The sequence below is a fragment of the Cnephaeus nilssonii genome (genome assembly GCF_951640355.1).
Source record: "Cnephaeus nilssonii genome assembly, chromosome: 4".
NCBI classification, from domain to species: Eukaryota; Metazoa; Chordata; class Mammalia; order Chiroptera; family Vespertilionidae; genus Cnephaeus; species Cnephaeus nilssonii.
This window is the reverse complement of record NC_137075.1, coordinates 63,808,591-64,357,914: the sequence shown is the minus strand read 5'-3', so window position 1 is coordinate 64,357,914 and position 549,324 is coordinate 63,808,591. Positions and strand designations below refer to the sequence as shown.

Below are 549,324 nucleotides of genomic sequence, written 5' to 3'. Positions count from 1 at the left end.
CAGAGGCCTGGGCCCCCTACCCTCTGTACACCACAGAGCTGACCCCGGCTATCTCACACGCTGCGTTCACCTACCCAGCTGCCACTGCTGCTGCCGCCGCCGCCCTGCACGCTCAGGTAAGCTCTCCCCAGGGGGAGAAGCAGGACAGGGGAGAGTGAAGGCTCTGAGTTGGCCAGACTTTTGTACCTACCTGGCCTCTGGACCACGCATGTCTCCTGAGCTCAGCAGAGCCGCTGTCTCCCATGACATGCCTTTAGGATTTGGGCTCTGACCGAGAGGAGGGAGAGGACAAGCCGTAAGGCCACGTTGAAGATTCGGGACAGAGTCCTGAAGACGCAGCTGCGGTTCCACCGCCCACTGACCACCCGCGGCCCCGCACTGCACTCTGTTTGCGGTGACTGAACCACGATTCAGATCCCAACCCGAGTGTGGTCTCCGGAACCTTCCGCCTGCCTCTGCCTCCTCCTGTCTTTAGGAACTTGAGACAGCTCTTAAAGATGGCTGTGCCTTGGTTTTTCCAGTTATCTGGAAAAGGAGAACACTATTGTGTGCCTCAGGGTTGTGGTGAGAATTAAATGTCAGTACATGAGAGGTGCTAGAACTGTACTTGGGACAAACGTCCCGAGTGCTCAGCGAGGGTTCCTGTTTCCATGGAGCCTGGATGCTCTCCCTCCCGAACCTGCGCTGGGGCAGGAGAGAGGACACGAGCACGTCCAGGAGAGGCGGGGAGGGTAGAGCTGGCCGGGAGGGCTCTCTGCTCAGCGAGGGCCGGGCAGGTGCTGGAGAGGCAGACAGGCAGGGGGTCAGCTACCGGCCCATTCCTGTGAGGCAGCGACAGGAATGCCAGCTGTGTGGACAGCACTGCCAGGTGGCACAGGAGGGCGGAGGAGCAGTGGCGAGCCCACCTCGGCCTCCCATCCGTGGGAAGAGGGACCTCGCTGGGCGTGCTGTGCTGGGAGCAGGAGTGAGCAGAGGCTGCAGACTCACAAGGGCAGCAGAAGGGGATGAGGAGGAAAAGGAAGTGAGAGGCCAGGAAGGCGGAGTTCGCAGGAACTGGAAGCTGCAGTGGGAGGAGTCGGTGCGCTGGCCGAGGGCTAAGTTCCTGGTCGTCTCGGTCCTCTGGGGGGCTCAGTGACTTCTGGGTTGCCCAGCTCCAGGGCGGAAGGTTCAGATTCTGGGGCTAGTGCCCCAACAAACCCAGCAGGGGCACGCTCCCTGGCCACAGCAACTTTAGATTGTACCACGGGCAGAAGTGTGGGCAAACTGGGCGCTGTCCCCCAGCTGCACAGCACAGACAGCTGGAACACTGGTTGGGGGTAGGAAGGTGGTAATGATCTTCCCTAGAGGGAGATGTTTGGGTGTTTACCAGGCTCTGTGGTGGGCATAGAGTAGTGAGCCGGGCACGCTGTCCGTCGTCTCTGACCTGGCGCAGTGTGGAAGGCGGGCAGTTGCACGGTATCCCGGCCACGTGGGGAGTTTAACTGCTGGGGTCCTCACCTCTGATCCCCACCTTGCACCAGTTAGCGACCTGGTCTTCGGCAGGTGGCTTCCCCTCTGGGCCTCCGTGTCTTCCTCTGTACAATGAGCGGGCGAAAGGTTCTGCCTCGTCTGCTCTGAGAGGCTAGGCTGTGCCCGTGACCAAGCAGAGGTTGGGAGCCGGGGACAGGAGAGGGCCTCTGCCCTTCTCGGGGTGGCCCCTGGCTGGCTGGGAGTGGTTTGCTGCTACCTGCTCCCAGGGAGTTGTGCCCTCCTGTTGTCTTCCTTTCCAGCTTCCTCCCACCCTCCCTGCCTTGTGGTTGTCCAACTCTAATCCAGCTGCCTCGTCCAAATCCTGGCTCTCTCTTTTAACACCTGTGTGACCTTGGGCAAGTTACTTAACTTCTCTGTGTCTCAGTTTCTTTTTGGAATGATGATAATCATACCTACTTTATACGGCTGTACAGAGGGAAGACTAAAGAATTACCAGGCATCGTGGCTGTTCTTTAATATCATTGTGTCTAGTTTCCTCACCTGGGTCCTCTCTGAGGCTGGAGGCCTCATTATGCCTGAGTTCCTGACTCCTGGCTTCCCAGGGAAGGGGATGAAGGCTGCTTCAAAGGGTAGTGGCATTTTGGGGGCGGGAGACTAACAAGAGGTTGGCCCAGGCAGTAACTAATTCTGTCCCTGCTCCTCGCTCTCTGGAAAGCCATGTCTCAACAGTAAAACATGTTGTTAGGACCAAATGCATGAAAGCATTTTCCAAGTAGCATTTTTTCCTTTTCATTTCAAGAGCCCCCTCCCCGCCCCTTCAGCAGGGCTGCCCCAGAAGTGGAGGTTGAAAATGCCTAAATAGCCCTAGCTGGTTTTGGTTCAGTGGATAGAGAGGGTCGGCCTGTGGACTGAAGGGTCCAGGGTGCGATGCTGGTCAAGGGCACATGCCCGGGGTTGTGGTCTCTATCTCCAGTAGGGGGCGTGCAGGAGGCAGCCGATTGATTCTCTCTCATCATTGAAAGGAACTGTGGGCCACGAGGCTGCGGTGGGCACAGGGCGGGTCTCGGCCCATCCTTTGCGCCCCCCCCCCCCGGCCCCTCCTGCCGCGGACCCCGATCCCCTGTCTGCCAGCAGCCTCACTCCCGCCGCTGCCGCTCCCACCCGCTGACAGTGCGGAGCGATCGGGGCCGATTGGGGCCAGCAGCGGGTGCGAGCGGGGCCGGCACCGGGAGGTGTAGAAACCCTCGGGTGATCGGGGCCGGCAGCCGCTGCTTGCACCCGCTGACAGCACCCAGTGATCGGGGCCAGCACAGGCAGTGGTGTGAGCAGCGGCTATGGTGCCGGCAGTGGGTGCAAGCGGGGCCATCGCCAACAGTGGGTGCAAGAGGTGGCTGCCGGCCCTGATTGCCCTTCGGGAGCAGGGGGAGGTGGAGAAGCCCTAAGGGGCAATTGGGGCCAGTGCCAGACACTGGCAGCAGGTGTGAGCATTGGCTCCGGCGCCAGCAGCAGGTGCGAGTGTCCGGCAGGACCTCAGCACACTGGAGCAGAGAATCTTCAGTAACAGAGGCTTGCCCTGATGACAGTGACCGGCGTCCCACCTTGTTCCACACTCTGCCGCCTGCTGCTGACGCCTGCCATGTTCCCTGTGTGCCCCCTTGTGGTCAGCACACGTCATAGCGACTGGTTGTTCTGTTCCGCAGTTTGGTCTATTTGCATATTAGCCTTTTATATATATATATATATATATATATATATATATATATGACATCTTCTATATATATAAAAGGCTAATATGCTAAGTGTTTGACTGTCCGACCGGTCGCTATGACGTGCACTGACCAACAGGGGGCAGATGCCCAACGCAGGAGCTGCTGAGCTGCAGTGATTTGGCAGCGGCGGTTCTTGGGTGACACACCCCAAAACCAGAGAGGATGTAGCCCAATTCCTTGCAGGGCCACACGATGCCACCTTCGGCCATGGGTTATGTTGTTGCTGGGGCACTGTTGGCCTGAATCTGGTTTACTGCACACTTGCATTTGTGTTCCACACCCTGTACAACAGCAACTTTGCAGAGTGCCCTCTCACACTCCGGGACCCCTTGGGGGATGTCGGAGAGCCGGTTTCGGCCCGATCCCCGCAGGCCAGGCCAAGGGACCCCACCTGCTGGAGGGACCCTCGCTTACTCCGCAGATGCTGGGGACCATGGGAGGTTGGCTTCAGGGCGTGTCTGGCCCATCTCACCCAGGCCCACCCTGCTGGCCACCTTCTAATTAATTTCCTTTCAATGTGCACATATCCATGCACCAGGTCACTAGCCCTATATATCCTATATAATAAAAGGCTAATATGCAAATTGTCCCCTCAACCGGGAGTTTGACCAGGAGTTTGATCAGTGGGCAGAGCTAGTCAGTCCACCGCCTGCGGCCGCTCCCCCCAGCCAGCCTGATCGACCCTGATCTTGGCAGGCCGGCTGGACCCCACCCATGCACAAATTCGTGCACCGGGCCTCTAGTATATATATAAAAGCCGAAGTGACCATCCGACTGGTAGCTATGATGCACACTGACTACCAGGAGGCAGACGCTCAATGCAGGAGCTGCTGAGCTGCAGTGACTTGGCAGCTGCAGTTTTTGGGTGATGCATCCGGAACCAGAGAGGAAGGAGCCCAATTCCGGGATGCGTCACCCAAGAACTGGCCTCTCACAATCCGGGACCCCTTGGGGGATGTCGGAGAGCTGGTTTCAGCCCAATCCCCGCAGGCCAGGCTGAGGGACTCCACCGGTGTGTGAATCTGTGCACCGGGCCTCTAGTATATATATATTTAAAAAGAAAATGCCTAAATAAAGGGGTGGATAATGTTGATCTGAAGAGAATTATTCTGAACCAGGGGACCAACAAAACTGAGTTTTTTATGCCTGGGGGTAAGGAGGTGGCAGCTAAGAGACAAGAGGGGGTGAAAAGCAGTCCTTCCTTTACCCAGATGGGCACACCCCACATGCATGCCCTTTGCCAGTAGCTCAGCCAGAGCCCCAGGGACCGGACCTGCAGAAAGGTGCTGGGAGATGGTTCATCCCACTCTGTCTTGGCACAAGGCCATCTTGCTCAACCTTCTGAGCCTCTTTTTTTTTTTTTTTTTTTTTTATATATTTTATTGATTTTTTACAGAGAGGAAGAGAAAGGGATAGAGAGTTAGAAACATCGATGAGAGAGAAACATCGATCAGCTGCCTCTTGCACACCCCCTACTGGGGATGTGCCCGCAACCAAGGTACATGCCCTTGACCGGAATCGAACCTGGGACCCTTGAGTCCGCAGGCGGACGCTCTATCCACTGAGCCAAACCGGTTTCGGCCTGAGCCTCTTGATAGAATCTTCTCCTTCAAGAGGGTGAGGCATGCAGGAGGTGTGGATGGCAGAGGTCCACTGGGGTCTGGTACCTAAAGATAGTAGCCGAGAAGCAGGGATTCTCCGTGTCCCAGAGTCCTCCCAGACTGGACTTTGCCTTTTTTTACTTCACCTGAGGAAATGGGGGTCTCTCACTGTGGCTCCCTATCCTTAAACTGGCGCAGCCACTTACCGACAACCTCAAAGTTCCATGAGCTTCCTTGCCTCTGTTTCCTTACCTGTATAATGGGATGGTGATAGCATCACCTTCAGAGGGTGTTTATGAGGATTAAATGAACCCAGTACCTGAAAACTACTTAGAGCAGCACTTGGCACAGGCTGAGGGTTTCATAAGCATCAGCTATTAGAGCTCTGCTTTTATTGGGGGTGCGGGGGGAGGGTAGGCAGGGTCTTTTCTTTTTTCCCTTTGTCTTATCATCCTGCTCCCTACAACATCGCTACCTTTAGTCCTTAGACTTGGTAGGTAGTTGGGTGCGAGTGTGTATGTAAAGCCACAGATAGGAACCTTTTACAAAAATTACTGTACACACACTTAATCATTTTAAAACTTAATTATGAGGACATTTTTCCACATCAGTAAATGTAGACCTACATTCCAGATGCCCTGCCAGCTCACCACGGGGGGCGTGTGCCCAGCTCCCGGTGGGTGGTAGTAGGTTGTTCACACAATTCTCTGCTGCTGGTAGGCTGTGCGGCAGTGGGCGCCCTTGCTCACACCTCTCTGGGCACCTGTCCTGCTGTTTCCTTATCGTGAATTCCCGGAGCTGTTCCCGGGCCAGCGTGTAGACTGGCCAGTCTGGGTTCCGTCAGCCCGGGTGTGACTGTAACTGACTGTCGGGTGAGTGAGGCCCCGTATTTGTCTGCTGTTCGTATTGCTTCTCCTGTGGCTTCGCTCCTTTGCCCCCTTCCCTTCTGGGCACGTCTTCTCAGGCAGTCCCGGTGAGAGGGGACTGAGTCCCTGCCCCCTCTTGTTTCGCTGCTGGTCCTCTCGGGACCTGGTTCATCGAAGATACCATGGGCCTGTCCTGGTGGGTATCTCAGGACCCCAAATCCCCTGTGAGCAACTAGAGGCCCTGAGAAGGGACCAGCCACTCCCTCCCTGATGTGCTGGCCCTGGGGGGGCGGGGGGGGGGCGGCGGTGTCTTATTCTGAGCTGGGACAGGAAGGGACTGTGCTTTAGAGATTTATTTTTTTTTTCCTCATCCGATGATATGTTCATTGATTTTAGAGAGAGAGGAAGGGGGAGAAAAGAGGAGAGAGAGAGAGAGACATCAATCAGTTGCCCCGCCCAGGGATCAAATCCACAACCTAGGTATGTGCCCTGACCAGGAATTGAACCTGTAACCTTTTGGTGTATGGGACAGTGTTCCAACCAACGGAGCCACCCGGCCAGGGCTGGACCGTGCTTCCTTAGAGGACCCGGCCCGCCGGCCCACGCTGTGTGTCTGAGGGAAGCGGAAATGCAGCCACTTGAGAACATTCTGTCCACTTCAGGGGAACGGCTGTCTGGAGCTCAGAAATGGGGTCTTTCCTCTGCTTCCTCCCCAAGAAGGCGGCTGACTCATCTCAGGCCAGGGGGAAAGTGCTGCTTCGGAGGCAGGAATTCCAGCCCTTGCGGAGAGTGTGGGGCCGGATGAGGCGGGCTCTCTGAGGGAGCCTGATGCAGCTGCAGGAGGCCTCGGCTTCCCCAGTGGTGCAGAGGGTGAGGGGGAGGCTCCAGAGTCCCTCCCACTCCCATCCGATATCCTCACCGCCCCAGCCCCGCAGGGCACCCAGCTCCAGGCACTTCCTTGCTGGGGGCTGCTCCGGGGCCATGAGGGTTCCCTGAGCTGGGCCACCGGCCCTCCAGCAGCAGTGGAGCCGGTCTCCTCGTCCTCCTTGTGGACTGAGCTCTGGTGTCCAGCGGGCCTCCCGCCGAGAGGGCATCCGTGGCTCCGCACAGGGGAGGAGAGGCTTCCTCCCACTCAGCTGTCAGCCGGAAGGCAGGAACCGCTTCCAGATGTTCAGAGGGCAGGAAAGAAGGTCCGGCGCCTCTGCCTGGACAGCTCAAAGGCTAGAAGAGCTCCTGACCTCTCTGTGTGGTGTGGGGCTTACTCCAGGCCGTTCTCGCAGCCTGGGGGCAGCTGTGTCCTGGTGACGGCCGTGCCGCATGCTTGGAGCCCATTGGTCAGGTGACCTAAGACTTTGCCCTGCTGTGTGCTGTATGCCAAGCATCCTGGCATCGTCGGGTGACCAGCCCCTGGCGTCCTGCTGTGTGCTGGTGAGGAGAGTCCTGCGCTGTACGAAGCAGCACCTGGCATTGGAGGGGGCACAGGAGCACGTTCTCAGGAAGCTTCCTTCAGCCCCAAATGGCCTGGGGGATCCCAGGGCCCCGTGGGTAACTGGGTCTGACTGCTGCAGCTGCGGGGACTTGTCCATGAGCCCAGCTGCTCCTGTCTCTGCATCGGCTCTTGTGCCGTCCCTTCCTTTCCTAGGGGACCCTGGGCTCCGTCTGGGTAACCTCCCCCCTCATTCAGGCGGGATGCCCGCCCCGTCCTCACCCAGGCAGCCACGGGCCAGGCTGGGGCGGACGTGCTGCCTGTAACGGGCAGGTGGCCTTCCCTGCGGTGTTGGCTTGGCCCCTAAGACAGCTTACCATCCAGACGACCGGCCCATGGGGAAGGGGGTGCCTCTCATTCCCTGACCGGTCTCTGGGGACCCTGCTTCGGGGCTACTGTGCTGTGGGGCCTCCTGAAAGTGCCAGGGTTTCCGTAGCTGCCAGGCCCCACGCGAGGGCTCAGCTGGCAGGTTACAAACCTCTAGACTCAGGAGGGTAATAACGGAGGGACGGAGAGGTGGAAATGGGGAGGCTGTAGCAGTGGGGTCTCGTCCTTGGCTTCTCACAGATCACACAAGGACTGGAGGCCACACCAGCTTTGCTTTCTCGTGGGGAGTCCTCCCGTTCTGTCCTCCTGATGCTCATGGCTGCCTGTGACAGGCATCTCTAGCCTACGGCTGGATGAGGACACTGAGATTCAAAGATGTCGAGCAAAAACGTATTGGGGTTCAGTCTCCTCCCCCCTCACTCAGGGAATTCCGCGCCCTCCCGGCGAAGGGCGAAGGGCAGGTTGTTAGCACCTGGGCCCCTGCTGCCAGACTCCACCTGGCCAACCTGGCGCGTTGCAGTCCGGTCTAGTGGAGTGTCAATCGCCATAACCGTTCTCTCATTTGACCTTCACCGGCAGAGGAGGCAGGTCAGGGGCACTCTCCCATTTTCGGGATGAAGACACTGGTGCCAAGAGGTGAGTGCCTGGCCCGACACCTGCCAGTGGTGACAGGACCAGGACTCTGAGGGCACAGAGGGCTGTGCTTACGGGCTCCCCGTCGGGGGCGGGACTGCACAGCTACTCCTGATGTTGGCTTCTCTTGCAGGTGCGCTGGTACCCTTCCTCTGATACCACCCAGCAAGGATGGAAATACCGTCAGTTCTGTTAGTTTCTCAGTAAGTGCTGGCCCAGCAGTCCGGGGTGAATGTCCCAGACCCGGGCTTCCTGCAGGGCCCTGGTCCCCCTCGCTGCATCCGAGAGCCAGGTGACGCGAGGCCTTCACCTGAGCGTGTGCACCGGGCACTCTGGCTGGCTCTCCCCCTCCCCCTCCCACCCTGTCACCCGCCCCGCCCCGTCCGTCTGGCAGGCTTGGCACAATGGGAAGGCCTGGGTTCCGCTTCGTCCACACCTCTGCTCACGGCCCCCTCTCTCCCCTCCCTCCAGGTCTTGTTACCACAGCTTGACGCTCCCGCCCCCCGCTGGGGAGGAAGCTGCCCACTTGCCCGCAGCTTCCACGGTCCCCAGGCGGCCTGTGGAGAGCTGCTGCTTTCCTCCAAAGACTGTGAATTTTGAGCCTGACTCAGTGGACTGCTTCCTGTTCCCCTCCCTCCGCTCCCTCGGCCCTGTCCTGCCCAGAGCCCTTCTCCAAGGCCTCGGGGGAGGGTTCCGGGACGCCCAGACCCAGGTCCGAGGCCTCCCTGGGGCCGAGCGAGGCCCGACCTCCCGTCCAAACTTGCTTTTGTAGCTTCACCTCAGAGAAACAAGGCGTTTGGTTTTTGCATGTTTTCTGGCATGAATTAAGACACTTACACTTGTGTATATGTGAGTGTACAGTTTGTTCTCACACTGTGTCACCATAGCAACAGGTCCTGGCCTTTAATGGCTCATCATTCCTGGTCCCTCTCTCCACACCCCTCCCCGACACCCACCCTGCCTCGGTGAGGCCCGCGCCCTGCCACCCGTTCCACCGCCCCACACACTTCCCGGCTGAACAGCAGCGACTCCCTGACAGAGGGTTTCCTTTTTCATTTCAAGTCGGGGTCCTCCTCTTCCCCCTCAGACGGGCCAGCGGCTGTTCAGAGCATCCCTCCTCTGCCCACTTTGCTCACCTCTCCGCAGCGCACCCCACCCCTGCCACTGCTCCTCATTCTTTCCAAACTACGAAACCAACCAAAAAGTGAAAGTATTTTTGTACCCTGTGCAACAAAATATTTATGCATCATAAAGGATTTTTCATGTGTGTGTGCAATTAATTATTGAAGAGGCCTTGTTCGCCCTGTCAGATAAGTTTAATGTTTAGTTTGAGGCATGAAGAAGAAAGGGTTTCCATTCTCCAGCCGTGAACCTTTGTGTCGGGCGTTAGTTTAAGAAAAATGAAGGGAAAGTTGTGCAATTTTTTTGTTTTGTGAGCACATCGGTGCTTTGCCTTTGGCCGCAGCTGTGGCTGTCTTGCCGTTTTCAGACTTGGGAGACGAGGTGGCTGTTGTAATTGCTGATCCTGTGAGAATGTGAAACTGGATGATACATGAAATGCAAAATAAAAAAATCATCCACAGTCACTGCTCTCTGACCTTTGCTTCCGCGGGATGCAGCCGGCTGTTGGGAGGGCGTAGCACGAGGGCAGAGGTCGAGGGTTCGGCGGGAGGAAGGGAAGTGGCCCCGGTCTGAGAGCTCTGGAGCCCCTCCCTCCTTCCCTCTGGTGTGACTGCAGTCTGAGGGGAAGTGGCTTGCCAAGGGCCATACATCGGATTGGGGGTGGGGCTGTCAGCTCACCTGTGTTAAAATTTTTTTAAAAAATATGTTTTTAGTGATTTTAGAGAGAGAGGAAGGGAGAAGAAGAGAGAGAGAAACATCTATGAGAGAGAAACATCCATTGGCTGCTTCCTGCACACCCCCTGCTGGGGATGGAGCCTGCAACCCGGCACGTGCCCTGACCGGGAATTGAACCGTCGGCCTCTTGTTGCGTGGGAGGACGCCCAGCCAACGGAGCCACGCCAGCCGGGCACCACCTGTGTTCGATTCATTCACTTCAGGTTCCGAGTTCTGAGGACAGAACCGGGGAGTCCGCGCCACAGGAGGCCCGCAGTGGGAGCCTTCCTTTTCCCCAGGTGGCCCGGCAGCCGGGCCCTTCGGGGCCGGTAATTCTCAGGCCCCCTGGAGAGAAGGACTGGTGAGGAGGCTGGGCTACCCGTGCACCGGCCCTGGCGCAGGTCTGTGAGGCTGTTCGAGGGGAGAGGACCCGGGCGTGTGGCGCAGAAATGGTTAAGCTCCCCCGCCTGCTGGGCCCGGCTGCAGCTCCCGATTCCTGAGCTGAGAGGTGCAGCTGGAGCCGGAGCACATGCATGTGAAGGTCAGGGAACCCGTGTGGGGTCGACCCTGGGCTGCCCCGGACCCAGTCAGGATGCCCCCAGCTGGCCCTGCGCCTTCCCCTTGGTGACTGGTGCCTCAGTTTCCTCCCCTGATGTGGCCTGAAACCCTTTCCAGCTCCTGGAGGGTCCGGGCACTGACCTGGTGGCTTCGCTGGTTCCCTTTTCTCTCTGTGTCCCCTCCCACGCCCTCCCCTGCTCAACTGGGACGCTGTGCCTAGAGGGGGGGGGAGAGCAGGAGAGGCTCCGAGCACCCCGCCTGGGGCAGGCCCTGTCACTTCCCCACCTGCACCTTGTGTGACCTGGGTGCCCCTCCCACTCCCCACATCACCCTCTGAATCCCAGGCCTGACGGCGACGTGGGTCTGTGTTCTGCTGTGAAAGGCCCAGGGCGACGTTTGCAGCCCCCGCTGGTACCTGCACGTGGAGAGGGCACAGCACTCGGCTGCCGTGAGGGAGGAGGAGCCTGGCCCGTTGGTAACTGGGTGTCAAGTGGTGGGTTACTGGCCCCTGAGGGAGGCTCTGGGCGGGCGGAGTGTTGGTGCTTTCCTGTCTGTACCCTCACTCGGTGCTGCATTTGGATCAGCTGGGCACTTGCCGAGCAGGCGAGGCCTTGCCAGCCCGCAGCCCCTCCTCGTGCTGGTGGGGAAGCTGCTCTGAGCCCACAGCCCCCACCCAGGGCAGGGCGGTAACTGACCTACTTTAGCTGTCAGGAACCACTGGGTCTTCCCAGGCGGTGAATTATTTAGCTGGGTGCCTGGGCTGTGAGGGGCTAGGAGAGCTGCTCTATAATTTAAAGCTCCCCCCGCCCCCTGGCTTCCCTGGGGGGCCACCTTCACGCTTTGCCGAGCAGGCCTCAGGCCTGGGGCTGAGAGGAGGAGCTGGGAAGGGGAGGGAGGCCCCCAGGCCACCCCAGAGGGGTTTTTCCAGCTGAAGGGGCCTTTTCCGGATGAGGCCTCCGCAGAAGCGCCTTGGTGGACAGTCATGTTTGGACTGAACTGTGGGGTTGACGAGCCTCAGATGGTTCAAGGCTTCCCAGCGAGGGCGCGGGGGAGGCTCAGGTCAGGAGCAGCCAGGCCCGGCTCCCCATCCTGTCCCTGCTCTTTCCAGAAAGCTCCTTGTTACTTTCCAGGCGTGTTGAATCCTGACCCTTCTCTTCCTGGAAGGGTTTCAGGCACCTGGGAAGACCAGGCTCTTGCTCAGAGGTCTCTTCCCAGCAGCACGGAAGACCTTCTGCACAGGTGCACAGCCCCCACCTCACTCACACACACACACACACACACACACACACGCACACACACGCACGCACACGTGCATGCATGAGGCTGGGGCCGAGTGGCTGCTTGTTGAGGCGCTGGGCGCCCGGGCCGCTCCCGGGCCCTGGCCTGAAGCTGGCGCACCTGCTGGGACAGAGAGGACACTGGGCTGTTAGTTCCTGAGTGCTGCCGCCTGGCCAGTCTTTGGGGGCGTGACTTGCATCTTGGAGCCTTCACCGCGAGCAGGTTTCCCGGCCTCCCGAGCTCTCCTGGGAACAGTGCAAGGTGAAGGCTTGGCTCCATGGGGGCCTGGAGGTCTCAGGAGGGGCCAGGCTCACTTGTCCCCCCACCTTGCCCCCGCCCTGCCTGTCGTGACTCCAGCCCTCTGTCAGAATGTAAGTATCCCTCAGAGTAGGATCAGAGAATGTGCCAGAAGGGACCCTGGGTGGGAAAGGTAACAATGGGGGGGGAGGAGGGAGCCCCGCAGCCGCAGCCCACCCACTCTGCACCCGTGCAAGGCCTGCTCACTGGGCACCTCCAGGACGGCAGGCCCTGCGCCCCGAACTCCTCAACGCGTTCCCTCAGGAGCAGAGGAGCAGCCGCAGAGCTGAAGGCCCAGGCCTGGAGGGCAGGGGCTGGGTGGACCCCTGCCGGGAATATTCCAGGGCTGACAGGAAAGGGACGTGGACGCCTGGGCTGGTTCCCGGGGCCTCCTTGACCATCACTCAGCCCACCCACACCCGCTGGTCAGAGTGGACAGCACCCGAGGGCTCCCTCACCCTCTGCTGCTGTTGGGTTGGGTGAGTGAGAGCCCCTGGGGCGTTGGGAGGGAGGTCAGTGAGCCAGGCCAGGTGCCCCTCGGCCATTGCCTTCATGGCCTTGGAGCAAGTCCCTGCCTGGTTCTCTGCAGGGCCCCACGTCAGCAGGGAGCATACGTAGTCAGTCCCCTCTCCCACGTCACAGGGGAGTGGGGGAAGCACAGAGAAGCAACGTGGTTTGCTCTAAGTCAGAAAGGCAGTGGCCAAGGCGTGCTCCCCTCTGCTGACCCCAGTGTAGCTCCTTCCACCGCGCCCCCTGGCCATTCCGGGACCTCCGCACACCCGTCAGCACACGTGCAGAGGGGACGCGGACGAGAGCAGGCGCAGGACTGCCACGGGCTCAGGCGCCTGGGCTGCAGCTCAGGGTTCCTGCCGGGCCACACTCTGGCCTGGTGTCTTCCAGACCTGCCGGAGCTGCTCCCTGGCCAAGGGACAAAGGCCGGCCCTCAGGACCTTGCTCGCTCCAGCCCGGCCCTGTGCAGTGTCTCTGGCCTTTTCCGCTAGCGGGTAGGGTCACGGGACCTGCAGGACCATAGGGCCCCTCCGTCTATGCAAGACAGTGTGTCTCCATGTCTGCCTGTACACGATTTGGTAGGAGGCGTCTAGGAACTAAGAAATGGTTATATCATTTTGTGAAAACCTAGCTTTTCTCCTCTACGTGTGTGCGTGGGTGTGCGTGTGTGTGTGTGTGTGTGTGTGTGTGTGTGTGTGTGTGTGTTTAAACATATTTTTATTGACTTCAGAGAGGGAGGGAGAGGGAGAGAGAGAAACATCAATGATGAGAGAGAATCATTGATTGGCTGCTTTCTGCACACCCCCCTACTGGGAACCGAGCCCGCAACCAGGGCATGTGCCCTTGACTGGAATCAAACCCAGGACCCTTCAGTCTGCAGGCTGACACTCTATCCACTGTGCCAAATCGGCTAGGGCTAAAAGTATATATATTTCTTTATGAATCTGTGCCCTTCTCTCGCAGGGTTATTTATTGTGAGGGTTATGATAATATAGGAATGTGCCGAATACATAACAGGTGCGCAATAAATGTTTGCTATTGTTATCTTTAAAAAACCCACGTTTTCATAGTTCATCTTTAACAGATGTCACTGAGTTGGTTCTATGCACTCCTTGGTCATTTCCCCATGGACCAATAGTCCTCAAAGGGTTTTAACCCCTCACCGTACCTGGAGGGGAGTTGGAGGAGCGAGCAGGCAGAAGCCCCCAGAGCTAGCTTTTGGCACTTGGGCATCTTTTGATCGAATCATTTAGGATTTCAGAGTTCTGACAATAGCGGTAGTAACACATTCACAGACTGCTTTACACTTTACAAGTTCACATGCGCCATATCTGGTGATCCTCATCAAAGCCCTATGAGATAAGCAAGAAAAGTATCCACTTTTTGTAGTGATGGAAACCAAAGTTAAAAAGGTGCCAAGGGGGGGGGAAAAAAAGGAACACCTGTAATAATCTGAACAATAAAGATTTATTTTAAAAAAAAAAAAGGTGCCAAGGTCCAGGCCGCTGTAACTCAGTGGTTGAGCGTTGACCTATGAACCACGATCTCACGGTTCGATTCCCAGTCAGGGCACATGCCCGGGGTTGCAGTCTCGACCCCCAGGGAGGCAGCTGATCAATGATTCTCTCTCCTCATTGATGTTTCTCTCTCTCTCCCTTCCTCTCTGGAATCAATAAAAATATATATTTTTTAAAAGTGCTACAGAAAGCAGAAGGCTCCAGACCCAGGTTTTCTGGTGTCCCCATCCAGAGTGAAATGATCCTCTGGAACTCTGGGTCACAGGGTCCCACAAAGGCCAGGGCTCCTGGGAGACGGGAAGAATCTCACTGGGACCGTAGAAGCTTGGTCAGAAAGGAGCCCGTGGTGACGGAACCTCTCTGGTTACAAAACAGGCTACCAACAAAAATCCAAGTCCACAGCCATTGCAGTGTGTGGGAGGGAGGGGAAGACCTGGACCAGGGTGATCTGAGTTCAGAAATCTCGCTTTTTTTCAATATCGATTTATTTTTATTGATTTGAGAGAGAGAGAGAGCAAGATGTTGTTCCATTTATTTATGCCTTTATTGGTTGATTCTTGTATATGCCCTGACTGGTGATTGAATCTGCAACCTTAGAGCATCAGGATGATGCTCCAACCAACTGGGCTACCTGGCCAGGGCCAGAAATCTCTGAAATAGATTTGTTTCTTACTTTGGCCAGAGCAGGATTCTACAGGTGCCAATATTAACTGCCTTTATCTGGGTTGGATTATCTCAGAGTTTTCGAGCAGCTGCATCTTTACCATGCCGGAATGAGTCATTTTTATCAAGATGAACTACTTGAGTTTGTTGTTTTCAATCACTTATCGTGGGGCTAGGGGAGAAGGAGCGAGCTGAGCCCCAGATCACCACCACGAAGCACTCCTGTCCCTGTTCTTCACCCTCTGATCCTTACCATTGCCCGGATGTGATCTGGGGAACGGCCATCTCCATTTCGTGGACAAGAAGTTCAAGTTTGGAGAGGGGCCCAAGTCATGTTTGGCCTTGAGGAGCCCAGCCAAGGCCCTGAGCTCTGGGTTCACGTCATCCCTGGGGAGGGACCACACCCGCTTACCCAGCCATTCTCTCTTCGGTCATTCTTCCTGTTGGCAAACGCGTGTTGAGTGCTCTCTACAGGAGCCTATGTTGGGTGCGAGGCGGAGACTAAGATATAGTTGCTCTTCCCAGGGCATAGCCTGGATCTGGGGTCCGAGCTGTGGAGCGACTTAAGTGGGTAGTAACCGGGAAGGGGAAGTTTTAGATGTTAATGTTTCCAAACGGCTCACTCCCCCAGGATGCCTTCCTACTGCCCTCCACAACCCCAAGAGTCCAGACCCACCTGGGCCCGTGTTGTTGTGGGTCTGTGCTTGGCTTCCTAGGACACCACGTGGGTGGCTGAGGAGGCGGGTGCAGAGGAAGATGCACCGTTTCTGACCCCAAGGCCTCTCCTCAGCTTCCAAAGCAGGACACTCAGACTCCAGCCGCTGGTGGGATCTCTCCCACAACAGCTGCACCTGCTTCTCTCGCCAGACCCAGGTTCTTATTCCTGGAGCCAACGGAGTGTGCCTCCTGGAACAAGCTCGGGTCTCAGGGAAGAGAGGGAAGGAGAAGCTCCGTAAAAGGGGAAGGAGGAGGGAGCTACTGGGTTCCCTCCAGAGCAATCATCTCCACTAGGCTTTCCCCCAGAGACCCTACTCCCAAATATTTCTTTGCATATACTTTCCATGGATGTATATATTCATAGTTCTCCTGTCTATGTCTGCCGGATGAGTTGTGACAAAATACAACTTCAGTTTCAAAGAACTTTCTTTCAGGGTCCTCTAGAGCCTGTGGGTTGATGGCCAATCCAGGCAGGCGTTCAGGACCCACCCCAGTCTGCTTTCTGGCCTCTTGTTCCCTGTGCATTCACGTCAAAGCATTTGCTGACCACTATGCAAGCTCCGAGATACTCACAGGGGGAGTTTTTCTCTATGAAATTGAGCATCGCTTTCATCCTCAAGGTAACGGGGACTCTGTGACCTCATCCCAGGTCTCACTTCCTACTGGCTCCTTAGGCTGCTCTGTGACCCCAGCAAGACACTTCCTCTCTCTGGCCCCATCCCTGTCCTGCCTCTCCTCATCCTCCATTGCTCCGTGGTCCTATGCTCACCTGTGTTTACATCTCAGGTGTCTTGTCTTGGCCCAGTGGTGCTAATGGTGAGGTTTCTGCTCACCTAAGACAGCAAGCACCACACCGGAGGCCTCTGATGGAGCCTCCCTCTTCCCAGGGTCCGGGTGGGAGGAGTGAGGCTGGGGCGCCCTCTTGTGGCAAAAAAAATGGTCACAAGCCTCATGCAGGGATTTTTTTTCTTTTTTCCTCTCTTTTCCCAGACGAACTCTTGGCTGGGGCTACTCCAGGGTCCATTTGGTTTTTGGCAAATGCTCTCAGAGGCAGAGTTGGCAGCCAATCAAAAACATTTATGGAGCACCTACTGGATTTGTACGGAGTTTATATTCTAGAAAGCCAGTCCCTGTGCCAGCACTGGGGATACAAAAGTGAATATGAGGCCCCGAGAAATTTGACTCAACCCCTGTTCACAGATGAAGAAGTCTTGGCCCTATGAAGCAAAGACATGTGCCCAAGTTCATATGCAGAATTGACATAAAACTCAGGTGTCCTGACTCATGGCTTCATAGAAGATCAAGTCAATTACCTGCAAGCCCTTCCGTCTCGCAAATTAAACTTCTCATGGCACAGAGCTTAATAACCACAGTTGATATTTTCCGAGCTTACGGGTCTAATTTCCCCCATGGCGAGGACTCTACCCACTGGAATGTCATGGATACAGCTCCCTGGGAGCTGAAATCTGGGCTGTTCCTTTTCAGTGCACTAGTCCCAGGTGTCACGATATCAGGCATTGATGTCATCTGTGTAAACCTTGCTGGGCCCGCCGAGACTGGAAGTTCCTTTAGGATGCAGGTCCCACCATCATCACTTACCAGCATGTCTAGGGGACCTGGTGGTACCTAACCCGGGGCTGCTAACTGGCTACTTCACGTTTGCGAGACAATGCAGACACGTCTCTTCTCCTCTTTGGACAGGTGTCCTCATGGGAATGCAACCTCGACGGAGGTTCCCACCTTGTGGAAGCAGTCAGAGCTACCCAGAGGTGCAGCTGGCTGCCTTACTTAGTAGGCGATGACTTTCTTGTCCCCCAAGGTCTTTAGATGCTGGAAGTGCTGGCATGTTCCAGATGTTAGTGGGGATGATCTGGAGGCAGGTCAAGCATGGGTGACTGGTTGGCCCGTCCTGATACTTTTTGCCCTTGCTCAATGCCAGCCTTAGTGCAGGGGCAGGGAGTGCAGGGCGCAGCTTGGGTGACTGGATGGCAGGAGACCTCATGCCCCACTGAGAGGGGCAACAGCTTGTCCTCAGCCCCAGCCAGCTGCTGCTCACAGGATGGGGCCCGTGGGGCTTGATGTTTTGATTTTTCAAGAGAAACTGGACATTCACATTTTAATATGAAAATTCCTGATATTGGATGTTAACTACTAACCAGAAAAATGTAAATACCATTGCATGGGCTAAACCACACTCATGTGCTGTTGGTTTGCAACTTGAAGATTTCTCCTAGTTTCTCACTTTTTGCAGTGAGTCTGGGGACAGAGATTGACCCCAAGTTCTCAGCTACCCCCAATCCATGTATATGCCCCTGTCCTCTCCCTCCTTTGTTCCCTTCTTTTTCTACAGCTTTAGCCATATTCACCCGTGTCAATCCATGATGTCCCCATGAGGAACCAGAATGTACTGGCAATGCCTCCAGAAGCCACCAGGGGGCAGAGTTGGATGCAGGAAACGATTGGTTTTGGCTGGCAGGAGTGAGTATTGTTTGTGATCTCCCTCTCTCTGCCAAGGTTACAGATCTATCTTGAATCCAGATTTGCGGGTTCAGGGAGGCATCTGGGTCGTTCCCTGAGGGTGCAGTGAGGCTCGCTATTCCCTGCCTCGCCTCCCAGAGGGCGCTATTGCCTCACCTCTGGATCAGAGGATCAACTTTCTACCTTGACTTCCTGCCCTTAGCTCCCCCACATGCCCTCACACACACACACACATCTCCCACATCCCCCAGCCACCCAGCAGTCACTGATTCTGCCTAAACCCACTGTCCACAGTCTTTTTCAAGAGCCTTCAGTGGCTCATCATCACATACAGGTTTTCAGAAGTTCAGTGTCAAGACACTGATTCTTGGCAGACAAAGTAGAGTGGGACTGGAGAGCTTTCCTGTCATCTCAGTTGCAATGGGCAGACTAGCCTTGTTATTCCAACTTCATAGATGAGGGGGCTGAAGCACACAGAGAAAAGCAAGCATTTCAGCCATCAAGCAGAGCTCATGTGTTTTCTGACCGTCTTTGCTAAATACAGGCAGTCCTTGGGTTATGTCGCCATCTCCCATTTATTTATATAAAAAAAACGTTCCGTCATTTCAACATATGTACATATGTGCTTTGTGTTTTTTATTATTTACTTACCACAAGTAAAGGTCAGGGATTGTTATCTTCCTTTTAAATTCTTTTTACTGTTTCACTTCATTACTGCTGTGTATGTGCTCCATGTGAGTGATGTAGGTGCTTATGTAGGTGGGTTCCAACTTACGGCGAAAATCTCATTACGTGCCAGAAGGAACGGATCTCCGACGTAACCCGAGGACCTACTGTAGTGTGAGGGGTATAAAAACGTGCAGATATGGTTCCCATCTTTAAAGAGACCACAGATTGTTAACAAAATAGTATATAAGAAGGTAACTAACTCACCCTAGCTGGTTTGGCTCAGTGGATAGAGGGTCAGCCTGCAGACTGAAGGGTCCCGGGTTCGATTCCGGTCAAGGGCACATGGCCTGGTTGCGGGCTTGATCCCCAGTAGGGGGCGTGCAGGAGGCAGCTGATCAATGATTCTCTCTCATCATTGATGTTTCTATCTCTCTCTCCCTCTCCTTTCCTCTCTAAAGTCAATAAAAATATATTTAATAAATAAATAAATAGGTAACTAACTCCCAGCAGCTTCAAAATGGATATTGGCCAGTAAGTAACCATGACAGCAGGACCCAGGCGCGGTTCCTGAATCTACAGGGTCGGTGAAGGCTCCCAGGCAGCGGTGGGTACCCCTAGAGATACCAAAGGTGTTCCCAGGGGTACGTGGCAGGGTTATGCTGAAGGGAGCCCATTTCCAGAACACGTGTGCAGTCTGCGCTCTTCTGTGCCTGCGGATGCCTCTCTTCTCTTCATTTCCAAATTTCTTGTCTCCCGTTCTACAAAAGAAAGGTGTGGTATTCATGGGTGCTGTCCACCCATTTTCCTCTCAGGTACTTTCCCACCTTTTAGAAGTTAGGTGTGGCCATGTGACTTGCTCTGGCCAATGAAATATGAGCAAAAGTGTGTCCTTCTCGAAGGAAGCATTTCAGAGCCAGTGTATGTTTCTCCTTACCTTCTCTCTGCCATGGCGACATGACATTTCAGATGGTGAAATCTGGATCCCTGAGTGACGATGGCATGGATCAGAAAAACAAAACAAACCTCCAACTCAGTTGGGGGTAAGGGTTGTGGGGGAGGGAAAAAAAAACCTTTGTTGGTTTAAGCAACTAAAATTCTGAGTTTGCTTGTTAGTGCAGCATAATTTAGCCTATACTATACAAAGGACTTACCTCTTGTCCATCCTAAATCTGACTTTGCTGTGTTGGTGTGTAAAAATCTCTGGGGCTCCGAATAAGTAATTTAAAATAGTGATTTCAGCCCTAACTGGTTTGGCTCAGTGGATAGAGCATCGGCCTGTGGACTGAAAGGTCCCAGGTTTGATTCTGGTCAAGGGCATGTACCTCGGTTTTGGGCACATCCCCAGTGGGAGGTGTGCAAGAGGCAGCTGATTGATGTTTCTCTCCCATCAATGTTTCTAACTATATCCTTCTCCCTTCCATTCTGTAAAAAATAAATAAAATATATTTTTAAAAATCCACCAGAAGTTTAAAAATAAATAAATAAATACATAAATAAATATAAAATAGTGATTTCAGCCTAGCCAGTGCGGTGCAGTGGTTGAGTGTTGAACTTGGAGGTCATGGTTCGATTCCTGGTCTGGGCACATGCCTGGGTTTCAGGCTCCATCCCTAGTGGGGGGTGTTGCAGGAGGCAGCTGATCAATGATTCTCTCTCATCGATGTGTCTGTCTCTCCCCCTTCCTTTCTCTCTGAAATCAATAAAAATATATTTAGCCCTAGCCAGTTTGGCTCAGTGGATGGAGCGTCAGCCTGCGAACTGAAAGGTTCCAGGTTCGATTCCGGTCAAGGGCACATGCCCGGATTGTGGGCTCAATCCCCAGTGGGGGACTTGCAGGCGGCAGCCAATCCACGATTCTCATCATGGATGTTCCTATCTCTCTCTCCCTCTTCCTTCTTCTCTGAAATCAATAAAATAAATATTTTTTAAAAAATAAAACTATATTTAAAATACAATACTGACTTCAATATTGAGAAAGTGAATGAAAGGACTATTTAATACATCCTTTTGCAAATGAAAGATTTCCCAATATTTTGCTTTTAGCAATTGAAGGAGGTGAAACAAATTCAGTTGTCACCTGCAGGTGGTATTGAGTGACTCTCCAGACTTCTTCCATTCCCTTTTTCTTATTTATATGAGCCAGATTTCTCAGCATTAACATCTATAGAAATTAAATATGGAAATAAAATTAATGCTGATCAGTCTCAATCCAGCATGTACATACCCAAATATGAGTTGTATTTCTTATATAATTTTACTTCTAATGTTTATTAATTCTCTATCAACATTTATAATATGTTTATGTTGTTTTCACAGTGAACTTATAATAATGTAATGATAAGTCAATCCAGAAGAAAATCTTAAACTCTAGATCCTTATGGATACAAAAAATAATTTAAAATATTTTAATTTATACATATTTTTTTATGACAGACATATGGTTTGATGACCAAACATATGGTTTGATGACATTTCAAAGCATGAACTTTATATTACAGTAGGATAACATTATGTGGGGAAGTAGAAAGAATATATGAGTTCAAGGAGAAAATGCAATAATGTAAATTTTCCTCTGTTGGAAAAGAGTTTGCTTATATATTTTATAAATGGTTGATGATGGCTATCAAGTCTCTGTGATTCCATTGGATACATTTAATATGTTTTTTTTTAAGTCCTATACACTAGAAATCACATCCATTGCAACTGTTTAAATATGGTTGGAAAATTTTTTAATTTAAACATTTCAAGAGAACATAGTTTTTAAAAGCCAGCTTTATTGAGGGGTACATCATTTTACAATTTTGTTTAGGGTGTGCATGAGCTAAATTACTGAAAGATTTCTGTCTTGGGATGGACTGGGTTTGGCTTGGTAGAGGAGGAGGAGAAAGGCATTCTGGGTAGGAGAAAGAGAGAAAAGGTATGGAAGCAGGAATAGGGCATGTTCAGGGAGCTGTGAGTGGACTAGTTTATGACGGGGAGTGATCTGAGATAAGCTGGAAAGGTAACTTAGGGTGAGACTAACATTTACTAGGCTAAGGCATTTCTGCTTCGTATTTATTTTAATTATGCAAGTTATGCATGATACAGTCTCCTTATAACAATTTAAAACTTTATGGACAGGCTTGGCCCATCATTTCCATTTCTGGTCCCCTCCTATCTCCCCAGATGTGACCTTGGTTTTCGGTGTTAGCTCCATCAGATGTGTTTCCATGTATCCACCTGCACAGGTCACAGGCCTCTGCATGGGGGAACTCCTCCAGCTAAGGAGTTGCAGCTTCATTATAAGGTCAACCTGGGGCTGGGGATTGCTCCAAGACATGACTCCTTTATGCCTTGCAACTGGGATTTGCTCACTGAGAAAATGACCATTGTTACTTTGGGGTGACGGGAGGCATAGGAAGTAATTTTGGCACAGAGTCTGTGGCATAGTATTGTCAGAAGGTGGCATTAAGCACCATGTCACTGGAAGGTGGAGGAAACTGTGGAAAAGGTGGTGGAGGACACTAAATCCCATCTTCATTTGCTCACAGATATGCCTGGCTGAGTAGAAATATTCTCTCTAGAAGCAGGTGGCCCTCTTTCTTTTATGCCATCATTCTTTATAGTGATAAGGACACTGAAAAACTATGTAATAATCATGCAAGGGTGATAAGTAACAGCAACTGGTCCTGCTGGTGTGGCTCAGTGGTTGAGCATCGACCCATGCACCAGGAGGCCCTGTTCAATTCCCTGTCAGGGCACATGCCTGGGTTGCAGGCTTGATCCCCAGTAGGGGGCGTGCAGGAGACAGCCAATGGGTTTTCTCTCTCCCTCCTCCTTCCTCTCTCTCTAAAATCTGCAGAATGCATTTGGCCTGTGGGCTGCTAGTTGTGATCTCTGCTTTACGGCTTCTGCCTGAAGGCAGAACACTGGATCATGATATGATCTCTGGCACTCCGCGTGGCTCTAAGGTCTGTGTGGTTATGAGGATTCTGGGCTTCTTCAAGAGACGCTGTGGGAATGGTTGACTTCACTCCTCATGTCCGGTTCTCACCCGCTTCCCAACACCCAGCTAGTAACAGAGGGCTGCCAGGAAGCTGGGAGCTTAGCATCCTCACGAGTCCAGGAAGTCAGCCAATCTAGATTCACTGGAAGCCAAGACTCCTCCAGGGAGCTGGACCTATGGCCCCCAGAGCCCTTCTCTCGGGCGCTGGGCGGGTTCCTCTGCCTCTCCCAGGGCAGAGCCCAGTGGGAACATAGCCTGGTGACTGTTTCTCAAGGGGCTTTGTCCTGTGACTGAAGCCAAGCCGGGCAGTCAGACACCAATGAAAACACACACACGCTGTCCCAGCGCTCCCAAGGCCTTTTCCCACGCGGTCGCAGGGTGGCCGGAAGGGCAGCTGGTCATGGGAATGGATGCGCGGTCCCCCCCACCTTCCCCGTGGAAGCTCCACCCTGTTCCATTTACTCCTGGCCGTGCCCCCCCCCCTGCCCCCCCTTCCACCCGCTTACTGCTTACGACTTCCAGGGAAGGAAATAGCTGAACAATGCGGCAGATCAGAGACCGGGCACAAAGCCCAGGGCCGTTGGCAAGCTGTGGGCTCCCCAGCTGCCCTACTCCCACCGCACCCCCCCTCTCAGTTCGGTTCCCTGACGGCCAGCCTTCCTCAGACCTTTCTCCCTACCTCCTCGCCATCCCTGTGGAACTTCAGATGCCTGACAACCCTTTCCCATTTCTTTTTTTGATATATATTTTTATTGATTTCAGAGAGAAAGGGAGAAGGAGACAGAGATGGAAACATCAATGAAGAGAGAGAATCATTGCTCAGCTGCCTCCTGCATGCCCCAGACTGGGGATCGAGCCCGCAACCCGGGCCTGTGCCGTGACCTGGAACTGAACCGTGAGCTCCTGGCTCATAGGTCGACGCTCTGAGTCACACTGGCCACACTCTTTCCCATTTCTTGTGTTTGCCCCTTCCCCTCTGTGTGGTAGCCACACTCCCATTTGGGTGTAATTCCTGGTAGAAGGGGCTGAAGCCAGGCTTTGATGGGGATTTTGGCCCGTGAAAGTGGGTGGGAAGGAAGGGTCGTTTTTTTCCTTAAGTTTTTCTCCAGAGGTGAAAGCAAGTGCTGAGAAGGTAGTGCTGGGCCGGAGCACGCAGACCTGAGGGCTCGTTCTCTCTCTGGACGGAGCCCTCTCGGCCCGGACGGGCAGGACGAAGTGCTCTCAGGCCTGTGGGGCATTCTCAGAGGAGCAGAAAGGGGTTACCAGTCATTCCCAATCTCTGGGGCTGGGAAGTTGGTGACAACCACTACGTTTGTTTTTCCTGTCGGTCTAAAAGAATGTTCTGCCCCCTCTTGGTTCTAGTGCTTCTAACGGCCTTGCCTTCCGCCAGGCATTTCCTGCCCAGGGAGCCAAGGGGCAGGGCGCCTCACGAATCTTTGCCACCTCCAAGAGCCAGTCTGCCCTCTCCTCCCGGATCCTGGGATCCTGACGGAGGGGGTGGCCCGGGAGATGGAGGCCAGACCCTGTGAGGTAACGACAGGCCCATCCTCATTCCCTCCTCCGGCCACACCCAACGCGGTCCCAGGATGCAGGTGCCGGGTCCTGAAAACCAGTCTCTTTCCCCTGACGTTTGGTTTCATCCCTTCAGTGACTCCTGCCCCTGTGTAGCTCGACCAAGTAAAAGCGGCCACGTGGAAACAGAAACAGTCTTAAGAGCAGGAAAGAGTCCTGAAGAGCTTCACCATTTAGGTGAGAAACTGAAGCACAAGGAGCACCTGAGCCGTGTCCAAGGTCGATGACCAGCGAAGAGGGAGGGCTGTCTTCTGAGACCTCCTCCAGTTCCGAAGGCCGCTTTGGCGTTGCCCTCGGAGGGAACAGAGAGAAATGCCCATCCCTTGGTGTCCTAAACCTCTTGCTGGGGCCTTTTAGAACCTTCAGTTTTATCTTTTTTTAGTGCCTCGGGCTCCATTTCCACCTTGAAAAGAGGGAATTTAAGTTGTGTCTGTTATTAGCGAAGAAGCTGACCCCAATTCTTCTAGATTCCTCCACTCGCAGGCCGAGCAACACACTTTTGCACTAATTGCTTCCTACTTGTTTCATACATGTAAACAATGTCTCTCCAACTTTCCTGTAAGCTTTCCGGCTTCACCAAATGTTCGTCGACTTTTCCCACAATACAATTTTCCCACAACAAAAGGCAGGAGAGGAGAGGAGTTGGATTCATTGCAAAAGAGGTAGGGAGGAAGGCTCAAAACACAATACTGGCACCACTACATTTTAAAAATACTTAAAATATTTACTACCCGGCAGTTTTGAGGGGAATGGATTGGAAGATAGCAGGAAAAGAGACCAGGAGACCAGCAGGAGGCCGTAGTCTTCTGAGCAAAGATGGTGGCGGCTGTGATCAGGGTGGGAAAGATGGAGAATAAATGTGACCATTTTGGAGAAAGAAATGACAGGACTTGCTGTGATGGGTTGGATGAGAAGGGAAGAGGGGTGAGGAAAGAGGAATTCTAACCACAACTAGGTATCTGCCTGAGCAGCAGGTGACGGAGGGCTATGCCTGGAGATGGGAAAAAAGGGGAAGCCTAGGGAAGGACCAGGTTTGAGGCGACAGGTGGGATCAAGGATTTGGGCAGGTGAGGTTAGAGCCAGGCTGACCTGTCATAGCGCCTGTATGTCTGTAGGTTAAAGGAGGACGCGAGGCTAGACACACAGGTGTGGGAACCATCAGACCATGGGTAGTAAGTAAGTTAATGGGAATGAATGAGCTCATCCAGGGATAGAGAGGACAGGCAGAGGTGGTGAAAGTGGAAAAGGCCATCGAGAAGCAGCAGCCAGAGGCCGCTCAGGAGAGGACAGTGTCATAGAGGAGAAGAGCGGACGGTGTCCCAAGAGGAAAGCAGTGGTCAACTCTGTTGAGCATTCCTGAGTCAAGCGGCGGGACAGAAAGCCCGCTCTGGGCCAGAGGCGGCCCGGACGTGCGCAGCCCATGTGAGTGGTGGGGTGGGTGTCAGGTTGTCACGGGTGAAGATTTGTTGCTGTTGCTGTTATTATTTGTCTTCTAAATTTTTATTATGGAAAATGTCAAACATACATAAAAGTTAAAAGCATGGTTCAACAATGATCAACTCATATCTACTGGTTTTATCCATATCCTCTCTCACTTGTGTCTTTTTGGAGCTCATCTCAGACATTTCATTTCATTCATAAATATTTCGGTGTGTATCACTAAAAGATAAGGATTCTAGCCCTAGCTGGTTTGGCTCAGTGGATAGAGCATCAGCCTGCAGACTGAAGGGTCCCAGGTTTGATTCCGGTCAAGGGCACATGCCCGGGTTATGGGCTCGATCCCCAGTAGGGGGCGTGCAGGAGGCAGCCGATCAATGATTCCTTCTCATCATTGAATTTTATTGATTTTTTACAGAGAGGAAGGGAGAGGGATAGAGAGCTAGAAACATCGATGAGAGAGAAACATCGACCAGCCGCCTCCTGCACCCCCCTACTGGGGATGTGCCCGCAACCAAGGTATATGCCCTTGACCGGAATCGAACCCAGGACCCTTCAGTCCGCAGGCCGATGGTCCCTCCACTGAGCCAAACCAGTTAGGGCTGTTTTTTGTTTTTTATGTGAACAGTTTTTATGTCTTTGGGATGAATGCCCAGGAGTACAATTGCTGGGTCATGTACTGGTTGCATGGTTACTTTTCTAAGAATGGCCAAACTGGTGTTTTTTTTCAGAATGGCTGTCTTATTTTTTAAGGATGGGAGAGCATGCTTGTGTACTGGAGGGAAAGATGAGATTGTAGGAGCCAGGTTCTTGAAAAGAGGAGAGGGGATGGGCCCCTCGCTTCTGTGGAAAGATTAGCTGGTCTTCTGTAAAGGAGGTGGGGCATTCTCAGATAGGGGAAGGGAGAGACACAGGTGGGTGGAGAGGCAGATAGATTTGCAGGTTGTGTCAGGAATAAGAGCAAGTTCCCCTTTTCTTCTATTTCCTCAGTAACATAAGGAGCTCTGCTAGAGAGATATGTTGTACACCTAAAACTAATGTGATATTATGTTTCAATTATATCTCAATAAAACTGGGGGAGGGGAGTATGAAGCTACCCTTGGCCAGTGTGGCTCAGTTGGTTGGGCATCATCTGTGCACCAAAAGGTTTTGCTGGTTCAATTGTGGGCTAGATCCCTGGTAGGGGGCGTGGAGACAGCCAATCAATGCTGTGCTTTCACATCAATGGTTTTCTCTCTCTCCCTCTCCTTTCCTCTCTCTCTAAAAATCAATTTAAAAAAAAATGAGGCTAGGTCATCAGTTACGAAGAGAGGGTTAGAGGTTCTGCAGAGAAAAGGCATACAAGTTGTCTTAGAGAGTGGAAAAGCAAACTTATTGGAGAAATGTAGCAGGAATTCCCAGGCACTGTTAAGAGCCATTTGAGGGTAGGATGGCAAACATGGAATGAAGACAATCTGCCCGGTGGTGTGATTTTGCTTTAGCAAAAGCACTGAGGAGGCAGATGGTGGATTTATCCAGATTAAGGGTTTTGCCAGGCAAGCACCAAGGGAGGAAATGGGGCAAGAGAGTGGTTATAATGATGGATGATGGAAGTAAAGCTAAAAGGAAGGAACAAAAAAACTAGGCCGCCCTAGCCAATATGGCTCAGTGGATAGAGCGTCGGCCTGCAGACTGAAGGGTCCCTGGTTCGATTCCGGTCAAGGGCACATGCCCGGGTTGTGGGCTCGATCCCCAGTGTGGGGTGTGCAGGAGTCAGCCAATCAATGATTCTCTCTCATCATTGATGTTTCTATCTTTCTCTTCCCCTCTCCTTTCCTCTCTGAAATCAATAAAAATATATTTAAAAAACAAACAACAACAACAACAAAAAACTAGGGACAATGAATAGTGAGAATTTAGTGAGGGCAAGGAATGGGAGCTCATGAGAAGGGTCAAAAAACGATTGAGGGAGGCTTAATTAAGAAAAAGGTTGCCCTGGCCGTGTAGTTCAGGCAGTTAGAACATCGTCCCAATACGCCAAGGTTGAGGGTTCCATCCCCTGTCAGGCCACATACAACATTGAATGCATACATAAGTGGAACAACAAATCGATGTCTCTTTCTCCCCACACCCCCCCTTTCCTCTGTCTCTCTCAAATAAATTTTAAAAGTTAAACAAAGGTTGTGGTCAGAGAGTCTACATATTGGAAGAAGTATGGTTTTTGGTGAAAACAAAGTTGGTGCAACTACAGGAGCAGGCAGCTGCTGTGGTGTGAAAAATACTGCTGGGGTGAGGAGGTCAAGGAAGTGAGAGGAGGATGTTGGAGAGGCCATCATATGGATGCTGAGCTCACCAAATAAAACAAAATTTAGGGTGGAGAGAGGGGCAGTGAGCCAAGAGTCAAAACAGGGGTTTTGTAGGAAGGAGGGAAGGGTTTAGAAAAGGCACTGGCAGAGAGGAACATACCCACTTCCTGACTCTGAGGTACGTGGGAATGAGAGGAAAATGGCATTCACCTCAAAGGGCTGCTAAAAGAAGCAGTGTCCTTAGGGGATAGAGCCAGATTTCAGGTCAGGCAAGAGATGAAGGCAGCATCCTGAGAAAAGGCTGAGATATGGAAGAGTTTGCTGATCACAGGTTGCAGAGGGCACAGGGGAAGGATGCGGCTGGAAACAGAGGTAGGATCGGGGCAGGCATATTGCCAGAGTGATGAATGAAGTAAATAGGGACATGGGAATGATGGGATATAGCACTGTCCAGAACTTTCTGTGTTGATGGAAAAATTTTCACCAGGCAATACCATAACCACTAGCCACATGTGGCTGTTAAGTACATGAAGTGTGGCTAATGGGACTGAGGAACTGATCTTTTAGCTTTATTTTAATTAATTTAAATTTAAATAGCCACATGTGGCTAGAGGCTAGCATAGTGGAAAGCATAGGTTATAGGAAGGTGGCTCTCCAATTTTATCACTTGCTTGCCAGGCAGCCATCAGGGTGCCACGCCTTCAAACAGCAAGCTGTGGCAGAGGCCTTCTCACGCCTTCACCATGGAAGTCCAGACAAAGCACAGGGTCAGGCAACTCTGGGTCCAAGTAGCTGTTCAATAATTATTTATTGAATAAATGAATGGTATCTACCACTTACTAGCTTTTTTAAAATTATATATTTTTATTGATTTCAGAGTGGAAGGGAGAGGGAGAGGAGACAGAAACATGAATGATGAGAGAGAATCATTGATTAGCTGCCTCCTGCACACCCCACTCTTGGGGATCGAGCCTGCAACCTGGGCATGTGCCCTTGCCAGGAATCGAACCTGGGACCCTTCAGTCCGCAGGCCTACGCTCTATCCACTGAGCCAAACCAGCTAGGGCTAGCTTTTTGAATTAGAGCAAATAAATTAATTTTTTAGCAAAATCTCCCTGAGTTTTCATTCATCTATATAATGGGAGTGGGGAGCTGTATAAATTAGTGCTTTTAGCATGATGCTTAATAAGTGGTCACTATTACTGACATAATTTAGTTCTCAATGTTTTCTGATTGATCGGTCAAAACCGGTTCTTCAGGCCAAAAGATTACTTGTCCAGGGATGGATTGGGAGAAATGAGCCATCCCAGCTGCCTTGAGGGCCAGGAAAATTGCTCAGGACTCTGGGACTACGAGATGGGGTGAATCAGGGCTGGGTTTAATTGTTCAATTCTGCTCTGTAAGAATATTCCTACCTCAAACTTGGAAGAGCAGGTAGGGATAGCCAAGCGGACTAGGCGGAGGATCTAAAGTGAGCCAGAATATGGGACCAGCCTGGCTTAAATATCTAGTGATAATTTGGGCAGTTCTGGTATCATTTATCACTTCCCATTTGTGCTGGAAAAGCCTTAGTCTGGCAGCTTTCTTCATAATTTAAAAACCAAAAGCATGTTGTTTGTCAAGTAGAGCAATGGTACCCTGAGAGGGTTCTAATGTGGGACATTTGTGATTTGGAGCTATTATGAACTTGGGGTCATAGTAACCTCTGATCTGGAGTGATTGTGATAGCCTTTTCTATAAAGCACTCCTAATTCCCTGGTTACTTTCTCTGTGGTCTCCTTCAGATGGAGTACTTACCTCATATTGTGATGGCCTTTCTGCCTCTCTCCCTCTGGCCAGATTATGACATCGAGGCAGGAATTTTGCCTAGTTGATCATTGAGTATTCCTGGACTCTAGCACATGCCTGGAGCACATAGTAAGTAGCTGTTCAATAATTATTTATTGAATGAATGAATGGGATCTGAGGTGACAGTGCTCTGAGATAATGTGATCTCTCTTGTTTACAATCCGGATGGACTATGAGCAGAGTCCGGAGTTTTTTTTTGTGTGTTTTTAAAAAAAATATTTTATTGATTTTTTACAAAGAGGAAGGGAGAGGGATAGAGAGCTAGAAACATCAATGAGAGAGAAACATCGAGTACATGCCCTTGACCGGAATCAAACCTGGGACCCTTCAGTCCGCAGACCAACGCTCTATCCACTGAGCCAAACCGGTTTCCGCTGGAGTTTTGATGATTGTGTTGAGTGCTTTTGATGTGGCCTGCAATGATTGTGATGAGAGGTCCCTGCACCAGTGATCGTGACTTCTTGATAAGGACCACAGGGGTAACGAATGCAGGTGACTGTGAACAAGTTTGTGATGGTGCCTTCCACGCCTGCTGTCAGGGGCCTGTGATCCTGACCCACAGATACCTGGCTTCAGATGATCACCAGGCTTTGACCACTGACCTGAAATACCCCTTCAAGGTGCAGAGACTGTTGATCTCAGATGACAGCTGAGGCTATTGATTTGCCTTATGAACTGAGGTACCTGAGATCTGTGGGCCTGAGCTCAGTCTGGTAATGGTGCTAATAATGTGTCTAGTACTCTTAGAATTCAGACTTTGTTTAATAAGTACCCTCCCAGAACCTACAAATGACACAGCCCTTGCTTGGCTTCACGCAAACGAGGAGTCTAGATCAGGTGAAATACTAGGTATCTTTCCGGCAAAGCAGCCACAGCCATCCCCCAACCTTTCTCACCCGGACCCCCACCTCCCGCTACCGGCCCCCTGGTGCGCCTGCGCGGGGCGGGGCGGGGCGGTGCTTTGCCCTTTGTTGTGGGCCCCAGTTTCCCAGGACACCGCGCGGCGCTGGGTGGGGCTATGCAGATGAGCGCTTGGGGGCGGGGCGGTGGCGGCGGCGGCGGCGGCGGCCGGGGAGGGTCAGTTGGAGGCAGGCGCTTGCCGAGGCTGGAGGAGGGCTGTGAGCCCGCGGCCTGACAGGGACTTACCCCGCAGCGATCGGCCCCGCGCGCGCAACCCCACACCCACCCACTCATCCACCTACCCACTCCCTGCGCCGCCTCCTCCCACCCTGAGCAGAGCCGCCGAGGATGATAAACACCCAGGACAGGTAACGGCCCGGCCCAGGCTCCCCGCCCCCATCCTCCCCTCATCTGCTCCAGCGGCCTCCTCCACCCCCGCCCCCCAGCGGGGCCCCATCCGCCCCGCACTCGGACCCTTCCCCACCTAGCCTCCCCAGGCCGAGCCCCACTCTCGCAGCGGGGCCTCCTTCCGTCTCAGCGCCCCCTCCCGCCAGCCTTGCCCATCCCCCCCATCCGGGCCTCCTCCCCTGAAAAGCCCCAACCACCCGGGACTCAATCTTCCAATCAAGCCCCCATTTTCCTTCAGCTCCGCTGAACGGTGCCCCATGCCCCAAAGTGGATTTTCCCCTCATCCAGATTCTCCAAATTGTTTCCCATCTTCTCCACATCTTTCTCTCCCCCCACCCGCCTTTAAGTCACTTAACCCTATCCTTTGAATCTCTTCCCTCATTCAAACTGCGCCCTCCACCAAGACCTCTGTCTTATCCCTGTCTCCCCCTCCCACTCCGCAGGTCAGGCTGCATCCTTCAGTTCTCAGCTGGACCCATCGTCACATCCCTACACGCCCCCCCCCCTCCGGCCTAATAGTCTTTACAATGATGCCCAGCCCTCCCCTTAGTCCCTCACTCCAGCTTCATCTTTTCCCTTCCTTCCTCCCTCCCTCAACACCCCTTTCCTGGTTAGGACCCATTTTTCCTGTTTCCCAACCTCATTCCATTTATTTATCCAACACTTTGGACTTGACCCCTATCTTCCATCCTGTTCCTCTAATGGGGTTCCCCCAAACACTCTTCTAAACACTCCTGCCCTTTAAACACTCTCATCTGGAACTCATCTTTACTTTTACTCCTCTAATCTTAACCGAACCCCATCTTTAAACCAATAGATCACAGAACTCAACCCACCCTAGCTTTGATGGAAGGCTTACCCTCTTTCCCCACCTCCAGTGCCTCCATACTCTGGACACTGGGCCTTTGCAAGTTTCCTCCCTCAAAACCTGATCCTGCCTTCCCCTGTTAGTTGGAGAGAGAGGCTGTACATCTTTTTGAAAGAGCACCAATGGTTTTCTACACTTGTATCATTCATGCTTCCTCCTGCTTAAAGAGGCAGAATTCATCATTCAATTTTCTTCTCCACTTCTCCTTTTTCTCTCCAAGGCAGCTCTTATCTGCCATCTCTTCCTTAAACATACTTTGTGTTTCTGCCTCAAACTGTTCTTTGAAACTGTTCCATAATTCCTGATTCCCCACAATTAAATATATATATATATATATATATATATATATATATATATATATATATTTTAATGATTTCAGAGAGGAAGGGAGAGGGAGAGACAGGAACATCAATGATGAGAGATTGATCGGCAGCTCCTGCACACCCCCTACTGGGGATCAAGCCTACAACCCAGGCATGTGCCCCCTGACCAGAATGGATCCCCGGACCCTTCAGTCCCCAGGCTGACGCTCTATCCACTAAGCCAAATCGGCCAGGGCCCCACAATTTTTAACACCAGTTGCTTATACATCAGAATGGCTTCCATTTACAATTTGGGTCTAATTGTCTTCTGTCTTTTCCCCCCTAGATTTGTGCTGCCAGCTCCAAATTGAGTCTGAAGCTCATTAGTTCCCCATACCAGCCTCTCTGTCCCCAGATTTGGCCTTATGGCCCCTGCCCCTCACTTGGGCCTCATTGTTTTGCAAGCAGATCCATTCTCTGCAAATCCTCCTTAGATTGTGCCTTGGTTTGTTTAAAACTAGACTTTATAGTTCCTCTTAGAAACATAGTCTTCCTTATTGCTTTTCTTCACATAGGGCTCTAATTACCACTCAAGGTTCTTCTCAAACTTGGGGTTTCTTTCTCACTAAAATGGCCTCGAACTTGCCATTTCCCACTCCTTTAGCAGTACCATCCTTAGATAGTCCAGCTGGGTCTTTAGCTTTTCTTGTATCTCAGTGTTTCTTAACTAGGGCTGCACATTTGAAAAATCAATCACCTGGGCCCCACCTCAAAGACCTGGTGTAAATGGCATAGGGTGGGGCCTGTTTATTACATATTTTTGAAGCTCCCTGGATAATTCTAATATGCAGCCAGGATTGAGAAACGCTGCCTCCCCACCCCTCCCCAGAAGACCCTTCCCATCATATTCCTTTTGTGGGTGTTAGCCCTTTCTTAACTGGATAGGGCCTTGATTTCAGGGATTTCCTTAGTCTTTCCCAGGTGCTATCTGGAAATACCCAAGATACCTGCCACAGCCTTTTAAATTCTCCTACTTCTTGTTACTCAGTTCTTAACCAATAGCCATTTTCGTTCTCAAACCCTACCTAGCCCTCACACTTCTATTCCCTCCATGCAGAAAGAAATTTCACTCATGGCCTGTTTTTGTTTTTTTTTATGGTCCAATTTGACCCATTACCCCACCTCCCAAGCCGTCCACCTACAGCCCCATTCTGCTGTTACATTTTCCTTTTCCAAAACTCTCCATGTCCATCCCCCTTTGCAGTCCCGTCTTATTCCATCTTCTCTAACCCAGCTCCTTCTGGAGCTGAGGAGGTGGACGTGGATGTATATTTGGATTGTGCTGGATGCAAAAGGTATTATTTGTGGTAGAGAGGGCTGTGTGTTCTGAGGATAGACAGCAGGTATGAGAGAGGGCAGAATGAAGCACAGAGGTGGAGGGAGGCAGAGGAACCTATAGGAAAACGTTCTTTGCTAGTAGCCTTTATGTTTTTGTCTGGGCTGTGGGGTTTGGAAGGTGGTATGGTCTCAGCAGGCATTCTTTGGAGTCCTCATTACTGACGGTGAGGTTGAGAGACCTGAGTTTTTAGTTCTGGCTTAGCTAGTGTGCTTACATGTAAAAAGAGGGGGTTGCGTTTGCTTAACTTAGAGATTCCTTCCAGCTTCCTAAGTGGTAAAACAGGCTTGCTTTTCTCCAGGGCCCTTCCTTAGTGTGTTGGTAATTTGAGGGGCTTGGCTGTATGACAGGCAGGTGGAGGGAGGAGCCAGTTGGCCTGCCAGGGCCTGGGCTGGAGCAAGGCCTGGGATCTGGCTCTTCCACTTTGGCCTGGGGGTGGGGTGGTGTGTGCAGGGTGTCTGGTTTCTCTGAGTTATGGCAATCCTGTTTCCATAGCATGTTTCCCAGCCTCCTCGGGCCTGCCTCTCACTCTGTTCTAAAAGGAATCCTGGTAGAGCCTAACTGGGGATTCTGATAAGAGCCGGATGTTCTTCCCCTCCAGGGTTCTTGGTGTTTTGTATCCGCAGAGGGGGGGAGCTGGCTAGAGTTTAGTTCCCATTGGGGGAGGGGGGAGGGGGATGGGTTTTCCAGCTTCCTTGGCTCCAGTGAAATACCCAAGAGGTGGAGGCTTGGTTTCCGGGAAGAAACAGTTGCAGAGGAGCCGGCAGTGTTTTGAAAACAAGGCTCTTCCTTTCCCGTTTGTTCTGGTTAGTCCCTCCAGAATGTCAGCAGTCCTGCTGGTGCGGGAAGGAAGAAGACACAAATACAAGCACTTTTATTACAGTGTTTGGACACGAGGTTTCAATCCAAGGAAACCAAGCTTCGAGGCCTTTCTCCTCCTGGATTTGGGGGGCGGGGGAAGATAGGCTCTGTCTAGGTCTTGCTTTGTACCTGTGACAGTCCAGTATGTGAAGAGCTTGCCCTGGCTCCATATCCATATCAGTCTGTGTCTGATGGGCTTTGAGGAGAAGCATTTGGTTCTTTCTGCAGGTGGTTTTTCTTGGGGGTGGACAGGGCACAAGAGCACATCAGAGCTACCTTGAGCATCTTACTGCATAGTTCCCTGGTAATGGAATTTCTTTCTCTCCTCCCAAAGAGTTTGGTTTACTTCTTATTTATTGGTACTATGGCTTGTTGGATGTGGGGTGGTAGGGAGAGCAAGTTTTCCTGTTATGTGCCTTCAAGTTCACCCCAGAGAGGGGGAGAAAAAAGAGACTCGTAGTATAGTCAGGAATCCCCCCAAATTGGAGGTATACTTCAGAAAGCATTGCGAACTAATAATAGTAATTCCTCACTCTGCCAAGAAATCCAAATTTAGCCTCAGAGCTGCTGAGAAATATAAAAAAGGGGACTGAGGATTGGGATAGAGGGGTGATGTTACATATGTGCATTTCTGGGGGGAGGGGAGTAATCCATCCCTTTTTGAAACAGTATGTATGCATGTTGATTCCAGTTGGCGCCATGGTTTGGAAGGCTGTGAAGCCTAATGGGTAGCTATATGGCCAACTAGGCGAGCAAGAATTTTGTTACTTGAAGTGAACAAAACAATTTCCTGTTAGCAGCAGCAGAATAAAGTGCTGTAAGATAAGCCTTAAGAAAATTTCCTAGGCCTTTGATACTATATAAACAATGAAGTGATTCTATCCTTGGAAGAGCTGGAACTGGGTGATTACTTGACTATACAAAGTAGATTGAGGTACTTAAAATGTAAATTTAAGGTCTTATTTTAAAGCATGATTACCTAGCTATCCACCAGTCTCTGGTAGCATATGTAATTGTGCCCACCTTTGGCAGAAGATGTAACATTATCATTTGTGTAATAAGCAAACCTCAGAGGCACAGAAATTCTAGCTGCCACTGTGTTGTTTCTTGTGGAGAATCAACCAAAACCCAGTTTTGATTTCAGTCTGTGATTCAGAGTGGTGATGTCATTTTCTTTAAAATCATGCTTAGCAAGTAGACTCCCTTTGGCACACAGAACAGCCCTACTGAAATGACTTATGCCTGGCATCTGACCAGGCCCCCTTTCTCATATGGAAAGGGGATTGGCAGCTGGAAATCAGCCTCTACACACACCCTAGACTGGAGGTGGCCATCACCTCCCACCGTTCTTCATATTTCGTTTTAGCTAAGTGTGACGGCGGCCCTGGTTTGGTCCCTCTTTGTGTAGGAACTAGTCATCAGAGACCTTCCAAGTCTCAGTCAGAGCAGCTTGTATGAGGGAGTCAGGACCCTGCAGTGTTCTAAGAAGCCAGAGACAGGAATGGGTCAGAAGAGGAGAAAGGAGGAATGAATGCAGAATGTTTGGGAATGTGGTTTTTATGTCTTTTCACTTGATACCACAAGGTAGTAATACCAAGGCCATCTGACCCTCCTCTGACATGTAATAGAAACCAGAGAGAAAGGGTGCAGACTTGAACAAGCTCAAGCCACTGATTCAAGTAAAACATGGTCAAAAGTATATGAAGGAGAATATCAATTCAAGTATTTGTTAGATTTAGCTGAATAGAAGTTAGCCACAGAATTACTTTTACATTAAAACTTTATGTAGCAGGCTGTACCTTGCTTTGAGCACAGTAATTATAAAAATAAAAACTGACATAGTCACCTGGCTGGTATGGCTCATTTGGTTGGAGCGTTGTCCTGTGCACCGGAGGGTCGTGGGTTTGATTTCTGGTCAAGGCATAATACCTAGGTTGTGAGTTCAATCCCTGGTCGGGGCACTTGCGGGAGGCAACCAATTGAGGTATCTCTCTCACATCAATGTTTCTCTCTCTCTCCCCCTCTCCCTCTCCCTCTCCCCGCCCCCTCTCTCCCCCTCTCCCTCTCCCTCTCTCCCTCTCCCTCTTCCTCTCCCTCTCCCCCCTTCTCTCTCCCCCTCTCCCCTTCCCTCTCTAAAAATCAATTTTAAAAACACCAACAAAACCAAAAAACATGACATAGTCAACTAGAAGTGATTTTGATAGATCCTTTATTTTTTCAAGAGATTTAAGGTTACCTTCTTTAAATAGTAAGCATCCTAGAGATTTAAAAATAGGATTTGAATGATAAAAATTTGATTTACCAGCAGCATTCCCCAGGAATATATCTCCATACACTGCCTGTCTATAGCCAGTGTATGAAATTATAACCTAAGCACACTTCAGACAACAGTCACAGAATGCTTTAAATTAGAGGCAGCAGGATGGGGTAAGTTGGTAGCATTCATGTGTCCCGAGGAGTGTTTCCAAGGTCCTGTCCAATAACTGAGAGAAGAAAAGGCACCAACAGATCAGCTCTAATCTCCCATCTCTCTTCTGAATTGACTCGGATACCTGACACCCTCATTTCCAGCATGGTATACTCTTTTCTTCTCCAAAAGCAGGACCAGCCTCTCTGGATGTTTGGGTTCAGTCTAATACATTTGATTCTCCTTAATCAGCCATGATCTTTTCAGCCTCAAGACTTGAGTTTGTTAAATCATCCTTTTGGTGATAGAGATTAAACCAGTCCTGCCTCCCAGTGGAGTGAGCAGGATGTGAGGAAGGAGTGGAAAAGCAGGGCATTGGAACCAGTAGAAACATGACTAAACTGAATATGAAATCCAACCTGGCTTGGATCTTGTGACAGGAGGACTTGTGTTTAGAAGCCACTTTCTCTTGTGCTTAAGTTCCTCAAGATCCACTTTTTCTATTGAGGTTGGTGGCATATTTTGCCACAATACCTTTTGAACACTAAAGTCAGTACAAGAAGAGAAGGCCATTGCTGGCAATTTTATGCCCCTTTATTTCTTTAACTACCACATTCGTACCCCTCTCCCTTCCTTTCTCACATCAGAAATGATGATCTATAAAAAACCTATTTGCCATTCATAGCAAGTAACTAAAAACAGATCTATTATGATATACGATGAAGATAATTATTGTGATCTATCTACTAAGCTCAGCCCAAATCCCAGCTGTTTCTCTTCTGGAACTGGAACTGGATACCCACGTGGGGGCCTGAAATACCCTTCCACTCCTACTTACAAACACACTTACACTTGGTTTCTCTATAGATTTTGTGGGGAAGGAGGAAAGAGTTCCCAGGAACCTTGTGTGTGATTGGGGAAGTAAATGATTTGTTACCACGGAATAGACTTCTTGCATTTATTTGAAGAGGATTGAAATCAGGATACTAGACTTATCATGAGCTCATACATTAGTGCTAGACACAGGGCAGGCCCTAGGGATTCATTCTAGGAAGACAGAGGGGATTCTGAATCTATAAAAGGGAAAACCCACCTTATTCTGAACTTTTCAGTGGGTTAGCTCCATTGTCTCTGCCATTTGCAAGTAAAAATTAGCTCAGAATCAAGATTGTGGTTGGAATGCAAGTCAGGAGTTGAATGTAGCTCTCCCATCTAAAAGCATTGAGGAATAATTTCTCTGGAACTAGGAGTGTTGAAGTTAAGTGACCTAGCACCAGAATTCTAGAATTGCAAGGGCCTTCCTTGGGGATCTGGTTGTTTTGTGAACCCACACAGTTCTGGTATATGAGGCCACATCTCATCTGTCTACCCCATAGGAGGTTTGTCCAGTACTTAGTAGCGCCACTGACCAATACAAGCAAGCCAGCTTTTTTCAGAGGCCTGAAGTGGTCCCTAGGGAATGAGAAGGAAACAATATCATGTGGCTGTGTGTGTGCCTTTGCTTGGGGGAAATCCTCTCCCTTGTCTTGTTTTCCCCAACCTAAATACTCTGTTCTATCCCTTAACACACTGGAAGGGGGGATTAAAACAACTCATTGTCCCTAGAAAAAAATAAATCCCACCCGTGAAAACAGTAGCATAGTCCTCAGTCATGCCCCTTTTCTTAGCATCTCTCAGTGAGGCCGAGTGGTGGGAGATGAGGATGCCCTGAGACTTTCTGGAGGAGGCAGGAGGTGGTGCATGTGGTTATCACCCGCAGGTATTGATGTTTTTCTGGGCCCACTGACACTACCCTGGGAATGTCATCTCCCAACGAAACTTCCAAGTATAATTTCAGGCCCCCTGTTGAAATCCTTGAGAACAGAGGAGCCAAGCTAGAGTAGTGATGAGTTTGAACGTCCTGTCTCAGCTGGAATGCTTACACAGGTCTCTGAGTAGTGAGGGTCTCAGGGGGCTGGTCCTTTGGTTATGGTACCGTTGTCAGGTTAGGTGTGAGTTCAGCTTTGTCACTCTGAGCTGAAGTGAAAACCCCCAGTCTGGCATGCAGTGCCATATAAAGCAAAGGACAGAATGAAGAATGGTGCCTCCTGTTATTTTACCGCTGGTTTTCAGGGGGGAAGAAAGCCTTGATTTATAGCATTTGTTGATGTAAATACTTCCTTATAGTTGATTCAAACTACCAACGTGACATCGTTAAACACCCAGTTGGGAAGAGATGTGCACAGTCAGGTGAGCTGGCTGAATCATGGTGTACATGCACAGACAATTTACCTCTTGCATTGTTTCACTTGCCCTTGGCCTGTGGACTGAGCTACATGCCAGCCTAAGGAGCCATTAAATTGGATTCAAAGAAGGCAGTGGAGCAAATTTGGAGCCCTGTTGGGTCCACCTAAAAATCATGGTGGCCAGTAAGGGCACATACCTCCAGATGATTATTGGCTTCCAGCATGTGCATCTCTTCCCAGCAATCTCCCACCCCCCAATATATACACACTTGAGTATCCATCCTGACCATATAAACATTACCTAAACTCCCATGCCATGTCAGATTCTAGCAACGAAAGGCAAGAAGCCCAGCATTTGATGGCATACCAAAATGCCATAATATTCAATATACCACACTACCCTGTACTAGGGTGCACCTCCTCTCTGGGAGCCAAATCCCTGGATGTAATTTAGTTCTCAACCCTAGATGGATTTGGGTAAGTTATTTCTGTCCAGTTACTCTGTTTAGATCAGGGAGGAGGCCATCATTGGAAAAGTGGCCTTGGGAGTTCCTCAGTGCACGGTACCCAGCCCACATGACTCCTGAGGCCCATATGCTCTCCAGCCTAAAGTAATAGTGTAGGCTTTGTGATTTGGCCACATGGGTTGCCGAGACCCTGCTGGGTAAGGAAAGGTGCTGCTGGAGGGTGTAGGGCTCAGCCTAGCAGGCAGGCCAGGATCTGGTTCCTCCCAAGGTCTGCAGCACCACTGAGATCTGTTTGGTGTTTGACAGGTGCTCTTCTGGTCACATATCCAGCTGGACTCCCTGTGCCTCTGCAGGACGGTGGGTTCCTTGCCCTTTAAGAGCAGACATAGTTCTGAAAGCTGAAGCTGTAAGGACTGGCCCAGTGGTGTAGCCTTAGAGCAGTTGCTTAGGGAGAGCCAGGGCAGGGATTGGGATGGGATGTTGAGTTAAATCTTCATGTCTTGGTGTTCACTCTGTCACATTCTCCATCTCTTGCAGTAGTATTTTGCCTTTGAGTAACTGTCCCCAGCTCCAGTGCTGCAGGCACATTGTTCCAGGGCCTCTGTGGTGCTCCTGATGCCCCTCACCCACTGTCGAAGATCCCCGGTGGGCGAGGGGGCGGCAGGGATCCTTCTCTCTCAGCTCTAATATATAAGGTAAGGAGGACCCTGGGGTGGAAGGCTTGGAGCAGAGACTTCTCAGACTCCATTGTGCTGCTGCTTAAGGACAGCAATCACTTCCCTTAATCTGACTCAGGCCAGGCCAGTAGGGGGATTGGGAAGGACTCTGAACTGTGGCTTCTATGTGGCTTTTGGGGAGTAGTAGTAGATTAGCACCAAGCAGACACCCTGCCATCTTCTTGGCGGTCAGCACTTCAGTGCCGGTTCAGGGTCTGGAGTGGGAAGGGTGTGAGAGCTCTTTCAGGTGCTACTCCTTCCTGTTTCTCTTGAGAAATACCAAGGAGCAGTTTTCCCATTGTCTTCTTTATTTGGCATTCTGACTTGTCCCTTACCAGCCTGCTTGGGAAGGTGGGGGCAGGGGGGAGGCAGCGTGGTGGTTTATGGTAAGGAGAGGGCGCCTTGCATCTCAGTCACCTATCACCCTGGTAGCATATGGCACAGCCCAGGGGCTTTAGAGAACCCTGAGAATCTGCCTGGGAATGATCTGGGCTGGGGCAGCCAGCCCTTTGCTGGCTTTTGCTCTCCTGTGATTGAGGCCTAGAAGTTAGTTTAGCTTCACCCTAAGACTAGCTTTGAAGGGTAGGGTAGCAGGGCAGCTGGGTGTTGGTCTCCTGAGATTGTGGCCAAGACACAACATAGACCCTGCTGTCTACCTGGAAGCAGGCTTTGGTTAGTCTGGGTCCCAGTCACCCCTCACACATATTTTGTTTCTAATGTTTCTCTTTCAGAGGGAAGGAAAAAAGTATGGTGCTGGGGGGGCATGCATGGGTTTTGACTTAGGGAGACCTGGTTAACTGCCATTACTAGCTGTGGAGCCTTGGGTCAGTTGCTTAATTGTTCTAGGCCCCTAGTATCTCACATTTAAAATGGGGATATTATATGCCTACTTCAAGTGCTTGTGTGGTCATTGACAAATGGGAAAGCACTATGCACAGTATTTAGCATCTAGTGGGCACTTGGTAAATATTTCCCTTCCCATCATGTTGGCTTTTAGCCAACATCAACTAGCCTTAGTGCCTAATGAGTGATGGCTCTATTTGGCTAGCATGGCTCTGTTTAGCTCTATATTTTCATGGTGCCCTCAATCCCATGCTACCCTGAGATTGACTATAGGGGCCTCTCAGCACCACCCAGGTAAGGGGAGCCTACGATGTGGCCAGAAACAGTAGTAACATGGTCCCTGGACTAATCTCTTCCCAGGACGAGAAGCTCACTGTGACCCAGGACCTCCCTGTGAACGATGGAAAACCTCATATCATCCACTTCCAGTATGAGGTCACCGAGGTGAAGGTCTCTTCCTGGGATGCAGTCCTGTCCAGCCAGAGCCTGTTTATAGAAATCCCAGATGGAGTATTAGCTGATGGGAGCAAAGAAGGGTAAGGAGCAGGGGCTGGGGGAAGGGAAGGAGCAACTGGGGAAAGAGGTCCCATTCCAGAGAAAGGGATACGCTTACTGGGGAGAACCGAACAGTAGGGAGTCTGCCTTCTTCCCTAGCTCTAGGCCTCCCAAGCAGATACCATTTTGAAACAGGTTATTTTTACCCAGTAAAACAGGCCTGCTGTAGCTTATAATTAAAGCATATCATTATCACATTAACCAAATCCCTGTCATTAATCGCTCCATGGTTCACTCTTCCCAGCAGACATTAAATCCTTCTTGAGCCACCATACAGTGGTGCAGTTCAAAAGGCCAGGAAGCTCAGAGATCCGATGGGATTTCATTGTATGGGCGAGGCCTCCCAAGCAAGTCAGGTGTGTGGGAAACAGTCCTGAGGACAGAGTTCTCTTGAGTGGCTCCAACCTCTTGAAGAACTTCTTTTTGGCAGTGTTAGGGCTCAAGAGTCCTTCTCAGCGGCAGGTAGTCATCAAACTTGGCAACTTTGGAAGGCCCCTGAAAAACTGGGTTCTCTTCCTAGGCCCCATATGTCCTGTGAACTGTATTAAGTTGGTCAGAGGAAGAACCCCTATTCCAGAAGAGATAATCCAGTTACATTTTTTTTTAATTAATCCTTACCTGAGGATATTTTTTCCATTGAGCTTTAGAGAGAGTGGAAGGAAGGGGGAAAGAGAGAGAAACACCAATGTGAGAGAGACATTGATTGGTTGCCTCCTGCAGCGTGCCTCAGTTGGGGCTGGGGATTGAGCCTGCAACTGAGGTACGTGCACTTGATGAGAATCGAACCCAGGGCTCTTCGGTTCAAGAGCTGACACTAACTACTGAGCCAAACCAGCTAGGGCTCAAAAACATTTTTCTTACAGATTGTAGCTTATTTTTTCTGAATTCAGAGCTCCTGGGGTCTTGCAATAGAAACTCCCTGAAGTTTCTCTATAATGTGGCTGTAAGCCTCAAAAAAGCCTTTTGTGTGAGTAGGCAGGTGGGAAGTCTAGAGGTGGTAGTGGGCCTGACTTTTCTTTCCTTCTTGCAGATTGTTAGCACTGCTAGAGTTTGCGGAAGAGAAGATGAAAGTGAACTACGTCTTCGTCTGCTTCAGGAAGGGCCGGGAAGACAGAGGTGAGGAGTTAAAGCAGCCTGAGACCTACTTCCCAGAAAATGGGGTCTAGGGAGGGGAAAGGGGGTTCCTATACAGTGAGGTGGGGCTCTTGAGTTGGCCACACAAACCTGGGCAGTCATGGGGGGTAGTGCCCAAAGGGTCTTTTATTCAAGGACTAGTGCTTTTTCATTCCATTTTTGTTTTGGGTTTTTCCTTCATTTGACCCTACCCTTGTGTTTCTTATTAAAATCCTTTTTACACTCTTGTCTTTTGCAGCTCCACTCCTGAAGACCTTCAGTTTCTTGGGCTTTGAGATTGTACGTCCAGGCCATCCCTGTGTACCCTCTCGGCCAGATGTGATGTTCATGGTTTACCCCCTGGACCAGAACTTGCCCAATGAGCACTAATGGTCAGAGGATGCTTTGCCCAAGAGCCACAGTGGGGAAAGAGGGAAAGTTAGGCAGCCCTGGGACAGAGGAGGGGGCCCCTCGCTGTCTAGGGAAGGACGCTGAGGGGCTCAGAGTGAGGGTTGCCTATTGTGTTCTTGGAGTTGACTCGTTGAAATTGTTTTCCATAAAGAACAGTATAAACATATTATTCACATGTAATCACCAATAGTAAATGAAGATGTTTATGAACTGGCATTAGAAGCTTTTTAAACTGCGCTGTGTGATGTGCTCTATCTAGCCTAGGGGGAGGACATTGCCTAGAGGGGGAGGGACTATCTGGGTCTGGGGCAAGACCTAGAGGGTTGGTGGGTAGCACTGTCAGGCTCAGGCTCCCCAGCTATTGGGCTTTCTTTTTGGTTTTTAAGACGTGTGTATTTTCTTTCCTTGCTTCCTGTCACCCCAGGGGCTCCCGAGTATAGGCTTTGCAGCCCCATGTGCAGCAGTGTCCTCAAGTTGTTTTTTGACGCTCCACCTGGGCTTCTCTGTGTGCATTTGTGTCCGGCCTGGAGAAAACAGGTCTGACCCCCTCTTTCTTTACAGCTTCGTGTTATTCTGGCATTTGGTTAAACTGGCTTAATCTGTTAAATGTTATCAGTGCATTTTGAATAGGGGCATTCAAGTTCACTCCCACCACCAGGGCTTTCTTTGGGGTGCCTGGGCCCTATAAAAGACTAGCCAAACTCCAATTCTCAGATCATGGCCAGGAGCTGTTGCTACTGGCTGCATGGCCTAGGCCCCAGCATGTCTCCTTCCTAGGGTCACAAAGAGCAGCGAGGAAGAGGAATAGCGACTCAGGGCCTGGGATTGAGGGGGGAATCTGTTCCTAAGGACTGGATGCCTCTGCTTGGCTGAGTGTAGTGCTAACTGTACCCCCTCTCCCCCCAGCAGGTTGTGAATAGTGCCCGAGACCCTGCTCCACAGGGCCTGGGGGTGAGACTGGGGTTGTAGAGGTGGCCTGCCCTTTTCTGTTTTCAAGGTACAGCTTGTTCTAAGGGGAGAGGAAGGGGGAGAGACCTAGTCTGGGTGAGGGGAATGGGGGTGTCAGGGAGGCAAGTGTGTTGTGTTACAATGTCAATAAACTGATTTAAAGTTGTGGTTGGTCTGTTCTCTATTCCTGCACCAGGACCAGCTTCCCACCACTGCTGTCTTTCGAGTCTAGAGCCTGACCTCGTAGGGGGGTGATGCATGCTTCTCAGGTAAAAAGCTGCAGTGCGCCAGGGCAGATGAACCAGCCGAGGTCTCTGGAGCCACATTACACTGTAAAATGTGGGGTTGCTAGGAGTCTGGGACATATTGCCAGAAGCCCTTAGAGAGTCAGGTGTACACAGCAGCTTCGTCCAGAACAGAGGCTGTACACCCAGGAGTCAAGTTCTTCGTAGGCCTTTTGTAGAGAAGGCTGGTCCTGGAACCAGGTTCTGGCTTTTGCGCCGACTGACGTTCCCATTCCTGGAGGTGTCTGAAGGAAGCAGCACACGCCTTCCTTAGGAAGAAGGTTTTCTCCCTTTGGAGCCGAGTGCCCTGAGGCCTGGCTGCCATCCTGATGGAGGCATACCCCCAGTCTGATGATGGATAAGCTCTCAGTGGCATTGAAAGGGCCACTTCACAGATGACCTCTTAATTTGTCAAGGGCTTATTACCATTTCTTTCCTCTTGCTTCTGTTTTCTCAGGTGAAGTGTGGGCCTGTTCTACCTCCTAGAGCTTTGGACCTATCTGCTGCTGAACTGTGGCTGTCTTTACTTTCTTTGAGTCTTTGGCCCATTTTAATATTGTTCTTTGTGAAACTTGTTTTCACACTGGGCCAAGTCATTAACCGTGGACCCTCCCTGGTATTCATGAAAAGAAGTGAGCTTAGCACCTTACCCCTCCACAGTTATTAGTGGAAGGTCAGCCTAGAGACATTCAATTGAAATAAGGACCTGAAGATGTCTCCACTGAGCAGATAACCCCTAGAGGCAGCATAAAGGCGGTGACTGAAACGAACGAGATTTAGAGCAGATTACGTGAATGCTAACAATGGCCAAGTTAATGTAGGCAGTTCAGATTTCAGATGTTAAAGTCAAACCCAAGGAATCTACAAGACTGGTGAAAAACCAAGACAAGACTCGGCCCTTTATTATCCCCAAAGCTAGCAGAATGGACAGGAAACACATCAGATTTTGCTGCCATCTACTGGTGGATCCTCTTAAACACAGCCAGAATTGGATAAAATCAGAAACCCAGACAGTTAAGAATTCCCTTTCAAAAAGATAAGACCACTAAGAGGAAAGAAACATGGTAAATCCCCCAAATCTGCACTCCAATTAAAGCAACTTAGAAGGTAGACTATTTTGGGGGATGATGGAGTTGGGGAGGGGAGATAATGTGAAAGGCAAACTAGTCTAAATTTAAGAATAGGGACATTAAAAACTTTATTCAATAAATACAACAAATAATTTAAAAATATACTTCAATTCCAAACCCAATTAAGAAAAGGAAGCAGCAAGAAAGGGGAAAAAACGGAGGGGAGGAGAAAATCATGGAAAGGAGAAAGTTCAAGAGGTGGAACAATGATTGGGTTGGGCTGTTTCCGAATGTACCACCCTTCGAAATTCTGATCAAATGCTCTTGACCCATAAACATTTAGGGCTTGTTCTGATGGGGTGGGCAGCCACAGGAATCCACCAGCAGGGAACGATTTTCTGGTATCTGGATTAGAGCACCCTGGAGGCTGGAATTGGGGGTTTTTTAAGGAGTTTCCCACTCTTCCTAAAAAACCATCTGTTCTAACTCCCAGGCAGGTTGAAATAGTGCAAACTCTTAGGCAAAGAGCTCCCCGCTGCATAGTTTCACAGGTACGTATCCAAAACCAGGGTTTCTGGGACGTCCCAGAGTACCCAGGAGTCCAAAGCCACTTGGGTGAATGGGATCTAAGGGGAAGGAAGACAGGAGAGGCCAGGGCACAGGTTAAAGCTTCTGGGTAAGGCAGTGGCCAAGCTGGAAAACACTGCTGGGCAGGAAGGATTGCGGGGTAGGTAGTCTGGACATTGGATTCAACAACTTGCCATCAGCCAGGGAAGGTGGAGCTGAGGATGCATATGGAACAGGACCAGGAAGATAAGGAAAGCTGAGAGAGAATGGAAAGGTGGGGAGGAGGGAGGAGGAGACAGCTCAGCAGCAAACTCCAGGAGAAATAACCAGCAGCCCTCACAGATTTGTGATTGTCTCTTAAAAAGATTTATTTTTCTCTTCTTGCCTGAATGTACAAAGGCAAAAAGAGTACAGTTTGTATATATATATATTTATATATATATATAAAAAAACAAGGAACTTGGTAATGTACACTTTACATAAGGGAAGAATCAGGAAGACTGAAATTAAATCCAACAGAGCAACGCCAATGGAACAAAAGCTATGAACAGCAACACTGCCCCTCCAGCCCGGGCCTCCAGCTCGCCCCAACCTGCTCCCAATGGGGGCTGAGCACCAAGGCAAGCGGGTGGGCTGGGGCAGGAGGGGCTGGGATGGGGTTTGGGAGGGGCTCAATCCCAGGAGGGGCCCATGGCAGAGGATCATCAGAAAACTTCCTGGGATGCCCAAGGAATAAAACAAATAATAAAGGCCCAGAATTATGGGGCCAACTAGCTGCCCAGTGGAGTCTTGGGGGCATCAGAGTAGACAGTGGGATGGTGATAGGGTATATGGATAATTAGTGACATGGGTGACCTCAAAGCCCGTATAAAATAACTCTTAGCCCTTCTGCAGTCTTATCCTCCCACTCCTGAGGCCAAGTCTTCCCACACCCACCGTGGAGCCTGGAGGAAGAGATTTAAGAATCACCACTTCATTTCATGGGGTGCCCTCTTAACCCTTCTGCTTGTGGTCCTCTGACCTTGAGATGTGTGGAGAGGATGAGATAAGAAGGAAATTGCATACATGTACATACACATGTACCAACGGGGAAAGGGGCTGAATGAGGAAGAGGAGGATGTGAATCTTGAGCAGCTCTCCAAGCTTGGCTGTCTTTCCCTCTAGATTCTCTGGGGAACCTGACGAGATGTCTAGTAGAGGCCTGGGCTGGGGTGGTGCCAAGAGAGCCTTGGTCTGGTGGTCTGGGCCCTTAGCAGCAACCTTTTCCAGCCTATGCTTACGGAGTGGGGTGGGGTAGAATGGGAATCCTTGCTTCGTGTCTTGTCCCTCTGGCCAGGTCATGGGTGCCACAGGTACCCTCACCTGTGTTCCTCCTCCCCATGTAGAGAGGCTGGAGGTGGGCAGCAAATCCTTCACTCAGCGCTCATCAAGGATCTGTTTCCTCCTTTGCTGCTGCTGCTGCTTTGTGCTATTCCAGGGAAGGAAGATTGGACCTGGCAAGGATCTGAGAGCAGGAGGATTAGGGATCAGGAAAAGGTGGTGCCATTCTGCCATTCCTGGCTTTTACCTGCTCTTCTGGGCAGTTCAGCTTCCACTCTTCAAGGGAGACTTGGATATAAGGATCCAAGAGCCAAAAGTTTAATAGGGGAAAAGAAAACAAAAGAAAAAAGCTGTTCCCTTCTGTAGAACCCAAGGCTGCCCTGCTAATACGGAATTTCTTCTTCTCTGTGTTACAGAATGAAGTGGAAAGGGCAGGAATGCAGACCATGCCTGCCTGATGGGGGAAAAATTACTTTAAACGGTTTCTTTACAATATGTACAGATCACGCTGTAAGCCAGCGCCACAGTTACAAAACACACAACAATATTTAAAAACAAACAGGAACAGAGACAGGCCCTTGGCTTCACCCCACAGGAGTGTGGGAGGGCATAATCAGGCTGAAATTCAGTCATCCTCCTAGTGGTGACTCAGGTTAGGTGGGGTGTCACTTCCACGGATGAAAGGGGTGTCACTGTTCAGAGCACTGCCTGCTGGGGCAGCAGGAGGCAGAGGGAATGATGGAGGAGAGGGAGGCTTCTTGGGGCCTGCTAAGAGGTCTAAAATGGTGAGATTTTTTGGACGGGCTCAGAACCCAACTTGAATAAAAACGAGAATGTGAAACCTAGAGGAAAGGTCTATAGGTCAGAGGGGCTCCTCTTAGGCAAATGACCCTGAGCCTCTAGATCTAGGGCAGGGCTCTGGGATCTTGGAAAGCAGCCTTTGCTGGACAATGTGCTAACTGCCTCCACCTCCATGACCCACGCTGTCAGAGCTAAGTACCTGCAAAAATGGTCACTCTGGCACTCTGGTCACTAATACCCCTGGTGCCTAGGCTGGTGTCTGTCAGTCTTTATTTTCTCTCCATCCAGGTCAAGGACAGATAGGAGAGGAGGAGAACAAAGGGATGATACCTCAAAAGCAAAGTAAGAGCTAAAGCTTCCCACACCACGGGGAAGGAAGTGACTCCAATAAAGCTACCAAAGCATTGTCCCTTCCCAGTACAAAGAGCACAGAGCCTGGACTGAGAGAGCAGAGAAATGTCTGCTGCCTCAAAGCACAGCTCCCACTGAGTACACTTTGTGGCTCAGAGGAGTAATGGCTTGAATGTGTTACCCCAGGTCTAAGGAACACATAACCTCCTATGGTCAGTGTCTCCTAAAACAAAAATGTGTGTTACAAAGACACGGCTCATATTGGCACACATGGGGTTATAGACTGAGCTATATAAAACCATATACTTGTATACAGAGGAACCTGGCTGTATATATTTGTGACCCTAAATGATGGCTGAATGGACAGGACATCTCTTAAGAACTGCCCCCTGGGCCTTGCCCTGAGGACCCTGGCAGACTCCGAAGCTCCCCAGGCCGGGGAATACTATTTTACCTGCCTGAGTCTTAAGAGCCAAGCAGTGGAAAAGAAGAGGAGAGATCAGTGTGAGAATCCCCCTGGGCACAGGGGTCAGGAGGGAAAAGAGAAAGGGCCAGGTGTTGAGGGCTAAGAAGCAGCAGGACTTAGTGGGGATGCAGTTCTATTTCACAGACTCCATCATGCTCCAGCTCCAGCTTACTGCCAGTACCCCTGGGGAGCCCTGTGCTGGTGTGGGGACCCCCAACCCTCTGCCTGACCAGCAGCCCAAGGCCATGCTGGGCAAGTACCATGGTCAACCTTTCTAGGCTGGGCTCTGAGCATTTATATGTGCTCATGTGAGAGGGGAGAAGTCTTCATGTTTGAAGACCTTGTTTTCACAATTATAGAGAAAACAGCCCCCAATTTCTTTCCTGAGATTCTAATTTCTCCACGTGCTGTCAGTTCCCAGGGCTCAAACCACTGGGGAGATGCAGGATCTGGTGATGGTGGTAATGACGGTGAGAGGGAATGGCTGCTGTGCTGTCTTCAGACCTTACCCAGTGCTTGGGGTCCCTCCCTGGGTGGGGGCTGGTACTCCTCCGGCAGCTGACCAGGGGTTGGGGAACAGAGCAGTGACTTCTCTGGGCTGAGGCCATGTTCCCCTGGTTGCTCCCCATGCCTTCATCTCCACAGAGGCCACAACAGTCACAAATGTGGCCGAGAGAATAAATATTTTTGCTAAGTACCAGCTCTCCAGCTCCTGAGGAAGAGGGAGGGTGGGGGAGTCCGGGACCTGGTGGAGGCGAGATAGCCAAGGGTCTGCCTTCGGTCATGGTGGGAACACGGCAAACAGGATGATCAACACCATTTAACTGATGTATTAGTGGCACCTCCAGCACCTCCTTGGGTGAGCCAGTCCGGCCCGTGAAGCTGACTTTATCCCGGCACTTGGTGTTCTGTAAGGGAAACGGACAGATAACCAGGCACTCAGCGGCTGGCACAACAACCACAAGGTGGCGCTCCAAGAAAATGAACTGTGGGGGAGGTAGCTACTGCTCTCCCTAGAGCAGTGGTTCTCAACCTTTCTAATGCCGCGACCCTTTAATACAGTTCCTCATGTTGTGGTGACCCCCAACCATAAAACTATTTTCGTTGCTACTTCATAACTGTAATTTTGCTACTGTTAAGAATCGTAATGTAAATATCTGTGTTTTCCGATGATCTTAGGCGACGCTGCTAGCGGTTCTCAACCTGTGGGTCACGATAGGCTAGCGGTTCTCAACTTGTGGGTCGCGATAGGTTGAGAACCGCTACTAGGGTCGCCTAAGACCATCGGAAAACAGATATTTACATTACGATTCTTAACAGTAGCAAAATTACAGTTATGAAGTAGCAATGAAAATAGTTTTATGGTTGGGGTCACCACAACATGAGGAACTGTATTAAAGGGTCGCGGCATTAGAAAGGGTGAGAACCACTGCCCTAGAGGATGTGTTCCACAGCTCCTCTCAGAAGCACGTGGCCTCACGGGAGACTTGTAACTAGAGGCTTGGCCAAGGTTCCACCATTTCCAGACTGCTGACCCAACACAGCTATCCCTCACCTAGGCTCCACAGGTACTCTGTGACCCATGACAGTTGTGATCAACTATCTCTATGTGCTGCCCCAAATTAAAAATCACTTACCATTCTCACCTCCGGGGGGGTGGGTAGAGTGAGGGAGTTGAGCCTTGCTGGCTGGCAACAATGGCTGTGGAAGAAAGCCCTGAGTGAGGAGGAGGACATGTTAGTGTAGCACTCCCAGAACCTTTCATTCAAGCACTTTCTCTTGACCAGTTGGGTGAGGAGGGGAGGAGTTTCTCCTTATTTTCCTAACTCTATTGAGTTTTGGGGTGCTGACAGAAAAAAAAAAGTAATACTTGGCCAGATATAATTGCTAGGGATAGAGAATAAGGCTCCATTTTTCAGCTGCTTGCTTCTCTTTGGCTGTGGGAACACCTGTTCCTTATTCTTCTGAATATGAAAGCCAATTTTCTGGAGAAGTTTGAGAGTCCCCAAGCTCCAAGGGAGGAAATAAATGTCATATGCTTTAATGATGGTCTGCAGGAGGGTAGGATTCTGACAGAAGTTATTAAAAAAAAAAGAATTCTTGCCAGGGGCTCCTTGCTGTGGACAACGCTACTGCTATGGAGTTAAAAGGCAGGCAGTGGGAAATGAGGCTTACCTGCTGCATAGGGTAAGTTGTACTGTGCTGGGAGCAATGAGTAGCCCAAGTGGTGGTGGTGGTGGTGTGTGGACATCAGGCGCTGGGACGGAGAGGTGCGGGGCCGGTCTACACTTCTATCACCGGCTCCTGCTCCTCCGATGCTGCTACAGCTGCCACCACCCCCAACCACCCCACAGCCTCCCCGATCTCTCTCCTGAGAAGTTTTATCACTTATCTGGAAAGGAAAGAAACACAAAAGCACTATTGTGAGACACACATGAGAGCAAGATGCCAGAGCCCACATCATGACTCCTTAAACATGCAGAACACCTAAGAGTCAAGGCAGTGCCTGGAGGAGCCAACTGCACTGTGGTTAGGACCTGACCTTGTCCACCTTCTCCCGGACCCTGATTCCAGCCCTACTGGTCTTTGTGTTCATTTGCAAGTGTAACTGCACTTCCCTTACCGTGGGAGACTTGCTCTTGTAGTGACTGGCATGCTGCTGTAAGATGTCCAAGGCTTTGGACTCTGAGCCGGATTTACAACTGACACTGGGGCTGGCTCGTGCCTTGTCAGCATCTTCACCCCCTGAGACCTTGCTGCCATATGGGGAGAAAGAGTAGCTGGAAGGTAGGTAGGAACCTGGGAAAGGAGAAAGAAAGCAGTCAGGGAGATGGGAGAGGGAGAAGAAACTGCGTTAGTGAGCGTGGCTGGGAGGGTATCAGCTTCCCGAGGCACAGGGATAGTTTCTACCCTGGTGTCTTTGGGCTGAGATGATTAGTTTGTCCTTTCTTTACTGAGCTCGAGAGGCAAAATTAGCTTATGGATATTAGGAACATGACCCGAAGACTCTGAGCATCAATTTCCCTGGAGTCCCGGTCTCAGAGATTCAGCCTGGAGAGGTGAGACGATGAAGTGGAAAGGTCATAGGATATGAAGGCAGATGGCCTTGGGCTCAAATCCTACCCCTGAGACTTAACAGTTGGGTAGCCTTGAGCAAATTAACAACCTTTCTGAGCTTCAGTTTCCTCACCACCAAAATGAAGATACCAAATCTTATTTCACAGGGTGTCTGGTGGATTAAAGAAGATAATGCACATAAATACCTAGGACAGTGCCTGGCCCAGATCAGGCACTCATCCAACAGCACTACTATTTTTATAGAGGTGAGTAGGGGTAACAGGAGAAAGGAGTGAGACACATTCCTAACTGTCATTATAATGTTATGCCAGAATATCAAGACTATTTCGGCTGCTCTCCTATAGGGAGGGGGCAGCTTGTAGGAGTGAAAGAAGCTCCCTCTCACCCCAGAAGTACCACACATAGCTGTTCAGGCAACAGGCATCAGTGAGTAGAGTAAGAAAAATTTCTTCTAACAAGTTAAAAACACAAACTCCTACTGTGTGTCGCCTAAGAACTCAAGGTTGGCAGTATAAAGAGCTTGTCTTTCCCAAGCTGAGCCTCTTCTAGCTGGACTTCCCCACAATCTGACTTCCAATGCTCTTCCCCCTCCTGCCTTCCAATCTCACAGCTGAACAGGATCTTGCAAATGAATACATGCAGTGTGCTGGTTTGAATGTTATTTGTTCCACGTCTCTCTCATTGCTACAATTAAGCTGTAAGCTCCTTGAGGGGAGGAACTAGTCTTCCCTATGTCTTTTGTGTTCTCCACAGTGCCCGAGTGCACTGCAAAATAATGTGTGTGTGACAAATCCTCGTTGAGGGAAGATGGCAGTGGTACAGAGAGAATTTTACCTCTTGTTATCCATGAAAAGTGACTGTAGAGGCAACCCTCTAGTGAAGCAAGGGAGGTAGAGGTGGTCCCACAGACTGTAATTAGGGGTCAAAGAGTTGGGTGTAGAGGGGCCACTTCACAGAATGTCACATTCAAAAAAGGGCTGTCATCTACCTGAGCCCAATAAGCCTTAGGACTGAGCAAAAAAACTGGATTTGAAATCTCTGCTTCATTTCCACCCGCAGGTAATGGAACACCAGCTGGAAGGGTGGTGCATACCTGGGTAGTTCTGCATCATCACAGCAGGCATGCCCCGGTAGCTGGGGTGGTTGGGGTCATAGGACTGGCTGTAGGAGTAGCCGTGCATGTAGGGGATGTAAGACTGGTGCTGGGTGAGAGGGGAGGACACAGGCACATGGACACTTGGTCGGGGCTCCTTGCTCCCAAGGCGGGATTCCTCAGAGGTGGGCAGCTTGCAGTCACTACTTGTGCTTTCCTTCCCATCCTCCTTGGGAACAGAGTCCTTATTCCGACTCCTTTCCTCCTTCAATTTGCGGTCCCGCTCCTCTTTCCACCTCTCATCTTCTGACTTGATGTCTGAATACTTGGCAGGATAAACATATGTCCACATCCGGGGCTCAGCTTCCTACAATCACAGAATGAGCACTGAGTGTTGCACAAATGAAGGACAGAGAGAGAGAGAGTGATAGTTCAAGCCCAGGGTCCCAGCAAACACTTAGGGCAGAGTATGCCAGTGGCCTCTATTGATGGTTTACAATGAACTCTGGTCTCGCCTGCTTAAAAAGCCTGTCCCCTCGGCCTCAAGGGAAAGAAGAAAGATGGGAAAGAAAAGAAAATCTATCGGTGTGTCTCCTCAATGAGAGAACAAGCATACTGGAGAAATGACTCCCTGAATAGAAGAGGTTGCTTCTTTCCAAGAATATTTAGGTTGTTTCATTTCTTCAGGGCAAGCTCAGGGGCGGAAGGCCTAACTGTGGCACCAACAGGGAAGGGAAGACTTTAAGTTTCTTGAGCAGCCCTGGCAGGTACGGCTCCTTTGGTTAAGCGTCATCTCATGGTCTCCGGTTCAATTCTCGGTCAGGGCACATGCCCGGATTGTGGGCTCAGTCCCCAGTAGGGGGCATGCTGGAAGCAGATGACTGATGTTTCTGTCTGTCTCTCTCCCTCACCCTCCTCTATAAAATCAATAAAAACATATTAAAAAAAGAAAAGTCTTTTGAGCAGAGCAAGATGTGAGACCAAGTTCTTGGTTCTAGCTCTTCCTATAAAATATTTTTGAACGTAACAGTTTGAGTAGCGTACTTCTGGTCTACTCTAAAATTTGGACAGATCACCACGAACTCATTCCACAGGAACCAAACACTGGAAGAAACACTGGACTAGAAATACAGATAGCTGGGTTCCAGTTTTGTTTTGTTTCTGGGCCTCTCTTGTCAAATGGGAAAACACATTTTACTGATGTAAAAGTGCCCCCCCCCCTTTTTTGGTTAATTCTCACCTGAGGATATATATGTTTTCCCACTGCTTTTCAGAGAGAGTGGAAGGGAGGGAGGGAAGTGGGGAGAGAGAAACATTGATGTGAGAGAGAAACACCTTCTGTAGGTGCCCCGACTGGGGGTGGGGAGTAAACCTGCAACCCAGGTATGTGCCGCTGACTGGAAATTGAACGAGACCCTTTGGTGCATGGGCCGATGCCCTAACGACTGAGTACACTGACCAAGGCTAAAGGTGCTTTTTGAAAAACATTTAAATGATTTACAAAGGTAAAAATATCCCTAAAATTATAGATTGCTCCTGCTAATCTGTATTCTGTTGACCTCCTGCATCAGGACAACCCGGAGTGTGAGGAAGAGAGAAAGACAGACAGTATTTCTATTTCTTCCCAGAACAGTTACCTGTCGGTACCAGAGTATTGGATCCACCTCTGCCTGTCGGCCACACTCAGCACCTGTTTTAGCCTCAGAAGCCTCCTTGCCTAGGTGGCTGGCCTCACTCAGCTTCACTTTAAGTGTTTCTGGGGCCTGGCTGGGGAGTTTGGAAGAGTCATCTAACTTGGGAATAATGACTGATTTGGCAGGGTCAGCCCCTGGCTCCTTGGCCTTGCTGGGTCCCGACTTCACTAGGTCGGTCAGGCTGGGAGCCTTGGTGAGAGTTGGTGGAATTGACGGCTTTTGCTTCCATTCTTCCTTGAGTGCTGCCTCCCGCTCCTTCAGGCCCAACTCTGCCTTCTTGTCCAGTCCCCGCTGCTGCTGCTCCAAGCTCTGCCGTTTCTGCTGTTCCTCATATTGCTGCCGGTAAGCTGTGTTCGTGCTCAGGAGGTGGGTGTGGTAACTCTGGTCGCTGTAGCCATAGGGGGGCACATAGGCATACTGGTTGTAGTACAGGGACTGCATGTACATGTTGGGACGCTGCTGGATGACAGAGGGCTGCTGACTGGAACTGCTCAGCTCTGGCTTCTTGTCCTCACAGACATCATTCTTTGCTTTCCCCTCTAGGCTCTCAGGCTCCTCATCCTTTTTTGTCTTCAGGGCCTGACTTTCCACTCCTGCCTGGCTGCTGGGGTTCAGCGTCCCTGGGCTGGACTGTGCGTAATTTGGAGAGTAGTAACTCTCAAAGCCTTGGTAATATGGGGAGTCTTTGCTCTGTGGCTGAGGGGGAAAAAGAGTTTTCTTAGCCCCTTCCTTAACCAGCTGCTCAGGGTCCTTTGATTTGACACTATCCACTTTGCCCTCCCCGTCCTCCCCAGCATCAGAGATGTCAGAGTAGGCAGGGCTGTTGGTTTTGACGGAGCTGGCTTCAGCTCCATTCTGAGTCACTACATGTAAGGGAGTCATGGGCTGGGTAGGGGTAGTGCTCTCTAGGCGGCTACTGCTTCCAATGGAAGGGCTGGGGGCATTGTCTGTGAAGCTGTATATCTTATCAGCTTCAGCCTTGATGCTGGCCAGTCGGCTCTGGTGAGGGTCTGATGAGCCATTGAGGAGCCCCTCCATTTTCATCCCATCTCCTGATGATTCCCTGAATGGGCTTTTGCCTTCTTCTGCTCGACACACCTTTCCAGGAGTCAGAGGACTTTCAAGTTCCTTTGAAGACTCCTTCTTTTTTTTGTCTTTCTTTTTCTTATCCTTGGCTGGAGTCAAGGCAGGGTTGACTGTGAAAGGTTCTCCCATCACAGTGGGCTTGGGCTGAATGGGCTTGAGCTGGGGGCTGTTGGGCATGGCTTGGACCACTGTGGTGGTCACGCCCGAGGAGGAGCCTGGGCTGGCTGCTGTGAAGGTGGCTGTCTGGAAGGTGTAGATTTGTTGGGGGGGGATGGCCGGGGCAATGGGCCGGGCTGACTTTAAGCTCTTGGAAGGCATCTTTTCAGGTTTCAAACAAGAGGGTTTTTTACATTTTTCTTTTTCCATACACTTCCTTTCCAAAGAATCAAAGGCATCATTGCTTGTATCATCCATAACTGAGGGTCCATCATCAGAGCCATCATTGGATAAGGCCCCAAGGTCTGTGTCCCCTTCCCCACTCAACTTTTTCTTACACAGACCTTTTGTGCTGAATTTGCTTGAAGGAGAAGGGCTATGGGGCTCTACGAGCCGAACTTTGGGGGTAGCTGAGCGGGCAGGGGACAAGGAGCCTTTCTGTGAGGCAGAGGCACCATTGCAGCTCCCAAGGTCTGCATGGAGGGTGGGCTCCTCTCCGTACTCACTGTCTCCATCTGCTTCTGGCTTGCTATCATCATCTGTATGGGCATGAGCTTGATGGTACTTAAGTCCATTGATGTGCTTATACTTTTTGTTACAGTTTGGGTGGGGACAGTCAATCAGGACCGGGGAGGGACAATTTCTATCTAGAACAGTGGGTTCCACCTTGGTCCCAGGGAGGGGGCCAGTGGCTGAGCCCATGGAATTCGTACGGACACGCTTGCTCCCTTTGGAGTCCTCTGAGCTAGAATTCAGCTCCATGTCTGAAAGGGGTTTGTTTTTCCGCTTATTCACTGAGGAAGGGCTGGCCTTGACATCCTCAGAGGTGCTACTGGCAGGTGGGCGGTGCTCTGAAGAATTCTGGCTGCCCCGACGGCCTTTGCTATTGGCTCCTGCTCGGGTTTTGCTGCTGCTGCTGGTCCCTTTGCTGTCAGATGTTGTTGCTGTCTCATTGACAGGTGTGTTACTGTTGGGACGCATGCGCTTGCCTCTACCCCGACCGTTTCGCATTTCCAAGTCACTGGTGGGAGAGTCACAGAACCTTGGCAAAGGACAAACACAATAGAATATTATTAAGAAGTGAAAACGACTTCAAACCAGTTTAGCTGCAGTCTCCAGAAGAATTGTCCAGATGGTAACTATCATTTTCAATGAATATGATTTGCTATAGGAACTTCTGAAAGAGTGGGAACTGCAATTAAGTGGTAAGCTCCTATAATGCTTTCTGCATACTAGCTATAAATTATTTCCCAACATTTGGGTTCCCCAAAGCCTAGCAAACTGCAAACTAATATTAGGAATAAGCTGTAAGGTGCCCTTCACTGAAATGCCAATCTTAAGATCAAATTGCAATTTGAAAAGGTCCTTGTGAAACCAACATTGTCCAGTAGTTTACAAAGCCCCCAAATGTTCTTGAGTTTAAACTTTTGAGAGATAGCTACCATCAAAAAGGATCATCAATGAATGTTTTCTCACTGATAGTCAGACTCTAATGACCTCTCAGATATGGAGTCTCAAAGTGACTATAGGTAGCAGTCAGAATTCAATAATTACAGACAAAGACTTAAGTAGGATCTCCACCCACTTCTACCCAACCCATCAACACCTAACTCATTTATTCTTTTTCTTTTCTTTCTTTTTTTTTTTTTTGGTGCCCTTGACTGGGAATTGAACCCGCAACCCTTTGGTCTGTGAGCTGACGCTCTACCACTGAGCAGCACAGACAAGGGCCTGATTAATTTATTCTTTTTTTAAAATTTATTTTATTTTTTAAAATTTCTTTATTGATTAAAGTATCACATATTTGTCCTCACCCCCCCATTCCCATCCCACACCCCTCCCCACACATAATTTATTCTTGAATGCTAGATGAATATAGTGGCTTCCTTTGTCTCTACACCATAATGTCCTTTAAAAGCTGGGTGCCTTTTATTTTTCCTTCCCCTGTATGGCAAATGCTTTTATTTTATAGAAACACATCTAAAATATCTAAAGCGAAAAATACTGTTGGGAGATGCTGTTCATTTCTTAAATTCTTCCCTTTTTTTAAATTAATAATTTTTATTCTTCAATTACATTTGACATATAATATTGTATTAGTTTCAAGTGTACAACTCAAGGCTGGGTGTCTTAAAAACTATCCAACCCTATAGCCCAGCCAGCAGGCTCAGTGGTTGGGCATCGAACTACGAACCAGGAGATCACGGTTCAATTCCTGGTCAGGGCATATACCCAGGTTGTAGGCTCAATTCCGTGTGGGGTGTGCAAGAGGCAGCCGATCAATGATTCTCTCTTATCATTGATGTTTCTATCTCTTTCTCACTCTCTCTTCCTCTCTGAAATCAATAAAAATATATATTAAAAAAATTAAAAAACAAACAAATCCAAAAAACCTATCCAACCCTAGCTGGATAAAGGTATAAGAGATCACTGATTAGGGTGGTTCAGACTAACATAAACTAAGAAGCCGTAAAGTGCTTACCTGGGGGGTGCCCAATCATGCCGTGTGCAGTCAAGAAGTGTACCTACGTATGTCTTGTTCCTCCATGTTACATTCACTACCAACATCCCTGGAAGACAAAAAGACTCAGATATAGACAAGAGAAACCCTACTGACCACCAAAAAGAGTATTTTTCCATTTGAGTAGCATTCTGGCTCCTATAGGAGGGTTTAGGGGTAGTGTGGGTCCCAATCAGACAACAGGATCGGGCTGAAATAGTTCTATGGGAACTGCCTACAACACACTATCAGGGACCTGTAAGATGGGCAATAGTTGCAAAGATTTCATGGTCCAATTAAGACACACTTTTATAACTTAAAAAAGATTATGCAGTGTTTCAAACATACTAAAAAATTACAAATAATAACCTAACAAAAACTCACGTATCCACCAATCAATGACTTACTTATAAAATTTTGTGCCATTCACGAATCATGTTTTTGGTGTAAGTCTAAGAATTCTTTGCCTACTGAAGATTTTGTTCTAGGTTTTTTTTCCCCTAAAGGTTTTACAGTTTTCTGTTTTAGTCCTTGATTTATTTTGAGTCAGCTTTTTTATATAAGATTCTCTCTCTCTCTTTTTTTGGTCCATGATGTCCATTTGTTAATTCATGATGTCAAGAATTGATTTGTTACCTTTGCCAAAATCAATTGGGTGTATCTGTCTATTTCCTGGTTCTCTGCTCTGTTCCATTGGTCTAAGTGTCTATCCCTCTGCCAATATCACAGTCTCATAGATTACTGTGGCTATATAGGTCTTGAAATCTTATTCTTCCCACTTTATTATTTTTCAAAACTGTTTTAGCTATTTTAGTTCCTTTGGCCTTTATATATAAAATTTTAGAATAATCTTATCTATATCTACAAAATATCTTGCTGAAATTTGGACAGAAATTGCATTACCCTATATTATCAATTTGGGAAAAATTGACATCTTTTCTATGTGCTCTCTATTTATTTAGATCATCTTTAATTTCTTTCAGCATACAATCTTGTAGATGTTTTGTTAAATTTACACCTAAGTATTTCTTTCTTTTTGAGCTATTATAAATGGTATTATTATATTTTTAAATTCAGTCCCCAAATGTTCATAGCTAGTATATACTAGACATACAATTGAGTTTTGTATGTTTATCTTATATTCTATGATCTATCTAAAGTCACTTATTAGTTCTAGGAGTTATTTATTTAGTCATTGAGATTTTCTAAGTAGACAATCATGTAATGTGCAAATAAGCACAGTTGTATTTCTTGCTTTCTGCCTTTTATTTCCTTTTCTCGTGTTATTGCAATAACTAGAACTTCCAGCACTACGTTGAATAAGAATAGTGAAAGCATACATCCTTGCCTTGTTTCTGCTCTTAGGGGGAAAGCACTCAGGTTTTCATCAAGTATAATGTTCAGCTCCATATCTGGAATATAGAGGGAAAAAGAAAACCCAGGGGAACTCACCACCATGTTATTACTCAGGTCTGAGGTCCTTAGCTGGTCTGCCTTCTTTTCTACACCTTTCACAGTCTTGCTATATTTGTTTTATATATAATGGACAGGGTTTTTAGTTGTATTTAGTGCGAGAACTAGGAAAAAGTATGTCTACTTTATCTTCCTCAAAGTGGAAGTCCTGGTTAAATTTTACTGGTTATCTTTCTTAGTGTTAGATTTCTATTATATAAAATTTTGTTTTGTAGGCTGTTTTGTTTTTTTTTTAAAAAAAACCTCATCCTCACCCAAGGATATTTTTTCCATCAATTTTGAGAGAGGGGAGGGGAGGGGAGGCGAGGGGAGGGGGGGGGAGAGAGAGGGAGAGGGAGAGGGAGAGGGAGAGAGAGAGAGAGAGAGAGAGAGAGAGAGAGAATGAATCACTGATGTGAGAGAGAAACATCTATTGGTTGCCTCCTGCACACACCCCTACCTACTGAGACTGGGGAACCTGCAACCCCGGTACATTCCCTCGACCAGGAATTGAACCCACAACCCTTCGGTCCTGCGGGTTGATGCTTTAACCACCAACCACTGAGCCAAACTGACCAGGGCAGTTTGCAGGCTTGTTTTGAGTGAGATGTTTTTGTTACTGATTTTCCTCTTCTCTGTTTCATACTTTTGCAATTTTTCCCATCTAGTCCCCTAAGGACCTAGTGTGAACAGGTCTTCTAATGGCCTGTGCCATTAGAAGGAATTTAGGATGTCATAGTTTTAGTCACTAAACCAGCAGGCAGCTAGACATACTTCTTCCCAACTCCTTAGGCTTCCTTCCTCCTCTATTCAATTAACTATTTAAAGCCTCCTTTCATGAGGCTGGTTGGGGGTTGGCATCTGACTCCCTGGCCTCAAGTTCTATCTCTTTAGGAAGCACTTTCAGTATTTAGTTGGTGCTCAGGCACCATTCTCTGTTCCCAGATCTGGAGGAGAACAGGCCCACAGCTTCAGCCCAGTGACTTCTGTCTTTTCTATTTTTGATCCCTGGAGATGGTTATTTTGTTTTTGAGCCCAAACATGTTCTTTGATTTTCACTTTATATATTTTACTCCTTGTTATGTGTTTGGACCAGAAGGGATGTGTCAAAAGTTCGAACACGGTCATTCTGATTGGAAGTCCTAAGGCACATTTTCTATGTAATGTTCTAGAGAATAAGTCTGGAGACTCTAAAGTTAGCCTTCTGTTCATCTTGGTCACACACTATTTGGGTCAGCACTCCATTCCCAGGGCCTATCTGCAGTAACTCACCTTTATTCATTTTCTTCTTGGATGTAGAATGCTGTCTAAAATTAACTTGACTTGGAGTTAGAAAACCTTAGTCCAAATCCTTACTCTGCTACAGTGTAATCTTGGACAAGACATTTAACCTCTACGAACCTCAGATTTTTAATCAGTACTACAGAATTAAAACAAATAAATGATAAGATTTTAAATTAGATAACTAGCCCATAGTAGGCTTTTAATATGTCAATACAAAGGAAGTGCTTAGACAAAACCATGGAGTACAGGACTCGAGCCCTGAACTCTTGGGCATGCCTTTTAAATAAGACCTTATTGGGATCAGATTTTATGATGCTCTGTCATAAAACCAGATCAGAGAAGGGAATTGGGGGGAGAAGGAGGAGGGCATGATCCTTTCAGAAAGTCTCAGTCTGATGAAATTAGGGCAGGAAAGAACTTTGATTTAGTCAATTAGAGTCTAATTCAAACATTTATTGAACATCTATTATGTGCTATGTGTTTTCATACTCATTAGCTTATCAAATATTCACAGCCTTAAATCACTTTTTGAACAAGGCACACCATTAAGAGAAATCAGAGTCCTCCCAACAATCCTGCCATATAGGGGTTGTTAAACTGCTGTACAAGTCAGGAAATGAAAGCCCAGAAAGGCTAAGTAATTTACCAAAGATCTCATTATTTATCAGTGGTCAGGTCTTTAAGGCATTACACAGCAATCTCTAGTGGATTCTTATTCTTTTTACACAATTTCCTCAAAATGTCCCTTTATCTTTATCTTAGATAAAAACTCATACAGATTGCAGGGGCGTGGCGGGGGCGGGGGGTGGTTCAGAGGGGAAAAGGACAGGATTCCTATTCCTTCTATCCCTTTCTAGGGCACTGACATCTTAAAGGAAATGGCAAACCTAAGAAAGCAATTAGGCTAAATTCTCTCTGGTTATTAACAAGTGAATTCAAATGGATGTCTCCTCCCAGTGATGGGCTACTCTGATTATTATATAACCAATTTGAACAGGAACAGAGTCCATTTATTTCTAGACAAGGTAAGACTTAGAGATAGGCACCTCATTAATAAGGGCAGATGAGCACAGCTGTGTATAGAGAACAGGCGTACAATTAGAAGATGAATGTTAAGTCCTACTCTTGAAAGAGCTGGGCAGGAACACATTTATAAATCTGTCTTCTTCCTCTGGTATGATCTGAAAACCTTAGTAACAATGAATGAGCTGAAAAGAGGACAGGTCAGAGAGAGCGTTGCAAATGTGAGAGGGGAAAATTCTGTATGGAAAAACAAAATGGAGGTTTGTTTAAATGTCAAAGCAAACACATTTTTCTGAAGTGTAACTCTCTTCCTACAAGGTTCTGAGTTGAGACAGCTGGGAGAATAAGAGGACAGGAAAGAAAAAGCAGGAAAAAACAACACTTAACAGACCCAGTTTCTCTATTAGGGGGTAGTTTTAGGGCAGTAAGTAAGCTGAAGAGAAAAATTGGTGTTCATTTTATAGTTTCCTATTTTGAATAATGTTCACAAAATAGGGAAAGACTTGGCTTATTTGAAGATTATGGTCCTAAAAATAGTAGTAATAATTTGTGCCTTGTGTTTCTCCAGGTAGTTAGTTTTATATTTACCAAGGGTCTCACAGACATAATCTCATTAAACATTAAGTTTTAGAGTGCTGAGTACTCCTCCTCCTTAAAAGTGATCAACACCTGTTTTCCAGGAACCGGGTAAAGGGGTTTCGACTTAGGTATAAGGCAGCAAGCAGTCAAGTCCCCCCAGGTCTCAGGGAAAGTGCAATGTTGACTCAAAACCTGCTTTACTTCAGAGGACAATTCAAAACCTCAAAAACAGTTGTGTATTCGAGACTGATCCAAGCACAATAGTGGAAAGAGTAAATTTTACCTCATTTTTACCATTTCTTCTAGTACATACTTGCTCTCAGGGATCTGGTCCCTTCATGCTCAGCTGACCACTCTCCTTGAAACACTTCCTTCACTTGGCTTCCAAAACAAGAACATCACACTCTCCTGGTTTTTCTCTCACCTTTCTGGTCATTCCTCAGCATCTTTTACTTCTTTATGTCTAACTGATGTCTCTTAAACTTCTATTTCCAGCCCCAACCTTTCCCCTGAACTCCAGATTCATATATCTGATTGCAAATTTAACATTTCCATTCGATGTCTAAATAGAGATCTCAAATTTAACATGACCCAAACTAAGCTCCTGACATCCACTCTTCCCCTGACACATCCTCTCCCCAAACAACCAACAACTGGCTCTGCGGATAACGGCATTTTCTTTTTTCTTTTTAATATATGTTATTGATTTTCTACAGAGAGGAAGGGAGAGGGCTAGAGAATTAGAAACATCGATGAGAGAGAAACATCGATCAGCTGCCTCCTGCACACCCCCTAATGGGGATGTGCCCACAACCAAGGAACATGCCCTTGACCGGAATTGAACCTGGGAACCTTGAGTCCGCAGGCTGATGCTCTATCCACTGAGCCAAACCGGTTAGGGCTCGGGTAATGGCATTTTCATCCTTTCAGGTACTCAGGTCAGGTCCAAAACCTTCGGAGTTTTACTTGAGTAAAACTTATTCCCAAGCCCCACATCTGACAGCAAATCTTGTTGGCTCAACCTTCAAAATATACCCAAATTTGACATATCTCACTACCTGAACTTCTCCAGCTCCAAGAACTCCTTAAATTATTCCAACAGCCTCCTAATTTATATCCATTCTTATCCCTCTCTGACCTATTCATAGCACAGAAGCCAGAGAGATCCTGTTAAAACCTAAATCACATCCTGATTCCTTTGCTCAAAATCTTTCAAAAGCTTCTTTTCATTTAAAGGTTTAAATTCTTATTGTGACCTTAAAGGACTCACATGATCTTGGCCTGCATTACCTCCCTAGTCAACGTCATCTTCTACTCTGCTCTAGCACAGTGACCTACTTGCTCTTTGAACACAACAGGCTTATTTCCATCTCATGGCCTTTGAACTTGCCATTCCATCTACCTACATCATATTCTCAAAGCTTACTCTCCCTTCACTTCTTTCAAATCTTTTCTCAAAAGTCATCTCAGTGAGTCTATCCCTAAATACCAGTTATATGCTCTCTAGTTCCCTTTCCTACTCCCCACAGTGAAAGGCGTAGAAAAGAAGGCAGACCAGCTAAGGACCTCAGACCTGAGTAATAACATGGTGGTGAGTTCCCTGGGTTTTCGTTTTCCCTCTATATTTCAGATAAGGAGCTGAATGTTATACTTAATGATGACAAACTGAGTGCTTTCCCCCTAAGAGCAGAAACAAGGCAGGGATGTCTGCTTTCACTATTCTTTTTTTTAAATATATATATATTTATTGATTTCAGAGAGGAAGGGAGGGATAGAGAGATAGAAACATCAATAATGAGAGAGAATCATTGATCGGCTGCCTCTTGCATGCCCCGGGATCAAACCCGCAACCCAGGCATGAGCCCTTGGCCAGAATAGAATCTGGGACCCTTCAGTCCACTGAGCCAAACCGGCTAGGGCTGCTTTCACTATTCTTATTCAACCTAGTGCTGGAAGTTCTAGTTATTGCAATAACACAAGAAAAGGAAAGAAAAGGCATACAGAAAGCAAGAAATACAACTTGTGCTTATTTGCACATTACATGATTGTCTACATAGAAAATCTCAATGACTAAATAAATAACTCCTAGAACTAATAAGTGACTTTAGCTAGATCATAGAATATAAGATAAACATACAAAACTCAACTGTATGTCTACTATATACTAGCTATGAACATTTGGGGACTGAATTTAAAAATATAACAATACCATTTATAATAGCTCAAAAAAATGAAATACTAAAGTGTACATTTAACAAAACATCTACAAGATTTGTATGCTGAAAGAAATTAAAGATGATCTAAATAAACAGAGGGCACGTAGTAAAGATGTCACATGGGCAACTTCTCTTTATTCAATTCAGAGTATCAGAGTGATTGTGGCAGTTTAGAAATATATCCACAAATTTGTTGACATTCCTCCCTTCAAAAAGTTGATGCCTAATTCCCCTCACCTGGAGTGTGGGTTGCACTTCGCAACTTGTTTCCAATAAACAGAATGTGGTGGAAGTGATGCGCATGACTTCTCAGACTAAGTAATAAAAGGGTTCCTCTTTGCTTTTGCTCTTGGATTACTTTTCTTGGGGAAGACAGCTGCGGTGTTGTGAGGACACTCAAGCAGTGCACCCTATGGAGAGGTCCATGAGGCCACAAACATAGGCCTCCAGCTAATAGTCACGTGCTGAGCCAACTTGGAAGTAGATCCTCCATCATCAAATAAGCTGACATCTTGACTGTGACCTCATGAGAGACCTGGAGACAGAACCAGCCACCTAAGCCACTCCTGAATTCCTGACCTACAGAAACGATATAATTATGTTGTTTTAGTCCACTAATATTTTGGGGCCAATTTGTTACAAAACAGTGGATAACCTGAAGCACTGTCTTATCCTGAGTAGGCAAATAATTTGTTTAACTTATTCTTATTTATTCCTTCCTGGAACAAGTATGTACTGAGTTTCTATTATTTGCCAGGCATTGTGCTAAGTAGTGAAGTTATATAAAACAGCTAAGAAGATATGAAGGTCTATTCCTGGGCTGGGAGCAAATATTTATTAAGAGCCTTCTTTGTGGAATTCACTGGACTAAGTACTGGAGAACAGAGATAAATAAGGCCAGCTGTCTGCTTTCAACATAAAGGACTGAAAAAGAGAAAGGGTAGAAGTAAGAGATCATGTGTTACTGAATACTCTAGTAACTTTGAGTTTTCAAATGGAAACATCAGCATTTGCCTATATGCTGCTCTTAAATCTTGTTTCAATCTGATTTAAAAAAATATATATTTTTATTGATTTCAGAGAGGAAGGGAGAGGTAGAGGTAGATAGAAACATCAATGATGAGAGAGAATCATTGACTGGCTGCCTCCTGCACTCCCCCTACTGGCGATTGATCCCACAACCCAGACATGTGCCCTTGACCGAAATCGAACCTGGGACCCTTCAGTTTGTATGCCGATGCTCTATTCACTGAACCAAACTGGTTAGGGCTCAATCTGAATTTTCAATCCTGGTTGATGCTGACAACTACCCTCTGGATAAAGGGCAGGTTAGCATGCATGTATGTATGCTTGCTTTCTTGTATTCATCTCGTCATCATTCATTCATTCATTCATTCATTCATTCAACAAATTGAATGTCTACTCTGGGCCAGACACTGTTCTAAAGTAATGGGATATATAGCAAAGCATCAAACTAACAGTCCCTGCTCTTATGCAACTTATATTCAGGTGATGGGAGATAGACAATAAATAAATGAACAAGTAAATATAGGTTAGATAGTGGTAAGCCCTATGGAGAAAAATAAATTAAGCGCAGAAGAATAGATGTGAGGGATGGGGATGTAGCTATTTTATAAAGGGCAGTCAAGCCTTATGAGAAGGGCACAATCAAGCAGATGAACCTAAGAGAGGTGAGAGAGTAGCCATGTGGAAATCAGAAGAACATTTTAGGTAGTGGGAAAAGCAGGTACAAAGACCCAGTAGTGGGAATGCGCTTAGCATGTTCTGAGGCACAGCAAAGCGGAGAGTGAGGTATAGTGAAGTGAGAGGAAGAGATGAGGTCAGTGAGACCAGGGCAGGCCAGAATATGCAGACCAGGGGTTGAGAGACTTTTAATGTAAGAGACACATAGTGAGTTTTTTAGGCTTTGCAGGCCACATAGTCTCTATGGTAACTTCTCACCTCTTGGTGCACAAGAAGAGTCACAGATAATGTGTAAATGAATGGGCATACCTGTGTTCCAATAAAATTATAAAAACAGGCAGTGGACTGGATTGGCACATGGGCCTTAGTCAGTTCAACCCTGATGTAGACCATTGAACCCCTTTCAGGGAAAATGATGGAGGTCAGAGGGGAATGGTATATATGCCCAGGCTTTGGCCTCAGAAAGCATTCTCAGAGAAACAAAACTATAAATGAGAGCTAACTGAAATACATACATGTATGTTGATTTCAGAGAGGAAGGGAGAGAGAGGGAGAAATAGAAACATCAATGATGAGAGAGAATCATTGACTGGCTGCCTCCTGCATGCCCCCTACCGGGGATCAAGACCCTATTCTGGGCATGTGCCCTTGACCGGAATCGAACCCGGGGCCCGTCAGTCCGCAGGCTGATGCTCTATCCATTGAGCCAAACTGGCTAGGGCCCTTCTTTTTCTTTTGTTGTTAATTCTCACCCAAGGATATTTTTTTCATTGATTTTTTGTTTTAGAGAGAGTGGAAGTGGGGTGAGAGAAACATCCATGTGAGAGACACACTAATTGGTTGTCTCCCGCATGCACCCCGACCAGGGCAGGCATTCAACCTGCAACCCAGGTATGTGCCCTTAACTGGGAATCAAACCTGTGACCCTTCGGTTCATAGGCCAGAGCTCTCAACACTGAGCATACCGACCAGAGCTGAAATACTTCTATTAATATTAGGCATTAAAAGTTGTTCGTTGAACAGATAAAAATAAAAAAGCAGTTGTCTGGAACCTAAAATGACAACTGTTTAACTGTTTCTATAGGAAAATATTTTGAGTGCCAAAAAAATGTTTTGAAAATTAAATTAACTTTGAAACACAAGTCATTCATAAGTTGAGGACTCTCCATATACAGAGGATATTTTAATCTTTTTCTTGATAACTCAAGAACATTATTTTTAGACACTAGAGGCCCGATGCATGAAGATTTGTGCAAGAATGGGCCTTCTTTCCCCTGGCTGCCGGCACTGCCTTTGCTCTGGCTGGAGCTGTCTTTTCGCTTTCCCACGCTGCCCAGAGGCCCAGAGCAGCTGGGGTGGTGCGGAACATCTGCATCGTCGCCATGGCTATGACGCAAGGTCCCGCTCCGCCCCCGAACACCTGCGTATGCAAATTAACCCGCCATCTTTGTTGGGTTGATTTGCATGCTCAACTCCTGATTGGCTGGTGGGCGTCGCGAAGGTATGGTCAATTTGCATCTTACTCTTTTGTTAGTGTAGATGATTAACCTATGGTATGGTAAGAGACATCCCTTTAAAGATTATTAAGGTATTACGGGTTAACAGTTCTCTATTAGTTATGACCAAATTGCTCTGCTGTTTTTTTGTGTGTTTTGTTTTTCAATCTCCTCTCTGGGTTGTCAGCAGTTACTTTTTCTTGTCATTAATATGTCTATACTTTTTGCAGTAGTAGTCTTTCCTCTATTGCCAACCTCTGTATCACACCCAACTTTCTTGTAATCTACTTTAGATGAAGAAATCAGGGAGCTGACACTAATGTAACTATATCATCAGGTCCTATGGGTCCTCTTATCTGACTTCATGGCCATATAAATTCCATTATATGATTAACTACATGGTTCTCTAAAGAGTCTGTTATATTTGGAACTCAAAGTCCATGGGGAAAAATTCTATAGCTAGTAACGAAAGAAATCAGTTAGTCAGACACAACTGTTTTTTAAAAATTGATTTGAGAGAGGGAAAGAGTAAGGGGGGGGCGGAGAGAAACATCAACAAGAGAGAAACATCATGATCAGCTGCCTCCTGCACACCCCCACTGGGAATCGAGCCCACAACCTGGGCATGTGCCTTTGACGGAAATCGAACCTGGGACCCTTCAGTCTGCAGGCCGATGCTCTATCCATTGAGCTAAACTGGCTAGGGTTGTCAGTGAGCTCTGAATGTAGTGTGTGACTGTATGTGGTCAATGTCTAATAAACCAATTTCTAAAACTGAAGACTTGCTTTTATTCCTCTTTTAAATGTGCTATTTCTACTAATGAGTAATCAAGTTCTCAGTACAGGTGCCAAGAATGCTACAAAATGAAACATACATCTTTAATGCCGCCCGCCCCCCCAAACCAAAATAAAACAACAACAACAAAACCACTAAAAAAATTGTTTAAGGCAGTGCAGTGGCTCTCAAAGTGTAGTTCTGGGAACCTGGGAAGTCCCAAAGTCAGTTTTCAATGGGTCTACAAATTCAAAACCATTTTAATAATAATACTAAGACAAATTTATCTTTTTTTTCCCCATTCTCTCATGAGCATACAATAAGTTTTCCAGAGGCTGCATGACATGTGATATTTCAATGAAGAGAATATAGAAATATATATGAAAATCTAGCTTGTTGTCTATTAAGCCAGACATCAAAAAGATTTGTAAAAATGTAAAACAATGCTATCCTTCTCACTAAATATTTTTATTTTAGAAATTATAGTTTTAATAAATGTTATATTTATATGTAATAGGTTTATTATTGTTATTTTTAAATGAGTTAATACACATTGTAGCTGTTGTTCCCTCCCCACTTCTCCCACCCTTTCCCTCTGAGGTTCTGCAGTCTGTTCTATCTTCTATGTCTCTGGATCTATTTTGTTCATTAGTTTAATTTGTTCATTATGAAGAGAACTCCCATAAGACTGTCAGCTGATTTCTCAACAGAAACTTTGCAGACCAGAAGGGAGTGGCAAAAAAATATTCAAAGTGATGAAAAGCAAGGACCTACAACCAAAATTACTCTACCTAGCAGAACTATCATTTAGAATCGACATGTATTTTAATTTACATATATATTATTATGTTATAGATCTCATTCTGTTTTTTTTCAACTTGGCACTATGTAGTTAAGAGTCATCCATATTGCTATATTATATCTAACCTGTAAGATTATTTTGTGATACCTGTCATACAATAATCAATATTTAATGAATTGTTATCAGTAGTTAGGGGCTATGAAGATAGAAGCCATAAAATAGAAGCCATGGTGCCTATCCTACCCTCAGTTGTCTTATAATCCAGTTGGAACAGATAAAGACACAAAAAGATAACATACTACCAGGCAGCAGTTGATACAGACAAAGTAAAATTTGGTTGAATGGCCTGGTGAACCAGTTTACCATATCATGACATAGTAAAAAAGGAGAGATAGGAAGGATGTGGTGTCTAGATTTAAATGAATTGAGATGGTGAAGCTGTAAAATAAAATTTTAAACATTTCTAGACTTTCCTCTAGTCAGCGATTTTCAACTGATGTGCCGCAAGAATTTTTAAAACATGAAATACCTGACTATTTAGTCAGGGGCACTGACCTCTTTTGCCTTAAGACTGTCAAATTAAAAAATGACAACAGCCAATGCCCTAGCTGGCTTGGCTCAGTGGTTAGAGGTCAGCCCACAGACCAAAGGGTTGTGGGTTTGATTCCTGGTCAAGTGCCCCTGTGTGCGGAAGGCAACCAATCGATGGGTCTCTCACATCATGTTTCTCTCTCTCCCTCTCTCCCACGCCTCCCTCCCTTCCTCTCTCTCTCTCTCTAAAAAAAAAAAAAAGACAACAGCTTAACAAAACAATAGCTGTCCGGGATGAATGAATCAAAATTATACTTTTTTTTTTGTCAGATTGGAAAAAAAAGGTATTTTCTATATTTTCTGGTTTGCTGCAGAATTTTAGTAATTAGTTTGTGTGTGCTATGAGATGAACAAGATTGAAAATCGCTGCTCTAGATGGTGTTAGAGCAACCATATTGTCTTTTATAATTCAAGTTTCCTTCAACTGTATAAAGAATAAGAGGTAATTATGACTCATTAGCAACTTGATGATTCCTCTACTAATTTTATTGCCCTTTGGCTCCCAGTCTTGGATAGTGGGAACTCCTGGACATTGCTAGGAAATTAAAATCATAGGCAACTCAAACCCCAATGGTTTTTCATCCAATCTACAAAGGACTTTTAATTCAAAGTAATGTACTATTTATGCTTGTTTGTGAGTTGAGAAGCAGGGTTGAATAATTTTTAGTCTCCGCTTCCAAGAAGCTTATAATCTAGAATGAAGTAAAGGGGACAAAAACTCTTAATATAAAGTAGAAGACATTATTACCAGCAATGCTTACCACTACTAATTCAAAAGATCAAGGGATGCATAGGGTAGGTAATGAATATTCTAACCTGCCTAAGGAAATAGGGGTTCTTTAAAGATTAGTAATAAGTTCTTAAAGATTGGCTTAGTATAAAATTATTATCAGGCATACGTAGAGTAGCTATCCAAAACTCTTATATCAGGCATCTGAACCAGACTGGAAACCCAGTCTAAGAACAGCCATAGTGTGCATTCTGTACAGTCTTTCAATATCTTTTGGGTAATCTATCTAATAACAGGGTAATATGCAAATTGGTCAGGACGCCATCACGTAATGACCGATCAGCAGGCTGCGTGCGCAGTAGGAGCAGGTGGGCGGGGACTTACGCCACACGGGAACATGAGGCTCGCACCCCCGTCCCCTGCGCTGGCCTGGGGACTTGAGGCTCGCATCTCCGCCCCCAGCAACAGATCCGGGGACTTGAGGCTTGTGTCCCCACCCTTGGCAACGGGCCCAGGGACATGAGGTGTGCGTCCCCGACCCCGGAAATGGGCCCCGGGACATGAGGCTCACATCCCTGCCCCTGGCAAAGGGCAAATAGCAATATTAAAATATTTCCTCTAATGAATTCCCTTTTAATGTGCACGAATTTTGTGCACTGTGCAACTAGTACGGTATAATGTTAAGAGATGTGAAGTGAGCTCTAAGATTTCATGTTATTAGGGCTTTTTTGTGTTGTTTTTTTTTTTAAAATTCTGAATAACTGAAGTTCTAGTTCACTGAGAGCTGGAGATAGTGGTAATGGTGGTGGTGGTGTTAATGAGAGAGTAAGGTGACAGAGCTAACACATAACATGTAAACAGAAACCAAACAGCTTCTCCTTCCTCCCCAAGAGGGGAGCATCTGTAGAAAACGACAGCATTGGCATCTGGAGAACACCTGTGAGAAACTTCCAAACAGGCCTTCCCTATCAGCTATCATTGCCAGGACAGCTTACAAACCTTTAGGTCATCTTAGTTCCTTGCTGTGTTTTCTCCTTGTACAGTCCTTTTGACAGCTCCTGGCATACTCTTTCCCCTCCAGATGCTCTGGCTAGAGAACCCCCACACTGCACAGAAGCTAAGCCATGGCTCACTGCTCCTAACTAACTCCTCATAATAGCAGGTACCTACTGCAGTTAGTTACTCCATCTCCCAATTAAAAACAACTTGGCTGAAGAAGAGCTGCAGTGGTCTGCTCAACTGTCTGACCCTGAGTCACCCTTTCAGGAAAAGCTGAAAATGAACTAAGCTCTATAATTTAGCCAAAAGTGATCTTTTTTGGTTCTCAACTATATGGCATCTTCTGATTGTATCATTAATAGGGCTCTTACTACACAGTGTTTGGTGGTACAGTTATTTGCATGTACTAGTATTTATTTAAAGACTAGTAGCCCATTTGCAGGAAGAATCCTGCAAGCTGCCGCTGCACCCGCGTGCCACTGCCGCCTGCCCCACCCGGGCTTTCCCTCTGGCAGCCACCTTGCTTTCCGCTTTTCTTCCCTCATCCTTCTAAGTTGTCTTCAGTCTTCACTCCTCCCTCCCTCAGCGTATGCAAATTAACCGCCACCTTTGTTGGGTAATTTGCATACTCGCCCTGACTGGTTGGTGGGCGTGGTTTGGCTGGTGGGTGTGGCTTGGGCATAGCGAAGGTGCGGTCAATTTGCATATTACTATTTTATTAGATAGGATATTTCAGTTAAAATATTTCCTGAAAATAAGATCCCATATACTAAGCAAATGTGAAGAAATAACTCCACAAATCTTAGGAAATAAAGCTGCCTATTCAGCATTACATGGCAACAATGTGACAATATATAAATTTCTTTTTATTCCAGCACATTTGAAAAGTAAACAGGACTAACTTTAGGCCAAGTTGTTTAGGACGTTGCTGTTTTTTTTTAATTTAGTGAAAGTTTACATTCTAATGTAACAAAATCCATCAATCCGGTTTTTGTGATTTCTTTCATTACTTTTATGCTTAGCCTTTCATCTAGAAACTTGGATATTTACTTATGTATTATTTTAATTGAACAGCTTTACAAAAATCAAACATGCATCTCTAATAAATCTTGAATTCATATATGTGTGTATGTATGATATCTATATATACATACACACACATATAAACTTATTTTTTTCAATTTAGGAACTTATTTCCTTATTTTTAAATTTCTTTTCTTATTAAGGTAAAATTGACAAAATTGTAAGGTTCTTAAAGTGTACAATGTGACGATTTGCGATGTGTACATTTACATAAACTTATCCATCCATAATATAAAAAGCCAGGGGCCATCATGACCGAATAAAACTGGACGAACGACTAAACAGGCTGCGTGGGGCCACCAGGCTGGCAGGGGGGTTAGTGAGGGACGACCAAACAACTGAACAGCAGGCTGCGTGGGGTGACCAGGCTTGCAGCAGGGGCAGTGAGGGGCGATCAAATGACCGAACAGCAGGCTGCGTGGGGCAACCAGGCCGGTAAGGGGGGCAGTGAGGGGCGACTAGGCTGGCAGCGGGGGGGGGGGGGGGTTGCAGTTGGGGGCGACCAGGTCGGCAAGGGAGGGGGGCAGTTAGTAGCGATCAGGCAGGCAGGCAGGTGAGCAGTTAGGAGCCAGTGGTCCCAGATTGTGAAAGGGATGTCCGATTGCTGGTTTAGGACCAATCCCGGGGATCAGGCCTAAACTGGCAGTCGGACATCCTCCAAGGGGTCCCGGATTGGAGAGGGTGCAGGCTGGGCTGAGGGGACCCTCCCCGCCATGCACGAATTTTGTGCACTGGGCCTCTAGTACTAATATAAAACAGATGGATAGAGAGATAGTTTGAGATGGTTTTTTTATTTTAATTGAGAGAGATTTTTTGTTCCACTTACTTGTGCATTCATTGGTTGATTCTTTTTCTTTTGGTTAATCCTCACCCAAGGATATTTTTCCCATTGATTTTTAGAGAATGGAAGGGAGGGAGAGGGAGAGGGAGAGAGAAACATCAATGTGAGAGAGACCCATTGACTGGTTGCCTCCTGCATGTGCCCCAACAGGGGCAAGGATCAAACCTGCAACTTTGGTGTATTGGGGTGACACTCTAACTAACTGTGATACCCAGCCAGGGCTTAAATGGATTTCTAAATCAACTTTTTCCCCTCACAGAGGGTTTCTCCAATATTTACTACTAAAAAAACAAAACTAAACAACTAAAAAACCCTTCCCACTTCCATTGGTTTGCTTATAAATTAGGGTCTGTTTCTGGACTACCAAATTGATTTTAATGAGCCATTACCAAATAGTATTTTTATAGTTTATTAGTTTTAAATAAATGGCAAAGGATTTCCCCCATTACTCCCAACACACATACTATACACTAAATGAATATTTCTTTCACAATCGTATTAGCTATTCTCAGTCTTAGGCAAAGATCTAAACTCTGTAAGGTTTGTCCTCAAAGTTCTACAGACTCCTTTTTCAATACCCTCTGTAATGGTCTCTCCCTCAACCTATGCCCAGCTCCTCAGCTTCCTACTTTTAGGAGGGTGAGGTGCTAAAGGAAAGTTACTAGAACTGAGCAGAGAGGAGATCTTTCCCTTTAACACATTTCTGATTCACTGGTTGTCCAGCCTTAAAGGTATGGTATCTTTCTATCTTCAATCATCTAAGGCCCAAGGCTTCCAGATACAATTTTCTATTGTGACTTACTTTAGAAATTAATTGTTTACTTTACCTAATTTCTTATCTGATATCCCAAAATGTATTCCATGTCTTCTATATTTCTAGCTCTAGATACATGTTCTGATTTTTTAAATGGTATTAATAACTGTACTTTGAAATTATAACTGTGTTGCCTCAAGATAGGTAGGTTAGTAGACAGGGAAAGATTTACTTCCTACTGTCTACCCTTTTTGTACCTTTTGAATATTGTGCTCCCCACCCCCCCAACCCCAATGATGTCATATTAGAAGAGATAATACCTACATTTTTTCCTTTTTCCTACATAAATACCTAGAAGGTTCTCAGTAACTAAGGAACAGAATAAACAACCCCCAATACTGGTTTAACCCTTCAGGCAGGGTTTGAATAGGTAAGCAATCTCATCTCTGGCTGATGAGCTGATAGCAACTGCTTACTCTTCCTTCTTTCAAAAATAAGAATCTCAATTACTTTGTGACTCTCAGCCCAGTGTGGTTCACCAAATTTCTAGTAGCACTGTGTGTGTGTGTGTGTGTGTGTGTGTGTGTGTACAGGGAAGGAGTGTTAGTAAGTCTAAGTGACAATATTCCACACAGCAATAAGTTTCTGCTATTAAAATGTAGTGTAAAGATTTAGAATTAAAAAAAAATATTTTATTGATTTCAGAGAGGAAGCGAGAGGGAGAGAGGGATAGAAACATCAATGACAAGAGAGAATCATTGATCAGTTGCCTCCTGCATGCCCCCTACTGGAGATTAAGCCCACAACTCTGGCATGTGCCCTGACCTGGAACAGAAAAGGACCTCCTGGTTCATAGGTTAATGCTCAACCATTGAGCCACACTGGCCCAGCTAGAATTATTTTTTTAAACCAAAAAATACAACTAAACTGAGTTCTAGATTTCTGATGCTTCATTTAAAGTTAAGACAATTCTTTCTTATTGTTGTCAATCCTCACCCAAGGATATTTTTTTCCATTGATTTTTAGAGAGTGGAAGGGAGGGGTGGAAACAGAAAGAGAAAGAAACATATCAATTGATTGCCTCCAGCACATGGGCTGGGGATTAAGCCTGAAACTGAGGTATGTGCTCTTGACCGGGAATTGAACCTGTGACCCTTCAGTCTGTGGGCCAACACTCTAACCACTGAGCAAGCCAGCCAGGTTGACAATTCTACTTTTTAAAAATTCATCTAAGGGTTAACATTGACTGTAAAAACCAAATCCACCATGCCTACTTTATTTCATTGGGCTTACATTTAAAAATAAATTTCTGAATTTGTTCAAAGTGGAAGTCAATTCAAATCCTTACGTTATATTTATGTCTTGCTGCCAGGCAAAATTTGTTGTAGATTTTGCAATAAGCATCTATCTTCCTCTTCCCCCTATGAGATGAACCATCAGTAGAATCCTAAATCTAAACTATTATCACACACTGAATCTTCCCATTCAGTTAAGATTTGGAATCCAATATACTTCCACTGAAACTATAGAGGTTTCCCAAGCTCTAATGATACAAAAAGATACTTAGTCCCAGACAATGGCTTAAATTCTTTGTTGCTTCCTTTGATTTTGGGGGGCTGGGGTGTAAAGTATTTCTGTGAAGCCTTGATTACTTTCAAAATAACAGTTACTGCCCTGGCCAGTGTGGCTCAGTTGGTTGAGCACTGTCCCATGTATCAAAAGATCGCCAGTTTGATTCCTGGTCAGGGCACATGCCCAGATTGCAGGTTCGGTCCCTGGTTGAGTGCGGTGCATATGGGAGGCAACAGATCGATGTTTCTCTCTCCCCCTCTAAAAAAATCAATAAAAAACATATTTTAAAAAAGGTAAGTTACCATTTATTGTGCTTAAGAGTCTTCCATATATTAACTGATATTTAATCCTCTCAACAACCCCCAAAGTATTAGCATTCCCATTTTAGAGATGAAAAAATGAAAGCTTAGAGAAATCTGTTTCAATATTACATGGATAGCTAAGTAAGATGCAAAACCAGGATCTGAATGCAAATCAGTCTGACTCTAAACTAAAGCCTGTAACACTTTCTTGGTTCTCAGCAGCTCACATTTCTAAGTGTGAAACACTAAATGGCCCATGTACTGCACTTGAGAATACAACTGCAGACTAGAGTGAAAGATATCGATACTTGTAGGTTTATTTTTGGCTGGGATGCAGGTTATTGATTTTATATTTGACCTTTCTACCAGAAAAGAAATAGAAGCAGCAATAAAGTTCCATACTGGTGGCAAAGGGAGAGATACATAGAGCAGATGAGGCAAGAAGCAAAAGAAAATGTCAAAGCAAGCAAAAGGCATCAAGGGGATAGAAACTCAAAAGTCCTTAAGAGCAAAATAAAATAACACACACACACACACACACACACACTCAAAAGTCCAAAGCTGCAAGGTTATTATGTGTTTCCCTTGTCTGTGAGTACTTTATTGATGATCTAAGAAACAAAGCTCAGTTCTTGAAGAGCTGGAAATTTTCAAAAGTATCTTTTTTTCAGCCATAAAAAAAGGGAAGTAACTTGACTAAATCAATCATCATACATATTTAACATGGAATAATGTGCAGTTATTTAAAATGATAGGAGACTATTTATTTATTTATTTAATATGTTTTTATTTATTTCAGAGAAGAAGGTAGAGAGAGATAGAAACATTAATGACGAGAGAGAATCATTGATTGGCTGCCTCTTGCACGCCCTCTGCTGGGGATCAAGCCTACAACCCGGGCATGTGCCCTTGACCGGAATTGAAACCGGGACCCTTCAGTCTGCAGACTGACACTCTATCCACTGAGCCAAACTGGTTAGGGCCAAAATTATAGGAGACCATTTAATGTTACAGGAGAATGTTCATGATATATTCCTGTATAAACAAAGAAGATTACAAATATACAGAGACAGATACCAATTTGTTAAAAATAAAACATCAAAGCCTGGCCGGTGTGGTTCAGTGGTTGAGAGCCGACCTGTGAACCAGGAGATCATAGTTCGATTCCTGGTCCAGGCACATGCCCAGGTTGTGGGCTTGATCCCAGTAGAGAGCATGCAAGAGGCAGCTGATTGATGATTCTCATTCTATCTTTCTCTTCCTCTCCCTTCCTCTCTCTCTAAAAATCAATAAAGACATAAAAAAATAAGTAAAACGACAAAAATCTCTACATATAAAAGCCCAGCAACCATTATGGCAGAACGACCAGAAAGACCGGTCACTATGATGCGCACTGACCACCAGGATGCAGATGTTCAATGCAGGAGCTTCCCCCTGGTGTCAGTGCACTCCCACAGCAGGAGCGCCGCTCAGCCAGGAGCCAGGCTCACGGCTGGCAAGCCAGCTGCTGCGCGCAAACCTCTCCTGCCTTTGGCAGGTGCAATCTCCAGCAAACAGACTGCAGTCCCGACATCTGGGTGGTGGGGGTGTAGCCAGAATGACCACAGATCAGCTGCTGCCAGCCCCTGGAACTCTCCCTTTGGGCCCTACAGCTGCACCGCACCCCTTACCTATTGCCCTCTGGGTCTCCTGATGCAGGCTCGGGAAAAACCCACAGAGGCGCTTCACGCACATACTGCCTGGGCCGGCCCCCATCTCGAGAGCCAGCGCTGGTGAAGTCCAGCCCAGTGACTGACACCCACCCATTTCCGCGGGAGAGCCCTTTGCAACTTTCACCTACCACCCAGCCCAGACCTATCTCCTGGAAAGGTTGGCGTCCTGGCACTGAATACCTGCTCCTGGATCCCTGCAGAGCATTGGTCGGCTCTGGTGGGCGGAGGGGCACCAGCAGGTGCTGGCCTGACCTGTTCAGGTCAGGCAGCCCCACACTTGGGCCGGGAGTTGCGTGGAAAAATCACCTCCTATATCCTGCAGGTACAATCTACTGCGAACAAATGCAGTGTGGAACGTTCACACGTGACCTGGATGACCTTGATACCGACATCAGACCCCTGGAACACCACCTTGGGCATCAGGGCCACGTTCCACCCCTTAGCTATTGCCATGTTCCTTCAGATGCAGAACTGAAATACTAAGAATGCACCTCACCCAGACTGTGATCGGACTCTCCCTCCTTCCTTCTTACCACCCCCAACTAACCACTTTCTAGCCGGACTGGTCCCCACTTTTGGAGAGAGTCCAGGAAAAAGTGAGAAAAATCCCTATCAGACGAGCGGCTCTCCCATGGGTGTCCGCAGATCACCCATCGTGCCCTTCGTGCCCTTCCCAGGCCTGGCTGGCATCCGGTCTCCCATGTTCCCTGCGGATCCCCGTGGATCCCCGATGGCTCCCGTGGACAGACCTCCGCCCCCAAGGCGGTACTGGTACCCGGCTCCGAGGATGCCCACAGCTCAGCCAGAACTTGCCTTGAGGCACATACCCCATAAGCCTACAGGTACAATCTCTGGGGAACGGATGAAGTGTGTACACTCAGAGTAACTGAGATGAGCCGGATATCACTGCCGGGCTCCTGGAACTCTGCCTTGGGCATCAAGATCAAATCTCACCCCTTACTGATTGCCCCGGAGCTACAGAGGAAGGCAGCAATATAAAAATGGCGACAAGGTGGTGACTGACAATTGGGGTAAAAGTCAGAGAGATGTATCTGAGGGGTGGGGGCTTGGGCGAGAGAGCACCCCCCGCCCTCCAAGATCCCCAACTTTGTACTGTTTACCTTGGAGCATCTCTTATCCGGCTCCAAGCAGTGGAAAGCGTATAGCATGGTCCAAGGGGTCCACTAGGGACCTCCCGGCCAGCAAGGCGTGACCCTGGCCGTAGAAGGGACATTTGGAAATACTTTTTCAGGAAGCTGCGGGGAGGAGGACAGATTCCCCACGTGACTTCCTGGCGGCTCACGGGGCCATGGAAACTCCCCGGGCACGTGGGCATGGGCTCCTGATTTCCTTTCAATGTGCACAAATCTGTGCACCAAGACACTAGTGTGTGTAGAATATAGCAAAACCATAATAGTAGTTATCTCTGGGTGATTTATGATTTTCTTTGTGGCTCAGGATTTCTCCTTTTTCTTTGTTCCCTGAACTTTCAACAATAAAGAAATTGTTACTTTTTTTTGAAATCACTACTATCTAAGCTAGTTCCAAAACTCTGTGACCACTAAGCAGTAACTCTCTATTCCCAATGCCCCCTATCTCCTGTAACTCCATTCTAGTTTATGTGTTTATTTATTGTATTTATTTATTTTAAATCCTCACCCAGGGATACTTTTTCCATTGATTTTCAGACAAAATGGAAGGGAAGGGTGGGGGAAGAGACACATCAATTGGTTGCTTCCTGCACGCATCCTGAAGGGGGTGGAGGGCAGGGATTGAACCTGCAACTGAGGTACATGTCTTGACTGGGAATCAAAACCAAGACCTTTTAGTTCGGGGGCTGATACTCTAACCACTGAGCAAACTGGCCAGAGAAAGTTTCTGTCTTTATAAATTTGCCTATTCTAGATACCTCATATAAGTTGTTCTATTGTGCCTGGCTTATTTCACTTAGCATTTTTTTTTCAAGGTTTATCCACATTGTAGTCTATATCAGAATTTCATTCCTTTTTATTTCTGAGTAATATTCCATTGTAACTATATACTACATTTTGTTTATCCATTCATATGTTGAGGGACACTTGGGTTGTTTCCATCTTTTGATTATCCTATCTAATAAAGAGGGAATATCCTAATTGACCCTGCAATATCCTAATTGACCCTCACGCCGTTGCAAAGATGGCAGCACCCACAGCCAGTAAGGAGGGAATATGATAATTAACTGTCCTGCCCTCAAAGATGGTGGCACCCACAGCCAATAAGGAGGGAATATGCTAATTGACTGTCTCGCCCTCAAAGATGGTGGTACCCAGTCCCCTCGGCCCCGCCAGCACGCCTGCCTCCGGAGTCCCCCAGTCCCCTCAGCCCCCCAGCTGCCCAGGGCTGGCCCGAGGCACAGGCAAGCCTTGGATGGTGGCTGCCCAGCCCCCCAGGGCCGCCCGAGGCTCAGGTAACCAGGGCTGGCCGAGGCTTGCGCTGCCGGCAGTGGCAGCAGCAGAGGTGTGATGGGGCGTTGCCTTCCCCTGATCGCCGGGTTGCCTCCCGCCCCTGAGGGCTCCTCGACTGAGAGGGGGCAGGCCAGGCTGAGGGACCCCCCTCCAGTGCATGAATTTACATGCACCGGGCCTCTAGTTGTGAATAACATTGCTAAGAATATTCATGTACAAGTTTTGTTTGAACACCTGTTACCAATTCTTTAGGGTATTTACCTAGGAGTAGAATTGCTAGATCGTATGTTAATTCTATGTTTAACTTTTTGAGGAATCACTAAACTATTTTCTACAATGGCTGCAACATTTTATGTTCCCACCTGCAATCCTATAAGGGTACTAATTTCTCTACAGCCTCTTAAACATTGTTATTTTCCTTTTTAATAATAGCTTTCTAGTAGGTATGAAGTGGTTATCTTATCATGGTTTTGATTTGCATTTCCCTTATGATTAATGACACTGAGCATTTTTCATGTGCTTATTGATAATTTGTATATCTTCTCTGGCAAAATGTCTATTCAAGTCCTTTGACCAGTTTTGAACTGGGTTGCTTGTTTTTTTTGTTGTTGTTGAGTTGTAGGAATTCTTTACATATTCTGGATATTAATCCCTTATCAAATACATGATTTGCAAAAATTTTTTCTTATTCTGTGAGTTATCTTTTTTACTCTCTTGATAATGTCTTGATAAACAAAGTTTTAAATTAAAAAACTTTTAAAAATATATTTTTATTGATTTCAGAGAGGAAGGAAGAGGGAGAGAGAGATAGAAACATCAATCATGAGAGAGAATCATTGATCGGCTGCTTCCTGCAAGCCCCCCACTGGGGATTGAGCCCACAACCTGGGCATGTGCCCTCGATTGGAATCGAACCTGGGACCTTTCAGTTCGCAGGCCGACGCTCTATCCACTGAGCCAAACCAGCTAGGGCTGAAGTTTTAAATTTTGATGAAATACAATATATCTTATTTTTTTGTTGTTGCCTGAGCTTTTGGTGTCATATCCAAGAAACCAGGCATTACTTTTTAAATAAGTAAAACAAAGTAAGTTAAAAAAAAAAAAAGCAACTAGAAAAACTAGTTGCTAGTGGTGGGGTAGAAAATGCAGGAGAAGATAGTTTATTGCCTCTCATTTTGAATTTAAAATACACTATAACACGGCTTAAAATAGACTTTTTAAAAAAAATTATTTTATTGATTTTTTACAGGTAGGAAGGGAGAGAGAGAGTTTGAAACATCGATCAGCTGCCTCCTGCACACCTCCTACTGAGGATGTGCCCGAAACCAAGGTACATGCCCTTGACTAGAATCGAACCTGGGACCTTTCAGTCCGCAGGCGGACGCTCTATCCACTGAGCCAAACCAGTTAGGGCTAAAACAGACTTTTAAGCATACCCATTCTTCCTCTTACTACAGTGTGACATAGTAGAGGCTCTTTTGGTTCAAAGACATATATAAGAACTTCTCTACTTCAAACTTTCAACTTACCAACTTTTATAACAAAAACAAAGCTACTGCCCTGGCCAGGTGGCTAGGTTGGTTGGAGCATCGTCCTATATATCAAAAGGTTGCAGTTTGAGCCCCGGTCTGGGCGGCAACTGATAGATGTTTCTCTCTCACATCAAATGTTTCTCTCTCTCTCACATCAATGTTTCTCTCAAATCAATAAGCATATACTTGTGTGAGGATTTAAACAAACAAACAAACAAGCAAGCAAGCAAACACAAAGCTACCAGCTGGATCAAGAGCTAATCAATTTTGCCCACCATCTACAGATGCCATGTCAGATCATTTGCACAGTGTCCACATTGGACTTAAAACTAATAGACTTAGCCTTATCTGGTTTGGCTCAGTGGTTAGAGTGTCAGCACTCAGACTAAAAGGTTTTAGGTTCAATTCTGGTCTAGGGCAGCAGTCGCCAACTGGTGGTCTGCGGACCACTAGTGGTCCATGAGGTCTGAAAGGTTGGCGACCGCTGGTTTAAGGAAACCTTTGGAGCAGTGGTCGCCAACTGGTGGTCTATGAGGTCCAAATAGTTGGCGACCACTGGTCTAGGGCACTTACCTTGGTTGCAGGCTTGATCCCCGGCCTGGTTGGGGCATGTGTGGGAAGCAACCAATTGATGTCTCACATCGATGTTTCTCTCTCTGTCTCTCCCTCTCCCTTCCACTTTCTCTTAAAAAAAAAATCAATGGAAAAAATATCCTTGGGTGAGGATTAACTAAAAAACAAACAAACAAAACGTAGTAGACTTATCAATAGCTCTTTGGTACCAAATTATTTTATATTTTTTTTATTTTTATAATTGACACCCCACCCTCACATCTGAAAGCAGAAACACCAGTTCCATCATCTGTTATTTTAAAAAGACCCCTGTTTCTTTTTCTTTGCCTCCCCCCCCTCATTTTTTAAAAAGTTTGTCACCTTAAAAAAGGATTTACTTGGAAGCTGTATTTCCTTAGCTTGATTAGAGAACTAAAAAGCGTTATTCTTAATGGGAGTAGTTAATAATAAACACTAATGGTTGTTGCTGACACTCTTTGTTGGTGCCAATTTAGTCCTGTTCTCTAGAAGTTGAATATGCCTTCAGCTGTGTTCTTTGCTTTCCTGGTAAAGTCCTCTTACTCTCCCCAAACCTCTTATATCGGCCAAAGGTCTTTTTAGCCACCACTAAATAATCAAAAGCCTGTTAATGGGCTCTGTGTGGTTCCAGTTTTTTTTTTAAAGGAGAAAGACAGAAATGCTTGTTTACTAATGTTAAATTTGGGGGCAAGAAGGAAGATGATGATGCATCTGCAACAAATATCTCAATTCCCAGTCAATAGTAGTTTCAGGTTTTCTAGTTCTCTTTATAGATGGGGTGGAGGAATAGATCATAGTACAGGAAGTCAGTCACAGTTTCTGGAAACCTACAAGCATAGCTGCATCTTGCCTAGAACAGTATCCTGAAGGAAACTGGCTAGAACTGAGAGAAGAAGGGAGAGTTACAAGAGGATACCTGAGAGGAAGGCTATTTTGGAACTCTGGGGACTATAACCTCTGTGGAAGCCTCAACTGGGGGAATGTAGTAATTGTTTCCTTCCCACAGCTGATCTCTGGTATATTAGTATCTAGTATTTATTAATCTTGCCACGTGATTAGCTATTGTGCAAATTTCTGAGCACTGTTTCTTCCAGGACAAAAGTTCAAACCAGAGATGTAAGTCAAGACGAAGTTGAGCAGCCTTCAGAAAAGAAAAAGACTAGGAGAAGTTAAGACCACCTGTAGTTCCTCAATTAGTTAAGTTTTTTTCCAACAAATTGGTTGTTCATCTGAAAACCATTTTTTTTTAATGTGTTGGCCACGTAAGTCATGTCAGGAACTTTATTTCAGGGTTAAAAACCCTAGTCCCAAATTTGTCTATTGTAGTGAAAATTACTAGAGAGAATGCTTTGCTATGCAATAAATTCTTATGTCCTACCAAACCTCATGTAAGCAGAATCTCAAATCAGCCAAAAGCAACATCTCCTGGTTTTTATCTCACTTATTCTGGCAATCCATTCATGTATAAGTCAAGACTACTGACAACCCCTGGCTTCCACCTACAGACACACTAATTTAAGACCTGGGCATCTGGATTTTTAAAACCCCCACCCCTACATTCTACTGTGCAGCAAAATGTGGGAACCACTGCTATAGAAAATGGCATCTTCAAATTTTTCTGCCTTCAGTTCTGAGAAACTCTGAGCCCTTATTTCTGGGATCTTTTGGGGCTAAATGAGCCAAAGAATGCAAAAAGGTGACACACATCACACTAAAACTACTTCCACGTGACAATGATATTTTCTCTACACAGAATTTCATAATAGAAAGCCAGCTGAAAACATCAAGTACCAATTTGGGGAGTGGTTAGGTAGATTTGTTACTGCTAAAACTATAAGCAGGAAAAGAAGTGGTATTGGGTAGAGATGTAAGACCCAACGTGGAACATACACCAAATGCAAACCACTCCAGGCAGTTGGGGGAGGCTGGGGAGATCTAAGACAGTTCCTCTTCCCATCTACAAGTTCCCACACCATGGGCACCATGGAAACTGCATAAGCGTACAAATCCTGGTTCACCACACCCTTAAATCACACATCCTCTCTTTCCTCTTGCTGAGGTTACCACACACTGTACCTATTGTGGGAGGAGGTGGTTCAGCAGAGGTCATCATGCCCTTGGCTGTACAGCTGGAGTTCTTGTCTGAAAACCACTGCAAATGAGGATGGTATCTCAATGGGACATACTTTGAGGAAATACGCCTGGGGTTGAGATGGAATCGCACCTGTCCACCGTTTTACTGCTTTCTGACCTAGCAGGATAAGAACATGGCCAAGGGCTGCCTACATGAGGCATTTTTCTTTTCAGCTTTCTTTAGCAAGAGGCTGTCAGATGCAACTAACTGCTGAAACCTGTTTTTCTTTCTGGTAACCTCCACTTGGCATTTTCAGGATTTGTTAATAGAGCAGAACTGAACACATTGTGTCTCTTAGTGCCAAGCAGAGGGGAAACAGTAATGTAGGGAGAGGAACAGTTGGGACCAGAAGATGGATGCTCTTCTGCCTAGACTGGCTTTAGCAAGCAATGCCTCTTATTATTATGTACAGTTCTAGATATTCTTCCTCTCTCCAACTTGTGACAATAATTATTTTGAAATTTTTGATGGTCTTTGTTAATGGGTTGAATAGTGTCCCCATAAAGATATATTGTAGTCCCAACCCCCAGTACCTCAGAATGTGATCTTATTTAGCAACTAGAGGCCCGATGCATGGAATGCGTGCAAGAGTAGGCCTTCCTTCCCCTGGCTGCCAGCACCAGCTTTCCTCCTGCACCCGGGACCCAGCTTTCCTCTGGCCCCGGCTACGTCAGGAAGGACGTCTGGTCTAATTAGCATATTATCCTTTTATTATTATAGAGAAGATCTCTTCTTTACAGAGGCAATCAAGTTAAAATGAGGTCAAGTGGGCTCTAATCCAATATGACTAGAATGCCATTAAAGTGGGGAAATTTGGACACAGTGACAGACACACAGAGGGGAGAAGTGCGGGCATCTACAAGCCAAGGGACAGCAGGATTGCTAGCAAACACCAGAAGCTAGAAGAGGAAAGGAAGGACTCTTCCCTCCATAGCCCTGCCAACACTTCTGGCCTTCCAAACTGAGACAACACATTTGTTGTTTTAAACCACCCAGTGTTTGATACTTTGTTATATCAGCCTAAGAAAAACTAATACGGCTCCCAAAGCAGACCTGGTGTTGACTAAATCAGATTTTACCTTAACTAACCTCAGTGATTTACTGCTGCTAGCCAAGGAGATTACAGTCCAGGTCAGCGGTTCTCAAATAGGGCGGTAGAGAACAGTGGTTATGCAGCAAGACAATTTCTAGGGGAGCTGTTTCACAATAAACATGCCTATGCTCCACCCTGAACCTGATAATTCAGAATATGAGGAGTGGGGGATAGCTAACATGTATTTTAAACAAGCTCCCCAAATGACATCACTGACTTGTTCTGATCCTCCATCTCTCCCCCAAATGGAATAACACTAGCTTAAATAGAAAGGGGAAAAAAAAGGAAAAGAAAAAGGCTAAAACTTTGGGGCTTCCAAATTGATCTGTAGATTCAATGTAATCCTAATAAAAAATTTCAACAGGTGTTTTTTTTAAATTTAATAAATCTTTATTGTTCAGATTATTACAGTTGTTCCTCTTTTTTCCTCCCATAGCTTCCCACCACCCGGTTCCCACCCCACCCTCTGCCCTTACCTCCCCTGCATTGTCCTCATCCATAGGTGTATGATTTTTGTCCAGTCTCTTCCCACACCCCTACACTCCTTTCCCCCTGAGAATTGTCAGTCCACTCCCTTTCTATGCCCCTGATTCTATTATATTCACCAGTTTATTCTGTTCATCAGATTTTTTATTCACTTGATTTTTAGATTCACTTGTTGATAGACATGTATTTGTTGTTCATAATTTTTATCTTTACCTTTTTCTTCTTCTTAAAGAATACCTTTCAGCATTTCATATAATACTGGTTTGGTGGTGATGAACTCCTTTAGCTTTTTCTTACCTGTGAAGCTCTTTAGCTGACCTTCAATTCTGAATGATAGCTTTGCTGGGTAGAGTAATCTTGGTTGTAGGTTCTTGCTATTCATCACTTTGAATATTTCTTGCCACTCCCATCTGGCCTGCATAGTTTCTGTTGAGAAATCAGCTGACAGTCGTATGGGTGCTCCCTTGTAGGTAACTAACTGTTTTTCTCTTGCTGCTTGTAAGATTCTCTCTTTGTCTTTTGCTCTTGGCATTTTAATTATGATGTGTCTTGGTGTGGTCCTCTTTGGATTCCTTTTGTTTGGGGTTCTGTGCGCTTTCTGGATTTGTAAGTCTATTTCTTTCACCAGGTGGGGGAAGTTTTCTGTCATTATTTCTTCAAATAGGTTTTCAGTATCTTGTTCTCTCTCTTCTTCTGGCACCCCCATAATTCTGATGTTGGTATGCTTGAAGTTGTCCCAGAGGCTCCTTACACTATCTTCAAATTTTTGGATTCTTTTTTCTTTTGCTTTTCCGGGTGAGTGTTTTTTTGCTTTGTATTTCAAATCTTTGACTTGATTCTTGCAGTCCTCTAGTCTGCTGTTAGGTCTCTGTATAATATTTTTTATTTTAATCAGTGTATGTTTAATTTCTAGTTGGTCCTTTTTCATATCCTCGAGGGTCTTGCTAAATTTATCGGCCTTTTCTAGGAAATTCTTGAAAAACCTTATAACCGTGGTTTTGAACTCTATATCCAGTCGTTTGCTTTCCCCCATTTCTTTCATTTGATCAGTTTCTTTGTCTCCGCATTTTCGCTGCTTCCCTGAGTTGGTAGAGTAGCTTTGTGTGCTAGGTGTCCTATAGGGCCCAGCGGCTCAGCCTCCCCAGTTACCTGAGGTGGACACTCTTGGTGCACCCCTTTGTGGACTGTGTGCACAACCTTGTTGTAGTTAAGTCTTGATTGTTGTTCGTATCATTGGGAGGAATTGACCTCCAGACCAACTGGCTGTGAGGATCAGCTGTGTCTACGCTGGGAGAACTTCTGTGCTGGAGACACCCTTATGAGACAAGACTTACAAAATTGCAAAAGCCTCTGTGCTCAGCTTGGATGGGGCGGAGTCTCAGGGCGGAGCAGACAGCCTTGGCTTCCTGTCAGCCCTGCCCTATGAGGCCCCTGAGTCTCAGTGTCCCTCAGTAATCGCTGCAAGCACCTCTGAGAGAAAGCCGCCCTCAAGTGTCGCCCACTGCCAGACAGTCCAGTTTCTCCCCAAATGGGTCTGGATTCCCAGATTCTCACCCGGAAGTGGAGTTCAGTGCAGTCGGGAGCTTCCGTCTCTCTCCTGCTAGAGAAAGCCAACGGCGCACTCAGCAGTCAGTCCTCTCCGCTCACGTTCACGCGCGCGCCTCTGGACCTCTGCCTTTCGCAGCTCTCCTGAGTCTCTGTGTGCTTTTCTCTTTTCCTGACAGTCCAGATTCCCCCCATATGAGTCTGGGTCCACGGGGCCTTGCCCGGAACTGGGGTTCAGTGCAGTCAGGAGCTTCCGTCTCCCTCTCACTTGGGATAGCCAGCCACACTCAGCCGCCCGTCCTCTCTGTGCGCGCATCTCCATACCTCAGCCTTTTGCATCTCCTCTGAGTCTCCTTGTGCTTTTCTCTTTCCTTCTAGTTGTAGAATTTCCACTCAGCCAGCTTTCCTGTGGTTCTGGATGATGTCCGTTTTGTCTTTTAGTTGTAGTTTTGAAATTGGTGCGTGAGGCAGCAGTTTAGGTGTTCTCCTATGCCGCCATCTTGGTTTCTCCTTCAACAGGTTTTTAGTTTTATTTTAAATATATATTTTTTATTGATTTCAGAGAGGAAGGGAGAGGGAGAGAAACATGATAAGAGAGAATCACTGAATGGCTGCCTCCTGCAGGCCCCCCACAGGGGATCAAGCCCACAACCCAGGCATATGCCATGACCGAGAAACGAACGGTAACCTCCTGGTTCACAGGTTGACGCCCAACTACTGAGCCATGCTGGAAGGGCCTCAACAGAATTTTTAAATAAAAATTTACCATCAGATCCTAAAATTTATGTGGAAATGCAAAAGGCCAAGAATATTCAAGGCAATCTTGAAGTATACTATTAGATATCAAGAGTTATAAAGCTATAGTTGTTAAGACAGTGTAGTATTGATACAAGACTAGATAAGTGATGAATGGAACAGAAGAGACAGAGCCCAGAAATAAACCCACACACATGTCACTTGATTTATGACAAATGTGACACTGAGTGTAGTGAAGGAAAACATGGTCTTTTCAATAAAATCCTGGATCAATTAGATATCGATATAAAAAACAAATAGAATCTTGACTCCCAACTCACACCCTAAACAAAAATCAATTTCAGATAGATTATAGATCCAAATATAAAAAGCAACAAAGTTCTAAAAAACAAAGAAACATAGAAAAATATCTTCATTATCTTGGAAAAGGCAAAATGTCCTTAAACGGGAAGGACACAGGCTGGACAGCGTGGCTCAGTTGTTGAGCACTGACCTATGAACCAGGTGGTCACCATTCAATTCCCAGTCAGGGCACATGCCTGGGTTGTGGGCTCAATCCAGAGTGTGGGGCGTGCAGGAGGCAGCCAATCAATGATTCTTTCTCATCATTGATGTTTCTATTTCTCTCTCCCTCTCCCCTTCTCTCTGAAATCAATAAAAACATATTTTAAAACAACAACAACAACAAAACAGGCAGGACACAAAAATTATAAAAGAAAAACAATAAACTAGACTTTATAAAAATGAAGAAATTCCATTCATGAAAAAGTACCATTAAGAGAAAAGGCAAGATATGAAATAGAAAATATTTATAATACATGTAGCTGATAAAGGACTTATAACCAGAATATATAAAAAATTCCTACAAATCAGTAAGAAAAAGCATACAACCCAATCCAAAAATGGGGAAAAGATTTGAACATGTACTTCATAAAACATTTCCCAATAAGCACATGAAAAAATGCTCAATTTCATGACTCATCATGGAAATGCAAATTAATAACACAATGAGATACCATCATACACCAATCAGAATGGCACAAATGAAAAAGACAAATAAGGTCAAGTGTTCCTAAGGCTGCAGAGCAACCAGGATTCTAATTGGAAGTAGAAGTATAAAGTGATTCAGATACTTTGGGAAACTAGCAACATTAAAGCTGATCATATGCATACCTTATGACCCAGGAATTCCATTCCTAAGTATATACAGAATAGAAATGTATACATATATTCCCCAAAAGACATATACAAGAATTTTCACAGCACATTTTTACAAGAGCACTAAACTGCAAACAACCCAAATATGTATCAACAACTTAATAGTAGTCCCCCCTTATCCACCTCTGATATGTTCCAAGACCCCCAGTGGATGCCTGAAAACAGGGATAGTCCCAAACCTGATATATTCTATATTTTTTCTATACATATATACCTATGATAAAGTTTAATTAATTTATTTTTTGTTGCTGCTGTTGTTAATCCTCACCTGAGGATATTTTTCCATTGATTTTTAGAGAGAGTAGAAGGGAGGGAGAGAGACACAGAGAGAGAGACATCGATTGGTTGCCTCCCATACGCTCCCCAACCAGGGCCTGGGATGGAGCCTACAATTGAGGTATGTGCCCTTGACCAGTCCTTGAGCCAATGCAGGCTAGGGTTAAAGTTTACTTTATAAATTAGGTATAGTCAGAGGTTAATAACAAGAACTAATAATGACAGAGAACAATCACAGCAAAAACAGTTAAGAAAGATATGTGAATGTAGTTTTTCAAAATATCTTATTTCACAGATAAAAAACTCATTCTTACTGTAGATTTCAGCAACCTCAGCATACTAGTACAATTTTTTTTCTTATTACATCTATAACTTCTGCCTTTTTACTTAAAGGAAGCACTTTATGGCTTCTCTTTGGCATATCTAAATTGTTAGCAACACTACTCTCATGCTTTGGGGCCATTATTACAAGAAAAATTAGGGTTACTTGAACATGTACTATTATACCACCACAGTTGATCTGATAACTGAGACGACTACTAAGTGACTAATGGGCAGACAGCATATACAGCATGAATATGCTGGAAAAAGTGATAATTCACAACCTAGACAGGATGGAGCTGGATGGCATGAGATTTCATCACGCTACTCAGAATGGCACACACTTTAGAATTTATGAATTATTTCCGGAATTATCCACTTAATATTTTCAGACTGCAATTAACCACTGAAACCAAAACTGTAGATAAGGGTGGGCTACTGTATTCACATAATGAAATACTATAAAATAATGAGATTAAACAAAAAACAATATGGATGCATTTCACTGGCATATGTTGAACAGCTAGACATAAAAAAGTACAGACTGCAATGATTCTATTTATGTAATGTTCAAAATGGATAACACTGATATATGATATTAGCAGTCAGAATTGATTTTCTTGGCAGGAGGTTAGCTATTGGAGGGAGGTATGAAGGGGCTTCTGGGCTTCCGGAAATATTGTATTCCTTCATCTGGATGCTGGTACCACAAAGTGTGTTCATTTAGAAAATTCAATGATCTCCATTTTTATGATTTGTATACATATTTATGCTTACATTATTGTTCAGTAAGACCTAATAACATAAAAACAAAAACAAAACCTTTGGTTTTGTGACTCCTGAAGATCAGTGCCAGAATCAGCTGAGATGCAGGCTAGCTCTATACTTTAGACAATCTGCCCATGGTAGCAAGACAATGGTGGGTGGGGGTGGGGTCTCTTTCCTACTTTTTTCATCCATTCTTTCTCCACACTGACTCTTAATTCCAGAAGTTTGTTGTTTTCTTTAACATAAAAAAATTCTAAGGAGCAGGCTAAAATCTGAAAAATGTAGGGCAGCTTGATAAATGGAAGATGCACAGTATTTCAAGTGTATTGAATGAGAGGGGAAATTTTTCAAAAGATGAGGCTAATCAGAGTCAAATAAGGAGAAGGCAGGTTGTTCACTGAATTAGTTCTGGGTTAAAAGTTTTATTTCATTATGAGTTCAATGGGGGTAGAAAATTATTTTGATAGCAGTCTTTTAGGCTTTTTAAAGATATCCTAAAGAGAAAATAGAATACAACTTGTGGGAGGGGAGACTACTCAATTTCTCACCACAGCCTTTTTGTCATAGAGCTTGTTGCTATGGAGAAGGCCATGAAGGCAGCAACTAAGAAAAATAAAGGATCTGGCAGGAATAAGTACAGGGACAGTGGATTAAACAAAAACTTCTTAAGCAATTAGCAAGTAGCAGGGCCTGTAAAAGACACACTTTCTATTTTTCCCTAACCCCTACCCCTCTAAAAGTACATGGCCCTGGTTTGCAACTATAATTTACCTCAAATATAGAGAAGCCTGAATAGGCCTAACAAAGCCTAAGCCTGGCAGATAAAACATAAGGCCATTTAGCAATGAAGCCTCATGTCCAGGGGAATCAGCTACCTACCCACCCTATCCTGGGGAAATTATCTCTAGCTGCATAAATTATAAAGTTGATGCCCTATGACTTCTTTGTTCTAGAAAGCCTGAGGGAGCTAGGATAATGAAGTATCAGAAGTGGAGAAGAGCCTCTTGTTTCATCGAGTAGTCAAACAGAAAGAGGAGAGAGACAGATGTGTGTGTGTGTGTGTGTGTGTGTGTGTGTGTGTCAGCAATGACCTGGGAGGAAAGCTCTGCCTGAACTGGTCTGAAACTACTGCTATGAGAGAAAAGGCTAGTTGCCAAGTTAGTTAATAGCTTCTGCCCATCTTTGTTTCAGACGCTGTATCAACCAGGGCAGGGCCAGGCCCTGTTTTTAGCAGTGTAAGCACTGAGAGCGGAGGGTTCAACTACATCTTCCAGCAGATCTCACCACAACCAATGATTATCAAAGGCAGTTCCCTCTTCTGTCCCACACAAATAATCACAGAATTATAAATATCAGAACTGAAAGGACCACAGAGATATGTAATCCAATCTCCTCATTTTATAAATGAGGAAATGAAGGCCCAGACCAGTTAAATGACCTTATCAACAGGGCAAGAAAACATCAAGGCTCACAAATGGGATATTTTCCTCTTGGAATCATATGCTGAAGCTAAATTAGCTAGGGCTAATTTATCAGAACTATATTTACTGCCTAGTTATTACTAACCTGGGTTCATATATAAGTATCAGGAACTAAATTATCTGTTAAAGGATGGCATTAATAACAACATAGGTCTGTCTTTGAGCCCATCTCAGATAGTTGTGTTACTGAAATACCAAAAGAATCTCATTAGAAACAACCTTAGCTATCTGGCAAGCCTGCAGCCTGGCCAACTGAACTGCCTAACTATGCTTTGCATGAGAAGGAGGGTGAGAATGCACTAAAGGACATTTCTCTCCCTTGGAGATTAGTTTATTTTGCAATACGTAAAATGAAACTCAAGTCTGTAACTGAAAAATTTCCTTAGGGCTTCAGGATTTAAATATATGACAGTGGACAGATAACATAATCTGCAAGGGTATGTAAACATGTAATTGCCCTAAAGCATCCCCTAGGAGTAAGGTGCTAGATGGAAAGAATGTGTTGGCAGTTGTTTGGGGTGGGGGAAGGGTGGGAGAAAGTAAGTATTGATTTCCCTAATGCTTCCTTTGTGTGGCTACTGTTGCCATGTGGTAGTCTGTTGCTATGAAGATTAGTGGTGCCAGACAATGGCTGCTAGGCTCTTTATGACTGTGCTGTTGGTAGAGCGGTTTCTGCAAGAGTCGGGCTAGTAAGCAATTGGTTAAGCAGCAAAAAGCTTGGTCACTGTGAACCATTTCTCTCCAGGTAAGTGCTGCCCAAGGCAAGACTAAAGGGGAAGGAGTGTTAATTATAGCTAAGGAAAAACAAAAACTAGTAGCTACAGTATAAATATCTAAAATTAGATATTTCACAGTTCACACACATACTTTCCTACATCACAATCACACAGAATAAACCAAGAGTAACTCCCAAGGTTACTATTTCCATGAAGATGAATGATCAGCCCCTTCCTTTTAGTGAGAAAGATCAAAACTCACAGCTGAGATCTGCAATCAGATGAGGATGAAGAACAGCTGAGGCAGGTTCTCAGTGGAGCTACCACAGGCAAACTTCTCGCTAAGCAAAACCACTGCCTATTACTCTGATAACGAGAAAACTGCAAACCACAGACCAAAGTACAGGGCTCAACCACAGAGCTTGAAGGAGGTCCAATTTTTTTCTCAGGTAAAAAGAGCCAGAGTACACAGAAATCACCCTGGGTCAGCTATTTACCCAACCTCTTCATTCTCTCATACAATTACTCCTCTTTCCATCTCAGAGTATACACACACTTTTACATTATACATAATTTAAACATCATCCAGTCCCTATACTGTCCAAAATGGTAAACCACAGCTACATGTGACTATTTAAATAAAATTTAAAATTCAATTCCTCAGTTCCATGTAACAAGATGTTATATGATACTGGACAAGTAAAAAGAGATTGAAGCCCAGCCGGTATAGCTCAGCAGTTGAGCGTTGACTCATGAACCAGGAGGTCACGGATCAATGATTCTCTCATCATTGATGTTTCTATCCCTTTCTCCCTCTCCCTTCCTTTCTCTGAAATCAATAAAAACATATTTAAAAAAAGAGATTGAAAATAGCAATAGCAAGTAGTAAAGGAGAGAGGTCAGTAGTTCAAAGAGGTAGCAACAATGAGGAAAATATTTTTATTGTAAGAAGTGTTATAGAGGGGAAGGAGTTAATAGAAGGGGAAAGAATGAAGATGAAGAAAGAATAGATAAAATTCATGGTAAAGACTCAAAGAATCTCAGAATAAGGAAAGAAAATTAAAATAATAGGATAAGAAAAATGCATTTTAAGAGAGGAGGGAAGCTGGGGGATTTAGGTGGGTATCTTTGATCTTAGTTTAAGAGCATGAAGAGAGAATGAATTGGGCTAAGAATCTTGACAATGAGCTCAGCTGGTGTGGCTCAGTGGTCGAGGGTTGACCTATGAACCAGGAGGTCATGGTTCGATTTCCCGTCAGTGTCAGGGCACATGCACATGCCTGGGGTTGTGGATCCCCAGTGTGGGGCATGTAGGAGGCAGCCAATCAATGATTTTCTTTCATCATTGATGTTTCTATCTCTCCCTCTACCTTCTTTTCTGAAATCAATAAAAATGTTTTTAAAAAATCTTCACAATGAAATAAGTATTGGGGAATGTAAATGTAATAGGGAGGTGAAGGGATTGCTAAGCAGTATTGTGAGCTCAGCTTATGTCAGCTAACAAACAGCTGGGTTGTGTGAATTCTTTTACTTGTCAGTCTAGAATCAGGAGTCAAAAAACGGGAGATAAAGATTTCTTGAATTTGAGACTGGCAAGGTGAATAGATTCATTTCTCTGATAAAACAAATCTACATAACATATAATGCAATTTCATTGGTATTAATGTTTTCAGTTTTTATTCTCATGACTGCTATGTAAAACTATTCTTTTTCAAAATGCCACAGTCAACTAGTACAGGATCCATGATGATTCTAAGGGTGAAGTCACAGGTTCTTATAACTTAAAAAAGCTGGATAGGTCCTTACTGGTCACTAGCTCAAGAAATGAGGTAACTAAGGCCCAAATAAGTTAAGAAACTTGCCCAAGGTCACAATGATAGCAGCATAGGTCCTCTGATTTTCACTTCAGTGTTCTTTGCAAAATAGCACAAATTCTTCCAGAAAGCACATCTACCAAAGTAAAATACATCACTAGTAATGGCCTCCCATTTAGTGCTGTGGTCTAAAAAAGGAAAACCTATAGCATCCCCTGGAATTCTTATTTAAAGTCAGCCATGCTTCTTTAAAATACCATAGAAGCTAGTAAGCAATTTTGCCTCAGCAAAAGTATGTGGTCTGCCTTAAGACTTCTTATACACCGTTTTCAGGACCTTGTGAACCAAAAATAGACTTGGGATCTATTATTTTGACTCGAAGTGCAGTGGGACAAAGAGAAATCGTATGGAATCAGACCTCTGCATAAGTGCTAAGAATAAGTCTCAAAAAGCCAAGGAAATCATTCCAGTGGGTCTTCTTAAAATAGTCCTAAGGTTGAGCCTAGTCGAGGATCTTTGTAGTGCTGGCTGAATTCCCAGCAGCCTAAAAAGAGATGGGATCTGCAGGAATTTCAAAATGCCTCCAAGGCAAGGTTTACAAGGAGAAGTAGGGAAAAAAGAAGCAACACTGCAGTACAGGTAAGCAAAGAAACAAGGACTACGGCTGTTATCAGCAAGATGGCTCAGTGCAACAGGGACCTCACAGGTGAAGCATTCACAGCTTCCCTGGGCAAAGAGACAGAAGTACAAAGTCGGGTAGCAAAACAAAAAGCCCAATAGGCTGGAATACTTTTTTAAAAAAGTATCTGTATATAGTTCTTATTATTAACTTGAGTACTGACTCAATACACTAGTTAGATCTTCTAAATCTGCAGAGAATGATCTTTGCAGGAAATCTCTGTTACCTTAAAATGAAAAGGAATGTGAACTAACTGATCCCAATTCTGACTTCTGCCAACTGACAGCTCAGGTGAATGCCCTCTGAAATGGCCGAAAAGCAAAGCAGAGTATATAATTGCAAAATAGTTCTCTTGGCATGAAAAAAAGAAAGAAGAAAAGTACTAAACCCTGAAACACAATGGTAAGTGGGAAAAAATATGATATTAAAATAGGAGCACTAAAAACCTTAAAAATTTAATTAAATAAATGAGAGTGATCTCAAACCTGGTGCAAGTATTATTATTTTGAGTTTTAGAGAAGGTGAAGAATTTTGGAAAGTATTTGACATGGCTTCTAAGTTCAAACAACATTAAAGTATCTATCAGATGTACATTAACATAGCTCCAGAAATGACAATGACATAGATGCAAGATTCATTCAAATACATATTTTTGAAGGCCAACTACAGGTGTCAGTTGTTAAGTGTTGGGGCTACAATGGTGAGCAAAACAGAGTTCCTGAGCTCATTGAACTTCTAAAGTAGTAGAAGAAATACACTTTTATAAAAAATACTATTACAGATGGTTCCTGATTAACAATGGTCTCACTTAAGATTTCTCAGCTTTATGACAGTGCAAAAGCCTTATGCATTCAGTAGAAACAGTACTTTGAATTTTGATCTTTTCCCAGGCTAGTGATATGCTGTGCAATACTCTTTTGTGATGCTGGGCAGCAGCATTGAGATGATTTTGCCCAACTAAAGGCAAATGACGTGTTCTGAGCATGTTTAAGGTAGACTTGGCTAAGCTATGATATTTAATAAGGTAAGTATTAAATGCATTTTCCATTTATGATATTTTCAACTTATGATGGGTTTATCAGGATGTAAATCCATTGTAAGTCAAGGAGCATCTATACATACAAAATTGCAAATTGTGATGAGTGCTGTGAAATAAAAGTACTGAGTGCATTAAAAGTGTGTAACAGCCTTAGCCGGTTTTGCTCGGTGGATAGAGCGTCAGTCCGCGGACTGAAGGGTCCCGGGTTAGATTCCAGTCAAGGGCACATACCTCGGTTGCAGGTTCCCCGGCCCTGGTCGGGGTACGTGCAGGAGACAACCAATCAATGTGTCTCTTTCACATCAATGTTTCTCTCTGTCTCTTCCTTTCCCTTCCACTCTCTCTAAAAATCAATGGAAAAATATCCTCGGGTGAGGATTAACAAACAAACAAAAAAAAAGTGTATAACAAGGGAACCTGGTAATAGGCTACAAGTAACAACCAAAGAGCTTTTCAGAGTAAATAATTAATTTTTAAAAAAATTTCATGCTAACACCCCCCCTCGCAGGGAGGGAGAACAGGGATCCTCAGATAAAAAGGTATCCTCTATCTCAGGAGAGTAAAAGGTGAGCCTCACTCTCTTGCAAAATTTTCATCAAGTTCACATACACGAAAAACATCTTGCCCTTGGAGAAAAGTCACTGTCATAAAGATGGATAGAATAAATAGGCAGGAAATTGATGTCTTCTATCTTTAATATATTGAGGAAACAGTCTCCGAAGGTTGCTTGGTGGCACAGAGCTGTGGTCTGAATATGTTTGTCATTCCAACAGACACTGTGGCTGTTGAGTCGTTTGACCACAGGCAGATGACATTTTAAAAATCAGAGATTAGCCACTTGTGATTTCCAGACTGTATATCGTATACACACATCCAGAGTCAATCTCTAGGATCAAGCTCTCTACTGTCTCGGTATCAGTTTCTAACACAATAGTGTGGGTTTTTTTTTTTTTTTTTCCGTTCTTGTCTTAGGAACACAATAAAAACTCATCAGCAATGGTATTCTAAAAGCTGGTGCTTTACTATATAACTAATGACGAGAGAGCCAAGAACATAAAATTCTTAACCTGTATCACATCATTGCCGACTGAACGGTAGACTTTAAATAAATACTGGACCATAACAACATATTCAGAGGAATAGACTTTTATCAGGATGGCCAGAATGAAACGCCTGAATTTCCACAGGCAGCCTGACAAGACAGCTTATGATAATCAGAGATAATGAGCTGTGCTCCTCTGGGCTTCTAAACTCCTCAGAGTGGGAATGCTTTGAGAGTCTGGTTACTGATGCAGAGACCCAAGGGGACTCTGAGGCTCAGCCTTTCTAACCACAAATACTTTGACAAGGACTTGGCTTTTTAAATAAAAATAATGTATTTGCTGAAATCAAATTGCCACAGATGGTACAAAGGGATCTTAAATACCTGGTAAGTCTCTTTGCACTTCTATTTTTTTAGGTTGATAAACTTTTAAAACAGAAGAGATTTTATTCTCAAGGGCCGATGGAATATATAAGAAGTCTGGATAGTAGCCTTGGGGAGCAGCACCCTACAGTGAGTCAACTGCTTAGTGGATACCTGAAAACAAGACTATGTAAACATTTCCCTGTTGCCTAGGCCTATAAAATCTGTACTACAGATGCACAAAGTGGTGTGGATGGTTGGGCAATGAGGCAACAGTAGGAAGAAGCTGGCTGCACCTCCAGGTGTTAAAAAAGGCAAGAGTTGCACATTCAATGAGCCAACACTAAGTCAATTTAAGAGTTTTCCATTTCCTTGACTCCCACAGCTGCCCTTTTATTACTTTATCTCTTCAAGCCTGACCCAAAAGTTCATTTATTTGAATTCTTCCATATAAAATGATAGGAGGAGTATGGAGAGTATAGACACAATTTGAATTACCTGGCCAGCACCTATCAAACCGACTGCTTAAGTATCAGGGCCAATACTGTTGAACAGCTACAAAGGGGAGACAATTAAAACTGCCAATCTCTAGAAGCTGGGAGATTTTACTAAGAAGTTTACTGTAATCTTCTGGGTAAGTATCACCAGCAGACTATGGTCATTTGAGATTCCTAATAAATACTTGGTGTGAATTACAAAAATAAACCCCTGCTGGCAGAAGCAGGTTGAGAAGGGATGGAGAAGCCACAGGTAGCACTTACCATCTTCTGTTTCTTGCCACACGATGCCCTCGAGGTTGACACTTGTCCCAGGTTCGCAGGGACCCAGGCACTCAGGCTCGGTGGCTAAAGCCACATCACATGTGTTGACCCCAACTGATCGGGTACGAACCATGATCTGCTCACAGGGAGATGAGATGTCATTACTGACCACTGGTACCAAAAGGTGTAGCGGCAGCACTGCTGGTGTGGAGACAGGGGACTCCATCTGTGGGGGGAAGAAAAAGCAGCAGCTGAGTTACAGGAAGAACTTTTAGAGGAAATACCTTCCTTGTATTTAATATAGTCCAACATCTTTTCCTGCCAGAGTGCAGAAGACTCTAAATATAAGACTTTGGTTTTTCCTTTCAAGTTTTACTCATGATACCACTACAAAGCTAGCAGTTTAGATTAGCGTGCCCTGAGCTAGGAGAAGCTCTAGCCTCCTATCTAATAAAAGAGTCATATGCAAATTGACTGTCACTCCAACACATAAGATGGCTGCCCCCATATGGACAAAGATGGCCGCCTCCATGTGGACACAAGTTGGCCGCCACAAGGTGACCGGCAGGGGAGGGCAGTTGTGGGCAATCAGGCCAGCTGGGGAGGACAGTTGGGAGAGACCAGGCCAGCAGGGGAGGGCAGTTAGGGGTGACCAGGCCTGCAGGGGAGGGCAGTTGGGGGTGACCAGGCCTGCAGGGAAGGACAGTTAGGGGTGATCAGGCCTACAGGGGAGGGCAGTTGGGGGGGACCAGGCCTACAGGGGAGGGCAGTTGGGGGTGACCAGGCCTGCAGGGGAGGACAGATAGGGGCGACCAGTCCTGCAGGGGAGGGCAGTTAGGGGTTACTGGGCCAGCAGGGGAGGGCAGTTAGGGGTGACCAGGCCAGCAGGGGAGGGCAGTTAGGGGCAATTGGGCTGGCAGGGGAGCAGTTAGGTGTCGATCAGGCTGGCAGGGGAGTGGTTAGGGGGTGATCAGGCTGGCAGGCAGAAGCAGTTAGGGGCAGGCAGGCAGGTGAGCGGTTGGGAGCCAGCAGTCCTGGATTGTGAGAGGGATGTCCAACTGCCCGTTTAGGCCCGAATGGGCAGTCGGACATCCCTCGAGGGGTCCTAGATTGGAGAGGGTGCAGGCTGGGCTGAGGGATTTTCCCCCCCCTTGCACAAATTTCGTGCACCGGGCCTCTAGTATATAATAAAAGCCTAATATGCAAATTGACTGAACAGCAGAACGACTGGTCGCTATGACATGAACTGACCACCAGGGGGCAAGACGCTCAACGCAGGAGCTGCCTGTAGGCCCCAGGCCAGCCAAGGCGGGTGCCAGTGGGGCCCCCCAATCACCCCACCAGTAGCCCCGCAGTTTGGCCCTGATCGCCAGCCAGGCCTAGAGACCCTACCTGCGCAAGGATTTCATGCACCGGGCCTCTAGTTTCTTAATAACAATTTTCATCATAAACTGTGCTTGTCTCATTTTTCTAGTGAAAGAGAATTAGGGCCAGTTTTCAGTAGTAACAGAGCACAAAGATTGATAAGAAAGAAAAGGACCAGTTTCTGAGCCATGTTTTACTGCTACCACTATGTTTCCCAACAAATCCTACATTAACCAGGCATAAAATCCAAGAATATAGATAGGGTTAAAGAAGGGGGAAAATAGATCCTAGGAATGCTACTTCAAGAAGACTGGAGTTCTAACTCATCTTTAGCTAGAAGGAAGTCTTCTTAAAAGTTATATAGGAGAGCTTGAAGTTTCTTTTATAACAGCAATAGTCAATGAGAATGGCATTTTGGAATGTGAATCTAACATAACATTTATCTGTAAGAAACCAGAGGTGTTATCACCACCCAGAAGCTGATTGGTAGAGAGTCTGCTGATGAAGTTGATTATATACACACACAGATAGAAATAGTTGAAGGACCAACAATCTACCTCCAAATATAAAACCTCTCACAAAAACACAATTACTTAGATTCCAAGAAGAATGTAACACATCTAGAGGTAAAAGAAAAATTATAATGAAGAGGGTAATAATCCCTTAACTCATTAAACTAGCATTTATCAGGTTGACAAATTATCAACTCTGAGTCTAAATGGCTTTATGAGATTTCATACAGTGCCAAAATCCTAACTGAACATAGTATCTTGCATATGCAAAGGCACTCAATAATGCACTGACTGACCTGGTATGATAACAATCAGCAGACTTAGAAAATGATAGGGACCCTCTTCCTGCAAAGACTTTTTAGTCCTACAGACCTATATTCAGAGAGTGCCACACAATAAATCCATAATACAAGCTGCTGGACCGCTCTGCAACAGAACTCTGGTTCTAGAATAGTTTACTGCATGACCACTGCTCTACCTATAGTCTACCTACTTCCTCTTAACAATGACATCTGGGTATTGCATCCATTCTCTGCAGTTAGCTCTGACATCTTGGCTTATAAGTCATTGCTATTTGTGAATCATCACTGTCAGAGTCCAGAGACTGCTAAAACACTGATTCTTTTTAAAAAATTAATTATTTTTAGAGAGAGAGAGAAGCATTGATGTTGTCCCACTTATTTTTGCATACATTGGTTGCTTCTTGTATGTGCCCGACCGGGGATTGAACATGCAACACTGGCATATCAAGATGATGCTCTAATCAACTGAGCCACTGGGTTTGGGGTTTAAAACACTGATTCAGATTAATACTGGTCCCTGCAAAGTTGCCAAAACATTATCCTTATCTGCTTGTTGTTACATACACCCACCCTGTACTTCCCTAACTCCACCTTTTTCATAAAATGAAATCAAAGTGGAAATCTGTATAATGAATCTTCTGTATGATGATAAATGCCAAAAGGCATTTTGCTGTTTTTGCACTCTTAAAAATCAGGTATTCATAATTTAATTTGGTAACTTTCTTGGGATGTGGTACATCCTTAAAAGACCCTTTAACATCTCCATGCACAGACTTGAAGGTAGAAATAACACAGAAAAAGTAAACTAGACTCCCCATTACTCCTGTGTAGTACTGGAATCTGGCTCTAGTCATTAAGCCCTTTCAGGAATGCTCCAAGGTGCTCATAACTCTTTGCAAAGCAAGATTCCTGGAGAGTTACTAGAAACGGGAAATTAGAGACAGAATATACAGATCATCTTTACTTTTGGACTTACCTCTATTCTTTCTTTTGGGGAAGAACTGAGACAGAAGCAATTTCACAGTCAGGATATGCATTTCTTTTGCTTAAAGTTTGTTCCCTTTTCTATGCCGTTCTTCTTATAGCAAGAGAAATTCCTACAAGGTCCTCTTCCTGGGACACAGAAATTGACCTAAACGTTCTAGGTCACTCCTGTGAATTTTCTGATTGCCTCGCTCGAGCATGTCCTGTTGCCAATCTGTTCCACCGCTGAAACAGCAATCCCAAGTACAGAGGGAGGTAAGTCCCCAGGGAGTCAGTCACCTACACATTATCTCAGCCATCAAGGACAGCTCTTTTCTGGAAGTGGTTTCATTTCCTGTTAAGTTATTTGGTGCTACTGGAGTCCAGAGAGAAGATAAGCTACTAAGATTCTAGATAAAGACAAGCCCCTACATTCCCTACTGATAGATCCAGAAAACAACATGTAAGCTATAAGTAGGAATCACCAAAGTTGCATTCAAGCACCTTGTCAAATTAAACCCTGCTATACACCCTAAAGAGAAGAAACTTGGTGGAACTGATCACTAAGAACTAATATACATGAAGAGCTGATTAACATGTATATGCAACCAACTACCTTACTGGTCAGAGTTACTAAGTAGAGTTTAGGATCTCTGTGTAAGGATGACTTTATTTAATTTTTTAGTTAATTAAAAGAGATTTTGTGGGGTGGGGAGAAGTGAAGAAATCCATCTATGGGTCTGGAACTATTCAGTTTCCTTCCACTTTGCAACAGAAATCTAAGGCGAAATCATGGTGCAGCACAATAATGTTTAATTAGAGCTCCAGCCCTGCTAATTACCGTTGGTTGCATCTATAATCTACATTAAGCCATAGTGCATAATAAGCAGCTCTGTGATATTCATCTAATAACCTAAATGGCTTTATGAGATTTCATATTCTACTATTCATTGGAACAAACATAGCTTCATTTATCACTCTCCAGGAGAAAATAAAAAAATCAGAAAAGGACTCATTTTGCCATCTTTTCCATATACTTAGGATATAAGAGCAGGGATTGTCAGGAGATGGAAGCCAGCAGGGAAAATGAGGAACAGGAATAGAAAACGTTAAGGTAATTAAATACCTTAACAACTAGGACAACAATAAAAGCTGGGCCAGTTCTCACGCTGAAATGTTAAATGCCACCACAAGCTTCTGGGGCTCACAGAAGAGGGGAACTAAACAACAAAACAAAACAAAAACCTGAGAAGAGAGAATTTAAAAATGGAAATCTCTGAAGTTTCCCAACAATTCATGTCCTTTATCTTTTAATGATACTTCTTTTCAATTCACCTTTACATATTAGTCAAAATAGTACCTATTAGGGATCTGAGTGCTGATAGGCAGGTGACACAGAAATGAGGACTAGAGACAATAAAGAAAGGCCAGAGCCAATAATCTCCCTGCAAGAAGTAATTATACACTGACTTCAGCTGCTTCTCACACATGAGAAGGAAAAATTCCAAGACTGCAACAGAATTTTTGGGGCAGAAAATGCAGTGAAGAAATATTTGGTTCAGACCCTCTCCTCTCTCTTACACAAATATGAGTCTGGTATCTTCACCTTCACAGTCAAAAGGTAGAAAGGAAGCTGGCCTGGCAGAAATGGTGCAGTCGGCCGAGTGTCGTCCAGTGCATCGAAAGGTTGCCAGTTTGATTCAGGTCAGGGCACATACCTGAGTTTTGAGTTTGCTCCCAAGTCGGGAAGTGTACAGAAGGCAACTGATGGATGTTTCTCATATTGATGTTTCTCTCTTTCTCTCTCTTTCTCTCTCTCTCTCTCTCCTTTCCTTTGTCTAAGCTTGTCCTCAGATGAGGATTTTTTAAAAACTTTAAAAAAAATATGTATTTTTTTTTATTGATTTCAGAGAGAAAGCAGGGAGAGAGAGAGAGAGATAGAAACATCAATGATGAGAGAGAATCATCGATTGGCTGCCTCCTGCATGCTCCCTACTGGGGATTGAACCTGAAACCTGGGTATGTGCCCTGACCAGGAATCATCCTGGTTCATAGGTCGACGCTCAACCACTGAGTCACTTGGGGATAAATGGAAGAAGACTTGACTTGGGGGGAGGGATAAACACACAATATTGTCAGTTGTTTTCCTTGGAGCAATATGCTCATTTCATTCACTTTCAAGAAAATGTCTGCCAAACACCCAAGTCTGAATAACTAATTTGTTAGTTGTTCTTTCAAGTAAAAAAATGGTATTTGATGAAAAAACTGGCTAGGTCAGCCCACAATTCAATTGCACAGGTGTTTATGTGTACTTTCCATTTTGTCACACACAACATAAAAATGACATGTACTCAAAGGTTGAGATTTAATTAATTAATAACTTCTACTGCTTTATTGGCACAATTAAAGATATTTTAAAGTGAAATTGCCTTTATAATGTTTTTTAATCTTTTACTAAAAGGCCATAGCAATGAAGAATGTGATGGTTACTAATGCAATTTGGTGCCACTGATTTTATTTGTGCTAAGGTGCCAGCCATTTTACCCACCATTGCATTTGTATCATCAGTACAAAGTCAACAGAGTGATAGGGCAAATGAGGTCTTAGTATTATTATGAAAATACTTCTGACATAGCAGAACCTCTGAAAAGGTCTCAGAGATACCTAGGGTTCTGAGGGTTATATTTCGAGAACTAATCAAATTTCATGTTCTAGGACTGGAGAAGTGATCAGCTTCTGCAGAAGCATATACCCATCTGATTCCTAAACAAAACTGGGGTTCTGGTAGCCAGAAGATGAGGAAGACTGCCTGTTCATTAGGCAAACAAGAGTGTCTTATTTGGGTGAAGAAAACAAAGACACAAAGGCAGAGAAAATTATTAGCAAGAGTGAAGTAGGAAAGAACACTCCTAAAATCCATACACTAAAGATCTTATAAGTAGGGATGTTTATGAGTTAGGAGTTAATAAATTTCAGCAACTGAGTAAATAGTGAGTATTTTAAAAATTTGGGAGAATGAAGAGGTCAGTTAATTGTTTAGAAAAAGGACAAATGAATGATGAACATTAACTAATGACAAAATTGACCCCTTCTCTTGAGAGAGGGGAGGGGGAAATCTGCCTCTCTAGTGCCTATTTGTTTTCTAATCACTAAAGATAAGATTTCTCTGAAATTATAACTTATTAGTTCAGAAATTAAACATGCCATTATCTAAAAGAAATTTTTAAATAGGTCTTTAATTAGATAAAAGTCATCATTTCCTACAGAAGTCTTCCTTGTCTTTGCTATGTAATCTAAAGGTATAAAGATAAAACTTCAAGAGTGCTCTGTTGTATAGTATGGATTAAGTCCTGATTATGGACACCATAGCACTGGGAAACCAAGAAGGAAATGGCTATCTGTTTAGATAGGCTTCATTGCTCAAGTGTCTCCTAGGTGATTTTGTGTTCTAGAAGGTCACAGAATATCCACTGATTTTGTTTAACTTCCATATAAGGCTCACGAATTTTACAAGAAACAATGGGTTAAAAAAAGAAAAAAAGAAACAATGGGTTAATTCCAATGAAAGGTCACTGTATCTAAAGAAAGCATCTTAAGCCCTAGCGGGTTTGGCTCAAATGGATAGAGTGTCGGCCTTCGGACTCAAGGGTCCGGGTTTGCTTCTGGTCTAGGGCACATGCCCAGGTTGCAGGCTCAATCCCCAGAGCAGGTCGTGCAGGAAGCAGCCAATCAATGAATCTCTCTCATCACTGATGTCTCCTCTCTCTCTCCCCTCCTTCCTCTCTGAAATCAATTAAAAAACAAAACAAAACACGAAAGCATCTTAAGCAGCAAAGCTGTTTGAGGTTCCTAGAGAACACTTTTACTGTATTCTACAGCATCTCATTTTACACTATGTATATTCCTAAAAGAATATGCATGGACAAAATCATAGCAAAGAAGAACCTTAAACATTATCTAACCACTCAAGGATGAAATCTTTTCTATAATAGGCATTCATAAATCCCCTATTTGAACTTCATCCCCACTTACCTACGTGGGTGAAGAAAATAACCCTTACTTTACTGGGGTGATTTAAAAGATTAAATTCTTTAATATACATCAAGTGCCTAGCAGTGTGCCTATAGTATTCTGGCAATCTTGAATGATAGTCATTACCAACTATTCTAAGAGTCAAGTCACTTTTGAAAGCTCATATTGAATTTCCTATCCATGAAAACTCCCAGATCTTTTCTAATCAAATTTTGAAAAGATTCTCTTCCATCCCCAACCCCGTATTTTCTTTCCCAGAAGCAACCAATATAATGCATACGTATTAACTTGTTTATATGTACCTTCCCTTTATTCTTTTTACACAAATGACAGTACACTATATACCCTGTTCTGTACCTTATTTATTCATGTAATAAAAATGTAGGTAACTGTTTTATTTATTTATTTTTAATAAATCTTTATTGTTCAGATTATTACAATTGTTTCTCCTTTTTCCCCCCCATATCTCCCCACCACCCAGTTCCCATCCCCCTTGCCCTTACCTCCCCCCCATTGTCCTTATCCATAGGTGTATGATTTTTGTCCAGTCTCTTCCCGTACCGCCCCCCCCCACAGACACCCCTTTCCCCCTGAGAATTATCAATCCACTCCCATTCTATGCCTCTGATTCTAATATGTTCACCAGTTTATTCTGTTCCTCAGATTTTTAATTCACTTGATTTTTAGGGTCACTTGTTGATAGATATGTATTTGTTGTTTATAATTTTTATCTTTACTTTTTTATTCTTTTTCCTCTTTTTAAAGAATACCTTTCAGCATTTCATATAATACGGGTTTAGTGGTGATGAACTCCTTTAGCTTTTTCTTATCTGTGAAGCTCTTTATCTGCCCTTCAATTCTGAATGATAACTTTGCTGGGTAGAGTAGTCTTGGTTGTAGGTTCTTGCTATTCATCACTTTGAATATTTCTTGCCATTCCCGTCTGGCCTGTATAGTTTCTGTTGAGAAATCAGCTGACAGTCGTACGGGTGCTCCCTTGTAGGTAACTAACTGTTTTTCTCTTGCTGCTTGTAAGATTCTCTCTTTGTCTTTTGCCCTTGGCATTTTAATTATGATGTGTCTTGGTGTGGTCCTCTTTGGATTCCTTTTGTTTGGGGTTCTGTGCGCTTCCTGAACTTGTAAGTCTATTTCTTTCACCAGGTGGGGGAAGTTTTCATTCATTATTTCTTCAAATAGGTTTTCAGTATCTTGTTCTCTCTCTTCTTCTGGCACCCCAAAAATTCGGATATTGGTACGCTTAAAGCCATCCCGGAGGCTCCTTACGCTATCCTCACACTTTTGGATTCTTCTTTCTTTCCGCCTCTCTGGTTGGGTGTTTTTTTTCTTCCTCATATTCCAGATCTTTGGTTTGACTCTTCGGGTACGGTGGTCTACAGTTGAGTGTCTGTATATTCTTTATTTCAGACAGTGTATTCATAATTTCTGACTGGTCTTTTTTCATTTTTTTTTTGTATTCTCATTAAGGTCCTTGAAGGTCTCTTCAAGTTTCTCAGCGGTTTTTAGAAGATTCTTGAGTAACCTTATAAATGTGGTTCTGAACACTGTGTCGTCCATTAGTTTGCTTTCCTCCATCTCTCCTACTCGTGACATACTTCGGTGTCTCCGCATTTTGGCTGCCTCCCTGTGTTGATTGAGTGGCTTTGTGTGGTCAGTGACCTATAGGGGCAGGTAGCTCAGCTTCCCTAATCATTCTAGGTGGTCGCTCTTGGTACACCTCTTTGTGGGCTGAGTGGAAAGTCTTGGTGTAGTTAAAAGCCTTGATTGCTGTTGGTACACTGGGAGGAATTGACCTCCAGGCCAATTGGCTGTGAGGACCTGTTGTGTTTATAACGGAAGAATTGCTGTGCTGGAGACAAAGTAGGGCTTTGGTGCTCACTGAGTCTGCCTCTTGAATGTGTCCCTTATGAGAGTGGTTGAAATCTGGTGTCGTCCACACCGACCACTAGATACCCTAGTGTCTGGATTTCCAATGGGGTGCAGGTCTGAGGCCTGCCAGCAGGATCTACAGCAAGAGCTACAGTTTTCTCCTCTTTGCTTGGGCGGTTTTGGAGCAGTCTGACTGGAGCTGCAGTTAATTTGGTTGAGCTGCCACAGAATAGGCCATTTATATGTAAAAGTCGCTGTGTGGAGCCTGGGCGGGTTTGTAGAATGTGCGGGGTGGGGTCTCAGGGCGGGGCGGGGTCTCAGGGCATCACTAGGCTGGGGTGTGGCCAACGGCCATGGCTGCCTTCAGCCGTCTCTGCCTTTCCGTGTTTCCAAGTCCCCGTGTCCCACGCTCCAGCGCAGCAAACCCTGATTGCTGGGCGCACCTCTCTAGAAAAGTCACTCTCACTCTCCAACCGATGGCCGAGAGTTCAGCTTCTCCCCGTAGGCGTCTGGGTCCCCCACGTGTCGCCAGAAACTGGAGTTCAGAGTGATGGGGAGTTTGTCTCTCTTCGGTTTTAAGAAAAGCCGCGTGCCCAGTCACCCGCCGCCAGCCCGCTTCGCGCGCGCCTCCGTACCTCAGCTCTCCAGCATTTGCGCTCCCTTCTCTTCTTAGTTGTAAATCTACCACTCAGCCAGCTTTCCCGTGGTTCTGGGTGGTAGACATTTTGTTTTTTAGTTGTATTTTTGAAATTGTTGTGCGAGGCGGCAGTTTAATTGTTTAACTTTGCCGCCATCTTGGTTCCTCTCTCTAGGTAACTGTTTTAAACTTTAAGTGCTTAAACTCTATAGCTTAATAGCTGGGTGACCACAAACACATTATGTAATCTTTCTGAGCCTCAGTTTCCTTTTCTGTAAAATATAAACATCAAGGATACCAATATTTCACATGGTCATTGCATAGCAATTAACTGCATGTAAAGTGCTTGTGTACAGTGCCAAAGACACAGTAAAAGTTCAATACAGATTAGCTAAGAATGATGATGATAAGTTATAATTATAATATCTTATTAATTTTTAATCCATCTTTCAGTCTATTATGACATTGTCAATCTCTATTCAAACATTTAGTGCTTGAGAAATTGTGTCTGTAGTTGATCATGATAGTCAGTCTCGATTTTTCATCATGCTTTCCCTTCCTTCTTCTGGTAGAAGAATTTTTCTTTCCTGTGGGAAATCCATTCCCCCAAGTTCATTCCACTACAGAAAAGCTAAAGGAGTTCATCACCACCAAACCAGTATTATATGAAATGCTGAAAGGTATTCTTTAAAAAGAGGAAAAAGAAGAAAAAAGTAAAGTTAAAAATTATGAACAACAAATACATATCTATCAACAAGTGAATCTAAAAGTCAAGTGAATTAAAAATCTGAGGAATAAACTGAATAAACTGGTGAACTTAATAGAATCAGAGGCATAGAATGGGAGTGGATTGATAATTCTCGGGGGGAAAGGGGTGTCTGTGTGGGGAGTACGGGAAGAGACTGGACAAAAATCATACACCTATGGATAAGGACAATGGGGGGGAGGTAAGGGCAGAGGGGGGGTGGGAACTGGGTGGTGGGGAGATATGGGGGGGAAAAGGAGAAACAATTGTAATCTGAACAATAAAGATTCATAAAAAAAAAGACTTGGTGGTTGACTTAATATCAAAGAGGTAAGAAAAATCTGGGCTGACTTTAAGGCTTCTGGTGCCATTATCTCAGACAGGAGGTATAAGAAAACAATAGCAATAATAACAAATTGTTGGTGGGACAGAATTAGAAAACAAGTTCAACTTTGGACACGAGTTTTAAGTACATATCTAGAGATATAGAACTGGAACACAGGAGAAAGGTCAGGGCAGTAGGCAAGAGAAGCTATAAAGCTGCTTCACCCAAATGTAAGAGTCACTATATTAACAGATTTTTACTGCCTTCATTACTTAAATATGGTCCTTATTCTAATACTCACAAATCCATTCAACAGAGCAATAAAATGGAGAATCAAGCAACTTTACAAGGCTCAGAAAAACAGATATTCCGAATTTGTAGAATGAATACAAAATTTTTATCCCTGCTTGCAAAATTTCATTTTAGATTAGGAGATAAACTGATAAATAATCACAACAGAGATGAACAAAGGGCTGTAAGTACCCTACCCAGGGAGTGACTGCTAGAGAGAATAGGGAAGACTTCATACTGGAGTGGACCTTACTGATAAATTAGGAGTCTCCTAAGAGAAGAAAGAGAAAGGAACAGCTTGTTCAAAGATACTTAGAACTCAAGTTGTTTGGTTAGGTTGAAGTAAAGAGTATAGGAAGAGTAAAATTTGGACTTAACTTAGCAAGTATTAAGAAGCTCCTAAAAAAAAAGGAGGAGGAGGAGGAGGAGGAGGAGGAGGAGGAGGAGGAGGAGGAGGAGGAGCAGCTCCTAAGAGCCCTGGCCGGGCAGCTCAGCTGGTTACAGTGTCGTCCCGATAAGCTAAGGTTGTGGGTTTAATCGCCGGTCAGGGCACATACAACAATCACAATGACTGCATGAATAAATGGAACAACAAATCAAAGTTTCTCTCTCTCTTGCTCAAATCAATTTAAAAAACTACCAAGGAATTCAAGCAAAGGAGTGATATTATCAGATTTGTATGTTTAAAGATAAAATTAATAGAAGGGAGTACTCTAAGAGATTGAAGAGAAGGGCTCCTAGCTAGAGGCCTGTTGCCATAAACCCAGTAAGTCAGAAGTAAGGGGGATCAAGAGATATTCAGGGTGTATAAGCAATTTGACTTCATGAGATATTGGACATAAAGGTAAACAGCAAATGAGTCAGATATGATTAGAGTGTGTGATTCAGATGGCTGGGAGATGATTTCATTCCACAAATATTTACCGAGCACCTAAGATATACCAGGCACTATTCTAGGTGCTGAGGAAATCCTGGGAACAAAACAGATCGAAATCCCAGTTTCTGGAGCTTAAATTCAAGTGGATGGTATTCCATTACTGAAAGAAACAGAAAGAAGAGGAGAAAGAGGTTTTAATTTTGACCTGGAGAAGGACTAGAGAAAGATGAGTTGGTTTTTGTGTTTTGTTTTGACTTTGTTTAGTTGCCAGCATTCTAGGAAAAGAAGACTGGAAGTAGGTAGGTCTTCAAGTACACAATCTGAAGAGGTCTCAGAGTATTTTTAAGGACTTCAGAATAATATATAAATACAAATGAAAACACAATATAATTTTCCACCTATCTGATTGGCAAAGATGAAAGAGTTAAACAATATCTAGGTTAGTATGAGTAGGGAAAAAAACAGGCACTCTATGCAGTATTAGTTGGTGGGAATATAAATTGGTAGAAACTCTGGAGAGGGCAATTTGGCACTAGGTATCAAAATGTAAACTGCACATGCCTTTTTACCCATATTTCACTTATAGAATTTATATCAAGAAGTTAAGTCCTGACTGGTGTGGCTCAGTTGGTTGGCATCATCCCAGATACCGAAAGGTTGCAGGTTTGATTCCCAGTCAGGACACATGCCTGGGTCCCGGGCTCAATCCCCGGTAGGGGGTGTGCAGGAGACAGCCCATTGATGTTTCACTCTCACATGGATGTCTCTATCTCCCTGTTCCTTCTTCTCTCTCTAAAAATCAATAAAAATATTTTTTAAAAAGTTAACAGGACAAATGCACAAAGATGTATGATGTACGGTTTGATTCAGTGCTGCTTTTAATAGGCAAACCAAACACCCCCCCCACCAGAAACAATCTAAATGGCCATACTAGCATAGATCTTTATCTACCATCTACGACAGATATCCACAGCATATTTTTTAAAAATATATTTTATTGATTTTTTATAGAGAGGAAGGGAGAGGGATAGAGAATTAGAAACATCGATGAGAGAGAAACATCGATCAGCTGCCTCCTGCACACTCCCTACTGGGTATGTGCCCACAACCAAGGTACATGCCCTTGATCAGAATTGAACCTGGGACCCTTCAGTCCGCAGGCCGATGCTCTATCCACTGAGCCAAACCGGTTTGGGCTATAGTCATCTTTTGATAGTGAGAATTTGGATGATTTATAGTTTCTCTTTTATATTTTCCAGTATTAGATTTTCCGTTATATTAAGAATTTATTATTTTAGTTTTTAAAAAGCTATTTTTATTTTAAAGCAAAAGGGAAAGATGTTTACACATGTGAAGGTTTAGGTTCATTGTGAGAAAAGGGACTTAGGTTGATAAGAAAATGGGCAGGTAGGTGACGAAAGAGAGGATAGTGGGACATGTAAGTAGAAGGGGGAGGCATAAGGGTAAGGACATTAAGCCAGTACATCCATTGCAAAGGTCACTGGCAACAGGACTAGCCCCCAATAGCTGGGTTGTTCCTAAGAGCTGAGGGTGGGGCAGTACTACATGAACATTTTTATGACCTTCAGAAGGCAGATATTCATAACCTAGAGACTTCCTGTATTCAATTCTCATTGAGAACTATGTGACATCTTCTATGCATGTGCAAATATGCAAAATCTTTGTTGAGAAACAAACAACACTCCCAAAGCCCCTGTCTATGGTAACCAGAATCCTACCTGGAACAGGGCCAGAAAAAGCCATGTTTCCAACACTTCTGAGAAAACCGCCGCTGCTGCTTATCAAATTAAAATGCAAAGCAGCTCACTCCAGTGTCACTGGTAACTGTCAGAAAGGGATTATGTTTCCACCCCAAGGATGCAGGTCAGCTAAACAATACCCGTCTTCGAGTGCTGAGGAGGAGGGAGAAGGAGGAGAAAGATTAGGCTGGTTTCCAAATAGCAGTCCCGCCTGCTTGTTACCGTGGTAACCTCCCTTCCCAGAGCTGCTCTCATTTGTCTCTCTCTGCCTGACCTTCATGTTGCTCTGACAGTAACTGAGGAGGAAAAGGTGCCCGCCTGCCAGCTAAGCACTCAAGTAGAGGGCACTGAGCAAGAAAAAAGGCACTCAAAGTCCCTCTCATTCTTGACATGACCGTAGAGCGATTAGAGTCCTGAAAGAGATTTCTGGTGGCCTTTGTCATTTCATCCTTCCTCCCCTGCTCTCAGGGCCACCCCACTTCTCTGAAACACCCTTTTGGTATGAGGAATCTGAGTTAGAGTCAAGTGGGTAGGTGAGAAGTCACAAAGAGAAAAAACAAGGTATGACAATCTGCAGATCAGAGGTAATAAAATATTAACTCAAAAATGCCTGAGCCAGTTAACAGTACAGTAGTCAAGTACAGCATTGAGGATTTGTGCCATATGTTTAGTCAGTGGAGGTGTGAGGGCAATTAAGATACTTGGGACAGGCTAGGGCAAGCATGTCCAACTCACAGCCGACACGTTGTAAACTATGGACAAACCTCTTATCTTGGGGCATGCAGCCTGCCAAGCAGCGAGTTTGACATGCTTGCGCTAGGGCAATGATGGGCAACCTTTTGAGCTTGGTGTGTCAAACTTCGCCAAAAAACTGAGCATAACTCGGGTAGTGTGTCACTTTGAAGAAAAAACATTATTTCGCAAATTTTCATCCTCAGGAGCAGCAAATGTTTCATCCTCATTCATCGCCTCAGCGGCCGCGTGTCATCAGAAATGGCTACGCATGTCAGTGCTGACACGCATGTCATAGGTTCGCCATCACTGTGCTAGGGGAAGGACCCAAATACTTAGTGCTTTTTATTGTTTTTCTTCAAACCTGGATATATAAAATTCAATCATTTAACAAAAATTTATTGAGTACCCCCATATGGTCCTATGCTAGACACTGGGTATGGAGTGGTAAATCAAAGAGCCTGGTAAATAAATATAAATTAGAAACTTATTAAAGAACAAACAGGGCAAGTGATAAGAGAACAATGTGAGCTACCTAGGATAGTCAGGGATGGTATCTCTGAAGAGGGTAGATTTCAGCTGAGACCTGAAAGATGAGAAAACATGAAGAACTTTGGGATAAGCAATGCAGACAGGAGGAACAACATATGCATAGCCCGAAGGCAGGAAAGAACATGGCATATATTTGAGTTGATATTTCATTTCCTAGTTCTGGACACACCCATGGAAAAATGTTTGAGTCTGATGATTCTAGAAGCCTAGGAGGCCCAGGGAATAGGCAACATTGGTACAGCTAGCAAAAAATTATCCAATAAATTCACAGATGCTAAGTTAATAAGATATCAGTCATGAACTATGGACATAACTCTAATCCAATAGTTGAGAAAAATAAGAGCTACAAAACTGGGGTCAATTTTCTGCTAAAAGGAGTCACTATCATTCCAAAGGATACATTGTTTAACAGTAGGTATGATTTCCATTAGTTTATTTTAAATGGCACCCTCAAACCTATCAGATACTTTACCCCAAACCTATTTAAATTGATTTATGTTGGAGTAATGACCTTGTGTAGGAATAACAGGGCCAGGTTTAGTCCCAGTTTTCTACCATTTAGCTGTATAACCTAAGTAAGTAATTTTACTTCTCCAAACTTCAATTTATAAAATGAAGTGGTTGGACCTTGTGACCTTGAAGGAGATTGTATTAGAGCGTTTTTCAGTTACAAGTGACAGCAAACCACAGCCAAACTGACAAACAAAAATGGAATTTAGAGGCTCTCAAATAGCAAAAGAAGTCCAAGTCAGGCATCGCCTGATACAGGGGCTCAAATGATGTTATGGAGACCTAGTTTCTATCCCTCCCTCTTTTGGTGCTGTTTTCTCTGTTCCAGCTTCATTTTTAGATGGGCTCTGCCCCGAGGTGGCAAGGTAGCTGTCGTAGTTCAAGTCTAACAAGCTCGTAACTGCAAGCCCAATGGAAAATCAAATTATTCTCTGACCACTCTTAACAAATCTGAAATTCATTCTGACTGACCCAGCTTCTGGAGTTTGAGAGGTGATGACCCTTAAAATCTTCAAAAAATTTATGTTTTGTAAATATTTCAACGTATCACTTCCAAGTCCTTCCCTTTCCAGGTTTTGATTTTTTAAAAACATAGTGTACATGTAATTTTTATCTGCTCAGCATCACTCTTCCCTAGAAACTGCCCCTTTTCCAGTCCTGTGTTCCTAGTAAGATGGGTAATTACAGTAACTCTCTAGTCACCTGGCGCGGGAGTGGGTTCTTCTATTTATTTCTTCTCAAATAAGCTATTGATAAAATATTAATTTTATTTCTTAAGAAGGTGGAGTTATGTTTCATTCTGTTCATGATATAAAACCCTGTGAACCTCTCCTGCTCTTAAAAGCATTACATTTTTGCATCTTCCTTAAAATACATGAATGACAGCCAAGTATTAATATGGCCACAAAAGTACTAGGTTTACCGGTTAATAATGGCGGATTTTGTAATCAAAGAAAACACGATAATTTCAAGAGAAACATCAAAAGTGCTTTATTCAAAGTAATGTCCATCGCTAGCTACACATTTCCCCCATCTTTCAGGTAATTTGTGGATACCATCCCAATAGAACTTTTCTTGTTTTGAGGCAAACCATTCAGAGACCCAATTTTCACTTATTCATACGTTTTGAAGTGCTGCTCAGAAAGTGTGTGTGCCATTGATCGGAACAAGTGGTAATCTCAAGGAGCAAGGTCTGGTGAATACGGCAGGTGGGTTACTACTTCCCAGGCAAGATCTTTTAACGTGTCTTTAACTGGTTTTGAAGTGTGTGATGGTGCGTTATCACGAAGCAAAATTACTTTGCCGTGTCTTCTGGCACATTCTGTTCGTTTCAAGATCAACGCATGGTTCAAATTGATTATTTGTTGTCGGTAGCGATCAGTATTAACTGTTTCACCTGGTTTTAGAAGCTCATAATACACCACACCTTCCTGATCCCACCAAACGCAGAGCATTGTCTTCTTTCCGAAGCGGTTTGGCCTTTCAGTCGATGTTGATGGTTGACCTGGATCAACCCATAATTTTGTGCATTTGGGATTCTCAAAATAAATCCACTTTTCATCGCCAGTCACAATTCGATGCAAAAAAGACTTTCGTGTCATTGAAGCAACATTTTACTGATGACTTTTTGGTTTTCCATTTGTCTTTCTTTCAGTTGATGTGACACCCATTTTCCTTCCTTTAAATTTCTTCCCATTGCTTGTAAACAATTGGAAATTGTTTGCTGAGCAATGTTTAATCTTTCTGCAAATTGTTTTTGAGTTTGACACGCATCTTCACCCAATAATGCTTGTAATTGTTGGTCTTCAAACTTTTTCGGTTGACCTGGACGTTCTTTGTCTTTCACATTGAAATCATCACTTTTAAAGCGTTTAAACCAGCGTCCACTGTATCTTTAGATGGAGCATGTTCACCATAAACTTTCCGAATTATATGATAACTTTTTCTTCAAAATAAAGTAATGAATTAAAACTTCCCGCAAATGCTCTTTTTTTGGCACAAAATTTGACATCTTTAAGCGTAAAAATATCTATGATGTTAACACCTTCAGCAAATTTGACATATGAAGTTTTGAAGCTTGCTGTCAATACAACAAAACAGCATACATATCAAAACGCATATATATCAACATATGTGTAACTCCATCTATTGAAAAAAATCCGCATTAACTGGTATATCTAGTATTAATACGGCCACACAGCAAACACTAATTCTTCTTATTCAATTCAATTTTGCTACAATTGAACCTACAGTTCGAATCTTATACACTCGATTCTACTATAGAAATGAGTATGGTTGGATCATCAAAACATTCTAGATTATCTTTGAATATAGGAACTTTCTTGAAGACCAACTGGAATTTTCAGATAGCAAAATGCCAGTTTATCAGAATTTCACTGTATCATAAACATGGTGTCAATTAGCTAGTAATTTAAAACACAATTTTAAATGTTTGAATATTATTCTTTTGAACAAATAAGCCATAATTTATTTGACCAATGCTGGTAGATATTTAGGGTGTCCTAATTTTCATTTCTATAAACAAAGCTGAGAGGAATAGCTTAATAGCTAAATCTCTTGCACCTGTTTCACTCTTTTCACAATCTAATGTCCTACATAAGAATAGTGAGTAAAAGAGCATATATATATATTTTTTTTAATTGAACCCACAACCTGGGTATGTGCCCCGACCAGAAATTGAACCCACCATCTTTTGGTGTGCTGGACAGTGCTCCAACCAACTGAACCACACTGACCAGGGTATGTATATTTTAAGGCTTTTTGATATACACTACTTCATCAACTTTCAGGCTTTCTAGAGTTAACTCGAATGCATATTTAATTTGCATCATACAATATGCACTATATAGAGAGAGTTCAGTTTATCACATGACCTTATATTTATCCATAGGTAATATTCAATTGGTTCAGGCCCAATAACTTGAATTCTGGGAAGAGTCCATGTCACTCTTAAGCCAGGACAATAAAAGGCTAGATTTCTTAAAGTACAGCTTAGGAGTTGAGATTTCTAATCAACAAGTAGTTTAACAGACAGGAAAGATTCAAGTTAATAAAGTAATTGTGGGCCATGCACAGGATGTGTATTTTCTTCTCTCCCATGTCTTCTGGCAGCTCTTGGACTTTCTAGTAAACTAGAATAATGCTTTAGTGTTTACCATAACCAGTATAATCAATCTTACCATCTCATTGATTAACAGCATCCATCAGTCTCAGTTTTCAGTCACTTATCTGTGAATACCATCAAGAGCTTTTCAAAAGGATACTGTTTTTCCTACCAAATCTCTATAATGAACAAACCTCTTAAGTTTCTGGGTCTGTTTCCAATATATAAAGGCTCTTACTAATTTTATTTATAATTTTAACCTTGTAGAAAAGAAAATCATACATTAAAAAATCCCTGAAACATTACATAGATGTGGACTATTTTAGGAACTAAGTAGAGGAAGATTTTGGTTTAAGAATGGGTAAAGTAAGGAAAGAAAGACTCCTTCAAACCTAAGTAAATGGTGAAAATAAATAGGAGGAGATAAGAGAAATGGATGTTGAAGATAGACAACTGGGTTCACATAGATCCACTACCAATGCTGTGCAGTTTTAGGCAAGTCATTTAACTCCTTTAAGACACAATTACCCAATTAGTAAAATGGAAATCATTAGTATGTATCCCATAGAACTACTGTGAGAATTAAATGAAATTTATAAAAAGCATTTAGCGCCGAAACCGGTTTGGCTCAGTGGATAGAGCATTGGTCTGCGGACTGAAGGGTCCCAGGTTCGATTCCGGTTAAGGGCATGTACATTGGTTGCGGGCACATCCCCAGTTGGGGGTGTGCAGGAGGCAGCTGGTCGATGTTTCTCTCTCATGTTTCTCTCTCATCGATGTTTCTAGCTCTCTATCCCTCTCCCTTCCTCTCTGTAAAAAATCAATAAAATATATTTAAAAAATAAATAAATAAATAAAAATAAAAAAAATAAAAAGCATTTAGCATTGTTGCCTGGCACATACGCTGATAAATGTTAAATGCTGCAGCTGCAGTTTCTGTTATTATTAAACTAGAGGCCTGGTGCACAAAATTCATGCACTGGATGGGGGGTGGGGGTGGGTGTCTCTTGCGCCGGCCTGTGCCCTCTCGTAGTCTGGGACCCCTCAGGGGATGTCCGCCTGCCGGCTTAGGCCCGATCCCATCCCCTCTCCTGCTGCCTCTGCGGAAGGTGCGGCACCAGGACCGGGACTGCACAGCCCGCTCTCCTGCAGCCTCTGTGGAAGGGGGGGTGCCAGGACCAAGCCTGGGCCGCTGCCTCTCCTGCTGCCTCTTTGGAAGGAGAGGCGCTGGGACCACCATGGCTGACCTGGCGGCGCAGACTCGCTAGCCCTGCCTCCAACCTCCAGTCATTCAGGAAGATCGTTCTTAGCCCTTGCAGCCCCGGCTTCGTCCAGAAGGACGTTCGGCTATCTGGTCTAATTAGCATATTAGCTCTTTATTATATAAGATTATATAGGAGGTGCCCTAGGGATTCTCCAAAGAGGCTTCATCCATTGACCTTTACCTTTAGAACAATGATTAGAAGGTTCACAAGCCAGATATCAGCAACTCTTTTCAGAATAAGAACAGGTCAGGAGTTGGCTACTACTAGTAAATCATAATTTAAAATATCAAATGAGTTTTCTCCTTTTTAGCTTTTCAAGCCTATTCTTATTTTAGGTTGGAACACGTGCACATAGGTGAGCACATCTTTCATAGTTCTTGTTACAATGGAATTTACTAGTGTTCATCTGAGCAAACCAAGAACAAATACAGGAAAGTCCCAAAATAACATTCTGATGTGTAGTTAAACTGCTTGTTCTATTTGTGTAGCTGAAACATGGCCCTTCTTGTACTACTATTAAGACTGGGAAACAGATTGCCAGAAATGCCCGTAGTCTGTACAATCTTCTTCTTGTAGAACAGACTGCATAACCCACAGTCTCCCTAAGCAGATAAAACCAGTCAGCAGGTGAAAAATTGGTAATCCTATCTAATAAAGATGGAATATGCAAATTGACCATTATCCTGTGACAAAGATGGCCAGCACCCACAGCCAATAAGGAGGGAATATGCAAATTGACATGACAAACATGGCGACGACACAGGCGTTCCACCCCGCCCCAGCCACTCCGGGCCTCTGGGTAGCGCAGGCGTGGAGCGGCTGGGGCGGGGCGGGATGCCTGCTATGAGGGGGAGGCAGGGGGTGGCGGGAGCTACAAGAGGGCAGCAGGGCCGGAGTGAAAGCAGAAGGCGGTAGCCAGAGTGAAGGCCTGGGTCCCAGAGGGAAGCTAGTGCCGGCAGCCAGGGGAAACAAGGCCTATTCTTGCACGAATCTTTGTGCATCGGGCCTCTAGTGACCCTATGATTCTCTAAGGAGTTAAAGAGCAAAGACTTAATCTCCACTTCAATGAGGCCTTTGGTAATCACTCGTTTGAGAAGAAATAGTTGGAGAAACAAATGTGTGGGACAGCTTCTAAAATGGGGGAAATGCCTACAGCACAAATACCTGAGGGGCCTTTAAAATGATCAGAGAGGTCTCAATCTGCTCCTCCTCTACCCTCTGTAACTAGCAGACCTTAGACCTTAATTGTGCAAAGGAAGTTTCCCTGGCTCCTGTTTCTCAGTTTCTAGTACCCTCAAGGCACTTTTACACATTAGCTGCAGTCACTTAGGTTCTCTCAGCTTCAGTTTCTTTATGAGATTAATAAAATGCTAGGATTTTTGTCTCTCATCTAAATTCTAATCTTGCCTAAATCCAAACTGGTATGACTGTCAGGGGGCAGCTATCCTTAATAGCACTGCTGTTAACTTGAGCTTTATAACAAGGGTATCCATCAAAATAAAAACCTCTACATTCAGACAGCATTTTCAGTACAAAAATAAAACACTGCCAAGCAGGAACCTCTTCAAAATGATATGAATGAGATAAAAGTAGCACTATTATGTAAACCACAGTGGCTCTGGATTGACATGAAGCTTAGGGTCCAAGTATGACAAGTGTTGGAATAATCACAACTTTTGCTTTTAAAGATTTTTTAAATTGATTTTGAGAGAGAGGAAAAGGGAGAGGGAGAGAGAAACATCGATGTGAGAGCAGAAAATCGATCAGCTGCCTTCTGCATGCCCCCCAACCAGGGATCGAGCCTGCAATCAGGCATATGCCCTGACTGGAAATCGAACCAGTAACCTTTTGATGCTGGGACGCCCAACCAAGCCACACCAGCCAGGGCAAGAATCACAAGTTTTGAGCTCCATAGAGACATGTGTATTTCAATTTTAATAAACAGTGAAATAGTTCAGATGCATTTATCCCTCTGGCAAAGTGATATAGTCTTTCAATCTATGAAATATTAAAATAGCCTATTTTGGTAGGATTTTCACATCTCCAGTGTTCCAGAGGCTAGTTCTAAAGATATATATATATATTTTTTTTCTTTACAGGTTTTGTTCAGATTGCTAGAAAAGGTTCTAAGGCTTTCAACCTTAAAACAGTATTGATCAAATTGGAGTAAGAGATTAGAGTAAGAGAGGAGGCACATACATGTAAGAATTAGCAAGAAACTAAATAAACCAAGTCACAACTGCCAGAATGAAGATACCTCTACAGATGAGAAATATTACTTTGGTATTTCTAACAAGCACATGCGCCAGAAATACATAGTTTTCAACTTGTTTCCCTCATCCAATTATTCCACCAGTTTACAGAGGAACTCCTAGTAAAACTTCACTGTGTGCACCATTCTTTGCCATATTAGAACAGACCAAAGTAGATGTTTCTGTTTGCCCTCAAAACTAAGGTTTTGTCTGATGGTAAAACAAAGACTTTCTTTTCTAAACTCTTGCAGAAAGAGAAAAAAATGAAGCCACATTCTAAGAAGACCTCATTTCATATACAGTATTTGAAGCCATGTGGCAAAGTACCAAGTTATTTCCTTACAATCCTGATAAGGCTAGATATTCCATTCAGAAGAAAAGTCCATATTCTCATATATTTAGAAGGATGTTATCTTAGTACACTGTCCTTGTTTCATAATACTCAGAAGAAGTGATACTTTGTACCTTATAAACCTTGGTGTTAACCTGGAGAATTGTTTTTTTAAATACATTTTTATTGATTTCAGAGAGGAAGGGAGAGAGAGAGATGGAAACATCCAATGATCAGAGAGAATCATTGACTGGCTGCCTCCTGCACGCCCTGCCACAGGGGATTGAGCCCACAACCCAGCCATGTGCCCCGACCGGGAATCGAACTGTGACCTCCTGGTTCATAGGTCGATGCTCAACCACTGAGCAACACTGGCCAGGCAGCCTGGAGAATTTTTTTTAACTCCCATCCCTGTATGCTTTTTAGGATTTTTCTTTTTAAGAATGAGAGTAGAGAAAGAAAAGGCAGGCTTCAGTACACAACATACTGATAAGTGCTCACATTGTCCTTAATAACTTACTGGCCATATTTAAACAGTATTAAGTACTAACCACCATACTGGCAAAATTTCTGAAGTTGACAATTCCAAGTACTGATGAAGCAAAGCTGGTAGAAGCATGAACTGGTACAACTACATCCATAAACTGGCCTTGCCTAGTAGTAAAGTAGCACATGTGCACACCTTACTACTAGCAACTCCACTCCTAGAACCCTTGCATATGCACAGCAGGAGACATAACAATGTTCATAGAAGCAATATTTGTAATAGCAAAAATGCTGAAAAGAACTCAAATGTCCACCAACAGACTGATGATACATATTTTCATACTATGGAAAAATAAAAGCAGTGAAAATAAATCAACTAAACTGCACATATCAACATGAACAAGGAAAAAACAAGTCACAAAAAAAGGCACGACACTGTGGTTGCATTTAAATCAAGAACAAAAATCAGGCAAAACTAAGCAAAATTATTTAGTGAAACAGACAAATGGAAAATATAAAGATAAACAGGAGCCCTAACCAGTTTGGCTCAGTGGATAGAACATTGGCCTGTGGACTCAAGGGTCCCAGGTTCGATTCTGGTCAAGGGCATGTACCTTGCTTTCGGGCACATACCCAGTAGGGAGTGTGCAGGAGGCAGCTGATTGATGTTTCTAACTCTCTATCCCTCTCCCTTTCTCTCTGTAAAAAAATTAATAAAATATATCTTAAAAAAAAAAAGATAAACAGGAGAATCCTATATAATAAAAGCCTAATATGCAAATTGTCTCCTCGACCAGGTGTTCAACCAGGGGGCGGGGCCAGCCGGCCAACCATGGGAAGGGGAGCCCCAGCCAGCAGCAGGCAGCTGCTAGGGACCCTACCGGTACACGAAATTCGTGCACTGGACCTCTAGTGATTAATATAAAATGCCAGTGGGAGATACAGAAGAAGAAGAGGTTACAGTGAAGAAAGGGTCAGACAGGCGGTTCTAAACCTAACCTCAAGTGTTGTTAATGCTTTTACCTTTTAAGGTGGAAAATAGTTACAGGTTTTCTTTTTATTGCTATTCTTTAAACTATACAGGATATATTTCACAGTTTAAAACTATGAGAAAGAGCCCTGGTCAGGTTGCTCAGTGGGTTAGAACATCATCCCAATACGCATCCCAATACACCAAGGTTGCAGGTTCCATCCTATCGGCACAAATAAGAATCAACTAATGAATGCATAAATACATAGAACAACAAACTGATGTTTTTCTCTCCCTCCCCCTCTCTAAAATTCAATAAAGAAATAAAAAATAAATAAAGCTAAGAAAGAAACACATTATACATGGAGGCAGAATAGCCCTTATTATCTAGTGCCTCCACATTGCTACAATGAGGAAACATGCCAAGTATTCCTGATGACCTCTTTAGGTAGTAAAGAGATGCTACTAACCACGTTAGTTTTTAGAAAAATTAAGCTTGAGGCTCTACTTCCATAGTATTTTGGAGGTATAACTTTCCTTTGTAGCACTTATGCAAACTGATTATTTTTATAAAATGTCTCCCTCCCACAATAAACTGAAAATTTCATGAAGGAGAATATTTCCTTCTTCAACATTCCATCCCAGGGTCTAGCACAGTGCCTGATCATAGGAAGCAGTCAATAAACATTTTTTGAATGAATGAATGAATGAATGAATGACTTTGAGAATATAAGTTGGGATAACTTTTACTAGTCTCTATTTAAAAATTTCAGGAAAATAGAACAGAACTTCCCTGAAACTCAATGTTTCATCCGTTATTAGGCTTCCTGAACTACTGTCCCATAACTTATTATTTCAACATTGATATAACAAAGTTTACTAAGGCCCTTCTATAAGTAAGCACTGAGCTAGGTGCTGAAAATATGGCACTGACAGGATTGATACAGTCTTATTTATCTATACAATAGCCACTCTATGTATAAAGGGTGATGGTAAGATAGGATTTTCCCTGTGACTTCTTAGAACATTGAAATGTGTATAAAGACAAGGCTGAGATTTCAACTGATGGGTGGCAAGATCCATTTTGGAAAACAATGGGTTACTATTTCCTTTAGCTGCTCTAAAGGATGAACTAATTTCTTTAGTCTTTGCCTCCTTGTGAGTTAAATTATATCATCCTTTGTTATACAGAGAAATCTCTCCGAAAATACTGGATAAACAGCATAGCATTTATGCTGGAACCTCTTCTAGAAAGCAACAGGCAGAAACAATCACTCCTTGGAGAAAAGCTACCAAAAAGAAAAAAATTATCTTGAAAACAAACTTCTATTCTGGAGATAAAAGAGAAGAGCCATAGGCTGCCACATTACAGCTGCCTCTCTACCTGCACTTTATGGGAAAGGTTAAAATTAGACAATTAATGAAAAAGCATTAAATGGTGGTTGTAATAAACTTGATAACTATTTAATTTCACTAAACTTAAGACTTTGGCTGCCTTTCATTCTTTTTCAATGCAGTCATCACTCTACCCAGCATTCCTTTAAGGCCACATTAGAAAATGTTGCTGACACCTTTCATCAGCTCAAGCTATTCCTGACTCCCTTCTCCATCCTCCCTTTTCCTTAAGCCAACCTAAAAGTTAAGGAATCGAAGATGGTGAAGAGTAGTGTAATTAGATAGGACATGAGGGGCACAACCAGCTTTCCTCAAAATAAACTTAGTTCTATTGTTTTCTTAGGGAATGAACTTCTTCCTAAAAATTTAACAACGTCTTCAGTAATCTACTTCACAAGGCATATTTCTTCTTGTACATTATCTCAATTAAAAATAAGCATTTCAAAATTTCTTAGATTAAGCCTCCTTCTCTGTGAGTCATTCATTGTTTATGGGACAAGAATTTAACACTAAGAATGTTGAAATAATTTAGTCATGCCTACATCTACTGAGTATGGTTCACACAGGGCCAATAAAGCCAAAGGCAAATGAGCATAAACTAAGGATACTGAGCACCCAAATAGATGCTAGTTACAGTGGAAACTATCAAAAAGATTTAGAAATAACACTTATTTATTCCTTTATTCAAAGGGAATAGTTACCAAAAAACTGGGTAATTTAACCCAGTAAAAAGCATTCACAATTTGCTATAGAATTGAAAAAATAAGGCAGCACTATATGTCAAATTCAAGTTATTAGCTAAAGATAACAGCAACAAATAGACACTCAGGATCTACCACCAACATAAGGCCTTTATGAATTAGAGAGAAGCTGCCTTCCTCTGGGCTAACCAGGTGCAAGGTATTATGGGCCAAGCTCAGGCTGAATTTCAACCCTTCGTTCAACCCCCTCAGGAGGTGATCCTCCTGAAGGGCAGGCACACCCTGTACAACTGAGGGTAACTGCTCTACATACCTGATTCTCTCCTCTTTCTTCCAAAACCTCATTAAAGTGAAAACAAGTAAACAGAAAAATAGGCATAAATCCTTGAGCACAAAAGAGAGCAAGAGAGAACAGCAGACGTGTCAAAAACATTTTGGAAACTAGAATGAAGATGGGCAAATGTTAACCTAGCAGATCAAAAGAAGCTGAAAGCTAAGCCTATAAGGGACTAAGCCTGTAAGATAAAAATGAAGGAATACGTATGCCAGGAAACATTCAAAACACAGGAAAAGCTTAGTGGCATCAGGTACTTCTGAAAAGACGGCAGGCCTCAAAACAGGAGGATCAGCTCAAAGTCTTTAGAAGATATAATCAGCCCTGGCTGGGTAGCTCAGTTGGTTGGAGAATCATCCTGTACCCCTAAAGTTTGTGGGTTCGATCACCATTTAGGCACATACTGAAAGCAAGTGATCAACGTTTCTCTCTCACATAGATGTCTACTAGTATGTCTCTCACTCTCTCTACTAGGTGTACCAATTAATAATGCGGATTTTTTTCAATAAATGGAGTTACACATATGTTGATATATATGCGATTTGATATGTATGCTATTTTGTTGTATTGACAGCAAGCTTCAAAACTTCATATGTCAAATTTGCTGAAGGTGTTAACATCATAGATATTTTTATGCTTAAAGATGTCAAATTTCGTGCCAAAAAAAGAGCATTTGCGGGAAGTTTTAATTCATTACTTTATTTTGAAGAAAAAGTTATCGTATACTTTGGGAAGCTTATGGTGAACATGCTCCATCTTGAGATACTTGTGAATGCTGGTTTAAACACTTTAAAAGTGATGATTTCGATGTAAAAGACAAAGAACGTCCAGGTCAACCGAAAAAGTTTGAAGACCAACAATTACAAGCATTATTGGGTGAAGATGCGTGTCAAACTCAAAAACAATTTGCAGAAAGATTAAATGTTGCTCAGCAAACAATTTCCAATCGTTTACAAGCAATGGGAAAGATTTGAAAGGAAGGAAAATGGGTGCCACATCAACTGAAAGAAAGACAAATGGAAAACCAAAAAGTCATCAGTAAAATGTTGCTTCAATGACACGAAAGTCTTTTTTTGCATCGAATTGTGACTGGCGATGAAAAGTGGATTTATTTTGAGAATCCCAAATGCACAAAATTATGGGTTGATCCAGGTCAACCATCAACATCGACTGAAAGGCCAAACCGCTTCGGAAAGAAGACAATGCTCTGCGTTTGGTGGGATCAGGAAGGTGTGGTGTATTATGAGCTTCTAAAACCAGGTGAAACAGTTAATACTGATCGCTACCGACAACAAATAATCAATTTGAACCATGCGTTGATCTTGAAACGAACAGAATGTGCCAGAAGACACGGCAAAGTAATTTTGCTTCGTGATAACGCACCATCACACACTTCAAAACCAGTTAAAGACACGTTAAAAGATCTTGCCTGGGAAGTAGTAACCCACCTGCCGTATTCACCAGACCTTGCTCCTTGAGATTACCACTTGTTCCGATCAATGGCACACACACTTTCTGAGCAGCACTTCAAAACGTATGAATAAGTGAAAATTGGGTCTCTGAATGGTTTGCCTCAAAACAAGAAAAGTTCTATTGGGATGGTATCCACAAATTACCTGAAAGATGGGGGAAATGTGTAGCTAGCGATGGACATTACTTTGAATAAAGCACTTTTGATGTTTCTCTTGAAATTATCGTGTTTTCTTTGATTACAAAATCCGCCATTATTAACCGGTAAACCTAGTAAACATATCCTGGGATGAAGATTAAAAAAAACAAAGATACAATCAGACTTCTAAACCATCTCCACCAGCCAATGCAGCCTTCCTATCTCCCCACTCCCTACTCCTCACAATTCTGGCAGAAGCCTGAAGGTTTACTCTCTGGATATGTTGAACATACAGGCTCTGTACTCACCGAAGCACAACTGAAAAAAGAGATAAAAGTACAACACTAAGATCAACAGTGAAACAAAAACCCTTTTCTCTCCACTACGTTCTGTGCAAACAGGCAAAAGATTGCTTGATTCCCCTGAGGGAAAAACGATTTCCCCTGAGACAAAAGATCTACAGATGCCGGCAATTGGGTTACCCTACCCAAGAGATCAATCACCCCTTACAGTAAAGCCCACCAACTGACAAGCCCCACCAATGAAAATGAATGGTTACCGGTTCAATTCCAGTCAAGGGCTCGTACCGTGACTGTAGGCTTGATCTCTGCCCCGGTGGTGGCACGTGTGGGAAGCCACCAATCAACGACTCTCTCTCACATTGACGTTTCTCTGTCTCTCCCTCTCCCTTCCACTCTCTCCAAAAATCAATGGAAAAAATATCTTCGGGTGAGGATTAACAACAACAACAACAAAAACCCCACATAAAATAAAAAACTACTAGTCCTGGCCAGTGTGGCTTAGTTGGTTGGAGCATCGCCCCATATACCAAAAGGTGGTAGGTTCAATTCCCTGGTCACGGCAAGTGCAGGAGGCAACCAATCGGATGTTTCTATCTCACATCGATACTTGTCTGTTTGTTTATCTGTCTGTCTCCCTGTCTCTAATACCAATTTTAAAAATAGTATAACTTCTATAAACTGATTATTAAAAAACAAAACAAAACAGACACACACAAAATGCCCAGTTGAAGCGGCTCAGTTGGTTGAATGTTATCCTCTGCATTGAAAGATTGCTGTTTTGATTTCAGGTTGGGTCATGTACAGAAGGCAACTGATCTCTCTCTCTCTCTTTCTCTCTCTCTCTCTCTCTCAGCATGCTCTCGGGTAAGGATTAAAAAACAAACAAAAAACTATCATATCAAACATAAGATATTGTATTCATGGATAAAGAACACAAGATTATTATAAGAAGGAGATTGTAGAAATTTAAAAAACTATATATGCACTAGAGGCCTGAAGCATGAAATTTGTGCAAGAGTAGGCCTTCCTTCCCTGGCTGCCAACAACGGCTTCCCTCTGGCCACTGGCAGGCACCGGGACCAGGCTTCCCTCACAGCCCTGGCTTTGTCCAGAAGGATGTCCAGTCTAATTAGCATATTATGCCTTTATTATTATCCTAGATAATAAACATGTAAATTGACCATACCTTCACTACACTTACCAGCCAATCAGGAGTGAGTATGCAAAACAACCCAACAAAGATGGAGGGTTAATTTGCATACACAGGCGCCAGGCGGAGAGCAGAGTGGGAGAGCCAGCAGAGAGTGGAGCAGCTTGGGGAACTTGGCTCCCCAAGCCGCTAGACAGAGAGCAGAGAGGGAGAGCTGGCGGCTTGGAGGACTTGGCAGAGCGGGAGGCTGTGGGACAGAGACAGAGCAGGAAGGGAAAACCAAGAGTGCGGGGAGCACCAGGAATTCTGGGAATAGTAGTTCTGGTAGCAGCCCAGGACCAGAAGTGGAAGCCCAGAGCACAGGGAGCACCAGGAATGCTGGGAATCGTAGTTCTGGTGGCAGACGGATCTCTTAGACACTAGAGCAAAGTGAGCCTGGAGCAAGTTACTGTTGCAGTGGGGGATGGAGGGAAAGCAAAGGTGAGAGACATAAGTAAAATCAGAGTGTCTAGGAAAAATTAAAGGGAAGATATCCTAAAACTTCCAGGAAATCTCCACCAATGAAGCAAAGAAAAAAAAAGCCTCTATTATCCTGTGAGCAACAAACCAAACTGGGTTGGGGTCTCAGACAATTCGCTTATATGATTGCAAAGACAGACAGAAACTCCTGGATTGGAGAGGGCTCCCCTGAGGGCTCCCAGAATGGAGAGGGTGCAGGTCGGGCTGAGGGACTCACTCCCTGTGCACGAATCTTTGTACACCGGGCCCCTAGTTATAGATAATAGGAAGGATAAAGTTGAAGAAATCTCCTAGAAAAAAGACAGCAATGCAAACTGAGGGAAAAATAAGAAATTGGTAAGAAAATCCAAAACAGTATAGTAGGGCTGAATTTTTTTTTTTTAAAAGAAATAGCCCAGCCAGTATGGCTGAGTGGTTGAGCATTGACCTATGAACTGGGAGGTCATGGTTTGATTCCCCGTCAGGGCACACCCGGGTTGCAGGCTCGATTCCTGGTGGTAGGTGTGCAGGAAGCAGCCGATCAATGATTCTCTCTCATCATTTCTCTCTCTCTTTTCCTTTCTTTCTTTCTCTTTCTTGCTCCTCCTTCCTCTCTGAAATCAATAAATACATTTTAAAAAAAGGAAACAAAAATGTCCAGCTATAAACTTATAGATTGAAAAGGCTGTCTAGAACTTAGTTACTAGTACAGATGAAAAGAAACCCACACCAAAGCACATCACAATAAAAATTCAGAATAACAAGAATAAATAGAAGATAATGCAATACCTTCAACATTTTGAGGTATAATTATTAAGTCAAACATATGAAACTACCAGTTTTTACAGGCCAAAAATTGTAAACTAATAGTAATTTCTTATAGCTCAACCTAATCTTGACTTAATATCTAGACAAACTTTTCCGATTTGTAAGGTCTCAAAAAAGGAACAAAGTATGGGCACATGCTATAATGTGGATAAAGCATAAAAACATTATGCAAAGTGAAAGAAGCTAGGCACAAACGCCATACATTGTATGATCCCATTTATATGAAATGTCTACTATCGGCAAATTTACAGTCAAAATTAAAGTAATGGTTTCTAAGAGGTAAGGGAAGGCAGGAATTTGGAGTAATTATTAATGGGCACAGGGTTTCTTTTTGGGGCTCTAAAATTAGACAGTAGTGATGCACACAACTCTGTGAATATACTAAAATCTTCTGAATTTTATACATTCAAAAGATGAATTTTATGCCATGTGAATTATATCTTAAGATAGCTACTACTTAAAAAAATATTAAGAACTGACCATTGGATTTACCCACGAAGAGGTCATTGGTGACTTTAAAAAGGGCAGTTTCTGTAAAATGGCAGAGGGCAAAACCAGTTTAGGAGAGTAAGGGAAGAAAGGAATGGAAATGGCTGTGTTGACTATAATTGGAAAATAGACTGCTCTTTGAGAAGTTTTGCTAAAGAGAGCAGAGATACTTTTTAAATGAGGATGTGGGATCAAAAGAGGACTCTTTTATAAAAAAAATTAAAGATATTTAGTGTATGTTTGATGCTGATGGGAATTATCTTATATACAGAAAAACAGCAATTCTGCAATAGAAAAAAAGGAGAAATGCTGGAGTGAGGTCCTTGAGTAAACAAGGGGAAGAGATCTTATGTATAAGAGGAGAGATTAGCTCTGCATAGGTACACAAGCCGCTCATGGGCAAAGACACAGGTAAATGGGTACATGTGGGTAAAAATAAATGGGAAGATCTGTGTAGAATGGATGGAAGCTCTTGTTTCTACTTTTTTTTGTGAACCAGTAGGCAAGATGAGAGTGAAGATAAGAGAGGGATGCAGGAAGTCTGAGGAGTTAAGAAGGTATGAAAGAGTGGATAGGAAAATGTATAGTAGGATTGCTGTGAAGTATTAAAGGGCCACTTATGACTAATGATCATGAACTTAAGTGAGAACAGGCAGAAAAATTGTGTGTTGTTCTCTAGTCAAATTTGGATGCATAGGTGCAGGCATACAGTAAGCTAAAAGTTGGATTTAACCATGGGTGGGGTTTTGTCAATGAGCAATTTAGGGATATACAGAAGGAAGTAATTATAATGTAAGGAAGAAGGGATAAGGAAAGAATTAAAGATCTGGGGGGAAAATGAGATGCACAGTGCAAAAGGTGGTGAGGTCAAAGGACTGATGAAGTGAGACTCTAAAACAGTGGTTCTCAACCTTTCTAATGCCGCGAACCTTTAATACAGTTCCTCATGTTGTGGTGACCCCCAACCATAAAATTATTTTCGTTGCTACTTCATAACTGTAATTTTGCTACTATTATGAATCGTAATGTAAATATCTGTGTTTTCCGATGGTCTTAGGCGACCCTGCTAGCGGTTCTCAACCTGTGGTTCGCGACCCACAGGTTGAGAACCACTGCTGTAGAGCCTAAGACCATCGGAAAACACAGATATTTACATTACGATTCATAACAGTAGCAAAATTACAGTTATGAAGTAGCAACGAAAATAATTTTATGGTTGGGGGTCACCACAACATGAGGAACTGTATTAAAGGGTCGCGGCATTACAAAGGTTGAGAACCACTGCTCTAAAGGAAGGGCACTGCCAAAGGAAAAAAAAAAAGGAAGGAATGGTTAAAGAATAAGATGCCTGACAGTTAATTAATAGAGAAGAAGCTCTAACTGAGTACTTTTAGGGCAGGAATCAACAAACTTTTCTGTAAAGGGTCAATAATACATATTTCAGGCTTTGAGAACCAATGGTCTCTGCTGTATTAAACTCTGCTGTGGTAGTGTGGGAAAAAAAAAGCTATGACAATACATAAACAAAGGAGCAGGTTGTAATTAAATAAACATTATTTACAAAAAATGGATAGTTTGGCCCAGAGGCATTGGTCTGGGATATAGCTATTGGAGTAGTAGCTGAAACAGGACAAAATCACTGGGAGAGAGGTGGTCAAGGAACTAAAAAGCAAAGGTACTGGCAAGATCACTAATATGGACACTGAATTTACCAAGAATTAAGCCAGGAGTAGTGTTGGAGAGAATGACTGAGCCAGGAACCAACGCCTTTAAAGAATGAGGGGGTACATCAGCAAAAATGGCAGAGATCTCTGAAAATTCTCTCCTCCATAAAAGGAATAAGAAAACTGGCAAAAATGGCCAGAATCAGGTTTTTCAGAATTCTGGAAATTAACCAAAGGCTCACAGTAATCTGGGACACATGTATTCAAGAACAACTTAATCCCATCCCATTCTGAAAGTCAACATTTTACAATCACAGTGAAAAACATCAGCCTGACAACCACCCGAGGAGGCAAGAGAGGGCTGGGGTGCCTTCAAAGCTTCATTCCCCCCAAACTGTCATTATTTGACCTTTCTAATGGTTTCCTGGGAGACCCCCAACATGCAAGGTTGTCTATCTGATCAGACTTAGAGCTTGCCCAGTGTGAAAAGCCTTTCCCCTGGGGATGGGAGCATTGGTTGAAGATGCAGGCAAGTGTTCATTTAACTCAGTGGCTACATAAAGCAGTGGATAACAGTTGGGGCAAATAACTGTAAATTAGCAAAAAAGCTTAAAAAGTAAAGCCAGGGAAAAGGAGATATCCACAGAGGCTTTGAAAAGCTCTGATGTGTTCCTGGGGATCTAGAAGGCCACAAGTATACAAAAGGCTGTGTGCATGCCCAGGGCTGAACACATCCTCAGGAAAGGCCTGGGAAGGCTCTAAGTTTCAATTCTGGTTGACCTTGAGGCTCTGCACAAGCAGAAAGTGAAGGCTAAAACAGAGCTGTCAATTGCCTGGTTGAGTGTTATATTCTACATCCAGCAAAACTATTCTTTAAAAACCAGGAGAAATGAAGATATTCCCAGATAAACAAAAATGGAGATAAGTCAATGCTAGCAGATCTGCCCTATAGATATACTAAATGGAATTCTTTAAAATACACACACACACACACACACACACACACACACATAAAAGGGTAATATGCTAATTAGACTGGACATCTTCTGGACAAAGCCACAGTGGTGGTGGGGGCCAAGGCAGTGGCGGTTAGGGGCAATCAGGCCGGCAGGGGAGGGCAGTTAGGGGCACCAGGCTGGCAGGCAGAGTTGGTTGGGGCGATCAGGCAGGCAGGGAGGCAGGCAGATGAGTGGTTAGTAGCAAGCAGTCCCAGATTGGAGAGAGTACAGGCCAGGCTGAAGGACACCCCCCCCCCCGCACGAATTTCATGCACTGGGCCTCTAATACACACACACACACACACACACACACACACACACACAGACACACACACACACACACACACATATATATATGTATATTAATTTCAGAGAGAGAGAGATAGAAACATCAATGATGAGAGAGAATAATTGATCGGCTGCCTCTTGCACACCCCCTACTGAGGATCAAGCCTGCAACCCAGGCATGTACCCTTGATCAGAATTGAACTGGGACCCTTCAGTGGGCAGGCCGAGGCTCTATCCACTGAGCCAAACCAGCTAGGGCTACTAAGTGGAATTCTTCAGGATGAAAGGATAGTATAGACAGTAACTTGAATCCACAGAAAGAAATAATGAACTAATAAAGCTAACTTCTTGTTTTATTGGTTTCTTACTGATGTTGCAACATATTAACACAAATTTAGAGGTTTAAAACAACACAATTTATATAGTTTGGAGGTTGGAAGGCTGAAATAGTTCACTGGGCTAAAAAATCAAGATGTGGGCAGGGCTGCATTTCTTTGTAGAAGTTTTAGGGGGAAATCCATTTTCTTGCTTTTCCCAGCTTTTAGAGGCTACACTTGCATTCCTTGTTTCACAGTCCCTTCCTCCATCTTTAAAGTCAACAGTATAGTATCTTTAAAACTCTCCCCATTACTTTCCTGCTTCTTTCCTTATAAAAACCCTGTGATGACATTGTGCCCACCTGTGATTACATTTAACAGAGGTTAAATCAGGCTAACCGCTACTTCAAAATCCTTTACTTAATCATATCTATAAAGTTTTTTTTGCTGTTTAAGGTAATATACTCACAAGTTTCAGGTATTGAGACACAGATTTTCTAGGGGGTCATTATTCTGTCTACCACAGTAGGTAAATACAAAACATGATGTAAATTTTTTGTTTGTAACTTTTTGTTTCTCTTATCTAATTTAAAAGATACCTGCATAAAGCAATAATTATAATCTGTGTTGACATAATGTTTAAATATGTCATTTGTTTGATAATACAGCACAAAGGAGAGAGGGGGGAACAGAGAACAAAGATTTTGCATATTATTGAAATGAAATTGGTATTAACCCACACTAGATTGTTATAAATTAAGATGTTAGTGTAATCCCTGGGACTATTACTAAGAAAACAACTAAAAATATTACAGGAAACTAGAAGGGAATTAAACTGGTACACTAAAACCTATCTATTTAACACAAGGACTGCTGTAGAGGAACAAAAAGACATGACATAGAAAATAAATAGCAAAATGGTAGGCATGAATCTCATCAGTAATTACATTAAATGAAAATGAAGTAAACGTACACATTAACGAATGAGATAAAGAAACTAAAGATGACTAAAACAGACAAATAAGACATAATCCTGGGAAGTTTTAGAGAAAAAGGAAAGAATGATCTGCAAGTGGCAAGAAAGTAAAAGAAGGATACCAATCCCACTTTTACGCTCAGTGGTGCAATGAACGTAAGAGAAAGGACAGATATTATTGCTTGAGAGGACTGCAGTGAAGCAGGATTCTTTGGCGATGCTTATAATCTTTTTAGATAAAAAGGATTTTAAAATTTTATTTAGTAAAAACTATCACTCTTTTTCTTTATGTTTTGTCCCTTTGCATTCATGCTTCCCTTAGGAATTATTCATACCTTGAGAACAGATAAAAAACATTCATATGTAAGATTCTTGAGTGAGGTCCTTAGTTCATTTTAACCTTACTGTAGACACTGCTGTATAAAATTCTCATTTTCCTTTCATAGAATTAAAAGAAAGGAGAGTAAAGGAGACAGAGATGTATGTAAGAAAGAGCACTAAATTAAAAGGCAATAGTAAGGGCATTTAATCTAAGATCCATTATGAAGTCAAGATTAGCTTGATCTCTAATCTGCCTCCTTCCTTTCCCATTGCCACACTCAGATCCACATCATCTCTTGTCTATGGCTATAGGTTATTGCAACATCTCCCAATTGGCTAAGTTGAAAATAGTCTCTCCTTTTTCCAATCCATCCACTGCAAAGGCTAGAATTATAGTCCTAAAACAAAAACCACCTTAAAATGAAAGGTTCATGTCTGTATTTTATATAAATAATTCAGAAAAATAAACAATCCCATATAAAATTGAGTAAAGTATATGAACAAACAATATATAGAAAAAATACAAATGATCAATATATTTTTAAATAATATTCAACAATACTAATAATTAGAAAGGCACAAATTAAAATGGCAAAGCAACTCTCCCACCAAATTAAAAAAATGATAAACACCCAGTTTAGATAAAGAGATGGAAAAACAGAAACTTACAAATTAAAATCTTATTTATAATAAGGAATTTCATATTTGATAATGAAATCCAAACTTATTATAATTTAAGGCCTTTTGCAACCTGACCTTGGCTTATTTTTCTTTCTCTTCTCCATACTCTACCCATCCTGCACTTTATCTGCAAATCAAAGTAAAAGCATACAAAATGTCAGATTTTTCATCCCTCAGCAATTAGGTACATGTTCCTACTGCCTGAAATGATCCTTTTCCTTTGTCTCTGATGCAAATGCCATATTTCCTTTCAAGATTTAATTTAAGTATGCCCTTCCATGATGTCCCCAAATTTAGTTGTCCTCTCCTTGTGTTCTCATGGCACTTTAAAACTCAAGAGCCCTTAATACTCTTCTTCCAATGAAAGTTATCTGTTGATAATTGTCTTCCCAACACACTGAGGGAGGCCATCAAGATTCTGGTCTTATTTTTGTTTTTATAGCGCTTAGCACATAGTTGATGCTCCGTAAATACTGAATTAGTAACATTTCATCTAGCACCTAAAACTAACAGCAAGGCTTTTTCATTTCTCAAAGTCTACAAAGACCAGTATTTAATACTACCTTAAAATTATAATTCTCCAACACTCCACTGTCCAAAACACTAAAACTACCTATCTTATATTGGTAATCTAGATTTTATCCTTGATCATTTATAAGGCTAAGAAAACTAAGTGTTCCTTTTATCAAACCAATATGTGGTTTCAGTAGGTTAATTCTAAATATTAAAAATGCTGCTAGAGCCTGGCCGATGTGGCTCAGTGGTTGAGCATCGACCTATGAACTAAGAGATCATGGTTCGCTCTAGCTGGTTTGGCTCAGTGGATAAAGCATAGGCCTGAGTACTGAAGGGTCCCCAGTTCAATTCCAGTTAAGGGCGCATGACCCGACTGTGGGCTCAATCCCCAGTGCGGGGCATGCAGGAGGTGGCCGATCAATGATTCTCTCTCATTATTGGTGTTTCTATCTTTCTCTCCCTCTCCCTTCCTCTCTGAAATCAATAAAACATATTTTAAAAAAGAAGAGAGAGAGAGAGAGAGAGAGAGAGAGAGAGAGAGAGAGAGAGAGATATCATGGTTCAAGTCCCAGTCAAGGCACATGCCCAGGTTTGGGGTTTGATCACTGGTGGAGAGCATACAGGAGGCAGCCAATCAATGATTCTCTCTCATTGTTGATATTTTTCTCTCTCTCTCCTCTCCCTTCCTCTCTGAAATCAATCCTATATAAATAAAAGGCTAATATGCAAATAGACCGAACGGCAGAACAACTGAACAACCGGTCACCATGATGTGTGCTAACCACCAGGGGGCATGCACAGAACATGGGGAGCGTTGGCAGCAGGTGGCAGAGCGTGGAACATGGTGGGTGTCAGCCGCGGCGGGATGGTGGAGCAGGTGAATGGGGGTGCCAGACCAAGGCGGGGCACCGGTTGCTGTCATCAGGGCGAGCCTCTGGTGGTTACTGAAAATTTTTTGCTCCTACATGCTTTGATCTCGCCTGGCGCTCGCACCCACTGCTAGTGCCGGCCCCCCTTGCACTCGCTGCCGGCACCCGGCACCGGTCCCAATCGCGCCTGAGGGCTTCTCCACCTCCCCCTGCTCCTGAGGGACGATTGGGACTCTCTGTACTTTCGTAACTTTTATCTTTCCCATATCCGGGAAGTTTTCTGTCATTATTTCTTCAAATAGATTTTCTAATCCCTGCTGCTCTTCTTGTCCTTCTGGCAGCCCTATTATACGCATGTTACTTCGTTTCATGTTGTCCCGAAGCTCCCTTAGGCTTTCCTCCTGCTTTTTAATTTTTTTCTCCAATTGCTGTTCAGATTGAGCTTGTTTCTGTACCTGATCTTCTAACTCACTAATTCGGTCCTCTGCTTCTTGTAGTCTACTGTTGAAACTTTCCATGGTGTTTTTGATTGTAGCTATATCACTTTTCATTTCTTCCTGATTCTTGCATAAGTTGTTGATTTTCTCATCCATCCGATGTATAAATTCCACGACCATTACTCTGAACTCCTTTTCGGTCATGTTGCAAGCTTCAGTTTCACTAATTTCCTTTCTTGGCGACTCCACATTTTCTTTCTTCTGTGAGTTATTTCGTTTCCCCATTCTGGCTATTACCAGAAAGCTCAAGCTTCTGTTTGCGTAGACCTGGGCCGTGTGCTGTGGGGACTTCGCTCCACCCGAGTTTCACTGAAGTGCTCTGACACTAGGACGTGTGGCTGCCTTTGGTTGGCGGGAACCAGACTTGCCCAGGGTATTTGTCCCCAGTGTTCCGTGTGGTCTCATGTGCATACTTAGAATCAGGGGCCCTGTCTGCACCACACTGTTGGTATGTGCCGAAAATGAGATCCTTAGCATGTGCCAGGAGTCAGAGTTTCCCTGTGTCTGCACCAAGACTCGAGTGTCAAAGTCTCTGTTGCCTTGTGCGGTTTCTCGTTGAGAATCAGGGTCCCTGTGTGTACATGCACCAACAATTGGGGTCGCTGGCTCTTAGTGTGAATGCGCTGTGAGTCAGGGATCCCAGGCAGCTGTGTCCGGCGTGCCAAATTCCCTGAAGTGGAGCTGCGTCCTGTGTGTGCTCTCTCTACTGAGCCAAACCGGCTAGAGCGCACATTCTTAAAATCCTGAAGGTGAGCTGGCTCCGTGCACTCTCCCAGAGTCCCGGAAGGGGGGCGGAGTCCGTCCTGCGCGCCAAATTCCCCAAAGGGAAGCCCCTCTGTGCACGCTCTAAGATTCCCCGAAGGGGGAGCTGTGACCCGCAAGCCAAATTCCCCCAAGTTCCCTGAAGGGGAGCCCTCTGTGCGCACTGACAGATTTCCCCGAGGGGGAGCTGCTTCTGTCCCGCGCGCGTGCCAAATTCCCTAGTGGGGAGCGCGTCCCTGCGCAAAGCTTGGCAGCTTGGGCGAGGGGCGGGTCTATCAGTTACTATGGCGCTATCTGCGTGCCTGTGGGGAGGAGGATAGGCTCTTTGACTCACGGAAATCTGCGGGGAAGTCTGGATTCTTGTTGTTTGTTGGTCTGAAGCTGTGATAGCAGTTCTCTGTCCCCAGTGGCTGCAGGGTCCTGGTTTGTGTCAGAAGCCAGGATCCGAGTCTCAGGCAGCTCTGTTTCTCAAGATGGCGTGGTCTCCGCGTCCGCACCAGCCGCCGAGAAGTGTCCGCTTTGTGCGCGGGGCTCCGCCGTCTAGGACTGCCTGGTTAGGGAGCCCCTTGGAAGACCTGCAGAATCTAACTGACCCTAGCTCATACACATACACACACCTCACACGTCTACACTCTCCTCTATGGGTTCCTCACTCACACTCTCTCCCTACCTTCCTGCCGGTCGCCATCTTTTTCTCCCAAAAGTCCTGAGGGACGATTGGGACAGCAGCTGCCGCTTGCACCCACTGACAGCGCTGGCCCCGCTCGCACCTGCTGCTGGCACTGGCCCCAATCGCTCTGCACCATCAGCGGGTATGAGTGGGGCCAACACCATCAGCGTGTGGGAGTGGCGGGAGCAGCTGGCAGACAGGGGATCAGGGGCCGCAGCAGGAGGGGCTGGGTGGGAGCACGGAGGATGGGCCAAGACCCACCCCTGTGCCGACCGCAGCCTTGTGGCCCACAGTTCCTTGCAAGGTGCACAAATTTGTGCACTGGGCCCCTAGTAAAAATATATTTTTGAAAAATGCTGTTAGAGAGAAGCAGTGATGTGCAAGGCTCAAGTGGATTCCATGTTGGTAGATTGAAATTGGCCAGGATAAGATTATTTATGCCATGGAAATTGGTAAACACTACAAATAAGCCCTGTATCCTCCTCCAGGCTGGTTAAACATTTACCAGCACACCACTGGACAAAAGTATATTTATTCTAGTAGGATAGGACTGTGACTAGCTAATGAGTAAACAGTAGTTCAAGTCTTTTTTCTTCAAGAAGCTTCCTGGTCTAATCTAAACGTCATGTATTTTCCCCTAATTTAGAACTCCTAAACCACTTATATCTATGCCAAAAAGTTTTACTTACATTTACCTAATTCACTCAATAAATATTTACTGGGTACCTGTGGCACTGTCCATATTGATGATCAGTTGTTTTATCCACTTATTTTCTTTTTTCCTTTAAACAGTAAAGCTTCTTCAAAGAACAGTGGGTTCTCAATAAGCACATACTAGATTATGACTGGGGTAGCAGATATTGTGATTGACACCTTGCATACATTTCACCTGAGACAATCAATCAAAGACAATCACAGATATCCCATTCCCCTTGTCAGTAACTTGTTTAAAAGAGGGCTTATGACCCAATAGGCCCCATTGTTGAATATAATTTTGACAATGATGTGTAGATAAACAGATAATTATGGTCAAAGAGATGTGAGGATCAAAGTCTGCTGTGAGCTTCTGGAAAAGGCTTCTTGCTCCTACAAAATAAAGCAGGTTTCCCTTCTTAACCTCATCCTCATGTTGTGGTATTTGGATGAAATGCTTACAAAGCTGAAGTCATCACATTATCCAAAACAAACAAAAAACCCCAAACCTGACCTAGCTCTGAAATTCTGTTATGAGTGATAAAATGTTTCCTTATTAAGCCATTTAAAAATAGGGTTTCTGTTATGGGCAGCCAAAGTATACCTATACTAATAAAAGGGTAATATGCTAATTAGACTGGGTCAACCAGACATCTTCCAGACAAAGCCATGGTGGCGGGGGGCCAAGGCAGAGGCAGTTAGGGGCAATCAGGCCAGCAGGGGAGCAGTTAGGGGGCAGCCAGGCCAGCAGGGGAGCAATTAGGGGGAGGCCAGGCCGGCAGGGGGGCAGTTAGGGGACGGCCAAGCTGGCAGGAGGGCAGTTAGGGGGCGGCCAGGCCAGCAGGGGGACAGTTAGGGGGCAACCAGGCTGGCAAGCAGAGGCAGTTAGGGGCAATCAGGCAGGCAGACAGAGTGGTTAGGGGTGATCAGGCAGGCAAGTGAGCGGTTAGGAGCCAGCGGTCCCAGATTGCAAGAGGGATGTCCGACTGCCAGTTTAGGCCCTATCCCCAGATTGGAGAGGGTGCAGGCCAGGCTGAGGGGACCCCCCCCATGCATGAATTTCATGCACCAGGCCTCTAGTTGACTAATAAAACAGAAATTTGAAACAAAGATATATGCACTGAACTAAGATTCTTACCACAGTAAAATTTGGTTAGAGAATAATTGTGTTTTAAGTTAAGTGTGTGTTTTTTTTTCCCCTTTAACATTTTCCTCTTAGGTTCCCAGTTATTTTTATAAATCAAAGAGAGGTGAAAGAGTTAGAGGTCTACAAAATTTGTTAAGAAAAACAGAAGTCCTTGCCCCTGTTGTCCCACTTCTACTCCCTCCAGGAAAACCACTTGTACATCTTTTAACTGATTATTTTGGAACTGAGCTCCATGTTTCTAAATGACTGCTTGTGTTGCTACCTATTGATTTACCGATTTGAAAGATGATTTAGATCTCTTTTCTCCTTCAGTATTCATCATACACATATATCCCTTCTATCTCCTTAACTACCCTATATAATGACTATAATTTTGATTAGTTCAATATTCAGTATACATTACAATGACTTTATTTACACTTGAGTCATATAGTAAACCATGATGCTTTTTTCTTTCCTGCACAACTCTTTGCTTTTCCAGTAACTTTTATCTTTTTTATTCATTTGCTTAGATTTTCTACATATTCATTTCACCCCAGAAATATTTCACCCCAGAAAATCTTTGTCAACTGTATGAATTTTCTCTCAAGATAATTAGACCCATCAAGTATTCTAGTTTACCTTCCTAAAGAAGTCTCTTTTGGAGACTTTGCATCTTCTCCAATGTGAACTGGCTGACCCCTCATGCTGGTAAACTGTTATCTGAAATCTTCACTATTCTAAGGAATGCCCTAGCCTTTCTTGTTTATTGGATTTCCTGTTTCCTCTATACGTTTACCTCTTTCCAGTTTTACACCCTTATTTTGTGAAGTACATTTTCCAGTAGCTTCATAGACGGTGTACAGGAAGTAAATTTTTCAAGACACTGCAAGTTTATTCTAGCTTTTCAGACAAGAAAGATAGTTTAGCCAAATAAAAAAAAAATCTAGGCCCCATTGTTGAATATAATTTTGACAATGATGTGTACTGACTTTTTAATTTTTAGAACAAAAAATTGATGAATTCTTAATTGACATAGGCACTGAGAAGCACATGACTATAGATGTCTGTATCAGAATTTATAATACATTTAAGCTAGCCTCAAGTCAGTGTTAATGTTTAAAGAAAGCCTCATGAAACTGGCAGCAAGCAGGCACTGAATAAACAGTAGTTATTAATAACAAAAACCATATTTACATATGCAAGTTCTGATATAAATAAAATAGATAAGTTAAACCTAAAAGAAGCCAAACCAGGGTTTTGATTTCTTAAGGTGCCTAATCCTGACTAGTCTCCAATTTTAATAATTTCTCAATTATATCAAGTAATTCTTTACATATTTATATTTTTTCAGTTGAATAAAGCCAGCTTGCTTGGTTGGAATGTAGATTAAAAGTTCCAAATACTGGCAAAGTTCGAGTGACTATATCATTAAGTTCACATTGCCAAAATTTCAAAACCTTCTTTTTGTAAACACACAGTCCTACACACAGCCATACTGCCCAGGATCTCATTTATTTATATAATTAATAGCACACAAAACCCTAAAAAAGAAGAGGGAATTCAGTATCAGGAGAAAACAAAGATGTCAACCTCCCAGAGGAAATAAAAGAACTTCCACAATGATTATTACTTCCATTCTGTTTCTATAAGATTCACAATGCAGAAATTTCGTAAGTGTAAAATGCTATATACTGAGGAGTCAAATCCCTTCTTTGATCATTAGGCAATTTCTGCTTCACCCTTCTGTCTTCTTCCCATAGCCAACCTCTAGGTGTTAATGTTCAAAACACTGGTGTTCTGGGACAATATCTCCTTTTCTCCTTTAATGAAAACTGTGTAAGCAGGGAACATTCTAGTCTTTCCTTGGTTCCCTGATATCTTGTTGCTCTTCAATGCCTACAGTTGATCCAGCATTCTCAGACACAAGTCGAGGCTCAGTACTAGGAAAATCTCTTAAAGGGAGAAATTTGATTTAAACTATTTAAGCGTATCTAAAATAATAAGCATTTGAAGGATTAATATAAATCTTGTACACAATGTAGTCTCAACCTCTGTAGGGACTATATTTAAATTTAATAGCAACAAATCTGTCTATTACATATAGTAGTTTCCCCTTATCCAGTGGGGTGAATGTTCCAAGACCCCTAATGGATGCTTGAAGCTGCAGATAGTACTGAAGCCTACACATACAATGTTTTTCCCTATATATACTAGTACCTTCCTTTTTACTTAAAAGTAAGCATTTAATGACTTCTCTTCTGCATATCCAAACTGTGAGCATCACTAGTCTTGCACTTTGGGGCCATTAAGTTAAGATAAAGGTTACTTGAACACAAGCACTGTGATATAACAACAGTCTGATAACCAAGATGGCTAAGTGACTAACGGGCAGGTAGTGTATACACCATGGAGATTTTATCACTCTTCTCAGAATGGCATGCATTTTAACTTATAAATTGTTAATTTCTGGAATTTTATGTTTTTGTACCATGGTTGACTACTAACTGAAACCATGGAGAGTAAAACTGCAGATAAAGAGGAACTACTGTACTATAAGAAGTATAAGATAATGGTGGTAATATGTTTGTTTAAAAAATGGCCTTATTCCAGTAGCAAAAAGCATGCCTAGTGGCTAGATCTTGTTTTCTAATACTATCTTCTATAATAATAAAAGGGTAATATACTAATTAGACATGACGTCCTTCCTGACGAAGCCAGGGCCGGAGGGAAGCCAGCCGGGGTCCCGGGTGCCCGGGGGAAGCTGGTGCCAGCAGCCGGGGGAAGGAAGGCCTACTCTTGCACGAATTTTCGTGCATGGGGCCTCTAATTCTCCAATAAAAGGAATCAGGGTTCCTTAGAGAAATGGCTGATTCCCGAGTTGGGGCAGGAAATATTCATATAAGAGGAGTCTACTGCATTTTGCAGTGCCAGAATGTGAAAACATGCTCAAACAACCATGCACACAAGAATGTATGCATGGGGGAACATTCATGCACGTGCCTGTGTGTGTGTGTGTGTGTGTGTGTGCGCGCGCGCGCGTGTGATGAAAGTTAAAAATTCAGATAATAATTTCAATAGACTAGCTTTGCTTGAAAGTAAGAGTATGGCGCGCGCGCGCACACACACACACACACACACACTAATGATGATGTCAAAGGAATACAAAAACTGACTGAAAGGGCTCCCAATGACCAAAGTTGGAACAATTTTTTAAAAAATATATATTTTATTGAGTTTTTTACAGAGAGGAAGGGAGAAGGATAGAGAGTTAGAAATATTGATCAGCTGCCTCCTGCACACCTCCTATTGGGGATGTGCCCGCAACCAAGGTACATGCCCTTGACCAGAATCTAACCTGGGACCCTTCAGTCCACAGGCCGACACTCTATCCACTGAGCCAAACCAGTTAGGGCAAAGTTGGAACAATTTGAACAACACAATAAAGTAGTATTGAATTATAACCCAAAATATAAAACATATATCCATGAGCCCATACTGATATAAATGATTAGATAAATGAGTAAATGGAGGAGGAGAGACTAATCTCCCATGTAAAATTCCAAATAGCAATTTATGAAGATACTCTGCTCTTAAGGAGGTATAGCACAATTAACTCTCCACTCTTTACGCTGTAGACTGAGCATGGTGACTTCTCTCCAGAGTACAATATGGAAAGGGGAGCGGGGGGGGGGGGGGGGGGGGGGAGAAAGGTAACTTTACAAAAGTGAGGAACCTGACAAATACTACCTCAGTCAGGTGATCAAGGCCAACATCAATAGTTATAAATCATGTCAACAGTATGTATGCTTAATATCATGTGATGAAAATGGCACTTTATCTCTGTGGTTATCTTCCCAATAACCCATTATGCCAGTCTTATCATGAGAAAAATTAAGACAAATCCCCATAGTGGAGCATCCTACAAAATATCTGACCAGTACTCAAAACTGACAAGATCATCAAAACAAGGAAAATTTGAGAAACTGCCACAAACAAGAGGAACCTAAAGAGATACAACTAAATATAATGTGGTATTCTAGATATGATTCTGGAACAGAAAAAAGAAGTAAATTAATCTAAATAAGATATAGACTTTAGTTAATAATAATACCAATACTGACTGGTCCATTAATTGCAACAAATGTATCACACTAACAGTAGGGGATGTTAATAATAGGGAAACTGGGTTTTATGGGAATAATGGTATATGGGAATTCTCTATACTATCTTCTCAACTTCTCTGAAAATCTAAAACTATTCTAAAAATAAAATCTATTATTAAGAAGAAACAATAATCATCCCCACTGCCAGGTCAGAATGTGATTTGACCAAATCAGGGTGGGTGAAGGAATTCAATGAATTAGAGCTCACAAAGAAACACACTTCCCCTAGACCTTAGGAAAAAATATGAAACCTGTCATCCAGGTACATAATATCAGGTCAGTTGTCTAATTATATATAAATATAAAATATTTAAGTTTCAAAGTAACTATATCTTTGCTTAATCAGAATCAAGCAACCTAAGACATAGAGCTAGCAACAAACATAGTTGATCTTATAAGAGGCGGTGGGGGGGGGGGGAGGGCTGAAAGGTTAAAAATTCAGATAATAATTTCAATAGACTAGCTTTGCTTGAAAGTAAGAGTAGATAAAAATCTTTGGAATCTATCACGTCCTAAGAGAGACCTAGTTCAAATCAAATCACCAACTGTTGAGTCTTAACTATGTGCAAGGCATTATCCCTGGACTTACTACTCTGTGGTTGCCAGATTGGCAACATCATCACTTCCTGGGGGTTTGTTAATGCATATGGCTCTAGCCGGTTTGGCTCAGTGGATAGAGCGTCTGTCCTCAGACTGAAGGGTACTGGGTTCGATTCTGGTCAAGGGCATGTGCCATGGTTGCAAGCTCGATCCCCCACTCCAGTACACATAGAGTGGTCTGGGGTGCAAGTTAGCAGATGGAGAATTCATGTCACACACCAACCCACCTGCCACATGATTACCAAGCAGCACTGGTCAAGGAGTCAACCCTCCTGTACCAGAAAATGAGTAGAAACACAATGATTTGATCCTCTGAGCTTTTTGCGGCATTTTAAAATCTGCAAACAAGCAAAAGGAACAAGTCAGAAGCAGGCTGAAAATGCTGGCCAGGAGGGAGATATACATAATAGCAGGTGTAGTGTATTTTCTACCCAGTGACCCAAAACAGACTAAGTGCTGCAATCTAGTCCTCTTAACATCTCCAGGTTCTTGTTTTCCATGGAAACACGTACATTTGGTTTTGACTCTTCTGCACTTTGAGACTGCTGTTTCCATCTTATTCTTGCTATTTAAAAAAAGTAAAAAAGCACTTTCTATATCACCAAGAGCAATTCAGCAGGATTCATTTCTATATACGGTGTTGCCAAATATAAGCCCCAATAATGAACAACACAAGGGACAAGGGCTTGTCTTGGTAAAATGATTAGAGTGTCAGGAGAAATCTAGCTCTGCAAGCTGCTGCTTTTTAGAAAAACACACTTAACTGCAGCCACAGATCCCTCCCTCCTCTTGCTTCAGAATCAAATGTTCACCCATCCCTAGCAACAAGATGAAGACCTTAGAGAGAGGGCCCTGACAGCAAACCACCAAGGCTGCAGACACATCTCGTTTTAATTGCATCAGCAACTGCTAAGCAATTAATGAGAGGGAGGGAGCACCAGGGCAAAGAGAAGAGAGACTTGAGCAACCATGTGGAAATACTTCCTCCTCACTCCAACGAGAGCAGGTGATTTATGGCAACTGCACACAGCATCAAATCCTTGTATCTGAACTCCCAGGCTACTTCCCAGGCAGCAATAAAGCGACATAGTCTAGATTTCCTCTTGCTTAAAATTTTATATCTCACATTTTCCTCCCTGTAGCCACCAACAAAGATGAGGGAGGGAGGAAGCCAATAGATCAAGTGGGTGATTTAGCTATGAAGTCCCTTGGGCAGATTCTATGTTTTGCACAGTACTGGGATGTAGTAAAGATCAGTAAATACTGAATACTAACAGCAGTGATTCATCAGAAGCATGCATGTCCTAGGTCTAGGGCACGATGGGGCAGGAACTCCATCAATAAATCTTTGCAGTTTCCTTCTTTTTCAAGCTATATCCTTATCCTGTCACAGAAGAGAAAGGCAGTAAGAAAAAACTGCCAATGAAAATCTTTCAGAGAGAAAGTGAACTCTCAAATGTGGCCATGGTTGCCAAAAAAACATCAGCATGAAAGCGAAACAAAGCTCAGTCACTTAATGCCAAGATCCCAACTGTCACCTCCTAAGTAAACAGAGAATCCTAAATTACATAAGTGAAGGTTGGTGTTTTGGGGTATGAAGATGGGAACTGATGAAAAATGAGATGGTTTTGACTAATTCACACAGGAAGTTCCTAAATAGAATAATTATCAGGTACCCTCACTCTGCCCACCTTCCCTAGCACTCACTATTCAATCACAAGGACCTGAGGTCTGGGTTTTCTGCAACAAACCCGATTTTAAAATTCTACCCTACTGTGTCTGGATTTGAGGTTGCAAGAAAAAAAAAAGGTTACTTTATATATAGCTTATCCCAAAGGCCTTCACACAGAGCTTGACAGATGGTAAACCAACATATCTAGCAATGCCAAAGAGAGAAGGGTAAAGAAGGCAGGAGACAGATCCCTGAGGCCAGGGTCCAAAAGTATTGTTAAGTTAGACTTCAACTAACTTGGCCTTTCTCTACTACAGAATTACTTGAACTGCTTATTAAAAAATACAGAAGATTATGATTCAAAGTATTCCAAGGGACTTCCCAGCTGACTGCTAGTAGGGGAAAAAATCAAACTCCTTAGAAATCCCTAATACCATAGATCTAGTTTCTTGCCCACCTTCTCATCTCATAGCCACTCCCTTCTTCACTCTGAATTATTTGGTCATTCTACAAAAATTTATTCGGTGCCTGCTACATGCTAGCACTGTTGTAAGCACTATGGATGCACATAGGACTGTCATATAATAGTTGTTCAATTTTGGCTTGTATTAGGGCTCCTGGCTGAGGAGGCGGGATGAGCCTGAAAGCCATTGCTAGCTAAGCTACATTTCCTGATGTAAGGCTGCAGTCTCCTGAAAAGGAGACTTTTTTTTTTTCTAATTTGCAATAAGAAGCCCTATGGTCTAAGAGAGGCCCTAGTTACAGTGACAAGTCAGACAAAAATCTCTATCCTCATGGAGCTTATATCCCTTTGTGGGGGAGAAAGAAAAAACCAAAATAAATTAGATAGTATGTGAGACAGTGATAACTATTATGAAGAAATAGGAAAAGGGGAAAAGAAAGTTTGTGTAGGTGTGTAATTTTAGAGGTGGGGAACTATTATTCTAGAGGTTCCCAAATTTATAAAATATGTTTTTATTGTTTTTAGAAAGAGAAGGAGAAGGATAGAGAGATAGGAACTTTGATGAGAGACATCTACCAGCTGCCTCCTGTAAGGCCCCTACTGGGGATCGAGCCACAACCCGGTCATGTGCCCTCACCAGGAATTGAACCCAGGACTTCTTGGTTCATGGGTTGATGCTTAACCACTGAGCAACACTGGCTGGGCTAGAGGTTTCCAAATTTAAAACCATATGAATATTCAAACAATTTAATCAATTGCTGCTGGGCATCAGGTCCATGGCAAAGTGATCAGGAAAAATAAAGCCCTGGGGGAGGAAGGATTACTAGAGTGAGGAAAAACAGACTAAAATAAGTGGTTAAGTATCTTGCTACACATAAATAACAAATGATATTAAGGAATTATTGTGTAGTATAATAATGATATTTTGGTTATAAGCAAATGTCCTCAGTTTTTTGAGATGCATGTTAAAAGTATTTAGGAAAGAAATGTCATAATGTCTCAAACATCCTAGTATTCAGCAAAACTAATAAATAAACCATAGAATATGGCAAAACCTTAACAATGATCAAATCTAGGTGGTAGGTGATCATTTTACTTCTAATTTTTGTGTAATATTTAAAAATTTTCAGAAAAACACAAGTGAGGGAGGGAAATTATCGCTACAATACAGTTTATCCGTTATATTTGAAAAGATGACTTGGTAATATTTTTAGATCGAATGCCAGGCTTTTAAAGATGCCAGTTCATGCTATCCTGGTTAAAAACATAAAGTAGTCCCTGACCAGGTGGATCAGGTTGTGGGAGCATTGTTCCAATACGGCCAAGGTTGTGGGTTTGATCTCTGGTCAGGGCACATACAAAAAAGCAATCAATGAATGCATAAATAAGTGGAACAACAAATTAAATGTTTCTCTTTCTAAAATCAATAAATAAAATTTTAAAATAAAACAATAACAAAGTAAAAGCCTGCTTTTAAAATATTTTGTAAATATTTAAAGTCTGTTTATAAATACTTTCTCTCAATTCTACTTAGCCAGAACCTTCTTAGCCCTTTATTTCCATATAATGCATAACAGGTGAAACTTACATGCTCTACAGTTTATGATGTTCCACTCTTTCTGGGAATCTATTTCCCAAAGCTGATCACTAAAGGCCTCTGTGCTACCAGCAGCTTCAGGCTGTCTGCCATCAAATAGTCCTTACCTCAGAATGACACTAAGAGATACCACCTATGACCTGGAAGAGAATGGTGGCCTCCAGATGAACTGAGTAACATACTACTAGGCTGTAATACAATCTCTCTCCACTGGCTCTCCAAAACAGCTCAGAATTAGTGAACCGTATTTAGGGTCACCCAAGGTAAAACTGGGAAGCCTACCACTTCCTCCTCCACTGACAGCTTAGGACCCTCCAATTCTAAACCTTTCTCCATCTCTTTTGTATCTCTTCCTTCACTCACAGTTAATTCTAAGTGGTAAGTCAACTAAATAAATTAATACTAATTAAATATGTTTAACTAACTGGCCTTTTAAGAAGTGGTTAGAATTTCTGGCTCTTAGCAGTTTCTTCAAATTACATCATGACCACTAATTCTGATATACAGGGTGTTCCAAAAAATGTATACATACTTTGAATGATTATAAAGTCAGTGTTTATTAATATAAAGTTCATTTTCAAAATTTAAAATCCACAGAAATGCATAATTCTTTTGTTAATGCCTGTTGCTTTTATAATATATTTTTATTGATTTCAGAGAGGAAGGGAAGAGAGAGAGAGAGAAATATCAATGATGAGAGAGAATCACTGATGGGCTGCCTCCTGCATGGCCCCTCCTGGGATCAAGCTCGCAACACGGTCATGTGCCCTGACTGGAATCAAACCATAACCTCCTGGTTCATAGGTTGATGCTCAACCACTTAGCCACGCTGGCCGGGCAATGCCTGCTTTCAAACCAAGGACCATTCTGGTCTGGGCACTGCTGATAATGTGAAGCAATGGAATTGCAAACATCAAGAATCATTTCGTTTGGTATTTGTGTGACCTCTATTACTCGACTATTGCTGGTTTTGTACTGTAAACTTTATATTTTATGTATCCCCATAAAAAAAAGTCTAGTGGCACTTCAGGATACATTTTCTTTTTTTAATATATCTTTATTGATTTCAGAGGGGAAGGGAGAGTAGAGAAAGATAGAAACATCAATGATGAGAGAGAATCATTGATCAGCTGCCTCCTGCACACCCCCAACTGGGAATGGAGCCTGCAACCTGGGCATGTGCCCTTGACCAGAATCGAACCAGGGACCCTTCAGTCCGCAGGCCGACGCTCTATCCACTGAGCCAAACCAGCTAAGGGCTAGGATACATTTTCTTTGTTCAAATCTTAGTCTGGCTTCACCCATTATTTCAAATCAGTAAAACCTGAAAAGGAGTGAAAACTAAGCGAGTTTTCAGCTGTTAAAGTGTGTATACATTTTTTGGAGACACCCTATATATTACATAGATACATATTCTGAAGTACACACCTATAGAGTCTCATTTGAAGTTCCCATAAAACCAAGTCCACTTTCAGACAGTTCAAATGTTAGCCACTGACTGATTATACTTTACTTCTTTCTCCATGGCTAGTCTAGGAGACTAATTCAAAATATGTCAACAGAAAAATGCCTGAATAAATGTATAGATCAGTGTTCAGGTGGGTACTTATTATCCTCCTTACTTTAACCAAAACTCATGGTGAATTTCAAGGCACATGAAAAAAGGAAACTTACCTAGTACTAAGAATGCTTATTCTATCTTGGTTCTCTTAAGAAATGATCAGCCTGGCTGGTGGTGCTCAGTGGTTGAGCTCGACCTATGAACGAACCAGGAGGTCATGCGGTTCGATTCCTGGTTTGATTCCTGGTCAGGGCACATGCCTGGGTTGCAGGCTCTATCCCCAGTAGAGGGTGTGCAGGAGGCAGCCAATCAATAATTCTCTCTCATCACTGAGGTTTCCATCTCTCCCTTTCTCTCCCTCTCTGAAATCAATAAAAATATATATTTTTTAAAAGTCTTCTTTATAAAAAATAAAAAAGATGATCAGAATCACCATAGCATAACTTCAAATGCCTTTGCCAAACCTAATTTTGCCAGTTTCCCATTCTGCATTCAATGCTTCTAAAATTAAAGACATTAAGTTCATTTACTAAAATGCTTATGTAACTTAGTGGGCATTCCTAGTAGCCTAAGCAAACATTAAAGGTAACTATGGAGCAATTTTATAAATTATTAATAAAGAACTTACTGTGTCGCCCTGACCGGTTTGGCTCAGTGGATAGAGTGTCGGCCTGCGGAATGAGGGGTCTCAGGTTCGATTCTGGTCAGGGGCAGGTACCTTGGTTTCGGGCACATCCCCAGGAGGGGGTGTGCATGAGGCAGCTGATCAATGTTTCTCTCTCATCAATGTTTCTAACTCTCTATCTCTCTACCTTCCTCTCTGTGAAAAATCAATAAAATGTATTTAAAAAAAAAAAAAAGAACTTACTGTGTCGTAGTAAAGAGAGCACTTACAAAAATTAAGAAACTATTAGTGGATGAAAGGATATGTCTAGTAAGCAATGTACACAGCAATGGATGAGTGACAAATACTGTCATTCACTGTGATCTAAGTGTATTGAATGGAAGTGGCCGAGTTTGGCATGCTCTAACATACAGCCAGTTTAAACTCAGATCATACGTATTGAAGCCACACTGAAATGGGTATACTTCTCTTCACTTGCTCTACAGCAAACACAGACCCTGGTTTTCCTTGTGAATATGACAAAATATCAGTGAAGAGTCAATTCTAATTAAGGGATGGTTAACATTATGCCTGAAAACAAAACGAAACAAATGCTTTTTATTTCAGGTACTATAAAAAGTAAAAATAAAGTCAAAATAAACCTTCACTGTTTGCTATCACTTCTATGTTAACCTCTCCCTTATATCACCCCCAACTTAAATAAGACCAGAGAATGCCCTAACCCAGTGGTCGGCAAACTGCGGCTCGCGAGCCACATGCGGCTCTTTGGCCCCTTGAGTGTGGATCTTCCACAAAATACCATGTGCAGGCGTGCACGTACAGTGCGATTGAAACTTCGTGGCCCATGCGCAGAAGTCGGTTTTCGGCCTGGGCTAGTCTATTTTGAAGAAGTGGCGTTAGAACACTCAAGGGGCCAAAGAGCCGCATGTGGCTCGCTGCCCTAACCGGTTTGGCTCAGTGGATAGAGCATCAGCCTGCTGACTGAAGGGTCCCATGTTCGATTCCGGTCAAGGGCATGTACCTTGGTTGCGGGCAAATCCCCAGTAGGGGGTGTGCAGGAGGCAGCTGATTGATGTTTCTCTCTCATCAATGTTTCTAACTCTCTATCCCTCTCCCTTCCTCTCTGTAAAAAATCAATTTAAAAAAATTTATAGCATGCCCTAAGATTAAAAAATAATAAGACCAGAGAAGCAGTGATACAACACTCAGTATACAGTACTTAGAGCTCTACTCATGTGATTACCTTGTGCTATAATGAATTTCATAAGCAGCTTTCCAGACCACAACAAACAGCTCTCTCTTATCTGAGCCACTGAGGCAATTATTGTAACTATCACTCAACTGGCTCATATATTGTTTGGTGTAGTTATCTCCTTAATTCTTTTTATAAGCATAGGTCACCCCCTCACTCCCACAATTAGACAATTAGACTTCAGAAGTGACCTCACCCCTTGGCATAGTAACTGCTTTCTCAAATTCCCCCTCTCACCCCCCACACACAGACACTAAGCTGCTGCTAATATTAAGAATACATTTTTTGCTGGCTTCTGCTTCTGAACCATAAACTCAGGTTATTGTTTAATTATGGCAATCATAAGATCAATGCAAGTAAATGAAGACTGTAAAACCCCCTTCCTATCATTCTAGCACCATTAGTTAAATTTGAGAGATTTAATAGAATTATGCAATTATTTCAGTCAGGAACTCCAATAATGTGGCTATGATATAGAGAGATTATTAGTAACATATGAGCCCAGTGTGGGTGTAATATTAATGCCGCCATCAAATTAAATGATACAGGCAGCCAAGCATTGTGGTAGGATGACCAGCTTTGGATACCCACACACTTAGGTGATAAATCAACTTCTGATCCTTTCCAGTTGTGTGATTTGGGGGAAGTAAAGGTAGTCATCCCTGAAATGTCATTTTTAAATTCCCCCCATCAATGACCACTGCACGTGGTATATACAGTAGGTGATAAATAAATGTCAGAATTAGGAATACTTCCCATAAAGGCTCTTCTAGTGCACTGACACTGGGCCCCTTTTAAAGGTCTTGACTTGGCCACCAATGGTCTCCTTGCTACAGACTCCAGGGCCTCAGCCATTCATCCTTTCCACTTGGTTGTTGCCACTCACCCACTTTTATTTTTTAATTTCTTTATTGATTAAGGTATTACATATGTGTCCTTATTCCCCCATTACGCCCCACCTCACATTCATGCCCCCACCCCCCTGTTGCCTGTGTCCATTGATTAGGCTTATATGCATGCATATAAGTCCTTTGGATGTTCTCTCCCCCTTACCCCCACTGTCCCCTACCTTCCCTGAGGTTTGACATTCTGATTGATGTTTCTCTGTCTCTGGATCTATTTTTGTTCATCGGTTTATGTTGTTCATTATATTCCACAAATGAGTGAGATCAAGTGATATTTATCTTTCTCTGCCTGGCTTATTTCACTTAGCATAAAATCACTCGGCCACTTTTAATTAATCCTTCAGGTTTTCCTCCACCCCATCCCCAACTGACTTTTTATCTCCAGGACTGGAATCACACTATCATCCCCTTTTGATTCCATCTTTAAGCCAAGCTATCTTTTCTTTCCAAACAGACATTGCAATAAAGGTAGAACAGCAAGCACTCCTTTGACTTAAATGAAAATTTTACATCATTGAGGTTCCACATTAAAATAGTTTACAAGGTTAGGGCCCCGCCTAGAAATTACCCTCTCTGGGCATTTCTTCATATTCCAGTTAAAGGTAAAGTGATTAATTTAACTGCAAATGCATGAATTCCTTCAGACACTAAAAAGGTCACTTAGTACAACAGCTTGATTTCAGAATGGGGTATAGAAATAGGATGAAACTGAAAAACCTTAACTTTTTGGGTTACGATTCAGATGAAAGACTTGCTGACTAAAAGGAATAGTGATAGCAAACAAAACAAAACACAAAATAGAATAAAATGTTTTAGAGTTTCAAAGCTATACAAAAGAATCTGTAAAATAAAACTCTGAAATAAACGTCAACAGTTCATTTCCACACCAAAATTTCCCTACAGTGCAGTCAATTTAAATTTTCTATTTGAACTGTATGTGTGTGCTAGACAACAAATATTTATTGAGCAGTTACTATGTGCCAATTAAGGAGGATATGATGGTGCAATGCTAGCAGAAAAATAACCTGTGGCAGTCCCAGCTAGGCAATGATGATACATTACAAAGGGAAGTACAGGAATCTATGGGAACACAAAGTATCTAATCCAGCTCTGGGTCAGCAGACTTCCTAGAAGTAAAATCTAAACTGAGATCAGAAATATGAACATGAGCTAGACAACAACAACATTTATATAATACTTAACTGCCAAGCACTGTTTTAAGAGTATTCTATATAGTTACCAATTAATTCTCCCAACGACCTTATGAGGTAGGAATTATTATTATTACTAGAGGCCCAGCATGAAATCGCGCGAGACCCAGACCCGGCAGGCCGTGGGACGCAGCATCAAGTCCTGCCAGCGCTGCAGGACGCAGCATCAAGTCCTGCTGGCGCCACGAGACCCATCAGTGCACCTCCTGGTGACTGGTCTTTGGTCATTACGGCATTACGACCACTGGGTTTTTATTATATAGGTTACTTACCTTCTACAGATAAAGAAATTTAGGCTTTGAGAAATTAAGTAAATTGCCAAAAACACAGAGCTAAGAAGGGGCAGAACCAGGATTAGAAGCTAGGCATACCAGAGGCTCTGGCTCTATCTCTATCTCTAATATCAAGATAGGAGGTGAGGGTGAGGGGTGGAAAGAGATGGTAAGGGAAGGAGAAATGAAAGTATGATAGACAGAGAAATGAATGCATTAAAACTTGAAAGCAAAAATGGAAGGAATTCAGTATGGTGGGCTCTTGGGAGAGGTTAAGCATGGAAATTTAAGAGAAACCAGATTAAACTGAGGCACTTTAGATTAAGGTGGCCAGTTTCAAACTCAGGAATCATTAGTGTGTATATTACAGCAATAGGCAACGTGATTTCTTGGTGTCTCTTCCTTTGAGACAATCTTTCTATATAACACTACCAAAATTCAACTTCCTAAAACACTGTGTTCACGATATCACTACCCTGCTCAGAAAGTCTTTAGTAGCATTCCATTGACTATAGGATTCATTCCAAACTGTGGAGCCTTCACAAAATGGCCTCCACCTCTCTTCTTAACCTTTTCTTTGATTTCCACCAATTCCAACTACAAATTTCAGCCCCATATAAAATTATTTTTTGCCTTTGGAATAAATACTCATTGCTGAATAAAAATTTAGAAGAACTATTTCAATTTAACACTTTGCATCATACTTCTACCTAAAAACAAAATATTTATCACTCTTACACATATATATTTTTAAAAAGATCATTGCATGTATAAAAATATTTTGACCACTGGCTATTGAAAAGTATGTAAAGAACTCTATTTCAGGTTTGTTCAGTGTCAGATATTTTAGCATTCTGAATATCTGACATACCAAATGCCATAATTCAAGTGAATGAATCTGGGCTATCTCCAAAAGCCACAATTTCATTCTTACCAAAAACGTCAGGAAAAAGAACTAAATATATATGCATTGGGCCTCTAGTAAGAGATAAAAGTATAAAACTCTTAAGAAAACATAGGGGGCATTGGATTTGGCAATGGTTTCTTTCTATAACACCGAAAGCACAGGCAACAAAAGACAAATTGGATATTTCTCAGAAAAAGATATAAAATGGACAATAAGCACATGAAAAGATGTTCAACATTACTGCTCATTAGGGAAATGGCAATCAAAACCACAATGAGATACCATTAGGATAGCTATTATCAAACAAAACAAAAAACAGACAATAAATGTTGGTGAGGATATGTAGAAAATGGAACTGTTGTGCCCTGTTGGTTTAGGAATATAAAGAATGGTGCAGCCACTATAAAAATAATATGGCAATTAAAAAAAATTAAACACAGAATTACCATATGAGCCAGTAATTCCATTTGTGGGTATGTACCCAAAATAATTTAAAAGCTGGGACTCAAGCAATTATTTGCACACATATATTCATAGTGGCATTGTCCATAGCAGCCAAAAGGTGGAAGCAACCCAGTGTCCATCAAAAGATGAATGGATAAACAAAATATGCTGTATTACAAACAATGAAATATTATTCTTTTAAAAGGAATTCTGACACATGCTTCATCATGGATGAACGTTGAAGACTTTTTGCTAATTATAATAAGCCAGTTACAAAAAGACAAATACTATATGACTCTACTTATATGAGGTACCTAGAGTAGTCAGATTCATAGAGACAGAAAAGTAGAATGATAGTTGCCAAAGGCAGGGGTAGAAAGTGATAGGACATGTTTAGTGGACATGGTTGCAGTTTTACAAGATGAAAAGAGTTCTGGAGATTGGTTGCACAACAATGTGAATGTACTTAACACATTCCACTTGTCAGTCTGTACACTTAAAAATGGTTAAGATGATAAATTTTTAAACTTGATTTTTAGAAAGATTTTTAGAGAGGAAAGGAGAGGGTGGGAGAGACGGAGGGGGAGGGGGCGGGGGAGAGGGAGCGGGAGTGGGAGCGGGAGAGACATGGATTGGTTGCCTCCCATACATGCCCAACCGAGGGTCAAATATGCCACCTTTTGGTTTATGGGAGGTCGCTCCAACCAAATAAGCCACACTGGCCAGGGCTAAGATAATAAATTTTATGTTACGTATGTTTTACCACAATTTTTTCTTAAAGTAAAAAAAAACTACTCACACCAAAAAAACAGAATGACTCTGGAATCAGATTTCCTAGCTTTGAATCTCAACTCTGCTACTTCCTAGCTATGTGATCTTGGGCAAATTACCTAGTCTCTGACTCATTTCCTCAGCTATCGATGGTATGACATTATTAACTTGTGTGATGACAATTAGCAAATATATGTAAACTTCTCACAACATTCTTAGAACACAGTGAGTCCCATTTTAAGTGTTTATTATTAAATTCACCATTTTGAAAACATAATTTAATGTGGAATTCAGGCCTGTAGGCAAAACTAAGTTTTTCCCATGCAAAATGGAATAAAACAATTCATGTGCTTGTATTCAGGGTTTTCAGGTAAACTCTTGATAATAAAGCAGCACTAACACACAAAATGAGGAAAGATTTCCATAGTATTTTATTTTTTCAAATTTATAATTTTGAATATTTCATCTCAAGTAGTTTGTTTTAGTAGGTATTCTAAAAATTTCTCTTCAGGGATTCTAACCAGTACTATTAACTGGGCACATTCACTAATGTCTATTGATTCATCAATCTGTAATGAAAAACATCAGATTTAACAGCCATCTGGCATAGTGTTGTTTCTATGACAGCTGATGTTTTACAATGTCCACAAGTAGAATTCCTCAAAAGTAGCACCTTTTCTATTTCCTTTTCTTCACCAATTTCAATAATATTAACCATTTCTAAGCAAGATGATAAAATAATCAATTCTGCAATTGTATAACGCTACGACCTTTGTTTCCTGACTGTATTTGTACATGCTGGAAAAAAAACCTCAAATCCTTTTCTATGAAAATGGAATGTTTTGTGATGAGGGATCAGTGTTGTTTGCTTGGAACAATTTCTTCTGAAAATTCTCTCTTGCAAATAAGACAATTAGGTTGGAGAAAAAAAAAATCAATGGCAAATATATGTATGTCTAAACTTAAAATCATCATCAACTAAATAATTATGAATTCACTTTTTTTCCTGCTACTTGGTTTGTGAGGTAACTCTGATGACTTTCCAGCTTTAATCAAGTAAGCTATATAGGGTTTTATAAACATACTAGAGGCTTGGCGCACAGATTCGTGCACCGGTAGGATCCCTCGGGCTGCCCTGTGGGGATCAGTGGGTCTCTGCACTGCAGCTTGGCCTTACCCGCTAGCTCATCAGGCTCCAGCCCACTGCCCATGCCGATCCTGCACAGCACAAAGTAGTGTGCGATGCAGCAGGCGGCTGGGGAGGAGCTGGAGCCCCGCTGTGCCTGCAGCCACCGCCACTCAGTCGCACAGGGGGAGCATCTGCGGGAGAGGCTTGAGCTGCATTCACCAGCCGTGAGCCCGGCGTCTAGCGCTCACCTGTCAGCTGAGCAGGACTCCCACTATGGGAGCACACTGATCACCAGGGGGCAGCTCCTGCATTGAGCATCTTCCCCCTGGTGGTCAGTGCATGTCATAGTTATAAGTCGAGCAGTCGCTTAGGCGTTTATGTCCTATACTAGAGGCCCGGTGCATGAAATTTGTGCATGGGGGGGGGTGTCCCTCACCACAGTCTGCATCCTCTCCAATCTGGCACCCCGTGAGGGATGTCCGACTGCCTGTTTAGGCCCGATTCTGGTGAGGTCGGGCCTAAATGGGCAGTCGGACATCCCTCTCACAATCCAGGACTGCTGGCTCCCAACAGCTTGCCTGCCTGCCTGCCTGATTGCCCCTAACTGCTTCTGCCTGCCAGCCTGATCATCCCCTAACCACTCCCCTGCCAGCCTGATCGACACCTAACTGCTCCCCTGCGGGCCCAATTGCCCCCAACTGCCCTCCCCTGCTGGCCCAATTGCCCCCAACTGCCCTTTCCTGCCAGCCTGGTCACCCCTAACTGCCCTCCCCTGTCGGCCTGGTCCCCTCCAACTGCCCTCCCCTGCAGGCCTGATCGCTCACAACTGCCCTCCCCTGCAGGCCTGGGTCCCCTCCGCAACTGCCCTCCCCTGCTGGCCTGACTGCCTACAACTGCCCTCCCCTGCTGGCCATCTTGTGTCCACATGGGGGCGGCCATTTTTGACCACCTGGGGCGGCCATCTTGTGTGTTGGAGTGATGGTCAATTTGCATATTACCTCTTTATTATATAAGATTATTATATAGGATAATAAAAGCCTAATATGCAACTTGTCCCCTAGACCAGGAGTTCGACCAGGGGTTGGGATTGGTGGTAGCTGTGGCAGCAGGTGGCCGGGGAAAGGGAGGCACCCCCTACCAGCAGCCACTAGGCCACAAATTTTGTGCACTGGGCCTCTAGTATATAAATAAGGGTCTATTCACTCCTACTCCCCTTTTCTACCCCATTTTTCTTCAAAGTCCTATTTGCTTTAAGTACGTAGACACATAGAGAGATAGACAGATTTTCATGCTTAATATTGATTGTGTAATTCTCCCACTAGAATGTAATCAAAACAGTGCCTGGTACCTGGTACTCACTAAATTTTTGTCCAATTAGTTAATTGGTAAACTGCCTTACAAATGGTCAAAGGTATTTCCATTATCTTCAGATAAAACCTGGTTTTAGGAAGTGCTTCTTTTGGATCAGAGCAAAATGTACTGGTCTTTAGAACACAGGGCCTTCTTTCTGAATTTTCAAAAGTCCAGAGGGCAAAACAGTCTTATTTACCACCTGCCATGCCAATTCTACATATGATTATTACTGCAACTGTATTCATCCACTTCATGTCCAATGTTCCCACTTTAATTATATCATCCTAACATGAATATAAAGGTCTATAAGGATAAGGCTTTCAAATATCTAGCCAGAAAACTAAACAAGCCAAAAACCCAAATTATGTGGATTCATTTGTTATTGTATAAAGTTGAATAAAATAAGTGCACTATTAACACCATGGCTGTCTATGTAAAAAAATCCTAGGAGCCCTGGCTAGTGTGGCTCAGTTGGTTGGAACATCATCCCATACACCAGAAAGTGGCAGGTTTAATCCCTGATCAGGGTGTGTGCAGAAGGCAACTGATCAGTCTCTCTCTCTCTCTCTCTCTCTCTCTCTCTCTCTCTCTCTCTCTCTCTCTCTCTCTTCCCCCTCCCTTCCTTTCTCTCTTATGATCAATTTTTTTAATGTTGTTTTAAATAATAATAATTGAATAAAAAACCCTAGGAAATATAAAACAAAACAAAGCCCTCCTGGAAATATGAACCAAATGACTATGATATGAAGTCTTACACAAAACTTAACTGCATTTCTATATACCAGCAACAAATAAATGGAAAAGGAAATTTTATTAAATACCATTTATAACAGGATCAAAAAACATGAAAAACTAAAATCACAATGAGATACCACTTTAAACCCACTAGGATATTGTAATGACAAAAAACACAGATAAGCCCTGGCTTGTGTGGCTCAGTTGGTTGAGCCTTATCCTATGCACTAGGAGGTTGTTGCTTCGATTCCAGTCAGGTTGTGGGCTTGATCTCCAGTAAGAGGCGTGCAGAAGACAGCAAATTGATGTTTCTCTCTCACATCCATGTTCTTCTCTCTCCCCCCTCTCCCTTCCTCTCTCTCTAAAATCAATAAAAACATATTTTTAAAAAAGATACACAAGAATGTGCAGCAACCAGAATTCTCATAAAGTTGCTGGCGAGAGTGTAAAATGGTGCAATTACTTAGGAAAATAGTTTGCTAATTTTTAAAAATATATTTTTTATTTATAAAATATATATATTTATTGATTTCACAGAGGGAGGGAGAGGGAGAGGGAGTTAGAAGTATCAATGATGAGAGAGAATCATTGATCAGATGCCTCCTGTTCGCCCCCTACTGGGTGGGGATCAAGCCCGCAATCGAACTGTGACCTCCTGGTTCATAGGTCGACACTCAACCACTGAGCCACGCCAGCCAGGCTAATCTGTACATTTAAAATGTATGATTTTTATTGTATAGATATTATACTGCAACAATTTGATTTTTTTACAATCTTGATCATCTGAATCCTCATCATACCCCCTCCCCCCACCTCCTTTCAGCAAGCAGATCTGGCTGAAAGTACCTCCAGGAGAGACAAAAAGGTGTCAAGAAAAAAGTGGGTTTCTAGTCTAATTTAATCCTGGTAAGTAGCCAGTCTTAACCTCTTTTACCTGCTAATCAGAATGGCAAAAAACTACAGGTATATAGTTCTTGCATTATAGAGAAATCACAGCTTTCTGCAGTTGTTCAACATCTGGGAGCCACCTGACATAGAAGAACAACACCTACAACTTGATGGGCCAACAGCAGAATAAAAAGCACTGACTGGCCCTAGCTGGTTTGGCTCAGTGAATAGAATGTCTGCCTGAGGTCTGAAGGGATCCAGGTTCGATTTTGGTCAAGGGCACATGCCGAGGTTGCAGGCTCGATCCCCAGTAGGGGGTGTGCAGGAGGCAGCCGATTAATGATTCTCTCTCATCATTGATATTTCTCTCTCTCTCTCTCTCTCTCTCTCTCTCTCTCTCTCTCTCTCTCTCTCTCCCCCTCCCTCCCTCCCTCCCTCCCTCCCTCCCTCCCTCCCTCCCTCCCTCCCTCCCTCTCCCTTTTCTCTGAAATCAATAAAGAAACAAAGAAAAAAGAAAAAGCACTGACTGGCAACCTGAAAACTGAAAACCAAATGCCTTTTAAACAATGTACCTGCCCTGCACTCCCAGCTCATGGCTTTCATGCTAGACTAGTAAGAAGGGGTTTATTTGCTGAAAGCTTAGAGGATTTATGAGAAGAGATTAGTCCTGGTATTACTGTTGAGAAAACTCTGGGCTAAGTTTAACAGTGACCCATGGCCTTAGAAAGGGGTTCAGATAAGGCAAGAAACCAAGTCTTCATAAAAAAAAAGAATGCTGCCTGCTGTTTCAATATAAAGGAAGGAAAAAACACACAAACAGCCTGAAAAGAGAACTTCCAACCTAGCATCATTCGTCTGGTTGACAAAAATTACCTTAATTACATTTTTTCATGAATCTGGATACCAAAAACCAGTGAACGTATCCTATATAATAAAAGGGTAATATGCAAATCGACCAAACAGTGGAACAACTGGTCACTATGACACGCACTGACCACCAGGGGTCAGACGCTTAATGCAGGAGCTGTCCCCTGGTAGTCAGTGCGCTCCCAAAGGGGGACAAGCCAGGCTGGTGCAGTGGCGGTGGCGGGAGCTAAGGATGTCCGAGTGGCAATTTAGGCCCGCTCCCCAAGTGCTCCCGGACTGCTAAAGGGCGCAGGCCGGGCTGAGGGACCCCTGCCCCCCACCCCCAGTGCATGAATGTCATGCACCGGGCCTCTAGTAAAGTATAAAGCACATCCAATTATATTCCAAAAGGCCCCAGAATCCTTTCAAATTCTATGATTTTGTTGGACTTTGAGCCTAATGAATATTACTTGGACTAAATAGGCTCAAAGATTAAGTTGAAAACCTTTCTTTTTAACATGAATTATATATTTTTTATATATTTCTTTTTAACATGAATTAGATTCAGTCAATAAGCATTTATGGAGCAGCTACTGGGAACGAGGTACTGTGTGTGTTAAGTAATGTGGCACCTAAGATAAAAGTGACATAGTACCTGCCCTCAAAATGACCTTACGTTTAGGTGGAAAAGAGAGAATTAGTTCATATAGAATGATGTGTTAAATGCTATGACAAAATACACATGAGGTCTTGGGAAACAAGAGCTTCCCAAAGTAAAGTGTCTACTGATTCTTGAAGAACTGGAAGTTATCTGATCAAAAATTATAGAAAATGGTGTTCTAGGCAGAGAAAAAAATATATGTACAAAGGCACAATGATATAAAAAAATTAGAAGGTATAAAACTCCATGACATGTCTAGGGAACGGCAAGTACTTTGGTATGGCAGAAATAAAGGAGTGGTAGATGATTAAGCTAGAAAAGGCAGACTAGGATAGGATTGTGAAGGACTATGTGTCTTAAAATTAAGGTACTGAAACATAATCCAGAATGTTACGAGAAGTAACTAAAATATTGTAAGTAGGAGTCTGATATCATGCTGTCATTTTAGAAAGATATAACATGGCAGCCAAGTAGAGAATGGTCTGGAGAGATGCTAAATCAGAAGCAGGGTAACCAATTGGGAAGTAACTGGGATAAAGCAGGCAACAAGTGAAAAGGTCCAACTAAGGCAGAGAAGTGGGGATGGAGAGGAGGAGAGAGAATATTTTTAAGAGAAATCATTCACAGGACGTATGATTTCTGGAATAAGTGTAACGGAGAGAGTCTAGGGCAATTCTGTTTTAGCTTCAGCGATTGAGTGGATACTTCATTAAGCAACATCAAGATATGGAATATCAATGACAATCAGGTTTAGGTAGAAAGATAAGAATTATTTTAGGCATGCTGATTAAAACATAATGGGTATTGGACTTTAGTGCACAGAACCTTGAAAGGTGACAATATTTAAATCCTACTTTAATATTATAGGGCTGAAGTTCTATGTGAAGATGGGAGAAAATAACATAGAGAAGAAATGTTAAGAAAAATATTTCAGAAAAAAATGATATAAATTTCATAGTGGAACCTGTAAGAGGTTATCATTTCTGCCTCACTCTCTCATAATAACTACTTGCAAAACAAGTCTATTGAATTCAGGCCAAAAGGACAAAGTTGGAGGAATCACACCACCTGATATCAAACTATACTACAAGGCCACAATAATCTAAACAGCATGGTACTGACATAAAAACAGACATGTACATGATGCAACAGAATAGAGAGCCCAAAAAGAAACCCACATCTTTATAGTCAATTACTATTTGACAAAGGAGGCAAAAACATAAAATGGGATAAAGACAACGTATTTAATAAATGGTGTTGGGAATATTGGACAGATATGTGCAAAAAAAAAAAATGAAACCAGACCACCTTTTTACACCATACACAAGAATAAACTCAAAGCCGAAACCAGTTTGGCTCAGTGGATAGAGCGTCGGCCTGCGGACTGAAAGGTCCCAGGTTCGATTCCGGTCAAGGGCATGTTCCTTGGTTGCGGGCACATCCCCAGTAGGGGTTGTGCAAGAGGCAGCTGATCGATGTTTCTCTATCATCGATGTTTCTAACTCTCTATCCCTCTCTCTTCCTCTCTGTAAAAAATCAATAAAATATATTAAAAAAAGAAAAAAAAAAGAAAAAAAAACAACAACAAAGAGACATATAAAAAATTAGTTATAAAAAAAAAAAAGAATAAACTCAAAAGGATTAAAGACTTAAATGTTAGACTCAAAACCATACAAATCCTAGAAGAAAACATAGGCAGTAAAATCTCGGACACAGCCCTAGCCAGTTTCATCAGTCCAGTGACTGAGGTGTCTCAGGTTCAATTCCAATCAAGGGCATGTACCGCAGTTGCAAGCTCAATCCCTGGCCCTGGCTGGGACATGTGCGGGAGGGAACCCATCAACGTGTCTCTCTCACATAAATGGTGTTCTCTCTCTGTATCTCTCCTTTCCTCCCACTCTCTCTAAAAATTGGTAGGAAAAATATTCTTGGATGAGGTTTAAAAAAAAAAATCTCAGACATTTCTCGTGGCAATATTTTTTCTGATATATCTTCTCAGGAAAGGGAAACAAAAGAAAAATAAACAAATGGAATTCCATCAAACCAAAATGGTTTTGCACAGCAAAGGAAGCTATCAGCAAAATAATAAGACAACCACTGAATGGGAGAACATATTCGCTATAATCTGATAAAATTTATAAAGAACTTATATAACAACTAAAAAATGAGCAAAGAGCCCTAGCCGGCTTGGCTCAGTGGATAAAGCATCAGCCTGCGGACTGAAGGGTCCCAGGTTCGATTCCGGCCAAGGGCATGTGCCTGGGTTGCGGGCTCGGTCCCCAGTAGGGGGCGTGGAGGCAGCTGATCAATGATTCTCTCTCATCACTGATGTTTCTATCTCTCTCTCCCCTCCCTTCTTCTCTGAAATCAATAAAGAAATATTAAAAAAAAAAATGAGCAAAGAGCCTGAATAGACACTTCTCCAAACTGAATAGACATACAGATGGCCAATAAACATATGAAAAGATGCTTAATGTCACTAGTCATCAGAGAAATGCAAATTAAAACCACAGTGAGTCCAGTGGGCATGGCTCAGTGGTTGAGCATTGACCTATGAACCAGGAGGTCACGGTTCAATTCCTGGTCAGGGCACATGTATGGGTTGTGGGATCGATCCCTGGTGTGGGGTGTGCAGGAGGGCAGCTGATCAATGATTCTCTTTCATCATTGATGTTTCTATCTCTCTCTCCCTCTCCTTTCCTCTCTGAAATCAATAAAAATTTATTTTTAAAACCACAATGAAATATCACCTCGCACCTATCAGAATGGCTATCAGCAATAAATAAAAAAACAAGTGTTGGCAGGGATGAGGAGAAAAAGGACCCTCGAGCACTGTTTGTGGGTAGGACTGCAGATTGGTGAAGCCACTGTGGAAAGCAGTATGGAATTACCTCAAAAATGAAAAAAGGAGCACTTGCCAGGTGGCTCGGTTGGTTGGAGCATCGACCCATAAACCGAAAGGTTTTGGTTATGATTCCCAGTCGGAGCACTTACCTACGTTGTGGGTTTGATCCCAGTCAAGGTGCATACAGGAAGCAACTGATCAATGTTTCTCTCTCCCTTCCTCTCTCTCTAAAAAAGCAATGAAAACATATCCTCAGATGAGCATTTACTAGTAAAATAAAAATAAATAATAAAAATAAAAATGGAACTGCCTTTTGACCCAGAGATTCCACTTCTGGAAATTTGTCTGAAGAAACCCGAAACACTAAATAGGATAGAATACATACTCCCCTATGTTAATTGCAGTGTTATTCATAATAGCCAAGATTTGGGAGCAGTTCAAGTGCTCATCAGTAGATGAATGGATAAAAAAAGCTGTGGTACATCTACACAATGGAATACTACTCAGCTGTAAAAAAGAAAAATTTACCCTTTGCAACAGCATGGATGGACCTGGAGAGCATTATGCTACCTGAAATAGCCAATCAGAGAAAATCAAGTACTATATGATTTCATTCATATGTGGAATCTAATGAACAAAATAGAAACAGACTCATAGATAGAGAGCATGCTGACAGCACGGGCAGTGGGGGGGGTAATGGGGGAGCACTGGGTAAAGGGAAGAACTCATGTACACAGACAACAGTTTGGTGATTGGCAAGGGCAGGGGCATGGGGGAAGGTGGAGGTGGATATAGGGGGGGATAAATGGTGATGGACAGAGACTTGACTTGGGATACAGTGTACAGATAATATGCTGTAGACCTATGCACCTGAAACTTGTATAATTTTGTTAACCAGTGTCAACTCAATAAATTCAATAAAAAATAAATTTAAAAACTTTTTAGAAAAATTATATTTTTAATTTTGCCCAAGAGGCTTATACATTTGTAAAGCACGTTCAAAGTTTGAGAAAGATTGGTTTTAGACCATTTTTCTAAGCTTCCCTACTCTCTCACAGCCTGGTAAATATATACTAGGGAGTAGGTTCTAGACTCCCCTATCTCAGAAGGACCCAGTTAAATTGAAGAGACTAAAAGTCTAATTTTAGTAACTAGGACTCAAAAGTCAAGAGCAAATAGACGAGATTCCACCTGGATAACAATTCCATTTCTATAAAATCAGTTACAGTCCAGTGTAATTTATTTACAATGCTCCACTCTGCCAATTATTCTCCTTGCAAGGAAATGCAACTCTTCTCCCCTTTTCCATGTATCCTATTTGGTGGAGAAGAGGAAGAGGACTAAAATGGACTTTGTTTTCCTGCTAAGACTTGAGGTTTTTATTTACATTTAAAAAACCAATCTGTTTTCACCAAGATTAATGACATATTCTGAATTACTAAACACAAAGCTATCAACAACTAGCAAAAAGAAAAGAGATAGTTAATATTAGTGTTCCCTTGCTGTAAATTAGTCTCCTCTTTTCACCAGCCCTTCCTTTCTCCAGCCTTTCAATCCTCACAAAGTCTAACCTACTCCTTCTCCAAGAACAGATGCTGTAAGGAAGATGATGAGGATGGGGGAAGATGAGAGAAAAATAATCTTTAAAAAAAAGTATTATAAGGCATAGGAGAAATGCAGACCTAAACCAGCTGGTATTAAAAAGCCTTACTTTTCAGACAAATTTTTAAATATTTGGCCTCTGCTATAGTCAAATATACTGATAAACTCTACGATAACTCAGTGTATGAACTAAAGCAAAAATCTGAAATATTTTGGTGAAGACTCGCCAAAATTTCCCAAAATTTTTAAACATCAACATCACAATATATTGTTGTCATATGCTGATTGTCAAATATCTTAGCTTAGAGATCTAACAGTAGATCCCAACATATTATTTGAATACCTCAACACTAAAATTTTCCAAAGGAAGTCTAATCTATCTGAAAAATTTTTTGCACCCCCTCATGCAACAGGGAAGGAAATGAACCTATCAGAACACTACTCTAGAGTATGCATTTTCACTGAGGGCATCACCACCTGATGATTTGTGTTCCACCACAGGGCAAGAGTATACAGAGATATACAGCATACATCTGGTATTAAAATTTCATGGCATGAATGCATTTAGGGAGAAAAATGTCTAAAAAGGCTACTTGGGAAAAATAATGAAGAAAAAGATGGAGAAACACTGTTCAAGATTAGGGTCGACAAACCTTTTCTGCAAAGGACGAAATAGTAAATATTTTAGGCTTTGAAGGCTGTAGTTCGTCACTATTCAACTTTGCCACTGTAACATGAAAATAGCCACAGATGATACTGAAAGGAATGAGCATGGCTGTTTCAATAAAACTTCCTTTATGGACAAAAAAATTTGAATTTCACATCATTAAACACTGTTCTTCTTTTGATGTTTTTCAACCATTAAAAATGCAAATATCAACCCAAATATCCATCAACAAATGGGTATAGAAAATGTGGTATATCCATATGATAGAATATTATCTATATATTTAAAGCCAAGCGACCAGAACGGCGGAATGACTGGTTGCTATGACGCACACTGCGGTGGCCAACTGGCCCAATGGGGGCCCCCGATTGGCCCCCTGCAATTGACCACCCACGGCCCTCCCCCCGGCCAGGCCCGCCCCTGATTGGCCCCCCCATTGGGGGCAGGGCCAGCCAACCCCCCACTGCCTCCCCCCTGGGCTGGCCAAGCCCCAATCGGGGGTGGGGCCAGTGGCCAAACTCCCACTCCCACAGCCCCCCCCCCACTGACCGGGCCCCAATGAGGGGGGGGGGCAGACCCCACCTGTGCACGAATTCATGCACTGGGCCTCTAGTTTAGCAATAAAAAGGAATGAAGTATTGAATCATGCTATATATGAATAACCATTTAAAACATTATGCTAAGTGGAAGAAGCTAGTCACAAAAGAACATGTATTTATTGTATAATTCTATTTATATGAAACTAGAGGCCCGGTGCACGAAATTCGTGCACGGAGGGGGGGTTGTCCCTCAGCCCAGCCTGTACCCTCTCCAATATGGGACATCCCTCTCACAATCCAGGACTGCTGGCTCCCAACTGCTTGCCTGCCTGCCTCCTGATTGCCCCTAACCGCTTCTGCCTGCCAGCATGATCACCCGCTAACCACTCTGCTGCCAGCCTGTTTGCCCCCAACTTCCCTCCTCTGCTGACCTGGTCACCCCTGACTGCCCTCTCCTGCAGGGTTGATCACCTCCAACTGCCCTCCATTGCAGGCTTGGTCCCTCTCAACTGCCCTCCTTTGCAGGCTGGGTGCCTCCCAACTGCCCTCTCCTGCTGGCCATCTTGTGGTGGCCATCTTGTGTCCACATGGGGGCAGGATCTTTGACCACATGGGGGCAGCTATATTGTGTGTTGCAGTGATGATCAATCTGCATATTACTCTTTTATTAGATAGAATAGAGGCCTGGTACAGGGGTGGGGGCCAGCTGGTTTGCCCTGAAGAATGTCCCGGATCAGGTGGGGGTTTCCTTGGGGTGTGGGGCGGCCTGAGCGAGGAGCCTGTGGTGGTTTGCAGACCGGCCATGGCCCCTGGCAACCCAAGCGGAGGCCCTGGTATCTGGAATTTATTTTCCTTCTACAATTGAAACTTTGTAGCCTGGAGCGGAGCCAAGCCTGGGGCTCCCTGCAGGCCGGCAGCCATTTGTGTTGGGGTTATAATTGAAACTTTGTTGCCTTAAGCGGGTGGGCCCGGCCAGGGTGTGTGGAAAGCTTTGCTTCCCCTGTTGCCGGGAGCAACCCTGGCCTGCTCTCTCAAGCTCCATTCTGCCGCCATTTGTTTGAATTTGTTTACCTTCTATAATTGAAACTTTGTAGCTTGAGTGGAGGCTTAGGCCTGGCAAGGGCAAGCAGAAAGCTTGGCTTCCTCTGTTACCTAGGAAACCTTGCTCTCTGTGGCTGTAGCCATCTTGGTTTGGGTTAATTTGCATACTCGCTCTGATTAGATGGTGGGCGTGGCTTGTGGGGTGTCGGGTATGGTCAATTTGCATATTTGTCTATTATTAGATAGGACTAGTAGCCCATTTGCAGGAAATCCTGCAAGCGGCCGCTGCCGCCGCCGTTGCAGCCTCCGTGCCTGCACCCGCGTGCCACTGCCGCCCGGCCCGCTCCGCCCCACCCCGCCCTGACCGGGCTTTCCCTCCGGCAGCCATCTTGCTTTCTGCTTTTCCTCCCTCTTCCTTCTAAGTTGTCTTCAGTCTTCACTCCTCCCTCCCTCAGCATATGCAAATTAACCGCCATCTTTGTTGGGTAATTTGCATACTCGCCCTGATTGGCTGGTGGGTGTGGCTTTGGCTGGTGGGCGTGGCTTGGTCGTAGCGAAGGTGCGGTCAATTTGCATATTACTATTTTATTAGGTAGGCTGTCTAGAATAGGTAAATTTAAAGAGACAGAATGTAGGTTAGTGGTTACTTGGAGCTAGAGAGGTGGAGGGGGCAGTGTTTGAGAGAAGTGGAGGCTGATTGCAAAAATATATATGGTTCTTTTTGGCATAATAAAAATGCTCTAAAATTAGATGTTGACATACTATTCAACTCTGGGAATATACTGAAAACCTTTTAAATGTATGCTTAAAATGGATAAAATTTATGGTATGTTTTTTGAAAAAAGTTTAAAACCATTCTTAGCTCACAAACTGTACAAAAACAAGAGGTGGCCTGCAGTCTGTAGCTTGCCAACCCCTGTTCTAACTTTATCAGTTCAGCAAATGTGATCTTTAGAGAGGAGAATCTGAACTAACATCTTAGCAGTCAGACAATGATTAAAAGAGGAAGTACTTTTCATGGCCCTTTAGGAAAAGCCAATGCTAATCTGTAGGAAAAGCAATATGCTACAAGAACTGCTATGAAGGCTACCAGGCACACTAAATAAACCAAACCAGATACTCAAACTTCAGAATGTATCATTGGGGGAGGAAGGGAGTTGTTCAGAAAGACTGCTGGGTCTCACCCCTAGAGTTTCTGAGATGGCAGGTCTGGGACAGAGATGGAAACCTGCATTTCTGACAGATTTCCATACGATGGTGATGCTGCTTACCTAGGGACCAAACTCAGAACCACTGTTCTAAATTAATAGACTATAACTAGTGAAATATTTATTATAGTCATGTATCAGATATAAACATTTAAGAAAAAGTAAAGGAGATGCTGGGGCCACCAGGAGGAGCCAACCTTTGACCTGCAATGGAGACTACATCAGAGGCAGCTACAGTTGCCTGAGCAGAGGTTGCAGCAACCCGTGGTGTCTACAGCCAATGTGCTACCCGGATGCGAACCTCGGGGCCACATGGTGGCCACAGAGGATCCTGGTCAAGATGGGGTGGCTTCACCAGCTACTTCTGGAACCGGGAAATCTAAGGTGGAGAGAATACTTAACTATCAGGCTCCCTAAAGAGTGGAAAGAATTGGAGAAAGAAATCAAAGGACTCAAATCAAAACCTGTTGCTATAGGACCTGATCATATTATTAAGTACACTGCAAAAGAAAAATACAAAATACTACACAATTTTTTCTTTATTCTCCGAGAAGACATGTGTGACTTATAAAATAAGATCACCACAGATTTCAGGGATATAATTAAGCAGGGAAGGTGCAAGACCTCCTTTTTAGAAGTGCATCTCATATTTTTTCCATCATCTAGAGCATTTTGCAGATGCTTACTAAAGGAACAGAACCAAGATCCATTAAAACTGAGACCTGACTACCAAAAGCCCACAACAATATCTCACTTCATACCTGGGAAAAAAAGTCTTTAAGATACTTTATCAACTTTATTAAAATTAGAAAGCTTATTGTGACTGTGCAATCATCTGAAAAGTGTTAATGCTCAATGCAGGTGTATGGGAGAAAGAACATTTTATGACAAATTTAAAAAAGCAAATATGTGGAAGTTTTAAATTAGGTGAAAGAAGTCAACCTCAAAAGGCATAGATGGTTACATTTCTCTAATGTTTAAAAAAAACAACTATAAAGATGTAGAACAGTAGTTGCCAGAGGTAAGAGGTGGGTGTAATAATAAAAATATTTTTGGAGTGATTTATGTATCCTAATGTTGGTGATTACTACATGAAAAATGACTTAAAATTTATAAAACTGTACCATCCCCAACCAAGAAGTCAATTTTACTGTATAATAGTTTTTAAAAACAATTAAGTACTTTTTTAAAAGATTTTTTTTTTTATTGATTTCTGACAGGAAGGGAGAGAGAGAGAGATAGAAACATTAAGGATGAGAGAGAATCATTGGTTGGCTGCCTCCTGCATGCCTCACACTGGGGATTGAGCCTACAACTTGGGCATGTGACCTGACCAAGAATCAAACAGTGATCTCCTGGTTCATAGGTACACACTCAACCACTGAGCCACGCCGGCTGAGCTTAAATAGTTTTTAAAAAAGAAAAAGTGAAGATATATCTTCTTTTACTTAATTCAGTGGGTCTTGGTCTTTGGCTCCTAAAGCAGTATGAATATAACAAATATTTTCTTTCATTGTGCAATGTGGCTGTATGTAGTTATAAAACTTCCTCCTCCTTCCTTAAAACTGAAGCTGACTGTTCATAAACCATCAGACCCCTAGGTACATTTTTTTTTACACAGGTACATAGACAAAGCTTTTAGTGTTTTCCAGAGGCTCACTAACATAATTTTTAAGAAAGTCTATGCAACAAAAGGCGGTGAAACAAAAACAATCTAGACCAATAAATCACAACCCAATAGTGTTTACTCAGAGCACCTAACAGGACTTTATCTAGAAAAACAAGAACCTAGGGACAAGACCCTTGGAGCTGGGGAGTTCTGTCAAACACCTTGCAGCTTGCCACCTTCCTTATCACCATAAATTGAGTTATTAAAAAACATAACAGAATCACCCACGCAGAAGAGTTCCAAAAAATTTATGTAGATACTCTTATTCAAAGAGGACTTGACTCCTCACTCCTTCAGTATGGCCTATGCATGATGACTTCCCTCCATAAAGTAAGGTATGGAAAGAGGGGGAAAGAGTAACTTGACAGTATAAAAACCTGACTAGCACTATTTTAGCCAGATGATCAAGCCCAACATCAACAATAATAAATGATGCAAATAGTATATACCTTTGATGTAATGGGTGAAAATGTTACTTTACCTCTGTGGCTCTTCTTCCCCAAACTCATTAACTCCTGTCTAATTGGAGAGAAACATCAGATAAATGATGTTTCATTCAAAAACAAGGAAAATCTGGGTAAAGTATTGTTCTGATACTCTAAGGTTGTGGGTTCGATCTCTGGTCAGGGCACCTATAAGAATTAACCAATGAATGCATACAACAAATTTCTCTCTCTCTCTCTCTCTCTCTCTCTCTCTCTCTCTCTCAAATCAATAAATAAAAAAATTTAAAAAACACACACACACAAAAACAAGGAAAATCTAAAACACTGTCACAAGTGAAGAGGAGTTTCAGGAGACATGATAACTAAATGTAATGTGGTTTCCTGGATGGAATCCTAGAACAGAAAATAATATCAGGCAAAAAATAAGGAAATCTGAATAAAATATGGAAGTTGGTTAATAATAACATCTTAATATTGGTTCAGTAATAGTAACAAATGTACCATACTAATTAGTAAGATGTTAATAATGGGGGAATATGGGTGTGGGATATATAAGAACTCTGCCCTACGATAGTTTCAATTTTTCTGTAAATATAAAACTGTACTAAAAAATCTATACTAATAAAAGCCTAGGTGGTCCCGTGCCCTCATGCATGATGTCACCACAAGATGGCCACGCTCATGGGGGTGATCAGGCTGGCAGGAGAGGACAGTTGTGGGTGATAGGGCCGGCAGGGGAGGGCAATTGTGGGTAATCGGGCCAGCAGGGGAGGGCACTTGGGAGTAATCAGGCCAACAGGGGAGGGCAGTTGGGGGCGATCAGGCAAGCAGGAGAGCAGTTAGGCATCAATCAGGCCAGCAGGGGAGCGGTTAGGGGGCGATCAGGCTGGCAGGCAGAAGCGGTTAAGGGCAATCAGGTAAGCAGGCAGACAAGCAGTTAGGAGCCAGTGGTCCCGGATTGTGAGAGGGATGTCTGACTGCAGGATCAGGCCTAAACCGGCAGTCGAACATCCCCCGAGGGGTCCCAGATTGGAGAGGGTGCAGGCTTGCCAAGGGACACTCCCCCTCACTCCCCCCCCCCCCCGGCACAAATTTTGTGCACCGGACCTCTAGTTGTCTATATATAAAAAAAAAGCATAACAGCACAATTCCAGGTTAGAGCTAGTGAACTGTTGAAAATCACTAGGTCCCAAAACAAATCATATCCAACAAAGGTATCTTTATTTTTTGTTGTTAATCCTCATCAGAGGATACTTTTTCAAAAATATTTTTTTTTATTGATTTTAGAGAGGAAGGGAGAGGGAGAGAAAGATAGAAATATCAATGATGAGAGAGAGTCACTGATTGGCTATCTCCTGCACACCTCACACTGGGGAACTAGCATACAACCGGGGCATGTGCCCTGACTGGGAATTGAACCATGACCTTTTGGTTCATAAGTTGACACTCAACCACTGAGCCACGTCAGCTTGTCCAAAGGACATTTTTCCCATTGACTTTTTTTAGAGAGTGTGGAAGGAAGGGGGAGACACGGAGAGAAAAACATCTATGTGTGAGAGACACATCGATTAATTGCCTCCTGTACGCACCCTGACTGAGGCAGAATTGAGCCTGCAACTAAAGTACCTGCTCTTAACAGGAATCGAACCTATGACCCTTTAGTCCACGGGCTGATGCTCTAACCATTTAGCAAACCAGCTAGAGCTGACCAAGGTATCTTAAGTGTTTTCACACAAATAACAAATGTAGCAGACCAGCTATACAATATTTAATGTTCATGATAACTCTGAGCTAAAGAAAAATCTTAATTCTCTCAACTCCTTTCAAAGAGCACTTAAAGGAAAGAATTCATTAAATCGGGTTTTAAAAAAATTTATAAAGCCCAATTACATGCCAGACACTGGAGATACAGAGATGAATGAGTCTGTCTTTATCAAACAGCTTATAGATTGGGGGGGGGGGGCGTGAGGGGATTGGGGATCAGATGTGAAAACAAAAATTAGAATAAGACAAATCAGTGCTACAATAAGTCTGAAAAAATAATCATGGGAGTAAAGATTTACTTTTATCTGGATGAAGTCAATTATGAAAATATATTTGCAAAATGAAGTAAGAGAAAGCTCTAATATGGTTTTGTGAGGCTTAGGATAGCTGACAGATAAGTGGATCACTGGTTATCAAGAGATTTTAGGGAACGTGAGTTTCAAAAGTATATTCATAGATCAAATAGTTTTTTTAAAAGTTAAAAAAAAAGAGAGAACAGCTAAATCTTCCTGCCCCTTTAAAAAAATTGTTGATAACCTTCAGTGAATCTGAAAACAAGAAATTCTGCAAAAATAAATGTTTACATATTTTTCACAGACAGACTTGTAACATTCCCACTTACATACCAGTCATGAGAATTACTAAGAGTGACAGACAGCACACACTTTTCTGGCCTACTTACATATATAATCCTAACATCCTCCTTCCTATTTCCTTCATGTATGAAGCAGGGATATCTAAATATTATTCTACCCATTATTTGAGTCCCAATAAGCCCAATAGACCCCTTCAATAAACCTGTTTCCAAATTCTCTTCCACTGATTTTTTCTTTCTTTATATCACATACAATCTGGGTTATATAAGCTATCACATTTCTGTGATCTAATATTTCATGAGTTTTATCTCTGAATAAGATGTACATTTCTTTAATATGTACTGTGGTTTCTACTCTCAACCTTCAACTACTTACAAAATTACTCATTGTTCATGGCTGCTTACAGAAACCAACTCTGAACTCGCAGGAAGTCTGGAGAATTAGGCTCAGAAAACAAGCAGGCACAGAGAGAGGCACAACCAGAACTGCTAACAAAATCATGTCACACTATCAGTCTGCTAGCATTGCTGCCTCCATCACTGAACCACTTACACTGTATGTCACCACCACCACTATAAACAGTTTTCCACTGTCCTTTGAGATTAGGAACTGATTGAAAATATTAGGGGTAATATGTCTGGTTGGTAAAACTTGGGTCAAGGTGTCAAACCCTTATTGCTAAGAGAGTGGGTAGAGTAAGCATCTGACATTTTCTCATTTTACAGTAGACACTGAACTTATAAGGTAAGGAATTGCCTTGCCCCAAAGGGCAAAGGCTCAGATAATTGGTAGCATTAAAAAAAAAAAAGCCCAGCTGGTGTGGCTCATTTGGTTGAGCATTGTCCCATGCATCAAGAGGTCACTGGTTTGATACCCAGTCAGGGCACAGGGTTCTGGGCTTCTCCCCAAGTGCAGAAGGCAGCTGATTGATGTTTCTATCTCTCCTTCTCTCTTCCTTTCTCTCTAAAATCAATAAAAAAATATTTTTTAAAAAGACAAATCTCCCTTATATATATTGAATTATTATATCTTCCAAATTATTAAGGGCACAGCTATGTAAAATAAAAGCACAGTATCTTAGGAGAAAAACAATATATTTAATCAAAATAACGTGAGTAGTACAAAAAGACGTAATAGAAATTATCTGCATATATGGATGGTGATATTTAACCTTGCTCAGTAAGTTAAATCTAAATAGTAATTGATACATCTGATAAAGAGTTAATACCCAAAATATATAAGGAACTCACACAACTTAATGGAAGACAAACAATCAAATTAAAAAATGGGCAAAGGACTTAAATAGGTACTTCTCCAAAGTGGACATATAGATGGCCAAAGGACATGAAAAAATACTCAAAGTCACTGATCATCAGAGAGATGCAAATTAAAACGACAATGAGGTATCACCTCACACCTGTCAGAATGGCTACCATCAACAAATCAACAAATGACAAGTGCTGGCAAGGATGTAGAGAAAAGGGAACCCTAGTACACTGCTGGTGGGAATGCAGACTGGTGCAACCATTATGGAAAACAGTATGGGGTTTCCTCAAAAAATTAAATATGGAACTGCCATTTGACACAGTGATCCCACTTCTAGGAATATATCCAAAGAAACCCAAAATACCCATCAGAACGAATGTGGCAGCACAATTTATAATAGCTAAGATCTGGAAATAGCCCAAGTGCCCATCAGTAGATGAGCTGATAAAAAAGTTGTGGCACATTTATACCATGGAATACTATGCAGCAGTAAAAAAAAAAAGAATCTCTTACCCTTTCAGACAGCATGATAGAGAGTATCATGCTAAGTGAAATAAGTCAGTCATAGAAAGAAAAGTATCACATGATCTCACTCATATGTGGAATCTAAGTAACAAAATAAACTGATGAACAGAGTAGATCCAGAGACATGGAAGCATGGAACAGAGTGTGGAATCCCAGAGGAATGCGGTGAGAGGATGGGTGGGTGGGAGGTAATTTACCAAGGACCTTTTATGCATATATGCATGGCCCATGGACACAGATGGGCAGTGAGGGCATGGGGCGGGGGTTGGCTAGAGGGGGTTAATGGGGGGGAAAAGGGGACATATGTAATACTTTCAACGATAAAGAATTATTTTTTTAAATGAAAAAAAAAAGTAGTAACTTATCTAGTCAAGTAGCAGCAGTTATATCCATATAGAAACACAGGGATAAACAATTCTGTACTAAAACAGAGTAGTTAGATTTGGTAAAGAAAAAACTAGAAGCTTTCTCACAGATCATCCATCATTGAAAAAGATTTGCATGTCAGAAACTGGGGATACATACAGAAGCCTAGAGTCTAATAACAAAAAACAGACATGAAAACAACTGGATATAATAAAACATTATGGATGCTAAATGCTGCCATGGGGGGTTCAAAGGAAAGATGCCAGGGTAGGGGTGAGGTGAATGACACAAAATCAGAAAAGGCATTGTTGAAGAGGTGTTCTTAAACATCTGGAATGATAAAATGAATAGCACAGAAAAAAGACAGGGAGAGGAAGAAAAACAAATAAACTTAAAATACCATCCTAACACGCGATAGGCCTAGTTCCATTTATGACTCCAAACAGTTGGGTTTTTTTTAAATCTTCATTGTTGAGAGTATTACAGATGTCCCCCCTTTTCCCCCATTGCCCCCCTCCACCTAGTTCTGGCCCGGCCCTAAGCCTTCACCACCCTATTGTCTGTGTCCATAGGAAATGCATATATGCATGTAAATTCTTTGGTTAATCTCTTTCCATTCCCCCTCCCACCTTCCTTCTGAAACAGGTGAAAATAAAAGTTTATATGAATGCATATCAAAAACAAAAAGATGTCAGTCAATTTAGAATTTAGTTTCCTAAAAGCGAGTGCAAATATGGATATGGTAGGTTGCAAAAAAAAAAAAAAGTCACAAATTCTTCACCTCCCTGAACTCACCCACTTGCAATTCTCTCATCAAGAGATGGGATTCTACTTCTTTACCACTTGAACCTATGCTAGCCTTGGGATTTGTTTTGGCCAACAGAAAGTAGAGGAAGCAAAGTAGTATCAGTTCTCTGCCTGAGCATCAGGAGGCCGGGCACACACCCACAGTTCCTCCTTGGGAGGGAGACTGCCATGTGAATAACCCTTATGTAGCCTGCTAGAGAATGAAAAACCACTTGGAGAAGGTGGCTCAGTCGTCCCAACCATGGTAAGCCAAGTCTGGCACAGATCATCAGAACTCCATAGCAGAATCCAGCCTAAACTGCTAATTCTCAGAACAAAAAAAGCTAAGTAAATAACTGTTGTTTTAAGCTATTAAGTTGGATTGCTTTTTATACAGCAAAAGCTAACTGAGGTAATGGATAACAGAGGTAATGGGTTTGGAAAATATGTGGATAGATAAGTTTCTAAATTAAAAGGTGTCTATTCACCATTATGGAATTTCTAAAGTTGAGAACTGATAAAAATTTTCAGATTTCCTCAGCAGTATATTTCAGAAAATGTCCACAACCCCTACAATACTTACAAAATAAATGGGTAAGAGGTGATCTAAAAGTATAAATGCTCAAATATTCAACAGTAGGAAAAAATTGTAGTGTATTCACATAATAGACTACATAGAGCAATGAGAGTGACCAAACTACATGCTCTTGCAATTATGTTTATGGCTCTCACAGCCTCCAAAAGTATATATAAAAAATAAAAACAGGCAAAACTAATGTATGCTGTTAGGAGTTAGCATAGTGGCTAGCCTTAGGGAGCTGTGACTAGAAGGCAGCACAAGGGACATTTCCAGGAGCTACTAGTATTCTGTGTCTTGATCTGGGTGCTGGTTACACGGGTGTGTTCAAATTGTGAAAATTCACCAAGCTGTGAGCTTATAACTAGAGTACTAAAATGTATTTCTAAAAGTACATATTCTACATAATTAATAATTATTGCCTTTATTTACTTACTTATATGTATTGTTGTAACCCCAAAATGTTATTTAAAACTTCAGACATACACTAAAATCAAAAGAATAGTATACATATATAGCTGTATTTTGATTAGCATCTCTAATGATCTTTTTGCTCAACACTTCTTTGTCAAAATACACAGTTATTTTGTTTTTCACCCCTAATTTATCCCTTCCTAATAAAAACATAACTTCCTATCAAACCTAAACAATTCTGGGAGAAAAATCAGGAAAACAGGAACAAGCATAGTTTAAGTACATGTGTATATAAGTTTCCTATAGCCCTCACTGGAGTCAGACTCTCTCACCATATTTGCTATTTTCTTGAAGCAGTTAATTGATATATGCAGGCTTGAGTAAACAATCTAAAAATACAAAATGTCTAGCCCAGACCGGGTAGCTCAGTTGGTTAGTGTCATCCCAATAGGCCAAGGTTTGGGTTTGATCCCCAGTCAGGGCACATGCCCAGGTTGCGGTCTTGATCCCCAGCTAAGGGCGTACAGGAGGCAGCCAATCAGTGATTCTCTCTCATCATAGATGTTTCTCTCTCTCTCTCCCTCTCACTTCCTCTCTCTGAAATCAATTTTTTTTAAAAGGAACCAATGAATGTCTAAATATGTGCAACAACAAATTGATGTCTCTCTCAAAACACACCTTAAAAAAATAAAAATACAAAAATTCTAGCTAGAGTTCACAGGCAGATGGTAAAACAGACTGAGGAGAAAAAGAGGATAATGACGGAAAAAACTGAGTATACAGACATTCTCTCCTAAAGCAGGGGTCTGGTAGGAGGGTTGGGGTGGAGTGGGTGGGAAGAGGCCCCTTAAGAAAACCCCAATGGCCAAATTCTAAGAACCACTGCATTTGCACACTTCAATATCCATATACACACTCACATATATTCTGAGTTTTTTATTACTGTTCCAAAGGTTATCATGACTTCAACTTTTCTTTATTCATTCAAATACTCATGCACTTTAGGGTGAAATGTGAGACAGAACTGAGAAGACCTTAAACAACCAACGTAAGTGCAGACACCTATATATACAACATCTAATGATGTGGTCTATGGCATCATGTTTTTCTATTGCTCTTATTCTAGGGATAAAAATGAGCCAATAATGTCACACTCGTAAAGTTTACATAGATTCCAGTATTTCGTTTTTTGTGTTTTGGATCAGATGAGAACAGAAAACAATGTGTCCATCTATTAAGTCCAGAACTGACACAAGACCCTAGACTTGAGTTAATGAAGAGATACAGATATACCATGTTCTTAGGTGGTAAGCCAATACTGTATTATATAATGACTAGAGGCCCAGTGCACGAAAATTCATGCACAGGAGGGGGCGGTCCCTCAGCCCAGCCTGCCCCCTCTCACAGTCCGGGAGCCCTCGGGGGAATGTCCGACTGACAGCTTAGGCCTGCGGGGAGTGGGCCTAAGCCGGCAGTCGGGCATCCTTAGCGCTGCCAGGGACATGGGAGAGGCTCCCGCCACTGCCACTGTGCTCACCAGCCTGTGAGGCAGGCTTTTGGCTGAGCAGCAATCCCCCTGTGAGAGCACACTGACCACCAGAGGGCAGCTCCTGCATTGATCATCTGCCCCCTGGTGGTCAGTGCGTGTCAGAGAGACCTGTCGTTCCACTGTTCAGTTGATTTGCATATTAGCCTTTTATTATACTAGTATAGGAAGTATAGGATAATGCAACAGTTTATTACATTATTATAAAGACCATTTCTCCCTTAACTTAAATACATAAAGTCAATGTAATTTCAATGAATAGCTGAATTGGATTTTGGGAATAATAAAACTTTTTAAAAAAATTTTTACCTGATGATATTTTTTCCATTGCTTTTTAGAGAGTGGAAGGGGGGTGGGGGAGTCAGAGGTGAACTCAGAGAGAGAAAGGGAGAGAGAGAGCCTTCCAAATGAGCCCTGACGGGGACCGGGGATCAAACCTGCAACCCAGTGCCCTTGACCAGGAATTGAACCTTAGACAACACATCTAACCACTATACCATGCCAGCCAAGGCTAACAAGCTAGTCTAGAAAGAAGGAATATGAGGACAACTTTGCCCTGTTGCAATAGCTTAACTCTTACATGGCACCTATGAAGTTACGTAGCACTAAAGGAGCTTTACATATATTAATGCATTTAATTATCACAATAACCCTATAATGTATGTAATATTATAATCCTTATTTTACAGACAATACTGAGGTCTAGAGAATTTAAATAATTCCCACTAAGTTATCTAACTGATAAATGGAAGAGCTAGCATTCAACTAGTCTAACCCGAGTTAAGCTCTTAACTTAGTTTTATCATGCTATGTCTTTTCCTAGACATTATAATATCTCATAGGCCCACAACAGATCATTAAAAGTATGATATGAAGATATAAGATAACTGGACTGACAAAAAAGCCCAGCAACAGACCCAAATATATATAACAATTTAAATTATGATAAAGATGGCATCTAAAAATCAATTAAAAACTTGGAAGAATATTCAATAAATGATGAGAGGGCAGCTGACTCTCCAATTGGATTTTTTAAAGAATTAGGTTCCACCCTAACTGGTTTGGTTCAGTGGATAGAGCGTCACCTGCAGACTGAAGGGTCCCAGGTTCGATTCCAGTCAAGGGCATATACCTTGGTTGCAGGCACATCCCCAGTGGGGGGTGTGCAGGAGGCAGCTGATGGATGGATATTTCTCTCTCATCGATGTTTCTGACTCTCTGTCCCTCTCCCTTCCTCTCTGTAAAAAATCAATAAAATATATATTTTAAAAAAAGAATTAGGTTCCTACAGCACACTAAAATAAATACCAAATGGTTTTTAAAAACAAAATTTAAAACCAAATATTTAGAGTAAAAAATATACAGGTTAATATTCTTATAATCTTGGCATGAGGAAGTTCTTTTTAAATTAGACATGAAATTGAGGAGTGATAAAAAAAATACCTCAACAAATTTCATTAAATACCAACTTTTATAAGACTAAATAAAACACAGTGCTCACTTCGGCAGCACATATACTAAAATTGAAACAATACAGATATTTATTAGCATGGCACCTGTACAGGATGACATGCAAATTCACAAAGTGTTCCATATTTTTGGGGATCTAAAGTACAGCAGAGGGCGTATCCTATCTAATAAAAGAGTACTGTGCAAATTGACCGTCACTCCAACACACAAGATGGCTGCCCCCATGTGGACACAAGATGGCCACCACAAGATGGCCAGTAGGGGAGGGCAGTTGGGATGGATCAGGCCAGCAGGGGAGGGTAGTTGAGAGGACCAGGCCTGAAAAGGAGGGCAGTTGGGGGCGATCAAGCCTGCAGGGGAGGGCAGTTAGGGGTGACCAGGCTGGAAGAGGAGGGAAGTTGGGCGTGACCGGGCCTGCAGGGAAGGGAAGGGCAGTTGGGGGGCAGGGGGACCCAGGCCTGCAGGGGAGAGCAGTTTGGGGGGACCAGGCCTGCAGAGGAGGGCAGTTAGGGGTGACCAGGCCTTCAGGGGAGGGCAGTTAGGGGTGACCAGGCCTGCAGGGGAGGGCAGTTAGGCATCAATCAGACTGGCAGGGGAGTGTTTAGGGGGTGATCAGGCTGGCAGGCAGAAGCAGTTAGGGGCAATCAGGCAGGCAGGCAGGCAGGCAGGCAGGCAAGCAGTTGGGAGCCAGCAGTCCTGGATTGTGAGAGGAATGTCCGACTGCCCGTTTAGGCCCGATCCTACCCTGTAGGATCGGGCCTAAACGGGCAGTCGCACATCCCTTGAGGGGTCCCAGATTGGAGAGGGTGCAGGCTGGGCTGAGGGACACACACACCCGTGCACAAATTTCGTGCACCAGGCCTCTAGTCTATATATATAAAAGCCTAAGAGACCTTTATGACCAAATGACCAGTTGGTAGATATGACGCGCACTGACCACCAGGGGGCAGACACTCAATGCATGAGCTGCCCCCTGGTGGTCAGTGCACTCCCACAGCGGGAGCACCGCTCAGCTGACAGACAGGCGGGCTCACGGCTGGCAAGCGCAGTTGTGTCAGTAGCGCGAGCCTCTCCCGCAGACACTCCCCCTGCACACTGTAGCGGCAGCAGCAGGTGCATCGGGGCCCAGCCCAGGCTCGGGCTCCTTCCCAGATGCCTGCCACATCACGGACTACTTTGTGCTGTGTGGGATCGATGCAGACAGTGGGCTGGAGCCCGATGAGCTGGTAGTTACGGACGTGCTGCAGTGGTGTGCACGTCCACTGATCCCCACAGGCCAGGCCAAAGGATCCCACCGGTGCATGAATTGGTGCACCGGGCCTCTAGTAGTTAATAATATCAAAATAACTTTGTATGGTGACAGATGGATACTGGACTTTTCGTGGTGATCACTTTGTAAGTACCTAAATGTCAAGTCACTATAATATAAAATAATATAATATAATATATAGTATGTCAACTATCCTTTAATTTAAGAAGAGCTTTACAGTCCAGAATGGGGAGAGGGAGACTAAAATCACATAAGTAAACTAAACAAACAAACAAACAAAAAACATGAATTCTCCCCATAGTTCAATTCCTATCAAAACCCTAGCAATACTTTTTTGTAGATACAATTAAGCTAATTTTAAAATTTATATAGAAAGGCACTGACCTAAGAATAACTAAAATTATTTTGACAAAGAAAAATAAAGTAGGAGGATCACTCTATCCTATATTAAGGTTTATTAAATAGCTATAGTAATCAAGATAATGTAGTACTGGCAGAGAGATAGACACATGGGTCAATCGAACAGAGCAGAGCCCAGAAATAGATATATACAAGTATGGTCAAGTGATTTTGACAAAGGTGCAAAAGCAATTCAGTGGAGGAAGGATGGTCTTTTCAATGAATGATGGTGAAGCAATTGGAATATCCATAGGCACACACACACAAAATGAGCCTCAACCTAAACTTCACACCTTCTATAAAATTTCACTCAAAATGGACTGGCCTCTGAGAAAGAAAAAAAAAAAAAGGATCACTGGCTTAAATGTAAAACATAAATATCGCATAAGGGACTAGATCTAGAATATATAAAGAACTATAAAAACAACAGTAAACAATTAGAAAACGGGTGAGAGACATTCAGAGACATTTCACTAAAGAAGATAAAAAAAAGGATCACTGGCTTAAATGTAAAACATAAATATCGCATAAGGGACTAGATCTAGAATATATAAAGAACTATAAAAACAACAGTAAACAATTAGAAAACGGGTGAGAGACATTCAGAGACATTTCACTAAAGAAGATATACAGATGACAAACAAGTACATGAAAAGATCTTCAACAATGTTAGTCATCAGAGAAATGCAAATTAAATGACAATGAGATCTCTATACACATGTCAGAATGTCTAAAATAAAATAAAAATAGAGTTAACACTAAATACTGGCAAGGATGCAAAGAAAATGGATTCTCATGCATTGCTGGTATGTAAAATAGTATAGCCACTCTGGAAAATTATTTGGCAGTTTCTTAAAACACTCAACACACAATTACCATATGACCCAGCAATTGTACTCTTGGGCATTTATCCCAGAGAAATGAAAACTTATGTTTGCATAAAACCTGTATAAGAATGTTCATAGCAATTTTTTTCATAATAGTGCAAAACTGGAAATAACCCAAATGTCCTTCAACAGGTGATTTGTTTAACAAACCGTGGTACATACACACCCATGCCATAGAAACTCTGCAATAAAATACATGCAACAACCTGGATAAATCACCACAGAATTATGCTGACTAAAAAAAGCCAATTTTAAATGGTTACTTACTGGTACATACTATACAATTTCATTTGTGTAATATTTCTGATATAACAAAATTTTAGAAATAGAGAATAGATTAGTGGTTTCCTGGAATTCACGGGGGAAAAGAGGTATTATAAAGAGGGATGTGGCTGTAGTATAAAAGGACAACATCAGGGATCCCTGTGGTTTATGGAATGGTTCAGAATCTTGACAGTGGTGGTGAATCCTATCTAATAAAAGAGTAATATGCAAATTGACCATCACTCCAACACACAAGATGGCTGCCCCCATGTGGTCAAAAATGGCTGCCCCCATGTGGACACAAGATGGCTGCCACAAGATGGCCAGCTTGTGAGGGTAGTTGGGAGGGAACAGGCCTGCAAGGGAGGGCAGTTGTGGGTGATCAGGCCAGCAGGGGAGGGCAGTTAGGGGTGACCAGGCTGGGAGAGGAGGGAAGTTGGGGGCGACCAGGCCTGCAGGGGAGAGCAGTTGGGGGGGGGACCAGGCAGGAGAGGGCAGTTAGGGGTGACCAGGCCTGCAGGGGAGGGAAGTTAGGGGTGACCAGGCCTGCAGGGGAGGTCAGTTAGGGGCAAACAGTCTGGCAGGGGAGTGGTTAGGGGGTGATCAGGCTGGCAGGCAGAAGCGGTTAGGGGCAATCAGGAAGGCAGGCAGGTGAGCAGTTGGGAGCCAGCAGTCCTGGATTGTGAGAGGGATGTCCAACTGCCCATTTAGGCCCGATCCTACTGGGATCGAGCTAAACGGGCAGTCGGACATCCCTCGAGGGGTCCCAGATTGGAGAAGGTGTAGGCTGGGCTGAGAGACACAAACCCCTGTGCACAAATTTTGTGCACCGGGCCTCTAGTACACATATAAGATTGTAGAGAACTACACATGCACACACCACTGGACAAATCTGAATGAGATTGGTGGATTGTATCAATGTCAATATCCTGGTTGTGATGTAATACTATAGTTTTACAACATGTTACCATCGGGGGAGACTGAGTAAAGTGTACAGGGATCTTTGTATTATTTCTTACAATTGCATTTGACTCTACAAATATCTCAATAAAAATGCCAATTTAAACAAAAGACAAAGGACAGACAACAAATAGTTGTAATAAATAAAGTAGACAATGCCCTTAGCTGGTTTGGCTCAGTGGATAGAGCGTCAGCCGGTCCCGGGTTCAATTCCAGGCAAGGGCACATGCCTGGGCTGTGGGCTCGATCCCCAGTAGTGGGCGTGCAGGAGGCAGCCAATCAATGATTCTCTCTCATCATTGATGTTTCAATCTCTCTTCCCCTCTCCCTTCCTCTCTGAAATCAATAAAAATATATTTTAAATAAATAAATAAAGTAGACAAAACCACACTAAAACTATAATAAAGGATTTTCTAAAAGACAAACAAACAAGGAAGGAAAGAAGAGGAGACAACAATAACATTTCAGAATCCAGAAAGCAAATTAAAGAATGGTAACTGACTAAGCAAACATAAGAATGCTGAATACTACACTTGCAATAGGGAAAACTTCCAACTATATATACCAATCAACACCACAGAATCTTCTCCCCAACAGCTCAGGAACTGGTAGCACCAGATAAGTCAAGGTGGGGAGACTGATGATTTAGTATTTTAATCCTGTCCTGAGGATTATTTTTTCCCCCATTGCTTTTTCAGAGGGAGTGGAAGTGAGAGAGGGGGGAGGGAGCAGGGAGGGGAGAGGGGAGGGAGGGGGGGGAGAGAGAGAGATCGAATGGTTACCTTACCCACAGGGGATGGTGGGGGGCAGGGAGCAAACCGAGACAGAGAATTGAACCCAAGACCCTTTGGTACATAGGCTAACACTCTAACCACTGAGTGACACTAGCCAGGGCCTAATGATTTAGTATTAATAACACTGATCAAAAGCTGTTTAAAAAGCAATTATATCCTTAAATCCCTTTTCTCACTCAGATGCCCTCCCTAACTCAAGAGACTAGAGGTTTATTTTCTGGAGAGGGTTAAATAGAGAATCTCTGGACTAGGGTGCTCTAGGCATAGGAAAGGGCATGAGGACCATACCTAAAATAAGGGATTAAATGTGGACTTAAGCATACTGAATACTGAAGGCCAAAACCTGAAGTCCACTGTATTTTTTTCTTCATTTGGCACAAAGAAAGCTGGCAGTCAGTCCTTACCTTCCAGAATTAGAAGAGACTTTCTAAGGTAAACCCATGAGGAAAGATTTAAAGTTACTGACATGCCCTGGCTGGTGTGCTAAGTGGTTAGAGCATTGGTCTGCAGGTCGTGGGTTTGATTCCCAGTCAAGGGCATATACCTTGGTTGCAGGTTCCCTCCCCTCCCCTCCCCTCCCCTTCCCTCCCCCCCTCCCCCTCCCCTTCCCCTTCTTCTTCTTCTGGTTCCCTCCCCTCCCCTTCCCTCCCCCTCCCCCTCCCCCTCCCCCCTCCCCCTCCCCTTCTTCTTCTTCTTCTTCTTCTTCTTCTTCTTCTTCTTCTTCTTCTTCTTCTTCTTCTTCTTCTTCTTCTTCTTCTTCTTTTCTTTTCTCTTCTCTCTCTCTCTCTCTCTCTCTCTCTCTCTCTCCCCCCACTCTCTCTCTCTCTCTCCCCCTCCCTCCCTCCCACCTTCCCTCCCTCTCTCCCTGCCCTCTCTCTCCTTTCTACTCTTTCTGAAAGAAAGAAAAAAGGCAATGGGAAAAATATCCTCAGGCGAGGATTAAAAAAAAATTAAAGATACTGACATGTAGGTTTCACCAAATTAACAACCATCGCACTGTGAAGTTCATCATACATACACCTGCTGATGCATTCAGAGCTTCCAATCAATCTTTCAGTCTCCCATCTTAAAGATGTTTAAAATGAGAGCAGATAACCAAGCACTACCAGGTATCTGAGGAAAACCTCTAACATAAAATATATAAATGTGGAAGAGGGTATAAATGATGATGAAAAAAAAATAAAAAAAGATATAGATCAAAACCAGCGTTTCATAAATGAGTCAACTGAGGCTCATATCAGCTAAAACTGAGATTAGTATTCACCACAGCCCATCAATGTGCTAACAAATATTTAATGAACCAGGTACTATTAAAGATGCTTGGGAACTAAGGGTGAACAAACCAAAAATTCTTTACCCTGGTAGAACTTACATTGTAGCAGATAGTTAGACAAAAATTATAAACATAATAATTAAGTACACAGTAAATTAGAAGATTAGTGCTTTGAAAAAAATAACAGCAGGGTAAAGAAGTGGGAGGGGCAGTGCAAAGGCAGTTGCAAATTCAAAATAGGGTGACATTTGAGTAAAAAAACTTGGGAGATGAGGGAGTTGACAATGCTGTCTAGAAACTGGAATCTTCACTGTATAATCCCTAAAACAAGAGGAACATGGCTGAGATGATCAAGGAACAGCAGAGGCCAGTATGGCTGGAGACAATTGAGAGGGGGAAAATAAGAGATGAGGCCACAAAAGTATACCAGGGAGAAGTTCAGGTCATGCAGGGCTATATAGGCCATTGGCTTTTTCTCTGAATGAAATGAAGGGCTGATGGAGGGTTCTGGGAAAAGAATGAGAATGATTTGACAAGTTTTAAAAAAGTAACTATGGCTGTTGTGTTGAGACTGATGGAAGCAAGAGACACAAGTAAGTAGGAGAGAAAGCCCTGACCGGCGTTCTCAGTGGTTAGAGGTCGGCCGGAGTACCGAAGGGTCACAGATTCCATTTCCAGTCAAAAGCAAGTACCTGAGTTTCTGGTTTGCTCCCTGTCCCAGTCAGGGCTTGTGCAGGAGGCAACCAGTCGATGTGTCTCTCTCACAATGATATTTCTCTCTCCTTCCCTCCTCCCTTTCTCTCTCTTTGAAAAGCAATGGAAAAAATATCCTCTGACAGAATAAAGCCCCGCAGAATTTTAGGATAGACAGAGACCTTGAAAATTTTCAGAGGTAAGGAAACTGAGGTCTAGAAAGTTAAATGAGTGTTCCAAAGTCATGTATTAAAGTCTGGAATTGTACTGTATTATATCTGTGTAGCCTCTTCAGTGTTTTCAGGTTTATCACCCTATCTTGTGCTCAACAATCCTGGCAATTCACAGGGTAGTGATAGCTGACATTTATTTATAAGACAGCTGACCAAAATTAGGGACCAGGTCTAAAATATTCTATGTCAATACTCAATATAAAGCTATTAACTGTCTATAGAGGGAATGAGTCTGCAATCTATAATAATAAAAAGGTAATATGCTAATTAGACCAGATGTCCTTCATCCTTCTGGATGAAGCTGGGGCTGGAGGGAAGCAGCCCGGGTCCCGGGTTCTGGAGGGAAGCCGGTGCCAGCAGCCGGGGGAAGGCAGGCCTACTCTCTCATGAATTTTCGTGCATCGGGCCTCTAGTCATACCCATAATATCACAAAGTGATAAATAAGCAAATTCAGACTTTCGGGTAACAGAAATAACTCAATTTTACATGATCTAACCTTATGGCTCTACAGCAGAGCCAAGGTTACCAAATGCTGCCTATGTGTATTAGGTAGTGTGATGTCCATTACAAGTTAGGGAAAAAAAGTAATTGTGAGGCAAATGGGAAATAGTAATTTTGTCCCCCATAATACTGTGTGCTCTGATCTCTTCCTCTCCCCTTTCTTTCCAGCCCAGTCTCATCCTGTAAGGTCTTTCTCAGATTAGAAAGAATGGTAAAGAACTAATTCCCATAGGATAGCTGTTGATAAAACTACAAGTATTATCTCTCTCCAGGGGTATGTGTACTTGAATAGGAAACGCAAAACCTTCAAATCCCAAAGGAACTGCAGTCAGGTTAGCAGGGAATATTATTTTTAAGAACTCCTAGCATTTCGTCAAATCGCACTAAATAAATTCACACTCAGCAACTGTTTATTGATGATCTACCATACTGTCAATCACAAAGATGAAACATAGTTTTTGCCTTTAAAATGCTCAGCCCAGATGAAAACAACAATAACAAAAATACTAGCTTTTCTTTACTGAATGTTTACTATACATCGGGCACTAAGCTGTTTTACATAGGCAATATGTATCAAATATTACATTTAGCTCAGTGCTTAGCAAATAATAAATGTTCAATATATTGTGGCCATGATTACTATAATTATTACTTTCATAATTGTACTTAATCTTCACTTCTGCTCTATGAAGTAGTTATTAGCTTTACTTTAAGATGAAGAAACTGAGGCTTAGAGAAACTAATATGCTCAAGGTCATATAGCTATTAAGAGCCAGAATTCAAACACAAGTCTGTATGATTCTATAACTTATGCTATTAATAGCTATACAATATTCAATATTTTCATAGCATTAATACAAATACCACAGAATGATGTTTCAGTCAATGACAGACTGCATATACAACGGTGGTCTCATAAGATTATAATGGTGCTGAAAAATTCCTATCACTAGTGATGCTAAAGCCACCCTAAGAAGGTAGTGCAACGCATTACTCACGTGTTTGTGGTGATGCTGATGTAAACAAATCTACTATGCACATACAAGTGTGTATAGTATAATAGTTGGTAATAATAATAAATAACTGTTACTAGTTTTGGACCATACCATACCATACCATACCATACTTTTTGTCATTATCTTAGAGTAGAATCTTTCTACTTATAAAAAAAAAGTTTGCTTCAAAGTATGCCATGTTATGCTAGCAGCAGCCTCATACAACTTGTGTTTAACATGTCTCTTGATTGCATCATTTTCTCTTGTGCTTGTTTTGTACAGTAACATGCTGTACAGGCTTGTAGCCTAGGAGCAATAGGCTATACTATGTAGCCTAGACATGTGGTAGGCTACACCATCTAGGTTTGTGTAAGTACAGTCTGTGATGTTCGCACAATGGTGAAATTGCCTACAGTGTGTTTTTCTCAACATATCCCTATCATTAAGAGGCACATGACTGTTGAATGATGTTTAATTTCACCTGGAAGTTTAAAGAATTGGCTAACAAGAATATGCTATAAAGAGGAAGTGACATTTAAGCTGGATCCTGAATGACAATTAATTTACCACGTGGGAAAGAAAGGGGATGAGAGAAGAGTTTGGTCCAAGTAAAAAATGATGAGGGTCCAAACAAAGGAAGTGGCAATAAGTACAAGAGATGGGGGTAGGTAACAAGAAATATGTAGGAGATAGTCTCTCAAAGGGCCTTTGTGATACACTAGATGTGAGCAGTGAGAAAAAGGTGTCAAGAATGACTCAGAAGTTTCTAGTTTGGGCAAATGGAAGAAATATTCCCACTAATGAAAATGAGAAAACGTGGAGAGAGGTGGGCTTTATAGATAAATCATAATTTTGTGATAGACCTTGTAAGTCTGAAGTATATCTAGAACAACTGAACGAGGATATCTATTAGGCAGCTGGAAACCATGGTCAAACTTAGGAAAGAGGTCAGAGTAGAGGACAAAGATTTGGGAGTCACTGCTATGATTAACAATATTTTGAAAAAATGAGTGTGTAAGAGTTTGACACATAGGTAGCACTCATGATATCTACAAAATAAGACCAGTCTTAACACTGAGACCATACTGAACTCTGAAAATAAGCAAGGCCTTAACACATGCTCACAAATCAAAATATGCCCAACACTTCAATCTTTACAGATTTTTTAAAAATGAGGTTGTTGATATAGAGTGCAAACTGGTATCTGAAGACAAAGACCTCAGTGTTTTTACCCTTGTATCTTCAAATACGTTATCTAGCAAATTGAATGTTCAATAAATATCTGACGAACAGAACACATGAATGAAGGAGGCACAAAATGTCCAAAGTTAGACAGTTAAAGTGATAGAATGAACACTAATATCCAAGTGCTCTATATTTTGTATGCTTTACATTTCACAAGTTTCTCCAACTCTCTCTCTCTCTCTCTCTCTCTCTCTCTCTCTCTCTCTCTCTCTCTCTCTTACACACACACACACACACACACACACACACACACACACACACACGATCTTGTTATGAAAAATAATTAAAAGACTCTTAAATCTCAAGCAAGAGTAGAAATGTTCCCTTCAAAACTCCACATTAATAAAGGGCATCTCTGAAAAAACACACAATAATGTTAACTTCATACTTAATATTAAAAGACTGAAGGTTTTCTTCTAAAATCAGGAACAAGCCAAGGATGTCTGTCTGCTCTTGCCATTTCCATTTAACACTGTACTGAAGGCTACCATTAGGCAAGAGAAAAAAAGACATCTGTATTGGAAAGAAAGTAAAAGTATTTCTATTCGCAGATGTCATGATCTTGTACATAGAAAATCCCAAAGAATGCTCAAAAAAATATTAGAGCTTATAAATGAGTTCAGCAAAGATGCATGATAAATATCAATAAATACAAATCAATTATATTTTATACACAGCAATAAATAACCCAAATGTGAAATTGAGAAAACAATTCTCCTTACAATAACATCTAAAAGAATAAAATACTTAAGAACAAATTTAATAAGAGAATTGCAAGACTTGTACTCTGAAAACCAAAAACACCATTGAGTGAAATTAAAGACCTATATAAATGGAAAGAGAACCCATGTACATGAGTTGAAAAATGTGAAACTGTTAAGATTTTTTTTAAAATATATATTTTATTGATTCTTTACAGAGATGAAGGGACAGGGATAGAGAGCTAGAAACATCGATGAGAGAGAAACATCGATCAGCTGCCTCCGGCACACTCCCCACCGGGTACGTGCCTGAAACCAAGGAACATGCCCTTGACCGGAATCGAACCTGGGACCCTTCAGTCCGCAGGCCGACGCTCTATCCACTGAGCCAAACCGGTTAGGGCAAAACTGTTAAGATTTTAACAGATTTTTTGGAGAAATTGATATGCTGACCCTAAAATTCATACGGAAATGCAAGAGACTCAGGATAACCAAACCTATCTTTAAAAGAAAAGCAAGTTGGAAGACTCACAATTCCTGATTTCAAACTTACTACAAAGCTATAATACTCAAAACAATAATACTGGCATAAGGACAGCCATGTACATCAGTGGAACATAACTGAGAGTCCAGACAAAAACCCGTACATTTCTAGACAACTGATTTTCTACAAGGATGTCAAGACAAGTCCAGGGGGAAAGAACAGTCTTTCAATAAATAAGTGATGCTGGGAAACTGGATATCCACATGTAAAAGAATAAATAGATCCTTACCTCACACCAATCTACAAAATTAACTCAAAATTGATCAAAGGTCTAAGCATAAGGGCTAAAACCATAAAACTCTCAAAAGAAAGCATAGTTGTAAATCCTCATGACCTTGCTTTAGGCAATGGTTTTTTAGATATGTCACCAAAAGCATAGCAACTAAAGGAAAAATGGATAAATCAGGCTTCATCAAAACTTAAAACTTTTGTGCTTCAAAGGATACTATCAAGAAAGTGAAAAGACAATCCATACAAATGGAAGAAAATATTTGCCAATCATATATCTGTTAAGAGAGTAGTATCCAGAATTTATACTCTTACAACTTGCCTGTGTGGGTCAGTGGGTTGGGCCTCATCTAGTACACTGAAAGGTTGCCGGTTTGATTCCTGGTCAGGACACACGCCAGGGTTACTGGCTTGATCCCCAGTAGGGGACGTGCAGGAGGCAAACTAACAATGTTTTGCTCTCACATGGATGTTTCTTTATTTCTCTCCCTCGGTTCCTCCCTCTCTCTCTAAAAAAGTCAATAAAAAAATCTTAAAAAAAGAAAAAAAGAAAACCCAATTAAAATATGGGCAAAGAATTTAAATAAACAAATGGCCAATAAACAGATGAAAAGATGCTCAGAATCATTAGTCATTAAAGCAATATAAATCAAAACCACAATGAGATACCACTTTATACTCACTAGGATGGTTATAAAAAAATGGAGAAAAAACCCACCACAACAAAAAAATAGACAGTAACAAGTGGTGTGTGTGAGTGTGTGTGTGTGTATGTGTCTGCTAATGGGTCCACAGGCTTCTTTTGGGAGTAATGAATAGTCTGAAATAAATAATGGTAATGGTTGCACAATTCTGTGAATATACTATAAAATCACTGAATTGTACACTTATAAAAAGGAAATATGAATATATTAATTTTTAAAAACTTGTATGAGGTAAAAAAAAAAATCCCCGTGTATTATCTGTTTAGCTCACCTCTTTCCAAAATATTCTACAACTATCTATCACTCCTTAATAAGTTCTGGAAACAGTTATTTTCTACTTTTTGACAATAAATAAGAAAAGGCAGGAACATTAAGGCCATCTGATAAGCAAAACGCAGAAATTCTACCCACAACTTAGGCTATCAGACATCATTTCTCAACCTCTATTCATATGAAATTTAAGTTAATAACATAAAAGATTTTCCCAGATCTACTTAAATTCTTAAGTCAGTCTCTTGGACAAAGTAGTCAATCTTGATTTGATTTTTTTCAAACCATAGTGCAGACGATAGTTCCAAAGATTATTCTCAGACTGCTAGAGTAATTATTCTGACGGGAAGCTCCCCTTCCCCTATTAGATGGAGAGTCCATGTTAAATAAAAAGATAATTTACAAAATAACGTATCAGTATAAAATGCATACTTTAAGAGAATATAAATTAAAATATACCCAACCAGCATCTCTTCCCATTTCTTTCCTGTCAAAAAGATTTATAAGGTTATACAGTATTAATGAAGGTTTCTTTGGAGAATGGCTATACCTGATATTGCCAATGTCAGAGTAGTTTTAGACACCAGTCTCGTAGGCCCTGCCAATTTTTAACATTAAGAAGGAACAAGAGCCCTAGCTGGTTTGGCTCAGTGGATAGAGTGTCAGCCTGTGGACTGAAGGGTCCCAGGTTTGATTCTGGTCAAGGGCACATGCCTAGGTTGCGGGCTCGATCCCCAGTGTGGGGCGTGCAGGAGGCAGCCAATCAATGATTCTCTCATCATTGATGTTTCTCTCTCTCTCTCCCTCTCCCTTCCTCTCTGAAATCAATAAAAATATATATTTGTTTAAAAAGGAACAATAAATAAGTTCAAAACACATTTCTGTATTAGGCCAAGATTTCCATTTTCTTTATCACAAGCCTCTATAAAACAAAAATCTAAATATTTAATAAGCCAAAGTTCCACACTAGTCAATATAAATTCAATAGAAAATTATATAAGGAAAGGAGATTTGTTTCTGTGCAGTTGCCTTAATTAAAATGTTAACCTAATGAAAAAGAAAAAGTCCCTGTGGCTCAGTTTATCTCAGGATTCCATGGAAGACAGGCCTTTTCTTCTTCTACAACAAGAAATCTCCCAAAATTTATAAGACTTTCAATGAAAGCAAGTTGTTATGCTAATTGGCACCAAAGATACCTCTTTCCAAAAAGAGGTACACAGGTCAACATTTAGCCTTTAAAAATAATAAAACCATCACCCCCCCACACACACACACACACATGTTCATTCATCACCACTAATTTAAAAAACAAACAACCAGACTTCTAAAGACAATCACAGATGAAGATTAAAACTTGGCTTGATACGCATTATAAAAACTTAAATATAGAAGATACAGTTTCATACTCCAGGGTAATAAAATCTAGCCAAGCAGGGCCAGACCAGGGCAGTTCTCAATGGGAAAATTAAAGATGTTAAAGAAACAGGGTTGAGATTCATGAGGTATATAGATCATGCCCAAGCCAGTCCTGAACCAATAATCTCAGCCAGTTTCACAACATTAAAGAAATTCTTCTGTTAATAAAATGAGTCTTTGCTGAGGACCTCAGTTGTTCAGAGCATCATCAGGATATGCCAAGGTTGCGGGTTTGATCTCAGGATACATCAAGAAGCAATCAAGGAATGCATAAATAAGTGGAACAACAAATCTATGTTTCTCTCCCTCCCTCCCTCTCTCTCTTCCCCTCTCTCTAAAATAAATAATTTTTTAAATGAATATGGTAGAATTAATGATTTTTCATTCTTCCATTTACCTTTCTGCATTTTCCAAATTCTTTATAATAAAGCACTCATTACTTTTATGATATTTAAAACATCTTTTAAAAAGCATTAATTATAGTAGGTCTCAACACCTGAATGCTGAAACTTAACTAGTATAACATAATCTCAAAGAAAAATAAAACCAAGTGGACCAGTTGTGTAATTCACAAGGTCAAGACATTTCCATTTGCCAAGTAGACAGTTTGCTCTGAGGGCATCAGAGATAACAATGGTTGTTCTTTGCCCCAATCTTCTTTCTGACAAAACAGGCTTTTGTCTAGAGTCACCAGATGCCTCAGCAAGTGCCAGAAGCTCAGAGCCTAGATAACACAGCTGAAGTTTGGTACTCCCATGCAGGCATTAAGAAACAATCCCCTGCCCACAACACATTGAGCAAGCTATGGCAGCTGCCAGGGCCAGTAAAGAATGAGGGGACGAAGGTCCAGAGTCACAGTTGCACCTCTTTCCATTACCAAGGCTCTCCTTTTGTCCTCAGATGGCTCACTCTGATGCCCATTTCAGGTCTTACTGGTCTTCGAGGTTTAGCCACCATGGCTGCCTACCCTCTTTAAAAAACCACGTTGGCAATGACGGGATTTTAGTAAAATTTAAACACTTCCAAATAAACTGAGAGTACCTTGCTTAGGGCACTTTCATAGAAGTTATTAGCTTTGATTCTACCTAGTTAAATCCCTCTGGCTTTCGTCTTGGCAGACTAGAATATTAATAGGCTGCCCTAGAAGAGCTGTAAAACATTCAATATCCAACCATTTCCTGTACCTTGAATGTTAATACTAAAGAGGGGAAAAGGAAAAAAAAATTTTTTTAAAGTAAGAAAAGGAAGGAAAAAAACATACAAAACCCTCCTCTTAGGGCAATACCTAGACCCCAGAGACCAGGTCCACGCTCCCTCTCTGCTCCATTTCCAGCCACACTACATACAACCAAAGCCAAGAACAATCCTTTCACTTACAGAGCCTTCCACACATTTCTCTCTTCAGCCAACTCTCGAGCCAGAATGAGAGACTCTGTTGGCACATGCCAGTTCTTGTTTATGAGCTGGTTACCACCTCAAAGGCTGCTTGGCCCAAGGCCTTCCCTTTCCCTCTCTTTACAGGATCTTTCAAACTTCAAAACGGGATCTTTTCTTAGACTCCTTTTAAGACACTGAGGTGGGTTGCTGCTTCCTACCCAAGGAATTCTCTGGGAACTATATTTTAGGAAGCAGTCAATGTCATCCAATATGAAAGTAGAGAAAGATTGAAAGATTTTATGTTAAAAGTAAAAGCAAACACTTTCAGAAGTAACTTCAATGACCATCAAGAAAGGGGTCATAAGCCCTAGCCAGTTTGGCTCAGTGGATAAAGCGTCAGCCTGCGAACTGAAAGGTCCCAGGTTCGATTCCAGTCAAGGGCACATGCCCAGGTTGTGGGCTCGATCCCTAGTGGGGGACTTGCAGGAGGCAGCTGATCCATGATTCTCTCTCATCATGGATGTTTCTATCTCTCTCTCCCTCTTCCTTCCTCTCTGAAATCAATATAAATTTTTTTTTTTTTAAAAAAAGGGGTCATAAGACCTGAAGTGACCAAAATCAAATGATCTTCTCCTTTGCTGTGACAGTATAGCAGAGAAAGTGAGAAGGAAGATACCTGTTTTGCGGATAATTCTACTGTCATGTGCCCAGAGCTTATTTCTGAAATTTTGTAATAGAAATTTTCCCAGGTTGAATTCCACACCCTACTGGCTAGGAATTGTAAAGAGACATTTGGAAGCCAGATTTTCAACTACATTTCACAGCCTTTCTGTCCTACCTACGTCCTCTCCTCCCCTTAATTCTACCTCATCTTTTAGGGATTGAGGGAGAAGAATAAAAACCTACACATACTTAGGCGTAGTTATAGGTTAGAGCCTGGTTCTCCACTGCCATAGTGAAAAAAGGATTTCTTAAAAACTTTTTGTGGAAACATAATATTCACAACAGAAAATTGTATATATCATATACTAGTATGTACAACTCACTGCATTTTCATAAACATACACAGCAGTGTGAAATACCACCCATATCAAGAAACAGATTTTTTTTGCAAACATTTCTTAAATGGAGATTTGCCCTCTTGAGGACATTTGATAATGTCTGGAGACATTTTTGGTTGTTTTTACTTGGGGGGAATTCTACTGGCATCAAACAGGTAAAGGCAAGGATGCTGTTAAACATCCTACAATACACAGGGCTGCCCCCACCACAAAGAATTACCTAGCTCCAAACACCAATGTTGCTGTTGTTGAAAAACCCTGGATTATAACAACCCAGAAACCCTCCTTGTACTTCCTCTTCAGAAAGGACTTTTTCAAAACATGTTTTTATTGATTTCAAAGAGTGGAAGGAAGAGAGAGAGAGAGAGAGAGAGAAACAACAATGATGAAAGAGAATCATCGAACCACTGCCTTCTGCATGCTCCCTACTGGGGATCGAGCCCTCAACCCAGGCTTGTGCTCTGACCTGGAATTGAACTGTGACCTCCTGGTTTATGGGTCGATGTTCAACCATTTAGCAACACTGGCCAGGCTCCAGAAAGGACTTTTACTACTAAAATGCAAAACTCTTTTGCTCTAGCAAAAAGGATGTTGTTACATGATTCCATGAGGAGGTGGGACACAGAGACTCAATGATTACAGATGAAAAAACTCACCTACCTCAAAAAATAGAAGCTGCAAAGAAGAGAAACAGAACAGACATTTGTTGTTGACCTACACTACTAGACCACCATATACTGTGCACTTACAGTGTACTTTTTAATCCATACAAAATTTAAAGGAAATTAATTTCAGGAAGGTGAGTAATTTGCAGGATTCCACATCAATGAAGTGGCAGTGCTGGGATTCAAGCAAAAGTCTAATCAAAGTCTATGCTTTTGCTTTAATCCCATTATGGAAGTTGAAAATGTCTTGGAAGAGAAAGTGAAAAGCAGAAAATATATAGGAAATGGTTGAAGTAAAAAGCCAAGATCACTCTTTCATTACTCATAAGTAGCATGGGAAAACAAACTTTCCCTTAAAGCATGACCCAATCCAGAAACCAAATCTAACTGCAGAACCAAGCATGTTCTTTAGTCCCTTTCAGAGACTTTTAAAATGTTTTTTGTAGACCTGTGTTCCCAGTTGTAGTTTTGTATGCTCTTCACGGCACAGGGAAGAACTTCCTAATATGCTATGTAAGTTAGTTACTTCTTGCTATTCCTCAGGAATCAATCCTGGGCCCCCTTCTTTTTATCTCATTCAACAGACACATTTTCCCTGAGTAAGTTCATCTACTTTTATGGCATCAATTACCACTTATCTGTTCACATTAATAAGTCCTACTTCTTTAGATTTCCAGTTTTCTCTCAAGACCTCCAGACCTTAAGGAACATTTCATTTACACATGGTTGTTAATTCATTTAACTCTCTCCTTCAAATTAACGACTATTTATCCTTCAGATATTTACTCAAACTTCTTCATGGATATTTTCTCTGACCTTCACCCTGATGTGGACAAAAAAGGGGCCACATCCTAAAGCTGACAAGCTCAGGGTAGGCCTGCATGGCAGGCATTACCGAAAGTAAGCAGATAGGATGGTCTGGAATTAAAACTTCCTAACTAAAGACGAGTCATGGCAGGTAGTCAGTCATGTCCTAGACCAGTATCTTTCTTGACAAAGGTCAATCTTGTGGACAAAAAAGGGGCCACATCCTAAAGCTGACAAGCTCAGGGTAGGCCTGCATGGCAGGCATTACAAACTCAGAGACCGAAAGTAAGCAGATAGGATGGTCTGGAATTAAAACTTCCTAACTAAAGACGAGTCATGGCAGGTAGTCAGTCATGTCCTAGACCAGTATCTTTCTTGACAAAGGTCAATCTTTACCTTAACTGAGCCTGTCTATTGTCTTTTTGCATTTATGATAACACACGTTCAGAATGTCAGAGTATCCCCCTTTTTCCAGATCCCACAGTGCACAATCTCCCACTAGAACATGAGACTACAGAACCCCTCATTGGTATCTTGTTCTCCTGCATACCATTTCTATGTGCTGTAAATGTTAATTATTAACTATCCTGTAACCACCAATTTAAAGAGTATTTGTCTCTTCATTTTACTTTTTATCCAATCTCAAGAGATTTCCCTGCTTTGCTTTCTCCTGACACCCTAATCTCTCACCAATGAATGTCACTTAACCCTCCTTATGCCTCCTTGTTTGATTGTAAGGTATAAAATAAGATGTGAAAGTGCCATTCTCTGGACCATTTTTTCAATCTGTTGAGATTTGGCTTCCTGGCAATTGTCATCAGTTTGGCTCAAATAAATTCATAAAAATCTCTACATGTTTGGATGTTTCTTACATCACACTGATATGCATGTGGTTACTTGATTCCATTCTGTCTCTTTTACTAGACTGTATGCCCCAAAGGACTTATTATTCAGTAGTCCACAAGATGAACTTTAGAAATGGTTCTGAAAGGTAGAGAAACATGTAAGCAGAATAAATGCAATGTTAAGGAACCATCCCTAAGATAAGATCAATACAAAAACATTCAAGGAAAGGTAATTTTTATTAAATGAGCACACCACACTAAAATCTAAGTTTCCTTTAAAAACACTGTTTGTTTGTTTCTTGGGAGGTATTTGGTCTTGAGACCAAAGACATCACCTCTTGCTGTCAACTCCAAAATTACCCATATCTCAAATTTCTGACCAAAAACCATCCCTAGAAGGTGATAAACCAGTCATTTACTATTTTTCTTGCCAATAGCAAGTAAATAGGTGGTAGGGAAAATGCTGAGATTTGTGTGTTATTATTAAACATAAAAATAAACCATCAAAATTTATATTCAAGACTCATTCACCACTGCTCCCAGTTCATTTCAACAAGCTTTCACCAGTATCAAAACTCTATGGGGGCAAGGGAATGGGAAGAATTAAAGTAGGATTTGCCTGGCTTCTTTCTCTTGCTTTTGGTTATTAGATATGAAATGTAAAATGAAATGTGACTAGGGAATAAAAACAAATTGAAACATCTGAAAATTTTAGATATAAAAAAATCATTGGGGTACATATTATTTTCCAACTATCTTTCCAGGCTTTGCTCTGAATAATGCCACTTCAGGTCATTGATCCAACATAAGTTAGGAACAGCAATAACCTAACTTGATTTCTAAACAGTTTGCTATGTATGTGATATTTGAGGTCACCTACCTGCTTAAATCTAAGAGGGTGATTAGAGGGTTGGGAAGTGACCTTTTTTAAGCATTTAAATCTGCCTTATTCCATCCCTCCTCCCACCTCCTTTGAAAAGAAGTTCCATTTCACAAAGGCTGAGTAGTGAAAACCCAGATCTTCCTAAATTAATAAGCTTATAATTTCCCTTTCTGGGAGATTTTTTCTGGCCAAACTGCTTCCCAGGGAGAGGTAAACTGTACTTTTCTTCTTCCTTAGTGATATTGTATTGGCCTATACCCAGAAACATTTTTATTTAGCTCTTCAAATGAAAACTTCTATCTCTCCTATCTTAGGGGCAATTGCAATGTTCTGTCCAAAAGCTGCCACTAGCACACAGCCAAAAGTATAGCACTGGCACCAAGCCTTCAAATGAGGTATTCTAGTCACAGCAGTGTCATCTCTAAGGAGTAGCTAATAGCAATTTCAAAATGGGTAAAACCTCACTGTCAAATATTACAGTGGGTTGTTTGTTTTTTTTTTAAATACAACCAACTAGAGGCCCGATGCATGAATTTGTGCACGGAGGGAGGGGGTTCCCTCAGCTCAGCCTGCACCCTCTCCAACTGGGGACCCCTTGGGGGATGTCTGACTGCCAGTTTAGGCCCGATCTCGCCTAAACCGGCAGTCGGACATCCCTCTCGCAATCTGGGACCGCTGGCTCCTAACTGCTCACCTGCCTGCCTGCCTGATTGCCCCTAACTGCCTCTGCCTGCCAGCTTGATCACCCCTAACTGCCCTTCCCTGCCGGCCTGATCTCGCCCCCAACTACCCTCCTCTGCTGGCCAATTTGGTTCTGATTGGTCAGTTCCTATGCCTGTCAGCGTCAAAAGCTCCACTTCCTAGACAGCCATTGGTTCTTTACAGCACCCACATTTGGTTCTGATTGGTCGGTTCCTATGCCAGTTAGCATCTCCGGGCCTATCTCTGGGCCTGATCAGAGAGGCGGGGCTTAACAGCAGCCCAGCCAGGAGAGAAAGATAAGCCTGGCTGCTGGCAAAGCTCAGAAAGAAAGAAGGAGAGAAAGAGAGAGGCAAGTACTGATCAACAGCTGCCACTGAGGCTGTGGATCAGACCCTGCCTCTCTCTCTGGGTCTCATCCCCCTGGGCAGTCAGAGCTGGGTTGCCAGACTGCAGCTGGGCAGTCAGTGCTGGGTTGCCCCAGCAACACAAGGCTGACTGAAGGACTTCTGGGTTGGTAAGCCTTCGGTTGTGATCGGTCGTTACAACCCTGGCCTTTTATATATTAGACTAGAGGCCCGGTGCACGAAATTTGTGCAAAGGGGGGGGGTGTCCCTCAGCCCAGCCTGCACCCTCTCCAATCTGGGACCCCTCAAGGGATGTCCGACTGCCCTCTCACAATCCAGGACTGCTGGCTCCCAACTGCTCACCTGCCTGCCATCCTGATTGCCCCTAACCACTTGTGCCTGCCAGCCTGATCAACCCCTAACCACTCCCCTGCCAGCCTGATTGATGCCTAACTGCTCCCCTGCCAGCCTGTTTGCCCTTAACTGCCCTCCCCTGCAGGCCTGGTCACCCCTAACTGCCCTCCCCTGCAGGCTTGATCGCCCACAACTGCCCTCCCTTGCAGACCTGATCTCTCTCAACTGCCCTCCCCTGCTGGCCACCTTGTGTCCACATGGGGTCAGTCATCTTTGACCACATGGGGGCAGCCATTTTGTGTGTTGGAGTGATGGTCAATTTGCATATTACTCTTTTATTAGATAGGAGGATTAGATAGGATAGAGGCCTGGTGCACGGGAGGGGTCTGGCTGGTTTGTCCTAAAGGGTGTCCCGGATCAGGGTGAGGGTTCCCTTGGGGTGTGGGGCGGCCTGGGCGAGGGGCCTGTGGTGGTTTGCAGGCTGGCCACGCCCCGCAGCGACCCAAGCGGAGGCCCTGGTATCTGGGATTTATTTATCTTCTATAATTGAAACTTTGTAGCCTTGAGCGGAGCCAAGCCTCCTGCTTGCTCCATGGCTGTAGCCATTTTTGTTGGGATTTATTTATCTTCTATAATTGAAACTTTGTAGTGGAGGCCAAGGCAGGCCAGGGCTGCGGGAGCTTGGCTTCCTCCATCACCGGGGGCAACCCAAGCCTCCTGCTCTCTCTAGCTCCATGGCTACCACCATTTTTGTTGGGATTTATCTTCTATAATTGAAACTTTGTAGCCTTGAGTGGAGGCCTGGGCCCCCTAGGGTGTGCGGAAATCTTGGCTTCCTCCATTGCCAGGGGAAACCCAAGCCTCCTGGTCTCTCCGTGGCTGCAGCCATCTTGGTTGGGTTAATTTGCATACTCACTCCTGATTGGCTGGTGGGCGTGGCTTGTGGGTGTAGCAGAGTGATGTTAATTTGCATATTACTTTTATTAGATAGGATGCTGTGCCTAGACTGCAACGAATGCCCACATAAAAAGGACATATTAAAAGGACTACTTTTTCCTGGTTAATTATTTTTAATTGGGGAAGAGGACAAAAGTCCTCTCTAAATCTGTGTAACTAAATATACTAGTAATCCCATCTGGTCTTAAGACAGGACCAGAAACAAATATAAAAGTGAGTCCCAGAAATAACAAAAAATAATTAAAACAACAATAGGATTTTTATAAAGCATCCTTTAGATTCTCACTGAAAGTCAGATAAGGATAGAAAGTGAAGAGTAGTTCAAAGAAGTTACCAGAGGCACTGAGCCTAAGAAAGAGAGACTAGGCTCAGGGATATTTTATGTTGGTAAAATGAAAATATCTCTGTTCTTCAGTTTGCTGATAGAACAGTTCTTCTTCAACTCAAGGGTAAAACCTGAGGTTACCATACAGTGACTAAGGGAACCTAAAGAGAAGGAGCCGAAACCGGTTTGGCTCAGTGGATAGAGCGTCGGCCTGGGGACTGAAGGGTCCCAGGTTCGATTCCGGTCAAGGGCATGTACCTTGGTTGCCGGCACATCCCCTGTGGGGGGTGTGCAGGAGGCGGTTGATTGATATTTAAAAAAAAAAAAAAAAGAGAAGGAATTTGTGCGGGAATGTGAAAGTTAGAATTGAAAAATAAATGCTACAAAAGAATAAACATTACATAAAGATAGATTTAATCCATGGACCTGTAAATTTCCACTACAGAGAGAATCTGGACCCCAAGATTTCCTCTACTGTCATATAATACCTTTGTAAAACAAACAGATAACTGGATATATACATTTAACACAATCAAATAAACTATATGTAGCTGGGAGAGAGAGAGAGAGAGAGAGAGAGAGAGAGCGAGCGGGGGAGAGAGAGAGAGAGAGAGAGAGAGAGAGAGAGAGAGAGAAGGGAGAGGAAGGAAGGAAGGAAGGAAGGAAGGAAGGAAGGAAGGAAGGAAGGAAGGAAGGAAGGAAGAAATAAGAAAGAACAATTTGAATGGTTTGGCCTCACATTTATTCTACTCACTGAGCTCTGAAGGGCGCCACAGCTGGGAGACAAGAACTTGTGTTCACTTATCTAGTGTCCATTCCTATGTGCCTCTCATGGTAGAAGCATTTCTCCAAGGTTTGGGTAATTTTAGCATTTACATACACATATTTTTTTAAATACAGTCCTCAAACACAAGCCAGCTTTTACATGAGACCTCAACTCAAGAAATAATGATTTGTTTCAATGCTAGAGAAAAAAATGTTGCTGAATTTATGAAGCCAGTATGTCACTTTCCAACATGGCATTATCCTAAGTAATTTTCAAGGGTACTTTCTGACTAAGTGCTTTGTACACCCTGACTTTAGAACCTAATCCTTGTAAGAGATGTGAAAGGTCAGAAGAAACAACAAAGGCAAACCAAAGTGAAAGAATTTCTCAGCCTCTTTCTGAAATTGTAATAAGCAGTCAGCTTGTTTGATTTCAAAAATCTCCAGATTCTCAATACAAGCCCATATGTATAACCAAAATGGAAAATGCCTTATGGCATATTTTATCTAAAACAGACACTCTACCAGATGTTTAGGAATCTGCATGCTGATGGGATTAAGATCTAGTCTAATATGGTGTATAAAATGCGTAGCTACTTTGTATGATGTCTTCCCCACATTTGCCAATTTTTTTTCTCCTCCTATTAAATGGAATATGCATCTAAAATACTCCAAAACCTAAAAAGATCCATTGAAAGTGTACAGTGTAGATTTATGTAAATTATGAGATATATAATACATGTACCAGTACTAAAAACAATATTTTACATTTTATTATGAGAATTTAAGGTTATATAATTGTAACTTTGGCCAAAATGATATTCCACTTTTTAACTATGAGTCTGCAGCATATTCAAGTATATGTTTCTCACTGATAATAATTAGTATTCCTTAAAAGTCCCATCAGGAAAATACTTTATACTAAAAAACATTAATTCTCTTCTTGACTTCAAAGAAATAGTATGTGTTTATACAAAAAAAAAAAAGAAGAAAGAAAGAAAGAAAGAAAAGAAAACCAACCAAAAACACAAACCAAAAACTTAGGGGACATCTATTTCTGTGAGCTGATGCTCTTTCTTTTTAAAACAGCATGTTTGAGTGTGTTCAGAACCAGGCTCAGGAATAAGGATTTTATTGGACTGCATTCTTTTATTTGGGGGGGGACCATATATTTCCAGAAAGTTAAGAACACCTATTGTCCAACATAACCACAGAAATATATTCACAAATCAATGAGAAACTGCTGTTGTATTAGCAGTAAATTTAGATTATCTACCTGTCTTCTGCTTCCTTCTAAGTTACATATGGAAAATGTATATACTCATAAGAATTTTGCTCAAATTTGCCTTAAAAATTCCAGAACAAAAATTTAATACTTAATCAGTAACATTGATATGGATGCTCTACCTTAAAGGTTATAACTATGAGAAATCCAATAATTGATTCTCCTAATTAAGAGGATAATAAGAGGAGTTATTATCCTCTTAATTAGGAGAATTATTTATTATAGCTGTATTCCTAAATGACTGGTCCCAACCCGATTGAGCAATGAATAAGGAGAGTTGGAGAATCTTACTCATTATGTAAAGCAAGTAAGGATCACATGGTATCTAAAGTGCAGTGTATAGCTCTATTTGAAAATGGCAAAAGGCAAGGACAACTTTTAGAGTTCCCCTGGCTAAGGGAGTAATAGGGATTCCCAGAGGCTGTATAGTCCTTTTCACAATGGTAGTGGTTTTTAACCAAGAGATAATTTAAAAGCACCTGTTGAAGTTAAAAAAAAAAAGTACATGCTTGGGGTCCCCAGCTCTAAAGATTTTACTTCAGTAGGGCACTTTTACTTTGTAAAAGCTCCAAAGTGATTCTGATATACAACCTCCAGTTGGGAAGCCTTAGCACCAAGAGACTCTTCAACCTGAATGTTGATTTCTCTAACCTCATGCTACTTTGGTTGGTGTGAGTATGATGAATATGTACATCTCCTTTCTACAATGTTCTCTGTACCTTTCACTAAGGATTGATTCAATGCAGAGCTAAGTATTTAACTTCTGAAGAAACACATCAACCAGAAAATATCAACTCTAAGCTGAATACCAGTTCATAAAAAGTTTTTCACAATGAAGAGAACCCATTATTAAACAAAAATAGAGGCCTAACAGAAAACATACAGATGACCAACACATACTAGTACATGGAAAGATGCTCAACTCCACTAATCATTAGAGAAATGCAAATCAAGATCACAATGAGATGTCACCTCACACCTGTTAGAAGGGATATTATAAAAAAGACAAAAAATAATAATAGTTGACAAGGATGTGAAGAAAAGAGAACCCTTTTGTGCACTATTGGTGGGAATGTAAACTGATGCAGCCACTATGGTAAACAGTATGGAGGTTCCTCAAAAAATTAAAAACAACTCTAGCTGGTTTGGCTCAGTGGATGGAGCATCGGCCTGTGGACTGAAGGGTCCCAAGTTCGATTCTAGTCAAGGGCATGTGCCCAGGTTGCGGCTCGATCCCTAATGGGGGTGTGCAGGAGGCAGCCGATCAATGATTCTCTCTCATCATTGATGTTTCTCTTTCTCACTCCCTCTCCCTTCCTCTCTGAAATCAATAAAAATATTTTTTAAAAAATTAAAAACAGAACTAACATATGATATAGTAATTCCACTTTTGGGTATTTATGCAAAAAAAAGAAAACATGAATTCAAAAATATATGTTCATTACAGCATTATTTACAATAGGCAAGATATGGAAACAATCTAAATGTCTACTGATGGACAAATGGATAAATAAAATGTGGTATATACATACAATGAAATACTACTCAACCATAAAAAAGAATGGAATCTTGCCATTTGCAACAACCTGAATGAACCTTGAAGGCATTATGCTAGGTGAAATAAATCAGACAGAAAATGATAAATACCATACGATCTCACCTGTACGAATGTGGAATCTAAAACAAGCAAACAAATAAGCCAAGCTCAAGGATATAAAAACTAGACTAGGGCAGTGGTCGGCAAACTGCGGCTCACGAGCCACATGCGGCTCTTTGGCCCCTAGAGTGTGGCTCTTCCACAAAATACCATGTGCGGGCGCGCACGTACAGTGAGATTGCAACTTCGTGGCCCATGCGCAGAAGTCGGTTCGACTCTCAAAAGAAATTTCAATCGTTGTACTGTTGATATTTGGCTCTGTTGACTAATGAGTTTGCCGACCACTGGACTAGGGGCTTCTTGAGGGGAGAGTTTGCCGACCACTGGACTAGGGGCTTCTTGAGGGGAGGGGTGGAGGATGGGGAAAATGGGCAAAGGGGGTCCAGAAAGTACAAATTTTCAGTTATAAAATGAGTAAGTCATGGCTATGTAATAAGTGGATCTTGAAAGTTCTTAATCACAAGAAAAAAAATATTTTTTTAGTATGTGAGATCAGCCCTGTACCAAAAGTAGGCCATCAACCTATGTATGGTGACAGATGTTAACGAATTATTGAGGTGATCAATTTGCTATATAAATATCAAACCATTGCATTGTATACCAGAAACTAATATAATGTTTTATCAATGATACCTCAATTTAAAAAAAAAAAGAGGCCAAGAAAGGATTTAATGGCCAGGTCTGGCTCATCTATACACAATCTAGTATTTGCCACTAGGACTGGAACCTAGTGCTCTCCAATTTAAAAAGCAATTATAGTATTTTTCAGGCACATAGTTGAATTGTAGTCTCTCAATAAACAACATTTCAAGTTGAAAACTAACCACCTTCAGTTTTTATTTCTGCAGCTAGTGACGAGTTCACAAAAAGAAATATTTCAATCCTCATGCTTCTCCTGACTATTCACAATACCTGTAGGAATGCTAATGCCTTCAAAAGGCTAAAGTCTATACTTGTCAAGGACTAAAAGAGGAAAAAAAAAACACCTTTCTAACCTAAAATAATCATAGAGCCATGCTTCTTCAACCTGAAATCAGCCCTGTACCAAAGGAGTCCAACAAACCCTTCCAAACTCACCAGTCAATCAAATAAGATAACCCCAAACCTCAATGGCTCCAAATGCTCTAAATCAACCTCTCCTCAAGCCTTCCTGAAAATCAGTAGGAGAATATTAACTATCATAAACTCATTATTTCCAAAACCTCCATGGGCTTAACTCTTCAAAGTCTCTAAGCATATCCCTTCTCCTTAATTTTACAATGACCCTGTACCTCATAGCTAATAACATCATAATATCAGCAACAGCTAACATTTATTGAGTACTTACTACATGCTAGACACTGTGCTGAATGCTTAACTCTTTATCTCATCTAATCGTCATAATAACCCTATGAGGTCACTACTATTATTCACTTCTATTTTATAAGTGATAAAAAAGAGGCTTAGAAAAGTTAAATAAATTGAATAGCTCTTTTGCTCTCAGAGGCCCTTAGATATTCCTTCCATTTTAGGCTCCTGTCATTTCGTTCACTATACACACACACACACACACACACACACACACACACTGAGTGGCCAAATTATTATGATCTCTGAACACATAATAATCTGGCCACTCAGAGTGTGTATGTGTGTGCACATATCCTACCTAATAAAATAGCAATATGCAAACTGACCGCACCTTCGCTACACCCAAGCCACGCCCTCCAGCCAAAGCCACGCCCACCAGCCAATCAGGGCGAGTATGCAAATTACCTAACAAATATGGCGATTAATTTGCATACGCTGAGGGAGGGAGGAGTGAAGACTGAAGACAACTTAGAAGGAAGAGGGAGGAAAGGTGGAAAGCAAGGTGGCTGCCAGAGGGAAAGCCCGGGCGGGGCGGGGTGGGGTGGGGTGGGGCGGGGCGGGGCAGAGCGGGGCAGAGCGGGGCGGGTGGCAGTGGCGCGAGGGTGCAGGCACAGCGGCCACAACGGCGGCGGCGGCAGCAGCAGCGCACGGGGCCGCAGCGGCCGCTTGCAGGATTCTTCCTGCAAATGGGCTACTAGTGTGTGTGTATGTGTGTGTGTGTGTGTGTGTGTATGTATGTGTATGTGTGTGTGTGTGTATATATATATATATATACATATATATATATATATATGTATTAATATATATATATACATATATTAGAGGCCCAGTGCATGAATTCGTGCATGGGTGGGGTCCGGCCAGTCTGGCCAGGGGGAGGGGACATGGGTGGTTGGCCGGCCTGCCTGCTGGTCGAACTCCTGGTCGAGGGGACAATTTGCATATTAGCCTTTTATTGTATAGGAATATACACTGAGTGGCCAGATTATTATGCGTTCAGAGATCATAATAATCTGGCCACTCAGTGTGTGTGTGTGTGTGTGTGTGTGTGTGTGTATCACTCAGAAAAAAAAAAATCACATCTACTGTTCAAAGTTACTTTTTATCCCTAAAGATTTTTGGTGAATTTGATCTTCACTATTAAGAGAAAGGGAAAGAATTAAAAATGGTGGCAGAGTAAGTGGATGCTGCATGGACATGCTCCCAGGAACAAATGGGAAATACAACTAAAATACAGAAAAACTTTCTGAATAATCAATGGAAAACTCACAGGAGAGAACCCTGATACCTGAGGACCAAAAGTGGAAACCATATAGAGACTGGTAGGGGGCACGTAGGTGCGAAAGGGCTGCCAGGGTGTCCACTGACAGCAACTGAAATCCCCGAGAGAGATATCTCAGCTGTGGGGGGTTGCCACTGAGAACTCTGGGATCTAATCCCCAAGCTGCCCATCCTCCCCCAGCAGAGAGCACCAAAACTGAGAAGGGTACCCACATAAATCCAGCTGTAAAGAGCAGTGGGGTGCTATCTGCCAGGGAGTGAAAGCTGAAAATTCAGGCACCCTCAAAGGGCCAACACAAAAAATTCCCTGTGGAGCCATCCATCTTTGCGCTCTGACAGAGGGAGGGTGAAGTGGACTGGAGCTGTGACAGCAGAAGCCAGGACTGGGGACTTGGGGGATAGAGCTCAGAAGGCAGACACCCCAAGTTTCCTGGGCTGAGTCATTCCCTCACTGGAGTGGAGGTCATCTTTCCCACATAGACATTTGCCTTGCTTGGGGGGAAGACAGCTGACATATCCTATTAGAAAATACCTTGTCCTGAGGCAACTTACGAGATTAAAAATAAAACTTATCCTCCAGGCAGAAGCAACTGCTCCACCCTGTTGAAAAAAAACCTCTCACCACATGTGAGGACCATTGCCTGGGGGGCAATTCAAGTCAGAATCCTATCAGTCTGTAGGCAGCAGTGATCTCTGGAGGCTTTGAATCTTTGCCTGGTCTAATTAGTTAGAAACAGCCTTTAACACTGTCCTGGACTAGAGATTGAGAGGTGTGGAGGATCTACCTAATACATAGTCATAAACCCAAACAGACAGTCAAAATGAGGGGACAAAGAAACAACCCCCAAATGAAAGAACTAGAGAATTCTCCAGAAGAAGAGATAACTGAAATGGAGAAAAGAAATTTACTTGAAACAGAATTCAGAGTAATGAGGGCAAAGATGCTCAACAGCATGAAAAAAAAAATATAGTAACTGAAAAAAGGACAGTCTGAGGTAAAAAATGACACAACACAAATAAAGAACACGTTGAAGAAATACACAGCAGGTTAGGGGAAGCTGAGGATCGAATCAGTAAATTAGAAGACAGAGTTGAAAATATCACTCAATGAGAAAACCAAAAAGAAAAAACAATAAAAAATAGGAGGACAGCTTAAGGGAGCAGTGGGACAAAGTGAAATGTAATAATATTAGAATAGCAGGTGTGCCAGAAGAGGCAGAAAGGGAGAAAGAAATAGAGAATGTGTTTGAAGAAATAATGGCAGAAAACTTCCCTAACTTGGTAAAGGAAAAAGTCACACAAGTTCAGGAGGCACAGAGAACCCAAAGCAAAAAGAACCCAAACAAGACTTAGCTGGTTTGGCTCAGTGGATAGAGCATCTGAAGGGTCCCAGGTTAGATTCTGGTCAAGGGCACATGCCCAGGTTGTGGGCTCAATGCCCAGTGTAGGGCGTGCAGGAGGCAGCCAATCAATGATTCTCTCTCATCATTGATGTTTCTATTTCTCTCTCTCTCTTCCTCCTTCTCTGAAATAAAAAAACCCATATATATATATATATATATATTTTTGAAAGAACCCAAACAGGCCCATGCCCAGACACATCATAATTAAAATACCAAAAATTAAAGACAAAGAGAGAATCTTAAAGGGAGAAAGAGAAAAAAAAACAAACTGTTATGTACAAAGGAGTTCCCATAAAGCTGACACCTGATTTCTCATCAGAAATTCTACAGGCCAGCCCTAACCGGTTTGGCTCAGTGGATAGAGCGTAGGCCTGCGGACTGAAAGGTCCCAGGTTCGATTCTGGTCAAGGGCATGTACCTTGGTTGCAGGCACATCCCCAGTAGGAGGTGTGCAGGAGGCAGCTGACCAATGTTTCTCTCTCATCGATGTTTCTGACTCTCTATCCCTCTCCCTTCCTCTCTGTAAAAAATCAATAAAATATATGTAAAAAAAAAAAAAAAAAAGAAAGAAAAAAAAAAAGAAATTCTACAGGCCAGAAGGGAATGGCATGAAGTACTCAAGGTAATGGAAAGCAAGGATCTCAGAGCAATATTACTATATCCAGCAAGGCTATCATTCAAAATAGTTGTTCAATAAAGAGCTTCCCAGACAAAGAAAGGCTAAAGGAGTACCTCACCACCAAGCTAGCATTACAAGAAATGCTAAAGGGATTGCTGTAATGAGAAAAAGAAACAAAGGGAGAAACGTAGCCATACTGAATTAAAATGGCAATAAATAAATACCTATCAATAATAACGTTAAATGTAAATGGATTAAATGCTCCAAATCAAAAGGCATAGGGTAGCTGAATGGATACAAAAACATGACCAAACTATATGCTGTCTACAAGAGACCCACCTCAAAACAAAAGACACACACAGGATGAGAGTGAAGGGATGGAAAAAAATATTTCCATGTAAATGGAAAAGAAAAAAAAGCTGGAGCTGTAATACTCATATCTGACAAAATAGATTTTAAAATGAAGGCCATCACAAGAGACAACAAAGGTCACTACATAATGCTAAAGGGATCAATCTAACAAGAGGATATAACCCTGGTAAACATATATTTACCCAATATAGGAGCACCTAAATATAAAAAAAACTTCTAGAGGACTTTAATGGAGAGATCGACAATAATACAGTCATAGTAGGGGACTTTAACACCCCTCTGATTTCCCTGAACAGATCTTTCAGACAAAAACTTAACAAGGAAACAGAGACTCTAAAAGACACACTGGATCAGATAGATTTATTTGACATTTATAGAACATATCACCCCAACGCAGCAGAATATACATTCTTCTCAACTACACATGGATCATTCAAAGATAGACCACATGTTGGGATGCAAAACAAGTCTCTACAAGTTCAAGAAGATTGAAATCATATTAAGCATCTTCTCAGATCACAGTGGAATGAAATTAGAAATCAACTACAGTAAAAACACCAAAAACATTCAAACATATGGAGGCTAAATAGCATGTTATTAAACAATGAATGTATTACCAATGAGATCAAGAGAAAAATAAAAAACTTCCTGGAAACAAATGAAAGTGAGCACACAACAACCCAAAATCTCTGGGACATAGCAAAAGCAGTCTTGAGAGGAAAATTCATCGCACTACAGGCATACCTCAAAAAAACAAACAAAAAAAACCCAGCAATAAACTATTTAACCCTACAACTTAAAGAACTAGAAAGAGAACAAGAAAAGCCCAGAGTAAGTAGAAGGAAGGAAATAATAAAGATCAGAGCAGAAATAAATAACATAGAGACTAAGAAAACAATACAAAAAAAATCAATGAAACCAACAGCTGATTCTTTTGAAAGAATAAACAAAATTGATAAACCATTAGCCAGACTCATCAAGAAACAAATAGAGAGGACACAAGTAAATAAAATCAGAAACAAAAATAGAGAAGTAACCACTGACACCACAGAAATACAAAGGATTGTAAGAAAATGCTATGAACAACTATATGCCAACAATGTGAAACAGACAAATTCCTAGAAAAATATAATCTCCCAAAACTGAATCAGGAGGAATCAGAAAACCTGAATAGGCCAATAACAACTGATGAGATAGAAGCAGTAATAAAAAACTCCCACCAAACAAAAGCACAGGTCCAGTAGGCTTCACAGGGGAGTTTTAACAAACATTCAAAGAAGAACTAACACCTATACTCCTCAAACTATTTCAGAAAATCCAAGAGGAAGGAACACTTCCAAACCCGTTTTATGAGGCCAGCATTATCCTAATTCCAAAACCAGATAAAGACACTACAAAGAAAGAGAATTACAGGCCAATATCCCTAATGAACATAGATGCTAAAATCCTCAACAAAATATTAGCAAATCACATCCAGCAATATATTAAAAAGATCATACACCATGATCAAGTGGGATTTATTCCAGGGATGCAAGGTTGGTACAATATTCGCAAATCAATAAACATAATACATCACATAAACAAGTTGAAAGACAAAAATCACATGATCATATCAATAGACACAGAGAAAGCATTTGACATACTCTAACACCCATTTTTGAAAAAAACTCTCAGCAAAGTAGGAATAGAGGGAGCAAATCCCAACATGATAAAGGCCATTATATGACAAACCTACAGCCAACATCATGCTCAATGGACAAAAACTAAAACCATATCCTCTAAGAACAGGAACTAAGAAGAGATACCCACTTTCACCACTCCAGTTCCACATAATACTGGAAGTGCAAGCCATAGCAATCAGTCAAGAAGAAATAAAAGGCATCTAAATTAGAAAAGAAGAAGTAAAACTGTCACTATTCGCAGATGACATGATATTGTACATAGAAAACCCTAAAGACTCCACCAATAATGAACCCACAAAAAAAGAAACTAAAAAAAAAAAATCTCATTTACCATTGCACCAAGAAAATTAAGATACCTAGGAATAAACTTAACTAAGGAGATAAAAAACCTGTACTCAGAAAACTAAAGGACGCTGAAAGAAGAGACAGAGGAAGACATAAAGAAATGGAAGAATATACTGTGTTCATGGATTGGTAGAATCAACAGCATTAAAATGTCCATACTGCCCTAGCCGGCTTGGCTCAGTGGATAGAGTGTCAGCCTTCAGACTGAAGGGTCCTGGGTTCCATTCCGGCCAAGGGCACATGCCTGGGTTTCGGGCTCCACCCCCAGTAGGGGATGTGCAGGAGGCAGCCAATCAATGATTCTCTCTCATCATTGATGTTTCTATCTCTCTGTCCTTCTCCCTTTCTCTCTGAAATCAATAAAGAAATATATTTTTTTAAAAAATGTCCATACTACCCAAAGCAATCTATAGATTCAATGCAATCCTCATTAAGATACCAACCGCATATTTCACAGACTTAGAACAAACTCTCCAAAAATTCATATGGAATGAAAAAAAGACCCCAAATAGCCATAGCAATCCTGAGAAAAAAGAACAAAATTGGAGGGATCACAATACCAGATATCAAGCTATATTACAAAGCCACTGTTCTCAAAACAGCCTCATACTGGCACAAGAACAGGCATATCGACCAATGGAACAGAACAGAGAATCCAGACATCAACCCAAGCCATTATGCTCAATTAATAATTAACAAAGGAGGCAAGAGCATAAAATGGAGTCAAGATAGTCTCTTCAATAAATGGTGTTGAAAAAACTGAACAGATATACGCAAAAAAATCAAACTAGATCACCAACTTACACCATACACAAAAATAAACTCAAAATGGATACAGGAATTAAACATAAGATGGGAAACCATAAAAATCTTAGAAGAATCCATAGGTAGCAAATAGCAGACATATGTCATAGCGATATCTTTACCAATACAGCTCCTAGGACAATGGAAACTAAAGAAAAAATAAACAAATGGGACTACATCAAAATTAAAAGCTTCTGCACAGCAAAAGAAACCATCAACAAAACAACAAGAAAGCCCACTGCACGGGAGAACATATTTGCCAATGTTATATCCAATAAAGGTTTAACCTCCAAAATGTACAGGGAACTCCTACAACTTAACAAAAAGGAAGCTAAACAATCCAATCAAAAATGGGCAAAGGATCTAAATAGACACTCTTCAGAAGAGGACATACAGAGGCCAAGAGACATATGAAAACATGCTCAAAGTCACTAATCATCTGAGAGATGCAAATCAAAACGACAATGAGGTACCATCTCACACCTGTCAGAATGGCTATCATCAACAAATCAACTAACAACAAGTGCTGGTGAGCATGTGGAGAAAAAGGAATCCTCGTGCCCTGCTGGTGGGAATGCAGACTGGTGCAGCCACTGTGGAGAACAGTATGGAGTTTCCTCAAAAAATTAAAAATGGAACTCCCATTTGACCCAGTAATCCCACTTCTAGGAATATATCCCAAGAAATCAGAAACACCATCAGAAAAGATATATGCACCCCTATGTTCATAGAAGCACAATTTACAATAGCTAAGATTTGAAAACAACCTAAGTGCCCATCAGCAGATGAGTGGATTAAAAAATGTGGTACATCTACACAATGGAATAAAAAAGAAGGAACTCTTACCATTTGTAACAGCATGGATGGACCTGGAGATTATTATGATAAGCGAAATAAGCCAGTCAGAGAAAGATAAATATCACATGATCTCACTCATTTGTGGAATATAACGAAAAACATAAACTGATGAACAAAAATAGAACCAGAGAAAAAAATATTTTAGAATATAATAGAAGTAATCCTGTTATTTGCAGATTTTTAATATTTCCTACAACTTCTGTGATATTATACTATGTTAGTACAATTTTGGTAATATTATTATATTTAAAAACTTTTTTTTCTTGAAATATTAATGTTCATTGCATGTAATATTATTATATTTAAAACTAGTGGCCTGGTGCACGGATTCGTGCACACTGAAAGGAAATTAATTAGAAGAAATATTTTAATATCGCTATTTGCCCTTTCTCTATAATAGAAGTATCAGAGATGAAAATTAGAAAAACATATATGAAAATATATAAATTGATTAATAAATAAAAACAATAACATGATATAACAACAACAAAGACATGGTATAAAAACAACAAAAACATGACATAAAAACAACAATGATAAATTGATTAAACTTAATTCTTATATCTCCCTGTATACCACATTAAGAGTAAAAACACTTTCAGAGTGCTTGACTAATTTCCCTTGTGATGAAGCATTTACAACTTTAACATCACACACTCTTCAAACTCGAGAGAAAGCAACATATAACTGACCATGTCAGAAAACGGGTTCAGGTAGGAATATTCTTACTCTGTCTAGAGTTTGTCCTTGTGATTTATTAATAGTCACTGCAATGCTGGCATCCCGGGAAACTGTCTTCGAATTAATTTAAATGGGAGGCAGTGTCAGACGGGGACAACTCAATTCTTGGAATCAGAACAACCTCGCCTTCCGCAGATCCTATTAATACTGCAGCTTCGATTATGTTAGGTCGCAATCTTTTGATGATAAATCTAGTACCATTACAACGACCCCATTTACTATTAAGATTTCTCAGTAGCATGATTATTGCACCTACTTTCAATTTTAATTTATGACACGGCATTCCTGAAGGAGTAATACTATTAAGAAAATTCATTCATGGGTGGGGTCCCTTGGCCTGGCCTGCAGGGATCAGGCTGAAACCAGCTCTCCAACATCCCCCAAGGGTCCTGGATTGTGAGAGGGTGCAGGCCAGGCCGAGGGACCCCACTGGTGCACGATTGGGGCTGGGGAGGAACCGTGGGAGGGCTCCAGGGCATGTCCGGCCTGTCTCGCCCAGTCCCGATCGGCCGGACCCCAGCAGCAAGCTAACCTACCGGTCAGAGCATCTGGTCCCTGGTGGTCTGTGTGCATCATAGCAACTGGTCGAACAGTCAGAAAGGTCGGACACTTAGCATATTAGGCTTATATTATACTAGAGGCCCATTGCATGAAATTCATGCACGGGGCGGGGGAGGGGGTAGTTTGTGCCCGCAACCAAGGTACATGCCCTTGACCCATGCCCACAGGGTATGTGCCCGCAACCAAGGTGCATGCCCTTGACCCGGGACCCTTCAGCCCGCTCTCCGCTGACCTCATGGTTCTGCCATGCTTGCTCTGCTCGCTCGTGGGAGCGCCCGTGGCCCCGTCCACAGGAGCCTTGGGGGTCTACATGGCCGGGGGTGCCTCTGACCCGTGTGTCTGTTCGCTCGCCCGTTAGGACTCTTCCGCAGGAGCCGTAGGGGAGTCCACCGGCCGTGGAAGCCGCTGTGGGCCCGGCTGCGTGGTGTACTCGATGTGAGAGCCCTCAGGGCATATCCGAGAGCCCTCAGGGCATGTCCTGCTGCCGGCTTAGGCCAGCTCCCTGTGGTTCTCTGCTCTCTGCGGGACTTGCCTGCTCCACACCATAGCAATGGGCAAGCTGGGTGCTGCCTGCAGCTGCGCTTGTCTGCTCCCGGGTCGCTGCGGCAACAGCCAAGCAGGCCCTGCTGGGTACTGCCTGCAGGCCCACTTGCCTGTTGTGGGTCGCCAGCAGCTACGGCCAAGCAGGCCCTGCTGTCTGCTGTCAAGCTGCGCCGCTGGACCCACCCCCAGGCCCACCCTGAGGTTGCCTGTCCAGCCCTGCCTGGCTCCCCAGGCCCCACAGCAGCTGCGGCCGCTGGGGTCTGGCCCTGCCTCCCTCTTTGGCCCTTGAAGCAGCCTCGGCAGCTGCTGACTAGGCCCTCCCGCAGTGCAGGTGCATGGAGGCGGGTCCAGGCGCCGCCGCTGCCACTACCGCTGCCCCCGCCGCCTGAGAGACCCCTCAGCGTTCTCGGGTTGGAGCGGTGGCGGCGGTGGTGGCGCCCCCAGACCCACGAATGCTGATGGGGGCGGGGGCGGGTCTGGGTGCCGCCGCCGCCAGAGAGACCCCTCAGCAGCAACGGATCCAGCCATTGAGAGGCGCAGGGGGCGGGACTCGTGAGTCCCGCCCCCTGCGCCTCTCAATGGCTGGATAGGCCAAGTCCCGCCCCCCCAGCCTCCCGCTGCCAAATCATGGGCGTAGCGGAGTGATGGTTATTTGCATATTACTCTATTATTAGATAGGATAGGATAGTTTTTCTTGAAATATTAATGTTTATTGCATGTAAATGGCTATTTTGTATCTACAATCTGGTAATAGATTTGTTTTGTATATTGAAAAATTAAAATTAATAAAAATTCTATGAAAAAAAATTTTTTTTAAAAAGAGGAAAGGCCCTGGCCTATTTGGCTCAGTGGATAGAGTGTTAGCCTGCGGACTGAAGGGTCAGGGGTGCGATTCCAGTCAAGGGCACATGCCTGGGTTGCAGGCTTGATCCCCAGTGGAGGGTGTGCAGAAGGCAGCCAATTAATGATTCTCTCTCATCATTGATGTTTCTGTCTCTCTCTCTCCCTTTCCTTTCCTCTCTGAAATCAATAAAAATATGTTTTTTAAAAGAGAAGGGTGTTGCCCTAGCCAGTTTTGCTCAGTGGATAGAGCATCGGCCTGCAGACTGAAGGGTCCCAGGTTTGATTCCGGTCAAGGGCACTTACCTCCATTGCAGGCTTAATCCCCAGTCCCAATACCCAGCCCCGTTCGGGGTGGGTCTGGGAGACAACCAATCAATGTATCTCTCACATCACTGTCTCTGTCTCTCTCTCTCTGTCTTTCCCATTCCTTTCCACTTTCTTAAAAAAAAAAAATCAATGGAACCTGGCCGGTGTGGCTCAGTGGTTGAACGCCAACCTATGAACCAGGAGGTCACAGTTCGATTCCCGGTCAGGGCACATGCCCAGGTTGTGGGCTCGATCCCCAGTGTGGGGCTTGCAGGAGGCAGCCAATCATCTCTCTCATCATTGATGTTTCTCTCTCTCTCTCTCCTTTCTTCTCTGAAATCAATAAAAATATATATTTTAAAAAATCAATAGGAAAATATCCTCCAGTGAGGATTAACAGAGAGAGAGAGAGAGAGAGAGAGAGAGAGAGAGAGAGAGAGCGAGCTCTACAGAAGTGGACAACCTTTAGTGTGTATCGTGACCAATGGAGAGCTAATGTTAAAACACTAATTACTAAGGCCTCAACCCTAGAGTTTCTGATTTGGGGACCTAAGATGGGAATTGCATTTCTAACAAGTTTCCAGGCATTGCTAATGCTGATGCTGGGTACAGGGACCACTGCTTTATGAGAAGGTCAAAGGAAGTAATCCATTCTCACCTTTGCTACCACCTTCTCATGTGAAAACATTTCTCTACAGAGTACTTCCAACAAAAGAAACACTTAGGATTTAAAAACACCTCCAGAGGTCGAAAGCTAAAAGACTACTCTCCCCACCCCCACCCCCACCCCCCACTTCACAAAGGCTCCAATGTCACCAATGCAGTAGAAATCCAGAAAAAGAAAAATTAAGGACAGAATGATTGTAAACTCTGCTCAAGAGCCTCTTATATCCACATTTTACATCTTCAGCCTGAAAAGTGTTTCCTTTGGCTCTCCTAGGGCAAGAGAAATGCCAACAGAAAAAGGAAGTAGATTGTTTTTTAATACTTAAAAAAACGAGCACACACTCTGAAAATATAATTTTGCCCTATATACAGAAAATCTCAAATTGCTATAAATTCCTCTTGTCTATCTCTCCTTTGTCACATTATCCTGCATCTCAAAAAAGCTATTCCTTTTATCCAAGACAGACCCAAGGTCTACCGGTATACTTTCTTAGGTAGCTTAAACATTTATTATATCAAGGTCATCTAAGATGAATGTCTTCAGGGAATAGGATTTGTTAAAAATGTATCCTCAGCCAGCCAGGGAAGCTTCTTACTTGGGTGGGTGCTCTCAACCATGACTAAACTGTACTGAGAGAAATATATTTTAAAATATTAATATGGCCTGGCACCTTCCTGATGCTAATCCTTCCAGGCCCATCCCAATGGCACAACTGGGAAATTAACAGAAGAGAAAAGCAATCTTCCCTCTGCTCTCGACTTTCAGATACTTCTCCTTAAAGCTTTGCCATGCACAAACTCACACACACACACACACACACACACACACACACACACACACACAGATAGAACATGTGCGCACACACAAATAACTCTCAGCAGGAACCAAAAATCAAAGCCTAACCCCATGGTTTTTAAGTGAGCAAGTCCAATTTCCTTCGTTGTAGCCCTTGACACATGCTGGCTGGGAGCCGTCTGGATTTTTTTCTGCCTTGTTCCTGCACCAGAAGGCTCTGCACTGCAGGTCAGGGGATGATAAGGAAATGAACAGTGTAATTTCCAAGGCCTCTGAACACAGCCCTGTCAGCAGCTCTGGAGGCAGGTTACTCAAGCATGGCTTGAAGAGTGAAAACCACAGAGAGGAGGGCTCAGCCAGCCAGCAGTGGCAGGATCTCAGCTGTGTCTGTTACTGCCACCTCCAGCCTAAAAGCCCAAACCCTGCTGCCTCCCTGGATGAGCACTGCACGTAAAAGCTCTTATACCCAAATGGCAAAAATACACATTCACAGTGGGGGAGGAAGATTAAGGACTAGGACTTAGATTTTCTATGCACTCTTGTGCAGAAACAAAAACATTTAGTGCTCTTCCAGCATACATGAGACAGCACGTGCCGGCAAACCCACAGTAACATCTATCCAACATATCCTGCCCCACATCAGGGATATGGCCAGGAAGGAAACTCAATTCATATGAAATCTGAAATTCAACAGGCCACTTCAATATCCTTTGAAGCCAATTTTGGTATCCGCCCCCCCCCCCAACATAAATATCAGGGGCTTTAGAATACATCATCAGCATGCAAATTTTCCAACCCATATTTGAAACTTCTGAGCATAGTGCTGGAAGTCTTAACCAATGTGTTTATCTATTTATACTGAGTTCCCTATATAGGTGAAATGTTTTTATACTTCAGCCCATTACTATCCTGGAAGGATTAGCATCAGGAAGGTGCCAGGCTAAGACTTATTTAAACTCAAATCATGTTTTTCTTTTTTTCTGATATTTATTGAATGCTTCCCAGGTGCCAAGCACTGTTCTAAGTGTTTAATATGGACTAATTTAAACTTACAACAACACTACACAGGAACTACTGTTTTCCTCATTTTGCAGATGAGAAAATTGGGGTACAGCAGTTAAATAACTTGCTCAAGATCTCGCAGTTAATAAGTGGCAAAGCTAGAATACAAACACAGGGAATCTGGCTCCAGAGTTTATACTCTTAACCACTAAATTATACATAAGAGTTGATGTGAAATTTAAGTTTAGAAGGCTGGTGTTTTAAGTGAGAAGTGGATCCCACCTTATAAAGAAAATTCACAATGATTCTCAAACATTAAAGTATATAGCAATTATCTGGAGAGTCATCTGGAAGTAGATTCTGGGACCCTACCCCTAATATGTGTTTAGCACATTTGGGGTAATGTCCAAGAATCTTTATTTTTGACATGCAGTTGATGTGATGCACCTGGTTTTATGGGCCACACTTTTAGGAACTCTGTTCTAGATGAACTGTAATCTCCTCAAAGAGCAGGAACCACTTTGCCACGTATACACCCAGCACCACGCATAATATCTGGACTCTAAATACACTCAATGTACCTAATGAATTAAAGGTAGTAAGTTTTATCATCTCTTTATAAACAGTTAGTATCCACAATACATTTAAGGTCTGCCAATTAAAGATATGTCCAAAAAGCCACAGGGCAGGATTATTGTTTTGTATTTGTTTGTTTGGTTTTTACTTGCAACTGCCAAATAATGAGGGAGATGGCAATGCTTCAATGATTACAATGAAAATTTGACTGAATGCTATATTCCAGAACACACACATACACACAGCCTTGAGAAGTCAATCTCCAAGTAGCAGTTTATAAGTAACTTTCCCATTTTATATGTAATAAGATAGGTTCAGTGCAGGTGTAAATGGTTATTCTTTGTAAATATGATCATCTTACCAAAAAAAATCTAAACTCAAAGATCATTTTACTGTCTACAGTGTTAAAATGAAAGAAGTCTTGAAGCATACACTAAAATTTACTCAAAATGGAGCAAAGACCTAAATATAAGAACAGAAACCATAAATTACATGGAATAAAACATAGGAACTTGCCCTAACCGGTTTGGCTCAGCGGATAGAGCGTCGGCTTGCGGACTGAAAGGTCCCAGGTTCGATTCCGGTCAAGGGCATGTACCTTGGTTGCGGGCACATCCCCAGTAGGAGGTGTGCAGGAGGCAGCTGATCGATGTTTCTCTCTCAATTATGTTTCTAACTCTCTATCCCTCTCCCTTCCTCTCTGTAAAAAAGCATTCAAATATATTTTTAAAAAACTAAACTTATGGACCTTGGTCTTAAGAGAGGATTTTATGAATTTAACCCCAAAGGCAAGGGAAAAGCAAAAATAAATAAATGGGACTATATCAAACTAAAAACCTTCTGTACAGCAAAATAAACTGTCAATAAAACAAAAAGGCAACCAACCAAATGAGAAGTTATTTGCAAACAACACCTCTAATAAAGGTTTAATGTCCAAAATATATAAAGAACGCATACAACTCAAAAACAACAACAAACCCCCAAACAATCTAATAAAAATATGGGCAGAGGACCTGAACAGACACTTCTCCCAAGATGTCCAAATGGCCAACAGATACAGGATAAGGCAAAAGTAGGTCTACTGTTGTTAGTATGGAAAATAATTAATCTATATATATATATAAAACCCTAATATGCAAATTGTCCCCATGGGAGTTTGACCAAGAGACTGGAAGTTCAATCTCTTGCTATGACATGCGCTGACCACTAGGGGGTGGCACAGAATGAAGGGAGGCCCCAGTCGGCAGCTGGAAGGCCCCGATTGGCCCTGATCGCTGGCCAGACCTAGGGACCCTACCCATGTACAAATTTTGTGCACCGGGCCTCTAGTTAATTAATAATAATACAAGAATAAACTCTGTATTTTGGGTACTCACAACTGTAAACCTACTTTTCTCCCACCCTGTATATGAAAAGATGCTCAACTTCACTAGCTATTAGGAAAATGCAAATTAAAACTACAATGAGATATCACCTCACACCTGCTAAAATGGCAATTATCAACAAGACAAGTAACAAGTGTTGGAGAAGTTGTGGAGAAAAAGGAACCCCCATTCACTGATGGTGGGAATGTAAATGGTACAGTCACTATGGAAAACAGTATGGAGATTCCTCAAAAAATTAAGAATACAGTTACCATATGACTGACCCAGCGATTCCTCTTCTGTGTAACTACACAAAAAAATTCAAAACATTTGTAAAGATGTAGGTACCCCCATGTTCACTGCAGCACTATTCATGGGCCAAGACATGGAAATAACCAAAGTGTCATTGATAGCTGATTGGGATAAAAATTATATGGTACATATATGCAATGGAATACTTAGCCACACAAAAAAAGATGAAATACTGCCATTTGTGACAACATGAATGGATCTTGAGAATATCATGCTAAGTGAAATAAGTCAGACAGAAATAGTAAAACCCACATGATTTCATTCATATGTGGGATGTAAAACTGAAAGCAACAAATGAACAGACAAGACAAACAAGACCTCATAGACACAGACAACAGTATAGTGGTTACAAGAGGGAAAGGGCGGTGGAGGTAGTAAAGGTTTGTAAAGGTGATAAAATATATGGGGATGGAAGTCATACTACTGTAATAATCTGGTTATTTAATAGGAAAGGAGCAAAAGGAAGACTAGATAATATAGGCAAGCCATGTATACAGTTCTGCTAACTTAATACTCTCCAAGTCTGTTCCCCACTAACCAAAGGGAAAAGGGACTGGACAAAAGCAGTTTGGACACATGCCCAATACTAGTAAGGTCTGAGTGACATGGGAAGGTGCTTACCTGTCAGTCATACCTGGAAGCGAGTCAGTGGCCAGAACAGGTGTGGCCACTGCAAGGGCACAAAACCTGAATATTGAAACTCCTAGACAAAGGAGTTTCCTCTCTCGGCTCGCTCACTTGCTGTTTGCACCTGACTCCTGTTGCAGGGGCACATTCCCCTGCATTCACCCATGTGGCCTACGGCCATGCGGGCTCCACACAATGGACTAATGGACTTTAACTAGCCTCATGCTCTGCCAGACCAAGCTGCAACAAGGAATGGAAGTTCTGGACACTAGTCCTGCTTCTGGCTTTGCTGAACCCCCAGTTGCACCTTTTCAGGACTGGGTTAAGGGGCATGGGATTTTGGAACCCGAGGTATTTAACTTCATGCAAATAAAGTCTTCTATCACATCTCATTCTCCCCTGGGGGCTTCTAAAAATGCTTATTTCAATGGTGCCCACAAAACCCCACTTCCACGAGCGACAGAGGAAGCCCACCCGTGTATTCCTCCAATAACAGAAGGTGATTTGACTTTGGGTGGTAACACACAATGCAATATACAGATGATATAATATAGAATTGTATACTTGAAACTTATATAAATTTATTAACCAATGTTAACCCAATAAATTTAATTATTATTATTTTTTTAATGAAAGTAGTCTTGAGAGTATCTGAGCATTTACATCCAATATTTCTGAGTTAGGTTTAAAGTGGGAAATTGAGAATCCCTCATAACAATGAAAGATTTAAGAATCCTGGAATAACAGCATGACAAGAATGTGGCAACAGGGAGAAACAAGATGGCGGCATAGGTAAACACCTGTACTTGCTGCCTCTCACAACCACATCAAAATTACAACTAAAAGACATCACAACTATCATCCAGAACCACGGGAAAGCTGGCTGAGTGGAAGTACTACGACCAGAGAGGTGAAGAAAGCGCACTGAGACTGGTAGGAGGTGTGGAGGCGCGTAACAGGCTGGCATCCGAGTGAGCTGCTTTTTTAATCGGGAGGGAGATACAAGCTCCTGCTTGCTCTGAACTCCAGTTCCAGGTGAGACTCTGGAAGACCCAGACACATACAGGGAGAAACTGGACTGTCTGGCATTGGGGTAGGAACGCGGGGGCAGCTTTCTTCCAGACGGAGGTGCTGGCAGCGGTCACTGTTTCTGCGCTGGGATCTCTCTGATGCAGGGCTGACTGGCAGCCATTGCTGTTTGCTCTGCCCTGGGGATTCCCTGAGACCTCACACCACCCAATTTACAACCCCACCCAAGCTGTGTGCAGCAGCTTTTGCATGTGAATGGCCTGCCCTTTCTCAGCCTAAAACCTGTCAAACAGGCAGCAGCTGGGTTAGGGAGCCCCAAAGCTATCAAAAGAAGGCCCAAGAACTGGCACCAGCACCTTGCTTCACAGCTGGGCCTTGTCTGAGCATTCCAAACCCAATACAAAGTGGAGGAATCTGCAGATCTCTCTGTAGCTCCTGCTGGGTGGCCCCAGGCAGTGGCTGACTTTGAACCTCCTTGGAAATCCAAGAGCCAGTGTACCCAGTGGTCAGTGTGACATCATACCAGATTACAACTCTTCACATTCTTAAGTGATATACTCAAATGGCAGACTCAGTGAGCACCAAAGCTCCACTGAAGCAAGTCCTGCCCCCTCAGGGTGTCTCCTGCATAGCAGCTCTTCCATTGTAGACACAGTTGGTCCTCACAGCCAATTGGTCTGGAGGTTAGTTCTTCCCAGTGACACCAACAGCAATCAAGGCTTAACTACAACAAGACTGTGCACACAGCCCACAAAGGGGTGCACCAAGAGTGTCCACCTCAGGTGATTGGGGAGGCTGAACCACTGGGCCCTATAGGTCACCTACCACACAAGGCCACTCTATCAACTCAAGGAGACATAGCAGCTACCCAATACATAGAAACAAACACAGGGAAGCAGCCAAAATGCAGAAACAAAGAAACATGTCACAAATGAAAGAAATGGAAGAAAGCAAAATACTAGATACAGAGTTCAAAACCAGAGTTATAAGGTTACTCAAGAATCTTTTAGAAACTTTCGAGAAACTTAGTGAGACCTTCAAGGATCTTAGTGAGAATGCCAAACAAATGGAAAAGGACCAGTCAGAAATTAAGCATACACTGATTGAAATAAAGAATAACATACAGCCCTAACTGGTTTGGCTCAGTGGATAGAGCGTCACCCTGAGGACTGAAGGGTCCCAGGTTCTATTCCAGTCAAGGGCATGTACCTTGGTTGCAGGTACATCCCCAGTAGGGGGTGTGCAGGAGGCAGGTGATCCATATTTCTCTCTCATCGATGTTTCTAACTATCTCTCTCCCTTCCTCTCTGTAAAAAAATAAAATATATTTTAAAAAAAGAAAAGAATAATATACAAAGATTCAACAGTAGAGTATAGGATCCTAAGAATCAAGTCAAAGATTTGAAATACAAGGAAGCAAAAAACACCCAACCGGAAGAGCAAAAAGGAAAAAGAATAAAAAAATATGAAGATTGTGTAAGAAAAAAAAAAAAAAAGATAAGTGTAAGGAGCCTCTGGGACAACTTTAAGTGTACCAACATCAGAATTATGGGGGTGCCAGAAGAAGAGAGAGAGCAAGATATTGAAAACCTATTTGAAGAAATAATGACAGAAAATTTCCCCTAACTGGTGAAAGAAATAGACTTACAAGTCCAAGAAGCCCAGAGAACCCCAAACAAGAGGAATCCAAAGAGGACCACATGAAGACACATCATAATTAAAATGCCAAGAGCAAAAGACAAAGAGAGAATATTAAAAGCAGCAAGAGAAAAACAGTTAGTTACCTACAAGGGAGCACCCATATGATTGTCAGCTGATTTCTCAACAGAAACTATGCAGGCCAGACGGCAGTGGCAAGAAATATTCAAAGTGATGAATAGCAAGAACCTATAACCAAGATTACTCTACCCAGCAAAGCTATCATTCAGAATTGAAGGTCAGATAAAGAGCTTCACAGACAAGAAAAAGCTAAAGGAGTTCATCACCACCAAACCAGTATTATATGAAATGCTGAAGGGTATTCTTTAAGAAGAGGAAGAAGAAGAAAAAGGTAAAGATAAAAAATTATGAACAACCAAGTGACAACAAATACATATCTATAAACAAGTGAATCTAAAAATCAAATGAATAAAAAATCTGATGAACAGAATAAACTGTTCTGAATGTAATAGAATCGGGGCATGGAAAGGAAGCGGACTGACAATTCTCAGGGGGAAGGGGGAGTAGAGGGTGCGGGAAGAGATTGGACAAAGGTCTTACACCTATGGACGAGGACAGTACGGGGGCGAGGGCCTGGGGTGGGGTGGGAACCGGGTGGAGGGGAGCTATTGGGGGGGGGGGGAGGAACACCTGTAATAATCTGAACAATAAAGATTAAAAGAAGGAGGAGAAGGAGGAGGAGGAGGAGGAGGAGGAGGAGGAGAATGTGGCAACTAAAAACCTGGTTTCTCTGTCTGGCTTTGACACTAACTATCTGGGAGATCCCAGATAAGTCACATGACCTCCCTGGTCTTAGTTTCCTCCTCTATAAAATGAGGAGGGTGGACAAGATAATCTTTCCCTGGGCCCTCCTTGAATTACAACACCCAAATGGAAAACAGAGCTGCTGAAGAAAAAATAAATTTAACTCAGGCTTCATTGTAGTTAGAGAATACATCTCTGTCCCACATAAATATAAATTTTTAAACATTTTCCATGAAGAAAAATGCTTTAGGGCATTCGCTTCAGGAAGCAAAGCTGACTGCTATGCCATCACTAACTAAGAAAGAACAACTAGAGAAGGAGGAAGGTGTATCAGAAGGAATAAAAGAGACCTGACCTTGGTTAGGCAATGAGGGATTGCAACAAAACAGAATTGCGCTAGAAGGCATAAGCCAGGGCAAGAAAACAAAACCAAGGGCAAAGGAAGATGCTCTTAGAACAAAGAATGTAATAGCAAGCAAGATCAGAAGGCAAAATAGCTAAGAGCATACTTTACATTTTCTTTGTATCCTAAAGTAATGGGGGAAGTGGTAAATACTGCAGCATTCTGAGAGCAGCATAAGCAGTGTTTCTACCTTACAAGATCAAAGGCAGCAGTTAAAGAGGTGAGAGGAGCTTCTAGTGGTAAACTTCTAGATCCTTTAGCCACTAGAGCCTACTGGTTACTTTATATGACTTGGAAAAAAAAGTCTCACTTAAACTCCTGTTTTAAGCCTGACTCTGTCTGCAGGAGTCACCACAGATAGATCACTGCCTTCTGTGGTTTGTAAATTCTTTTTTTCTTGCCTGTCAGGGTGGCAATGCAAGCACTAAGCTTGGAACATTCAGACAGGCACCCTTCCTCCTTTCTACCTCCCCTTCCATCCCTAACTTAACAACCTATTAATCAAACCACTGGCAAGGGAACAGGCAGGAGCCAGAAGGCTCAATCTTGTTTATTCCTCAACAACACCCCCCTCCCTATCTCTGTCTCTTCAGCTGGCAGGAAGTATAAGGCAGGGGTGTTCAATAACAATTCAGGGCAGCAGCAGTTGCTAAGAGCCATCTCTGAACTCTCCTAGAACTCTGGGAAACAGCACAGTGAGCCCTGCCAGAGAGAGGTATGGAGCAAAAATGAGATGCAATGAAGGGAAATTCCACATCCTTGGCTGATAGAAAATTCCCTGTCATAGCCTAAGATACCTACCTTGATGAGAGAGAATATCCTGAGGTAATTTGAATATTCAAATCTCCCTCATTAACTAGTGGTACACAAATGACAATTCTATTCTATACCACAAACTACCATTTGTCTTCTCTCCTATTTCCAAGTAGGGGTGAGGGTGGGGGAACCTCCTGTCAATATACTTTCTAAATATTATGAGTTTTCTTCCTTCATGACAGTTCTCAGCTCAGATTATGTAATTCCTAGATTATATCAAATCATCTGTTTTGGTTCTGATGGTTGTCCCTACATGGAAGGAACATTCCAAACCAGGTAAGCCGTAGACAAGCCCGTATCTCAGAGAGAAAATTTTAAAAGAAATTTACAGAGACTTAGCTCACAAGCTATTTTACTTATCATCAAATACTGACTGAACACCTATTATGCCCCAAACTCTGTGGTCCCTGTTTCTTGAAAGCTGCAAGATTCCTAGTCTTCTTTTCCTCCTCCCATTACAAAATCACTCTCTCCCTGCACAGTATTTTCATCTCCTAGCAACGTCCAAACATTTATTTAAGTAATTACTTCAATGGTCAAAGGCTTTATGCAAAAGCACCCCAGAAACAGACTGTTCAAAGGGGTTGAGGGAATAGGGAAAGGAACTGAGAAACCAGGTTCATGCTTATAGTAACATCAAACTGCAAAATAAATGTTCTGCTTCTGAAAGTAATTCCTGGCAATTTTATCTTTCTTCCAAAAAGTGAAACACAGTCTCTCTCCCTTTTCTCTCTCATTCTACTTCTCCACTCTCAATTGCCTTAGGAGACAAGGCTTATAACACAGCTACATTATTAAGGGGCAAACTCCCCAAGTACCAAGGTGTATTCTTAGCTGAATGCATTGCATTTTTCAGTCCAATTATAATCTGAAGGGCAGCCTACCAACTAGTCTCTGCACCTATATGAGAAAATGGGTTCCATTTGCTTCTCTGTTGGAGACTATCCTGGACACTTAGAATTAAATCCAACATGAAGCTAAGCATCATTAATCCTTTCACCCACAGACTAATTCTGGGTTTAGGAGATTGCAGCATTGAGGCCAGAGTTCTAAACAGAAAGGAAAATGAAGGTTACTCTTAGAAGTGTCCATTTTTAAGCACAGGAAGAACAATGATTATATGGCAGGAGTTTACTGCAGCCAGACGTAGGGAACAGTCTAATGGGCCTGGAACAGAAACAAGAACTCCTGGTACTCCTAGGCCTCTTCAAAACAGTATTATCCATCTGCACCCCAGAGAAAATGGTAAATCACAGCCAGCACAGGATGAACCATGCCAATAACCAGCTGGAACTTGACTCTGCTGAGGTGGACTATAGCATCTGCCACCTAAACACAGGCAGCTTCTCTGGCAGCTGCCACTGGTAAAAGGAAATGAACCATTGTGTTATTAGTGGGAAAAAATTCACAGCCCTGTTACCAGGGAAGCCCCGATGTTGCTAAGAGCTACAGATGTGCCAGAGGCAAAGACCAAAATATCTACAGCAAAAAAAGCACAAGCTACCACTGGAATCCAGGCACTGAGAGGGCACTACCACCAAAACATACACATCCACCCTCTTATTTATTAACACTTACATATGGAAATAGGCATTCCCTGTTGCAGCTGATGTAATTACAGAGAAATCAATTTATATGGTATCTGCAGCGATCAGCTGAAAGCACAAGGTGAGCAGAACACAAAGCAGAAAATCAAGAGCCAATGAATGAGCAGCTCATCCCCAGGCCAGTCATCCCCAGGCCAGCCGCTCTGCAGGTAATTGTAAGCTACTGAAGTTTAAGGCAGCCTGAGCTGACCCTAGACTCACACCTACTCTGCTCCAGCCTTGCAAGCTTGATATCCTGAGACATGAACTAAGATCATCTTCCCAGAGGAGGAGAGCCCCTCCTAGGGCTGCAGGCACCTGCCCTTCCAAGCCAAACTGAAGGCATGGTATCATCATTACACTGTTTGGCAGCTCCAAGAGACTTTGATTCCCAATAGTTGAGAGATACCTGGCCAAGAACTATACCTTTAGTGGCCAAAGAATCTCTTTCAAGGCTAAACTTTCATAGCCACAACACTAACTCATAAGGCCTGATTAAGTACCTCATAGTATAGTCAGAACCTCCTTCCCCTTGTTTACCTATCCCACATTGTGCTCCTTTGCTCTTTGGTAGCCACCAATACAATACCTGGTAGATATCACGCCATGGAACTTATTTTTATTTAACCCTTTTCTTCTCCAGAGACCCAGCAGCACCATTTATCCCATTTAAAATAGCACTCAACCGTAAGCCTATTAAGTTTATCAATTTAAGTTTATCAATGATTTTGAGGATGAAACACCATTCAAGCTGGGGATCATCACATAAAGGTTGATGTCAGCCTTGGACAACAAATATCTGAGGTGAGACAAAAACAAGGTGGGAGGTTCTCAACTTGACTTATAGAAAACTCACCCTACAAGTAGCTGCCCCAACAACAAATACTCTTCTCCAAAATGTCCAGGCCTGCTGTTAATGAATCTGTAGGGAATCCCCTGATTTGAAATAAAGCCACATTATCATTACCAGCTGCTCTGACCTTGTAATTGGTCATTACCCACAAACTACTAAGCCTCCCACAGAGTGCACATAGCATTTGGTGGTTAGTCCAGGGCAGCTCTGACTGGCAGTGGGCAGCCAGATCTGGTCACCTCTTACCTTTTCAGACTTGACTTTCTTTAGCAGGCGACACTCATTCTCCCCTTCCTCTGGCTCCGGTTTAGCTCCCAAAGGATTGAGCGCTGCCCCAGGCTCAATAGCTATACTCCCAAGTGGCTCCACAGCTCCTGTATCCACCCCTGCACTTCCATCATATTGACCACCCCGTGCTCCCAAGGGGACTGGCTGGAGGACCCCAGGATCCTTTTCTGAACAAGTCCCCACTCCTTCGCTTCTCTCCTTCTTGCTCTTAGATGAGCTGTTCTCTTTCTCCTTTTTGGAGCCGGCTATACTGCGGGATGCCTTAGCCGCCTTCTCTGAGCCCTTGGAAGCAATAGCAGCAACCAGGCTTCCTGCATTGGCACCATCTCCTGAGCGTCCCTGCACCTCTTTCTTGCTAGTTGCCCCCTCACTTGGAGTGAACAAGGAAGTCCCTGGAGTGGGTTTGCTAGTGTCTTTGCCACTCTTATTCCTTTTGGATTTTGATTTGCCTTCCTTCCCTTGAGGACCTGGCACTGGGGTCACAAACTTGATGTTGTCTGGTAGTGTGGCCACAGCATTGGGAGCCGGTATCCCCACCTCCTTTGAGCCTGACATTTCCAGTTTCTGCTGGTCCTTTTCCAGATCGGCGTCCAGGTCAATGATGAGATTCCCTACTCCAATGTCCCATTCATCCCCACTGTCGTATGTCTCAACCGGGTTTGCATCCACTCCTTTCCCTCCGGAGGCTCCACTGCTCAAGGACATCTTAGAGTCAACGTCCCACCTCAAGATTCAAGGCTCTTCCTTGCCCCAGCTTTCCTATTTTCAGCTTCAGCTATGTTCTCAGACCTGCCACATTGGTCAGTACATGCCCAGTGGACAACATCATTGCTGGAAAAAGAAAATTTAAAGAACTGTTAAAGGAAACAATACAGGCAAGAAGACAGGCTGAAATAAACTCCCACACATAAGAGACCCTTTCCTAGGGGGCTATCACATCATAATGGACAAGACAAACAAGTTCAATTGTACTTCTAACCAAGTCACATTGGACCAGAGAAAAGTAAATTCCCACTCCATCTCCCCAGGGATGAGTACAATATTTCCAATTGCCTGGAGACTCTGTGGTCAGTCTTAACTAGGAATCCTCTAGAGTTAGTTTCCCATTCCCAGCAGACTTATTTCTACCATTGCCAGCTGGCAATCTTCCCTCAATCAATACAAGCCCTAGCATATTACAGATTCAAGTTCTAGCACAACTTTATTACTCCCACCCCCTTTTTCTCCTTGTTACTTCTTGAATTATCTGAGACTCAGAAGATGGACTAGCAAAGGTTTAAAGCCCTCTACTAACAGGGCCTGTCCCTACTAAAAATATATATATATATATTCTTTGTCATTTTACTATTGGTTATGGGGTATCTAATTATGAATAAAAGAGAAAATCAAGCAGAACTGGGAAAAATACATCAGGATAGGGGACAAAATTGCAACTGGAAGAGATATCCTCAGAGAGGCCTCAACCAATCAATTTAAGTTCAGTTATATGAGCCTTATTAAACTCCAGGTTTCAAATAACAGAATTCAATGGGCCTTTCCAACTTTCCACTAAAATACCTATGAAAACACACATATACACACCAAAAAAAAAAAAAACAGGGAAGAAGGAAAAGAAAAATTTTTACCCTACCAATAACTGAACTACTACAAACAACTACTGAAAAACCTAACACCAGACTGTGGGATAACTCTCCACATTCTTGTATAAGATTGATAGCACTGTATTGGCCCCACCACATGAAATAGATTGGCTAAACAGGAGGCGGGGTGGGGGTAAAAAGGCAATTTATACCTCTCCATTCCTCACTCATGAGACCTGAGGAGTTTACCATCTAGAAAAACCTAGCAACCTACATATACCATCCTGATATTACTTTATGACAAAGCCAAAGAGTTCTGTTCTTGCTCACTTCCCTATCCACCATCTTTCTATATACATTTAGAAAATAACTCTCATAACAGAGCAGAAAGAGCAAACTAATGGTAGCACATGAATCCTACAAAGTGGATTTCTAACAGGTAAATGCTTCAGATAGAACAGAGACCTAACAATTTGTAGTTCTTCACCTATTCTCAAGATAGTGTCAAAGAGCTAGGGTACAACGCTTGCGGGTATGGCTTAGTTGGTTGGACATTGCCCTGTGCACCAAAACGTTGCTGGTTCTGTTGCAGGTCAGGGCACATGTCCGGAGGTTGAGGGCTTGATCCCAGGTAGGGGGTCTGCAGGAGGCAGCCAATCAATGTTCCTCTCTCATATCAATGTTTCTCTTTCTCTCTCCCTCTCCCTTCCTCTCTAAGAAAATAAAATATTTTTATTCCTCAGTAAAAAAAAAAGAGCCAGGGTGCATTAGTTACAAAAGATATCCTAGGAGAGCAGAGCTGTACCAAGTAAACACCTGCTAGAAACTAGGATTTAAGAGAGAAAGGTGTGCACATTAATCTACCAGTTAGCTGTAGATTTGAGAAGAAAAAGAAAGCTTTACCAAAGTAAAGTTTAGTGGCAAGTTTTCACAACAGCAAGCAACCTCTGATGGCATCAAGTTTACATAGACGTTACTTCATAAAAGGATGAGCAAAAAGTGTGTGTGTGTGTGTGTGTGTGTGTGGTAGGGGAACATGATGTATAAACTATGAAAAAAATGGCACCTACAAGGTAAAGGAAACATAAATCTTGGAGAGAGAAATAACTCTGAAAACAATTCTAGAATTCTGAAGAAATTTTTAGTAAAATGTTTGGAGTTCTCAACACTACATAAAACTTGGCCTCTATGAAATAGTAGTGCAGTACATATTTGTTCATTTATTTTAAAAAATTGGTATTATGCCCGGCTGTGTGGCTCAATAGTTGAACAGATCTATGAACCAGGAGGTCACAGTTCAATTCCCAGGCAGGGCAAATGCCTGGATTTCAGGCTTGATCCCCAGTGTGAGGTGGGCAGGAGGCAGCCAATGATTCTCTCTCATCATTGAAGTTTCTATCCCTCTCTCCCTCTCCCGTCCTCTTTGAAATCAATAAAAATATATTAAAAGTAAATAAATAAATAATGGCTGTAATGTGGAAGAGAGAAATTTATACCATGATGCTGGGGGTAGAAACAGGACCAGTGAGCAGAAATTACAGAAAGACAGATGTTTAACTCAGGAAAAAATTTAACAACACGAGATTTCCAACAATGGCCCACAATGTTAATGAAACCATATCTTTATCACTGAAAGTATTTAGAAAAAGAAAAAAAAAAGCATAACCACCTGTCAATCAAATTGCATAAAGAATTCTTCTATGTGTGGTAAGGGTAGTCTAGACATGCCTAGGGCTTTTTTCAAATCTATAATTCTATTAATTTAACTATAAAAAGTATTTTCCCTATTAGAAAACTACTCAGAATTTCTGAATGGCCCAACTGGTGTGGCTCAGTGGTTTAGCGTCATCGACCCATGAACCAGGAGGTCACGGTTCGATTCCAGGTCAGGGCATAGTCCAGGTGGTAGGCTCGATCCCCAGTAGAGGTGTGCAGGAGGCAACCGATCAATGATTTTCTCTCATCATTGATGTTTCTATCTCTCTTTCCCTCTCCCTTCTCTCTGAAATCAAGAAAAAGTTTTTTAAAGAATTTCTGAATGACCAGGATGCAAACAAACTAACAAATAAACAAAATTATGAGGACTGATCTTTAGTAGTACTGATGCTCTTTAGAGAACCACTGTCCTATTTTTGAGGGTGTTAAGAGTTTTCATAAGCACTACTTTTCAATCAGGTGAATTTTCAGAAATCCAGCTTTCCAAACCCAGCAGGCTTCATAGTAATTTTGGCGGTACGTTTCCAAAGACACTGTAAAAATGCCAAGGATTCTTTAATCAGCCTTGCTGCAGCAGCCAAACCACTTCCCATCTGCTCCCTACAGCATCCCTGGCTTTATACAGCTAATAATCAACTCTCTGACAGGTCGTTGCAGAGATGTTTAACCCCAGGAGGTAGGGCAACTAACATGCTAGCTGGAAATGAAAAAGCACTGACCTCTTGCTTCCATGGCAGAGAAAGTGCAGAATCAGGAGAACCGATACCTTACAGAGAACACAAGGCACTTTTAACTTGGAAGAGCTTCTGTAAATATTTTCCTGTCTTCTCTCCTCCTGTCTATCTGTACTCCACTTCCCTATTTAAGACCACAATTCACCAGACTCTGGAATTCCTTGTCAGTACCATTTGCGCCTTGTTCCTGCACCTGATCTCTTTGTTGTGACCAAGCTAGGTCATGGTAATCATTCTCCATACTGTGTACCTGTAACAATAGGAGTTCAAATTCCAGTTTCTTCTCTGGAACCTAACTCCATTTCTCAGAGTCTCAGCCCATAGACTGGTTTGTAATCACACATTTCAGGTCATTAGTTGCTTTTCTAGGGCACACGCCATAGATCACACCACTCAAGAATGAACAAGGCCTCTCTTCAAGAAGGCTAAGAAAGAGAAAAAAAAGAGTCCTCATGTGAGGTCTCAGCCCCTGGCAAGAGGACATAAGCAGCAAATGACCTTAAGTGAAACATACTAAGGACAGTACTTCTCTTTCCACTCAGATAGAGCTCTGTATCCATTCTAGAGGGCTTCAAAGAGAGAGGTTCTCTTTAACTGCCAACTACCCACAGCTATTATGGTCTAAATAGCAAAGTGTCCAATGTTGTTCCACTGTAAATTTATCTGTCATCCCCTCTCCTTATGGATTTTGAATCAATCTTCTTATATGCTCTGACCTGAGCAAGTGTCAGCTGTGTATAATCTATTTGGGACCACAAAGGTCACACACATTTGGATGTGAGGGTGATCTGTCTGGCTAGGTAGTGCCCTCCAAAAGCTGTATGGACAAAGTAAAAAAAAAGCTATACTCAATTCTAGGAATGTAGCATGGTGTAGGAAGAACACAGAACTTTGAATCAAGAGATGTGATTTCTGGACTCAAATTTCCATTGACCCTAGCCAGATTGATAGCCAAGTTGCTTCATTAAATATTAATTTTTTCATTATAAAGTAGAAGGAGAATCCATCATGATTCTAAGCATATTATAAGGATACAAATCTGAAAAATATAAGACAACTCAAAAATATAAAATGAACCAAATATTCTCATAATATTGTGGTGCCTAAACTTAAAGAGGACTGTTTCACAGTTACACCTTGTATAAAGTATCTAAGGTATTTAGCCCTGGCCCAGTAAGCTCAGTTGCTTAGAGCATATCGTCCCAATATGCCAATGTTGCAGGTTCAATTCCCAGTTAGGACACATACAAGCAACCAACAAAATGCATAAATAAGTGGGAAAAAAATTAATGTTCCTCTCTCTCTCTCCCATTCCTCTCTCTCTAGAAATCAATAAAATAAAAATATAAAAAAGTAGAGTATCTAAGGTATTTTTAAAAATAAATGGAAAATGTTTAAAGCTTTTTTACAAATTAAATTACATGTAATACTGATATCCATTTACGTTCTATGAAAGAAAATGGCAATCCTTTCTTCTTTGATGAATTCAGGGTGGCTCATAAAACTCTATACTATTTTGACTAACAAAAAGGCTCCATTTTGCTTCAAAAATCCCTCAGTGCCAAGAAACTAATCTGAAGGCTCAGAGTTTTAACATCTGGACTATCTTTCACCAACTGTTCCAACCCCTAGGATGTTGACTCCACAACAGAACAGTCAAATCTAAATTGTGTGAGTTTCATAGGGTTTGATGCCCCCAGGAAACTGTCAATAAACCAATGGGATACAGCAAAGTTGATAGAAAAAAACCCTATCATACCATCTTCCCTGAATTCCAGATGCTACCTAGAAATCACTGTACTTAGCCAACCTCAGATGAGGCTAGTACAACATGTAAACCATCCTCAGTAATGCTGAGCTGACTCAGCTGGAAGAACAGGCATCTCCCTCTCTACCTGCCATATTTCATAGGCGCTCACTAATCAACTCAATTTCCACCTAGGGCTCTAACAAGAAACAATCAACTTTCCTTTGGGTCTCTCCCTTAATTTATTACATTAATTACTGTAACAAAGGAATTGTGTCATCTCAAGTACCATAGCTCTCAACTTATATCTCTAATAGGGATCAGATAAAGAACAGACTAACAGTGCCAATTTGAGAAGAGAGATCCAATTCAACAGGGCTCATCTGACCATGTGTCACCTAAGGACATAAAAGTGTAGCATCTCTCAGTCTCTGAGTGTTTATATGCTGCATCTCATGAATAGTTTTATGTCCCTCACAGGTTGCTATTCTCAAATATTATGAGGCTTGACCTGTTTCATTTCACATAAGCAACTGACACTTCCACCAGGACATAGCTATTCACAAGGGCTCAGGTTTAGAGCTTTGGTGTTTGTCGGTACTGCTCTGTGCCAGCATACGTCTCACAATAGGCTAAACAGCATACTGAATATGTAGTTAGTTCAATCCCAACTCTGCATAGATTCATTTGGTGGAAATAGTCCACAGGGAAAATCTCTCCCAAGGCCTATGTATAAGGCCAAGAAGCAGAAGGCCATGATCATCTAAAGTAAACAAAAAAATCCACCATTCCCCCTCCCCTAATAATGAGGACTATGTCACCATTTACAATTTAGTTCTTATTCCCAGATGTAAACTTTCTGTGCTAAAGAGAAATTGGTGATGTCAACTTCTCAGAAAAAAAGTGAATAGTGGAAATAGCTAGGAATCAGATCTCAGATACTGGCCTTCCATATAGAATTGTTGTGTCAAAACTTTTCTGTATTTCAATTTCCTCATCTTAAAACAGGGAGTAATATGAGTCAAGTTCATAGGCATAAGGGAAAAAGAAAAGCCTATACATTTTTAAAGAAATACAGAAATTACCTTCACTTTTTATATTCTAGACCAGACCTCCTTACTTAAATTTCTTACACAAGAACTGCTATTCTAGCCCTGGCCGGTGTGGCTCAGTTGGATGAGCGTCATCTCATATACCAAAAGGACACAGGTTTGATTCCAAGTCAGGGCACATGCCCAGGTTGGGGGTTCAGTCCCCGGTCAGGGTGCGAGCAGGAGGCAACTGATGTTTTTCTCTCACATCGATATTTTTTTCTTTCTCTCGCCCCCTCTTTAAAATTAATAAAAACATTTTTTTTAAAAGATAACATCTACAATAGGATGTCAGACTAGCCACAAAAAAATGGTGGGATCCTCTTGCATATCTTTAAGGATATCTAAGCCATGTCTACTTCTCCAGCCTTACCTCATGGCCACACTCTGTCCTTTGCACCCCACTCCCATCTTATTGCCTCATGGCCTTTACCTGAAAGACACTCCCTGTGCACACCCTACCTCTCAAAGTATGATGACTTGATTAATATTTGTTTCCAAACATTAATCACTAGACTGCAAACTGCTCATACTGTATCTTAAGAACAGTGCTTAGTTCACTGTGCCCTCAAATATTTTGGTCCATAAATAAGTGAATTAACACCGCTTTCCTCAATGCGTAGAATCATAACTGCGCCTAGGCTGCCACTTCTCTCTCTCCATTCTTACTTCAGCTTGATTTGCCACTAGTTAGTTATAAACTGTCTCAATTACCTGACAATCCTCAAACTTACTAGAACAGAGTGTGGATTCCTCTCCAAGATAAAGGATGAAGATTCAACAAGAATCTAGAGCAGTGGTTCTCAACCTTTCTAATGCCTCTACCCTTTAATACAGTTCCTCATGTTGTGGTGACCCCCAACCATAAAGTTATTTTCGTTGCTACTTCATGAGGAACTGTATTAAAGGGTATTTTCGTTGCTACCACAACATGAGGAACTGTATTAAAGGGTCGCGGCATTAGAAAGGTTGAGAACCACTGATCTAGAGGGAAGGTTAGAAAACAAAACAGTCCTCACATTTCTTAAAATGCCTAACTTCCCCTGCCTATTCTCTTAGCCTTCAAACAGTCTCATCCATGCCCAGTTGCTTCCCAAAATAGGGTTAGCCCACACATCAGGTATTCTAGACATAACCAACTCCTGAGAGCCCTCATGCATATACTTAAGTGTATGATAAGTCGGACTATCAGACTTGAACCATCCAATCATTACATTTTAAACACCTATGATTTAAAGGTGACAGAAGTCAGAAAAATGGTCATGTATGGGAGTGCAGAAAATGTTTATATCTTTACCTGCATGGTGGTTATAAATATGGAAAAATTGAGTGTACACTTACAATTAGTGTTCTTTATGCAATTTTTAATCACATTATAATTCCAAAAATAAAATAAAATATTAAGTAACTATAAACAAGAGAACTGTATTACTACTGGATCATGGTCCTGGTCCTGAAGTGGTATTTTATGTGATAATGGTAAAAGGGAATCGTGCCATCAATGTTTCTAGGTTACAATATTTAGTGGGATGGTAAGGAAAAAAAAAATAAATAAATAAAGGAAAAGAGGAAAGAAACTACCTAAGTATTACCCTATGTTTGACTATATTGCAAGATTTACAGATCTGTTGGAGAGACTGAATTAATTAGTAATAAGGACAATAACAACAACAACAAAAAAAGAGGTGATTAATTATATTAAATCCTGGAAAGAAACAAAAGTTGTACAAGAAAACATAACAGCAGTATACTTAGTGGCTCAATAATAAATAATCCTTAACATAATAAATAATGAATATAGATTGATCTAACTAAAAATTGCAACATAACTATATTAGGAGGATTTGATAAGAAGGGGAGGGTAATAGAAGAGCATATTATTTATTATTTAGAAATATGGGAGTAAACATAAGAAAAAATCTAAAAAGTTTAAAGCAGTTGCCTATTGAGAGTGAGACTTTAGGTTGAACCATTGTTAAGTTGGGAAATGTCTATACACCTCAAAATAAGGAAAACCCTTGTTTCCCTTAATAGGTTTTTATAAAATATATCAATTTAATAATTTTAAGACCTTATGGAAGATGGGAGGAGGGGCAGCAGAAGTGTGGCAAGTATGGCCCTAGAGGGGCAGAATGAGACCTTTGTGGTGATGGAACTGTTCAGTATCTTGACTTGTGGTGGTAATAAAATTGCATAAAGCTAAATGTACACACTCATAAACGGGTATAAGTAAAACTAGGGAAATCTGAATGAGATAGGTGTATTGTAACAATTATCTGGTTATGATATTGTACTATAGATTTACAAGATGTTACCGCTGGGGGGAACTGAGTAAAATGTATACAAGAGATCCCTCTGTATTATTCTTACAACAGTATGAAACTAATTATCTCAAAATGAAAAGTTTAATAAAAAACCCTTCTTGACCTTATTTTAAATTTCTATTACCTCTAGGTTTAACAGATTTTATTTATTTACTATTGATAAGAGCAACCCAATAATTCAGCTCAATTTATTTCTAACTTGAAAGGGTGGTCTCTATCCAATACAGAATCCTAAGAACTGGTAACCAGGGCTTTATAGTCTTCTCTTCACTTGATAAAATTTGGTATTTCCTCTGTCTTTAAAAACTGAAGTTCACCCAGCCGGCATGACTCAAAGGTTGAGTGTCGACCTATGAACCAGGAGGTCACAGTTAGATTCTGGTCAGGGCACGTGCTCAGGTTGCAGCTTGATCTCCAGTGTGAGACGTGCAGGAGGCAGCTGATCAGTGATCCTCTCTCATCATTGATGTTTCTATCTCTCCCTCTCCCTTCCTCTCTGAAATCAATCCTACCTAATAATAGACAAATATGCAAATTGACCGCACCTTCGCTACACCCAAGCCACGCCCACCAACCAATCAGGATGGGTATGCAAATTACCCCAACAAAGATGACGGCTAATTTGCATATCAAGACAGCGTAGAAAGAAGCCAAGAGCTGCAGAAGGGAGCAAAGCTGCAGAGAAGCAAGCAAGCCGGGGGGAGGAGAAGGGAGGAGCGGAGGTGGGGCCGGGGGCAAAGGAAGGAGAGCGGGCGGGCTGGCAGAAAAGGGAGAAAAGCAGGCAGGCTGGCGGAGAAGGCGGGGCGGGGAGAAGGGAGGAGCGGAGACGGGCTGGCGGAAAAGGGAGAAAAGCAGGCAGGCTGGCGGAGAAGGCGGGGCGGGGGAGAAGGGAGGAGCTGAGGCGGGGCCGGGGGAGAAGGAAGGAGAGTGGGCCAGGCTGATGGAAAAGGGAGAAAAGCAGGGGGGCTGGCGGAGAAGGCGGGGCGGGGGACAAGGGAGGAGAGCAGGTGGGGTGGGGTAGAGTGCAGCAGGAAACCCTATTGCAGGATTTTTCCTGCAACGGGAACGCTAGTAAATATATAAAAAAATAAAAAGTAAATAAAAACCAAAGTGTGTGCTTTTTTTTACATGTCTTCATTAAAGTCTTCGCCTCCTTTGGTCACCAGCTCTGATAAGTATTCCTTGGGGATCAACAGAAAACAGTTATCACAAACATAGTCAAACTTTGGTTTTGCATAGAGGGGAGTTTGTTTTTATCTTTATTTAGTTCTGATTCTCTTCCTAATGATGCCAAGCATTTCCCTGGCAGTGCACTGAGCTAATTTTTCTAGGAATAGCTTACCAAGATTCCTAGTCTCCCTTGGGGACTACAATTGTTAGGGAGATGTTAATCATGCTAAGAAAGTGGTTTGGGCCCTAGCTGGTTTGGCTCGGTGGATGGAGCATTGGCCTGTGGACTGAAGGGTCCCAGGTTCGATTCCGGTCAGGGGCACATGCCCAGGCTGTGGGCTTGATCCCCAGTGGGGGCATGCAGGAGGCAGCCAATCAATGATTCTCTCTCATCATTGATGTTTCTGTCTCTCTCCCCCTCTTCCTTTCTCTCTGAAATCAATAAAAATGTATTTAAAAATAAAAAGAAAAAAAAAGTGGTTTGGACTTTCTGCTTCTTTTTAAATGTAATACTTGTCCACACTGAAGCTAATCTATTTTTCATCTCCCACATACAAGATATTCCTTTCATCGGCCCACAATAGCCAATTAATATTCCATGTACTATGTAATCCTCTCAGTAGGAACTGGAGCAGCATTCTAACATCAAACTCATTAATATCCCTATAGCAAAATGAATATTTACTTGGAATAGAACCAAAAAAACTGTAAGTTGCCTCTTACTGGTTGAAGCCAGGTTGTGCCTACCTTACCAAAAAAACCTTTGTTTTCAGAGCCTTTGAGTTTTAGAACTGCAGAGGACTATGGAACTATAGAAGTGTTCATTGTCAGAAATTAAGTTTGCTAAGGCACAAAACATTTTTGTCCATTCCATGACTAAAGTTTTTTTGCCTGACTTTTTAAAGTCTTTTCAAACTAAACAATATCTACAGATAATAACTCAACCCACACACAATTGTTAGTGATTTATCATGACTTCTCCTTATGTTAACTAACCACTGCCCCAATCAGTTATATGAATGGTACCAAGTCATCTCAATCAATTTACATTTTACCAATTTTCCAATATAGTTTTAGTCCCTCTACCTCCAAACCCTTCTTAAGAGAATATCATTTGAAATCTACACCAGTCTGAGTGTAGTGATCACACTACTTACAACTTGAAGTGATATATTTTCATTAAGGGTTCCATAGTTTATTCTTGAATACTTTCTAAATTCTTGAATAGATAATTGTGATTTCATCAAGTTTATTGATTTGATTAAAAGAAGCCTAGGCAGCTAGAAAGAAAAAAAAGTGTTGGAAATACTAAATAAATGTTAACATTTCTGGGATAATTCCTAAGAGTTCTTTATATCTTTTGGTGCTTTAAAAAAGATTAATCCATGTTCTAATCAGGAAAAAACAAACATTAATCATCTATCATCAATTGACCTGGAAGTCTTTTTAATCTGCTTGGGAAGTGGAACTTCTGTAATGTTATCATCCCTGAATAGATCTTTCACACTATGATAAGTAGTCTCACCAATTTTCTAGCTGCCTTTCCATTTTTAACATCTCCTTTTAAATAAAAAGCAGAAAATGCCTACCATTAGTTTTGCAAAGAGGCTGATCTATTTCATCTCTTTTTCTTTTGCCTAAATTCTAGATGGCACTCAACCATCATCACTTTGTGGGCTGCTTGTGGTCTTGACTGAAAATGTTTCTAATTTTTTTAAAAGATGGCTTTCTCCTCTCCACAGCTTCAAGACTATGCCAAATTGCCATCTGTTCTGAATGGTCCTTTTGAACCCTTGCTTTTCTTTAACATGGACTTCTAATATGATAGTTTTTAAGTCTTTACATTTCCAGTTGATTACTTTTTTAAATCTTTCCACTTTTTCTAATGTACATACTTAATCACAGCTTGATTTCTTAAAACAGAATCTCCATATAAATTTTGTTCTTCCTCTCTTCCTGAAGAAACTGAGCTTAATCAAAATGTGATTAAATAGTATTAGCCTAGAGCAGTGATGGCGAACCTATGACACGCGTGTCAGCTCTGACACGCGTAGCCATTTCTGATGACACGCGGCCACACGCCGAGGATGAAACATTTGCTGCTCCTGAGGATGAAACATTTGCGACTGGAGTCTTGGAGTTAGTTTTTTCCTCAAAGTGATACACTACCCGAGTTATGCTCAGTTTTTTGGCGAAGTTTGACACACCAAGCTCAAAAGGTTGCCCATCACTGACCTAGAGAAACCTTTATTAATTCTTGTTTTTTTCCTTAGGTGTAAAATCTAGGTTATTTCTTTGTTTGTAGGTTCTAAAACAGCCAACTGTAAGTAGTTTGTCTTATTCAAAACCATATTTTCACATTTGCTTGCAATGAAGCATTTAACCAATCTGTATATAAATAAATGAACTCCACATTATTATCTAGCCTAGTTTTGCAGCTCCTCCAATCACCTTTAACATTTTCAACTCAGTCACATTATTTTGATTAAAAATGTGACATTTTTTATTTAAGCAAAGATTTCAATCCTTATAAAAATGTAATCCCTTTACATCAACAAAATGAACCTCTTTGAGTAAAAAAAAAAAAAATGTAATCCCTTGCTGCCACGATTAGTCTTCTTCCATAAAGTATCTGAGATATGAATTAAATCATTATACCAAGACATTGCCTATCAAAAAAAGGAGTCAGAAAAAATATTATATAAGGATAGCAGAAATTCCTCTCATCTTTATATAAGTAACACTTTTAAAAATATAATGAATCAGATCAAATATTTAGGTAAAACATATGTTTTGGAAGAAACATATTTGTTGTTGGAAGAAAATTTTACTTCATCATTATGTCACCTACTCCAGTGTAACCTTGTTGAAACTGAATTTCTTTCTTATAGAAAGTCTCCATAAGAAAAAGAATCTTGCCAAACACTGTCCTGCATGTCCCTCTCTGTCAGATAGTGTTATGGAACTCATCTGGAATCCACACTGCCAGGATTTCCAGCTCTGCTAGGATTGGAAGAGCCAACTAATACAAACCACAGAAACATTACTACTAAGAAAATAGTTTTCACTAGCAAACCAAGCTATGTTAAAGCATTTTTAATAATAAAGCAATACAACTTGGTTAGTTAAACTGAGTTCTTTTCACCACTAAAGAAAACAACAACATACACTTGAATTAACTAACAGCTGCTGGCTTTAAAGTTCATGATATCAGTGATATGTTATTGTACCACTTAAGCAAATGTAGTGAAAACGCAGAACTTCACATTTGATATACAGCAACTCCAGAGAAAAGCCCTGTGACATGTCTCAAAGCTCATCTAACATTAGAACCATTTCTGCCTAAAAGTAACAGATTTTTTTTTTAGCATGGACCAGAGTTCATGGGGACCCTATTCTAAAATTAGGTAGCAAAAGAGTACATTTTTACAGAATGGCAAATAGGTCTCCTTGTGCACTGGCACTGATGAGATAAATAAAAATAGCATGCATAGGTAGATACCCTGCCCTGCATCTCAGCGACATCAAACAGCATTCAATGTTACCAAGCTGAGAGCTTGATGTCTACGAGCTGCATTCTACATAACTCAAGGACAGAAATAGGATATTCTGTCTCTTGTATATAAGGTAGAAATTTTAGCTTGCAGTCAATTACCAAAACAGCAGTCTGGCCTAAGGGATTTCTGTTTCCTATTAGCTTCATGTAAGAAAAACAGAAAAGAGGTAACAGGAAAAATAATGAAGAAATTGAAGGGTGAGTAAAGGGCAAGCAAGAAAATTATAAGAAAATTTACAATACACAGGTCAGACAAGAGAGCATCTTAGACATAAGACATCTTCATCCTCTAGCTAATGAATTAGGTACTGGGAGAGGAAGTAAAAAAAATACCACAAACTTGAAAATTCATTTTTTAAGCTGAGAGCAGAGTGCACATTCCTTGAAATCTTTTTTTTTAATTTAATATATTTTATTGATTTTTTACAGAGAGGAAGAGAGAGGGATAGAGAGTTAGAAACATCAATGAGAGAGAAACATCGATCAGCCGCCTCCTACACACCCCCTACTGGGGATGTGCCCGCAACCAAGGTACATGCCCTTGACCGGAATCGAACCTGGGACCCTTGAGTCCCCAGGCCGACGCTCTATCCACTGAGCCAAACCGGTTTTGGCTTGAAATCTTTTTTTTTTTTAATGTTTTATTGATTTTTTTAGAGAGAGAGGAAAGGAGAGGGAGAGAAGAAACATGGATCAGCAGCCTCCTTCATGCCCCCTACTGGGTATCAGGCCTGCAACCTGGGCTTAGGTTCATAGGTTGACGCTCAACCACTGAGCCACTACTGACCAGGCCTTGAAATCCTATTTTTAAAGAGCTACCCAGACACAGTTGTTGAGGCCTAATTAAAAAGAGGTAAAGTCACAATACTGGGCTTTCCCCATTGAGGAAGAGAAAACCCAGAGGCCAAACTTACCCATTACTCTATGGACCCAAGGCCCAGGCAACAGAAGAGTAAATCGCACCCCTCAGGGAACTAGTTCAAGGCTTCCAGTTTCACCCCTGTTGTCTTCCAGACAAGACTGACTGCAATTTTCACCATGATAAACTTCCAGAAATGCCAGCCAGAGGAGCACCAAGAAGAGAAGAACATAACAAGTAGCTATTTCCCCCCTCAATGTCAGCTGGACTCTTTGGAACAATTGCAGACACTGCCTCTTTTTCTCTGTTGAGCAGGAAGAGCACTCAGCAACCTCAGGTAAGTGCCTAACAACCCTTTAACACATCAGCACCACATTTCTCAGATGCTTACTCTGACCATCTTATTTAAAGCTGTAAACTCCCTACCTTCCCTACCTATCCCTCCTTCACACTCCTAATCCCCCTACTCTGCTCTATTTTACTCACCTAATTTATCACCTTTTAAATGTTATATAATCATTTATTATGCTTATTTCTGTTTCCGTGACCCATGAGGTTGGAACTTTTTTGTCTATGTTGTTCACTGACAGATGTTAAGCAGCCAGAACAGGACCTCACACATAGTTGGAACCCAATAAATATTTATGACATAAATAAGAAAAACTAAAAACACCTCCCAGAGGTCAATAATACCCAGAGATCCAACAATGGCTATATCCCTCTAACAGAACCAGCCTGGTTCCTGTGACTGACCTACATTGTTTCTACCAGCCATATACCAACTACCTGCCTCCCTCCCCCAAGTCTTCAATCAGCTTGGTTATATGAAACCACTGTACTGATACAGGCAGTAAAGGCCTCAAATGCTTGTTCTTGAGTCTGAAGAATTTCTAAAGGTTTTCATAGTCTACCTTGTTCCTAGGTTATTCAATTTGGGATAAAATTTAGCATAAAAGAAGGCCTGAAAAAAAAATCACAAGAAATTTCTGTTTTCAAATATTAAATTCAAATTCAATTCAGTAAGCATCAATTAAACAAAGTTATATTCAAAAAACTGGGCTAGAAGCTATGAGAACAGAAGAGACACAGGTCGGTATGGCTCAGTGGATAGAGTGTCGGCCTGCAGACTGAAGAGTACCGGGTTTGATTCCAGCCAAGGGCACATGCTGGGTTTCGGGCTTGATCCCCAGTTGGGGGTGTGCAGGAGACAGCCGACCGATGATTCTCTCTCATCATTGATGTTTCTATCTTTCTCTCCCTTCCTCTCTGAAATCAAAATTTTACTTCATCATCATGTCACCTAAAGGTGTTAAATATATTTAAAAAAAATAAAGCAAGAGATACAGAGAAAGTTAATCAATTCTGGAGACAGATGGGTGGGAAGAAGATGGTTAAGAAAGGCTTCAGGAAGGAGATAGGGTTTCCTTGTTACATACTCTTCTAGAACTAAATTCTTTCCTTTCAGAGCACTGTTCATAATCATACATTTACTAGGTATACCGGTTAATAATGCAGATTTTTTTCAATAAATGGAGTTATACATATGTTGATATATATGCTATTTGATATGTATGCTATTTTGTTTAATTGTTGTATTCAAAACTTCATATGTCAAATTTACTGAAGGTGTTAACATCATAGATATTTTTACACTTAAAAATGTCCAATTTCGTGCCAAAAAAAGAGCATTTGCGGGAAGTTTTAATTTATTTATTTTGAAGAAAAGTGCTGCTGAATACTTCACGAAGCTTATGGTGAACATGCTCCATCTCAAGATACTTGTGAACGCTGGTTTAAACTCTTTAAAAATGATGATTTCGATGTGAAAGACAAAGAACGTCCAGGTCAACCGAAAAAGTTTGAAGACCAACAATTACAAGCATTATTGGATGAAGATGCGTGTCAAACTAAAAAACAACTTGCAGAAAGACTAAATGTTGCTCAGCAAACAATTTCCGATTGTTTACAAGCAATGGGAAGAAATTTAAAGGAAGGAAAATGGGTGCCACATCAACTGAAAGAAAGACAAATGGAAAACCTAAAAGTCATCAGTAAAATGTTGCTTCAATGGCACGAAAGAAAGTCTTTTTTGCATTGAATTGTGACTGGCGATGAAAAGTGGATTTATTTTGAGAATCCCAAATGCACAAAATCACGGTCAACCATCAACATCGACTGCAAGGCCAAATCACTTCGGAAAGAAGACAATGCTCTGCGTTTGGTGGAATCAGGAGGGTGTGGTGTATTATGAGCTTCTAAAACCAGGTGAAACCGTTAATACTGATCGTTACCGACAACAAATAATCAATTTGAACCACGCTTTGATTGTGAAACGACCAGAATGTGCCAGAAGACATGGCAAAGTAATTTTACTTCATGATGACACACCATCACACTTCAAAACCAGTTAAAGGCATGTTAAAAGATCTTGCCTGGGAAGTATTAGCCCACCTGCTGTATTCACCAGACCTTGCTCCTTCAGATTACCACTTGTTTCGATCAATGGCACACACACTTTCTGAGCAGCACTTCAAAACATACAAAGAAGTGGAAAATTGGGTCTCTGAATGGTTTGCCTCAAAACAAGAAAAGTTCTATTGGGAGAGTATCTACAAATTACCTGAAAGATGGGGAAATGTGTAGCTAGCGATGGACATTACTTTGAATAAAGCACTTTTGGTGTTTCTCTTGAAATTATCGTGTTTTCTTTGATTACAAAATCCGCATTATTAACCGATACACCTAGTATTAGTTGACTGTTGATCTCCCCCACTAGACTTAGTCCTGAAAGGACAGCGACCATGGCTGGCCTGGTATATAAATGCTCAATAAATATTAGTTATTCAAAATGAATAAAAATTATAGTAATATTACAACAGTCTATAATATGGAATATAGAAAGAGGCATTAACCATGAGGTTATTACAGATGAAGACCTAAACTAGGTGAGCCAAAGGAAAAAGTGGCACGATATCCAGAATAATCCAAATGTAATGAATGAATGAATAGGTGGTAAGGCACAAAAAGAACCAAATATGAATCCAAAGTTTTGTGCCATGGCAACTGGAAGAAGCTGTAATGCTTAGGGAAGAAAAGGGAAGGCAAGTTTCAGAAATGATGTACTGGAGGTGCCATTGAAAACAAATGCCAAGTAGAAAAAAAATTCCTCCTTTCCTGTATACCTTCCAGATTCATATATCCCATAAGCTCCAGAATTCCAATTTATCTTCCTATAGTTCTATTTCTGATATCATTCTTTAAGACTCTGCTCTAGAAGCATCAGTTACAGAACAAAGTGCTGAGTTTCACACCAAACCTCAGAATTTGTCATAAAGTTTACAAGGTGCATTCTTGAACATCCACTTATGTTCATGTGAATAAAAGTTTATCCCAACCTAACACAAAGGACTTCACCTAGCAATGTTGTTAAGAATATTCCTGGTAACATACCCAAAGCCCTGGCTGTACTCCGTACATAGAATAGAGCAGACACTGCTGCCTTTCTCTAATACTGAACTATGGCCTAAGAAACTACAGTACCAGCATGCAATGCTATACCAGCAAGTAATGTGGCCTGTCAGGATCTGGATTTCATTCATAGTGTGGTTTGATCTCCCAAGGTTGCATGGTACCTATTCTGGCCACTTTCTAATTCAATACCCTATGCTTCACCTACCACCTTTTTTTAAAAGCCCACCTACAAAAAATACTTATATTTCTAATATATCTTTGTAAAATCTCACATTCAAGTGGAGCACTTCCCAATAATCTTTAGATTACCTGAAAATTAATAATGTGCTACAGATGGCTGGGAATAAAGCAAAGTACTCCCAGGACTTTTTGCAAGTCCAACACAAATAGTTCTGCCCACCAAATGTTTCTATTACAGACTGATGAATGTTTTAAGTACAAATTTAAAAACAGTGAATGCTTCTTCCAATGTTCAAAGGTAGATTAAATATATGATTGTGCTATATTAACAAACAAGCAAAAAGACTAAAAATACTGTCATCATCCTCTTAACATTCAATAAATACCTGCTATTAGAAGTCCCAAGTCTAAGAATTATCTGGGAACTGTTGATAAAAAGCCTAACTTGGAAAAAAAAAAATCCTAACTTGGGGAATTAACTTGCTTATGTGATCTTATCCCTTTAAACTGCTTGAAAACAAAGATTTCCTAACATACTGTCAGCTTTAAAGTTCCTACAGTCACTCACCAGCTTTCAATCCCTCTGTTCCTTTTGGAGATTTCCCTTGTTAGTCAGACCACCAAATGTCACCCATTTAGGATTTACAGCATTAGTAATAACAACTTTATTTTCTAAACAAAACACAGTGAACAACTCATATTCAATCTCAGTAAGTTAATTCAAAGCAGGTTTTCCACGGACTGGTCAAAAATGGAAAAATACCCAATCCATCTCCACAATCAGTCCCATTTAGTTAAAAATTTTGATGAGCCCTAACCTTAGGTTTGGCTCAGTGGATAGAGCGCCAGCCTGCAGACTTCAGGGTCCCAGGTTCGATTCCAGTCAAGGGTATGTACCTTGGTTGCGGGCACATCCCCAGTGGGGGGTGTGCAAGAGGCAGCTAATTGATGTTTCTCTCTCATCAATGTTTCTAGCTCTCTCTCCCTCTCCCTTCCTCTCTGTAAATAATCAATAAAAATATATATATTAAAAAAATTTTTTTTGATGAGATTTAAGATCTTAGATTTCTGACTGAATACACAAAATTACTTATTGATATCTGGCAAACCCTTCAAGGTATGATTTCCTTCTCATAAGCTGAGGTTCTTTTCTGTAGCTTTATGATACCCATTCTCATGGCTTGAACAGACTAGAAAAAGATATACTTGATAAGCTGGTGAACCTGCAGAATGAGGATACAAGACCCTTCAAAAGAAGATGGCCTAGTTAAAAAAAAAAAAAAAAAAGCATAGCATAAGCCTTATAAATATACCAAAGAGGAGTGAAAGTCAAGCCCCAGAGAACTAAGCTGCACCCATTAGCCCTTCTGAATACTGACTATATTTTTGATACAGTAATTATAAATTGCTCACTCCTGTCACTTCCCAGTGGAAAACCCACTTTCATCACAACCTAGATATCATAAAATTCTACAGTTAAATGGAACCTTAAGAGATGATCTTGTCTAATCTGCTAATTTGACAGATAAGGAAAGAGCAAAGAGAGCTGTGACTAGCACAAGGTCACACAGCTAGTTAGAGGCATAGTAGTGATAAGAACTTGGGTTTTGTTTTATGACTCCCAATTCTACGAAAAGCAAACACATAACACTATTAAATCAGACAATAACTTAATTGTAACTGTAATTAAGCCACACAAAAATAAAATTTTCCCACATAAAGAGAACAAAGGGTTAGAACAGGGAGTGCCTCAAATTAAACAGAAAGCAGCATTTGTTCATACAGTACAGGAGTTTCTTAAGGGCACAACCGTGCACTTATTTTCTAAGCCATTACCATCTTCAAGGATGTGCATCCTGTGCTTCCATCAGCAACTTCTTGTGGCAAAGGTTTGAAAAGTGGTAACTTCTGGCAAACTGATGGATGGTACAAAAGGAACAAATGTGGTACCAACAATAAAGAAGAAAGGACTGAAGGTGAAGGGGTGGAAATATTGCTGGGAACAAGGAATCCTGAAAATGGGATAAGAATAAAAATCCAAGAGAGTCTGGTCATTGGCCAGACACTAATGACCAGAGAGCACAATAAAAAGAAGGCAGTTTCAGAGTTTGCCTGGCATCAGACAGCTCTCACCTACAAAAGGAAAAAAGAAAAAATTCTCACAGAGACAAGAGAAAGATCGTAGGTTTGCTCCTGAGTGATGGACTATATATGACCTAATAGGTATTTGCCATCTCTTATTTCTGGGACTCTGATCCAAGAACAAACAGCAAGAGAACCATGAAAAATCAGCCCTGTTGGATCCGGAGTTCTGCCTTGACAAGATATAAAGCTCATTCATAGATCTGACGGTGCTCATGAGACTGCAGTTCAACTCCTGCTGCTAGAGCAAGGGGAGGGAGACGGAAGATAGAAAGGGGTGAGTGGGAAGGAGGTGGAAGATCTGGGTTGTGACTATAATAGCTACAGTAATTAGAGTGTTTCCAAGCTGCCAGAGAAGTCTTCAGAGCAGAGAACTAGGATGGGAGATGGAGGAGGGAAAAAAGCATGAGAAAGCAAACTGCTGAGAATGCTAGGAAAGTATATGGTACTCTGTGAACTGTTTAAAACAAACAACTGTGATGGCTTTATATGGGAAAATCAAGAAGTTTATATTTTTCTTCAGAAGTGAATACTATTCAAATAATTGCTAGGCTCCCACTTAAAGCTAGGTTACAAACCAGGTTTAAGCAGATTCTTGCAAAATATTCCTGTCTCTGCATTGGTCCATTGGCCCCTGGCCTCAGAGGCACACCGTTTGCCTCTCTTCCCCTAAATCAGTGGTTCTCAACCTTTCTAATGCCGCGAACCTTTAATACAGTTCCTCATGTTGTGGTGACCCCCAACCATAAAATTATTTTCGTTGCTACTTCATAACTGTAATTTTGCTACTGTTATGAATCGTAATGTAAATATCTGTTTTCCGATGGTCTTAGGCGACCCTGCTAGTGGTTCTCAACCTAAATCAATCTACCTACATACTTAAATCTGTCTCTCTCTCTCTGACATACAGGTAAAGAGACTTCACGCCACTTGGAAAAGAAATTTCTAAATTCTAAAAAAAAAAAATTCTAAAACAGCTAATATCACGTATTTCTTTGAAACAACTGTTAATTAATACCCCATGAATTCATTACATTGTGTGCATGTGTGTGTGTCTCAATAGAAGAAGCACACAGCCTGTCAGTCTAATACAGAAAATGACTAGAAGGCAAATAAATAAATAAATAAATCAGAAAATAAACACCAAGTTACTTGCTTATAAAATTTAGGTTCTATGGCACTTCCTATCACAGTGGCATGATTATGTAAAAGAAAACCATATTAACAGAAGATGATAACTTTCAAGAAAAATCTGGGAATTTGCAGAAAACCTCAAAAAAGAAAGTCTTTATTCAAGATATTAAAAATTCTGTACTTGTTTTAAAGATAAATATTTAGTTGAGATGGTTCCTTAACATGATTTGGCCCTCTGGTGATTATTTGATTCTAACAAATGATGTTAATCTCAATGCCAGAGAAGAGTTATAAAGGTGCTGGGAGAAATGAAAAATGGAACAAAACAAACTGAAGAGATGTAAATTTCATGTGGAGAACTATATTCATAAAATAAAAACACATGCAAATTTATTGAGTAAGGCATGTCAGATAGACCTAACACAAAAATTCAATTACATCCTTTGCCTAAAACCTGCTGGGTTATCCTCCCAGTGGGGTTAAATCTTTTTCACCATGTTAAAACCAAAGAATTTTCTCCTTCCCATTTCCCTCTAATAAACAAGTACTAGAAACACTGAATTGCCACTATTTCTTTCCCATTCATAGGGCATAAAGCCAGAACTCACAGAAATACAATAGGGCTGTCTAGGACCATGTCTAAGGCAAGCTACTCAGTAGTCTAAAAGAAACAGAAAAAGAATTTGTTTTTTTCTATTCCATTATCATCTCACTAACAAATCAGTACCAGGCATTAAGAAATGTGAAACAAAGAGCAATTTCACACATATGAACTGAACCTAAACCACGGAAGACCAAGTATTTTCTTGTCACTGTGACATGTGATTCTTTAGCCACCTGCTCAATAATCCCTCTTCAGCTGCACAGCTGCTGCCAATTCCACATGCCCAGCTAGGCAGGTGCTTTGGTGAATTACCTGTTCCCTAGTGAAAAGAGTCCTTCACTGATACTTAGTGGACCCAGAACCTGCCAATCAGCATCACTATCTTCATTTTGCCTGTCACAGCCAACTTTTATGAGAGAGATCATAAAGGCATATTTAGTACATAATGTGATTTTTATATTTTGTGGGGTTTTGTTGTTGTTGTTGTTTTTTAAAGAAAATGAATTTTTAAAAATCAAATAGAAGTGAGAATTCAACTGCTGGGGAAAAAAGCCTTGCCACACAACATAAGGCTGCCTTATCTCAGAGTGACCCCATCTGTCTGGCAGTATTTCCATCCATGATATTTTCCACAAGGGAAATACAATTGCTTTGCTACCTCTGGAGATGGAGAAAGTGGCGGTAGAAGGTGCTATGGTACCTGACAGTAATAAGAGAGAGCAGAGCAAGAACTTCTGGAAACCATATATCAATTCTGTACTTAAGTCTCCATGGCTGAGCCCAGGCAGTGGAGTTCCCAGGCAAATAAATAAGGAGTGGCACTTGCACTTGACAGAGCAATCAGTAAACCCCTCAACAAATTATCCTATTCCAGCCATTTAGTTGCTCTATGCTAATTGCAATATAATTACTACCAGTAGCCAAAATTATGCTTCCATATCCTCAAAAAAAAAAAAAAAAGCACAAATCTGTCCAGCTACCCAGACCTCTCACAAGGAAGCATTATCTTTTCTTAAAAATATATATATGTGTATATATATGTATACACACACACACACACACACACGTTTCAAAAAGGAAGGGAGAGGGAGAGACATAGAATCATCAATGATGAGAGAAAATCATTGATCACTGATCAGCTGCCTCCTGCATGCCCCCTAATGGGAATCGAGCCCACAACCCAAGCATATGCCCTGACTGGGGGAATCAAACCTCCTGGTTCATAGGTTGATGCTCACTGAGTGACACCAGCCAGGCACAAGGAAACATTTTCTGCCAAGATGCTGGGGGTGGGGAAGACCCGAAGTACTCTCTGAAGGATGGTCACAATCAGAAGACTCATGAGACTCCTCATGGCAAGGGCCCAAATTTGAAAGCACTATACCTAATCAAGGCAAATTAATCTGGGGCTTCTGCCTTCAGTGTCACCTGACAGGATTCAGAAATGAATGCCAACAGCCCAAGAGCAAAAAGCTTTGGACTCTATTTAGCTGAGACTTCACTCAGAGACCAAGGACATATATTAGTTGAAAACAGCCTAAAGACAGACAACACCTCTGGTAAAGACCTTAAGACAGTTCTGTCATCAGGAAATACAAAGGTCAAAACAACTTCTTCCTAACAAAGCCCAACACCTAAGTGGCAAGCCATCATTTTAAGACTATTTGAAATAAAGGAATGAGGGAAGCAGCATAGATTCAGCACCTCAGAAAGGCCTTTACCAAAACCAAAGGCTAAAGTTTCTATTTATATGAAATGGTTGGCTATTGTGTACAGTGTATTGTATACAACTGTTTTCTCAAAATGAGTTTGATTTCTAATCTCTTTTTAAACAAAAGTTTTCTTCAATGTCCTAAATGAAAACCCAAATTTTAGCCCCAAATATTATTTTTACCTAATAGTACTAGTTGGACACTTCTATGAGATATATACGAGGATAGGGTTCCTTCTAGCTTATTCTCATCCTTCCCTCATTAATAACCCCCACGCTCTCAAATGTGGGTGTTGTTTTTTTAATGTTCATCTCTTTGCACAGTTCTCCCTAATAAAGAAGCAGTTATGGACTTTCTACACAATAAGCAAGTCACCCTTTTCATCAGAATTAAAATGAACACAGGCCTTGTTTCCACAGGCCTTGACCAGATAGGCAAATCCTGTGGCTTTTTGTTGTGCAATTACTATTGACCAGGAAGTCACCATTAAAAAGGTACTGGGTCCTTGTCTCCCTATATTAACACTACACAGGTTTTTAGTTGTATTCCTAAACAAACACACACAAAAAATCACTGTATGAGTGCCTCATCTCTATAAAAAGAATTAAATATGATGGTTCAAACAAGAGTAGAAACCTCCCCTTGGAGGTCTGACATAAACATCAGGGTCGAGTCTCCCAGACACTATTCCTTCACAACTTAGTACAGGCTAGCTAAAGAAGCAGGCACAACATGGCTGGCATCCCCTATTCTTCTGAAAAATGTGTGCCAATGAGCTCTGCATTGTTCCTCACTCAAAAAGAAGAGCCTTTCTGTCTGGCCTCCTCCAATGGCAAGCCCCAGTCTGGAAGAGGAAGAAAATGGCACTGAGGAGCCTGGGAGATGGAGCATATCCAAAGCTCTCAGACAAGACTTGAACCTATGACCTTCACTGTGTACACAATAGGCGGGTGAGAGGGACCGGTTTATCTCTGCAGCAGCAGTTCTCAGCCCTGGGGTAGCACTCCCGATAAAATGACACGACTATTGTGTGTGGCAGCAGAACAGTCATCTCTCCTCACAACAGTCTACACCAGCACTCCCTCCCCCAAGACAAAGCAGCAGGGGTGAAATTAACTCAAGGCTGCGGAGCAAAGCCTAAGACAGAAAAGAGAGGCCTGTGGGGGACTGGGGACTCTAACTCAACCCCTGGGGCTCTGGACACATGGCTGGAAACAGACAGGCTTTCTCCCCCATCTTTCCCACTTTCATTTAGGCAGGAAGCTGTTTCTTCGAGAATTCAATCATCTGTGATTTGTTCAGAAATATTCCCCCTGAAGGGCTCTGATCTCTCCACCCTGTGTGAGCCTAATTCCTAGAAGCTGAAATGACTGTTTGCTGCTGCCTGTTTCACAAACACACATTAATTGGTCAGATGTGTCTCCTCCTCCTCAACCCCAGAGGGAGGAAGGAGAATCTGAGCAAAGCACAGAGATGATCCAACCGTAATTACACATAAAGGGAAAAGAGGGCAGCACGGGTTTTCCAAGCAGGACAGGGTCACAAACCCTCCGGGGGGTGGGGGGGTGCAAAGAGCAGTTAAGGGCCAGGCCCAGGAATCCCTCCATCTTGAAGAAAAGGACAGGGGTAAATATGACCTGAGGACTAGAAGGATCACACACCCACAACCTACTTACTGCACACTCCCAGCCACCTTGTTCACCCCCTCCTGGGCCACGCACATGTCCAGCTCCCAACCCTTCGCTCTGAACCCCTAACTCCCGGACTAGCCCCCGTCGTCTTGGGCCCCTTAAGATAATTAGACTGGCCGCAAACTCTCTGGCCTGTCCCTACAACCTGGCTAGACCCTAATCCCCTCTCGGGCACCCCTACCCTCACCCTGAATCGGCCCGGCCATGCTTTGAACTTCACCCCGCGCCCCTCGACGCCCCCTCCCCCACCCACGCAACGACCCCCCCCTCCCCTCCATACACACCTTCCCCTCGTTCGGCCCCGACCCCCAACCCCCACTTCCTCCGTCAGGCGTCGCTACCCCCGGCTCCCCTCAGCGCCGCCGCCTCTCCTCCCCCAGCCCCGGCTTCACACAAAGCTCCGGACTCACCGCGCGGCCGGTCCCGGGAGCCGCCACCTCCGCTGGCCCGGGGCCCCGGGCCGTAGAGCCGCCGCTGCTACGGGGCCCAGGCCGCCATCCGTTCCCGCGGCCCCTCCCCCCCACCCCACCCCGCCTCCGCTTCGGCTCTCCGCCCCTTCCCCGCGCCGCTCCGCCCCGCCCGGCCGGTGCCGCTGTGTCCGGGCCGCGGGTCCCTCAGCCACCGCCACCGCCGCTGCCGCCGCGATCCGGGACAACCAGGGCCGCCTGGAAGGTACGGACACTGGATCACCGGGCCCTCGGATCCGGATTCCGGGCTGGTGTGGAGACTGGAGCGGGAGAGCGCAGGGGAAACCCGGAACCTGGATGGAGAAGCCAAATCCTGGGTCTCGGAATGCACGGTCACAAGGAGCCAGGATTAGAGTCTGCTCTGGGAATGCTGGAAAACCCGGCGAGCCGGTTAAAACAGAGATAAACTCGAAGAAACCTGGATTTAGAAGCTCGAACCTAACGCTCTCTCCTCGTGGAAAGAACTCTCGCCAGACCAGACTTCCTCGCAGAGAGGTCTCTGGGGGAGTATCAAAAACTTACAGAAGGCACCAGTTCTATAGGTGTCCTTCAACTGTGGAGAAAGGGGTCTGAATGTGAACATCCACAAAGCACAGAGGAGCAAGCAAAGCTCATGATGGTTTCATCTATTTTATCCCTTGGTTCAGCAAAATATCAACCCTCTACTTTTTTCTTTGTTCTCCAGTTTCCTTTTTTCAGATTACCATTTGTTTTCCTCTTCAAAGTACCCATTTCTAGTCCTTCTAATATCCCTTCTCACCTCACCATCCTGTCATCAAACCTAACTACTTTTTATTATGTTAGTCTTATTCTGCCCTCCAAACCAATATCCTATGTAACTTTTATCTTTCCTTATTTACCTGCCATTCATCTCTGATAGCCCAGCACATTATCTAGTACACAGTAGGCATTCAGTGCATGTTTTTTTTAAATATGTATTTCATTGATTTCAGAGAGTAAGGGAGAGGGAGAAATAGAAACATCAACACTGAGAGAGAATCATCAATCAGCTGCCTCCTCCATGCCCCTTACCAGGGTCTGAGCCCACAACCTGGGCATGTGCTCTGACAGGGAACCAAACCATAGAGCCACTCCTGTTTGTTTAAAGAACACCCCCACTCACCACTCACTTGTAAAACATACTCTTCAGGACTTCCTTTCCTAAAACTTCTACCTCCTTCCATAGCAAACAGAAATGTATCTGAATTCTCAAGGCTCCCCACATTTTAGCCCCTATTACATTCCTCCTGTGTCCCTGACCATCTTAGTCAACTGCAATTTCTTTTCTTTGCTTATCCTGAGGTACCTCCAACAGTGCCACTCAAGATAGTATGTGACTTGAGGATAGAGCCAGGTCATAAAATACCTTTACTCTCCACCTCTACACAAAAAGTGTGTATATGGGGGGGAGGGGGGGGGCAGGGGATTTGCTAAAGATAGATACTAAGGCTGTCTGGCCTATGAAGATAATCTCCCTTTGGTCCACCAATATTCAACTTGTTTAGGACAGTATAAGGACAGAATTGATCTCAGGTGACAGCAAACTTCCAATCTGTACTAAGTGATATATTACAAGTGAGAATTCAGCTCCTTAGCAGGAAGAGAAAGAATAGAGTTTAGTATTTTAGACTTAAGTGTGAAAATGTTTAGACTTAATTATGGATTAATAATTAAGTAATCATCTCCTACTGAAGAACATGACCTACTGGAAACTGAGCTGCAAAAATAGGAAACAAAGGAAAAACATTGCTACTTTGAACCCCAATTTTTAGCTAGAGAAAGTTCTCAGGTCTGGAAGAACTACTAAAAATTGTCAAGTGATTGATTCCTGTACAGTAAAAAGAATATTAAATTTTAACTTCCTGTTCCTCTAGACCAGTGGTCGGCAAACCACGGCTCGCGAGCCACATGTGGCTCTTTGGCCCCTTGAGTGTTCTAACGCCACTTCTTCAAAATAGACTCGCCCAGGCCGAAAACTGACTTCTGCGCATGGGCCATGAAGTTTCAATCGCACTGTATGTGCGTGCTCGCATGTGGTATTTTGTGGAAGAGCCACACTCAAGGGGCCAAAGAGCCGCATGTGGCTCGGGGGCCGCGGTTTGCCGACCACTGCTCTAGACTAAGGGTTGGCAAATTACGGCCCAGAGGTCAAATCAGGTTCATGAGCGAAGAATGTTTTTACAGCCCTGGCTGGTGTGGCTCGGTGGATAGTCAGTTTGCAGACTGATTCTGGTCAAGGGCACATGCTCGGGTTGTGGACCCAATCCCCAGTGGGGGGCATGCAATAGACAGCAGGTCAACGATTCTCTCTCATCATTGATGTTTCTCCCTCCCTCCCTTCCTCTCCTTCCTCTCTGAAATCAATAAAAATATATTTTTTAAAAAATAATGTTTTTACATTTTTAAATGGCTGAAAAATAAAAATAAAAATTTTGTGATGTGAAAATGGTATGAAATTCAAATTTCAGTGTTCATAAAGTTTCATTAGCTCATAGCCATGCTCATTCACTTATTATCTTGGATACATTTGCATTACAATGGCAGAGTAGAATAGTAACAGGTTGTATGGCCTGAAATATTTGCTACCTGGCACTTTACTGAAAAAGTATGTTGACCCCTGCTCCAAACAAGCACTGTCCAATGGAGCTTTTTGCAATGTTAGAAATAGTCTATATTTGCACTAGCTAATTCAAAAGTCACTAGCCACGTGTGGCTATTTGAGCACTTGAAATATGGTTAATGTGACTGAAGAAATGAACTCTTAATTTCATTTAAGTAACCACATGTGGCTAGTGGCTACCATATTAGACAATACAGCTCTAGACTCTTCTCAAGTCTTCTGTACTGATTTTTTTTTTTTTTTTTGTCCCTTGTCCCAACATCTCACTCCCCTCCTATGACACACCTCTCTATGGATACTTAGTCTGACTCCTGGCTCCCCTTCCCTGGCCCTATTTAACTGACTCCAAGCTAAGGTACAAAATTTACTAGGTTTTATTTCTAGACTCTCCATTGTCAATTAAAATCTGAAATCTGATCAATTTACCAAGTTTCACCTCATGTCCATTTATGTGTGTCCACATTACGTGCACACACATAAATGGACAGAAATTTTTCACAAGTGTCTTTGTGTCAGATGATGGCACTGTGGCTATGTTCTTTCTTCTCTGCATGAGAGAAGTAGAAAAGCCTTCCGAATACTGGACCCTTGTTGCGGATGGAACCTGTGATATGGATCACCTCCCTCCAAACACATTCATGGAAGCTGAGAACAGAAGATGTGCACTTGCTATCTGAATCTCAGGGAGAACAAATCCTTCATCACAGGACTTTCTTTCCTCCCCACAGGCCTAATGAACTGAAGTTAGCTGATTTCTCTAGTTTAATAGATGCTTGCTTTTTTACTGGCCTTTTCTAGCTGGGCAGAAGAACAATTCCCATACTGTCTCAATCTTGGCTAAGAGCTCTAGCAAAAGCATTAAAAAAATTTACCAAAGTAAATGAAATCCACATAAATACACTTTAGTAGAGACAGTACTTAAAATGGAAAAAGATTTGGGGTTATAACTCATAACTTTGTAATTATTTGTAAAAGTAATCTTCAAAGTCTAAATTTTTCATACCTCCTCCCTAGGAAAAAATGGGTTTCTGTAAACTTCCTGCTTAAAAAGGAAGAGGGGACACATAGTTCTCTTTCTCCAGAATAGCTATAGCAAGCAAAAAGTTAAAAAAACAAAAAACACCTCACTCCATTTCAAACATCTGACTGCAAAGCTAAAGCCTCCAAAATCCTGACAGAGAAAACCAGTTTTATATATAGCCCACTCTGAGCTTATATAATTAAGATTGGGTACTGTCTGGAAAACAAAAATAAAAACACTGAATCCTTTAGGTACTATGTAAATGTGAGCCGCTGAACCCAACCATCCAAAAGCGGGCGCAGAAGAAAACCAGCTCTGAACCTTGGAACTTCCCTCAGGCCAAGCTGTCCTAGAGCTGTAGGGTCAGAGCAAAGTGGTGTAAAAAACTAAGAGGTTGGCTATTCCTGTGTGTTTATATTCAGGCTAATTATTTCCACTAAGCTTTAAATTATGCTACTCATCACTGAGCAATGGAGGGCCATCTACCCTCAAGTCTCTCCCACACTTCCTCTCTGGTGTCTGCAAATAAGGGACCTTATACCACCACCACATCAACTAAAGACAGACTTTCACAGTCTAACCATGAAAAGAAGTTTCCAAGTTACTCTGCCATTTTCTCATGTGGCTCCAGCTGCATATTTTGGATGTGAGGTGGTTCTTATAAACTTGGAAGGTCCTTATAAACTTTATCATGGTACACAAAATGGTTTCATAACCTGAACTCTTACAGTTCCTGATGTTTTTCTTTAGGCATGCATACAATCTATCCAGGTGGAAAAATCAATCCAGACTCTTCTGTGCTCAGGCTGTCATTTAAATAAAAAGGCAGATAAACTTTTCTTCTTCCAGCCCTAGGCTCTTTACCTCCTGCCTTTTGGTTTTATTTTGGTATTAAGAAAACCAGACAGCCTAGCCAGTGTGACTCAGTGGTTGAACATCCACCTATGATCCAGGAGGTCACAGTTTAATTCCTGGTCAGGGCACATGCCCAGGTTGCAGGCTCAATCCCCAGTAGGGGACATGCAGGAGGCAACCAATCAATGATTCTCTTTCATCATTAATGTTTCCATGTCTCTCTCCCTCTCCCTTCCTCTCTGAAATCAATAAAAATATATTTTTAAAAATGAAAGAAAACTAGATAATTCCAGCTCAGAATTCAAGGTGCTACTGCTTGGAAAAGTAACTGCATAGTGAACCTAATGTGGATTCACTAACAGTACCAGGGTCTGTAGGACACCAGAAGGAGACTTTTCCCCCTAAAGACATGCCATTAGCTATCCTTTCCATTTTCTCTATAGAGGTTGAACAGAAAAGGAAAGAAAATACTGCATGTTTGCATCACCAGAACAAGAATCAGGTGGGTTTCCCCTGAAAATCCAGAGTGACCAGGCCCCCTCAAAACCAGTGTCTAAAGCTATGCAACAAGCAGGGTTCACAGTTGAGTGAACATCAATGCATAATGAGTGGAGGTATTTCCATGCAAATAAATGCTGAATATGAAGGATTAAAGAAAGGGGAAATTAATCTTTTTCATAACACAGGGCATTTTTTTTCTCTCCCCTGCGCTCTCTTTTTAAGTCATGCACACAACTGCTGGAGGGGATCCAACTTCCCCAGTGTGGTGGTGCTGCTTCATAAAAAGCAGAACATACACATTTAAGACCATGAATTTCCTGATACCAGCAACTGAGATTCTGATAGCTCTTCTGAACAGCCTCAGAAGAAAGGCTTCACTAAGTGGGGCCAGACTGACTAGTAAAAATCTCATTTCAAACCAACCACCTATTTTTCCAAAACTCATAGCTTCCTGGGGTGTGGATAGTTTAAAGGGTTTGTTTCAGCATCTGGGGGTATTTGGATGCAATTACTGAAGGGATTTTATTTTTCAGTTTGTTTCTAATTGCCCCATCCAAGTGATGCTTTTGCAATACCAACAAAATAAATAGGGCAGTTTCATGCTGCTTTAGCAGGTGGCTCCATCTCCTCCCAGTCTGATCTTCTTATGCCTAATGTCTCAAACCAGAGAACAAAGTGGTAGCACCTCTTCAGATTATCTCTTAAAAAAAAATTTTTTTTTTAAATCTGCCAACGAAGCTTTTTGTCCTATCACAGGTTTGTATCAAACACAGGATTTCTCAGACATCCAAATTATCTATCAGGCTATCATTTGGAGGAGGTGGGGGGGAACCTCAAAATTCAAGTGGTCCCTCCAAAATCGTTAACCTAGGTTAAGAATTTTCCCAAGGTACAAGTTGGAGTAATTTCCAACTTGTTCCTTTGTCCTCAAATACCATTCTGATAAAAAATGTCAAAGACCTAAAATTTTTAAAATAGGTTTTTATAAATAATGTATTCAAAGATTTTTGACCCACTACATAAAGAATCCCACTCCTTAAGAAAAATATACAAGTTTGGTAAGAGTTTAAATTCTGAGAGTGTCAAGCTTGATTCCAAGCCTTGAGATTTTTACTGCTTCAGTTCCAAAGGACCAACGGATAACAATTTTAGTACACAAAACTCCATTATGCTGTATAGTTCCTTTTCTCCTGGGTCAGACAGCTTTATTCTGCTTCATTAACCCCTTCTTTGCGCCTTGATGAATCTTGGAATCCAGTTTCCCTGTAAGGGAGAAAAAGAAGCCTCATTATTTATTTTTTATATTTGCAATGCAAATCTTTCATGGCCTCCCAGGTCTTCTGGTTACTGTGTTCCTGTCACATTCAATTATCTTGCTTCAGGACTCTGACACTTTCAAACTTCAGAGTTGCAATCTGTAAGAATGAGGAAGCAGTGGGAACACCACATAGAGATACAAAAGCATGCACACAAACACAGTGAGTATTCGCCTAAAGAATCTAAGTTAATATTTCTAATTTTGTAGTTTGTAGAAAAGAAACATCACCTTTTCCAGGGTGTCTAATAATAAGGCAAGTTTTTAATGAATATAAAATATAATAGAGAAAGGCATTTCACACAGTGGGAAACCCATTCCTCTGACCTGTTAACTCGCTGAGCATAATGCATGAACCTCCCTCACAATGAGAAAAGCAGTTCAACTCACCCCTTTCCTGCCTCTGACTTAATAGGGGGAGTGACCTGAAACAGTGGAGTAGAATCCACATGAATGCTGTACTGACAAAGGGCCCCTATCACCAGCTAAGAAGGGCAAAGGTCATAGGCTGTATGACTCTTCTAAGTGTTAAAGTTAGAAAACAAGCAACCTTCCTGTCCCAGGTGACCTTCTTTAGGAGTGAAGAACCTGTGGTCTCTGACCTCTGACTCCTCAGATCTACCAGGACAGAGTTTGGTTCAGTGGTAGCGGCCTGAGGAGCCATCCATCTCATGAAGAGAAAGAATCTTGAGTTCCTTCCTGTCTGTCTGGCCTGAGTACAGAGTGTGCAGGTTGCTTTCTTCAAAAAAAGTCTCATTTAAGTCCATAGCAATGCTAATGCTGGAAACAGAAACAATTAAGTTGAACATCATCCTCGGCACTAAAAAAAAAACACAAAACCAAAACCAAAACAAAACAAAAAAAAACTAAAACAAGGATCCACATGTATTACAGGCCCATACCTACAACCTTTGCCCCCAATATGCTGTCATTTTCATTTCTTGCAGCAATCAGGTGTAAAAGAGCACTAGACTAGGAGTCAGGAGACTCAGGTTCTTGTCTGATATTAACAAGCTGTATGACCTGGGGCAAGTCACTGTTTCTCTGGATTTCAATATCCTCTTTTGCCCAATTAAGAATACATGTTGTGCAGCTCAGTTGGTTAAAGCATCATCCTGATACACCAAGGTTTCGGGTTTGCTCCCCAGTCAGGGCACATACAAGAATTACCCAATGAATGGGGAAACAAGTAGAACAACAAATTGATGTTTCTCTCTCTCTTTCAAATAATTTTTTTTTAAAAACCTTATTTAAAAGAAAAAGAACACATGTCATGACTACTGCAAAAAGAGATTGTGAGAAAAATAACCACAACTTAACAAGTTTCCTAGTTTTCTAAATTTCTTCTCCCCTCTCCCATCTCTCAAGGGCTATACCTGCTTCTGTAATAACATTACTTCTTTTCTGGGCTTTCTCAGAAACCATCACTAAATGATAACCTAAATGCCATCCACAATATTCACAATGCTGTTGATTTGATTTGATTTTTACAATGCTGTTGATTTTAATTTGGGCTTTAGAGCACAGAATATTCCCAAGGATTTAAAAGTTCTTTCATCCCCTAGGCTGCCTGGTTGGAAATCTGAACAAGTGCCAGCAATCAGGTAAAGAACCCTATTACAAGGCAAGTTTGGCCCTGGCTGGCATGGCTCAGTGGTTAGAGTATCGGCCTGTGCACCAGCGGGTCTCAGATTCGAACCCCAATCAAGGGCACATATCTGGGTTGCAGGTTTGATCCCCACCCTGAGTTGGGGTGCATGTGGGAATGTGGGAGGCAACCAATCAATGTGTCTCTCTCATATCAATGTTTCTCTTTCTCTCCCTCTTTTTCTCCCCCCCACTCCCTTTCACTCTAAAAATTAAAGTGAGGATTAAAAAACAAGGCAAGTTTGCCTTTGTATCTCTAACACTACCAAATAATAGGCGCTCAATAAATGTTTTCATCAAATGAATTAAACAAAGAAGGCAGACACTACAAATTTCAAAACCTTTACATTATAGGGACTACTGAGTAACCAAATATAGATAATATTAAGAGTACCCATGGTAAAGCAGTGGTACCCAGAGGTACAAAGAAGTATGGTGTATTATTCAGCTTTTTAGAACAAGCCAGGCCAGAATTTAGAATTCCATCTAGGACTCCAGACTTCTAGTTCTCTTTATTGAATAAGCTGGAAGAACCAGGTCCCAGTTTTAGTCCTGAGACTGCCTAGCTGTGTAACCTGAAGGAAGTCACCCAGTCACTCTTGTCCTCAATCTTTTTAATGCTAAGAAACTAGACTATATAGTACTGAAGGCTCTTTCCAGCCCTATGATATTATGTTCTAAAAATGAAATGTAAATTGGAATAATTTGTTTCTGAGGCAATATGAAAAAAATAAAATAAAACCTAGAAAAGAGCTGGAAACCTAGAAGCAGAAATACAATTCCTATAAACCTGTTTACTCAACTAAAAATGAAAGGAGAAAAAATTCCTACCAACTTACAAAGTTGCTGAAAGGATTATAGCTAACATTAAGTGCTTTCTATATACCAAGCGCTGTGCTAAGTATTTTACATACACTAAGTCATTTAATCAAATAACTAATTGAAATCATATATATTAAAATGCTTCATAAACTCAAAGTTCTCTGAAAAAGTAGTTGAGGCTTGGGAGCTGTATTTCTTAGTTATGGTCTCAGTTTTACTTTTAATTTACCATATAACTCTAGGCAAGTGTTTTCATTATATTCATTTCAGATTCCTCATATTAAAAGAGACATTACCTTCTTCACACTCTCAAAGCTTTACTGTATAAGAACTTTCCAAGTATAATTTTTAGAAAACTGCAATCTGGTTATGACAACCTTCAAGTAAGACCAGCTCAGGTAAGATCAACCCATCAGAGCAAAGCACTCAGTGGTAGGCAGACTAATCTCTGACTTCAAATTATGATGTCATAAAATAGAAAACTAATAGGAGAAAGGAGGAGTAAGGATTTTCAAGGCATTTCCAGGGATTCAGAAGTTCTTTTCATCCCCTAGGCTCTCTTAAAACACACACACACACACACACACACACACACACACACACACACACAAAACTGTACATGTGCCAGCAATCTGTGTGCTCCTTACAAATAAGGACTTCTTTGCATTCCCTAGCATCTACCACAGTGACTGCCAATAGTAACAATTCTTGGGTCAGCTGTGGGCAATGAGGGCAAGGGACTGGGGCTTCTTGCATGAAGAAGCAGTCATCATGGCTGCCCTTGGATTACATGGACTCTGAACTTTGAGTTCCAGTTCAGCCTGAATTTGGGATCTGGACAGTTAACTAATGTAACACACAGTATACACTCTCTTAAAAGCAGAGTGATAATGCTTAGTTTCTGTATTTCCCCAATACTTTTACATTTAGTACCTGCAGCATTTTAATACTAAACCACATCCTCAATCATGGTGCCTAAGAGAAAATCAAATGCATGTGCAACAGATGGGCTAGAAGTTGAAAGGGAAAAAGTATTTGCCATCCATTGATATAACTCTCATAGGGATTTTCACATGCTTTGCATAAAATATAAGGCAGTATTTGCATGAATTTATAGAGCATGTAGTTTATTTAAAGTAAAAAGATTCCTTTATCTCTTTGAACATTCAACCTATATATTCTACTATACTAAACATTTTTGCATTTCCTAATTTGAGCACAGCCAAATGATAACATATTGCACACTGCTCTTTTCTAAATTATTTCAATTTCAAGAAACACAATTATCTCCATGTCAAGAAAGTTCAAGTTTACATGTCCAAAAACATAAATCAAAATGTATACCTTTCATTGAAGGCATATGTACATATACTAGTGGCCCGGTGCACAAATTCATGCACGGGGGGTGGGGGGAAGAGGTTCCCTCAGCCCAGCTTACACCCTCTCCAATCGGGGACCCCTTGGGGGATGTCCAAGTGCCGGCAGTGGGATCCAGGCCTAAACTGGCAGTCGGACATCCCTCTCACAATCTGGAACTGCTGGCTCCTAACCACTCACCTGCCTGCCTGCCTGTCTGCCTGTTCACCCCTAACTGCCTCTGCCTGCCTGCCTGATTGCCCCTAACCACTCTGCCTGCCTGCCTAATCACCCCTAACTTCCCACCCCTGCTGGCCTGATCTCGCCCCTAACTGCTCTCCCCTGCCTGACTGATCGCCCCTAACTGCCTCTGCCTGCCTGATCACGCCTAACTGCCCTCCCCTGCAGGCCTGTTCTCGCCCCCAACAGCCCTCCCCTGCTAGCCTGATCTCGCCCCCAACTGTCCTCCCCTGCCAGCCTGATCTCGCCCCAACTGCTCTCCCCTACTGGCCTGATCACTCCTAACTGCCTCTGCCTGCCTGATTGCCCCTAACTGCCCTCCCCTACTGGCCTGATCTCGCCCCCAACTGCCCTCCCCTGCAGGCCTGATCACCCCTAACTGCCTCTGCCTGCCTGATATCCCCTAATTGCCCTCCTCTGCCAGCCTGATCTTGCCCCCAACTGCCCTCCCGTGTCGGTCTGATCTCACCCCCAACGGCCCTCCCCTGCTGGCCTGATCTCACCCCCAACTGCCCTCCACTGCTGGCCTGATCTTGCCCCCAACTGCCCTCCCCTGCCGGCCTGGTTGCCCCCAACTACCCTCCCCTGTCGGTCTGATTGCCCCTAACCCCCTGCCGGCCTGATCTCGCCCCAACTGCTCTCCCCTACTGGCCTGATCACTCCTAACTGCCTCTGCCTGCCTGATCGCCCCTAACTGCCCTCCCCTACTGGCCTGATCTCGCCCCCAACTGCCCTCCCCTGCAGGCCTGATCACCCCTAACTGCCTCTGCCTGCCTGATATCCCCTAATTGCCCTCCCCTGCCAGCCTGATCTCGCCCCCAACTGCCCTCCCGTGTCGGTCTGATCTCACCCCCAACGGCCCTCCCCTGCCGGCCTGATCTCACCCCCAACTGCCCTCCACTGCTGGCCTGATCTTGCCCCCAACTGCCCTCCTCTGCCGGCCTGGTTGCCCCCAACTACCCTCCCCTGTCGGTCTGATTGCCCCTAACCCCCTGCCGGCCTGATCTCGCCCCCAACTACCCTCCCAGGCCAACCTGATCGCCTCTAACTGCCTCTGCCTCGGCCCCCAGCACCATGGCTTTGTCCAGAAGGAAGTCAAACATCCAGAAGATGGCCAGTTGACCTGGTCTAATTAGCATATTACCCTTTTATTAGTATAGATACACATGACACAACATGTAAATGGGTTGTATTCTAAAAGTTTATTTGCAAGTCAGAAGTTTAGAACTTGGAATATATTTCTCATAGAACTAATCTATAAAAGGTGGTTAGGTTCCTAAGCCATCCCACAAAAAAAATTTTTTTTAATTTAAACTATAGTTATGGCAGTAATTGAAGTAGAATAGTAACTATATTATTAATATTATGGAACTTAACCACTTCAAGTAACAGTATATCTAGAATAAACTATAAAGCATTCCAAATTAAAAGCCAACCATATATTTTTCCCTGTGGCAGTGGGATTAAAGACTCTCCCAGCTGTAAACTACTGAAGGTGGCCCCTACGGCCTAAGGCAAGGAAGTTCTGGCAGAGTGTAAAGTTTTTAGAGATGGTAAAATTGAATGAAGGATAAAGGAATGGGGAGTTACAGAGAACAGAAACTTTACACCAGACTAAATCTTCACTCTGGTTTCCTCTCAATTGAATTTATTTTTCTGAGACACACAGGGATTGGTGAGCCTACTCTTTCCTTTTAAAAAACACACACTAATTTTCGCTACCTATTGTTTCTGACCAATGTTTTTTCACCTTGACTGGTCTACCATGAAAGAAGCTGTAGGCTCATAATTTTTATGTAGCTCTGTTGTACCTGAAACAAATACACATTCCATTTTGGCTTTTAAAAGCTTTTAACTAATACAAACTATGGGGAAAGACAAGAGGTTATTAAAGCTTGCTCCCTACGATCATCACTCCCCAACCTTATTAAACCTTACGGAAAAAAATGAAGGCCATATATGTGCTGAAGGTGGGTCTCTGTCTGGGTAGAGATAGTACTGAAGTAAAACATTTTAGAGAAGTATCTAAACTCTGTGTACAGAGAACATTTTCTCATGGGAGCTTAAACAGTAGATAAAAACCAAGATAGAGGAGGAAGCTAAGAAAAGGTAACTAAGGTAAAGATCAAGGTAGCAGTGGGTTTGACAGAGGAGACATACCACATTTCCTCTTACTATCAGTGCCTAGAGTAAGGTGAGAATGGAACAGAGAAGAAGAGGGTAGAATGCCACAACCACAAAGGGGAGGAAAAGAAAGATTTAAATCCTATATAGTGTAGAAGAAGGGAAAAGAATTTCCAGGGCCACTTGGTTACCCATTGGGGTAAAGTCTGAAGTAAATAATTTGTATAAGTTAAGGGCAACTTATGTCAGATTTTCTGATTTGTAGGAAACTTAGAAACTTATGTGTCATTTAAATCATGAGGGTTGCCTGAATTTTGTAGTGAATATACATTAATTTAAGTTTGTATTCAAAGCATTTCATTTTGTGATTGAAAGCAGTATTACTCAAAGTGTACTCAGTTGACCAAAGCCATCAGTACCACTTGGGAGAAGGTCTAGGATTCTGTCTTAACAGCTCTATACGTGATTTTTATTTATATAACTAGAGGCCTGGTGCACGAATTCGTGCACAGGTGGGGTCCAGCTGACGGTTGAACTCCTGGTCGAGGGGACAATTTGTATATTACCCTTTTATTATATAGGATAGTTTGAGAAGTCCTTCTCCACAGAAAAGATTTATAAAGTGGCTAGTTGGCCTCCAAGGTAACAGGTAAGATAGAGTTGTGCACAGCTGAAGACAATGCATGCCCCAGAATCATCCAGTTCACACAATGGGAAAGCAACGTCAGAGAGGCACAAAATAGTAACTGATATGAGCAAATGAGAGAATAGTTGATGTTGTTTTTTAAAGAAAGTTAGACAGCCCTAGCTGGTTTGGCTCAATGGATAGAGCATCAGTCTGCGGACTGAAAGATCCCAGGTTCGATTCCAGACAAGGGCACATGCCTGGGTTGCAGGCTTGATCCCCAGTAGGGGGTATGCAAGAGGCAGCCAATCAATGATTCTCTCTCATCATTGATGTTTCTATCTCTCTCTCCCTCTCCCTTCCACTCTAAAATCAATAAAATATATTTTTAAAAAATAAAGCAAGTTAGACAGAGAGGATACCACTATGTTTCCTTAGATTGCTTTGAAACAGAAGAGGCTACTGTAGGACCAGACAGAGAAAGAGAAGATGGAAGATGAAGAAAAGTTGAGAGTTCAAAGAGTAGTCAACAAGAACTTCCTAAGAAGTGAATATAAAGAGGGTACTATAATCACAAATACATAAAAGCAAAAGTTACAGAAAAAGAAATCATCAAGATGTTTCAAAAAGAGATGAAAAGCAAGAGGCTTAGGGCAAAGCTCTAGAAACCAGTGATCAAGGAAATTGGGGAGAGGGTGAGAGGGAATAGTGGGTAAGTAATGCCTCCAAAATAGACAATTAAGAATAGACACTTAAAAAGTTGTCTTATTCTTGGATTGAATACTGAGGAACAATGGATAAATGACAATGTTGCCACTGAGCAGTATAGCAGAACAAAGCACACTCTTTTGGCTGACAAACAGGACTTAAATGTATTGGGGTCCTAAAGTGAAGTTTAGAATGATTCATTAGCATGCCAATAATTGTGGACCAATCAGGATACACTTTAGAAAAGGTAATCTATAGTTAACCTAACATTAAAGTTATTAATAAATATAATTTTATTAATCCTCCAACACTTGAGATGCTATAGAACAGGGTAAAAAGAAAATTTTTAAAAAGTTTAACAAGTGAGGTGCAAGATAAAAAAAAGAAAATTAGACCATCAAAGCTTGTGACTTACAGATTTTTGGATTTCCTTTAATAGGAAACTTCACAATCATTTCCTGGGGATTTGTGCAGATGAAAACAAATGGAGAATCAGATTCTTGACTCATGTCTGGATACTGTGAAATATAAAAATAAAAAGTTCAGTCTAGTTGGGACAAATTTTGAATTTCAAGAAGATCAAAGGATGTCCCAGATTTCACCTCAACATGCTGATGACAGTACTCTTCATTTCATACTCATGTAAAGAGGATTATGTTCAACAAACAAGAACAAACCTTCACCTTTTCCCGGGCCTTAGCACAGTATTCTTACGTAGTCTATTGCCTACCATTTCTTTAAAAAAAAGAAGAAAAAAAAACACGAGGATGCCTGAGATCTTCCCAGAATAAGACTGCCTGTTCCTTTAATATAAACGACTATGAAGTAGGAGATTCAGAGGTCTCCTTCAGGAACATTGGGCACCCCTTAGGTTCAACTCAAGTGAAACACTGGAAGATTTAAGAGAAAACAGAACATTTGTAAAAATTCTGCTAAAAACAGTCAACAGAGCCCTTCTCTCACTAAAGGGAAGGAAGATGATTCATTCTGAAAGGTATGAACATGAAAAAGCTGTTTTGCTGGATGCATTCCAAACTTACTTAGGGTGAAAAGGTAACTGATAGAGCAATTCTGAAAATTATTTAGAAGCCTCCTTAGGATCTCTTAACACAAAACAAATCTATGTGAATACTTTGGACTTTTATTCCTTCTGCAAAGACAGACACAACATCTAGAGTAAGATTATACTGACCATGCAATCACAATTTAAGTAACAATTGGGGATTGGCATAAAGTGCTCTCCAGCAATGCCCAACTGATCTGTTGTTTCATTTTTTCCTATCTTGGATGTCTTGTGTTTAGCATGTTCGGCAAATATGTTTCACAGGTTGAGTGCGACTATGGGTCAGACTTCATTACCAGAGGAGCCTTTCTTCTAGTAATTACCATCAAAAGTATGAAATTAAAAAAAAAAAAAGTATGAAATTATTTTCCACTCTTTTTCACCTGCCAAGATGTGTGCTCTAAAGATCTAAGGCTCTAAAGTAGAAATGGAGGAATCAGTAAGAAAATTCAAATTTCTCTGTAGCAAGTGGAAGCATGAACAGTTAAACTTCTTTACTGGCCACTCTGTGTTAGGTGGTAAGTAATGCTGTGGAGAAAACAAAGAATTTAAGCAGCCTTTGGTCCTGTCCACATACCATGGCTTTCTGTGTGGGACAGGTATGGCATGTACCTTTTTTTAATCCTCACCCAGCATAAAATTTTCCCATTGATTTCTAGAGAGAGTGGGAGGGAGGGAGGAGCAGGAGAGAGATACATTGACTGGTGGCCTCCTGCACGTGCCCCTACCAGGGCTGGGGAGTTTGTAACTGAGGTACGTGCCCTTGACCAGGAATCGAACCCGTGACCCTTCAGTCTGGGGGCCAACATTCTAACCACTGACCAAAATTGGCCAGGGCAGTGTGGCATGTACTTTGATAAAACATAGCTTAATATCAAGTATCAGCTATAATTATATCACAGCCAAGGTCAAAATGTTCATGGTAGAAAAGAAAGACTAAAGATGGGAGGGTAAACTCCTCTTTCTTTACCTCCAGGAGCTTTAGAACTCAAAGAAAAGTAGGGTCCAGCTGTTACCATTCAGGTGCTTTGGTACAAATAAAACCAAAAGCTGCCATCAAAATCTTTAAACATAATTCTACAGAGGCCAAAGCAACAGTAGTCACAATTGATATCGCTTCATGTTTTTTGATTCTCCTCTGTTTTAAATGAGTACAAAGGTAGAGGACAATGCTGCCAGTACTTCACAGCTCTGCTTTTCCAAAACTGCAAGCCATTTCAGCCATTCTCTCCTTTTTCATCGCATCCATAAATGTTCTTTCTCTTTCTCTCTCTCTCTCTCTCTCTCTCTCTCTCTCTCTCTCTCTCTCTCTCTCTCTCTCTCGACTTTATTATTCTCATTAACAAACATACTTGTGGCCCTAGCAGGTTTGACTCAGTGGTTGGAGCATCGGCCCGCAGACTGAAGGGTCCTGGGTTCAAATCCAGTCAAGGGCACATACTGCCGTTGCAGGGTGACCCCCAGCCCTGTTCAGGGTGCATGTAGAAGGCAACTAATCTATGTGTCTCTCTCACATCGATGTTTCTCTCTCTGTCTCTCTCCCTAAAAATCAATGGAAAAAATATCCTCAGGTGAGGATTAACAAAAACAACCAAACAAACTTTCTGTAATGTATGCCATAAAACAAAAACTCTCCAGAGCCCACATTCACCTCCAGCTATTGCCCCATTTCTCAGATTCCCTTTAATAAAATCCATTTAAAAACTATCTATACTACCTGCCTCAAATTCCTCTCCTATTTTTTTTCTTGAATTCACTATAATAGGCTTTCAACTCCCATCGCTCCACCCAAACTATTCTTGTAAAGGTCATTATTCATTTCCAAGCTAAATCAAATGATAAGTTTCTCAGTTCTTAATTGATCTGTAGAACCTGACAAAATTCTTCTCTTCCTCATTCTTTTTTTTAAAAATATATTTTATTGATTTTTTTACAGGGAGGAAGGGAGAGGGATAGAGAGTTAGAAACATCGATGAGAGAGAAACATCGATCAGTTGCTTCCTGCACACTCCCTACTGGGTATGTGCCTGCAACCAAGGTACATGCCCTTGACTGGAATCGAACCTGGGATCCTTCAGTCCACAGGCTGACGCTCTATCCACTGAGCCAAACAGGTTAGGGTTTCCCTCATTCTTTTTTTTTTAAAAATAAATCTTTATTGTTCAGATCATTACAATTGTTCCTCTTTTTTCCCCCCATAGCTTCCCTCCACCCGGTTCCCACCCGACACTCTGCCCTTACCCCCGCACTGTCCTCATCCATAGGTGTACGATATTTGTCCAATCTCTTCCCGTACCCCCCACATCCCTTTCCCCCTGAGAATTGTCAGTCCACTCACTTTCTATGCCCCTGATTCTATTTATTCACCAGTTTATTCTGTCCATCAGATTTTTTATTCACTTGATTTTTAGATTCACTTGTTGATAGATATGTATTTGTTGTTCATAATTTTTATCTTTACCTTTTTCTTCTTCTTCCTCTTGTTTTTTTTTAAATATATTTTATTGATTTTTTACAGAGAGGAAGAGAGAGGGATAGAGAGCTAGAAACATCGATGAGAGAGAAACATCGATCAGCTGCCTCTTGCACACCCCCTACTGGGGATGTGCCCGCAACCAAGGTACATGCCCTTGACCGGAATCGAACCTGGGACCTTTGAGTCAACAGGCCGATGCTCTATCCACTGAGCCAAACCGGTTTCGGCTTCTTCCTCTTCTTAAAGAATACCTTTCCGCATTTCATATAATACTGGTTTGGTGGTGATAAACTCCTTTAGCTTTTTCTTATCTGTGAAGCTCTTTATCTGACCTTCAATTCTGAATGATAGCTTTGCTGGGTAGAGTAATCTTGGTTGTAGGTTCTTGCTATTCATCACTTTGAATATTTCTTGCCACTCCCGTCTGGCCTGCATAGTTTCTGTTGAGAAATCAGCTGACAATCATATGGGTGTTCCCTTGTAGGTAATTGTTTTTCTCTTGCTGCTTTTAATATTCTCTCTTTGTCTTTTGCTCTTGGCATTTTAATTATGTGTCTTGGTGTGGTCCTCTTTGGATTCCTTTTGTTTGGGGTTCTCTGCGCTTCCCGGACTTGTAAGTCTATTTCTATCACCCGGTGGGAGAAGTTTTCTGTCATTATTTCTTCAAATAGGTTTTCAGTATCTTGCTCTCTCTCTTCTTTTGGCATCCCCATAATTCAGATGTTGGTACACTTGAAGGTGTGCCATAGGCTCCTTACACTATCCTCATATTTTTGGATTCTTTTTTCTTTTTGTTTTTACGGTTGGGTTTTTGCTTCTTTGTATTTCAAATCTTTGACTTGATTCTTGTGATCCTCTAGTCTGCTGTTGGATCTCTGTATATTATTCTTTATTTCAGTAAGTGTTTGCTTAATTTCTAGTTGGTCCTTTTTCATATCCTCGAAGGTCTCACTAAATTTATCGGCCTTTTCTAGAAAATTCTTGAAAAACATTATAACTGTGGTTTTGAACTCTATATCCAGTAGTTTGCTTTTCTCCATTTCTTTCATTTGTGACCTGTTTCTTTGTCTCCGCATTTTGGCTGCTTCCCTGTGTTGATAGAGTGGCTTTGTGTGTTAGGCGTCCAATAGGGCCCAGTGGCTCAGCCTCCCCAGTTACTTGAGGTGGACACTCTTGGTGCACCCCTTTGTGGGCTGTGTGCACAGTCTTGTTGTAGTTAAGCCTTGACTGTTGTTGGTATCACTGGGAGGAATTGACCTCCAGGCCAACTGGCTGTGAGGATCAGCTGTGTCAATGATGGGAGGATTTCTGTGCTGGAGACACCCTTATGAGGCAAGACTTGCTTCAGTGGGGCTTTGGTGCTCACTGAGTCTGCCCCCTGAGTGTGTCCCTTATGGATTTGAGGAGTTGTAATCTGGATGGTCCTACTCTGACTCCTGGGTACACTGACTCTTGGATCTCCAAGGAGGTGCTAATTTAGCCTCTGCCTGAGGCCACCCAGCAGGAGCTACGGAGAGATCTGCAGATTCCTCCTCTTTGTTTGGGTTTTGGAGGTGCCCAGACGAGGCCCAGCTGTGAAGCAATGCAAGCTGCTGTGGGCCTTGGGCCTTCTTTTGGATGTTCTGGGTCTCTCTGACTCAGCTGCAGTTTGCTAGATAAGTTTAGATTTCAAAGGACCAGGCCATTCATATGCAAAAGCCTCTGCGCACAGCTTGGATGGGGCAGAGTCTCAGGGCGGAGCAAACAGCAATGGCTTCCCGTCAGCCCTGCCCTAAGAGGCCCCTGGGTCTGTGTCCCTTGGTAATCGGTGCAAGCACCTCAGAGAGAAAGCCGCCCTTGAGTTCCGCCTGCTGCAAGACAGTCCAGTTTCTCCCCGTATGAGTCTGGGACCCCAGAGTTTTGCCCGGAACTGGAGTTCAGAGCAGTCAGGAGCTTGTGTCTCCCTGCGGATTGAAAAAGCCAGCCCCGTACTCAGTTACCAGCCCTCTCCGTGCGCGCCTCCATACCGCTGCACTTTACTTCCGCAGCTCCTCTGAGTCTCAGTGTGCTTTTCTCTTCCCTTCTAGTTGTAGAATTTCCACTTAGCCAGCCTTCCTGTGGTTCTGGATGATGTCTGTTTTGTCTTTTAGTTGTAGTTTGTTTTTTTTAAATATATTTTATTGATTTTTTACAGAGAGGAAGAGAGAGGGATAGAGACTTAGAAACATCAATGAGAGAGAAACATCGATCAGCTGCCTCCTACACACCCCCCACTATGGATGTGCCTGCAACCAAGGTACATGCCCCTGACCAGAATCGAACCTGGGACCCCTGAGTCCGCAGGCCGATGCTCCATCCACTGAGCCAAACCGGTCAGGGCTTAGTTGTAGTTTTGAAGTGTTGTGCGAGGCAGCAAGTTCAGGTGTTTACCTATGCCACCATCTTGGTTTCTCCTCTCCCTCATTCTTGAACACATTCCTCAGTTGGCTTCCAGAATACCATTCTCTTCCTGGTTTTGTTGCTTTACTGACTGCCTCTCATCTCCCCATTCTTTAAATGTTGGTATGCTTCAGGGATCAGGTCTCAGACCTCTTCTCTCCTGGGTCTCTAACTATGAGAGGTGATAGATGGTAACTAAACGTATTGTGGTAATCATTTTATATATATATATACACACACACACACACACATATACACACACACACACACATATATATGTATATACATATATATATATATATATACATATATATATATATATATATATATATATATATATATATATATCAAGTCATTATGTTGTACACCTTAAACTAATACAATGTTAGATGTCAATCAAATCTCAATAAAACTGGGGGGAAAACAAGGTCCTTAAAATGCATTATCAAAAAGAGGTATCGCTTCTTGCTCACTAGGATGGCTATTATAAAACGAAACAAAAACAAAAAAACATGGACAATAACAAGCATTAGTAATAATAAAAATTGAAACCCTTATGCATTGTTGGTGTGAATGTAAAATGGTACAACCGCTGTAGCAGTTTGGAGTTCTTCAAAAAGCTAAACACAGAATTACCATATAATTCAGCAATTCCACTTCCAGGTATATACCCAAAAGAACTGAAAGGGACACAAACAGATAAATGTTCACAGCAGCATTATTCACACTAGCCACTAGTTTCCACAATTCATGAGTAGGTTAATGAATAAACAAAATATGGTATTTGCATAGAATGAATATTATTCAGCCTTAAAAAGAAATGAGCCTGGCCAGTGTGGCTCAGTGGTTGAGCACTGACCTATGAACCAGGAGGTCACAGTTCAATCAGGGCACAGTTCAATCAAGTTGTGGACTTGATCCCCAGTGGAGGGGCACGCAGGAGGCAGTTGATTGATGATTCTCTCTCATCATTGATGTTTCTATCTCTCTCTCTCCCTTCCTCTCTGAAATCAATAAAAATATATTTTTTTAAAAAAAAAGAAATGAAATTCTGATACAAAATGGATAAATCTTGAAAAATCATACTAAGTAAAATAAACCAGACACAAAGGGCAAATATTGTATGATACTACTTATATGTGGTACTTAGAATAGGCAAATTCATAGCCCTAACCGGTATGGCTCAGTGGATAGAGTGCCGGCCTGCGGACTGAAAGGTCCCGGGTTCGATTCTGGTTAAGGGCATGTACCTTGGTTGCTGGTGCATCCCCAGTGGGGGTGTGTGCAGGAGGCAGTTGATCCATGTTTCTCTCTCATTGATGTTTCTAACTCTCTATTCCTCTCTGTAAAAAAATCAATAAAATATATTAAAAAAAAAAAGAATAGGCAAATTCATAGAAACACAAGGTACAATAGAGGTTACCAGTGGTTGGGGGGGGATAGAGAAAAAAGGAATTATTATTGTTTTTCCCTTCAGTAACTTTTTTCTTTTTAATCCTCACCTGAGGATATGTTTTTATTGATTTTAGAGAGAGAGGAAGGGGATGTGAGTGAGAAACATCAATCAGTTGCATCCCATATACACCCGACTGGGAACTGAACACGCAACCCAGATATGTGACCTGACGGGGAATCGAGCCTGCAACTTTTTGTTGTATGGATGACACTTCAATCAACTGACCCACTTGGCTGGGGCTACTTATTTAAGTTTTTTAATTTGGCCTCCCCTTAGTAGGATGAAAGCTCCACGAAGGCAGAGATTTTTGTCAAAATTTCCTTCTCAGCACCAATCATGCCTGGCATATAGTAAGTCAATCAATAAATACTTGTTGAATGAAAGAATAAGAAATTTACCAACTTGTGCATTAAGGTTAACTGAATAATACTGAATATGCATAGGCTGGGAACTAGACACTCCTAGGATTTTAACTCTGGGTAAAAGCAGGTGCTACTCTGTAATCTGTTATCCCTCAAGCTAAATTAAAACTTTTGTGTCTTGGCAAGTATCCAATAAGGCCCTATGTTTAATAAAAAGTACCCTGATATATATTAACACAGTAAGCAAATGTCAAATAAAGGGGAAAAGGTTGGATAAATGATATTATAGAACAAGAGGTTCCTTGGACCCATTCATGCCTCACAGTAAAGATAAATATTAAAATCAACTTTCCCTTGTGCACCAATGTCATCCCAATAAATTCAATAAAATAAAAATCAACTTTCCCAACTGAATCTAAATCCAAGTTTCATGTGAATATCCCTTTTCCCAAGCTCTATCACTGAACTTTAAGAAGCTTATAAGAAACAGAGCTGAAGAACAAAGCAGCCTACAAGGAATAAAGAAAAGTAAGGCCTATGCATTGGGAAAAGAGATTATTTTTCATGGCAAAATGCATTATAGCAAAGTCAGCTTGGCAGAGCCTCAGTACCTCTAAAAACATACAATCTCTGCAACTGCAGCCTGGGCACTAGGGATCACATTATACACTAACAAGTCAGAGACAAGAAAGGAATTTCTGGTCTGAGAGGCAAAGACTAAAATGCAGCTGACTCAGAGAAAGAGTAAATTAAGAGAGGGGAATTTATATTTATGAAGAATCTAGATAAACTCTGATGTCATATCCAGAGAGAATGCTAGATTAAGGATCACTGATATAGTACAGTAGACATTGTGGGCTATAAGATCAAGCAAGCAACTCAAAGCAACCATTCAGATTCAGTGACAGACTCGTCAGGAAGTTGCTACTGTCCTTACCTAAGACAACATGACTCCTATCATCACCTGGTTTCCAGCCTAACCACCAGGGGAGGTATGGTGGACTCTTCTTTCATGCCTCATAATTTTCACAGCTGTCTAATATAAATGGTAATTAACTACTAAACAGCCATCCAGAGGAAAATTATTCACCAGCCATCTAGAACAGCAGTCGCCAACCCGTGGTCCACGGACCACTGGTGGTCTGTGAGATACAAAAGGTTGGCGACCACTGATCTAGAAAACATTTCTTTTCCATTTTCATAAAAGAAAAAAAGTTTAGTAGTTTTGGGCAACCACAGATTCAGAACCAAGTGGGCATTTTCACCAACTCTGCAAGAGTGCCTCCATTTAGTCCTTGTACTGAAATGATCAGTAACTCCTAAATGATGTCAATCTTCACAAATCCCCAGATGACCTCTAAATCTTATACCTGTCTCCACGGAACTAAGAGCTAAAGCAGTCAAGAAAAAGTCACTGACAAGGAACATATATTTGCTGTAGGTTTTCTTGGTTTAAACTTTTAGGAACTAGATAAGACATAAAATCAGGCTCTGAAATCTATTTAGCTGAAAACCAACTCCAAGTAGATTGAGGTGATAATACTCAGAAAGAAGAAAATGAGTCTGATAAAAAGGCCACATGCACAATAGATCCAAAGCAGCAGATCCTGAAAGCAACTGTGTTCTCTGATAAATAGTTCTTGTTTACATTTTCCTTCAAAGCAATTCAAGGTGTTCAAAGGATAACTAGTATCCTGGGCCCTACTCTCCTGGAAGATAAAAGTTTCCTCACATCAGGGTAACAATGATCATGATACTTTGACTACTGTATATTGATTGGGGTTGGATAAAGATCATGCCAACTGGCCCAAAGTGGGATAGCTGAACTCTCTTGTACCAGTACCCAATTCAAATCATGTATCAAAGGTAGGTAGTTCCAGCTCAATGATACAGAGTCAATTCTTATTTGCTCCAGGTGAAATGAATAAGTGATAAGCAATATATAGTTTATAGGTCTTATAGTCATTTGAGGAAGATGATCTGGTTTAAGTCACAAAGCATTGGTCTCCTGGTCCCATCCTACTCACAATAAAATTTCCACTGTGGTTTTCTGTGCCTTTTGGAGTCTTATGCTAGAATCTCCACATGCAATAGAATCCAATCAAATATATTTCTCTAAAATTAACCTCAGCTTTTCTGCCCTGACCTTTCAAGACCTAAATGGGAATCACCAATTCATGACAAGTATTTTTGGTCTTAATTTTTATATAGCAAGTTTTCACTCCTACTCAAACTAGTAAGAACCAAAAGAAAATTGTTCTTAATTAAAGATACTACATTGTAAGATTCTTAACCACTTAAGTCTACCCTGGGACTGATACCTCCTCTTGAGTTAAAGACTGCCAATTTTAGATTTTATCTCCCAACTAGAGGCCCAATGCATGAAATTCATGCAAGAGTAGGCCTTCCGCCCTGGCTGGTTTGGCTCGGTGGATAGAGCATCAGCCTGCGGACTGAAAGGTCCCAGGTTCGATTCCGGTCAAGGGCATGTACCTTGGTTGCAGGCACATTCCCAATAGGAGGTGTGCAGGAGGCAGCTGATTGATGTTTCTCTCTCATCGATGTTTCTAACTCTCTATCCCTCTCTCTTCCTCTCTGTAAAAAAATCAATAAAATATATTAAAAAAAAAAAAAAAAAAGAGTAGGCCTTCCTTCCCCCGGCTGCCGGCACCGGCTTCCTTCTGGCACCGGGGACCCGGGCTTCCCTCGCAGCCCCGGTTTCATCCAGAAGAAGGTCGTCTGGTATAATTAGCATATTATGCTTTTATTATTATTATGGACTAGAGGCCTGGTGCACAAAATTCGTGCACGGGGGTGGTGGTGGTGGTGGTGGTGGTGGTGGTGTATGTCCCTCAGCCCAGCCTGCACCCTCTCCAATCTGGGACCCCTTGAAGGATATCCGACTGCCCATTTAGGCCTGATCCCAGTGCAATTGGGCCTAAACAAGCAGTCAGACATCCCTCTCACAATCCAGGACTGCTGGCTCCCAACCGCTCACCTGCCTGCCTGCCTGATTGCCCCTAACTGCTTCTGCCTGCCAGCCTCATCACCCCCTAACCACTCCCCTGCCAGCCTGATCAACGCCTAACTGCTTCCCTGCCGGCCCAATTGCCCCTAACTGCCCTCCTCTGCCAGCCTGGTTGCTCCCAACTGCCCTCTCCTGCAGGCCTGGTCACCCCTAACTGTCCTCCCCTGCTGGCCTAGTCACCCCCAACTGCCCTCCCCTGCAGGCCTGGTCACCCCTAACTGCCCTCCCCTGCTGGTCTGGTCGCCCCCAACTGCTCTCCTCTGCAGGCCTAGTCCCCCGCAACTGCCCTCCCCTGTAGGCCTGATCCCCCCACAACTGCCCTCTCCTGCAGGCCTGGGTCCCTCCCAACTGTCTTCCCCTGCAGGCCTGGTCGCCCCCAACTGCCCTCCTCTGCCAGCCCAGTCACCCCTAACTGCCCTCCCCTGCAGGCCTGGTTGCCCCAACTGCCCTCCCCTTGCAGGCCTGGTCCCTCCCAACTGCTCTCCCCTGCTGGCCTGATCGTCCACAACTGCCCTCCCCTGCTAGCCATCTTGTGGTGGCCATCTTGTGTCCACATGGGGACAGTCATCTTTGACCATATGGGGGTGGCCATCTTGTGTGTTGGAGTGATGGTCAATCAGTCTTTTATTAGATAGGCTGTCTGGTTTGACTCAACTGAGAACTATTCTGAGGCATAGCTCAGAGAATCCTTTGACCTCAGTTAACATATCAAGGTAAGATCATTATTAAGCACTAGAGGCCCAGCACATGAAAATTCATGCACTCAGGGGTTCCGTTAGCCCGGCCTGCGCCCTCTCCAGTTTGGGAGCCTAAGCCATAGTCTGACCTCCCTCTATGGGAGGTGACCTGGGTGGGCCTATCAGGGGATGGCACTGGCCAGCGAGCAGCGGGCCCCGCCCCCCCCAATCGCCCCTCCGCCACCGCTGGCAACCGCCACCCCCCATCATCATCCCCTCCCTCTGCCCGCTGGCATGCACCTTGGCTGACCTGGTGCCGCCGACTCGCCAGCCCCACCCTCCTGCCCCCCACCGACCAGTCATTCCACCATTAGGTCAATTTCCATATTATGCTTTTATTATATAGGATGATTAACATTAATAGTACCCCTTTATTACATAACATTTGTCTTTTAGAACAAAACAGATTAAAATATTTTAAACTATGCAAATGAAAACTTATAAAAAAATTGATTTTGGTATGGTGAGCACACACTAGAGAACACCTCTCCTTCACGGCTACAATATGGGTTTCCTTTGCCATAGCTCATTTATTTTAAAATGTTGTTTACCTTAAAAGAAAATTCTCTTCTTTTGTATACCCCATCTGGACTAATGGTAGTACCATTTACCCACCCACCCCAGCCAGAAACACAAGTTTATTCTAGACTTCTTTCTTTTTCTCATTCTTCATATCCAATCAAATCATCAAGTCCTAAACATTTCAATCATTTGTTCCTTTCTGTCCACTAAACTGCCAGAGTATTGTTGCAGACCTTCATCATGCCTCACCTGGACAATCATTTCCTTGTATTTAGGTTTGCCCCATCCAGTCCATCTTTCCTACTGCTGCCAGGATAATCTTTCTAAAATACACATCTCATTACAGCACTTACATAGTTGCCTTTAGAATACAATTCAAATTCCTTCACAACGCATTTAAGGCTTTTCATATAGCACCCATTGCCAGCCTCTCAATACCTAGTATATTGTTACAACTTTTATTGAGTACCTACTATGTGCCAGGCTATATACTAGGACACTGGAGATAAAAATAAAAATGAATATGACATAGAGGGTGACCAACTACATGTGAACATTTTATTTATTTTTTGTAATTATAAAAAAAAATTACCATCCTGCCAAGGAGGAAATGGGCTGAAGTCAGGGAAGACTCTACTGAAAGAATGACATCTAAGCTGTTAAAAAAGATTAAATAGGAACTCTCCTGGCAGACAAGAGCATAGACACATGATATAGCATGGTATATTGAGGAAGACATAAATTATGCCTTCTTCAGGACTGACCATTTTTAGAAGCTTCTTTAACCTTCCCTACCCTAACTCCAGCTGACTTAGGGTTTGGTCTCCTCTTTTGTCTATTTCTTTGTTCATATGATAATTATTATGGTTGGGTTTTTTTGTTTCAGTCTCTTCTAGTAGACTTAAGGATTTAGAGGGAATAAAATATCTTGCTAAGCCCTGGCAGGTATGGCACAGTTGGTTAAGCATCATCCCATGAACCAAAAGGTTGCCAGTTTAATTCCTGGTCAGGGCACTTATCCAGGATGGGGGTTTGATTCCTGGTCCGGGCGCATATGGGAGACAACTGATCGATGTTTCTCTCTAACATCAATGTTTTCCTTTCTCTCCCTTCCTCTCTCCAAAGTCACTAAAATATATATATATATATTTAATCTTGTTAAAACTCTGGATCCTCAGTCTTTAGCACAGTGCCTGGTACATGGCACATGGTCAATAAATTCTTCATGAATGTACAATTGTATAATATTTTGAGCAATAAAATTTTTAAATAGGAGATGATTTACCACCTGGTTCATATAGTGGACTGGATGACAAATCAAGAAGCTTTGAACAGATTACAGATTACAGTAAGATAGCAAGACTAAGCAGATTCCTTCTAAATCAAGCAGACCACATTCTCTCTAAGCCTGGGTTTACTTACAGGTAAAATGAAGGTGCCAGATTAGGTGTTTGATTCTACCTATATAAAACCTTTTGCACCTGCCTCCCCCCCCCCCCCGGCCCCCGCATTGCCTAATTCCACTGGCATTATCCTAGAACAGATTTTAAAAAATATCTCTACCTTGAATGACAAATGTCTTCTCACTAGTCTTCCTACTTTGAGTCTTTTCACTGCAATCCATCTTCCGCCTTGCTGCCAGAATGATTTTCCTCAAGCAAGGTTCTGATCACCTTCAAAACACCTTTTCCCATCCCACATCTGACTACAGAAAAGTCTTCCCCCTAGACCTAGAGCCTGTCATTCAAAGGTATCTACCTCTGACAAAAACATACCTTTCCAGTTTTGTTTGCTGCTTCTTCCCCTTCACTCATATTCCTCCCTCAACAAACTAGTTTGCTATTACTCTCCATACAGGCCCATAACTGCCTATCTCACCTTACTCCTTCTCCTTGGCATGTGCTTTCTACCATCTAAGTAAGAAGACTTGAACGGCAATCCCAATTCTACCAATTACTAACAGTATACGAGTTATTTTAACTCTCTTAGTCTTAAGTTCTCTCATTTCTAAAAGAGGGGTAATGATAACTTGGAGTAGTTGCCAGGGTAGAAAATAACATACATAATAGGCCTGGCACATAATAAATTATCAAAAAGTAATAGATTTTATTATTACTACCCTTCAAGGTTAATTCAAAAGCCATCTTTTTCTTAAAGTCTTTTGTGATCCCGCCCAGCTGGAGGCAACCTTTTCCTCCTTTAAGTTCCTCAGAGGCAGCCTTTACTTCTCTTGAAATAGTCGTCTTTGCTTTTTATTTTGTATTTGGTTTACATACATATCTTATCTAGCTAGTGGTCTTTCAAACATTCTGAGGTCAGAAACTTTGGCTGATTCAATTTTTTGTTTCCTTTAGTGTCTAAAACCATGACTGATTTGTGATAGACACTCAAGTATTTATCAATGAATAAAAGCTTAAGAAAATCTTAAGAATTATATGCTCATTTTCAGATGAAAAGCTAAACATTTAAAAATGTACATAAATGAATATAAAAATATTAATATTCCCTTTCTCTCTTCAGGATAAATACAACAGAAAGCATAATGCTTCCTAGATTATTTAAAAATGTACATGCCTGTCCTCAATTCATTAAGTGAACACTTGCTACCCAGGTTGCAAAAAACTCGGAGTCTATTCTGTCAGAAATTCTAGTAAATGTTCTAGTTGTCATCAGATTCCAAAAATACATTACCTATCTCACTCAAATGAGCTGTGATTTTATTTTTATTTTATTTTTAAATATATTTTATTGATTTTTTATAGAGAGGAAGAGAGAGGGATAGAGAGTTAGAAACATCAATGAGAGAGAAACATCGATCAGCTGCCTCTTGCACACCCCCTACTGGGGATGTGCCTGCAACCACGGTACATGCCCTTGACCGGAATCGAACCTGGGACCCTTGAGTCCGCAGGCCGACGCTCTATCCACTGAGCCAAACCGGTTTCGGCTGAGCTGTGATTTTAAAGAACTGCCAAGGGTTAGGCTAATTGTGGCAGATATTCAATACCCCTTTCTATGGGTTCTCAGATACAGCCCTCAAGATTCCTTAGGAACATACATTTTAGGTCTATAAATTGGTAGGTTTTCTCAGTACAACATATATGTGTTTTTATTGATTTGAGAGACATAGGAAGGAGAGAAAGAGAGAAATATCAATTGGCTGCCTCCTGCATGCCCCCTACTGAGGATCAAGCCAGCAACCCAAGCATGTGCCCTGACCAGGAATCAAACCTGTGACCTTTTGGTTCATGGGACCAAACTGAGCCACACTGGCCAGGGCCCTTTTCACATATTTTAAAAGAGAATTTGGGGACTCTTTATTATTTAAGGTCAATGCCTGATTTAAATATCGACTATTAATTACTTCCTTCATTTTCTAACTTCTAACCTCTCAGACATACAATCGTTGGTGATAGTAGCCAATGATTTCCACATATGAAGTGGTATTTGCAATCTTCCTGATCCTCATAGATCTTTTTTGAGATCTATGGATGCTTTTTTAAATATGTTTTTATTAATTTTTAGAAAGAGGAAGGGAGAGGGTGAGATAGAAATATCAATGAGGGAGAAATATCAACATCAATCCATTCCCTACTGGGGAATCAGCCTGCAACTGGACCATGTGCCCTGACTGGGAATCGAAACCTGTGATCTCTTGGTGCATGGGTAGATGCTCAACCATTGAGCCACACCGGCCAGGCTGGATATTCTTATAGAAGTCTTCTCCTCTGGAAGATTGCAATTCTATTGCTAATGCAATTATATAGGCACACAGCAGCAGAACTGCTTCATCACAATTCCTTGAGCCCTGGCCGGTTTGGCTTGGTGGTTGGAGTATTGGCCTGGGAACATAAGGGTCACCAGTTCGATTCCAGATCAAGAGCAGGTACCTGGGTTGCAGGTTTCATCATCCTCAGCCCTGCTGGGGGCGAGTGCAGGAGGCAATCAATGGATGTCTCTCTCACATCAATGTTTCTCTCTCTCTCTCCCTCCCTCCCTTCCACTTTCTCTAAAAATCAATGGAAAAAGATATCCTTGGGTGAGGATTAAAAAAAAAAAAAGGGTCTTGGTTATTATAAAACCCATAAGATCAAATGGAATAAAGGGTCAGTAAACTGGCAGGAGAGGAATGGATTCAGTACAGAAGAAATTGAATAATCAATGACCTTGGAGATTTCAGACAAATCTGATTTTCTATTGAAGGCAGAGATATAAATAGCACAAACATAACACAGACACATAGAAACAAAAGCCACCAGCTCAACTTTTTGTCTGAAAACTTGTTAAGTCTAGAGAACTGTTCAAACCACAGCTGCTAATGGTTATGGATTTGGCAATCAAAATGTCTTTGTTTAAAAAAAAAGTTTTAACTGCCTTACTATTGAGGTTACAAACCGCAGCCTTGATGCATTGTTGCAGTTAACATCCTCCCTGCTGTTTTTGAGAGCTTACATCTGCTGCTGGCAGATAAAACGCTGGCAAACGGCATGGGCTCCTTCCAGGGGAATACAAAAGTTTTAACTAGATGGCTCTCATCTACCTCAGTCTCCTGAGTTGAGCCTACAGTGATTTCTGTAGCACTCCTACCTTGTCTAGGTTGATCTCCTGCTATTACTTAAGAGGGATGAAGGTCTAGTGGGATTCTTTTTCTGGTACAAATCAGCCATGCCAACCATACTATTCTTAGAAGATAAAAGGAAGATGAATTCTTAGCTCAGGGGAAAGCACTTTTAGCACATATTTTAAAGCCACTTCTAGTGTAGTGCACTTGATTTTTAACAACCACTAATAAAACCTTAACTGTGTTTTTGTTTTAAACTAAATGATCACACTATGCTGAAAATAGTGAGGGCTTAGTATATTTTAACTAATCAAAGAAAGGCCAAGAATTTAAGGTCAGGAAGTAAGTAACTGAGTTTCTTTGGGGAAGAGAAAAGTTAGGAACAAGATGGAGAAGTAAAATGTGGGCCAAGTCACATAGGAGATTGGTTTCAGTTGAAATAAAATTAGTATATCCACATGGGTTTTCAAAGAAAATGCAATTTAGCTGAGTGATGAGAAATGAGTGCGGAAATGCAGAAAGACTTAAATCAGGAAAGTGTCTCTTGGACGATTCTCCCTCAGTGAGCTGATCTATGAGGATGAGAGAAAACCAAACATACCCAGACTAGCACTTCCAAAACTTACACACCACAAGATACTAGTTCTGAATATGCAAATAGGGAGTGTTTGAGGGGAGGAGGGGAGAAGAAGGGGCAGAAATGTGGTCAAAAAGTTTTGTGAACACTGCAAGTTATAGCTACCAGATATATCAGAGAGTTACATCAGAGAGTCATAATACACACTAGCATATTAAGGGCTCTGAGTTTTTCAGTAAATAAATTTATTTAATCCAAATACATTTTCCAAATGTATATGCTCATGGAAACCTCACAACTCCCTACCCCCGCTATTTTTCAGAGAACACCTATGCCATGGAATAGTTTGTGAAATGCTAGTGTAGGGTTATTATTCCTAAACTCTCAATTCATTCTTGCAGAAATGAGAATAAGGTTGGTAAAACAGACGAGGCAATTACATTTCGTACATCATAGAACCCTAGCTCAAAGAGAGACAGACAGGTAGGTTACCGATGGTGCTTGAGACATTTTCCAAAAGCAGCCAAATACCAAAGCTACAACTTTAAAAGCTGTAAGATCCTTATTTGATAAACAATCATCAAATAGGGATAATACCAATTCTGAATACATTCATGTGCTACCTTCAAACACAGAATAGAAACAAAAGGGAAAAGCCACAGAAAAGCTGACCATAGGAAAAATAAGCATGGGATTACTGTGTTTAATGAAGCTTAGAGGCTTCTGGCATTTTGAGATATTCTAATGTCATACATTAGGGAAATTCATAAGGAGAGTTGCCATGACCTCCAGCTAGAAACATATGAAAGGATTCCTACACTTCTATAAGCTACCTTCAGCATTCTCAGGATAAAAGACAGAATAGGAGTATTATGTTACCCTGAAAGATAGGTAACCTGGAGAAACCAAAATGATATTTTGTTAATTAGATTTCTAATTCCATAGACTAGGAATATAGTTTTCCAACCTTTTCTACATAAATTGTGGCAAAAAGAAGACTGGCTATAAATCATTTGATCTTGTATCAGGTGGTGGTTTGCTTGATTGGCAAATGAGAAAGTAAAGGTGGGTTCCTTGCCAAACCACCATCCACACTGCCAGATGCTCCTGGTTATTTTTGTTAGAATGCAAATAACCTAAGAGGAAAAGTTATACTACGCTGTTAATGACTGTGAGAGTCTCTAAAATTGTAAACCCTACACCAATATAAGGGATTCTTACATTATTTCTAAACTGGAAAAAAAAAGGATAGAGTAAAAAAATGACACTGAAAAAATGGGCAAAGGGCCCATTAGATGGATAGGACAGGCACAAGTGTGTGAAAAATGAAGAGCCTCCACATGTCTGTGGTTTTGTGTAGATCTAGATCAGTGCTAAGAGCGGGGGGGGGGGGGGGGGGGGGGGGGGGGGGAAAGGCCAGGAGTAAAATTCATGCCAAATTACATGCATTGTATTCACATACATAAAGCAATCAGAGAAGGGCTGAGAAGACGATCCACAAGAAAATGAAAGGCAGAAAACTAGAGAGATAATAACTACTGGCTAAAATATGTGAAGAAAGGATAGAGAAGGTGATATAGGAATAGTGTTTTTTTAAAATGCAGACAGTAATAACACTAGTGAAAGGCAAATAAGTCAGGAAAGCAAAGAATTTACTGAGAAAAACGAAGCTAAAGAACACTTTAAGCACAGTGGTAGAAGCCCTACTGCTTAAAGTAACGATTTAAAGTACAGTAACCCCATATTGATAGGTAAAACTCTTCATGCTTCAAGGATGATCCTTCTGATTTTGGATTTCTCTAGTCTGAATCTAAACACAAGGCTCTAAATTTCAAGTTTCCCAATTAAGCTAAAGTCCTTTGGCTCCCTCTGCTGTTCAAAAATGTACTTTAGTTATGTCAGTTCAATCTTAAATTGATCAAAATACACACATATGTACACATGCACACCAAACTTGTCACAGTCCAGGCAATCAGAGTTCAAACATTTGCTTATCATGAATTCTCTGGCCCAGACCAAATGTTCCAGAATAAGTAATAACAAATTCTATCATTCCTACCACCTAACTGAAATAATTCAAGGGATAATGGAAGCTTTATTCACCAAAAGCAGTGAACTTTTACTAAGGGATGAGAATCCTATATGTGTTATCTGGATTGTGGCAAAAGCTTTTTATGCAGAAATGTATACGTACCTATTCTCCATATACCAGAAATCAAAGCATCACTATACCATACTTATTCTGTTTTTACCCTGGTCTTTTCTCTCCCTAATATCTCCTAATTAAGTTTCTCTTCACATGTTTAAATTAAGTTGCTAGCACCTTATTATCATCAGGATATCCTGTGTTGAAGGGTCTATATAGGTCAGTTATAGTGGCGAAGCAAGCATCTGTCCAAGAGAAGTATTCTTACTCACCTGATCCTTAAATTGATTCTGGGACAAGCAGTCAATTAGGTCCACACAGCCCAGAAGACAACCTGATGGATAGTCATTGGGAAATTCCACATCTGAATCAAGAATAAAGAATGATTAAATTTCCTTTTTTGTGACCATGGAACTCACGAATCTGTTTTCAATTATCAACAAATCACTTTCTCTATTATCTATATGTAGACATAAGGAAAACAATGAGGTTTTTATTTGGCTCAACTATTGATATTTTAGCAAAAAAAATTACCCTAACCAGTTTGGCTCAGTGGATAGAGCGTCGGTCTGAGAACTGAAGGGTCCCAGGTTCGATTCCGGTCAAGGGCATGTACCTTGGTTGCAGGCACATCCCCAGTGCAGGGTGTGCAGGAGGCAGCTGATCGATGTTTCTCTCTCATCGATGTTTCTAGCTCTCTATCCCTCTCCCTTCCACTCTGTAAAAAAATCAATAAAATATATTTTTAAAAAAATTGAGTGGCTGGTTTAGTCCACTCTCCACATCTTAAGCTATAGGAAAATTACCCGCACACCATCGAAGTTCAAAGACCCCACAATTTCACTTCAAACAAATCAATTCCACTACACTCATCTGGATCAGACTAGAGTTTGGTGATGAAGGGTTTTGGAAACAAGCTACAGGTGTCAAGAGAAAACCCATCAATATTTTTAAAAAATTAAGAATGTCAGAACACACAAATTTAAAACAAGCCAGTTATATCAGTCAAAACAGAAATACATTTTTATAGAAACATGTACTTTTGATTCCGAAACCAAAACAAAGCTTGGTTTCATTCATATATATATATATATATATATATATATATATATATATATATATATATATATATTAGAGGCCCGTTGCACTAAGATTCGTGCAATAGGCCTTCCTTCCCCTGGCTGCCAGCACCGGTTTTCCTCCAGCACCCAAGACCCAGGCCTTCGCTCTGGCCACCACCTTCAGTCTTTGCTCCAGCCAGAGCACCGCTCCTGTAGCTCCCTCCACCCCCTACCATCCCCCTCATAGCAGGCATCCCACCCCACCCAGCCGCTCCACGCCTGCATGCCTGCTGCCCAGAGGCCCAGAGCGGTTGGAGGGGTGGGGCCGCCACCTACTCTGTTGGGTTAATTTGCATACTCACTCCTGTTTGGCTGGTGGGCATCACAAAGTGACGGTCAATTTGCATATTTCTCTTTTATTAGTGCATATATATATATATATATATATATATATATATATATATATTTCAGAGAGGAAGGGAGAGGGAGAGAGATACAGAAACATCAATGATGAGAGAAAGTCATTGATCGGCTGCCTCCTCCCCCGCTGGGGATTGAGCCTACAACCCGGGCATGTACCCTTAACTGAAATCTAATCCGGGACCCTTCAGTCCTCAGGTCGACGCTCTATCCACAGAGCTTGAATTTTAAAAAACTTTTATAGTTGTTGCCCTGGTCAGTGTGGCTCAGTTGGTTGGGTGTTGTCTGTGCACTGAAAAGATTGCTGGTTCGATTCCTGGTCAGGGCACATGCCCTGGTTGCAGGCTCAATCCCTGGTGGGGATGTGTAGGAGGCAGCCAATGGATATTGCTCTCACATCAATATTTCTCTCTCTCTCCCCCTCTCCCTTTCTCTCTCTAAAAATCAATAAAAAATCTTTAAAAACAAATAAATAAATAAAAACCTTTTATAGGTGTGTCTGTAATTGTCCTCTCATTCTATCTTAAAAAGAACTGTATGATCTGAATAAAAGGAAGGAAAACAAGAAACCTAAGGGTCAGAAGTGTATTTTAAGATCCAAATTTAGTGTGCTGAGGGTGATTGTCAAAATACACTACTTAAGTCAACCAACCTTGATATGTCCAAATCCAACAGCAGATGTCTATTTGGGTCACTACCGATAAAAATTCTTATTTGTGGTTCTTCCCAATCTAAAGATCCCAGAGTTTATAGCAGTCATTTTACTATCATAGTAAATATACTATGGATAAAATTTTCTCAGATAAAACTAAGATTGCCCTGGCCAGTGTGGCTCAGTTGGACTATCAACAACAAACACCAAAAGGTTTCGTGTTTGATTCCTGGTCAGGGCAAATACCCAGGTTTCAGGTTAGATCCCCTGTAAGGGTGTGTATAGGAGGCAGCCAATTTGTGTTTCTCTCTCAAATCGATATTTCCTTTCTCTCTTTCCCTTCCTCTCTCTCTGGAATCAATGAAAACATATCCTCAGGTGAGGACTAAAAACAAACAAAACAAAGTAAGACTAGTTGGTTGATTTCTGGTATTGAGAACTAAAATTTTTATTTGCACTATTTGGCAAATTAATGCTTCAACAGCTCTCTATGACCTGCCACTAAACAAGCAAATACACAAAGTTTAAAGTCACTTTCATACTTTCAGAAAAAAAAAATCATAGGAAGAAGGAAGTGAAAGTCAATGACTTCTCTCAATAAAGTAAGACTAAAAGGAGAATATATGGTTGTTACCTTTCCCACGAAGAAAACGATATGTAGTCTGGAGTTCTGAGACTTCTTGAGGGGAGGGTCTTTTGGCTGTGGCTGCTATCCAAAGTCGTCCTCTGTGAGGGGTGTACCAACTTCTGCCCTCCACCCTTAAACAAATATAAATTTATCAGGAAGAATCTAAATTCTAGTGTCCTGGAGGATCTCATAATATACCATAAATTATCCAGTTGAACAAAGAGATCTGTAGATGATACCTCAGCAAGAGGAGTATTTTTTGTGGAAAATAATTCTCGCACAATATGCTTCACTTGAGTATGAATTGTGTTCTCTTTCCCCAGTTATTCCTATTATCAGAACAAGGACAATTCATCTCTCTCAGCTTCTATTTTTTAAAATATGATCTCTATAACTCAGACTGGGGGCTTTCATTAGCCTTGGGACTTTTACAATCCAAATCTTCTATTTTAAAGGTATCCAAGTTGTCCCACAAAAATGGAAATCTGTGCCTTTCTTTGAGTCAAAGGCTAACCTTTTCCCTGAAAGATTTGTCAATTGTTCTCTAACCTTACAGAAAAATTCTCACCCACATATAATTCCTCAAGAATAGTTACTTTTATAATTGTTATTTAAAAGGATTTAAGTAAATAAAAATGTTTATAATCTTTACTCTTTAAATTGCCACCACATTCATTTATATTTTCCAAGTATTTTATAAAAGGTTATGTTCTTTGCAGGTAATTAAATAACCTGTTCACTAGTGTGAATCTTTAAATGGAATAACAGAACGCATTCCAGAGAATTTCATTACTCCAAGGATTACAAAAAGATATTCCTCTTTTAATTCATACCAATAAAATAAAGTACCTAGATGATATACCCCTATGATACTATTCTTAGAATGGGAAAAAGGGATATTCTCATATCCTTAGTTTTCCAATGTAGATGAATCGGAAGACTGCTGGGCACAAAGTAAGTACTCAGTAAATGAGGAATGAATCAATATATTTCTTCCCTCTATACCAAATAACTTTAAGGGCTACTGGGGAAATTATCTCACAAGCATAGCAAAAACACCCACTTTATTTCTGTGGGAATAGTGATTGTGGGTTGGATGCTGCTCATCCTGTTCTTTGCAGTGAGAAAATCTGAATAAACAGATCCAAAATAGGATAAGAGAAATGTAAACATTCTGATTCCCTCAGCAGAGAACAAGCTGTCTAGTTTTCTACTTTAAAAAGGGAAGGCACCTAATTGCAGAGAACGAATGAGGAAACAGACACCTGTAGGCCTGGCTGCCCTGGAGCAGCAGCAGAGTCCTACACACCTGCTCCAACAGCACAACACACCTGGACTATGACGCAGATAGACAAAGCAGGAAAGCCTGACCTTCAAGAGGAGGGGAAAAACGGTAATGCAACTTAATGAAGGAGGGAAATCACAACTAATCACGAAAACACCAAAGCACTAATGATTGTTCCTAAATATTGATAACAAATTTTCTTTCAGTAAAGTAGAAAAATGACTCTTACACAGTGAGTGGAAAAAGCACTTTAAAACCTGACCTCTAGTTCCATTCCTGCCACTAGTAACTAACTTTGGAATTCAAAGCAAGCTACTTTATCTTTGCCTGCCTAAATGCCCTCATTTGTCCAAGATTGTAATAATACTGCCCCAATCTATTTAATAAAGCTACCTCTTTGAAAATGGTAAAATGTTATTTAAATACAAAGTATTATCCCATTATGAGTTAGGACACTGCCAGGCATATAAAATTCTGATAAATAAGAAGGAAGAAAGTGATATCTGTACTCCCATATTCGCTGCAGAATTATTCACAATAGCCAAGACATGGATTGATGAATGAATGGATAAAGAAGATATGATATATATGTTTATATACATATTGATATATTATTCACAACCATAAAAATGAAGAAGATCCTGTCATTTGCAACAACATCGATAGACATTGAAGGCATTTTGCCAAGTGAAATAAAATAAGTTAGACAGAGAAAGACAAATATTGTATGATCTCACTTATATGTAGAATGTGAAAAAAAAAACAAACTCATAGACACAGAAAACAGATTGGTGGTTGCCAGAAGGAAATGGGGAAAGTAGTTAAAAGTTACAAACTTCAAGTTATAAGTAACTTGTGGGGATATAATGTACAAAATGGTGACTATAGTTAACAATATTTTATTATATATATTTGAAAGCTGCTAAGAGAATAGATCTTAAAAGTTGCCATTAGAAAAAAAAACAAAAATGTGTAACTGTGTGGTGATGGATGTTAACTAAACTAATTGCGACAATCATTTTGCGATATATACACGTATATCAAATCATTATGTTGTATACCTTAAACATATACAATGTTGTATGTCAATTTTATCTTTTTGTAATGTTTTTATTGATTTTCTTTTTTTTTTTAGAAAGAGAGGAAGGAAGAGAGAGAGAGAAACATTGATGAGAAAGCATCACTGATCAGCTGTTTCCTACACGTCCCCTACTGGGGATCAAGCTTGCAACCCAAGAATGTGCCCTGACTGGGAATCAAACCAGCAACCTCTCAGTACCCAGATACCGGCCAGGGCAAATGTCAATTTTATCTTAATAAAATTGGATAAAAAAGGAAAAATAAATGTTGTAATGACAAGTGAAAGAAGAAAAACACAAACATAAATACATATTATGACCTCACTATATAACAATTTGCATAGGAAAAAGAACATATACACTCCAAAATGCTAACAGTAGCTGTTTCTAGCTACTTTTCTGTATTTTCCCATTTTTAGCCACTTTTCTGCATTTTCCAATTTTCTACTTATATTTATAAAAGAAAAATACCAAACTATTTTTAAAAATTGAATTGAGAAGAAACATATGAAACCATGGAATTATAAGCTATTACTATCACCACTAACAGGTACAACAACTCCACTCTATTATAGCTCTACTATATTTCTCACTACTCCTCCCAATTTTTGTAGGAAAGGAATTTGTGGTAAAATAGTTTCTCAATATGGTTACTCAGATAGACAGATAGATTAGCTGGATGGATAGACAGATAGTCAGATGAATGAAAGAAAAACAAAAGCAAAGAGGCTAATGTCTTAAATTAATAAATATTAAAAACCTTGAATTTCAAATAGGATCAAACCATTAAAAAGTTGAGTGCCTTATTACAAAGGCAGCACCAAGAGAAGTTTTATCAATAGACTTCCTACAAAGATTTTTAAAAAAACTGGTATTCTATTGTTTGTTATGACTAAAATCCTTAGCCATTTTAACCTCAGTTTTTTAAAGCTATTCAGTAAAAAAGAAAACAAAAAACTATTATCAAGTCAGTAACATTAATATATTGCTTAAAGTTTTATGTACTAAAGAATATTATAAATCATCACTAGATTGGGGAAACTAAATTCTAATCCATAACTCTAAATCAACTTGATGTCACTGTAAAATCTCTCACTGTCAAGATTCACTTCTGTTCTTACCTTTTAATCCCTCTGACAAGCAGAGAAGCCCAGGGCTGATGCATAGAGAGGCACCAGCCACCATCAAAGCCTTCCTGAAATTCTTCATCCTGGATTCGCAACTGGTGCCGATATGAGTTGAACTCTGGTTCTGATCCTGCTGAATGGAAAGCCTTCTTCTGTGTGGCTGCAGCTGTCTGGTCTATCCACTACACAGGGGGGAAAAACAACATACAGTTCTGAAAAGGAAAGTACCTGGAGTAGGTCTAAAAAATGAGATGAATGCTAATAATGAAATCTTGGTGGGAACATATTTTTAGAAAATTTTATCCCATCTTTGAAACAAGGACAAAAGACCTGGAGAAGGTACAAATTCAGTAGAAGCCCAGGTATGATAACAAGGTTCCATTTTAGAGGATAATTAGAATGTTGAAATCTCCACACAAAGCTTTCTAATTCCAGCAATAGTACAACTATCATACCAAATAACTGGTCTGTAATTATTTCCATTTTATACTTATTAATACATTATGTTTCCCAAAATAAATATTTCAGCCCAATGAAGATTTAACGTTTTGATCTGTACATTCTTCATGTGCTGAGGGGCAGAATCACATGCTGGTACAATGATAAAGCCAAACAGATATTGTCAGGGGCAGTAGTTCTGACTACTGGATGCAAGAAGTATTATTCTCTTAACCTGAATTAAACAACTTGCCCCTAAAGGAGAGAATGGAGCACTACAGAAACGAGGCTTCCATCATGTAAAGAGAATAGAAATTACATGGTACAGGTAATTACAGGAGACTGAAGAGTCCTGACAGTAGTTCAGTCAGAGAATGACAAAGGTTAGTGTTTCTTCCATCCAGAGCAAGAAGACTGAGTGCTCCAAAATTTAAGGGGGGAAACGAGGCTTTATTAGGATGGTGAGGTTAGATTAGTTGTCTTAATTTCTTGACTTTTTACTTAGTAATTTATAGATGGGAAAAAATGCTAGAGTGGTAGCCCAGAAACTCTAAGCAATCACTTAACCCCTAAAGGCAGTGATGGGCAACCTTTTGAGCTTGGTGTGTCAAACTTCGCCAAAAAACTGAGCATAACTCGGGTAGTGTGTCACTTTGAGGAAAAAACATTATTTCGTGATATTTATAGTTTAAATAACATAAATGTATAATTGTTATATATAATTGTATTTAATAAACCTCAGCGGCTGCGTGTCATCAGAAATGGCTACGCGTGTCAGTGCTGACACACGTGTCATAGGTTCGCCATCACTGCCTAAAGGTTTCACTTTTCTATAATGTAAAATAATGGGGTTGGACTAAATAAATCTCTAAGAATCTTTCCACAATAAAATATAAGTCCAATCCACTTTGTATATTTAAAAAACCCCACAGAAACATTCAAGTACTTAACTATATGAAAAGGCACAAAGCAGCAACATATAAAATATAAAAAAGATTATGGTTGTTGCATTCAAGGAAGTTACAATCCTAATAGAAGACAGACACATAAATAACTATCCAAAATATAAGGCAGAGAGATGCAAATCAAAACGACAATGAGGTACCATCTCACACCTGTCAGAATGGCTATCATCAACAAATCAACAAATGACAAGTGCTGGCGAGAATTCAGAGAAAAAGGAACCCTCGTGCACTGCTGGTGGGAATGCAGACTGGTACAGCCACTGTGGAGAACAGTATGAAGTTTCCTCAAAAAACTAAAAATGGGACTATTTGACCCAGTGATCCCACTGCTAGGAATATATCCCAAAAACTAGAAACACCAATCAGAAAGGATATATGCACCCCTATGTTCATAGCAGCACAATTTACCATAGCTAAGATTTGGAAATAGCCTAAGTGCCCATCAGCAGATGAGCGGATTAAAAAATGTGGTACATTTGCACAATGGAATACTATGCTGTTGTAAAAAAGAAGGAATTCTTATCATTTGCAACAGCATGGATGAAACTGGAAAGCATTATGCTAAGCGAAATAAGCCAGTCAGAGAAAGATAAATATCATACGATCTCACTCATTTGTGGAATATAATGAACAACATAAGCTGATGAACAAAAACAGATCCAGAGACAGAGAAGCATTGATCAGACAGTCAAACCTCAGAGGGAAGGTAGGGGAGTGTGGGGTGAGGGGGAGAGATCAACCAAAAGACTTGTATGCATGCATAAAAGCCTAACCAATGGACACAGACACCACGGGGGTGAGGACATGACTGAGGGGTGGGGGAGCAATGAGGGAAAAGGACACATATGTAATACCGTAATCAATAAAGAAAAAAAAAGGAATGCACACCAGAACCTACAAAAAACCCCAAACATATAACGTATAAGGCAGAATTGAGTAAATACTACACAGGGATATAAACTCTTCAGTAGGAACACAGAGGAAGAACTGATCCATTACAGGGAAAATAAGTAATTTCATAATTATGTTAATATTTGAACAATTCTGAGGCCCACATTCTCTGTTCTTCTCTATTACAGTTCTTGTTTATTTTACTTGTTTCTCTATCCTCACAGTCATTTTGCTAAATTAATCTCTTATTACCTTTCAATAATACTATTGAGCCTTGTTAAGTGGTCTCATCTACCTTTTTAGCCTTTAAGAAACTGTCTACTGCCCTCCTAGTGCTACAACACTAATTCAGGCCCTCAGAATCTCCCCACTGTGCTACTACAATAACCTTTTTAGCTATTTCCCTGCTTCTAGTCTTATTCCTCCCTCCAATCCATTCTCTACATAGGCATAGAAGTCAAGTCAATCTTCAGCTAAAATCCTTCAAGGCCTCTTCTTTGTCCATTTTAGGATAAAACCAAACTCCTTAGCATGAGACATAAAGGCTTTCATAATGAGATGCTGCCTATTGTACTGGCTTAAGTAGTATCCCCTCCAAACTTACGTCCACCAGAACCTTACTTGGAAATAGAATCTCTGTAGATGTAAATGAGTTAAGATCATACTGGATTATGGTGGACCCCAAATCTAAGGACTGGTGTCCTTATAAAAGAGAACACACAAAGACAAAGACAAAGACACACAGGTGGCAAGCTCTTCCTCCAGGGAGCACACACTTAACTTCTCTCTCCCCACCCTTAACTACTCTCCTTCCCCCAACAAGTAATTTCCTAAACTCTAAGGTACCCCACCCCAACCAAGGTAGCAATGGGCAGTGGCAGTTCATCCAGGGCTAACCCCCTGACCCTGTCCCCAAGGCCCCCTTTTCTCTGACTTCCTAGTAAGCCAAAGCAGACCAGCCTAGGCTCATTTCCCCAGCCCTTTCTTGTTTCACTGTCCCCAGCTTTTATATATATATATTTTTAAAAGATACACAGGAAAGAAGGCCATATGATGACAGATGCAGAAACTAGAATGACAAGCTACAAACCAAGGGCTGCCTTACAAGCACCAGAAGCTGAAAGAGGCAAGAAAGCATTCTCCAGTAGAGCCTTCAGAGGGAGTATGGCACTGCTAACACCTTGATTTCAATGTTGAGAACTGAGAGAGAATAAGTTTCTTAAGCCAACCAGTTGTGTTGCTTTGTCATGGCTACTTAGGAAACTAATACACCTACTAGTCCATTTTAACTTCAAACAATACTTAATTACTTGTGGTTCTCCAAAGCTCTCAAACTGTTGAGCCTCTATACATGTTGTATCTTCTACCTGGAATTCCCTTCCCAAATCTGTCTGCTTCAAAATTCCTATTTATCCCTTATGTCTTCTCTTAAACACTATTTCTTTTGTGACTCCTTGAGTGGGCTTATGAACTCTCTCCTAAAGTCCTATTGTACCTATGACATGTGTCTATCATAGCAATTACTTTAATTAATGATAATTATTTGTATTCAAACACATCTTCCTACTAAGTTTAAAGTCCTTAAGGACTGGAGTTAGGCCTTTATCTTTTAATTTCCCAGCACCCAGCAAAAAAAAACCTAGCACATATACAGTACTGATGAACAAATATTTCCAGTTAAGCTGTCTGCAGCACTGCTTTGATTGCAACTCTCTGTTTAAGAACCTTCTATGGCTCAAATGTTCCTAGCTAAACATTTAAGCTCTGGTTCTACCTACCTAACCCTATTCTATTTCTCACGATAATGCCTTTTATGAATACTATCTAGGTTGCTTAAATTCAGTATTCCATATATACACTGAGTGGCCAGATTATTATGATCTCTGAACGCATAATAATCTGGCCACTGAGTGTATATTCTATATAATAAAAGGCTAGTATGCAAATTGTCCCCTCGACAAGGAGTTCAACCAGCAGGCAGGCCAGCCAACCGCCCATGTCCCCTCCCCCTGGCCAGGCTGGCCGCACCCCACCCATGCACGAATTCATGCACCGGGCCTCTAATATATATATGTGTGTACACACACACACACACACACACACTGAGTGGCCAGATTATTATGCGTTCAGAGATCTTAATAATCTGGCCACTCAGTGTATATCTCCCATGCTCTTGTGTACCCATGGCTTATTCCGATAGTTCATTCTGCCTGGAATGTTTTTCCCATCATTTCCAAACATCCATTTTCTTGGACATTTACTTGTAATGAATGACAGCTTCCCTATAAAAAGCCTCTTTTAATCCCCTGAACTGGAAGTAGTCTTTCCCTCCTCTGGACTTCCACCATACTTTATTTATATCTCCATTAGTCTTAAAGTTGCATATATAATCTTTCCCCCTATTTGTCTATGAGTTCTTTAAAGATAGAAGTAATGCCTAATATTCTTGTACAAAATAGATGCTCAATGTACTTGATAGAAAATGACGACAATGAATATGTGAATTAATGTATTAATTTAAAACATCACTCTATTGGACTACCCATATTCTATAAAATATACAGAAAAAAACACTAACAAAAGGACCATGGAATTATCTAAATCTTTATAGTACTTAACAAACCCTCTCTTTGAAAATACTCAGAAGATAATACAGTCAACTTGTCAGAAGTGCTGCAAAAAGACTGGAATGAATTGAACCAGAGAATAAGGGTGGTGGGTACGTTGAGAAAGCAGATTGGGATTTAAAGCCTATTGAAGAGGCACACTTGAAAGGAGAAATGTCTGGGCCCAAACTTCTCTCATTATCAATTAGAGCCGTGGTCGGCAAACTGCGGCTCACGAGCCACATGCGGCTCTTTGGCCCCTTGAGTGTGGCTCTTCCACAAAATACCACGGCCTGGGCGAGTCTATTTTGAAGAAGTGGCGTTAGAAGAAGTTTAAGTTTAAAAAATTTGGCTCTCAAAAGAAATTTCAATCGTTGTACTGTTGATATTTGGCTCTGTTGACTAATGAGTTTGCTGATCACTGAGTTAGAGCAAAGATCCACTAACCTGGGGAGGGGACTGGTACAGGTTCGGATTCACCAGAATTCCCAAAGGCTCTTCAGAAGATCTATCCAGTTTGGTCAGTGATTGGTTCAAGGTTCCACTGGCAATAGCCTGTATTGTCTCATCTAGTCTGTGATAACAAACCAAAGGATGCAATAATTGGTAATATTCTATGTTCAGTAATACTTACCACCAATAAAAAAAACCTTCTACAGTAATAATTTTACAATTCAAAGAGGGGTTCAGAGATAACCGCCTTCCCCCACCCAAATTTCCTTCTCTTTATTCCAACAACCTGAAGGAATATGAGTTAGTAAAAGTTCCAGAATGCTAAGAAAATAGGTAGAGCCCACTATAATCATTTATCTGTCTAACCAGATTATTAAAAATGCAAGGATTAGAAAAGTTGCCTAGAAAAAATCTGACCCACAGAAGAGTATTCTATGGCAGCCTATTTACTCAACACATTCAATTACTCCTCTGCTCACTCAGGAGTCCCTCTCTCCATTCCTCCATGATGATATGAATTCTAGCCTTGCTTCAAGGCCCAGAAGTTCTAATGAGGCCCTCTACTGGCCCCACACAAAAGTGCTTCCTTTCTCTGAAGTGCTGTAGCATCTACTATTTAGTCACTGGATACATCCTATGGTCGTGTTTGCTATGGCTATTTGGCTCTATATGATAATGTTCATTGGTGGAACTAATTCTATTGGAGAGTAAGAGATCATAGGTCCTGCAGGAACTGTATCTTATTCTACGCTATACATTACTTGCTGCTTTACTCCATGTCCCTGCTGGATGTTTGACAAATGTGGATGATGATGATTCTGAGACACAACGTAATGAAAAGCTTCTACCAGTAGGAAAGACTGAACCTGACCTTGAATACAATTAAAGAGTTACTTGTTAGGAACCTGTTATATAGAAGGCAACTTAAAAGGTGTAGAAGACATGGTTCCTCCTTTTAAGAAAGCTTTGAGTCTAATTGGCAGGTTTAAGACAGCTATAAAGATGATGAACAAAACATGAGAGGATGTAATTAATATGAGGCAAAATCCATTTGGTGGTTATAATCCTATCATCCCATGTGCTGTACTAAGCAGGTTCAAGAGAGAGAGGTAGACATTTGAAAGGCAAAAATTGGGAGAGGGATTTCCAAACCAAGGAAAAAGTAAAAACAAAGGCATGAAGCTTAAAACAAAACAGTATAAGAATTTGAAGGAAGAGATGAGTCTAAAATAAGGCAGGGACAGTAGGATTTGAAGAAGAGAAATAGATTTAAGACATAGTACAGTGGTAAGTATATCCAGAACTCCATAATATATAAAAGAAATAATACAAATAGCTAATGAATACATTTTTAGAATGTTCGAAATGTGAATAAAAATTATGATGAAATGAAAAAAAATTATGATGAAATGCCATTTTTCATGTGTCAGAATGGCAATTTTTTTTTAATCCTCACCTGAGAGTATGTTTTTTAATGATTTGAGAGAGGAAGAGAGAGAGAGAAAGAGAGAGAGAAAGAGAAAGGGAGAGAGAGAGAAATGTGAGAGAGAAATACGGATTGGTTGCCTACCGTACGCACCCTGACAGGGATTGAACCTGCAATCAATGTATGTGCCCTGAACAGAAATTGAACCCACAGGTTTTGGTGTACAGGATGATGCTCCAACCAAATGAGCCACCTAGCTGAGGCAGAATGGCAAATAATTTTTTAAAATATATTTTTATTGATTTCAGAAAGGAAGGGAGAGGAAGAGCGAGATAGAAACATCAATGATGAGAGAGAATCATTGATGGGCTGCCTCCTACACGCCCCCCACAGGGGATTGAGCCTGCAACCCAGGCATGTGCCCCTGACCAGAATCAAACCCGGGATCCTTCAGTCTGCAGGCTGACACTCTATCCACTGAACCAAAGCAGCTAGGGCGAGAATGGCAAATAATTTTTTAAATTGTTGAGAAGCGAATAAAGAAACTAGCATTTGATATCTGGTATGCAGCTGATAAGTCAAAAAGCATGCACAATTTAAATTTTGAGATACTGTCCAGTTTCCCTTCTAAAAGGCTGAACCCTTTCTTATCATCATCATCATACCTAATAAAATGGTAATATGCAAATTACCATCACTCCGCTACGCCCATGATTGGGCCGGCTGGAGGCGTGGGGGGCGGGACTCAGGGTGGCCGATTGGCTGGCGGTAGGAGCAGGGGGCGGGGACTCGCGAGTCCCCGACCCCCGCCGGCTTAAACGGCCGGCGCTGCTTAGGCCGGCGCTGCAGAAGACGCTGGTGGCGGAACTCGGGGTGGCCGATTGCGTGGCTGCTGGCACCAGTTTTCCGCCAGCAGCAGTTTTCCTCTGGCCACCCGCCCGATTGGAGCGCCTCCCGATTGGAGTTCCTATCGGGGTGGCCAATCGTGCTGGCGGGAGGCGCTCTGATCAGCGGGTGGCCAGAGGAAAACTGCTGCTGGCAGATAACTGGTGCCAGCAGCCAGGTGAAGGAAAAGTCTATTGCACGAAACTTCGTGCAACGGGCTCCTAGTTAGATATAAAATGATTTTTAATGTAAAAGCAATCCATTTTTATTATGAAAAAACTGAAAAATACAAATAGAAAGAAAAAGAATTCCTAAACCCATCACCCAGAAGTAATTTCATTTTTTTCTTTATATCTGTGTATCATATACATAATAGATGAGAACAAATAATTATTTTGGAGCTAGTAGCAGAATTTCCTGAAGGGAGAGAATAAACTTTGTTTAGGAAAATTTGATTATGGAGTTGCCAGGTATGAAAGAGAAAAGCCAAGGACTTGGCCTTGTGAAAAACACTTCTCTGTTCACTAATATTCTTTTGTGTGTGTGTGTGTGTGTGTGTGTGTGTGAGAGAGAGAGAGAGAGAGAGAGAGAGAGAGAGAGAGAGAGAGAGGTGTCATTTTCAAAACAGAAAACAGGGCAAGATCTCTATGTGCTTTCTTTTCGTTGGAGCCAATATGCGTATCTCTTCTCAACTCTAAGTAGCCAAAATGGCAATTTTTTTTTCAATAGGCTTTATTTTTTATAGCAGCTTTAGTTTCACAGCACAACTGAATGTAAGGTGCAGAGATTTCCCATACACTCATACTCCTTTGTCCCCACACATGCAGAGCTTCCCCCATTATCAAACATCCTTCACTAAAGTGGTACATTTGTAACAATCAGCCTACACTGAGACATCATTATCACCCAAAATCCACAGTGTATATTACAGTTCACTCTTGATATTGAGGCTGTACCATTTAATTTAATTTAATTAATTTATTTGTTTATTTATTTTTGGGGGATCCTATGCTCCTCCTTCTGTGTTGTATGTGTGATTTTACATACACACACACACACACACACACACACACACAGTTTAGAATTAGACAGGCCCTTTGTTGTGTAGTTCACACTGGTCACTGTTCATGCTCAGGTGAACAAAGGGCAGTAGGCACCGCAAAGTCTAGTCCTGCTTGTGTTTATCTCCTAAAAAGGCATCTATGGGATGGGAATAGGGGGATGAGGACAATTATGTGATACCATAATCAATAAAGAAATTTAAAAAAAAACATAGATTACAAATTATCATTAATGTAAACCTGCTTAAACACCACCTCAAGTATTAAAATAAATATATATTAACTATTATAAAGATTTAGGGTAGGTAGCAAAAGAAAAAAAACTGGGTATGTTTTCTCACTTTATTGCCTCAAACTGTAATATGGAAAATTATACATATAGTAGATATAAAAAAAAAAAAGAAATGAATCTAAACTCACACACACACACAAAAGAAAGGCATCTAATTGTATGGTATATAATTGCCTGATCACTAAGCTTTACACTTGAAAGAGGTTGTACCATTTTAATACTCCCATCCACAGTCAAAGAGCACACCTATTTTCTTACACTCACAAATTATGCAATATTATATATATTTATTTCAACCAATTTAATGGTACATATGTTTAAAAATATGCACTTTTTTAATTTTGGTTAATCCTCACCAAAGATATTTTTCCATTGATTTTTTTTTTTTTTTAAGTGAGAGTGGAAGGGAGGGGGAGAGACAGAGAGAAACATCAATGTGAGAGAGACACATCGACTGGTTGCCTCTTGCACGCACCCAACCAGGGCTGGGGATCGAGCTTGCAACTGAGGTACGTGCCCTTGATAGGAATCAAACCTGGAACCTTTCAGTCTGTGGGCCAAGGCTCTCTTCACTGAGCCAAACCAGCGAGGGCTAAAAATTGGCATTTCTTTGATAAGTAGTTGAGTATCTTTTCAAACATTTAATGACTTTTTATTTTTTCACCAATAAATTGTCTATTCTTAGCCTTTGATCATTTTTCTACTGGATTTTTAAAAATACATTTTTACTGATTTTTAGAGAGGGAGAGAGAAACATCGGTGTGAAAGTGTAACATGGATGGGCTGCCTCCTGCACATACCCTACCAGGGATGGAGCCCACAACCTGGGCATATGCCCTTGACCAGGAATCAAACCGGCAACCTCCTGGTGCACCAGATGATGCCCAACCAACTGAGCCACAGTGGCAGGATGTAATCTTTTTCTTTTTTTTAATATATATATATATATATATATATATATATATATATATATATATATATTTATTGATTGATTGATTTCAGAGAGGAAGGGAGATAGAAACATCAATGATGAGAGAGAATCATTGATTGGCTGCCTCCTGCACGCCCCCTATTGGGGGGGATTGAGCCTGCAACCCGGGCAAGTGCCCTTGGCCAGAATCAAATCTGGGACCTTTTAATCCGCAAGCCGATGCTCTATCCACTGAGCCAAACTGGCTAGGGCTAGTCTTTTTCTTTTAATTTGTAGAAGGCCTTTATATATTACGAGAGGCCTGGTACACGAATTCTTGCACAGGTGGGGTCCGGCCGGCCTGTCCTGATGGGGGTTGATGAGGGCTGGGCTGTTGGGGGGTAGGGAATGCAGGAGGTTGGCAGGCTGGACCCACACCCGATGCGGGGGGGGGGGGGCGGCAATCAGGAGTTGGGACAGTGGGGGGGGCATAGGAGGTTAGCTGGCCAGCCCTGCCCCCAATCCAGCTGGCTGGGGGGAGGGCCCCCCCAATCAGGCCAGTTGGCCAGCCGCAGTGTGCATCATAGAGACTGGTCATTCCGGTCACTTGGCTTTTATATATATAGATGGATGTTAGTCTTGGTTAAATGTTGAAAATATTTCCTCCAAGTCTGTTACTTTTTTACTTTATTTTAAATATCTTATGTCTTTTGACTTCTGGGTTTTGTATCCTACTTAAAAAGAGATTTATCACACCAAAACTATAACTATATCCTCCTATATACTTGTTTCTGATTCTTTTATTTCTTTTACATTTAACTCTTTAGTCAAACTATCACAGAATTATTTTTTTTTAAAGGTCATGAGTTATCTTTTTTTAAAATATTTTTATTGATTTCAGAGAAGAAGGAAGAGGGAGAGAGAGGTAGAGATAGAAACATCAATGATGAGAGAGAATCATCGATCAGCTGCCTCCTGCAAGCTCCCCACTGGGGATTGAGCCTGCAACCCGGGCATGTGCCCTTGACCAGAATCAAACCCAGGACCATTCAGTCTGCAGGCCAATGCTCTATCCACTGAGCCAAACCAGCGGGGCCACAGAATGATTTGAGTTAGAGATCTACTGTAGATATTTTCTAAGCTGGTGGCCAATCATCCCATCATATATTTAATCCTTTCCTTACTATTTAGAAATATTACCTTTATCAATTACTAAATTTACACACATATAGACACACACCCATGCACACATACACACACTATACAGACACACAGGTTTCCTTCTGGAGTCTACTGTTTCATTACTTATTCCTGTGCCCAAACTGTATCTCATTTTTTTAAAGTTATTTTTTAAAAATAAAACTACTGTAAGGATCTAGTAGGACAAGTTCCCCTCCCTGTTCATTTTCAAAATTTTCTTAGCTACTCTTACATGTTTCTATTCCAAATGAATATATTATTTTTTTAAATCAACAAGAATAACAGATCCATAAGATGGGGTAAATCTTTTACAATCAAACCATCCCCTTTCAGACCTTTTCTGCTGCTATTCACTTACTTGCTATGATATTCGGCTAGTGGATTTTCATCTTCCACGATCTTCCTGCCTGCAAAGTCAATGGTGATCTTCTTAGAAAGCCGAGAGGCATGTCGAAATTCTCTCAGCTCCTCCTCTCGCTTCTGCAAAGTTTCCCGCTCAATTTTGGATAACCACTGGTTAGAATCACTGGCAAAGTAATCTGACTCATCATCAATTACTTGGGTCCTTCGAATACTAAGGAAAAGAAAAACAACAACACATGGCAATTAGGTCACCTACTGACAAATAGGAACTTGATAACTGGGAAACTGCTTCAAGGCAACTCACTCTTATGCTGTCCTAAAGGTTATTATCTCAAATATGGAGGTCCAAGAATGTTCTAAAACCAGGTCAAGCTCTGCCTGGTTCCTAGCTTCTGCATATTAATTATCTCCACTGCAAGCTTAGCTCAGCTTCTAAAACTAATCTCATCGCCAGGCAGGAAAAGACACAGCACCATAATCCACTGTCCTTCTAGCTTTCTTAATACAGTACTCTAGTCCTCATCTTCTGAAATCTGGGCTTCTGCCTGGTTTTGCTGCAGCTGAGTTCATGTCTTGGCAACTTACTTAATATGATAGTCCCTCTATAACTGGGACTTAGTCTATTCTTGTTAGGCCCAACTGCTACCCTTTCCCTTAGAAACTGGTGTTCTAATCTGGACTCTCAGCCCTGTGGCTTATTCTTAGGACACTTACTACTCTACTACTATACGTCAGTCCCCCTTCCCCAAATCTCCAATCCCTTACTAATATACTGGCCAAGTTCTGAATATGATAATCAGGCCTCTTCCTAACAAAGAAACTGAGAACCAGAAGTAATCTTGATGATCCACTCTCTCATTCTACAGATAATAAACCCAGGGCTCACAGAAGTTAAGTAATACTCTAAAATAACAAATCGCCCTAGCCGGTTTGGCTCAGTGGATAGAGTGTTGGTCTGTGGACTGAAGGGTCCTGGGTTCAATTCTGGTCAAGGGCATGTATCTAGGTTGCAGGCTCCTCCCGGGTCCAGGCCCTGGTCAGGGCGCGTGCAGGAGGCAACCAATGGATGTGTTTCTCTCACATCAATATTTCTATCTTTCCCTCTCTCTTCCACTCTCTCTAAAAATCAATGGAAAATTATCGTGTGAGGATTAACAAATAATAATAATAAAATGACAAGTCAACTGGATTTGCACATAATTACAAGTTTGTAATATACATAATTATAGGGAAACATTCAAATCATATTCATATAGTGATTTCAATTACTCAAGATTCAGCTTGAATTATAAAAGTTTTAAGGTAGACTGACAGTGGGAAGCTTAAGAGGGCTCAGGAGAAAATTGGTCCTATATATGAATCTAAATAATGCAAGTGGTACCCTTGAACACATCCACAAAAGGGCAACATCAATAGAGAGACACTTTTCCAGTTTTTACTTATCAAGAAATATACTCCATTTCTAATTCTATTTCTAATGTTAAGTTTTATTGAGTAGGTATAAAAGTTATATTTAAAGGATTAAGAGTAAATATGGAGTTACAAACCTAGTAATAGGCTTAAGAAATAGTTTTCAAAGTTATATCTTATGTATTCATAGCAAATAGTTTGGTAGTAGAAGGTGTGTCTAACCAAAGGATTAAAAACACACATACACAAAGAATTGTAATGCCAGGGATAGACTACCAGGTCAGTTACAGTAAGTAAGAGATTTGGGGTCTAAGAACCCTCACATGGCCATTTGAGAAGTGAGCATTTACGTCCTATTTAAATTTTTTTTCTTTTTACCATTAACTAATTTTCAATATATGTATTTGGTCTCAAATAAGAAGAAAATGAAAGAGAAAGAAATAGAAAATAGAACTAGTAAATTCTGTCTCTTAAAGAGAAGTCAGTGGTTAAATAACAAAAGTGTAGGAATGTAAAAGCTAATTGAGAAACATTTTAATATATTAATCATTGAATCAGAAAACTAATTTAGTGTCAATGATATGGCGTTACCTACACTCGCCCAGAGGCAACATCTCATAGATATTCTGCAGCCCAACACAACAGTTTGCACGTGGTAGGCACTCTAATGTATATGATGACTAAATGTCTGTAAGTGAAACAAGTGGGGAATTATTCAACCCAAAGCAACTTTCCGGGGGTATACTAGCATGTGTCAAAAAAAAAAAAAAATTCTCAGTAGGATCCACTTGATAGGAGCCTATCTTATTCAAACATGGATTTAAAAAATACATATAGGCCTCCTATGTAGGGCATCCAAGCTTTTCTTTCCCTGTAATCTTTTTCATACTCCACCCCTAAGAATGTATCAAGTGCCAAAATAATTTCTTAATAAGCAGAATCTGTGGACTAGTCTACTTCTTAGCATTTATTCTAATCATATCATACCTAGTTCTATCAAACTCTAACAGTTTGTCTTTATGCTTGATAGCCTTCTCCAGACCAGACTTAAATCGCAACTCTTGATGAGGAAGAAGGTCCTTAGTAGAGATGTCCACTTTTCCAGAATTCTCCATTCCTAAAATTCAATAAGAAAATCAAATGGTGTCAGCTTACAATACAAATTAGTTGTATCACTGTGTAGCAAAAAATAAGATCTGGCTCTGCCCTGATGACCTACAGCCTTCATTTCAATGGAAAACAAACAAGTACACAGGCAGTGCTTGGCACATAGTAGATTCTCAATAAATGTTAAGCTCCATTTCTTCCCTTATGGAAATTTGGATCACCAAGAGGTACCAAACTGTTTAACAACACAATATTAAATGCCTTAAAAATGAAAAACTTTATTGAGTAGGACTGAATATCACCTTTAAACATACTTTTATATATTAAAACTAAAAACTAAATAATGGAAGAAATAGCCTGGCTGGTGTGGCTCAGTGGTTGAGCATTGACCTGTGAACCCGGAGGTCACAGTTCAATTCCTGGTCAGGGCACATGGCCAGATTGCAAGCTTGATCCCCAGTAGGGGGCATGCAGGAGGCAGACGATCAATGATTCTCTCTCATCATTGATGTTTCTATCTCTCTCTCCCTCTCCCTTCCTCTGTGAAATCAATAAAAAAATATTTTTTAAAAATAAGTAGATAATGAAAGAAACAGAGGAGAAATTGCAGAAAGAAAATAGAAATAATGAGAACTTAACAGATGCAAAGGCACTTAATATATATTATTTAATACTCATACTAACCTTGTCAGAAAGTTTGTATTATCTGTTTTACAGATAAACAAAGTTCAGAAATAATTACTGAATTCACTCAGAAATTAGAAAGTAAAAATAAAATTTAAACTTAGGTCTAAGTAAATAAAGCCCACATTCATTCCTTTGCCCTGTGTTATCTTCTTCGTGACAGCATACTATAAATCTATAACTCCCAGAAAAAGAGCCATAAATTATGACAAAACCAAGATCTAAAAGTGGTTAGGAAAACAACTAGGCTATAATGAAGGCTGAGCATTCTCTTTATCTAAAACTCTAGGCCTGCTCAAAATCCTATTAAATCTTTCTTTTAAAATTTAAAAACAGCCCTGGCCGGTGTGGCTCAGGTGGTTAGAGTATTGTCCTAGGCACCGAAGAGTCATGAGTCTATTCTGGGTCAGGGCACATACCCAGGTTGTGGGTTTGATCCTGATTGAGGTGCCTATGAGAGGCAACCGATTGATGTCTCTCTCTCTCTCTCTCCCTTCCTCTCTCTCTGGAATCAATGAAAAAACTCACATCCTCGGATGAGGATTAAAAAAAAAAAAAAAATTTAGCCCAGCCAGCTTGGCTTAGTAGTTGAGCATCTACCTATGAACCAGGAAGTCACAGTTCGATTCTCGGTCAAGGCACATGCCCGAGTTGCAGGCTCAATCCCCAGTGTGGGGCATGCAGGAGGCAGTCGATTAGTGATTCTATCTCATCACTGATGCTTCTATCTCTCTCCCCCTAAACCTTCCTCTCTGAAATCAATAAAAATATATATTTTTTAAAAACATACAGACACAAAAAAAGACAGCAAGAGATTGATTCTTATATTCTGAATGTTAAAAAAGCACTTAGAACTAACTTTTCTCATAATAATGACTTTAAAGAAATCCTAATTAAAAAAATATGGAGGGGACTTCCAGTCAAGATGGTCATGTAGGTAAATGCAGCATGAAAATCCTCCCACAACCATGTCAAAATTACAACTAAACTTACAAAACAACCATCATTCTGAACAGCCTGAAATCTAGCTGAATGTTAGTTCAACAATTAGGGATTTATAGAAGAAGCGACATTGAGACTGCAGGAGGGGCAGAGACATAAAACAGGCTGGTCCCACAGCCACGTGAGCCAGATAAAAATTGAAAGAAGCCCTGGCGGGTTTCTCAGTGGTTAGAGCATTGCCCAGTGGACTAAAGGGTTGCAGCTTCGATTCCGGTCAAAGGCACATACCTCAGTTGCAAGCTTGACTCCCTCCCCGGTGAGGGAGCGTGCGGTAGGCAATCAATCAATGTTTCTCTCTCCCCGTCCCTTCTACTCTCTCTATAAATCAGTGGAAAGAATGTCCTTGGGTGAGGATAAACAAAAATCTACCTAATAAAAGAGTAACATGCTAATTGACCGTACCTTCACAACACCCACCAGCCAATCAGGAATGAGCATGCAAATTAACCCAACAAAGATGGTGGGTTAATTTGCATATGCAGGCGCCGAGCGGCCAGGGGCAGGGCGGGACGCTTGCGTTCCGCACCACCCCAGCCACTCTGGACCTCTGGGCAGCGTGGGAAGGTGGAAAGGCAGCTCCGGCCAGAGCGAAGGCGGTGCCGGCAGCCAGGGGAAGGAAGGCCCATTCTTGCACAAATCTTCGTGCATCGGGCCTCTAGTAAGTAAGTAAGTAAGTAAGTAAGTAAATAAATAAATGATTATTTACTCTGGATGTTATCTTACCTAATAATAGACAAACATGTAAATTAACCGTACCTCCACTACGTCCACCAGCCAATCAGGAGCGAGTATGCGAATTAACCCAACAAATACAGCGGTTAATTTGCATACGTGGGTGCGGAGCGAAGACTGAAGACAGCGTAGAAGGAAACCAAGCACTGCAGAAGGGAGCAAAGCGGCGAAGAAGGGAGTCAGGCAGCGGAGAAGGGAGGGAGCGAGGCAGTGGAGACAGGAGGGAGCGAGGCAGCAGACATAAGAGAGTGAGGCAGCAGACACGGGAGGGAGAGAGGCAGCAGAGACGGGAGGGAGCGAGGCAGCAGACACGGGAGGTGACCAGGCCTGCAGGGGAGGGCAGTTGGTGGGGACCAGGCCTGTAGGGGAGGGCAGTTGGTGGGGACCAGGCCTGCAAGGGAGGGAAGTTGGGGACGACCAGGCCTGCAGGGGAGGGAAGTTGGGGGTGACCAAACCTGCAGAGGAGGGCAGTTGGGGGCGACCAGGCCAGCAGGGGAGGGCAGTTAGGGGTGACCAGGCTGGCAGGGGAGGGCAGTTAGGGGCAATCAGACTGGCAGGGGAGGGCATTTGGGGGGGACCAGGCCTGCAGGGGAGGGCAGTTGTGGGGGACCAGGCATGCAGGGGAGAGCAGTTGGGGGGAACTAGGCCTGCAGGGGAGGGCAGTTGGGGGCAACCAGGCCAGCAGGGGAGCAGTTAGGCGTCAATCAGGCTGGCAGGGGAGTGGTTAGGAGGTGATGAGGCTGGCAGGCAGAAGCAGTTAGGGGCAATCAGGCAGGCAGGCAGGCAAGCGGTTGGGGGCCAGCAATCTCAAATTGTGAGAGGGATGTCCAACTGCCCGTTTAGGCCCGATCCTGGTGGGACATCCCCCGAGGGGTCCCAGATTGGAGAGGGTGCAGGCTGGGCTGAGGGACACCCCACCCCGTGCATGAATTTCATGCACTGGGCCTCTAGTCAGAAACATATGGGGAAGAACTGAATTGTCTGACATCAGGGGGAAAGCTGGCAGGGGACAGCTCTTTACTAGATAAAAGTGCTGACAGAGACCATTCTTCTTTTTCTGAGATCCTCCTCCCCAACATAGCCAGCAGGCACCACATCTGACTCTCCATCAACCTGGTTCACAGTGTTCACTCCACCCTGGTGATTCCTTGAGGCCCTGCCCCACCCAATTTGTAGGCCCACCCAAGCTGTTTCCAGCAGCTTTTCCATACAAACTGCCTGTCTTAGCTCCTGCTGCAGACTTTCCTATAATCTCTTAAAGGTTCAAAAACTGCAAACAAGCAGCACCTGACCTTGGCATGCCCCATATCTCTTGCTAAGTGGCCCCAAGCCTGGCACTAGCAGCAGCTAGCCTTGGTTTGCAACATAGCCTCTCCTGTGCACCTCCAAGATCAGCATAAGTAGCAGCCATCTGCAGATCACTCTGTAGCTCGTGCTGGGTGCCCCAGGCAGAGCACAGGCAGCAGCTGACTTGTACCTCTTAAGAGGCCCCATAGCCAGTGTACTCAGTGAACAGCTTTAGAGCATGACGGATTACAACCCTACCTCATCCAAGAGTGACAAATTCAAAGGGCAAACTTGATGAGCACCAAAGCCCTACTGAAGCAAATACTGCTGGATAGGATCAGCTCCAGTACAGCAGCTCTTCTGCTGTAATCAGGTGATCCTTGCAGCCTGGGGGAGGGGGATGTCAATCCCTCCCAGTACTGCCAATAGCAATCAAAACTCAACTACAACAGGACACTGCACACAGCCCATACAGAGGTGTAAACTGGAGTTCCCAGCTTGGGAGACTGGGGAGACTATGTCACCAGACCCTAAAGGACACCTAATACGCAAGACCACTATACCAGGTCTGGGAGAGGTAGCAGTTCTACCTAATACATAGCAACACACTTAGGGAAGCAGCCAAAATGCAGAGACAAAGAAACAGATCCCAAATGAAAGAACAGAAGAAATCTCCAGGAAAAGAACTAAATGAAATGGAAGCAAGCAAACTACCAGATACAGAGTTCAAAACAATGGCTATCAGGATGCTCAAGGAACTTAGTGAGAATTCAACAGCATGAAAAAGAACATAGAAACCATTAAAAAAAAAAAGTCTGAAATGAAGGGAACAATAACTGAAATTAAGAATAATTTACAGAGAATCAACAGTAGTAGATTAAACCGAGAATCAAATCAGCAATTTGGAATATAAGGAAGCAAAAAAACCCAATCAGAGAACCAAGATGGCAGCGTAGGTAAGCACTTGTACTCACTACCTCCCACAACTACTAGTAAAATATAGCACAACCATCATCCAGAACTGCCTGAAAGCTGGCTGAATGGAAGTCACACTGAGACTGATAGGAAGGCCAGAGGCATGGAATGTGCTGGACCTGCACTCATATGTAATGCCTTTTTAATTGGGAGGGAGGTTGTCTCTGTGGAGCACCCCCGTGAGGAGCAAAGGGTCCCAGCCCCATACCAGACTCCTAGACCAGGCTCTAAGAGCTGGAAAAAGAACTCCCCATAATTATGGGGAGTAAAAACCAGCGGGGATTGGGGCTCAGTGGTACGGAGGCTGCTGGAGACCCAGCTGTTCCTCTTAAAGGGCTGGCCCAAGAAGGAACTTACAAAGTCCTGCTTACTCTGAGCTCCAGCACCAAGACAAGGCTCTAGGGGACACAGACACATATGAGGAGGAACTGGATTGTCTGCCAATGGGGCAGGAACTCGGGCAGCTTTCTCCCAGGCAGAGGTGTTCACAGGGGTCATAGGTCTTATGCTAGGACCTCCCCAGTTGCAGGGCTGACTGGCAGCCATTTCTGTTTGCTCCGCCCTGGTAATTCCCTGAGACACTACCCCATCCAATTTGCAGCCCTACTCAATCTGTACAGCAGCTTTTGCATATGAATGGCCTGTCCTTGCCCAGGCTTCAGACTTTGCTAAAATCTCTCAAACAAACTGCACTGATCAGGGAGCCCCAAACCTATCAATAAAATGCCCAAGACCCGGCATTAGCATCAGCCTGCCTTGCTTTGCAGCTGGGCCTTGCCTGGGCACTTTCAAACCTGATATAAATAGGAGGAATCTGAAGATCTCTCTGTAGCTCCTGCTGGGTGGCCCTAGGCAGTGGCTGATTTTACACCTCCCTTGAGCCCCAAGAGCCAGTGCACTCAGAGGACAGCGTCAGACCATACTAGATTACAACTCTACACATCCATAAGCAACACACTCAAGGGGCAGACTCAGTTAGCACCAAAACCCCACTGAGGAGAGTCCTGCTCCATCAGGGTGTCCCCTGCACAGCAGCTTTCCCACTGTAGTCACAGCTGGTCCTCACAGCCAATTGGCCTGGAAGTCAATTCCTCCCAGTGACACCAATAGCAATCAAGTCTCAACTACAACAAGACTGTGCACACAGCCTACAAAGGGGTGCACGGAGGCTAAGCCACTGGGCCCTATAGGACACTTATCAACAAAATGCCCAAGACCCGGCACTAGCACCAGCCTGCCTTGCTTTACAGCTGGGCCTTGCCGGGGCACTTCCAAACTACACAGGCCACTCTACCAACTGAAGGAGACATAGCAGCTCTACCCAATACATATAAACAAACACAGGGAAGCAGCCAAAATGTGGAGACAAAGAAACATGTTACAAATTAAAGAAATGGAAGAAAGCAAACTACTGAATATACAGTTCAAAATCATGGTTATAAGGTTACACAAGAATCTTATTAATGAGAGCTTCAAGGGATTTAGTGACTTTCAAGGATCTTACTGAGAATGCCCCAAAAATGGAAAAGGATCAGTCAGAAATTAAGCATACACTGAGTGAAATAAATAATAATATACAGGGATTCAACAGTAGAGGATTCTAAGAACTAAATCAATGATTTGAAATATGAGGAAGAAAAAAACACCCAATCAAAAGAGAAAAAAGAAAAAATAATTAAAAAATATGAAGATAGTGTAAGAAACCTCTGGGACAACTTCAAATGTATTATGGGGGTGACAGAAGAAGAGAGAGAGCAAGACATTAAAAACCTATTTGAAGAAATAATGACAGAAAACTTTCCCTACCTGGTAAAAGAAATAGACTTACAAGTCCAGGGAGTGCAGAGAGTCCCAAACAGGAGGAACCAAAAGAGGACCACACCAAGACACGTCATAATTAAAATACCAAGGGTTAAAGACAACGAATCTTAAAAGCAGCAAGAGAAAAGCAGTTTAGCCGAAACCGGTTTGGCTCGGTGGATAGAGCGTCGGTCTGAGGACTGAAAGGTTCCAGGTTCGATTCTGGTCAAGGGCATGTACATTGGTTGCGGGCACATCCCCGGTAGGGGGTGTGCAGGAGGCAGCTGGTCGATGTTTCTCTCTCATCGATGTTTCTAGCTCTCTATCCCTCTCCCTTCCTCTCTGTAAAAAAATCAATAAAATATATTTAAAAAAAAGAAAGAGAAAAGCAGTTTAGTTACCTACAAGGGAGCACCCATATGCCTGTCAGCTGATTTCTCAATAAGAACTATGCAGGCCAGAAGGGAGTGGCAAGAAATATTCAAAGTGATGAATAACAAGGACCTACAACCAAGATTACTCTACCCAGCAAAACTATCATCTAGAATTGAAGGTCAGATAAAGAGCTTCACAGACAAGAATAAGCTAAAGAAGCTCATCACCACCAAACCAGTATTACATGAAATGCTGAAAGGTATTCTCTAAGAAAAGGAAGAGGAAGAAAAAGATTTAAAAAATGAATAAAAAGGCAATAAATATCAACAACTGAATCTAAACATAAAAAATAAACGAATAAGAAATCTAATGAACAGAATTAACTTGTGAATAAAATAGAATCAGAAGCATGGAAATGGAACATATGGACGATTCTCAGAGGGAAGGAGGGGGCGGGAAGGGATTAAACAAAGATCTTATATGCATATTAGAGGTGGATTTGTGCACCGGTGGGGTCCCTTGGCCTGGCCTGCGCCCTCTCGCAATCTGGGACCACTTGGGGGATGTCAGACTACCGTTTTCGGCCCGATCCCCGCAGGCCAGGCCGAGAGACCCACCGGTGCACGAATCCATGCACCAGGCCTCTAGTATGCATATAAGATCTTTGGTTAATCTCTTCCCGCCCTTCCCTCGGCCCCCTTCCCTCTGAGATTCATCAGTCTGTCCCATGTTTCCATGCCTGTGGTTTCCACTCCTGCGTTGAGCATCTGCCCCCTTGTGGGTCAGTGCACGTCATAGCTACCAGCCAGTCAGCCGGTTGCTTAGGCTTTTATATAGATAGATATGCATTACTTATGGACATAAACAATAGAGTGATGAAGGCCTGGGGCAGGAACCAGGTGGAGGGGGGAAGTAGGGGGGAAAAAGAGGAACATCTGTAATACTCTCAACAATAAAGATGAAAAAATAATAAACAGAAAAAGAAACACAAAATAATCAGAGCAGCAAAAAGTGCCTGGCTGGTCTGGTTCAGTGGTTGAGCATCGACCTATGAACCAGGAGGTCATGGTTCGATTCCCAGTTGCGGCACATGCCCAGATTGCAGGCTCGATCCCTGGCTGGGGGACATGTAGGAGGCACTCGATTGATGATTCTCTCTCATCATTGATGTGTGTTTTTTTTTCTCTCTCTCTCCCACCCCTCCCTTCCTCTTGGAAATAAAAAAAAAAAAAAAGTGTTGTTTTTTTTAAAGAAAAAGGACTACGAAGAAATGAGGATAGTGTAAGGAGCTTCTGGGACAACTTCAAGCATAACAAGATTTGTATCATGGGGTGCCAGAAGGAGAAGAGAGAGACAAAAATATTAAAAACCTATTTGAAAAAGAAATGCCAAAAAATTCCCTAACCTGGTGAAGAAAATAGACATACAAGTCTAGGAAGCACAGATAGTCCAAAACAAGTTGAGTCCAAAGAGGCCCCACACCAAGACACATCATAATTAAAATGCAAAAAGTTACAGACAAAGACAGAATCTTAAAAGCAGAAAGAAAAAAAGAGTTCATTACCTGTGAGGTAGCTCCCCTAGACTAGAAGGGGTTAGCAAGAAATATTCAAAGTGATGAAAAGCAAGAACCTACAACCAAAATTACTTCATGCAGCAAAGCTATCATTTAGAACCATAGGACAGATGAAGACCTTCCCAGATAAGAAAAAGCTAAAGGAGTTCATCGGCACCAAACCAGTATTATATTAAGAGTTAAAGGATCTTCTTTAAGAAAATGAATTTAAAAAATCAAAAATTTGAATAATAAAATGGCAATAAATACATACCTACCAACAACTGAATCTAAAAAAACAAAATAAATGAACAAGCAGAATAGAAACAGACTTAGATACAGAGGACATTTTGACAACTGCCAGATGGGAGAGGGTTTGGGAGATTGGGTAAAAAAGGTGAAGGGATTAAGAAGTACAAATTGGTTGTAACAGAATAGTCATGCGTCTGTTCTGCAGTTTCGTTGTAATTTTTTTTAATATATCTTATTGATTTTTTACAGAGAGGAAGGGAGAGGGATAGAGAGTTAGAAACATCGATGAGAGAGAAACATCTATCAGCTGCCTCCTGCACACCTCCTACTGGGGATGTGCCCGCAACCATGGTACATGCCCTTGACAGGAATCGAACCTGGGACCTTTCAGTCCACAGGCTGATGCTCTATCCACTGAGCCAAACCGGTTAGGGCTTAATGTGGTTGTGGGAGGTGAGTATCGCATTTACCTATACCACCATCTTAACTAGAAGTCTCCTCTCACTTTATTAATTAGAATTCTTCTGAGAAAGAGCTGTCCCTTCTCCCCCATTTAGTTAATTCAGGATGTATCTTACTCATCGGGTTATAAACCATTATTGTTTTTTTGTTCAACGTTATGTGGTTTTAATAATAACTTTCAAAAAAATAAATGCTTATAGAATAAATGAGTGAATAAACTGCATCTTACATACCAGGATATGAGAAAGAGAAATAAACACAGATACAACAAAATATATCCATCACTACAGTAATCTAATCAAAAGATTACTGCCTACCTGACATTAGCTTCTTGAGCAATTTCTGGCTCTTGTTCGAGTCACGTTGTAAAATATCCTTTTCTTCACGAGTACATACCTATATAGTAATAAAAGTCACATGATACCATAGTTATTTATGTTGTTTGCTTGATATACCTACAAAGTAACCTTAAATTACACATTAGCTATGGCAATAAAAAAAATAAGACTATTGGTGCTTTTTTATTCTGACAAACATACCAAAAAATATATATACAAATGAGTTTTTCCCTTCTCTTTCTATTTCTCCCTTCTTTCATGAACCATAGAAAAAACTGATCTCACTGCAAGTGATCCTGAATGGCTTGATAATTAAAATACACACACACACACACACACACACACACACACACACACACACGTATATAAAACCTATTTTCAAAGGAGAAATATTTGCCATCGAGAATATTGGAAAAAATATTCAATACTTTCTTTTTAAAAAAGCTTTCCAGTTCTAGTCATTAATTCAAGTCTTACAGGAGAAATTATAAGCAGATACCTTATCAGAAAGAAGCAGAGAAAAAAGCAAATTACAATATCACCAGTGAAATCTAGCCTAGCTTTTATTATAAATAAATAAATTTTTGGCCGAAACCGGTTTGGCTCAGTGGATGGAGCGTCGGCCTGCGGACTGAAAGGTCCCAGGTTCGATTCCGGTCAAGGGCATGTACCTTGGTTGTGGGCACATCCCCAGTAGGGCGTGTGCAGGAGGCAGCTGATCGATGTTTCTCTCTCATCGATGTTTCTAACTCTCTATCTCTCTTCCTCTCTGTAAAAAATCAATAAAATATATATTAAAAAAAATAAAATAAAAATAAATAAATAAATAAATAAATAAATTTTATATATATATATTATATATATATATATTATTTCTTTGCCTTTGAACATTATAAAATAATGAATATATTGAGCAAAAAAAGGTTCTGGTTATTATAAAATCACTGCAATTATAAGAAGGGAGGCAAAGAAGAGGTTACTTAAAAACAGTTTCATACTAAGCTTATGAAGCTACAAGGCTTCAAGGCCAATCTGTTTTACATTACTCTGTTTCTTGAACTGTTATATCTCCAAGGGATCTAACAGAAAATGCTGTACTTCCTAGTAGTTGCCTTGGTGGCACACAGAGTTTCTGCCAGCAGCTGTAGCTTGTTTCTCTAGAGAAAGCTTCATAGGGGAGGATATTTTCTGCCATTTTCTAAACATTTCTGATGGTACACATTACATTTATCAGGTCATCCATTTTCTGTCAGCTTGTTTTCTGAGTATACCGAAAACTTTTTTTAAAAAATATATTTTATTGATTTTTTTACAGAGAGGAAGGGAGAGGGATAGAGAGCTAGAAACATCGATGAGAGAGAAACATCGACCAGCTGCCTCCTGCACACCCCCTAGTAGGGATGTGCCCGCAACCAAGGTACATGCCCTTGACCGGAATGGAACCTGGGACCTTTCAGTCTGCAGGCCGATGCTCTATCCACTGAGCCAAACTGGTTTCGGCTACCGAAAACTTAAGAGCTCTAAACAAAGCAATTAAAGAGAAGGTAAAACAAAGCAATATAAAATAGGTGCCTTCAACAACACCAAATGCCATTGCTTCGGCCAGCCAGCTCAACTGGCAAAATAAGCTTTTTTTTAAAAAATTCTCACCCAAGGATATGTTCTACTGATTTCAGAGAAAGGAGAAGGAAGAGGAGGGGAGGGAGTGGGGGAGAAGAAGAAAGGGAGAGACAGAGGAGGTGGGGTGTGGGGGAGAGAAGGAAACAGATTTATGAGAGAAATATTGATCAACTACCCACCCACCCCCAAACACACAAACAAGACCCGCCCACCCCACCCCACCCAGGATCGAACCCACAACCCAGGTATGTGCCCTGACCGGGAATCAAACTGGCAATCTTTCGGTGCATGGGAAGATGCTCAAACCAAGTCACACTGGTCAGGGCTGGCATAGTTAAAGTTTTTAGACAACTCATTAGGGTGTTTGTAAGAGAGTCATTACTGCTACACTCTTGGGATCATTCTCTCAGACAATACAGAACTATAAAGAGTTGTCCTAGAAACAAAACCTTTAATGACTGTGTCACAATGGTTCTGTTCCTTTGGGGATGTGAGCCACATCTGAAGACTTTGACAAACATTTTTGACATTTTAGGCCCTAAAGTTTTCTTCAATTGAAGTTAATAGGCCTTGTTACTAGGATAAAACCTTGTTAAAAAAAATTCCTGCTACCACAGTTTACTGGACATCACAGGGAAGAAATTTCTATGAAAAAGAGAGTACTAGGGATGTGAATGTCCCTATTTATTAAACCAAAACACAGTAGTAAAATAAAACAGAAGATAAACAATTACCAGAGTACCACAGAATAAGCAAGGACCAGAACCTTCTTGTTCACAGACTATACGCCCGCAGATCAGACAGTTATTGATCAGCTTGTGCTTCTGGCCCAGGCAATCACAGGGGTGGCGACCTGGGATCAGGACTGCAAGCTTGTCTTGTCCCTCTTTTGTGTATAAACTGACAAACTTTGTCTTCTTCTTTAAGGAGTTGTTGTTCTCTTGTGCCTATTTGTACAAAAATATCAGAAATAACATCAAGTAATGAATGACAATGAAAACAGTCAAGGAGAGAGAACTTCAGTTCTGTTCAATAACAACTTATTCACTACTGAGAAGCCAGGAAAGAAGGAAGAAAATGGGAGAAATACAAATTAATTATAATCAAGGGTCTAGGGAAAGATTATGCTCTAGAAAAAGTCACTAATATCCCTTACCTTTTCAGACTTCTATTACAGTTGGCGGGAGGTAGATGTAGCAGTAAAAACTGATTATGTGACATACTTAAGCATAGCTAAATTGAAGATCATAAAAAATAAAAATGCTTCTAATAGCAGATGATATTCACAGATTTGGAAATATGACTAAAATAAGAATCAATAAAAATAGACTGAATAGCCCTGGCTTATTCGGTTCAGTGGATAGAGCATCAGCCTGTGGACTGAAGGGTCCCGGGTTCGATTCTAGTCAAGGGCACATGCCCGGGTTGCGGGCTCGATCCCCAGTGGGGGGCGTGCAGGAGGCGGCCAATCGATGATTCTCTCTCATCACTGACGTTTCTATCTCTCTCTCCCTCTCCCTTCCTCTCTGAAATCAATAAAAATGTTTTTTAAAAAAATACACTGAATAAGGCCCTGGCTGGTAGTTCAGTTAGTTAGAACATTATCCCCATATGCCAAGATTGTGGGTTCAATCCTGGGTCAGGACACATACAAGAATCAACCAATGAATGGATATACAAGTGAAACAACAAATTGATGTTTCTGTCCCTCTCTCTCCCTCCCTCTCTCTAAAATCACTAAATAAAAAATTTAAAAAATAGACTCAATAAGAAAAGACAAATAACACAATAGAAAAATGGACAGAAGACCTAAATAGGAATGTAATAAAAGACAATATCCAAATTGGCCAACAATCACATGAAAAGGTGCTTAACTTCATTAGTCATCAAGATAATGCTAAATAAAACCACAATACATATAACTACATACCAACCAGAATGGCTAAGTTGAAAAAGACAGAAAATACAGAGTGTTGGCAAGGATACAGAGCAATTAGAGCTCTCATACACCGCTGGAGTATAAATTGAAGCTGAACATATGCATACCCTGTGACCCAACAATTCAACTCTTGGATATATACACAATAGAAATGTGTAAATATGTTCACTAAAAGACAGGCAAAAGAATGTTCACTGCAGCATTGGGATTGGAAACTACTCAAATGTTCAACAGTAGATAGATGTATTCACTTAGTGGGAATCCTATGTAACAATGAGAATGAAAAAGCATAGCTACACAAAACAATATGGATAATTATTATAAAGTGTGTTAAGTGAAATAAGCCCAAAACAAAAGACTACATATTATTTAGCTCCATTTATACAAAGTTCATAAGCAGGCAACACTATTCTCTGATGTTGGAAGTGAAGAAGGAGTTTGCCTTGGGAGGGTTGTCATTTTGAGGAACATTGGGGGTCTTCTAGAGGAATGGAAATGTTTTGTTTCTCTCTATACAGGTATGGGTCAGTTTGTGAAAATTTATCTGTTCAATTCTGCATGTGTGTTATAAAATAAAAAGTTTAAGAGAGAGAAGTGTATTTATCAGCCTCTGTCTCACTCCATTCAAGCTGTCATAACAAAATACCATAGATTGGGTAGCTTACAAACAACAGGAATTTATTTCTCACAGTTCTGGAGGCTGAAAGTCCAAAATCAGGGTGTCAGCATGGTTGGGTGAGGGCCTTCATCCAGAAATGACATGTAGGTCACTGTGTCCTCACATGGTGAAAGGGGCTAGGGAACTCCTTGGGGTCTCTTTTAAAAGAGCACTAATCCCATTCATGAGAGTTCCACTCTCATGACATAAGAACTTCCCAAAGGCCCCACACCCTAATATCATCACATTGGGCATTAGCATTTCAACATGTGAATTGGGGGTGGGGTGGGGAATACAAACATGTAAACCATAGCAGCCTCTGACATGTGAAGTGTATAGATGCCTCTCCCATATTGTGGTCTTATTTCCCTTTAAATTGAGAGTTCCTCAATCATTTCCAGAGACTGAAGTTTCACAGTGGAAAAATCTCAGAAGTCTAGCAGTTGGGAAAATACTAAAAGGAAGAGAACAATTCTTTAGTAAGTATAAAGAGATCTGAAATGCCCTAATGTCCAAAGCCAAAAGTTGAGATATAAAGACAATCCTACATAATAAAAGAGCAATATGCAAATTGACCCTAACTCTGCTACACCCACAAGCCACGCCCACCAGCCACACCCACCAGCCAATCAGGAGCAGATATGCAAATAAACCCAACCAAGATGGCTACAGCCACAGAGAGCAAGGTTTCCCAGGCAACGGAGGAAGCCAAGCTTTCCACCTACCCTTGCAGGCCTAAGCCTCCACTCAAGCTACAAAGTTTCAATTATAGAAGGTAAACAAATCCAAACAGAAATGGCAGCAGCCACAGAGCTGGAGAGAGCAGGCCTGGGTTGCCCCCAGCAATGGAGGAAGCAAAGCTTTCCGCACACCCTGGCCGGCTCAGGCCTCCGCTTAAGGCTACAAAGTTTCAATTGTAGAAGGAAAATAAATTCCAGATACCAGGGCCTCCGCTTGGGTCACCAGGGGGCATGGCTGGCCTGCTAACCACCACAGGCCCCTTGATCAGGCCGCCCCATGCCCCAAGGGAACCCCCATCCGGGACACCCTTCAGGGCAAACCAGCTGGCCCCCACCCCTGCACCAGGCCTCTATCCTATCTAATAAAAGAGTAATATGCAGATTGACCATCACTCCAACACACAATATGGCTGCCCCCATGTGGTCAAAGATCCTGCCCCCATGTGGACACAACATGGCCACCACAAGATGGCCAGCAGGGGAGGGCAGTTGGGAGACACCCGGCCTGCAAGGGAGGGCAGTTGGAGGTGATCAACCCTGCAGGGAGGGCAGTTAGGAGTGACCAGGCCGGCAGAGGAGGGAAGTTGGGGGCAAACAGGCTGGCAGGGGAACAGTTAGGCATCAATCAGGCTGGCAGCGGAGTGGTTAGGGGGTGATCAGGCTGGCAGGCAGAAGCGGTTAGGGGCAATCAGGAAGGCAGGCAGACGAGCAGTTGGGAGCCAGCAGTCCTGGATTGTGAGAGGGATGTCTGACTGCCCTCGAGGGGTCCCAGATTGGAGAGGGTACAGGCTGCTCTGAGGGACACCCCCTCTCCGTGCACGAATTTCGTGCACCGGGCCTCTAGTATCAAATAAGTCAACTTAGGTAAAAATTAAAATGTAAGACAAGTTCTAAAGATTTAATCAAATCTAGTAGGCTGCATTTTTTCAAACTAATCAATAATATATTTGGCTCTCAGGGATAGAGGTGGAGGGAAGATTAAGCAGAGCCCAGCCTGTGTTGCCCAGTGGTTGAGCATCAACCCATGAACCAGGAAGTCATGGTTTGATTTCAGGCCAGGACACATACCCAGGTTGCAGTTTGGATCCCCAATAGAGGGCCTGCAGTAGGCAGCTGATTGATGATTCTCTCTCTGTTTCTTTCCCTCTCTCTCTCTCCCTCCCTCCCTCCCTCTCTTCCTCTCTCTGAAATCAATAAAAACATTTTACAATCTCTAAGCAGACATTTGTATTTTATTCCCATCAAAGTAAACATTTACATTAAAATAAGGTATTTGAGGGATTGAGAGTTGGGCTTTGATGAGGTCTCGTATATAATGGGCAGTAAGTATTTCTCGAGAAAGAGAAAGAGAAATAGAGAATAGGAAAACAGGGCATGCAAGAATATTCATAGCATATCATTCCACTGCTTAAAATCATCATCGGCTTCCATTGTGCTTAGAATAAAATCCAAGCTACTTTCTAATTACCTATAAAGCCTTACATATGGCTCTCCAACTTCATCTACATGTCGTTCTTTTCCTGCTCACTATGACCAGGCACATAGAGCTTCTGATACTTCCTAGAACACTTTTCTCCATCTCCCCTTTGCACTTGTTAATTCCTCTATCTGCACTGTTACTAGTCCATCTCTTTACATATGGTTCCTTTTCATTTTCAGATTTGTGTGTGTTTTTTTTCAAATTATAAGAGTAAGTTTATTTAGAAAGTTACCGAGATAGTAGAAGTGAGCCAGCTGAGCTTTGTAGGCTCAGGAAACGAGCTACAGAAGCAAAAGAAGGACCCTTGGAGCTTAGAAGAGGGAAAGGGAAAGGTAATGCGCCTAGGGGGATGTAAAGAGGAATGGGAAGGGCACAAGCGTGCTCCTGAGAGGGCCTGCACTTCAAGTTCAGGTCTTAGCTATAATTTCAGTTCTTCAGAGAGGCTTTACCTAAATGTCCTACCTAAACTAACACCCGTCTTACCAATTACTGCCTATTGTACTGTTCTTTTTATTTTTCATGGTAGTCTTCACAATCTATAATTACTTAAAATTTTTTTCTTTGACTGTCTTTTTCACTTTTCCTTTGAACCACTAAAATGTACACTCTAGGAGAGCAAGAAACCTGAATGTGTCTTGCTTATCGCTATATTTCTTTCTTTCTTTTTTTAAAAAAATATATTTTATTGATTTTCTAGAGAGGAAGGGAGGGAGATAGAGAGCTAGAAACACCGATGAGAGAGAAACATCGACCAGCCGTCCCCCGCACACCCCCCACCGGGGATGTGCCCGCAACCAAGGCACATGCCCCGACCGGAATCGAACCCGGGACCCCCCAGCCCATAGGCCGACGCTCCATCCACCGAGCCAAACCGGCTCCGGCTGCTTATCGCTATATTTCTAAAACCTAAATCAGTTCTTGACATACAGCAGACATGCAATAAAAACAACCAAATGAACTGCCTGTGAAAGTTGAAGATAGATTTACTTACAGGTCCATTTGTAGGTACAGTTTGATACTGGTGCTTCCAGATCTGTGAATTTGCCTACTTGCAAGAATTTATTTGTAACCCCAAAATCAATACTCCAGGTGTTTTCACAATCATTCATGGACATGTACAGAGTGGCAATAAATTTGAGTCACCAAATGCACATATTTCCAGCTAAGGTCAAGCAAGGCAATGGTCTGCCTTCTTATTTCAGCTCTCATATCATAAACAAGTGTCTTTTAATAAATATATATGTTTTGCCCTGACTGGTTTGGCTCAGTGGATAGAGCGTCGGCCTGTGGACTGAAGGGTCCCAGGTTTGATTCTGGTCAAAGGCATGTACCTTGGTTGCAGGCACATCCCCAGTAGGAGGTGTGCAGGAGGCAGCTGATCAATGTTTCTCTCCCATCAATGTTTCTACCTCTTTATCCCTCTCCCTTCCTCTCTGTAAAAAATCAATAAAATATATTTTAAAAAATATATATGTTTTTATTATTTTTAGAGAGAGAGGAAGGGAGAGAGACAGAAATGTCAATGAGAGAGGAACATCATCATTTGGCTGCTTCCTGCACACCTCCTACTAAGGATCAAGCCCGCAAACCCAGGCATGTGCCCTCATTGAGAATCAGCCTGTGACCTCTTGGTTACTAGGTTGTCGCTCAGCCACTGAGCCACACCAGCCAAACCATGGTGTCTTTTTTTAATCTACTTGGTGCCACTTCTTTGCATTTTTTGTGCTTTTAGTTGGTGACCTCACCATTTAAAATAGCCCCCATGCATAGAGCTGAAGTGCCGTCTAGTGTTCCTAAGCACAAGAAGGCTTATGTAGAAAATAGGCATCTTATAATTAAGCTTTTTCAGGCATGAGATATAGTGCTGTTGGCCATGGATCAATGTTAATGAGTTAAAAACACATATTAAATGAAATGTCTTTAAACAGAAACACACATAAAACAAGGTTATGTATTGATTGGCGGATGGAACTGTTGTAATCAGAGGTTCTAAGGAATCTAACCCTGTATTTCCCCTAGGAAGTTCAGTATTCACTAATTCAGTATACACTTCTGCTTTAATAAGAAATTACTGTATAGGGGAGAAACCATTTTTTTAAACTTATTTTCCAAGTTTGCTTAATGAGTACAAAACACTTAAGGACAAAACAGACTCAGAAACAAGTTGTTGAGAGATAAATTGCTCTGAAAGCATTAAGAAATATAAAGTTAAATATTAAATCATTATTAATTTGAAGATTTTCCCTACCCAAGTCTGGAAACTTAAGAGTAACCCCCAGCTTTTACTTTATCTTATGAAACCCACTTAATAGCAAGCATTAAGACACCTTATCCACTAAGGACCATTAATATAAATAATGAAATTCTCTGTCAAACTACAATTGCCATTTACCACACTAAAAATTTAGATTATAATAAATCTAGGAGGGAAAAATGGCAGCTGAATAGGCAGACATGTCCCGAGCCTTATCCTGGGGCAGACAGAAGGAGCATCTAAATCAAATAACATCCACCTGGAATTGGTGAACTAGACACAGCTAGTGAGACAATTTGCAGCTGAGAAGGGCAGAGGATGCCTGGAGAACTGTAGGATCAGGGATCTGGGCTGAAGAGAGTCTTGAGACCACTGAGCCTAGAGGTTCAGAAGGAAGCTGCACAGCACCAAGTCCACATCCCTTGGGGACAAGCGTAAAATCCTACTGTGGAAAGGAAGTCCACAGGGCTGCTGGCAGCAAGGGATTCTAGATCAAGTCCACAGCCAGAGAGGCTGAGCCCAGAAAGGCAGCCTGAAGAACTGCTCCAGCTGTGCAGTGCCAGAGGAAGAGAAACTAGCAGTCGTGTGGTTGTTTTGCCTCTGTCTTGTCTTTACTTTTATTTGCTAAACCCAGTTCAAAGGACCTTTCAAATACAAACACTCAGCCGTGGCTGCGATGCAGGTGGAGGTACGGACTTGTGGAGTATGGGGAGAGGTTGTGGAGGTGAGTGGGTCGGGGAGAGATGACCAGGAATCTGGCACTGAGACATTCCTGACCCTCTGGAACTAAGCAGCCATTTTTCTCCTGAAGAGACAGCCCCTCCCAGCAGCCTCAAGGCAGCTAATACAGCCACACCCAGACTACACCCTAAGCTGTACAAAGGACACACAAACTCTGAATAGCCCCAAAGAGCCCTCAGGCACTGGGTTGAAGAGAGGCCTTTCAGTACCAGAAAGCAACACAGCACCCTTCCCACCCATAGTCCTGTCCAGTCAGAAACAGACACTGGAGAGATTAAGATTGACAGCAGGCAGCAATCCTGAGAAAGAAAAATAAAATTAGAGAGATCATAATACCAAATATCAAGCAATATTACAAGCTACTGTTCTCAAAACAGCCTGGTACTGGCACAAGAACAGGCATATCGACCAATGGAACAGAACAGAGAACCCAGAAATCAACCCAAGCCATTATGCTCAATTAATATTTGACAAAGGAGGCAAGAGCATACAATGGAGTCAAGATAGTCTCTCCAATAAATGGTGTTGAGAAAACTGAACAGATATATACAAAAAAATGAAACTAGATCACCAACTTACACCATACACAAAAATAAACTCAAAATGGATAGAGGACTTAAACATAAGACGGGAAACCATAAAAATCTTAGAAGAATCCATAGGAAGCAAATAGCAGACATATGTCATAGCAATATCTTTACCAATATAGCTCCTAGGACAATGGAAACTAAGGAGAAAATAAACAAATGGGACTACATCAAAATTGAAAGCTTCTGCACAACAAAAGAAACCATCAAGAAAGCCCACTGCGCCCTAACCGGTTTGGCTCAGTGGATAGAGTGTCGGCCTGTGGACTCAAAGGTCCCAGGTTCGATTCCGGTCAAGGGCATGTACCTTGGTTGCAGGCACATACTCAGTAGGGAGTGTGCAGGAGGCAGGTGATCGATGTTTCTCACTCATTGATGTTTCTAACTATCCATCTCCCTTCCTCTCTGTAAAAAATCAATAAAATATATTTTTTTAAAAAAAGAAAGAAAGCCCACTGCATGGGAGAACATAGTATTTGCCAATATTATATCCTATAAGGGTTTAATCTTCAAAATTTACAGGGAACTCATACAACTTAAAAAGAAGCTAAACAATCCAATAAAAAATGTGATAAGGACCTAAATAGACACTCTTCAGAAGAGGACATACAGAGGCCAAGAGACATATGAAAACATGCTCAAAGTCACTAATCATCTGAGAGATGCAAATCAAAACAATGAGGTACCATCTCACACCTGTCAGAATGGCTATCATCAACAAATCAACAAATGACAAGTGCTGGTGAGGATGTGGAGAAAAAGCACTGCTCGTACACTGCTGGTGGGAATGCAGACTGATGCAGCCACTGTGGAACACAGTATGTAGTTTCCTCAAAAAATTAAAAATGAAATTCCCATTTGACCCAGTAATCCCACTTCTAGGAATATAGCCCAAGAAATCAGAAACACCTTCAGAAAGGATATATGCACCCCTAAGTTCATAGTAGCACAATATACAATAACTAAGATTTGGAAACAGCCTAAGTGCCCATCAGCAGATGAGTGGATTAAAAAACTGTAGTAGATCTACACAATGGAATAAAAAAGAAGTAACTCTTACCATTTGCAACAGCATGGATGGACCTGGAGAGCATTATGTTAAGCGAAATAAGCCAGTTGGAGAAAGATAAATATCACATGATCTCACTCATTTGTAGAATATAGTGAACATCATAAACTGATGAACAAAAACAGAGCCAGAGACAGAGAAGCATCGAACAGACCGTCCAACCTAAGAGGGAAGGTGGGGGGTGGGGGTGGGGGTGGGAGCAGCCGGGGAGACTTGTATGCATGCATATGAGCATAACCATTGGACACAGACAGTAGGGGGGTGAGGGCATGTGCTGGGGGGTGGGAGCAGCCGGGGAGAGGTCAATGGGGGAAAAAGGACTTATGTAATACTTTAAACAATAAAAAATTTACATTAAAAAAAAAAAAGAAACCTAGGTTAGCCCTAGCCAGTTTTGCTCAGTGGTTAGTGTCAGCCCAAGGACTGAAGGGTCATGGGTTCGATTCTGGTCAAGGGTACATACCTTGATTGTAGGCTGGAGAGCTGGCCCCGGTGGGGGTGCATGCGGGAGGCAACCAATCGATGTGCCCTCTCACATCGATGTTTCTCTCTGTGTCTCTTCCCCTCCCTTGCATTCTCTCTAAAAATCAATGATCTAGGTTATAGCAGTAGGAATTTCACATATACAGTGCAGGCTTCTTTAATGTGAATTGGTAAATAAGTGAGCTGACGAAACAGATTAGAGCAATATAGGATTGAATAAATTAAATTTAAAAAGAAATTCTTAAAAGGATTAGCATATATAAATTTAAAAATATTTATTAATAACATTTAAAAACAGAACTAGAATTTTTTTAAAAGATTTGCTTTTTGAAAAAAAATTTTTTTTATTGATTTCAGAGAGGAAGAAAGAGGGAGAGAGAGAGATAGAAACATCATGATGAGAGAGAATCCTCCCCACACAAGGGGACCAAGCCCGCAACCGAGGCATGTGCCCTTGACTGGAATCAAATCCAGGACCCTTCAGTCCATAGTCTGCTGCTCTATCCACTGAGCCAAACCAGCTCGGGCCAGAACTAGAATTTTTTTTTTTTAAAGTATCCTTAGAGCCCTGACTGGTTTGGCTCAGTGGATAGAGCGTCAGCCTGCAGACTGAAGGGTCCCAGGTTCGATTCCGGTCAAGGACATGTACCTTGGTTGCGGGCACATCCCCAGTAGGGGCTGTACAGGAGGCAGCTGATTGATGTTTCTACCTCTCTATCCCTCTCCCTTCCTCTCTGTAAAGATCAATAAAATATATTTTAAAAAAAATAAAAAATAAAAAAAGTAAAAGCATCCTTAAAAATTGACTCAAAGAAAACAGATAATAGTTCTCATGCTGTTTTCAACAACTTTCTGTCCTAGATGTTCAAAATGAATTTATTAAAAGTTTGCTATCATACTTTATATTATTATTTCATAATTTTTTAAATTATGAAATAAGGCTTTTAAAATTTCATCTATTATTCATCACACTGACCATAAATATTTTCTTCATGTTTCTATTTTACTTTTACCATAATAGTCTATATATTTGCAATCACCACTAGCAAATTGTATATTAACACCTATATATAAAATACCTCCTCTTTAAAAATAAGTATTTTTATTGGTAAGAGTAAAATAAAAATTTATTCAAAATAATGTTCAGCTGGATTACAAACCTAAAAGTGAACATTTTCCCAAATTCTATACTTTGGAGAATAATTTTATTAGTTGTATGGTAGTCCATTAAATGAGGAAACCATAATTTATTGATATTTATTTATTTATTATTAATCCTCACCCGAGGATATTTTTTCCATTGATTTTTTTTTTAGAGTGGAAGGGAGGGGGGATGAGGGAGAGAGAGAGGGAGAGGGAGGAGGAAGGAGAAAAAGAAGGGGGGAGGGGGAGAGAGAGAGAGAGAGAGAGAGAGAGAGAGAGAGAGAGAAACATTGATATGAGAAAGACACATCGATGTGAGAGAAACACATCAATTGGTTGCCTCCTGCATACGCCCGAACCTCCAACTGGGACTGGGATGGAACCTGCAACCCTGATATGTTCCCTTGATTGGGAATGGAACCTGAGACCCTTCGGTTCTCTGGCCAACGCTCTAACCACTGAGAAACATAGGCTAATTTATTTAATCCTTCTCTTATGACTAAACAATCAGGTCAGTTCAAATTTTCAATATTATAAATAAAAGTGTATAGAACATAAGTTTTTAGCATGTACTTCTACTTTCTTAAGTTACATTAGTTAAGTCAAAAGTATCTGAACATTTTCCATGGTTTGTGATGTATACATGCTGCCAAACTGTCCCCAAATCTTAAACCAGTTAATATTGCCATCAGCAATGTACAGGAGGTTCCTGTTTTAATACTTCATCATCATTATTCTAGTTTTAAAATATTTGACAATTTGATAAGCAGTATCTCAAGGGATTTAATGTGTATTTATTTGATTACGAGCACAGTAACCATCCATCCTGGTTTGCCCCAGACTTAGGGGAATCCCAGAAGATAGGACTTTTAATGCTAAAACTGGAAAAGTCCCAACCAATTAGGGTGATGAACTGCTCTTAATTACTAGTAAGTTAGACATCTTTTTATGTTTATTGGTCATATGTGTTGGCTTTTTTTTTTTTGCTTATGGTCTTTGATCATTTTATTCTGACCGTTAGAAGGCTTAAATCTCTATTTTTTCCCCTTCAACCTGACATCATTCTGTAAACACTTTGCCATGTTTTTTTGCATAATCATTACACTCAGAATTTTCTGATCACTACTTCTCCATTTCAGCATAATTAACCTTTCCCTTATGTTGGGATATTTAGCTGGTCAAATTGTCTTATAAATTTTTCTGCTCAGAGGGCTATTTTGGTTGCCAAGAGAAAATACAAAAAAACTCTAACGTTAAATGCTGATAGTGGTGGTAGTAGATGGCCCAAAGTGGAACACTGTTAATAACAGCTAAAATTGTACATTCTTTTAGTATAAACCCGCACAAAAAATGTTGAAACTGAAGGCCTGTTGCACTTCATTAAATATTTTACATTATATAAATAAATATATATTTATTTATTATATATTATATCGGGCCAAAACCCACAGTCCAACACCGCCTGCAGCTCCCACCTGCTGCTCCCGCTCATTCCAGCCCCACTGTGCCTGCCACGGGCTCATGCCCAATCAGTTCCGATTGGGAGAAGCTCGCGCTGCCATAGCAGCGCCCACCAGCCATGAGCCCTGTGTCTGGCACCCTCCCAAGGGGAGTGGCCTGCAGGATAAGGTTGGGTTGAAACCCATTCTCGGACATCCCCCAAGGGGTCCTGGATTGCCAGAGGGTGCAGGCCAGGCTGAGGGACCCCACTGGTGCACACTTCGGCCGGGGGAGGAACCGCAGGAAGGCTCTAGGGCGTGTCCAGCCCATCTCGCTCAGTCCCGATGGGCCGGACCCCAGTTGGAGCATCTGCCCCCTGGTGGTCGGTGCACATCATAGCGACTGGTTGACCAGTTGACTGTCTGCCCCCTGGTGGTCAGTGCACATCATAGCAAGCGGTTGAGCATCCTTAGCATATTATTAGCATATTACGCTTTGATTGGTTGGTTGCTTGTTCTGCCATTTGGTCTATTTGCATATTACCCTTTTATTATATAGGATATATATATATTTATATAAAATCTTCAAGTAAAATCTCCTTATAATACTTATTTAATCAGGCAGCCAAAAATACTACCATATAGAAATTATTACTTTCATAAAACTCATGCATTTGTTGAAAAATTGCCATTCTAGACAAATGTGTACACTTTGTACAGTCATTCCTCTTCTCCATATAGCCAGAAAAAAATTCATTTTATAAACACTTACCTTGGCCAAATCAAAAGGTGTTTTGACCTCTATGGTTGTATCAGGTTCAGCAAATGCAGGAACTTCCTGTCTGTTTCTCCCTTTCCGCCTACTTCTCTTTAGCTGGTCTCCTGATCTCTGCCCATCTAAAATTTCTGTAAAGAAGAAAAAAATATAGAGAGGGGTAGAGGGAAAGGAAGAGGGAAAGGGACGGGGGTGGGGTGGGGTGGAGAGAGAGCAAAACATCAATTTGTTGTTCCACTTATTTATACATTCATTGGTTGATTCTTTTATGTACCCTGATCAGGGAACCCACAACCTTGGCACGTGGAGATGATGCTCTAACTAAGCAACCCGGCCAGTGTGATGCTTAATATTTAAAGTCAAGATATGAAGTCAGGCAGGTTTTTAACTTATATTTTCCTTTCAAACAAGAATTAAATTTAAACCATCACTTTCTAAAGTGTAGTCAATGATAAATAAAGACTACTGGCTAGAATTAAGAAGTTAAATTAAAATCTGATATTTTAGATTGCATAATAATAATGACTTAGATTATTTAGTTTGGTGCTCATGCTGTGTTTAAAGAGTTACTTCTAAATGCTATTTATACTAAAATTGGTCAACGTTTACCTTCACCAGATATGCACTAACTGGAAAGTGTTCCTTTAAACCATGTATAAATTTTTCAAATTATTCTGAAGCCACATTTATATCTGCAAACAGTATTTTTGTGATATTTTCTAAGTTGAAAAAATGTGAACTAGAACAATATTCATCAGAAATTGAGAAGAACTAGATTAACTTTTTGCACTCAGATGTCGAGTGTGACTCGACACGGTTAGCATCGGTAGCAGGAATCGAGAAAAAAGCAAGCGAGTGCAAAGGGTTAAAACTATGTATACATATGATTCTGCTTAAGTTGGCTGTGAGGAAATACAGTGACAAAAAATACCAATTCCTATAAGCCAGCCCATTTACCAATATTTCAATCTTTACTTAATTACATTAACTCACCGTCTTTTTTGAAGGACGGCTGCAGAGCATCAGAAATCAACTCTTGATCATTCTTTTGCCATTTGTTTATAAGCTCTTCTATGAATTGACCTTTTTTGCCCTCATTTCCCTGAAGGAGGTCAGTAACATATTCTCGTATCTCTTCAGGACTCTCAATTGACAAAACATACCTCAAGAAGAAAAGATATAAGTTGTTGAAACAAGGCTAGCTTACACTATGGTTTTCAATATTCATAAGAGAGATCAAGGTAGTAAAAACCATTAATCCATTAGAGTGTTTACTTTGAGTCAAGTTCTACTCTAGATGCTAGGAATATCAATTTGATTAGGACAAAAACCCTGACCTCAAGCAGTTGGTATTCTAATCTTCACAATCTTCTTGTATTTCTAAAATCAAATCAGTGTATTAAAGAGAGGCTTGTGGGGCTACCCTTAACACAGGAATACCGTTTTTTTATTTGTATTAAAATACAGTTAGCAAAATAAATAAAATAAAATACAATTGGCAGAATATTTTCTATAACTATATATCTGCAATCATTATATTTTCCTAGGAACAATACAAATTACCTAATCTCTATGTTGCAAAACCTAAAATTTCTCTTCATTTTCACTAAAAATATGAATATACTAGAGGCCTGCACACTGAGGGTGCAGTGTGTGTCCCTCAGTCCAGCCTGCACCCTCTCCAATCTGGGACCCCTCAAGGGATGTCCGACTGCCCGTTTAGGCCCGATCCTTGTAGGATCGGGCCTAAACGGGCAGTCGGACATCCCTCTCACATCCAGGACTGTTGGCTCCCAACTGCTCGCCTGCCTGCCTTCCTGACTGCCCCTAATTGCTTCTGCCTGCCAGCCTGATCACCCCCTAACCACTCCCCTGCCAGCCTGATTGATGCCTAACTGCTCCCCTGCCAGCCTGATTGCCCCTAACTTCCCTCCCCTGCAGACTTGATCGCCCCCAACTGCCCTCCCTTGCAGGCCTGGTCCCTCCCAACTGCCCTCCCCTGCTGGCCATCTTGTGGTGGCCATCTTGTGTCCACATGGGGGCAGCCATCTTGCGTGTTGGTGTGACAGTCAATTTGCATATTACTCTTTTATTAGATAGGATTATAAATTCAAACCAGTTATTGATTTAACATTCTTAAAAATTGTAAATCAAGATTGGCATCACATCAGAATAAGCAAATCTACAGGCTTACCTCATTTTATTATGCTTCACAGGTATTGGGTGTTTACAAACTGAAGGTAAGACCCTCTACCAGCAAAGAGATTATGACTTGCTTTATTACAGTGGTCTGGAACCAAACCCGCAATATCTCTGAGGTATGTGTGTATTTAAGGAAATTTTATAAAGGATTCTTAAAAAGTGAGGTGGGAGTACAAGTCAGTACAACTTTTCTAGAAATCAACTAGTTAGTATATTTAAAATGCCTTAGAAAAAATCCAATAATTCCCTTTGTAGGACTCTCTATGAAATAGAGACAGAAAATTTTATGCAAAATAGTTAACTGCATCATTATTTAAACTGGTGAAAAAAGTAGAAACTACTGAAAACATCCATTAATGGAGAAGGGGAAAATGAACTCAAGTTTTTAGACTTTACAACCATTAAAAGTGAAATTTTTGAATAATTATTGTTAACCTGAGTTAATGCTCTAATACAATAGTAAGTTAATGCTCTAACTGTATAGCATATGATCTAAATTGCTACAAAAGAAATGTGTATATCTATACACTGTGTAGAAAAAGTGTAGAAAGTTATACACCAAAATGATTATCACTGAGTGGTAGGATTAAAAAGAGTTTTAGTTTATTTTTATTTTCTTTTTCCCCCTATAATTTTAAAATATATTACAATATGCATAGATAAAAACACTAAAAGAGAGCCATGAGGTGAGGACTCGCGGGGCTCCGGCCTGGGTTGGTCCCGGCTGCCGGGGGACGGCGGGGATCGGGACTGTGGCCCCCGATGGGAGAGAGGAGGTGGAGGCAGCCCTGAAGCGGCGGGCCCCGGAGTTTGGGTATGCTCAGGCTTCAGAAGAGGCTTGCCTCCAGCGTCCTCCGCTGTGGCAAAAAGAAGGTCTGGTTGGACCCCAATGAGACCAATGAAATCGCCAATGCCAACTCCCGGCAGCAGATTCGGAAGCTGATCAAAGATGGGCTGATCATCCGGAAGCCTGTGACTGTCCATTCCTGGCTCGATGCCGGAAAAACACCTTGGCCCGCAGGAAGGGCAGGCATATGGGCATAGGTAAGCGAAAGGGTACTGCCAATGCTCGAATGCCTGAGAAAGTAACCTGGATGAGGAGGATGAGAATTCTTCGCCTGCTACTCAGAAGATACCGCGAATCTAAGAAGATTGACCGCCACATGTACCACAGCCTGTACCTCAAAGTGAAGGGTAACGTGTTAAAAAACAAGCGGATTCTCATGGAACACATCCACAAGCTGAAGGCAGACAAGGCTCGCAAGAAGCTTCTGGCTGACCAGGCCGAGGCCCGCAGGTCTAAGACCAAGGAAGCCCGCAAGTGCAGTGAAGAGCGGCTCCAGGCCAAGAAGGAGGAGATCATCAAGACTCTGTCCAAGGAGGAAGAGACCAAGAAATAAAGCTTCCCCTCTCTTCCCTGTACATAGTGGCCTTGGCAATTACATGGTTCAGTCATTTAATAAAAGTAGCCTTCATCTAAAAAAATAAATTTAAAAAAATAAAACAAAATAAATAAAACACTAAAAGAGAAATTATGGTTATCTCTGGGTTGTGGTAATTTTAGTTTCTTCCTTTTAAATTTATTTTATTTTAGTTTCTACAGTGAATATGCACATCAGAGAAGTAAAAAAAAATACTTATAAATTAAGATAATGTACCATTATCAGATCTGAAGAAACTAATTCAGATACCTAATATGGGACATACAAAAAATTAGTAATGCTATATCCTCTAAATTTAAAACATCATGCAACTGTCCCATCATTGGTAGACAACCATTTTCGGGGTTTTTACAGTTAAATCAACCTGATCCCTAGACTTAACAGCCCCCATCAAAAAATCAATTGCTATCAAGGACTCACAGTGCTGCAAGGAACCTCAAGGGATCATTTAACTCTGGAGTATTCAAACCACTAGGAAAATATTTTAAAAGCTCCAGAAACATTTGAATAAATGTCATTTTAACTATTTAATAAATTATAATAAAGAACAACATACAGCCCTAGCTGGTTTGGCTCAGTGAATAAAGCGTCAGTGTGCGGACTGAAAGGTCCCAGGTTCCATTCCGGTCAAGGGCACATGCCTGGGTTGTGGGCTCAATCACCAGTGGGGACGTGCAGGAGGCAGCCAGTCAATCATCATTGATGTTTCATCATTGATGTTTCTGTCTCTCTCTCTCTCCTTCTCCCTTCCTCTCTGAAATCAATAAAGATATATTTAAAACAAACAAAAAGAACAACATACACCCAAATGTGTTATATAGCAAATCTTATATATCAACCAAAATATGAACTAATGTGGATTGTGGCTCTAAATGTCGCATTGATCAGGAAGGTAAGAGCTCTGTGCTGTTTTTTTAAAAATTTCAGGCCACTCAAGTAAAATTATTCAAATTACCCGATTACTACAGTACACCTAGGTAATTTTCAAATACCAGGCATGGCACAGCAAATTTACACAACAAATGGCATCACAGGCTGTTGTGCAATAACTAATAAAAACCTAATGAGTGGTTTAAATAGAGTTCTATTATAGGGAGCTGTAGTGCTTATTTTTTTAAAGTTTTGAATCGTTCTTGTCTAATTTATATTTATGAATTTTTAAAAATGCAAGCTGGTGTTGGGCCATAAGTGCTTCAGCTTTAAAACAAATTTCTGATAACTCGTCTTTCAAGGCTGTGGATAAGTTTAAACACGGAAAATCTAAGACTGCAAAATAAGCTTTTTTAAAAAAAACATTTATAGACCAGCCAGTGTAGCTCAGTGGTTGAGCATTGACCTATGGACCAGGAAGGAGATCAGGGTTTGATACCCCGTCAGGGCACATGCCCAGGTTGCAGGCTGGAACCCAGTGTGGGGTGTGCAGGAGACAGCCAACGAATTCTTCTCTCTCTTCATTGATGTTTCTATCTTTCCCTCTCCCTTCGTCTCTGAAATCAATAAAAATATATTAAAAAAATATTTATAGGTATCAGTAAAAGTCTCAGATGTTCTAAAATTTTTATTTTTTGACTTTTAGAAAAAGAGGAAGGGAGAAAAATATTGATTTGTTGTTCCACTTATTTATGCATTCATTGGTTACTTCTTGTATGTGTCTCAACCAGGGACCTGCAACCTTGGCATATTCGGATGATGCTCTAACCAACAGAGCCACCCAGCCAGGTCCTGCAAAATAAGCTTTTAAACTACAACCTATGAGAATTTAAATTTTTGTGAAACTATATAAGCAGACAAAATACAATTGGATTCGGAGACTGAGAAGACTGCACTAATCCATACTCCATTGTTGATCCATCAAAAATAGCATCCATATGTAATACTTTCAACAATAAAGATTTAAAATAAAATAGCCTCAATTGTTTTGATTGAATGACTTTTTTTGTTTGGTATATATTTTTTAAAGTCTAATTATTTTATTTGACAGCACTCCACTGCTTTAAAAAAATGTTTGAAAAACTATTTAACCTGACCTTGCTTTCAAACAATGGTATAGCCAAGCCATATGATTTGGCTGGATTTTTTAAAAATTCTTTTTTGATTTTTACTTTTTGTGGTTTTGTGTGTGTGTGTGTGTGTGTGTGTGTGTGTGTGTGTGTATCTTTTTGGCTGGGTTGTTGTTGTTTTTTAATAAGTCTATTCCAGTGTTTAAAAAAAAATCCTTTAATATAGGCTCTCTTAACTCTCTCCTTGCCAACACGTCTATTTTCTCCCAAATTTAGAAACTCACCTTACTTCCTACAAAAGTCCTTGAATTGCAATTCTGATTTCAGCATCAACGAACAGGGAACAAGAAACACAGGTTCCTTGATCAAGACCAATTTTTGTGGAAGCTTTTCCCTCTCACCTTCACCTATCCATCCTTTAGTTCTCGGGTTAAAGTCATATGTTGCAGGAAACTGCAATTTCTCAAATCTTAAGAGTCCTTTTCTCCGTGCTCCCACAACACCCTGAACTTCCCCTACCTCAGGACTCATCAACCAAGCAGAACCCAATTGTAGCAATTTTCTTTGTTGCTCCAGCACCTGGCTGGTAGTAGCGCAACAAGTATTTGTTAAATCAACTGAAAGCAGATATTAAATCATGTCACCATCTCCACTTCATAAGAATCGTGTAGTATGAAATAAGCTCTATTAGTTAGTTTATAGATGAGGAAACTAAGGTACAGAGGGAAATTAAGTAGCCCAAGGTTCCAAAACTAATAAATGACAACAGAACCTAGAACCTGGGACCCCTAAGCCAGGGGCTATTTGCACCGTACTACGCCGCCCCATTTAAATTATAGGCCCTACTTGACAACTCAGATGAGGCAAACGAAAATGCTCAGAATAAGGAATTTCTGGAAAGACAATTTGGCTTGCCCCTTCTCTCCGGAATCTGTAAGAAAACTGGCTCCCGGGACGGTCTTACAAATTCTAATGACAGGGATTTGGCGTTTTCCTAGGGGGTTGGGGGGGGGGGGTAAGAAAAAAAGACCCCATCAGCCTGACACTCTATTCCAGAAACAAAACTACAAAACCAAAAGTCAAAAATCGGTGCCCAGTGACCAACAGCCCTCTTATCACATTACTTCATTCTCATCAACTTTTTTAGCCCTCCCTGCTTCCGGGCTCGCTCGGCCCGCTCACTTCACAGAGCTCCTCCCCGCCTCGGACCCGAACCGCTCTTACTGCAGGATCTCCTCACTGACATCCAGGCCAAAAGTTTTCCGCAAATGCTGGGTACACCAGCCCACCAACTGCTCCCGGGGCGCCGCCCCAGCCACCGCCATTTTCCCCAGCCGGAACCAGCTGGGCTGAAAAAGCCTCGAGTCCCGCGCCAGACTGGTTCCCTTCGCAACAGCGACTCCGCGCGCGCGGGTTCCGCCAGGCTGCCCCGCCCGCCGCAGCGTCGCCTCCCCGCCCACCGGTGCCGGCTCCGCCTGCTTCCCGCTCCCGGCCGGCCGCGCGCTCGAATCTGAGCACTTGCGCGCGATTCTTCCGCGTTGGCGGATGTAGGACTCGGAAATTGAGAGTTCTATTGAGAAGGCAGTACGAATACCTATAAAAGCCACAGTCTGGGAAGATCAAAGCTGTAACCCATAACTTGAGGGGCACTTGCGTTTTATGTTCGAAGGGCCAATTTTAAATCGTCGGCTTTCTGTAAAATATTTAAAATAGTACTTGGAAGCTGAGGCAAAGCACTTCCTAGCATAAGAGTTCGCTCTGGTGGCAGTGGTTGTATTCATACCGCTCCCTCCTCCCACCCCCGCCATAGTCCAAGACTAGAGTCATGCTGCTAAAACCTCTCTATTTAATTTTTTGAGCCAGATCTTTCCCAGGGGAGCCAAGATAACTCAGCAAGCTCCATGGCGGTGCGGGGCTGAGGGCCGCGGGGGGAGGGGGAGCTTTATATAAAACAGGTGTTGGGATCTGGCTTTGAAGACCTTCCACATGAATTCAATGTAGTGATAAAAATCACTACAGAATTTGAAGGTATGTATTTCAATCCACGATGGCCAGATTTAAAGGATTTTTGCTATTCTTTAGATCACTGTAGACTCAGGAAAATTTAGCCAGACTTTTCTAAAGAGCCTATTTTTTCCTTTTTTTTTTTTTTTTAGAGAGAGAGAGAGAGAGAGAATGGAAGGGAAGGAGGGGGATAAAGAGAAACATCTATACACATGGATTGGTTGGCTCCGGCAGGCGCCCTAGGGCCAGGATGGAACCTGCAACCCAGGTATGTGCCCTCCACCCAGAATTGAACCCACGACTCTTTAGTGTGCAGGCCCACGCTCTATCCATTGAGCCATGCCAGCCAGGGCTCTTCTGATATATTTAATCAATAAATTTAATTGGCTGACTTTGTTTTACATTTATAGATTCTTCATTTCCATTAGGCTACTTAGACTACATTAATTGGATGCTCTTTCATCTTTTTATGCAAATGTTTTCATTGACAAAAATCATAAGTGTACTGATTTACATTGAATTTAGATTGTTTTTAGTTTGGAAAACATGATTTTCTAGCTTAAAAAAATATGCTGAATGTTCGTTATTAGTGGGTACAAGTTTTGTTTCTTCATAAAAATCCTCTACATTTAATACGAACTATAACATATCCAAGAAGTTTACTTGTTTCATTATCTGTTCAGTCTCCATAACTAAAATGTTAATTTCTTAAAGACAGAGACAATGACTTCAGTTTTATTTTACAACTAGAGGGCCAGTGCATGAAATTCATGCATGGGTAGGGTCCCTGGTGGCTACCTGCTGCCAGCCTAGGCCTTCCTTCATTCTGTGTCGCCCCTGGTGGTCAGCGCACGTCATAGCGAGCGATCGAACTCCAGGTGGGTCCATCGAACTCCCGAGGGGTCACATTGCATATTAGGCTTTTATATATATAAATAAGACTTAATACATAATACATATTATTATGAAATTACTAGGTCCTCAAGAATAAAAGTGTCCTTTTTTCATAAGGCCTGTTAAGGATTGTAATCTCTAGTTTGTAATGCTTGTAATATAAGGTAATACCATTTACAATCATTATCATTTATTAGCTTTTTGCCTGAGCAAAGCAAGCACACCTATTTAACATGACTTAAAGATATTCTTTCGTATAAACTTAGGCAGAAATTTTAATCATATATACTACAATTTTTCTTAATGCCCTAACCTAGGGCTTTGAAATTTTCAGATTCACACCACAGAACTCTCTGTGTTTTATTTAACTGCAGAGGAGATGCACTTCCTCACAGCAAACATTTAAATTAAGAATTTTTACTAGGGCCTTGGCTGGTGTGGCTCAGTTGGTTGAGTGTCATCCTGTACACGGAAGATTGTTGGTTTGATTCCCAGTCAGGGCACATACCTAGGTAGCTAGTTTGATCCCTGGTCAGGGTGTGTACAGGAGGTAACCACCCCAGAGGAGACAACTGATCCATGTTTTTCTCACATCATGTTTCTCTCTCTTCTTCTTCTCCCTCTCTTTCTAAAATCAATTAAAAACATATTTTTAAACAAATATTTTTTACTAGGCATCACTGTTTTTTCTTTTTTTTAACTCTAAAATTCATCCTTCCCTAACATATTTTTTATTCAAAAGACAAACATCCAAACAAATATAGCTATCATAATATGTATACTATCCTTGTGCCCAAAAGTATATTTGCAACTCTTTTAAGCAATTTACTTGATAAGTGGACTAGGAGGAAAAAACAGCAGATTCTCTATGTATTTCTAACTTCTGCAGGGGTCTGGGATATGAGTTCAAACTAAGTAATTCAGGTCTTTGTAGAAGCCACTTTAACGGGAAAGAAAATAATGTGTATTGCAGAACGATTGTGTATTGAGAGGGGCGTGGTGATAAATAACAAAGGACTCTACCCTGGAGCTTGTTGATTTTTCTGATAGGAATTTAGCTCTAATCTTAGACTACAAGGTTTAGTTAGACAAAGCTACAAGTAATTTGCAATACATTTCCTGCTATCTTAATGCTAATTTCGCCTGTTGTCTAGATTCTTTCATTCTAAAACACAAAGTAGTTGTTTTGTTAAAATACTAAAAAGTTCCTAAAGTATAAACAATCTATTAGAGAAAGTCAATGCTGTGCTGATACTTGCAGGGTTGCTTTTCAAGTGATAATTTAACAAAATCCCAAGGTAAACTCATCTGATGTTTTATGCATGGTATTCAGAGAGTGAAAATCACTCCCCATGGGTATTGTACTTAGATGATAGGCACAGGATAGAGAATATTGGCTCCTATTTTAGAGTTATGCTCACTGTCTGCTGGAGATGCAACAACACCATTTGGCATATTTTAAAATATATAATTTTATTAATTTCAGAGAGGAAGGGAGAGGGAGAGATAGAAACATCCATGATGAAAATCATTGATCAGCTGCCTTCTTCATCTCCCCTGCCTCCTGCATGCCCCCCACTGGGGCTCAGCCTGCAACCCAGGCATGTGTCCAGGGAAATCCAACAACCTTTCTGGTTCATAGGTCAACGCTCAACCACCCAGCCGTCCCAGCCCTACTGGCATATTTTTAACACCGAGACTATGCATGTCTCAAGAAAGCATTGTATTAGTTTTCTTTATGTGTGTTTGGATATACAACTCACTCAGTTTTCCCCTTAGTTTCACACCACCCTAAAAATGTAAAAACAGCCCTGACCAGTTTGGCTCAGTGGCTAGGGCGTCGGCCTGCAGACTGGAGGGTCCCAGGTTCGATTCCGGTCAAGGGCATGTGCCTTGGTTGCGGGCACATCCCCGGTGGGGGGTGTGCAGGAGGCAGCTGATCGATGTTTCTCTCTCATCGATGTTTCTGGCTCTCTATCCCTCTCTCTTCCTCTCTGTAAAACATCAGTAAGGTATATTTAAAAAAACAAAAACAAAAACAAAAAAACAAACGTGAAAACACACACCAAAAACCCTATTTATAAATTGCATTAGCTTCCTTTTCTCCCATTCCGTAGCATTGTTTTAGTTAGTGGACAGAGTTCCTCCCTGAAGTATTAAAGGAAAGTTCTATTTATTTTGATTTGCATGAAAAAGTCCGCTTCATTTCAGGTTTCACTTCCAGGAGTGAATCACTATGGATTTAACCCTAAGGTAACTTTTGAATAAATGGTAAAATTCTCGTTCTTTGCTCCCCCTCCTGCCGCTCGCAGTAGACCCATTCCTAAGTCAAAATGTCCCCCCACCCCCAGTTCAAAATCTTAAAACCCACCCTGGAGCCACCCCAGGGAGGCACCCCGCGACCGCCCATCTGGGGCGGTAGCAGTCGAATCACAAGCTTCTGCCCGTTGATGGACGGGTCAGCACTGTGCCAAGAACCTGCAGCTGTCTCCCTGGGCACTGGCCATTGGTTGCGGGGGACCGCGCGGAACCAATGGGGAGAAGGCGCGGAACCAATGGGGAGAGTCCCCGGAGTGCGCGGGAAAGAGACCACTATAAACTGTGCCCGGGAGACTCGCTTTCTTGTTCTTGTCCAGGGAGGCGCCCTCCGTGGGAAGGTCAGCGGGTTGCTCTCATCTCCTCGTGTCCGAACATGGTGCGGACTAGAGCAGACAGTCTCCCGGGCACCTACCGAAAAGGTGAGGCAGTCAAGCGCGGTAGTGGAGGGCAGGGTGTGCCCCTCACAGCCCGCCACCCCACCCCACCCCACCCCCCGCAGCGGGCGGCAGAGGCTTGTGGGGGATGGGGGGCCATGGCCTGGTGTGCCCGCTTACAGAAGGCTGGGAAGCAGCGGCCCAGCTGCTCAAACGGGAGGAAGAAGCCTGGGGGGCCGGGGAGGGTTAGCCTGCCGTTCTGGGTCGTGGGGCTCTCCGAGAGCTTGCGTCTGGGATTGTGGAGCGTGGGGCTCAGTGTGGGAACCTTACTGCCCGCTTCTAAACGCTCTCCTCTGCCTCTTTCCACAGTGGTGGCTGCTCGAGCCCCCAGGAAGGTGCTTGGTTCCTCCACCTCTGCTACTAATTTCACTTCGCCGTCCTCTAGGAAAGGTAAGAAGCGCCCGTACAAGCGCCTGGAGGAGCCCTCTCAAAAGGGGATCAGACCTGGCACCACAATTCTCCCCCTGGTACCACATCTCTCCTGATCTGCAAGCACCCTTACCCATCGTGTAATTTATTTTCCTGAGATCCTCATGCCCGAATTTCTTCCTTGTCCTATGAAATAATGAGGGGGTCTTAGCGTCTTGGAGAATGTGTGTAGAGGAGTGGAAAAGAATCTCAAGCCTCGATGTTAGGGATAAATACAATTTATCTTCAAAGCTATTTTTTCTGGTTTAGTGTGTTGTTGTTTTAATATTGACAAATGCCATTTTTAATTTTAAAAATTTTTTAAATATGTTTTTATTGGTTTTAGAAAGAGAGGGAGAGAGAGATAGAAACATCAATGAGAGAGAAACATTGATTAGCTGCCTCCTGCTTGCTACTTACTGAGAATGGAGCCTGCATTTTAATTGATTTTTTAAAAAATATATATATACACTAGAGTCCCGGTGCATGAAATTCGTGCACTGGGTGGGGGGGTGTCTCCTCAGCCCAGCCTGCACCCTCTCGCAGTCTGGGACCCCGCGCTCCTTACTGCCTGCCTGCTCGCTGCTCCTGCCACCACCACTGTGCACGCCAGCCATTAGCGTCTGCCCCCTGGTGGTTAGTGCACATCATAGCAACCAGTCGTTCTGCCGTAATGGTCGCTTAAGCTTTTAATATATAGATTTTTATTGATTTCAGTGAGTAAAGGAGAGGGAGAGAGAGAAACATCAATGAGAGGATCATTGATCGGCTGCCTCCTGCATATCCCACACTGGGATTGAGCCTGCAACCTGGACATATGCCCTGACCAGGAATCAAACTGTGACATCTTGGTTCATAGGTCGACACTCAACCACTGAGCTACACCAGCCGGGCTAATTGATTTTCCTTTTTTTAAGAGAGAAGGGAGACAGAGAAATATGGATGTGAGAGAGAAACATTGATTGATTGCCTCCCCTGGTGCCCAGTCCAGGGACCTAACCACAACTTAGATTATGTGCCCTGACCAGAATTGAACCCACCACCTTTTGGTATAGGAGAGGACACTCCATTCAACTAAGCCACACCAGCCAGGGCACAATGGCTTTTTCTTGTAAGAGATTATGTAAGCGTCCCTTTACTAGATTAAGAATTAGGATGACAGTTGACAGTACTAATCACATTGTCTTCTTAGTGTAAACGTTTTGTTTTCATTTCTGCACGTTTTTCTCCCTTCCCACCCCCCCTTTTGTTTTTTGGAGTGTGGTATCTGTGTGTTTCCCAACTTTACAGCTCCTGATACTGCCTTTGGGTCATAGTAATGAAAACCTGGTCAGGGAAATAGCTTCACACTGCTCCTGTGCAAGGATAGGTTGAGAAAATACCCTGCCATCTGTTGCCTCATTCCTTTTGGTAGGAAATTGAGCAGTAAGGAAGATTAATTCCACAAGGTCTAGTTAGGAACAAGGAAGCACTGCTAAGGACTTCATGTTTGTTTGTTTGTTAATTTCAGAGAAGAAGGGAGAGAGAATATCAATGATGAGAGAGAATCATGGACCAGCTGCCTCCCGCACTCCCCACTCTGGGGACTGAGCCCGCACCCCTGGCATGTACCGTTGACTAGAATCAAACCTGGGACGACCCTTCAGTCTGCAAGTTGACACTCTATCCACTGAGCCAAACCAGCTAGGGCAGGACTTCATGGGTTTTTATGTTAACTCATACTTCCCCCTATTCTAAACATTTTATTAGAAAATATTTACTATTTCAATCCCTTTAGATAAAAAGGAATAATAGGTCAAAATTTTTGGAAATAGATGAATTTATGGAGAATATCTTGTACCCTGTATCACTACACTAATTTCCACATAGGGACACATTGGCCCACTGTTGAAGCACAACTGAATAGGCCCTTAATGAACTTGTATTGTAAAGATGCACCTATTAATGCATTTTACAGATGTCTATTTTTAATCAATAATCAACTATATGAAATTGGTATTTTAAAGATGAGGAAATTTAAGCTCAGGTTACATACTTCAGTAAAGGTCACACATCTAAATCTGCAGAGCTCGATTTGAATTCTATGCTGAACTATCAGCTACTGCTATATGCTTTTTAAAAATATATATTTTATTGATTTTTTACAGAGAGGAAGGGAGAGGGATAGAGAGTTAGAAACATCGATGAGAGAGAAACATCTATCAGCTGCCTCCTGCACATACTGGGGATGTGCCCACAACCGAAGCACATGCCTCCGACTGGAATCAAACCTGGGACCCTTCAGTCCATAGGCCGACGCTCTATCCACTGAGCCAAACCAGTCAGGGCTGCTATATGCTTTCTAGTAGTGAAAGCATTCTCATTAAGTTTCCTTCAAGAAAGTTATTAACCAAAGGATCACTCTTTTTTAAAGGCCATTTGTACTTTTTAAAAAGTATAAACCATAGAACTTTAGATAGTATATATAGGAATACTTTTATCAGTTTTTTAACAGCTAGAGTTTGTGACAAATGTGTTCAAAGCAAAGGATATATGTAGTAACTTAAAAATTTGCTCTTCTTAGTATTCTAATCATTACTTTGTAAAAAGGATAGAAATTTTCCCTTTTATATTACTGTTTTAAATAATCAGGAATTGGATTTACTTTATGAACTTAAAAGGAGCCAAGAGCTTTGAAAAGTTGAACCTATTTATGCGGAAATGCTCACTGCTGTACACTACTTATTTAGCCTTCTATATTTGCTTTGACTAAATCTTATTAAATAAGAATTTGTCAGTTTAGCCTTGGCCAGGGAGCTCAGTTGTTTAGAGTGTCCTCCCGCTATGCCAAGTTTGCAGGTTCGCAGGTCAGGTCACATACAGGAATCAACTAATGAATGCATGGATGGATGGAAGAACAACTCTCTCCCTCACCATCTCTCCCTTTCTCTTTCTGTAAAATCAGTCAACAAATAATAAAAATTTTTTTTAATTGGCAGTTTATGGCACATGATGCTACCTTATATTAGGAAAAAGTGTGTCAAACTTTATTATCATGACAGTACACAAGACTCTTTGAATAGGTCTTGTAGATAAAATATGAAAAATATTTTCCAGTTGTAAAAATTCCATTAATGCTATTTTTCTAGGCATTATCCTTACCAAGAAATTTTGACTTCAGGTTAAAGACATTAGTACATTATTAAAATGTTTTTTAAGTGTTTTTCCTTAAGGCAGTGGTCGGCAAACTCATTAGTCAACAGAGCCGCAGTTTGCCGACCACTGTTCTAGGCTAAAGGATTATGATGATAAAGTATTATTATACATTATACTACAATACTGTATAATGTACTATTAACTGAATACAACTTTATTTTGTCACATTTTCTAGTTCTTCATTTTAAGATGGATGTAACACCATTTAATAACCTTTAGATTTGATGTTAAAAAATTGTTTCCCTGTAATAAACAGCTAATGTATTCTTAGTTCTTATTTAGTTCCATATGTTTATATTTTACAGCTGAAAATAAGTATGCAGGAGGGAATCCAGTTTGTGTGCGCCCAACTCCCAAATGGCAAAAAGGAATTGGAGAATTCTTCAGATTGTCCCCTAAAGATTCTGAAAAAGAGAATCGGATTCCTGAAGAGGCAGGAAGCAGTGGTTTAGGAAAAGGAAAGAGAAAGTAAGTTTTTATATTCTGGAATATAAGAAAATATTTTATTCTTGAAAATAAAAAACAATAGGATGTTGAGTAACTTTTAAGTTTCTTCTTGAGAAGTTAAGAAGATACAAACCAAGGGTTTTTAAAACTTGTGCTGATCTCTTATTAAAAGTCACTCCCAAGTTTCAAACATCAATGAAAGGTATTGTTTACTCATTCCAGTCACTTAAAGAGTATCAGTTCACATCAAGATGAGTGCTATGTTTATTAACTATGAACTTCCTGTCTTCAGTCTTTAATTTTTATTGTCTGTTTTCTATAGTCTTTTCAAAAAAGCAATTTCCATGTTGATTTATCTAGTTTGAGTTTCATTAATACTGCCCCTTAAAAAAACTATTAGTTTAACCTCCAGAAGAAATATATAACCAATGTAGAAAAGTTGGAAAATATAGAAACCCCATCACTTAGAAACAACTAAAACTAACTTCATTGGGTATTTTCTTTACAACTTCTCTATAAATACACTAGAGGCCCGATGCACGAAATTCATTCAAGGGCCTTGGCCCTGGCCCCTGCCCCTGCCCACCGCCACCATGGTTGGGGGTCTCTGCCACCTCTGCCTCGGCCTCTGCCTGCTGTGGCTTTGTCCAGAAAGAAGGATGTCTGGAAGGACATCAGTCTAATTAGCATATCACACTTTTATAATTACAGACTCGAGGCCCGGTGCACGAAATTCATGTGTGGGGGGGTGTCCCTCAGCCCAGCCTGCACCCTCTCCAACCCAGGACATCCCTTTCACAATCTGGGACTGCTGGCTCCTAACTGCTCACCTGCCTGCCTGCCTGATTGCCCCTAACAGCTTCTGCCTGCCTGCCATATCGCCCCCTAACCACTCCCCTGCCGTCCTGATTGCCCCCTAACTGCCCTCCCCTGCTGGCCTGATTGCCCCCTAACTACCCTCCCCTGCTGGCCTGATGGCCCCCTAACTCCTTGCTCCCCTGCTGTCCTGATCGCCCCTAACTGCTTGCTCCCCTGCCGGCCTGATCACCCCTAACCACCTCTGCCTCGGCCCCTGCCACGGTGGCTTTCTCTGGAAGGAAATCAGACGTCTGGAAGATGTCCAGTCTAATTAGCATATTACCCTTTTATTAGTATAGATAAGAACACTTCAAAACAAGATGGGAATAAAACTGCACACATGCAGAATTCAGTGTGCAAACTTTTTAGAAAGATAACATGCTTTTTAAGCTTTTAAGGGGGGGAAATTAATGCTCATGATAAGTGCTAAGCAAAAATTCTGGATGCAAAAGTACAATCTTTATTGCAAAAGTACCAAATGTCTTTATAAGGTATACCAAATATTAATAATACTAAATGAAAATATACCAAGTATCAATAGAAATCATCTCTGAGTAAAAACCTTTCTCATACTTACTAAGTGCTACCAATTTTCTTTTTTCTTTTCCTTTTAATATCTCCAAAGCAGCATTTATTTATCCTTTGAATTCCAAAACATTTAATTTAGAAGTGTGGCATTTCAGTAATTACTTACTCATCTTGATTGACATGGGCTGATACACATGACACTGTCAGGATACACAAAGATAATAGTCAAAGTTACAACAAATAAATCCATGATTCTTAAACAATTGCAACCCCCCCTCACCCCCCAAAAGTTACAGGTATCAAAACTTTAGATGCATTGCATTGAAAAGAAGGTTTGTGCACATCACAATTTAAAGAGGCATAACAGAGTGCTACTGAAACCTCACGTTAACAGTTTATTATAAAGCTGATGGAAAGGAGCAAGTGTTCTCTTTATATCACCTTCCCTTAACAGTTTTCCATTCAATGAAGAAAGAGGTGGGAGGGGTGAATTCATTTTTGCATGTACAAGCTGTACACTATCAGCTCACTTTAAATGGATTATTTAAATACTAGAGGCCCGGTGCACAAAATTCATGCACTGGGGGTGGGGGGAGGTGTCTCTCAGCCCAGCTTGCACCCTCTCCAATCTGGGAGATGTCCAATTGCCAGTTTAGGCCTGATCCCTTGAGGGATCCCAGATTGGAGAGGGCCTAAACTGGCAGTCGGACATCCCTCTCACAATCCGGGACTGCTGGCTCCTAACCACTCGCCTGCCTGCCAGCCTGATAACCCCCTAAATGCTCCCCTGCTGGCCTGCTTGACACCTAACTGCTTCCCTGCCAGCCCGATCACCCCCAACTGCCCTCCCCTGCAGGCCTGGTCACCCCCAACTGCCCTCCCCTGCATGCCTGGTTGCCCTCAACTCCCCTTCCCTGCCGGCCATCTTGTGACCACGTGGGGGCAGCCATCTTGTGATGACATGGGGGTAGCTATCTTGTGGCCATCTTGTGACTATGTGAGGGTTGGCCATCTTGTGGCCATCTTGTGATAACGTGGAACAGCCATCTTGTGATGACATGGGGGTGGCCATCTTGTGACGACGTGGGGGTGGCCATCTTGTGATAACATGGGGGCAGCCATCTTGTGACATAAGGACATGAGGGTCAATTTGCATATTACCTCTTTATTATATAAGACGATCATTGTAGCTTGTTTTGGCTAATTCTTTTTTCTAAACTTCCACATTGCTTTCACCTGGAATTCACAACAAGAGGCATAGTAAAATGCCTCACTCAGAATGCACTTGTCTCCATAATTTGAAAAGCAAGCTCCTGTGGGCTCAAAGCAGCCATCAATCCAGCAATGAAGATTTATTTGAAACTGCTTCCCAGGAGGTAGGGGAGGAGAGCTGAGTAGCTGTGCTGCCAATACGGATAGATTTAGCACTAGATATTTTGTGATTGTGGCAATGAAGAATTGGTGATGATGGGGCTTGTAGGTGAAGGAAAGGCCAGGGATCCAAAGGCTCTTCAGTTACCTTCTCCTGCTGCTCATTTACCCAGAGGGTGAGGTTGTCTCACAAGTGCTATGAATATAAGAAGCAGGGGAAAAGCCTGCCGGCATGACTCAGTGGTTGAGCATCCACCTATGAACCAGGAGGTCACAGTTCCAGGTCAGGGCACATGCCTGGGTTGTGGGAAAGATCCCCAGTGTAGGGCATGCAGGAGGCTGCCAATCAGTGATCTCTCTCATCATTGATGTTTCTTTTTCTTTTTTTAATCCTCATCCCAGGATACTTTTTCATTGATTTTCAGTGAGAGTGGAAGAGAGAGGGGAAGATAGAGAGAAATATTAATGTGAGAGAGACACATCGATTGGTGCCTCCTGCACATGCTCCTACCAGGGCCCGGGCAGGGGAGAAGCCTGCAACTTGCCCTTGACTGGAATTGAACCTGGGACCCTTTGGTCCACAGGCTGAGGCACTATCCACTGAGCCAAACCAGCTAGGGCTCATCATTGATGTTTCTATCTCCCTCCCTCTCTGAAATTAATGAAAATACATTTTTTTAAATTAAAAAAATAGAATCAGGGGGAAAAATAATGCCACTTAGAAGAAAAGACAATAGAACGTTTAATATAGATTTTATAATTGATAGGGGTTCAAGCTCTCTAAATAACTTTGAAATATTTTGTTTGTTTTTTAAATATATCTTATTGCCGAAACCGGTTTGGCTCAGTGGATAGAGCGTCGGCCTGCAGACTGAAAGGTCCCAGGTTCGATTCCGGTCAAGGGCATATACCTTGGTTGCGGGCACATCCCCAGTAGGGGTTGTGCAAGAGGCAGCTGATCGATGTTTCTCTATCATCGATGTTTCTAACTCTCTATCCCTCTCTCTTCCTCTCTGTAAAAAAATCAATAAAATATATTAAAAAAATAATAAATATATCTTATTGATTTTTTACAGAGAGGAAGGGAGAGAAATAGAGAGTTAGAAACATCGATGAGAGAGAAACATCGATCAGCTGCCTCTTGCACACCCACTTCTGGGGATGTGCCCGCAACCAAGGTACATGCCCTTGACCGGAATCGAACCTGGGACCCTTGAGTCCGCAGGCTGACACTCTATCCCCTGAGCCAAACCGGTTAGGGCTGAAATATTTTGTTTTGAAAACAAATTATTTGATTGGGGGTGGGCAGTGGTGAGGACAGGTGGGCGGGTCATGCCACATCACTGCCATTATGATGCCTCCCGATTTAAGACCCTGCTAGTTATTTCTCCGGCACCATGCAAGAGCCCAAGATCCTCCAGCACACCAAGTGGCCGGCCCAAGCGAAGGTGCAGTGACCAACATGGGCATGGGAATGGTGGCCAGGCTCAGTCTGGGGCTGCTGCTTCTGGTGCTGTTTCTACCCACACAGATTTATTCAGAAGTTCCTTTGCCCAGCACACCAGAACCTCCTGAAACCACAACGCTATCCAAATGTGCCTTGCAGTTATCAGCCAGTCTCCTTGTGATCTTGTTTGCCCTTCTACATCTCTACCTTTAAGAGACTCAGACCAAAAAAATATCTACAGTTCACCAACCCATATTCTACAGCCCAATTCATATGGCATCTTGAAGTACAATGTGACAAGGAAAAACAGGTCTTTATCAAATCTACTAATTACTAATCTACCAATGCAGGAAGTATTGAGAATCTCACATTGGACTGGTTTAAAGAATATCTGCAGTTTGACTACGTAATGAATGCCAATAGTAAATCTGCTGGAGTTTCATGTATAAGAACGAAGAAAGAGACAACTTAGAAAATTAATGTTGTGATAAAATGTAGCTTAAAAGTTTTAAGTATGGACACCTAAAACTTTACTTTGGAAATAAGAATAATTTCACCTGGATCTAGAGAAAAAGGATGAACTGTGGAATGGAGAGAGTCAGTTTATACTTGGCTTCATTAAATCTAGGAGGCAGTAAAAGGATTAGGTAATATAAAAAGCTTCTGTGATTTCATTTATGTGTACACTAGAGGCCCAGTGCACAAAATTTGTGCATGGGTGCAGTCCCTAGAACTGCTGGCTATCGAAGTGCAAGCGTCTGGAGTGGAAGGACAGGTCCCAGCTGACCTCTGGGTTCTGGGCAGCACCTGGGCCCCCGGGGCCCCGCGTGCCCCTCTCCCCCTGAGTCATGGCACCGGAGTCCCCATGCAGAGACCTGGTGAGCGTGGCCAGACGCCGCAGAGCTAGGCGGGCAGCGCGCTCTCTCCTGGCCAGCCGCGCAGACCAGCTCCTGTGCGAACCCACAGGGATGGCCCCGTGGTCCCAGCTGCTGCGGCCTGGCTCACCCAGAAGAGGCTGTGCGGGTGCGGGTTGGGCTCCTTGCGTGCGCCCAGCACCTGAGCACTGGGGCTTCCAGGCGCCAGAGCCCTGGCGTCCTGGGGGAGGGTAGCAGGTGGAGTGAGAGCGAGCTCGGTGGACACCCCGCATTTTCACCGCACCTCTGTCCCCATCACCCCCGCTCCCAGGTAGCCCCGGCGAGAGGTCACAGCCCTGTGCTCCTCCCCTCAGGCACCACAGGAGGTTGGTTGCTGCCACCCACCCCCAGTTCCCCGTCCCAGCATGGGTCCCAGCCCTGATTGGGCGATCAGGGCCTGCCGGCCACTGGTCACCATCTTCAGGGTGATCAATCAGGGCCAGACGCCTCGCCAAGCTCCCTCAGTGCCTGGGAGCCGAGTGGCGGCCACACTCTTCTGGCTCCCCCAGCCCCCCCAGCCCGCTCCCCGCTCCCCCAGCCCCCCCCCCCCCCCCCCACACACACACACACTCCCGCTGCTGATTGCTGTCTGCGGAGGTGATCAGCAGGACGATCGGGCCCCCACTCGCACCCACCTTGGCCTGGCACTGCCTCCTCAACTGCTACACCATCCCGCTCTTGTCCAGGCCTACCAGGGCCGGTAGTGCCTTCACTGCTGCCTGCTGCCAGTGCCACATCACCGATACCCGCCATGTTCTGCGCCGCCCCCTGGTGGTCAGCGCACGTCTTATGGAGTGGTTGAATTCCCGGTCTCCCAGTCAAACTCCTGGTTGAACGACCGCCCAAGGGGACAATTTGCATATTAGGCTTTTATTATATAGGATTGGAAGGAACTAAAGGTGTTACTATAAACTCGTAGTAACTCTTTCAGCAGTCCTAATTTGTTTTTAATTTTTAATTCTTTATGTTTTTTACTGAGATTTTACAGAGAGGAAGGGAGAGAGAGAGAAAAACATTGATGTGAGAGAGAAATATCAATTGGTTGCCTGCCGTTCACACCCCAACAAGGGATCAAACCCACTATGTGGGTATGTGCCTGAATCAGGAATTGAACCCTCCAACTTTCAGTGATAGGGAGGACACTCCAACCAACTGAGCCACATCTGCCAGGTCATCTGCAGTCCTAATTTTAAAAATTACAGAGAGGAAGGGAGAGGGTTAGAGAGCCAGAAACATCAATCAGCTGCCTGCCCACAACCAAGGTACATGCCCTTGACCAGAATCGAACCTGGGACCCTTCAGTTCACAGGCCGACGCTCTATCCACTGAGCCAAACTGGTTAGGGCTGCAGTCCTAATTTAATGTTGATATATTCTACATAAACTTTTACATTGTTAAGTTTTCACTATTTTCTTGGGAACTTAACTCTTTCCTCTGGGATTTTTGTATTTGATTTTGCATTTGACTTTATGTAGTAATTGACATGTGCCAGGACAATGCTGGATTCAAATCTACTACAAATCTAATAATGAGTAATTCTTGGATATACACTTAAAATTCAAATGACAAATAAATAAATAAATAAATAAAATAAAATTCAAGTGACAGATATTTCCTATCACACATTCTCACCCAATGTAAGTATCATATTCTTTATTTATTATATTTTTATTGATTTCAGAGAGGAAGGGAGAGGGAGAGAGAGATAGAAACATCAATGATGAGGGAGACTCATCAAATGGCTGCCTCCTTCACATCCTCTACTGGGATCAAGCCCACACCCGGGGCATGTGCCCTGACCAGAAATGGAACCGTGACCTCTCCTGGTTCATAGGTGGACATTCAACCACTGAAGCAGACCACCTGGGCCAGAGTACCATATTCTTTTAGCTAACTTGATCACTTACATTGATTTTGAAAATTAGAAGTACATTTGCATTGTTAAAATACTGTTTTTAATTTCTGCATATGCTGAATAATTTTTACAATTTAAAAACTTATCTGTTTGAAGGTGTATTTGACAAATCTTGAAATTAAGAGGCGATTGTATGAAGGAGACATAAATAATACATATTTATGTATTGGCAACTTGCCTGCATTCAATTTATAACCCTTTTGTGCTCTTTCTGTAAATATTTTTTTTTAAACTTTGTGAATCAGGATAGTTATATTTGGAACACTTTCTCTATCAGTCAGTGTTTTTAGATTGTTAGAACCTGGTCTAAGTGTACTTGATTCTGGACATTAAAACTTTTTTTATAACTACTTTGATATACAAAAGCCTTTTTAGAAATAGACACTCCATGAAATCTTTGGTTCACATGTCACACACTGATGCTTAGATTTTATAGTATCCAGCATGGCCACAGTACTCTTAAGTCTTAAACTAATATTTGCTATCTTTATTGTTTTTCATATTTTTATTGAATTTAGTGGGGTGATATTGGTTAATAAAATTATATAGTTTTCAGCTATACAATTCTATAATATATCATCTGTATATTGTATTGTGTTTACCACCACAAGTCAAATTTCCTTCCATCCTCATTTATCCTCCCTATACCTTCTTCTACCTCCCCCAAAAATATTTGCCATCTTTAGAAAACTGCACAGAAACAACCAGATCAACAGATCTCAAGCTATATGAGATCTATGTGTGTGAATACTTTTTTTTTTTGGCTTTATATCTGAACACTGTACATCGGTTTTGGATTGTATATTGTATTTGGAATTGATTTGTATTTAACACAAAAATAAAAATAAAATGGCTTGAAAAGCAATTAAATGAAAGTAAATGGCTGGAAAAACAATTAAAACCAAGTATTTGAGCCCAGCCGGCATGGCTCAGTGGTTGAGCATCCATTGATTTATGAACCAGGAGGTGGAAGTCACATGCCCCGGGTTGTGGACTTGATCCCCAATAGGGGGCGTGCAGAAGGCAGCTGATCAATGATTCTTTTTCATCACTGATGTTTCTCTTTCCTTCTCCCTTCCTCTCTGAAATCAATAAAAGTTCTTCTAAAAAAATAACAAAACAAGTATTTGACATATAAAGTGATGTTTATGCATATACATTTTTAAGAATTATTCAATACTATTCATAAGGTCATTTGGTAAATGATTACTAAGCTCTTACTGTCATATGAGATATTTAAAAGGAATGTCAAACTTTGGAGTAGGAATTAAATTTTATTTTATTTATTTTTTTTAATTTTTTTTTTTTAGGAATTAAATTTTAGACTTTTTAGCTATATCACTATTATTATTTTGGGTTTTAATAAAAATCAACAACCAAAGAGATACATTTTTGGCTAGAGCTTTTTAATAAACTTGATTTAATGATCCTGTAAGTGTCTTCTATCTTCTAGTTCACTCTCACTGGCACCATTCTTCCTTGTACTTTCTCATTCTAATATGAACAAGCTAATAGTCAATATGAGCTCTAGAATAAATTACAATTCTTTTGAATTATTTGTGACTTGCATTAAGGAAACAAAATATTTGGCAATGCAGCCCAATATGGCTATACCATTGATCATCATAGCAATACAACCTATATTACAGACTTTCTATTATATGGAGAAAGATTACACATATATTCTCATTAAAAACTTTGATGTTTCCTATATAATAAAGAGGGAATATGCAAATTGACCATAACTCCGCCACAAAGATGGTGGCGCCCACAGCGGAGGCAGGGTTTCTGTAACACCAGATGGCTGCACCCACAGTGGAGGCTGAGTTCCTGTAATGAGCCTTAACGAGCAATCAGCAGGGACCTGAGGCTGCGCCCCACTCGCCGCCTCCGTAGGGCTTGACAGGGGACTTCAGGCCGCACCCCCCACCCTAGCGCCAGGCCAAGGGACTTCAGGCCCCGCCTTGGCACCAGGCTGGGGGACCTCAGGCCACGCCCCCTGCCTGGCAGGGCTTGATGGGGGGCCTCAGGCCACGGCCCCTGCCCCGGCACCAGGATGGGGACCTGAGGCTGTGTCCCCCGCCTGGCGGGGCTTGATGGGGGACCTCAAGGTGCGCGCCCCCCGCCCCATTGCTGGGCTGGGGGATCTCAGGCTGTGCCCCCCGCCCCGGCGCCAGGCCGGGGGACCTGAGGCTGCTCCCCCCTGCCCGGCGGGGCTTGACAAGGGTGGGACCAGCCGGGTCTGGATCTAGCCCAATGGTGGGGGGGGGGGGGGGCGCGGCCGGGTCTGGGTCTCGTGCGATTTTGAGGCGCATGTGGGTGGGTGGGGACTTGACTCTGGGTCCCGTGGTGCGCCCCAGACTCTGACAGGAGGAAGATTTTCATATACATTTCACTAATTTTCTTTCATCTCTGACATTTCTATTATAGAGAAAGGGCAAATAGCAATATTAAAATATTTCTTCTAATTAATCCCCTTTTAATGTACATGAATTTCGTGCACAGGGCCACTGGTGGTATAATAAAAATATTTATATTACTCCTTTAGTCTCCTTTTCAAAAAACTTTTTAATTGACTTTTTTTAGAGAGAGAGGAAGGGAGAAGGAAAGAGAGGCAGAGAAACATCAATGTGAAAGTGAAACATTGATTTGCTGCCTCCTGCATGCCCTGTACTGGGGATCAAGCCCACAACCCGGGCATGTACCCTGACTGGGAATGGAACAGTGACCTCCTTGTTCATAGGTCGACCTTCAACCACTGAGCTACACCGGCTAGGCCAAACTGGTATTCTTTTTTGTTTTTTTTAATATATTTTATTGATTTTTTTTTTACAGAGTGGAAGGGAGAGGGATAGAGAGCTAGAAACATCGATGAGAGAGAAACATCGATCAGTTGCCTCCTGCACACCTCCTACTGGGGATGTGCCTGCAACCAAGGTACATGCCCTTGACCGGAATCGAACCCGGGACCCTTCAGTCCGCAGGCTGACGCTTTATCCACTGAGCCACACCGGCCAGGGCCAAACTGGTATTCTTAAGGTGCACAGGTTGATGCCCAACCAACTAAGCCACATCGACCAGGGCAAGCCTCGTTTTTTGTTGTTGTTTTGCAAACCTCTTTCTTAAATTGGTCTTTGGGAAAGTTGTAATTACCCATTTATTGATAGTAAATCAATAGATTAACTATTAATGGTAAACTACCAGTTTATCAAAGGACTTCTGCTATTAACTCCCTAGTTCATAATCTGGAATATGATATCTCCTATAGCTTTATTTTCCCCATAAAGGCAGGATAAACTCCATTAGCTACATGGGGGAGTCAGAATCAAGAAAGACTAACAGCTACTTAAAACCTTGAACAGAATCATAATACTTATAGTAAATCAAGTCCTTGCAAAAAGGAACTTTGGTTCATGATGGTGTTCATTTGTTAACTATTAAATTTCTAGGAAAATAAAAATAAAGATATCTCCGTAATCTAATAGGTGAGTTAATGATAATTTCATACCAAGTCAAAATACCTTTGTTTTACCTTCCTTATTTCACTAGTTCTATGACCATTCAGCTTAATGGATCTAAATTGAAAGCTGATTATTTTAGGATAGATCTCACAAATTTTCATCCGCTCTAAAAAAGAAAAATTCTGATTTATGATTACGTGGTTTTTTTTTGTGTGTTTTTTTTTTTAGTATTTTTATTGATTTCAGAGAGGAAGGGAGAGATAGAAACATCAATGATGAGAATCATTGATTGGCTGCCTCATGCACGCCCCCTAGGGGGGATCGAGCCCACAACCTGAGCATGTGCCCTTGACTGGAATCGAACCCTGGGACACACCAGTCTGCAGGTCGACACTCTATCCACTGAGCCAAACCAGTTAGGGCATGATTACGTTTTTTATGTGATCTTTTTTTCTGTAAAAAGCATGAGTACAAATGGCTTTGAGATAATGTAACTTATTTTTCATATTTTTAGATGCCAGCTTAAACAATTGGGGTTTTTTCTAATTAGGTAATATATTCATATTGTTCAAAAGGGTATACAGTCAAATATGACAACTTTTCTCTGCTCCAATGGATTGTAAATTTTTTTTTTTTTTTGCTTTTTACTATCACAAAGTTCTTGCTGAAGGATTTTATTCCACTTTTATCATCCACTTAACATGTTGAAATAAGATGCTATAGAAACAGATTTCTTTCTTTTATAAAAATGGCAACATATCCTAAAGAAGAAACACTGATTTTATAAATTGACAAAATAAATTGTTAAAACATTTTGTTGCTTTAGCACAGGGGTGGGGAACCTTTTTTCTGCCAAGGGCCATTTGGATATTTATAACATCATTCGAGGGCCATACAAAATTATCAACCTAGCCTGCTATATTTGGTTAAACATTTAATTAACTCACCCCTAAAGTCTAGTGCTAGGAATTTGTAGGTGTTTCAATAAATGGTTTTATTTTTCTCTCATTTCCAGTCACTTGACCAGACCCACTGCACTGTTAATTAATGTTCCTGATTTATATGTTTGTGACTATTTTTTAAAAAAAACACAGTTGATACTATTGAAGTTCTCTGTTCTTTCCACAGAGTACATCCTTTGCCACCTGATGACACAGATGACGAAAAAGAATAGAACTTTCTTATTCATCTTTGACTAATGTCTCCTGTTTACTCTGGTATTCTAGGATGTAAATTTGCATAAATGTGTTTGTTCCAGTTAGCTTTGTTGAATAGGCTTTTAATTAAAAATGAGGGTTATAAAAACAAATAAATAAATAAAAAATAAAAATGAGGGTTACATATAGTTATTCAAAAGCAACTAGTTATGATATTGGAAGATTTATGAGATAATTATGGTTACTTACCTTAGAATTCAATATAATGCAGTATTTGGTTTCTTTTACCTGTTATTAAGTTTCTTATTCTTGCTAAAAAAATCATTGCATGTTGTATACAACAAATCTGCTGTTTTTGAGATTTGCTTAGATTTTTGTACTGCTGCCATTTTTTTTTTTTTTTTTTACTGCTGCCATTTTTATTGGCATTAGATTTTTTGGGATGGTGCCATATTTTCGTTCCTTTTATTTGATTTAAAGAGCAGAGTTGGATTTCCGCACATTTAAAAAAAAATCAGTATTAATTAAATCACACCTGTATCCGTTTTAAGATTGGGGGCCAATGTTGAAAAAATTTGATGGCTATCTGTGTTCTCCATAGGAAAAAAGTAAGGGCAATTTGATCCTGAGAGTTTCAGGCAGGAAGATTTCATAGACTACATTAAAAGAGAAGAATTTTCTTAGAATATGAATTTGATTTGGTATCATAAAATAGTGCTCTGTGGAAATCAATAAATCATGAAAGGCAAACATGCCATAAATCCAGAGCTATGTCTAAAGTTCTTAGAGCTACCTTTATATTTTTCAAGATAACAGGGGTATAATTGAAGAGGTGGGTGTAATATAACTTAGTAACAGTAATTCTTGCTTCCTCATCACTTTTTTTTTTTGCTGACATCTGTTGTCAAAATTAACCATGTTTTAACAGATATGTTTTTCTGAAGTTTGTTTTTAATAAATGAATACTTACTTTCACAATAGATTATATCCATTTGTGTGCTTCCTAAGATTCTACTAGATACTTCTGTTTTATTTCTTCCAAATACAAATCTGTGCATTGATCTGATTTTATCCCCTTCCACACTGAGTCCTGATGACTCTAGATTACATTTTTTTTTGTCTTAGAGGTTGATATTAAACAGAATGTTACTGAATTTCAAGTAGAGTTTTATTTTAAGTACTTCATTAGGCTTCTTATTAAGGAGAAGCTCAAATCAACTCTTAGCTAATGTTTTTTTAAAATATATTTTATTGATTTTTTACAGAGAGGAAGAGAGAGGGATAGAGAATTAGAAACATCGATGAGAGAGAAACATCGATCAGCTGCCTCCTGCACACCCCCTACTGGGGATGTGCCCGCAACCAAGGTACATGCCCTTGACCGGAATCGAACCTGGGACCCTTGAGTCTGCAGGCTGACGCTCTACCCACTGAGCCAAACCGGTTTCGGCTCAAATAAACTCTTATTAAAGTCACGTATTGATGGGTCTGAAACCTGATTTGTTATTTTTCACTGATGGAGAGAGAAACTTTTTGGTGGTGTGTCCCATGAAGTATAATTTTGATATGTAATTAAAAAAATTTGATCTAATGAAACTACAGTCTCTTCAAATATACATTTGATGATGTCTCACTTTTATTAGGCAGAGGTGTCTGTTCCATGTAATGTTTTTCTGTCAAAGCTTTTTGAAAATTTAGATTGGCAATCTAGCCTCTTCTGAAAACATAAGGGAAGTATAGATTCCCTGTTTCCATTGAAATTGGTTGGCAACTATTTGTTTTTTGTTTTGTTTTTATTATTGATTTTTAGAGACAGATGTGAGAGCTTAACATCTATGGATCGATTGCCTCCTGCACTCCCCCTACCTGGTGGATAAAGCCCCAACCCGGGCATATGCCCTGACTGGGAATTAAATTGGTGACTTCTCAGTGCATGGGGCAATGCTCAACCATCTGAGCCACACTGGCCAGGGCTGCAACTCTTAATTGTGAAAAACATCATGAGTTAAAATTTTGAATTTTTGTAATTTCCCTCTTCCTATTCTACGCCCCGCCCCCCCCCACTTCCTATTCTTGGTTCTGTCTTTGACATAACACAGAACAAGTTATTCCTTCCACATGGAAACCTTCAAGTACTTAAAGATAGCTGTTATATCTTTAGCCTTCTTTTCCTAAGGCTAAACATTCTATTGTTTATGTCACATATATCCTAAGTTAGTTTCTCTAAGTCCCTTGTGTAAGGGGCTATGTCTTGTGTTGTATATTGCTTTGGCACATAAATAATAAATTTGGCTACATTTCTTGTAACTGATCCAAGTAGTCATTAATTATTAGATTTTAGTTTTTGTATCTTTTAAAAAATATATATATTTTATTGATTTTTTTACTGAGAGGGAGAGAGAGGGAGAGAGAGCCAGAAACATCGATGAGAAACATCAATCAGCCACCTCCTGCACACCCCCTACTGGGGATGTGCCTGCAACCAAGGTAAATGCCCTTGACCGGAATCAAACCTGGGACCCTTGAGTCCACAGGCCGATGCTCTATCCACTGAGCCAAACAGGCTAGGGCTGTTTTTGTATCTTTTATATTTGGAGATGCCAATGGAACTCTGATAATATTTAAATATTAATTATTCTAAGAATATTTAAATATTCATTATTGCATAACAGAGTTATAGTTTGCAAAAATAAACATTAGACACCCTAATTCTTTCTTAAATGATTACAAAGAGCAATAAAAAATGGGGGGGGGGGGAAGCTCTTAAGAACTAAGAAAAGCCTGGAAGTCATATCTACAGGATAAACGTACTGTACTGACTTTGAAGGCTATTTGAGATCTAACCTAGATCTGAAAGCACTGTCTTAATTATGGTTCATATTAAGAATATAGACTCCTGTCCTAGCCGGTTTGGTTCAGTGGATAGAGCATCGGTCTGTGGACTGAAGAGTTCTGGGTTTGATTCCAGTCAAGGGCACATGCCCGGGTTGTGGGCTTGATCCCAGGTAGGGAGCGTGCAAGAGACAGCCAATCAATGATTCTCTCATCATTGATGTTTCTATCTCTCCCTCTCCCTTCCTCTCTGAAATCAATACAAATATAAAAAGAAAGAAAAAAAGAATATGGACTCCAATAGTACTGCTCACAAAATCCTCTAAGTGTAGTTAAACTCACATAGCTAATTTTAGGTGTGGGTTGTGCTCTTTATCTTTAGAGGCCTCTAAACAATGACTACACTGAAAATGATAGAATAATAGAAGTCATGTGACTATTTAGGAGTCAAGCCAGTTATATACCTACTAGAGGCCTGGTGCACAAAATTCATGCACTGGTTGGGGGGGGGGGGTGTCCCTCAGCCCAGCTTGCACCCTCTCCAATCTGGGATATCCCTCTCACAATCCGAGACTGCTGGCTCCCAACTGCTCACCTGCCTGCCTGCCTGATCACCCCCTAACCACTCCCCTGCCAGCCTGATCAATGCCTAACTGCTCCCCTGCTGGGCCGATTGCCCCCAACTGCCCTTCCCTGCTGGGCTGGTCACCCCTAACTGCCTTCCCCTGCTGGCCATCTGTGGTGGCCATCTTGTGACCACATGGGTGTGGCCATCTTGTGTGAGGGCATGATGGTCAATTTGCATATTACCTCTTTATTATATAGGATGAAAAAGTGACTACTAATAAAACTGTAGGAAGAGAGGATCTAAATGAGTACTGTCATTTCGTCAGGCAATGGGAAAAAATGGTTGTTGCATAGGAATTTTCATTTCTATATTGGCCTAAACTACCACATTTAATCTTTATTAATTGTACTCAATAAAACATTTCTATAGAACACATTTGCCATAATGTTTAAAACTTTTTATAGACATGTAGTCCACTGTAGTTTTAGATAAGTCATTGTTCATTGGGCTCATAGTTTTACTTTTCTAATTTAATTTTTTAAAATAAATCTATTGGCAATTAAAATATCAAGTTCTATTTTGTCATGGTAATGTTTTATCACTTGCCACAGCCAGGTTTTTTAAAGAACACTTAATTACTGGATGTCCTCAGAGTCTATTTGAATTGTGTGTGTGTGTGTGTGTGTGTGTGTGTGTGTGTACTTACACATGTATGCATGTCCATGAGAAGGGTTGTAATGTTTTAGGCTTATTAAACAACCTACTATTGACATTTTATTTTTTATTAATCCTCACCTGAAGATATTTTTCCCACTGATTTTTAGAGAGAGTGGAAGGGAGACACACACAGAGAGAAACATCCATGTGAGAGAGACACATGGATTGGTTGCTTCCTGAGAGCTTGCAACTGCAGTATGTACCCTTTGACCTGAATGGAACCCCGGATCCTTCAGTCTGAAGGCGGACACTCTATCCACTGAGCCAAACCCGTTAGGGTGAAAGACAAAACTCACCATTCCTATGAGAGGCTGTCAAAGGAGAATGAAGTGCATAAGAAAACTTTCAACATTAAAGATTTTAAAAGGCCATTTGAAACACAACTGAAAATCCACAAGAGGGAGGTGCTTGCTAAACTGCTAGAAAAGAGAATTCCCACAAGGAACGAGAGAGAGAGAGAGAGAGAGAGAGAAGAGAGAGAAGAGAGAGAAGAGAGAGAGAGAGAGAGACCAATGGGCTCAGGGTGGGAGGAAGCAGGTGTTCATAGTAGCTCGGGGGTAGGGGTGGAGGCGTGGGCACAGCTTAAGGGAAAAGCAAGCTGGGCTTTGTGACTCCGGCTGTGAAGCGTGCGCTCTAAGACTAGGAGCAGAAGGTAGAAGGGTGTTGTCCAAGAACAGTACACGCTCCCAGCTACCTCCTGATAGTCCCAGAAGAAATGGGGGTGTTTTTGAGGCACTTCCGCTTAGCAACCCCACGCGGTTGCTAAGGAGGGGCAGGAGTGGGGTGACCCGGAAGTGGTTGTGTCCATTTCTCGCTAACTGCTTTAAGTTTGTCCTATCCAGAGCGCCCGGGTGCTGGGCTCCAGGCGGAGGGTGGGGCCAGTGTTAGTGGTTCCGGCTCGGCTCCTGTCGCCCCTCGGCTCCTCGCCTTCCCCCTCCCCTCCCACACCTCTCCTCCCTCGGGTTCCTAGGAAAGAGAGAAGCTACCGCTGTGGGTGGGTGAAGGAGCGCTCGTCGCCTCTGGGAGGGGACCGCGCCTGCCCCTTGTGATCCCCGGAGCACCACCAGACCACGTACTCGCTCCGGCTTCGCCGGGTCCCGGAGGTTGGAGCCTGAGGTGGGTGTGTGTGTGTGTTTGTGGGGACTGGTTGCAGGAGGAGGAGGGCGGGGGGGCGGGCCGCGTTCTCCGGGTCGGGAAGGGGGACGCCGAGATCCTGGGTGGGGCGCAGGCCGGCGCTGGTGCCTGTGGAGGGTTGCGGGGGTGGAGAGGAGGGACTGGTGGAAACCGCCGGCGGAGAGTTTCGGGTGGCTGGATGAATGCTGCGGAGGAGGCTCCCCTTTGGATGCAGAAGACTTTTGTCGTTGTGGACGGGGAGTTTGCCACCTGGAGGACTCGCTTTGAAAGGGGGAGCGTTCTCCGGCGCCAGAAGGAGGGCATAGACCTCGGCAGGGTGGTTGGAGCGATCCAAAGCTTCCATTGCCTGCTTTCCCGGTCCACCCCGCTGGGACATAGCCCGGTTTTGAGGTTTTTGGGGATTGTGACTCGGCTGGACACGGTGGGGAGCCGCCCTTGACCGAGCTAAGGCAGAAGAGTGGGTAAGGACACCTCCCTCCACCCAACTTCCGTGTGCGTCCCCCACTTCTTCCTTTATTGCTCTTGTCCCTGCGTCGTACGGGAGCGGTACCCCCCGAGTGGGCGGCATCACAGCGTAAAAGCGAGTGGAACTGGGTTTGTTGCCTCTAAATGATACTTTAAATGTTTGAAAAGTGCTGGAATAACATATTCAACAACGTCTCTCGGTTCTGTATTAAATCGTATAAATTATCTTAGAAAAGTGCAATTCTGAAAAGCACCAAACTATAGGCTAGTCCGGCATAGTCTTGTTTGGTAGATATTGGTGTTTATATATATAAAAAAAAATAGACTAGAACCGTATAGAATAGAGGTCTCGGAGAAACATGTTGAGGCAAGCCTTTTCCACCCTCTTTTTTTTTTTTTTTTTTTTACCTGCGAGTAAGCCTGCCCTAGTTTAAATGAAGCAGAACGAAGCTCTTCATTTTTATTTCAATCAGTGGACTGGTAAGTACTGTGTGGTGATGTCTTAGAATAGATATGTTCAGAGAGACTGGATTGTCTGCTTTTGAGCCTGTCTCTTAATCTTTTAAGGAGATAATTGTGGTCCAGGGGAAGTTTTGGCTTTGAGGTAGGTAAATCTGGGATTGAACCCAAACTGCCACTGGCTAGTTGTTGATCTTGGGCAAGTCATGGAACTACCAGAGATTTATTTTCTTCATAAATAAAATGAGTTAAAATTCTTACCAGTTTTGTAAGGTGGTGATATACTTAAATAATAGCCCACTTTAAATGGAATCACCTTCTAATTGAAAGATGAATTATCATTCATCTTACACAGTCAAGGTAGCCCAGTTTGGTGGAATAAGGCTTGAGATAGGAAGGGAATTGGATAATAATATTTGAAAACATGTATACAACAAGACTTTCAGTGACTTACAGAAATTGATCACAAGTAGCATGAAATTCAGTTATCAGTAGTTTCTTAACTCTTAAAAATAAAGTAGAATATGTGCATTTATTCAAAATACCAATAATGTTTCAAAGGTTTTCTCAGATTTGTGTTGTATATAGTATGGATTGATAAGAAAAACATTTAAGCCCTAGCTGGTTTGGCTCAGGGCATAGAGCAACAGCCTGTGGACTAAAGGGTCCCAGGTTCGATTTCTGTCAAGGGCACATGCCCAGATTTCGGGCTCGATTCCCAGTGGGGGTCGTGCAGGAGACAGCTGATCAATGATTCTCCCTCCCTCTCCCTTCCTCTCTGAAATCAATAAAAATCTATTTAAAAATAAAACATTTAAAAAGTAATTTATGCCCTAGCTGATTTGGGCATCCACCCTCAGACTGAAGGGTTCAGGGTTTGATTCAGGTCAAGGGCACATACCTGGGTTGCAGGCTGGATTTTCCCCCTCCCCCTCCCAGATGGGTCAGGTCGTGTTGTGTGCAGGAGGCAATCAATCGATGTCTCTCTCACATCAATGTTTCTCTCTCTGTCCCTCCCTCTCCCACTCTAAGAATCAATGGGAAAATATCCTCGGGTGGGGGATTAACAACAACAAAAAAGTAATTTATGTAAATTTCAATTAATATCCCATGTCTCTGAAGAGAATTAAATTGGGGCATAAAATAGTTGTAATTTAAGATTAAAATTAATATCAGTGTCATGACTCATCTTAATTAGATTTAAACTATTAGCAAAATTTACAGAATTCTTATATGTATAATCTGTAAAATAAATGAAAATGGAATGAATTTCTGCCTTTAAGTCAGTCATGATGATAATATAGAAATAAATCTCAGGAACATGAAGTCTTTATAATTTGTTTCTTTTATAGTTTTAAAATGATAGTTATTTGTAACCTGTTATATGTTATATTATCAGCTAATATAGTTTGCTTTGTGATGTAACATGTAGTCTATACTTTTTAATTTTGTTGTTGTTGTTGTTAATCCTCACCAGAGGATATTTTTCCATTGATTTTTAGAGAGAGTAGAAGGGTGGGGGGAGACACAGAGAGAGAAATATTGATGTGAGAGAGACACATGGATTGGTTGCCTCCTGCATGCAATATGTCCCCCTTGAGTGGAATCAAACCCAGGACCCTTTAGTCTGAGCCAAACCTGTAGGGCTTAACTTTTTAATTTTTTTAAAAAATATTTTTATTGATTTCAAGTAGGAAGGAAGAGGGAGAGATAGAAACATCAATGATGAGAGAGAATCATTGATCAGCTGCCTCCTGCACACCCACACTGGGGATCGAGCCCGCAAACCCAAGCATGTGCCCTGGTCAGGCAGGAATCGTACCATGACCTCCTAGTTCATAGGTCGATGCTCAACCACTGAGCCATGCTGGCTTGGCTGTACTTTTTAATTTTTAAATGTACTTTATACTCAACAGATAAAAATTGAGTAACTTACTTTAGTAATAGTTGTGTGTAAAAAAAAAATATTAAAAAACTGATAAAAGTCATCAACTATACTGCATGCTCCTTGAGGTAGAAATACTATTTTAAATTTTATCCACCACTGCATCTATTTAATAAGCAATAAATATTGGTCATATTGATAAATGGATTGATATATTTAAAATTATTAATAAAGTACCCATACCTTTTTACAAAATATATTTTGTATTGATTTTAGAGAGAGAGGAAGAGAGAGATAGAGAGAAACATCCATCTGTTGCCTCTTACACACCCCTACTGGGGATCAAGTCCAAAACCCAGGCATGTACCCTGACTGGGAATTGAACCAGGGACCTCTTGGTTCATAGGTTGACATTCAGTCACTGAGCTACACCAGCCGGGCTCCATACCTTTTTGGAAAAAAAAGTTGAAGTTGTTTTTGGTGGTTGTAGCTTTTTGTAAGATTATTCCACTTTCTGAATGGCCCTTTAAAGAGTGTAAAGTTTTTAGTGTATCTTTAAGCTTTTAGATGTGTTTTCCTGGATCATTTTTTTCATCTTTTGAATCTAAAATTTGAGGCAGTATTACCTTGCTTTGTTGGTAAAGATATCAGGAGTGCCTATTTTCTACTCTCTTCTCATAAAACTTTCATAAACCATGTATTATAGTATTATAAGAGGATATTAGCTGTTAGAGAAAAAGATCTACCTAAATTATAGGCAACAATAGAGATTGTTAGAGATAATACTTTTCTCAATGACCTTTTCCACTCAAAGTATGTGGCTGTTCCAAGAATCTTTGCAGTTGTCAGTTATGGAATTTGCTTGTCAGGAAATCTAAAAATGACTCCTTTAATATCCATTCCTTGGATGAGCTCAGAAAGCTTTAGGAAAAATTGGGAAGGTTTATATACCATATACTAGAGTCAAATAATGAACAAAGTACATACAGCTAATTTTATTGGTGCTGTCAATCAGGAGTGAAAGTTACTGTGTAAATGTTTTAAAAATGCCAGGCAGTGCTTTACTCAAACCAAATGAGTATTCTTCCAGAGCTTGTTATTTGAAAGCTTCTTTTTTTTTTTTGAAATATGATGTGAACTTCTGTAATGAAGATAGTCATTGTATCCAGAAAAAAAGAGCTGATATCATAGACAGATTTTAATATCACCAATCTTGATAGAAAGTGCTTCAGTGGCTTCAGATAAGTGGAAGTAGAGTTTCATGAAAGAACTTCAGAATTTGTGGAATGGTATTTTTTAATATTCATTATTTACTTTTATTTATTTATTAAAAATATATTGATTTTTTACAGAGAGGAAGGGAGAGGGATAGAGAGTCAGAAACATCGATGAGAGAGAAACATCGATCAGCTGCCTCCTCCACACCCCCTACTGGGGATGTGCCCGCAACCAAGGTACATGCCCTTGACCGGAATCGAACCTGGGACCCTTCAGTCTGCAGGCCAACGCTCTATCCACTGAGCCAAACCGGTTAGGGCTACATTTTTAAAAAATTATTATTATTTTTAAAAAAAATATATTTTATTGATTTTTTTTCAGAGAGGAAGGGAGAGGGATAGAGAGTTAGAAACATCTATGAGAAACATCGATCAGCTGCCTCCTGCACACCCCCTACTGGGGATGTGCCCGCAACCAAGGTACATGCCCTTGACCGGAATCGAACCTGGGACCTTTCAGTCCGAAGGCCGACGCACTATCCACTGAGCCAAACCAGTTTCGGCAGGGCTACTTTTATTTATTTCAGAGAGGAAGGAGAGGTAGAGAGAGATAGAAACATCAATGATGAGAGAGAATCATCCATTGGCTACCTCCTGCATGCCCCCTACTGGGGATCGAGCCCACAACCTGGGCATGTGCCCTTGACCAGAATTGAGGACCCTTCATTCCAGCAGGGGCTGGAATGATATATTTTTTAAACATCTAACTTCTCTCTACTCTTTCTGCCTAATATAAGAAATTTAAGAAGCTGGGAGGAAAAAAAAATTTATTTCAGAATTATCATTTTCTTTTTTATTGATTTCTAGAGGAAAGGGGTAATGAGAGGGAGAGAAAGAAAAAGAAAGAGAAACATTGTTGCTCCACTCATTTATGCATTTATTGGTTGCTTCTTGTATGTGCCCTGTCCTGGGATCTTGTTGGGGATGACGCTTTAACCAACTGAGCTACTTGGCCAGGGCAGAATTACCATTTTCTTTCTTTTCTTCTTTTTTTGGTTAATCCTCACCCGAGGATATTTTTCCATTCATTTTTTTGAGAGAGAGTAGGAGAGGGAGAGAGGAGGAGGGGGAGAGAAAGAGAGAAACATTGATGTGAGGGAGACACATGTGTCATCTGTCTCCCGCACACACCGCCACTGTGGCTGGAGAACGAACCCAAAATCAAGGTTTGAGTCCTTGACTGGAAATTGAATCTGTGACCCCTGGGTGTGCGGGCTAACGCCCTAACCACTGGGCATCACCGACTAGAGCAGAATTACCATTTTCAGTTTGGGAGATTTACTTATTTGGAGAGCTAAATTGGATTTTGACATTATTGGGATTGTGTTCAGGATGGACTCAGGAAAAAAAATTAGATGCCATCTGTTTCAGATTTCTTCTTCTCTCACCCTTTCATGTTTTGTGGCTTAGAATTCATCAGATTATTTTTCAAAAATAAAAATCCTCTGATTTAGGTTATATAATTTCAGCTATATCAGTTAACACGAGAGTCAAAGAATCTGCATTTTTATACTGTGTTACACAAAGTTCACAGACATTGGTTAAAAGTAATTTTTTTTTCAGACTGTGAACATTAGGTAGCATTATATATCTTTGTCATCATTCAATTATAAACCATTCTTTTCCTTTTCTTTTTAAGATAAATTTCTGTGAGTTTATTTGATCCAAATTGAGGACATATGCCAAGGAGCAAGATTCCAAATGCTCCTTAGTAAACTATTATTGTCAGTAGTGCTTAACCATAGTCCACTCCTGGTGGAAGTTGCTAAGAAAATGGATTATGGAGATACAGAATAAATAAATTTTTCCCTTTTAAAAAAAAATATTTTATTGATTTTTTACAGAGAGGAAGGGAGAGGGATAGAGAGTTAGAAACATCGATGAGAGAGAATCATCGATCAGCTGCCTCTTGCACACCCCCTACTGGGGATGTGCCCGCAACCAAGGTACATGCCCTTGACCGGAATCGAACCTGGGACCTTTCAGTCCGCAGGCCGACGCTCTATCCACTGAGCCAAACCGGTTTTGGCTAAATTTTTCCCTTTGATATCACAATCAGAAGAGGAGCTTCTGCTGGAGATTTTTTATTTAGTGATAAGTCCACTTAGTCTTTTTCTTTTTCTTTTTTTTTACCGGAATCGAACCTGGGACCCTTGAGTCCGCAGGCCAACGCTCTATCCACTGAGCCAAACCGGTCAGGGCCACTTAGTCTTTTGGTAGTGAGTTTTGCCTTACCTATACCAGTTGCTATACCATAATAATTCATAGGGCACATTCTTGTCACTTTTCAGTTAGAATCTTAATAAATTTTGAGGTCAGACTTTTCGGTTTACTGAGCTGGAAAAGACCATTACTTGTTCAGGTTACAGTAGTTGACATCTAACATGGACCCTAAAAACCTAGGCATCTTTGAGAAGCTTTAAGTAGAACTGATGTGGTATCACAGAAATGGACTGAAGAGAGAGCCATCCTTTGATTTCAGCAGGAGTATTCTGGTGATACAGGAAAACATATGGACTACCCTGCCTCTACACCACTGTAGTCTGTTAGTTGTCTAGAAACCCTGAGTGGGTAGTGTAGTTATGGTAGGACCTGGGGTGTCAGGGATGGGAATTGTTCTTCAATAATAGCTCACCCATCACAATGGAGGCATTGACATACAGGGGAAAGGGATATTCTCTTGGATTTTGCCTTGGCCAGAGAAGCTGGGTGAACAGGTAGCCATTGCCCTTGCCATCAAAAAGAACTTGGTGCAACACCTCTCGGTGCTGGTAAGCCTATCAAAATGCTACAGTTTGATGTCCATCAAAATGCCACATAAATTTCTAGGGAACAAAGCATTGAAACTAAATTGATTTCTGTAGCTTATACATTCTAACTTTTTTAAAAAAATAGTTTTTATTGATTTTAAAGAGAGAGGAAGGGAGAGAAGGAGAGGGTAAGAAACATTGATGAGAGAGAAACATCAACATCAAATGGATGCCTCTTGCACGCCCCCTACTGGGGATTGAGTCCCCCAACCCCGGCATGTGCCCTGACCAGGAATCAAATCAGTAGCCTCTTGGTTCATGGGCCAATGCTTAACCACTGAGCCAAACTGGCCAGGCCATTCTAACTTTAACCTACAAAAAGGGGTGTTGAGGACTAGAGCCTCTGAATGGAAGTACCATACCTTTACATCCCTCTTGATAAATTTATAACTATAATTTGTTGGCATTAATGAATGATGTGAAAATGTTTTAAGTTTTGTGTGTTTGTGTGTGGGCTTGAGTGTCCGTGATAGTCACCAGATCTCATTAGTTCTTCAGGCTCAATTGCTAACCATGACTGATCAAGCAGCTTCCCAGCTGGATATCTTCTCCATTTCCTAGCTGTCACTCTCTGATGTAGGTGTTAGTGAGCAAGGGATATGACCAATATGGCCATGCCAAGAAAAAGGCAAGGGGATTAAAGTTAAAATATTTTTATTTAAATTAAAATTAAAATTTGATTTTATTTAAAGTCAATTTCTTTTTTCACTGACTAGAATTTTTATAAATTCTAGCTTTTGAGATTGTGGATACCCAATTTTAAAAAAATCGACCTTTTTTTAAAAAAATAGAACTGTTTTAGAATTATGGAATAATTGAGCAGGTAGAGTTCCATATTTCTCATATCTACATATCTTCCCCATTTCCTCTATTAGTAGCATATTAGTGTAGTACATTAGTTACCATTAATGAACCAATATTGCCTATTTTGATACATATTATTAACTATAATCTATAGTTTTCATTAAGGTTCACTCTTTGTGTTGTATAATGCTGTGGGTTTTAACAAATGCATAGTAACATTTTCCATAATACAATGTCATACTGAATAATTTTACCACCCTAAAAATTCTGTTTGACCTATTCATCCCTCCTCGCCTTCCCCCAGAATCCTTGGCAACCACTGACCTTTCTACTTCCTCTGTATAGTTTTGCCTTTTCCAAAATTTCATAGAGTTGGAATCATATAGTCTGCAGCCTTTTTAGACTGGTTTCTTTCAGTTAACAATATGCTTTTAAGTTTCTTCTATGTCTTTTTGTGGCTTGATAGCTCATTTTCTTTTATTGCTGAATAATTTTCCATTATATGGATGTACCACAATTTTTTATCCCTTCACCTATTGAAGGATATATTGACTCTTCTGTTTTTTTGGCCATTATGAATAAAGCTGCTATAAACATGCATGTGCAGGGTTTTATGTAACCTATGCTTTCAGCTCCTTTGAGTAATACCTAGCAGTGTGATTGCAAAATCTTATGGTAAGACAATGTTTAATTTTGTAGGAAACTGCCAAACTGTCTTCCAAAGTATTTATACCATTTTGCATTCCCATCAGCAATGAATGAGCATTCCTGTTGCTCACATCCTTGCCATTATTTGGTATTATCAGTTTTATGTACTTTAGCCATTCTAATAGGTTTTTTTAATTTGCAATACCATAATGACGTACAATGTTGAGTACCTTTTCATATGCTTATTTGCCATCATCTATATATCTTTGGTGAGGCGTCTGTTCAGATCTTTTGCCCCTTATTAAATTGGGTTGTTTTCTTATTATTGAATTTTAAATGTTTTTTGTATATTTTGGATACAAATCCTTCATCAGATATGTGTTTTGCAAATACTTCCAATTTGTGGCTTGTCTTTATTCTCTTAACAGTGACTTTCATAGTACAAATGTTTTTAACTTTAATGAATTTAACAAGTTTTGCCCAGCCAGTGTGGCTCAGTGGTTAAGTACCACCCAGGAACCAAGAAGTCGAAGTTCGATTCCTGGTCAGAGCACATGCCTGGGTTGTGGGCTCCATCCCCGAAGGGGCGTCCAGGAGGTAGCTGATCCATGATGTTTCTCTCTCATCAATGTTTCTATCTCTTTATCCCTTTCCCTTCTTCTCTCTCTAAAAATCAATGAAAACATATTTTAAAAGAAATACACACACACACACACACACACACACACACACACACGTATATACTTACCAAGTTTTTCTTTCATTGAGCATACTTTGGTGTTGTATCAAAAACCTCATTGCCGAGAGATCAACCAAAGGACTTGTATGCATGCATATAAGCCTAACCATTGGTCACGGACAACAGGGGGGTGGGGGTATACGTGGGGAGGGGCTTGGGATGGGAATGGGGGGATGAGGACAATTATGTGATACCATAATCAATAAAGAAATTTAAAAAAATAAAAAAATAAAACACCAATTCCCAATTAAAAAAAACAAACAAAAAAAACCTCTTCGCCAAACCCAAGATCACAGATTTTTTTCTAACATTATCTTCAAGAATTTTCATAGTTTTGCATGTTACATTGAGTTCTAAGATACATTTTGAGTTAATTTTTGTGAAAGTTTTAAGGAGTGTGTCTTTCTGTGCACAAGGATGTTCAATTGTTTTATAAAAATATTTTCTACTCCAAAAATGTTAATGTGGTATTTGAAAAAAGGCTGTGTGTGTGTGTGTGTGTTTTAGAATAGTTTTGGGTTCACAGCAAAATTGAGAGGAAGGTACAGAGATTTCCTGTATACCCTCTGTTGCCATACAGTACATGCATAGCTCTCCCCTTCCTTCCTTCCTTCCTTCCTTCCTTCCTTCCTTCCTTCCTTCCTTCCTTCCTTCCTTCCTTCCTTCCTTCCTTCCTTCCTTCCTTCCTTCCTTCCTTCCTTCTTTTTAAAACATTTTTAATTGATTTTTAGAGAGAGAGGAAGGGAGAGGGGGAAAAAGAGAAACATCAGTGTGCGAGCACAATATCAATCGGCTGCCTCCTGCATGCCCCCCACTGGGGATTGAGCCCCCAACCTGGGCATGGTGCCCTGACTAGGAACTGAACCAGTGACTTCCTGGTTTATGGGTCAACGCTCAAGCTCAACCAGTGAGCCACATCGGCCGGGCCCAGGCATTTTTTTAAAAATAAACTAAAATGAATAAAATAATTTGTGGCTGGTTTTGAAAAGAGATTTTCCTAACATTCTTAGATGTAGTTAGAAACATTATTTAGAGTCTTGAGTTTCCCTTTCAAAAAGATTGATATTAGGTCATTAAGTGTTAACTGATAGGTGCCTAATTCTTTGAGATTAGGAAGTGTGAGCTAAATGTGGTACCGACCATATGACAGTAGCAGGTGGTAAAGGCGATCTAAATTCAGAATTTTTGAACCATCACTAAAGTTAAGGTCCTTTGCCACTTGCATTTTATTGTCACTCATGGTTTCAGCTGTACAGATTTCTTGGCCAGAGCTCCAGTGTTTGCTTATTACACTTGTAAGAAGCACTCCAGAAGCTTGAGCTGGCAAAGGTTTAGTAGGAAGAGTATGTGGGTACTGCTGTAGTTGCCTGATTATTTCCAATTTTGACTCAGAGTGGGAATATCTATTATAATGGCAATAAAGTGCTGTCTTGATACATTATTTCTTACATAGCCTAAGTAGTAATTATTAACTAGAATCCACTTTCAGTTGGCTTTATCACTGTCCTGTCCTGGACTTACAGGGACACCCTTTGTTATTCCAAAATATATTTTTTAAAAAATATATATTTTTGTTGATTTCAAAGAGGAAAGGAGAGGGAGAGGAAGATAGAAACATCAATGATAAGAGAGAACATCATTGATCGGCTGCCTTTTGCACTCCCCCTACTGGGGATCGAGCCTGCAATCCGGACATGTGCCCTTAACAGGAATCGAACCCAGGACCCCTTCAGTCCGCAGGCCTTCTATCCATTGAGCCAAACCAGCTAGGGCTTAACCTTAATTTGTATTGTGACATCCAAATATTCTGGTCATCTAGGGTATGATGTAAAAATTGTTTAGTAGCTCCATGTTTGGTGGATTATGTTTGCTTTTTTCACCTAGTTAAATAACACACAGGAACAATCTGTTTCTGTGAAAGCACTTAGGTTTTCTAGAGATAGATGTTCTCCATATCAATCAATACATAAGCTCACTTTGTCTTTAATGGGAACCATCTGGTTAATGATTACATTTCTTGAGTTTCATAGGTTATGGATTCATAAAGCTAAAAGAAAACAACGGAGATGGTCTAGTTAGATTCTTTCATTTTACAGTTGAGACTACTTAAAAATGCAGAGGCTAAGTGACTTGCTCAAGATTATATACTTAATGTTAGATTGGACCCCATGGCTTCTGAATATCAGTCCTATTTGTGATATAATACATTAATTGGTTCAATTTAGTTAATGAAAAAATTATGATTTTATAAGAAGTAAATTTTCTAGGAAACTTAATTGGACTATTAAACTACTACAGTATTAGAATTCAGATATTTGGTTGAATTTCCTAGTTAATTTCTGAAGTGTTAAGTGAGTTGTTTTTTTCTTAAAGTACCAAGTGTCACTGGATTTTTAGTTAAGGGCAAATTTACTTTTCACATTCTAGATAGAAATTGGCCAATTTAAAAATAATGAAGATACGATAGCCTATATTTAGCAAGCACACATTTGACTGCATTAAAATGAATCTTAATGTATTTTTTTTTTTGCATAGTGGAGATAATCTGTTAATATTTAATGTCATAAAGCACCAATGGATTCTGCTTTATGTGGTGAAGTATTTATAAAACTAGAGTGGAGTGTTATATAAAAACTAAAAGTGGGGATTAATTTAATATGCATCTGGTGAATTCAGGGCTTGAAGGATACACATCTGTTGAGAAAACAAGTCAGGGCTTTCAATATGTGGGCTTTGATTCTCTTTAACTGTTTTTGAAACAGTCTTAATAGGTTTAGAAAAGGCCATTTGCTCTAATGAAGCAACTGTGAACCATTTATGATGCTATTAATAATTTTATTATTTTTCACAGCATTTTGATACATTAGTATTTTTCTTTCCAATTTATTTATTGGGGCAGGAAGGAGTTAAATGACTCACCATAACACAATTAGTTTGTTGCAAAACAGTATTTAAAAAGAGGGAGTGTAGTTTTCTGAATTGGATAGATGAGAAATATTTTAAAGCTCTGAATTTTATTTTGAATCCACAATCCATGAAGAAATAATCACAGATCTCCTACTATGTATTCATCACAATACTAGTGCTGTAAGAATGTAGAAATGGAAGATATGATCACAGATCAAGTTGGAGAAATAAGACTTAAAATGAAAGTTATAGAGTAGTATAATCTGTTAAGTAACTTCTTTTAAACTTGGTAATATGATCTGGGAACACTAGGAATTTAGAGGGAAGAAAATTCAATGAGTGGTCATAATTCTTTTGGGAAACAGATTGAAGGAAGGTAAAGTGGTGGATCTCAACTCTGCCTGCCCATCAGAGTAAAATGGGGAAACTTTCCCCAGGATCAGTTGAATCAGAATCCGACAGGTGGTGCAACCATAGTTTTTAAAAGTGTTCTCAGGTGCCGAAACCGGTTTGGCTCAGTGGATAGAGCATTGGCCTGCAGACTCAAGGGTCCCAGGTTCGATTCCGGTCAAGGGCATGTACCTTGGTTGCGGCCACATCCCCAGTAGGGGGTGTGCAAGAGGCAGCTGATCGATGTTTCTAACTCTCTATCCCTCTCTCTTCCTCTCTGTAAAAAATCAATAAAATATATTTTAAAAATAAAAAAAATAAAGTGTTCTCAGGTGATTGTAATGTAAGGCAGTGTTGAGAACTACAGTCTTAAAGGATGGGTATGATTTGGGTAGGCAAGAAAGTGTTTTGGGGCAGCAAAGTTAAGCAGGGAGGAAGAGTTGGGCACAGCTCGTGAAAAGATGAATCCAATAAAAGAATTATGTGTTGGTTAGGCCCTAACCGTTAGGGAATAGGGAGAAATAAGTTTAAGGAGACAGAATGGGGTCATTTTGGAGATGTATTGTAAATATAGGTTTTGAGGCCTGCTTCAGGCTCCGGAATTGGATATTCTAGAGGTAGTGTACAACAATCTGTTTTAACAGGCACCCCAGGTGATTACAGTGTACACTAAAGTTTGAGAATAGCTCTTACTACAGGGTAATGGAAGTCAGGCAGAGGGCCTGGCCAGTGTGGCTTGGTTGGTTGGAGTGTAGTCCTGTGCACCAAAGGGTCACGGGTTCAATACGCAGTCGCTGTGCATCTGGGAGGCAACTGATGGATGTGTCTTTTTTTCCTCCCTCTCTAAAAATCAATGGAAGCATATCCTCGGGTGATGATTAAAGAAAGAAAAGAGTCAGTCAGAGGAAGTTAGATTTGATGTTGTAATAAGTAGGGGGACCCACTGAAGCTTTTTAAAGCTGGGGAGTAACAGGATGTATTTGTATCTATGAAAGGTAAATCTGATTATGATGTGCAGAATCCTTTGTACTACTAAAAGATAGAAATGAAGGAAGCCATTTCTTATAAAATTGCCATTTCTTGGAACTGTCTTGTAAAAGTGGTTGTGAGAAATAACCAGTGGAAATTTTTGTATTGTGTTTTTTAGGTATAGAGTTCTTGTGATACCATATTTATAACTTGTGATTAGCTGTTTCTGGGTTTTATCCTTTCACTCATGGTGACTAAATTAGAACCAACTCATCCAGCTTTTAAAAAATCCCTTGTAGCCCAGTGGCATGACTCAGTGGTTGTGTGTTGAACTATGAACCAGGAGGTCACAGTTCAATTCCCAGTCAGGGCACATGCCTGAGTTGTGGGCTTGATCCCCCAGTGTAGGGCATGCAGGAGGCGACTGTTTAGTGATTCTCATCATTGATGTTTCTATTTCTCTTCCTCTCCCTTCCTCTCTGAAGTCAATAAAAATATGTTTTAAAAAAGTAACTTGTAGATTTTAGAATAAATAAGTCAATGATTAAATTATGCCTGAGAAGCTTTCTATAATGGCAGTCATTGCTGACATTATAGAAAATGTCTTAAGATAGTTTAAGAAATATTACATTGTTATTTTTTTAACAGGCACTCCAGGTGATTATAATGTACGATGTTTTAGTTGAGAAGCAATAAGTAGTAAGCATGCTTGGGTAATTGTTTTCAGATGTTATCAATTCTGTTCTAGCATTCTCTTATTTATTGGGTAAAATTCACACATCATAAAATTAATCAGTTTAAAGTGCACAGTTTGGTGGTATTTGGTACATATGTTATGCAACCAAAACCTTTATGTAGTTCTAAAACATTTTATTATCCCAAAAGGAAAAACCCCAAACATATTAAGCAATTCCTTCTTCACAGCCCCTGGAAATCTGCTTTCTATCTCTATGAATTTACCTATTCTGGATATCTATACTAATAAAAGGGTAATATGCTAATTAGACTGGGTTGACCGGCCATCTTCCGGATGTCCGACTTCCTTCCGGACAAAGCCATGGTGGTGGGGGCCGAGGCAGAGAGGGCAGTTGGGGGCAGGATCAGGCTGGCAGGAGGGCCATTGAGGGCGAGATCAGGCTGGCAGGGGAGGGCAGTTGGGGGCGAGATCAGCCTGGCAGGGAAGGGCAATTGGGGGCGATATCAGGCCAGCAGGGGAGGGCAGTTTGGGGCGAGATCAGGCCAGCAGGGGAGGGCAGTTAGGGGCGATCAGGCAGGCAGGCAGAGGCAGTTAGGGGCAATCAGGCAGGCAGGCAGGTGAGCGATTAGGAGCCAGCGGTCCCAGATTGTGAGAGGGATGTCCAACTGCCGGTTTAGGCCCGATCCCACCGGCAGTCAGACATCCCTTGAGGGTACCAGATTGGAGATGGTACAGGCTGGGCTGAGGGGCCCCCCACCCCCTGTCCGTGCATGAATTTCGTGCACCGGGCCACTAGTTTCATATAAACGGAATCCTATCTAATAAAAGAGTAATATGCAAATTGACCATCACTCCACCACACAAGATGGCTGCCCCTATGTGGTCAAAGATCCTGCCCCCATGTGGACACAAGATGGCTGCCACAAGATGGCCAGCAGGAGAGGGCAGTTGGGAGGGACCAGGCCTGCAAGGGAGGGCAGTTGGGGGCAATAAGGCCAGCAGGGGAGGGCAGTTGGGAGGGACCAGGCCTGCAAGGGAGGGCAGTTGGGGGCAATCAAGCCTGCAGGGGAGGGCAGTTGGGGGGGGACCAGGCCTACAGAGGAGGGAAGTTGGGGGCGACCAGGCCTGCAGGGAAGGGCAGTTGGGGGAGACCCAGGCCTGCAGGGGAGAGCAGTTGCGGGGGGCCAAGCCTGCAGGGGAAGGCAGTTGGGGGGGGACCAGAACTGCAGGGGAGGGCAGTTAGGGACAATCAGGCTGGCAGGGGAGCAGTTAGGCATCAATCAGGCTGGCAGGGGAGTGGTTAGGGGTGATCAGGCTGGCAGGCAGAAGCGGTTAGGGGCAATCAGGAAGGCAGGCAGGCAGGCGAACAGTTGGAAGTCAGCAGTCCTGGATTGTGAGAGGGATGTCCGACTGCCTGTTTAGGCCCGATCCCTGTAGGGCAGTTGGACATCCCTCGAGGGGTCCCATATTGGAGACGGTGCAGGCTGGGCTGAGGGACACACATCCCCGTGCACGAGTTTCGTGCACCGGGCCTCTAGTCATATAATAAGCGCCCTTTTATATTTGCTTTTTTGTGTGTCTATGTGTGTCTGCTTTTTTTCACTTGGCATAATATTTTTAGGAATGGAATTGCTGGGTCATATGATAGTTGTACATTTTACTTTTTAGGGAACTGCCAACCGTTTTCCACAGTAGCTGAACCATTTTACATTTTCACCATCAGTGTTCAAGGGTTCAAATTTCTTTATGTCCTCACCAATATTTGTTATTTTGTGCCTTTTTTTTTAAAACATCAAATGAAATGACCCATTAAAAAGCAAAGAGATATGGAATAAGTGCAAAGTTAACCTCACATATTGGACAGTAGTCCCCTAGAAAGTAGCCTTGCTCAATTGAGAAAAGACCCAAGCGACAAGAGTAGCTCTCTCTGGAAAGTTGAAATTGATTTTACCAACAGCTTGAATGCCAGAACAGCAGAATATACCTTTGAAGGCAGGAGGCAAAATAATAGTAGTCTGTGAATTGTCTCTTCTTCTGTGAACCCATAAACTGCCACAGATCAACAGAAAAGGAGCTCAATGAGAAGACTTTTAAAAAAATACTACAGCTGTCCTAGTGGGTGTGTGGTATCTCCTAACCTTGCTTTGCATTTCCCTAATGAAGCATCTTTTCTTGTGCTTATTGGCCATTTTATAGATTTTTTTAATGAAATGTTTGTTCAAGTCCTTTGCCCACTCTTTTTGGTAGAGATTTTTCACTTTATTTGTCCAGTTTCACATTAAATGTAGCTCTCTACCTTAAGCTGCTGTATTTCCCAAGTGATTACTGCACAGATTCACACAATGGTTCCTACTCTTTCTATACTTGCTTAAAAAAAAAATAGTGGTAAAATATAACAAAATTTACCCTTTAATGATTTTAAGTATATATGTATAATACAACACAGTATTCTGTGGCCTTTGGATATCATGTACATTTGGCAGCTAGCTAAAAAATAAAATTTATATAAAAATAAATTAGTACAGTTTTAGCCACATTAAATTGTATTAATTTCTTTTTTAATATGTCAAGAAAAATTTTAAAAAAAATAATATTACCAAAACTGTACTTACATAGTATAATATCACAAAAGTTGTAGGACATATTTAAAATCTGCAAATAACAGGATTACTTCTATTATATTCTAAAATATTTTTTTCCTCTGGCTCTATTTTTGTTCATTCATTTATATTGTTCATTATATTCCACAAATGAGTGAGATCATGTGATATTTTATCTTTCTCTGACTGGCTTATTTTGTTTAGCATAATTCTCTCCAGGTCCATCCATGCTGTTGGAAATGGTAAGAGTTCCTTCTTTTTAATAGCAACATAGTATTCAATTGTGTAGATATATCACCGTTTTTTAATTCACTCATCTGCTGATGGGCACTTAGGCTATTTCCAAATTATAGCTACTAATATTGTAATTACGCTGCTATGAACATAGGGGTGCATATATCCTTTCTGATTGGTGTTTCTGATTTCTTGGAGTATATTCCTAGAAGTGGGATTACTGGGTCAAATGGGAGTTCCATTTTTAATTTTTTGAGGAAACTCCATACTTTACCACAGTGGCTGCACCAGTCTGCATTCCCACCAGCAGTGCACTAGGGTTCCTTTTTCTCCACATCCTCACCAGCACTTGTCCTTTGTTGATTTGTTGATGATAGCCATTCTGACAGGTGTGAGATGATACCTCATTGTTGTTTTGATTTGCATCTTGGATGATTAGTGACTTTGAGCATGTTTCCTATGTCTCTTGGCCTTCTGTATGTCCTCTTTTGAAAAGTGTCTATTTAGGTCCTTTGCCCATTTTTGATTGGATTGTTTATCTTCCTTTTGTTCAGTTTTATGAGTTCCCTGTAAATTTTGAAGATTAAACCTTTATCGGAGATAACATTGGCAAGTATGTTCTCCCATGCAGTGGGCTTTCTTGTTTTGTTGATGGTTTCTTTTGCTGTGCAGAAGCTTTTTATTTTGATGTAGTCCCATTTGTTTATTTTTTCCTTAGTTTCCATTGCCCTAGGAGCTGTTTCAGTAAAGATATTGCTATGACATATGTCTGCTATTTTGCTACCTATGGATTCTTCTAAGATTTTTATGGTTTCCCGTCTTATGTTTAAGTCCTCTATCCATTTTGAGTTTATTTTTGTGTATGGTATAAGTGGGTGATCTAGTTTCATTTTTTTGCATGTATCTGTCCAATTTTACCAACACCATTTATTGAAGAGACTTGTCTTGACTCCATTATATGATCTTACCTTCTTTGCAAATACTAATTGACCATAATGGCTTGGGCCGATTTCTGGGTTCTCTGTTCAGTTCCTTTTGTCTATATGTCTGTTCTTGTGTCAGTACCAGGCAGTTTTGAGAACCATGGCTTGGTAATATAGCTTGATATCTGTAATTGTGATCCCTCCAACTTCATTCTTCTTTATCAGGATTGCTATGGCTATTCAGGGACTTTTCTTTTCCATATGAATTTTTGGAGAGTTTGTTTTACGTCTGTGAAATATGCAGTTGGTATCTTAATGGGGATCGCATTGAATCTATAGATTGCTTTGGGTAGTATGGACATTTTAATGATGTTGAGTCTACCAATCCATGAACATAGTATATTCTTCCATTTGTTTGTGTCTTCCTCTATCTCTTTTTGCAATGTCCTGTAGTTTTCTGAGTGCAGGTCTTTTACCTCCTTAGTTAAGTTTATTCCTAGATATCTTAATTTTCTTGGTGTAATGGTAAATGGGATTTATTTTATTTTTTTAGTTTCTCTTTCTGTGGGTTCATTATTGGTGTATAAAAAAGCCATAGAGTTGCCGAAACCGGTTTGGCTCAGTGGATAGAGCGTCGGCCTGTGGACTGAAAGGTCCCGGGTTCGATTCCGGTCGGGGGCATGTACCTTGGTTGCGGGCACATCCCCAGTGGGGGGTGTGCAGGAGGCAGCTGATCGATGTTTCTCTCTCATCGATGTTTCTAACTCTCTATCCTTCTCCTTTCCTCTCTGTAAAAAATCAATAAAATATATTTTTTTAAAAAAAGCCATAGAGCCCTAACTGATTTGGCTCAGTGGATAGAGTGTCGGCCTGCGGACTGAAAGGTCCCAGGTTTGATTCCGGTCAAGGGTATGTACCCTTGTTGCGGGCACATCCCCAGTGGGAGGTGTGCAGGAGGCAGCTGATCGATGTTTCTCTCTCATCGATGTTTCTAACTCTCTATCCCTCTCCCTTCCTCTCTGTAAAAAAATCAGTAAAATATAATTTTAAAAAAGCCATAGATTTCTCTGTGTTAATTTTGTATCCTGCTACATTGCCAAATTCATTTAAGTATAGTAGTTTTTTGATGGAGTCTTTAGGGTTTTCTATGTACAATATTATGTTATCTGCGAATAATGACAGTTTTATCTCTTCTTTTCCAATTTGGATGCTTTTTATTTCTTCTTCTTGTCTGATTGCTATGGCTAGCACTTCCAGTACTATGTGGAACAGGAGTGGTGAAAGTGGGAATCCCTGTCTTGTTCCCGTTCTTAGGGGAAATGGTTTTAGTTTTTGCCATTGAGTATGGTGTTGGCTGTAGGTTTGTCATATATGGCCTTTATCATGTTGGGATATGCTCCCTCTATTCCCACTTTGCTGAGAGTGTTTATAAAAACTGGGTGTTGCATTGTGTTGAATGCTTTCTCTGCATCTACTGATATTATCATGTGAAATTTGTCTTTCAATTTTTTTTATGTGATGTATCACGTTTATCATTTTGCAAATATTGTACCAGCCTGGCATCCCTGGAATAAATCCCACTTGATCATGGTGTATGATCTTTTTAATATATTGCTGGATGTGATTTGCTAATATTTTGTTGAGGATTTTAGCATCTATGTTCATCAGGGATATTGGCCTGTAATTCTCTTTCTTTGTAGTGTCTTTATCTGATTTTGGAATTAGGATAATGCTGGCCTCATAAAACGAGTTTGGAAGTGTTCCTTCCTCTTGGATTTTCTGAAATAGTTTGAGGAGGATATGTGTTAGTTTTTCTTTGAATGCTTGGTAAAACCCCCCATGTGAAGCCATCCAGTCTGGGTGGACTGGTGGGAATTTTTTTTATTACTGCTCTATTTCATCAATTTTTATTGGCCTATTCAGGTTTTTGGATTCCTCCTGATTCAGTTTTGGGTGATTATATTTTTCTAGGAATTTGTCCGTTTCATCCACATTGTCCAGCTTGTTGGCATGTAAGTTGTTCATAGTATATACTTACAATGCTTTGTATTTTTTTGGTGTCAGTTGTTACTCTCCACTTTCATTTCTGATTTTATTTATTTGTGTCCTCTCTCTTTGTTTCTTGATGAGTCTGGCTAACGTTTTATCAATTTTGTTTATCCTTTCAAAGAACCTGCTCTTGGTTTCATTGATTTTTTTTTTTTTGGGGGGGGGTGGTATTGTTTTTTAAGTCTCTATGTTATTTATTTCTGCTCTAATTATTATTATTATTTTCTTTCTGCTTACTCTGGGCTCTTCTTTTTGTTCTCTTGGTCGTTCTTTAAGTTGTTAAGCTTAAATAGTTTATTGCTGGTTTTTCTTGTCTTTTGATGTATGCCTGTAGTGCTATGAATTTCCCTCTCAGGACTGCTTTTGCTGTGTCCCTGAGATTTTGGGTTGTTGTGTGTACATTTTTTTTCCCCCTCAGGAAGTTTTTTTTTCTTTCTTGATCTCGTTGGTAACCCACTCACTGTTTAATAACATGCTATTTAGCCTCCATGTGTTTGAATATTTTAGAGTGTTTTTACTGTCACTGATTTCTAATTTCATTCCACTGTGATCTGAAAAGATGTTTGATATGATTTCAATCTTCTTGAACTTGTAGAGACTTGTTTTGTGTCCTAACATGTGGTCTATCTTTGTGAATGATTCTTGTGGAATGTATATTCTGCTTCATTGGGGTGATATGTTCTATAAATGTCAATTAAATCCATCTGACCCAGTGTGTCTTTTAGAGTCTCTGTTTCCTTGTTAAGTTTGTCTGGAATATCTATCCAGGGAACTCAGAGGGGTGTTAAAGTCACCTACTATGGCTGTATTGTTGTCTATCTCTCCATTGAAGTCCTCTAGAAGTTTTTTTTATTTATTTAGGTGCTCCTATATTGGGTGCATATATGTTTACCAGGATTATATCCTCTCGTTGGATCTGTCCCTTTAGCATTATATAGTGACCTTTGTTGTCTCTTGTGATGGCATTCATTTTAATGTCTATTTTGTCGGATATGAATATTGCTACCCCAGCTTTTTTTTTCTTTTCCATTTGCATGGAAAAAATTTTTCCATCCTTTCACTCTCATCCTGTGTGTATTTTTTGTTTTGAGGTGGGTCTCTTGTAGACAGCATATAGTTGGGTCATGTTGTTGTATCCATTCAGCTACCCTATGCCTTTTGATTGGAGCATTTAATACATTTACATTTAGCGTTATTATTAATACATTTACATTTAGAGCAATTATTTATTGCCATTTTAATCCTGTATGGCTAGGTTTCTCTCTGTCGTCTTCTCATTTCAGCAGTCCCTTTAGCATTTCTTGTAATGCTGGCTTAGAGGTGATGTACTCCTTTAGCCTTTCTTTGTCTGGGAAGCTCTTTATTTGACCGTCCATTTTGAATGATAGCCTTGCTGGATATAATAATCTTGGTCTCAGATTCTTGTTTTGCATTACCTTGAGTACTTCATGCCATTCCTTTCTGGGCTGTAGGGTTTCTGATGAGAAATCAGGTGTCAGCTTTATGGGAACTCCTTTATAGGTAACAGGTTTTGTTTCTCTTGCTGCCTTTAAGATTCTCTCTTCGTCTTTAATATTTGGCATTTTAATTATGATGTGTCTGGCTGTGGGCCTGTTTAGGTTCTTCTTGCTGGGGGTTCTCTGTGCCTCCTGAACTTGTGTGACTTTTTTATCAAGTTAGGGAAGTTTTCTGCCATTATTTCTTCAAACACGTTCTCTATTACTTTCTTTCTGCCCCTCTGGCACACCTGCTATTCTAATATTGTTACGTTTCACGTCCCACAGTTCCCTTAAGCTGTCTTCATGTTTTTTAATTGTTGTTTTTGTTGTTGTTGTTGTTGTTCTCTGATTGAGTGATATTTTCAATTCTGTCTTCTAATTCACTGATTCAATTCTCAGCTTCCCCTAATCTGCTGTGTATGCTTTCCAATGTGTTCTTTATTTGTGTTACTAAAGGCCCGGTGCACGAAATTCGTGCATGGGGGAGGGTATGTCCCTCAGCCCAGCCTGCACCCTCTCCAATGCTGGGACCCCTTAAGGGATGTCCGACCGCCTATTTAGGCCCGATCCCACTGGTGTTCATAGGTGACATTTTAATTATAGACTTTTCTTGTTTATTTGTATTAAGGATGTCAATAGACTCCTAATTAGAAATTATTTTTATTAACTTGGTTTATTGTTTGTATTTGAACACAAAATAGCATTTCTTTTTCCTTTAACCCTTTGCACTCGCTTGCTTTTTTTCTCTCGATTCCTTTATTCTACTCGGGATTTAATTTTTTAAATACCCCAGATTTTACAAAGCGCGGCAGTAGAATAAAAAACTGGAGTTTCTTTTCATACAAACTTATTTATTTGGATTTTTTTATATTTCAAATTATTGATACATTCAAAGAGTAATTTTAATCTCTATAATTTCTCATGGTGTGATATTTTTTGAAACATTCACCCACATGAAGACCTGGTTTACATTCACATGTTTCGCAAATATAAATCGTCTCTCTTCTTCCTCCTTTGATTTTTCTGTTAGAACAAACAATACAATCTTTGTGTTTTTTGTTAGGGTGAGGTGTGATTATATGGAGCTTTCCATCTAAACGTTGCTCTAAGTTAGTGGATAATAATCTACCCCTGGAAGTTAGTGTACTGGTCTAACCTTTTTCACATGACTGATGTGTCTTAGAAACAAATAGCCTTTGAAGATGCCATTGTTGAAGCTTAGGTGGTGGCATCAGTTGAGACGGCATTTACATTTTACTTGTCCTTTCATACTAATGAAAACAAGAAAAGATACTGGAAAAATAGACAAAAAAAACCCCTTCCCCCCACGGTGAAACTACGTGTCGAGTGTGGCTCAACATACGAGCTGCTACCGATGCTAACTGTGTCGAGTCACACTCGACATCCGAGTGCAAAAGGTTAATATTTTTAAATTTCTGTAGTAAAATTTATAAGTTAAAGATATTGGACTGATCATGAAACTAGTCTGCCCTTTCTAAAATGCAAAGCACTTTTTATGAATTAAAGAGCAATGACCATTTTCAGTACACAAATCACATGTCTTTTACCCACTGCTCCTGGATTAGCTCTATTTTCCCTAATTAGGAAATGAAATGACTTTTCTTTATCCAGTCATAGTTTTACGCCTATACGAACTCTTGCAGTTTTATTTCTCTAGAAACTTCTTATATGCACAACTGCAAACTCAGGTGTAAATTGGGAAGTTTGTATTCTAAAGTCTGAGTCCTAAAACCCCTATACTTAAGAGTATACTTCTGAAGCTTCCAGGAGCATAGTCACCTGACTTTATTGTCACCTAACTTTACTTAGTTTGCTTATAGCTCATAGGAAGTCAAAGAAGCAGATTATAAGGAACCAGAGAATGAAGGTGCTGCTGGAGCTGAACACACCAGCTATAAGAAGAGATTTTTTGACACATAAGAAAAAAATAATAGTCTTAAAACTACTATAAAAATCTAATGGCCTGGGGCCATTTAGTATAGTAACATTTAGAAATACACAGTCATTAGAGCTAAATTACATACCATATTTTCTGGCGTATAAGACGACTTTTTAACCCAGGAAAATCTCAAAAGTCGGGGATCTTATACGCAGGAAAATACGGTATTTGGGTTTTAAGCAATCTGATATACATTGTCAGAGATTTTTCTAACCTACCGTATTTTCTGGCGTATAAGACCCCTGACTTTTGAGAAGATTTTCCTGGGTTAAAAAGTCGTCTTATACGCCGGAAAGTACGGTAATTTTTCAAAGGAATTTACATCGGTTGTCCTTGATCATCAAAAAGGTTAAATTCAGCCTTAGATGGTTTGGCTCAGTGGATAGAGTGTTGGCACATGGACTGAAGGGGTCCCGAGTTTGATTCAGTTCGGGAGGCACATATCTCGGTTGCAGGCTCAACCCCTGCCCCTAATTGGGGCACATGGGGGAGGCAACCAATTGATGTGTCTCTTTCAAATCGATGTTTCTGTCTCTCCCTCTCCCTTCCACTCGCTCTAAAAATCGATGGAAAAATATCCTTGGGTGAGGATTAACAAAATAAAGGGGGGGTGGGTTTAAATTCATTTAATGTCTTGTGTTTGGATGCCTAAGAGTCCATCTGTGAGAATATACCGTATTTTCCGGCATATAAGATGACTTTTTAACCCAGGAAAATCGTCTCAAAAGTCGGGGGTTGTCTTATATGCTGGGTGTCGTCTTACAGGGTGGGTGCTGAAACTTCTGAGCCGGACTGGAGAATCTGCGGTCGCCACATGCGGTGGGGGGAGCTCAAAAACGGCTGCACTCCATTCATTTCAGTGGAGCCGGACGGAGACTGCAAGTGTCTCTGGTCGGCTCCTTTGTGCCACATTCCTTTGTGCCACATTCAGTCTCCGACCAGCTACAATTAAATGAATGGAGTGCGGCCGGGTGCTCACCGCATAGGGCGGGGATGCGGCCGCGACCGCGGCCATTTTTGAGCTCCCCCCCACTGTATGCGGTGACTGTATGAAAGCAGCAAGGGCGGCGCTGTACAAGTACGGTAGAAGAAAATCCACTCACCAGGATTCGTGGAAAGAAGTGACTTAACGTGGTCCCAATGACAAGATGAGGGGGCACCTCACTGGGAAGGTGTAAGTGAAGGGTGGAGCAAGCTGCAGGCGTCTGGGACGCCCGGTGTATGGAAAAAAGAGAGAGAGCTGTACCCAGAAAAACACGCCTCTTTCACCCGTCTGGCCTGCCCTTGTATCCTATTACCGTACCTCCTTCTCTGCCTCTCAGATCTCGCTCCTGAGGACTGCAGTGAAGCGGTGTCGCTAACTCGCCAGGGACTTGCCCGGCACTTGCTCTCTCTCTGTTGTTTGTTATCTTCCTCCTATCATCATCAGTTCCAGTTTGGTTGACAGCTTAGAAAACAAACAGCATGGCAGCTCCCATGGGATTATTGTCTTATCCTTCCTTTCAGCTTTAGAGTGAATTAGGAAAAGTTTAATCCACTTGCACTGTTTTATGTTTACATGTTTGATGACAAACAGCCTTATGTTTATAAGTGACAGTTTTCCTGCTAAGTACCTGCATGTCATAAGCATTTGAATTAAAATTACCATATTGAAATAAAATCTGATGTTTTTAAATTTTTATTTGGTGTGCGTTGGAAGAGGGGTAGTCTTATACGGCGAGTATATCCCAAACTCTGTATTTTAACTGGAAAAGTTGGGGGTCGTCTTATACGCCCAGTCGTCTTATACGCCAGAAAATACAGTACTCTAAAATTATTATCTCTTCCTTTTCAGTATTTATAGCTCATTTCTTTGTTTTATTGAATTGGCTAGGACCATTGGTTAAGTTGTTGTTGTTGTTTTAATATATTTTTTATTGATTTCTTACAGAGAGGAAGGGAGAGAGATAGAGAGTTAGAAACATCGATGAGAGAGAAACATCGATCAGCTGCCTCCTGCACACCCCCCAGTGGGGATGTGCCCGCAACCAAGGTACGTGCCCTTAACCGGAGTCGAACCTGGGACCTTTCAGTCCTCAAGCTGACGCTCTATCCACTGAGCCAAACCGGTTTCTGCAGTTGTTGTTTTTAATATATTTTTATTGATCTCAGAGAGGAAGGCAGTTTAAACTTCAATTTAGTAAATTCATCTATTCAAGAAATAATATCCTAATGATTAGACTAATAAGAGATTAAACTTAAAGATATTCACATCTATGCATAGGTACAGTTTGACATATTTACCCGAATGTACATTTTTTAGAAGTATTTGGTTAGACAGAATTATGGTTTACTAGAGGCATGAGTAGATTAGGAGATGGGACAAGGTAAAGGCTAATTATGGAAAAGAGTAGAAAGGTTAGGTAGGTATGAGTGGTAGTTGGGGAAGAGAAAATGATTAATCTGAAGATTAATCTACTAATGATTCTATTCTTGGAATATTCATTAAAAGGAAGCTTTTCATTTTTCTATTGTAATGTCACATTTTCCCTAGAAATTTTGTAAATACCAGATATTTCACTTTAAGAGTAAAAAGTTTATGTAACTGATTATTTATGACTAGAGGCCCAGCGTTTGAAATTTTGTGTGCAGGTACGGTCCCTAGGCCTGGCCTGCAATCAGGGCCATCTTCCCCAGCTGCCGCAGATGGCCCCGCCCCCTGCCGCCACCCACCCCCGGTTCCCTGTTTGCCATCAGGTGATTGGTGCCTGATGGCCAGGGGAAGGGACCAAGAGGTGGTCAGTGTGCCTCATAGTGACTGGTCCAAAGATCGTTCTGGTTGTTTGCGGTTAGGGTCAATTTGCATATTACCTTTTTATTATATAGGATTATTAACAAGTGGGGTAAAAGGGAAAGGGGCATGTGAAACCCAGTTATCTTTTGAGTAACAGAATTTTTCTGTTTCAGAATTATAAAGCATTTCTTTAGACACTGGACTTTTATGCAGCCAAATGTACAAAATTAATGTGTTTCACTACACTGTCTTGATCATTGAATTTAGCTCTGGCTCATGGGAATCCTGTGGGTGTGCACATGTTTTACTTCTGAGCAAGCTCCTACAGAAGGGTTGGTTTTAATTAATGCTTCACAAAGCAATGCTGAAATGTGGACTTTTGGGTGGGTTTTTTGTTTGCTTGCTTCTTTGTAGTGGGCTTACAATTGTTTCTTTTTTTCCATGTGCCTTTCTTGCCTTTAAAGAAGAAACATCCTTCTTACTCATTGCTTTTACTATTTCAAAGTAAAACCAATATGTATGTCTCTTCTTTTGGTGTAACGGTATTAAATACAGAGTTAGCAGTTCTTTTTTCTCCTTTGAGATGATGGGAGGTTATTTCCTCAACTACTTCTTTCAAACATCTTTAAATGTAGAGTTTTCACTGGGTTTTCAGTTGAGGGACTATTTGCCAGCAGGAGACTACTGCTATGCATATAAACCTAGAAACTTAATGGATTCTTTTGAATTCAGTATGGAGTCATAGGAAGGAAAGGAGAAATTTCTGGGTCTGTCTGCAATCGTAATAAATATAAATTGTCAAACAAACCAATACTAATTCAAGTTCTCAAGATTGTTTATTTGCTGTGGAGGTGCAAGAACAGTAGAAACTCCTTTGCCCTCTGTATGGATATGGAAAGGGCCCTCTACAGGTTATGGTTATCTTTTGTCTACTCATTTGCCTTACCTATATAGTTCCTCCTCCTGCTTTGAAGCTGTTTACAGGAAGAACAGGGATGAGGGGAAAGAACACTGTTGGTGGGTTGCCCCATATCTTTAATCAATTTTGTTATTTTTCCTTGGTGGCCATTCTAATTTTACCAATAAAGAAATTGAGGCATAATCAAAGGTTACTGTTTTCCTAGATTCTCTGTCCATTGCTTTACCATTGAACCTTTTGTGAGTCTGTGTGTTTTCCCCACCTTTGAGCTCTGAAATAATCCTAACTTTCTTCTTTACAGAGGAGGTACATTGAAATAGTACTAATTTACCAGTTAATGATTTCAGCCTGATTCCCTTTATTGGCAGATTGTGAAGTTGGAACTGCATTGGTTTTTATTATAAAACTAGAGGCCCAGTGCACAAATTCGTGCACTGGTGGGGTCTAGCTGGCCTGCCCTGATCGGCTGATTGGGGCCCTGCTGGCTGAGGGAGAGAGGCTGTGGGAGGTTGGCCCATCGGCACCACCCCCATTGGGCCAGTTGGCCAGTTGCAGTGGGTGTCATAGCACCTGCTCATTCCGGTCATTCTGGTTGTTCCGGTCGCTTGGCTTTTATATATATATATAGATACACTTGTGGTTGATATAAAGAGTGGGATGTCTTTATATAGTTTTGAGATAACAACTGCAGCATGGCCCAGCCAGCATGCCTCAGTGGTTGAGCGTCAACTTATGAACCAGGAGGTCACAGTTTGATTCCCGGTCAGGGTACATGCCCAGGTTGTGGGCTCCATCCCAGTAGGGGGCTTGCAGGAGACAGCTGATCAGTGATTCTTTCTCATCACTAATGGTTCTGTCTCTCTCTCCCTATCCCTTCCTCTCTGAAATCAGTCTATATACATAAAGCCCTAAGCAACTGGTCGACCGTTTGACTGGTCACTATGATGCGCACTGACCATCAGGGGGCAGACGCTCAACACATGAGCTTCCCCCTGGTGGTCAGTGCACTCCCACAGCGGGAGTGCTGCTCAGCTGACCGATGGGCTCTAGATGCCGGGGTCACAGATGGTGAGTGCAGCTGCCATGGTGCGAGCCTCTCCCGCCTCTGCGGTGGCGGTGGTGGCAGGCGCAGTGGGGCCTGGATGAGTGGGAGCGGCCTGGCCCGGGCTCAGGGTCCTCCCCGGCCGCCTGCCGCTTCGCGCACTACTACAAACCAGCCAGGCCTGCGGGGATCAGGCCGAAACTGGCAGTCCAACATTCCCCAAGGGGTCCTGGATTGCAAGAGGGCGCAGGCCAGGCTGAGCATCCCCACCCGGCCTCTAGTAAAAAGATATTAAAAAGACAACTGCAGCATGATAGCCCTGGCTGGTTTTGCTCACTAGTTAGAGTTGGGGCCTGAGGACTCAAGGGTTGATCAAGGGCATGTACCTCGGTTGCAGTGTGGGCAGGAGCGAACTAATCCATGTTATCTTTCACATCGATATCTCCCTCCCTCCCTCCTCTTTCACTCCCTGCCTCACTCTTCCGCCTTCCCTTCCACTCTGTCTAAAAATCCATGGAGGGGCCGGGGGGAAACCTGGAGCATGATAGACTTTACAGTGACTGTTTCTTTCTTTTTTTAAAATATATTTTATTGATTTTTTACAGAGAGGAAGGGAGTGGGGGAGAGAGTTAGAAACATCGATGAGAGAGAAACATCAATGAGCTGCCTCCTGCACACCCCCTACTGGGGATGTGTTTGTAACCAAGGTACATGCCCCTGACTGGAATCGAACCTGGGACCCTTGAGTCCAAAGGCCGACGCTCTGTCCACTGAGCCAAACTGGTTAGTGCCAGTGACTGTTTCTTAAGTTTGGTGACCTATAGAAATTTACCTATATCTTGAAACAATTACATGACAGAATGGCTAATAGAGTTGAGTTAAGAAGCATATTTGGCCCTAGCCGGTTTGGCTCAGTGGATGGAGCGTCGGCCTGCGGACTGAAGGGTCCCAGGTTCGATTCCAGTCAAGGGCATGTACCTTGGTTGCGGGCACATTCCCAGTGGGGAGTGTGCAAGAGGCAGCTGATCAATGTTTCTAACTCTATCCCTCTCCCTTCCTCTATGTAAAAAAAAAATCAATGAAATAAAATAAAAAAAAAGAAGCATATTTGTATGAATAATTTTCAACCAAGGTGGAGCAGGGAAGCTAGCCAGTTTTAAATGGTGGTGGAGTTCATTTTATTGCATAAGTAATGTAATAAAAATAAGAATGAAAAGGAAATGAGAATTTCATTAACTAATTTTTATTTTTCATTCTTTTTTTTTAAACACATTTTTTTTTATTTTAGAGAGGAAGGGAGAGGGAGAGAGAGATTAGAAACATCAATGATGAGAGAGAATCATCGATCGGCTGCCTCCTGCACATCCCCCACTAGGGATCAAGCCCACAACTCATGCATGTTCCCTGACTAGAAATCGAACCATGACCTCCTAGTTCATAGGTCGAGGCTCAACCACTGAGTCATGCCAGCTGGGCTATTTTTCGTTCTTTATTTTTGAAAGTATTATATATGTCCCCTTTCCCCCTCCCATTGTCCTCTACCAGTCTGCAACCCCCCTCACCCCCCAGCCCTAGCCTTTACTCTCTCCTCCATTGTCTGTGTCCATTGGTTATGCTTATATGCATACGAGTTCTTTGGTTGATCTCTTATCCACCATTATCCCCCCTCCCCTGCCTTCCCTCTGAGGTTTGACAGTCTGTTCGATGAGTCTATGTCTCTGGATCTCGTTTTGTTCATCAGTTTATGTTGTTCATTATATTCCACAAATGAGTGAGATCATGTGATATTTATCTTTCTCTGACTGGCTTATTTTGCATAGCATAATGCTCTCCAGGTCCATCCATGCTGTTGTAAATGGTAAGAGTTCTTTCTTTTTTATAGCAATGTAATATTCCATTGTATAGATGCACCACAGTTTTTAATCCACTCATCTGCTGATGGGCACTTAGGCTGTTTCCAAATCTTAGCTATTGTAAATTGCACTGCTATGAGCATAGGGTTACATATATCCTTTCTGATGGTGTTTCTGATTTCTTGGGATATATGTCTAAAAGTGGGATTACCAGGTCAAATGGGAGTTCCATTTTTAATTTTTTGAGAAAACTCCATACTGTTGTCCAGAGAGACTGCACCAGTCTTCATTCCCACCAGCAGTGTACGGGTTCCCTTTTCTCCACATCCTCGCCAGCATTTGTCATTTGTTGACTTGTTTATTTTCATTTTTAATTGCCGTTGTGTTTGTCTATAAATATGCTTGATTGTTATTATTTGGTAATAATATGTAAATATATATTTATATTCTACTAGAGGCCCGATGCACGAAGATTTGTGCAAGAATGGGCCTTCCTTCCCCTAGCTACCGGCACCGCCTTTGCTCTGGCCGGAGTCGCCTTTCTGCCTTCCCACGCTGCCCAGAGGCCCGAGCTGCTGGGGTGGTGTGGAACGCCTATGTCCCGCCCCGCCCCCAGCAGCTCAGTGCCTGCGTGTGCAAATTAACCCGCCATCTTTGTTGGGTTAATTTGTATACTCACTCCTGATTGGCTGGTGGGCGTTATGAAGGTATGGTCAATTAGCATGTTTCTCTTTTATTAGTGTAGATAAAACCATATTTTAAAAATTAGGAATATTGGGAAAATTTTAATTTTATTATTATTATTATTTTTTTTAGGGACAGGAGAGGGAGAGAAAAAGAGAAACATTGATGTGAGAGTGGAACATTGATTGGCTGCCTCTTGCACTCTCCCCCATTGGGGATCAAGCCCAAATCCTGGGCATGTGCCCTTACCAGGAGTTGAACTGGCAACACTTTGATGCATGGGACAATGCCCTACCAACTGAGCCATACCAGTCAGGGTGGGATATTGGAAAATTTTTTAAAAATATGTTTTTATTGATTTCAGAGAGGAAGGGAGAGGGAAAGAGAAATAGAAACATCTGTGATGAGAGAGAATCATTGATTGGCTGCCACCTGCATGCCCCCTACTGGGGATTGAGCCCGCAACCCGGGCTCATGCCCTGACCAGAATTGAACCCAGGACCCTTCAGTTTGCAGGCCGACACTCTATCCACTGAGCCAAACTAGCTAGGGTGATATTGGGAAATTTTTAAAGGTTTTAGAAATGGGTGGCAAAGACTGGAAAGTAATAGTTGACTTTTTTTTTCCTCATTTTTTTATTAAGGTACTAGAAGCCCGGTGCACGAAATTCGTGCACGGCGGGGGGTTGTCCCTCAGCCCAGCCTGTACCCTCTCCAATCTGGGACTCCTGGAGGGATGTCCGACTGCCCGTTTAGGCCCGATCCCACCAGCCTGTACCCTCTCACAATCCAGGACTGCTGGCTCCCAACTGCTTGCTTGCCTGCCTTCCTGATTGCCCCTAACTGCTTCTGCCTGCCAGCCTGGTTGATGCTTAACTGCTCCCCTGCCAGCCTGTTTGCCCCCAACTTCCCTCCTCTGCCAGCCTGGTCACCCCTAACTGCCCTCTCCTGCAGGGTTGATCACCTACAACTGCCCTCCCTTGCAGGCCGGGTGCCTCCCAACTGCCCTCTCCTGCTGGCCATTTTGTAGTGGCCATCTTGTGTCCACATGGGGGCAGGATCTTTGACCACATGGGGGCAGCTATATTGTGTGTTGCAGTGATGATCAATCTGCATATTACTCTTTTATTAGATAGGATAGAGGCCCGGGGCACAGGTGGGGGCCAGCTGGTTTGCCCTGAAGGGTGTCACAGATAAGGGTGGGGGTTCCCTTGGGGTGTGGGGCGGCCTGAGCGAGGGGCCTGTGGTGGTTTGCAGGCCGGCCACGCCCCCTGGCAACCCAAGAGGAGGCCCTGGTATGTGGAATTTATTTTCCTTCTACAATTGAAACTTTGTAGCCTGGGGCGGCAGCCATTTCTGGGGCGGCAGCCATTTCTGTGGCAGTTAATTCACCTTCTACAATTGAAACTTTGTAGCCTTAAGCGGGTGAGCCCGGCCAGGGTGTGTGGAAAGTTTTGCTTCCCCTGTTGCCGCCGGCAACCCTGGCCTGCTCTCTCAAGCTCCATTCTGCCGCCATTTGTTTGAATTTGTTTACCTTCTATAATTGAAACTTTGTAGCTTGAGTGGAGGCTTAGGCCTGCAACAGCTATGGAAAGCTTGGCTTGCTCTTTTACCTGGGAAACCTTGCTCTCTGTGGCTGTAGCCATCTTGGATTGGGGTTAATTTGCATACTCGCCCTGATTGGCTTGTGGGCATGGCTTGGCTGGTGGGCGTGGCTTATGTAGTGGAGTGATGGTTAATTTGCATATTACCATTTTATTAGAGAGGATTATATGTGTACGTATCTTACCATTGCCCCCCCACTGCACTCCCATACATGCCCTCACCCCCCAGAGTTTTGCGTCCATTGGTTATGCTTATATGCATGCATACAAGTCCTTTGGTTGATCTCTTATCTCCCGCTGTAATTTGACAGTCTGTTTGATGCTTTACTGTCTCTGTATCTATCTTTTTGTTCATCAGTTTATAATGTTCTTTATTATCCATAAATAAGCGAGATCATGTGGTATTTTTCAATAGTTGACTCTTGAACAGTGCGGGGATTGGGGGGCACTGACACCCTCTCCACCACCCAACCCCACAGTTGAAAATCCACATGTAATTCTGATTTCCCCAAAATGTTAATAGCCTACTGTTGACCTTAATGATAACATAAATAATTAACACATTTGTATGTTAGCTACTCTAATAAAAGAGAAAGATGCAAATTGACCGTACATCTGCGATGCCCACAAGCCAATCAGGAGTGAGTATACAAATTAACCCAACAAAAATGGTGGGTTAATTTGCATACAAGGCACTGAGCAGCTGGGGGTGGGGTGGGATGCTTGAGTCGTCACCATGGCAACTCTGCAGGTGTTGGCACTGCCCTAGCTGTTCCAGGCCTCTGGGCAGCGTGGGAAGGCGGAAAGGCGGCTCTGGGCCAGAGCAAAATGGTGGCTCCAGCCGGAGCGAAGGCAGTGCCGGCAGTCAGGGGAAGGAAGGCCCGTTCTTGCATGAATCTTCATGCATTGGGCCTCTAGTATGTATTATATAATAAAGTAAGTCAGAGTAAAGAAGATGTTATTAACATTAAAAGGAAGAGAAATCTATTTACAATATTTATTGAAAAAAATTTACATGCAAGTGGACCCATGCAGTTCAAACTTATTTTGTTTAAAGGGTCAGCTGTACTTCCTTATAATTATTTGATAAAGGACACTCCTTAAAAAGGAACAGTGAAGGGGTGAAGGAGAAGAATAAGGAAAGGAAATGTACAAGGAAGGTATAATTTCAGAACCTTTGGTATAACATAATCTTACATTTATGATCAGTTAAGAATAGGTATGCCCTACCTGGTTTGGCTCAGTGGACAGAATGTTGGCTCTCAGACTGAAGGGTCTCAGTTTAGATTCCAGTCAAGGGCAGGCTCAATCCCCCGCCCTGATGGGGGCACCTGAGAGAGGCAACCAATTGATGTTTCTCTGTGTCTCTCCCCCTCCCTCCCACTTTCTCTAAAAATCAATGGAAAAATATCCTCAGGTGAGGATTTTAAAAAATAATAAAGTAAAATTAATTAAAAAATACTCTCCAGGTCTGTCCGTGCTGTCTCATGTGTTAGAGATCCTTCTTTTCTACAGCTGCATAGTATTCCATGGTGTAAATGTACCAGGAAAAGTTCTAAGTTTTAGATTTACAGAAAAATTGAGCGGAGAGTATATAGGGTTCCCATATACTTCTTTATACACACTCCTATTTTTCCCTTTTAATAAGTATTTCCCCCTTGCATTAGTATGATACATTTGTTACAGTTGATTAGTCAACAATGATATATTATTCTGACATTAATATTATATAATTAACTAGAGGCCTGATGCACGAAATTCGTGCATGGGTACAGTCCCTAGGCTTGGCCTGCAATCAGAGCCATCTTCCCCAGCTGCCCACAGCCAGCCCCACTCCCTGCCGCCACCCACCCCCAGTTCCCCGTTCGCCATCGGGTGATTGGAGCCTGCCGGCCGGGGGGAGAAACCGAGAGATCGGCCATTCCGCCCGCTCGCTGGCCCCATCCCCGCCATGGGTTGCCCTCTGTGTGTGAGGTGACTGGTGGGGCGGGGGCCTTGACCTGGTGCCACCCACATCCCCCACCACTCACCCCCGGTTCCCCATTTGACATTCGTTGATCTGAGCCTGCCAGCCAGGGAAAGGAAACAAGAGGTGGTCAGTGCGCCTCATAGTGACTGGTTCAGTGGTCGTTCTGCTTGTCCTGCCGTTAGGGTCAGTTTGCATATTACCCTTTTATTACATAGGATTATTATATAGGATTGTTTACATGAGGGTTCACTTCTTGTGTAATATTATTCTATGGGTTTTGACAAGCACATAATATATATATATTTTACAGTGTCCTACAGAATAGTTTCACTGCCCTAAAAATCCCCTGTGCTTCACCTATTCATCCTCGTCCTACCTGAATCTCTAGCAACCGTTAATCTGCATAGTTTTTCGTTTTCCAGAATGTCATATAGTTGGAATCATAATACAATATATATAGCCTTTCGGACTGGCTTCCTTCACTTAGCAATATTTGTATAAGTTTCCTCTATGTCTTTTTGTGGGTTGATACCTACTTTTTTTTTTAATAAATCTTTATTGTTCAGATTATTACAATTGTTTCTCCCCCCCCCCATATCTCCCCTCCACCCAGTTCCCACCCTTCCCTCTGCCCTTACCTTCCCCCCTCGCTATCCTTATCCTTATCCATAGGTGTATGATTTTGTCCAGTCTCTTCCCGTACCCCCCACACAGACACCCCCTTCCCCCTGAGAATTATCAATCCACTCCCATTCTATGCCCCTGATTCTATTATGTTCACCAGTCTATTCTGTTCTTCAGATTTTTAATTCACTTGACTTTTAGATTCACTTGTTGATAGGTATGTATTTGTTGTTCATAATTTTTATCTTTACTTTTTTCTTCTTTTTCCTCTTTTTAAAGAATACCTTTCAGCATTTCATATAATACTGGTTTGGTGGTGATGAACTCCTTTAGCTTTTTCTTATCTGTGAAGCTCTTTATCTGCACTTCAATTCTGAATGATAACTTTGCTGGGTAGAGTAGTCTTGGTTGTAGGTTCTTGCTATTCATCACTTTGAATATTTCTTGCCATTCCCGTCTGGCCTGCATAGTTTCTGTTGAAAAATCAGCTGATAATCGTATGGGTGCTCCCTTGTAAGTAACTAACTGTTTTTCTCTTGCTGCTTGTAAGATTCTCTCTTTGTCTTTTGCCCTTGGCATTTTAATTATGATGTGTCTTGGTGTGGTCCTCTTTGGATTCCTCTTGTTTGGGGTTCTGTGCGCTTCCTGTACTTGTAAGTCTATTTCTTTTACCAAGTGGGGGGAGTTTTCGGTCATTATTTCTTCAAATAGGTTTTCAGCATCTTGCTCTCTCTCTTCTTCTGGCACCCCAAAAATTCGGATGCTGGTACGCTTGAAGTTGTCCCAGAGGTTTCTTACATTATCTTCTACTTTCTGAATTCTCTTCTCTTCTTGCTTTTCTGGAGGCGTGTCCTTTGCCTCTTTGTATTCCAAATCTTTGAGTTGATTCTTGCGTTCCTCTAGTCTGCTGCTGGGTCTCTGTATAATATTTTTTATTTCAGTCAGTGTATGTTTTATTTCTAGTTGGACCTTTTCATATCCTCGAGGGTCTCATTAAATTTATCGGCTTTTTCATGAAATTCTTGAAAAACCTTATAACTGTGGTTTTGAACTCTATGTCTAGTCGTTTGTTCTCCTCCATTTCTTTTGTTTGGGATCTGTTTCCTTGCCTCCTCATTTTTGCTGCTTCCCTGAGTTGGTAGGGTAGCTTTGTGTCCTATTGGTTCAACGGGTCAGCCTCCCAGTTACCTGAGGTGGACGCTCTTGGTGCACCCCTTTTTAGACTGTGTGTACAGCCTTGTTGTAGTTAAGTCTTGATTGTTGTTGGTGTCACTGGGAGGAATTGACCTCCAGGCCACTTGGCTGTGAGGACCCGGTGTGTCTATAAAGGAAGAATTGCTGTGCTGGAGACACGTTTATGGGCCGGGACTTGTTCCAGTAGGGCTTTGGCGCTCACTGAGTCTGCCTCTTGAATGTGTCCCTTATGCGAGTGGTTGAAATCTGGTGTCGTCTCACACTGACCACTAGATGCCCTCGTTTCCGGGGTGCAGGTCAGCTACTGTCTGAGGCCACTCAGCAGGAGTTACAGCAAAAACTGCAGTTTTCTCCTCTTAGCTTGGGTGGTTTTGGAGCAGTCTGACTGGAGCTGCAGTTTATTTGGTTAAGCTGCCACAGGGCAGGCCATTTATATGCAAAAGCTGCTGTTTGGAGCCTGGGCGGATTTGTAGAATGTGTAGGGCGGGTCTCAGGGCGGCGCGGGGTCTCAGGGCGTCACTAGGCTAGGGCGTGGCAAACAGCAATGGCTGCTAGTCTGCTTTTTCTGCCTTTTCTGCCTTTCCGCGTTTCCAAGTCCCTGCATCCCGTGCTCCAGCGCAGTAAACACTGATTGCTGGGTGCACCTCAGCAAGAAAGTCACTCTCACTTTCCGACATGATGGCCGAGAGTCCAGCTTCTTCCCGTAGGTGTCTGGGTCCCCCGCGCGTCCCCAGAAACTGGATTTCAGAGTGACCAGGACCTTATCTCCCTTCGGGTTGGAAAAAAAGCCACGCGCCCCGTTGCCCGCCACCAGCCCAATTCACGCGCTTCCGTACCTCAGCCCTTCCGCGTTTGTTCTTTCTTTTTCCTTCTTAGTTGTAAATCTACCATTCAGCCAGCTTTCCCGTGGTTCTGGGTGGTAGACGCTTTGTCTTTTAGTTGTATTTTTGAAATTGTTGTGCGTGGCACAGTTTAGTTGTTTAACTTTGCCGCCATCTCGGTTCCTCCTCTGATACCTAATTTCTTTTTATCGCTGACTAATATTTCATTTTGTGGCTATACCAAAATTTATTTATCCATTCACCATTGAAAGACATCTTTGTTGCTTCCAGTTTTGGGCAACTTTAAGTAAAGCTGCTCTAATTATTCACTTGAAGGTTTATGTATGGACTTGTTGATTCATTTGAATAAGTACCAAGGATTGCTGGATTATATGGTAAGAGTGTGTTTAATATTGTAAGTAACTGTCAAAATATTTTCTAATGAGGCAGTACTATTTTGCATTCCAACCAGCACTGAATGGGAATTTCTGTTGCTTTACATCCTCACTAGTATTTGATGTTGTCAGTGTTTTGGGTTTTCATTTAATTGCAAATTAAAATGATATACCATTGGTATATGATGTTTGGCATCTTTACATGTGCTTATTTGCCATCTGTATATCTTTGGTGCATATCTGTTAAGATCATTGTCCCCCCTCCCCCTTTTTTTTATATTAACCTCACCCAAGGATCTTTTTATTTTTTATTTTTGAGAGAGAGAAAGAGAGGAATGGAGAGAGAGAGTAAGAGGAAGAGAGAAAGAGAAACAGAGAAACATTGATGTGAAAGATGAACATCGATCGGTTGCCTCCGGGTACATACCCTGACTAGGGGTTGAACCTGCAACCTAGGTATGTCTCCTGATTAGGAATCAAACCCGCAGCCTAGTTGGTGTATGGGATGATGCTACAACCAACTGAGCCATTTTTAATTGGGTTGTTTGTTTTCTTGTTCAGTTTTAAATTTTTTAAAAAATATTTTGAATATATAGTTCTTTTTCAGATATGTGGTTTGTGAGTATTTTTTGCAGTCTTTAGTTTAATTTTTATTCTTTTACCTGTCTTTCGCAGAGCAGAAGTAAATAATTTTAATTAAGTCCAATTTAGAAATTTTTTCTTGCATAGATAATGCTTTTGGTGCTGTATCTGAGAAATCATCACTAAACCCAAAGTCACTTAGATTTTCTCCTATTGTATCTTCTAGTAATTTTGCAGTTTTATGTTTTGCATTTATGCCTATGATTCATTTTGAGTTAATTTTTGTGACAGGTGTACAGTCCGTGTCTGATTCACTTTTTTGCACATGGTGTTTATGTGTTCCAGCACCATTTGTCAAAAAGACATTCCTGCCCTGACCGGTTTGGCTCAGTGGATGGAGCATCGGCCTGCGGACTCAAGGGTCCCAGGTTCGATTCCGGTCAAGGAAGGGCATGTACCTTGGTTGCGGGCACATACCCAGTGGGGAGTGTGCAGGAGGCAGCTGATCGATGTTTCTAACTCTCTATCCCTCTCCCTTCCTCTCTGTAAAAAATCAATAAAATATTTATAAAAAAACACAATCTTCCACTAAATTGCCTTTGATTTTTTGTTAAAGATTAGTTTGTGTGGGTGTACTTCTTGGCTTTCTCTTCCGTTCCATTGATCTACTTGTCTCTTCTTTTTGCCACTATCACACTGTCTTGGTTACTGTAGCTTCATAGTAAGTAAGTCTTCAAGTTGAGTAGTGTCAGTCGTCCAACTTGGTTTTTCTCTTTCAGTAGTATGTTGGCTATTCTGGGTCTTTGGCCTTTCCATGTAAACTTTAGAATCAGCTTGTCAATATTCACAAAATAATTTACTGAGTATTATTTTTTAAATGGCAATAGAATATTTTTATAAGTGGGAGATGTGAAAGATTGTGATATACTAAAGGAAAGAAATCAAATGGGCTTGGTTTGGTTCCAGTTCAAGATGGTGACAAAGGTGGTTCTTGAACTCACCTCTTTCCACAGACACCAAATCTACATCTACTCACAGAAGAATTCCCTCTGGAAGGAATCTAGAAATTAGCTGAGCAACTCCTATACATTGGGCACACAAGGACCCTCCCACCCCCCCACATCAAATGGGTAGGAAAGGCTGCACACACTCTTTTCACAAACCTCATTCCTGGCACAGTGACATAGAATCAGTACGGAACTCATAGATCCTAGCTTCTCCCTGAGGAAGGAAGGGTTTGTACACAACATCTAGTGCCCCAACAATTTAGGGATGACCCCCATACACCTAACTCTGAAAGCCAATAGCACTTGTGTCCACAGGACCCTGAAGACTGTAACAAACAAAGAAACAGTTCTTAATGGGGCCTTCAAGGACTTGCCTCCCCTGACTTGCCCCCCCCCCCACCTTCCGCAAAGACTCAGTGCAGAGACAGAAGACAGAAATGCCCACCTCCCCATCTTTCCCTGAAAGAGGACTATTTACATATTTTATTTTTAAAAAAATATATATTTTATTGATTTTTTACAGAGAGGAAGGGAGAGGGACAGAGAGTTAGAAACATCAGTGAGAGAGAAACATCTATCAGCTGCCTCCTGCACACCCCCTACTGGAGATGTGCCCGCAACCAAGTTACATTCCCTTGACCAGAATCGAACCTGGGACCCTTCAGTCCGCAGGCCGACGCTCTACACTGAGTCAAACTGGTTAGGGCTATTTACATATTTTAAAAGGTGCTGCATGCAGGTCAGCTTTCTACTTTAGCACATATCCATGTACAGGCTATACTCTTCCAGAAATCCAGGAGGTTGGCAGCTGCCATCTCTTCATTCTCCTTCTGGCCCACTCCATGTCAGTTGTGTTGCCCTGGAATGAGCTTGTACACTCATATGGTGTCGGGTTTTGTGGCTGCCTCCCAGGGAATACACCTTTTGATTGCTTGGCCATGGTGGCCGGCAGGGCTCGTGTTAGTGGGTCCCACAGGACGGTAACAAAGAAACATTCTTAACTGTTCCTATACTGTGTTACCCTCCCCCCCAGGACTCAGCGCAGGGGGAGCAGACCCAAAAACCTAGCTCCCAGGCTCTGTCTGAAGGAGATCTAATTACGTGCTTTATTATTTTTTTAAATATGTTTTTTATTGATTTTAGAGAGGAAGGTAGAGGGAGACAAAGATAGAAACATCAAATCATTGATCGGTTGCTTCCTGCACACCCCCTACTGAGGATAGAACTGGTAACCCAGGCATGTGCCCTGCCTAGGAATTGAACTGTGGCCTCCCGGTTCCTGGGTCAATGCTCAGCCACTGGGCCACATCAGCTGGGCTATTTGCACACTTTAAAAGCTGCTGTCTGAGGGTCCTGCTTCCAATTAACCTGCATCTAGGTACTGGACTGAGATCCTCCCCTTTGGGACATTGACAGGTCCTGGCACACCCTCGACTCCTGAGAGCCACTAAGAACAAAGAAGGCAGTTTAAACAATCAAGATTTGAGTGACAACTAAGACCTAGGATCTGGCCCAATGATAAATTTCATCTTCTACAGACTACTCCATTAAGACTGGGAGAAGTGGCTGTTTTATCTAATGCACAGAAACCAACCCAGAGAGTTAAGGAAAAGGAAGAAACAAATATTTTCCAAATGAAAGAACAAGATAAAACTTCAGAAACAGACCTTAATGAAGCAGACATTTTACCTGATAAAGATTTCAAAGTAATGGTCATAAAAATCCTCACCAAGGTGAGGAGTCCTTTAGGTTTGAAGGAGAGATAAAGAATTTTTAAGACAAGCAAAAACTTAAGGAGTTCATGCCACTAAAATCAACCTTACAAGAAATTTTACAGGGACTTCATTAAGCTGAAACTAAAGGGTGCTAGTTAGGAAAATATGAATGTATAAGTCTCAAAGGATACTCTAATGTAAGAATGGTAGCTAAATCACATTAATCTAGTACGAAGTTTAAAAGAGAAAAGTAGTAAAAATATAACTGCAATATTTTGTTAATGGATACATACACAAGGTAAAAATACAGAAATTATGGTAAAAAATATAAAATGTGGAGGGGGGAGTAAAAATATAGAGCTTTAAGTATGCATTTTAGCATGTTGTTCTCAGCTTAAAATAGACTATTATAAATATGCTATTTATAGGCCTTAATGCAACCACAAAACTAAAACCTATAATAAACACACAAGCCACGCCAAAGAGAAAAGAATCTAAGCGTACATTACAGGAAATTATCAAGTTACAAAGAAAGAGACAAAAAGAACAAAAACAGCACAAAGGAATTACTAAACAGCCAGCAAAATGGAAACAGTAAGTTCATACCTATGAATAATTACTTTAAATATAAATAGATTAAGATTTCCAATCAAAAGACATAGAGTGGCTTAATGGATTAAAAATATAAGACCCAACTATATGCTGTCTACCAGAGACACTTCTGCTTTAAGGACACACTGAAAGTGAATAGATGGAAACCAACCTAAGAACACCTAAATATATAAAGTAAATATTAACAAACCTGAAGTGAGAAATAGACAGTAACACAATAATAGTAGGGAACTTCAATACTCCACTTTCAATAATGGATAGATCATCCAGACAGAAAATCAAGAAGAAAAATTGGACTTAAAGTACATGATAGCCCAATGAAGGGTCAATGAATAAATCAACATAGTTTTAGAAAGCCTAGACAGAGTAATTAGGCAAGCAAGGCATCAAAATTGGAAAAGACAAAGTAGAAATATCACTGTTTACAGATGACATATTATATATATAGAAAACTGTAAAGACTCCACCAAAAAACTAATAAAAAATATTCAGTAAACTTGCAAGATATAAAATCAATATACAAAAACCTGCATTTCTACTAGTATACACTGATGAACTATAAGAGAGGAGGAATTAAGAAAAGTTTTACATTTACAATTGCATCAAAAAGAATAAAATGTCTGGGAATAAATCAAAGAGGTAGAAGGTCTTTACACTGAAAACTATAAGACATTGATAAAAAAAATTGAGGAAGATACCAATTAATGGAACAATATTCCATGCTCATGGATTGGAAGAATTAATATTGTTAAAACATTCATACAGCTTGCCCCCAAGTGATGTACACATTTGGCCCAATCCCTAACAAAATGCCAATGGAATTTTTTACAGAAATAGAAAAAACAATCCTAAAAATTGAATGGACCCACAAAAGACCCTGAATAGCCAAGCCAAAGCAATCTTGAGAAGGAACAGTAAAAGCTGATGGCATCACAGTTCTTGATTTTAAAGTATAATACAAAGTCAAAAATCAAAACAGTATGGTATTGGCATCAAAACAGATCTATTGATCAGAATAGAGATTGCAAAAATAAACCCATGCATAAATGGTCAATTTATTTATGAGAGAGGAGCTAAGAATGTGAGAAAGGATAGTCTCTTCAATAAATGGTGATGGGAAACGGACTGGGACTACATCAAACTAAAAAGCTTCTACAGCAAAGGGAACCATCAATAAAATTAAAAGGCAACCTATGGAATGAGAGAAGATATTTGTAAATCATATCCCTCATAAGAGGTTAATATATAAAATATATAAAGGACTCATATAACTCAAAAGAAAAAGCCCAAATAATTTGAATTAATAATGGGCAGAGGAACTGAATGCACATTTTTCTAAAGAAGATATACAAACGACCAGGTACATCAACTGGGAAATGTAACATAACCACACTAATTGTCTGGGGAATGTAAGTCATAACCACACTGAAATAGCGCCTCACACCTGTTACAATGGCTATCATAAAAAAGATATGAGAGTAATGATGGTGAGAATGTGAAGAAAAAGGAACCTTGGTGCAGTTACTAAGGAAAACAGTATGGAGGTTCCTTAAAAAAATTATAAATAGAACTATGATATGATCCAGCAATTCTCCTTCTAGGTACTTATCCAAAAGAAAGGAAATCACTATCTCAAAGAGATATTTGCACCCCCATGTTCTTTGCAGCATTATTTACAACAGAGGCCTGGTGCATGGATTCATGCACTGGTGGGGTCCCTCGGCCTGTGAGGATTGGGCCAAAACCAGATGTCCAACATCCCCCGAGGGGTCTAGGATTGCGAGAGGGTGGTTCTCGGGTGACGCACCCTGGAATCAGGCTCCCTCCTTTCTGGTTCTGGGTGCGTCACCCGAGAACCGCAGCTGCCAAGTCACCGCAGCTGGGTCCCGGGTGCTGGGGGAAAACCAGTGCCAGCAGCCAGGGGAAGGAAGGCCTATTGCATGAATCTTCGTGCAATGGGCCTCTAGTATATTACAAAATTATTGCCAGAATAAATTTTGTTAACATCTGCCCCTTGGTGGTCAGTGCACATCATAGCTAACGGTCAGAACGTCTGCCCCCTGATGGTCATTGTGCATCATAGCTACCGGTCGGACGGCCAAACAGTCGGATGGTCGCTTAGGCTTTTACTTCTATAGATAGCTAAGACATGGAAACTGCTTAAGTGCCTATCAGTGGATAAATGAATAAATAACGTGGTAAACACACACTCTGGAATATTATTCATCTATAAAAATGGAAATGTTGCCATTTCTGACAACCTGGATGGACCTTGAGGGCATTATACTAAGTGAAATAAATCAAAGAAAGACAAATACTGTATTGTAGACTCATTTATATCTAGAATCTCAAAAAATTGAACTCATGGATACATACCAGATTGGTGTGGCTAGAAGCAGGAGATTGGAGGGGGGTTTTTGGGAAGGGTAGAGTGAAATGAATGAAGGTGGTTAAAGATACAAACTTCCAATTATAAATTCTGAGGATACAATGTGCAGCACAGTGACTATAGATGACAATATTGTACTGTATGTATGGAAGTTGCTAAGTATCTTAAAGGTTCTCATTACAAGAAAAATTAAAACTATATATGGTAATGAATGTTAACTAAAGTTATTCTGGCAATAATTTTGTAATATACTAGAGGCCCATTGCACGAAGATTCATGCAATAGGCCTTCCTTCCCCTGGCTGCCGGCACCGGTTTTCCCCCAGCACCCGGGACCCAGGCCTTCGCTCTGGCCGCCACCTTACGTCTTTGCTTCCGCTGGAGTCTTTGCTCCAGCCTGAGCCTTCAGTCCTTGCCGCTCTGGCCAGAGCGCCGTTCCTGTAGCTCCCTCCGCCGTCTCCCTCATAGCAGGTGTCCCGCCCCGCCCGGCTGCTCTGTGCCTGCGTATGCAAATTAACCTGCCATCTTTTTGGGTTAATTTGCATACTCCTGATTGGGTGGTGGGCATTGCAGAGGTACGGTCAATTTGCATATTTCTCTTTTATTAGTGTAGATACTTAGGTTCAATCATTACATTGTACACCTTAAACTAATACAATGTTATGTTACATGTCAAAAAACTGGAAAAAAATAATGGTCAGATGGGAATAGATTGAGCAATGAGGGGTGGAGTGGTAAGAATTGGAAACATTAATAATAGAAATTTGTGAAAAAGAGAGACAATAATAATACCAGAATCTGTAACATTGTTCTTACCTTTAATAATAGCACTCCCATAATGTATTTTGGCTAAAATCAGTCAAATTTGATCATTAACCTTTTGCACTCGGATGTCGAGTGTGACTCGACACGGTTAGCATCGGTAGCCCATCCCTTCCCTCCCTCCATCCCTCCTCCCTTATTTGGGCTTTTCTTACATTAAATAAATAAGTTTGTATGAAAAGAAACTCCAGTTTTTTATTCTACTGCCGCGCTTTGTAAAATCTGGGGTATTTAAAAAATTAAATCCCGAGTAGAATAAAGGAATCGAGAAAAAAGCAAGCGAGTGCAAAGGGTTAAAGTGTCCCTTTTTAAAAAGCTAAAATGAGTTATGAGCCTTCTATTTTTACTTAAATTATCCTATATGTTGTTTTACTGTCGTGATTTTTGATAGTTTTTTAGCACACACATCACATGTTCACCTCACATCACATGTTCACATGCAGATGTCGTTTTTACTGAATGTTTACTGAATACCTTCTTTGGGTGTTATCCTGCTCTTAAAGTTTATCCTATGTTCTAAGCATCTGGTTAGGCTTTGATCCCATTCTTTGAGAGTCTTATAGTGAAAATTTCAGATATTGTTGCAGACACTGCTGGCAACTCAGCATAAGGGGAATTTTGCTGGGAGCTCTGAAAAGAATTTTTTTCTTACCAACAAAACAAATACTTTTTTGCTATTGCCTTTCATTTCTGTTTTGGACACTGTATGGGAAGTAATACCTGAAGTTGAAAATTGTGACCAAGAGGCTGTAAGCATCTGAACCAAAGCGAACATGTGGTAGGTGAAGGAATAGAAGAGAAAGTCTGGTCACTTTGGAGATTCTTTAAAGATACACTTACCTTATGATCCAGCATTCCTACACCAATAAACAAAGCAACACCCAGCTTCCCCCAAGTGGGACACAGGCCCCGCCACCACCCTGGAGCAACAGCCCACCAAATCACAGCCGATGCTGCCATGGCGCAAAATGTGGCCCACAGCCCAGCCCAGCCCGCAAACGGTGGCTGTGGGTACCGGGTAATGACGTCACGTTTTGTTGACATTCTGAAGCAGAAATTGTCGACAGAATATGTCTGAAGACCAACTATTGCCACAATGTACCTCTGAAGCTGAAAGAAGCTGGCGTCGACAGAATACATCTGAAGACCAACTATTGGCACAACATACCTCTGAGACTGAAAGAAAGCGATGTTGTCGACAGAATATGTCTGAAGAACAGTCATCAACAAGTACTACCAATATTTGGTAGGAACTGCATAGCGAAAATGAGGTAAATGAGGATGCAGTTATCGAACACAGTTGTGGTGGAATGACTGTTACATGTCAATTTTGCCTCTCCCTAAATTTCTCCGATGAAAAACCATCTGATGGAAAATTGACTCGATGTTGTAGCAAAGCCAAAGTTTCTTTAAATGATATAAATTTTCCAGAACATCTGGCATATTTAAAACAATGTATATATATAAAAGGCTAATATGCTGAGTGTCCTTCCCTCCATCTGGGTAATGACATCACATAGCAACGCCCGCCTTCTCCCTAGCGACAACTAGCCTCCTTGCAGTTTCTTCAGCCCAGGAACACGACTTGCTTTATACCCAGGTGGAAACACTTTACACTGTAACCAAATGTCTGTGAAGCATTTTCCCATGCCTCATCTCATTTGATCCTCACAGAAGTTCTGGAGTAGGTAGATGGGCAACTCGGTGGAATCCTATTTTCTTTCCATTAGCCGGAAAAATGGAGATTTAGAAAGTTTAAAAACTTGACCCGACTGAAAAGAAGAAATGGTAGACCTTGAAAATGACTTCAGGTTTTCTCACTGCGCAGAATATAGTCAAATACTGCTGCAGTTAAATATTTTACCCTTTGTTCTCCCTGCGTGATCTACAATAATAATCTGCTTCATGTTGATATTTAGTGCTGTGTTGCTGACAATCAACTGAAAGAGAAGTTGGGGTGCTTCACTGGGCTGGAAAAAGTTTAGCTAAATCAGAAAGCAGGTCTAATTAAGCAACTTTGTTCTATATCTATAAAAGACTAAGTTGACTCGCACATGCGCGATACATGTAAAGCTCTTGCTGGTGCCAATCACACATTATGTTTTGATCCGTCATTGTCGATTGTGAATTTGGTTGACACTTCTATTATAGAGAAAAGGCGAATAGCGATATTAAAATATTTCTTCTAATTAATTTCCTTTCAATGTGCATGAATTCGTGCACTGGGCCACTAGTTTCATTATAAGTTATATCAGAAAAGAAAGATTTAGAAGGCCCAGCAGCCTCTTGTCTATCAACAAAGGCCCAGTGTGTTTAACTTTAAAAGTTAAATATTTGTGTGTCTCACTTTTGACACTACCAATATATAAGAATCTGAAATAAACTGTAAATCAGAGATTTATATTTATTTAACAGATTCACAGCTGTCATTCTTTAATATTTTCTTTGATGGTTTTATAATATGACAATTTTTTTTAGACTTCATGCAACTTCTCAAAATACTATGGCATAAAGCAATAAATTTACTTCAGCCACTTCATTCATGATAGAAGACCATGCCTATTTCTCCCTCTCCCTTCCTCTCTGAAATCTATTGCTGCCTTGTGGAGAATGACTTAGGGCCAAATGAACTCTTGATTTTGACCTATATCTTTAATATGTTGGCTCAGAGTGGTAGTTACTAGAATTTCTTCCATTTCAATGCAATGGAATGGTATAACGTATCTTATAGAGCAGTCTGTAAAGGAATACTTTTTACTGACCACTTCTGAAGCTAGCCATATTTTTCATCTGTAAACCGGCAGACTTGGATTTGTTGATTTTACTGTAGGTAGCAATTCTTTTTTAAAAAAATATATCTTTATTGATTTCAGAGAGGAAGGGAGAGTGAAAGAGAGATAGAAACATAAATGATGAGAATGAATCATTAATTGACTGCCTCCTGCACGCCCCCTATTGGGGATGAAGCCTGCAACCCAGGCATGCACCCTTGACTGGAATCTAACCTGGGACCCTTTAATCTGCAGGCCGATGCTCTATTCATTGAGCCAAACCAGCTAGGGCTAGGTAGAAATTCTTTACACTGCTAGAGAGCTCATATTTAGTGTATATGTGGGGTCTCATACTTTTAAAAGTATTTTTTCCTTTAATTTTATATGCCTAAATTGACAGAAACTACTAGAATTAGTCTTATTTTTAAAAATTATTTATTTTTAGAGAGAGAGGAAGGAAGAGGGAGAAAATATTGATAATGACTGACTTCTGCATGCCCCCTACTAGGGATTAAGCCCACAACCTGGGCAAGTGCCCCGACCAGGATTAGTCTTCTTAAGGTCCTTGCTGGTATGACTCTAAAAATTCAAATATGTATCCATCATAACATTAGCGTGTTTAAGAAATTAGTAACAAGTGATTGTAATAATTTATTCACCAGAAAAATGAAATAAACATCTATATATTGTATTGATATAATTTCTCTCCTTTACCCCCCTTTTTTTACTATTAAAAAAGGAAAAATAAGCATATAGTTTGTCTTTTATTGCTGTCCTTAGAAGCCATCTTTTAAAAATAAGGTTAAACTACAACTTACCTTACGTATTGTATTTGACCTGGTTCTTGAGCTATCTTTTTCATATGTTATCTGCTATTAACTGTAAATAAACTATTTAATAACCTTGTGAAATGGAATTCCTAACTAGCCTATGTCTTCATGGTATTGAATTTAAATGAAATAATACTAGCTTCCTGCTGGATGAATTCTAGGAGTTCTTAATGTAAATTAGGGCCCTGACCGGTTTGGCTCAGTGGATAGAGTGTCGGCCTGCAGACTCAGGGGTCCCAGGTTCGATTCCGGTCAAGGGCATGTGCCTTGGTTGCGGGCGCATCCCCGGTGGGGAGTGTGCAGGAGGCAGCTGATCGGTGTTTCTCTCTCATCGATGTTTCTGACTCTATCCCTCTCCCTTCCTCTCTGTAAAAAATCAATAAAATATATATTTTTTAAAAAAGTAAATTAGGGTTCTCTTTACTTTTATTATTTGATATAAAATATTTGGTTATGTCACTGGCAGTCTTTTTTTCTATTAAGCAAGAGTATCATAATTATTTATTTGGTACCAATTATGTGCAAGAAACTTAAGGAGATATGACAAGATCTTTAATTTCAAAGGCTTAATATCAAACTGACTTTTAAAATACATACCAATATAATCTGGTATATGGTAGGTGGCAAATGAGTGGTATAGATAGTGGTGCTTCAAGTGTTATTGATGAATTGGTTATTAAAGGTTTCACAAAGGATGTAGGATATGAGTCAGGCCTAAACAGGACAGAAGAGTTAAGAGGCCATTCTAGGTATAAGGGCTAAGAATGGATGTTCCTTGTACTATCTTTTTAAAACATGGATTTAAGTAAGGAGTTGATATTGAAGGGACTCAATTGATAAGCTAAAGAGTTTGTAATTGGAAAGTAGAAAATAGATTTTAGCAGTGGATGGTGATTAAGAAATAGGATTATAGTCTAGCTGGTGTTGCTCAGTGGTTGAGCATCTGCCTATGAACCAGAAGGTCACCGGTTTGATATCTAGTCAGGGCACATGCCTGGGTTGTGGCTCAATCCCCAGTAGAGGGCATGCAGGAGGCAACTGATCAATGTTTCTCTCCCTCCCTAGCCGGTTTGACTCAGTGGACTAAAGGACTGTGGACTGAAGGATCCTGGGTTCGATTCCAGTTGAGGGCACATGCCCAGGTTGCAGGCTCTATCCCCAGTGGGGGGTGTGCAAGAGGCAGCCAATAAATGATTCTCATTGATGTTTCTATCTCTCCCTCTCCCTTCCTTTCTGAAATCAATAAAAAATATATTTTAAAAAAATGTTTCTCTCTAATTGATGTTCCTATCCCTCTCCCTTCCTTGTAAAATCGATAAAAACATTTTTTAAACTGATTTTTTGAGAGAGAGAAACATCGATGTGAGAGAAAAACATCAATCGGCTGCCTCCCGCACAGTCCTTTCTGGGGATTGAGCCCACAACCCTGGCCTGTGCCCTGACCAGGACTCAGACCAGCAACCTATTGGTGCATAGACTATGCCCAACCAACTGAGCCACACCGGCCAGGGAAATAAAAACATATTATAAAAAAAAGAAAAGAAATAGGATTATTAAAATTTCTGTTGTTCAATTAGTTTTCCTCCTTAAATCAGAGGCACCACATAAAGTTGTATTGACTATCTTTCATTAACGCATTAAGCGCCTAGCCTGTTTTGTCTTCCGGACGGAAAGTATAGTGTCAATCACCGGTGACTGACAGGGCGCTTAATGTGTTAAGTATGGATTAGAATGTACTAATATCCTATGCATAAGTTAGAAAATTGATACATATTTTTCAATATATTTTTATTGATTTCAGAGAGGAAGGGAGAGGGAGGGAGAGATGGAAACATCAATGATGAAAGAGACTCATTGATTGGCTGCCTCTTGCACGTCCCCTACTGGGGATTGAGCCCACAACCCAGGCATGTGCCCTTGACTGGAATCGAACCCAGGACCCTTGGGTCCACAGGCCAATGCTCTATCCACTGAGCTAAACCAGCTAGGGCAGAAAGTCGATATCTTAAATGTTGAGTTTTTGCCGTATTTGTGGGAAATAAAGTTATTGTTCTGGTCTACAAGCAGGTGTTACAATTATCCTTTTCCCAGCTGAAGGCACTTTTTGGCTTTCTGCAGGTTTCTAACCTTGTGTGCTGTGTTTTTCTAATGCATACATGCAAGTGTACATGGAAAAGGAGAGCTGTGGGTGATTACTCCACATAATGTTACACAAGTCTCAGTGTAATGGAGAAAATTAATGACAAGCATTATAAAAATAACCTCCATTTGTTAGAAAAGTAGAATGAACACAAATAAGATATGAAGAGCAAAAGACAAGGTAGTTTTCCAAATTTTATAAATGGGACTATTATGTGAGTGATAATTTATGAAAATTTGGGAGTTAGTTGAATGCTCAAAATTGTTTGGATAGGCTGACATACTTTTTCTGTCTTCAAAATTTTTTATAGTATAAGGGAAGAAAGTATAGCCTGACAGTTTCTCATAGAGACACACTCCTACCAGTTAAGATGAGACTATCTAAATAAGACATCTTAAATTGTATTTCCATTTTACTAATATTATTTGAGGAACTTTGGGTAAATAAAAATAATTGGAGAATATTAGATACAATTGAAAATATGAAAAGAATGAGGAAAAATATAAATTCCTAATGTTGCTCATGTAGAAAATGCAGTAATTGCTGACCTCATCACCCTGATCTTTTTGCCTTAATTTGCTTTATTGCATGTATAACCATGCAGCTCTTTTCTTCTTTAAAGTTTTAAGGAAAATATTTAATGAAAGTGAAGCATAACTATGTGTTTAGTGGTAAGAATATTTTTTTTGTTGTTAAGGATATTCACGTGGATTATAAAAAATAGCATTAAAATTACCTCATTGTATACTTTTGTTTTGAGCTTAGTCGAGAATTCCCACAGGGATGAGGTTTGTTTAAGACTTTGTTTCTCAGCTTTATTTTCACTTTGGATTTGTGCACAGGATTAGTTTCAGGTACTTTGTCTTTGTATACTTAGTCCACAGTGAAACTAGACCAAAAGTTGAGCTTTCCAAAGTTTTAGTCTGGGACTGCTTAGTACTACTAGGGTTTTGAAAAGTCCTTTATAGAAGAAGTCTCTGTCATTCAGTAGCTTGTCTTGAATTGTGTGATTGCTGTCAGTGCTTGATAAATGGTGGGGTTGGAGGAGGGCGAGAGTGAGTAACCTCATTTTTGATAGGTTCTGTCCAAATTAAAAGGAAGAGCTTTTGTACTCAGTTTATTTAACTAGGTTTAACCCTCCCATATCTTTCTGTTAGCTAGTGATAAAAAAGCTAACAAATAACTTTCTTTTGGGTCATATGTATAGTATTAGAAGAGAGCCTTTTATATTAAAGGCTTGTGTGTTCCCTTAGCTGCCATGGTGAACAGCCTACTGAGCTTATGTTACCTGATGAATAACTAGTCCAGATGGCTAAACTGTTGGAAGATATAAAACCAAAGCCAGTTTCAGGAAACTACCCACTTGGCTCATTTTTGGGTAAGATCCATTGTGGTAACTTTCTCAATTTGTTTTAAAATTTAATTTTTAACTGTTTTCTTGATTTTTACCTAGGTTACAAAATATCCTTCTATGCTCGAGACCTACAGACTACATGTCCTACAAGAACGATCCAATGGTTTTTCATCCCTTGAAGATACATTAGAAGCATAAATATGGTGCCAAAAGAACTTTCTACCTTTCTCTGACTACGGTTCATTTGGACATACTTTTGTATTGAAGAGAGGTATATAGCCTGAGGCTATTCATTGTGGAGAGACTCTGTCGTGTAGGATAATGGACCATCCTAGTAGGGAGAAGGATGAAAGACAACGGACCACTAAACCCATGGCACAAAGGAGTACACACTGTTCCCGACCGTCTGGCTCCTCAACATCCTCTGGGGTTCTTATGGTGGGACCCAACTTCAGGGTTGGCAAGAAGATAGGGTGTGGGAACTTCGGAGAGCTCAGATTAGGTAAGAACTTGGTTATGTCCGTGGCTTCCACTAACTACAGCAGTAGCTATAATAAGCAGTGGTGTCTTTCACAGCAAGTGGTTTATAATTTTATGGGAAATTCTCTTAATTAAGAATTCTCTTAAGAACTAAAGAATTTGTGAATGGGATAGTCATTATCAGTTTATAATTGTTATGCAAGGTTCATGTCTATGTGTATAAGCTTTTACATTTTCCACCAATATTTTGATGTAGGGAGCTCTGTATACAGATAAATAATAAAATGAAGATTCTGGTTTAGTTGGCCTAAAAGTTAGAGCCCTAAATGCTATCTTTCTAACAGACTTTCAGGTACTTTAGATGCTGCTGGCCCTGGAACCCCACACCTTGAGAAGGGAGTAAGGTCTTGTTTTATTTCAGACCTTGCCCTTGATAAGGCAATAATACCCAAATTTAATCTTCAACGATATATATATGTGTGTGTGTGTGTGTGTGTGTGTGTGTGTGTGTGTGTGTGTGTATCTTGTTGAGAAAGGCTTTCCAACTGATACTATGCATTTCTTTCTGGAAGTCCCAGCATTAGGATTGGGCTAAAATTTCAGGGAGAAATTATGCAAATGTTTTTTTCCCAACCAAGGAAATTGATTTTTTTTTTAAAAACCTCACATGAGGATATGTTTTTCATTGATTTTAAGGGAGGGAGGGGAGGAGGGAGGGAGAGAGACACATCAATGTGAGATAGAAACATCAATAGGTTGCCTCATGCACGTGTCCCAGTTGGGGATTGAACCTGTAATAGGGTATGTGCCCTGACCTGGAATCGAACCAGTAACCCTTCAGTGCAGGGGACGATGCTTTAACCATTGAGCAACACTGTCCAGGGTATGCGGAAATGCATTTTTTAATTTAAAGTATAAATTTATGAGTGAGATGATGACTAATGACAAAATCGACCAGTTTGAAGTTGTGAAATTGGAAAGAGGGTATATTGGCTGTTTATTTATAATTCACCTCCTAGGTGAATGAAGAAGAGAAAATGAAAGATCTTATGAAGTTGGACATCAGCTTCAAGAATGAAGAGGTCCCCTTTTAGGCTAAAGTGTTTTCCTTTTCTTCATAAACATTGAGGCTATGACTTATTATGAAGACCCCTTATAGGAGACTTTGGCTCTTGGGGGAATACAGTCAAACCTTTCTCCAACGTCTATCTCAAACAATTCGCTTCTTGACCCGACAACCCTTTCATGCTGATACCTGTCACACATCTCTCAGGCAACGAAGGAGAAAATGCGAGATATGAGTCAGTTTACTGCTGTTAACATTTCAGGATATTGTGCTGTGAATATTTTCATGTATTTTTTGCTTTTTTCTACTGCTTATTATTATTAAATTTTCATTTTTTACTGTATATTCCATTTCCTTTTTGTTAAATTTTCATTTATATTTTATGTTCTTTTTGTTCTTAAAGTTTATTTATAGAAGAACAGTACATTAGACGTACTGTATATAAGAAAGGTTAAAACAGGAAATAATTTGGGGGTCTGGAACAAATTATTTCACTTTACATTATTCCTAATAGGAAAAAATGATTTGGTTTTCAAACAAATCACTTCTCGAACAGCCTTTGGAATGAATTAAGTTCAAGAACTGAGGTTCCATTATTCTAATACATGCAAGAAAACGGATGAATCACAGAAGTAATGTTAAGCAAAAGAAGGCAGGCACAAAAGAGTGGTTTATTATATAATTACCTACATTCGTAGATATTTTAAATAGGCCAAACTAATTTCTTGCGATTACAATCAAAATAGATTATTTTGGGTGGCGATGGATGAGGGTTATTGATTGAGAAGAGGCACAAGAAAACTTACTATGGTGCTGAAAATGTTCTCTCCCAAGATAGTTACATGGTTATGTGTATGGATATGTAAAAATTCACTGAGCTGGTGCACTTAAGGTTTGTGCACTTTACTTCATGTTAGTTACACCTCAATAATAAAGAAAAATAAGTGTTAAAAATTATTTTAAAGGTATATCATTTGTACAAGAGGATTAAAGTTTGATTTTAGATATTAAGAGTATGTGTCAGTGATCCTTATACAGCTTTTCACCTGTTCCTCAGGAGGAGCTGCTTCCCAATTACTGAAGGGTCCCGGATTCGATTCCGGTCAAGGGTATGTGCCTTGGTTGCAGGCTCAATCCCCGGCCCTGGTCGGGGTGTGCGGGAGGCAACCATTCGGTGTGTCTCTCTCACACCGATGTTTCTCTCTCTCTGTCTCTCCCCCTCCCCCTCTCTCTAAAAATCAAATTCTCAGGTGAGGATTTAAAAAAAAAATGGTTTCTTGATTTAACTACTAATTGCCTCAAGTTCTTTGGTTGGATTTTAATTTTTATAAGTTCTAGGTAGTAACTTATAAATGTACTACTTTCACTTTAGGGCAAGATAATGTGACAGCTAGAGATCTAACTAAAACTGAGAACCCGAGGCTGTATGTCCCTTTATCCGTGTGACTGAGACTGAGACACTGGTTCTTTGAAATAGTGCTGTGTCTGATGAAGCTTATGGTAAATGTTGTCTCTGAGGTGACTACTGAAACAGGAAGTCTTCATGTAGTGGTTTTTATGGGCAGCATCACATCCAGGACTGCTGTTTCAAATGGGCTGAGTTTAGGTGTAAACTCAGTGTTTATAAGCTCCAAAAACTACTATGTAATGGGTTTTGTTTTTTTCCATCAACACTAAAAGAACCCATAGCTAAAAGCTTTGGGATTGTGCCATCTCATCAATGGTACTTCTTACCCGTTAAACTGCCTGCCTCTCTCTCATATATCAGATATATCAATATTTAGCTAGAGCAGTCATTCATTTTAAATGGGCAGAATTTTAACTCTATGTAATTAAGTTCTTCCAGAGCAAATGTTTGAGTACTATCACTCAGGATAGTGGTTGAGTGATTGTCTAGCTTTCCACATATGGCAGCATTTTGTGTTGTCCTGTTTGGTCTAAATCAGTGGTCGGCAAACCGCGGCTCGAGAGCCACATGCAGCTCTTTGGCCCCTTGAGTGTGGCTCTTCCACAAAATACCACGTGCGGGCGTGCACGTACAGTGCAATTGAAACTTCGTGGCCCATGCACAGAAGTCGGTTTTCGGCTCTCAAAAGAAATTTCAATCATTGTACTGTTGATATTTGGCTCTGTTGACTAATGAGTTTGCCGACCACTGGTCTAAATGATGTTTCCTGACAAAGGAATTCATTAGAGTAATGCATAGCTCAAGAGAATTATCCAGTCACCTCCAGTGCCTCTTAGGTGTAAGGATAATTGCTTTGTCAGAGGGTGACATGTGTTCAGTTCTTTGATGCCCTCAGAGAAAAAAAGCAAATGTAAGCAAGCTAGCAATTTGTGATATATCAGCCATCATGTTTGGTGTTACAGAGGCTGTTTCGTATTATACTTCTGTGATTATATTCTTTTATACAGATACTAGAGGCCCGGTGCACGAAATTCGTGCATGGGGGTGTGTGTCCTTCAGCCCAGCCTGCACCCTCTCCAATCTGGGACCCCTCGAGGGATGTCTGACTGCCCGTTTAGGCCCGATCCTGGTGGGATCGGGCCTAAACGGGCAGTCGGATATCCCTCTCACAATCCAGGACTGCTGGCTCCCAACTGCTTGCCTGCCTGCCTTCCTGATTGCAAGCCTGGGTCCCCCCCAACTGCCCTTCCCTGCAGGCCCAGTCGCCCCCAACTTCCCTCCTCTGCCGGCCTGGTCACCCCTAACTGCCCTCCCCTGCTGGCCATCTTGTGGTGGCCATCTTGTGTCCACATGGGGGCAGCCATCTTGTGTGTTGGAGTGACAGTCAATTTGCATATTACTCTTTTATTAGATAGGAGGATGAAAATTGAAGATGAGGGGCATTTCAAAGTCAGTCTATTATTTTTAGGTTTCATGAGAACTTGGAGGAAGGCATCCTGGTGGAATGGAATGACCATTGCCTACTCTCTTGGTTCTCTTTCTGTTCTCCACTGATTGAACATAATTTTTGACCTTTCTCTTTTCCTTATCCCTCATGTTTACATGTGGTTAGATTTTTCTTCAAAATGCCTTCTGGCCAGGTAGCTTAGTTGGTTAGAGCATTGTCCCAATATGCCAAGGTTGCAGGTTCGATACCGAGTCAGGGCACATACAAGAAGCAACCAATGCATGCATAAGTAAGTGGAACAACAAAATGCCTTGATTATAAATCCTGTTTTTAAGTCATTCTCTTTCAGAAAGCATTGTCTCATACCTACAAAAATGGAAGTAATAAAAATTAGACTTATCTATCATCTTGCAGTTTACAAAGTACTTTCATATAGTCTAACTCATGTAATTTTCATAATGACACTGTATGTGGTAGATATCATTTAAATGTTCTGCTATAAAAACTTCCTATTTATTTTACTTGTAGGTATCCTCTCTTTTACCTTATTACACTGGGTCCAGATGAGTACTTTAAAAACACAACTTTTACCATTATGCTTCTCCTCTTAGCTAACGAGATCTTCGGTGGTTTCACAGCATGTTGAATAATAAAATCGAAAGTCCTATATTTGCATTTAGAATTATCTATAATTTGATAACCAGTCTTCTTTTTTTATTGCCTTGGAACTTTCTCAGAAGAACCTTCTTTGTATATCAAATCAGTTTGGTTCGCTTCAGCAAACATCTGTTACCTATTATATATCAGATACTATTTTATTGCTAGGGATAAAAAGATTAGTTGAACATTCTTCTTGTTCTTAGGAAATTTGTGTCTAATGGAGGTAGAAAGATATATGCATAGCTAATTGTAATATATGTGGAAGATTATGGAACTGGGCGCTGCCTCCGTTCATTTATTTATTTCAGAGAGGAAGGGAGAGGGAGAGAGGGATAGAAACATCAATGATGAGAATCATTGATTGGCTGCCTCCTGCATGCCCCCCACTGGGGATTAAGCCTGCAACCCAGGCATGTGCCCTTGGCTAGAATCGAACCTGGGACCCTTCAGTCAGCCGGCCAACTCTCTTATCCACTGAGCCAAACCAGTCAGGAGTCACTTCTTTATAAAGTGTATTTAGAAAAGGGATATTTTAAAGGAACCAAAAAAAATGAGAGAATAGATAAAAACAGATGAGAAATGTTAACAAAATTTGGGAAGCTGGAAAGCAGATAGCTAAGTGGTAGCTGATGTAGCAGTCCAGAGAAAGCTGAATGATTAAAAGGGTAGGCCAGTTTGTAACATAAAATACACCAGATAGGCTCAAGAATTGGAGACATTAGAAACTTCAGAAGGTTGGGATGCAAAAGGAGCCAAAAATAGGAAGCATAGTTGCAAGTCTTTATGTGAAGCAGTTGGATAACTAAACCTTTTCCTTCCTGGCATCACCTCCCCCTGCAGCTTCCCTTTCCCATCCTCACGGGAGATGGAAGGTTTACACTGTTGAAGGTGAACTACACTGAAAACTGGCCTTCTTGGCTGAACCTGGGGAAAATGAGAAAAAGTTACCCACTGATTAGTGAGAAACCCTCTCCCCCCCAGACTCTGGAAGAAACAAATCCAAAGTGCCTGGGGTTTCTTTGAACACTTTCTCCTCAAAAGAAATATGTGTATAATTTCTATAATATAGTAAAGTTGTTTTATTGTGACTAAACCATTTTCAGCCTATACCATCTACTTCTCATTTTTTGTTAGATTGCTCATGTAGTTTCTTCTCCTGAGATGCCTTTTTACCTTCTTCAACTTAAAATCCTTTTAATTTTTTTACTCTTGGGGTAGGTGGCTAGAAGGAACTGCTTGGGACTCTAGCAGCCCTTTGTCTCACTCAGCCACAATCCCCACTGTGTTTTTTGTTTTGTTTTGTTTGTTTGTTTTGTATGTGTGTTTATTGATTTGAGAGAGCGAGAAACATCGATTTGTTGTTCCATTTAGTTGTATATTCATTGATTGTTTCCTGTATATGCGCTGACTGAATATCGAACCCACAACCTTGGAATATAGGGACAGTAATCTAACCAACTCAGCTACCCAGCCAGGCTAATCCCTGCTGGTTTTTACAGCCAGAAGTTACAGGGACTTCTCTTTCTGGCACTAGAACCCTGGGTTGGGACCCCTCCCTCCTCAGGGGTGACTTCCACAGCTGAGATATTTATCCTGATTTTTATCTGCCACATGTTTGTTTGGTATACCAACCCGTTCCATGTCTTTGCCTTTCCTACCAGTCTGGATGTGGCTTCTTTATATCCTTAGTTGTAGGGCTTCCACTCAGCTAATTTCAAGTGGTTCTGAGTGATGGTTGTTCTGTAGTTTAATTATAATTTTGATGTCTATACAAGTAACTTTTAATCAGTTAAGGTTTGGGGTGTCTGAGATGTGTAGAGCATGGTCTTAAGCACCATAGGACATTGACAGAATTCTTAGATAAAATCTCTACTCCGCAAGGTATTTGTAGTCTAGCTGACTGAGATAGTACAAATAAATAAGAAGCAATGTAAAATCCAGTGCAGTGACTATATATTGTATACAAAACACTAGGGAGGAATTAAAGCTTTCAAGAATCAATGGGGTTAGGGAGGTGAAGGTAGCTAAGTACCCAGCATGTAATATGGGCTCACTCAGTGATAGTTATTGCTCTTATCCTCATTCTCACTGCCAAATTCCTATTCTAAATGTTTAGGAAAATATTGATTTTATTTATACAAGCAGAGAGATTGAGAGGAAAAATTGTTATTATTTCAGGAAGAACTTTAAGATGTTTAAATGTTAGAGAGCTGCTTCCTGCACATAGTGAAAGATACAGAGCTAGAGTTTCTAGTGAAGGGTCAAAACAGCTTTGAGAATCATTTCCTTATATACAGTAGATAAGTTTTCCAAAAGGTGATTAGGACAATAGTTGGTTTTATTTCACACCGTTCTTTATACCAACTAATATTGACACTAAATACCATGATAAAAAATATAAAATACCCATTTGTCAGTGATTTGGAAAAATGAGGGTGTGTGTTTATTGTGCCAAGAGTTAAAATCTCTATATCTTTGAAATTCTGGATTTTTTTTTCTTGGTTAATCTCATGGTTTAATAGTTAGGGAATATTAAAAAAAAAAGTGCATATGTGAGAGAGATAAGTAGATTTTTAAAAATATTCTTGTCTCTAATTTAAATTTTCAAATTCTCAAGCTGTTTTTTGTTCTTGTCTCGCTGGGTCTTACCATCTTTATTTAGCTTTTCAGCTATAAATCATGTTTTATATATGTGAACAGCTTTGGGAATGTGACCTTTCTCATGACCCTGTAAGCTAAGATTTTGCTTTGTATTTCCAGGAATAAGTATCACTAAAACATACATTTTGCTTTTTTCCTAGGTAAAAATCTCTACACCAATGAATATGTAGCTATCAAACTGGTGAGTAGAATATATATTTGTACTAGGTGTATTTTGGTGCTCTCACCCTCATGTATATTTTTTTACAGTAAATAATTGTGAGCATTTACAAAAATACTCATTTTTTTTCTCTTGCATATGATCCCATAAAGTCATTTTCCTTCAACTATATATAGTGTTACAGTCATGAATCATTGTATACTATATAACATTAAATGATACTAAATATAGTTTAGCCATGATGAATCAAAAATAGTTAATAAAAATATTGCTGGAAGAAAAAAAGTCACTGCAAAACTAGTAATTTTTGTGAACTTTATACCTTTCACAGCACTATTTAAAAGATAAAATCAGCCCTAACCGGTTTGGCTCAGTGGATAGAGCGTCGGCCTGCAGACTGAAAAGTCCCAGGTTTGATTCCGGTCAAGGGCATATACCTTGGTTGCAGGCACATCCCCAGTTGGAGGTGTGCAAGAGGCAGCTGATTGATGTTTCTCTCTCATCGATGTTTCTAACTCTCTTTCCCTCTCCCTTCCTCTTTGTAAAAAAATCAATAAAATATATTTTTTTAAAAAAAAGATAAAATCATTTCCCCTGGCCAGTGTTACTTGGTTGAGCATTGTCCAAGGCATTGCAAGTTCACTAATTCAGTTCCCAGTCAGGGCACATACCCAGGTTGTGAGTTTGATCCCTAGTTGGGGTATGTGCAGGAGACAATCAATCAATGTTTCTCTCACATCAGTGTTTTTCTCTCCCTCCCTCCCTCACTTTCCCTTCCCTTCTCTCTCTAAAATCAGTAACAACATATTTTTTAAAAGATAAATTCATTTGAAAATTTTATCATTTTTGTGACTGATTCATTTTTAAAATTTAAGGTATTTATTAATATACTTAGTACAGAAATAAATTTGATCATCTAATCATTGTCTTCAAAAGCTGCCAAACATGAAAAGCACATCATGTGCTCAAATTTGAAGCAAAGAGAGGAGAACCAAGATGGCGGCATAGGTAAACGCTGATACTGCCTCCCACAACCACATCAAAATTACAATTAAAATACAGAACAACCATTATTCAGAACTGCCTGAAATCTGGCTGAATGGAAGTGCTACAACTAGAGAAGTAAAGAAGAAAACACATTGAGACTGGTAGGGGGGCAGAGGCGCTGACATGCGCTGGTCAGACACCCATGTGCAGCATTTTTTTTATTTGGGGGCGATATCTTGACTGCGGAGTCCTCCCATGAGGAGCAGGGGGTCCCATACCAGATCCCCAGCCAGGGTTCCAGAGCTTAGAAGAGGAGCCCCCATAACTTCAGGCTATAAAAATAAGCAGTTATTATGGCTGAGTGACACAGAGGCTGCTGGAGACCCAGGCAGTTCCTTTTAAAGGGCCGGCACATGAACTTACACGGTCCCGATCCCTCTGAGCTCCAGCTCTGGGTCAATAGCTTGGGGGGATCCAGGAACATAGGGGGACATACGGGGAGGAATGGGATTGTCTGGCATCAGAGTAAGATCTCAGGGACAGCTTTCTCCCAGCCATGGGTGCTCTCAAGGGTCATTGTTCCTATGCTGAGACCTCCCCTGTCACAGAGCTGACAGCCATATCTAAATTTCCATCAGCCTGGCTCACACTGTTTGTTCCTCCCTGGTGATTCCCTGAAACCTAGCCCCATTCAATTTGCAGCCTCACCCAAGCTATTTGCAGCAGCTTTCCCATTTGTATGGCCTGTCCTGGCTCAGGCTTCAGACTTTCCTAAAATCTCTCAAACAGCAAGCAGCTGGCGTCAGCAAGACCTGGCACTAGCAACAGCCTGCCTTGCTTCACAGCTTGGCCATGCCTGTGCACTTCTAAGCCCAACACAAGTAACAGCCACCTGCAGATCCCTCTGTAGCTCCTGACATGTGGGCCCCAGAGCCAGGCACCTGGTGGACAGCTTCAGACCATACCATATTAGAACTCTACATATCAATGAGCCAAACACTCAAGGGGCAGACTCAGTGAGCACCAAAGCCCTACTGAAGCAAGTCCTGCTCCACAGGGGTCTCTTCTGCAAAGCAGCTCTTCCACTATAGTCCAAGCTGGTCCTCACAGCCAATTGGTCTGGAGGTCAGCTCCTCCCAGTGATGCCAACAGCAATCAAGGCTCAACTACAGCAAGATTATGCACACAGCGCACACAGGGGCCCACCTAGAGTGCCCAACTCAGGTGTCTGAGGAGGCTGAGCCACTGCCCTACAGTACACCTACTACACAAGGCCACTCTGTCAGTTTCAGGAGACATAGCAGCACTATCCAGTACATAGAAACAAGCACAGGGAAGCAGCCAAAATGCGGAGACAAGAAACATGTCACAAATGAAAGAACAGAAGATATCTCCAGAAAAAAACTAAATGAAATGGAAGCAAACTATTAGATACAGAGTTCAAAACAATGGTTATAAGGATGCTCAAGGATTTTAATGAGAGTTTCAAGGGAGTTAGTGAGATTTTCAAGGATCTCAGTGAGAATTTTAAAGACATGAAAAAGGACCAGTCAGAAATTAAGCATATGCTAACTGAAATAAAGAATAATTTATAGGGATTCAACAGTAGAGGAGAGGATTCCGAGAACCAAATCGACGATTTCGAATATGAGGAAGAAAAAACAACCAATCAGCAGAGCAAAAAGAAAAAGGAATAAAAAAATATGAAGATAGTGTAAGGAGCCTCTGGGACAACTTTAAGCGTACCAACATTAGCATTGTGGGGATGCCAGAAGCAGAAGAGAGAGAGCAAGATATTGAAAATCTATTTGAGGAAATAATGACAGAAAACTTCTTCTACCTGGTGAAATAAATAGACTTACAAGTCCAGGAAGCGCAAAGAGTCTCAACAAGAGGAACCTAAAAGGGCCTACACCAAGACACATGATAATTAAAATACCACAGGTTAAAGACAAAGAGAGAATCTTAAAAGTGTCAAGAGTAAAGCAGTTAACTACAAGGGAGCACCCGTATGACTGTCAGTTGATTTCTCAACAGAAACTTTGCAGGCCAGAAGAGAGTAACAAGACATATTCAAAGTGATGATTAGCAAGGACCTATAACCAAGATTACTCTATCCAGCAAAGCTATCATTTAGAATTAAAGGTCAGATAAAGAGCTTCACAGACAAGAGGAAGCTAAAGGAGTTCATCACCACCAAACCAGTATTATATGAAACTAGAGGCCCGGTGCATGAAATTCGTGCATGGAGGGGGGTTGTCCCTCAGCCCAGCCTGTACCCTCTCCAATCTGGGACCCCTCGAGGGATGTCCGACTGCCCGTTTAGGCCCGATCCCAGGGATCGGACATCCCTCTCACAATCCAGGACTGCTGGCTCCCAACTGCTTGCCTGCCTGCCTTCCTGGTTGCCCCTAACCGCTTCTGCCTGCCAGCCTGATCACCCCCTAACCACTCTGCTGCCAGCCTATTTGCCCCCAACTTCTCTTCTCTCCCGGCCTGGTCACCCCTAACTGCCCTCTCCTGCAGGGCTGATCACCTCCAACTGCCCTCCCTTGCAGGCTTGGTCCCTCTCAACTGCCCTCCCTTGCAGGCCGGGTGCCTCCCAACTGCCCTCTCCTGCTGGCCATCTTGTGGTGGCCATCTTGTGTCCACATAGGGGCAGGATCTTTGACCACATGGGGGCAGCTATATTGTGTGTTGCAGTGATGATCTATCTGCATATTACTCTTTTATTAGATAGGATAGAGGCCTGGTACAGGGATGGGGGCCAGTTGGTTTGCCCTGAAGGGCGTCCCGGATCAGGTGGGGGTTCCCTAGGGGGTGTGCAGGAGGCAGCTGGTCGATGTTTCTCATTGATGTTTCTAGCTTTCTATCCCTCTCCCTTCCTCTCTGTAAAAAATCAATAAAATATATTTTTTTTAAAAAAGAGCGATGAGAGAAAAACATTGATCAGCTGCCTCCTGCACACCCCCTACTGGGGATGTGCCCACAACCAAGGTACATGCCTTTGACCAGGAATCGAACCTGAGACCCTTCAGGCTGCAGGCTGACGCTCTATCTACAGCTGCCTTCCACAAGCTGTAGACTGGTTCTTTCCAATGTCCTTTATTCATAGTGTTTCCAGAAGAGCACCTTGAAGCTCCAGTTGGCTGAGCTTGCTATAACTATGTGCTGAAGTGGTTGGCTGAAGGATGTAAGTCCTTCTGTAAGTCCTTCTGTTTGCAGTAAAGCCCCTCATGTTTTTAACATGTGATGCACATGCCCACTTTCCGTCATATACTACTAACTCTAAAGAGTTTTTGGCTTTTTTATCTGATAACTTAATTACCCAAGATAAGATTGGATATTTCTTATAAAGATTTCCAGTATAAAATTTTGAGACAGTTATGTTTGAAGAAGGATCTGTTGCCCCTTGTGGTTTGAATCCAAAGACTGTTTCTTGAGAAAGAACACTCCTCTTTTTAGTTTAGATCAACCTCTGTCTGGTTACATATTAATTTGTCATTGTAAGGTTCCAGGCGCAGGAAACGGGAGTCGGAGACCAAGGCATGTTAAAGGGGAGGTTTATTCCACAGTAACGAGCAAGATTCATTACGGAGGAGGGTAGAAAGACCAGGATTAGAGGAGAAGGTGGAGGGAGGGACCCATCCAGGCTGACTCGCAGACTGGGAGAGCAGCAACACCTGCAGCGGTGAACATGCCTTTTGAGGGAAGGAACAGGAAGGGGTTGGGCCCAGGACTGAATGGGAAGGGGTGGGGCCCAAGGCACTCGTCACGCGCTGATTGGTGGTTCACTGTCTCGGGGATGTCCCCGCAGCAATTGCTGGTTTCATCATAACTCCGCCCACCAGTTGGGGGAAGGGAGGATCTATCAGTCATTACTATTTCTATTTGGTCCTTGTGAATTATTAGTAATTTTGCTAATAGACAAATTCCTTAGTAGTCTGCTTTGATGGTGATATAGTGGGAGATCTAAAACCAAATGGAGATCAAGAGAGATCCCTCTTTATCTGTAGAGCTAAATGAATAAAGAAGTGACTTTACAGTATAATTAATATTCTGTATTTTTCTTTTGACTACAAGAATCTTGATAAACTTGAAGTCCAATTCTAATGATTGCTACTTTTACAATCAAAGAAGGGTATGAGTTCTTTAGGGTTCCTTGATGATATGATACAGCATGTCCTTGAATAATGTTTTGCTCAGTGTCATTTCATTAAAATGTTGATGAGTTGCCCTAGGAACTTAACTCCTGTTTTTATTAGATAGCCTATGATAAAATTGGTTTCTTTATACATTGTTTTGCTGCAGTTCCAAAAACCCATCGGAAACCTTAAGTAAGGATGTACTATATTCCAGTCTACATGAATTGATTTCAATAAAACCTTCCATGAAGTAAAGGGATAGCCTAGACAACTTCAAGGAAACTTCTGAATTCTGTAATTTATAGATTCTGTATCTTAAGAATAATGCAGAAAACTTCAAGTGGGTTCAAAAAGAGCTTTCAAAGATGATCAGAGAGCTAAAATATAGGACCAATGAGGAGAGGTAAAAGGAATTGGAATTACTTTGCCTGAATAAAGGAAGTTTAAGAAGTGATTGAATAGTTTTGTCATTTGAAGATAGCTATTATAGTATTCACAGGTTATTGCAGAGCTATTTTACCTGTTATTCAGGGCATAAGAGAAATAGGCTTCAATTTCAGTAGTGGAGATTTCAATTACATATAAAGACCTTCCCTACCACGAAACTTTTTAAATATCAGCATGAATTATCAAGGGAAACTGTGGAATCTTCTTTCTTTGAGCCTATCTAAAAATAGGATAAGAAACCTTTTAATAGGGAAAGAACATATTTTTCAACAAATGATGTTGGGAAAACTGGATATCCATATGCAATGAAGTTGGACCCTTATCTTGCACCATATGTAAAAATTAACTCAAAATGGTTCAAAGACCTAAACATAAGAGCTAAAACTATAAACCTCCTAGAAGAAAATGTAGGGAAAACTTTATGACTTTGGATTTGTCAGTGGTTTCTTGGATATTACACTAAAAGCACAAGTAAGAAAAGATAGATAAACACTGGCTTGTGTTGTGCAGTGGTTAGAGCATCAGCCTGTGCACCAAAGGAACTCAGGTTTGTTTCCCAGTTAAGGGCACGTACCTAGGTTGCAGATTCCATCCCTGGACCTGTTCAAGGTGTATCCAGGAGGCAACCAATTGATGTGTCTCTCTCATATCAATGTTTCTCCCTCTCCCTTCCACTCTCTCTAAAAACCAATGGAAAAAATATCTTCAGGTGAGGATTAATAAAAAAGAAAAGAAAAGATAAGGTGGACTTTATAAAAACTAAAAATTTATATAATATCAAAAGACTGAACAGAGTGAAAAGGCAACCCAGGAAATGGGAGGGAGAAAGTATTAAAAATCATATATCTGATAAGAAATTAATATCTCGAATTTACCTTTTTAACCATTTTTAGGTGTACAGTTCAATACAGAGAAATTAACCAGCCAAGTCTTGAAGTTTGTTATAGAGCAAAGTGTGATAGTTCAGCTACTTTATCTCTGGGGTCTTTAGAAACTATTTTTGAAAACTTGATCACCATATTGTTCACATATTTTAATTGCATGTATAATCTAATTTTCTTAAGTGTAAAGCTAAATATACATAAAAATTTTTCTGCAGCATTATTCATAATATTGAAAACTGAAAGCAATTCGTGTGTGTGTGCATACATATACAGAGGAGTACTATAGACATTAAAAATAATATACAAAAATAAATAAAGCCGAAACCGGTTTGGCTCAGTGGATAGAGCGTCGGCCTGCAGACTCAAGGGTCCCAGGTTCGATTGTGGTCAAGGGCATGTACCGTGGTTGCGGGCACATCTCCAGTAGGGGGTGTGCAAGAGGCAGCTGATCGATGTTTCTCTCTCATCGATGTTTCTAACTCTCTATCCCTCTCTCTTCCTCTCTGTAAAAAATCAATAAAATATATTTAAAATAAATAAACAAACAAACAAACAAATAAATAATATACAGCCCGGGTCAAGTGTCTCAGTTGGTTGGAGTGTCATCCCGTGCGGGGAGGGTATGGGAGGCAACCAATCAATGTTTCTCTCACATCGATGTTCCCCTCTCTCCCTCTCCCTTCCCCTCTCTCTAAAATCAATAAAAGCCCTAGCCCATTTGGCTCAGTTGAATAGAGCATCGGCTTGCAGACTGAAGGGTTTTGGGTTCAAATTCAGTCAAAGGCATGTACCGTGGTTGCAGGCTCAACCCGGGAGGCAACCCATTGATGTGTCTCTCTCTCTCTCTCTGTCTCTCCCCCTCCCTTCCACTCTCTCTAAAAATTAAAAATCAATGGAAAAATATCCTCGGGTGAGGATTAACCATAAATAAAGAAATAGATAGATAAAATCAATAAAAACATATCCTTGTGGGAGGATTAAAATATATATATATATATATATATATATATATATATATATATATATATACAGTTTTACTTACTGCCATGAAAAGATGTCGTTCTCACATTGTTGAATTTAAAGGCACATTTACAGAACAACAAATGGAGCATGATTTCACTTATTTAAAAAACTTTTTAGTCTATACTAATAAAAGGCTAATATGCTAATTAGACTGGGAGACCTTCCGGACGTCCTTCTGGACAAAGCCAGGGGTTTGGCCAGCCTGCAAACCGCCCCCAAACGGCCCTCAGCCCCTGGCCCAGGCTGGCCACACCCCCCAGCAGGGACCCTCACCCCTATGGGGACATGGCCAGCCTGCAAATGGTCCTCAGCTCCTCGCCCAGACTGGCCCCGCCCCCCAAAGGGACCCCCACCCTGATTTGGGATCCCCTTCAGGGCAGACCAGCTGGACCCCACCCGTGCACCAGGCCTCTATTCTATACTAATAAAAGGGTAATATGCTAATTAGACTGGGAGACTTTCTGGATGTCCTTCTGGACAAAGCCATGGTGGCGGGGCTGAGGCAGAGGTGGTTAGGGGTGATCAGGCCAGGAGGGGAGGGCAGTTGGGGGCAATCAAGCCGGCGTGGGTGGGGACAGTTGGGGGTGAGCAGGCCAGCAGGCAGAATGTTTAGGGGTGACAGGCAGGCAGGCAGGTGAGCGGTTAGGAGCCAGCGGTCCAGATTGCGAGAGGGATGTCCCAGATTGGAGAGGGTGCAGGCTGGGCTGAGGGGCCCTCCCCTCCCCCCGCCCTGCAAGAATTTCATGCCACTAGTTTATATATATTAGTAAATATTTGGAAGGACATTCACCAAAATGTTAATAGTGCTTCTCTGTAAAATGATAGGGGCTCATATTATTTTTAGTTTCTTCCTAATTTTTGTGTTTTTTTAAATTTTCTTCCTGAGCATATGTCATTTTTTTCTAAAAATAATAAAACTGTTTATTAGCCCAAGTTCATAATAAAACAAGCAGGAAATACATGCCAGTAGTTAATTAAAAGATTTGACATCTGGTTTCCTAGGATAATACATTTCAGGAGAACACTTGATGATGAGGGGAACTATCTTTGAATGATGGCTCATACAGAGTAATTTTTATTTAAATATCTATGGAAGGAATTATATGTAATTTGGTTTCATCTTCTCCCTAGTTGTGATTTCAAAGAGAAATTGTGGTAAGAAAATGCTATCATATGTAGATGTCATCTCTAAAATATTAAGTGATCTTATGGATGAAAAAAGTGAAGAGATAAAGAAGTACAAATTGGTAGTTACAGAATAGTTACCAGAATGTAAAGTACAGCATAGCGAATATAGCCCATAATATTGTAATAATTATGTATGGTGTCAAATTGGTGCGAGATTTATTGGGATGATTACTTAGTAAGTTGTATAATGTCTAATCACTGGGTTGTACATTTGAAACTAATATAATAATGTATGTCAACTATAATTGAAAAATAAAAAAATTATTTAAAGTAAAAAAAATAGTTAAGAAATAAATAAATATTAAGTGATCTTAACTCTGGTTTGTGTTGAAAACCTAAGAATAGAAAAATTCCACTTGTCTAAATCTGATCTCTCTTTTTTGGGTTTCAGGAACCAATAAAATCACGTGCTCCACAGCTTCATTTAGAGTACAGGTTTTATAAACAGCTTGGCAGTGCAGGTAAGTCAAGTCTGTTTTCTCCGTTTACTAAAATATAGATTACTGGAAGCCCTAAAATTTGCACATTTTCTTGACTTTACTCTCTTACGAGACACATATCTCCTCTGCTTGCTAGGTAGGTAAATAAACATAGTTAAAAAGCTACTTGGTCTTTGTCTCTTGGAGGAGCAGTTGAGTTGATTGGGGATCTGTGATTCTATTACAGTACCTGTAAACCAACCTTTGAAAGCTTTCGCCCACCTGAAATATACCTGGTATGGGGTTTTGCCTTTTGGCAGTTTACTTATTTTCTTTCCATCTCTTTATGTATACCAAAAGAAAGGAAGAGTGGTTGCTAATTTGCAAGCTATATTTTACCATATTGAGACTATATATCCATTTTAAAGACATACTATAAAATACATGTTCTGAAATACCATAACACTGTCATTTTATTCATTGTTTTCATTAATTTGGAAGACCTATCTAAATAATTGTAATAACCTATGACCTTTGAGGATTTAAAAAATTTAAGATTGTAATTTTTTTAAACATGCTTTTTTTTTTTTTTTTTTTTTTTTTTTTTTTTTTTTACCTAATAGCTCTAATTTTTAAAATATCCTCCTGGTTTCCAGAAAAGTATCTTGACTTAGCAAATGTTACCAACCTTAAGGAGGTTGTACCTATAGGATTTTATCACAGAAGATTAAATCCTTCAGTGCTGGGATTCAGCATTACTTGTTATTAGTAGACATTCCTTTGCTTTGTGCTTTCTTCAATGTGACAGTTTTGTATGAATGACTCAATGGTTTCTATTTCAAGTATCACTGTTGAAGGTACTATTGAAGGAATTTGAGTTACACTTCCTTAGAATATAGAGAATTCTATAAGAGCCTCTTGGTGTTATTAAAGTTGTCTTATACTCTGACCATGGCAATAATCAGCCATAGTCATAACCAAAGCAGGCGAGGATAGGCATTTGTCTTTCATTGAACCTAACAAGCATTCTTGCTCACAGTAGCCTCTTAGTATATACTGTTTGTTCATTGATGGTATCCTTAAATATGGAGTGTGCCTGGCATAAGATTTAAGATTGCCAACTGAGTGCATAGAACTAAACTTTAAAGTTGGCTGTAAATTTCACAGTGATAATTATCACAATTCACTTATGATAAACATATTTTTACATTTTTCAAAAATTTAGGGCACAGGTGAAAACTTGATAGATTCAGCCTAACTTAGAAGTTTGAGTAGACCTAAGGAAAATGACAAGGCCAGTTTGCAGAATTTCCTCTGTAAGCCCTTCCAAATAGAATGAACCAGATTAGGCCAATTCCCTTTTCAATATGAAGCCCCTAAATCTGATGAACCTGTTAATAGGGATAACATCTGTGCTGCTGGGTTCATACTATCCCCAAATACAAGAGAGCATTGCAGATTCTTGATGTTTTGGCATTCTACATGCATTAAAAATATTATTAAACTAGAAGCCTGGTGCACGAATTCGTGCGCCAGTGGGGTCCCTCAGACTGGCCTGCAGGATTGGGCCAAAACCGACTCTCCGACATCCCCTGAGGGGTCCCGGATTGTGAGAGGGCACATGCCAGGCTGAGGGACCCCACCAGTGTACAATTGGGGCAGGAGAGGGACGTGGTAGGGCTCCAGGGCATGTCCGCCCATCTCGCTCAGTCCCGATCGGCCAGACCCCAGTAGCAAGCTAACCTACAGGTCAGAGCGTCTGCCGCCTGGTGGTCAGTGCATGTCATAGCGAGCAGTTGAACAGCCTTAGCATATCATTAGCATATTATGCTTTGATTGGTTGAATGGCCGACCAAATGATTAGACACTTAGCATATTAGACTTTTATTATATAGGATAGGTAGATCATTGGATGAAGGGAGTTGATGGGACATCTGTAATACTTTCAACAATAAAGATAACTTTTTTAAAAATTAAAAAAAAATTGCCTTTCAGCCCTAGCTGGTTAGGCTCAGTTGATAAAGCATCGACCAGCAGACTGAAGGGTCCCAGGTTCCTTCCGGTCAAGGGCACATGCCGGGTTGTGGGCTTGATCCCCAGTAAGGGGTGTGCAGGAGGCAGTCAATCAGTGATTCTCATCATTGATGTTACAACCTCTCTCTCTTTCTCCCTTCCTCTGTGAAATCAATCTTACTGCATAAAAAGCTTACTATTTCACAATTTGCTATTTAGTTCCTATAAGAACGTGTTCAGGAAGAAAGGGAACATGTTATTACATCACTTTATCATCATTTGTTGAACTTATGCTTGAAACTGTTAACACACAGCTCAAAGAAATGGGGACAGAAACGGGTTCCTTGGTGATGGAGGAAGGTAAGAGAAAGACCATAAAGCCATTGCTGCTGTTAGTGGTAGAGGGGCAGCATATAACAGTTGTTGCAAATGCCTCTGAGCTTGTAACAGAGGGCTCAACAGTGTTCCATGGAAATAAAAAGGCAAAATTTTGGCCCAAATTTGAAGAACCTCCAATGCTCTGGGATATCCAACAAGGAATTACCATAAAGAGCAATAAACTCTATGGCTAGGAGTAGTCAAACAGAGATGGATGACCAATTGTTAAGAAGCAATTTTTAAAAATATATTTTTATTTCAGAGAGGAAGGGAGAGAGAGGGAGAGAGATAGAAACATCAATGATTAGAACCATTGATCTGCTGCCTCCTGCACACCCCCTGCTGGGGATCAAGCCTATAACCCAGGCATGTGCCCTGATGGGGAATCAAACCTTAACCTCCTGGTTCATAGGTTGACAATCAACCACTGAGCCACACCGGGCATACTGTAAGAAGCAATTCTTGCCCTGCAGCAGTGGCTTTATGGTCTTACTCTTTATGGTCTTTCTCTTACCTTCCTCCATCACCAAGCAGCTGGTTTCTGTCCCCATTTCTTTGAGCTGTGTGTTAACAGTTTCAAGCTTAAGTTGAACAAATGATAGTAAAGTGATGCAATACCTTGTTCCCTTCTTTCTGAACACCTTCTTATAGGAACTAAAAAGCAAATTGTAATAAGATTGTAAGCTATTTTATGTAATAAGATTGATTTCCTGTCTCCAGGCAGAAGTTGAACAGTTATACATTCTGGATGTTGTGAGGCCAATTTGTGCACTGGGTAAAAAGCTAGAATACCTGACTTTTTTTTTATTAATGCTCACCCAAGGATATTTTTCCATTGTTTTTTAATTTTTAGAGAGAGTGGAAGGGAGGGGGAGAGACAGAGAGAGAGACACATCGATTGGTTGCCTCCCACCTGTGCCCAGACCAGGGGATTGACCTGCAACTGAGGTATTTGTCCTTGACTGGAATCAATCTGGGACTCTTCAGTCTAAGGGCTGACACTCTATCCAGTGAGCCAAACTGACTAAGGCCTAGAATACATGACTTTTAAAGACCTATTTGAACTCTAAGATTGTATTAAAAAATAAAAACTTTAAAAAAATATATTGTTTTGATTTCAGAGAGGAAGGGAGAGGGAGAGATAGAAATATCAATGATGAGAGAGAATCATTGATCGGCTGCCTCCTGCACGCCCCCTACTGGGGATCGAGCCTGCAACCCGGGCATGTGCCCTTGACCAGAATCGAAACCAGGACCTTTCAGTCCACAGGCCGACGCTCTGTCCACTGAACCAAACTGACGAGGGCAATAAAAACTCTTAAAGACCCTAGCCAGTTTGGCTCAGTGGACAGAGCATCAGCCTGTGGACTAAAGGGTCCCAGGTTTGATTCTGGTCAAGGGCACATGCCTGGGTTGTGGGCTCGGTCCCCAGTAGGGGGCCTGCAGGAGGCAGCGGATCAATGATTCTCTCTCATTGTTGAAGTTTCTATCACTCTTTCCTTCTCCTTTCCTCTCTGAAATAAAAATATATTAAACAAAACAAAAAAATTCTTAAAGACCACATATTACTGTATAAGAAACATCATGGTACACATTTATATTATAGTTGGTATCTTCCTCAGTTTCAGAAAATATAAACTTATTTTTTTAGAATTTAATTATCCTATTTAAGGAGGGAATATGCTAATTGACTGCCACACCCTTGAAGATGGTGGCACCCACAGCCACAAGATGGCGGTGCCCAGTTCCCTTAGCCCTGCCGGGGCAGCAGGCATGCAGGACAGCCGGGCCCACTCCCAGGCTGGTCCAGCCACTCCGCGCACCTGCCTCTGGAGTCCCCCGGTCCCCTTAGCCCCCAGCTGCCCCGGTCCGGCCCAAGGCACAGGCAAGCCTTGGATGTTGGCTGCCCAGCCATCCAGAACCAGCCCAAGGTGCAGGCAAGCCTTGCATGGCGGTTGCACAGCCTCCCAGGGCCAGCCGCCAATGGCAGCTGCCCAGCTGCCCAGGGCTGGCCCGAGGTGCAGGCAAGCCTCAGATAGCGGCTGCCCAGCCACCCAGAGCCCCCCAAGGCTCAGGTAACCAGCACTGGCTGAGGCTTGCGCTGCCAACAGTGGCAGCAGCAGAGGTGTGATGGGGTGTCACCTTCCCCTGATCGCCAGGTCGCCTCCCACCCTTGAGAGCTCCCGGACTGTGAGAGGGGGCAGGCTGGGCTGAGGGGACCCCCCCCCCACCCCGCCCCGCTCCAGTGCATGAATTTTCATGCACCGAGCCTCTAGTATTATAAATATGACACTGGCAAAATGGACATCCAATGAGCCGTAAATCAAATGGGGACATTATCTAGTGTTTCCCATCATTGGATGGCTTGGGGCAAGGTATGTTTTTATTTGCAAATTATGGTTTGAACCTGAGATTGCTGGAGAATTTCTAAATTTATTACAAAGAAAAACTTTCACTAGTAAATGTTACTCTGTAACTATATGTAATTGACTATGAGAAATTATTGTTATTTTTCCCTGATTATTGGAAAGTTGAAGTTTTAGATGTTCTCTGTTTCTAAACCAAATATATTCTTCAGTTTTGTCTTATTTCTGCTCCATTCCTTCTTACATCACTGTGTTTTGATTTTTCATGGCACAATAGGCTTTGGCATTGGACATAATTATGCTTTCCAGAGGTAGTTTCTATAGGTTGTTCTGAGTACACAAGATTAGGAGTCAGGGACTTAAATATTGACTCCGGATTCCCTGGAACTTGCCTGCCCTGCTGGTAGCTTCAGTATTGGTTTGGTACAATGATACAACTTCACAAGAAAGAATAGCAGTATTTAATCTTTTTTTTTTTTAAATATATATTTTATTGATTTTTTACAGAGAGGAAGGGAGAGGGATAGAGTTAGAAACATTGATGAGAAACATCGATGAGCTGCCTCCTGCACACCCCCTACTGGGGATGTGCCTGCAACCAAGGTACATGCCCTTGACCGGAATCGAACCTGGGACCTTTCAGTCCGAAGGCTGACACTATCCACTGAGCCAAACCGGTTAGGGCAGCAGTATTTAATCTTGGTAATTAAAGCTGTAAGCCTTGGAATCAGCAGAAGAAAGCACCCTGTGAGTTGTAACCATCTTTCTTATCATTTTCTTCAGTCATCAGTGTTGTGTTAATTGTATGATAGCCACCATGTTAAGTCCCAAACTTACTTTCCTGTTATGGGAATGTTTTTATGCTCTCAGAATCCTTTTACTTAAGAGAGTGTATACATAGTCAATTTAACATTTTCCCAGCTCACAGCTGTTTTATCCCATACTAGAGGCCTGGTGCACAAAATTAGTGCACAGGTAGGGTCCCTAGGCCTGGCCGGCGATCGGGGCCTTCCAGCTGCTGGCCGTGGCCTCCCTTCTCCGGCTGCCGGCTGCTGACCGGAGCCTTCCTTTGTTCCGCACCGCCCCCTGGTGGTCAGCGCATGTCATAGCAAGTGATTAGTCTCCCAGTCAAACTCCCGCAGGGACAATTTGCATATTAAGCTTTTATATATATAGCTACTACTCACTTTTGCTTGTATTGAACAGGGTTGATAGATGACAGGTTTGTAGCAGAGATAGGCAAAACCAGTGGGCTAAACACAACAGGAAGCCTAAACATAAGAGGGGGTCAGTATGAGCATGAAGGTTCATAGCTAGACATGAGCGGCCACATGATAAGGGCCTAGTATAATATATGTTTGGTAATTAAATAAAAGATGAATAAATCCAAGTATGCAGCAGAAATTGCAGGAGGGAGGGAGAGGAAATGAATCAGAAAGGACAGAAACAAATGAGAGAATGAAGGTAGGCAAATGGCAAGAAAATAGGCCGCTAGATATAGAAATGAGAATGCAAGTTGATAAAATATGGTGGAGGGTCTCAGAAATAACTATTTCTTAAGAACAGTAGTTTTGAACAGTAGCTTTGACATCCTATCTAATAATAGAGTAACATGTAAATTACCATCACTCTGCTACGCCCACGATTGGGCGGCGGGAGGCTGGGGGGCGGGACTCGGGGTGGCCTATCCGGCCATTGAGAGGCACGGATCCGCTGCCACTGAGGGGGGCTACCCTGCTGTTGAGAGGCGCAGGGGATGGGACTCCCGCCCCCTGTGCCTCTCAACGGCCAGATCCGTGGCTGCTGAGGGGGCCTGCCGTGGACACCCAGCTGCACCTCTCAACGGCAGGGTAGCCAGGTGTCCGCGGCAGCCCCCCTCAGCAGCCATTGAGAGGCGCAGGGGGCGGGAATCCCGCCCCCTGCGCCTCTCAACAGCAGGGTAGCCCCCCTCAGCGGCCGCGGACCATCAAAAGTGGGGGAGCTGGGTGCCTGTCTGCTTCAGCACCAGGCCTTTCAGAAGCCTCCGCCGAGCCGGAGGCTTCTGAAAGGCCTGGTGCACCAGCGGACAGGCACCCAGCTCTACCACGAAAAGCGAAAGCGTATAGGGGACCCTACACGTGCATGATTCAATCATGCACTGGGCCTCTAGTTTTTAATAAATAACTTACTTTAGTACTTTGATTAAAAATTCCCACCACTTCACTTGGCATTTGGAAAGGCCCAACTGTAATATAAACGGACACTGCAATAATGTCTTTACTTCTGCACCCTTCTTAATTATATTGAGAGATCCTAACAGTAGTGGAGGAACTCATCTTGCTCTGGTTAAACATTTAATTCCATTCCTACATAGCAACCTGCCTGAGAAAAATTCTCAAGGGCTGTAGGAATAAATACCATATCATAGCTGATCTAACCCTGAGCTGCCATGTCCTGGCTATCCAGCATCTATTCTAATCTACTAATGACCATTCTGCTTTGGCTCTCTTATAAAAGATATGCTAGTCCTCAAATAAAAAAAAAAGACAACAAGATACTTATTGAAATTTCATAATGTAACAAAGCCCAGGCAAAATCTCATTGAACAGAGAATGCAAGTGAACTTAAGTACCCAGTAGGTACTTTATATGTTATTACATTTTTCCCATTTTTGAGCACAGGGAAGTTTAGTGAATGACTTACCCAAGGTCACACAATAGGAAAACTATGGTTTTGTGGGGGTTTTTGTACAATAGATTCAATGCAATTTCTGTCAAGATACCAATGGTGTATTTCACAGAACTGGAACAAATATTACAGATTTTTGTCTTGTGTGTGCATATATATACATTTACCTAGTAGATGCCTGGGGCCTTTAATCCATTACCTCTTACCTAATTATAATAGAGTGGTGGAAGATGATAGCCATAAAAATATTTAATTGAATCAAAGGCCCAGAACTGCCCTCTAGTGTGAAAGAGTAAGATTTTCTGTTTCACCAGGTGCCCCAAAATTTTATGCCATAGAAGGCTGCATTTGTTAACTCCAAAATCTTTTATGGCCTTTGGTGATATAGGTTTTGAAATATTTCTTTCCAAAACAAATTAATCATTTATGTTGAATACATGTGCCATCTATACAACTGAGAGGCTCAGAGCTACCTATGCAATTTTCACCCGCTGAAACCATTATGTTGTGACTAAAGAAAGTGTTCATAGATCTGATTGGGCTTTGCAGTTTTTGAGTTTCTGGAAGGGAATGGTTTTATATGTCATCAAAAAGGACAGGAGGTGCCAGTTGGTACCAAATCTAGGCAACTGTTAAATTAAAAAGAGCATGGTGCTTGCTTCAGCAGCACATATACTGAAATTAGAATGATACAGAGAAGATTAGCATGGCCTCTCTGCAAGGATGGCATGCAATTTGTGAAGTGTTCCATATTTTTAAAAATACTCAAAAAGAATATTGTTCTGCTTCAACAAAGGAATAAAGCATAAATCTGAAGAAAATCGTAAAGTGTGAAATTGACAAAACCCTTCGATAATGTTGTGAACTTCCTGAGGAGTGCATTGTAAACAAGCTGGGCAAACATAGGAAGCAGTAAACAGGAAATTAAAAATAAGAATATCTGAAGAGATACTGGAAAGATGGAAATTTTACTTAAAATAGAAGTGAATCATATAACAAGAGTAGTTGGGAACAAGTAACATGCCTCAACTTAGATATCCCGATACTTAGAAGTGCTTAAAGAATTTAGAAAAAAACTTTTGGTCTCCAGTTAGGCACAAATTTTTTATAATGAGAAGAAAGGATAAAATGGTGTTTTCAGTAAAAGAAAGTGAAATCTGGACCGTTTCTTGTCATGTATATGTTTTCAGAAATCTCTCTGCCAGGGGTATTATAGACGGAGGAGACAAAAACCCCTAAGTCTAGGGAAAATTGATCTTTTTAGTAAAAAAGAGCAGCCTTGAAATTACATTTTGACGACTATGGAGATTTAGACACTTGCCGTCTCTAATTACAGGCTGTGTGAATAAGTGGAGACAGCCAAGAATTGGAGCGAGGAGAAAAGTTTAGCCCAGTTTTTCCAGCTGTTTCTTTGTGACTCAGGTGTTAATCATGTGCCCATGCCTCAGTTTCCTTTTTCATACAACAGGAAAACCTCCTGTTTCTTATCAAATTTGCAGACCTGCTGGGGTTGGATGAGGTAATGTCTGTAAAGGCCTTGAATTCTTAAGGGAAAAGTGCTATGTAAACACAAGGCAGTATTGTTTTACATTGAAATTGAAGATCTATTCTGTAGAAATGGAAATATCCTATTTACATTTCTCGTAGCTTTAAGAAATATCAGAATGAAGAGATAACTTTTTCATTTTTTTGAAGAATTTCTGATGGATTCTAAAGCAATGGTCACTTGGTACTTCCCAGTCCTTTCTCTGACTCAATGCAGCAGAATTCTGGCTACTGTGAACCCATCATATCTGTGATCTTGAGTGAGGTGTTTGTTTCTTTCAGAGGAGCTGAATGTGGTCAGGTTGAAATACAATTATTCTCATTCAAGCCTCCTTGGTGAGAAGGAGTACCTTTACTTCCACAGCTCCATAGCAGTTTATGCCAATTGGGAGGGGACACTTGGCCACAGATATCTTGAACCCCAGAAAAAAAAAAAGATAAAATTGCCATACCTATTTTTGTTCTGTAAAATAGAGTTGAAACTATTGCTCAAGGACCAAGCCAACTGGTTCAGTTAATGTTTGATCCTTACCAAACTGCACTTATTTATGAATCCTCAAAGAAAGTGGTGTTACTAGTGCCAAACTGCTGAAACATCATAAATAAGGCTTATTGTTCTATGGGAATGTTAGTGAATATCAGTGCCCTCAAAGAGGAAGGATACATAAGCCTTGACTGGTGTGGCTCAGTTGGGTATTGTCCCATGCACCGATGAGTTGCAGGTTCTATTCCGGGTCTTTATTTGCTTATGCCAACAATTCTTCATTAACTGTGTTAAGGAAGAAGAATAAAAATATGAATGAATAATTTAAGATATGAGAACAAAGTCCCTCAAATTATTTCTTTATGGATTTGGTATACAGTTAGAGACATGTATGTTTACTAGTACTTACAAACTCAAAGCATCCAAACACTCTCTGGTGAAAATTCTGGAATATACTAGTAAGCCCTTTGAGTTTCAGAATTATGTTTGTTTCTTATCAGTGTAGTGGCTATAGCATTGCAGATCATCAGACATAAATAGCCCATCAGCAGCTAAAGAATTTATGTAGATGCAATCAAGTTGAAGGAGGGATCATAGCTTGTCAACTGTTTGCTTAGCTCCATTCTTAATAGTTACAGTTCAGGGAAGACAGCACTCTAGATCTCATACCCAGCTCCCTAAAAAAAAAAAAAAGAGTAACTTTAGAGAAGGAATTTATAATTATCTATGTGCAGCTTGGCCAAAGGAAAAAAAATTTTTTCCAGTTGAAAAATTTTGTAAGTTCTAGAGAAAATTAATATCATTGAAGGTTTGGAAAAATATATAAAAGAAAGATTTACTTTCTCCACTTAGCTGCTGTGTATTTCCTTAGTCGTTTTTATTTCTATATTTTTCATTAAAATTTTTCTAATTTAAAGATAAGATTGGGGATCTGTTTATCAAATGGAAAGGTATAAATTTCAAACAGTGTTGAGATCCTTTTAGCTTTATTATCCAACTAGAGGCCCGGTGCACGAATCTGTGCATGGGTGGGGTCCGGCTGACCCTGCCCCCCAGTCGGGAGGGGGGCGGGGGAAAGCCCAATTGGGGCCAGGGCCGGCCAGGGAAGGGGCTGTGGCAGTTGGCTGTCCATCCCACCCCCTGGTCGAACTCCCAGTTGAACTCCAGGTCGAGGGGACAATTTGCATATTAGCCTTTTATTATATAGGATATGGATTTGAGAGATGAGATAGTAAAGGGGTAAGATGAGTTAAATGTCAAGTTGAATATTATGATTGAACAATAATTGAAATATTGAAAATATTCTAGGAAGATAATAAAAGAATGCTAGAAAAGAAGTTGGTGGGGCCTGTCTATGTGATAGTTTGTCATATTGAGGCACTGGCACTTTGGGGACTTGGTAGCATAATTTGAGTCTAGAGGCTTTATTCAAAATCCTAAGATACCTCTCAGAACACCATGTTTTAGTTCATTGGCTGCTGGGATAATCTAATAAACATTCAAATAATCAGACCACCACCAGCTGTCAAAGATCACACATACTAGTTTTTAGGTATCTATATATATAAAAGCCTAAGTGACCAGAACTACGGGAATGACCGGTCACTATGACGTGCACTGACCACCAGGGGGCAGACGCTGAATGCACGAGCTGCCCCCTGGTGATCAGTGCACTCCCACAGCCAACCTCCCCCAGCCAGCCAACCTCCCGTGGTCCCTCTCTCTGGCCCCCAGGCTCGGACAGGGAACCGGGGATAGGTGGCAGCGGATGCGGCCCCTTTCCCAGGGGCGCCAAGGGCTGGCTCCCTCCTTGGGGCCGGTGGCCAACCTCCTGTGCCTGGTCCCTTCCTCTGGCTGCCAGGCCCCAATTAGCTGTGAGCCGCAGTGGCGGTGTGGCAGCGAGGGAAGGAGTGGGGGAGGTGGGGAACCGCTAGGTGGCAGGGCACCAATGATGGCGGTGTTGGCGTTCGTTCCTTCCATGCCCAGCCCGGCGACTATCGCCTCCTCTCTGGCCCAGCCCTGATCAGCCTGGCCCTGGTCAGCCCTGATCGCTGGCCAGGCCTAGGGACCCCACCCGTGCACGAATTTCATGCACCAGGCCTCTAGTCTTATATAAAATGCTAAGATTTCAAGGGTGATGGTTTTCCTAAGGAGATAAAGCTAGCACACAGGTGAAAATCATGCGTAATCAGTTAGCCTTCAAAAATCCCTTAAATTGCCCATAGAGAATAAAATGTAATCTAACTGGATTTGTGTATTATGATCAGGTTCAGTAAGTAATGCTGCATAGCATGGAGGTATAGTATATACAGTGGTACCGAGTTGATATAATAAAGTATATATCTGCAAAATATTTTATGGTAGTTTTTTATTTTCTTAAACTGTTTTAAGCCAAGCATACATTGTTAAATTTGAGTAAGTAGCCCAGGTGGTGTGGTTCAGTGGTTCAGTGTCAACCTATGAACCAGGAGGTCACGGTTCATGCTCAGGTTTCAGGCTTGGTCCCCGGTAGGGGCCTGCAGGAGGTAGCCAGCCGATCAAGGATTCTCTCTCATTACTGTTGTTTCTCTTTTTCCCTCTCCCTTCCTCTTTCAAAGTAATAAAGATATATTTAAAAACAATTTTTTAGTAAGTAAATTTGGTTCTTATGCCATTTCACACCACAGTCTTCCTTCATTTTATTAATATTTATGAAAAGTTTAACCTAATACCAGGTTAGCATTTATCTCTCTGTTTTCTACCTGTAAGCTCCCAAAGGGCAGAATCTGTATCTTATTTATCGTTTGGGTTTTTTTCATTCCTTCCCTAAAGCATCTAGTATAATGTCTTGCACATAGTGAGTATTCAGGATACGTTGGTTACAGTGGAGGAAGATGAGCAGTTATATGTGTCTTAGTCAATACTATTTTGATTACAAATAACAGAATCTATTCCAGTTAGCTTACATCTAAAAGGAGAATTTACTGGAAAATCTCGGGGACATGGCATGCAACCAAGGAAGGAAATATACAGGTTTCACTGGAGATAGAACAAAGCACTTTTGCCTCTAGGAACCAAGACAACTACTCTCTGTCCCTGGCTTTCTGTGCAACTCCTCTAGACTCTGACACTCTATTTGATGCTCCTTCTGCTGAGAGTCATAAAATTCCTTGCCTCGGCTCTTGTTAGCCCTCTTCATTTTCTTCATATTACTAGCCTTCTTGACTTCTCTTTACATTTAGTAGGATAAGGTCTCTCATGTAGCCCCTTGGAATTTAAGCACCCGCAGAGACTGACTTGGGCCCTGTGTCCAAATTGCAAGTTCCTGGAAAAGAGACCGGCTGATTCTGCTTGGAACAGCTTTTCAGTACTAGTCCAGGTACCTTATTCAAAAGGTACAAAACCATGTGAACTCTACCACTCAGCAGAGAGCAGGTTCTCTAAGAATATGGCTTTGAGAACCGGGAGAAAACAGTTATTAGTGTGACAAGAGAAGGATGAGCTTACAGATGTTCCTTTTTTTTCCTCTTCATGTAACACTTGCTAAAAAGCAAGACATTTTTCCTTAAGACAATTCAACATCTTGAGATCCTCAAAGTGGGGTGTAGAGCCTGAAAACAAGTGTAGTGTCCTGGCATAGGGCAGTGAATCCCAGAAAGAAAACTTCCTCTTTAACAACTAATTGTGCCTATGTTTATTGTACTTACCCATCCAGAATAATCTTAGAAGAAAGAAAAGAATAATCTTAGGGGAAAACGCTGCTTTGGACCTGTGTTAAGAGAGGCAGACCTTCTCATACTTTGCAGAGGTCTGGAATAATGAATTAAGGTGTAAGCCACATCTGCCAAACTTGCACCCTGTGAACGACCTGCTCCTTTCAGTGTGAGTGGCCTATTTGAAGTAAGTAAACATGAGACAACAGCAGAAGCCTCGTATTCAAAACAAAAAAGGTCTAAAGGTCTGTTCTCTGGGTAAAGGGTGAGGAGGATGTTTGAAAAGATCTGAGCCTTTGTGTGTATTCTTAGCAGAAGGAGCAGCACCAGTGTCACTGTTGTTCCTCATAGCGAGCTTGAGTTGGTGAATCAGTAGCAAGAACCTGAGATTGATGTAAGAATAGTATCTCTGCCTTATAGTGTATGGATCAAACTTCAGACAATGAAAAGTGTGGTGTGGTCACCATCTTTTCCTTTTAAAGAGGATGTGCGCATGTTTGTTTTCAAATTTATCTACATTTTAAAAGGACATTTAAATGCTTCCTTTGATATTACAACGTAAGTCCAATCTGAGACTAATGCTTAATTTTGTGAGGAAAAAAATAGGAAGAGTTGTTTCATGTAATGGGCTTGGAAAGGTGTGATTCACACAATACTAATAATGGCTAGTCTTTTTTTTTTTGTCTTTTTTTTGTAAAAGTGATTTCATAACTGACTGCTTCCTACAACATGGCTCTGAGGTAGGTAGGAAAGATCTCATTATTGGCTTTTGATACATGAAGAAACAGTATGAATTGCTAAGTAGGTAGTGGCAGAGTTTTGGCATCTTTCAGCTCCACAACTCTAACAGCCAAATGTTGTGTTCCAAAATATTTCCCAGGAGGTTCTGGCTCTTAGAGTTTAATTTTTGACATGGCTGATACCTGTGGTTTGATATATTTGCAATTGGCGGATCCTGTTATTTGGGCCAACCAAGTGCTAGCCAATGCCTACTAGAATGTGAACAGACTTGAAAAGGGCCCACTTCTGAGATGAATGTGCTGTCACCTGCATGCATGTGACCAAAAATCACCCAAGTTACAGTATAAAATTTGAGATCCATTTTTGTGTGCTGTTAATTGAGACCATAAGTTGATCTCCCCCCCCAAAAAAAATAAATAGTTAGCTAGTTTTATATAAACCACTTATGGAGTAATCTATTTTTTCCATATGGTTTATGATGTATACTTTCTCATAAAACAAGTTATAATATACTAGAGGCCTGATGCACGAAGATTTGTGCAAGAATGGGCCTTCCTTCCCCTGGCTGCCAGAGCCGCCTTTCCACCTTCGCACGCTATCCAGAGGCCTGGAGTAGCTGGGGTAGTGCGGAAGGCCGGCATCATCACCACAGCAATGACACAAGCATCCCGCCCCTGGCCGCTTGGTGCCTGCGTATGCAAATTAAACCGGCAATTTTGGTGGGTTAATTTGCATACTCACTCCTGATTGGCTGGTGGGCGTTGCAAAGGTATGGTCGATTAGCATGTTACTCTTTTATTAGGTAGATACAAAGGTCTGTTTCAGGCCTGTTTGTTTAGTTGCATTGATCTATTGATTCTTACACCAACATTATACTCTTCTAATTAGGATTAAAAGACACTTTAATATCTTAAAGTGTACAGTTTATGTACATTTCCACCAATTTTACTTTTTTAAGATATAGCTATCTTCACACAATGGTTGTCACATACAATGCTTGGCATTATATAAAAAATATACATTTATTTGGGAGTAATTGACATTTTCCATTAGTGTTTAGTTTACTCTCCAAGAGCATATTTTATCTTTCCATTTGTTTAAGTTTCTTCTCGTTTCATTTTCCATAACTTGTAACTATTGTGAACCAGTCTTCCCCTCATTACATTTTTTTATTTTTTTGCTGCAAAAAGCTTTATTGTTTCATTTGGCCCAGTGCATGGGAGAGGGCTCTAGGGTGGTTAAAAGAATGGCTAGTAGTTTCGGGAAGAGGCTCAGGTAAAAGCCAGACCCCAGGGGATGCAGAGGGGCCCCTCAAAGGCCTCTGGGCTCCACAGGCTCCTAGTCATGCTGGAGGGTTGGCTTTTTCTAGAGATACTCACCCAGCCCAGCCTGGGCCCAGCGCCTGTGGAGGTGAGTCAGGTATAACAGCTAGTCTTTAATGGAGCTAATTTAGTGGTGATAGTACCATGAATTTCTATCTGTTCTTCCCAGGATGAAATATGACCTTGACCTTTATTAACTAGTTATACTAGTTAGCCAGGAAAGGAATACTTCTGAACTAGGATAAATTTTATGATTGTGTGTCCTTTATGTGTATTTTCCATTATTTAGAGCAGTGAGACACATTTTTCATATTATGGCTAATAAGGTACTCTATGGTACAGTGAAATATAAGCAAAAAAGTTCATATCTAATGCTGTAAGAGACTAGCTTATCTGTTAGAGCCAAACCCCATGTGGCCCTTCTCTGCCCCTTAAAACTTTCAAATAGCTCTAAGTCACATGATGCATATAGAGTATTACCTGTAATCACATACATAAAATTTGTCCCTCTCCCTTTGGGGAGAGAGGGGAAGGAATTCTATTTTAAATGTTTTGCTGGTGAAGACTTGTTGGGCCAATAATTTCTTGAATTGCAAATAGAGTGTTGTGAGTTTATTATAGAAATTGGCCTGCATACACCGCACAGTAACACACAGTACTAACACCTTTTCAGTGTGTTGTTTTGCAAAGTGCAGAACTGCTGGAGATGTTTGCTCAGTGTGAAGGCAGAATATGTTACTTGGATTTTGTCTTTAAGGAACTTCATGAAAAATAGAAGGTTAGATTCCAAAAATAAACTCAAGTAACATATGTAAGTGGACTGAGCTGGAGAGTTATACTGTATAGTGCTTATGAAGGCAAAGGTTTGGCAAAGGTCAATCACCGAAGCCTGTCAGTCGGAGCTTGCTTATAAATAGACACAGACCCTCCAGGCTCTGATGTCATTCTAGGTCATACTTTTCTCTCTTAACTCACACCTCTCTTACTATGTACCTGCATGTTTCTCTTCTTTCCATCTTGCAGCCATTCTTTTTTTAACATTTTTAAAAAATTTACTGATTTCAGAGAGGAAGGGAGAGGGAGAGAGAGATAGAAACATCAATGATGAGAGAGAATCATTGATTGGCTGCCTCCTGCACAACCCACACTGGGAATCGAGCTCGCAACCTGGCATGTGCCCTTGATCAGAATGGAACCCAGGACCCTTCAGTCTGCAGGTGGACACTATATCCACTGAGCCAAACCAGACAGGGCTTACAGCCATTCTTTAGACATTAAGAATGGCTTTGTGACTAGAGAATGCTTATTTAAGGATGTCAAAGATCCTTGAAGTTTCAATCCAAACTAAGGGCTAGAGTGAACTTATTGACCATTATAGGACTGACCACAGTCCTCAATCATTACACCTCCTAACTCATAGTTTGTCAAGATTAATCATTAAGAAGAAAGTTAACATATTCTGTATAATAAAAGGCTAATATGCAATTTGACCGAACGGCAGAATGACCAGTTGCTATGATGCACACTGACCACCAGGGGCCAGATGCTCAACGCAGGAGCTGCCCCTGGTGGTCAGTGCGCTCCCACAGGGAGAGCACCACTCAGCCAGAAGCCGGGCTCGCAACAGCAGTGGTGGTGGGAGCCTCTCCCACCTCCGCGGCAATGCTAAGGATGTCTGACTGACAACTGAGGCCTGCTCCCACCTAAGCCATCAGCCGGACATCCCCTGAGGGCTCCTGGACTGCGAGAGGACGCAGGCCGGGCTGAGGGCCCCCCCCCCCCCCCCCGCTGAGTGCACGAATTTCGTGCACCGGGCCTCTAGTATTTAATATCCCTAAAGCTATAGAGTGTTACGGAATGAAAAATATGAGTGATTGCAGTGAATTATTCCCATGGGTTATGAGAAGGTGGAGGTATGTATCCACTGTTTTGTATTAAAACTTTTTAAAAATATATTTTTATTGATTTTAGAGAGGAAGGGAGAGGGAGAGAGAGATAGAAACATCAATGATGAGAGAGAATCATTGATCAGCTGCCTCCTGCACTCCCCCTATGGGGATTGAGCCCATCACCTGGGCATGTGCCCTTGGCCAGAATAGAACCTGGGATCCTTCATTCTGCAGGCCGATGCTCTATCCACTGAGCCAAACCGGCTAGGGCTGTATTAAAACTTAACAAAATTTAGTTGCTTGCTCATTGCAGCCACGGGTCATGTGACCGGAAGGGCTCCTTACAGACGCGGTCCCTCCTCTCGGCCTGAGCACCCGGCCCGACCCCGGCCATGGGGTGCTGCTACAGCAGCGAGAACGAGGACTCGGACCAGGACCGAGAGGAGCGGAAGCTGCTGCTGGACCCTAGCAGCCCCCCCACCAAAGCCCTCAATGGAGCCGAGCCCAATTACCACAGCCTGCCTTCCGCTCGCACAGATGAGCAGGCCCTGCTCTCCTCCATTCTTGCCAAGACAGCCAGCAACATCATTGACGTGTCTGCTGCAGACTCCCAGGGCATGGAGCAACATGAGTACATGGACCGGGCAAGGCAGTACAGCACCTGCTTGGCTGTGCTGAGCAGCAACCTGACCCATTGGAAGAAGCTGCCGCCACTGCCATCTCTCACCAGTCAGCCCCACCAAGTGCCGGCCAGCGAACCCATCCCCTTCTCCGACCTGCAGCAGGTCTCCAGGATAGCTGCTTATGCCTACAGTGCACTTTCTCAGATCTGTGTGGACGCAAGAGAGGAATTGGTTGTACAGTTGGGATCCCATGAAGACAGTGGTCCTTGGACAGCTCTTCTTCTCCTCTCTTCACCCCGCCTCCCCTGGCCCCAGCCTCACTATGGCTTATACAGTACCCTGACCTGCTACTAATCACAGAGAAGAATGTGGAGGAGGAGGAGAAGAGCAAGGCTAGAAGCCTGGACAAGTGAGGATGGAGCAAGAGAGGGTAGAACCATTTGGGACTGGCCTTCGAAGCCCTGGCCAGGGGTGGGGTGGGGGTCAAAAGGACAGGGCCTGGTAGGTCTTCACTGTCACTGGGAAGGGGTGGAGGTAACACTGTGAGAGTGATCACTTAGGGGGCCTATAAATGCCCCTTTCCCACTCTTTCTCTTGGCCTCACTCTTTGCCCCTCTCCGACTTGGTGCTTATAGGCACCTCACTAGGGTTTGTGACCAGTGTCTGGATGAGATTGAATTTGAATGAATTGAGTTTGTAGTTCTAGCACCCTGGGTTTTTACATGTTTGGGGTTTTGGTGTTTGTTTGTTGTTGTTTTTTTTTGGGGGGGGGGTGTTATCTCCCTTGATAAAGGAAATGTATTAAAAAAAAAAACTTAACAAAATTTTTTCTTATATCTGTCTTTGTCATTGGTGGGAGAGAATATTTTCCTCAAGTTTTAGTAATGAACTACATAAAATAGATAACTCCCTACATAAATATAGATAACTCCAGGCACCTACTTTTTTTTTTTTTTTTATCCTCACCTGAGGATTAAGACTATTTTTTCCATTGATTTTTAGAGAGAGTGGACGGGATGGGGGGAGAAAGGAGAGAGTTCTCATCTCAATGTGAGAGGAACATATCAATTGGTTGCCTCCTGCTTGTGCCCCAACTGGGGTGAGGGATTGAACCTGCAACTGAGATAAGTGCCCTTGAGCAGGAATCAAACCTGAGACCCTTTGATTTGCAGGCCAATGCTCTAACTACTGAGAAAAACCAGCCAGGATCTTACTTTTAAAATAGTTACCTATTTGCTAGCTAAGCCCTACTCTATATGTAGCATATAACTTATCTATAAGCATGTTTAAGACAAAGATCAACAAAAAGATTAATTTTTAACATTTGTGACCAGTTATATTATCATCTTTCCACAACTCCTAAGCAAGTAATTTATATTCCACCCCTTAAAAAAAGAATTTGTTAGTTCTGTATACCTCTGCATTCTTTTATACTTTCAACAATCTGGCACACTTTTAACTTTTCTCCCTTTCTTTATACTTCATAGTAGAGGCCTGGTGTACAAATTCATGCATGCTTGGGGTCCGGCCGCCTGCTGTGATGGGAGCCATGCTGGTGTGGGGGAGGGGCCGTGGGCGGTTGTCCGGCCCTGCCCATGATCGGGTTTGGGGGGCAATCTGGGGTGGGGCTGGCTGGGGGGATGAGCCATGGGTGGTTGGCCGGCCAGCCCTGCCCCCGATCAGGGTGGGGGGGGGCCAGTTGGGGGTCAGGCCAGCCGGGGGAGGGTCAGCGGGAGGTTGAGGGGATCAATTGGGGCCCCAATCAGGCCAGTTGGCCACCGCAGTGTGCATCATAGTGACCGGTCATTCTGGTCAGTTGGCTTTTATATGTATAGATTTCTTTAATTCATTCCTTACTAGCCTGTAGCAGTCTCTTACTAATAATAATTACTTCAGTTATACTAGTAATACAAGGAAATAATGTTTTCACTAACAAAAACATAATGAGCATCATCTGTGTTCATAGCATTGTACTGATTAATTTGAGGTCACAGAGTTATAAATAAGATGGTCTTTGTCCTTCAGGAGACTTGAGCCTCATTAGAAGGAAAATTTAATGTTTACTGATTGTAAGGTATTAATTGTCCTAATGTTGTCTTATGTAACTATGAGGTATGGTGGACACTGATGTGTCTAAGTAACTATAATGTAAACTAAAACAATGGAATGTTCTTTTTTTAAGGAAATTATAAAATTACTAGGGGCCCAGTGCACGAGTTCATGCACCTTGAAAGGAACTGTGTGCCGCGAGGCTGCAGTGGGCACAGGGGTGGGTCTTCACCCATCCTCCGCACCCCAGCCTGGCTCCTCCCTCCGTGAGCCGCGGTCCCCAGTCCCCTGTGTGCTGGGAGCCCTGCTCCCGCCGCCGCCGCTCCCATGCGCTGACCACGCTGGCCCCACTCGCACCTGCTGATGGCACGGAGCGATTGGGGCCTGCACCAGCAGTGGGTGTGAGTGGGGCCGGCACCATCAGTGGGTGCGAGTGGCGGCTACTGCCCTGATCGCCTCTTAGGAGCAGGGGGAGGTGGGGAAGCCTCAGGAGTGATCAGGGCTGGCAGCCGCTGCTTGCACCCGCTGACGGTGCTGACGGCGCCAAGCGATTGGAACTGGCTCCGGTTGCCGGCTATGGGTGTGAACGGGGCCAGCACCGGTAGTGGGTGCAAGAGGTGGCTGCTGGACCCGATCGCCCCTCAGGAGCAGGAGGAGGTGGAAAAGCCCTGAGGTGCAATTGGACTGACAGCTGCCGCCCGCATCCGCTGATGGTACTGATTCATTGGGGCTGGTGCCAGCAGCAGGTGCGAGTGGGGCCAGTGCCAGCAGCAGGTATGAGCGCCAGGCGGGACCGCAACACATGGGAGCAAAGAATTTTCAGTAATCACCAGAGGTTCGCCCCAATAATAGTGACCAGTGCCCCGCCTTGGTCTGGCGCCCCTGCTCACCTGCTCCACCATCCTGCCACAGCTGATGCCTGCCATGTTCTGCACTCTGCCGCCTGCTGCCGATGCCCGCCATGTTCCGCGCACGCCCCCTGGTCAGCGCACATCATAGCGACCGGTTATTCAGTTATTTGGTTGTTTGGTTCCGCCGTTCGGTCTATTTGCATATTAGGGTTTTATATACATATATAGATATGGAAGTTTTGAAGAGAAAAAAGTTTATAATTATTTAGAATAGGGAAAGCTTTATTGAGAGCTATGAGGCTAAACTTTCAAGAAGGGGTATGATTTATTTTTACATGTTCAAATAGAAGAGTAAGAAAGCCTTCCAAGTACAAAATAATCTAAGGTCCAGAGATAGATATGTGTCTGTTCATGCCTTTGTTAAAGAAGTATTCATTGAGCATCCCAGTTGTGGTAAGTACTGTTATAAGCTAAACCCTTGGGATACAGTGGTGAACAAGAATAGACACTGGCACGAACTTACATTCTAAAAGGGAGACAACCTGTAATTGGCTCCAGATGAGTAGAATTAGCAGTTCTGGAGAGTTTAGAAGAAGGAGAGTTGTGGGCTAGAGAAGACTTCTTTGTATGGGTCATAAAGATTGCCAAGTATGGAAGCTCTTTTCTGCTGCATTTTTTGTACATAAGACACCCTCACTTAATCTTCCATAACTCCTTACAGAGCTGAACCACTAGCCACATGTGCCTATTGAGCACCATTATAAGTATTAAATACACATTGAATTTCAAAATTTAGTACCTGCCAAAAAAGATGTAAAATATCTCAATAATTTTAAAATTAATTACATATTGAGGTGATGATATTTTGGATATGAGTTAAATAAAATATATTATTAAACTTAATTTCACCTGTTTCTTTTTACTTTTAAAATATGACTTCTAGAAAAATTAAATTTATGGTTCTCACTCGTGGCTTGCATTGTTTTTCTTTTAGACAGAGCTGCTGTTATAATGCAAAAGTATGATCCTAGTGCATGCTTAGAAGAAAATACTTCTGTGAAACTATTATTAAAGACTAGAGGCCCGGTGCATGAAATTCGTGCATGGAGGGGGGTTGTCCCTCAGCCCAGCCTGTACCCTCTTCAATATGGGACCCCTCAAGGGATGTCCGACTGCCCGTTTAGGCCCGATCCCAGGGATCGGGCCTAAACGGGCAGTCGGACATCCCTCTCACAATCCAGGACTGCTGGCTCCCAACTGCTTGCCTGCCTGCCTTCCTGATTGCCCCTAACCGCTTCTGCCTGCCAGCCTGATCACCCCCTAACCACTCTGCTGCCAGCCTGTTTGCCCCCAACTTCCCTCCTCTGCCGGCCTGGTTACCCCTAACTGCCCTCTCCTACAGGGTTGATCACCTCCAACTGCCCTCCCTTGCAGGCCGGGTGCCTCCCAACTGCCCTCTCCTGCTGGCCATCTTGTGGTGGCCATCTTGTGTCCACATGGGGCAGGATCTTTGACCACATGGGGGCAGCTATATTGTGTGTTGCAGTGATGATCAATCTGCATAGTACTCTTTTATTAGATAGGATAGAGGCCTGGTACAGGGGTGGGGGCCAGCTGGTTTGCCCTGAAGGGTGTCCCGGATCAGGGTGGGGTTCTCTTGGGGCGTGGGGCAGCCTGAGTGAGGGGCCTGTGGTGGTTTGCAGGTGGGCAATGCCCCCTGGCAACGCAAGCGGAGGCCCTGGTATCTGGAATTTATTTTCCTTCTACAATTGAAACTTTGTAGCCTGGAGCAGAGCCAAGCCTGGGGCTCCCTCCGAGGCCCGCAGCCATTTGTGTTGGGTTATAATTGAAACTTTGTTGCCTTAAGCGGGTGGGCCCGGCCAGGGTGTGTGGAAAGCTTTGCTTCCTCTGTTGCCGGCGGCAACCCTGGCCTGCTCTCTCAAGCTCCATTCTGCCGCCATTTGTTTGAATTTGTTTACCTTCTATAATTGAAACTTTGTAGCTTGAGTAGAGGCTTAGGCCTGCAACGGCTGGCAGAAAGCTTGGCTTCCTCTGTTACCTGGGAAACCTTGCTCTCTGTGGCTGTAGCCATCTTGGTTTGGGTTAATTTGCATACTCGCTCTGATTGGATGGTGGGCATGGCTTGTGGGCGTGGCTTGTGGGTGTGTCGGAGGTATGGTCAATTTGCATATTTGTCTATTATTAGATAGGATGTACTAAGGGCAGTATGGGTATATAGTACTCAGATAAATCCTTCCTTTTTCTCTGTATTCTCTTTTGATCTTTTTACTCAGCTATCTTTGCCTTTTCAACTTTATTAATGACTGCCATATTTTTGTAGAGACATTTGCTTAACCATCTGGTTAAAGGAAACTCTAGGTAAGAGCAAAATAGTCTTAGTTTTTCCAATTTTAGGGAGCTGTTACCCTGCTTTTGCCTATGTGCTTTTAGCTCTCTATATACCTGCCTGTAAGATTCATGCTCCCCCCTCCAGCCTAATCAACCAACCATCATCCTTCCGGAGTTAGGCTGTGACTCCTGTTCTGTGACGCTTTCTACAGCTTTCTCAGTCAAGGTTATGATGCCCCTCTTTTCCTTTTTTTTTTTTTTAAATCCTCACTTGATATGTTTTTTATTGATTCTAGAGAGAATAGAAGGGAGACATTGATGTGACAGAGAAACATCGATTGGTTGCCTCCGATCGCCCCAACCGGGAATCAAATAGGATGACGCTCCAACCAACTGAGCCCCACCAGCCAGGGCTAGATGCCCCTCTATTACTATAGCACTCTATTCTCACTTGTGATGTTTGATGAATGGAGAAACTGACCACCAGACACTTTGAACTTAATTGAATTTGAAACTGGGAAACAGGGACATTGCAGCATTTATTCTTCAGACTAACTGAAAATCTGTAAGATAAATGACTTTACTTTGCTTCCTTGCATGTCTTCATGCCTCCTCGGTGATAGGAATTATAAGGTCATTTTTTGTTTGTTTATTTGTTTTTGTTACTCCTCACACAAAGATACTTTTTCTATTGATTTTTAGAGAAACTGGAAGGGAGGGAAGGGATGGTGGAGGTGGAGAGAGACACATTAATTGGTTGCCTCCTGCAAGTGCCCTGACTGGGGCCAGGGATCGAACCTGCAACCCAGGTACGTGTCCTTGCCCAGGAATCCAACCCAACACCCTTCTGTGCACAGGCTGACTCTCTACCACTGAGCCACACCAGCCAGGGCTAAAGTAATCTTGAATGTTTCATCAGGTCCTATCAGTTTTGACTGGAGAGATTTGGGTGTGGGCTCAAATAAGAAAAAAATGTCAGGCTTTAGCGTCTGTTCCATTGACTGGTAGTTGTTTTATTGCAAGCCGCTTACTCTCTCTATTTTTCCTATTCAGAAAAATGAGGGTGACACTTGGTACTTTACTCTCCCAGGGCTATTTTGATGCTTAAGGATGGATACTTCAATATTAAAAGAGTTCAGTAATAGGGGACACTATGCTTCTGTGCTATGATTAGATGGTGTGCCTTAATAGGTTTTGTTTTTCTCAATTAAGACACTTCTGGGAACAATTTGTTAAATGAGCCCAAATGTATTAAAAACATATCCTTATCTGCTTTTTATAATTTCTTTATTAATTTAATCATATGTCAAGCCGCCTCCTGAATTCCTAAATGATTAATTCATTAAACTTCATTTGGTAGTTGTATTAGAAAAATACCACTAATGCACTCCTGATGTAATCTTACCTGTGCTTTATTTACTTGAGTTCATAGTCTATCAACATTATCAATATGTCTATGATGGCCTGTTAGGTTCAAATACAGACCATGTTTTATGGAATCTTTATAAAGTCAGTTAATCTCCTATTGAAGTAATGTGACCCAGTAGTTCTTGTTGTGACTCTAGATGTCCTTGAATTAGGGCACTGATAAGTACATGTGATATAGAAAAAAGAGCCTGAGACTTGGAGGTAAAAGTTGAGGTTTTAGGTCTTAGCTACATCACTCACTATATGATATGAGTCACTTTAGATCAATACCTACATGTACTTTGTTAATTTTAAATGGGAGGATGTGTATAAAAACACTTCATTAACTGCAAAACATACTTTTGTGACTGGAGTATTCTTTGAATGAAATTTTTCTAAATGTAGCATTGAACAAATAGTGGGGTAGGAAGGATTCTCCTGACTTTGAAATACTAGTATAAACAGTAATTTGGATAAAAAGCTAGGAGATACCCTCCAAAAGCTAGGAGATAGCTTTGTGCTGGGGCTTTGGAAATAATGGATTAAGACAGGTTCTGAAAGCATTCTTAAATACTCCATGGGCCTGGATGCTTAAGAAATAGGACTATAGTGCTAACTGTTGAAATAGATCCAGGACTCAAGACAGACCAGGGACCAAAGAGCATTTAGAACTATGGCAATTTGGCAATATATACTAAAATGTTAAATATGCATGCCCCTTGACTTAGCATTTTCTCTTCAAGGAATGTTCGCAGATACATTTGCATTCTTGCCCCAAAATGTGGGCACAAGGTTTTGCAGTATTGTATGAATATTTGTCTAAACACTCATTTTCAAATGGTAGAGGTCAAGCTCACTTAAGAGAGAGGGTGGGTGGGGGAAGAATTTCTTGGCTTGCAGGGTTGAGAAATCCAGCAATAATTTCAGTTTAGGCCAGCCAGATCTAGGATCAACACTCTCCTTGATCCTCAGGTTATGTGATATGTTTGTCTGTCTTGCTCACCACTCTGCTTTCTCTGTTTCATTCTCAGATAGACTGTCTACCTATTCTCATGTAGTAGTCTCTGGCATCTCCCCATTTTGGCAATCATAGAGGGGGTGGGGTGGGGAATTGCTGCTCCTCTGTAGTTCCACATGAGTCCCAGACTTTGCTGTCATTGTTCTGACCTGGCTCAAGCATCCATCCTTGACTCAGTTTCCCAGGGTAGAGGGATAGCATACTCCGATTAATCTGGCTTGTGTCAGATCCTTGGATGACAGTGGGAAATGGGTTTAACAAATGTATGAATACAACCTAAATGTTCATCAGTACTAGAAAACGAACATATATGATTCATCATAGGGTGGAATACTATGTAGCTATTAAAATGAATGAGATATATTTGTGTGTTGACAAGAAAAATTGTCTGCTATGTAATATTAAATTAAAAATGAAGTTGCAGAAAAGTATTCTTAGTTATGCATATGTGTATTATTCATTATGGCTGTGAATACTTTTTCTTCATATATTTCTGTACTGCTTTTAGTTTGCTGTTAAATTTGTTTGAAATGGGTATATACATATATATATATATATCACTTACATAATTTAGAAAAGTAATGCCCCAGGTGGCCCCTACTCTGGACCAGGACTGGAATTGACAGAGCTCAAGAACTATAGAGAGATGGACATATGATAGGAAAGCTGAAAAGATAATATTCTTGGATCTGATACAAAAATAATGGGAACCAAGAGGTGGATAGGACAGATTAAGCTGCCTGTGTAGCAGGAGCAGATTTATAATCCTAGAAGAGTGACAAGAGAATTTCTAGAAAAAGTAAAAATATTAACCAAAAGGCACGTGGTTTGGAAGAGATGGGGTAGGGAGCATGGAGAATAACTGGAAATCACATGAATGAAAGGGAACAACAGAGGCAGAGAATGTGGGCAGCTTAGTGTAAAGAAGAGAGCAGTGAACCTGCAGTGGAGAGATTGGTTATGTTTACTTAGGCAGCCCTATTACCTAGGAAAGGTCACGTAACATCTCACAGTGTCTATCTCCTATGGACAAGGTAGTTTCTTGAGAGAGGGGAACACATTTATATTTGTGTGTAGCTTTTGCTGCTGTTAATTAAAATGAATAATTCTGCATAGTTCATCTATATATGGGAGAACAGCAGATGAAACTGCAGTTATCACATACAACCATCATGAAAGAAAACACACAGAAGAAAGTCAATGTAGAACTACAACTCTGAAAAAATCATTCTCATGGAACTCAAACAAGAGCTACTCAGAAATATCAATTGTGTTAGCATTCCTTGCACATTTTAAATCTGATTCATTTGTTTTGCTCTGTGTATATGTGTATTTTAGCATTTTGAGGCAAGCTTTGTGCAGTCCAAATAGAAAACTCAAGTGGCATTTGATTGAGTTGTATTTATTTACTTAGTACTTCTACCCTTATCTACCAAATGTTTGGACTAGTGCTAGACATTGACATAAATATGTAATTGACACTTGGTAGTCACTACCTTCAAACAGCCTTTGGGTTGTAGAGAAGACAGCCACATGGACAAAGAAAGTGTAATGGGAATGGAGTAGGATTGTCATGAAGGCGGTGGGGGGCGGGGGGCACTGTACTTTGAATAACTTTTTTTTCCCCCCTTCTCATTGCTTCTAAATGCTTGCTAGAACTTTCTTGACTTTTTAGTTAGTCTTCAGATGTGTGTTAAGAACAGTTTGGCATCTCTTAGCGTTTAAAAATCTGTCTTCATAACTTAAATCACAGGAACTGCAGTGCTAAAGAAGGTGGAAAGTTTTCAGAGACTGGGTTATTATCCCTTAAATTTACCAGTTATGAGCTGACTTAGTCTTTTTTTGGGAAGAGAAAGAATCCCACACCCCCAATACACAAAATACTTGTTAAACGGTTTTTATCTTAGATGCAGTCTACTACAGAAAAAATCCATCTTCTATCTTGGGCTTTCTTTTTTTTTTTTTTTTTTTAATTTCTTTATTGATTAAGGTGTCACATATTTGTCCTCATCCCCCCATTCCCATCCCACACCCCTCCCCATGGATGCCCCAACCCCCTGTTGAACTCAACCATTGGTTAGGCTCTTATGCATGCACATAAGACCTTTGGTTGATCTCTCCCTTCTCCCCCCACCCTCCCCTATCCTCCCTCTGAGGCCCGATAGTCCGATCGGTGCCTCCTTGTTTCTGGTTCTGTTCTTGTTCATCAGTCCATGTTGTTCATCATTTCCCCTAGATGAGCGAACTCATGTGTCACTAGAGATATACTTATAAGAATTGAATGTGCGACGAGCAATAATAGTTATGCTGACAGGCAAATGAATCAGTCTGTAGTGAGTTTCTTTCTGGACCCACAGTTCTTTTGAGACCCAATATCAATGTCCACCAGTTCCTTATGAGTACATGTCGGCACTGACCCCTCAGCTCTGGATGGTGGACAAATGGTGGTAATGCAGGTCCGACTCCCTCTGGTTTGGTCTCGGCCGGACCCAGGGGCACGGCTTCACCCGGGTCCAGGGGCCCACGGCCTCACCCGGACCCGCGGCCAGGCTCACCCGGCTCCAGGGGCCCGCGGCCTCACCCGGACCCGGGGCCAGGCTCACCCGGCTCCAGGGGCCCGCGGCCTCACCCGGACCCGGGGCCAGGCTCACCCGGCTCCAGGGGCCCGCGGCCTCACCCGGACCCGGGGCCAGGCTCACCCGGCTCTATCTTGGGCTTTCTTTCCTGACTCCTTGGGATAAATAAAACTTTGAACCTGCTTTGAGGTTCAAAGCCTTGGGTGTGTGTGTGTGTGTGTGTGTGTGTGTGTGTGTGTAATAGGTAAATGGTAAAAGCTCAATTTCTGTGGCTCACTGCTCTTGCCTTTCCTCGCTTTCCCTACCCCACCTCCCAATACAAATTTGAGCTCATGTTATTAGCATATGTCTAGTGAGATTCTAGTTCCCAAGAGGCCTGTGAACAAAATGATTGTAGAACATCTTTCATTATAGGACACACAAAGTAATCCTGATTTCTTAATTCTGGTTCTAGCTATTCTTTTTATTAAATCAGCATTTTTAGTAGATTCATATGTTGAACTGGTTCATATCATAGAGGCATTTTTCAGAGTCAGAAAAATTAGAGGGATTCTGTCCCTAAAAGAGAAACATGTGTATTGTCTCATATCTTTGTAATAATGCATTGTTTTTATAGAGTTATTTCCCAAGTTTTAAAGGCTATGCTTTCATTTTCCCTTTTCAATTTTTCCTATGGAATATCATCCTGTTTATCTGCCTTGTTAAGTAGATTTGTTTAATATTATTGATGATAATTCTCCATGTATTAGTAATTCCCTGATTCTCTCAAATACTAAAGAACATTCAATAGTTGTGTTAGAAGCCACTGCCATTGATGGGACCAAGGATAGTTTAATTTTGGAGAAAAAACTATCTTATTTTCTTTAAAAATTAAAAAAACAACTATAAACAAAAGAAAGGAATTGCCAAGGTCATTATGCCCTCAAAGGTTTTCTCCAGTCCTAACTTTAGAAGACAGTTATCACAAAGATATGCTTATTTTTTCATAAAATTTTAATGTAGGAATTATTTTTTTTACATTCAGATATTAATGTAGGTATGGGACTTTGAAATTGCTTCACAGCTAGGTAATTTAGTTTTTCAAAAAGATGAAAGGCTAATTATTAGGCAGTAATGTGATCAAATTACCAAAAGCTTCAAGGTGGTTCTATTTCAGTTCTCAGCCTGATGTGCATTTAAAAATATCTCTACTTAGAGTAGTTACTGTTCATAATGCATTATGGAATCTTTTTAGATAACAGATTGGGTGATAAAGAAGCCATTATCCTTGATTTTGTCTGTTTCACCCAAGTTAAATTTATGACAGACTGAAAATTACCTATAGTATTGTACACTTTACTTCCTGTTTTATTCACCTTAATATATGTGTGAGCCATATGTCCAGCAGGATTTATAAGAATATGTTATTGATGGAGGGAAAGGCTGTTTTATAGTACCCTGTGAAAATATATAAGATAATGTGGGATATATATATATATATATATATATATCTCCTTGCATTTTGGGTTTATAAGAGATTTAACCTGTAGCTAAAGGAAGTACAATGAAATCTATTGTAAATCCTTCAAAATGGGAAAATCCAAAATTTACTTCTTTAATTTAGAAGAGAGAACTTATTAGTGGTTTATTTCCAGAACAGATGAGAGATCATAAAACTAATTTGGTTTCTGAAATACCATGGATTGAAGAATTCAGTGCATATCCACCTTGTCTACCTCTTTCACTTCATTTTCATTACTCCATAATTATTTGCAGGAAGTACCTTGTTTACCACATGTATAGCTTGTGTTACATTTAAGGCTTTGCCCTTGTACCCAGTCTTATTAAAGCATTTCATAGCAAAATGCTAATTAATTAAAATTTCCTTAAGCAGTGGATTAGAGTTGGCTCTGCAAAAGAAGAATAAAATGTAAAATACAAGATTTCTCATTTAAATGCAGCCCAGGTGATAATTACTGTGCCATAATCTCTGAACAAAGAGACAGACTTTCTTTTACTTTTCTGTGGGTTTTTGGTTTGTTTGTTTCTTAAAATATGTTTTTGTTGATTTTATAGAGGATGGGAGAGGGAGAAAGAGATAGAAACATCAATGATGAGAGAGAATCATCGATAGGCTGCCTCCTGCATGCCCACTACTGGGGATCAAGCCCCAGCCAGGCATGTGCCCTGACTGGGAATTGAACCGGGATCTCCTGGTTCATAGGTCAATGCTCAACCGCTGAGCCACACCAGCAGGGGGCAGACAAATTCTCTTAGTGGGCCTATATCTGTGTTTCACCACCAGCACTGGCCACTTTATGGGGAGTCATGAAAGAAACTAGGCACAGAATGGAACTTGCGTGGGTGTTCTTCTGTACAAGTAGTTCTAATAAATTACAGCTACAGCTCTCAAAAAGACTTTTATACTTAGCAGCACATTTTCTATAATATCTAAGAAACTCTAAATAAATCTTTTTAATAGCTTCAAAATGATTCCCTTCAAAAGGTACTGTGTCTAATTGTTCCGATGTGAAAGAACTTCTGAAAGAGAAGTTCAATCAGTGTTTTCTGAGTCCTCATAATATATTAGTCATAAAACAAAGCAATGCCCTTTATTTTTACCCTGTAGATACAGTGTTTTCCAGCTGAGCTTACACTTCAGAATCACCTTTGGTTATTTTTTTACATCCAGATATTAATGTAGATATGGGACTTTGAAATTACTATGCTTACATCCACTACTAGAATTCTTTTGAAATGAAGTCAAAGTGTCTGTTTTTTAAAGTTTTAGAGACGTTTCTAATAGCCACACTTCCAGTTGAGTACCACTACCAGCTTATATTTGAATTTGTACCACACCTATTCTATATAACATGTAAGCAACTCTCATTCATACTGGTTCTATGGCTTTACAAAGAGGAACTTAGAAGGTAGCTATAGTCAGAATTTTGTACATAAAAGGGAACCATTCTAAACCTTTCCTCTTTACAGAGTTTGTAGCAGAACCAAATACTAGGTCCAAGACTGGCTTGAGCTCTTGCTGCACTAGCTTCTTGAGCCTAGTTCTTCTTTGAGAAAAGCTTCAAAGCCACTCAGTAATCTAGAAATTGTCTTGAGCATCCCAAAGCCTGCCCAGGGTATTGTGAAGTCTCAGTATTTCATAAAAGGAACAGTAATGCAGCCAGAGGAAGTTCTCACAACTTTGAAGTTACGAGGCAGGAGTCATGGGTGATATAACTCATAGTTAGAAATTATAGCCATTACCCAGAATGCTTTTGTGACTTCTTTGTAAACCTATAAATTTCTGACAAGAGATGCCTAGACAGAGAAAGATAAATATCACATGATCTCACTCATTTATGGAATATAATGAACAACATAAACTGATGAACAAAAACAGATCCAGAGGCAGAGAAACATCAATCAGAACCTCAAACCTCAGGGAAGGTAGGGGAAGGTGGGGGTAAGGGGGAGAGATCAACCAAAGGACTTATATGCATGCATATAAGCCTAATCAATGGACACAGACAACAGGGGGGTAAGGGCATGAATGGGGGGTGGGGTTGGGGGGTAATGGGGGAATAAGGACACATATGTAATACCACAATCAATAAAGAAATTTAAAAAAGAGAGAGATGCCTAGATTTCGTACTAACGATGATCAGGAACAATGTGATCATTTGTCCCGTTTAAACTGATCCTTAAGCAGGAAGTCTAAGAAATTATGTCAGTATTATATTTCTAAGCAGGCCTGACTTTTAGCTTGTACTTCAGAAGGAGGATATTGTGCCCAGATATGCAGTTTAACCAACTAAAGGAATAATATATTTATTAATTATGATTAAATTTGGCTGTAAAAAAAACCAATCAGCAGTGGCTCAGTCAAGGTATAGAGATTGATTTTTCTTTTGGATTAAAAAAGTCCAGAGGGCCCTGGGTGGTTTTGCTCAGTGGTTAGAATTTTGGTCCTCAGAACAATGGGTTGCAGGTTCAATTCCTGGTCAATCCCTGGCCCCGGTCAGGGTGAGTGTAGGAGGCAACAAGTTGATGTGTCTTGCTCACATCAATGTTCCTCCTCCTTTCCTGCTCTCCCTCTCCTTTTTTCCCTCTCTCCCTCTCTTCTTCCCTTCCACTCTCCAAAGATCAATGGAAAAAATATCCTCGGGTGAGGATTTTTTAAAAAATTCCAGAGGGAAGGGAAGTCCATCATGGTATGGTTACTTCATAGCCATCAGGAGCTCGGGTTCTTTTATTTATCTTTTATTTTTTTATTTTATTTTAGAGATAGGAAAGAAGAGAGAGAGACACATTGATGTGAGAGAGAAACATAGACCAGTTGCCTCCCGTATATGCCCAGACCAGGGATAGAACCCACAACCTTTTGGTGTATGGAATGACACACCAACCAACTGAACCACCCAGCCAGGGCTGTTTCATCCACTCTTGGCACTAACTTATATCCTTAAAGTGTCTGATAGTTCTCGCTGGCTTCTGGAGCTTCAGCCATCATCGAAGGGGCATAGCTCCAACTTTAGTCATCTTCCTTGAAAGAGCTTTTCTAGAACCACCTCATTCAACAATTTCTGCTTCCATTTCACCTGTCATTCCTATTATCAAGGGAGGCTGGAAAGGTATGTATAACTGGGAAGGTTGTTATTCACTATAATTAGAAATTCTGCTATTAAGAAAGAAGAGAGTAGATATTGGGCAGGCAACCAACAGATCTGCTACAGCCTGTTTTTCGAGAATATAATACTTTAAATATTAGGAAAACCAAATTTTAGTGACATCGAAAACTATAATTCAGAATATAAATTTAAAAGATATCCTGCCCTGGCTGGTGTGGCTCATTTGGTTGAGCATCGTCCATGCACCCAAAGGTTACTGGTTTGATTCCCAGTCAGGGCACATACTCAGGTTGTGGGCTCGATCCCTGGTCAGGGTGCATAGGGGAGGCAGCGATTTGATGTTTCTCTCTCACTCTCCCTTCCACTCTAAAATCAATAAAAATATATTTTGAAATAAAGAACCCCAAACTACCATCTACCATGTATTTGGTTAATAAAAGCAGTAAGTCTCCATGATAGAGTTCTGCTTTGGCTTTCTCAGCAGGACTCATTGGGAACAGCTGTTAGGTTTTGTATATTTTAAATAAACTAAAAAATGAGTTCTTGAAAACAACAAGGGGAAAAAGACTTTTTCAAATTAAATCCTGTTTCCTTTTGGAGATAGGAAGAATCAAAACAAGCACAAAGACAATTCAGTGGACATTTATGGAACTAGCAGGAGCAGAATATACTATTTAGATGATTTGAGGTAGGAATGAATTTATGAAAACACTCAAATTGTTTGGTATTTAGATAGAATAAGGTAGGCTGGTGCAGTATATTAAATAGTTTAACATATACATTATATCTAACTCCAGATATATAAGACCTATCCTGGAGAGAATGACGGGCACAGTAGGTTAAAGTTTTATATTTTTATTTATTTATTTTTTAATTTCTTTATTGATTAAGGTATCACATATTTGTCCTCGTCCCCCCATTCCCATCCCACACCCCTCCCCACATATGCCCCCACCCCCCTGTTGTCCTTAACCGCCGGTTAGGCTCATATGCCTGCACACAAGTCCTTTGGTTGATCTCCCCCTTTACCCCCACCCTTCCCTACCCTCCCCCCGAGGCCCGACAGTCTGATCCATGCCTCCTTGTTTCTGGGTCTGTTCTTGTTCATCAGTCTATGTTGTTCATTATTTCCCCTAGATGAGTGAGATCATGTGCTATTAGAAATACACTTATAAGAACCGAAAATGAGACAAGCAATAATGGTTATGGTGACAGGCAAATGAATCAGTGTGTAGTGAGTTTCTTTCTGGGCCAACAGTTCTTTTGAGACCCAATTTCAATGTCCAACAGTTCCTTATGTGTACATGTCAGCACTGACATTTCAGTTCTGGATGGTGGACAAATGGTGGTAATGCAGGTCCGACTCTGTCTGGTTTGGTCCTGGGCAATCTGCAGTGATGCACAGCTGCTAACTGCTAGTATGGGAAGGCCACATCAGCGTCTTCCGTCTCTGGACTGCTTCTCTTCTGTCTTCATGGCTGGAGTAGTCCTGTCGATTCCTCTCTTGCTGGAATCCACATGGTCTCGGAGTTGTTTTCTGAAAATATACAAACATATTCTCGACCAAAAGTTAATAAAGGAATATTTTCTATAAATTTGACTGGGGATCCTTTTTCAATTTTTGCCCAAATGATTTTCCTCTGGCTTGTTTTGTCACCTTGTGTGTTTTTCATGGGTGTCTTGCTTTTAGCCTTACAATTAATTTTCTAAGGTATTAATTTTCTAGATGTAATTTACTTACAGGATATTTTTCCTTACATGATATTCCTCTACTATCCCCTCCTTTTTTGATTAGGTTAAAGTTTTAAGTAGTAGATATTGCCTTAGTTCATTTGGGCTGTTATATCAAAATACAACATATACTGGATGGCTTATAAACACAGAAATTTATTTCTCACAGTTCCAGAAGCTGGAAGTCCAAGATCAGGGTGCCAACATGGTTAGTTAGGTTCTGGCGAAGGCCCTCTTCTGTGTTGCAGACTGAATGGGTAAAGGATCTCTAAGGGGGTCTCTTTCATAAAGGTACTTGTAGTCAAAAACAAGCAGTAATCTGCATTATATGCAACTGTAAACTATGTCATACATAAATGTGTAAGATGGAAGTGTTTGTGCTCTGTGAGACCAGATTTTTTTAATGTTCTGGGCTTCATTCATAATCACTGTTCACATGGTGCTAGCTAACACATATTCACAGTATATCTCACATTTACAATACACTTTCTTATCAAGTTGCCACTTAGGTAAGAAAGTCTAGATTTTGGCTTCTTATAGCTATGAATTTTAAATTGGTTGAAAACCTAGCCTTGTATTCTCCTTCTCCCCCCCCCCCCCTTTTTTTCTTTTATAATTACTTATCAGTAACCAAACCTTGTCTGTTGATTTTGCTCCAGCTAATAGAAAACAGAAAACTATGGAGCCTCCCTGGGAGAAGAGGGCCAGGCTGTACCCTCTGTGACCTCACCCCCTAAGTTTGATTTGATTTGTCCTTGAGGAAACAATTGCAAACAGCTTCATATGTGGCTTTGGCATAGGAAATGCAAATTAAACCAGCTAATGCAACAGGGTCTGTTAGCCTGGCCTTTGAGCAAGCCATTTTTGAACCTATTATGATAGTACACTTTTAGGTATCCTTGGGGAAGAATAGTTTACACTCTGATCAAGTAATGGATCAGGAACCATTCTCCGTCTTATATAGCAGTAGAAATGCCTTTTGCACTCTAGTATTAAATAACTGCTTATTTGAACTTATTGTGCAATGACTTAGCCGTTCCCACCCTTTATTAGTTCCCTTTGAAGCTATTGTGCTCAGTTTAGTTCTCCATTAGGGATTATGAAAGAAAATGGAAATCTCACAAATTGTACTTTCTTTATATCTACTCAGTGCTGATTCAGCTCTCATAGTTTGGTTTTTGTATTCCCCACTCTGCACCCCACTTCCCCTCTGCTTTCAGGTGAAGGTCTCCCACAGGTGTATTACTTTGGACCGTGTGGGAAATACAATGCCATGGTGCTGGAGCTCCTCGGCCCTAGCTTGGAGGACTTGTTTGACCTCTGTGACCGAACTTTTACTTTGAAGACTGTGTTAATGATAGCCATCCAGTTGGTAAGTTGGCATTTCTATTCTGCAAAAGGATAGTCAGCCCCCACCCCCCAACACATCCTTTTGTCCCTTTTGGTGGCCGGGGCAAAAAGGACTAACTCAGAAAAGTCAGGCTGCATCTGCTCTTTGATCTGTTTTAAGAATTTGCCCTTTGGAACAATGCCCTGCCCTTATCTGAAGTGGAAGCATATAATTTAGGTTAGGAAGAAAGAGGGTGATTAGGTGAAGTTGTACAAATGCAAATAGTTTCTTAGATGTTTTATTTATAGATTTAAACACGACTGTAAGGTTTTTTAATGTCCTCCCTCTCCCCTTACTGTTGCATCCAAGAAGAGCTTGGAGAGGTAACCCACTGTCTTAACAATCAAGATTCTGAAATTGTGTAGACCAAGAACCTGCCTTAGTTCTCTGGCCTTCACTTCTTACAGAATGGCATAGCTAAGGAGGCAGCTCTCTCAGCTCCGACCAAATTACACACCAGTACCAGTTTGAGCAGTTAAGACAGTTCCTTTGAGAAGTTCGTTAGCCACTCAGAGGAGGATGCAAATGCATCTTTATTGGACTAAGGTGGTAATGGTCTCCTCCACTTTACAGCAAAAACTTGGAAATGTTGGAAAGTTGACTTTATATTTTGAGCCTAAAATTCAAATGTCCATGCTTCCCTTTCTGTATTAAGTAAGTAGAAAAGCTATGTAGCTAGAAATGAACTTAATGAAATTTGAAATAATTTTATGATTATTATTTTGGGATAATTTTACTTTCACATGTAAATTGTACCTTTACCTTGCTACTAATTAGCTCTGTGATATCAGTCCAGAATTAACTTCTCTGGCCTCACCTCCCTTATTTCCACAACTAAGAGAGCTGAGTTGGGGAATCCTATTCAACTGATAGGAAGGTGTGGACAGGATGTGAATGTGGCAGTGGCAATGTCTTCAAAGGCTGCCAACATAGTTTGATATGTTGTCTCCGAATACTTCTTGCCTCTCAAATGCTTACTTTCTGAAATAGCATAAAAACACTTAATTCTATTTACCATTTGCAAATTGTAACATTATAAGGCTTAGCTGAACTGTACTACCCCACTCTTTCATCTTGATATTTGTTATGTGAATATTAGTATCTGAAAATATTTTCTGGTGTACAAGAGTAAAGTGACTCTGGGTGGTGAAGAAGAAATTAGTTTTATTTTCATTTCAGTAAGTAAAACCTTGGGCTGATAAAGCAAATGTTTTCATGTATTTTTTCAGTAGACTTGTTTAGAGTATTTACATCGTTGCTTTTTCTCTTTTAGCTTTCTCGAATGGAATATGTGCACTCAAAGAATCTCATTTATCGAGATGTCAAGCCAGAGAACTTCCTGATTGGCCGGCAAGGCAATAAGAAAGAGCATGTTATACACATTATAGACTTTGGACTGGCTAAGGAATACATTGACCCTGAAACCAAAAAACACATACCTTATAGGGAGCACAAAAGTTTAACTGGAACTGCAAGATATATGTCTATCAACACGCATCTTGGCAAAGGTGTGTTTATTTCCTGCTCCATGAACAGGGCAGCTTTTTAAAACAACTTTTTATTCTAATAATACTTTGTCCCCATTGTGCATTACAACTTGTGATTCTTATTGCTTCACACGGTAAGTGGATTTTTATACTTGAGAACTTAAGATGGTAAGTTAATGACTTTCCTGAGTATCCTGTTGACAACTTAAGTATCTTAATTCTTTATACAGTTGACCCTTGAAAAACATGGGTTTAACCTCACAGATCCACTTATATGTTTTTTTCTATGAATACTGTAAATGTATTTTCTTAATTTCTTTTCTATAGCTTACTTCATTGTAAGAATACAACATATAATACATATAACATAAATATGTCTTAATTAACTATTTATGTTACTGGTAAAACCTCTAGTCAACAGTAAGTTATTAGTAGTTAGGTTTTTGGGGAGTCAAAAGTTATATATAGATTTTTGACTGCAGGCAGTTGGCACCCTTAACCCCGTGTTCCAGGGTCAACCTTGCTATGTTTCCAAATGTTTAGTTTCTCACAGTGTGGGTAATAGACTTACTGTATTAAGATGATAGTATTGGAATAAGTTTAGTGATGAGTTTGGTAGTATGACCTTGTATATGACATCAGGCTGGTGCCTGCTTTGGGGAAGAGTGCTTCACTAAAACATGGATTAGGCTTCTGTTCACTATGCATAATTCCATGAATAATTCTTTAAGGAAGAGGTTATGTCTTATTCAGTGAAAATATATTTGCTTTTCCACGAATCTTGCATTTTATTCATGATAGTTTGCACAAATATTTCATAAAGCTCTAATCAAGGCAAAAGGCCTTATTTGTGAGAGGAAGTGGTCCAGAGGAGAGTTTTTGTGAGAGAAGCCTAAAGAACAGTGGAAGCCAACTCGGCAGGGCCCTGGGCCTCTCGCCAGCTTCTCCAGAAAAGCTTCCCTTTTTATCTGTTTTATATATTGTTCTTTCATGGGAGATTCTGTTTGGAGACAAGTTCCACAGTGATTGAAAAAAAAAATGTTTGGAAATCACCACCCTAGAGAGTAGACATATAAATGGAATATTATCAGGTTTCATAATCTTAGACACATCTAATTATATCAGGTGTTTAAATATTAATGAACTGTGGTACACTCATTATTTTTTTCACTAATATGTATTTTAAAGACAGATAAATCACTACAAAGTTGCCTTATAAACGGTATAGGTATTCAGATAATGAGTTAGTATTAGCGAAGTTTAAAATGACATTACAAAGTAGTGTGATACAACTTTAGTTGAAATCATGAATGCTGTCAGAATTTTTTCAGTAACCACATGGAAATCTTTATGTAACTAAATGTTAATACTTTAAAATTAGACTAGAAGGTCCTCTGATACTTATTACCAGTGTCACTTTGGATAATTTTCTTAATCTCCCTGAAACTTATCTGTAAAATAAGACTAATATTTCACAAGGATGCTTTGAGGATTGAATGGGTAATATATGTAACACAGGTCTCTTGCATAGTGCTCAATATTTCCTTCTTCCTTTTTACAAGGAGACAGACTGTGTTGTAAATAGTAAAGTCATAATTGCTTGGTTTTACTGAGACTGGAAATTATTCTTCCAGTGTCTGCTTCCTGGGCTTAGCAGTTTGTGTTCTGCCTTTATTATTCTTGTCAGGAAAGGCAAGTACAGACAAGGGGAGGAGTGGGTATGTGTTATATTTGTATATGTCCTTACAGTATCACAGAGAATACATATAGAAGGTTGTTAAATGCCCTTTAAACTCTGACCAGGGTCTCAAGGACCTCTGTCCTATTAGTATTAGCAAAAAGTAAAAACGACATTACAAAAGTAGTGTCATATAACTTGAGTTGAAATCATGAATGATAAAGCCCTAAACTTGATTCTGAGAAATAAACACATAAATTTTTAAATGTGTAGCATCCTTTATGTTGTAATGAAGAAAAGGGGAAGTGTATTTTCAAATGGCTTGAAGAGAATTGCCAATAATTTTGTGAGGGAAGATACTTCCTAAACCTGACCTTGCCAAATGAGATTCCCCACGTTCCCTACTGATTAAGCCCTGATTAAGGTAGCTGATAGATCCTCCCTTCCCCCAAATGATGGACGGAGTATGAAGTAAACTCCACCTGCAGCCGGACATTCCTGAACACCTTATATGGACTGTACATTGAACCACCAATCAGCACCTGCCATATACCCTAAGCCCCCAATTCCTAAATCCCTAGGCCCCTAACCATGTACCTTACATGAAACCACCAATCAGCGTGTGCTGAGTGCCCTAAGCCCCGTCCCCTCTTTTCCCCCCCTTAAAAGGCACTCTCACCCCGGCAAGCTCGCTCGCGCTCTCTCTCTCTCTCTCTCTCTCTCTCTCTCTCTCTCTCTCTCTCTCTCTTACTCTCTCTCTCCCTCTCTCTCTCTTCCCTTTCACCCTCTGGAAGGCGGCCGGCAGGGTGATCGCCAATAAAGCCTGTGTCCTGGTATCCCATGGTCTCCGGCCCTCTGTTTCATCTTTCAGTAGCCTATTAAGTATTCTTTAATCATTGAAGTTAGGGTGAGAACACTGGGTAATCCAGCCCCTTTCCTACAACAAAATGTATTTGACCTAAAATCAGGGATGTGATGCATGTAAACCAAGCACAACTTTCTAATTGGTTGAAAGCAAGCCTTTATGGTGTGGGAAAAGTTTGTGTCCTACTGGTCTCACTGGTATTGAAATCTTTCTTCTTTAAAATGAAAATACCTTGCATGAATAAACAAGGGCGTACGAGAATGCTGACTTGAATGTAGAATGTTCAAAGAAATGGAAATAAAGCATACCTCTGGTTTTCACTCTTTTTTTTCTTGAAAGGTCCTAATGGCTTAAATTATCATAGGTTATTTTAGAGCTGGAAAAATGGCTTTTCAGATTACCTAAGTCAACCACTTTATTTTCAAATGAGGAAATTTAGGCCCAAAGTAGATGACTTGATCATGTTGTATTTCACGTGGATTAAATGAATGGAAAGGATGGGTCAAGAGCTAGATGACTTGACTCAGAACTATTGTTTTTGCTATTATCCCATATTCCACAGCTATTTTTCATGGTTCTCAGTTTTTGAAAATTATGTATTCCAGTGGGCTTTATTATTTTTTTAATCTCATTTTTATAATGAATGGTCTTTGCTGTGAAAAGAAAGTCTTTTGTAGGGCTGATCAATATTGAAAATGTGGAGAGTTTCGCCCTCTTGTGTTCAACTAACTACAGTGCAGCCATTTATCCAGTGAATTTTTTATTACCAAGGGGCCTCTTGTTACAGGAAGTGAATATAAAAATGGAGAGCTGATGAGTAGGTGTGATGTAGTGTGAGAAACTGCAGGGTGTGATTTCTCTATCTGCCCTGATTTCTGGGAGGCCTTGATTGACCTTGCTTCTTCTTTTTTTAATTTGTTTTATCTTTAAGTTCTGTTAACAAACTCTGCTTTTGTCTGGCTTTTTGTTTTCAATTGCGAATAAAATTTATTGCAAACTTCAGGCAAGCCGAGTAGACACAAGCTCCTGGTTTTGCTGTTTTATTTTATTCTTTTTAAGATCATTTCAATTGATGTACTCAATTTTATGTTATTTTTGTATCTTATCAGGGTGCCTTCAGTGACCACCTTTCCAAAAACCTCCTTCAAACAACAAATTAGAAAGTTTCCTTCTCTTTGTTTTTCTGTTTTGTGGAGTACTATTCACTCTTTTTCATGCAAATTTCTCATGATTGGTGGCAGGATTTAAACGTGTGGTGCTGTGGTATTTTGAGTTAATTGAATAGCTTTCCTCTGCCTCCCTGACTCCTGGGTTTTACTTTCTGCACAGTGAAAGCACAGTCAAATTTAAGTAGCCCCTTAGTCTTCCTTCTGTAGTTTTTTTTATAAAGCCCTAAATTTGATTCTGAAAAATCAACACATAAAATGTCTGAGATGAACCATAATTGGCAAATTAGAAATGGAGGCGTATACTACTTAAATTTAGTCTGATAACCAAAGGTGGTATAGGATGTTTTCTGAGATGAAGTTATAGTTTTTTATTAACTATTCTGCAGTTCTTTACCATTTTAATCATTACAGTTAAAAGAAAGGAAAAAAACAAACCCAGCAATTTGTCATATATATATGCTCCCTGAATGCAGGAATCCTGTAAGGTGCCATACAGGGCACCTTAGTAATCAGTTTTAAATTTTTCTTAAGGTAGCTATGGAACATAGTACAAATAGAATGGAGCTGAGAGATTATACATTGATGTTCTATTATATGAAGTTAAAACTTGATATTAATTTTTATGACAAATAAAAAGCATGAGCCATGTATGGTAGGCATTCTGCAGCTTCTGTCTTCACAGGCCTACCCAAAATGGACTGTTTCAACAGCTTCAGCTGCTAGTCTGCTGCTCACCTTCTCTGATGGTAACCAAGGATAATTATAGCCCATACACTGAAAATAACATTTCATTTAAGATGTCTTACTTTCAGGAAGCTGACAGCATTGAGTGACGGGTGGTTACTCACTGTTTAGTAATTTGGACTTGATTTTAGTTTAGGATTTGCTCTTTTTTCTTAATATTTACTTCTAGGTAGAGGAGCACACGTTGTTTTTCTGTCTTGATCTAAAATACTATCCCTGATTTAGAGAAAGAATTAGTAAGTGAGCCTTTCCAGAGCAGAAGAGTTACTGAACGGATGCTTGGTTTTTAGGGCCTTTGTACTTTATTAACTATAAATGTAATGTGTGATCTGTCTTCCCTTTTAGAGCAAAGCCGGAGGGATGATTTGGAAGCCCTGGGCCATATGTTCATGTATTTCCTTCGAGGCAGCCTGCCCTGGCAAGGACTCAAGGTATCCTTAAAAGTGCTCAGTGGAGGGCTTTGTTTCAATACTCGGTTGGTATTGAAGGGGTTGCTGATTTGATGTCTGCAAGAAGCACAAAGGGGATGATAGGCTACAGAGATGAGAAGCAAGGACTAGTTACATTAGTCTATATTGTAAATGCTCACCTGGGCTTTGGAAGCTCTGTTTTGCTCTCATTTGTCTTCTTTCCCATCTGAATCCTTCTTCCTTGTTTTTGGATTTTCCATAATCTCTTCCCTTGTTCCCTCCCAGCCTTGGCAGTGCTGCTTTCTTCTGTCAGTATGCCTCCTCCACTACCATTATGTAGCAAGATGAGTGTTCCCAGTGTGTTGGGGAATTTCTGGAACAAATTGATGACAGTAGCTGCTACACATTTTACCAGCAAGGCCAGCAGGGCTGGGTGTGTCCCTAAGGGGAACTGGAAATATTTGTTCATTCTATATAAGCTGAGTGCTCACCTAAACGAAAACAAAAATCCAGGATTAATGTTGCTGTTCAAGTGTTTTATTGAATAAATGCCTATGCAGACAATAGTCATTCCTTGTGAACCATGTAGTTTAAATAGCCTTCTTTTGGTAGGTGTTAGTACAGTACATTTCTATTAGAGTTAATTATCTATAATAATCTATAATAATAAAAGCATAATATGCTAATTAGATCAGACATCCTTCCAGACGAAGCCCAGGTCCCAGGTGCCAGAGGGAAGACGGTGCTGGCAGCCAGGGGAAGGAAGGCCTACTCTTGCATGAATTTCATGCATCAGGCCTCTAGTTAATTATAACTATTATCATTATAATGACTCTGTGCCTTTTGCTGTAGACTAGAAAATGCTAAGCTTCTAACCCATGCTAAATTCCATTAATTAAATGTGAGACATATTTTTGAGCTGTAAATTATATCAACATGGCCCTAGCTGGTTTGGCTCAGTGGATAGAGCATTGAGCTGCAGACTGAAAGGTCCCGGGTTCCATTACTGTCAAGGGCACATGCCTGGGTTGCAGGCTCGATCCCCACTAGGGAGCGTGCAGGAGGCTGCTGATTGATGATTCTCTCTCATCATTGATATTTCTCTCTCTCTACCTTTTCCTTCCTCTCTGAAATCAATAAAAAATATATTTTTTAAAAATTATATCAACATGTTAGTATGGAAAGAAACTTAATCAGTAGCTTTGGATACTTCACCACTCCAAAAGGGCAGAATGGTGGATTTTGCTGTGTCCTAGAACATGGTCCTAAAAAGTAAGGTTTCTACCCCTTCCCTTTGGGAAGATATTTCTTTTCCCTTAACTTCCTCTCTTTAACATCTCCTCCATGGTCTTCTAGTCAAATATATCTTCTCATTAGTATTGACAGTTGTCAAATAGTTTCACGTCCTATTTGCTCATTGTATAGCCAAACAATGCATTCATATATGTATTTTATTAATTGCTTCTTGAAACTTTCTCTCAGCCCATGAATCTTTTTAGTGATAGTTATAGATCTAAAATTTCTCCAATTTACTTTAGAACATTATTGCTTAAGGCTGGGTACAGGAGGCTAGCTAGAGCCTCAAGAGACTGCCTTGAGACCACATTATTGGTCCAAGCTCCAGGAGCCCTCTGTCTATAGTCCTGAGCAAACCAGACTTGTCTGCTTTGAGCCACTGACATATATCAAACCTGTCTGTTAGCCATGCCTATCATAGATAACATTTTTTCCCTCTGGAACCTCACTGTAGAAAGACATTATTTTCTATTTCTTGATTTTTTTCAGTAAGTGTGATATAGAGCCATCTATCTATCTGCCCCCACTTGGATTTGGAATATTTTTAATCTTACAGAGTTGATCTAAGGAGGGGAATACAGAATCATTTTTTTTTTTTAATTGATTCCAAAGAGAGAAAGGGAGAGAGAAAAAACATCTACTGGTTGCTTCCTGCACATGGATCGAACCCACAATCTGGTCATGTGCCCTGACCAGGAACCGAATCCATCACCTTTTAGTGTATCGGATGACACTCCAACCTACTGAGCCACGCCAGCCATGGCAAGGCTGAATTACTTTTGATCCCAGTGGCCATGGGAGATTACTAAGCTTCTGCAATTCTGAAAATATTGCTACATGATATTTTAATTTTCTTATTCTGGCCACTTGTCTCATTGATGGTGTTTATCTGAGACTACTAAATATATTTTCAAGTAAATGTTCTAGAACACAGCAGATCTTATGTACATATTTAAATACATCATCTCTACTACATTTCTTATTAGTGTTAGAAAAATAATTAAGAAAAATACCTAATAAATCCTGCCAGTTTAAGTGAAACAACCATTCTGTTCCCAAACATACTGGACCTCTTTCCAAATAACTTTCTTTACTCTCTACAGGCTGATACATTAAAAGAGAGATATCAAAAAATTGGTGACACCAAAAGGAATACTCCCATTGAAGCACTCTGTGAAAACTTTCCAGGTGAGATGCTAAAAGGACACTCCAGTGAATGTGAATAAAGCTTTCAAGTAGGTGAAGATTATGACTTGGGATCTCTAGATAAAGGTGCTCCCCAGAAAACTTAGTTTCTTTTATTGTTATTTAGCCCAAGATAGGTTATGTCACTTTCATTTGGTCCATAAAGAAAATACCGTGTCAAACAGCTGTACAATAGTCCTTGCTTGGCCCAGAGCTTCTGCCCATGCGAAGCATTCAGTTAATGAGCGTGGCCTTTCACCTCTTTCCTAACAGAGGAGATGGCAACCTACCTGCGATATGTCAGGCGATTAGACTTCTTTGAAAAACCTGATTATGAGTATTTACGGACCCTCTTCACAGACCTCTTTGAAAGGAAAGGTTACACCTTTGACTACGCCTACGATTGGGTCGGGAGGCCAATTGTGAGTATCCTTTTTATCTACCTCCTCACCTCAGGCCAGCACTACCTCATTCCTTTCCTTGCCAGACTTTCTGCTTAAATCTATGGGGGGAAAGCATTCCGTTGACAGTAGACTTTACAGTTACCAACATTTTCAGGATGATACCATAGATTGCTCTTACTAGAGTTAGGAAGTGGGAGTAACTCCCTTTATATGTTTTTAGGGTTATTACCAGTATGTCATAAGAGACCAGAAGTTAAGCCAGTTTTTTTAAAAAAAAAAATGTATTTTTATTGATTTCAGAGAGGAAGGGAAAGAGACTGATGAAAGAGAATCGGCTGCCTCCTGCACGCCCCCTACTGGGGTTCGAGCCCACAACACGGGCATGTGCCCTTGACCAAAATCAAGCCCGGGTCCCTTCAGTCCGCAGCCAGTTTTTAAGAAGAATTTTCATTTGAATGATACAGAAGCTGGTGCTACATAAGATGTTAAGGTGCTTGACTTCTGTAGGGTTGTAACCTAGCATCATAGGACACTTTTGAATTTGCTCTTCTGGCCAGGGGTCACAGGGCACGAGAGCATGCTAACAGACATCACTGCAGGATGTTTTTTTATTTTCAAAGGTAAGCTACTCTCCAATGAAGTGTTGAGGACCAAGCTGCATCCCTTTTGCAGATAAGCAAACAGAGAAGACAAGAAGACCTTGAAACTGCCCTTGGTGGCTGAAAATAATAATTACTACTATTCTAGTAGAATTTGAATGATGCTGTCCTTTGCAGAGGCATTAAGTTGGACCTGTTTTCTCCATTTGACTTTGTGTTATATTTTTCCAGCCTACTCCAGTAGGGTCAGTTCATGTAGATTCTGGTGCATCTGCAATAACTCGAGAAAGCCACACACACAGGGATCGGCCATCACAACAGCCTCTACGAAATCAGGTGTGTTGGACCTTCATTGTTTCAGACATTCCCTTTATTTGTGGCTAATGTTAACACCCAAATTCTTCAGCTTCTCTACTTAAGTGTACATATTGAAATTAAAGACAAAGGCCTTGCCAGTTTTCACTGGTGTGGTGTGGCATTCTAGCATCCCTCAGAGTTTGTGTAATGGCACTGAGGTGTAGCCAGGTGCCTTACAGTAAGCATCCATTCTAGAGAATCTGGTCCTGTCGAATCTGTTGGCTGAAAGGACCTACTGGGCATACAGGATGTACAGGCTAGCCCACTTTGGGTCTCATCGACACTCCAGTGTGCAGCTCTTGCCAATGCTGGTTTTTCCTTGCTGATTAGGAAGGATGGGTAATTTGGACTTCCAGCTGTGACCTGGGAATGAACTGGCACCTCCATTCCACTTCTATCCTTGTACCAAGGCTAACTCTAGAATTATAAATGAAGACTCAGCCTTGCTTTAGGCCACTTCACAGAAGGCCATGTCATCTCTCTTTCAATGTTCATGGTTTGGGAAACTAGTGGTCTGGCTGAGAGGCTTCTCTTAGCCTAAAGACAGAGGAGGCAAGCACATACACAAAAATGAATTGGACAACATTTAAAGAAAGGAGAAACTGATTGGGAAGTGAGTATAATGATTATCTTTATATCATAATATATTGCTAAAAGAAAAATGAGGACCCCAGTAGGCAAATAAATAGAATAATAAATAAGTAAACATATATATGTGTGCTTGCACACCCACACACACATAATCATTATCACCTATCAAATTAGTTTGTTTCCCCTCCTAACCTCACTTTTTTATATTCACAGATGCTTTTACAATAAAATAACAACCACACTTACCATCTCACAGAAGCAAATGTGTAAGAACATAGGTTAAAAATCGCATATAGAAATAATACACACATATGTACAGTGAAGTACATACAAAATATAGATAGACTCACCAATAAGTCCATACTCTTGGCAAATGTGTGGCTTGGTGGTTAAGGAAGAAAATTTATAAAGGGGGGAAATTATGTAGTAGATCGTAGGTAAGAAAAAAAGATGGGGTTTAGCAAACTCTGTACCCTAATTGGGTCCATAGTTACATGCTTTGATCAAAGTAGTTGGCTAAGAATTGCAATTTGGTTGAATTCTGTTAACAACACAGTACTATTGACCTCTCCTGCCCCCTTTCTTAAAAAAATATAGTTGAGTACACAGTTAAACTGACACTCTCATACATTGCTCTTGACTTTGCAAATTGTTACAAATACTCCAGAAAGTAATTTGATAAAGTTGCTGTCCTCTCTGATAGAATAATCTTTACTCTTGGAATCAATCATAATTAAACAACCCAAGATATAGATTAAGTTTTGTGTATAAAACTGTCACAATGTCATTTAAAGTAAAGTTTTAGAAATGACCCACCTATCCATATATAAGGGAATAATTATGGATCCATCTCAAATCCTTTATCAAATACACTGGGTTATAATCAAGTGGCTTGTAAATATTATATAGTTACTTAAAAGAATATTTAGGAAAACGTGTAGCAATCTGAAAATGTTTATGGTTTGTATAATGAGGAAATCAGAATACTAAATTAGAAGTGCCTCAAAATTTCCCCTCAGGGGAAGGGAAGATGAGTGAATCAGTGGGAAGAGGTAATGCCAAAGTATTAACAGAATTAGTGTTGGAAGAGGTAGTGTGGATATTTTTCTAAACTATTCTATAATGAAGTTATATTACCTTGTAATGAAAATGCATTTATTGAAGCTTACCTTTAAAAAAAGAAAACGCATTTAAATAGAAAAGATATGGAAAAATAAATAAGTAATTTAAGTAGTCAGTGAAGTCTAATCAACGTATCTGCCTGCTCACGTTTTTTTGAATATTTGAAAACTAAAACATGTGTGTTCCTTTGGTTTCCCTGGTCTTTTCTTCTTCAGTGAATTCATAATCAGAGCTGCTGTTTTGAGTGGATTTTAAAAGTATGGGAACAAGAGATGGTTGAAAACTTAAATTGCCAGAGTAGAAAATGAGGTCATACCTAGTATCTGAGAAAGGACAGTGAATTTCAATGTGAATTTCACTTTTAACTGAAATGTCATTAAACTAGTGTATGTAATTAGGAAATCTCATCTGAAAGGTGATAAGGTTGGTTTTGAAGAGTTTAAAGAGCTCTGATTTCCCCCCCTTGCAGGATTTGTAGAATCCCATGGCTGCTGAGGGATTGAAATTCCCCATATTACTGCAAATTTTACACCTCCTTCCCAGCAGGATTCTGAATCCTTGCTGGGTAGATTTATTTCTGCCCTGTGCACTGTGGGCAAATGGATTTCTAGTGTCTGTTAAGCCTTTACACTGTGTTTAGTTTGTGGTCTCATCTTATATTCCATCACTAGGGTTGTTTTCTTAGGCTTTTTTTTTTTTAATTACAACTAAATAAGTCCCTTTTATGACTTTAGGGATTGAAAGCAGTATGACTTTTTATACTAATTCGCTTCAAGTTTTGAAATCAGAAAAGAAGAAAATAAAATCTCTCCTTGAGAGAGATTGAAAGTTACGAACTTTACTTTAAAGGTGACAATGAATATGTTTTTCAGCAACTTTGACTCAGTAAATCTGAGGACCTACTATGTGAAAGTATGTCCTGGGGATACCAGGGTAAGTAGGGTCCTTGTCCTCAAAGAACTGACAAGCAGATAAGCCAAGGAGCCAGATAACTACAACAGAAGGCAGAACAGATAAGGTTCCCAAGTCACAAATTAGCATCATCAGGGGTTGGAAAAAGGAGACATCCAGTCTGAGCATGACAAAGAGTTTCACTAAAGAAGCTGTATTTGAAATGCTCTTAGGAGAATTAAGTGGAAATGAAAGTTATTTCAAGCAAAAAGGGAAATCTGAGGAACAGCAAATTACCTAGTTCCATTCTGCTAAAATATATGGTGTGATTAAGGAGACAGTCTAGGAAAGTAGGTTGGAGCCATTTAATGAAGCTCCTGGAATGCTGGGCTGTGGTAGGGATTAAGTACTAAAGGTTTTGGAACAGAGGAATGATATGATCAAAACTTTGCTTTAGAAATCTTTTGACGCAGAAAGTAGTAATAGCCTGGCAGCCAGCATGCAAACCAATCAGAAGACAATGAGCTCCCTTGAAAGGTAAAGGGGCCGTTGATGGCCTGTAGTAGAAAAGTGATACAGGGATATAACCTACCAGAATTAGCAGCCCACATGTATGTCAGCGTTGAGGGGAGAAGGATGAGTCAGAGCTGTTTCTGGATAATTAGGAGGGTAGTGATACTATATCTAGAAATGGGAAAGTTGGGGGAGAAACTTATTTGGAGTTGAATATAGGCATCTTTTTAAAAAATATATATATTTTTATTGAATTCGGAGAGGAAGGGAAAGGGAGATAGAAACATCAATAATGAGAGAGAATCATTGATTGGCTGCCTCTTGCACACCCCCTACTGGGGATCGAGCCCACAACCCGGGCATGTGCCCTCGACTGGAATCAAACCTGGGACCCTTCAGTATGTAGGCCAACGCTCTATCCACTAAGCCAAACCAGCTAGGGCAAATTTAGGCATCTTAAGTTTAAAATACTAGCAGTGCATTCCGGCTGAAGATGGCTAATAGGCAGAGGATGGCTCTTGAAAAAAACAAAACAAAAAAAGAGATCTATTTGGGAATCAAGGCATGGACATGACATTGATGATAATGCCTAAGGAGCCTCCTGGGTAAATCTGCCCATCAATTGTGTGGTAGAGGAGTGAGCGTGGGGTTAACAGGCTCTGCTTGGTTCCATACTTAGAGTAGGAGGAGAAAGTGGAGGAGCTCAGAACTTGATTATAGCTTATCCCAAGACTGTGGCCATAGAATATTCAACCTTTTGAGGGCCTCTCTTAAATACAAGTCTTGTAAGGCAGAGATTTTTTTGTTGTTTTATTTGCTACTATATCTCTAATACATAAAAGAATGTCTGGAATTGTAGGCACTTGATAATTGTTTGAATGAATGAATGGATCTATCAAATGAGCATAAATTAAATCAGATTTTTGCTTAAAATATAGATTTTTATTTAATCTCACATGAAAAATAAATTTGAAACTTTTCTTCCTACTTGTTTTCTATTTCTACAAAGAGCTATTCTGCCTTACTTGGTAGCCAGAACAGGGCTGGATTGTATGCTTAAGGGAAAAGGTTTAAAGAAACACAGCAGGTTCTTGCTGCAAAATAAGTTCAGGCATTTGTGTTAGTTCTCCATCACAACGAGAATTTTCAGGGAGAAATTACTTTGCTGGTTGTAGGTATATTGACTGAGTACTCTTTGGTTCCTAGGTACACTAGTAGACCCCAAATCGAGCCTGCAACCCAGGCATGTGTCCTGACCGGAAATCAAACCGTGACCTCCTGGTTCATAGCTTGATGCTCAACTACTGAGCCACACTGGCCAGGCTATTAAAATAGTTTTAAAAGAAAATCCAACAGTGGTTGAATGTCAGCCCAGGGCACATGCCAGGGTTGTGGGCTTGATCCCCAGTAGGGGGAGTGCAGAAGGCAGCCAATTGATGATTCTCTCTCATCGTTGATGTTTCTATCTCTCTCCCTTCCTCTCTCTGAAATCAATAAAAACATATTTTTAAAGATTGATTTTTTAAAAAACTATTTTAATATCAGATGCTTAAAAACATTTTTGAACGTTCATTTTACCCAGCTAGAAAACTAATTAAATCATGAGGTTGGACAGAATAAATATTCCTGAAAGCTAGATCCAGTCAGAAAGATCCCAGTGGGTTACATGGAATAACCTCCGCCTGGTATAGGAAAATATGTTAAACACTAGAGGCCTGGTTCACGAATTTGTGCATCAGTGGGGTCCCTCGGCCTGGCCTGCGGGATTCGGCCAAAACTGGCTCTCTGACATCCCCCGAGGGGTCCCGGATTTTTGAGAGGGCACAGGCCAGGCCAAGGGACCCCACCGGTGCATGATCGGGGCCAGGGAGGGACGCAGGAAGTTGGCCAGCTGGGGAGGGACCGTGGGAGGGCGTGTCCGGCCCATCTCGCTCAGTCCCGATTGGCCGGACCCCAGCAGCAAGCTAACCTACCAGTTGGAGCGTCTGCCCCCTGGTGGTCAGTGCACGTCATAGTGGCTGGTTGACCGGTCGACTGTCTGCCCCCCTGGTGGTCATTGCATGCCATAGCAAGTGGTTGAGTGGCCTTAGCATATAATTAGCATATTGCCCTTTTGATTGGTTGAACAGCCAACCGGACGATCAGACACTTAGCATATTAGGCTTTTATTATATAGGATAGAATATTGCATTAACTAGCCCAGCCAGCATGGCTCAGTGGTTGAGCGTCAACCTATGAACCAGGAGATCACGGTTCAATTCCTAGTCAGGGCATATGCCTGGGTTGCATGCTTGATCCCCAGTGTGGGCGTGCAGGAGGCAGCTGACCAATGATTCTCTCTCATCATTGATGTTTCTCTCCCTCTCCCTTCCGCTCTGAAATCAATAAAAAAAAATTAAAAAAAAATATTGCATTCACTAGGATGTACAGGCTTCCTGCTCTTTCAGAACTTTAAGCATTTTCATCATTTCCTTAATAGAAGGAGTTTAATAGAAGGAAGTTTTTATTTTTGTTAAAGTATGTATTTAACCTTGCCAACTTTTTTTCATTTCATATCTAAGGTTTATTATATTCCCAAAATTTATTAAGGGGCTTCCTTTACCATTCTTCCTGCCCCATTCTTTCTTTCTCAGCTTACCCCCACTACATTAAAAAGAAATTTTTTATCTTGGAAGTGTGCTAAGAGAGAATATATAATCTAGTGTATTTGTTGCTAACCTTTGGTACTGTTCAGTCTCTATTCTTGTTTATTATAGTTGAAGACTATAAAATGAGGTCTAGAAGACTGGCAAGGGAGGCCAAAATGTTCTGTATAGATGGCAACTTTTAACATATTTTGGGAGCAGTAAAGTGAAATAGATAAAATTATTTGTGAATGTAATAAAAATTTTTCAAATTAGCTTTATATAAAGAATAGGATTGAGTGATTTGTTTGCTACACAGGAGAAAGATGTTTTGCCTGCCTTTTGCTTTAGAACAGTGACTGTCTCCAATAAGAATTTGAGCCCTAGGCAGTTTGGCTCAGTGGATAGAGTGTCAGCCTGCGGAATGAAGGGTCCCGGGTTTCATTCTGGTCAAGGGCACATGCCCGGGCTGCTGGCTCGGTCCCCAATGGGGGGTGTTCAGGAGGCAGCCGATCGGTGCTTCTCTCTCATCATTGACATTTCTCTCTCTCTTTCCCTCTCCCTTCCTCTCTAAAATAAATTTTAAAATATATTTTTATTTTTTTAAAATATATTTTTAAAATGTTCATGAGTCAATACTCAACCAACTGAGCTATACCAGCTAGGCTTTGAGTGATCTTAAGAGGGAAGGTTTTACGTGCCGATTTCCTCTTGGCTTCCTTAGCATAACTACTCCTGTGCTGATTAGGCCAAATCATCACCCTTATGTACACAGCATTGCCTAGAATACCTTTCAGGGGAAGGTACACTAGCAGAATACTGCAGTTATTGATATCCCTTGGTTTCATCTAGCTCCTAGACACTCAGTTGCTTTCTAAAAATGGCAAATGACCCTTTCTACTACATCAACTTTTAGATACCAATCCAAGCCCTTAAATTCCAGAAAAGAATAGCCATAGAGTTTGGCATTATGGTGAAAGGTAATTTCCGAAGTAATAGTCCCAGGTTCACGTTCACTTGGTTTTGTTGCTTTTAGAGGTTATAGAAGACTTTGGAAGGCAATAATATGGTGCAGTGGTCGGCAAACTGCGGCTCGCGAGTTTGAGTTGACTAATGAGTTTACTGACCACTGGATAGGGGCTTAATCACAAGGAACAACAACAGCCTGTAATTATTGAAATCGAGAGTCTAGGTCAGTGGCCGGCAAACTCATTAGTCAACAGAGTGGCAAACCGCGTCTCACGAGCCGCATGTGGCTCGCGAGCCGCAGTTTGCGGACCACTGGTATGGTGCAATGATTTTTCCCTTTGTCACAATGGAAACATTTATGAAGCAATAGGGAATGTTAGTACAAATTATATATTTTATTCCATCCCTGAAAACAACAACAATAAAAACGTCCACATCTAATAAGAAAGTAACAATTATTCCAAACTTCACCTAGCAATGATATAGAATTAATTTCTTAGCAATCGGGAATGTTAACATTATCTTTCTCTCATTAAAAGATAAGTAGTACATTTCTTGATGGATAGAAATAGAGTGCCTTTTAGCCCTTTGAAAAATGTCTTTCTATTTTGATTTAGACAAAAATCTTAATTCTTCCAACAACTAGTTTAGCTAGAATGAATATAAATAAGTACACAGCCCTGTGAATTGGATGGTGATATCAAACCAGACTTCTGATCAGGAATTTCTTTCCGTATGCCTCATTCACATGAATCAGAAGAATATCATCCTTATTGCTTTAGACCACACACTTTTTGTTTTGATAAAATGATCAATAAAACAAAATCTATGCAAAAAAAAAAAAAGAAAGAATTTTTCAATTTTATCTGCTTTATCAGTGATTGAGCGTCATCCTATGAACCAGGAGGTCATGGTTCAATTCCCAGTCAGGGCACATGCCCGGGTTGTGAGCTCGATCCCCAGCGTGGGGCGTGCAGGAGGCAGCCGATCAATGATTCTCTCATCATTGAGGTTTCTATCTCTCTCCCCATCTCCCTTCCTCTCTCTAAAATCAATAAAAACATTTAAAAAATAAAAGGCAAAACAGCATTCATGAGAGAAGTAATTGCATTGAACTCAAAACAACACCCAATGGCTTATAAATGTCTTGATATTTTTTAAGCATTTAAATTTTTTGAGAACTGACAGTTCTGTATAGTAGTTTAGAAGCTTAAGTATTCTTCAGTATTACAAAAAAATAAAAAAGTTATAGAGAGCACTGAAGAAGCTATCACTAATAGATATTAGTTAGAGATATTACTTATAATATTAGAAGAACAGATTTATCCCCAAAGCTCTAGTAGTGAGAATAAATGAAACTAAGTTCTCTGAGTTATATAAGTTATATAAAATAGTTGATTGTGTTATTAACCAGTCTTATTTTGGAAAATGAAACATTTAAACCTCTGTTGATAGAAATCATTAGAGGGAAGGAGGTATATTTTGGGTAGCTTTTGATTCTCTCGAATGTGACTAGCAGTATAAAACTAAACCCCTCTTTTATATGAGTATATAACAAGCAAATTAATATAGCTGCCTTCTTACAGAATATGCTCATTCCCTGAGGAACCTCAGAAATCATGGCCAGGCCCTAGCTGGTTTGGCTCAGTGGATAGAGCATCAGACTGCGGACTGAAGGGTCCCTGGTTCGATTCCAGTCAAGGGTACATGCCTGGGTTGTGAGCTCAGGAGGCAGCCAGTCAATGATTCTCTTTCACCATTGATGTTTCTATCTCTCTGTCCCTCTCCCTGTCTCTCTGAATCAATAAAAAATATATATTAAAAAAAATAAATAATGGCCAGGTTCCTTTATAGTGCTGTTATCCATATGACTTCATGTTCCATTAACAAAGAAGATGAGTAAGTTATAGCTGGTATGTGAGGCTTTAAAAAAAATAATAAAAGCCTTTTGGTGACTTATAGGTTAGCTTTAACTCTTGACAACAGAAAGGGGAGAGTGAGCATGGAGACTTAAACCACTACTTTGTCACTTTTCCTTTGCTTTTTTATAGAATACAACATTTATAGTTTTGAACATTTCTAAGATTTATAGAATTCTTACTGGTTTCATGCAGAGCAGCAATATCATATCTCAACCCCTGCTGCTGTTTACATCAGCAGCAATTAAAATTTGAATCCTAATCCCTCACTGCAGCCTCTCCAACTCCTCATTTTTCATTTTTGTAGAGCCTTAGGACTGATACAGCTCAGCATCATGATGTTAACATCTCCTCAGCCATCTGGCACAGGGAAAGAGGCACCTAAACAGATTGTTCAGAACAAAAATCACATATGAGCAAGATCAAAATACTGTGAAATCTAAAAAGCAGGTGAAGAGAATCTGAATGATACCAAAGGTGAATGCAGAACCCAACAAGGGTTTGAATGAAAAGCCTTCATTTTGATGGGAAAAGATCTGTCTTTAGCTTTCTAGGAGAAATAATTAATAGTGGAATAATTCATATCTAACTAAACTTTTTCTAATTCCAGACTAGAGACTGTTAACTAAAGGAATCAGGAAAACACTGTAGCCTTATTCCCCCCCACACCCACCACCATTTTATATTCTTGACGTTTGAACCTGCTTTTAAAGAGATGCTTTGTTCATTCTTTTAGCTAAGAAAGCATGTTCCAGCCACTGCCACTGCTCATTTTGTCTGGGTTGAAGTCTCATGGAGGTTTGTGTTGAGAGTAGTGGGCTCCCTATTTAAGAAAAGGCATATTTTGATTCCTAATGCTAGGAATTTTCTGTATTGACTGTTGTCTATTTAGATTGTTCTTTAGTCAGTGAAATGGTTTATAAGTATGATTGTTCCTTTTTCAACAGTCTTAACATTCTGAATTTGGTCTTTTAGTGGCTATTGAAATTTTACTAATAGGGAAGCTAAAAGATGATGATTTCAGCTTTTGATTTATTTTTTTTTCCTCCTCTGGTGATTTCTTTCTTTTTTTTCCTTTTTTTTTTTTTTTTTCTGTGACTGGGTGAGAGTGGTGAGTTCAACTAGACTGTCAGTAGACTGTCATGTATTGGCTCATTAGGCTGAAATGAATGTAGTCAAGCTAACTTTTCCCCAGTGCTTTGCAGCAGATGTTAATTTAAAATCCAAAACAAAAACAAACCCTCAGGAACACTAATGTACTTGATTGTGTTATTGCTTGCTGTTGCTTCACCTTTCCTTCCCTGTCTTGCTCTCATGCTTCCTAATGCCTGAGCAGACTGCATCATCAGAGCGCCGAGGAGAGTGGGAAATCCAGCCCAGCCGGCAGACCAATACCTCGTACCTGACGTCTCACTTGGCTGCAGACCGCCATGGGGGATCAGTGCAGGTACTTACTGCCTTTATTGCCTTTCCCTGGCTTTCCCAGCGAGGCTGGTAGAATGTTGGCTTGCTTCTGAAACTCAGGTTCCTTTAGAATGGAAACTTATAGCAAGGTTGAGGGTGCTTGCATAGGTAACTGAATATCTGTGTACTGATTTTCTGCCTATGTGGACTTTTAAGAGTCACTTGTTAAGATTATTGCTGGTTATTGTCATTGACTAAGGAACATCTATATGGTTTCTGATACTGATTTCTGCTTAAACTAGTTCTATAACTTTGATCCACTAATGATAAACCATAAAAATAAGGTCAAGGTAGAAGTTTATTAGTGTCAAGTTGATGAAGTGTAAAGACTTGAAATGTATAAAATTAAGTATTTTGGGGGTAGAGGACTGCATATGTAGCTCATTCTATGATAATATGTGCCTTAGTGCATAACCTGAGAATGTTAATTAGTCCAAGTCAGCTGTTTCTGAGTCGGTGCCCTCGCAGTTGGGCTATTTATTTTTCCTCCTGGAATACATGTGGTCTTGGAAAATTATTTCTGACTTCATTTGGACTGTTTTGAATCTCTATTCTCTCTAGTACTTAAGAAGTACTTGTATCTGTAACTTTTCTTATGTCACTGTATTAATAATCTTAACAAAAATGTTTGTCTCATATTAAGTGACACCACCAATTAGGGCACACAAATGAACCCAGAGCTAACCAAATGGAAATTCTTATAAAGGGGTAGGTAAACCTTTTGCACATAGAAATGCATCTTGATAGGCTTGATTGTCTAGAATATGCTTTTACATGGAGTTGATTCACTAAAGTTAGGACACAGGAAATTAGGAGACAGCTTTGGCCCTCTTAAATCCTCATAAGAACATTTAGGTTAAAATGATGGATTAAAAACACAGATATACTCTCACTTCTCCTGAAACACACTAACAGAATGATAAAGCAATTTTTTAAAGGCATAAATTCATCTAAAAACGGAGAAAACCGAAGAGGAGGCAACAGCAACAAAATGTTGGAAGCTGGAAAGCAGATGGGCAGTTATTAAATGGCTTAGGATTCTCAAGAAAACTAAATCCTGTGCCAGGAGAAGGGAAAGCTGAGAACCTATTTACACTGGGGAATCCCCAAAAGGCTCAGAAGTTGGCCTTCTGTAAGGGGGATGTGGGTGTGGAGGGGCATGTGCTAATATAATGAAGACTGGTTAAAAGGCTATTTTAGAAGCCAGAGATTCCTAGGTGCTCTTCTCCTCCTTCAGCAAAGACCAAATATATATTCTTTTATGTTATTCAAAGATTTATTCTTTAAAATGGCAAAATAAAGGGTCTCTGGATTAGGGGGTATTAGGCACATCTGGGGACAGAATACCAGCCTGATAAAAAATGGAGATTAAATGAATATATGCATACTGACTGCCTGATTTCCCCTTTGAGTGCTTCAGAAGGCTGAGAGCCAGGTATATACCTTCCAGGCAGGAGATGGAGTTGGCTCTGAGGAATGTGACCAGCCCAAAAGAAAACATCTGAGCATATTAACGAAATGGTTTTCCTACTGAAATGGCCCAGCCAAGTCATTCTGCAGTGAGATCCATATTTTAGAAGTCCCACCCCTGTACTCAAAGTGCCAGTTAACTTTGTACTCTCCCACTTTTACATATGAGTAGATAATTAAGGATTATCCAACTTCTGAGGAAAGCCTTTAATGTGATAGAGACCAAAGCAAACAACAGCAAAAAAAAAAAAAAAAATACACCTTATTATTAATATCCTCAGAAACAAAAGATACTGCAACTGTGAAGCAAGGACAGGATGCTATTTTTAAAAGGAATATTCTCAGAGCAAACAAAAAAGCTCTTGGAAATTAAAAACATAATAAACAAAAAACTTTTATTCAATAGTTTAGAAGATAAAGTTGTGAGGAAGTCTCCCAGAAAGTAGAGCAAAGAGACAGAGAGGTGAAGAGAGTCCAGGAGGTCCAACTTCTATATAATGGGAGTTGCAGAGTGAATGAGAACAGAGAAAGTGGAGGGGAGGAAATAATTAACAAAATAACTTCCCAGAATTCATAGACTTGTTTCCAGATCAAAAGGGCGCCACAAGTTGCCCACCATAAATGGATGACAGAACCATACCAAGGTACATAATTGTGAAATTTCAGAAAAGGATTTCCAAAAAGAGGAAATCCTTTAAGCTTCCAGAAAGAGAAAACAGTCATATGCAGAGAAAGGATCAGGATTTAGTATAGCTTCAAATTTCTGAATGGCAATACTGGAAGCTAGAAACCAAAGAATGATGCCTTTAGAATACTGAGGGAAAAATTATTTTCAACCTAGAATTCTGTACTTAGCCCGTCTGATTGGAAGCCTATCTAATAAAGAGGGAATATGCTAATTGACTGCCACACCGTCAAAGATGGCGCCCATAGCCAATAAAGATGGAATATGCTAATTGACTGTCATGCCCTCAAAGATGGTGGCACCCACAGCCAATAAGGTGGGAATATGCTAATTGAATACCACGCCCTCAAAGATGGCGGCACCCACAGCCAATCGGGAGGGAATATGCTAATTGATTGTCACACCCTCAAAGATGGCAGCACCCACAGCCAATAAGGAGGGAATATGCTAATTGAATACCACGCCCTCAAAGATGGCAGCGCCCAGTCCCTTCAGCCCCACTGGGCAGCAGGCGCGTGGCAAGACTGGCCGAGGCACAGGCAAGCCTCGGATGGCGGCTGCTCAGGTAACCAGGGCTGGCTGAGGCTTGCGCTGCTGGCAGTGGCAGCAGCAGAGGTTTGATGAGGGCGTCGCCTTCCCCTGATCACTGGGTCACCTCCATTCCCTGAGGGCTTCTAGACTGTGAGAGGGGGCAGGCCAGGCTGAGAGACCACCCCCCTCCAGTGCATGAATTTTCATGCACCGGGCCTCTAGTATAGAATAAAGATGTTTGCAGAAATTTGTGGTCTCAAAAATTTTACTTCTCATGCACCCATTTTACATGAGGATGTGTATTATGAAAATGAGTGAGTAGACCAAGGAAGAGGAATAAATACATGGGATCCAGGAAACAAGAGATCTAACATAGACATAGCTGGTTTGGCTCAGTGAATAGAGTGTTGGTCTGCAGACCAAAGGGTCCCAGGTTCAATTCCGGTCAAGGGCAGATAACCTTGGTTTCAGGCTCCTCCCCTGCCTGGGCCCTGGTCAGGGCATGTGCAGGAGGCAATCAATCAATGTGTTTCTCTCACATCGATATTTCTCTCTGTCTTTCTCTCTCTCTTGCACTGTCTCTAAAATCAATGGAAAAATATCCTCAGATGGGGATTAAAAAATACATCTATCTATATATATATAAAAGGCTAATATGCTAAGAGTCCACTTGTCTGACCAGTCGCTGTGACGTGCACTGACCACCAGGGGGCAGACGCGCAACCAGGAGCTGCCATGATGCCCACTGGCCATTTACAGAGAAACGGCACTGCAGACCTGGCACCACAAAGCAACACTTGGCTTCCCCCAAGTGGGACACAGGCCCCACCACCCTGGAGTGACAGCCCACCAAATCACAGCCAACACTGTTGAGACCCCATGGCGCAAAATGCGGCCCCCAGCCCAGCCTAGCCCGGAAACGGTGGTTGTGGGCTCTGGGTAATGACATCACGTAGCAACGCTCAGCTTCCTCTCCCTAGCAACAGGCCATTTAACAATAAACAGCACCATGAACCTGGCGCCCACAAGCAACGCTCGGCTTCCCCCAAGTGGGACACAGGCCCTGCCACCACCCTGGAGCGACACCCCACCAAATCACAGCCGATGCTGCCGAGACCCCATGGCACAAAATGCAGCCCACAGCCCAGCCCAGAAATGGTGGCTGTGGGCACCGTGTAATGACATCACGTAGCAATGCCCGGCTTCCTCTCCCTACCAACGACTAGCCTCCTTGCAGTTTCTTCAGCCCAGGAACACGACTTGCTTTATAGCCAGGTGGAAACATTTTACACTTTAACCAAATGTCTGTGAAGCGTTTTCCGTGCCTCATCTCATTTGATCCTCATGGAAGTCCTGGAGTAGGTAGATAGGAGTCTCAGTGGAATCCTATTTTCTTTTCATTAGCCGGAAAACGGAGATTTAGAAAGCTTAGAAACTTAACCCAACTGAAAAGAAGTAAGAAATGGTGGACCTTGAAAATGATTTCAGGTTTTCTCACTGCTCAGAATATAGTCAAACACTGCTGTAGTTAGATATTTTACCCTTTGCTCTCCTTGTGTGATCTACAATGATAATCTGCTTCATGTTGATATTTACTGCTGGGTTGCTGATAATTACCTGAAAGAGAAGTTGGGTGCTTTACTGGGCTGGAAAAAGTTTAGCTAAATCAGAAGCAGGTCTAATTAAGCAAGTTTATTCTATATATATAAAAGGCTAAGTTGACTCGTGCATGTGTGATACATATAAAGCTCTTGATGGCACCAATCGCACGTGTGTTTTGATCTCTCATTTTTGATGATGAATTTGGTTGACACTTCTATATAGAGAAAGGGTGAATAGCGATATTAAAATATTTCTTCTAAAGATACATGTTGTAGAATCTAGATCACGGCTGTTAAAAGAAATATGAGTCACTTTTGTAATTTAAAATTTTCTAGTAATCAGATTAAAAAAGTAAAAAGAGCCCTAGCTGGTTTGGCTCAGTGGATAGAGCGTCAGCCTGAGGACTGAAGGGTCCTGGGTTCGATTCCGGTCTAGGGCACATGCCAGGGTTGCAGGCTCTATCCCCAGTAGAGGGCGTGGAAGAAGCAGCCAATCAATGATTCTTTCTCATCACTGATGTTTCTATCTTTCCTTCTCCCTTCCTCTCTAAAATCAATAAAAATATATTTTTTAAAAAATATAAAAAGAAACAGGTGAAACTAACTTTAATAATACATTTAACACAGTATATCTAAAATAAGTCAACATGTAGTTAATATTAAAAATATTAGAGCCGAGACCAGTTTGGCTCAGTGGATAGAGCGTCGGCCTGCGGACTCAAGGGTCCCAGGTTCGATTCCAGTCAGGGGCATGTACCTTGGCTGCGGGCACATCCCCAGTGGGGGAGTGTGCAGGAGGCAGCTGATCGATGTTTCTCTCTCATCGATGTTTCTAGCTCTCTATCCCTCTCTCTTCCTCTCTGTAAAAAATCAATAAAATATATTAAAAAAATAAAAATAAATAAATAAAATAAATAAAAATATTAGAAATATTTTACCTTTTTAAAACTAAGTTTTTGAAATCTAGCATGTAGTTTATTCTTACATCCAGATTAATAGCAAACATCTTAATTTGGACTAGCCACATTTTAGTAGTCACATGTGGCTAGTAGCTACTGTATTAAACAGTGCAGCTCTAGAATGTTTATTGCTGGCTTGTTTCTAATACCAGAAAATCATGCTTAGCCTAACCTTGATGACCTGCAGATACCATGACCTACCCAGTAGGGAGTGCAGAACTCTGAGAAGTTTGCTCTGATGAAGCATATGGACACTCCCATTCCAACTTACTTAGTAGGCAGACCCCTATGGCCCCCATCCTCCCAATATTTCCATAGCTTTTCCATGTGTAGAGGCCCAAATTCAAGAAGACAGTATATTTTTCTCTTTCAAAAAGATGACTCTAAAGTTGTTTAAATTAAAACATATAGGAAATTCTATACATATGTGAGACCAAGGAAGGGCCTGAGACTTAAGAATGACATTTAAGATTTAGTCATTATTTGTTTTGCTCAAATATTTATAATTTTTAATTATTTACAATTCTTGTTAAGGTCAGTATTATAGATAGTGAAACTTAAGTAGAGAATTACCAAGTATGTTAGTTGTGAGAAATAGGATTGAAATGTTGATTATCAGCTAAAGCACTTCTTCCTTTGGTGCACAGCTCTGATTTTTCTCCACATTAATATTTTGAAAAATGGGGACTAATAACTCAAATTTTTTAGACTCCCAAAAGAGATATTACCAATATTAAGGACTAAAGTTCAAAATAGTACTTCACCTTAATCTCTTTCATAAATAATCCCATAGATATTATTTTGTTCTTGTGTGATATAGGCAGAGAAATGTGGGATTAATTTTAATAGTGATTACAGCAAAATAAATGTCAGTATTCCAGATATATAAATAAAGTTTAGCCCAGCCGGGTGTGGCTCAGCAGGTGAGCGTCGACCCAGGAATCATGAGGTCACTGCTTCAATTTCCTGGTGAGGGCACATGCCAGGTTTTGGGCTCGATCCCCAGTAGAGAGCATGCAAGAGGTAGCTGGTTGATGATTCTTTCTCATCATTGACATTTCTCTCTCTCCTTCTCCCTTCCCCTCTGAAATCAATAAAAACATATTTTTTTTAGCCCTAGTCAGTTTGGCTCAGTGGATAGAGTATCAACCTGCAGACCAAAGGGTCCCAGGTTCAATTCCAGGGCACATATCTCGGTTGCAGGCTCACCAGCCTGGGCCCTGGTTGGGGCTTGTGCAGGAGGCAGCCAATTGATGTGTTTCTCTCACATTGATATTTTTCTCTGTCTTTCCCTCTCTCTTCCATTCTCTCTAAAAATCAGTGGAAAAATATCCTTAGGTAAGGATTAAACAACAACAAAAAGACATTTTTTAAAAGAAATAGTTTTCTTAAAAATTCAATAGAAAAATATAAAAATGATATTGTTTAGAATACTAATAATTCATTATATTCAAAAGGTTATTTACAATTTTTCAAATTGTTTTTGCTCTGTATCATTGTGCTCAGCTTAGTAATTATGAAGTTGATAGGACCAACGTTATTGACATAGTCTTAACAGTTAAAAAGCAAGGCTCACAGAGGATGTTGTGGTAGAGCTAAGCCTGGAATCCAGCTCTTCGGTCACCTACACTAGTGTTTTTTCCACTGCACATATAGGCAGCAGTTCAGTGGTTTAACAAACTGTAGCTCCATCCTGAAATAATTTTGTGGATGCTCTGAGGCCCAGATTGATTCCCAAAGTGCAATTAAGTTTAAGGCTGGACAACTGGTATTAAGGTTCCCATTTGTGCCTGATTCATTTGAGACCAGGTTCTCATTGATACAGACAACTGTCTAGTCTGTAAAGTGAGGATAACCTCTCCCTTTGATTGCGTTTATGTCCTTAACCTAGATTAACAAATGATTAAGATTTTGTCATATTTGCTTTAATTCTGTATGAGGGGTTGAGGGAGACAGGGGGAGTGTTCACTAAACTATTTAAATGTAGTCATTACATTTATCTCAGAATACTTCAGCCTACATCTCCTAAGAGCAGAAACATTCTCTTGTGTAACCGGTAACACCATTTTATAGCCAAGAAAATTAATAATAATTCCATGATATCTAATGTATAGTACATGTCACATTTCCCCCAATTGTCCCCCAAATTAATTTTACTGTGTTTCAGATTTCATTTGGTTGTTATGCCTCTTTTTAAAATATATATATATATATATATATATATATATATATATATATATATATAATTGATTTTTTTACACAGAGGAAGGGAGAGGGATAGAGAGCTAGAAACATTGATGAGAGAGAAACATCGATCAGCTGCCTCCTGCACACCCCCTACTGGGGATGTGCCAGCAACCAAGGTACATGCCCTTGACCAGAATCAAACCGGGACCCTTGAGTCCGCAGGCCGACGCTCTATCCACTGAGCCAAACCGGTCGGGGCTGTTATGCCTCTTCAGTCTCTTTCAATTTCTTGGTCTCTGAATTCTTAAACTCTTTTAATCTGTAACAGTCATCCATCTTAAGAAAAAAAAAAAAAAGATATATGTATATATATCTTTTTTTTTTTTAAGATGTCTTTTTTTGAAGAGTCCAGTATTTTTGTCCTATAGAATGGTCCCACATTTTGGATTTGTCCATTTGTTTCCATCATACTTAGATTCAGATAAAACTTTTTTTTTGCAAGAATACTACAGAGATAATGTTATATAGTATTTATTATATCACTAGAGGCCCAGTGCATGGATTTGTACACTAGTAGGGTCCCTCAGCCTGGCCTGTGGGATCGAGACTGGCTCTCTGACATCCCCTGAGGGGTCCCGGATTGTGAGAGGGCGCAGACCAGGCCGAGGGACCCCACCAGTGCACAAATCCGTGCACAGGGCCTCTAGTATGCATATAAGATCTTTGGTTAATCTCTTCCTGCCCTCCCCTCTCCCCCCTTCCCTCTGAGATGCATCAGTCTGTCCTATGTTTTCATGCCTGTGGTTTCTGCTCCTGCATTGAGTGTCTGCCCCCTGGTGATCAGTGCAAGTCATAGCTACTGGTTGGATGGTTGAATGGTCAGGCAGTCACTTAGGCTTTTATATATATAGATGTCAGGAGATAAATAATATTGGATGGTTCCATTAAGCAGAGATGCTAAATTGGATCCCTAGCAGAAATGTGGGTCTCCCTTGGGTAAGTCCAAATTTAATGTTGTAGGTTTCTTTAACTGTACAACATTGTTTTAATTTTTTAAAAGCATGTATTATTAATGACAAATTTTGTTGATTTAGTCATAATGTTGGGCATAGACTACTAATAAGTAGTATTCACCTGTCTGCTCTTTTTTCTTTGAATAAATACCCTAAAGACTCCCACTTCCCACCTTCCTCTTTATGACTATGTAGGAAATTTTTACGAATTAATTGCTGGTAAGGACCCCAGAGGTAGAGGGAGATAAGAATAAACATTTATAAAGGGAGAATAACAGTAATATGAATATTTATTGAACCATTACTATGTACCATGGCATTGGGCTAAGCACTTTCTGTGGATTGTCTACACAGTAACCCAATTAGGTAAGCAGCATTGTTTCCCCATTTTACAGATTAGGAAGCTCAGGCACAGAAAGATTGAGGATCTTGCCCAAGGACCCATAGCAAGTAAGTGGTGCAGCTAGGGTTCAAACCCAGGGTGACTAAGTCTAGAGCCCATTTCTTATTTACTGTGCTATGCTGCCTCCATTATTGTGCACCAGGTATTATATCAGACACTGTCTTAAACATTTTCTTGTATAATTCTCACATCAAACTGTAAGAAACAGTCTCAAGTAAATGAAGTTACTTACCCAAAGGCATATGATATCCGAACCATTTATTCTATTTTGTGGTTCTCTCCCATATTTCAGCCAAGATCTTTAACAACAGAGTGGTTTGTGCAGCGGGGTCCCTTTTTCCACTCCCCAGCACCCACATAAACAGGAATCATGTGCTGGAAATGAAACCAGGTGACAGAAGCAACTGCACAAGCAAGAGAAGCCTGATCGGGTCCACATTAACCAGATGACAGGAGTGAGAGCCTTCAGTTACAATTCGGGGACCATCAGTGAGACCTGGGATGACACTGACCCTGAAATAAAGGTTGTTGAAATAAGACTGGTCTTCCAGGGGAAAGTTTCCTTACCGTCTGCCCTCTGACCAGAGAGGACGTGGCAGTCTTGTTATTTGAGTAACTTCAAACTGATGGTCAAAGCCATGAAGAAATTTCTGAAGGAAAGTGTGATTGCTTATAGTTTCTGATGCCCACTATTGATCTTCTTTGTAGAATTTTTTAACATCATCACTGAGTCTATATATAATTATAGCATAATAAGTTAAGAGGAGTAGAATTAAAGAGAGTAATATGACGTATTGCATAGGATTTTTGTGGGGATTAAATTTACACATACATAAGACACACACACACAATCTAGTAGAGTCCTTGACACAGAGTAGGCATTCAGTATGGAAGTTATCATCATTATATGTGTACATCATTGAATTTTGTGTTCTCACATGATAAGATCTGGGAACCTTTCCTAACTTAGGACAATTGGCCCTCAACCCAGGAAAACACATTCCAGACACTGCCTGACTAGTACCTAAGCAAGAGACCAGATCTCCCTTAGCGACCCTCTCTGGCACTGGCAGGAGGCTCCTATTGTCATGGTGTCTGTCACACTCTTGTCTTTCTGTTTCAGGTGGTTAGCTCAACCAATGGAGAGCTGAATGTCGATGACCCCACAGGAGCCCACTCCAATGCACCAATCACAGCTCACGCTGAGGTGGAAGTAGTGGAGGAAGCTAAGTATGTTCATCTTTCAAGGGGGCTCTTGAGTCATAGATTGAGAAATATTTTACCTGTCTCTTCCTCTCTGTGTGCTGCTCATCTCAGACTGAATTCCTCATGCTTGTGTCCTTAGCTTTCTTCTTTTGACTATTTTATTTTTGCATGGTATTATAAGGCTGCTGCTGCTGCCCTTCTTTAGTTGTGATTTCCGGAAGACAGTCATATTTCTCTAGTCCACATGAGGCAAAAGACATAGTGAACTAAAAGAATCATGATAGAACACCTATAATAGATAGTAGTCATGAGCCTCTTGGTGCCCTGGATCTTCTTACTCCCTATAGGACACAGAAAAATCTGTTTATCTCAACCATGGGCTATGCTGAACAGCATGAAACTTCGGGTTCTTGGCTAACCATTCTGCATATATAGTCCTGGAGCAAGGGTTTCAGGGCCATTTTGTTCTCACTTAAATGATTCTGGATTCAGAGAGTCTCAGATAAATCAGGCAAGGAAAATAGTCTCTGTACCTATGAGTGAAGGATCTTGAGAAGGAAAGGAAATCACACTAATCCCAAAAGGGTGAGGAGATTCCCCCACCTCCTTTTCTGATGTTCTTGCATGTAAATGTCTTGCCCTGTCCATACCACCAGCCCTTGGTGCTCTCTGCATGGTCTGTGTTTAAACTCTTAGAATATGGGGTGGAAGGTGAAATAACTGCTGATTCTACAACAAAAGAAGCATTTCTATCACTTCTTTCCCTTTTTGCCCCATCCCAAATTCAAATGCAGGTTTAACCTTCAAGAAGACACGAGGTAGGAAGAGAGAAGTCCTTTACAAATCAGTTACTGCTGCCAAGCCTGATGTGGATGATTTTTCTTGTAAACCCTTTGAGAACATTCAGGCTACCCCAGTGTCCTGCTCATTTATAGTGATTTTGCATCCTAAGTGGTCTCTAGAGCCTTCAAGACCTGCGTTCTTCTTCCTTCCAGATACACTTTGCATGGTGGTCCCTCCTGCCCAATCCTCTGTTGCCCCATCTACATGCTTGGCTCACTTTGCTTCCAGGAGATCCTTTTCTTAGAAAACCAGGTCTTGAGGATTCCTACCCAGTAGATAAAAAGCAAGTGAGGAGGACAAACTGTCTCCTGTCGAGTCCCTGCTGACTGTGGGCAGCTTCCGGTGCTCCTCTCCTGCTTTCTATAAGGCCCTGCTACACACATAGGAGGGCAGGGGGGTTTCTAATGCCAGGAAGAGGCTACTTTAGTAAGGAAACATGCTCCCCATTTTCAGGGACTTTGGAGATGTTAATGATATTCACAGTTTTTCAGTTTCCATGACAGAACTTTCTTCTCCTAAGTAAACAGTGTGTTACTCCTTCCCTATGGGTTTTCAACCTTGGATGCACTTTGGAGTCACCTGGAACTTGGTAGAAAATACAAATGTCTGAATCCTGGCCCAAGAGATTCTGATTTAATTTATCTGGAATATGGCCCGAGTATTAGGAATTTGTAAAGTCGAGGTGATTTAAATGTTTAGTCAGGGTTAGGAACCACTGCACTAGGTGTGGTCTGATCCAAGCATTGTCTAGGCTTGAAAGATGGCTGTACCTATTCCCACCCCACCTCACTGCCGTGGCTATTATTTTGAAGACTAGACATTTAGCTCTGCTTTTAATAACATACTTTGAATATCAAGGTAGAATGGGCTTTAATCTTACAATGTGCCCTATACAGGTTTATCTTTTGAACCCATTCATTTCATTTCAGTAAATGTATACACTAATTGTGTATGTGAGTGTGGTGTATGTGTCCTGTATGTAAGATAGGGGGTCATTCACAAAGAGATTCCAATTTGGTGTAATCTAAACTCTAGGATGTAAAGAGAGCTTGACGTCTCCCCATTTAGCAAAAAGGAACCATTGTGCCTCTTTGCTACCAGTTTCAGGTTTGGGCCTTAAAGATGGGGAAACCAGAGGGGAGCAATTGTATTTAACCAAATGTCATCCAAAAGCTTATAGTTTAAGGCATTTTTGTGTGCTGATTCCCCTAGTGATTTCATGAGCTATCAATCCATCTTGCCCAGTGAACTTTCAGGGCACAGCCATATGTTTTTCTTCTTGGTCTTCTATTTGTGTGTGTGGAGGGGGTGGTGGGGGGAGATTAGGCCAACAAGCCATGTTCCACCTGCTTGATCATTTTCACGGGAAGAGGTCACAGCTAGAGAAGCACAAGGCGTCCCAAACAGCCCCTCAATACAGGCAGCTGTGATGCCATTTGTCCCTGCAGCCTAATTGTGGAAAAAAGAGGATGTTGCCTATATTGAGATTCAACTAGGGTACTGGGGAGACTATGTGAAACCTTCACTTCCAAGCTTTTAGTTTGGGGTTCCTCGCCCAGCTTGTTTTGTATAAAGGAGGAGAGAACTTAGATGGTCTTAGTTTTTGTTCCATGTACAAATGAACATCTAACGTCCCTTTTTGCTAGCTACAGGACACATGCCCTTGTTTGAGTATGATTAGAAGGGTAATGAGGCAGGGCAGCTTTTTGGTTGACTTTTGTAACAGTAAAAACGCTGGAATTTTTGGTTATCCACTGACTTCTGCTGTAAATTAGCAAATATGGGCCTCATTTCTCCTGAAAATTAATAAGAATGAGATGTAGGCCCTTCTCTGCAGTTATACCTTAATCCAGAACAGTGATCCTCCTCACTCAGTCCTCTCCTAATAAAATAAAAGTATCTCTTAAGCCTGTTTCCCCCTTGAGAAGAAGAGCTAACTGCTGACTGCTTTGGTCAGGCATGTTAAAAGCCTCAGAATAGGTGGGAGGTTAGCTTAACAAATTGCACACTAAGACTTCATGTGGGAATCATTTGGCTTGGCTTTGGTGATCGAATGAATTTTTACAAGCAGGATCATTTGCTCTGTTACCTTCCTGGAACATGCCCAAGAAAGCCCACTCTGGGGCACTCATCAACTCTCTTTCTGTTTTGTTTTACCCCTCACTGAGATCCAGCTCCCATCATGATGCTTCTATCAGGCACCTGCCCCCTCCACTCTAGTGTGGGGACCAAGTGGCCTGGGCCTACCTTGACAGAGGAGGCAACTAAACACAGACACCACATACTGCATGTTTGCATGGCTCACAGGGAGTCACTTCCATCTCACGTCTGTGGACTAATATCTCTTTCTCTCTCTTCCTTTCTGTGTTTTTCTCTTTACACACTCTGTAGCTGCCTGAAAATGCTCAACCTGTGGTGAGTCCCTCTCTCCAGTCCACATGCTAGGGGAGCGGACCAGACTGGGCTGGATTGGCAAAGCCAAACAAAATGCCTTAAGAACACTGAATGGCTTTCATATGCCACCTTTGCCATAACCACCCAGACTGGGAACTAGATCCACAAGGTGGGGATGGGGCAGGCCTGTATCTAGGAATTAATCTATTCCTTCTTTCCTTTCAAACCCACCTAATTGCTGCCTCCTCCTGTCAAAACAATATCTATCCCACAGTATTCAAAATTACTCTTTATTTTTAATAGAATGAATTTTTTCCCCAAATTAATACACCCAGATGTTATCATTCAGAGTGGGACAGAGGTAGGAGGACAAAGTTACTATGTCAGTTGTTTAATATTATTCTTCACAACTCCAAGGACAATTGTTGCTGGATAATCTCACATTCTGCAGCATGGTCTCTACCTGGAAATCAACTGCTTTGGAAAAATCTGTGACTTCTCTTTTTTATTCAACTGGTTCTTCCATCGTAGAATATGAGTCTCTCAAAAAAAGAGAGCTCCATGGGGAAGAGATGGATATTTTGTCATTGTTATTTTGGTTTATTTTTGTTTGTTTGTTTATTGTCCTTTTTTCCTTTTTTGTTGTCCTCTCTTCCTATAAGAGAGTATAGTGGGCCAGGGGCTGACGTGGCCAATGAGATATTGGAGCCTCTTTTCCAGGTTCCTCAAATGCATTCTTAGGAACAACATGAGGTGTATATGAAGGGAAGCCCTAAAGAATCCATCCACGTTTGGTGAGGTGCATTCTTGCTATAAGACAGAGCCCCCTCCCCAGCTTTCTTCCTGGACACTGCCTGTGACCCTCCAGGTCCTCCTGAACTAGGTGGTTTCTTGCAGTCTGGAATTGTACTCTCCCACATTGTCTGCATGCATGGGATCATATTCTGTCTGGTGGTAATGGCCTGCTGGCCTCTATGACTACCTTGTTTTTATTTGTCTTCTGTGACTGAGTTGAACATTGTTTTCTGAACCCTAAGCCAAGTGGCCTACAGGGTTTCCCAGGGTCAGGGATGTATTAAAGGTAACAACTGGGTTTTATGAAGATAGAATTTGCAGTCTTACAGCATCGAGGAGTACATTGGGCCTGTTTATTTAGCAGACATAAGTTTGTGTGATCTGACAGTGCTATGGTCTATTTTTCTCTGTGAGATATCAGTCATGTGATTCTGACTGCAAATATAAGCCCTACTGGATGCTCATCTAACTCAGTGCTTGGAACTCTAGGAGGTCCCAAGGCCTTCCCCAAAGAGCTTAGGAACCATCTCTCTAGAGAGATAAGACATACATACTTGAAAGGACAACTGGTTCTCCAGGGTACTTATGTCATTGTACCTTGAGAGGTCACTGTGGACAGGATGGTCAAGGAAGACTTCATGGACACTGCGGGACCTGAGCCAGCTATTGGAGGAAGGCAAGAGTGTACAAGTACAGCAAGGACAAGCACGAGAAGCATAGCAAAGGAGTAGGTGAAGGGAGAGAGCAGGACATAGTAAGAGAACATATATTTTGCCACAGCTCTCATCACCCCCCTCTGGACCAGTCACTACCTGAGCAAGAGGTGTTACCTATTCCAAAGGCAGGAGTAAGGAGGGAATAGCTCAGCTCAGGGATGTGCCAGGGCTATGGCTGTCGCTCAGGAGGCAGCCTTTTCTATGAGCACTTGGAGGGCTCATAGAAAAGGCAAAATAAGTGGCTCAGAGGCCTGGGGGAAGAGCACTTGGTGGCTTGTGAATATAGAGAATGGGTCTACTTTCACTCCATCATGTTTCACTCTAGCATGTTAAGATCTTCTGATTATCCAGTCAAAGAATCAACTGGAAGCAAACCTAAGACCCAAGAAGGGTTCATTCCTCGCCTTCATTCTCTTCTGATAGTAAGATATCTGTATGGTGTCAATTTGCGTTTGGTCTGGATTTGACTAAGTTTAATGGGTCCTGTTGCCGGTAGTTACCACAGAAACCAAAGAGTTGAGCAGATTGTAGGGTCTGTTTCCTTGTGGGTAGAATTATTAAAAGCTTCTGCTACTGCTTAAGCTTTAACTACAGTAACCAGAAAAAATTATTCTGGGGCTCTAAACCACAGTTCACACTCTTCTCCAATCAGGTGAGCAGTGTTGCACATCAGGTTATGATACGCTTATAAACAGACAATTTTTATGACTTGCCTTGGAGGAGGTAAAAGAAAAGTCCAGTCACTTGAAATGGACTAAAACAGTATTTCAAACATTTTTATGATTGCTTTTGCTTAAAAACACAAAATCATCATCTTAACATCCTCTAAAAGGAATAAGAATAGAGATTGGCTTAAATGTTAGTGATCCCTCTGAAAGTCACGGTTAATAGGGAACAGGTAAATATATTGAAATATTGGTGTTCCCATGAGATTTAATTTGCCTTGTTTAATATTCTCAGGACATTCATCAACTTGGAAAATGTCTTTTTTCTAAAGCATATGTGTACAGAAAAGGGTCATTTTCTTGAATCCTTCCACAGGGATGCCATTGAGGACTGTTTTAAACAATCAAAAGTGTTGCTCATTTTAATTTAAAAGAATGTATTCAGTCTCCAAATACACATAACACTTTGTTTAGTAATTGTTAATAGTACTTTACAAATGACATTAATACTCTTAAAAAATCTTAAGACCCTCTTAAGGTGCTCTCATTTCCAAAAATCCATGTTTGATTCATTCAGATTATAAAGCCCATTATTGTCTGTTTAAATGTCTATTTTAACATTCTAAGAAATGTTCAACTTTTTAATAACTAGTCCAATGGGTATGGGAAATACAAAGGGGTCTGGCTGAAAAGGAGAGAATCTTAGCTAAAGTGGTGAACTGGGGGTTTAGGAAGTAAGCAACAGTTCTTTATTTTTATATGAATATTCCTGGCATTAAGTCTGGAAGGATAGGCAAGCAACTCAAAGATAGTTTTGTCAGAAAAGCTTTTCTTTCAAGGGTCCAGCAGATCTGAGTTATACTTCCACAGTTACTCTCCGCCATTGTCAGGCATCTTTGACTCATTCGCCACCTTCTCATTTCCCATGTGTCAGCGTCTTAGAAAGGACATATTTTGCACCAGCCATGCCACAGCCCTCATCACTCCCTTCTGGATTAGTCACTACCTGAACAAGAGGTGCTTCCTATTCCAAAGGCAGGAGTAGAGAGGATACTCACTCTTAGGGATGTGCCAGGGCTATGGCTGTTGCCCAGGAGACAGCACTTGGAGGGCTCATGAAGGAGCAGGCCCAATCACCACCCTAAACAGGGTCGGTCCTGTAACCCAGTCTGGCATAGCAGCAGCAGTGTCTGGAAGCTAAGTTGAAGACCTCCCACCAGATGCCCCCTTATGATCAGCTCCTGGTCTGTGGCATTGATCTCTGAATGAAGAGTGCACTGTGCTGATTCCAGTCAGGATATCTGGGCTCCCAGGTCTTATTAGAATCAGGGCTTCTCCTGCCTACTCCAAGTAGCTGGGTGCGGGCTGGGATGGGAATAGAGAATCCTTATTCTTCATTGGTAACATTGCAAGATCCTCCTAGAGTTCCAACTATCATACTTTTGGGGTTTGTTTTTTGTTTGCCTTAGTTTAGCCTCCATACCTGCTGACCACTGTAGTTGCATTAAATAATTTTGTGCTCTATATAAAGGGGCAGTCAGTGCAGCCTATTTTTATGCAGACCTGAGACTCCCAGCCTTGGTTCTCCAGAAAGATGAGGCGTCTGGGTTGGGTGTCCTTTTTCCAAAAATGCTTGTTTCGGCCATGCCTAGCCTGTGGCATTTTGGTAGCTGCAGATTGAAGTGAAGCAGCTACTAGCCTTGGCTTTCCTGGCAGGCACTGCCTACTGCCTCCAGGATGTGCACTGTAGATGGTGGGTGGCCCTGTGGGTGGGTGCCAGGGGGAGACTTCCACTCCCTGCAGGAAGCAGAGGCTCTTGGAAGCTGCAGCCTCTCACACTGACTTGCAATGTTCCTTGTGCCCCAGGTGCTGCTGTTTCTTTAAGAGGAAAAGGAAGAAGACTGCTCAGCGCCATAAGTGACCAGTGCCTCCCAGGAGTCCTCAGGTCCTGGGGACTCTGACTCGATTGCACCTGCAGCTCCTGCCATTTCTCATTGGAAAGGACTCCTCTGCAGGGGATGGTGGAGATCCAAACCAAAAAGAAGAAAAGAGATGCCCCCAGAAGGAGCCAGTGTGGGCAGCCAGGGCCCAGTGGGTCAGTGGCTGTCCCCACCTGCCTGAGGCTCTGAGCAGGTCCCAGAGCTGCTGCTCCTCCACTGCTTGCCCTTGGGGCCACTTGGTTGACTCTCCTTCCTATTGTTTACAGTGAAGGTGTCATTCACAAAAACTCAAGGACTACTATTCTCTTCCCTCCCTTAGTTTACTCCTGGTCCTTGCCCCGCCCTCAATCCTCTCCAGCACTAAAGCTAGTGAGTTGAAGGCTTTGTCTGCCGAAGGAACTCTAGAAGCTGGGCTTGTGGCCAAGAAGGTAGGAGGAAGATGGCAGGCCTGAGCTGGAGAAGAACCTTCTCCACCTTCCAGGGATATCTGGCTCCCTCTTCCTCTGTGCCTGCCCAGCCTCCATCCTCAGCTGGCCATGGGGTACAGTTTACTCCCTCCCTCCCTCTTGTGAGGTTACACTGTAGGACACAAACTGTGAGAAATCTGCAGTCTACTGTCCCCATGTGTTGGCGTTCTTAGCTTTCTTGACAAGTGAACTCTATTCTCCAGTCAGTAGTAGAACAATGCAAATTGTTCTGAACAATGGAAAAAAACTGACTTTATTGCACTTTTAGTTTATTGGGGTTTTTTTGTGTTTGTTTTTTAACAAAAAACATGGCAGATGCATATTGTGTCTGGTTATATTGGGAGTTTTACTTATTTTCTGTTTTGAGGGGGATGGGGCCAGCCAAGCCATTCAGAGAGAACATGGGTCCAGAGGACATCTCAATGGAAAGAGTTGGGTCAGCAGCACCCAGAAGAGAAGAAGCCAAACTCTATGTCATTCTGAGTAAACACTCAGGTTGGCAAAGAAACATACTTGAATTTTCATTCATCTTCTCAGCTACTGAAGAATGTCCTACCAGAGCCTCTTGACCTTATCAGCCTGCAGTTTGGACAACCTAACCTCTACGACACATGGGATGAGCCAGCCAAGCCAGACCATGACCAGGAGATATTTTATCCCAGAGAAGGAGATAACTTTAAAAACAAACAAACTGAAATATCTGTTTCCTCCACTGCCAGGGACTTCCAACTAGATAGCCATGTGACTTCCTTACCAATTTGGGGGAACAAAATTAGCGATGAAACAGCTACCACCATATTACCACTAGTGGACAAAAAGAGGAGGAAAATGAACCTGCCTTCCAACTGCCAAAGGAAACTCAGGATTTGGCATCATAGGGCCAGAAAATAAAACTGGTATGTACTGTCTGCCCCGATAGCTGAGTTAGACATGTGGGCTGGCCTGCCTTATCAGAAACCAAGCACCTGCAGATTTTCTCCTGGCAGGTCCACAGCAGCAGGCTTAGGACTCGGTACATGGGGCTGGAGTAGCAGGAGGGTGAGATTAATTGGTGCTGGAGAATTCCAGGGGAAAGGAGACTGAAATGAAAGCTCTGAAATTATCTTCTTAATTAGACATATACTCCTTCCAAATAAGATGGCCATGCATCTAGAGCTTGTTCTCCCCAGTATGCTCTCCGCCACCCACCTAGTCCCCATGGTGTAGTCACACGACATGCTGCCATAAAGAGTCTTGGTTCCTCATTCATTGCTTTAAAAAAGTATTAATGTATAGTTCATCTTCCCATGCTCAGTTTTCATTTGAGTTCAGTGACTTATCCAAACAGTGACCTCTTGTTCCAGATGTCATAGAGGAGAAGAGATTGTTTACATCAGGGAACGAGGTCTTCTATTTGGGAGTAGAGATAGCTAAGCATGGAAGACAATGGCTCATGACTTATTTCGGTGGTTTTGGGAACAGAAATCATTGCCCCTGACTTGAGGTGTAGGGCTGTCTTTTGGATTGGAGGGTATGGGGATACTTTCTGGTAGTTGGCGTTTCCTGACAAGTCCCTTGATGAATGGAACAGAAATAGTAGTAGCATGAAACAGAATTACGGGCTTCCTCTGTTCCATCAGGCCTTGCCAGGAAATACCATTCCCCTGGCTTCAAATCTGCTTAGCTTACATAAAGATTGTAATCTTCCATTTCTTTTAAAAGAAGTTTCCCTGTATACAAAACAGTGGCTGGGAGGCACAGTACCGCACCCCTTCCCCACAAGGATTTCAAATATTGGGATTTGTTTCCTTGACATTATCTAGTGGTTAAGGTGTAATCACTGAAACTTACATAGTTTCTCAGTTGGTGTTTGGGCAACTCTAATTTTCTGTATAGAAAAAGCCTTGCCTCTCAAGGGAGAGCAAGGGGAAAGGGTGGCAGAGCCTGGAGCCTCTTGGCACTCCATACCCTACTAAGTGCCTCCCCACCCCCTGCTTCCACAAAAAAAGCAAAGGCAGTGACCAGCTTGGCTGTAGGGCAAGCCCCCTTGCAGCTGGGTTTGTGATTTTCTTGATCTTATTTTTTTTTTAAAAGCTAGCTCTTGAGGGGTTGAATCTGAATGAATTGTTTTCACTCTGCCCTCCATAAATCTCTTGCTAGATATTTGATTCTCATAACAAAGATGAAGGCCCAGGCCCCTCTGGCATGCAGGGGAATGGTGATCCTTCTAGGACCATTGGCACTGCAAGGCGGTCCCACACCCCTGAGAAATTGTGATTTTCTTTAAAAAATTTTTTTAGATGAGTACCTTTTAGCCATCAGTTCTATCCCCAACAGTACATCAGGGCTCCCTCCTCCGCTCTGTTGCTATAGTTGCTTAGCAGTATGCCTCAGTCAGGTCCTTGGGGTTGGGCACTCCCTGCGCCCACCACCTACCCAAATCCACTTGCTCTGTAGTTTTTGAGATTTCTTCGTTTCACAGCCATGATGCCAATTCCTTTGGAATTGATGTGATTGTTTCTGAGTTAGCATTAAGTACTAACATCTGTTCCTACAAAATCCATATTATACCATTGCGAGTTCTCCTAAGCCCTGCACACCTTCAGGCATTGCATCCTGAGCAGATTGAGGCTAGCAGGACAGGCATAAAGGGTCCTTCCCTTGTGACCAGAGCATGACTTGTGTCTGCGAAGTCTAAGCAAGTAAGGGTTGATCACTTACTCTACACACCTTGGCGTTTCCCAGTGATCTCACTCCAGACAGCTCTGCAGGGGTGGGCAGAGTGTGCCAGAGCAGTGTGCTTTCAGGACTGCCTTAATTAACACTCTCCTGCTATTTTGGGTCTGTCTAGGAGTCAACAAGATCTAGAGAGGTACAAGTCAGGTGACTAGGTTGGGCTCCAATTAAAGCTCCATTTTGCTTTGGAATGCAGGGGCAATAGGAGACAGCAGGATCCTGGGGTTTGCTGTAGAAGTGCTGAATGCCTGTTAATCTCAGTGAACTCCAACTACATAGAAACAGCCCCTACCATTAGCCAGAAGAGGTGTCCACTGCCTCTAAAGTAACTTCCATCTCAGTGCACTGGAAATGTACACTGGTAGTACATGTTCAGTGTCGATTCTCAGTGTTAGTAATCACTTTCAATGTTAGAAATATGCAGTGATGGTGATGTTATGTCAGAGTGGTTACTACGGATCATAGCCTTAACTTTTTATGCAAAAGATATAACTCTGTACCCCCTCCCAGTGAGCATGCATTTTTCAAAAATAAGTACTTCCATGGCAGCCTAGAAAGCATCTTCTCAAAAGAACTTGATTGTTCTTCTGATGCAACTCTCCTCCGTCCACATGCCTCTTGTGTCCCAGTCACCTCTTCCATATTCATAATTAAACCCGTTTTCCATTCCCAGTGAGTTGCCCTGATGTTATCTCCAGTGTCAGAGCTACCATGCTAGGGCTAGAGTTTCTCAGACTGGGTGGAAGCTTGCAGCGCCATATAGCCAACATTTCTTTTGCCAGTTCACTGCCACCATCCCTGCCATTATCCCAAGGTGGGCAAATTCCAGAAACCCTTAGGGAGCCTGGATAACTAGGCACACCATCTGGATTGGCCATGTAAATAACAGGCACTTGTCTCTGGGGTTTTTGCTTTTGCTGACACCAGGGCTCCAGGCAAGTCCCTTCTAGAGGTTGATGGACAGTGACTCTCAGTCTTCCCCACAGTGGATTGGTAGGAATCAAAATGGGATTTCCATGGTTTTGTTTTCTTGTGGGATTTTTATTTTTTGGTGGGGTCGGGGGGGATGTATATGAACAAGAGGAAACCTTGGCCCTTCTGAGGGCTTGCAGAGTTTTGAGCAATTTTTTAGCCACAAATCTTGGAAGTCTCATCAATCAAGCAGTCTTAACATGTTTGCCCTAACTCCTTTTGCAGGTGACTAAGTGAAAAAGAGTAGGTTTCTTCATTGTATTCAAAATAGTAAGTAGATTCCCTGGATATAGACAATAGTAGTTGACATATTTCCTCAAAAAGCAACCAGGAAGTCCACTCCAGTATTTGTAGATCAGCTTACAAAGGAAAAAAATGAACGTGTACTCCATATATTTCTAGTGTGATTACCAAACTTGATGTTATTCAGAAACCTCAGTTTGGTGGACAATTTCTTTTATTAGTTTCCTTCTTTACTTCTCACAATCATCTTTCCAGTGCCATCACCACCTTCAAAGTCGCAGCTCAGAGGGCTATCCATGGTAGTAAAGGGGGTGCAATGCAGACATCCCAGTGACACACACGAGAGGACAGCTGTCCTGAGCGTCCCTTCCCCCCACACCCCTCTTTCAGGGCAGCTGAGACCTTTTCAGTGTTCCTCTTCATGAGCTCCAGACCAAATCCCAGGCCAGCCCTTGTGCCGAAAGCTTTTTTAAGAGGCTTATCAATTTGTTAGGAATGTCTCAGGAAAGATGAGCCATTTCTTTGGAGGAAAATATATTTATGGATGGTTGTGTGTGGTTGCATTTGTATGCTTGTGTCTGTGTGCTCATTTGTGTGCATTGCACTTCCATAAAAACTCAGCCCAGGCTGCAGGGATCATGTGTTGTGAATATCCTTGGAAGTAAACAAGTAACAAGTGAGCTTCTCAAATTAGTGTCATACCACGCTGGTTCTGGGAATGAGCCCCATTTATCAAGCAGAAGAATAAAGAGCAGAAAAGATAGAGATAGAAACCAAAAATATTATAAGCCCTCCCCAATGGAAAATAATGTTGATTCATCAATGCCCATTTTGAATACGTGCTCTAATTTATTATATTATTATTTTGTTTGTTTCATTCATCTTTGCCCATTGTACTTTTAAAAAGATATTGGGATGTTGATTGCAATTTTTTGAGACTAGATAATGTATAAATCAGTTGTGGAAATCAGTTTTAATTGATGTGTGGATGTGTCTGATCATTGTTAAATGCCTTTTTTTTTTTCCTCTTACCTATTGTTTTAGATGTGTAATGTTGTTTCATAAACCCTGGCACTGGTCACAAAGCTCAGCTGTGAAAATGAAACTTGTAGTATTTTTAAACATGAATGTCAATTTCAAGTGTATTTGAAATTATTCCTCCAGGAGAGAGATTTGTAACATCATTAGGAAAACCTCCTCTGCAGAGGAAGTAGCCTTCTTTGGAGAACATGGGAAAATGGGTCTTGATAAGTTATCTCAAAGTAGCCCATTTCCTAGGGCACCATGGAAAACACAAATGTGATCTTTAAGTATACCTCTTCCCCAATTTGGGGAGGAAAGGACTCAGTTTGCACCCTTTTTGTATGTAAAATAAAATGTCCTACCTTTCTTGGCTAATTTTGTTTGGTTGATTTTTCTAGTTTTTATCTCCCCTTGCTAATTTGTAACTTAAGAATCTGGCTAGGACTAACTTGGATAGGATTCAAGCCTCCAGTGAATGAAAATAATATCTGATACTTTGACAGTCTTCATTTATTTGGGCTATACATTGCCTTCTCTATGGGTCACTATAAAAATGAATATTCCTGCCCTAGCTGGTTTGGCCCAGTGGATAGAGCGTCAGCCTGCAGACTGAAGGGTCCCAGGTTCAGTTTCCGGTCAAGAGCACATGCCTGGGGTTTCGGGGCCTATCCCCAGTAGGAGGCGAGCAGGAGGCAGCCGATAGATGTGATACACTGATGTTTCTCTTTTCCTCTCCCTCTAAAAATCAATTAAAAATCTAGCCCTAACCGGTTTGGCTCAGTGGATAGAGCGTCGGCCTGCGGACTGAAGGGTCCCAGGTTCGATTCCGGTCAAGGGCATGTACCTTGGTTGTGGGCACATCCCCAGTAGGGGGTGTGCAGGATGCAGCTGCTTGATGTTTCTCTCTCATCTGATGTTTCTAACTCTCTATCCCTCCCCCTTCCTCTCTATAAAAGATCAATAAAATATATTATCAATTAAAAATCTAAAATATATAAATAATCCTGGCCGAATTTGGACATTCACCATTAACATACTAGTTCCAATATCCCTGTGGTTCTTAGGTGGTGGAACACCAGGAAGTTAGGGTCTGCTCTATGGAACAGCAATGAATAGAGTTTTATAATTCTGCTCCACTAATGAGGAACACCTATACAGACAAAAGATATAACTGGGATATGCAATATAAACTCATAAGGGCATATATTGGCCACAGAAACAACTGCCAGTCTGGCGTGATTGGTTGCATTTTTTCTGTTGTTTTTTTCTTTGTTTCTTTTCACTATTCAATTACTAGTAAGGATTTGTTTTTTTCACTGGCAGGCAAGGAAAAACAGGAAAAACATTTAAGATCTTTATGAGAGAAAAACTTCACATTGAGACCATTTTATCCACCAAACTTATTTTTTTTCTTTCAAAAGTGGTGGAAAAGGTGGGGGGAGAAGGCTGTTTTTATGCCATTTTAGCATTTGCTCCTCATGTTGAGAAGGCTACTTTGAAAATATAGTTTGGTGAACATTTTTCTCAGTGGCTTCGGTAGCAGTGTAAGATCTATGAGTGGGGAAAAGGGCTTCACAGACCCACAGAGTTAAGGGGAAGGGAGTTGTTTAGAAGATTATCTTTGTCAGTGCAATGATTTTATCTAGAAGAACCTCCTGATTGAAGTGGTCTGGATTAAGGTGTGAAGATTCAAAAATAGCAGATGTTATTTGTGTTTATGTGAGATTTGTCTGTTGCAGCTCTGCAGCCAGTGTAAGGAAGGACAAGTTAAACTTATGCCAGTGGCCAGGCATAACCTGAAACTTAGGTCAGCACCTCATAGAGACCCAACTGCAGAGTTTAGGTAGAGAAACAGACATGCCTACCTACAATCTGGGCTGTGAAGACCAAAAATTTTTATAATTAATCTTTGAAAATTAGTTTTAAAGATGTTTAATAACATAATAGGTGCACGTTTTGGAAAGATGTACTTTGGTGTGTGTAAGACTTAGGTACTGAAGTATATATGTTGTAGACTGAACACCAAGTGTGTGTGAATACCTGAAATAGGGATGGGAAGGCATCTAACAACCATCCCTGATCTTTCTGAAGGTCTAGAAAAGGGAGACTAAAACTAAGGTCTTGGCATGTATCATTTCCCGTCTGGGTGCTAATGTGACACTATCTCAACGATTACTTGTTGAGCACTTAGCCCTGCAGCAGGTTTGGGGGAGCTACAGTATACACAAAAGTGCAACACAATCGGTGCTCACAAAAAAATGTAGTTACTTGGAAAAATAGGTAAAGGAAGTTAGTTGAGCCCTAGCTGGTTTGGCTCAGTGGATAGAGTGTGGGTTCCATTCCAATCAATGGCACATGCCTGGGTTGCCGGCTCCATCCCCAGTGGGGGGCATGCAGAAGGCAGCCAATCAATGATTCTCTCTCATCGATGTTTCTATCTCTCCCTCTCCCTTCCTATTTGAAATCAATAAAAAAAATAAAAATACACACACACACACATTAAATATATTTTAATTGCTTTTTTACAGAGAGGAAGGGAGAAGGATAGAGAGTCAAACATCGAGAGAGAGAAACATCAGCTGCCTCCTGCACACCTCCTACTGGGGTTGTGCCCGCAACCGAGGTACATCCCCTTGACTGGAATCGAACCTGGGACCCTTCAGTCCGCAGGCTGATGCTCTATCCACTGAGCCAAACCGGTTAGGGCAATAAAAATATATTTTTTAAAAAATATTTAAAAAAAGAAAGTTGAGCCCTGACCGGTTTGGCTCAGTGGATAGAGCATCGGCCTGCAGAGTGAAGGGTCCCAGGTTCGATTCTGGTCAAGGTCATGTACCTTGGCTGCGGGCACATCCCCAGTGGGGGGTGTGCAGGAGGCAGCTGATCGATGTTTCTCTCTCATTGATGTTTCTAACTCTATCCCTCTCCCTTCCTCTCTGTAAAAAATCAATAAAAAATATATTAAAAAAATAAATAAAAAATAAAAAAAGAAAGTTGAAAACCACACTAGATCCATGTATCCCTCTCACAATGATGTTTCTCTTTAAAAATCAATTTAAAATCTTAAAAAGAAAAGCCCTAGTTTTCTCAGTGGTTAGAGCATCGGCCTGCAGACTGAAGGATCCCGGGTTCAATTCCAGTCAAGGGCACATGCCTCGGTTGCAGGTTCAATCCCCTGCCCCGCTCTTGGGCAACCAATCGATGTGTGTGTTTCACTTCGATGTTTCTCTGTCCTGCATCCCTTCCTCTCTTTCTAAAAATCAACGGAAAAAATATCCTCCGATGCGGATTAACATAAAAAAAAGAAGAAAAACACAAACAGTGGTTTTGCGCATTGACTCATACAGCAATAAGCATAGTAAGATTAGAGAAGGAAGAGAAAAGTGACAGGACAAAGTCAAAAGTGGGTTTTGAAGCAAGTTTTGCAAGGAGCTGTGTAAGTCATACTCTGGGTACGCGTAAATGTGGAAACTACCACACCCTAACCCAATTTTGTGGTTGACTGGCCCAATACGGACAATTGTGAGCGCCTCCAGACCCTGTCCACTCACTTCCCAGCTAAATATCCCCGCCCACCCCAAAGACTTCCATTTCCGCCAAGTCAGAGCTGCCTGGCCGCGTGACATGCCGCTCTGCATGCTGGGTTTTGTAGTTTCTTCAGAAACCCAATCCCCGCGCTCTTTGAGGGGGCAACGCCTTCTGCGGCTCCTTTTCCTGTAGGTGGGCATTAGAGGACTGGGGAGCCAATGAGGCCGCAGTAACGTGGCAGCCACCCACGAGCCCGCGCCTTCGCCCGCCCCACCGGGAGCCGGGCCCCGCCCCCAGGGGGAGCTACTATCAGGCGCAGACCCGGAGGGGGGAAATGAAGCCCTCCTCCTCCTAGGAGGCCTGCAGAGGCCCCGGCCTCCCCTGCGGCCGCGCTCGGTGGAGGCGCCGGGGCCCACGCCGCCCGGCCCTCACCTGCTTCCGGCCCTCGGCTGCCCGAGCCGTGCTCCCTTCTCCCCGTGGATGCTACGCCTCTCGGAGCGGAACATGAAGCTTCTCTTCGTCGCCGCCCTGATCGTGGGCTCCGTCGTCTTCCTTCTGTTGCCGGGACCTTCCACGGCCGATGAGAAGAAGAAGGGGCCCAAAGTCACCGTCAAGGTCCGGCTTCCCTTCCCAAGCCCTGCCCGGCGGGGCCCGCCCTCTGCCGCCTGGGGTCGGCGTGGGCATTCTGGGCTCGGGCTCAGGCTCAGCTCCTCCCTAGTCCCCGGGCTGTGGCCTGGTGACGCCTGGATGGTCCTCCTCCATTCAGACTAGAGGAAGAACCGACCCTCCCCGAAACCCCTGGCCTGACCCCGGAGTTGGCCTCGGGGATGCCCGGCTGGGGCCGCACCCGCAGCCTCAGAGAAGTCCATTTGCAAATAGCCCGCAGTGCTGGCGAAGTGGTGAGAGATCACGTCTGCCAGATCGTGAATCCTTTCTCTGTTTAGGTCAAATTTTAACCAAGTACAAAGCACAGCAATACAGTTTAAACTTGTGTGGTTGTTTTTTGGTTTTTTTTTAATTGCTGCTGTTTTGTTTTCTGATGTTACTTTCTGGAGCCTGGGAAGATTGTTACCCTGTAGCCTAAGGAAAGTGTAAACAGGTTTCCTGGGAAATGGGCCTGGAATTCTCATTAGATTCTCATGGGGTTTTTGTCCGCACCAAAAACAGATTCAGAAACACTGCTTTAAAACAAGGCTTTGTTTTCTCTGCCATCCTCAGGGTAACTTCTTGGGCCCTTCTTTCCCTAACAAGGCCCCTGTAAACAGGCTGAATTTAAAATGCTCTTTTTCCTCAGGTGTACTTCGACCTGCGAATTGGAGATGAAGACATAGGCCGGGTGGTCATAGGTCTCTTTGGAAAGACTGTTCCAAAAACAGTGGATAATTTTGTGGCCTTAGCTACGGGAGAGGTAAGTGGCTAGAGCAGAGGGAGTCAAATTCAAACTAACTGAAGTTGGCAAGTAACGCTGGCAGCAAACAGCGCAGAGCGTGGCTCTCAGTACCAACTGACTGACTTGCCGTGTTGGCAAGGGGAGCCCAGTATTATCATGTCTTGAATTTTTTTAAATGAGTCCAGAAATCTGGATTTTTCTTTTTAAATTTTATTTTATTTTTAAATATATTTTTATTGATTTCAGAGAGGAGGGGAGAGGGAGAGAGAGAAACATCAATGATGAGAGAGAATCATTGATCTCCTGCCTTCTATATGCCCCCTACTGGACATCAAGTCCACAGGTCGATGCTCGGAGTCACACCCGCTGGGCATGGATTTTTCTTTTTGAGAAAATTTCTCAGGCATTGCAATAACCAAAGAAAGCATGTCTGTGGAAACTACAGTTTGTGGCCGCAGCACCAGAGCTTTCTCTTAAGAGTAGGGGCCCAGAGTTTCCCAGGTTTTAAGAAAACAAGTGCCCGATTTAAGAAAGTTTATATTCCAACCTCTCATTGGGTCGGCAGGTAACCTTTTCTGGGGGTCAGTTTTTTTTGCATCCGTTCTTATAATTAGAAAAAAATGAGAGGGAAAAGGCAGAGGCATTGTGTGAAGCAGAATTATATGAAGCCTGGGAAAGGTGTGAGCAGGAGAATGCAGGCTAGCCCCTCCTGGCTCTGTGTGCTCCGAGCCTGGCTTGTGGTCACTGCTGGCTCCGCAGCACGTTGAGCGATGACTGGCCAGCAGTGATGTCGCTTCTATGAGCAGCAGTCGCTGTGGGCTGGGTTCCTGCAGGGTCTGTTTCATGTGTGCCTGGTGCCTCATGCCACCTCCTCACCTTCTCATCCCTTTTCCTAGAAAGGATTTGGCTACAAAGACAGCAAATTCCATCGTGTGATCAAGGACTTCATGATCCAGGGCGGAGACTTCACTCGGGGAGATGGCACTGGAGGTAACCCGGGTCCTGCGGGCAGAGGGCTCTGTCTGTGCAGCCTCCCAGACAAGGTCCCTTTCTTCCCCGGCTCCAGGCAGCCCTGTCACCTGCATGGAGACCAGCTGTACAGGGAACCCAGTACAAAGGAGGGAGTAATGGAGGGTGAGGTGAACATAATTAGGTAGACTTGCTGGTCTAGGCCTATAGCCTTGGTGACTTCTCACAGTACCTCGTGGTGGGAGGGGAGCAAAGTCAAACACGAGTAGGTGATTCTAGGTCAGGCATGCAAAGCCTCTGGGCAACCTCGGGAGCCCCAGCGAGGGTGGGCAGAGTTGCCTTCCTTGGCAGTCTCCTACCAGAGATCCTTTGCCAAGAGCTGACTGCGTCTCTCTGCATCGCTTGTGAACAGGACAGACAGATACCCCGGGCTAACCCACAGGTGGGCAAAGAGCCTGCCGTTCCCTCAGGCTGCATCTACAGCTCACCCCATCAATGAGTATCTGTTGGGCCAGGCTCTGCCGAGGACACAAAAATCAGGGTGGTAGCAATTCCCTGTCACTTCCAGTACCTGAAAACTCATAAATTGGCCCTAATCCGGCCTTTAGGACTCAGGCTCTGTCTTCAAGTTATCACCTCGGTGGAAAGAAGTAGGAGAAAGCCTGGGCAGGCAGGCCATGCAAACAATCTATAATAATAAAAGGGTAATATGCTAATTAGACCAGAGGTCCTTCCTTCTGGACAAAGCTACAGCAGGCGGGGGCCGGGGCAGAGGCGGCAGTGGCCAGAGCCAAGGCCCTTGCATGAATTTCATGCATCGGGCCTCCAGTACAGGATATAATAGCTAGCAGCAGGTGGCAGTGGAGGAGATGGCCAAGCAGACACAATCCAAAGGGATGTGTTGTTGGAGTCAGATGCAGTTGGGTGTGACCCGGTGTCTGCCACCTTCTTGCTTTTCAGCCTTGCAAGTGAGTTGTCGAGCTTTCGTTTTCTCTTGTGTAAAGTAAGAGTGGTAAGAGTTATGGGTGCTGGGAGGGTCGGGTGAGATCTTGAGTGTAAGTTCCCGGTATGTGGTAAGTGAAGTCAGCCATTGCCAGAGTGCTGACAAGTGCCGAGCCTGCATGGAGGTAGTAGTCACTTGGGACCAAGGTTATCAGGAAATGGCCTTGTGAATGTGAGGAAAGATTTGAGCAGGGTCCTGGCTGGGGAGAATATGAATGGGGAGATGAGGCACGATTAAGTTGTGGGCCCAGCTGTGTTCGGCAGCAGGAACTTTGCCAAAGGTGGGGTCAGGAATGAAGTAGAGCACACTGCTTTGTCCTACCTGGAGGCTCCGCTGAAAACCTGAGTGGGGGGAAGACCGGTCTCAAAGGAATTTGAGGAAAGTAGTATGGCAGCAGGATTCAGGCTGGCCAGGGGGCTGGCGTAGCTATGCCTGGGTAGGGCAATGTGGGCTGGAGCCCAGGCAGGATGGCCTAATGGGCAAGGGCAGAGATTCCAGGACCAGACCCCTTTGGTTTGAGTTGCAGCTCTGCTGCTTCCTAGCTTGGGCACCTTCAACCTCTCTGTACCTCAATTTCTTCACCTTTGAAATATGGTTACTGGATCCTGCCTTATAGGAGGGGGTTTTATGTGTAAAATGCTTGCAACAATTCTCTGGCATGGTTTCTTACCACCCTAAGCAGTAGCCATTTTTGCCATGGGAGCAGCAGGAGGTAAGAATGGATGAACCAATGATGGGAGTGGGGGGGCGGGGAACGACAGCAGTAAGCAGAGGAAAAGTTGGCAAATAAGTTAACTGATGTCCAGAGGGAGAGATTACTAAGTATGTTGAGGTTAACACGCAGAACTGTCCCTTTAAGTTAGGAACTCCTGAACTCCTCGTATCTTGGGAAAGTGATTGGAGCAGGGGATGTGGATTTGTGGATTGTCTGGATAGCAGCAGCAATTGAAATCCTGATTTACAGAGGATTCTCACATGGGGAGGCTTTTAGCTGGCAGCCCAGCCAGGAGTTATTGCACAGCAGTGGGAGAGACCAGTTCATCTGGGTGTGGGCCTGAGAAGTGGGGCACAGGCTGGGACATGCCCACCCCCACCCACCAGGCTAGATTCCTGGTTTTCAGTCTTTTCCAACTTGTTACCAAAGCATGTCAAACGTGCAGCCCGCTGGCCGCGAGTTTGACATGCATGTGTTACACAGAAGGATCTCCCTAATTAGCATCAATCTAGGAAATTTCCCCACCTGGTTCCATTCTGTGGCACCACAGGGTGAAAATAGTTGTTTTAAAGAGGGAAAAAAGGCTTTGAAAAGTGTTGAGTAAAACAAAAGTGAAAATTACTTTATTGCTGGGTTTCTTGGGGGCCTCTGGTTCACTAGTTCACAGTGTGAATCTCTAGGAGATGGGAAAAGAGGTAGTATTTCTCCTGTATCTTAGGATCGCTGAAACGGTCTGCTCTCGGCTCCCTTTATCATGTCCCCTGGCCCCTTATGGAGGGACACTTACATACATTCATTGCCACCTTTTATTTTCTGTTCATTTGTTGGTAAGAGGCTCTAGACCAAGCATGTCAAACTCGCATCTGGCCCACAATGAATATTTTTGTGGCCCAGCCAGTATAATGGTTTGAGCAGTTATTTAGAATTATGAAATTTCAGTCTCCTGTAGGGTACAGAATTACCAACATTCACCTTGGGTCAGTTTTGAAAGTACTGTGAACAAGATTTCCCCCAAAGTAGGAGAGAGAGTAGCAGAGAAGAGATGCCAAGTGTCAGGAGGAAAACATTGATTTTTATCATTGCTCTTGTTCTTTATTTTTATACTATACTTTTCGAAATAAACCTACGTTTCTATGAAAAATGAAACTTGTTTTTTTGTGGCCCACATAAACTTAAACCTTATTTGGCCCGTGTTAGCCTTTGAGTTTGACATGCTTGCTCTAGACTTTGCAGAATCCAAATGGCAGCTGCTTCCTTGTCTTTTGTGCTCTCGGGAAGAAAAGCTAGTCAGCCCCGACATTCCTCCTCTTCTGGAGGGTTCTTACCTCCTGCCCCTGCATTCTGCAGTCTTCCTCCACCCAGATTCTCCCATGCAGGCCTCGGGCCATCACCAAGGCTGGTTGTTAATATGTGCCTTATTTAAAAGCCATAAACGATATTCTCAGAGTAATCATTCATGTGGGCTATTCCCTAAATCAGCCTGGCCTCGTGCCCCACTTGGTCTATCAACATGGTTTAGCTCCAAAGGCCAGAGGGTAGGAAGAAGACAGCTCTTAATACCCCTGTACTCTACTTGAGCCTGGCCTGACACAGGACAGGTTGAGGCCCCAAAGATCTGCTGAGTTTGTGCCAACTTGGGTCCCCTGACCTACACTGTCTTTCTTCCCAGGTAAGAGCATCTACGGTGAACGCTTCCCCGATGAGAACTTCAAGCTGAAACACTATGGGCCCGGCTGGGTGAGCATGGCCAATGCTGGCAAAGACACCAATGGCTCCCAGTTCTTTATCACAACGGTCAAGACAGCCTGGCTGGATGGCAAGCATGTAGTGTTCGGCAAAGTTCTAGAGGGCATGGTGAGTTTCGGAGATGAGGGCTAAACATGGGCAACTCTCACCAGGGATAGGACAGACCTTGGGGCCAGGGCAACCTGTATTTTATCCCCTCAGACCAGTGTTCCTGTCTGTAAACCTGGGGGGGTTTAAGATTAGCCTGCCTCTCTATGCTCCCAAGTCCTGAATCTTTCTAGACCCCAGGCATAGGCCAGCCAGGCCTCGTTGAGGTTGTACCACTGCAGGGACCTCCCCATTCCATCACCCGGCACCACCTGGAGGTGTAAGGGCCCTTGGTACCGACTCCCCAGCCACTCTCCGCTCAGCCTGGGTCTTACTTCAGAGGATCAAATTGCCTGCATCCTCTTGTCAGAACTGGGTTCTCCCTGACCAAGATTCTAGGATGTTGGTGCCTTGAGGTTTGTACGCTGTTCTTCACATGAGTCTCAGTCCTCCCTGGCCCGCACTGGGGCCTGTCTCCCTTGAGTGGCAGATCTCCTGACCCACCCTGCCTGCTTCTGCCCTTTCTCCCAGGAAGTAGTACGGAAGGTGGAGAGCACCAAGACGGATGGTCGGGACAAGCCCCTGAAGGATGTGATCATTGCAGACTGTGGCAAGATCGAGGTGGAAAAGCCCTTTGCCATTGCCAAGGAGTAGGGCCCCAGGGACAGTTCCCTCTTGAGCGACTGTGTTTGGGCCTGTTGCCCTCTCTGGGGGGTGAAGACAGCCCTCCACAGGGCTCTGTGCTGCACCAGCCCTAGTGCCGAAGTCTGACAGAGCGGACCCGCCCCTCACATTCCATAGGCCCAGTTTTGTAACAAACTTCTACCAATGCTGACCAATTAAAAAAAAAAAGGTGGGTTTTTTTATAATCAGTGTGTGGGCTGGGTTCTTGGGCTGCAACATCTCTGTTCAAGTCTGTGGCCCAGCCTGTCGGACTCCTGAGGCAGTGGCTGCTTGTCCCCTCCTTGGGCTCCAGCCTGAACCCTTTCCCCAGATGCTACCCACAAACTGTCGAGCTTTTGCTTCTAAACTTTGCCAGCTACTATGCCTCAACCTTTGCTTGCCCCCCCCCTTACCCTCCCCCCAAAGGTGAAGAAATACACCTGTACCTTTTCATAGCCTACCTCCTAAATTGACTCTCCCTTTATCCTCATCCTCTGTTGTCCCTACCCGGAGTGCAGGTCTATCACCCAGCCAGTGGTGCAGTTGGGTTCTGGGCCTGGGGTGGGTAGGTCCGGGTCCAAGCCAAGGGGGACCCCACCCGTCTCTAATAGGGCTCCAGGAGAGAGGCACGTGACTGTCCTGGCAGGTGGTCCAAAGGCCTCTGGGTGGGTCAAGGCATTGGTGGCAAAGGTGCAGGGTGACAGGGAGCCTCTGGCTGGGTGTCCACTGTGTCAGCGGTGCTGGTGCTGAAGCTGTAGAAGCCCTGGAGCACGCCGTTCACCACCACGTTGGGCAGAGGCTCTGGGACAAGGAAAACAGGAGGAAGGGGAATAGGAGGTGTGGGATGGCCACGGCCTCAGGCCTGCAGCTCCCTGAGCCCCTGACAAGGCAGCAGTTAACAGCTGGTCACCTGAAATGAGACCTGGGCATTCCCAGTTCACATTCTGTTCGCATAAGCCAGGCTGATGGGAATGCAGACCGGGGAGCCACGTTTGCTGCACCAAGTCTGCTTCTGGAGGGGCGTGCACAGCAGGCCCCAAGGCACAGCAGCAGCAGGGCAGGCACGGTCCGGGAGGAGGGCAGTAGGAGGGAGCTGCTGCCGAGCGGTCCTGGGAGCTGAGAAATGGCAAGCTCACCCCCACTCCCACCGATTCCTGGGCCCTAAATCTGGGTTATAGGTCAGAGGCACCCTCTCACCTGGGGATGAGATACAAATGTAGGGGTCCACGCAGAAGCTGATGACAGGCCGGTGGTACAGCTGCGAGCTAGGAGGAGAAAGGGTCTTGAGCAGTGCAGAGTGAGGTGGGGCAAAGTCTTCTATTGGGTGAAGATGGAATTGAGATCACTAACGATCCACAAGGAAATCGGTGAGTGGGCAGTGGTGTCAGGAGCGCCCACAGGAAAACGCGGACCAGTAGGATGGGCAAGGCAAGCCAGGGGCCGCAGACCAGCCTCGCAGCCTATGGCCACCAGGGGGCAGCGAGGGCAGGAAGAGTCTAACTTGCCTGCTGTCACTAGGCAGGAACTCCCCCAGGGCTCTGAAAAGAAGAAAGAGTGTGAACTGCCTGGGGATGCTCACGGGAGCATGAGGAAGGGGTGGAGCAACGGAAGACCAGAGCTTCACCTCCCAGGGGGCCACTGCTTCTATTTGTAACAAGCTCAGTTCCGGTGGGTAACCAAGGCTCTACGGAAAACCGCCCCCTGCCCGGGTCAAGAAAGCTGACAGATGCAGGGGGTCATGTCTCAAGGCCTGGCAGATGTGAGCCCCTAAGCCTTCACCTGCTTGCTGCAGAGAGCCCCTTTCCCCCAACACTGGGGCCTCTCTTGCCAAGCCATGGCCCCTGGAGGTGCTCACTCACTCCCAGCTGCTGGCCTTGGGGTCTGTGGGGAAGTGCCGAAGACTCAGGAACTCCAGTAGCTCCTTGGGCACATCCCGGTTCAGGTACAAGATGCCCTGGAGAGGAGCACACAGGAAACCCGTCAGACACAGCTATGTGACAGCCCAGTGCAAACTGAACACAGGAGTCCTGCCAAAATGATTACAAAGTTCAAGACCGCCAGAGTTTAAACCAAGCTCAGGGCCCTTCTGCACACTGGGCCCTGGGTGACTCCACAGGTTTGTGCCCACGAATCTCCCTGGCCTGTCATCTGGCATCCCTGTGCGGGGAGGAGGGAAAGGTCCTAGCCCCACATCGCATCATGAGGGCAATGCAGGATCTCACCCAGGAGGGGAAAGGAACTAGCAGCAGGTGACCCCAGTTCAATGAAAGTTCAAACTCAACTGAATTCAATTAATTTTCATTCTGAAATTACCGCTCAGAAAATTGAGGCTTGGGGTAGAAAAAATCACGCCCAAGACGTGCGTCCCCTCCCCTCCCCCCCGCATCCCATGCCCTCACACGTCTCTGGGTCACACCTCTAGACCAGCGGGCTGGGGGCAACAGGGAGACCCAGGCCCACCTGGATATAGGCCTCCAAGCCCTGCCGCCGCTGCTCCAATCCTCTGGTCCTCCAGTTGGGCAGGCGTTTCGAGGGGAATTCGGGCACCTTGTACAGTTTCTTGATCTGCGGTGCGATCACAGTGTCTCCACTGAGCCCTTAAGCTCCCTTCACCCTAGCAAAAGCCCTCCCCAGCTCCCCCACCCGCTCCGTATCCCCAAAACTTCAGGCTCTACCCTAGGATGGACGCAGGTGAATGTGGTTGGGACAGGGGCGCGAGAGGGCCCAATACATGCAGACGCCCGAGCGTGGGCGCAGGGGCATGGACAGTCCCGGCTGAGAACTGTCCCTCGGCCCATCCGCAGCCCGCAGGGAGGGCAGTGCCCAGGACCTGAGCCCTCCGGGGAATGGAGTGGTAACAAGGGTGGCAGAGGCGGGGCCGGCAGCTCGCACGCCCGCCTCCCAGGGCTGGGCAGGAGCCCCGCAGGGGTCTGTCGGTCGGCGGCGCCGCCTCACCCGCTTGTGTAGCGCGTGGAACTCGCTGTAGCGCCTCGGCACGGTGTGTCTGCGCCCGCGGTACCGCACTTCCACTCGGAACACCTGCGGGCCGGGAGCGAGCAGGCGGGTGCGTGAGGCCCCCCGCCGGACGACCGCCCACCCGCCGCGCTTAAAGGCACAAAGCGGCCTTGGAGAGCCGCCGCTCCCTGGGGACCCTCGCGCGTTCCCCACACTCTCGGGGGAAGGGGCGAGCGGACCTGCCCTCTGCTCCTCATGAGTCCGGACCGCCGTCCTCAGGGCTGACAAATCCAAGCGCCCCGTGGCCGTCGGCAGGCGGTCCCCCGACGGTCTGGACCGCCGCTCTAGGAGCTCCCAGTCCGGGGAGAGGGATCCCCATTGCGCTCGGCACCGACGGGTCCCCGCGCTCCTTGCAACCCATTGCTCCCACTCACCATGTGGCTTTTCTCTGGGCTCTGCCTGGGCGCCTCGGCCTCCGGGCCCACGGACGGAATGTGAACTTCCAGCATCCGCGCCCCAGCCTCTGCCCCTGCTCGCGCGCTCGCAGCCGGAGTTCTCCTGGCGCAGCCGAGACCCCAGCGGGGCCGGCCCCGCCCCTCGGCCCCGGGCCCGCCCCGTGTGGCCCCGCCCCGGGCGTATCCTCGCTCCGCCGGGTCTTGCGAGGGACTGATTAGGTTACCAGCAGCGTGGCGGGAGCAGAGACCCGCCCCAGAGCCCTGTGGGGTTGCAGTGCGGATGGGGACAATTTGGCCAAGAGGCATCCGTTTGTCAACATTCGCTGAGCGCCCACTGACTGTCAGACATGCGGTGAGCCAGTATTTCACCTGCTCTTTGTTGAACACCTTACTAAAGACTAGAACCTGTGGGCACTGGGCATGGAGGGAGCCGGGCGCCTACCTTGGGGGCCAACCAGGGATATTCCTTGTGTTCCTCACACCTATCCCATGCTGCCCCCATCCCCTTTCCCCCACCTTCAACTTGGCCCCTGTGAGAGCGGCCGCGCCTGGGTAAGGCTTGGACCCCATCTGGATTTTTTTGTTTTGTTTTTTAAATTGATTGATTGATTTTTAGAGAGAAAGAGACATCGACTTCTTGTCCCACTTATTTATGCATTCATGGGTTGCTTCTGTATGTGCCCTGACCAGAGCTCTAACCTGCCACCTCTGGAGGATGCTCTATTGGACAAAGCCCCCATCTGGTTTTGATGTGCCCCTCCCCCAGCATCCACAAGCCCCTTCATTCATTAGTGTTCTTGTGTTTGTTTGTTTTTATGTTTTAAATCCATTCATTTTGCTTCAGGCCCAGTTTGCCAGGAAGAGGCAGTTTAAGGTCTTAGACTCTGCTTTGGGTGTCGGCTTGGATTTCCCAAAATGTGTAGACCTGTGCTCATCTGCAAACTTGGGATAATATGCCTCTCCCAGGATAGGGTATGGAAAATGAGCGATATGACCCCTGTGAAGCCATCAGCAGGGTAAGTGTTGAAAAGATGGCAGCCTGTGGGCTTGTCCTGGAGGCAGGTGGGTGGTTGGTGCCCAGGGCAATCGGTGGGGAAGAGGGACTGTGGGAAGACGTGTCACCTAGGCTGCTCTTGCCCACCGCTCTGGGCAGGGTCTTCCTGGGCATGTGGCAGGATTTAATCCATAACTCTCTCACCCCCTGTGATAGAAGGATCTCTGCTCCTGCCTCTCGGCCCCCCACCCCTCAGCCTAGAGGGAGCTGTTCCATTCAGCAGAGTCCCCTCCACTGACTTCCCATACAAAGGCCTGAGTGGGTGGTGGAGGCAGGGATGGCCCGCCTGAGAGGGTTCATACCTAGCAGGAGGCCTGTGGTGGGAAGGAGGAAGCAGAGTATCTGAGTGAGGTTGGGGAGCCACTGGCTCACTCCATCCCCCCTAGAACAGAGGTGCTTCTGAGCTGGAGCAGAAACTCTCCATTCCCACCTCTGCCCCCACAGAGGCTGAAATGATGGCCCCAAAATGGGAAAAGCAAGTCTCCCCAACACTATGTCCCACACTTTCTTCCCCCAATTCCATTATCACAGGGGCCTTAGAATCGGGAAGCTGGAACTCCCTGGAAGGGAAACAATCCGCCAGGAGGAGAAGTGCTGGGGTTTCATTTCCTCCCTTACACTCTAGGGCCCCCGACATTCAGGTGTTACCACCAAGACCAGGAGACCTTAGTTCTTGTTTTCTTGAGGGAAAAATTTCAATCAATAGACAACATGTAGAAAAGCAAACAAGAATGTATTGACCACAGCAAAAATATACGTAGGACCGTGAAACAAGGAAGGCCATAGAAGCAGCAACAGGAGAGCCCAGGCCGGGCTGCTGGGCTCACTGGGAAGTCAGAGAAAAGGGGGCCTTGGAGACAGGGTTAGGGGGTTAGCTCAGGACAGCTGCCGGCTGCCCATTGTTCCCTTGGTTACAAGTCTCATGGGGTCCCTTAGAGGTTAGGGGTTACATGCCTGAGGGGGGAGGGGCAGGAGTGTGCTCCCTGCAGGGACCCTTCATTTGCAGGGGTTTTAAAGGCTGGGCATTTAGGTGAGGTCTTAGGGGAGAATCAATAGACTGTTCATCAGCTTTATGCTGATGTACCAAAATGGGATTTAATCTTTTTAAAAATATATATTTTATTGATTTTTTTACAGAGAGGAAGGGAGAGGGATAGATAGAAAGTTAGAAACATCGATGAGAGAGAAACATTGATCAGCTGCCTCCTGCACACCTCCTACTGGGGAGGTGCCCACAACCAAGGTACGTGCCCTTGACCGGAATCGAACTTGGGACCTTTCAGTCCGCAGGTGGACGCTCTATCCACTGAGCCAAACCGATTCCAGTGAGGTTTGATCTTTTAATTTGTCCTTGGGTGTGGTTGGCAAATGGCACTAATTGGATTTCTGTTATCTGTCTCCTTGAGCAGGTGATTTAAGCTATTTACCCTCTGGTTGGGGAGAAGTGCAAACCATTTACTCTTAAGTGTCCTTGGTTAGGGAAGATGGGATTCACTAGGTGGCTGCACACTGTTTAGCTGTCTTAGTTCCCCTATTCCCTAATCTGCTTGTCCTGAAATTTTCTTACCTTCTTGCTATTCTGTAACACAGGGACCCTGTTCTGCTTGTCCTACTGTCTGGGACCCCCAGACCTCTAAACTGCTTGGTCACCCATCCTAATGAGCTGGCCTCTCTATCTCTATTTCTAACCCCTAGAAAACTGCTAGTCTCTGAATGGATCTCCATTTTCCCATGCCTCCCTCCATACTTACCTAGCAGCACAAACTATCATCAAGGCATCTGCTTAAAACCTTCCAAAGGCTTCCCACTACTCTTAGAACAAAACCCACTCTCCCCTCCACGGTCTGCAGAGCTCCAGTGACCCAGCTCAGCCTCTGTCTCTCCTCTTACCGCCTCTCCATGCACACTGACCACCTCCAGTTCTTTAACCCTAACGAGCTCTTTCCTGCCTCCGGCCCGTTTCGCTTGCTGATTCATCTCCCTGGAACACTAACCCTGACTGGTCACCTGATGGGTTTAGCTTAAAACTTCCAATATTGAGCCTAAAACTCACCTCTCAAAGAGGCCTTCCTTCCTGATCACCTTGTCATATCATCCTGTCTATGCACTTACTCCAAAATGTAGCTACTGTTTATTGTATGTCTCCCTGGTTTCCCAGACTCTGCGCCCATCAGGCCAGGGACCTGGCTGGTCTTGTCAGTGTTTGCTGCCATGGTGCCAAGCATGTGGAAGACACTCAAAAAGTAATTGTTGACTGAAAGACTATATGAATGAATAGCGGAGAGGGGTGTTGGGGAATGAGGGAGAGGACGGAAGGCCTGGGAGAGAGGCAGGAGGGAGCGGGGTGCCAGGGGGTTCTTAGAGGAAGGCCAGCATGGGGATAACAATGGGAATGTTCTTCACGCCTTTAGAGTTCTCTCTCTCTCTCTCTCTCTCTCTCTCTCTCTCTCTCTCTCTCTCTCTCTCTCTCTCTCTCTCCAGATGGCTGTCCACCTTGGTATTTGCTTAATTTCCCAGTGTTCCTGAGAAGCCTCAAATCCCTGGATTTTTATCACTAAATTTATGTTATTTTTTCCCATCACCATTTATACACAGAGAGACTTAACCCTTTGCACTCACTTGCTTTTTTCTCGATTCCTGCTACCGGTGCTAACCGTGTCGAGTCACACTCAACATCCGAGTGCAAAAGGTTAATACGACTCATTTGTAAAAATCCACAGCATTCCATGGTGCTGAAGTGAAGATGCATGGAGAAAACCCAGGCCCATTTAAGACGTCTTTGGGGAGACAGAGCAAATTGTGGAAAATAGTTTCCTGAAAGGAGATGATGGAAATCCCAAAGCAGTGATTACGTTCAAAGGAGAAGTTTGTTTTCTGTGCACTTGAGGCGCTGGCCAGCTCAGTGAGCCAGACTCTGTCTGAGGGTGTGGAGCCCTTCAAAGGGGCTCCCATTTTTAGAACGAGTTGTCTGCCTGGACAAATCCGTGTCTTTGCTCTGCCACTCTCTAACACATGAATTTAATGTCCAAGTTTCTGGGGGAAAGTTGGTTAAAAATACTGGTTGGTCACATTTTCTTGGCCGGGGTGTTTTCAGATCAGATTATAGAGCAGTGGTTCTCCCACTTCAGCAGCAGCAGCAGCAGCAGCAGCCACGTGGCCTGGCCGATCTCAGAGGGCCCTGACCTGCTTTCTGAGTGCCGGGACCTGGCAGGGAGCCTCACAAGTTCCTGGCGATGCTGACTTGGGGACCACATTGTAGACACGGTCTCTTAACTCCCACAGCAGCCCTGTCACTGTGCGGACGTGCAGCCTGGAGGTGAGGGTCAAGGCCCGCGCACAGAGCAGGAAGGCCTGGGGCTGGCGGTGTCCCCCCTGACAGGCCCCCAAAGTGGGGGAGCTGGTGGCTGGGTGGGTCACAGGTGGGCTGGATCCCTGTTCCTGGCCCCAGCTTGAGCCCTCGCCCCCCTGCCGCCATCACACAAAGCCCCTTTCACTGGCCCTGCTTTTGCTGGGCTGCAGGGCCGCGCAGGGGGTTTGGTGATCCCTGTTAAGAAAACAAACAGCCCTGAGCCTTGGGCTGGCAGGCGCTCAGGGCACAGAGGCTGGATTATTCCTCCAGGCAGGTGGCCAGCGGTGGACTGGCCCGGGACCCAGCCCCCAGGGGCTGCCGGAGCAAGGCTGGGCCTGGACGGCTCCGCCCAGACTGGCTTTGGTTACGTGGGCCAGCATGGACCACTCCCTGAGCCTCAGGCCCTTATCTGTACAAGGGAGAGTTGTGTGGATGAACTGACATCATCCTTTTAAAGTGCGTAGCATGGGGCTTGCCACACAGTAAATGCATGTTATTATTTGACTGAAGTATATGAATTTGCTGTTTCTTAGGCCAAACTGTGGACTGTTGGCAATTACGTGATTTGTCCTATGTATTGTTACTGGTTCAACTCTGAAACAATAAAAACAAAGGCTACTGTTCCTTGTTTAGTATCTTGAGATTGAAAGGTTAGCTTAAAAAAAAAGCCTAATTAACTCTGTGATCAGGATTTTTCTGATTTTCTCAATATTGTGCAACCAAGTAAAGTAAAAGAATAAATTGGAAGCAGACATTTGTGTAAATCAGCAACTATCCTGTTCATTCTAACAACCTCAAAGCATTACTGCTTGCCTTTTTAATAGGTACATGTTGCCCTAGCTGGTTTGGCTCAGTGGATAGAGCGTGGGCCTGTGGACTGAAGGGTTCCGGGTTCGATTCCAGTCAAGGGCACATGCCTGGATTGTGGGCTGGATCTCCAGTAGGGGGCATGCAGGAGGCAACCAATCAATGATTCTCATTGATGTTTATATATCTCTCTCTCCCTCTTCTTTCCTCTCTGAAATCAATTATATATATATATATATATATATATATATATATATATATATATGGATTGACTTAAAAAAAAAATAGGTACATGTTGTCCTGGCTGGGTAGGTCAGGTGGTTAGAATATACCAAGGTTGTGGGTTCGATCCCCAGTCAGGGCACATACCAAGAATCAACCAATGAATGCATCAATAAGTGGAACAACAAGGCACGCTCTCTCTCTCTTTCTCTCTCTCTCTCAACTCAGCAAATAAAAAAAAAAAGGTACATTTTATACATTTGAAATAATAATAAAAGGATATTTTTGTTTTGAATATTGGTGTTTGGTGTAGATGTGTAAAAATAGCTCTGCTGCTAAAACATTTTAAATTATTGAACTAGTCTATTTTATAAGTTTTATTTTTTTATTGGGCCATGTTCCTCCTTTTTTTAAAAATTTTATTTGACAAGTGTATTTTTTTTTACAATATACAAAATAAATCTATTATCAGATTGCAGGTACAAAATAATTAGTCATTTACATGCAATAAACATTAATATTTCAAGAAAAATTATTTTAAATATAATATTACATGCAATGAACATTAACATTTCAAGAAAAAAAGATTTTAAATATAATATTACCAAAACTGTACTACCATAGTATAATATCATAAAAGTTGTAGGACATATTTAAAATCTGCAAATTACAGGATTACTTCTATTCTAAAATATTTTTTCTTCTGGTTCTATTTTTGTTCATCAGTTTATGTTGTTCATTCTATTCCACAGATGAGATCATATGATATTTATCTTTCTCTGACTGGCTTATTTTGCTTATAGTAGTGCTCTCCAGGTCCATCCATGCTATTGCAAATGGTAGGAGTTCCTTCTTTTTTACAGCAGCGTAGTATTCCATTGTGATGTACCACAGTTTTTTAATCCAGGCATCTGCTGATAGGAACTTAGGCTGTTTCCAAATCTTAGCTATTATAAATTGTGCTGCTATGAACATAGGGGTGCATATATCCTTTCGGATTGGTGTTTCTGGTTTCTTGGGATATATTTCTAGAAGTGAGATTACTGGGTCAAATGGGAGTTCCATTTTAATTTTTTGAGGAATCGCCATACTGTTTTCCACAGTGGCTGCACCAGTCTGCATTCCCACCAGCAGGGCACGAGGATTCCTTTTTCTCCACATCCTCACCAGCACTTGTCATTTGTTGATTTGTTGATGATAGCCATTCTGACAGGTGTGAGATGGTACCTCATTGTCGTTTTGATTTGAATCTCTGGGATGATTAGTGACTTTGAGCATGTTTTCATATGTCTTTTGGCCTTCTGTATGTCCTCTTTCAAAAAGTGTCTATTTAGGTCCTTTGCCCATTTTTTGATTGGATTGTTTATCTTCCTTTTGTTAAGTTGTATGAGTTCCCTGTAAATTTTGGAGATTAAACATTTATCTGATAACATTGGTAAATATGTTCTCCCATGCAGTGGGCTTTCTTGTTGTTTTGCTGATGGTTTCTTTTGCTGTGCAGAAGCTCTTTATTTTGATGTAGTCCCATTTGTTTATTTTCTCCTTAGTTTCCATTGTCCTAGGAGCTGTATCAGTAAAGATATTGCTACGACATATGTCTGATATTTTGCTGCCTATGGATTCTTCTAAGATTTTAATGGTTTCCTGTCTTATGTTTAAGTCCTCTATCCATTTTGAGTTTATTATTGTGTATGGTATAAGTTGGTGGTCTAGTTTCACTTTTTTGCATGTATCTGTCCAATTTCCCCAACACCATTTATTGAAGAGACTGTCTTGACTCCATTGTATGCTCTACCTTCCTTTGTCAAATATTAATTGAGCATAATGGCTTGGATTGATTTCTGGGTTCTCTGTTTTGTTCCATTGGTCTATATGCCTGTTCTTGTGCCAGTACCAGGCAGTTTTGAGAAGAGTGGCTTTGTAATATAGCTAGATATCTGATATTGCGATCTCTCCTACTTTGTTCTTCTTTCTCAGGATTGCTGCACGTATTCAGGGTCTTTTCTTATTCCTTATGAAGTTTTGGAGAGTTTGTTCTAAGTCTGAAATATGCGGTTGGTATCTTAATAGGGATTGCATTGAATCAATAGATTGCTTTGGGTAGTATGGACATTTTAATGATGTTGATTCTATCAATCCATGAACAAGGTATATTCTTCTATTTGTTTGTGTCTTCCTCTATCTCTTTTTTTCCACCTCCTGTAGTTTTCTGAGTACAGGTCTTTTACACCCTTAGTTAAGTTTTTTCATAGGTATCTTAATTTTTTTTGTTGCAATGGTAGATAGGATTGTTTTTTAAGTTTCTCTTTCTGTGAATTCATTATTGGTGTATAAAAAAGCCATAAATTTCTGTGTGTTAATTTTGTATCCTGCTACATTGCCAAATTCATCTATTAAGTCTAGTAGTTTTTGATGGAATCTTTGGTGTTTCCTATGTACAGTATCATATCCTCTGCAAATAAGGGCAGTTTTACTTCTTCTTTTCCAATTTGATTGCCTTTTATTTCTTCTTTTTGTCTGATCACTATGGCTAGCACTTCCAGTACTATGTTGAACAGGAGTGGTGAAAGTAGGCATCCCTGTCTTATTCCTGTTCTTAGGGGAACTGGTTTTAGTTTTTGCCCATTGAGTATGATGTTGGCTGAAGGTTTGTCATATAAGGCCTTTATCATGTTGAGATAAGCTCCCTCTATTCCCAATTTGCTGAGAGTTTTTATCAGAAATAGGTGTTAGGCCTTAGCTGGTTTGGCTCAGGGATAGAGTGTCAGCCCGCGGACTGAAAGGTCCCAGGTTCGATTCTGGTCAAGGACACATGCTGGGTTGCAGGCTTGATCCCTAGTAGGGGGTGTGCAGGAGGCAGCCGATCAATGGTTCTCTCTCATCATTGATGTTTCTATCTCTCTCTCCTTCTCCCTTCCTATCTAAAATCAATTAAAAAATATATTTTAAAAAAGGGTGTTGGAGTGTGTCGAATGCTTTCTCTGCATCTATTGATATGATCATGTGATTTTTGTTTATGTGATGTATCACATTTATTGATTTGTGAATATTGTACCAGCCTTGCATCCCTGGAATAAATCCCACTTGATCATGGTGTATGATCTTTTTAATATATTGCTGGATGTGATTTGCTAATATTTTGTTGAGGATTTTAGCATCTATGTTCATCAGGGATATTGGTCTGTAATTCTCTTTCTTTGTAGTCGCTTTATCTGGTTTTGGAATTAGGATAATGCTGGCCTCATGAAGAGAGTTTGGAAGTGTTCCTTCCTGTTGGATTTTCTGAAATAGTTTGAGGAGTATAGGTGTTAGTTTTTCTTTGAATGTTTGAAAACCTATTCAGGTTTTCTGATTCCTTCTGATTGAGTTTGGGAGATTATATTTTTCTAGGAATTTGTCTATTTCATCCACATTGTCCAGCTTGTTGGCATATAGTTGTTCATAGTATTTACTTACAATCCTTTGTATATCTGTGGTGTCAGGGATTACTTCTCCACTTTCACTTCTGATTTTATTTATTTGTGTCCTCTCTCTTTGTTTCTTGATGAGTCTGGCTAACGGTTTATCAATTTTGTTTACCTTTCAAAGAACCAGCTCTTGGTTTCATTGATTTTTTTTTTTTTTTTAGTCTCTAAGTTATTTATTTCTGCTCTAATCTTTATTATTTCCTTCCTTCTACTTATTCTGGGCTCTTCTTTTTGTTCTCTTGGTCGGTCTTTAAGTTTTAGGGTTAAATAGTTTATTGCTGATTTTTCTTGTCTTTTGATGTATGCCTGTAGTGCTATGGATTTTCCTCTCAGGACTGCTTTTTGTGTCCCTGAGGTTTCGGGTTGTTGTGTGTTAATTTTCATTTGTTTCCATGAAGTTTTCGATTTCTTCCTTGATCTTGTTGGTAACCCTATCATTGTTTAATAATATGCTATTTAGCCTCCATGTGTTTGAATGTTTTGGGGTATTTCTGCTGTAGTTGACTTTTAATTTCATTGCACTGTGATCTGAGAAGATGCTTGATATGATTTCAGTCTTCTTGAATTTGTAGACTTGTTTTGTGTCCTAACATGTGGTTTATCTTTGTGAATGATATATATGCACTTGAGAAGAATGTATATTCTGCTACGTTGGGGTGATGTCCTATCTAATAATAGACAAATATGCAAATTGACCATACCCCTGACACCCCACAAGCCACGCCCACCATCCAATCAGAGCGAGTATGCAAATTAATCCAAACCAAGATGGCTACAGCCACAGAGAGCAAGGTTTCCTAGGTAACAGAGGAAGCCAAGCTTTCCATCTGCCCTTGCCAGGCCTAAGCCTCCACTCAATCTACAAAGTTTCAATTATAGAAGGTAAACAAATTCAAACAAATGGCGGCAGAATGGAGCTTGAGAGAGCAGGCCAGGGTTGCCGCCAGCAACAGGGGAGGCAAAGCTTTCCGCACACCCTGCCGGGGCCCACCCGCTTAAGGCAACAAAGTTTCAAGTATAACCCCAACACAAATGGCTGCCGGCCTCTGAGGGAGCCCCAGGCTTGGCTCCGCTCCAGGCTACAAAGTTTCAATTGTAGAAGGAAAAGAAATTCCAGATACCAGGGCCTCCTCCGCTTGGGTTGCCAGGGGGCGTGGCCGCCCTGCAAACCACCACAGGCCCCTCACTCAGGCTGCCCCACGCCCCAAGGGAACCCCCACCTGATCTGGGACACCCTTCAGGGCAAACCAGCTGGCCCCCACCCCTGTACCAGGCCTCTATCCTATCTAATAAAAAAGTAATATGCAGATTGATCATCACTGCAACACACAATACAGCTGCCCCCATGTGGTCAAAGATCCTGCCCCCATGTGGACACAAGATGGCCACCACAAGATGGCCAGCAGGAGAGGGCAGTTGGGAGGCACCCGGCCTGCAAGGGAGGGCAGTTGAGAAGGACCAGGCCTGCAAGGGAGGGCAGTTGGAGGTGATCAACCCTGCAGGAGAGGGCAGTTAGGGGTGACCAGGCCGGCAGAGGAGGGAAGTTGGGGGCAAACAGGCTGGCAGCAGAGTGGTTAAGGGGTGATCAGGCTGGCAGACAGAAGTGGTTAGGGGCAATCAGGAAGGCAGGCAGGCAGGCAAGCAGTTGGGAGCCAGCAGTCCTGGATTGTGAGAGGGATGTCCGACTGCCCATTTAGGCCCGATCCCGGTGGGATCGGGCCTAAACGGGCAGTCGGACATCCCTCAAGGGTTCCCATATTGGAGAGGGTACAGGCTGGGCTGAGGGACAACCCCCCTCCATGCACGAATTTCGTGCACCGGGCCTCTAGTGTTCTATAAATGTCAATTAAATCCATCTGATCCATTGTGTTCTTTAGAGTCTCTGTTTCCTTGCTAATTTAAAAATATATATATATTTTATTGATTTTTTACAGAGAGGAAGGGAAAGGGATAGAGAGTTAGAAACATCGATGAGACAGAAACATCGATCAGCTGCCTCCTGCACACCCCCAACTGGGGATGTGCCTGCAACCAAGGTACATGCCCTTGACGGGAATCGAACCTGGGACCCTTCAGTCCGCAGGCCGATGCTCTATCCACTGAGCCAAACCAGTTAGGGCTCCTTGCTAATTTTTTGTCTGGAAGATCTATCCAGTGAAGTCAGACGGGTGTTAAAGTCCCCTAGTATGACTGTATTGTTGTCAATCTCTCCATTGAAGTCCTCTAGAAGTTTTTTTATATATTTAGGTGCTCCTATATTGGGTGTATATATGCTTACCAAGGTTATATCCTCTCGTTGGATCGGTCCCTTTAGTATTATGTAGTGACCTTCGTTGTCTCTTGTGATGGCATTCATTTTAAAGTCTATTTTGTTCGATATGAGTATTGCTACCCCAGCTTTTTTTTTTTTTTGTTCATTCGCATGGAAAATTTTTTTCCATCCCTTCACTCTCATCCTGTGTGTGTCTTTTGTTTTGAGGTGACTCTCTTGTAGACAGTATATAGTTGGGTCATGTTTTTGTATCCATTCAGCTACCCTATGCCTTTTGATTGGAGCATTTAATACATTTACATTTAGGGTTGTTACTGATAGGTACTTATTTATTGCCATTTTAATTCTGTATGGCTAGGTGTCTCTCTCTGTTTCTTCTTATTACAGCAGTCCCTTTAGCATTTCTTGTAATGCTGGCTTGGTGGTGATGTACTCCTTTAGCCCTTTTTGTCTGGGAAGCTCTTTATTTGACTGTCTATTTTGAATGATAGCCTGGCTGGATATAATAATCTTGGTCTCAGATCCTTGCTTTGCATTACCTTGAGTACTTCATGCCATTCCCTTCAGGCCTGTAGGGTTTCTGATGAGAAATCAGGTGTCAGCCTTATGGGAACTCCTTTGTAAGTAACAGGTTTTGTTTCTCTTGCTGCCTTTAAGATTCTCTTTTTGTCTTTAATTTTTGGCATTTTAATTATGATGTGTGTGGGTGTGGGCCTGTTTCAGTTCTTCTTGCTTGGGGTTCTCTGTGCCTCCTGAACTTGTGTGACTTTTTCCTTTACCAGGTTAGGGAAGTTTTCTGCCATTATTTCTTCAAACACTTCTCTATGCCTTTCTCCCTTTCTGCCTCTCTGACACACCTGCTATTCTAATATTGTTATGTTTCATGTTGTCCCACAGCTCCCTTAAGCTGTCCTCCTATTTTTTAATTGTTCTTTCTTTTTGGTTCTCTGATTGAGTGATATTTTCAACTCTGTTTTCTAATTCACTGATTTGATCCTCAGCTTCCCCTAATCTGTGAGTCCAATGCATTCTTTATTTTTGTTATGAAATTCTTTATCTCAGACTTTTTTCATAGTTACTATATCTTTTTTTCATGCTGTTGAGCATCTTTACCATCATTACTCTGAACTCTGTTTCAGATAAATTTCTTATCTCTGCTTCATTTATCTCTTCTTCTGGAGAATTCTCTAGTTCTTTCATTTGGGGGTTGTTTCTTTGCCTCCTCATTTTGGCTTTCTGTTTAGGTTTGTGACTATATATTAGGTGGATCCTCTACACCTTTCAATCTCTAGTGAGGACAGTGTTACAGGCTGTTTTTGACTAATTAGATCAGGCAGAGACTCAGCCTCCAGAGACTGCCTCTGCCTACAGACTAATAGGATTCCCACTTGAATTGCCCCCAGGCAATCGTCCTCAGGTGTGGTGAGAGTTTCTTTTCAACAGGGTGGGGCAGTTGCTTCTTCCTGGAGGCTAATTGCTATTTTTAATCTATTAAGTGGCCTCAGGGCAAGGTGTTTTCCAATAGGGTGTGTCAACTGTCTTCCCCCCAGGCAAGGCAGATGTCTACATGGGAAAGTTGTCCTCCACTGCATGAGGGAATGACTCAGCCCAGGAAACTTGGGGTGTCTGCCTTCTGAGCTCTATCCCCAGAGTCCCCAGTCCTGGCTTCTGCTGTCACAGCTCCAGTCCACTTCATCCTCCCTCTGTCGGAGCACAAAGATGGATGGCTCCACAGAGAATTTTGTGCATTGGCCCTTTAAGAGGATGCCTGAATTTTCAGCTGTCTCTCTCTGGCAGACAGCACCCCACTGTTTGTCACAGCAAGATGTTCAATGGGTACTCTTCTCAGTTTTGGTGCTCTCTGCTGGGGGCTTGGGGATTAGATCCCAGAGTTCCAGTGGCAACCCCCCACAGCTGAGAGATCTCTCTGGGACTTCAGTTGCTGTCTTTGGGAGCGTGGCCAGCCCTTTTGGCCTCTGCTCCTCCTACCAGTCTCTGTGAAGTCTCCATTTTGGGTCCCCTGGTATCAGGGCTCTGTCCTGCGAGTTTTCCGTTGATTATTCAGGAAGTTTTTTTGTATTTTAGTTGTAATTCCAGTTTGTTCCTGGGAACATGTCCATGCAGCACCCATTTTTAATCCTCTATTTTATAAGTTTAAAAAAAATTTGTTTATTGATTTTAGAGAGAGGTAGGAAGGAGGGACAGAGAGAAAGAGACATCGATTTGTTGTTTCACTTATTTACGTATTCATTCGTTGATTCTTGTATGTGCCCTGACTGGGGATCGAACCCCCAACCTTGGCATATCAGGACAACACTCTAACCCAGTGGTCGCCAACCTTTCGGATCTCACAGACCACCAGTGGTCCGCAGACCACTGGTTGGCAACCGCTGCTCTAACCAACTGAGCTACTCGGCCTCACTTATTTTATAGGTGAGGAAAGTGAGATATGAGAAGTGGGCCCTGGAGAGGCTGTATTAGGAAGGCACCTCTGACAAGCATGTCCTGCCTGAGCCCAGCACTGAAAGCCAAGTTTGGCTCAGGGTAGGCTGGTGACCTTCTCAGGGGACAGGCAGGCTCCAGCCCCCAGGCTTTAGCCAGCAGCTTTATTCCTAGGAGTCCCCTCCCCCTGCCCAGACAACAGAGGCAGCTCAGCTGTTTCAGAATGCATGAGCCAGGGCTGGAGTCACGGGAGCTGGCAGAGACCCCAGCCACCTGGCATCCGAGGCAGCATAGCTTCTGGGGGGTGGAGGGGAGGGGGTTTCTGGAGCTACAATTCTACAAAGAACACAGCGGAGTGATATGTCAGTGGTGTGCCCAGCTCTAGGTTCAATGAACAAAGATGCAGGCAGGTTCCCTCAAGTCATGGGGGCTTCTGTGAAGAGCTGTGGGACCAAGACCTGAAGAGAACAGGAATGTCAGGCCAAAGGGCAGGAGGAGCTACACAGCCCCGGTCTCAAAGCCCGGAGGGAAGTCCCCTGTCTCCCACGCTAGCCCTGGGTGCTGTCTGTGATTTTCTTGGCAAGTGGGATTTTTGTCATTATTGTTCATCCTCACCTGAGGACCTTTCCATTGCTCTTTAGAGAGAGTGGAAGGGAGGAGAAAAAGAGAGAGAAACATGGATGTGAGAGAGACACATTGATTGGCTGCCTCTTGCAGGCACCCCAACCAAGGGTAGGGAGCGAACCCGCAACCCAGGTATGTGCCCTTGACCCGGAATCGAACCTGCCACCCTTTGGGGTACAGGCCAACGCTCCAACAAATGAGCTACACTGGCCAGGGCGGCAAGTGGGGTTTTTAGTCTCTGCTATTAATGGTCCCCAGCTATTTGCTCAAGCTGCTGCTTTGTCTTCCAGCTTCTGCTCCTGCTGCTAAACTGGGCCACACACTGCATGTCTGCGAAAGGCTATCTCACAGGGATCAGAAGCTCAGATGCCTACAAAGTCAGGTGGGGAACTTACCCTTCACAAGCTTATTGTATGGATTAAGGTCTTCAAGAAAACAACTTATGGGTTGGTTGGTTCCTCTTGTCCATCCCTGGGATCCCGTAGGATATGGTACGGCAGACAAGCTGTCAAGCAGCTCTGGGGTGTGACCTTGGGCAGGCTTCTCAAGGTCTTTAAGCCTCAGTCTTTGAATGGAGATAATGATGCCCTCCTGGGAGAGCACACTGGCACAGAGTAGGTGTTTAACGCATGGCAGCTCTTATTACTAGGCCCCGGGGTGGGGAGGGAGTATGGGGCTGTCTGGATCCCACCCTGCACGTGTCCCTGCCTGCCTGGTGCCTTATCATTTTCTGGTTGCTGATGTTCCAGGGGAGCGAACTGCTTGCTGGGGCCCTGGTCTTCACTGCTGTCTCTCATAATGGAAGAGGAAGCTGAGAGCCCTGGAGCTAGGAGGGGACAGTCATTAGGAAAAGGTCCTGTCTTAGATTGAAAGGGTTTTTCTGGACCCAAAGTACATCCTCTGGATGTGAGCAGCTCGCTTCCTCTGAGCGGCCTTGGGGGGAGGGGCTGGCCATCACAGCCAGAGGGGCATTTCCACAAGATACGGAGGGCAAAAAGGAGGAGAGTCATGTGGCAGGTGGTTGTCACCTCCCAGCCTGCAGGCCCCACCTGGGGCACCTGAGAACCAGTCCTGCCAACCACAGCAAAGCCTACTGAACCCCAAATCAGGCCTGATTTCAGAATCTCTTAAAACACTCTGGCCCTGGCCCGTAGGCTCACAATACAATAATTACCAGAGCCTAAGGGCAGCCATTGTCCCTCCGGCTGCCTTTGGGGGTTGGGGAAGGGCACCAGATGGGTAGGAACGTGGGATGAGGACAAGAGGATGTAGTTCAGGGTCTTAAGGAATTCAGAGACCGGGAGGCACATCTCAGAAATCACATTACACAAAGGGTGAGAAAGACCAAAGGCTTAAGGGGATGACAGACAGTGCCTTGCCAAGAGCTATAAAGGAGGCAGAGCTCCCATGCCAGTCTGGGGTGAGGTGGAAAGTGAATCAAAGAAAGCTTCCAGAGAACGCACATCTAAATTAGGCCCCAAAGGATGCATTGGATTGTTTTCCCAGAATAAAAATAGCTTTATTTAATTTTTATGATTTTAAAATACAGAGAAATTCTAAGCAACATAAAATGGTATAAAAATGTTAAATCATGCACAATTCCATCCTTAGAGGCAACCATGTTTAACAATTCAATCAACATCCTTCACATATAATTTTTTATACATGTGGAACATACCATACATATATTTCTATAACCTACTTTTCCACCCAAAAATAGGTATTCCTTGTCAATGAATATAGCTATAGATTATCTCCAATGACTGTGTAATATTCAGTTGCATTATGTACCATAATTCATTTAATCCCTTCCTGCTGTACATTTAGACTGATTTCAATTTCTACAACTGTAAACAATGCTTTAAGGGGCATCTTTGCATAGTCATCTTCATGGTCTTGGTTTGTAGAAGTGTCTATGGGAATCCTCAAGCTTCTGACACCTTGGCCAATGCCCTCCATTGCTATCTACCAACACTTCCATCTACAATGCTGCGCACTGTTTCACACAGGTGTAACTGAGACTGAGGAGAGGTACTTCCGATACAAAGCCTACCACTGCTGAAGGCTCCTTAGGCCACACAAAGTGAGAAAGGAAAGAGCATATTTGGAATCAGTTTCCATGAGGAGTCAGCATGGCTAGGAAGGACTAGGAGATAAATAGGGGAAGGTGAGCTGGGGTCCTCTCACAGAAGACTGTGAATGCCAGATGGCAGAGTGTAACTGGTGAACATTCACCAGTTATATATTTGGCATTAGTTATCTATTTGGAACATTCAATAGTTATCTATTCTGAGCCCAAATCTTTGCCAGGGCCACGGAGTTATAAAAAGATGTACCAGCCCAGCCGGTGTGGCTCAATGGTTGAGCGTTGACCCATGAACCAGGAGGTCACAGTTTGTATATACATGCCCAGTTGGGTTGCAGGCTCTATCTCCAGTAGGGGGCATGCAGGAGGCAGCTGATTGATGATTCTCTCTCATCATTGATGTTTCTATCTCTCTCTCTTCCTCTCTGAAATCAATGAAAACACATTAAAAACATTTTTTTAAAAGATGCACCATTTCAGAGAGTTTACTGATTGGCGGAGAGAACCAACATGAAACCACACAACTGGATCCAAGCCATTGGCAGATGACGCAGGCACCGTCCTGGGGGCCAGAAGACAGGGTTGAGTTGTTCTCATCTATTTCTAACTCTCAGTTCAGGCCTGACTCTACCCAAATATGGAGCAGGGAATATTAGCCAGTGTCTCACAAGACAGAGAGTTCGGCTCAGGCATATGCCAATTGCAGCAAATGTGTCCTTTACATTGGGAAGGATCATCATTATCGTCCCCTTCCTTCTGTTACCCCAGGTGGCTGAGCACTGGTGGGGAAAATCCCACCCCCGTGTGGCCTGATGCCCCTCAAAATCCATGGCCTTCTCTCTATGTGGGCCTGGCCACACTCAGCAAAGGACACGCCTTCCATCACCATGCTCTCAACCAGTTCCTGGCCCAGCCCCAGCATTATCTTCTCTCCCTTTCTAAAACCTGAGCTGCAAAGGAATTCTTTATTTCCTTTAGGGTTCCCAGATGCAGATGCATTCAGAATGAAAATCTGGGGAGTTCGAAGTTACAAATATCTATGTGTGAATGACCCTTCCTATCATTTTGACTTCTCTCACATATTCTGTCTCTGAATACTAACGTTGAATATTGGGGTCCCTCCAGCTCTAAGTCCTCATCTTCAGGACTCAAGCCCAGAGATTCTTAGGGGAAATAACCCAAGAGGAAGTGTGGACCCTAGTCACATGGAACCAGGAGACCAATCCAAATATATATATTTCTGTACAGCTTTATATTTATTTCCTTGCTCTTTTAGCCAGGCCTAGAAGCATCGACACTCCAGTAGCAATGCACACACTCAGCACCCAGATCTTGGTTTCTAAATATAATTCTCATTAAAAGGACTCATGACTCCCTGGAGAAATGGCTGATAACAGGGCTGGGGCAGGGAAGATACAAGATAAGCTTGAAACATCTTGTCAAGCCAGAAAGTGTTCCGAAAATGAAGGGGACATGTTAAAAAGACACAGGAGCCTGCTAGAAATAGGGAATGGATTGAAAATCAAAATAAATAAAAACAATGACTTGCACTTTGAGTAATAGGAATCCTTTCATCCATATGATAAATAAGCAGATTAATAAGTGAGGAGAAAAGACACTTTTCTTCTTTTAATTTATTGAGTTGAGAGATGTGGGGAGACATGGGACAGGAGTTGGCTGAAGGCGGCTGCCCAGGCCTTGACTTTTCCAAACAAGTCTCAGCTGCTGGGTGTTCACTGAAATCTTTATGCTTAGTCTTCAGACATCCTTGCTTAAAGGACACTGCGGACGCATGTGTCTTCTCGAGGATGCTTACCCTGCTGATAGTATCTAATAGTTAATTTTAGTTTAAGCTGTTGTTACAATAAAAGCCTTTATAGAGGCAGGCGAACTAGAAGTAGAATGCCAACCAATAAATGTAGAAGAAATTATAGAATTAGAAAATCACAGTGGATAATGAGCAAAATATTTACATGATCTCAAAGTATCTCCCCACAAATTACCTAATTCTTCATTCAATTACAAAGGGGAAAATAGTAAATTTAAAATGGACAAACCTGGCAAACATCAACTTAACCCAGTGATCAGAGTAAACTTCAGCATTAATGGGACCAACTGACATCACTTGGAGCTGTTCCTGCCCCGCATACAAAAACCCTAACCTAGTCATGTGGAACCAGGAGACCAATCCAAATTGAGGAACATTCTACAAACCACCGGCCTGTATTCTTAAAAAATGCCTGCGTAATGAGAGGCTGGGAACTCTTCAAGATTCAGAGAGACACATGTAACCATGTGGTACAGTTACCGTACTTTCCGGCGTATAAGACGACTGGGTGTATAAGATTTTCCTGGGTTAAAAAGTCGTTTTATACGCAGGAAAATACGGTATATTGGACTATATTGATGGGATTAGATATAATGGATTAGATATATTGGACTACTGTATTTTCCGGCGTATAAAACGACTTTTTAACCCAGGAAAATCTTATACACCCAGTCGTCTTATACGCCGGAAAATATGGTAAATGTAACATAATCCTGCACCAAGAAAAAGGGAATTGCTATAAGGGAGATACTGGGACAAATGACAAAATTTAAATATGGACCATGGGTTAGATAACAGTTATTATATCAGTGTTAAACTTCCTGATTTTGATAACTATACTTATAGTTATAAGTTATGACAGGATGTTCTTAAGGAAATACATACTGAACTTTGGGGGGTAAAGGGATATGACATCTGCAACTAACTTACTTTCAAATGACTCAGAAAATACATGCAAAAGTAGATGCAGCAAGTCATTTAGTCATAAAGCATCTGGTAAAATGTAAATACTTGGGAAATTTGGGTAAAGAATATGTTGGTGTTCTTTGGGGTAGTCCTGTAACTTTTCTATAAGTTTGAAATTATATTAAAATGTAAAAAGTTACCAAACAAACCAAGAATCCAACAAGGGAGGAGTCAGAATTATGGTACAGCCACTCTGAGGAAGCCTTACAGTGACACAGCCTTACAAATAAAGTTTGTGCAGCTACATAACAATATAGACAAAATGTTTATAACATATACAGTGTCAAATGATAAAAGCAGGATACAAAATATTCTATGTGTATATTTCTATAACTATGCCAAAGTAAGCATATAAGAAAGGCTGTGAGGATACAATCAAAGGTGATAACAAGAATATTAGCGAAGTAGAAAGAGAATGAGTGACTTAAAAAAAAAAAATCAACCTGTTGAAAAAAAATTTGCTGGCACTGACACTCTCCCCCCTCCCCCCATCACTATCAGGCCAGTGTCTCGGAAATCCCTGCTGTTTACCGCATTCTCTTGCCTCAGGCTACCACTCCCCAAACTTTAACCACCCACAAAAAGACAAAGAAGGTCCAAGTGCCTCAGGCAGAGGCATCTTTGCTGGTGGTGGGGGGAGGAGTGTTCACACGTAGGCAGCCTGCCAGCCCGGCCTATAGAGCATCTTGGCAGTCCCT

The 549,324-nt window shown here is 42.2% G+C and overlaps 9 protein-coding genes and 1 pseudogene across 23 annotated transcripts in view; 7 read left to right on the top strand and 3 right to left on the bottom strand.

Annotated features, from left to right (window-relative positions):
• The window catches only part of RBPMS2 (RNA binding protein, mRNA processing factor 2), a 28,619-nt gene extending 18,894 nt beyond the window's left edge, over window positions 1-9,725 (top strand). Inside the window, exons 6-8 of the mRNA XM_079768693.1 lie at window positions 1-116; window positions 8,286-8,355; window positions 8,624-9,725. The exon at window positions 1-116 is cut by the window's left edge and continues 36 nt beyond it. Of these exons, the coding sequence (XP_079624819.1) occupies window positions 1-116; window positions 8,286-8,348 (179 nt within the window). The 3' untranslated portion in view covers window positions 8,349-8,355; window positions 8,624-9,725. The remainder of the gene's footprint in view (window positions 117-8,285; window positions 8,356-8,623) is intronic.
• A 21,135-nt stretch (window positions 9,726-30,860) lies between these two features.
• On the top strand, window positions 30,861-44,387 carry OAZ2 (ornithine decarboxylase antizyme 2). Its single transcript, XM_079769206.1, is given in 6 exon segments — window positions 30,861-31,070; window positions 40,177-40,249; window positions 40,251-40,331; window positions 41,556-41,731; window positions 42,781-42,866; window positions 43,123-44,387. Coding segments are annotated over 6 exon segments (567 nt in total). The 5' UTR covers window positions 30,861-31,050; the 3' UTR covers window positions 43,254-44,387.
• A 133-nt stretch (window positions 44,388-44,520) lies between these two features.
• ZNF609 (zinc finger protein 609) lies at window positions 44,521-258,774 on the bottom strand. Of its 2 annotated transcripts, none has more exons than XM_079769198.1 (10): window positions 258,665-258,774; window positions 232,502-233,374; window positions 99,663-99,888; window positions 58,671-58,758; window positions 54,890-57,230; window positions 53,253-53,619; window positions 51,705-51,880; window positions 51,257-51,473; window positions 50,719-50,797; window positions 44,521-49,989 (listed from the first exon to the last, which is right to left on the bottom strand). In XM_079769198.1, exons 2-9 carry the CDS (start codon window positions 233,246-233,248, stop codon window positions 50,724-50,726), a joined length of 4,236 nt encoding a protein of 1,411 aa, XP_079625324.1. In that variant the 5' UTR covers window positions 233,249-233,374; window positions 258,665-258,774; the 3' UTR covers window positions 44,521-49,989; window positions 50,719-50,723. The 2 variants fall into 2 exon arrangements, with proteins under 2 accessions (XP_079625324.1, XP_079625325.1); XM_079769199.1 differs by having other exon boundaries at window positions 50,719-50,782.
• A 5,894-nt stretch (window positions 258,775-264,668) lies between these two features.
• Window positions 264,669-343,587, bottom strand: TRIP4 (thyroid hormone receptor interactor 4). Its single transcript, XM_079767787.1, has 13 exons — window positions 343,419-343,587; window positions 337,544-337,713; window positions 336,548-336,681; window positions 323,977-324,189; window positions 321,602-321,680; window positions 312,041-312,170; window positions 309,639-309,854; window positions 303,501-303,627; window positions 298,148-298,335; window positions 294,669-294,793; window positions 292,174-292,265; window positions 272,971-273,073; window positions 264,669-264,981 (listed from the first exon to the last, which is right to left on the bottom strand). Exons 1-13 carry the CDS (start codon window positions 343,517-343,519, stop codon window positions 264,914-264,916), a joined length of 1,746 nt encoding a protein of 581 aa, XP_079623913.1. The 5' UTR covers window positions 343,520-343,587; the 3' UTR covers window positions 264,669-264,913.
• On the top strand, window positions 339,398-340,274 carry LOC307097501 (large ribosomal subunit protein eL19-like; annotated as a pseudogene). The gene has a single exon. The product of its transcript is annotated as a large ribosomal subunit protein eL19-like (transcript).
• Window positions 343,588-347,676: 4,089 nt separating the features above from the next.
• Window positions 347,677-420,444, top strand: PCLAF (PCNA clamp associated factor). 3 transcript variants are annotated; one of them, XM_079767796.1, is made up of 4 exons: window positions 347,695-347,830; window positions 348,155-348,235; window positions 351,754-351,916; window positions 363,518-367,604. In XM_079767796.1, the coding sequence occupies exons 1-4, from the start codon at window positions 347,785-347,787 to the stop codon at window positions 363,561-363,563; spliced, it is 336 nt and encodes a 111-aa protein (XP_079623922.1). In that variant the 5' UTR covers window positions 347,695-347,784; the 3' UTR covers window positions 363,564-367,604. The 3 variants fall into 3 exon arrangements, with proteins under 3 accessions (XP_079623923.1, XP_079623922.1, XP_079623921.1); XM_079767795.1 differs by lacking the exon at window positions 363,518-367,604 and adding an exon at window positions 420,310-420,444 and having other exon boundaries at window positions 347,729-347,830; XM_079767797.1 differs by lacking the exon at window positions 351,754-351,916 and having other exon boundaries at window positions 347,677-347,830; window positions 363,518-367,622.
• Window positions 420,445-420,531: 87 nt separating this feature from the next.
• Window positions 420,532-516,456, top strand: CSNK1G1 (casein kinase 1 gamma 1; the record flags this gene model as incomplete). 6 transcript variants are annotated; one of them, XM_079767792.1, is made up of 12 exons in its annotated part: window positions 420,532-420,712; window positions 428,073-428,113; window positions 437,158-437,227; window positions 472,714-472,865; window positions 474,157-474,391; window positions 479,172-479,257; window positions 481,636-481,720; window positions 481,991-482,139; window positions 482,952-483,056; window positions 493,043-493,153; window positions 503,143-503,249; window positions 516,020-516,456. In XM_079767792.1, 12 exons carry the CDS (start codon window positions 420,532-420,534, stop codon window positions 516,123-516,125), a joined length of 1,428 nt encoding a protein of 475 aa, XP_079623918.1. In that variant the 3' UTR covers window positions 516,126-516,456. The 6 variants fall into 6 exon arrangements, with proteins under 6 accessions (XP_079623918.1, XP_079623915.1, XP_079623919.1 ...); XM_079767789.1 differs by having other exon boundaries at window positions 510,505-516,453; XM_079767793.1 differs by lacking the exon at window positions 493,043-493,153 and having other exon boundaries at window positions 516,020-516,455.
• Window positions 444,004-456,441, top strand: LOC307097715 (ragulator complex protein LAMTOR1-like). Its single transcript, XM_079767794.1, has one exon. It carries the CDS (start codon window positions 454,675-454,677, stop codon window positions 455,257-455,259), a length of 585 nt encoding a protein of 194 aa, XP_079623920.1. The 5' UTR covers window positions 444,004-454,674; the 3' UTR covers window positions 455,260-456,441.
• Window positions 516,457-519,954: 3,498 nt separating the features above from the next.
• Window positions 519,955-526,305, top strand: PPIB (peptidylprolyl isomerase B). The gene is made up of 5 exons (XM_079768540.1): window positions 519,955-520,141; window positions 520,821-520,934; window positions 521,813-521,906; window positions 525,273-525,457; window positions 525,968-526,305. The coding sequence occupies exons 1-5, from the start codon at window positions 520,007-520,009 to the stop codon at window positions 526,088-526,090; spliced, it is 651 nt and encodes a 216-aa protein (XP_079624666.1). The 5' UTR covers window positions 519,955-520,006; the 3' UTR covers window positions 526,091-526,305.
• A 137-nt stretch (window positions 526,306-526,442) lies between these two features.
• Window positions 526,443-529,637, bottom strand: SNX22 (sorting nexin 22). 6 transcript variants are annotated; one of them, XM_079768542.1, is made up of 8 exons: window positions 529,489-529,637; window positions 529,055-529,138; window positions 528,560-528,664; window positions 527,959-528,053; window positions 527,605-527,637; window positions 527,297-527,364; window positions 527,010-527,215; window positions 526,763-526,900 (listed from the first exon to the last, which is right to left on the bottom strand). In XM_079768542.1, the coding sequence occupies exons 1-7, from the start codon at window positions 529,561-529,563 to the stop codon at window positions 527,037-527,039; spliced, it is 639 nt and encodes a 212-aa protein (XP_079624668.1). In that variant the 5' UTR covers window positions 529,564-529,637; the 3' UTR covers window positions 526,763-526,900; window positions 527,010-527,036. The 6 variants fall into 6 exon arrangements, with proteins under 6 accessions (XP_079624670.1, XP_079624672.1, XP_079624668.1 ...); XM_079768544.1 differs by lacking the exon at window positions 527,010-527,215 and having other exon boundaries at window positions 526,443-526,900; XM_079768541.1 differs by having other exon boundaries at window positions 526,769-527,215.
• Between the last annotated feature and the right edge of the window lie 19,687 nt (window positions 529,638-549,324).

Coding starts and splice junctions, on each gene's coding strand:
- ZNF609 (XM_079769198.1), bottom strand. CDS start 233,248: ATGTCCTTGAGCAGTGGAGCCTCCGGAGGGAAAGGAGTGGATGCAAAC. Junction 53,620..54,889: donor CAATACTCTGGTACCGACAG/GTAACTGTTCTG, acceptor CTGTGATTGTAG/GAAGCTGAGCCCCGGATGTG. Junction 51,474..51,704: donor ACAAGAGCAAGTCTCCCACG/GTAAGGGAAGTG, acceptor TTTCCTTTCCAG/ATAAGTGATAAAACTTCTCA.
- TRIP4 (XM_079767787.1), bottom strand. CDS start 343,519: ATGGCGGTGGCTGGGGCGGCGCCCCGGGAGCAGTTGGTGGGCTGGTGT. Junction 309,855..312,040: donor TTAGAGTTTGATAGAACTAG/GTATGATATGAT, acceptor TCTTTTCCTTAG/TATTCGAAGGACCCAAGTAA. Junction 273,074..292,173: donor AGAATCAATTTAAGGATCAG/GTGAGTAAGAAT, acceptor TATATTTCACAG/TATCCAGACATGAGTCAAGA.
- PCLAF (XM_079767795.1), top strand. CDS start 347,785: ATGGTGCGGACTAGAGCAGACAGTCTCCCGGGCACCTACCGAAAAG. Junction 347,831..348,154: donor CCCGGGCACCTACCGAAAAG/GTGAGGCAGTCA, acceptor CTCTTTCCACAG/TGGTGGCTGCTCGAGCCCCC. Junction 348,236..351,753: donor TTCGCCGTCCTCTAGGAAAG/GTAAGAAGCGCC, acceptor TATATTTTACAG/CTGAAAATAAGTATGCAGGA.
- LOC307097715 (XM_079767794.1), top strand. CDS start 454,675: ATGGGGTGCTGCTACAGCAGCGAGAACGAGGACTCGGACCAGGACCGA.
- PPIB (XM_079768540.1), top strand. CDS start 520,007: ATGCTACGCCTCTCGGAGCGGAACATGAAGCTTCTCTTCGTCGCCGCC. Junction 520,142..520,820: donor GGCCCAAAGTCACCGTCAAG/GTCCGGCTTCCC, acceptor CTTTTTCCTCAG/GTGTACTTCGACCTGCGAAT. Junction 521,907..525,272: donor TCGGGGAGATGGCACTGGAG/GTAACCCGGGTC, acceptor CTTTCTTCCCAG/GTAAGAGCATCTACGGTGAA.
- SNX22 (XM_079768542.1), bottom strand. CDS start 529,563: ATGCTGGAAGTTCACATTCCGTCCGTGGGCCCGGAGGCCGAGGCGCCC. Junction 528,054..528,559: donor GCTTGGAGGCCTATATCCAG/GTGGGCCTGGGT, acceptor GCTCCTCTCCAG/GGCATCTTGTACCTGAACCG. Junction 527,638..527,958: donor CCCAAGGCCAGCAGCTGGGA/GTGAGTGAGCAC, acceptor TCTTCTTTTCAG/AGCCCTGGGGGAGTTCCTGC.